Consider the following 531,525-nt stretch of genomic DNA (forward strand, 5'->3'; position numbering starts at 1 on the left):
TGAAATTCTCTATATTACATTTCCTGACTGATTGATTGATATTTCACCCATCCCCACCTGCCTCCCCTCTGGCAACCACCAGTTTGTTCTCTGTATTTAAGAGTCTGTTTTTTTGTCTCCTTTTTTCTTTCCTTTGTTTCTTAAATCCCACATATGAGTGAAACCATGGCATTTATCTTTCTCTGACCTTTTCACTTAGCATTATACCCTTTAGGTCCATCCACGTGGTCATAAATGGTAAGAGTTCATCTTTTTTTATGAGGAATAGTCCATTGTATATATACACCACATCTTCTTATCCATTCATTATGGGTGGACAGTTGGGTTGCTTCCTTATCTTGGCTATTATAAATTTTGCTGCAAGAAACATAGGGATGCATGTATCTTTTCAAATTAGTGTTTTTTGTTTTCTTTGGGCAAATACCCAGTAGTGGAATTACTGGATCATAAGGTAATTTTATTTTTAATTTTTGGAGGAACCTCCATACTGTTTTCCCCAGTGGCTGCACCAGCTTATATTCCCACCAACAGTGCAGGAGGATTCCTTTTTCTCCACATACTTGCCAACACTTGTTTTTTATTGTTTTTTTATTTTAGTCATTCTGACAACCATAAGGTGATTATCTCATTGTGGTTTTGATTTGTATTTCCTTGATGATTAGTAATGTTAAGGATCTTTTCATCTTTCTGTTGGCCATCTGTATGTCTTCTTTGGGAAAATGTCTATTCAGGTCCTCTGCCCATTTTTAATTGGATTGTTTGTTTTTTTGGTGTTGAGTTGTATAAATTCTTTACTTATTTTGGATATTAACCCCTTATCAGATATATCATTTGCAAATATCTTCTCCCATTCAATTGGTTGTCCTTTTGTTCTGTTGATGGTTTCCTTTGCTGTTGAAAAGCTTTTTATTTTGGTGTAGTTCTACTAGTTTAATTTTGCTTTTGTTTTCCTTGCCAGAGGAGACATATCTAGAAAAATGTTTCTACAGCCGATGTCAAAGAAATTACTACCCATGTTTTCTCCTAGGAATTTTATGGTTTCAACTTTCACCACGTAGGTTTTTAATCCATTTTGAATTTATTTTTGTTTATGGTGTAAGAATAAATTTCCTCTGTTTTAAAGACCCTGCATGGGTCATATTTTCTTTGTTGGACCCTGAGTTCCAGTGAAAAGTCTCTGGGGCAAGAGGAACACAATCTTATGGGAAGGGCCCTAAAAATGGTTTAAGAGCAAGACTCAGAGTCAGAATATTAAAATTTAAATTCTGGATCTGCCTCTTCTTAGCAGTACCTTCCTGGGCAAATCACTCAAACTGGTGGTTCCCAAACTGTGTGCTAAGATGCCCCAGCACACCACATTGAACTCAGAGGGGTGCCTCAGGATATTTAAAATTTCAAAGATAGTAAACAGAGTGAAACTCAACATCTGTCAGACACCACATGAACTGCCAGTGAGGTATCTCACACTTTCAACCTAAGACTGCACTCTAATCCTTTCAATGAAGCCAATAGTATATGAAAACAAATGTGGAACAGAAAATGGGGGTAGTGGTGTCCAATCCAATTTTGAGGCATGAGAAGCTGCACAGTGGCCAACACATGTATGACCCACAAGTGTGTTAAAAATGAAATAAAAATTAAAATGCTTTCTCTCAATTTATGTGTATTATATTTTTTCAAACAGTGAATTAGCTGTTGGGGCATAAATATTTAAGTTGTTGGGACCTAATTATTTATAAATGGAATAACTAGATACTTCTTTTGGCCTAGGGGAACCATGAACAAATTATTCAGACACAAAGGGAGATGTGAACGAAGGTTTAAAACCATCTGAGCCTTGCATTCTCATCTGTACAATGAAGAAACTTGCCCCACCTATCCCTGTGATTGTTGAAGAGAGACTGGGATACTGTATGTAATGGATGTTTTTTGCTGCCTACCCAACGTCCATTCTCCACTCTTTCCATCCTGATAGGACCTGGATTAGATTCCAGAATCCACCCCTTCCTCACACACCCATGTGCTTCCAGCTAGCTGAGTCCAGGGGCGCTCTAGGAGCAGGCTGGTTTTATCTAAGGACAACCCTACCTTCTCTGATAAAGACTGGCGTAGGACTGGCCTATGCCTTAACTCCATCAAAAGAGACACAAGACAAGATTTGCTGATGGTTCCCGAGACCATCTCTTCTTCTGGATGTCCCTGTGTGTGGATATGAGATCTAGAGCTTGTTACCAGGCTGAGGATAAAGTGAACATATGGAGGATGGCAACTTGACAAGCCACAAGAATGCAGGGAAATAGGGTCTGGGTGACTGGATTCAGGCAACCCTAAAATCCTTCTGGATTCGAGGTGAGTCAAAACATTTCATATTTTGGATACTGTTGCTGCCAGTTGAAGGCATCCTGATGTGACATAGGTAAAAGTATTTTGCAAATTATAAAGTACAATGTAATTGTGACTGAAGCCAAGAATGTGCTTGGAGGAGTGATGTGAATACAAAGAGGCCTGGATACAGCCAGTCATCTTGTTCCATGTGATTTATTTATCACCATACAGTTGGTAGCATCTCATCACTTCCTACATTGTAGGATAAAGAGAAAGTGCAAATCAGTGTATATTCAACTATACATTCAAGAATAAAATTCCTATTTACTCAAGAATATAATTTGTCTTTCATTAGAATTTGCCATTTTCAATTTCCTGCTTCTCCTCCATCCTCCTTATAGCCTCCTATGTTCTTTTCACCTGCCCCCTTGCCTATTCCTAAGTCTACAGTTTGTCAAAAGATAACAAAAGAGAAGTGTAGCATTTTCTGCACAAGGTCTTAGACTCTTCAGAAGAAAAGTATGGGTCACTAACAAAGGCTATTATTAACCTTATTTACATACCTGTATTCCTTAAAAAGTTTATACCCTACAAAAACTAATTTTTCATTCAACATTTGATATGAAGTAAATTAATCACAGAAATCAGTATTTTGAGCTAGCCCATCTGTTTATTTGCAGATTTTTGCCAACTGGCTCTTATCCTTTCCCTCATCAACCCTTCAACAGTTATTTTTTGAGTACCTATTATGACAGTAACAAAGGGAAAAAGACTTGGTTCATATCCATTAGGACAGTGCTACTCAAAGTGTGGGCTTTGAACCAGCAGCATGATAATCACCTGGAAGCTTGGCAAAAATGCAAATTCATGGGTCTGGCCCTAGACATACTACATGAGAATCTCTAGGGGTGGGCCTAGGAATCTGTATTTTAACAGTATCTCCAGATGATTCTTCTGTGTGCTAGAGCAACTACTCTAGGAGCTTATGACCTAGTGAAGAGTTCTGTAAACTACATTAAAAGCAATGACTATCCTTGGAGATATGTACAAAGTGCAATGGAAACATAGGAAGGGCCCCTTAGAACTAAAACTTACTGAGCACTTAGGATATTCCAGGCATATGATAGGCCTTGTCTTAGCACAGTGATTGAGTGATATTTGAACGCAAGACCTTTCTGACTCCAAATTTCACAATCACTGTATAAAACTGCCCTAGGGCTGAAAGTTTTGCAAAGAAGGCTGTGTTTGAGCCAAGTCTCAATTTGCTAAATCAACAACCTGGAGCAAAAGGGACTAGGAGTATTGTTAGTCCTGCTAAATGTTACAGTACGGAAAGGAATGGAAGCAAGAGAGACCATCACATAATTAGGAACTTAAGGCAGTCCAATGTAAAGTGCCGGGGAGCAGCGAGTGTGGATGGGACTAGACAGCTAGGGAGAAGTCTTGTTATAAATAAAGGGTTGATATGCCATATAAATGGATTTATATTTTGTTATATAGAAAAAAGAGAGGACCATTGAGGAATTTTACAGGACTGAAAGACCAGTTTGGTGTGATAAAGATTACCAGTAGAGTAACATGATACAAAAAAAATGAAGGCAATAATACTGGAGGTCAAAAGTCAGGTAGGCAAGCTGAGCAGTAGGCCGTGGTGGAGATAATAGGGGCCTGAATGAAGGCACAAAGGGTGTTGGGCAGAGGGGACTGGTACGGAGCTAGGAAGATGGAACTGACAGCACTTCACTATTGAGATTCACTTCTTTAATAAATATTTACAAAGTTTCCACTATGGGCCAGGTGCTGTTCTTGGAACTGGGGATTTAGCAGTGACTAAAACCCACAAAGTCCTTCATAAAGCTTTCATTCTAGTGTGCCTTGGTTAAGAGGGCTGGGGCTACTCAGTATAATGTCAGTAATGATACATGACGTGAAGGAAAACAAAACGGGTGAGGTGAGAGTGAGTGATGAAGTGGCTGCCATTCTAGGGAGGGGTCAGGAAAGGGTGCTCCATAAGGTGACATTTGGGCAGTGGCCTGAATAAAGTGAGGGATAAGCCATGGATCTACTGGGGCAGAGGTGGACATGATGGGAATGGAGGCTGGAGACTGGTAAGTTGAGGAAGAGTCTAGAAGGACTTCCAAAAAGATGGCAATTTACTGAGAAAGAGATGTGGGTGGGTGATGTTAAGAGGCAGCCACAAAGAGAAGCGGGGCTCTCAGTATGGTGGTCTAGATGGAGACTGGGGATTATTTGAAGAAAATATCAAGAACATTTTCTAAAATTCCAATTCAGATACTGGCTGAATGATTTTATCACATAAAAAGGATCAGATTTTTTTTTTTTTTTTAAAGATTTTATTTATTTATTTGACTGAGAGAGACAGCAAGAGAGGGAACACAAACAGGGGGAGTGGGAGAGGGAGAAGCAGGCTTCCCGCTGAGCAGGGAGCCTGATGTGGGGCTCCATCCCAGGACCCTGGGATCATGACCTGAGCCGAAGGCAGATGCTTAACGACTGAGCCACCCAGGCACCCTGGATCAAACTTTTCTAAGGACTTCATTTTGGTAAACAGTAGAGCCAAAGTTATTACAATGAGCCACAAAATGCTTTTTAAGTGCTATTTATTTATTTATTTTTTTAAGATTTTTTTATTTGAGAGAGAGAGAATGAGAGACAGAGAGCACGAGAGGGAGGAGGGTCAGAGGGAGAAGCAGACTCCCTGCTCGGCAGGGAGCCTGCTTCCCCCTCTCCCACTCCCCCTTCTTGTGTTCCCTCTCTCGCTGTGTCTCTCTCTGTCAAATAAAAAAAAATTAAAAAAAAAAAAAAAAAGGGCTTTCTTGAAAGCTTTCCACAAACTTAAAAGCATAAGCAAACTTTAGGGAGGGGAAGGCTTTATTTAATAAAAAGCATTATATTTATTCATTTAAGGTACACCATTAACATTTTAATTTTTTTTAAAAGATTTTATTTATTTATTTGAGAGAGAGCAAGAGAGAATGAGGGAGACAGAGTGTGCACGCACATGTGCACACAGAGGGAGAAGCAGACTCCCTGCTGAGCAGGGAGCCGGGTGCAGGGCCTGATCCCAGGACCCTGAGATCATGACCTGAACCAAAGGCAAACGCTTAACTGACTAAGCCACCCAGGTGCCCTATTAACATTTTAATATTAAAAATATAATCTATCAAATAAATCGAAAGGCAGAAAAACTGTCACAATTTGATACTGGTAAACTAAAAACATTCCTAAATCAAAAGCCATGATGTTAACCATTTTCAGAATTCTATCATTACTGTGTAATCAGTCTTGTTTCTTGATTGGAATAGCTGGTCCACTGTGATACTGTTCCTTCATGTTTCCACACTTAGAATTTTATGTATTCTTCTGTACTGAACATGCAATATTCAAATTCATTTGAGCTAGGAGGCCTGGGACTTAGAGATTAGCTCTTGGCTTATTACTTTCAATAATTTTATCTGAGGTAAGCTGATTGATCTCTACCTGGCTAAACCCAAATTCTCTAAGTATCTCTTCAGTATGTTCTCCTACAAAAGGATTCCTTTTGGAAGAAGGGGTAGCTGGGGTGTCTGACAGCAGAGGTGCAGGGCGGGGACTCACCCCATGCTCCTCTTCAGTGATAAACGAGCCCCGTTCTTTGTTATGATCATGGTGGGCAGCCTCTTCAAACGTCAGAACTGGAGTCACGCATGCATCTGTGCCATCGAAGATCTGACACCACTCTGCCTTTGTCTTCTTTGCAAATACATCTGCAAATCTCTTCTTCATTTCTGGCCAATCACTCATGCTCATCTGATGAGGAAGCTCATCAGACTTTAGCCCAAGTCCTGAGATAAAAACACAATTTCTTAAAATTTTAAGCTTTGGGTGGATTATAATCAAGGAAAATGCATTTTGACCTCACCATACCGTCCCAAACAGGATGTTCTGTAAGATTTCTCAACTGGGTCAAGAGAGGAAATTCAAACTCAACTTGAAGTTGGAGCCAATGGCTAGAGGTAAGCGGGTAGCAGGACTCCAAACAGACTTCCCACTGGCAAGATTTTATTATTTATATTTCATCAAAAGTAGTCTATTTGTAAAGGTCTAGTTTCCAGAAATTGATTTTTTCCCCAGAGTAAGTTTTCAAAAATAAATTTCCTCATGATGCTATTATCTGTCATACTGAATTCAAACAACCCCACATTTTATATAGTGTACCCAAACCCTACAAAAAATAAAATTTAAATAACTTGACACACAATTATCCCATTTTTTAAGAAAACTGAAGGTAAATGATTAAATTCAAAATTGCAATTTTATATATAATATTCACCTCTCTCTATTTTGGTCAAATAAAAGAGCTCTAGTAGGACGGATGTGTGACTCATTACCCTCTTAGAACACTGCTGTGAACTAGAAACAGAGGCTTTGTAAGATAACCAGAGACACACGCAACAAATTATTCCTACAGCAAACATGACAGAAAGTGATCACCCAGCCAAATCATGAGTGAGGCACACAGACTTTTGTGTCAAGCATGAAGGAGACCATGAAGGGCCCATCAACACACGGTGCAGAAAAGATGAAAGCATCCAGCTGCGGATTTAACAGAAAGGATGGCTTCTTGGGCCCGTGACCTGATCTATGCCTCCTTTACAGACTAAAGCTATAAAGCATCTGCACCCCTGCAGATGCACCTGAACTCCAGAGCAGACTGAATTATACCCAAAAGGCCACTTTACTAGGGTTTGGTGTAAATGTCATGTTTACTCCCTCATGGAAGAGGGTTTTTCAGTGTAGACGGTGAGAGTGGAATAATAATGAAAGGCCCTTCTGCTTATGCATGTTATTTTGCATAAGTTTAGTCAAGTTAATCTAATAATTATCACTTTTATCATCCTTTCCTTCCCTATCATGTAGAAGAACAATGACTAATTGTAAACTGCTCTGAAGAGGAAAATCCCTCAAGAGGTAAGAAGACATGAATACCGAAAGCCATTCTTAGGGTTCTGAGGTATATAAGGAAATAAGGAGAACTCATACAGTTCTGGACAGTTGTGAAAAGACAACTGTGGGATACACACATAAATTTTTCTCTGTAGCCACTTGTCCCATTCAAATACCAGGAAAAACACGGAGCCATAACTTCAGGTTTATCACTATAATCTACCCCAAAAAATGTTTCTAAGGATGTCTTTTACTTAGCTTTCTTCTTCCTGATTGCCCCAAACTCTGTGATTAAAAAACAAATAAAATGACCAGTTAGCCAAAAATAGTGATATAGATCATAGCTACTACTAGAAACATTTGCATGCTTTATTTTTTTAATTTTTTTTTAAGGATTTTATTTATTTATTTGAGAGAGAAAGACAGAGAGCATGAGAGAGAGCAAACACGAGCAGGGGGAAGGGCAGAGGGAGAGAGAGAAGCAGGCACCCCCTTGAGCAGGAAGCCCAACTTGGGGCTCAATCATAGGACCCTGAGATCATGACCTGAGCGGAAGGCAGACGCTTAACCAACTGAGCCACCGAGGTGCCCCTGCATGCTTTTTCATTCAGAATGTGATCAGAATCCTAACACTAAATAAAACTGGATCCAATATGTTCTCTCTGTAACAAACATTATATTTAAGATCAATGGTCTCACAAGCTATAGTTTGTATACTGGAAAAATACTAGAAATCAAAGGACCCCAGCTCCTACTCCTAATTCTGACACCCCAGCTCTTTAACTGTCTTCTCATCCTTTCTCAGCCCACAGTTTCCCATCCTGCCCAGGACCCTGATCAAGGCCACAGGATTAGCCACCAAAAGTTTACGATAGGCTGTTTCCTGTGCTCTTGACATTCCTGTATGGAACTCTAAAACCACTCCCCCACATAAATACAACTGTAGATGGTAGCTAGTTTTTATAGCATAACCAATATTAAATTTCTGGTATTTTAAGTCAAACATTTCAAGGACTGGTCTGTAGACTCAGACACTATTTAAAACTTGGGAAAGTATGTTTTAATTTCCAAAAAGCTACCTTAAATACACATATACATACACACAGGCGATTATACAAAATACTTATTATTTTAAGTATGTGTCATAAACTTTACTGCTCTGTGACACAATATCTGGCAAATATGAAGCAGTCAAAAATTCATGTTGTAAGCATGCAATGTTCTATGTACAAAGATTAATGTTTATTAATAAATAATGTTTTAGTACAGGGACACCATACAATATCATATGGCTGCTATATATATCATGAGGCAGATTTTTTGGATTGACAAGAAAGGACATCTTTAGTATACTGTTGAATAAAAAAAATAGCTATTAACTACAAATTTACATGATTATATACTGTATATAAATATAATTTATAAATAAATAAAACAATTGTGTTGATATGTACACAGAAAAAGTTCATGAAAGCCACATCCCAAACTTTCCCAGAGTGGAAGGACAGAGAGAATTTTTACTTCTTACTTTACAAATTCTGTATTATACTTTTTTCTAAAACACACATTATTTTGAATTATTTTTCATTTTTTAAAAATTGTCATAGCATAACATTTATAGTAATTCTGTTTTAAGTTTCTGAGTAACTGCCACACAGCTTTCTACAGCGGCTAAATAATTTTTACATTCCCACCAGTAACGCACAGGCCTGCAGTTTCTCCCACAACCCTGGCAACACTTGCCATCTGCTTTCCTTTTAATAATATTTTGAAGTTTTAGAACTACTTTAAAAAAATTCTCTAGTGCTTACTGATTATACTACAAGAGTCTTGTTATCCCAAAATGTCATGAAATTCTGTGTTTTCAGATTTCTTTGCCCCAGAAAGCAGCAGTAGAATCTGTACCTTGCAAGAACCTTGTGTATTTATGTTCAGACACTGAAGAGTTCAATGAACTATGGTCTCAAGATCTCAAATATAAGGTAAAATAAATGAGGTACATAATTAACACTACCTAAAAAAATCATTATGGATATGGCCATTGGTCCAGTTGGGACCTGAGAGAGAAGTAATGTACATGTGATTAGTAAAAGTACTATTTTTGTAAATAAATACTGTAAAAGAAAGAAAATGCTGAGGCATTTTGGCATGGACTGTGTAGATTAGCCAAAGCTGATTGAACATGCTAAGTCAGCCTGAACCACAAACCACCTATCAGCTAAGGATCCCTAGTGAACTTTGAAGGGAGAGAGGAGGTTAAGGATACCATAAAAGGCTGTAGATGCAAAGAGAGGAGGCTATAAAAAAAATCAGGGTGGTTACAGAGTTTAGACTTAGAAAGAGAAAATCTAGAAGGTGGTCAGAAGTTGAAGGGCTGGAACAATTAGCCTGCTAGAAAAATATCCCATTTCATTTTCAGTGTTTCCAGAAAAACTCATTCATTGTGGTGGAGTGTGAATGTTAGAAATTATCGTGCCAAACACATATGTTTTATCTTAAGATAACAACAAGATACACCAAGGAGGTAAGTTAACTTCTGGAATGGCAGAGCCAGAACCTTCAAAAGCCTGCTCTTGCATAAAAGCAACAAGAACCCTGGCACAAATGGTCAGAATGAACCTTTTCATAACTCTGGAAATTAACCAAAAGTTTACAATAATCCAAAAAGCATTTATTCAGGAAAAACAACTACATCCCAATAAGATCGGTGAGACTTGTGGTGTTATAACTTGCACTAATTTCATCCCTCTCTTCCCAGCTCTGTTGTAGCCGTCAAAACCAACGGGCTCCCAACCACAGTGCTGTAATAACTAACAGGATAACTGCCATTGTAGGAAGCAAATGAGTTGAGAGCTTCCCCAAAATCCCATTCCCAGAGAACTGCCATTTGTCTAGCAGCTCCCTGAAAGGCTCCATTCTCAGGGCTTGTCTTCATTTGATCTGACTTAGAGCTCACAATGCCCTATTCCTGGAACACTTTTGACATATATCAAAAAAATCAGTGGCAATTGTTTACTATCATAGCTATCTGAGGTGGCATTCCCTGTTGGAACTAAAAGGAAGCTGACAAGTAAACTTAAAAGTGGGGAATAGGATTTTCATGGGGGGCTCTGAAATGCTCCAACATTTTCCTGAGAATTTAGAAGGCACATATGTAGGGCTGTGAGTATGCGCCCAGGAAAGATCTGAAAAGGTCCTAATCTTTCACCTCTGGTTGACCCCGAGTCTCCCTCCGCACAAGCAAGAAGTGAAGGCACAGAGCACCTCAGGAAAAGATGGGAAATTAATTGGTTCAAAGCATTTAAGGACATCTCTATCCAATCATGACCTGATCACCAAGCTAATGGAACAGACTTCAGTGGCTGAACATACCAAAGAATACGGATTTAGTCCAGGAAAGTCATTAAATAAACAAATAGCAGAAATGACAAACCCAGGACTGAGGAGAAGGGAAAGGAAGGTGAGACCTGATCTCCAGAGTTGCCACATTACAGGATTTAAAATATCAAGTTTCAACTAAATTTGTGAGGCATGCAAAGAAGAAGGAAGATATGACTCACACGTAAGACAAAAAGCGATGAACAGAAACTGTCCCTGAAAAAGCCAAATATCGGACTTACTGGAAAAGACTTTAAATCAGCTAGCTACTTAAAATATGTTCAAAGCACTGAAGGAAACCATGTCTGAAAAATTAAAAGAAGGTTTGAGAATGATGTCTAATCAAAGAGAATATCAATAAAGAGACAGAAATTATTGAAAAAGGAACCAATAGAAATTCTGGAATTAGGGACGCCTGGGTGGCTCAGTTGGTTAAGCATCTGCCTTCAACTCAGGTCATGATCCCCGGGTCCAGGGATCAAGTCCCACATCAGGCTCCCTGCTGGGGGGGGTCTGCTTCTCCCTCTACCCATCCCCGCTGCTTGTGATCTCTCTCTCTCTCTCTCTCTCTGACAAATAAAATCTTAAAAAAAAAAAAAAGAAATTCTGGAATTGAAAACTTCATTAAAGGGACACAGCAACAGACATGAACTAGCAGAAGAAAGAATCAGGGAACTCAAAGAAAAGTAAACTGCTTATCCAGTCTGAGCAACAGAAAGAAAAGGGAAAAGAAAAATGAACAGAACCTCAGAGACCTGTAGGACACCAGCAAGAACAGCAACATATGGAGTAACTGGAGCTTCTTCCACACATGCCTCTGCCCTTGTTTCCTGGACTTTCCTCACAGCCTGGCCCCCAAATGCCAGTCTTCACTCCTGCCTCAAACGAAGAAACCGAGACTGCCCCCTGCCCCCAAGCCAGAGGGAGAGGGAGACATCTCAGCCCTTGCTAAAGGGAGAAAAACAACCGCAAGCAATCAAAGATGTTGATGAAATACAAGGTGAAATAGACTTAACAGAAATGTCAGTGAGATTTTGAAAGTAGAACAGGAACAGGAACATAACAAACTCTGCCAACCATTTCTTCAGGAGAGGGCAGAATTGACTGCCCAAACCCCAAATTGGGGGGTAAGAACATTTGTCAACCATCCACAAGTGTCTGCACTGCTTGGGGAGGAGGATGAAGAGGTGTTACATTATTTGACAAGAGTTGAAGTGGCAGAATTTGAAGATATTAAATCGGGTTACAGAACAGAATATTATTTTGATGAAAATCCTTACTTTGAAAATAAAGTTCTCTTCCAAGAATTTCATCTGAATGAGAGTAGTGATCCACCTTCAAAGTCCACTGAAATCAAATGGAAATCTGGAAAGGATTTGATGAAACGTTCAAGTCAAACACAGAATAAAGCCAGCAGGAAGAGACAGCATGGGGAACCAAAGAGCTTCTTCACCTGGTTTACTGACCATTCTGATGCAGGTGCAGACGAGTTAGGAGAGGTCATCAAAGATGATATTTGGCCAAATCCATTACAGTATTACTTGGTTCCTAATACATATGAGAAAGAAAGGGAAGAAGATGACGATGACAATGAAGAAGGTATGGAAGATACTGATTAAGAAGATGAAGGTGAAGAAGATGAAGGTGATGATGAGGGGGAGGAAGGAGAGGAGGATGAAGCAGAAGATGACTAATGGAACACTGACAGATTCTAACCTTCCTTTTTTAATTCTCTCCAGTCCCTGGGAGCAAGTTGCAGTCTTTTTTTTTCTTTCCTCCCTGCTCTTGTGCTCATTTGCCCTGTTTTTTGAAGTCTCTTTTCTTTCCCTTTATACTAAAGGTTCTCAACTTATTTTGGGGGGAAATACCTTGAACAAAATACTTTGGGAAAAGAATGTCCACCCCTCTCTGTTCCAAATTTATTTTTATCCCTTCCTGTCTCAACAAAAAGTTGATGGAATCAACACCACTGTGCTCTGTGGGAAAAAATAAAAACCTGCTCCCTTAGCTCTGCTGAAAGCTGGAGGGTGCTAGGCCCTTGTGTGGTAGTGCACAGAATTCCAGCTTTTTTTTCTCCAAACAAATCCAAAACAATCTTGAAAAAGAATAAAATTGGAAGGCTCACACTTTCTACTTTCAAACTTACTACAAAGCTACAGTGATCAACACAGTGCGGTGCTAACTTAAGGAGAGACATGTACATCAACGGAACAGAATTGAGAGTCCAAAAATAAACCCTTACACTTATGGTCAACTGATTTTCAACAAGGATGCCAACACCATTCAATGGAGAAAGAACAGTCCCTTTGACAAATAGTCTTTGCTGGGAAACCTGGATAGCCATATGCAAAACAATGAAGTTGGACCCTTAGCTCATCCCATATACAAAAATTAACTCATAATTTAACAGAGACCTAAATGTGAGTGCTGAAACTATAAAAATTTTAAAAGAAAACACTGGAGTGAGACTATAAAACTGGGCATTCTCTGGATAACTTCTATGCAATATTTATTAAAGGATAAGTAATAAAAATGTGCTAATCAGCTTACATGTTATTAGAACTCAATAGTAGCTGAAACAATTGTTCAGAACTCAAACAACATTTTTTTCAATGAGTATATTTTATCATTGTCATTTAGAATTGCCTGTGAATGATGATGATAAAAAGCTGACTGAAGTTTAGTCATTTTTATTATTGTATTTAAATTCTCTATAGACAATGCATAAATATACAAGGTTTACGTCAGGTATGGACTCCACTGTGCTCTATCCTGCTGCCTTCCAAGGCCCGAGGAAGGAGTGTCACTCCCACCACTCAGCCCCTCACATAGCATTGTTCTGTCCTTGATTTCGAATTAAGACCTTCCATTCTTAGTTTTAATTTCTGAACAGAAAAGCCTTTATTATCTAGAGAAACCATTCTGTTCTACGTTTCTCCAACTATATTTAAGTTAGTGAAGTTAATATTGTTGATCATAAAATGCTTTCTGATGCTTGTAAAAGACAATTTCAGTTATATGCCAATAACTGTAGGTAGTATATTGCATCTGAAAAGCTACCAAACATAACAACAAAACTCCACACTTAAAGTTGAAAAGATAGATGCACCATGACCAGCTTGTCACACCACATTATATATTCTACAACTTCTTACTCAGGTATCTGTAAAGTAAACTTTAAATTCAAACATTTTACGGAAACAAAATAACATTAGTCCAATTATTTAATTAGGGAAGAAGAGATCCCAAATATTCCTGCTAACTTGTGGCCACGTGCAAATAAGACAAGAATCTACAAGAAAGGTAAACTGTAGAAGCATCAAGTGATAATAACATATTCCAACAAAATCTTATTCACCAAGGTCGCTCTGTATTCTAGTGACCCCTGACACTGGGGAGGACTATAGGTGACATCTATCAAGGTATAAGAACTGGTAGAGGGGCACCTGGGTGGCTCAGTTGTTAAGTGTCTGCCATGGGCTCAGGTCATGATCCCAGAGTCTTAGGATCAAGCCCCACATCGGGCTCCCTGCTCGGCGGGAAGCCTGCTTCTCCCTCTCCCGCTCCCCCTGCTTGTGTTCCCTCTCTCATTGTGTCTCTCTCTATCAAATAAATAAATAAAATCTTAAAAAAAAAAAAGAACTGGTAGAACCAGCAGGTCATTCCTAAGGAAGAATAAGATGTGGGCACACAAGGGCAATATAAATATCTGAGTATGAAATGTGATAAAAAACTGAACTTCCACAAAATGGATTATTTTTTTAAAGTCTGAGCTATTTTATAGACTTGTCAAATTACCTGTCAATTTAAAACATAAGGGAAATGCCCCACAATATAATGATGGCTATAATTAGGTTAATTAGAGGTAGATACATAACAAAAGACACAATGAATTTCAAAAGGCTCCAAAATAGAGGTTACAGAACATCCACAAGAAAAGGGGAGATGGGGAAGGCACATGAAAGTTACTTACCTTTGATCAGCAGCTTGTAGAACTGGGGCTCTAATGCTCCAACAGCCATGAACCCCCCATCTGCCGTTTTGTAAGTTGTGTAGAAAGGTGCTCCACCATCTAGTAAGTTCTGTCCTCGAGGCTGTTCCCACATTCCTAGTTGTTGAGATTCCCACAGAAAAGAACTCAGGTATGCTGTTCCTTCCACCTTTGAAGAAGAAACAGGATACAATATGAATCCAGATATTTAAACTATAAAGGCATGATTAATTTCCACTTAGATTTTTTTTTAACATTGGTATACAAATGTTTCTTAGAGTATAGGAAGATTGTATCTAATTACACAACTTCTTTGATATTTCAAGAAAGTGTGTTAGAACAGGTTTATGGTAGAGGGTTTCTCCACTATTCAGGTCAGAAGATACTTTTCAGAAAAGACTTAGAAGGAACTACTTTTGTTCTCCCTTTCAAATAAAACTGCCAAATGTTGATAATTTTTGAAGCCAAGTGAGGGCACATGGAAGTTCATTATATATTCTCTCTATAATTATATATGTTTAAAACTATCAGGATAAAAAGTTAAAAATAAAGCAAAGAGGCTTTTGAAAATCTATCTTCTGATCTCAATACCTATAAACACATACACATAGATATATGAAGCATATCACATTATAAAGGTAAATCATATTACAGTTAAATTTAGCTTATTTTATTTTGACTCCAAGCCCAAGAAAACTATATTTGAATATTTAATACATTTTAATTTTAACAATCACTAGAAAGTAACAAACATAACAATATGAGTGGCAGATACATGGGTTTTCTGAGTCCAGACAAACTAGTTTGGGAATGCCAACTTCCCACTGAGTCCTGAAGTAATAGTAATGGATTCATATCCTCAGGTATAATTGTTACAGGCTGGATGTACTGGGCTATCCAAAGAAGACTACTTCCCTCTCCTAATGGCTTTATGATCCTAATGATCTAGGCCCCCAGGGAGAACGCCATCAAAGCACCCTTGGTGGGCCTACGGAATTTCTCACAGTTACTGGCTACGAAACAAATGCAAAATGTATCTTTGGATACATTCCAATTTTCCCTTTTAACTTGAAATCTCATGCACACCTAAATTTATGGCTTTGAGATCTGACATACCAAATAGTATGTATATTTTGTATAAGTGGCTTCTTTTGAAACTGGGTTACATAGATTTTAGAGTCCCCATATCTATACATATACATACACACACATATATATACATACACACACACGTAGAATGATACACCACATATAACGATACATATACATACATAAATGTATATACACACATACACAAAATCTCCTTTATATACTAGATATACTGGTGAGTATCTTGAAAAAACATGCACTAATAGAGTTACGGGTCCAGTTTGGCCCATCCAGAACACACAGAGGTTCTGATTTAATCCTAATTTTATCCTAATTTTATTTGGGTAGGAGAATATAGGGCAGCAACAGCAGTTACAATCCTCACCTCCACACGCTACCCAGATGTACATCTTCTCTTACCCTTCACGCACATGTTGAGCAGCTGACACAGACAAGAGCCCTTTGACACAAGGGAACTGCAGCCTCAATTTCCCAACCTTTTACACTGTTCTCATCATGTGGGACCACAGCCTATGTGCTAGCGCCCAGCCACCTCGCCCCAGGTCCAGTGCCCTTCCCCAGATCAGGGGTAAACACGGGAAAACAGACATCATGTTCCACAGTTTTCTTCACTTGGCAGTTTCCAAGGAGACGACCCCCGGACATCACAGGCAAGCCTGAGTCAAGGATTCTGCCGCTAAAAACACTTGAAAACTATGGCCTAGAAGAATAAGGTATCTGCGCTCACTCATCAGCTTCTATAACTATTTGTATCACAAGGGTTCCCAGAGATGGGAAAGTAATGAATATCATGCTTTACTGACCCATAAGGCCTTGAGTTATTAGCCAACACTCACTTGACCCTAATGCAAACATGAACCCCGAATCAAGTTTGCATTTCCACATATACTAACAACCGACTATCTTCCTAATCATCATGTAATTCTGATTAGACACAGTCTGATGAAAGCAGCAATTACCTTTTATTGATATTTGACTATAAATAAGCAATTACACATAATTAGTAAATTATTCAAATTATTATTAAGTAAGTATTTAACCTTATATTCTCCTTAAAACTCCCAAGGTCTCATGTTTGTTCTTAGCTCATTCCTTTTGGACCCCAGGGACCATGTCCATGGAGGGCAGTGACGGAAAGCATGAGTTTTCATGCCCATGAAGATGTCACACTGCCTGCGTCTGACCCTCTCCAGCCACCTGCTTTGGAAGGCAGTTCCCCGTCTCCAAGTTGGAAGTCTTCAAATGCCAAGAGAGTGAGCACCCCTCCTTGACGGAGCTATGTGGGTCAGAGGGAAGACACAGGGAAAGCCCCTTGCCCGTGCTCGGCCTACAGTAAGTGCACAGTGGGTACCACTGCTGCTCCTAGGTGTGCAGGGACTGGGCCAGGAGCTGGAGATAGAAAGACCAATCACACACCACTCCTACCAAAGTCACTTCAGACAGGGACACAGAGGACAATGTGAATGTCACAGGAGTTAGCCTGTGAGAAGGTAGTGCAAGCCAAGGCCCCAAGATGAGGGGCCCTGGAAATGGCTTTTGTAAAAGGTCACCAATGGCAAATCCAATTTACACTGTTCAGATCTAAACTCTTGAGGTCTCCACCAACATCTGGCCCTCTGACCATTCCTTCTTTTTTTTTTTTTTAGCACTTTCTCTTTCCTTCGTTTCCATGGAAACACACTACAGTTCTCCACTTTGCTCTCCTTAGCCCGGTTTCTCCTCTTCTGCCCACTCTTCAAACCCAGTGTTCTGTCTGCTTCCCTAGAGGACCACACAGTCTCAGGTGGCTCCCAAATGACTCTACAACTCTTTCGAGTCTCTAACTTCGAGTATTCACCTCCATCTGGACATCTGAGTGACTTCAAACTTGAAATGACCCAAACTGAATTCCTTTTATAATAATAATAATAATAGAGCACCACCTCTATGCCAGACACTGTTTAAACCCTGAACAACGGATAAATTCATTCAGTTCTCTAACGATGCTCTGAGGTAGGTACCATTGTTATCTCCATTTTACAAAGAAGCAGCTGAAGCGCAGGGAGGTAAGTACCTTACCCGAGATCACAGAGTGAGTCGGTGGCAGACCTGTGGTGGAGGAAGGGGGGCTGCCGGAGTCTGTGCTCCTACCCACTAACTCACGCTGCCTCTTCCATCGGCAGTCCTCCCCCATGGTGCCAGTGCTGCCATCCACTGGGTCACCCACAGCAGAAACAGGGGAGTCAGGGCGCCTAGGGGGCTCAGTTGGGTAAGGGGCCCACTCTTGGTTTCAGCTCCATTCGTGATCTCAGTGTCCTGGGATCGAGCCCTGCATTGGGCTTCTCTCTCAGTGGGGAGTCTGCTTGAAGATTCTCTCTCTCCCTCTCCCTCTGCCCCTCCCCTCACTCAGATGCACACACTCTCTGTCTCTCCCTCTAAATAAATCTCAAAAAAAAAAAAAAAAAGAAAGAAACAGGGGAGTCAGCCTTGACTCCTCCTTTTCCCCTCACTGCCAATGCATCACCAAATCCTGGCAATTTTACATTCTCAGAGATAAATTTCCCTTAAACCCAGACCCATTCTATCACCAATAACTTTAGTGCTCACGCTTCTCTCTCAGCAACAACCCAGTAACTGTCTCTCTGCCTCCAGTCTTGTCTTCCTCACATTCATCTCCATTCTCCCTCCAAAGAGCTGCCCAAATGCAAACCTGTAGTGGTGCTGGACTGGGTTCCTTCCAAGGGGCTGTGAGAACTTGGGCTTCCTCCTCTTTAAAATAACATACTCCAAGTGAAACTGCTGTTTTGAGGATTAGGAGAAACTGCACAGGGAAAGTGCCTAGCATAACATGAGGCCCATTCTCAAGGCATGGCAGTGAAAAAAAAACGAAGCCTCACAATGTTGGAGTCTCCCCGAAAAACGTAGAAGGAAGGTCTAGACTGGCCCATTTTACTTTAGCACCCTTAAGAATCTTCTCTATCTAGAGGCGCCTGGGTGGCTCAGTCATTAAGCGTCTGCCTTCGGCTCAGGTCATGGTCCCAGGGTCCTGGGATGGAGCCCCGCATCAGGCTCTCTGCTCGGCGGGAAGCCTACTTCTCCCTCTCCCACTCCCCCTGCTTGTGTTCCCTCTCTCGCTGTGTCTCTCTCTGTCAAATAAATAAATAAAAATCTTAAAAAAAAAAAAAAAGAATCTTCTCTATCTATCTGCTAAGGGAGACTTCCTGAGCCCAGTTTTAAATGAAGATTGCTTGAAAAATGTATTTGAAGCACAAGAAATAGTATGGGGGAAATTGCTGAAACCAACACAGGAATCAGACGAGCCACGGAAAGTTTAGAAAATTGATTCCACAAACAGATAATCAATGATGACATTCTAACACACGTAAAGGATATGAAGCTATTTTAAAGAAAAGTTAATTTGGGTTCTAACTTCAAATCTCATTCATCTCCTGCCTTGTTCAGAAAAGAATCCGAGGCAGCTGCCTATCATACTTAGGAACAACCGGGAGGCTTATCACTTCCCCTAATTCACACTTACCATGCTTGCATCGATGACCTGACCTTTGCCAGAGCGTGTGCGTTCAAACAGAGCCATCACGATGCCCAGCGTGCACATGAGGCCGCCACCACCGAAGTCAGCCAGGAGATTCAGTGGGGGATATGGATTCTCACCACTTCTGCCGATTTTTGATAGAACACCTACATCATTAAAAAACATCAGGGAACAGTACTTGTAAATTTAATGTCTCTTTTAAATAAATACATGAACACCTGAAGAGGAATAACCAGTCTCTCCAGTTGCTAACATAGTGAATACTAGTACATAATGCTTTTCCAAATCTAAGCCTATTCAGCATATTTATAAACAGGCTTTTCCCACAACAAGGCTCCTTGTTTTGTTTTTTGTTTTTCTTCTCTAAAACTTGATTCCAACTCATGCTTTCAGAATTTTATTGCTGAGTTTTTACTTGCTGAGTTTCAGGGAAAAAATTATTGTTATCAATTTAGTTTATGGCTTAACAACAGTATAATCCACTGCCATTCTTATTAGAAAGAGATGCAAGAAAATGAACACAAGAAAAATAAAAGTGACTACATTTTAAAATAGCTGGAAAAACCGATTCCATCCTCACTCTTTTCTTCAACCTTTTAAATTTGTACTCACAGGAAATTTGAGACTTTCTTTACTCAAAAACACATACTTTCTTAGGATCCTAGGACTGGGTCATTCTAAGACATATTCTCACAGGCAAAAATTCTAATAAAGTGATAATATGACCTAAAACTACAGGTATTTAGAGAAGTCTAAAATGGTGACTCAGGCAATGATTCTCAATGAAGGTAGAAGGAGAGGGGAGGCGGGATCAAATGATATTAGCATTTTCAAACTACAGGACAATCAGATCTCTTACTTCCTGGCAGGGGCTTGCCTGAGAATTGATTATACAAATGTAGTAAGTAAATGTTACTAGTGAGAGTGTATTATCCCTCAAATGTGTGAAAACAAGGGGAAAAGGGTTGAGAATAACTGTTCCAGGACAAACCAACCCCCCTCTTTAATTTTAACTAGGTTCCATGTGCAAAGTGGGGCTTGAACTCACAACCCTGACATCAAGAATCGCATGCTCCACTGATTGAGCCAGGCAGGCGCCAGACAAACCCGCCCTTTTTGAACGACCATTGTCCCCTTATTGATTCTGGTAAATATTTAAATCTGCACCTTTAAAAATTCTTTATAATTAGTGTAACTGTCCATCTCGACCTGGAACAAAATAAACAGTACAGAGAAATTATTTTGTCGATGTACCTGACAAAGCCAAATAGTTGATGTCATGGCCGGCTACTCTAGAGAATCTTCCTGACTGGCCAAATCCACTCAACCTGGCATAGATAAGCTTTGGATTCTCCTTCTGCAGAATCTCTGGGCCTAGCTGGAGTTTTTCCATGACACCTTAAGAGAAAAGTAACAGTGATTTTTTTTTAAAGAAGGATGAACTGAGGATGGGTATAATCCCGTCTCTGTGGCAAACAGAAAATGGCACTCTTGCAAGTCATACTAATAACGTTTGTGGTGGGTTTTAGCATGTTTTAAGGACATGGACACAATGAGTGAGGTCACCACTTGTGCAATGTGTGACTTCTGCCCCAGAATACCATTTCCTTCCAGCCCTTCCTTATTTCCCTTCAGGCATATCCAAGCTCCTTCAATCCCCATAGTGTGCCTTTCATTCCTTGAGTCAGTACCTTTATAGTTCCCCAAATCCTCTCCTTAGTCATTTATTAGAAATGGTTTGTTCTCTTGGAGCAGTTACCCTGGGGCTTTATTTGGTCAAAAATACACTTCTGAAAACGGCTATTCCTTTTAGGATCTTTTCTTTTTCTGTGCCTGCCATCACTGCCCACCACCTTCTACCTCATGCTGCGCTTCTGTGTGTAGATATTCCTTCACCTTCCCTATCAGCTTAGAATCCTCTGGTAGGATTCACGTCTGATCTGTTTCCTCGGGCCTCTAAAGTGCCTAGCATGGGTACCTTCACAAGAGGCTCAGCAAATATCTGTGGAAGGATTTGCTAAAATAGCATCTAAGAGCTCTTTATCAGCAAGTACCATATTCATTGCACAAAATTCAGATAACTGGTACTTTAAATCTCCTGGGACTAAAAATAATAAAGATTATATAATAATTTTATGGTCTTTTTTCTCCTAAATGTACATAAATTACAAAAAAAAAAAAAAAAAAAAGAATTCCAGTCCTCTGCTTAAACAAACACCAGCCACAATCCTCTCACCCAGTAGCTATGCCTGTATTCAGGGCTCTATTTTCCTCCTAATTGCAAGACCTTGGAATCAACCATATTGAGCCTCCATCTTTAAATGGGGCATTATTAAATTATATAATCCTAATCATTAAATTATTATAATCCTCCAATCTGCTGTGAGGATAAATGAATTAACACGTTTAATATGTCTGGTGCCCCACAGACATTCAATTCACTCACCAAACATTTACTGCCTTCCTGCTATATACCAGGCAAAGCTTTGGTTTAGTACTTGAGCGAGATTACCTGGCAGCTGTCTGAGAATGGATCCAAGTGGTGCTGGACCCAAACGCCAGCTTTAAAAAGGCTGTTACAACAGTGTGAAGGAAGCTACAGCAAGTATGGAAAGCCCGAGTGAGAGAAAGGAGGAAGAATGTCTGGATTCCTGATAACTGTAAGCAAAAGAAGTGAAGAATATTTGGAGTCATGGACGGGGTGCAGGCTTCTGATTCAGGCAACTGGGTGAGTATTGGTTCCACTTACTGAGATAAATAATATAGAAGTAGGAGATGCTATTTTAGGAGGTAACATAATGGACTTGTTTTGGGATTTGTGGAAGTTGCCATGCCTGGGAGACAGCCAGTTAAGAGATGTGCATGGCTTGTGTATTCCAGCGGTCTGTGGCTCTAAAAGAGGGGGGTACAGTTATAGATATTGTCATCATCTGTCTATAAAAGGTGAAAACGTTCGGAACAGATAAGGTGGCTCCAGGACGCAGAGTGTAAACTAAATTGATCTGAAGCTGGAACTTGGGAACACAAGGATTTAAGACAGAGTGTTAGCCTGGGTCAGAGGATAGCTTTTGGAGGGTACACCAACCCCCCAAACTGTAGAAAAACTTCGACTATGTACCTATATGCAGTTTTCCAGGGAGGGAAATCTATGGCTTTCGTTAGATTCTCATAGGATTCGTGACCCTCCAATAATAAAGAAAGGCAAATACGAAGAGGCGATTATAAAAACGAGCAATGTGGGAAGGAGCCGGCAATGGGTATGAGGAGAACAAGGGCAACAGCAGTATCTAGGATTCCAAGTACGCAAGATCATCCCAAGGGGCGAACGGTCCACTGCAAACCTGACAGAACAATCTAGAAAGGCAGGGACAGGAAAGGGTTTGAGCGGCAACAGGGCACGGGTGCAGCGGGCGCTGCCTGTCGAACGTCCCGTTTCCTGCGTCCCGCCCCCCAGCGGCGCTGAGGAGGCGCCGGGGGGCTCACCATGGCGGAAGGGCTCCAGCAGCACATCCGTCCGGGCGCACAGGCGACGCAGCACAGCCGCCCCCTGCGGCCGCTTCAGGTCCACCGCCAGCGAGCGCTTGCCCCGGGCCAAGAAGCTCACATCTCCGCGGGAGCCCAGTCGGTCCACACGCACCACCCGCGCCCCGAAGTCCGCCAGGACCATACCGCAGTACGGGCCCGGGGCCAGGCCGGCCAGCTCTAGCACCGAGATACCCTTCAGCGCCATGGCTCCCGGGTCTCCAAGTGAAGAACTGTCCCAGCCTAAACGTAGCGCAGGCCGCCAGGCCGCCAGGCCGCCAGGGAGGCGGGACCGCCTAGCGCTCCCTCCCTCCTGCGCCTGCGCGGGGCCCTGTCCTGGAGTCTGCGCATTGGGCGGATCCCGGCTCCGCCTCCTCGCCGGGTCCGAAGGGTGATTTCCCTTTTTCTCGGCTCCTTGCCCTTTGAGGGGTTGCTCGTCACATGACTCAGACAGGATTTCTTTGCTTCCCTTTCTGCATATCCAATGTTAAACTGAGGCTTGTTAAAAATTTTAAGGTTTTTTTGTTTGTTTGTTTGTATGTTTGTTTGTTTTTTTAGCAAAACATATTCTAATCAAGCAGGACCCAAAATGAAGTGATTAGGAGCATTCTACCAACAGGAGCTGGGGAGAGGCTTTTACAGAGAAAAGCAAATAAGTGATTGATTAGCTGCAGGTGAAAGTCTGCTTGGCTGTTTGTGATGGATTGTTCTTAGGTTTCAATTTCATGACTTTGAGACATTTACAGGGTTATTTGTTTAGTAGGCTGCCGAGGCATTGAAACCACAGCAGTCTAATGGCCTCCTTGTTTAATTAATATAACACCTCCTTGACCCTCTCTAGCCCATGTTCCTACCTTTGTTCAGACGTAAGCTTCCTTACCCCCTTCTCTTGTTTTATTTTTATTTTAAAAAACTTAAAGAGAAAATTGCAAAGACTGATAAAGAAGACATCCAGATTGACACAATATTTTTTTTTTATATTTGTTTCCAGGGAAACAGTATACATATAACAACCAGGATGGATTCACATGAATCAGAAATATTACCCAGCATCAAGTTTTACTAATAAGTTCAAAGATACAGGTCATGGAAAGGCTCAGACAAATCAGAGTTCTTGAAAATCTCACATGGCCCTTCCTTCCTACATTGGACACATACCCTCTGTTACAAGCTGAATTATGTCCCTTCAAAATTCATATATTGAAGTCCTAACCCCAGTACCTCAGAATGTGACTGTATTTGGAGATAGGGCTTATAAAGTGATAACTAAGATCAAATGAAATCATATGGGTTGGCCTTAGTTAATATGACTGGTGTCTTTACAAGAAAAGATTAGGACACAGAAAGCAAGGACTGAAGGATGGCCATGTGAGGACGCAGCAGAAGGTGGCTATCTGCCAGCCAAGGAGAAGGGCCTCAGAAGAAACCAAACTTGCACATACCTTGATCTTGTACTTTTAACTTCTAGAACTGTGAGAAAATGGTTTTCTGTTGTTTAAGCTGCCCAGCCTGTAGTACCTTATTATGGCAGCCTGAGCAGACTAATACAACTATTAAGAGGGTTGGCGGTGGAGAGTTATGATATTTTGTTATAGCCCTAGCAAACTAATATACCCTCTGACCCATGGCTATAGTTTAGGTCTCTAACAAGCTTCTCAGGTACCTAACAGACTTCATTTTACATCCTAGAGAGTTACTTAGCTCTGGAACCATGCTTCCTAGATTCTGGGTTTATTTAGCATAAGTAATGCTATGGCCAGGGCTATCTGTTAAATGCATCAAATAGATAAATTCTCTTCCTTCTAGCAAATATCATTCATCTATTTACCTAAGGTAAATAGATACAAAAGATACAATTGACAAGGAGAGTCATGTGCCTTTTTCTTTAACCCTCAAGTCATCCCTGTAGTAAAGGGAGCAAATAGATCACAGGCCAGCAGCTTTTAACACCTTCCATAGCTAAAGTCTCCTTTACCCTCCCTACCCACAGTTATATTTCTCTGCTCCTGCTCACTCCACTGATCAAGACATAAGCACTCCCATGATTTTGATATATGGTCCACAGTCTATTATATCTATTGATGCTGTAGCTATACTATTTATATACTACATTTTGTTTATATATATCATATTTTGTAGTTTTAATTTCCATAAATGATGTTACATTGCAGTCACTCTTCTGAACTTGCTTTTGTAGTCCATCTTATCCTAACTTGTCTCCCCATTTCTACTCCTTTCTCTTAGATCCATCAGATTCTTGGCTTAAATACAACAGAATTCATTGGAAGGATACCAAGTAGCTTACATAATTGCCTGGTGCTGCTGAATTCAGGCCACTGGAGTCCCATCCAAGGTCAAAGCATGAAAGTCTGTTTGGGATATAGATCTACACAGTTTTCACTCACCTCTGCCCTGCTGAGAGATTTACACCAGCCTGATTCTGAGTCAAAAGAACAGAGGTACTTACTTGAAGGACCTCCCACAGAAGATTAAGATGGGGCCATTAAATTATAATAATGACTCTGGTGGATTGAAACACATTAAATATATGAAAAATCATAAGTTAATAATAATGCTTTTTAAGAGATCTTATTAATCACCTTTGAAGATTTCTAGGGCACCAACTCATTATTCTAAAAACTGATAAATAAAAATGAAAAAAATCAAGCATCAATCTTGTCTTCCATATAAACAGTATTTCAGAATAACCAAATAGCTAGTGAAAGAATGTATTTCTTTTAAAATGTCACTATTTTTGCACAGTGAAGGAAACCATCAACAAACCAAAAAGGCAACCTACTGAATGGGAGAAGATGTTTGCAAATGATATATCCAATAAAGGGTTAATATCCAAAATATATGAAGAACTTACACAACTGAACACCAAAACAAACAAACAAAAAAAAAAAACCCACCAAATCATCAAACTAAAAATGGGCAGGGGGGCACCTGGGTGGCTCAGTGGGTTGAGCACCTGACTCTTGGTTTTGGCTCAGGGTCATTTGACCTCATGGGTCGTGGGATCAAGCCCAGTGTCAAGCCTTGCGTTGGGCCTCGTGCTCAGTGTGGAGTCTGCTTGAGACTCTCTGTCTCTGCTTCTCTCCCCACTCATGCTTTCTCTCTCTCTTTCTCAAATAAATAAATAAAATCTTTTTAAAAAGGGGGGCAGGCAGAGGACCTGAATAGGCATTTTTCCAAAAAGACATACAGATGGCCAACAGACACATAAAAGATGCTCAAGCAAATCAAAACTACAATGAGGTATCACCTTACACCTGTCAGAATTGCTAGAATTAAAGAGACAAGAAATAACAAGTGTTGGCAAGTATGTGGAGAAAAAGGAATCCTTGTAACAGTTGGTGGGACTGTATATTGGTGCAGCCAGGGGGAAAAACAGTATGGTAGTTCCTCAAAAAATTAAAAATAGAATTACCATACGATCCAATAATTCCACTACTGGGTATTTACCAAAAATAAAAACAAAAACACTAATTCAAAAAGATATATGCACCCCCATGTTTATTGCAGCATTACTTATAATAGCCAAGATATGGAAGCAACCCAAGTGTCCATGTACAGATGAATGGATAAAGAAAACATGCCATATATATATATATATATATACACACACACACACATATGTCTATAAAATGGAATATTACTCAGCCCTAAAAGGTGAAATTTTGCCATTTCAGACAACATGGATGGACCTAGAGGGTATTATACCAAGTGAAGTGACTCAGACAGATAAAGACAAATACCATATGATTTCACTCATATGTAGAATTTTGAAAACAAAACAAATTTTGAAAAAAAAAAAAAACAGACAAATACAGAGAACTGATGGTTGCCAAAGGGGAACAGAAGGGATGAGTGAAATAGGTAAAGGGGATTTTTTTTAAAAAGTTGGTTGCTTAAATGATACCTACCTACTATCTCCTTTTTACATCCTCAATTTTATGAAAACTTGTAAAATTAATCTTCCAGATATAATTCTGGTCATGGGTAAAATTGTGAAACAATCAATCTTGATCTTCCCCCACCTTCCTTACTAAGCACTCTTTTTTACACCTGGGACTTATTTGCAAGCCTAAAGTCTTTTCCACCTGCCTGCAACCAAATTGGGTGTCTCTACTAAGAAGAAAACTAGAATTTACATCAGCATAGAAAGACCTCATATATGTGATGAAGATCCTGGTCCCTTAAGATACTCAGATTACATTAAAGGACCTCCTCCAAACATCAATGTCTTAAATTTGCAGAGGGTTGAAGTCATAACAATGGGATAACTGAAAAGTGGAGTATTTTGTAGACAAATGACCATGCTCTGTGCCTACATCATCGATGTATGGCTGTTTACATCATCTGCATGAAAATATTTTAACTTTGTGTTAACAAACCATAGTGACTTACAATGTATGACTATTCAACTTTATTCAGAACATTATAAAACAATACATTTAACAAAAGTATGTTTATTTCCATACAATGCTTTTACATTTTTCTCACCTCAGTTTTATCTAAAGCTAAGCCAATATCTTCTTCTAAGGCACTTTATTAATAGTGTATGTTCTTTAGACATGGAATCCCTTTGGGCAACATGCAACATTCAAATGTCTGTTGGCAATACACTTTTACAAAATATTTATGATGTCTGGAAATAATAAACCTCAACACCCATGACCACACAGCCCCAGGGGCAGTGGGGGACATACACAAAATCACAAAAACATTACCAACCAGTCAAGCACATTTTGGCTAATATCCATAATATCCATTCACAAATAACGTTGCTTGTGTTGGTCAGGAAGAATTTAAAAATATTTATAGATCAAAAGAAAGGGTCAAAGACAGAACTGAGCATGGAGCACACCAAGTTAGCTGATAGGGCAGTCCTAATTAATTCTTTCTGCTTCTAGCTAGAGGGGGTAATCAATACAATTAAACCCATAGTTTAAAAGCTTTTGTGGAAATTCAAATTGTAACAGAAAATAAATTAAGGGCTAATTGCTTCTAAGGGATTCATTAAATGACATGTGCTAGACAGGTATCTCTCTAGTGCATTTTAAATATAATTTGACATTAAGGTAAACACATATGCCAATGATGCTTCCTTTGCTTAAAATAAACAAAATCTGTGTACTATCTTCTGTACTTGTCCCTTTTTGGGGAGGGACAGGCAAAAGTAAAGGAGCACAGCTTCATTGTAAGTATTGCTTAAATATGGTAATCAAAAAAGTCATATCATTTTTTATTTTTAAAAAGGTTAAGAGATTTTATTTTATGTCTTCTAAATGGAATGCCCTTATATTTTGTATCCATTAGTTTGTATGTAACTGAGTTTACAGCTCCTTCGAATATCAGTATGTGTAAAGTTTATTGGGGTAATTTCTAAATTGAGAGAGAAGAAGGTCACTGTATCTGTATATATGGATGTAACCTCACTTAAGCTGGCCAGGGTCAACAAAGATCGATTATAATCTGAGAAACACAATGGGAAAAATTCAATATAATAAGTCAGATCTGATAAACCCAATTTTGGATCATGAGAAAATTCTATATCCAAAAATATAAGCCATTACAAGTCAAGATTTAATTACAGCAGTATTCTTATAAAAAAAAAAAAAAAGGAGGAGTCCATTATTTATGGGCATTGTGAATACTTTTCTTATCTAAAAGCTATCTGAAACTACTAAAAATATCTATATTTATTCATAAATATTGACCCACTGGATCAAAGTGTTACTTCCCAGTCTAGGTTTTACAAATGTTTCTGGTAACTTGGTCCTGGCAAGTGCCCTTGTTCCTCCCAGGCCCCATCATAATCACTGCACCCTGGTCTCTGAAATGTTTTAAAGAATGATGAACCACAAACCTCAGGAATTCCTGAAAGTTGCTATTAAATTAAAAACAGAGCAGCCAAATTCTTTGCAAATGACTTCTTTGATGGAAACAATTATTTCCAACCTGTATCAAGAAGGGAATTCTTTTTTAGATGCCTGGGGAAGAGTAAACATGCCAAGTATATTAGTCAAGGTCACTTGAGGAGAACTGTTTTGTGGATTCTTCTTCTGAGCTCCTGAGTAGAACCCTCAACTCTAGTGTCCCTCAGATCATAACAATACCAGTGCAGCCATAAATCTTCCCAAAAGTAGAGCTGGTCTATTCATATATTTACTTGGTTTCAAAGAGCAGGAAGCCTGCGAAGGTAGAGAAGCGCTGGTGGTCCCCATGAAGAGCGCCATTGCCCATTCTCAGCCAAACCTCATCCCCTTTAGCCAGCTTCAGTACTGCATGGTTGCTGGACGTATCTGACTTCCCCTTTGTTTCATAACTGTAAAGAAAAAAAGGTACCAACTACTTAGTCTTTGCAGTGGACAGTCACCTCTTTACCAAAGTATGTCCTCCCCTTCTCCTCCAGACTCTCATGCACTTAGACTCCTATGATTAAGTTCTCTAAATAGCATGTGAACAAAAATGACATGTACCACTTATAGGATTGGACAACACAACTCTCCCAAACACCTCTCCTTGCTTCTTCCTCATTATGACCATGTGGATTGGTAATGACAATGACCAGAATGACCTTGGAAGCCAAGTGTTGTAGCCTGAGTTCTTGAAGACTATGTTGCCAGAAGCTCTGTCTCACTTGCCCCAACCCGGAACAACCACTCTGGACTGTTCCATGAGAAGAAAAGTGATTTCTATTATGTTTAAGCCATTGGGTTAATGTTATAGCAATTTAGTCTACCCTAACTTATTTAAAATTTGGTACTGAAGGATGGTTTTGCTATAAGCCAAACTAAAATATGTTGCATTGGCTCAGGATCAGGCAGAGAGACAAATATTGTGGGCTTGAAAGCTGGAGACCTATGTCGTGATGGGGCAAAACATTTAGGAAAACATCGGATAATGTGGAAAGCAGACCTTATGTCTACCAAGCCTATACCCTAAGAAAGGAAGTGACTAGGGCGCCTGGGTGGCTCCGCTGTTAAGCATCTGCCTTCGGCTCAGGTCATGATCTCAGGGTCCTGGGACCAAACCCTGCATCGGGCTCCCTGCTCAGCGGGAAGCCTGCTTCTCCCTCTCCCACTCCCCCTGCTTGTGTTCCCTCTCTTGCTGTGTCTCTGTCAAATAAATAAATAAAATCTTAAAAAAAAAAAAAAAAAAGAAAGTGACTGGAAAAGCCAAAATACTGCTTTTAGTAAGATGTTTCTGCAAAAGACTAGTTCAGACAAAACCTGAGATGTCTGAAGCACAGGAAGCAGAAAGGGAGAGTCTAGAAAGTTGAGGTCTAACAGGGTTGGAAAAGCCAAGTGCTTTTATACCAGAGATAGCAGAGATAGTCGATGTTGTCCTATTAAGACTTCTCATTCAATCTAATAGACACAGCCTGTGACATAACTTGATGGATTAAAAATATTGCCTTTCTACCTAAATCTATTGTTTAGGTAGTCAAGACAGAAGGGCCTGAAAACAAGGAATCAAGGAAAGAACAGGCTGAAAAACTGTCAAGAAAAGAATGTTGGGTGTGGTTTGCTAACACATATAACTGACTGGTAGCAAATGGAATAAAAGCCTGCTAAGTTTCTGAGGAAATGGTATTACCCAGAAACCCAAACCTGGCTCACAAAGGACTTGGGATGTTTGACTAAATACTAAATACTCTTAGACCTCAAATTTGCACGAGCAGGAAGTGGGCTGTGAAAGACCCCAGGGAAAGCCTACTCACTTTTTAGATGGAGACAAATAAACAAGGAAGGTCCTCTCAGAGAACAGAATTAGGGGCCAAAGAGAAAAACAGCTGAGAGGCTGACTTGATAAAAAGGATTGCTCATTCCTAAGCTTTGAGCTGGATGCATGAACTGCAGTTTTGGATGTCTTCCATGGGGGTGGAGATGGGGAGACATACATTCTAAATGTAGAAGAATTCAACAGCTACTTGGTAGCCAGAGGAGCAGAGAAGCCTAGCTTTTCACCAGACTCCATCTCCCTGCTTCCAGAGGAGCAGCTCTACTTTTCCTTGCTGCCCTTGCCTTGGTTGAGGGGAGTTAGGGCTGGGGAACAATGTAACTGTATTCTCTGAATAGAATGTGTGATGCATAAACATCTTCACAAGCTTGTTGCTCTTTTCTCCTTCTGACTATGGCAATGACAATGACCAGGGAGAATTTGCAAGTCCGTTTTACAGGTGACAGAACTGCTTTCACCAGTCTGCATCTCTCAGAACCCAGATAGAGCACCTCCCTTCCAACCTGCCTCCACCCAAGCCCTCCTCCACCCTCTCTGCCTCGCCCTTCCCCATCCTGGAGCTGGTCAAGCAACATCAAGTTCTGCAGTGTTTGAGCTGCCATATTGAGTCTCTCTCTCTTTTTAAGAATTTATTTATTTATTTGTTTATGAGAGAGCACAAGCAGTGGGGAGAGGCAGAGGGAGAGGGAGAAATGGACTCCCCACCAAGTAGAGAGCCGGACGCAGGGCTCCATCCCAGGACCCTGGGATCATGGTCTGTAACAAAGGCAGCCGCTTAACTGACGGAGCCACCCAGGTGCCCCTTGAGTCTCTTTTTTGCAGCAATTTCACCTACTTCTCTTTTTCTCTTTTGGTTTTTCAAATACATCTTCCCACTGGAGGCCAGGTACCAGAAGAAATGGCAATCCTCCCAAGTCATCAAAAATGACAGGGATAAGATAGCAACTAGAGTTTTTAATAAATAACTCAACCACCCATTTAGTTATGGGAAAGATGTTGGCTCTCTGCCTCTTTCCCACATCCTAAGCTTATATCAGAACAAGTTGTAATATTTCTTTTTAAGATAATTTTTTAAAGATTTGTTTATTTATTTATCGGGGGGGGCACAAGCCTGTGTGCACATTAGAGTGAGTGGGGGGAGGGGCTGAGGGAGGGAATCTTCCCAGCAGACTCCCCAAGAGCAGGGAGCCCCATGCAGGGCTTGATCTCATCACCCATGAGATCATGACCTGAGCTAAAACCAAGAGTGGGCTACTCAACCGACTGAGCCACTCAGGCGCCCTAAAACAATTTTTTTACAAGAAGCTCTAGGGCCAGGCATAGCCTAAAGACCCGGGTCTACTCCCAACTCTCTACCTGTCAGCTGAGGAAGATAGTAGAGAAGACCATCAATAGGGGTGAACTCTGGCCAGAGTAAGAAAATAGGAGAAAAGGCTGAGAAAGAAGGAAAGAAGTTATGAGTTAAGGAAAGAATACAAATGGGGGCGCCTGGTTCAGTCAGTTAAGCGTCTGCCTTCTGCTCAGGTCATGACCCCAGAGTCCTGGGATGGAGCCCCGCATTGGGTTCCCTGCTCAGCGGGGAGCCTGCTTCTCCCTCTCCCTCTGCCTGCTGCTCCCCCTTCTTGTTCTCTCTCTCTGTCAAATAAATAAATAAAATCTTAAAAAAAAAAAAAAAGACTCTCTCTCCCTCTCCCTCTCCCCCCGTCCTGCTCTCACAAGCACATGTGTGTTCTCCCTCTCTCAAATAAATAAATAAAATCATTAAAAAAAAAAGATACAAATGATTAGTTATGGGGAGTGTTGCTAGTGATTAGCTCAAGGCCTTTTATCAACCTGCTTATTCTCAAGTTCATCAGATTTATTTCCTCCCAAATAGTAATTATAATCTGGCCATATATTGGTATATGGGAGCTCTCGGTGATGACAGGTCAGGTGCTATTGATTCTTACACACTCCCTGGCATTTGCCATCCTTTGAGCAAGCCATGGTGGCATGGTTGATCCCTGTGATAGAGAAGACCACCCACCTGTACATGCTGAACACTGTATTGCCATTGTGCATGAGGTACACATACACTTCTTCAACATCCTCATGCTTCATCATGCTGAAGGTGAAGAAATACACACCTGAAAAAGGCAGGTATATAGCCACATTTGTATTAATATATTGTACATCGAGGCCCGGGAGATATACTGTATGACTTCCCTTTTTTTGTTTCTATTCTATTTGGTATGTAGGCTCTTCTTCGCCTTTATTTGTATGAGTGTTCCTTTATCTGCTCTCACCTTCAAACTACTTTAAAGTTTTTTGAGACTTTCTCACTGTGGGTACTATGTATCCCCGATAAGTGCTTACGGTGAGGTACATGCTATTCCTAGGTATCAATTAACTGTCATTAGGTTAGCGCCTACCACAGGACTCTTATTAGACAAGGTACAGAGCCCTGCGTGGATGAACACACAGCCTCCGCGGCCTAACAGAATGAACCATGTGTAGCATTACAATGGATGAGTACCCTCAGCACAGAGATGTTACCCAGAGATAAGAAGTATTTTAGCAGATAAGTGTTTATCAGTTCTGAAGAAATAGTTTTAGTAATTTATCGTGTTATTCATTGTAAGTAGATGAACTTATGTACAATAAAGAGAGACTCAACTATGACTCAGCAGCATGACCTTGCTACTAAAAATAGGGATCCTTCTCATTTGTAAAGGATCAATGTATTTTAAAAAATGTGAGTTTTCTTATAAGTCTCTAGGCCACCTAACAGAAAGGAACTTAATATGACCCGATACAGTCTAAAAGATTAAAACGAATCAAAAAGCAGAGAGATGAGCAAAAAGGAAAATCTTCCCAACTCCAAATGATGTGGGATTTGAGAGTGCATTTTGGAAAGATGAATGAATATACATCATCAAGCTTTTATGGATTTCCATGCTACATTTTTAAACTAGTGACCTTGTCTTAGTCCATTTGAGCTGCTATAACAAAATGCCACCAAATGAGCAGCTTAGAAACAACAGCAATTTATTTCTCGCAGTTCTAGAGGCTGGAAGTCTGAGACCAGGGTGCCAGCACGGTCAGGGGAGAGTCTTCCTGCAGGTCACAGACTTCTGATTGTATCCTCACATGGCAGAAGGGGTTACGGGACTCTGTGGGGCCTCTTTCATGAGGGCACCAATCCCATTCACGAGAATTCTGCCATCATGAGGTAATCATGATAGGCCTTTGGGCCCTACCTCCTAATACCATTAACTTGGGCCTTAGGTTTTCAATGTATGAATTTTGGAGGGACACATTCAGACCATAGCAGCAGGCCTTGTAAGAGAAAAAGCCAGAAATGTCTTTAAAAAAAAAAATAGCATGGCACAGTCCTATGCTTTTTTTCAAATGTACAATCAAGTAAGATAGAAGCTGTAAGGGTATCATGTTGACCGCCTGCTTCTGAGTCAAGTTGAACCAATTGAAGAAGTGTGATTATGCTTCACTTAGTGCCAGGCTTGCATATTCAATACGCTGGGAATGAAAGAACTGGTATAAAAATCAATCATATCCATTCGTATGCCTAGATATTGGTTCACAGATGAAAAGTAAAGGCAGATTAAAATTAAAGGACTTGAAGAAAGCAGTTTATGGTGTTTAGGTTTTTATATTTTACAAAACGTATTAGACACACACACATACACACACGATACACGCATGTGACAATTTTCAATGCCTCAAGAAGATAAAGCTGGAATCAAAATGGCAGGAAAAAGTATTGGTTCTCCTGAAACAATGATGGCTGCTATACAAAATAGATTGCAGAAGCATGTTAGAAAGAGCAGACTAAGGGGCACCTGGGTGGCTCAGTCGTTAAGCGACTGCCTTCAGCTCAGGTCATGATCCCAGGGTCCTGGGATCAAGCCCCACATCGGGCTCCCTGCTTGGCAGGAGGCCTGCTTCTCCCTCTCCCACTCCCCCTGCTTCTGTTTCCTCTCTCGCTGTGTCTCTCTCTGTCAAATAAATAAAATCTTAAAAAAAAAAAAAAAAAAGAAAGAAAGAGCAGACTAAGACACCAGATGGGGAATAAATGAAATGCCTAGAAGTGGAAATATAAAAGTGAATATATATCATATCCACCTATGGCTTTCTTCTGCAAGGGAAGATACTGAAAGAAGAGGCAACACACTTGTGCTACAGTTTTCAGGTCTTTGTGTTACTGTAATTGCAAAAATCAGCCTTCTCTGTCCCATCACTACCAAAGTCAAAAAGTAGAAAATGCTCAATTTGTCATCTATTGGATGAGGTTTAAAGTGGGAGGCAAATGATGGTTGTTACCAAATGATGACCCAAGAGAGTTCCAAAAAACTACTAAATCTTTGAACTTCCATTATAAAGCCCTTGAAAGCAATGGAGCCATCGGGCATCTCGAGGTGCTTATGTAAACTGCAGCCCAGATAGTGTGTAACAAAATAGTTACAAGAAAATTGTAAACCTTCAGAGCAGAAAATCACATAAGAAGGTTTACAACTGGTTGAAGTGTGATGAAAGATCGCTTCTATCACTTCATATATCTGTTTATTTCTGAGTTTAGCTACATGGAAAACTAAATCAAGGCATTAAAAGCACTTGTGACAAATGTAATATGGCGACTGCATCCATCATAATTTTCCTCTATTCCTTCTAGATCCCACACAGGGAAATAAGGAGCATTGAAAACAAACACCAGAAAGAATCCATTTTTCATAAAACTAGGAGTCTGAAAAAAGCCAATAAACTTCAAATACTTGTAAGTTTGTCAAATGCAACAGACAGCAGGCAGAGTCGCAGAGGCAAGGAGTTTTGAGGAGGCCAAGCCGAGGCAGATCTCACAGTACTGGAAAAAAGGCACTCCCTGATGGAGAAGGGCCACACATGTGGAAAAGCAGCTCTTACGAGCATAAGTGGTGTTTTGGGGGAACATTGCTAGATAAAGTACAAAAAGTGAGGTGAGTGGTCCTAAAGTGGCAGATTTCTGAAACTACCAGCAAAAACAGGACTCCTAAGGGCAAGAGAACTACACGTGCAAGGCTGGGTCTCACAAGTCTTCCCAGACCCACTGCAGTCTGAGGAGGGAAGCAGAGGAAGTGTGGCCACACAGAGAAAACACACAGAAGGGCCACACTTCAAAGAGCAGACTGAGTCCCCTGCTAGCAGGAGAGGGAACCACGGAGCCGGAAGTATGCTGAAGTCCCTCCGCCTTCAGCAGAAATTACTGCCCCTGGCGGGTCTAGGGAAATCCAACTCATTCAACCACCAGTTAATTTTAGAAAGTAGAAAACATGAGCAGAAACTACCTATAGAGGAAGAATACTCACTGAGAAGAAATGTTGTCAGGTAGCAGATGAAAACTGTAACCAAATATTCCATCCTGAGTTTAAAATATGTTAATGAAGCAAATCCCTCCATGAAAGAACATTATTAACTCACGGCAGAAATGTCCAGACAAAGGGCGCCTGGGTGGCTCAGATGGTTAAGCGTCTGCCTTCGGCTCAGGTCATGATCCCAGAGTCCTGGGATGGAGTCCCGCATCGGGCTCCCTGCTCCACAGGAAGCCTGCTTCTCCCTCTCCCACTCCCCCTGCTTGTGTTCCTGCCCTGGCTATCTGTCTCTCTGTCAAATAAATAAATAAAATCTTAAAAGAAAGAAAGAAAGAAAGAAAGAAATGTCCAGACAAGAGGAGGAACTAAAAACTGGGACTAATGAGTAATGTTAGACATAGAAAGAGTAAAGAAAAATCACAGAAATAAGACAGAAGAAATTGGAAGAAGCAAAAAGGAAAATTCATCCTCAGCATATGTAATTAAGAACATGCAGAATAGTGATAGAGAAAGCAAACAACATGAAATGGAAATTAAAAAAAACAGCAAGAGATTCGAGAAAATAATAGATACAGAAGACAGATGAAGAAAAGTTAAACACAAAACCAACAAAACATAATGGGAGCCCTTCACAAGTTAACCAACCAGTGGTGTCCTAAAGTGTGTGTGTGTGTGTGTGTGTGTGTAGGGGGGGATGCTTGTGAGTGGTCAACCCCAAAGGGGAGGAGTATTTTATGATTGACATGGTTTAGAATTGCTGCACTAGGATGACGATAAAAATCTAGTGACCTTTTCATTGGTCTTATTATAGTTCAAAAATATCCCATAGACAGGGGCACCTGGGTGGCTCAGTCAATAAGTGTCTGCCTTCGGCTCAGGTCATGATCCCAGGGTCCTGGGATCGAGTCCCACATCGGACTCCCTGCTCCGCGGGAGGCCTGCTTCTCCCTCTCCCACTCCCCCTGCTTGTGTTCCCTCTCTCGCTATCTCTCTCTCTGTCAAATAAATAAATAAAATCTTAAAAAAAAAAATCCCATAGACAATGTGCCCACTTATTGCCTGATTGCCTAACACAAGTCAGACTGTTCCCAATGCCACCCCACCTTAGTACAGCAATGAGAAGGAAAAACAGTGTTTAAATTTATATTTAAAAATATAATTCAAAGAAACTTTTCAGGGCAAAAAGAAGGCTTACAACCACATATTCAAAGGACAGCAGGAAAAGTCTACCCAGACGATCAGCTTGTGGTGGCTGAAAGTAAGGAAGTTGTAGGGGCTGAATGCTGACCCCCAAATCGGCCCAATTCCTAAAATCTCCAGGAGCTGCAAATGGTACCTTATATGGCAAAAGGGACTTTGCAGGTCTGATTAAATTTAGGATCTTTAGATGGGGAGATTATCCCAGATTACCCAGGGGGGCCCAAGGTGATCACGCTGCCCTTGAGAGCCAAGGAGGTCAGAATCTGCCAGGAGGTGACGTGACCATTGAAGTAGAGACTGACATGATGTGGCTGACAGAGAGGGAATGTCGACAGCTTCTCAAAGTTGCAGGAGGCAAGGCCCTCGAGCCTCCAGAGGAACTAGCATTGTCTATACCTTGACGTCAGTCCAGTCACACTGATTTTGGACTTCTGACCTCCAGAATTACAAGAGAATAATTGTGTGTCATTTTAAGCCCCTTAGTTTGTGGGAATTTATTAGAGCAGCAATAGGAAATGAATACAGAAGTGCTCGAGAAATTTTAAAAATTCAAATAAAAAAACTATTCAAAGGATCAGGTCCTCCTTGGGGTGGTGGTGAGAGGAGGGCACCGTAATGACACATTTAAACTGTGAGAATTATGATCTAAAGAGTTTTAAAGTCAGAGGTAACTATGTCCTCTGAGGGATTATTTGCTTCAGTTCGAATCAGAGTCAAAAATCTTAGTAATCATAGAAGTGTATTCATCTGGGATGGCTGGGTGGCTCAGTCAGTTAAGCGTCTGCCTTCCGCTCAGGTTATGATCCCGGGGGGGAGGGGGGGGGCGGGTCCTGGCTCAGCAGGGAGTCTGCTTCTTCCTCTCCTCCGGGCTCATGCTCTCTCTCTCTCTCACAAATAACAAAATAAAATCTTAAAAAAAAAAAAAGTGTATGCGTCTTTTTGAATTCTAATTAATTTACTTTGAAATCCAACAGAAACCTATATATGAGCTGATTGTTTTAACCGGAATCAGAAAGAATTCTCAACTCTCTTAGTGTCTTCCTTTCTTTGTTTCCTCTTCCTTCATTTTCCTTCCTCCCCCATTCCTTCACCTCTTTCCTACCTTCTTTCTGTCCTTCCTTCTAGATTGCTAGTTGAATAACTCAGTCATTCATTTATTTTTACATCTCACCTGATACTGGAGCCCCAAATCTACCAGTCATAACATCAAAGAAGTTTCCGATGTTCGTCTCCACGCTGCTGAAGATAATCCCGCTGTTCTGATTGCTGAAGTGGGTTGCCAGAGAAGCCATGAATGCAATCTAAGGAAAGTTAGTTAATAGGAAATTTACCTTAAAGAAATGGGGTTTTTATAAAAGTAAGTTTAGTTCAATATTATTTGTAACAACTAGATCGGAAATAAACAGAAAAAAATTAAATAAATCATGGTAATTTCTAACATTTTATGCTATGAAGCCATTAAAATGATAGTATATATCAGCAGTTCTCACCTTGTGTTTCAAAATGTTTTTTGAAATATTAAAATTCTATTACTGAGAAAATTTGGATGAAATCTACTTATAGCTATTAAATGCTATTAAATGCACATTAGCATATTAAAGGATCTGAGTAGGCCTGCAGCCAAATAACCTTTTAATTTTGTTCACTCTGTGTTATTTTTTTCTCCAAAAGAACTGTGATATTATGATTTGTAATAAATATACATTTAGTCTTTGTCCCAGTTTTTGGCACAGAGTTCCCAAAACCATTGGAATATCTTAAGTGTTTAGGGAGAGCAAGGGGTCTTTTGTTATGTTAATGAGGTGACTTTTGGAAAGCCCCTAGGTAACCTAAAGATAGGGGCTCATTGCCATTGGAGCCAACGCTGGGATTAGAGGGTTGAAACTTTCAGTCCCACCCCACATCAGGAAGGGCAGAGGGGTGGGCGGTTGAATTCAATCACCAATGGCCTGTAACTTAATCAATCAAGCCTATACAATGAAGCTTCCATAAAAACTTAAAAGAAAGGGGTTCAGAGAGCTTCTAGGTTGGTGAACATGGGAAGTGCAGGAGAGTGGTACTCGGTCTTTGAGAGGGCAGGGAAGCTCCTCACCCCTTTCCCTAAACCTTGCCCTATGCATCTCTTCCATCTGGCTGTTCCTGAATTATACCCTTTTACAAGAAACCAGTGATTGAGTAAGCAACATGTTTCTCTGAGTTCATGCTGGCAATTACTTGAACCCCAGGAGGGTTCATAGCCTCCCCTTCATAGCCGGAATGTCAGAAGCACAGATGACAATCCAGACTTAGAGTAGAGTCTGAAGTTGGGGGTGGCAGTCTTGTAGGGCTGAGCTTTTACGCTTGGGATCTGATGCATTCTCCAGGTAAGTAGTGTCAGAATTGAGTTGAATTGTAAGGACACCTAGCTTGGGGGTGTGGGAAACCCCCCCCACACTGGAATTGTACCGCTATTAGACAGTCACATTTGAAAATCAATGTCAGTCCCCCATCCACATGAGTCATTGTAACTGAGTGTGAGTTAGATCAATAAATTCTTGGGGCACCTGGATGGCTCAGTTGGTTAAACGACTGCCTTCGGCTCAGGTCATGATCCTGGAGTCCCGGGATCGAGTCCCACATCGGGGTCCCTGCTCAGCAGGGAGTCTGCTTCTCCCTCTGACCCTCCCTCTCTCATGCTCTCTCTCTCTCAAATAAATAAATAAAATCTTTAAAAAAAAATTCTTTAGCTTCCTGGGATTATCAGTCTTCAATGAATGGGAGTTTTAAGGGAGGGGCTGAAAGAGGAGAGAGGGAATAATTTGAAGTTTGGAAGACCCAGGGGAAAGCAGGCTTAGGAGAATCAACACGGAAAGGATTTGGACAGTCAGAAAGACAGCATGAGGGCTGTGGACTCGGAAGGAAGGGGAAGGAGAAGGATGACCCCGAAGGAGGGATTTCGGAAATGGGAATGAAGGGGCCTGGAAGTCACCCTTCTTTATAGGCTGCCTGAAACAAATCATTCTTCCTCTGTAATGCCTCCTTTAAAACAGGTGAATGTAGGGGGTGCCTGGGTGGCTCAGTCGGTGAAGCATCTGCCTTCAGCTCAGGTCATGATCCCAGGGTCCTGGGATGGAGCCCTGCATCGGGCTCCCTGTTCAGAGGGGAGTCTGCTTCTCCCTCTCTCCTCAGTGGGGAGTCTGCTTCTCCCTCTCTCAGCTCATGTTCTCTCTATCTCTCAAATAAATAAAATCTTAAAAATAAATAAAATAAAATGTGTGAGTGTAGTTCTCCCAAATTATTACATTGTGGGTTTAGGGTAAAATAATTGATGGAGCATTTTAATAATTGCCCAGGGTGCGCTCCATCAGACTGGCTACTCCAGGGCCCCCTGGCCCTTGTATAACCATCACAGGTTTAGAATTAAAGTTTCTAGGTTTGGGGATGTTAATCATCCCTCTCATTAGACACCTTTAACCTGGCCAAGCGGCATCTGTCTTCTTTTCTTTGTAAATTTTTGCCGGCCCATTAATCCCAGGTTGCTAAGGTTATTAAACAGCGTTCCTTTACAAGTGACAAAACCTCAAAAACAGTTCGAGAAACACAAAAGACCTCTCAGGTTATAACTTAGAAAACTCGAGGCCCAGAAAAATGATGGAATGTATCCGAGGTCAAACAACCATCAGATATGCCCAAATAAAAAGCAAAGTTTTCCCCCAATTGATCTTTCAGAAAGAGTCTCTGTATTCTGATTCTTTAAAAGTCTCTCAGGCTATGGTATATTCTCTCAATTACACACAGCCCCCAGCTGTGTGAAATAATATTTCAACTTTAGATGCTGCCATAGCAATCTGCTTTCAGTAGAAACCATACTTCAGATTTTGAATTTGGATCTTTTCTGGGGCTATCAATAGGCAATAGACCCTTTCTTGTGATGCTGGGCAGGGGCAGCGGGCCACAGCCCCCAGTCAGCCACACCGTCGAGAGCGTCAGCAACTAATGATACACTTAACAACCATTATAATTAATAATAAACACTAACTTTCAATGTTGATAGAAATCCCTTGGAAAAATCAATTTTAAAAACATCAGCCAGGAAATAAAGAAATAGCCAAGACTTAGTAATTTTCTTGGTGACCTAACCTTGCATTTGCAAGTTTTAGATGTTATTGGCCACAAGAATTTTGAACATCACTTAAAAGGGAAATAAACAATAGACAAATGAACACGTAAGCTTAGGATAAAATATTCAATTATAGCCTCATAAATAGATTCAAAACATGTTAAGCTGAAATAAATATAATTTAGTCTAAACTAGGATGGATGACTCAAAAATAAAATGTCTCTAGCGATAAAGAAGATGCTGATGAGAAAAGTTTATTTCTTTTTTTAAAGTTTTTTTTTTGAGGGGGGGCACCTGGGTGGCTCAGTCGGTTAAGCAGCTGCCTTTGGCTCAGGTCATGATCCTGGAGTCCCGGGATTGAGCTCCGCATCAGGCTCCCTGCTCAGCAGGGAGTCTGCTTCTCCCTCTGACCCTCTCCCCTCTCATGTGCTCTCTCTCTCTCAAATAAATAAATAAAATCTTTAAAAGATTTTTTATTATTATTATTGACAGAGAGATAGAGAGCACAAGTAGGCAGAGAGGCAGGCAGAGGGAGAGGGAGAAGCAGGCTCCCCAGTGAGCAGGGAGCCCAACTCGGGCTGGATCCCTGGACCCTGGGATCATGACCTGAGCCGAAGGCAGCCACTTAACCGACTGAGCCACCCAGGCGCCCCAAGAGAAAAGTTTAAATAAAAACTGCCACAAGATCTTGAGTTGATAGAGAATAATACTTATATATTAATATCCATATATATGATTTAAATTGGTAAATGTAACAAAATGAATAAATAAAATATTTGAGGTTAGACACATTCCATTTATATATTTGAGTTACCAAAACCCTTTTTATTTAACATCTCTTCCAATTTGGAAAACGGGACATTAGCTGATACTCAGGGCTTCTGTGTATTTAGTCTAAGAAGGGAGCTGAATTTCAACTTCTTAGGAATGATTTCAAAATGCTCTTTGAAGAGTACAGGCCGCCTGCCAATGCCCTGCAGTGGGGTTGAGCAAAGCCAGCCTCGGGCATGCGGGCATGTGGGCCAGCAGCCATCAGTGAGGATGTGAAGAGGCACTCGGGCCTTCTGCTTCCTGGACTTCAAGGGTCTGGGCAGTTTAGAAGTCCCATGGAGATCTGCCCAAGGTGACTTACCTGCAGTTCTGGCGGAATCCCCGGGTAGCCCTTTTCTCCCTTGGGGCCATGCTGCCCTCTTTCGCCTCGTGGCCCCAGGTCACCTTTGTCTCCTTTCTCACCTTTGGCCCCTTCATGGCCAGTGGCTCCATTATTGCCATTGTTCCCATGGTTTCCTTAAATCACAAGCAGAAGGCATCATAGGAGAAAGCCCCCATCACTCACACTGACCATCTATTGTTATACAAATGCAGACCTGTTTTTTTTAAAGATTTTTTTATTTATTCATTCCAGACACAGAGATACAGAGAGAGAGAGAGAACATGAGTAGGGGGAGAAGCAGAGGGAGGGGGAGAAGCAGGCCCCCCGCCGAGCAGGGAGCCCGATGCGGGGCTCGATCCCAGGACCCTGGGATCATGACCTGAGCCGAAGGCAGATGCTTAACCATCTGAGCCACCCAGGTGCCCCAGACCCTTTCTTCGAAAATGTTCGCTCTCAATTGCAAAAGAAGACCATTTGAAACAGTCCCAAACACAGCCAAGGAGGCATCATCAAATGGGTTCTCTTACATGGGACACTGAAGACAGCCTTAGCTACTCAAGTCTCCAAAGCCTGTTTTTCCTATAAAGCAAGAGTTGGGTGAAAAATTTTGAGGACTGATGATCACAGTATCATTTATAATAGCAGAGATTAGAAACAAACAATACTGGAAGAGCTCAATTAAAAAAATGGCACATCCCAGTAAATAATGTTACATCATCACAAAAAAAGAATGCTAAAGGAAAATATTTAATAACATTTAATAATGTTCATGATACTTCTAGATAAAAAAGTTATGAATCAGTAGAGACAGTGCAATATTATGTGTAAACAGTACTTATATATTATGTAAAAATATTTCCAGTGGTTTTGTTTTTTTTTCTGAATGGATGAAACACGAGTGGTTTTGTGTCCTGCTATGTACTTTTTCGTCTCTTTGAATTTTTCTGTAAAGGATGTGCACCACTTTTATCACCGAGGGAGATGTAAAATCACTGATACAAATTGTAACAATAATTTTGAAAGCAAGACTTAGATAATGATTTCAACTCGTCACTTTGCCACTAAGAGACAATTTCTACAACTCTCCCTTTATTTTATATTTGTTGAATTTCACACCCTGTCGCAGTTTATTTTGCATGCTACCTTTGGTCAGGTATTATACCAGGTTTGCAAACTCTCCAGATAATTGAACTTTGACTGTGTTTGCAAGTTAATGGGCCCAAAAAAAGCCATTTTGATTGGGAAACATTTAGTCAAGGCCAGCTTGTTCTGTACCCTCAAAAGAGTTTAGACTTCAGAACATTTTAAGAGGATGAATATTCTCTACCCCCAATCACTGCACCTGCTAGAGCCACCCTTAACATTCCATGACATAGACTCCAAGACAGTAATCACGGTGTAAAGTCTAACAGAATGTTTTCTCACGTTAAATTTGGTTTCATAAGAGAAGCCACTCAAAAGTATATTAAAAAATCAAAACTCGGTGAACCCGGGTGGCTCAGTCGGTTAAGCGTCTGCCTTCAGCTCGGGTCATGATCTCGGGGTCCCGGAATCAAGCCCCACATCTGGCTTCCTGATCAGCGGGGAGTCGGCTTCTCCCTCTCCCCCCTGCTCCCGCGCTCTCTCTCTTACTAGCTCTCTCTCTGTCAAATAAATAAATAAAATATTTTTTAAAAAATTAAAACTCAGTTGATAAATGTTAACATCACTGAGGGTAAGTGAGAGAAGAGCAAGTGGACTTCTGTCAAATCCTGAGAAAAAGTCCTACCCCCAGTAATTAACCTGTAAAGAGGAAAACAATTAACCCTCAGATGGATTTGGGAGTCCTAAGACAGAGAGGATCTGGGCTACCCTTTCCTTGGCTGACCCCAGACACTAGCCAGTTTTCAGAACCTCCCATGTCTGGGGCACACTCTGTAGGGTAGGGTGTCTGAATGGAGCCTGACAGCGTTTCCCATGCCGCCATGTGGTGCTGGAGCCCAAAAATGTTCCCATGAGCCCAAGAGAGGCATGAAAGTCAACCAAGAGATAGCTGAACGTGGACAGACCCTGAGACTAAGGGAAGAAAAACTTAGCTAGACGCAGAATCAGACGTAAGGCTGCGTAGTTCAGTGAACGGCACTGTGGAGACGGCTATAGCCAGCCCAGTAGGCGCTCCTCTCCTCCCCACCTTCACTTCCTAAGTTCCCTGAAAGTTAGATAGTGTGTTGCATGAAGTGCGTTGTGGCAGAAATGCCCAAACAAGAGTATGTCCAATAAGATCCCATGATTCTGTACTCCACGCTGGTGAAGAGCCTCCCCCTCTCTGCCGCCGACAGTGCATCTGGTACCCCAAGATGATGAACACCTGTGGGATGCTGCAAGCTGGATAAATAATAAATACTATAGAGTTTATGGTATATTGTTCCACCGAATTGGCTCTGTAAACCCAGTCCTCGCCCAAAACTCTCTTTCGGATTTTCCATGCACACCCTTTGGATCACGCACAGTGAACCCAAATTATTTCGATTCGCCCTGGCTCTGATTTTGGCACAGTGCCCAATTAGACTGGCAACAAACAGAGCATTTCTCTCATCCTTACCTGGAATGCCAGGGGGGCCAGGGGGCCCCGGGGGACCTTGGTAGCCTCTGAAGCTGTATTCTCCATGGCAACACTTGCTGCAGTCTGGGGGCGGTCCTCCGGTTTGTGGAGACTTTAAAAAAGATAGAGAGAGAAGCTTCAGAGAATGGTACTGGGGAGTCATTAGGACTTGTGAATTTCCCTTGGTCTCGTCTTTTGGGTAAGTTTAACTCCAAACAACCTACGACAGCATCAGAAAAGCTGGTGTGGGGTGGGGGCTTGAATGGCATGCTAGCTAAAGAGAGCCAATGACCAAAAGGACAAGGAAGCCAGAGGGTCAAAAGAAGGGCATGCTCTTTGGAAGGAGTGTGGTGTTGGCAGGGGATGGGGCAGTGTTTCTGGGAAGTACTGTCTTGAGCTACTGGTGACGGCCAAGGAGGAAACCCCTTCAGAGGTGGACTGGGAGGTAGCCCTCTCATTCCCAGCTGCCAGGAGCCTCCCCTGTCACTCCTTTGAGTAGGTGACCCTCAAATGGTAAGAACAATCAACTTCCAAGATACTTATTAAGAATTTCTATATTCAGGATACTGGGATAAGAGTTCTTAGAAATTTTGAGTCAAAATGCCGCTCTTCCCGTCACAACACACTTAAACTGCCTTAGGACATGGAGGAAACAAAGTATTCTTTAGCCCAGCAAATTACTATTAAGTATCTACATCTTGAAACAACTTTAACTCCCCCTTAAGCAGTATTTAACCTCAGGTCCTGTTTCACATTTTACTTCAAAATTCTAAAAGATTATCACATCGTTCGAACCAATATTCAGTGAGTACTTAATGGGTACTAAGTGTACTCAAATGTGACACTGAGGGGACTTGCTTATTTATTTAAAGAAAAATTTCTAAAATGTGTGCTTACTGTTGAGGAGCTACAGATCTAGTACAAGAGCTAGATTCACTGATAAAATTTAGAGTGATACTAAACTGGTAACTTGCCTTTTGATTGTGTAATATAAAATATTTATGGAAATTTTCCTAAACTTGAGTTATAATTCAATGGTCTGTTGAAAACAGTGTATTATTTCTAAAAGATTCTAAAGAAAGGGAAGGAGCAAAAGAGGGAAGGATAAGAGCAGAGGGAGAAAGGAAGGAAGAATTTGAAATTCAGGTTTTCTCTATTGCTAGAAATCCAAGCAGAAAAGTGGGTCAAGTCTTCCATTGCTGCACATTTAGACTTCACTATTTTTTGTTGTTGTTTAATCAAAAATGGGCTTGGACGTTTTCCTCACTCCCTCATTCCTTTTCCTTTAAGGCCTCCACCACGCTCATCAGGGAAAATGCAGGCTATCTGTAGTCTGAGCATTCTCTTGCAACACCTCAGAGCCGGAGTCTCAAGTGATCAGGGGCCACAATGTGGAGCTAACTCCTGTCTAGTCTTCTGCCCACCAGACCCCACACTGGACAGATATGGGAGTCTGCAAAAACCTTTGGTAAAACTGGTGAAGGAAAAGAAAATCAGCTAAAGCAAGTGGTCTGGGACAAGGAAATTCAGACACTTGGAAAGTCAGACACCACAGCACCACCCCACCTTCTAATCCAAGGACGCAATCTGAGAAGTAAGTATTTCATAATTTCCTGGTATGATTTTGCTAATGTGAAATACAGTTTTTTTAAGTTCCAAGAAATCCAAGGCTCTGCCAATAATGGGCTTTGAGGGAGAAGGAGGGAAAATTCTGAAGCGGGAGCCATTTGAAAATAGAACTGAGTTCCTGGGATGCTAAGAATTTTAGGAACATGTCTGTCCTGGCACCAGAACTCCTATCTCAGTTCTGTGTGGCTTTAGTGATGTCACTCCCCCCCCCCACTGCCCCCACATCATTTTTCTTGTCTACTAAATTAGGGCACTGGGTAAAATGGCCAGGAAATTTCTTGCCAGCTCTAAGAGCAAGCAAAGATACTAAGGTCTTTTCTAAACCCTCAAATAATGGTTTAGAAAAATTCTATTTGTAAAGTCTGGTGTCTGAATGTGAGAAGTTAGCTCCAGGAGAGCGGGCTGCTCGGGGGCGGGGGGGGGGGGTGCCCAAGCTACTCGGGAACACTTCGAAAGCAGAGAGCTGCCACCCCAGCAGGGAGAATCTTCTGGTTCCTACTAGTTGGTCATGTCCTGAGAGCCCGCCTACAACATTCACATGTTCCTCTGGCCTGGTCCTTCACAATACAGTCAAATGGAATAATGCTTGCAAGCCTTTTGAGGGACCCTTAGAACAAGTTAGACAGGATGTGTTAATTCAGAAGTTATCACCTAGGTAAGGGACAATTACACGCTAGGGAGTCACTACATATACCCTCTTAAGTTTATCAACCCTTTTCTCATAATCAGGTCAAATGTGAAAGCCAAAGGAGAATGAGCAGCACGGGAGGAGGAAGGGTTCTCTAAGACAAGTCCCAGCCCTTTTGTGGATGGAGGCCATGGGGCAGCTACTCAGGTTCAGCTCTGCTGTTAGCGAGTGACTTCTCAGAAAGAGGGCCCACAGCTCCTTCTTTAACCGAAGAACGAAGAACGAGAGAAGAGAAAGGAGAAGGGAAGTGGGACGAAGGGGAGGAGGGAGTCCAGGAGGAGGAGGAGGAGGAGGGGAGATTGATAAAGGAAGAAACTGCCTAGAAAAGAGAGCCCAAGTCTGCTCTCCCCCCAGTCTCTGCACACTCTACCCACCACGAAGCCCATGGCCAGAGTGCTTTTTCTAGAACATACGCCAGACCACCTCACTGCCCTGTTGTGAGCAAACAAACACAACTTTGGCAGGCAAACTAAGGTCTGAGCTCCTTAACCGGCCAACAGAATCTTCCAGGCTGGCACTGAGATCATCCTGTGTCTTCCTTGAACAGCTCAGGGGCTCCAGCTGCGCCCATCCCTCCCAGGCTCTCTCATCTCTTTGCCGTCCCACATAGTTTTAGATTTTATGTCTTTCGTGGATAACGATCTTTTTTGCCTCACTTTTGGGATCCACTGCAGCGGCCACCACCACTCTGGCACTTTCTCCCCAACTGCCTTTTGTGCAGAGATTTTGTTTACCACACGGTATTCAATGATCTGTTCATTTGTCCCCACGAGAGCCCTTCAGAACTGTCCGGAGATAGGCTTGGGCTTATTTATCCCCATCCTAAAGCTTGGCACATACTAGAAGCACAGGAAATCATAGGTGAAACAACAAATGAGGAAAAAGAAGAATTAAAACAAGAGAGGCGGGGAACGCAGGCAAGAAGGGGAACACAGGAAAATCCTAAATGCAGTGAGTCTCCATACCCATTGGCAGAGGAACCTATTGAGGATCGCCAGAATATCAATGGTTCTAAATCTCCTCAGGATCTGCTGTTGGGGGTTTGTCTGAAAATACTTCAGGAGCCCAGGAGGGTTTGAAAGCCCACCCCCTCCCCACTGCCACTTCAACAAAAGAAAGCCAGGAAGTGACTTCCCGCCCCTCTCATCTGACTCCAGCATGTTGGCTGCCTACTCAAAGGTACAGCGAAGTAGAAATGTAATTTGGATTCCAGTGGTCAGCTGGGTATTGGTTGCCAAGAAATAACAACAAACAGCCTACATCTGCCTTCTGCTGCGTCTGGGAGCACATACTGCGAAGGCCAGGGAGGGCCCAGCAAAGATCCCACCCACTGAAATGGAAAGTCCAGGTCAAAGCCTGGATGAAAATGAAAATATCTTCACCACAAGGAAATACAGAGGACCATGAGTCACCCTCCAGCCAAAAGATTATCAGATGAGGGGTGCCTGGCTGGCTCAGTCAGTAGAGTGTGTGACTCTTGATCTTGGGGTTGTGAGTTTGAGCCCCACGTTCCACTCCACGCTTAGTCCCAGAGTCTACTTAAGACTCCCTCTCCTTCTGCCCCTGCCCCCACCCCGCGCACTCTCTTTATCTCTTTCTAAAATAAATAAATAAATCTTAAAAAAAAAAATAAAAGGATTGTCAGATGAAAGGACAATCTCTAAAAGTGGGCTTTGAAAAATAAGTATTTGGAGGTTATTATTTCTTTTGTGGCTCCTTAAAGAAACAATTTTTTATTTTTTAAAAAAAGATTTTATTGATTTATTTGACGGGGGGGGACGGGGAGAGCACAAGCAGGGGGAGGGGCAGAGGGAGAGGGAGAAGCAGGCTCCCCGCTGAGATCATGACCTGAGCCCAAGGCAGACGCTGAACCCACTGAGGCACCCAGGTGCCCCAAGAAACAATTTTTTTTTGACACGGTCTGACAGAACAGTCTGGGCGACTGCACTGTGCAGCTGAGTTAGAAATCCCAGCTCAGCCCCAGATCTCTAGCTGATCGTGTGTGGGGTTTCAGTCTGATCATATCGCCAGTCTCAACCCAAACTTTTCAGTCTATGAGAGGCCAGGCTTGGATTTCACCTGCATGAACATTTCCAGGGCCTGTTGAATGCAAAGACACAGTGAATTTTTGTTCTAAAACCTCTTCGTTCAAAGCTCTTGTAATTCAAGGTAACTCTTCTTGCCCCCTTCCTCTGATTTCAGCATGCCAGATGCCGAGAAGGTAAGTCAATATCCGTTTTGTCTGTTCTTAATGTTTTAAATGAAATTGAATTTCACCAATTTGCAATTCACTACATTGAAACCTGACCTCACTCCAAAAATCCCCAAAAAGAGTTGAAAGATGTTTCCTTGGACACTGAGTTCACACCCAGGGAAATAAATCAAGTCCTCTGTGATTATCAGGCTTTAAATCACACAATGAAGTTTTGCTTTTAATACACAGGCAGTCTTTTTTGCTCTAACTCTATGGTTCACAGGCTGAACATAGAGGCTTAGCAACCTAGACTACTATAAATCAAATAAACAAGCCTGGCATGAAATGTCACCGTCAACTAACACATCAAAGTGAAAAACTCAAAAGGCAACTTCTCCCTGCTGGGAAGCATTAAGAAAATCCAACTCTCTTAGAATCTGCAAATGATTGTCTCCAGCAATCCGATACGTCTTATCTGCTATCTGCGTGCTCAGCACTTTTCACACCAAGAGAGCAAGAAAGAAATCAAGTCAGAGCACAGCAGGGAGCTGGCTGCTCTGTTCTTGACCCCGGGGGACACCGTGTCCCCCCACATCCTCTGCTGATTTCCTAACAGAGATCGGCAGTCGTCCCCCGCCAGGACCCCAGAGCAACCCAGAAAGACCCCCACAAGCAGCACAGCAAACTTCTCGAAAGCATTGATCCTAAGAATCGCAGCTGAAAAAGAACAACAAAACTCGTTAAGCTTTCACAGTAATCCTTAGAAGAGAATTCCGAGTACCTGGCCCCAGAATGGGGTGATCTGGGCTAGGTCATCTACCTCGGGGTGCGGTAGCTCATCTGGTCTCAGGGGTTTTAGGTCTGTAGAAGTGTTATTATCCACAGTCCCAGTTTTAGGATGGCTCCGCTCTCTCACTTTCTCCCTCCTGGAGCCGCTACGGCCAGTCTGCTGGTGGCTTTGCACTATTCTCGCCTCTACTTTATTAGCTCTTCCGCTCACCTCCATGTATTCATCTTGACAGAGGCAAAATGGGAGGAAAAGCAAAGCCAGCAGGTGCCAAGAGCCGAGCTGCCTCCCGAGCATGATTCTCAACAGAGCCCCAGAGCCTCCTGGAGAGCACGGCGGGGCTTCTCAGGCAAATGCCAGGGCTGGAGAGGCGAGCTGCCGCCGGCTGGGCTCTTTTATACTTTGGTGTGTAATAAATAAGGCTGCAGGCATGCCAGAGGGAAGCAGTCCTCCTCCCCAGGCAGGACAGCCCCCATTCATCACTCCCCCCCCCCAACCCAGGCAACCGGGTTGATACGTGCAGCTCCCAGTTGGTGGGGTTCATAAATGTCACACCTTGGCACGTTTGTGTTAAAGTGTGAGGGAAACATACACAACCAGCTGGAAACAGAGAGCATGTGTCCAGAGGTTTGCTTTCGTGATTAGACATGTGCCTTCGCGGTCTGAGATGCTTTTGGAAAAACCTGCCCTCAGGCTTGCCAGGAAATTTGGGCTTCACTGCATCAGTTCTGTCTGAAATGGCCAGGCGGACTAGCTCAGGGCAATCCGGAGAGCTCATGCACTCTCGCTGTACAGCTAATGCTTCTCCACGCTGGTCCGCTTAAGGGAACTCATTCCTCCTTCCAGACGTCAGCAGCAGAAGGCAGTTGGGTGACTCCAGAACGCTGAGCTGGATTCGGGTGCAGAGTCCCCGCGTCTAGCAAAAGCATTTCCCCATTCTAGGCTAGATTTCCCTTTCCCCTTTGTTTCCAAAAGCCAAGGTTAAATTAAAGTCAGTGATTGCCAGATGAAGGTACAACATCCTGCTTTCTGTTAGAAGACGCTTGTCTGTCTCTGGCTACTCATCCTTCTGACATATTCTTGATTAAAATGGAAGAAATGGAAAGGGCCAAACCAAACACGCTGCTTCATCAGATCAGAATGGAGAGAATTATCATTTCTTTTATTTGCTACACTTCTTTTAATTTGGTCAAAGAGCAAATGGATATCCCTAACTTCTTTATGATAATAAATTAAGGGCATTTATGTAGCCGGGCCATGAAAATTTGCTTCTATTTACATATCGTTTCATTTAATATTACTCATTCACTCACAAAACAAAAAGTCACTGCCCCCCCTCCCCCAGGAGAATTGCAGAGACCTTGGGACTTAAGGGACAATGAGTGGCAAGTGTCTCCTGCTAAGTGGACAAGCATGGCACTGTAAGAAGGCCAAACCTGGGAGAAGCCAGGCCTGATAATGAGGTGACAGAGCAGCTGGAAAGGGGGAAGAGGCAGCAAAGGACCTGAGACCCAGAAGTCACTGATTCAAGTGGTATCACTTTTGCCGGACAGCTACCTCTATATATAGGCTATATATAGTCATGCCTATTCAAAAGCGAGCAGTTCTCACCCAGTGGCGGATCAGAGGCTCTGCCATCCCCATCCCGTAAGTCTACCCATCCAAAATTTCCTCACTGTTGAGTTCTTGGAGACCTGTGATGAGCCCTCCTAGGCAGATATCCCTAGGGAAGGTAGTACATCAAGCTGTTATCTGGCATTAACTCTTACTGAGGATTTCTTTCCCAGACCTGGAGCTGAGACGGGTGTTGTGGGCAAGCAAGTGGATGGAATATCGCTGTGAGAGAAAAGGCCCAAGGGAGTGTCTTAGTGGGGATGCTCCCTCATGGAGGCCTGGAAACAATTTTTCAGGGAGACCACAAAACAAGAAATGGCTCAGAAATCTAGGTCACCTCATTCAAAGTTTTCTAAGAGCTGTCCCTGGCACCTCCCACAACCTGGACCATCTGGCTAACTAGCTACAAGTCAACCTCTTCTGACTTTCAACCGCATCGAGGCTTTCCACTGCTGTTTTCAATCCTTTCAACTATTCTAGTAGTTCTCAATCCTGGCTGTCCATTGAAACAAACCAGGAAGGTTCTAAATATATCAGTGCCTGGGCCCCATCCCAGAGCAATTGAGTCAGAATCTCTAGTGGGGCCTGGGTGCCAATAGTTTTCAAAAAGTTCCCTGAGTTGATTTTTTTTTTTTAAGATTTTATTTATTTTATTTGAGAGAGAGAGAGTATGAGAGGGGGAGGGTCAGAGGGAGAAGCAGACTCCCTGCCGAGCAGGGAGCCCCATGCGGGACTCGATCCAGGGACTCCAGGATCATGACCTGAGCTGAAGGCAGTCGCTTAACCAACTGAGCCACCCAGGCGCCCTCCCTGAGTTGATTCTAATATGCAGCCAGGGTTAGGGAGTTGCTTACCCATCCTCCCCTTGACTCAACAGGAATAAATAAAAGTATCTATAATTTGGTGAACACTTACCATGTGTCAGACAAGTATTTCTTTGCTTTAGGTTACTGACTTCTCACAGCAAACCCATTATTGCCATCTTTTAGATGAGGAAACGGGGGCTCAGAGAGGTAAAGGGACTTGCCTGGCTTTATACAATTGGAAAGCCGTCATTAAGACAGGTATCTATCTGTTCTCCTGCCTTCTTACAGAAAAGTAGGAGAAGACCAGCAGAGAGAAGGCCAGCTCCATAGCCATCTGCCAGGAGGCTCACCTGCAAAAATCAGGTCAGAAGGTTATGAGTGGAATTATGTCACCCAAAAAGATGTTGGAGTCCTAATCTCCATACTTCTGCGAGATGACTTTATTTGGAAATAGTCTTTGTAGATGATCAAGTTAAGATGAGGTCACTGGGGTAGGCCCTAACCAGATACAACCATGTTCTTATAGAGGAAAAATTTGGACACAGAGACAGACACGCACGCAGGGAGAATGTGGTGTGTAGACATAGGCAGGGATGGGGGCAATGCATTTACAAGTCAGGGAACACCAAAGATGGCCAGCAAGCCACCGGAAGCTGGGAAAAGGGCGTGGAGCAGATTCCCCCCACATAGCCTGAAAGGAACCAACTTGACGTCAGCCTTCCAGCCTCCAGAATTAGCAGACAATGAATTTCTTTGTGTAAGCCCCTTGAGTTGTGGTACTTTGTTATGACGGCCCCAGCAAACAAATAGGTGAATATGTGGGGAAGCTTTGAAGAAACCCCAGCCCCCATCATCTTGCCAATGAGGAGAGGGCAGTCTGAAAAGACTTAGCCAATTGCTCAAGTTCAAGGATGCAGAGTCGCAAGTCTGGCCCCAACTAGGGGCCCCAGCCCATAGGCATGGGTCCCTTTTATTTGTCTCCCGTAATTTCCCATTAGGTTCATTTTAAACTTTGGCTTGTTATTAAATCTTACTTGGGGTTATCCTTTCACACATGTTCTGGCCATGTCCCTTGTATCCAGTTTATCCAGTTTTCAAAGATGTGAATTGGAGTTGGGCCATCATTTCCTGCCTGTGAACAGAGTACTGGAAATATGTAGAACCTGCCCCCAGTGAAAGCTGGAGTCCCCGTTCTGCACCGAGGTCTGGAGGCATCCAGCTGCTGAGATGAGCTGGGACTGCCACTACATCTTGCTTGCTCAGCTGGCCCTGGGGGTCCAGCCAGGAGGTTGGCAAAGCCACCCCTGTGAGCAGCAGAGATACACATGAATACATGTGAAAGCTCAAGCCTGTGAATCAGCTCTGCAGGCTGGAAGCAAATATTTGTTTAGCTCTACAAAGGAGGCTGTTATGAAATGTGTAGGTGCCCTGTGGCTTCCCCCAGGGTGCTCCACTGTGGCCTTGGCCAAAAGGAGATCAGCTACGGTCTGGCCAGGGACAGTCAAGGACTGTGTGGGATTGAACGTGTCTTTATATCAGTGCCAACTTGAAGGGTAGTTGAAGAAGGCATCTGTTTGCATGATTTTCAGAAGCAGTTGGAGTGTGACCCACCTCCCCTCTACCCCTTCTCACTGAAAAATACTCCAGCGCTCAGCTCAATGAATTCTGGGATTCAAAAATCAATACTTGATCCCTCGGATTTAAACTGATTAAAGGTTTATTAAAATGCAAATGAAATAAAAATACTCTCTTAGAGGAGGTGGTTTAACTGTATTGCTCACTTATATCTTAATGTTGAAGGCTTTTAGATCCTTTTCAGAGAAGTTTTATTTGGAGAAGCATCAAAAGAAAGGAATGTAATGTGTTCAAAAGGGGGACATTGTCTCTTAATATTAGCTATTGTCATTTGAAGAGAAACAGGTTCATGCTTGACACCCGTATGGGGAAGAATAAGAGAGGAGGTTGGTCGACTGGTCAGGATGTCCTCACTTGGCTGGAACTACAGATTTGGGCCTGACCCTCATTCGGCAAGTGCAGGATACCCGTTGCCAGTGACCCTGAGATAGATCTGTGTCCATAGCCAAAATAAGGTCACCAGAGACTGATGTATAAAAACCAGCATTCAAATGTATTCACTTATAATGAAAAATATGGCTTTCAAGTGAACTATACGTGTTTTACATGCTTGCCGAAGAGAAATTCTCTCTGTAGAAAATTTGCGTGAGAAGCCAATTCTAATCAGAGAGATGTATGATAAGCAGGAAAGTGTGTGTGTGTGTGTGTGTGCATGCACGCACGTGTGTGAAGTGGAATTTTTCGGATAATATTAATAGCTCATATCATCAAACATTTGTTTCGGTCAGGATCCAAACAGAAAAGCAGAAACCATTCCAGGTATTTCAACAGAGAGAATTTGATAGAAGGAATGGGTTAAACACAGAGATAGGAACTGCAAAAAGCAACCATCTCCTAAGGCTAGGAATATAAAGCGAAGAGGTGGGTGTTGTCAGAACTTAGAAGCTGGAGGTAGGGACCCCGGCAGAGCTGGGACTGGGACTTCTGAGGAGGAAGGACTGCCCAAGGTAAGCTGGTACCTTTGTCAGGGTGCGGTGAAGTTAATTCTGGGCATATAGGAAGATGTCTGTCTGGGACCAACTCCAGCTACCAGAGGGTTATCGGCCAGATGACACAAAAACAGCAAGCAGAAGGAAAGAACAAGTGTTTCCTGGGATCTTCCTACCTTTCAGCATCTCCTTCCAATGCCCCCTATTCCTTGATCAAGGAGAAAAGTAATTTGCAGATTCCTAGCATCACAGCGCTGCTTTGAGGGCTGGGATGGAGCTGAGAGACAACGGGACAGCTTTAATAACCTGATGCACCAATCTCTTCTCTAGGAATGTTCCTGCCACAAGAAACAGATATTCAAGTTCCTGGGGTGGCACTTGAGACACATCACCCAGCTGGGTCTGTCTGAATTCTCCTTTTGTAAATTTTATTCAAATCATCTCCATTTTTCCTAACAATTTCTTTCTTTAGACAGAGGACAATGCAATTTCTTTTTTTTTTTTTTTTAAGATTTTCTCTATTTATTCATGAGAGAGAGAGGGAGAGAGGCAGAGGCAGAGGGAGAAGCAGGCTCCCCACAGAGCAGGGAGCCTGATGAGGGGCTCGATCCCAGGATCCTGGGATCATGACCTGAGCTGAAGGTAGACACTTAACCAACTGAGCTACCCAGGCAGCTGACACTGCAATTTCTTACCCAAAAGCTTTCTTATTTCCTCTGTAGATTGCACCCAGAACATATGGATTGGATTTAGGGTATGCATAGATGATTTTCAATCTTTCTCATTAAAGTGACATGGTGACTGCAGGGGCGCCTGGGTGGCTCAGTCGTTAAGCGTCTGCCTTCAGCTCCGGTCATGATCCCGGGGTCCTGGGATCGAGCCCCGCATCAGGCTCCCTGTTTCGCGGGAAGCCTGCTTCTCCCTCTCCCACTCCCCCTGCTTGTGTTCCCTGTCTTGCTGTGTCTCTCTCTGTCAAATAAATAAATAAAATAAAAAAGATTAAAAAAAAAATAAAGTGACATGGTGACTGCATATAGGACACTAACAATGACCTTCCCCCAGACTAGTCTGCCCAACCCCGTTTTGCTCGTTGAGAAAATCAGAAGTTCACTCCTGCCTATGGAGGCCAAAAAAGCTTTCTTCATTCTGAGGAAGCAAGTCCCCCATAGGAAGTAAATCATGATTGATGTCATCTTTTCGGCCATGTTTATTCTGGGCATGGACATTGACATAATACAGTGTGAAAGAAATCTGCTAGGGTACCTGGGGGAAGGACCCTCACTCATAAAAAGGGACATACAAAAAAGAAATGTACCTTTTCTGTCTCTTCTTCCACTTAATATTGCCATGTTTACATATGAAATGTGGCAACACCGAGCATGGCAGAACTGAAAGAGATAAATAATTTGGTCCTTGATGGCATCCATGAGCCCTTGATTACCTAATCTTCAAGCCACTCAGCTGTCTTGCTATGTGAGATAATATACTTTGTGTTATTTATGCCTCTGATAAATAATACTGTCTTTATTGTATTAATACTTTCTACACATTTGTCTTATCTTTTCAACTAGATCAAAGATTGTGAGGGAAATATCAATGCCACGTATATTATTGTGAAAAGCCTAATTCTACAACTTTCACATAGCAAACACTCCATAAATACCTTTCATTAGTAGAATAGGTAAATGGAAAATACAAACCAAATTAACTATTAAGTTTGGACTGATTAGTTAAAGCCTGCCTAAACTCAAATAAACCAATTATAAAAGAGCTGAGGTGGGGGCAGGGGGTGGCGCCTGGGTGACTCAGTCAGTTAAGCATCTGACTCGATTTCGGCTCAGGTCATGATCTCAGGGTCATGAGATCGAGCCCCACAATGGGCTCCATGCTGGGTGTGGAGCCTGCTTATAATTCTCTCTTTCCCCCTCCTTCTGCCCCTCCCCACCCACTCTCTCTCTCAAAAAAAAAAAAAGGATGGATGGACGAATGGATGGTAGATAGATGGATGATGGATGGAAGGATGGACAAATGGACAAGTGATGACTGGCTTTGGCTTCAGACCCAACTCAACTTTTGAGTCGACTCCTCAACTTTCTAGCTATGTTACCTTAATGATTCTAAGCCTCAGTTTCCTCATTAGTAAAATGAGGCTAATGATCTGTCTCATGTGGTGGTTTTGGCACTCAGATTGTAGCACAGAGGTAGAAAAAAGGGTGGAGTTGGCAGAAATTATTAGAAAGAAAACATCAGGTTAATATAAACTTCATTATACTTCCTGCTAGTGCTTGGGCAATTTAAAAATAACATTTGAGTCATTAAACCTATTAAGAGGTTTCAGATCGGTAAAAACAATCAGTTTCTCTTTTTAAGTGCAGGGAAATTTTTCCTCCACTGAATTAAGCTACAGGGTGTTGGAGTTCAGTAAATAGTTGGGGAGCCTTGTGTAATTTTAAAAGATATTTTGTTAAGCTCTTTTATTTCCCAAGGATACATTTGAGAAAATGCAGAAACAGATACAAACTCCCCAAGGAATAAAGTTCTATAGATTTATGAATAACTCATATATAACTTTTAATCCACCTTGAAAATTAATCATTTGATTCAGCAAATAGTAGGGCAGCTCTGTCTTGCCTGCTTTCATGGTCTGCCACAGCCTGTTCCAGGATCTTCTGGAGGTATTAAAGAGCAAAATGTTTCCACATGAGTAATGCTGATTCCAGACACTCCACCCGAACCACAGAGGGAGTAGATCTGGGGTTGGCATCCCAAATACATTTTTTTATTCCAAGCCTAAAAGTAGGCCATAAAGGAAAGGCATTCTTGGATTCTGAACCAAGAGTCCACCCAGCCGTGTCCCCTAATGAGTGTACTCATCTCATTGGTTCCTGTCTGCTGGTGTGACATGGTGCTCTCATCCTTCAGAGCCGTTTGCCCCATTTGTCTGCAGGCCTTCCCACAGATCCTGTCAAATGCTCATGTTCTGTGACTGCATCCTTGGCTGGCCCCATTTAGGATGGATTTTGGTGCAAAATCAGCCAGTTATTATGCATCTGGTTGGGATGTGTATCGGTGGAGAGGTCACACGTTTTGTGAGCAACAAGAGCACCCCAGGATTTTAAGAAAAGTAGAGTCAGCTGTGGCCCATTTAATCTAATTCCTCTGCCCTGTTATGTGTGAGCAAATAATGGCCCATAAAGGAGAAGGGACATGCCCAAGGTTATGCAGCTAGTTAGAGGCAGGGCCAGAACTAAAACCTACGTCTGTTGACTTCTAGACCAGTGATCTTCATGTTTCCTAATGAATGATCTATTAGGTATCCAATCCAATGAAATGCTGCTTTTCAGTGTTTAGGTACTGGAGGGAGATTAGTTAATTAACAGTTTTTGCTTGCCTAGATTGCACTCAGGATTCTAAGCCAGACCCAAACCCCACCACCTCCAAGAAGACTTCCCTGATGAAGTGGAGATAGTACCAGGCGAAGTATGGGAAGACCTGGCTTTGGGTCTCAGCTGTCCTTTAATAACTAGCCCTGTGGCCTTGAGCACAGCACCTCCCCACACTACCTCCGGAAGTGGGTCTCTGAGTCTCCCGGAGCAGGGCCTCCAGGGAGGGAGGAGGAAGAGACCAATGTTTTCCTCCTTTTTTTCCTGGTTTGTTCCTCTCCTCTGGGAAAATGGGTCCCAGGCCTCTGAAATGGCATAGGGCCCTGTGTTAAACCCTCAACAGGGGAAAAGTATAGCTGGGAAGGGAGGGCATGGAGGTGAAGAGTGAAAAGAGGAAAATAGATTTCTGTACCCCAGTTCCCAGAGATTCAGATATCCTATTCTAGGAGTCAATAACGTCTTCTGTAAAGGGCCGTGCAGTAAATATTTTAGGCTCTGCTGGCCATACAATCTCCGTTGCCACCACAGCTCGAAAGCAGCCATAGACAACGTGAGAATGAATAAGCATGGCTGTGTCCCAATAAAACTATTTACAAAAACAGATGGTGGCCCTTAGGTCACAGACCCTGGTCTATTCCAAACCTGATTATCTTCAGGATCTTTTCAGCTGAATTACGGAACAGACCATCTGGGAAGTCACTGTGCTCTGTAACTTTTAAGGAATAGTATTAGCATATGAGATGATACGGTAAAAAAGGACAACAGGCGATGTTCCTAAACCAGCTGTGAGAATCTGAATTTCCCATCTACTTCACGACCTTCCCATTTGTCTTCTTGTAGCTTTTGTCCATACCTTCATGATGTGCTTCTTATCCCCTTCCTCCTCTGCCTTCTCCTCTTCTCTCTCCTCCTCCTCCTTGTTGATGACCACCATCACTTTTCCCCACCATACACAGACCAAAAAGCATGTGTATCAATTAGAGATATGGCTGTAAAAACCAGGAATCATCACAGGATGTGATGGGCAGAAAAGCCTTGCCTTGGAAAGTTGTAAGGTGCTCACAGACTTGTCCGGAAGCCAGAGGACCAGACTTGGAAAGCAAGCAGGAAGCGCAGTATAGAGGGTCTCACACAAGAACCTCATTACCTTGCAGCAGGAAACTTCAGGCCAGAATGTCACCGTCCTGGAGTCAGATCGTGCATATTCCTGGACACCCCTGAAACCACCATGACTAAATCTTAACTGACCCTTTGTTCTTCATCACTTATTCCAAATTCAAGACCTGGTTGGCAGTAGGTGGTCGCCTGATTCTAAACCACACACCCGGGCCGTAGCTGGCAGAGGATAGGGAGAAAAGGAAATCTCCATACTTCAAGTCCTATAGTGGACAGTAGAGCATTGGGTCCCACTGGTAGTACACACGATGGGGGATTCTTGCCATATGGACAGGGTACAGACGCTAGAAAGCCAATACAATGACAAAAGTCAATCAGCACAAATGAGAATTCAAGGCCAAAGTTGACCCCTGGGTGAAACACTGAACTCTCATATGAGGATGGACATATGAGGAGTAGAGTCTAAATTAACCAGAGTGTTGTTATGTGTGTGCTGCCTATGGGCTCAGGGATGAGAGCGAAGTGGAGATTGTCAACATAACCAGACTCACATTCCCTGGCTATGGAAGTATTTTCAATTCACAGCAAGGAGCATGAGGTTGCAGATTCCTCACTGACATGGATTTATACCCCTGTGGGTGCTGGTTGGTCTGCATCTGTCACATCTGTCTTCTAAGCCCATGGGGGCTTTACTAATAAATTGAAGCTCTCCTGAGACAGATGCAATGCTCTGGCAGTTATCCCCATGAAAAGCTCATATTTTCCAATATGCAGTGGGAAATCTGCATACATCTGTCTTCGATGCTGAAACATGCAGCAGCTGAGGGACAGCTGCTCAGCCTTCAGATAATCGAGTTCATTGCTCCCTGACATCCACCCCTCATAATTTGGTCATTCTTTTCAAATGGCTGCAGTGCTAGGTAACAAGCTACTCTGGGATGTATCCTCTAACTTGGTCATTGTCACTAGAATTTCGGGGACATCTTTTCTCCAAGTTAAGGGCAGCATTCATCAATTTTACCCTGAAATGCATGATTTTATACTTGTTCCCCCCAAAATTTAATTAGTTTACCAGAAAAAGTCCTTTACTTTTATTGGAAATTATGTAAGGCTTTGATGAGTCCCAAGCCATAATGTTATGGTTTCACAACAGACAACACATTGGGAAGGGGGAAAGAGAGGAGACTGAATGAAAACAGAATCAATGAAATGCAGTTTTAGCTATTCATCGTGATACATCCTCTTTGCACTCTCTCTCTTACAGTTCCTTGTGCATGTATTTATCACATCCATTTTACCTGTCCCAGAGCACATATATTTATATCCAATACTTGCCGTGGAGTCCTGGTTCACGCTTTTCTGTTTTTGACATTATTCTGGATTGTAGTATTTTACTTATTAATTTGTATCGTGACTTTTATACTCAAATGAGCCAGTCTGGGTAGTTACTGCATTTTTATGAATTGGGATATAATGCAGGCCAAAAAAGTAACAATGAAAAAGGAAAATTTAATAAACACAAGCAATAACCTACTAATGGCATTAGCAGACTCCAACCACATTTTTAATTGAATAGGAGTAGAGCCCCACTGACAAATATAGACCTTGAGTTCCTTTTTTTTTTTTTATGAGAGAGAGAGAGAGAGAAGCAGAGGAAGAGGGAGAGGGAGAATCTTAAGTAGGCTCCACACCCAGCACAGAGCCCCATGCGGGGCTTGATCTCATAACCCCAAGATCACGACCTGAGCTGAAACCAAGAGTTGGAGGCTCAACCAACTCAGCCACCCAAATGCACCTATAAGTGTGCTTTCTAATTCTTTTAGCAGCAATCCTTTGTTAGATGACACTTTTTTGAGGATTGGGGCAAGTTTCTCTCGTCTTTAAAGCAATGAGGATAGCAGGGAGCCTAAGGCATACACCTCACGATGACCAGCTTTATTCAGGGGTAATGAGGCAATCCCATCCCTGAAGTAAGCCAGGAGGTACCTCAGGTTCTTAGAGGCCACAGTTCCTCAAGCAGAGTTAGGTCAATACTGTGCTTCCTGTCATAAGCATGCCAGTGCTGGCGGATGTTTGCAGTCAACAGCCTTGTGATGAAGCCCTCAGCTATTTTTCTGGGTGGGAGAGCTGCCTCCCTTGGCTCCTCAGCTGCCTGAGCTCCAGCCTGGACCATCCCTGATACAAAGAAGAAGATCGTCCAGGCTTGTCCTGTAAGAGGGCTCAGTCCGCTCAAGAGTGAGGCTGTGAGTTTCCAGAAACACTTACAGAGCGAAGAACAGTGTGGGTGAGGGGGAACTTCTGTGGGAAAGTTTCAGCGAGATTTCTTTTCCCATTATATTGACTGCCCCTCTGGGAGTATCCTATGAGGCTTCTTTTCATTTCAGATCCAATTCTACCCCCCACCCCGTTCCTTTTGCCTATCTTCTCTGACATAGAGACCATATGATTTTCTTGGATTCTGATTCTGTCACCATCCACTGAAAGTTGCAGATTTGGGATAAAGGGTGAGGTGTGGGAGAGAGTGGGGAGCAAGGCGTGGGAGAAAGGGGGGAACCACAGTTTAGAGATCTCTGGCTCATAAAAAGAGTCTGGACCATGTCTCAAGGCCCTTGCGTTCCTGCCTCCAGCATGTGCCGAGTCCACCACAACTACCACAGCCCCTGGGCTCTGGTCCTCCATCTCCCCTGGGCCTCTGAGGGGTATTATTACATGATGGAGAGTGGCCGCCTTCCTCAGTGTCATTAAATAATACCCTTCTAAATATATGACCGGCATGGAGAATGTGACTGTTTCTACCAACTTGCCCACAAAGGCCTCTTAGGCGAATACTCTCTCATTTCAGTGACATCACTGTCTGGCTCTGTGGGGCTAGTCTTGAGCAGTGTGAAGAAGTGGACATATACTTCTGCACATTTACCCTGGCCACTGGCCCCTTCTTCTTCCCCCTGCCCCACAGAGGCTGGTGTTCCCATGAAACTCCTTCCTCCATCTGAGAAGAAAGGACCACTGTGTTCCCTGAGAAGCCGGGTACTGAGGCATTAACATTTTCATGATGGTTACATTTTTTAAAAAGATTTTATTTATTTATTAGAGAGAGAGAGAGAGAGAGAGAGAGCATGAGCGGGGGAGGGGCAGAGGGAGAGGGAGAAACAGGCTCCCTACTGAGCGGGGAGCCCAACGTGGGACTCAGTCCCAGGACCCTGGGATCTTGACCTGAGCCAAAGGTAGACGCCTAACCGACTGAGCCACCCAGGCGCCCCGATGGTTACATTTTTAAAGAGAGTAATTTTTTTTTTATTTCCTCTTTTTTTAAAAAAAATTTTTATTGTTATGTTAATCCCCATACATTACATCATTAGATTTAGATGTAGTGTTCATGATTCATTGTGCATAACACCCAGTGCTCCATGCAGAACGTGCCCTCCTCAATACCCATCACCAGGCTAACCCAACCTCCCACCGCCCTCCCCTCTAGAACCCTCAGTTTGTTTTTCAGAGTCCATCGTCTCTCATGGTTCGTCTACCCCTCCGATTTACCCCCCCTTCATTCTTCCCCTCCTGCTACCTTCTTCTTTTTTTTTTCTCTTAACATATATTGCATTATTTGTTTCAGAGGTACAGATCTGGGACTCAACAGTCTTGCAGAATTCACAGCGCTTACCAGAGAACATACCCTCCCCAGTGTCTATCGCCCAGTCACCCCATCCCTCTCACCCCACCCCCCACTCCAGCAACCCTCAGTTTGTTTCCTGGATTAAGAATTCCTCATATCAGGGCGCCTGGGTGGCTCAGTCATTAAGCGTCTGCCTTCGGCTCAGGTCATGATCCCAGGGTCCTGGGATCGAGTCCCACATCGGGCTCCCTGCTCTGCGGGAAGCCTGCTTCTCCCTCTCCCACTCCCCCTGCTTGTGTTCCTACTCTCGCTATGTCTCTCTCTGTCAAAAAAATAAATAAAATCTTTAAAAAAAAAAAAAAAGAATTCCTCATATCAGTAAGGTCATATGATACATGTCTTTCTCTGTTTGACTTATTTTGCTCAGCATAATACCCTCCAGTTCCATCCACGTTGTTGTAAATGGCAAGATCTCATTCCTTTTGATGGCTGCTTAATATTCCATTGTATATATATACCACATCTTCTTTATCCATTCATCTGTCGATGGACATCTTGGAAGAGGGTAATTTTTAACTCAAAAGAATAAAGGGCTGTGATGAAATTGTATCCATGAATACCTGGTACATAGTAAATGTTCAACAAATCGTTGCTGAATGAAAGAATGTGTTCTTGTTTGATCTATCCATAGTGACCACAGCTTCTTGTGACATGGCTCCCTGCCCCCCGTCTGACCCTGCAGAGGGCTGTAACTGTCCTCAGTGCCAGAGGGAGCTCCAGTTCTCAAATCTCCGCTCAATCAGGTTCTTCCTTCAGTGCCTTCAGGTTCCCTCTCTTCAACATAAAAATGCCATCGATGTGGATCTGCCAGCAAGTTGTAGCCTCAGGGTTCACTTCCTCTACCTCTCATCTTGTACTCAGTTAGGCTGGCCCACCTGCCATTCCCCCTTTGTGCAGCGCCCATTCCTTCAACCGTTCAGTGCGAAATACTGGTTGAGTTCCTCCCATACACCCACCCGGCACTGTCCTAAGCACTGGGATGTGAGCCCCTCCCCACAAGCTTGCATCTAGCACCAGGGCTGCACTGACACATAGCATGGGAATTTCTCCATCCCTAGGTTTCCCTCACCAGACAGATCCCATGCCTCCCTCTGTCTGCATCCTCCACTGCTCCGAGCGCACCCTCTGGCCAGAGGAAATGCCTGTTTGTCCCCTGGAACCACAAAGGCAGCCCAATCACCACAGTGGGGCTGGATGACCCTTCTCCTGGGTCCTTCCACCACTGAGTCTTTCTTCCCAGTCCAACATGCTTACCCTCTCAGGCTAATGTGCAAGTGACTAATGAAACCCTTATCTCTTTGTGCCTTAAAAAACACAAATCTTTAGAGAAAAAGCTTCAGAATGCTCATCAGCCTTAGTCTCTTCCAGACTGAAGAAGAGTTCTAGGAAGATGGGTAGTGACAGACGCGAGCATGGAGGGAGGGACAAATGGTGAATTTTACACGTAATCAGTTCGCCCGTGTACCTTTATCTCCTTGTACGGGGGCTTAAATAATGAACATTTAGACAATATAATGCCCCTCTGTACTTTCTTTGCACCTTCCTAGGCATATGTGGAATTTACCAGAGATCTCTTTTGTCAGCCAGCAGGTGGAAGGATTCAGAAGGAAAACTGAAGATAATTTTAGATTTAGATCGATGGCAGACTGTTAACTTTCCCCAAACTATCTGTTCTTCTCTATTCCTTAGTAATAGGATTACATATAGGGCATAATGGCTACTTGGAATAGAGATGACATTTCCCAGGTTCTCTTGCAGTTAGAGGAAGCCTTTCTGACTAACTTTTGGCTGATGGAATATATGGGGTCTTATGTGTGAAGTCTTCATTTTTCCTCCTTTCTGCTGATGGGAATGTGCGTGTAATAGCTGGAACTCAAGCAAGTATTTTGTACCATGAGGTGGAAACCATTAGGACAATGTGAAGCAGTTAAATAAAAAGTTAAATAAAAAAATAAAAAATGACTATTGTGAAACTAATGTACCAGCTCTTGAGTACACAATTCTAGACTTCATTTATGTGAGAGAAATAAACTTCAATCTTGTTTAAGCCCTTTAACTCTTTAAAGGTTAACTTTTCTGTCATGTGGAGCTGCATCTAATCCTAACTGATACAAGATTTGTGCAGGTGCATTATTTCTCTTTGCTCTCAATTCTTTTTTTTTTTAAATATTTTATTTATTTATTCATGAGAGATAGAGAGAGAGAGAGAGAGGCAGAGGGAGAAGCAGGCTTCCCACGGAGCAGGGAGCCCGATGCGGGACTCGATCCCAGGACCCTGGAATCATGACCGCAGCCGAAGGCAGACGCTTAACCATCTGAGCCACCCAGGTGCCCTCTTTGCTCTCAATTCTATATTCTTATGCACAGGGATTGATTCTACATTTTTGTACACAGGAAGAAGTAAGTGGGATTGCAGATGTGGCCTTTTATCTCTCCTCAAAAGTTGACCCCAAAATCGAGGAAATTTGGAATATGTGAGATATGTGACCCAGGATGAACAAAGAGATTTATTGCAATGTTACCTACTGAAATAAGAATAACATGAGACTGAATGGCCATAAAATTAAGTAACTAATATTTATTAAGCACCTAATTATGTGCATAGATGGTACAAAGCAACGTGGCAGACAGAAGCCCTCCAACGATGTCCACGCCATAATCCTTGGAACCTAAGAAAATGCTACGTTCCATGGAGAAGGGAATTTGTAGATGTGATTTGGATTGCAGGCATAGGATAGGGAGACCCTTTCACCTGGTGGGAGGCAGAGGAGACATGCAAGAAGGGGAAACCAGAGAAATTCCAAGTATGAAAAGCACTGGACACACCGTTGCTGGCTTGAAGGTGGAAGGGGCAACGTGCCCAGGAATACAGGCCAACTTGGAGCTGAGAAAGGCTCCTGGCTGACAGGCAGCAAGGAAAGGGAGTGGTTGGGTAAATGATGGTGCAGCCATTCCACAGCATACTATCCATCCACTGAAAATGAGAAGCATTTAATTGACATTGAAAGATGCTCACCATACATTAAGTATTAAGAAATGTTCAGTGAGGGGCGCCTGGGTGGCTCAGTCAGTTGAGCATCTGCCTTCGGCTCAGGTCATGATCCCAGGGTCCTGGGATTGAGCCCCGCATCGGGCTCCCTGCTCAGAGGAGAGTCTGCTTCTCCCTCTGCCCCTCTGCCCTGCTTGTTCCCTCTTTCTCTCAAATAAATAAATAAATAAATAAAATCTTAAAAAAAAAAAAGAAATGTTCAATGTATAAAGCATTTATGCAATAAGCATATCTGCAGTGTAAAATTTTTCAAAGTCACAAAACTAATCTGCAGACCTCATTTTATACATTTGTTCTAAACCTAACCAAATTTGGGTCTTGAGCTGCCATTCACCTTGGAACCAGAAGTGATATTGCCAGTAAAAGACATATTTGGTTAATTTATTAATAACTCAATCGTTTCATATGTGAAAATTTTCAATTTCAGGAGGCTGCCTTTCCCCATTTTTTTCCCCAGGGCGACAACTAAGTTCTTGGGAGAAAGTTTCTGCCTGAAGGTTATAGCTGGACCTATGTCCTTGGTCATGTGGGTGTTTTGTGCCCCACGGAGGCCAGAGGAGGCTCCGGGGACTCTCCCAGGCCCTGCTGCTGGGACAGATCTGGCAGCCATTTCTACTTTCTGCCACTGATTTTTCACTTTTAGTGTGCCACTTCCATGTGCTGCAGCCCAGGAGTCGACAGGATTTCTCTGAGGGAAGGAAGGAAGGAAGGTTGAGTGGAAGAGGTTTGGGGTTTTTTTTAAGATTTTATTTATTTATGGGGCACCTGGGTGGCGCAGTCGGTTAAGCGTCTGCCTTCGGCTTGGGTCATGATCCCAGGATCCTGGGATCAAGCCCCACGTCGGGCTCCCTGCTCAGCGGGAAGCCTGCTTCTCTCTCTCCTCCCAGCTACTGTTCTCTCTCGCTATCTCTGTCTTTCTCTCTCTCAAATAAATAATTAAAATTATTTGAGAGAGAGAATGAGTGGGGGGAGGGACAGAAGGAGAGGGAGAAGCAGACTCCCTGCTGAGCAGGGAGCCCGATGCTGGGCTCGATCCCAGGACCCTGAGATCATGACCCGAGCCGAAGGCAGACGCTTAACCGACTGCGCCACCCAGGTGCCTTGGGAGAGTTTGAGACTACAGTACAATTCTAGGGAAATCTGGTGAGGCTGATGGGGACTCCTTGAACCAGTCACCCCTCCCAGAAGCAGGCCAGCCCAGCATCCCTGCCATGCTCAGTTGGGGGCTGGGGAGCAGCCTGTGGAAAGACTGGTCTCCATAGGAACCTGATGATGGATTTCTGAGCCCAGCAGCTGGGGTGTTGGTCACATATGAAATAAATAATGAGATCTAAAACATTTCCAAAGCATTGCATCAGCCAGATTGAAAGAGAGGTCAACATTTTTTGAGAGAGCCATTTATAGCTAAGGCATGGTAAGGGATGGAAACATAATACGTTCGGTTGCTGGAAATTCTTCATTTGTTCATTTGGTCAGAAAGTCATTCCTGTCTTCCAGACTCCAGCTGACATTACGCCTGCACTCAAGGAGTTTACACTTTGGCAGGGAGACAGGTATTAATCATCAACAAATGTACAACTGCAAATAATTATATACACACGTGCATATGCAGACACATTTTTAAGAAAATTGAGGCTGTGCATCAGTCACTTTCTATACATTCTTTTATTGAATTCTTTCAACTGTAGTGGATCTTTATCTCTATAATTAAGAGTTCTGGGCATGATGACAATCATATGCATCTGTAGCTGAGGAAGTTATATAAAATGTCTGTTACACAGCCCATTGGCTTTCTTATGCTGTCTGCCCGTGGGGTGCTGGTACATGGCTAAGTCCCATGAAAGCAACACAGGGGATCAGAATACGACCCCCACCCTGATCCTCAGCTATACAGCCCCACTGGCCCATGCTGCGCTTGGAACTGAGCCCAGTTCTATACTGGGCTCTCTTTCCCCCCACTGTGATAATCCTGAATAAAACCTTCGTGGAGGGGTCCCCCTCTCCTCTCTCATGCCTGGAGTGACAGGATGACTGAACCACTGTATTCACCAGAGATGACTCTAAACTCTTACCAGACCAAGACACAATGACAGCGATCTGCCTAACAAACTGTACTTAACAAACCTTGTCTTCCACTAGGTTCCCCTCTATATTTACCTTCCCACAGTTTCCCGCCTCTAGGAGCTCAAACTCCTTTACCTTTGTCTATCACATCTCCACAATTCACCGCTCTTTGGTAAACATGGTATATATGCTCTCAAGCCTAGACACTTCTTTGGGTTTTCATTTATTTGATATCAAGGACTCCATGTACACCTAAAATTATTAATACCAAATAAAATTTGTATGCCTTTTCTCCTGTTACTCTGTCTTTTATCAGTTTAATTTCCAGGATCCCAGGTACAGAACCTGAAAGGGTAGAAGAAGTTTTATTTTTCTCCCTTACAGTTTAACAAGGGTAAAAATCAGCATGGAATGAGGAAGGAAAAGGAACAGGCTAGATCTCTGAAAGGGAGTACCATCTATTGACATCAATATCACCTGTGAGGATGCTGTGGTTTGAAGTTTGGGTCCAAGAGCAAACAGTCAAGAAAGAATTCTTGAGACATTTTCAGTGCTGAAAGGTGGTTTTATTAAGCACAGGGACAGGACTCGTGGGCAGAAAAAGCTGCATCATAAATGTGAGGAGTGACCGATTATATAGGGTTTTGTTTATCCTATGGAGGGGAGGGTGATGTTAGACTTCTAAGAAATGGAGTCTATAGGTTCCTGGAGGTCTGACTATTATTAAGATTGTGCTTTTCTTGTAAATCATCAAGACAGTTAAAAACTGATGGAGTTTTATGTCATGCATAAGAACTGCAATCTTTATTAGTTGACCATTTGTTTGTCCTTTCTTTGTTCCTGGGCAGTCACGAGTGCTTGAAGAATGTCACATATATGCGGCCTTTGGGGGAGGGGGGTGTGGACTGTTATTGTGCCTTCTGCCCTCAGCTTGCCTTTTGTTATCTCATCATTGTCATTTGGGGAGTTTTTAAATCTGGTCTGGGACGCCAGGGTGGCTGAGTCAGTTAAGCGTCTGCCTTCGGCTCAGGTCATGATCCCAGGGTCCTGGGATCGAGTCCCACATCAGGCTCCTTGCTCAGCAGGTCGCCTGTTTCTCCCTCTGCCCGCCGCTCCCCCTGCTTGTGCTCTCTCTCACACACACAAAAATAAATAAAATAGTAAAATCAATCAATCAATCAATCAATCTGGCAGGGTATGGTGTCCTGGTGCTAATTCATATCCCAAATATTGTACCTTTTGTTTAGATATTTGTACTTTTTTTTTTTTAAAGATTTTATTTATTTATTTGACAGAGAGAGAGAGAGACAGCAAGAGAGGGAATATAAGCAGGGGGAGTGGGAGAGGGAGAAGCAGGCTCTCCGCTAAGCAGGGAACCCGATGCGGGCCTCGATCCCAGCACCCTGGGATCATGACCTGAGCTGAAGGCAGACGCTTAACGACTGAGCCGCCCAGGCGCCCCTAGATATTTGTACTTTTTTTTTTTTTAAAGATTTTATTTATTTATTTGACAGAGAGAGAGAGACAGCAAGAGAGGGAAGATAAGCAGGGGGAGCGGGAGAGGGAGAAGCAGGCTCTCCGCTAAGCAGGGAGCCCGACGCAGGCCTCGATCCCAGGACCCTGGGACCATGACCTGAGCCGAAGGCAGATGCTTAACGACTGAGCCACCCAGGCACCCCTCCTTTTTTTTTTTTTTTTTCAATACTGAAAGATAAGATGCAAGAGGAAAGGGATCATGACTAATTTTACTGCCTTCTACATCTCCAGTGTTGAGTACAAGGTCAGTAAGCATTTGTTGAATGCATGAGTGAATGAATGAGCTTCACAGGGAGGAGAAGCAGGCTCCCCACTGAGCAGGGAGCCCGATGCGGGCCTCGATCCCAGGACCCTGGGATCATGACCTGAGCTGAAGGCAGACGCTTAACGACTGAGCCGCCCAGGCACCCCTAGATATTTGTACTTTTTTTTTAAGAGAGATGTGATGCCCTCTGTCTGCCAAGAAATTAAGTAAAGTTATAGAATTACTACCAAACGTTTCTTTTGTGGGACCACAGATTGAAATATCATCCACATATTGAATTATAGTTCCTTGAGGCCAGGAGATATCATAGAGGTGTTTACTAAATGCAGCCGTGAATGGGTGAGGCCTGTCTCTAAATCCCCGGCATCAAGACTGTCCAGGTTCATTAAGCTGCCTGTGGGCTTGAAGGTGAGGCCCATTCAAAAGCAAATAGGGGCTGTGTTTCCTCACCCAGGTCATCACAATCCTGACCTGTGGATTTACTTTCTTCCAGATATTACAAAGGGTACCAGGGTAAAAGTTTTAATTCCCCAGGCATTAAAGAGAACAGCTTGTCCTCTTCCTTAGGAAGAGCAAAACTGCTTCCTAGTTTATACATTAAATCTCATCTAAGTAATGGAGTGGGACAAGATGGAAGGACTAGAAAAACATAAGTAACCAACTGGCTTCTGTACTTACAGGTGAGAGGTATTGTCTGGTGACACGTTTTGGTTTCCTCTTATATGCCAACAATTTTATGGTTAGAAAGACTAGTAGGGCCTGAGTGCTGAATAAGAATAGAGCAAGTGGCTCTTGTTTCATTAAGGAAATTGATAAGCTTACCTCCCATGTCTGGGCAACCTGGGACTCAGTGCTGATATCAGAGGAGCCGACCAGCCTCAGGGTCCCGTTATGCCAGATCTACCGGTTCCTGCTCGCAGGCAGGGAAGGGAAGGCCCATCCTGGCCAGGGTGCTAACTTCCAGTCAAAAGGCAGGCTTTTGGTCCTCCCCGTGGTGTAGCCATGGCTAGAGGATTGCAGCCTGAGCAATCGACGTGAAAGTGTTCCAATAAGACCACACTCCTTGAGAAGCCCCTGAAATGAAAGTAAAGGAAGAGAAGAGGAAAGTGCTCATCAAGTTTGCACTAAGGCTCAGAGTCTAGACGAGAAGACGTGAGCCCCACGGTGGGCGCCAAAATGATGTAATTTGAAGTTTGGGCCTGAGAGTGAATGGTCAAGAAAGATTCTTGAGACCTTTCCAGTGCAAAAAGGTGGTTTTATTAAGGCCCGGGACAGGGCCCGGGAGCTGCTGCGGCGGGGGCTGCTCCCGCGGCGCCAAGGCCGAGGCGGAGGCCGGGGTGCGAGCTCGGCTGACGTGCCGGATCCGCGCGGCTCGGCTGCATCGGCCCCCGCGGCTGCCTGAGCGTCTCGGCTGGTCTGTGCACGGCCTCGGCGAGGGTGCGGCTTTTCCGCTGGCTGCTGAAGGAGCCGGTGCCTAAGCAGACCGAACGCTACTCGCGTTTCTCGCCATCGCCACTCTCCATCAAGCAGTTCCTAGACTTCGGGAGAGCTAATGCACGTGAGAAAACTTCATATGTTTCTACGAAAGGAGCTTCCTGTAAGACTGGCCAACACAATGAGAGAAGTTAATCTTCTGCCGGATAACTTGCTTAACCGCCCTTCGGTGGGGTTGGTTCAGAGTTGGTATATGCAGAGCTTTCTTGAACTTTTAGAATACGAGAATAAGAGCCCTGAAGATCCACAGGTCTTGGTTAACTTTCTGCAAGTTCTCATTAAAGTCAGAAATAGACACAACGATGTGGTTCCTACAATGGCACCAGGAGTGATTGAATACAAGGAGAAATTTGGGTTTGATCCATTCGTTAGCAGAAACATCCAGTATTTTCTGGATCGGTTCTATACCGACCGCATCTCTTTCCGCGTGCTTGTTAACCAGCACACACTTCTGTTTGGTGGTGACACCAACCCTGCTCATCCTAAACACATTGGAAGTATTGATCCCACCTGCAATGTGGCTGATGTCATGAAAGATGCCTATGAAACTGCCAAGATGCGTGTGAACAGTATTACCTGGTAGCTCCAGAGCTGGAAGTCGAAGAATTCAATGCCAAAGCTCCAGACAAACCTATTCAGGTAGTTTATGTGCCCTCACACCTGTTTCACATGCTATTTGAGTTGTTCAAGAACTCAATGAGAGCGACAGTTGAACTAGATGAAGACAGAAAAGAAGCCTACCCGTCTGTTAAAACCCTTGTTACTCTGGGTAAAGAAGACTTGTCCATTAAGGTAAGTGACCTAGGTGGTGGTGTCCCACTTCGAAAAACAGACCGTCTTTTTAACTACATGTATTCAACTGCTCCTAGACCTAGCCTGGAGCCTACAAGAGCCGCCCCTCTGGCTGGATTTGGTTATGGCTTGCCAATTTCTCGTCTGTATGCTAGATATTTCCAAGGAGATCTAAAACTCTATTCCATGGAAGGAGTCGGTACTGATGCTGTCATTTATTTAAAGGCACTTTCAAGTGAATCATTTGAGAGACTTCCGGTTTTTAATAAGTCTGCGTGGCGTCATTACAAGACCACACCCGAAGCTGATGACTGGAGCAATCCCAGCAGAGAACCTAGGGATGCCTCAAAATACAAGGCGAAACAGCACAAGGTCAAGACTAATAGAACTTTCTAGAACACTGAATGCTCATGTCCTCTCTGAGAAGAAAGATTGTCTTCCACAGGTCAACTGGAGAGAACTCCTTTCCTCCACCAACTCTGAGCAAGGCACCATAGTACTCCAGTGCTTGAATGTGTAATTTCTCTATATGAGCTGGACCTTCTCCACAAAAACCTTCCTATAGCTGCTCCAGATCTTCACTAAAGTAGTAACCCGAGCAGTTTTTCCTAGTATGTTGCTGTGGTTTGGTTGGCGCCTGTCGTAAAACGGCACAGAGCCTCGTTAGTGCTCTGGTGCCCTCATACCTCCCTCCTCCTTGTCATAGAGTCGAGTGTCTACATTCTCCCCAGGAGTCTAAGCTCCTTCCTCATTCCAGATACAGCCAGTTTCTGCGGTTGCTCTTTGTGACCAAACACCATGGTTTTCCAAACCACTGACTAAGGCCTGGGTGATCTGGAAGTTGAAGACACCAGCAGAGTGTGTCTTGAATAATTCAGTCCCGGGGCCCTTCCTCTCTCATATGCGTCCTTCCTCACTCTGTGATTTCAACTTTTGCCTTCTTCCATCTGATCGGAGTGAGGTGCGGCAAGTTTCACATTAGCTCTTACTCTCTGATGCATTGATTCTATTTTAAAATTCATTTGTGTACTTCCATTCTGTCAATTAAAGCATTCCAAAAGTTAAAAAAAAAAAAAAAAAGCACGGGACAGGACCTGTAGGCAGAAAAAGCTGCATTGTAAGTGTGAGGAGTGACTGATTATATAGGCTATTTTTTTAATCCTATGGAGGGTAGGGTGACATTAGGCCTCCAGGAAATTGAGTCTATAGGTTCCTGGAGGTCTGGCTCTTATTAAGATTGTGTTTTTCTTGTAAATCATTGAGACAGTTATAAACAGATGGAGTTTTATGCCGTGCATGACTGAAATCTTTATCAGTTGACCATTTGTATTTCCTTTTTTTGTTCTTGGGCAGTCATGAGTGCCCGAAGAAGGTCACACATATCTCACCTTTGGGGGTGTGGTTTGTCAAGTGTCAGTGTGCCTTTTGCCCTCAGCTTGCCTTTTATTATCTCATCAAGGAGAGAATGGTTTTCCTGTGTAGAGATAGAATAGTTATTTGCAAACTGGATTCTTTCTTTTCTTTTCTTTCTTTTTTTTATTTGAGAGAGAGAGAATGAGAGACAGAGAGCATGAGAGGGAGGAAGGTCAGAGGGAGAAGCAGACTCCCTGCCGAGCAGGGAGCCCGATGCGGGACTCGATCCCGGGACTCCAGGATCATGACCTGAGCCGAAGGCAGTCGCTCAACCAACTGAGCCACCCAGGCGCCCCAAACTGGATTCTTTCTTAAAAGTAATGTGGGAATATGAATGTGGGAATTACAATCCTAAAGCATATACTCTTGGCATTTGAACTTTTTAAAAGTTTTGTTCTGTTTTGTTTTGTTTTGTTTATTTGACAGAGCATACAAGCAGGGGGAGCAGCAGGGAGAGGGAGAAGCAGGCTCCCACTGAGCAGAGAGCCCGACATGGGGCTCGATCTCAGGACCTTGGGATCATGACCCGAACTGAAGTCAGACACTTAACCGACAGAGCCACCCAGGTGCCCCTTGGCATTTTAATTTATGACCCACATGGTAAAATGGGTCTGCCACGAAATGTACATCCCCAGCATCTGTCTGTTTCTATTTATTAAGGTGATGGCTCTTCCAAGGGTCATCATGGATGACATATTGTATAATTTTTTTATCTGCCTGGGCCCCCCTATTTGTGTCCTGCGGGTAGGGCCCTGCCTTCTTCAGGTCTCAGTGACTTCCACATATTGTTCGCCCCATGAGCACCACCATTGACTACCACTGCTCAATCACCACACAGCAAGAGGGCCCCCCATGACTTTATTAGGACAAGAGATGCTCTTATCTAAGCCTCTCTGTTCCAGGCCTTGTTTTTGGAGGGAAGCACTCACTACAGTTTGTGAGGGAAGGTTCTATACAAACAGGCCTTCTGGCTTTCTGACCACAGCTGTGAAGTCAGCTCCCAAATGCAATTCCCAGCTGCTCCTCTGACTTGACCACAGGCCACATGGCAACTGGCAAACCCAGTAGGGAGCCAAGCCACTCTCGGCTGCTCATCTGTGCATCTTATTCTTCTAGTATTACAGGAACATCTGCAAGGTTCATTTTACCCCACAGAGTAAGGAAAAGAAAAATGCCACATACTGGCTTGCTTGTTAGGAATGAAAGACTTTCCATTGAGCTGGGCCATTTGTCTCTGAATAGCAATGTAAATGAAATCATTCTGCAGCTGGGGCTCCCCCAGCCAGATGCCCAGGCTCAGAGACCAGGCTGTCTGGGCCTGTCCCATCTTGGCTCATAAGAGGGTTTAAGGTCAAGCATGCTGGGCAGTTGTTGGCTCTTCTAAGACCCCTAAACACAAAAAGATAGGATTAAAGAAAAGCAAGAGAGATGTGGAATTTGAAGAACTCCGGGACTGAAAACATTGTAAAACCCTGAAATAGGTAACAAGCTTATGAAGATCATGTCCCTTTGCATCTTCAAGAATAAAGGACCCGCTCTGTTATCCATCGAGAGGCAACACCAGTCCACTCAAAATTCATTGCTCCACCACAGCCTTCTTCTTTTGTTCTTCTCTAGGACATTTTCATTTGGGGTTTCTGAATTTTATTATACATGCCCATCCCTGCAGAAAATCATGACAACCACAACAAACCAGGTTTGAGATGTCCAGAGACAGAAACTGGTTGGTGGGAAATTAGCACAGTCATCAGATGGGTAAAATTCTAAGTGGAGGATTTGGTTCTCACTGATGCATAGGCCAAAGGGAAGGTTCTGTCCTGGTATATGCTGCATCGTGCATCATATACATTTATAAATGCACCTGAATTGTGTCCCACAAAAAGATAGGTTGAAGTCCTAACCCCCTGTACCTGTGAATGTACCTTCACCCCTTATTTAGAAATGGGGTCTTTGCAGATATAATTGAGATGTCAGTTAAGATAAAGTCACACTTACATACTTCCTCATATTGAAGTCGGGCAGCCCCTAACCCAATGACTGATGGCCCTTTAAAAAGAAGGAAGCAGGGTCACAGACACACCTGGAGGAGGCCATGTGATGGGAGGCTGAAATTAGAATAGGGCAGCCACAAGCCAAGGAATGCCATGGCTGATGGCGGTATCAGAAGCTAAGAAGAGGTGAAGAAAGGATTCTACCCAGGGTATCAGACAAAGCATGGCCTTGCCAACACCTTGATTTTGAATTTCGAGCCATCATAACTGTGAGAGAGTACATTTCTGTTGTTTCAAGCTAGCTGGGTCACAGCGCTTTGCTACACTAGCCCTAACCAACTAATACGGCACCTTACTTTTTCTTTTCCTATTTTCATAAGAAATCACATGAAATAGAACTGTGTTCCAAGGGCACAGACCTAAGGCAGTACTAGCAACAGTGAGTGTATGGAATTACATATTCTTGGGATGTAGTTTTTGGATATGGGTGATGTTTGGTGGGGTCCGAAGCCAATAGCCAAGAAAGAATTTTTGAGACATCTTTGGTGCAAAATGGTGGTTTTATTAAAGCATGAGGACAGGACCCATGGGCAGAAAGAGCTGCTGCCCCAGGACTGTGAGGGGCAAGTGATTATATACTTTGTGGGGGGGGGGGGAGCAAAGATAAGGGAAGTTCCAAAAGGATTTTCAGATGCTAAAGAAGACTCACAAGGATCCTAGAGGCCTGGCTATTGTCAAGCTAAGGTAGTTTTTCCCTCTAGCAAGACATTAACATGAAGACAGCTAAGGACATTTAATTTTATCTACATTTTCTTCTGCCTTTGTTTCCCACATCATATCCCCCTGAACAATTTTGACCCTTAAATCTTCAAGGTTGTTGAGGGTGGAAGGTCTTATCTTCAGTAACTTCTTCCTGCTGGAGAGGGGTGTAGAGATGTCCTTACTTACAGGTCAACATTGGTCAGTTGGGGAGTTTATCTGTAGGCATTACCAATGGCAGTGGCAGCCAATCCAAGGTCGACAACATAGATGAACCTCCTTAAGTAGAAAGGATCGTCTGTCAGCTGGAAGTTATGACAGTGAAGGAGTCTGGGCACCAGGGAGAGAGACACCGGAAAAGACAACAAAAGAAGGTTACTATTATAAAGAGAAAGAGAAGCCTAAATAAAAAGACCTTTGATAATTAGTTAAACCAGTCCTTTATTGTTGTTGGAAGAGAAATTTGAGGTCTTCCACAGGTTCAAAGGAATAAGAAGGCACGTTAGTTTGCTCATTGGTTTCCTGTGAAGGAGATCCAGGTTTTATTCTACATATATGAGCCCATGAAGAGTGCCCCTCTAATTTTACTGCAGTGGGTGGATATAATACGACCTGGTGGGGCCCTTCCATTTTGGAGTTAAATCACCTGCTGTGTTAGACTTCCAATCCTTTCAATAAAATGGTTTATAGGGGGTGGATTGCTAGTGACAGTCAGATCAGGTTTAGGGAGGATATGGTTTGCATATTCATTTAGAGATTTATGAATTAACTTGGCCTCAAGTGAATAATTTAACAGAGCATTATAGTCTCCATCTCTTGATAGGTCTACAGTGAAAAAAGTTTCCATATAGTAATTCAAAAGGACTTAACACTATTGGTTGTTTTGGAGCAATTCCCCTTCTAAGAAGCCCTACTGGTAAAAGAGTAATCCAGTTTTCTTGAGTCTCAATGCTTAAAATCTAGTATCTACAAAGATGTGTTACTGAAACATTTTCTCTCTATAATAACCCCCATTTTTAATCAGAGATAGCCAAATCAGGACTAATTTATTTGTATAACAAGTCCACTTTTTTTTTTAAAGATTTTATTTATTTATCTGAGACAGAGAGAATGAGAGAGACAGAGAGCACATGAGAGGGGGGAGGGTCAGAGGGAGAAGCAGGTTCCCTGCGGAGCAGGGAGCCCGATGCGGGACTCGATCCAGGGACTCCAGGATCATGACCCGAGCCGAAGGCAGTCGCTTAACCAACTGAGCCACCCAGGCGCCCACAAGTCCACTTTTAACAAACTTGGCCTAATGATTTACATAAGCTCAGCAAGAATAGGGAGAGATCATATAGATCTTTTAGGATTTGCTTTGCTGGAATGTTTTTATAAGGAATCTCTAGGTTGAACTTTTAGTAGCCTCTCCAGGCCAGAAGCCAAGCCAAGTACTTGCCATCAGACATGCCTGCAATACCTGTAGATTTGGACAAATTCCTCTTCTTGAGATCCCCAAAGTGTCCAGAGGTTCCTGCACCTGCCAGGAAGTGACATTCTTTACTCACCTGGTGAGGCTGCTGGGAACTCTGTAAGCAGGAATCAAGCTAACATTTCCAAGGGGCCCTATTGGCTCCATGCTTCATAAAGTCAACCTTAGTTCCTTAAAGCTGTATGGTCATATCTGAGTCTATGCATGTCTCTCAAATAGGACATTCCAGTCAAAGCTTTGGTAAAATAACCAATGTTTCCAATGGTGTCCTGTTACAAGGAGAACACATTCTTATTGAACTTATGCAAATGACTGTAATTGCCATGGAAGAAAGAATACTTACTGAGACCTTTTGAATTTCAGAGGGTTCAGGTAGAGAGAAAAGTTAAATGCTTCAATCTGGGGGTGCCTGGGTGGCTCAGTCAGTTGGGCATCTGCCTTTGGCTCAGGTCATGATCCCAGGGTCCTGGGATCAAAGAGCCCCACGTCACTCTCCCTGCTCGGTGGGGAGCCTGCTTCTCCCTCTCCCTCTGCCACTCCCCCTGCTTGTGCTTGCACTCTCTCACTGTCAAATAAACTAATAACATCTTTTTTTAAAAAAATGCTTCAATCTGTTCACAGAGGAATAGTTTATTATTTCTGGATATCATTGCTGTCTTAAGGGAACATTTCCTTAGGCCAGAAGAGCAAATATTAGAGAACCAGCAATATTTCAAACAAGAGTCATAAACTATAACCTTCCTCAGTTTAGTTAGTCCTGGAATTTCTTACCCATTTCAATTTTATCATCTTAAAGATATTGAATACCTGTATTTGTCCTAAAAGTCCTTTTTATGAATCCCCTCGAAGATCAAACATGTTTAACAAGAGAATAAGAATAATAACTGTAAATGAAAAACTAAAAAATGGACATGGTTAAAGATCTTATGAGAGACTGATTACAACATAGCTGGAAAGGAAATCTGGTTATTTCTGTGACACATAATACTTCAATAATCAGAACACTAAATAATTGCCTTATACCAGAACATATTAAAACTTCAGGAACTGCATATCATCTCTAGAGTAGTTACAGCATTTACCCAAGCAATACAACCTAAGGCTTATTATCTGTTTAACAGTGCTTCCAGAGTAACTCAACATACCAAATAAAAAGGCCCAATGAGCTAAAGAGACTTCATTTACAATTTAAATCTTGGGAAGTTTTAAACCACATGCCTGAATAGGATTACAGATCATTACAAAACTTAAAATTTTTTATTTAACCAAGATGACAATAAGTGATTCCAAAGGCAAATACATAGGGTTATATAGCTGTTAGCAAAACTTAGCTCTTTAATATTGAGACGTTTTAACCAAAGACCTGATAAAGACAAAACATAGAAACTTGTTTTCTGGGCAGACAAAAGAGAAAAAAACCTTTGTTTATATTTTATCAGGAGCAGACCAATAATTAAAGAAAACTTTGTCTTTTGAAAAGAGAGTAGAATTTCACACTCTTAGAAACCTTAATCTCCAGTGAAGACTAAGTAGTAACCAACTGTGAACTGTTTCACCAGAATTCTTTAGATAGCAAATGTATGAATCTATTAAGCACAAAGCAGGTTTACCAACAAACTTAAATATCCTTAGTTTCTTTGCAGTAAGAAGTCAAAAGCTCAAACCTATGTTCAGTAATTGATGATTTAGCACTTTATCCCATTTGTAAAAGACCTAGATGTCCAATGAATTCAATCCCATTTATCATCCAAGCAAAACTTTCAAGTTTCAGGTTACCAAAGACTTTGAAAGATATCTTAATAATTACCCATGAAAACTTAGAGACAGACAATTAACCGCCATTTTAGTCATCTTTTTACTAAAATTGCAACAGAGATAACATGAGCTTTGTTAGAAGATCTTGGTAGAATAAAAGTTTCACATTTAATGCTGATAACTTTAAAGACAGGTCTATATTAATTAGACCAACAAACTTTAGTTTAAATACATAATTTTATATTCCACCTGGATCCATTTTTAAAAGTCAATTTGTTCCCCATTGTCAATTTTTACCTGAGACACTGTGGGGAAATCTGGAGTGGGTGGTGTTAGGTCCAGGGGGTGCTCTTCTTCTCTCTTTAATAGTGAGGGTGGGAGGAGGAGCCAATGGAGGATGGTCTAAAAGCCAGTTATGGAGGTCACCCCCAAAGTAGTGCAGAAACAGGAAGAGGGGGAGGCAGAAGAGGTGAGGTGCTGCCAGAAGGCAGACTAAAGAGGGTTCCGGGTTCTAGAGCTCATCCACTTGGACAGATGAGCAAACGCCATGTTTTTTTCCCACCAACAAGGCAGTCCATGTCGGGCTGGAGAAGACACAGAATTTCCCAGAAACAAAGGGAGTTTCAGCAGCTGCTTGGGAATATTTCTTCAAGTCCCCATCCTGAGGTAGACTAACCAGAGACAGTTGGTTCCAATTGTAGCCATTAACCCAGGAAATGAATGAGGGAGCTGCCTCCCACACTCCGCTAGAGTAACCTGGGTCTATTAGGAGGAACAGCTGAGAGAGAGAGAGAATCAGTGTCCCCATTGCTAAGGATGCCCTGTGTTTCCTTCAGTAACTTGGGTTTATTGGGAAGAGGCCTATTTAGATAATTATCATCTAATATATCAAGAGGGGGGTTACTGGTCTGGTTACTACCAAACATGTTCTGCAAGAGGCCCTATGATCCCTGAAAGCCTGGATGGACCTAGGTTTCCTCAGGCTATTTGCCTGTTTCCTGAAGAAGAGACCTAACTGATAGATCCTACCAAGGCCATGCAGTACCTTACTTAAATTTTACACTCCAAATGGTTTCCAGTGGGTTAAACGGCATCCCAAGGGAAAGTCCTTGGGGACTGAAGAGAGAAGGTCCATTACCAAGAAACCCACCCCCCAACTCCTGGTGGCATCACATGTGCAGGATATATCAGAGGTTCCTGGTGTCAAAGTGATCCAAGGTGTCCCTGGAAGGAAATCGCTATGATCACTGCTTGCCATAAAGGCCCTGTAGGAGGGAGTCCTGCCCTCCCCCCTACTCTCCCCACACTGTACTTTCCCTCTAGACTGCAATGGGCGTATGGACCAATTATGCCTTGCCATGAACGCCACGTGCGCCTTGGCTTGCCTTGAAAGCCATGTAGAACCTGCCGTTTTAACCCATGGAACACACCAGAGAAGTTTTACACAAGGAAATTACCCAAATTTGTAACTTTAGTTAGTAGATATTTCTGACAGAAAACAGTAAAGATAGAAATCCATCATGATCTAAGCAACATTCTAACACACATAGTCTTTACAACCAACTTCCCTAGGAAACGGTCCCCAGTTGGGTTTTAACTCCATTGGGTACTGGTTTTGGCTGGCTCCCAATGGAGATCTCAAGGCCAGAAGCAGCTAGACCAGAGATGTGGAGGTGGATCATATTAGACCAACGAGGAGGAAACCTCACAGGGGGGTCTTAAGATTGGCAGACGTGCTAGTCACTTAGGTGGCTGTCCCATGCCCAAGATAGACCACTTTGTATAAGGACAGGAGTAAAGAGAGGTCATCAAGTTTTTGGGTCTTATTACCATTCCGCTCAGCATACTAACTTCCAGCCAAAAGGCAGGCTTTCTCTTCCCCGTAGAGTAGCCATGTGGTAGAGGATTGCAACCTGAGCAATTGGCATGAAAGTGTTCCAATAAGACCACACCCCTTGAAGGGCCCCTGGAATGAGAGTAAAGGGAGAGGAAAGTACTCAGCAAGTTTGCACTTAAGCTGAGTCCAGATGAAAAGACTCGAAGACCCCATGTTGGGGGCCAAATGATGTAGTTTTTTAATATGAGTGATGTTTGGTGGGGTCCAAAGCTGATGGCCAAGAAAGAATTCTGGAGATGTCTTCAGTGCAAAATGGTGGTTTTATTAAAGCATGGGGACGGGACCCATGGGCAGAAGGAGCTGCTGCTGCCCCAGGATTGTGGGGGGCAACTGATTATATACTTTGGGGGGGATAAAGATAAGGGAAGTTCCAAAAGGATTTTCAGATGCTACAGAAGACTCACAAGGATCCTGGAGGCCTGGCTATTGTCAAGCTAAGGTAGTTTTTCCATCTAGCAAGAATTAACATGAAGACAGCTGGGAGTTTCCTGGAGGAAGGTTATACTCTGCCGGCCTCAAGTATTTGTCAACGGGCTGTGGGTTATAAGGACATTTAATTTTATCTACATTTCCTTCTGCCTTAGTTTCCCACATCATTTGCATCCCAACTATCAATCGTAATATGCACATTTAAATCAGTCATGATGAAATAAACATTGAATTTCTATTATCTCTATAGAAAATTAAATTATAAAATTATTGTCATATGGAAAAGCAAAGAGTACACAGTCAAAAACTGTAGGAAAAAAGTACTCAGAAGTATGTCAAACAGTTATTTAATATAAATAAAATGTTAAGATGTCCAAAAAGACGTGTCTGTGTCCTAATCCCCAGAACCCATGAACATTACCTTATTTGGAAAAGGAGTCTTTGGGAGCACCTGGGTGGCTCAGTCAGTGAAGCGTCTGCCTTCGGCTCCGGTCATGATCCCAGGGTCCTGGGATTGAGCCCCACATCAGGCTCCCTGCTCAGAGGAGAGTCTGCTTCTCCCTCTGCTCCTCCACCCTGTTTATTCTCTCTCTCTCTCTCTCTCAAATAAATAAATAAATAAAATCTTAAAAAAAGGAAAGGAAAGGGGGTCTTTGCAAATGTGATGAAATTAAAGGCCTTGGGATGAGATCATCCTGGATTATCCAGGTGGATCCTACATCCAATGACAAATTACCAGAGACACACAGAGGAGACAAACAGAAAAGGAGGAGGCAGGGGGACAATGGAGGCAGAGTTTGGAGAGATACAGCTATAAGCCAAGGAACACAAAGGCATGCCAACAAAGCCAGGAGAGAATCCAGGAAGGGATTCTCCCCTAGAGCCCCTGGAGGGAGTGTGGCCCTGGGACAACTTCACTTATTCCCAGAGACAGCCTTTGTTCTCCTTTGCCTGTGTCTTTTGTGTTGTTTGTCATACAAAGGAATTATCGCAAGGCGGCACTCCGGCCTAGGCCCTGTAAGCCTGCTGTTGGAGCCCTTCTGCTGAGTTCACAGTTCCTATCAGATCAGCGTCTTTTTAGACAAACTTTGCTGTGGGTCCCTTGTGTCAAAACAGGATGTGGTTTTTCCTCTTGTCTTGCTCTATGTCCTAAGAGTGTGGCTTTGTGACCAGTGAGAATATTCGCTCTGTTCTCTGCCATCTGGAGGGTGAACTGACCAGGGTGGATGTACCCTGTTGGCCAGTCAAGTAGATCAGTACAGTCTTTGTCTGGTCATGCCGGCTGTCAGGAGAATCGGCCAGAAGAGGTCCCACCCCAGAAGGGGCCTTTGTTGTCCTAACCTTCCTTGCTTGTTAGTGCTGAAAAGTCTCATTCCGGTAGCACCTGCCTGGTGACAGATTAGCAGATCTGTGGCTGGAAGCATCTCACATTTGTGGGAGATAGGAGACACCACAAACACCAAATCATTCTCACTGCCCTATACAACAAAGGTCTTGCTCTCTTACACTATTCTTGGGAGTAAACTTTGGATCATGGGGCTGCATCATTTACGCCCTCTCCAGGGACACCTCTTTTTTTTTTTTTTTAAGATTTTATTTATTTATCGGTCAGAGAGAGAGACTGAGAGCACACAAGCAGGGGGAGCGGCAGGCAGAGATCCCAGGACTCTGGGATCATGACCTGAGCCGAAAGCAGACGCTTAACCAACTGAGCCACCCAGGCGTCCCCCCAGGGACACCTCTTGTGTCCATGGTAAAGTTTTATTCTAAGCCTGGGAAGTTGCTTCCAGGTCTTTCCATAAGAGGCTTATTGGATTCACTCACTAGTAGAATAAGTATACTAATGGGAATCCCATTCATCAATGGCCAGATGATGGATCTCTTGAATTAAAAAAACTTCTATATCCGAAAAAAATTTTAGAGAGCTCTCATTCCAAACAGCTGCTTTATTGATATTTATGGGAAGATGAAATTGAAAGGAAGATATAAAAAAGTATAATGGCTAGCCTTAGAGAATCCCTTCATAAAACGAAAGAATAGAAGTCAGACTTAGAACAAGAATCAAAAACCAAATTTGACATAAATCCGCTTCTTACACTCCTCTTTATTCCCAACTCCCTGTCCCTGACCCTTCAGAAGACCTTCTGTATCCCTGGGCCCCTGGTCTAGGCCTCCTCCTTCAAAACCCAACCCCGGCTCCTCAGCTAATTTCCTTAAATCCTAAAACGCTAACTTCCCCAAAAGAACCCTTGAAGAACCACCTGCCTACTTTAACTTCCCTTTCTTTACACGATTTACAGAGAGCACTTCTGCCTGATCTCCAGGCTCTGGGAATCCAGGTTGCTTGTGTAAATGCTGAATGTCAGGAAGCAAATCTAGTAAGAGCACCCAGGAAGCGTGATAAAGCTTATGTGCCACGCCTTTTAATTCCTCTTATTTTCCAGGGCCTTGAAATCAAGCTCTGAGAGTTTCAGGCATTCCTGGGCAATGTCTTTACAGGTGTATCCTGAACTCCCACCACAAAGAACTCGTGTCCCAAGGATTCTACCAAGTTTAGAGAGGAATTAGAAAGATGAGCAGTTATTCACAACCCCACTCACAGAGACGTTGCTTGGCTACTAAGGGGCATTCTTTCAGCCCATGATTATACAATGTTTATCAGGCCAGAGGGCCCCCTGGAGAAAACACCCCCCACAGGGGCAACAGATAGCCAGAGCCTCTCTCCGGCCCTCCTAGGACTGATCAGGAGATGGCTCAACTAGAAGCTGATATTCAAGGGCTAATTGGAAAGATAAAGGAAGCCTTTCCTCCCAAAGTAAACTAGTCTAAGGTTGAAATGTACACGCTGAAAGAAAGGGAATGCCCAAAAGCCTTTGTTGAATATCTTATACAAATTTTTCAAAGGCACACTGCATTAAATGCGGAAGTCCTAGAACATAGAAATCTTCTAATTTCTGCTTTAGTGGGAAATTGCCTCCCCAGTATAAAAAAACAAATCCACAGTAATATGATCAGTGGGACAGGGCAACCAGTCAGTATAATAAGGAGGCAGCTACCCCGTTCTTTGAAAATAGCTTGCTGGACAGCAGAGGGGAAAGGAACTAAAAGCAACAACTCTTGCTTTGTTTTTTGTTTTGTTTTGTTTTGAATTTTTTGGTTTTTTTTAAATTTAAATTCAATTAACCAACATATAGTACATCATTAGTTTCAGATGTAGTGTTCAATGATTCATTAGTTGCATATGACACCCAGCGCTCATCACATCATGTGCCCTCCTTAATGCCCATCACCCAGTTACCCCATCCCCCCACCCACCTCCCCTCCAGCAACCCTCAGTTTGTTTCCCAGGGTCAAGAATCTCTCATGCTTTGGCTCCCTCTCTGATTTCTTCCCATTCAGTTTTCTCTCCCTCCCCTTATGATCCTCTGCAGTATTTCTTATATTCCACATATGAGTTTCAACTCCTGCTTTGTGACTTGAATCTTCAGAGAGGCAAAGCATGACTCTGAGAATAACTCAGAGGCCACTCAGAGGTCTCTCTATTGTCTCCCAAAGAAACACAGGACATTGGAAGAGAAACTGTCCTGCACTTAAGAAAAAGGAAGGTTTAGAAAGCAATTCTCCTAAACCCTACAACCCTTTGAAAATTCCTTTTTTCCCCCGAGGGACAGTTCCCCCTTAAATAACAGGGTCAACTGCTCCTCAGCCACACCCAGATCTACCATAAAACTTAAAATGGAGGAGCAGGAACTGGAGTTCTTCACTGACACTGGTGCAAATCTCTCCCCCATCCACTCAGAGCATTTATCTCTAGCTGTCGCTTCTGATTCTAAGCAGGCTGTTGCAGGCTGAGGGCAGCCTGTCTTGTTGCCCATATCCCAGCCCAGCCTCTTAACACTCACCTTGCCTTTCTAATTTCCAGTTGTTCACCAGGAAACCTTCTTGGTGGAGATTTGTTGAGTAAATTAAATGCCACTATAAATCACAGTGAGAAAGCCTTTTTAGTTCTCTACCATTAGACCAGACCCCAAGTTTCCTGATTTTTTTTTTTATTGGAAATTCATTCTGATCAAAATTCCTCTGAGGATGAGTCTGTAATAGATGTCCCAATCAAGTCTTTGGGCCACACACGCAAAAGAAGTTGGATTGTTACAGAGTGCAGAGCTTATGTGCATTTCTTAGAAAAGAAATAAACCATTTTCATCAGTAGCTCACTACCTTCTCTCCAGAGATGCACAGCAAAGAATTAACCCTATAATAGACTCCCTCTTGAAATAGGGCGTTCTTGTCTTTACTACCTCACCCTGCAACACCCCGATCTTGCCAGTGAAGAAAGAAGGCAAATTTGAGTCAGAGGGAGACCAAATTTGTACAGGACCTGAGGGCCATAAACTGTTTTATAATTCCTTGGCTCCTTCTGGTCCCAAATCCTGCTGACATTCTTACATCATTCCTGCTGACAAAGCCTGGCTTATAGTAATTGACCTCTGCTCAACTTTCTTTTCAAGCCCAGTGTACCCTGAGTCCAAGTTTCTTTTTGCATTCACATTTAAAGGGAGATAATGAACATGAACTCACATACCCCCAAAGATATTATGAATTTCCTTCAATATTTTTCCAAGTGCTTAAAGCCAATCTAGATTTATAAACTTTGCCCAAGGTTCCACACTGATGCAACACATTGAGGACCTGTTACTCTGTAATCAGACTAAGCACGGAGCCCATCTAGACTCCTGTGTTCTCTTACTTTTTTTTATTATGTTCAGTTATCCACCATATAGTGCATGATTAGTTTTTGATGTAGTGTTCCATGATTCAATAGTTGCATGTAACACCCAGTGCTCATCACAACACATGCCCTCCTTAATATCCATCACCAGCTACCCCATCACCCCCACCCCCTCCCCTCTGAAACATTCAGTTTTTTTCCCAGAGTACATAGTCTACATAATGAAGAATGAAACTCTACCATTCTCTTACACCGTACACAAAGATAAACTCAAAATGGATGAAAGACCTCAATGTGAGACAGGAATCCATCAAAATCCTAAAGGAGAACATAGGCAGAAACCGCTTCGACATCAGTCATAGCAACTTCTTTCAAGACATGTCTCGAAAGGCAAGGGAAACAAAAGCAAAAATGAACTTTTGGGACTTCATCAAGATAAAAAGCTTCTGCACAGCAAAGGAAACAGTCAACAAAACTAAGAGGCAACCCATGGAATGGGAGAAGATATTTGCAAATGACAGTCAAGAAATGGGCAGAAGACATGAACAGAAATTTCTCCAAAGAAGACATACAAATGGCCAACAGACACATGAAAAAGACACATCAGGGAAATACAAATCAAAACCACAATGAGATACCACCTCACACCAGTCAGAAAGGCAAAAAAATGTTTATTATGTTATGTTAGTCACCATACAGTACATCATTAGTTTTTGATGTAGTGTTCCATGATTAGAAAGGCAAAATTTAACAAGGCAGGAAACAACAAATGTTGGTGAGGATGTGGAGAAAGGGGAACCCTCTTACACTGTTGGTGGGAATGCAAGCTGGTACAACCACTTTGGAAAACAGTATGGAGGCTCTTCAAAAAGAAAAAAAACAGGGATGGCAGAGGAGTAGGGGATCCTATTTCAACCGGTCCCTGGAATTGAGCTGGATATCTACCAGACCACTCTGAACATCCATGAAATCAGCTTGAGATGTAAGAAGATATATCTAGATCTCTACAAACAGAATATTGCCAGCGGCTGGTCTCGAGGTATGAAGCGGGGAGCCGTGATTCCGTGGGCAGATATCGGAAGATAAACGGAAGGGGAAGGAAGCTGCCATAAGCGCTTGAGCTGGGAAGGTGAAATAACACAGGAGCACAAAATCCAGGCACAGACTTGCAGACCAGTAGTGGCGGGGAAAGAAGTTTAGGGCAGTCCCCCATACTGAAACCTGGAGCTGTGGGGGCATGCATGTAAATGGGGGGGCAGCTGGCGGTTTTAGAAGCACAAAGGACAGAGACGTGCCCGGACCTGGAAGCAAGGACTGAGAGTGCTGCTGTGGGGTGCACAACCCAGGACACTGTGGTTTTAGCAGCACCGACAGAAACGGAGACAGTGTGGCCTGGAGAACTCACTGAAGAACAGACTGCAATCTCTCTGCTCTGAGGCAGAGGCTTGGAAATGATCACTTCTACTCTGACTCTCAGAAGAGATGCAGAAAGCCGCAAGGTAAAGCCCCAGAGAACAAAAGCTCCAAAAAACCAGTTTTCACTGAGCCCGTCCCCCCCACAGGGTGCAGTGCAGCAGGCCCTTCCCCCAGAAGACAGGCTGGAAGAACAAGAGGCTGACAACCCTAAGGTCCCTATAAAACAGGTGCATCTTGCTTGGGTTCTGGTCAATAATTTGGACTCTGTACATTCCATCATCCACCCTTCAACAGAATGATTAAGAGGAGGAACCCCCAAAATAGGAAAGACTCAGAGACTGTGACTTCTGCCAGATTTACAAATGGATGTAGATATAAGCAAGATGTCGGAAATAGACTTCAGGGTAACAGTTATGAAGATAATAGCTAGAATGGAGAAATCTATTTATGGCCACATAGAGTCTCTAAGGGCAGAAATGAGAGCTGATCTGGCAGAACTTAAAAATGCTATCAATGAGGTCCAATCTAATCTAGATACTCTAACAGCTAGGTAAACGAGGCAAAAGAACAAATTAGTGATCTGGAAGACAAACTGATAGAAAAGAAGGAACAGGGGGAGGCCTGGAACAAACAACTTAAAATCAATGAAAACAAAATTAGAGAAATAAGTGATGCCATGAAACGTGCCAATGTCAGAATTATTGGGATCCCTGAGGGGGTGTAGAGAGAAAGAGAACTAGAAGACATATTTAAGCAAATCATAGCTGAGAACTTCCTTAACTTGAGGAATGAAACAAGTATTTGTGTCCTACAGGCAGAGAGGACCCCTTCCAAGATCAAGGAGAACAGACCAACACCCCGGCATGTAAAAGTAAAACTCGCAAATCTTAGAACCAAGGAAACCATCTCAAGGGCAGTTAGGGGGAAGAGATTCCTCACGTACAGAGGGAGGAACATCAGAATAACGTCAGACCTATCCACAGAGACCTGGCAAGCCAGAAAGGCCTGGCAAGACATATTCAGGGTACTAAATGAGAAGCACATGCAGCCAAGAATACTTTATCCGGCAAGGCTGTCATTTAGAATGGATGGAGCTTCCAGGACCGGCAGAAACTGAAAGAATATGTGACCACTAAGCCAGCCCTGCAAGAAATATTAAGGGGGGGGGGCTATAAAAGGAGAACTACCCCAAGAGTGATATAGAACAGAAATTTACAGAGACAATCTATAGAAACAAGGACTTCACAGGCAACATGATGACAATAAAATCATATCTTTCAATAATCACTCTCAACGTGAATAGCCTAAATGCTCCCATAAAACGGCACAGGGTTGCAGATTGGCTAAAAACACAGGATCCATCCATATGCTATCTACAAGAGACTCATTTTGAACCTAAAGATACATCCAGATTGAAAGTGAAGGGATAGAGAACCATCATTCATGCCAACAGACCTCAAAAAGAAGCTGGGGTAGCAATTCTCATATAAGACAAATTAGATTTTAAGCTAGAGACTGTAGTTAGAGACACAGAAGGACATTATATCATACTTAAAGGGTCTATCCAACAAGAAGATCTAACAATTGTAAATATCTATGCCCCCAACATGGGAGCAGCCATCTACATAAGCCAACTGTTAACCAAAATAAAGAGTCATATTGATAAATGTTAATAGTAGGAGACCTCAACACTCCACTCTCAGCAATAGACAGATTATCTAAGCAGAAAATCAACAAGGAAACAAGAGCTTTGAATGACACACTGGACCAGATGGACCTCATAGATAGATACAGAACATTCCACCCTAAAACAACAGAATACTCATTCTTCTTGAGTGCACATGGAACTTTCTCCAGAAGAGACCACATACTGGGTCACAAATCAGGTCTCAACTGATTCCAAAAGACTGAGATTATTCCCTGCATATTCTCAGACCATAATGCTTTAAAACTGGAACTCAATCACAAGAAAAAATTTGGAAGAAATTCAAACACTTGGATGCTAAAGACCACTCTGCTCAAGAATGTTTGGGTCAACCAGAAAATCAAAGAAGAACTTAAACAATTCATGGAAAGGAATGAGAATGAAAACTCATCAATCCAAAACCTATGGGATACTGCAAAGGGGAAATACATAGCCAACCAAGCCTCAGTCAAAAACAGAAAAATCCTAAATTCACCAACTAACTTTACACCTTAAAGAACTGGAGAAAAAGCAATAAACGATGCCTAAGCCATGCATTAGAAGAGAAATAATTAAGATTAGAGCACAGATCAATGAATTAGAAACCAGAAACACAGTAGATCAGATCAACGAAACTAGAAGCTGGTTCTCTGAAAGAATTAATAAGATCGATAAACCACTGCCCAGACTTATCCAAAAGAAAAGAGAAAGGACCCAAATTAATAAAATTATGAACAAAAGGGAGAGATAACGACTAATACCAAGGAAATAGAAACAATTATTAGGAATTATTATCAACAACTAAATGCCAATAAATTAAGCAACCTGGAAGAAATGGATGCCTTCCAGGAAACCTGTAAACTACCAAGACTGAAACAGAAAGAAATTGACAACCTGAATAGACCAATAACCAGTAACGAGATTGAAGCAGTGATCAAAAACCTCCCCCAAAACAAAAGTCTGATGGATTCCCTGGGGAATTCTACCAAACATTCAAAGAAGAAATAATACTTATTCTCCTAAAGCTGTTTCAAAAAAAAAAGAAACAGAAGGAAAGCTTCCAGACTCATTCTATGAGGCCAGCATTACCTTGATCCCCAAACCAGGCAAAGACCCCTTCAAAAAGGAGAATTTCAGACCGATATCTCTGATGAATATGGATGCCAAAATTCTCAACAAAATCCTAGTTAATAGGATCCAACAGTACATTAAAAGGATCATCCACCACAACCAAGGGGGATTTATCCCTGGGATGCAAGGGTGGTTCAACATTCGCAGATCATTCAATGTGACAGAATACATTAATAAGAGGAGAGAGAAGAACCATATGGTCCTCTCAATTTATGCAGAAAAAGCATTTGACAAAATACAGCATCCTTTCCTGATTAAAACTCTTCAGAGTATAGGGATAGAGGGAACATTCCTCAATTTCATAAAATCCATCTATGAAAAACCCACAGCGAATATCATTCTCAATGGGGAAAAGCTGAGTGCCTTTCCTTTAAGATCAGGAACATGACAAGGATGCCCACTCTTGCCACTATTATTCAACATAGTACTAGAAGTCCTAGCAACAGCAATCAGACAATAAAAAGAAATAAAATTTATTCAAATTGGCAAAGAAGAAGTCAAACTCTCTCTCTTTGAAGATGACATGATACTTTATGTGGAAAACCCAAAAGACTCCACCTCCAAATTACTAGAACTCATACAGCAATTAGTAATGGGGCAAGATACAAAATTAACGCACAGAAATCAGTTGATTTCTTATACACTAACAATGTAACTGTAGAAAGAAAAATTAGAGAATCTATTCCATTTACAATAGCACCAAAACCCATAAGATACCTTGAAATAAACCTAACCAAAGAGGTAAAGGATCTATATTCTAGGAACTACAGAACACTCATGAAAGAAATTGAAGAAGACACAAAAAGATGGAAAAATCCATGCTCAAGGATTGGAAGAATAAACATTGTTAAAATGTCTATGCTGCCCAGAGCAATCTATACCTTCAGTGCTATCCCAATGAAAATTCCAGTGACATTTTTCAAAGTGCTGGAACAAACAATCCTAAAATTTGTATGGAATGAGAAAAGACCCTGAATCACCAAGGAAATGTTGAAAAAGAAAAACAAAGCTGGGGGCATCACATTGCCTGATTTCAAGCTATATTACAAAGCATTGATCACCAAGACAGCATGGTACTGGCACAAAACAGACATATAGACCAATGGAACAGAATAGAGAGCCCAGATATGGACCCTCAACTCTATGGTCAAATAATCTTCAACAAAGCAGGAAAAAATATGCAGGGGAAAAAAAGTCTCTTCAATAAATGGTGCTGGGAAAATCGGACAGCTATATACAGAAGAATGAAACTTGACCATTCTCTTACACCATATGCAAAGATAAACTCAAAATGGATGAAAGACCTCAATGTGAGACAGGAATCCATCAAAATCCTAGAGGAGAACATAGGCAGTAACCTCTTCAACATCGGCCACAGCAACTTCTTTCAAAACACTTCTCCAAAGGCAAGGGAAACAAAAGTGAAAATGAACTTTTGGGACTTCATCAAGATAAAAAGCTTCTGCACAGCAAAGGAAACAGTCAACAAAACTAAGAGGCAACCCACAGAATGGGAGAAGATATTTGCAAATGACCCTACAGATAAAGGACTGGTATCCAAGATCTGTAAAGACCTTCTCAAACTCAACACCCAAAAAACAAATAATCTAGTGAAAAAATGGGCAGAAGACATGAACAGACACTTCTCCAAAGAAGACATACAAATGGCTAACAGACACATGAATAAATGTTCATCATCATTAGCCATCAGGGGAATTCAAATCAAAACCACATTGAGATACCACCTTACACCAGTTAGAATGGCAAAAATGGACAAGGCAAGAAACAACACATGTTGGAGAGATTGTGGAGAAAGGGGAACCCTCTTACACTGTTGGTGGGAATGCAAGTTGGTACAGCCACTTTGGAAAACAGTGTGGAGGTGCCTCAAAAAATTAAAAATAGAGCTACCTTATGACCCAGCAATTGCACTACTGGGTATTTATCCCAAAGACACAGATGTAGTGAAAAGAAGGGCCATATGCACCCCAATGTTCATAGCAGCAATGTCCACAATAGCCAAACTGTGGAAGGAGTGGAGATGCCCTTCAACAGACAAATGGATCAAGAAGATGTGGTCCATATATACAATGGAATATTACTCAGCCATCAGAAAGGATGAATACCCAACTTTTATATCAACATGGATGGGACGGGAGGAGATTATGCTAAGTGAAATAAGTCAAGCAGAGAAAGTCAATTATCATATGGTTTCACTTATTTGTGGAACATAAGGAATAGCATGGAGGACATTAGGAGAAAGAAGGGAAAAATGAAGGGGGGGAAATCGGAGGGGGAGGTGAACCATGAGAGACTATGGACTCCAAGAAACAAACTGAGGGTTTTAGAGTGGAGGGGCGTGGGGGGATGGGTGAGCCCGGTGATGGGTATTAAGGTGGGCATGTACTGCATGGAGCACTGGGTGTTATATGAAAACAATGAATCATGGATCACTACATCAAAAACTAATGATGTATTGTATGGTGACTAACATAACATAATAAAATTTAAAAAATTAAAAAAGAAAAAAATAGAGCTACTCCTGTGTTCTTTCCATGGCCAACTGCACAGGGGCTATCAAGCCTCCAGATCTAAATTTCAGTGTTTGTAGACAAGTGTTTTTTGTTTACATAAGAATGAATTATCTCAGGGCTTTCAAAAGCTAAATCCAAAATGTCTTGAGTCAATTTTCCCTCAGTAAAACAAAATAGTTATGTAAATGTTTAGGGCCACTGGCTACGATGGCCAGGGGATTCCTAATTTTGCAGTTTTTGTTAAAGTTTTGCAGTTTTTGTTAAACTTTTATATGCTCTTCCTTTAGATATCATCTCCGAGCCTATTTCCTGGACTTCCAGAGCACTAACCTCCTTTGAAACCTTAAAATGATCTCTGTCCACACCCCCAGCTCATAGCTTACTTAATTTTGACCCACCTTCTCATTAATACTGCCATGAAAATAATGGCATTCCAGGGCAACCTCCTAGATCTGCCCTAGAGCCTATTTCTCATGCAAATTAGATCCTGTGGCATCATATGCCCCCATGCTTAAGGGCAAGGCCACAGCCGCCACCTTGATTGACAGGCTCCTCCATTCACCTGTGTGTTTCCCACACGGTGTCTGCTCTCTTCACATTCATAAGACACAGTGCTTCTCTGCATGGTGACAGACCACTTATGAACAAGCACTTTTGACTAAGCCTTCCATCATCTTCCATCGTTGTAACACTTGACATCCAGCTGCTTGACCAGCCCTCTCTGATGATGGGAGCCCCGCTCTGTTCCCTGTGATCACCTTACAGCTATACATATGGTCTCAAAGCCACAAGACCACCTCTCAGACATCCCTCCAGACAATGCAAGCTCACTTCTATTTGGGGATGGCTCCTGTAAACAAAATTTCCAGGGACACATAATTACTCACGAAGCCATCATTTTCCAACATTAAATACGGGATGCATATTCATTGCCCACTGTAAAATAGCCCAAGTGGCTGAATTCATGGTTCTTACTAGAGCTTGCACATTGCCAGAAGGAAACACTGCTCCTACTTACATGGAAATTTACACAAATATGCTTTTGGACACTGCCATGCTGTTGGCACAGTTTGGAAATCCCATGAATTCTTAACTGCTTATGGGCACTCCAGTGGCTAACGAGCACATAACTGCTGACCTATTACAAGATATTCACCTCCCTTCTAAAATCACATTGTTCACTGCCCAGCCCGATGCTGAAGAAACTAATGTTTTATCTTTAGTGAGCAATAGGGCTGACAGGGCTGCCAAGTATGCAACCCCAAACAGACTCCTTTATCCCTTCTCCACCCACTTTTTAACTCTACTTTTATCTCTGACTGATATGATTAATTATGAGGCAAATGGCCCACAGTCTGAAAAGGACACTTGGAGACAAAAGGGGCCAAACAGTTATCAGATGGATTATACATTGCGCCAAAGAGATTTTCTGTAGCCACTTTTCTTCCAACTTTTGGGCTTGTACTTATCTTCCAACAGATGGGACATAAGTGCAAACAGAGGATACTTAAGGAACTAAAAGACAATCAGTTTTGCCCAGGTGTCCACAAAATTTCTAACCAAACTCTCTCCCTGTGTTAAGTCTCACGACATTTCTAGAAGAAATCAACATACCCCCAAGAAGTCCTCCCAGGCCCACACCACCCTTTGCAGCACTCCAAATAGATTTTATAGATTTGCCCCCAGCCTGGGGTGAGTCTTACAATTTAGTTGTTGTCTGTGTGTTTAGTGGATGGATGGAATGCCATTCGACCAGATGTGCTGATGCCCACAAAGGTGGTGAAGAAATTAGTACCTGAGATTACTCCTGGTGTGGGCATTCCTTTCTGGATTGAGTCAGACTGGGGAACTCACTGTACAGCAGAGATAAACCATCTACTTGTAAGAACTATGGGGTACTCATTAAAATGTCATACTCCATGTCACCCTCCATCATCAGGGCAAGTGGAATGTAAAAATCTAGATGTAAAAGATTTGTCAAGAAACTGGACTTAAGTGGCCACAAACATTGCCCTTGGCCCTTTTTAAGATCCAGAATACCCCAAATAAGAGACATGGATTGATCCCTTTTGAAATGATGTTTCGTCATCAAATGGTCTTGTGGCTTTGAGACGGCATCTCTAAATCTTTCATTCAGGGATTAAGTGAACCATCTGATGCTATGACTAACTATATACAAGAACTAACTAGTATACTGGAAGTACATCATCAATGGGTAAAAGAGGCATGGCTTCCACCAACTGATGATGCTTGGCACCCATTTCTACCAGGAGACCGGGTATTTTTGAAGGGTTTTCAAAGAAAACCCATGCTATCACCTCACTGGGAAGGATGCTGTGAGGAACTGCTGACCACCTACACTGCCATCAAAGTAAAAGAGAAATCATCCTGGATTCATGCAAGTTCCACCAAAACAGGCCCAGATCATTGTTTTCCAAACAACTGGGAGATGATCCTTCCTGGTGACCTGAAGATAAAGATTTCCAGGGCCAAGTCCCCGGCCCCAGAAACAGATGGCATCATGACATAGACGGTTTTCCCCAAGATCATGAATCAAGAAACTTCTCTTTCACCTATCCCTCTTTTTTTTTTATAAGACTCCCTAATATTAAGACAAAAACAAAAACACAAAATCTCAACTTTCTTTTTAATAATTTTTCACATTTTAAGTCATTGAATAGAAGGCTGACCAAAGAATGTTTGTTTCTATCTATCCTACTTCCCCTCCCGACGTTTCTGCTATGGGTTCTTTTCCAGCCTGTGTCTTATTCTTACTAATCCTCTCTTTTTCAACAGGTCAGGCACAGATCAAACACCCCCTTGTGCCAGTTTACTAAACTCTGGCCATGTTAACTAACCCATCTGACTGTTGGCTGTGTCAACATTTAGATGCAGAAGAACCCGAACTGGTCTCTGTTCCTGGTGCACTGAGCATAGGAGATAGATGGACGGCAAGGTATGGTATCTATGACCAGAAGAAAGTCACTCTTCCTTTTTCCCTGGGGAGTCACTTGGACCCTGGAAATCTTCTACAGAAGCTCAAGGACTATCCCTTGTCAGGGTAGAAATAATTTTTCCCTTTGCACTGAAAACATATGCCACTGGACTTCTCCCGGGAGATATGCCAAGACTATACAGCAACCGAACCCTGGGGTTTAATGTTGAAAATGGCATCTTCAAACTTGGCAAGGAGATTAAAAATAGAAGTTTGCCAAATCACCAAATGCATTCTACAGCATCCCTGAACAACATGGGGTATTTCAGCTGCTCCCCTTGTTAGATTACCCAATACCACAGACTACTTGGGTGGACCAAAATTCTGAACTTACTTGGCTAGGTGACAAAGCTAAGTTTTATAGCTGCGAGAACCAAATAACAGGCATCCTAAATAAGCTATTTTACAACCTGTTCTGCTCTCATAGGCTGACAGGACCATGTGAAATATGGAGATGTATGGACCATTATCAATGGCGAAGATCATGGAATGCTCCACACTTTGAAAATTATAGGTTCCAGGGACACCTGGGTGGCTCAGTCAGTTAAGCATCTGCCTTTGGCTCAGGTCATGATCCCAGGGTCCTGGGATTGAGCCCCACATTGCGGCGGGCTCCTTATTCAGTGTGGAGCCTGCTTCTCCCTCTCCCGCTCCCTCTGCTTGTGTTCTCTCTCTCTGTCAAATGGATAGAATTTTAAAAACAAAAATAAATAAATAAACACACCCATTGATAAATCATAGAAAATCCACTAATATATCACAATTCCAAGTTTTATTCAGCATTAAGGGTTTTATTCCCAAGTTTTGGAGATTATGATTTAGAAATGGCAATCCTAAATCTCTCTATGGTAATGGAACAAGAGTTTAATACCACAACTCAAACTTTCAGAATACTCCAGGCAGAAGTTAACATTGTTGTGCCCTAGGTACACTGGCCACCCAGCAAGGAGGACCTTATGTAATCAGTGGTCAAACATGTTGCTTCTATGTAAAGAAAATGGGACAAGGAATACCTAACTTAAATCTGTTACAAGAAAGAATGAGAATTTTTCATCAGGTAAATAAAGCATGGGCATTCTATTAAACTGATCTGTTTCCGGGGTCAGGGGACTAGTTTAATGGGATATGGGGAAATGTGAGAATGGAATATTCATCTTCATTCTAATCTACGTTCTTTTTGTCTTTTGCAGATTTCCTATCACTCGTTTACAGACTCGATTTCTCCCTCCACTGTCACCAGCTCAGCTTTTAGGATGTAGAACTTCCAGGGAAGTTTCAGAGGAGGGAACTATAAGGGTACAGGGCAGGCTACCCCCAGATGTGCCACGATGGCATGCTGATTATTTATCATCGATGCTGCTTGGGAAACAGCTGGAACAAGGACACTCAGACCCTCCTCTGTCCCCCTGAAAGTAGGAAACAAATCTTTCATTTGAAAAATATCCTCCCTGTACTAAGAAGTAAAAAGACATCCTTATCACAGAGATAGACATTTTAACAGTAAGAAAGCTATAGAAACAAATCTTATTTTTTTTTCTTATCGCCTCAGCCTATATTCTTAGAATTCCTTATGAATTAACGTTCCCAAACCCCTGTGTTCTTTATCTTGTCAATTCCTCACAAATGTACTGTCTCTGTGTCTAAAATGTATACAAGTACCTGTCTTGGTCATTTCTTTGGGTCTATTATTATTGGGGCTCCATGTGCACATAAAATTTTGTAGGTTGTGTTTTTTTTTTTTTTCCCTCCTGTTAATCTGTCTCATAACAAAGTAATTCCTAAACCAGCTAGAAGAACCATGGGGGGAAAGAAGGAAATTCCTCCCTCCTCTACACTTATTTGTTTAAAGTTGACAGGAAATGCAACCTCAATCATATTTTGAGGATCTCTCTCCCTTCCTGGCATCAGACAAGAATCCAAAGAGCCTACATTTGGAAAACAGGAGCTCTAGACATGAATCCTTCCTGATTACCACTAAAGTGTGACCCATTTGAAATCAAGACAGTTGGGTGGCTTCATTTCCTCTGAGCTAAGGGAAGTAGGGATGTTTAGCCTCAGTCTCCAAGACCATTGCTCTTTAGCTTCCTTCTCCTGCTTCCATTCTCAACCCCTGCAGAAATCCCACATGTGTCTCAGCAAGCAGTGTGCTAACAGAACACAGGCTTCCATTTTTAGAAACCCCCCAAAAGCCCAGTGCCCTCCGCATTCCCTGGGAGGCCTGTCTTCTCTCCCCTGAGCCCCTTGCTTCTCCCCCTCACATGGGCTAGCCCCTCATATTGAAACCTGCTTGACCGCAGCTCCCAAAGTCTCTCTCTGGTTCTAAGACACAGAGACCATGAAGGAACCCCTGGGGGTCCCTCCCTGACTCCAAAGATGAAGGCTTGACTACTCTCTTAGGATGCAGGGGGGAGAAAAACTCCTCTTGTTTCTTATCTCTTGCAAAGCAAACATGTAACAGAGCAAAACACACAGAGAAAATCACAATCTCAATCCATAAGCCTGGCGCATTATTATTACTTTTTCAGTTGGTGACACTGAGGTTCTTGAGGTGAAGTAGCTGAGGTGGGATTTAAGTAGGCTGGCCCTTCCCCTGGTGGGGAACAAAGCTCTGGTCATTGAGGAGGGCCCTTGGCCATCCTTTGAGGAGCCCTAACTCCCTACTCAGGGCTCCACCCCTGCTGCCTCACGGACTTGGGAGCAGAAGGCTAGCTGAGGACAAAGCACAAGCTGACACCCTACAATCTCCCTCCCTCTTTTGGGTGGGATATGTGTGACATTCCTCCAGGAAACTTCCAAATATCTTAATGTTAATGCTTTGCTAGAGGGAAAAACATACTAGCCTTGATAGTAGCAAGGCCTCCAGGATCCTGACGGTCTTCTTTAGCATATGAAAGTCCTTTGGGACAATGAAAGTCCTTTTGGACACCTCCCTTTTTCCTTACCTCCCCCAGCCCCATAGTATATAATCAATCCCTCCTCACAACCCCAGCGTAGCTCTTTCTGCTCATGGGTCCTGTCCCCAGGCTTTAATAAAACCACCATTTTGCACCAAAGATGTCTCAAGAATTCTTTCTTGGCTCCGGACCCCACCCCACCAAACCTCACCTATCCAAAACTACATCAACATGACCTCTAAACTGAGAACTGAGATCCACTCTCCCTTTTCTGGATGAGTTCCCCGTTCTGTGCAACACAGGAATGATGGAAAGCATTGCAGTGGTGACTCCTCCAAGTCTTCCCACCATCCAGAGCATGGTCTGAAAGGACACAAGAAAGGAAATGACATTTGTTGGCAACATCAGCTACTCTGGGACACATTGTCTCCCACTGGCTCCTGCCTGGACATTTTGAGGAAAAACATGTATCGGGGAAAAAATACACAAATGTGCATTCCTGGAGGAATAGTCGTTTGGCAAGCTGTCCGCCCGAGTAAAAATCTCTCTTCTCCTGAGAAATGGAAAACAGTACCTTGAGGCAGGTCACCAGTTTCTGGAAGCTTTCGGAAGCTGTAGATTAATTCTTTTTGCTCATTAAAAGTAAAGGAATAGATAAAAATTCCTCTATTAATTCTGTTTGTTTCTGTTACTTCACATAGATAAAAGAAAAACAAGGAGATTCTCCCTTCAAAATACCTCTGTTAGTCCCTTTCATCTCATCATCACCATTTTTATGGCTTTATTTTGGGGCCTCGGTCCAGATGGCCGCCATTATCTCCAAATAAATCCCCCATATCTCTCTCTCTCCATTGCAGTCCACATTGCACACAGTCTCCGGAAGGCCTTTCCCACATGTCCACTTTCCAAATGGCCTTCCCTACTCAGGTGGAGGACAAAGGGCCAAGGACTTAGACCTCTGATGTCATGGCCGAATGAGGGTGTGTGTTCCTGGAGAAAACTCACGGGGCTTGGGGCACCTGGGTGGCTCAGTTGGTTAAGCAACTGCCTTCGGCTCAGGTCATGATCCTGGAGTCTCTGGATCGAGTCCCGCATCGGGCTCCCTGCTCGGCAGGGAGTCTGTTTCTCCCTCTGACCCTCCCCCTCTCATGCTCTCTGTCTCCCATTCTCTCTCTCAGATAAATAAATAAAAAATCTTAAAAAAAAAAAAAACTCACGGGGCTTGCGTGAAAGACCTTTTCTGCAACTTCTGAAACCTGCCTGCTCTGCATTATGAGTTCTGGTCATTTGTGAATAGTTTAATTATGCTTTGACACAATTATGCTGCATTGCACTTTTCATGTTTTAGGCATTTAATTCATAAAAGATGAGTATTTGAATTGTGACATTGTATTCCCAGCCCCATTTTGTCATTGCTTTCCATTTCTAATAGACCCATTTTAAATATCTTGAAATAAAAGCCTCAGGACTTAGAAGGCGCTCCAGGCAGAGGAAGGACAGAAAATTCACTGTGCCATTTCCTTGGGGTCTGCCCTGGAGGGGAGAAGCTGGGAGGAAAAGGACTAAGCAGAGGAGCAGATTGAAACCCTCAGGAAGTTGGATCCTCCCTCCCCTCTCAGGAACACAAGGGGAACCACTAGCTTCCTCCCAGCCCAGGAGAATCTCCCAGGAACCAGCCTCCAAAGGCACTCTTAAGGAAGAAAGTCATATACGGAGAATGGGAGGCTTTCAGGAAAGCTGAGGGGAAAAGGGCAGTTAGTGTTTGGTCAATGTATTTATGGACTCTATCCCTGTATTTATGTGATTTCCAAACAAAGAGCTGATTCAGTCAGCGGAGCTAAAAATCAGTTAAAACAGTGAAACGTTATTTAGAGCTGCATAAACTAAACAGCCAGTGAACTGAACTTCTCAACACATTTTGATATTAAATATTTCCGTTATGATTCAAAGATATTTATAGGGCACAGATGTCAGGCCCTGATGAGGCGGTGGTGAACTGAAGTCCCTTGCCTATCGGGTCCCCTCGGAAGATCCCACGTGTGTGCGTGCATGGGTGAGTGGTGTGTGTGAGTGTGCGTCTGTCAGCTTCCTTTGTTTCTGAGGATGCATGACCTAACTGTTCCACCTCCCCCACTATCCGAATTCCCTTTACATCCTCAAAGTGTTTGCATCTGTGGTCTTCTAAACACAAGAACTCACGCATTCTCCTTGCCACAAAATAATGCTACCCAAACTGTCCTGTTTCTTTGGGCTCAGCCAGGATATTGAATTACCCGGTTCATAGAGCATATGTTCAGCGGCGATCCTGTTGTAAACAAACATCTCTACCACAGCTGAGCAGGAAGCTGAAAAAAAAAAAAAAGAATTCAGTCTAGAATTGCTCAAGAAGATGAGTTTTCGGAGATTAGAGCGGAAGGGGATGACCTACAGGCTTGGAAAATGGTTTGGTGGGACTGGAACATAGCTTTGTTGGGTGACAGTGCCCTCTGTTGGTTCCTTTAAGGAAAACAGGCAGCGTTTTCACTGAGAGCTACTTTTAAGGAAGAACGTCCACTAAGGTCCTGGTGGGAAAATGCCAATAGTTTGTTTCGAGGCATTTATCGGGATGTTTGTCTGCAAGGGGCCCTCCTATTTACCCAACACCTGTGACAGCCACACCATCATTCAGAGCCTGCCTTCCTAAGCGTGTTATTCTCAGGCTGCTCAGAATTCCCAGCCAGGGTGCTTCCCTGTCCTCCTTCCCTTCATATTGCTACCTTTCCTCCTTGTGGGACCTCCCTTTCCCTCATCTTCTCAGCACCGTGGCTCACGGACTTGGGCTCCTGTAAGATCACCCTGCTAAGGGACTAATGGATACAAACAAGACTAAAGAGCCTTCCCCCCACCCCATTATCATTCCAAGGGTATTAATGGGCACCTTCTTCAGACAATGACCCAATCTTTGTTGTCTGGCCAGAGGCTCTCAGTAGGAAAGACATTTCATGCCTGGAAGAAAGGAGGGAGGGATCCTACATATCAGGTGGATCCAACAGGGAAATACTTCTAGAAAGTGTCCTCATCAAAACTGTAGGTAGCAATGGCTGCATAGTGATGGGGCAGGATCATTTCAGAAAACATCTTGCTGAGAGTCAGAGAGTCCTCTTTTGGAACACTTCCATGGTGCCATTTCTGGAGGGTTCACAGTGCTCTTCGATACATCGTCATGATATACTAGGTCTTCATGAACGACACAAAGCTGGCCTGACCAAGTTCTGTTTCACTGAGTGAGATCATTCTCCAACTCAAAAGTCAGCTAAACTCCTGCGGAAATGAGTAGGCGCCCTGCCTATATTAAGAGAGACTTGCTCTTAAAACTTCCCTTTAACCTCAAGATTTCTCAGGCCCTGAACTGCGAGGGATCAGCAGCTGAACTTCATCAATGGACTATGCTGTGCACATGTCTTCTTGGCTGGGGTCATGTGAAGACCAACTCGAGGACAGAGGCCACAGCCTGCCTAAACATTTCAGAGAATGTGCCACAGCTCATATTCCTGCTTGGGTCACTTTATAGCTGACCTTCAGCATCTTCGATGTGAAGACCATAAATGGGAGGTGTTTTCCCACTTTTTTGCGACTCGGGGGACCTGAACTCGAATTTAAAAAATGAATAAATGAAAGGAGGAAGGAAGGGGCGCTGGGTGGCTCCATTGTTAAGTGTCTGCCTTTGGCTCAGGTCAGGATCCTAGGGTCCTAGGATCGAGCCCCACATCGGGCTCTCTGCTCAGCAGGAAGCCTGCTTCTCCCTCTCCCACTCCCCCTGCTTGTGTTCCCTCTCTCGCTGTTTCTCTGTGTCAAAAAAAAAAAAAAAAAAAAAATCTTAAAAGAAAAAAAGAAAGGAGGAAGGAAGAAGAAAATGTTTTAAAAAAACCTCTTTTTCAGACTTATTAATGGTCACTTTGATGCGGGAGAGTGAGTTTCTTGTCTCATGGAGTCGAAGAATGAATCTCGGGACAAAGGAGAGTGAGTAAAGCAATAGAAGCAAGGATACAGAAAAAGCTCTCAGGAGTGAGAGGGGTCCTGACAGGGTTGCCAGTGAGGGCTTTTAGAGATGGTCTTTTATAGAAAGCTAACCAAGGAACTTAAATTTTTTTAACATCTCTATTGATAGCACCATTGAATAAGGACTAGTGATCACACCTTCAATGGCTTACTTCCTTTTTAGGGTCCGGTAATTCTTGGTTGGTCACAAGTAGCTATTATAACAAAACCCCACCTCTGACACCTAGGACAGGATGGTCTGCTTTGTTCCCTTATCTCTGGTTTCCTTTCATCTCCTCCATTTAATTTTGTGAGCCTGGTCTCATGGCCCCCTACCTATCTCTCCCTATTTGGCCCCGCCTGTCCCTTACTCAATTTGGTATTATTTTCCTCCATTTCTCACTTGGCCAGCAAATTCTAATCCAGAGTAGCTTGGGCCATGTCACGAGGGCCCCAGAATAGAAAGCAACACCGTTAAACTCCATTAGAATTTGTGCTGAGTTGAACCTGCTTCATAGTCCCTCATTTTCCTACGGCTCTACTCATCTCATAGCTTTTTCACTGGATATCAGAAATTCCCCTGGGCAGGAAGTCATTAAGGTATTATTATTACTCCCAATTCACAGTTGATAGGAAGGAGGATGAGTGGGATCAAAGGATCTACTTGAAATTGGTAGATAGTGAGGTCACCGTGTCATACATCTGGTTCTCTTCTCACACGATGTTGTCATGCCAACTTCACAGAGTAAGGCCAATCCGGGCCAAGTGTGCTCAAGAAGACCGTCGAAGTCCCATCTTTGCTCCAGGGATTTTAGATGCTGCCTGTATCATTTACCCAATTTCCATATGTGTTTGGGTCTGTTTCTGGACTTCTGTCCTATTTCATTGGTTTGTCTGTGCATGCACTACCACCACACTGTTGTTTTTAAGGATTTATTTATTTTAAAGAGAGGGAGAGAGCGGGCACGAGCAGGGGGAGGGGCGGAGGGAGAGGAAGAGAAATCCTTCAGCAGACTCCCCACCAAGCACGGAGCCCAATGTGTGGCTCCATCTGAGGACCCCAAGATCATGACCAGAGCAAAATCAAGAGTCAAGCACTCAATCGACCAAGCTACCCAGGCGCCCCCACCCCGTTTTAATTATAGAAGCTGTATTAGATGTTTTAATGTCTGATATACACCCCCCCACACACCCCGTACCTTTTCTTTTTCAGGGTTTTCGGCTTTTGTTGCACTTTTTTCCCCCACGTGAACATCAGTATCAACTTGTCTCACCTCATAACAAAAGCTTGCTGGTATTTTTTATTGGGATTGAGATAAATTTATAAATCTACTTGTGGGGGTCATGTTGAATTCTTTCACTGAAGAACAAGGGATATCTTTCCATGTGTTTAAGGCTAATTTTGTATCTTTCAGAGAATTTTTATTGTTTTATTCATTTAGATTCTGCACATTTCTGATTAGGCTTATTCTTAAGTATTTAATTTTTTTGAGGTTATTGTTCGTAGGGGTTCTCCTCTAACTGGTTATTCTTTGTATATATAAAGGCTATTTATTCTTTCAAATGAACTTTTAATTTCAGAATAGTTTGATTTACAGAAAACTTACAACAGTACAGTTACAACATACTTACCTCACCCAGTTTCCCCCAAGGTGAACATCTCACAATTACCACGTTACCTTTGTCTAAACTAAAACACCAACATTTCTGCACTGCTGTCAAAATCAGACTTTATTTGGATATCACTAGCTTTCCCCTCAATGTCCTTTTTCTGTTCGGGGATCCCATCCAGAATGCTATGGTCCACTTAGTAGTTGTCTTTCCTTAGTCTCTTCTGGTCGGTGACAATTCTTTGACATTTCCTTATAGTTCATGAGCACGACAGTTTTGGGGGGTACTAGTCAGGCGTTTTGCTGAATGCCTCTCAATTTGGGTTTGTCTAATATTTTTCTCAAAACCAGACTGGGGTTGTAGGTTTGGGGGCAGACTATCCAAGAGGTGACATACCCTTCAAGGTGATTGATTTTGCACCAGGCAATGGTACATCCTGCCCCATTGTTGGATTCTTTCATTTTTTGCATGGGTGCGAGCATTGATGACTGAGTTTCCAGTTATATGATCACATCAGCTACACAAAAGGATAGTTGTACTGCTTCCTTTTTTTTTTTTAATTTTATTATGTTATGTTAGTCACCATACCATACATCATTAGTTTTTGATGTAGTGATCCACGATCCATTGTTTTCATATAACACCCAGTGCTCCATGCAGTACGTGCCCTCCTTAATACCCATCACCGGGCTAACCAATCCCCCCTCCCTATACTGCTTCTTTTCCAATCTTCATGCCTCTAATTGTTTTCTTTCCCTTCTCTGGCATATCTTACTTCATCTCTTTTGCCCTAGAAGCCATCTCCTCTGAGGCTCTGGTCCCCTCACTGTCCCAGCCCTTCCTGGTGCCCCCCTCCCCACAGTGGCAGGATTTCCATCCCCCAGCTCTCCTCCCCACAGGCGCTCCCACAGTATCTCTGTTGAAATTAGGTGCTTATTGCTCTTTGTACGGTTTGGAGTTTGTGATAGACCTGTCTCCTAGTGATGTTGCAGGTTTGGGGCATGTGTGATTTTGTGTTCCATGTTGACTTTATGGCTTAGGGGAAGGATATATGGAGATTTCAGACTCAAGTGGCCACCATTACCCAAGAACCCATCAGAACTCTTCTGGACATTGTTTTGATGGTCTTTGATTTACTGGTTTCTGTACTCTGAAATCAGTTCAAAATGGCTTAACTGAACAGAGGTCTACTTTATAGCCTCTGAAACCATGCAGCTTTTTTCAGCTAGCTGGTTTCTGACGTGCAAAAAGCCATTTCCAGGGATCAAATTCTATATTAAACAAGATGGGAAAGTATTCCTCCTTCATATAAAGGAAGTCTGGAGAGACACAGTATAGGGTTGGCGTGGCAGCTCATTAATTATCAAAGACCCAGGAAACGTCTCTCCTGATGCTCTTTCATCTTCACCACAGCCTTCCACCTCTCTGCTCAGAATGGTTCCTTGAGCTTCAGCCATCATGCTCACGTTCCAGCTACTCAGACACAGGTGCAAATAAGAACAGAACTGAGTCATAGCATCCCAACAGCAGGAAAGGCTGGGAAATTCCATCTGTATTCTTTATTCTGTGATTTCATCTGACAGCTAAAAATTAGGGGATGTATTTCTAAAGACGTGGGAATGGATGTTGGGAAACACCAGAACAGAAGCGTGGACTTTTAACACAATGTTTATTCCATAAGCCCGCACTCCTCACTTCCATGAAAGTTGTAGCAATTCTTGCCTGGAAATTATAGGAATGCTTTATAATTACTTTATACTTTATAATTATGATGATTTTGTTATATACATATTTTCCTTACACTATAAACTTACTAACACATTGATTTAAATACTTGTAATTTCTAGAGGGGCTGGGAGACCCTAGAATTATAATGCTACTCTATCGTTTTACCTCTCCAATTTTAGATCTTTTTAGAAACCCTGTTTGTGGGATATAATCTTTCACACCTTCATTATTTTATGTAGTATCTTTCTGCCATTTTGAATTTCTCTAGAGAAGAGCAAAATACAGAACACTGAGCTTCTCTTAGGTCTGTATGCAAATGCTATTATGTCATATAACCACTAGATGGCGACCGTGTCCATGCTGCTAGAAATCCTTTGCTCCTTGACCAACCTGGATATCACGGAGAAGCGTTTAAGACCAAATCTTTTCTGAAATAATGCAATGGGAATGAATCTCAGTCCCCAAACTCTAGGGTGTGAAAAACACTAAATGTCTTTATTTTCTATACTCAGCCTATGCACTGCTTCAAGATCCAAGGAAAATTAAATTTCATTCTTGGGGCTGCTCTGTCTTCTGCTCATCGCCAGAAGAGGGCAAAGGACCAAGGGGGGCCCCTGCTGGCATCAGTCATCTGTCCACACTGAGGATCACTGAGATACCCTTTGTTCCAGTTCCCATGGCCCTGTCTGGCCCACAACTGTCTTGTTTGTGCCTTTGGAGGGATGGGGACCCAGGAACCTGGATGAGTTTCTCTTATGCCCCCCAGGGCCCATCCCTCTGAGTTTCTTTCACATCCCCAGGACACTGTCAGGGACCAGCGTGTGAATAGTTGCTTTTCACAGGACCCCCAGGACCTCTGGTTGTCCCAGGCTGGGCTTGAAACCCACCCCCGCCTCCAGGTTTCCCTCAGAGGCTCTTTCTCTCTCAAGTTCCTTCTCCTCAATGGATTCCGGCATTTGGGAACAAATCTCAAAGGAGCTGGTTTGCCAGCAACACCTGCTTTCAACCTGTGTTAAACCTTTCTTTACACAAGGAAGCACCACCCCCTATTTCCTACAGAAGAGATAAAATGTCAGTTTACAACTCTTAAATAAGTATCCTGCCACATCACCTAAGCACACTCTGTAACCAGCTGGTAATTTGTGCCTCTCTAAAATAATTTCCAAAGTCAATCAAGGTAAATCAAAGCTGCTACTTCCTAGAAAATGCTTTCCTTTGCCGCCTTCTCTCTGTAGGACATCTCCGTGACATACCTCAGCAAGGATGACAAACGCCAACTCTGCAGACCAGATGGGTCAGAAAGCAACCGACCCCAGCAAGGGATCCTGCTGGTGCAGAGAGGTAGCGGAGTGAAACTTTGCACAAACCACGCCTCCATTCACCTTAGCAAACATCCATGGAGGCCTGAGGTTGACAAGGCCTGGCATATTTATGTGGAGGACTGAGAGGGAAAGCCACCCGAGTGTATGTCCCTGGCCTACGTCCCTGGAGGTCTAGAGGACGTCGGATTTAGCGTCACACCCACTGGAGACATCTACCTTTCAGGCCTGATTGGAGCAGGCAGGAGAGAGCGCAATGGCTGCATTGGAAGCAAGCTGCACGCCCTCCAATGACAGGGCCACACAATGCAGTCACGGGGGGTTAGATAGGTTTATGAAGCAGAACTCCTCCACAAGGCCTGCCTGGACTCAACAGGGGGAGAGACAACCAAAGCCCAGGGGACTGGGTGGGGAGTCCGGAAGCAGCCAGCCAGGGCAGAGGCTTGGCTGCTTCAACGGATCTCTAATGGAAGGTCCTGCAGGGATCAGTGAGGACAGTGAGGAGTGCACAGGACTGCCCATGAGCACAAGCGTCCGGTCTGGCCATCTGCCATGCCCAGAGAACACCAAAGCCCGACACAACTGTCCACATGAGGAAGCCCTTTCTTGTCCCCATCCCTCTCCTTCCTGCCCATCTGGGCTGAACTGTCTTCTTCCAAAATTCCTATGTTGAAGCCCTAACCCCCAGTAGCTCAGAATGGGACTGTATTTGGAGATAAGAGCCTTCAAGGGCTAATGAAGTTAAAATGAGGCCGCTATGGGCGGGCCCAAATCCAATCTGACGGGTGTCCTTATCAGAAAAGGACATCTGGACGCACAGAGAGTCACTGGGGTGCCCATGCACAGATGACAAACTATGTGAGGACACACAGAGAAGGCAGTCAGCTGCAAGCCAGTGAAAGAGGCCTTAGGAAGAGCCAAACCTCCCAGCACTTTCGTCTTGGACTCAGCCTCCAGAACTGGGAGACAGGACATTTCTGCTGTGTAACACCCGACCCCCCACCCCCCAGTCCGTGGTACTTTGTGTCAGGAGCCCTAGCACACCGACCCACAGCCCCACACTCAGCTCTGGAAGGATCACCAGCAGGAACACTGGGAAGCCAGACGTGTCCCATCCCATAGCAGGTTGCTCAGCTAAAGGAAGGTAGGACGAGGGGAACCTTCAGGCTGGTGAACCTTTATGATTCTGACGATTGGACTGATGCACAAGAATTACATGACTATGAGACTTTGGACTGGACTTTTTTGCTATCTAAGAGTAATCAGAAATATGATGGGGCCTGCCCAGCACCTCCTCAGAGGGGCAGGCAACCCTGAATCTGCAAAGGGGCTTCATAGGAACGGTTAGAGAACTAAAGTGCTGCCTTCTTCGCCCATTTAACCAAAACAGCGGATTTAATGAAACCGCTGAATGAACATTTACTGAGTGCTTTCTAATTGCCAAGCCCTCTTCTAAGCCCTTCGTGTGGGTTAATTCCTCTCCTCCTCACCCACGAGGCTCCTCCTCATCTCACACGGGGGGAACCGATGCCCAGACGGTCCTGCGTTTTGCCAGGTTCCCAGTGACGACGAGGGGCTCACCCAGGCAGTCGGGCCCTCACACTCACCTGCACTGACTCGGTGTGATGCGCTGACAACGGAGGGAAGGAGGGACTCTGTCTGGGCACAAGCTCTTTGGAAGAGGTGAGGATTCCATGAACTTGAGCGTGCTGAAGAATTTTGACAAGCAGATAGAGGGAGGAAAACCTTCCATGCTGAAGGAACTGTTAAAAGGTAAACAGGGACATGTTAAAATTTTTAAGTTTATTTGAACGAACATCGATTCCTATCAGGCTGTGCCAAACCGTAAGTGGTTAGAAGGGCTCCACCAACTGGAGCGAGGTTTTTATAGAGAAGACGCTGGAAGCAAAGCAAGGGCAACTCCTGATAGGCTATCGCTTAAGAGGCGCCTTCCGTGGGAAAGCCTCGTTGTCTCTTATGATTGGTTGGCCTTAGGTTTCCATGTCTTAACCGTGAGGCATTTACAGGCTTAGGTTTGGGTTTGCTGACCTAGGCTGCTGAGGCATTAGAACCACATAAGTCTAACGACCTCCTGGTTTCCCTAACAGAACACAAGAGTTGGAAGCCAGGACACCATGATGGCCAATAGCAAGATTTGTCCCGATAACATTTGTTGAGGGGCAGAGAAGTCGCGGATCTAGTGAGACAGACGGCTGGAAAGATCGGGGCCCAGTTATGAGAGACACTAGCCCCAGCCAGGGAGGTGTGGACAGATACTGTGTTCTGAGCAGGGGACGGGCAGGATGACCCTGTTGCAGTCACATTTGTCTGTCGCTTGCAAGTTGGCTCTTTTCTTCATCCTCGTAAGGATCCGTGGGCTCCTTCTGCCTGTGCATGGGCATTGCGCATGGTGACGACTTAGGATCGTGGCCGGTGACGCGCAGATGGGATCAGCTGGAGCTGGTAAGATCAGCAGGAGGTGAGTGCAGTGAGTCACCTGAGAGCAGAGGAAGGACTGGAGTGGAATGAAAAGGTGAGAGCCAGATGTGATTCGGGACCTGGAGGGCAAAGCAGTGGGGTTTCAGGGGTTTGGGAGGGTTAAGGAGAAAAGGAAAGGAGCAGACAGGGTGGCCTGGCTCCAGTAACAATCTGCAGAATGAATAGGGTAGAACGCAAAGGAAAGGCCAACTTGCTGCTACCTTCCATTAGAAACACGGATTCTGTTGCTATAGAAACCACGGTAGCCCGTTTGGGACTTGATGAGACTCCCACAGGCAGCCGCCATTTACCCCATTCCTGAAAGGCCATGTGATCATCTGTCAAGGCCCAATGTGATGCTGAGAAAGGCCAGCCATCTGCTCCCCAGCCCTGTCTGGCCCACAGCTGCCTCTGTGAGCTGGAGAACCCCTCTTCTCTCAGCCTCTGTGATCTTACCCTTGGGGTGACTCTGAAGGAAGGAAAGAGGGGGCTGGGGGTGGGGGTCCTTCCCATCACCCTGCCAGAGAGTGCCAACAAAGCCCAACTGACAGGACTCAGCTGGGGACATATAAAAAGCTCTCAGTACATCCGCTGGTGAAACTTTCCCTCCGCAGGGGCTCTGAGACCAGACAATAGCCCCGGTTTCCCTGCAGCTGTAAACCTCTTTCCCAACTTGGCCATGGGTCAGTGGCTTTGTGCTCATAATCATTGTCCTTTGAGCTTCTACAGCTAAATTCCAAAACACACTCTAGGCTGTTTGGTAACATTTTTCCCGCCCCCAGTGCAAGAAAATTCATGTTAGACAATGGAGTTCATTTGCCAGCAAGAGGATGGATACAAAACTCAACTACATTTAATAGGAAAAAAAAAAAAATCAGGATGATTTGCATGAAGAAGTAGAGCTTAGGTTCAAGTGCTGGCTTGGCTACTCATAGTAGTGAGTGACCAATGGGGTTCATCCCTACCCTGTGACTCAGTTTCCTCTTCTGTAAAAATGAGGGGGTTGCCGGGGGCTTTTATAATTATTTGTTAGCAACACACGATTTTGCCCTCAGAACTCTTATAAAAAACAGATGTAAAAATACAGTATAAATTCATGTACATAAACAATTTCAAATGCATATTGGATTAATACAAAGTAGTCAAACAAGGCTATCTGTGTATTTATTTTGGTTGCACTGTATCACAAAGATCGTGATTGATACATGGAAGTGTTTGCAAATCCTAGTCATTTTCTTTCTTTCTTTCTTTCTTTCTTCCTTCCTTTCTTTTTCTTTCTTCCTTCCTTCCTTCCTTCCTTTCTTTTCTTTCTTTCTTTCTTTCTTCCTTTCTTTCTTCCTTTCTTTCTTTTTCTTTCTTTCTTCCTTCCTTCCTTCCTTCCTTCCTTCCTTCCTTCCTTCCCTTTCTTTCTTTCTTTCTTTCTTTCTTTCTTTCTTTCTTTCTTTCTTTCTTTCTGTCTCTCTCTCTCTCTCTCTCTCTCCTTTGCCTTGTTTTGTTTGTTTTCAGTAATTGCCTAATCTACTCAGGGTAGTCCTTAGAATTGGGGCAGAGCAGGTTTTAATCTAAGGTCATCAAAGACAAAACAGACCCCCAAAACCAGCTAACCAGGTAGCATAAGCTCATGCATTTTGAGTATGCATTTTCATAGCACTTTTAATCACAAGTTAAATATATTTTAAAAATGAAATTGGAATGAAACATTTGAACACCTCTTTAAAACTCTCTGGGTTCACAGAACACTCTGGAATCTACTGGGCTAGTTGTCCTTTAAGAAGTCTCAAAGTCTGTGATCCCTGCCTCTTCTCCCCACCCCAATTTCCACCTCTCTCCCTTTATTCACTCTACAAATATTTTTGAGATACTACTGTGAATCTGGCATAATTATAGGCACGTGAGCCACTTCAGTGAATTTCCCCAAATACATACACGACCCCTGCATGACAACTTTACCCTTGCACTTGTAATTATTTAGTTTATAGCTTTGAAACGGTTCCCGTTTACCCCACATCACACGCAGACTCGTTCTTTTCTAAGTGACTGAGTTTCTCACTCGGTCAGTTACCAGTTCCTGGGCAGTAGAGGAACACCGTGGATAATCCATCAACCTGCTAGCAGGCAACTGCTGAAGACAAGAGGCCCATTTATAGCCCCGCCCCCCATTGGTTGGTTAAATTCAGGGAATAACTCTGTAGTCAGCAGGGTTCCCACCAGACTCAATCTTCCTTCCTGGAGTTTTGGAAAGTGTTTGCAGATCCTAGGCTGCTGAGGCATTAGTAAAGTAAACCACTGACCTTGGGTTCATTTTGTATTTCTTCAAGATGCTCTAAATGAGGTTGTAGAGGTTTTTTTGTTTGTTTGTTTGTTTGTTTGTTTTTAATGATGCCCCATTCAGAAAAACCCAGAGTCCTCTCAGAATGCCCCAGAGACTGACCAATGGAAGGGTGGCCTTTGTAAACCTGAAGAATAAGGTATTGTCACAGAAATCTGTTCTATTAAAAGCCTTCTGTTCCAGAAGCCCCATCCAGTGGGAGGTAGAATATGAAATTCTCCAGATTCTTAGACAATGTCAGTAGGGGATTCAGATTATGTCATTTAGGTTCTGCGATGTGTCATCTTAACAATGAGGTTATTACCCAAGAACAGGAACTGAGAAGGTAGGCTACATAAGCCTGAGAGTCCTTGTCTAGTAGGTGGCCCTATCCTTTTTTTACCATGAGCACCATGTGGGATGTGGAGCTGGTGTAGGACTGTCCTTTCATCAGATGCAGTTCGGATCTGCTCTTGGGGACAAATCCATTTGATTGGAAAGGGTACGTATGTAAGAGGATACAGTGGAGACACTTAGAGGCGAATGGGGGGAGGCCAGCAATTTTATAAACTTCCCGGACACTACACTACTAAGAGAATCAAACATGAAGCAGGGAGTGTGAACTGCTCCAAAATTCATGACATCGTTTTCTTATTTATTTTATTTATTCTTCATATTTTGCTGCTTCTTTTACGTTTCCTGGAAGCCTAGAAGGAGCACCGCTTTGGAGAGTATGTTAAGTTCTCGTCCTTGTCCACTAGGGGGCACGAAAATCCAGGAGCTGCCTTCCAAGAGCCCTGGATGGCTTTGAACAAGGGGAAGGGGATGAGCAAGGTGGGTTGTCCAGATCAGAGCGACGCTCTAAAAGTAGTAATAGTGTCCAGTGCTGGAATCCTTCTACAACTGCCCTTTCACGTGGTCGTGCAAAAACGAGCGGACATTTGCACTCCGGGAAAACTGACCCCCAGAGCAACTCTTCCCATCTTCCACTTCCGCCCCTTGAGGCCTCGTGGAACAAGTCTGATGGGGCTGCTCCATGACTAGACGTTAAATATTTGCCTACAGCTCTCACGTTCGCTCGGAGTCTTTTGTCCTCCGGAAAAAAACACCGTCGTTGTTTTAACATTTCTCATATTGTATTGGTTAGGGCTTGCTCTTTTCTGTGGCAAGTTACAGAACCGGCTCTGGTCAGCGTTACCTGAGATGGCCCGCAGGGTCAAGGGAAGAATGAAACATCCGTGGTTTAGGAAGCAGCTGCTGGGAAATGAGGGCTGGGGTCCGTGCCGTTCACACAACTCAGATCGGCGACTCTCCTTTCTGTGTCTCTCAGTTCCAAGTGTCATCCTCCTATAGGGACTCTGAGCACCACCCCTGGATCCGTCAGCCCTGGACAGGGGACATGTGTCATGTAAAGACGTGGCTGCTGAGTGCCAACACAGAGAAGCAAGAGAACACAGGTTCCTGTTCCCTTATTCTGATCACTCCTCTGAACATGGACCACTTGTGACAGTTCCCTTCCCAGTGTGGACTCAAGTGCCGAGGCTGGGTCTGGCCACACAGAGCAGAGGCCATCAGCCTCCAGTTCGGGACTCCATACTTCTATTACTACGACCGAAAATGGTAAGCTTTCTTGGATTCACATTACTTGTCACAACCGTTGCTAACCGTCGTTGTGCAACCGACGTTGCACAACCGTCCCTCTTGTACTCCAGCCACTCTGTCTGGTGACTTGAATGCCAGGTTTTATCCCAAGGATTTTCATTTGACATCTGAGTTACTGTTCCAGCCTGTGAAAATTGTTCTGGATTTTGATTATATTACCTATTGGAGGAGAATTATGCCGGTACTATTTTTTGTTTGTTTTTAGATTACTAAGGCATCTTTTTAAATTACTTTCCAAAATAGCTTACAAAGTTACTCTCCCACTGGTGTATGATTTGTTTTGTTTTTAGTGTTCCAGGATTCATTGTTTGTGTATAACACCCAGTGCTCCATGCAGTACGTGCCCTCTCTAATACCCATCACCAGGCTAACCCATCCCCCTCCCCCCTCCCCTCTAGAACCCTCAGTTTGTTTCTCAGAGTCCATAGTCTCTCATGGTTCATCTCCCCCTCCGATTCCTCCCCTCATTTTTCCCTTCATGCTATCTTCTTTTTTTTTTTTTAATGTATAATATATTATTTGTTTCAGGGGTACAGGTCTGTGATTCATCAGTCTTACACAATTCAGAGCGCTCATCATAGCACATACCCTCCCCAGTGTCCATCACCCAGCCACCCCACCCCTCCCACCCCCCTCCACTCCAGCAACCCTGAGTTTGTTTCCTGAGATTAAGAGTCTCTTACGGTTTGTCTCCCTCTCTGGTTTCATCTTGTTTCATTTTATCCTCCCTTCCGCTATGGTCCTCTGTCTTGTTTCTCAAATTCCTCATATCAGTGAGATCATATGATACTTGTCTTTCTCTGATTGACTTTTTTCGCTTAGCCTAATACCCTCTAGTTCCATCCACGTCGTTGCAAATGGCAAGATTTCTTTTTTTTATTATTATTATGCCAGTACTATTTTTGGCTATTATCAAAGTTTTGTTTTAAGAAACTGAGTTTGACAGGAGAGTAAGGTGATAGAATCACTGAGCTACCCAGAGAAATTGAGGAAATGTGAAGGAGACTTAGTAATATCACTTCTAGGAATTTATTGTATAGAAATTATCAGAGCTATAAACAGAGAACTGAATACTTAGATTTTTTTTTCTCATTATTTATAATAGCAAAAAAAAATAGGAATCCATTTACTGTCCAATAGTAAGGGCATTTGTAAATTCATGCATAAATTCATATATTCATTCAATGAAATACTTTTGCCACCAATAAAAGACCTCTTTAAGATAAAGGAAAATATGTGTCAGGTAATAGTTATATAATTTATATAAATTTAGCAGAAACTTAAGAGTTCTCAATAATGCTTTTAAGATTTCTTTTCAATAGAAAATAAACTGAAAGAAATACACCAAGATGTTAACTGTGTCTTATCTCTGGGTGATGATGCTTTGGTGATGCTGTTTTCTTCTTTATGCTTTTCTACACATTCTTTTCACTTTCACAACGAGCATGTGTTTCTTCTCTTAATGAAAGGTCTTTTTAAAAGAAAGTTTATTTTGGGGCGCTTGGGTGGCTCATTTGGTTGGGCAACTGCCTTCAGCTCAGGTCATGATCCCGGAGTCCCGGGATCGAGTCCCGCATCAGGCTCCCTGCTCAGCAGGGAGTCTGCTTCTCCCTCTGACCTTCCCCCCTTTCATGCTCTATCTCATTCTCTCTCTCAAATAAATAAATAAAATCTTTTAAAAAAAAAAAAGAAAGAAAGTTTATTTCATGATCATTTTCAGCTCTGGACTATTGATAAATCCTTTGCATGAATTAGGTCTGAGGACATTTTATTCTTTTAACCTGTCAGGAAGCACGGATTTCCTTCACTTTGTCCCCCTCACTTCTCTTTGACAGTAGAACCATCCAGAATGCGATCATTAGAACATCCTGTTGAGCCAACTGGCTGCCTGGAGACCATCAGGGAAGACAACGCTGAAGCACCATGTCTCTAGCCTCCTATCTATCAAATGGCCACCACCCTAAGCTGGGCAATCTGCTGTGTCAGCTCCTCGGAGTCAGGTGTGGGGCAAAGGCCTGGCATGAAGCTTTGCACTGCTGAGGCCTCATTTCGAAGGCCTCCATCTTGAATAAACATCCTGCTAGCCACACAACCAGATGACAGGCAGGCCTCCCAACCATGAGGTTCACCTTTTAGAAAGCCCTCATTGTGGGGAGTGGTGCCTGGGTGGCTCAGTCGGTTGAGCATCTGCCATCGGCTTAGGTCATGATCCTGGGGTCCTGGGATTGAGCCCCGCATCGGGCTCCCTGCTCAGCGGGAGTCTGCTTGTCCTTCTCCCTTCCCACCCCCAATCCCTCCCCCGCCATGCTGTCTCAAATAAATAAATAACATCTTAAAAGAAAGAAGAAAGAAAGAAAGAAAGAAAGAAAGAGAGAGAGAGAGAGAGAGAGAGAAAGAAAGAAAGAAAGAAAGAAAGAAAGAAAGAAAGAAAGCCCTTGGGTCCTAGATAACTGACCGCTTGAATGACCCAGCTTTTCCTGGCTAGTGCCCTGATTCCACTCTTATATTTTAAATTTGCCAAGGAAGACTGAAACCCTAGGCATCCCACCCTCGACCTCAATAAAGGCAGAACCTAGGCCTCGACCCTCTCTTTGTCTATCTCTCTCTCTCTGTCTCTCCCTGAAATCTCACTGTGGGGCCCTGGACATGCTGTGCATTGTCCAGGATTTGTGAATAATAAACTTTGTCTTTTTAAATTTCCCTGATGATTGCTGTGAGGTGCATCTTGAGATCATAATGAGAACCACAAGTACCTTCCAGCATCAACACTGGTTCTGCTTGCCTGGGGGAAGGTCTGTGGAGGCCCCTGCAGTAGTAGGGACCCAGGCGCATGCCCCCGGGGTGTTCTTAGACGGGAGCAGCATGATCTGGAGGCTGAGACCAGCAGGAAAGACCTGTCACTGGTGTCCTCTACCTGGTAATTAACGTGAGGTCAGGCGAGAGGGAAGGAGGGACCACCAGCACCCCAGTTACCCCCATTACTAATTGTGATTCCTTAGGTGTGTTGACTCATTTGGGCCACGCCTCCTCGCAGGGAAGGAGCCGGGTACTAGCATCTGCTGCCTTCTTTAGTTGAGGAAACCTGATATTCAAGGAGCTTTCCCAGCTTGCCTGTCATTACGCAGTTAGCAAGAGGCAGGGCTGAAATTGAAGCCAAGCCTTCAAAGCCCACTCTTCTGTTTCCGTTGTAAGCACCGGGCCTGCGGGAATTGACAACAATCTCCTCAGGGTCTGATTTCAAGTGGGGGAAATTGGTGGCAGGTGAATGGAGCCAGAAACAAGGAGACACAGCAGCAAGAAGACCGCTGAGCCCACGCTGAGCCCACGCTGGGCTTCTTGGAGGCACGCCAGAGAGCGGCCCATTCCCCCATAGGAGGGTTCACTTTCGTGTTCACAGATACAGACTTCGTTTGCAGCCCATGTGTGCCTTCCTGGTGGGCCATTGAGTAGAGGGGCAGCCATAAGGCCCACCCAGGAGAGCAGGACTTGCCTTTCTCTGGACTTTGGGGGTGGGGGACTGGGGATCCCATCACAGGCTGGATACAATGGGCTCCCCAGGGCTCCCGTGAAAGGCACAGAGGCGTCCTGGGGCATCCCCAGCCATTCTTCAAGCAGCCCCTCCCAGACCTTCTCCTTGGGTTTCTAAATGACTTTTCATTCCCTTTCTCTGAAAGGAAGAAAAAGTACCCTTAATTGCACTCTTATCGGTGTCCACCCTCTGGGAGCTCTGTGCGTCCTGACCGGATCCCTTGCCAGAGCTGTAGGGCAGCCTTCCGTGAGGCAGAGCCCGCCTGGGACAAGGTAGCAGTCAGCATCTGTGCACAGGGCCCTGCAATGACCCATTCACTTCTTACTCGGGGGCTACAAAGTACAAGAGGGGGACATGACGCCACCCCCGCAGATCTCTGATGCCTGGATCCAGAGCGGAAGCTTTGAGACTCTGGAGGCCTGTGCCCTGAGCCCCAGCAGCCCCTTAGTTGGGGCAGGCAGATGGGGGACAGCAACATCAGCGGGGTACTGGTGGACTTCATTCTGCCTCAAAGTCCTTACCTTACCTTCCAAACTCCCCCCAACTCTGCTGGCTGCCCCCATATAAACAACAGTTTATCAGAAGGGCCAACCAAGGCTCAACTCAGAAATGGTTGGATCTGGGGGACTAATAAGGTTTACTATTTCAAGATAAGGAAGCATGAAACCTGATGCAGCCCTTAAGTAATTGTCATGACTTGAAGGTCTTAATACTTTGCCCAGAGAGGGAGGGAGATGAACTTTCACCTCCGCAGGAAGATGCATGCTCCTTTACATTCTGGAGGCTCACTTTAAGGAAAATCGGCCACTTCAAGGAAAGTCGTGTAAAATCTGTTTTTAAGCTGCAGTTTTTCTGCATCTCCAAAAATTAATATTTTCCATAAACATAAGGAGGTACATCACACACTAATTCTCTCTTAAGGAGGATGATCCTTTTCTCTGAGTTTTTGTGCTTTGCAATTAGTTAGGTGCTGTGATGACTTTCTTTGGTGAACGGATGCTGATAGTAAAAGAATAACCTGCTCTTTCGAAAATACTCTTAGGTGATAAAATAAAAAGTTGACAATCCTGAGTTAGTCCCCCATGTTCGTTTTTAAATTTGTATTATTCTAATACTTGTAAATGGTAGAGTGACTATGTACCTGCCTCCTCCTATAAAAAACCCCGCCCCCTACACACACACACACACACAAAATCAAGAAACAGCAACTCCATCCGTGCTAAAACTAGGCACTATCTGTCATCCCACCTGATCCCAGGTGCCCTATCTGGAGAAAGGCTGCCAAGTCCACAAAATCCAAACAGGAATGCTGGGGGGCCCCCAGAGAGATGGTGAACACCAGAATCAGCACAGCCAAGTTTGGCCCCTACAGGAAGTTGAGAGAGGATGCGCTCAGACAACTACATTCGTAGGCAGCAGTCTGCAGATGAGGCAGGCATTTCCACACGGCATCATGAGGCAGGTACCTGTTGGCCTGAGAGAAACGAATTCTAAACTAGTCACCCACTCACATAACCTTGGGTCCTAAACTGCACTGTGGTCCAGGGAGAATTTGTGCTGGTTCTGTGTGCCGGACATCACTTGCTGGGGAGCGCACTGTGGTCCCCCAGCATAGTGGCTTACAATAACAACTATTTATCTGCTCAAGGTTCGGGGGTAGCAGATTGTGCTGGGTTCAGCTGACATTCCTTGGGGGTCACCCTCGTGAGGCAGAAGTCATCCTGTTGTTTGTCCAGGGCCGGTCCAAAATGGCCTCCGTCGTGTATCTGCCCCCTGGAACTAGAAAAAGAAATTCCACTTACCTCGGACTTTCTCCATAATGATTTGCAAAGCTAGAAGTCAGTAGAGCAATGTCTTCCAGGTTTTAAGAGAAAAGAAAGTGACCTAAAAATAAGGCTATGGAAAAATGTTTTTAAATGTACAAGAAATCAGGGACTATAGCTTCCATATGCTCTGTTTGAGCAAACCACTCAAGGGTGAAGGTTGGCCAACTGTTATGGGCTAAACTGTGTCCCCCTCCACTACCAATTATTCATATGTTTAAGTCCTAAACCCCAGTGCCTCAGAATGTGACTGTATTTGGAGATAGGGTCTTTAAAGAGGTAATTAAGTTAAAATGAGATCACTAGGTGGACCCTAATTCAATATGACTGGTGTCCTTGTAAGAAGAGGAAATTCGGACACAGACGTGCACAGAGAGAAGATCGTGGGAAGACACAGGGGGAAAAGAGCCATCTACAAGACAAGGAGGGAGGCCTCAGAAGGAACTAAGCCTGCAGACACCTCAATCTTGGACTTCCAACCACCAGGACTGTGACAAAATTAATTTCTCTTGTTTAGGACACCCAGTGTGTGGAGCTTTTTTATGGTAGCCCTAGAAAACTAATACACAATAGAAAGTACTAAAATTAATGAGAAAAGAAATGGGATGAGCCATTTCATGATAGGGCTAAGTTAAACACAAATGTGGATAATATGTTACATGGCAGAACGTTTGTAAATGCATAAATCTGGCTTCAACAGACTTGGATTTTAGTTGTGTTCAGGCCTCCAAGTAACTTCTATATTGGGCACGTTGGTTGGGTTCTCTGGGCCACATTTTGCTCCATGGTAATAAATTACTTTCAAGGTAGGTTCCAGAGAATCCAAGGCATTCAGAGTGAGCGCCTCAGGAACTGCCAAGAGGATAAGGAGGGGAGTCTGTGGGGTCTGAGCTCTTCTCTACTCCACACGCAGGTCATGGGCTTCTCAGTAAGATCTCACTGGAAGGGGTTTTGCTGTGGCTAAAAAAACCCTAAACACCAGTGAACTGGATCATTTCTGAGTTCCCTTCCAAGTCAAAAAGCTATTAGCAGTTTAAGGTTTGTTTCATCCCATTGGCCTTAAGAAAATGTAAGGACATGTTGATAACTTATATGGGCCTCGGCTGAAAGTGAGGGTATAACCACACATGCTTCCAGCCAAGACCCACCGAAGAGTCAGCACGCCACGTCTGTCTCCTTGTTCCTCAGGACGGGCCTGCTGTGGGAAATGGACGCTACGCTGCTGAGAAGGAGATGCGTGCTGCCTGGCTCTGGGGTGGCGTCCGGGGAAGAGTTCGGAGTGACTGCCAGGCCTTGTGGACAGGAATAGACTCCGCTGGAGACATTTGTGCCAAAGCAAGTCTTGGTCATGGTCACTCTCTTCCCTGCTCCTCAGCTAATGGCTTGCTTCTCACAACTAAGTGGGGCCAGAAATTCTCTTAATGAGTAGACCAACTGCAAACAGCTTCCAAACAGCTGACCTGGAATTTTCCCCAAGACTATCCTTCAAGAGCCTCATGGAAGGTGACTTCCCCTGTTTCACATTTTTAGGGGTGGAAGTGTTTTCTGTCGTCAGAAACTCTGGAGGAGGGGAGTGTTTTCGAGGTGTGCAGTGTGTGGGCTGAAGGAGGGACAGAGAGAGGGCAGAGCAAGAATTACCCGAGGAGAGGATAATTCCCTGAGGAGAGACCGACAGAATGTCTCCTGGAAATTTCAGACCAGTTCATAGACCACCATGAGCTTGCAAACAAACTGTTAACAACAAGGCTTCCAGCTGGTCTGGAACAGGAAAGGGGAAACCCTGCGGCCATTCAGCAAACAGAGACCGAAAAACAAGTGGGACTCAGCAGACGGGAGATTTTGCGGGGCAGCCCGGAGGAGGCCGCAGGGACCGGTCAGGGCTCCACAAAGGCTGTGGAGGAGGAGGGCGCAGACCAGGCTCTGGAAAGTAGCCAGGCCATCGAGGTCTATTTTACTGGGCTTCTGCTGGCGCCTTGGAGACCCGGGTTGGACAAGAACTAATAGAGCAGCTGGCTGCCTGACTGAGTCCCCACCCACTTGGAGGTGCTTTTCACATGATTTAAGAGCCTCGGTCGCCTCTGAAAGGGACAGCCCACAGAACTGCCATAGTTTGGGGTCTGGAAAAGTCCCCTTCAGAGAGAGTCAGAACAGCCCCATGTTGTGACCAGGCCAGAGCTCAGGCTAGCCAGGGAAGCAGCTGTTACCAGGGTGGCGGGGTCAGCAAGCAAGACGCCTAATCAGTGGGTGGGAGAGTGCGCCTGGGTCCCACCCAGAGGCTCCTTCCCATTTCCGGGGCTGCCCGAGACCTAGCAGCACTCGCAGCGTCGGTGACTGCAGTGTCTGTCCGCTGGGAAGTAAGAGGAGGACAATTCTAGGGAGTGGTCCAGGCGGCTCCCGCACTCCGTCGTGGATGATCTGGTTCCCACAGACGGCAGACACAGGTTCCGAGTTCAACTCCCCACTGAGTCGGGGACTTCTACTGGTCAGTATTTTCTGGAAACTCGTGCTCTTGCTATGTGCTGGTTTTGGTCACCAGGTTATTCTGCTCCTCCCCTCCCCCACGGAGAACATCATTCAGCTGTTCATTTACATATTTATTCATTCAACAGATACTGAATGCTCACTAGATGTAAAGCAACAGAAACAGCGATGATGGCGTGGTCTGGCATTGTGCTAGCCACTGTAGCGAGAGAGAAGACGTGGCCACCATCTTCGTGGACTTTGCAGCATGGTGGACGAAAGGTATGCTATTTCTTTTATTTATTTAACACGCACAGAGTCCCTGCTGTGTGCAGGCCACTGTTCTAGGCACCTTACACATATTAACACGTTTAACCCTCCTCACAGTCCCACGAGGTAGGGAATATTACTATCCCCCATTTTACAGATGAGGAAACTGAGGCACCCGGACATTAGAGGAACCTGCTCAGGATCGCACAGCTGGGAAGGGCTTAAATCCAGGCGGTCTGGCTCTAGTACCCGTAAACCTTACACCAGGATCCCTCTTCAGCAGATAAATACAAATCAATAAACTATACAGGAATGACCAGTCTGCTCCATGCTCAGAAAGAACAATGTGCAGGCGGTGGGGGTGGATTTTTCACATAGGTTGGGAGTCAGGGTGGACTTCTCTGAAGAGGTGACAGAAAGGAGGAGTCTGTTCCAAGCAAGGAAAATTGCAAAAGCAAAGAGCCTTGGGTGAGAAAAGTCTTGGTGAATTCACGGGCCTCGGAAGGAAGTGACTGCTATTCAGTTTCGTTAGGTAGCTCTCAAGGTAAGGTAGAAAAAGAAGGACCTGTCTTTACCAAAACAGACATGGTTCTACACACTGATCTGCTGCTTGAGCTACGCAGCATGACCTTAGGCTATTTGTTTTACCTCACCGTGCCCCGGTTCTTCATCTCCAAATTAAAACAAGAATAAGTGCTTTGAAGATTGAATGAAGTAATACAGTCAAAGTTCTCAGTATGTACATAAGGTGGATATTGTTATTATTTTCACTGTAATTTTTAAATTCTCATTAAATTTGTTCCTTTTCTAGTATTTCCCGTATCAGCTCATATCACCCTAGGCTTCACATTAAAAAAAAAAAAAAGCTTCAATTCCTCTTTCTATTTTACCAACTTTTTTTCCTGGCTTTATTGAGATATAATTGATATGTAAAAATTATACATATTTAAGGTGTACAATTTGATGTTTTGATATAAATAGACATTGTGAAAAGATCACCATAGTCAATCTAATTAACATATCCATCAGTCTACATCGTTATCATTGTCTTTCTTCTGTGTGTATGTGTGTGATGAGAATACTTAAGATCTATCCTCTCAGCAAATTTAAGTATACAATACAGTATTTTTAACTAAAGTCACGCTGCTATCTGTTAGTATCTCCAGAACTTATTCATCTTTCATAATTGAAACTTTGTACTCTTTGACCAGTATCTCCCCATTTCCTCTCCCCCCAGCCCCTGGCAACCACCATTCTATTCTCTGCTTCTATGAGTTTGACTATTTTAGTTCATTGCAGCATTATTCATAATAGCCAAAATGTGGAAACAACCTGAATGTCCATCAATGGACGAAAGGATAAAGAAAATACAGTGCATATATATACAATGGAATATTATTCAGTCTTTAAAAAGAAGGAAATCCTGCCATTTTGCAACATGGACAAATATGGGGGATATAACCCAAGTGAAATAAGTCAGACACAGAAAGGTAAATACTGCACGATCTCACTTATATGTGGAATCTAAAATCGTCATCAACTATAATCAGTTGTCAAGTCCTATTGATTCTACTTCCATAGTTTCCATTGTCCTTTCACTCTCAAAGCCAGTTAAGGAGTGGGCAAAGAGAAAGTTCCCTATGGACACTAACTGAAATGGAAAATAAACACCATTCGGAATGATGAAGAAGCTGGTGTTTACCAGAGGGAGAGTGCTGAACATTGCTGAAAGGAATGCTTGGATAAGTCAGGTGATGTGGTCATGTGATAAGCTCTCATCGAAAGATCACGAGTGGTAAGGTTTTGAGTAACTTCGGCTTCACCTACTTAAGGGAACGATTTGCCTGGACTTATTCTCTCTTCTCCTACCTGTGACCTGGAACATGAATGTGCCTCAGTCTGACTTTGACCATAAAGAAGAAGAAATACTTTAAGGGATGGTGGAAAAATAAAACGGAAGGAACCTGGTTCCCTGAATGACCTCATGAAGCAGGTTGTCCACCAGCCCAGACATACCCGGATAATTACGTACAATAGACATAAACTTCTCTCCGGTTTTCAAGAGTCTCTGTGTTATAGTCGTTCTGCTAAGTAATGCAGGCCTCCCTCTGTCCTGATCCTTCCATTGGCTGAGGCGGAGACAAACCACTTTCTCAGATACAGCGCTGGCGGGTCAGTATGATCCCAGAGTAGAGGGTGTGCACACATTCAGACAGACAGCTTAAAACGGCCTCACAGAGCACCCTCACCCTAGTAAGGAGCTGGAGCGGCGTGGTCAGGCCATGTTCCCCAGAGGAACACAGGAGTAGCTGAGGGGAGCTAAGGAGACTGGCAGTTAAAATCTCTGTGGCTGGCCACCCAAGATCTCATGGGAGTGAGAAGTAGTAGGCAGACTCGGTACAGAGCAACGTATAGGCTAAGCTGAAATGTAGATACAATCCCAGGGGTGAGAGTAGGAAATCTGAAATGACAGAGATTTTCTGCTACCCAAAGGAAGCAGACTTAAAAAAAAAAAAAAAAAAAGCAGGACTTTAAAAAAAAAAAAAAAGGCCAAGTATAAAAGCAGAAAGAAAGGTGAATTTCCGGCACACCTCTGTTTGACAGCTGAGCTTTGTATGCACTGTAGTAATTCTAAGAGGGCTAGAGTCGTTCCTTGGAAGTGGACGATGTGCCACATCCTGGGCACGAGCAATTTTGAGGAGTCTTCCCGACACCTCAGTCACGTTTGTATTATTATTTGCCCACTTTATGGATGGGAAAATGGAATCTTAGAGGTATTACGCATTACAACCCAGATCTCCCAGTTAGTCAGTGGTGGAATCAGGATTCCAATCTGAGCCATTTGGTCCGAAGCCCAGACTCTTAATTAATTAGTGTTCAAGGGTAAACACGGCTTCAGGCAATTTGCTTCAGAGGCTCCATTATCTGAAGTTGGATTGCCTATAAAGGATTGCTATTATGTAAACTTTTTTCTTGCCTAATGTGTGTATAGAAAAATACACGTAAGCGCATGACTCTATAAATTTTCACAAATTGAACACACCGGTATAACCAGCACCCAGAACAAGAAAAGAACAAGACCAGAACGCAAGAGTCCCAACTGTCACCCTCGAAGTCATCACCCCCACCTGAAGGCTAATCCTGATCCCAGAGCCCCCTATTCTGTGCCCCAGACTCAGGTCAGTTCTTGTAGACTTTTCCTTTATGGGTCCAGTTCATGAACCAGCGGTTCCCACTTCTCTTTTTAAACATTTTCCATCATAGAGAAGACGCCAAATCTTCACGTGGCTCGCCTTACCTGCTTTCTTCTTTCTTCTTTTAGGGCAATTCAACTTGGCAAATTTTTATTCCACCATACAAGCTGGGCACTTGGTGCTGAGCAGTAGGTTAGAGGAACAAATTAGACAGTCATGTCCCTGCCTCCTAAAATAGCAAAAGAATACAACTGGATACCCGTGTCCTGTTAAACCTCTTGGAAATGCAAGATGATATTATGGATATTATATGGCTGGTGTTGCTGATGCCTGATAAGGCACGACTGGTATTTTTTTTTTTTTTAAGATTTTATTTATTTATTTGAGAGAGAGAGAGAGAGCATGAGAGGGGGGTGGGTCAGAGGGAGAAGCAGACTCCCCACCGAGCAGGGAGCCCGATGTGGGACTCCATCCCAGGACTCCAGGATCATGACCTGAGCTGAAGGCAGTCACTCAACCAACTGAGCCACCCAGGTGCCCCAGGCATGACTGGTATCTTAAAGTGTCTGGGCTGAGTGCTTTTTCAAGGGTCCCCTGGATACCTGGATGATGCTGAATTGGACGTTAGTTTGAAAGCTGGTTTAGGTAACACTTTTGGGGGCATAACTTGCTAGAGGGAGTGGACATTAGTACAATCTTCCAAAATCTTTTACGATGAGCATTTCTTATTTTGATCTATGCCATCTCTCTTCACCATTGCTTTGTCATTTTGTATCCTTATATTTGTTTTGTATTGACTCAATTATATGTTGGTTTATTTGTTTTCCCCCACAGCATAAAGATAACATATATCCATCCTTAACTGAAAATATAAAAAAAAATTTTTTTGAGAATTTTTTCCCAGATATTTTTGCACCACACTTGCTATCATCAGAATTTTTAAAAAATTTATTATTGAAGTATACTTGACATACAAAGTTTTATTAGTTTCAGGTGCACAATATGGTGATTTGACAATTCTATACATTATGCAGTGCTCACCCCAGTAAGTGTAGTTACTATCTGTCAGTATATGTTATTGCAATAGCATTGACTATATTCTCTACACTGTGCTTTTAATCTCCATGACTTAACTTATTTTATAACTGGAAGTTTGTACCTCTTAATCACCATCACCTGTTTCTCCCATCCCCCACCCCTCCCTTCTGGGAACCACCAGTTTGTTCTCTGTATTTATGAGTCTGTTTCTGTTTTGTTTTTTAGATTCCACAAATGAGTGGAAGCATATGGAATTTGTCTCTGTCTGACTTATTTCAGTTAGCATTATATCCTCTGCATTATTGTTTTTTTGAACCTTGGAAGTCATGGTAATAGAAATGTTTACTTAACTAATTCCTTAAGTAATGGGTGTGCTAGTGTTCTCAGCTCTTCAGTTGCCCATACCAAGCTGTCTTTCAAGGGCTTCTCTCTTAAGGAACCTTTGCATCCCGTGCTATGAAATTGAAAGGGATAGAGTAGAAGTATCTTGAATATGGAGGGGGGTTTGCAGGTAGGTGCTTGGGCTCTTTTGGACTGGTAGCATGGAGAAGTGAAGAGAACTCTTTGATATTAAAGAAAGTAAATGGATGACTTTGCATTAATTAAAAAACAGAACTAAAGGGGGAATACAATAAAAGAGAAAAGGGAGAAGGGAATTGAGGTTAGCACTAGCAGAGAATGGAGCTATTTTCCTAAACTTTGGGCAAAGGGAAGCTGCAGAATTCCTCCGCCCTGTAAGTAAAGTCAATGTTTGCCACTAGGTGGCACTCACACGTTCAGAATAACTGAGGACATCGCAGAACAGAGTAATTGGCCTTCCTGGTGCCTCATCAGCCCGCCTGGCACTAGTGAATTCTAATTTCAAATTCTGCTTTGGATGCATTTCAATATTCGATGCAGTTTATCAGTGCTCATTACCATTGGCCAAAATCATGGCCCCAAACAGTTACCGTTGTTGAAGTCACTGGTGTGTTTTTCCTTCCATGTTAGGAATTCATACTTAGAGAGGGCACCTCTTCTGTTCTCCTTAGGAACTTAGAAATAATTAGAAATTGTGTCCCAGGCAAAAAAAGTCTTGTAAATGAAGGAGTAGAACAAGATCTCGGGTCTGAAACAATTGGCCATTTGGGGTTTTTGTTTTGTATTAGTTTGGATTTCTTCTTTGGTAGGTTTAAACAAAGCTTTCCAACATTTTCTTTTCCAAGCAAGATTAACATTGAACAAACCATGTTAGATCACGATAGTATAAGATGCTACTATATTTTGATAGATGCTTCTTTTGTAGGTTCTCATTCTATTTCATGCATTTAAGACTCTGACTTTGCGGGGCACCTGGGTGGCTCAGTCGTTAAGCGTCTGCCTTCAGCTCAGGTCATGATCCCAGGCTCCTGGGATCGAGCCCTGCATCGGGCTCCCTGCTCGGCGGGAAGCCTGCTTCTCCCTATCCCACTCCACCTGCTTGTGTTCCCTCTCTCACTGTCTATCTCTCTGTCAAATAAATAAAATCTTAAAAAAAAAAAAGAAAAAGAAAAAGAAAGACTCTGACTTTGCCCAGCAAGAGGCATAAGGAATTTGAATAGGATCCCTTTATAAAAGGTTTGTTCTGAAGACAAAGAACACTATGCATTTAGTGTTTACATATATGCATACAACTAAAAATAACCAAATACAGTGCCTGCATTGATCTAGATTTCCACAGCCATCTGTTATGTGAGTGGCTTATGCCTGTGTTTTTTACTAAGGCAGGACATCCAGCGGAGACTCAGAGGGTCAGACGGATCCTTTGAATGAGATGGGGAATCATCTTCAGCCCTGGATCTCTCCTGTCATTTTCTGTAGGATCTGCTGCAGTGCTAGAGAGTGGGTTGCAAAGATCTGAATAGCACACTTATTTGGGGGACTGGGTGTTTTGAGGTTCATTTTGTGGGAGGGAGAAATTTCTCTGAGAACTAGTACGTCATATGATGGGAAAACATGATAAACGGCCATTTTATGTGACTGACCCTGCAGCAAGACCAGTGAACCAAATGTTGGTTATGGGTCTCTCCTAGCCTCAAGACCCGAGGAGCATTGCTCTCAACATGCGCCTCTGATCCTGGCCCCAGGCCATCATCAGACTGTGTTGTCCTAAGTCACTGTGTCTGGTGACTGCAAAAAGTCAGCCATTTTAGCTGCCATGTAAGATAAAGAGGCTTCAGGTTTACAGTATTGACCTTTCCAAATAAAGAAAGGCTTCCAAACCCTAAAACAATCAGCTGTCCTGAGATTATATATAAGCATGAGTTATTTATGAATATATTGATTACAGACATGTTACAGCTGAGTCCTAAGTGCTACTGAAATCACAATAACATCAGCTCTGGGTTATGTTTTACCAGGGCCTGTGTCCAAAGGGGAAACCAATTGTTGGGGAGTAGTAGTGAGTGTAAATCACCATTTCAATGGGAAAGCGTTAGAGAGAGATTAACTCTAGCCTCTTCACCCACCAAGCCCTCATTCTTGACTAGGAACAGTTCATTATGCAGGACAACTGGCCTCACCCTTCACAGTGGTAGAACATCGCCCCGTGTCCCCCACTGCCCACTCTTTATTCTCCATCTGGAGTTTATTTGGTACTTTCCACCCTCTTTCTGTGCTTAGTCTTAAGTCCTGGTTAATGCCAAAAGCAAATTATCTCATTTCGAAATCATCTATGTTCATATTACATAGAGATATGTTGATGCATATATACATAGGATTAGCTTCATGTATGTTACTATTTACACATTTATATTTACCTCACTCACATGTGCATGCATGTGGATAAAATGACATGGCCTTTTTATTTAAAAGGAGGAATATATTATGGACTGAACGTGTGTGTACCCCACCCGCAATCATATATTGATGCCTTAGCCCCTAATAGGATGGTGTTAAGAGGAGGTTAGGTTTCGATGAGGTCATGAGGTGAAGCCCCCATAATGGGATGAGTCCCCTTATAAGAAGAGACACCAGAGCTTCCTTTCTCTACTATGTGAGGACATGGGGAGAAGGCTCTCTTCCATCTGCCAACCAGGAAGAGGGCCTCTATCAAAAACTGAGTTTGCAAACACCTTGATCTTGACTTCCCAGTCTTCAGAACTGTGAGAAATAAATGTCTATTGTTTAAGCCACCCAGTCTATGGTATTTTGTTTTAGTGGCCCAAGGTGACTAAGACATAATATATTAATATATATAAGGAGGACACGGAGTGGAAGACCATACACCTGCATGTCAGCAATAGTTATCAGCCAGTTATGAAATAGCTTTCTTTCTTGATTTTCTTTCTTTCTTATCTGTAGTCCCAAGTTTGCTACAATACTTGAATGTTATATTTATAGACAGAAGAAATATTGCAATGGTTTTTGGAAAAATATATTTGACTGTAACACTAATGCAGTATTTTCCAATAAAGAAAGGAAAAGTGCAATTGGTCTTAGAGCCTGACAGCCAGGGTGACTCTTAGGTCTCTGCCCACAGCCTGAGCTGATGTGGCTGATAGTACCCGAGGGTTTTCTCATCTGCAGCAGAAGGGATGACATGTGCCTGACCCTATTCAAGGATGTTGAGGAATCAAATGAGAAAGCTATATGAAAGCTCTTTGTAATTTGGCTGTCTGTGTCCAAGTGTGCTGACTTCAAGTCCGTTTGCATTTTCCATGCATTGGCTGGGCACTTTCGCTCTAGGGCATTCCCAGTGGCAGGGACGAGGCGCCAGCCTTCCTGTGGAACTTCCCAAGTCGCTGGCCCGGGGCTTGTGAACAGTAACAAATCAAGCAGATCTGCTAATGTCAGGACTGGAAGAGTCCCAGATGTCATTCAACAGTCAAGAGTCAAGGTGTGTTTCATAGGATACCCTGACTGTGGAATTCCACAATTTCTCTGTGTTGTCAGAGAAGACAGGGGACACCCTGTTCAGATACCGATGAACAACAAACAATTTTTCGTAGGACGATGTCCCAAATATTGCACAGTCATACTGATACTAAAAATTTAGTCATGGTTCATCTGAAACTTAAATTTAACTGGGCATCTTGCATTTTTGTTTTATCTGATAACCCTAATGGGAACTTTTGCCCTCCCCTTCCAGTTCGGTTGGTGCTTTTTCCTTATTAAACTTGGCTTCTTACTGGTAATTTAGGTTTTACAAATGCATACAGAGCTTTCCAGGGCAGGGACCACTGCAGGTAAGCCCGCACACAATGAGCAATAAGGGGTCATCTCTAAAGCATCCGTGGGGCTGGCACGGTGCCAGGGAAACACAAGCTGGCTGCTGGGCTTCCATCAGCCTTCTCTTAGGACATTGTAAACTGTAAAGAGCTTGAAGGGGGACTGTTAAGGGTCACACATCCTTCATCTGGCCTGGCCATTGTACAAAAGAAACACCTGTAACAGGCCATGAGCTCACCCACCTGCAGACTCGAGCATTGTTCGCCCTCAGCGAAACAGGCTGGGGCAAGGAAGGATTGGGAAACAAGAAAGGGCAGCCCCGTGTGAGGTCAGGGTTGGGCCACCGCCTGGCTTCCCACAAGGACTCTCTTGTCTCTGGATGGTGGGAGAGTTGATGTATGGGACTCCGGGATGGAAAGTCAGCCTTCCCTGTAGGTGAAGCAAACCACCAGCCAGGTGGCTGACTGCGTGACCCAGTGCTCTTTCTTGGCCTCCAGCCAAATGCCCCAGGTCCCCACAGTTGGCCTCACACGCTGGGGAAACGTGAGCATTTGAACTAGCGTTTAGCACTCTCCTAACACATTCATGCGGAGGGATCCCTATATCTGACGCATTCTTTTTTTTTTTAAATGGGGAAATATCTTTTTTTTTTTTTAAGATTTTATTTATTTATTTGATAGAGTGAGAGAGCACAAGCAGGGGGAACAGTAGAGGGAGAGGGAGAAGCAGGCTCCCCGCCAAGCAGGGAGCCCAATGTGGGGCTCGGTCCCAGGACCCTGGGATCATGACCTGAGCTGAAGGCAGACGCTTAACCATCTGAGCCACCCAGGTGCCCCTATCTGATACATTCTTTACTAAGAATCAGTAGCAGAAGGCAGGGCTGAGGATGAAGGAGCCATAGACGGGGGGGCAGGGGTGTTGGCTGTGTGACTTCAGTCCCATCACTTTGCCTGTAACCTCGGTTCCCTCCTCCATGAAGGAAGAAACAGAACTCCATAGTGACTGGGGCACTTCCAATGTGTTGGTGCCGCTAGGTGAGGGGAGCTGGGCAAGTCCTGGGAGGGGAGAGGAGCTCGTCATAGCTTAGAAACGTGAAGTTCAACTCAGGTCTCCAGATTTCCTTCTGAATGGGGCCCAGAGCGGGTCAGCTGAGATCACTGAGGAGTGGCCAGGACACGGGGCTAAGGAAGGGCCCAGCCCTCTGAAACTCACTTCTTTATTGCATTCCTGGTAAGCCCCAGCCCTCACAGATGAAGCCGTGTGTACTGTCCAGGAGAAAGGGATAGTGAACTCAGCAACCCCCTCATGTCTCCTTTCTCCAGGCCGGGCAGTCTTGGGGACCTGAGGATAAAGCCCAGGCGGCCGCTGGTGCCGAGCTGAGCGTCTACTCCACGCTCTGAAGATAGAGGATTGAATGCCCTTTTCCCTCTCCCGGCAGAATGTGAGGAAATAGTCTACCTAGAAGGATGACTCCTCTGGTTTTTAACTGAGCAAAAGTAGATCCTGTGTTACTCTGCCATTTTGCGCTGCCTCATTCTTCATCTTCATTCAACCACCTCAGTTCGAATCATCAGCAAAGAAGTGAGAAGAACGAGGCTGAACACGGCTCAGATCCCCATAAAGGATCGTTACCACTTTGGATCTCACCAGCATCTTGTCTTTGCCCTGGGACAGTCAGAACAAATGTCCCCATTGTCTTTATCCCATCTCCGTGTCACAGATGAAGAAAGTGAGGCTCACACAGGCTACGGAACTTGACCTAAAGCACGCAGTCAATAAGTGAGGTGGCACCTGGCTTGGAATACAAGTTCTTTCTGCCCTACCAGGCTCCCTCCCAGCAGGTCAGCCCTCGGAAACTAACGGAGGATGCAGAGACAGGCCGACATGATCCAGGCAGAGGCAGACCAAGGCTATCCCTGACTTGGCGCTTCCTCGTTGTCAAGTACAAACTGGCCAAATACCACCCACTGATAATAAACACGTTGCATTTAGGCAACACCTCACAACTGATGGCATTTTTATAAGCATTATCTCATTTGACTCTCACAAATAACTCTATAAGGTAGGCAGGGAAAACCTGGCTATCCTCATTAGACAGATGAAGCATCTGAGCACAGGCAGGTCGAGTGGCTGGCCCCTGCTCCCAGAGCCCGGGGCCGGGAGAAGTGGGACTCCATCCTAGTGTTTCTCTGCAAGTCTGCTTTCTTTTCTACTGCTCAGAAATGAGGTCTAGGCCAAGAGTGCCAAATACCTGGCCCACATACCGCCCTCTCTCCTCCCACACCAGGGGCAGGCATCATTAATCAATCACAGGGTTGTGCCCAGATTCGGCTGCGGGCTCCCCCCCAGCACAGTTCCCCGGCAGCCATCATCAGGCACAGCAGACTGGCAGGATGAAGGCTGCTGTTCTCCAGCCTGGTCCAAGCAGTACCCATGGCCGGCTCAGGGCGCAGAGACTGAATGGAGAGTGTAAGAATCCATCTGATTTGAAATCTGGTGCAAGACCCAAGAAGACCCTAATAATTTGACTGTTCCGTATAGTCAGTCTTACCAATTCGTTTGTAATCACAACAACACTAATAATGGCTAACTCTTTTGGAGCATTTCCTACTGGCCTGGGCGCTGGAGTGAGCACTTTCCATGCATTTTCTTTTTTCTTTTTTCTTTAAATTTTATTTATTTATTTATTTATTTATTTATTTATTTATTTATTTATTTTTAAGATTTTATTTATTTATTTGACAGAGAGAGAGATAGCTAGAGCAGGAACACAAGCAGGGGGAGTGGGAGAGGGAGAGGCAGGCTTCCTGCTGAGCAGGGAGCCCGATGCGGAACTCGATCCCAGGACCCCAGGATCATGACCTGAGCCGAAGGCAGACGCTTAACGACTGAGCCACCCAGGTGCCCCTCCATGCATTTTCTTAAACAGCATCCTGTTAGTCCCATGTCAGAGATGAAGGGACTGAGGCTTTGAGAACTTAGATAACTTGCCAGATGCAATCTAATACTGCCAAAGCCCATGTACTCCCTACCTTGCTCTCCTGTCTCCTAGACTAGAGACCAATGGGTTTTCAGTTCCTTTTTTTTTTTTTTTTAAAGATTTTATTTATTTATTGGAGAGCGAGCGAGAGAGAAACAGCATGAGAGAGGAGAGGGTCAGAGGGAGAAGCAGGCTCCCTGCTGAGCCGGGAGCTCAATGTGGGACTCGATCCCAGGACCCTGGGATCATGACCTGAGCTGAAGGCAGTCGCTTAACCAACTGAGCCACCCAGGCGCCCGGGTTTTCAGTTCCTTGTAAGCAGAAGCATTTCTTACTTCCCCCAAACCCTTGAAATCAGCTCCGTGGGTAGGGAAGAGAACAGAGGGGACTGGAGGCTGAAAGTAGAATCATTAAGCAAAGCAAGCTCCACGAGGGGTGACTAATGGGCAGCAGAGGGGGGGTTTGCTGTCTGAGCAGAGCTTGGACGTGGGAGCTGGAGCATCCACACGTGGGCACAAAGCCCTTGGCCGTGTAGGACAAGCTGATAGTGGCAGGAGACTGGGGGGAAGGGCTAGCTCTCCCACACTGCCAAGTTCTGGCACATTCTTCAGAGGAGTTCAAGAATCTAAATTTGACTCTGAATGTCCACATTGTTAATAAGGGTGTATTTGTCAAAGTAGGAGGGTAGAACATATTTGTAGGGTGCATGCAACAGAGCATATTTGTAGAACATATTTGATTTGTAACTTTTAGCATTTAACATATATGGGGAGTGAACCTCCATTTGCATGTGCTAGAGCTAGGTCTAGTGAAAATGAAGCTTCTCTACTTCTGTTGTTTTTGCTGCTTCTCTGGGCAGGCCACTCATGGGGGCACTGCTGTCCTGTGGTGGTGGGAGCAGAGACCCCAGCCCTCCGTCACCGGCCTCCTGAGTGTCAGAGCAGGTGCCATGCATTCATTGGGTAGTGCCGACTGCAGCGGGCCCAGCAAGGGTTGGAGGTGGCCACGGCCCCCCAGTCACAGCAGGCTCCCCATCTTGTCAGTGGGTGGGGACTCCAGAGCTAGCTCCCTGACTGAGAAGGCAGCCTCCAAATGCAGAAGAAACCACGGCTCCCTGGGTGGCCTGTTTCTGTGATGTCACTTAGGGAATTGTTCCTGAAACCTTAATTTTTTTTAAAGACTGTTTTATTTATCTGTCAGAGAGAGAACATGAGCAGGGAGAGTGGGAGAGGGAGAAGCAGGATCCCCGCTGAGCAGGGAGCCGATGTGGGGCTCGATCCCAGGCCCCCGGGATAATGACCCAAGCCGAAGTCAGACGCTTAGCCAACTCAGCCACCCAGGCATCCCATGAAACCTTGATTTTGAGTCTGCTTCTTTAGCCCTCTCAATAATTCTATAAGTCACGGAAGTCCCTGAAATAAATCCTTTCTGCATAAAACAACTAGATGGGTTCTGTTCTGTGCAACTGACGGATACAGGGCACTTAACAGCCTCCCCTCCATGACCAGGATTCTGGTGTCTCAGGAAAAGCCCCTTTGGCTACATTGCACCTGCTCCCGTTGATAAGGTTTTCTCAGCTTTGGTCTTGTGCCTCATTCCACCTTGTCTGACTCTTCCTTCAAACCAACACCTCTGCTCCCTCCGTCTGTCTGACTTGGACGTTGTGCTCCTGGTGTCATGGGAGCCCAGGGCCACTCCCAACCCCACCCACGCCCCAGCTCAGGCTTCTGGGAGCCCGGACCAGGTCCAGCGGCACCCCGGGGCCTGCCGTCTCAGACCAAAGAGCTGACAAGTGGATGACTCTGTGCAGCCCAGGGGAGCGAGAGTAATGCAACACCAGCCTCGGGGACTGCACACAGAGAGAGGATGGGCTAGATCGCCGTGACCTCGTCCTGTCCTGAGGATGGCACTCACTGGGGTCAGAGAGAGCAAAAAGCAAAGTGTCCCTTGGCTTTCCAGTTCTGCTCGTCCAGTTTCTCTGAGAGTCTTGCTGGCACTTGAGTGAAACCAAGCAGTTTCATTTCACTACAAGTCCCTGCAAGAAAGTCTCCACATTCCAGCAGCCTGGTTTCCCCACTTTCACCTCTCCGCATTGCTGTGATCTTATACAGACTTCCTGCAACTTCCTTCGAAGTCCTGCTGTCTCCTCCAGTTTCATCTTCTAGCCCATGAGCTCATGGGTTTGCATGATTTCAGTATGAAGTCATCAGTTCGTCCCCGGCCTCCTGGACAGGCTTTAAAACCTCAGGATTGTTTGGATAAAGTAGAGGTAAGCCTTGCAATTTGCCTTGAAATGAAACCCAGGGTCTGTCCCAGGAGCTCCCACATATGTATATTTGTAGTTACTATACAGCTAAAATCGTTTTCTCCTTTTTAAAAACTAAAACCTTCCATCTTCCTTTTCCTCCCTGTCAGCATATGCACCTGCCCTCTCAGAGAAGAAGGCCAGAAGGAGTCCTGGAGGAGCCAAACGGTCAAAGCTCACGATATACTAGAGCCCTCTGTTTTACAAAGCGTCATGTACATCCACAGTGGGAGGTGAAGCAACACTGGGATTCTGGCGGGAGGAGAACAGAAAATTCCACCCTAAGACAATTGTGTAAAGAATTGAAAACGGTGTGTATGTCAAGGAGCCATTTATAGAGTCAACATGCTGAAACCGAGCCAGAATGTGTAGGCCTGGAATTCTGGAATGTGTATTTTCTGAACATTCCTGATTTCCAAAGTCATAGCCAACAACAAAAATCACATTGTGGCACCAGAGTCTCCATTCTTTCTCGTGGACCCATGGGTTTTCTCTGAGCAGAGAGCATGAAAGATTTGATTTTTTAAAACACTCACACCAAGACTGTCATGAAGTTTGAATTATAAATTATTAAATTATAGTTTGAATAAAAAAAACTATCTGATCAGATGTAGAAATCCACTTAACTCCATCTAATTCGATTCAAATAAGTATTATTAACTGAGCCTCTATTATATTCCCAGTGCTGAATGAAGTTGAGGAACTACAAGAGAACTATATGAAATAATTCTTTTTCTCAAAGAGTAAGAGAGGCAAAGATTAAATATGTGAGGTAATTAGAGAGCAAAGCAAGGGGCCACAATCTGAGGCACATTGCAGCCATTGAACCTGGTAGGCACTGAATGATAGAAAAAACAGGAAGGTAAACAGGCAAAAAAATATTAATTAGAGACGAAGTCCTTCAAATGGTCCTTGATGTTTGGGTAGGGCTTGGGAGGTTTCTGGTCTAATGCTAATGTAGGCAACTTTGTTCTGAAAGGAGCAAAATCTAAATATAACTTGTCCCAAGGAGAATTTGGGAAATGATCAAGCAGAAAAGAACGAGAGACTCAGTACCTGTTCTTTGGATAGACTTGGTCTGTTCCAAGGTCTGAAAGCCCCCAAGACCTTAAACCCAGTGGAAAAGCTGGAAGGGAAGCCAGTGTGGGTAATTAGCCACGGCAGAGAGCCGGGTCTCACATCTTAACCACTTTATCTTTGCTTTCTGCCTGTGCCCGGAGGAGATACTGTCAGGAAGAGTATGAGAGTCAAGGATGAAGAAGGAGAAAAAACTAGCAGTGGGAGGTGAACAGTGTATGAGAAGACTGGGTGATGTAAATCCTAAGATAAACTAACTCCCTCACTACTTTATGTGCATGAAAATGTCCAAAATGGAATGAATTGCCTCTGACATTTTCTTCCAAATCTGATCATCTTTTTATATTGCCCCTTTTATGTCGTGCCACTTTCATGATCCCAGCCATTCAGGATGGAAATTTCTCTCTTCATTGGTGCAGGAGAGGAAGAACTTTTCTTCCTCTCTCTTATGTTCAGTAGCTGGGGCCTGTGAATTAAACTAACAAAAGACAGATTAACAGGAGAAAAAGGTTATTTACATGTGTGACAAACATACATATGGGAATACTATGATAAATAACCCAAAGGGGTGTTTGGAATTTGGGATTTACCTACCTTAGTAGGGGAAAAGGAGGAGACAGAAAAGGTTCCTATGGAAAGAACACATAGGTTTCCTTGGGAAAGACAAATTGATTTTTTAGGAGACAAATGGGAGATAAGAGTTTGTGATAATGTTTGTCTATACAGGTTTGAGTAGTCTTTATAGCTTCTTCAGAGCCAAAACTCCCCCCAGAGGGGGATTTATGGTAGGTTTACCCTTGCTCTCTCCTGGGAGCAGACCCACCCCAAAGAGAGAATTTCAGGCAATTGTCATTTCTTAGAAGTTTCTGCTTTTAATCTAATACAGGAAGCTCTGAGAAGGCTTCTTTCTGCATCTGTTGAGTCTCAAATGTCTTCAGCTTAAAGTCCTCTTTATACCAGCTCTGGGGTTCTGAGTGGGTCCCCACACCTGCCTCTCTGTTTTCAGTCCATGGTCAAATCCTCTGCTAAGACTATGAGCTTCTAAATGATCTTATTAATCATTCATCTCCAGAATCTAGCATGTGGTTTGCCTACTCATTAAATACTTTTGGAATAAGGACCCCTGAGTGGCTCAATAAGGTAGGCGTCTGCCTTCAGCTCAGGTCATGATGGCAGGGTCCTGGGATGGAGCCCCGCATTGGACTCCATGCTCAGCAGGGAGCCTGCTTCTCCCTCTGCCTGCCCTCCCCCTGCTTGTGTTCGCTCTCTCCCCACCCCCCGTCAAATCTTAAAAATAAATAAATATGAATGAGTGAATGAATGAATGAAGTAAAAGAGTATTGCTTTCCTAATATTTATCAAAGGGCAATAAGCAAAAACCATGGCACCTGCTAGAGGATCATGCCCAGAGATATGTCTTTAGCTCTGATCTGTCTTCTTCTTTTTTTTTTATAAAGAATTTTATTTACTTATTCGACAGAGAGAAACAAAGTGAGAGAAGGAACACAGCAGGGGGAGTGGGAGAGGGAGAAGCAGGCTTCCCGCCGAGCAGGGAACGTGATGTGGGGCTCGATCCCAGGACCCTGGGATCATGACCTGAGCCAAAGGCAGACGCTTAATAACTGAGCCACGCAGGCGTCCCTCTGATCTGTCTTTTTAGATACCCACCTGTATTCTCAATTCTTTACGGGCCATCTCTATGAGGAGGTTTCATAGGCATCTCAAGTTCAACACACCCATAATGAACCCATTGTCTTTCCTGGAAACCTGTTCCTCATCTGTTTCCTGATTCAGTGAATGGCATGTCACCAGCCCCCCAACAGCCCAAGCTACATAAATATTATTTCTCATTGACACCCCTCTTCTCTCACTGCCCTATAGTAAATTGTCATGCAGTCCTATTGATCTGACCTCTAAAATGTCTCCAGAAGGAGCACTCCCTATATTCTCGTTCTATTCTCATCATCCTTGCCTGGTTTCCAGGAATCCCTTAACTGGTTTCCTATTTCTAAGATCTTTTCTGTCCACTCCATTACCATAACATTTTCAAAACAGGTAGCCAAACAGTCTTTTCCTGAAAATTCTTCAGTAATCCAGTGTCCAGGGTCAACTTTCCTTAAATATGAAGTGACATTTTTTCAGGCTCCTCCCATATTACTGCTGGACTAGTCTCCCCCCATCACACCTTTAAGGGTCTCAGTCCTTGGCTCTGTACCATGAGTTCATTCATCTTGCAAACAGCCCCTTCTCTGCAGCTGCCCCCACTCTGGCTCCTCATTCCCTCCTAGCTCAGGCTCAGTTCTTGGCTCTCTCTGCCTCTAGTCCCATTAAGGAATTTTTGGACTATTATTTGCTTTCTTCATGTTCCATTCTGTTGGGCAAAAACATTGTTTACTGAGCCTCTGTAAGTGATAGAGCATACTAATGGCTCATCAACACCACTCTTTATGATATTTATTGGTCATTTTCTGCGCCTGTGGCCATGATCCGCTCAAAGCCATAACCTTGCGCTCTGCCGTTTTGCTCAGGAGCTCCCCTCTTTAGCGCAGACCCTCTTCTCATCTCTGCCGGAGTCCTCATGGCCCCCACCTCCCCACCCCAAGCTCTAACAGACAATGCCAAAATTCTGATGTTTATTAGACAAATAACTGAACTCTTCATGTTGGAGCTGCTTCCATTTAGACTACAATCACCCGGGCTTACCTTTTATAACCAATCATTTCCATTATGTTATTTTCCAAAACAAAGGAGCAGTTCTCCCCTTAAGAGGAATTCTGCCATCCCCTTGGGCCAATCAGCTCAAGCCACAGTTAGCTTTTCCAACATGCTTGGTTGGTATATTATTGGTATCAGATCTCATTTTTTTCCAGTTGCTTAATATTTTTGGTTCCTTATTGCCCCCCCAAAAAAGTGGTCTCCAAAGATGTGAGGAAAAGGATCCTCTGAAATATGAAAAAACCACTATTAAAAATTCTGTACTTATTTTCCAATTCTGTTTTTTGTGTATGTTTATATATATTCATCTATCTATAGTATCTTATATTCATATATCAAGGGAAGGTGGCTAAAAAATATTTACTGATAAAGATATGAGACCAAAAAGTTTAAAGACCATTGTCCCAGAGGGCAAAAGCCCAATGCTCTTAGCATAGTTTCTAAGTCCTTTGTAAACAGCGCTGAAAGAAAGAAAAGAAAGAAAGAAAGAAAGAAAGAAAGAAAGAAAGAAAGAAAGAAAGAAAGAAAGAAAGAAAGAAAAGAAAGAAAGAAAGAAGAAAGAAAGAAAGAAAGAAAGAAAGAAAGAAAGAAAGAAAGAAAGAAAGAATCATGACTTTCACATAGATATAATGTGCATGTTAAAGATTTTGTTTAATTCATTATTAATGAGGGAATAGAAATGGAGAATACAAAGAATCGACATATTTATAGAGCAGCGATATTGAAAGACATGTGCAAATTCAGGCAAGACCAGCTTCTTCCAAAGTGGGGGAAGGAAGTCAGTTGAGACTCCCGAAGTAAAAACTTTACATCTCTAAAGTCAAGAATTACTTTGCATTGTTACCATTTATCAGTAACTTACTGAGTTGTAAAATAGCTCAACCGATAGGCTCAGAATCCATGTAAAGTCAAAATCAGGTAACTCAGAAAGGGTGTGCTCTAGACCAGGGCAACCTAAAGCCTGCAGGCTCAATCCAGCCAGCCACCCGTCTTTGTAAATAAAGTTTTATTGGAATACAGCCACACCCACTTGTTTAGGCCTGACGTAGGGCTTCCAGTTATAACAGCATCCTTGAGTAGACAGAAACTATATGGCCAGCAAAGACGAAAACATTCATTCTCTGGCTCTTTACAGCAAAAGTTTGCCAATCCGTGCTCTAGAAACAGTGCATAGTTCTCCAGTGAAGCACAAGGTTTTCATCCCGACAGTTCTTCCTTCCCAAATGTCCTACCTGCCACTGTAGTCAGCCTATGCTCTGACCTCCCTGAAATGCTCTTGGGGCCCTGCACTTGGGAATCTCCACATGTGGATCCAGAGCTACTCAGAAAAGTCTATCAGATGAGGCTTGGACTGATTCCAAAGGCAAATAGCTCTCTCTCTCTACTTTAGCAGTAGGACCTTTGTAAATGCACTTCTTTTTTAAAAAAATTTTATTTATTTATTTATTTGAGAGAGAGGGCATGAGCAGGGCTAGGGGCAGTGGGAGAGGGAGAAGCAGACTCCCCACTGAGCAGGGAGCCCGATGTGGGACTCGATCCCAGGACCCTGAGATCATGACCTGAGCCAAGGCAGACGCTTAACCGACTGAGCCACCCAGGCGCCCTGTAAGCGCACTTCTTGATGGTAAATTGGATAACTTACATCAGGGCCTGTCATGGGCTGAATTGTGCCCCCCCCCCCCCCCCCGCAAGGATCCATTTGTCAAAGTCCCAACTTCCCAGTACCTGATAAGATAACTGTATTTGAAGATGGGGGCTACAAAGAGGTAACTAAGTTAAAACGAGGCCTTCGTGTGGGGCCCTGATCCAATATTGCCGGTGTCTCTGTAAGACAGAGATGCACAGGCACAGAGAAAAGGCCATGTGAGGACACAGAGAGAAGGCAGCTGCCTGTGAGCTCAGGGGAGAGACCCCAGGAGAAGCAGGACCTGCCGGCTCCTTGATCTCAGATGTCCAGGCTCCAGAACCATGAGAACATAAGTATCTGCTCTTGAAATGACTCAGTTTGTAGGGCTTGGTTATGGTAGCCCCAGCAAGCTAGAACAGGGCCATGTCCGTTACCTGATCAAAAACCAATGGTGTGCCTTAGAAATTCACCTGCAGACATCCAGTAGAGACCACTCTATCCTTTTTGGGCTACATAACATCCACTCAAGCAGTGGCCAGCCATTGACGGATCCAGACAGAGTCGGCCTATTCTGGGTGACTAACATTAGAGGCTATTTTCCCCCAGACACTCAATCACGTACTTATTCACGGAGCCCTCATAGGCTCATGTTGGTGAGAGGGGGATGAACAGATGAGTCCTGCTCTGGAGATTGACCACCTAACAATGGAGACGGATACAAATACAACCAGCTGCCCCCAGGGGCCCTCGTAGACTAACCTGAGTGTGTAAAGGGACAAACCCAGAGGAAACCACAATGCCATGTAGTAGGTCCTTGGAAAAGGGTGTTTTTAAAAGTGCTTTGGGAGCCCAGAGGATGGAGGAGTTGATTCTGCAGGAAAGGAGCAGACAAGGAGGGAGAAGGAGGTGGTCATGGAGGGATCATTTGAGGAGGATCCTCTAGGAATTGGAATGGGTGGGGGTAGGTGGCAGCTTTTGCCTCAGAGGTTCTGGTTCTGTCCTGTAGCCTCGAACATGCACGGTAGGTTTAAAAGGGCAGTTCGCACAATTTTGCTTAGACAAGGCGTGAAACCCTATACTATCCGTTCCCACTTTCTTCGGGGCAAAAACTCAAATGGGTAAGAGGATGTACAAAAATGAAATCCTTATTATTTACTCCTCAAAGAAGACTGATGTGTTGGGACAGCCAGGTGGCTCAGTTAGTTAAGCTTCTGCCTTTGGCTCAGGTCATGATCTTGAGGTCCTGGGATCGAGCCCTCATCAGGCTTCGTGCTCAGTGGAGCCTGCTTCTCCCTCTCCCTTTGCCTCTCCCCCCAACTCGTGTGTGCTCTCTCTCTCTCAAATAAATAAATAAATAAAATCTTTAAAAAAAAAGACCAATGTGTCATTTATTTAAAAAAAAAAAAAAGTCCTAATGCATTTTAGTTACCATTATAACCTGGTAGGTTTTTAGTCAGTAGCCTCTACCAAAATCAAAGATGGTTATGTAATTGGATGAGTCTAGTGGGCCCCACCAAGTGTGTGCAGAATCTTCCTCTGATGTGATTTACGAAGCTTCAGCATCAGTGGGCACTGTAACCGGGACACCCTCCCCCCGCCCCCGTCAGAATATAACCGCCAGTCCTACTGCCCATTCTGTTGGCAAGAGGAGAACAACAGTGCTTTTTAATCCTACAGCTTCTGTTGATCTCTTTATTGCTTTTGTTTTGGAGGGGCAAGGGCTGTTTCTCTTTTTTTTTTTCCACAATGAAAATAACTTATTAAACTAGTTATATAAATGGCCCATGTAAAAACATTCAAATGACACCATTAAATCTTTATTCCAATGACATCATCAGAAATCTTCTGGAACAGATACAATAATAGTGTGTGTTAGCTTTTATCCTCGTACCTCTTAAGAAAGCTATTGTACAAAGCTAGCAACTATTACAAGAAAGATGAAATATAAAATATTTTAAAAACCAAAGTAAATTGGGGGAGGTATGGTGGGAAACAGATAGCAAATTTTAATGAACTCCAGGGAAGCAGCCAGTAAATTAGCTCAGTCTTGTCTGATCTGCTTAAACAAAACGAAACAAAACTCTTAAACCACATTGAAGTGTCTTGGCTTCCCTAAGGAATAGGAAATGGCATTTGGTAGGTATAGTATTTTTACAGTTTTATAGTTTTGTTTTGTTGTCTGTTAGTTTGTTTTACAAATTTGTAAAAATTTTTGAGATTGTTTTCTAAAAACAAAGAAACACTGGATTTTAGCCCTCGGTTCCAGAAAAAAAAAAAAAATCAGCCTACCCTCAAATTGAACCTACATCCACGTGGTCATAATTAAATGCCTCAAAAGAACTTAAAACCAACTGAGAACCATCTGACCACATTGTAACATGTCCAGCTACGTATAATAGAATGCCACTGTTTAGCAGATCACCGTTTCTAAAATGGCATCTATAGATCATGGGGAGAAAATGCTAGATAACCATCAGGATGAAAGTAAGAAGGAAGAAGATTTTTTTTTCTCTTTTAACCATCCAGCTGGGCCCAGGTGCTTAAAGATTATAAACCTAATGAACTTGAAATTGTTACTCAAAACATCTTGGAGGTCTGTAGGATGCTGCTCTCGCCAAGAGGTAGAGCAATGGAAAAATGGATATATCAGGGAGGAGCTGGGGGAGGGAGTTCATTCTGTCTGGAGCCTTGGAGGAGGCTCTGTTGTAGTGGTAGGGTGTGACAGCGATCTTAAAGAATGGGAAAGATTTGGGGCGCCTGGGTGGCTCAGTCATTAAGCGTCTGCCTTCGGCCCAGGTCATGATCCCAGGGTCCTGGGATCGAGCCCCGCATCGGGCTCCCTGCTCGGCGGGAAGCCTGCTTCTCCCTCTCCCACTCCCCCTGCTTGTGTTCCTTCTCTTTCTGTGTCTCTCTCTCTGTGTCAAATAAATAAATAAAATCTTTAAAAAAAAAAAAAAAAGAATGGGAAAGATTTTGAGCGACAGGAAAGTGAGGAAAGGACCTAAGATGATCTGTCCAGCTGGACAGATCAGTCGGTTTCCACGCTGTTCCCTAGACAAGGGGAAGCTGTGTGTATGTGGGGAAACAATCAGATTCATATGTATAGATATAATATTGGTAACAGCACAGAGAATGAATTGGAGAGGAGAGTGTCTGGAAGCGAAGAAATAGGTTATAAAGTTAATGCAGTCCAGGCCTTGAACTATGGCAGTGATCAAAGGAATAAAAGGAGAATGGCACAACCCATACCTTCTAGAGTGTTCTATAACACAGATTATTTCTATTTATATGAAGCTGAATAAACATTTTGTTATGTTAACTGGAAAAAGAAAGATTTTACGTATATTGAGATAATAACTAATAACTCGATTGGTCTCAGAAGTTGCAAAATAAAAACAGAAATTAAATGTAGGTAAACTCCAAAGTTGGAACAAGCATTTTTGTTTTGCTTTGTTTTCCCTTCAAGCAATTGTTCCCTCCTGTTCAAGGCTGAATCTTTGCCCTGGAAACCCCCCTCTTCACTGATGACATCCTTCCCCTTGTTTCTGGGCCTGCACTCGCGGCCATGGGAGAGAACCCAGGGCGACCCTTCTCCCCCCACAGGGCAGGAGGGAAATGGAGGACGTATTTACAAACACACTGCACGAATGGAAAATAGCGTCCCTGGCATGCTGAATGTTAACTCCTGCTCCCCAAAGGACCAGTGGGATAAAGAGGAGTTCTGTTCTGGATTACTAGGCAGACACTATCTTGTTGCTTCCTAAGTGCCCTTGTGCTGCCTTCCTAGCCCTGTCGGGACTGCTTCCACGGCAAGGAAGCTAAGCCATTCAAATCACTGTCTTGCACAGGCACACGTGGAAGGTAACCCGTGCATCTCACGGTGGTTCATAGCACAGGTGGTCCGGATTCAGATCCTCGCTGTGCCGCTTCCCCGGGCAAGCCAGTCACTTAACCTCTCTGTGCCTGTCTCCTCCCTGGTAAGCAGGGGAGATGACAGGAGCCCCCTCACGGGGTTGTTAGGAGGTTGAGACAGGTGAATACAGGTAGAGCACTTGGAACAGTGCCTGGCACAGGGCAAGTGCTTAATAAGCATTAGGGATTATTTTCCTATATCAAGATAGTCTTATTCTTTTCCAAAATGAGAACAGTAGGTGAGAGAAAGTCTCAGCAGGGTGGTGGTCTCCGCTGTAGGAAGGGGCAGAATAGGGATGCTAGGGCAAGAGGAGGAAAGGGGGTTACTACCGCCCTTAGTGCCGGGGGGGGGGGCGGAGCCTTCAGGAGGGGGCAACAGGTGGAGGGCCACTAGCCCGCCAACCACCTGAGTCTGGTACCTCAGCTGTTCAGGACTCCATGATACTCCGCCTGGCATTCTTGCTGGCTGACCAAAACCGCCACTTCACATATAGGCATATGGAAAAGGTCTTCATCCCCAACAGCAGTGACATACGTAAGACATTCCAGGTTATGTGAATGAGAGAGTTAAGAGAAAACACAGTTCTCCGGATTAAAGTCACTCCTCCATGGAGCCAGCCACTCTCCTGTCTCACCTCCAGTAAGATGTGGCATCCAATCTGCAACTCACATCTCTGGCGTCCGGAACCCAGTTTCAGTAAACACCGAGAATGCTTACCATACCTTAAACAATCTTCGGCGCCATGTTTCCTACATAGCTAACGCAATTAACTTTCTGCCAGGTAGAGAATGGGAATTATTAAAAGGATTGAAACTGCTTTTATAGACACACATAGACTCTTAGAGCTGGAAGGGAATGGAGAGTTCCTTTCATTGTTTTCTGAACTAAGAATGATTTTTTTTTTTTTAGCAGAACCCTCTATTTAAGCAAATTTCTACTTCAAATTTTTCTTGGAATCCTTATACATCAACGATATTAAAAGCAGAGAAAAACAGAACCACACTGGACAAAGCGATGTGTACAAAGGTGGGAATCAGTGGGGTCAGTCTGCCTGAATTTTCCACCGAGGAGACGAGCAATAGAAGAGTGCACTATTTTTGGAGAATTGGAAAACAATACAGCCAATTAAAGTCTGTCTGTATTGTGTTGTCTCTAGGCACTGATGATTCGAAACATCAGCACTAGAATCCTACTGTCTGCCAAGGTAGACCAGCTGGCCTACCGGTGAGTGAAGGGAGTGGGATGTGTCAACAGTCTGCCAACTTCACCCCCAAGCCCCCAGCTAAAACAAGGCCTGGTGGCTCCACGAAACATGGTGTTCAAAACCACTGATCTAGCCCACTCTGCTCGTCTTTCAAACCCAGGAAGGTTAAGTGACGTGCCCAAGGCCACCAAGGTAGAATAACTCATAAAAGTGAAATGCCATTCCAGAGGCAGTGCCTTCTGTGTATCTATTTCCCACAGCCCCCAGCACCCTGTTCTTTCACCCCCTGTTTGATTCCTTAGTGGTATAGGTTGATTTGTGTTCCCCCCAAAATTCATATGTTGGAGTCCTAGCCCCAAGTACCTCAGAGTATGACCTTATCTGAAAACTGGGTGATTGCAGATCCAGTTAGTTAGGATGAGGTCACTCGAGTGTTCTCTACCTCAATATAATGGGTCTCCTTATTTAAAAAAAAAAAAAAAAAGAGGAAATTTGGAGAAGACGGACACAAGGAGGATGTAATGTGAAGAAAAAGGCAGAGATTGGGGTGGTGCATCTAAATGCCAAGAAACACCGAAGATTGTGAGCCAACTACCAGGAAGAAGCCGGAGAAAGGCATAGAACAGAGTCTACCCACAGCCCTCAGAGGGAACCAACTTGGTGTTAGACTATTAACCTCTGGAACTATGAGAATACATTCTGTTGTTTGAGCCACGCAGCTTGTGGTCCTTTGTAATGGCAGCCTCAGGATACTGGAACGCTTGGTCAATGGCCCATCAGTGGCAGGCTGCAGGGGTGGCCACAGACGTGTGACTACGTAAGTGAAGCCACTGCAACGTGGCTACAAAACTGTCCTCAGAGTCAGTGCACACCCTCGAGCTGGCATACGTGTGGAAAGAACCACAGAATTCAAAGCCAATGCACCTTTTCAAAGCTTAAGTGATTAAGTCCTTCCAGATGGTTTCCAGTCAATTGCCGTGGCAAACCCAGCTTCACAGAACTCAAAGAAAGAGTGAGAGACTGTCCCCCACAACCAGGAGGAACAGGAAAGTGGTAGAGGGAGACTGGCGTCCAGGCCTCCGGGATCCTCTCTCCATCTGCCTGCTCTGTTGGCAGCATCACTCTCTTCCACCCACCTGCAGGGAGCTCGACTTCTGGCCACCCCTAGTGGCTCTGGGCAGCCGGAGACAACAATGCGTGTGTGGTCATCAGGGAGACTCCGAGAGGGGGTGAGCTGCAGTCCCAGGAGCTCATCCTCTATCAACTCCTACACTCTCCAGACTCTGCAGCACTGTAGACTCCAGCCCCCTGTGTACTCTCCCCCACAGAACTCTTGGACTTGGGACATTGGATCCTCCCTGTGGAAGTACCTCCATGTACAGATAAACCACAGTCTTCTTACTTTCTCAGAAATATGCAGGAAATGGTTTAGACCGCTTGGACCACCCATGAAAGCCATCTGTGCGTGGGAGGGGCAGATCCGTCCCTGCAGGTGCTGATAGTGTTACCCAGACCCGTGGAGTGCAGAATCAGACCAAAAGGACTCTAGAAGAAGGAAGCTGCATTCTCCTTCCTGCCCTGGGTGAGGAGGTGTAGCTTTATCGTAATCTGTAACTAAATCCAGGGAAATGCTCCCAAAACAGCATGTGGTTAATAGCTTAGGTTCAAACCCCAGCTCTCCCACATACAAGCCGTGTGACCTTGAGTGAGTTCCTTAATATCTCTGTTTCAGTTTCCTCATCTGTAAAAGCTGGACTGATTATTAGCACCTTCCTGCTATTATTGTGAAAATCACAGGAGTTGATTTACATAGAATCCTCAGGCAGGTGCCTGGCACGCTATAAAAGCATTTGCCATCTTATTATTGTTGTTGTCATTATTATTCTGAGGAACATGGGCTTTGACGTGGGACAGCCATGGCTCCTATCGTGGCTCTGCCTCATACTAAATGCCACCTTGGGCAAGTTACTTAATCCAACTGGTGCCTCAGTTTCCCCATCTCTAAAACAGGAGTGATACTATTCCTTCCCTCGTGGTGCTGCTGTGAGAACTGAGATCATACATTTAGGGTGTGAATTAGGTTGGTGCCTGGCACATGGTACGCACTCCGCAAATGGTCGCCATCGTTCCCTTGTTGAAATGCATTCAGTCCTGTGAATACATGCGGTTACTAATACTACGTGCTCTCCATGGCTGGGGCTACGTGCTAGACCCTCGGAGGAATACAGGGGAAATTAGGTCTGGAAGGGACCTAGGAGTTCTTGTCCAATTTTATTACTTGTTGGATACTTAACTCCGGGCTCTGAGCATCTACATCTTCATCACTCAAAAGAGACATGACCTATCTGCCAACTCCCAGGAGGAGTGTAATTGGCGACAACTCAAACCCCACAAGATCGACTAAGGAGGATGATGCATGTTGTACCTCTAAAGTGGAGGGCTTTGCTGGCAGCGAGCAACCAATTACTTGAAAAATCTGGGGGAAGGCAGAGCAGTTAATATCCGCAGAGTAGTGAGAGATGGCACGCTTTGAGAAAATGTCAACTCCATATGGGATGGGAGAAGCGTCTGTATTAGGCAAGCTCTTCTTCATTCTAAACAGTCCTGTGAGGGGACATTTAGTGGGCGGCACAGTGAGCCAAAGAAGGAAGTTTTTTACTTCCCTGCTGTTTTTGCTTCGAGTGTTGCTGTGTGTTAGCATATGGCATCTCAGATGTGTGAATGAACTGGAATTTGTATTTGTGATATCTACAGCCAGAAGTGATCTATTTGGGAAGGAAAAAAACAAAAACAGAAACAAAAACAAAAAACAGATGCAGAGCAGGATAAAGACGTGGGTGTCTTTAAAGGGAAAGTCTTCAGGGTCCTAGAAAACAGGCTCTGACATTCAGGTGCCTTGCCAAAAATGATCCCAAACCATCGATCTCCGAAGTTCCTCGTCAAAGCTTGGCAGAAGCGGTAAGGAAGCAAGGGAGCGCCTCCACTGTCCTCATGCTTTGGTGGTTTGGATAGATGACATCATCTGCTATGAGTTCCCCTTTTCTAATAATGGAAGTCAGACTTGGAAAATCAAAATCACTCAGAATCAGCTATGTATTCAAACCCCTCTCCCATCTATAAACTTACCAACCAATTCTTCAACCTTAAAAATTATTTCATTTCTAAAGAGTGGGCAGTAGTGGAGTGGCATAAAAAGGGGAGAGGATAACACCCCCAGAAACATAAATCCAGAATGCCTTTGCTCTCACCTGCAACCCTCTCTGCCTAAACAGCATTCTTTATAAGAGCTTCCTATTTCTATGGAGATGTCTTGGGTGTTCAGAACTGTTGGCTTTTTTTTTTTTTAATCTGGAAATTACTGTTTCTCATCATGTGAGAGAATATACTTAAAAACCAATGCTTTCTATACTTCTGGAGAATTAACAAGACAGAGACAGTGTGGCCTGGATAATTTCCCCTATTAAGTTAATTAAACCAGGAGGCCATTAGACTGAGGTGAGTCTAGTATCTTTAGCAGCTGATGCAAGCAAACCCAAACCTAAGTCTGGAAATGCCTCAATGTGAGGAAATCAAAGCCTAAGGACAACCAATCACAAACAGCCAACTAGCCAACAATAAGCCCACAAGGCAACTGCTTAAGCTATAGTCAATCAAGTAATTTCCTTGATTTGCTTCTGAGTCTTCTGGATAAAAGTCTTGCCCCTTGGTCCTGTGGCTGGAGAGACCCAAACACTTCCAGTTTGACACCGTGGATTGGAATTGATGTTTGCTCAAATAAGTTCTTAAAGAATTTTAATATGCCTCAGTTTATCTTTTAGCATCTCCCCAAAAATGGGAGGGAGGGAAGGTGAAGACCATAGAACAGGGGGTATCTCTGGCCCGGCCCTCTCTGTTCCATGGCCAGTGACAGCATCTACTGAACCAGGGTGCAGTACGGTGCCTGCATTCTCCACGGTGGGCAGCACCTGTTTCCACCAGCAGCGTCTCAAGAGTCATTCATTCATTCCCTCATTCATCCATTCATTCTAGAAATGTTTGTTGTACACGTACTCCACCCTAAGCACTAGACTATGATGACAAATCAGACCTGGCTGCTCCTCTGGAATGAACAGAAAGGTCCGTCAGTCTCATGTATCCTAGAACAGGTCCTAGGCTGCCAGCAATCATTGCTACTGCCTATGGTAAGTATTTGTTATTCTTTTTTGGCAGCTCAGCTCCCGAACTATTCTTCAGTATTAGGGGCTGCCCCTCTTGATATGTCTTGATGGGAAGCAGATACCACTTTCCAACACCAGAGCCTTATTTGCAGCTTGAATGAGGACGATTACAAGCATCCATGCTGGGCTGTGGCTTAGGAGAAGGAATGTCAGCCCCGACAGCCGTCATAATCCTCGTGGAGGTAGCCGTGATGGTGAACTTCAGGCACAGTCCCAGTGGCAAGGTGGGGCAAGCAGTGGGAGTCTCCCTAGGACCAGATCTGCAGTGATTTGGGAGGTTTTCCCTGACCATGTGGTCTCTAGCCTAGCTCTGTGGGGCTCCTGAAAATTCAGAGTAGCCCAATATTTTAGTACATTTTACTCTGCTTCAATTAGCCAGGCTTGGTTTCTGGGGCTTCTAAACTCCGTGACAGCTATGTCCCCTCAGAGTGGACTCTACAGCATCACCACCGCAAACACCCGAGAGCACCAAGCAAGGGCTGGGGATCTAAACCATGTGAGAAGCCGACCCTCTGCAGCGGAGGGCCCCCTCTGGCCTCCCTCCAGCCTCCCTCTGGCCTCCTACTTCCCACGCTCTCACTGTTGGTTGTAACACATCATCTCACTTCGAGTTACGTAATTTTATTTTATTTTATTTATTTTTATATATTTTAATTTTTTATTAACATATAATGTATTATTTGTTTCAGGGGTCTGTGATTCATCAGTCTTACACAATTCACAGCTCTCACCATAGCACATACCCTCCCCAATGTCCATCACCCAGCGACCCCATCCCTCCCACCCCCCTCCACTCAGCAACCCTCAGTTTGTTTCCGGAGATTAAGAGTCTCTTATGGCTTGTCTCCCTCTCTGGTTTCATCTTGTTTCATTTGTTCCTCCCTTCCCCTATGATCCTCTGTTGAGTTACATAATTTTAAATTAACCAAGCTGTCGTTTGGAAATCTTGTGGATCCGATAATCTCATTTCCAGGAATCGATCCTGAACAAATCGGCGATCTTTTCCCTTTAAGCATGTTCATCACAGTGTTATTGATAAAAAAACATTAGAAACGACCCAAATGTGCATTATTGAAACATGGCAGAGCTCCCAAAAAGAATGTTTTCAAAGAGCAGTTGAGGTCATAAAGTGGATTCAAAGCTTTATATAAAGTAGGACCCCAATTTTCTGTAAAACTCTTGCTTTATACGGATGATATATATGTCCTCGAAGGTGATCGATCAAACCACTGATCACCATTATCTCCACATTGTAAGACTGCAGGTATTTTTAAAAAATTTTAAAGGCTGGAAAACAAGTAGGTACTATTTATTTTGCAAATACATTTTATTTTATTTACTTTTGTGTAATTTACAAATTTTCTACAATGAGTATGCGTTAGTCTTGCCTTAAGGAAAAATATTAAAAACAAAATATATAAATATGGTTAGAATTCTGATTTTTCACAAATTTACACTACTGCCCCACCAGTATTTACTTATTTATTTTTAAAGATTTTATTTATTTAAGAGAGAGAAAGTGAGCAAGAGAGGAAGAGAGAGAGAAGGAGCAGGGGGAGGGGCAGAGGGAAAGGGAAAAGCAGACCCCATGCTGAGCAGGGAGCCTTAAGTGGGACTCCATCCTAGGACTCCGGGATCATGACCTGAGCTGAAGGCAGATGCTTAACCCACTGAGCCACCCAGGTGTTCTCCCACCAGTACTTGTAAGTTAATGAGGTTCTGCCTTATTTGCAAAAGCATATCCAAGCAAATAATACAAGTAAAATAGGGAGCTTCACTGTATCCCACCACAAGGGGCGTATATTGTGAACATCCCTCATGTTGTCTCCCAAAGGCAACAAGACAGAATTCTCGCCTGTGAGAAGGTTGCAAGACACATTATAAATTTTTAAAAACGTATGTTAGAACAGAGAATGACAAGATGATGCCAAGTGACAGATGAGTGATGCATACTTAAAGTCTATAGGAATTCAAGAAAAGGTTGCTCAACTCCAGTGGAATGGTTGGACATTTTCCTGAATTTGGGGGAACTTTTGCTCTTAGCCAGTGGTGCTCACTTTTTGGCTTCAGAAATTCTTTATACTCTTACAAATTATTTTTTTTTTAAAGATTTTATTTATTTATTTTACAGAGAGAGTGAGAGACAGAGACAGCATGAGCAGGGGACCGGAGGCAGAGGGAGGAGCAGGCTTCCGGCCAAGCAGGGAGCCCGACTTGGGGCTCGATCCCAGGACCCTGGATCATGACCTGAGCTGAAGGCAGACACTTAACGACTGAGCCACCCAGGCACCCCTATACTCCTCAGAATTATTAAAGACATCAAAGAGCTCTTATTTGTGTGGGTTATATACATAGTTGTTTACCCAATTAGAAACTAAAACAGAAATTTTAAAAAATATTCATTTATCAAATAATTTTAAAATAGCAATATTAAGCCTAATTAAATGGTAACATAAATAACATTTTTATGAAAAAATAACTATTTTCTAAAACAAGAAAAAGAAATGGGAAAAATGGTATTGTTTTACATTTTGCAACTCTCCCTAATGACTGGCTTAATAAAAGACGGCTGATCCTCATATCTACTTCTGTATTTGATCTGTTGGGACATGTTTGTGTTGAAATACATAAATAAAATTCAGCCTCACACAGATATACAGTGGAGAAATAAGGAGTATAGCCTTTTTCAGAATAATTATGGGTATTTTTTTCCTTTCATAAGACACCAAGTCTCAACAAGTAGCAGTTTCTTAAAGATTAGTTGCCATGCAGAATCTGAAACCACATCAATGAATGTTTATCCTGTGTGCTATTAAAACTCATTGGTCTACATGTACTTTAAATGGATCTTTTACCTCTGCATGATTTTATACACCATGCCCTGGTCATTTGGAAAATTTTTATCTTCAAAATGTTGACACATTTTATTATATGGTATCAAAAAACCACGTTTGTTAAAAATTATCATAGACCTCCTCAAAAAAAGTCTTCGGTTATTAAGAATCTGTCAAATTCACAATACTGGTAACAAGTTTTCCAAAATTCGAATTTTTGCTAGAAAGCTCCAATTTTATCTTTAGCAACATATATTGCCAGTTGTTTTCCTTGAAGTGACAGAGTGAGTACATTTTTGAGAAAATACTAGCTGAATATCCAGATCTGGGTAACTAGAATTTGTCTACCAGTTATTCTTTCAAATAAAAATACTGTTCCATGGGAAAAGTGGCCACTCAGCTCATAACTCATTTGCACAAATGTTTTTCCTCTAGATAATCACTGAAGATCAATAAGCAGCAGAAGTGCTTTCTGCATATTTCCAATTTCATCACGCAGAATATTAAGTGTATGCAAAGGTCAAGATCAAATAAATAATTTCTGTTCCCTTAAGAACATTCTTACATGAAGCTTTTTTTTCCCCTACAAGTGGGTGGTGACGATACACACAAATATTACTGGTACTCTCATTTTTTTTAAAGATTTTATTTATTTATTTGAGAGAGAGCACGAGCAGGGGGGCAGAGGGAAAAGAAGGTTCCCTGATGAGCAGGGAGCCTGATGAGGGGCTTGATCCCAGGACCCCAGGATCATGATCTGAGCTGAAGGCAGATGCTTAATTAACCGACTGAGCCACCCAGGCGCCCCAAGTACTCTCTCATTTTTACTCACCAATGTTTGTGCACCATCAGGGCAAATGATAATGCAGTGAAAAAGACAGTCAGTTGCTTAGCATTATTAAGAAAAATAATTTTGACACTCTGACAGAGTCTTAGGGAGCCCCCAGGGGCAATAGACATACTTTGAGAACTGCTTTAAGCCCTTAAGGAGAGGGCGCCTGGGTGGCTTAGTGGGTTAAGCCTCTGACTCCTGTTCTCGGCTCAGGTCTTGATCTCAGGGTTGTAAGTTCAGGCCCTGCCTTGCGTTGGGTGTGGAGCCTACTTTAAAAACAAAGAAAACCCCCCAAAACCATGACGGAAGGTAAGGCTTTGACAAGTCATTGTGAAATAAATGCCCACGTTTGTTGGCCAGTTAGTGAGGGCACAGAAGCCAAAGTAGAGGCTGGAGAGGTAAGTAGTCACCAAACTGTGCAAGTCCTTAAATACCAGGGAGCGGAGCTTGGATATCATCCTGCAGACAGGTGGGAAACTTTAACACCATAGCTATCATTTACTCAACACCTACTGTGTGCCTGGCATTTTCCACACATTATTTCATTTAAACTTTCATATTAATTCCAGGAGGCGAGTATTATCATCTTCATTTGGTGGAAAAGGAAGCTGAGGCTCAGAGACGTTAAGAAACTTGCCCATCTCACACAGCTACAAACGTACACAATGTCTTCCGTTTCAAACTTCCTTCCAGCGCACATTCTTCAGCCCCGCTGGGTAGGATCATGGAATGCGTATGGTCCTAAAACATCTAGTCTGCCATGAAACACTCTGGCTATAAATCTTGCGTATTTACTCTGGGTTCCCTAAGGGCAAGAGTCAAGTCTATTTATATACCCAGCACATTGTAGTCCCTTAATAAATCTTTAACCATAAAGGTAGTGACTTTTATGGAGCCAATTCCACCCAGATCCCTTTCGACTTCTCCTGAGTTTAAACTGCACACACCAGAGTAAGAGGAATTTTTTTCCCCCCAAGAGGAATTTGCAGGCCCCTATCTCCTGAACCTGACTGTGGCCTTCAGTGACCAGGACAGCTGCTTCTGCAGTTATTACGGCCTATTTGTAAGGTAAGCAGAGCTTGTCTGCTTCACCTTCCCACCTTTTGGAGGGGCTGGATATTATTCTGGAAGGAGACTGGGCTTTGGAACAGGCTGACCGGGATTCAAATCCCATTCCACCACTGACAAACTGTGTAACTGTGGGCAACTGGGCAACGAATAGAACCCTTCTAACCTCCGTTTCCTGATCGAAAACATGACCAGAATAGTGTCTTCTTCAGAAAGTTGTTGAGAAGGTGAAATGAAATGGTGTAAAGAAATCACTGCTCCTGGCGTCTTTTCTTTCTTCCAGAACTCCGGGCTGGTCCCACGGAGCCCTCCTGCAGCCCCTGAGGGTCTCCAGGCTTTCCCAGAGCCAGATAGGCCCGGCCAGGGCTCACCCGTCTCAGCCCATCGACAAACTGCCCCTTTGATCGATACGGTCTGTCTGTCCTCCTACCTTGGGTTAGTGTCCTCAGTTTGCTAATGCTTTAGAAATCATCCAATAAACTAATAAAAACAACAAATCCCAAACCTGTATTTCACCTCAATAGGAATTCTAAAAGGTATTCCTAATTGCAAAAGGTATTAATGGGACTGCTAGTGGAATCATTTTGAGAAACACTGAAGACTAAATCCCCTTATTTAGGTGACATGATTCAGCCTGTCAATGGTTCCAAGGAGTCCCACAGAAACAGAAACCTGCTCAACATCATATCACAGCTCAACAAATTATAGGCACTGCTGAAGGCCTTTTGCTGACAATCACCCACCCCACCCTCAAAAAAGGTTTTTCCTCAATACTATTTTGAGAAGCAATATTTTACTCTCAAAGCTACGATTCCCTAATGATGGCATCGCAAGCATGGGACAGTCTCCATGCAGACCAGGACATGTCGGCCGCCATCTTGGGAGGCTGTAAGCACTGGATATGAGAACAAAACTCTAAAGGCTGGCACAGGCTGGAACTGACTTTGATCTGAGGAGAATTCAAATCCAACACCTAAATCTCTATAGCACTTTTCAGCTTACAAAGCATTAAAAAATATATGACCTCATTCACATATGTTACCTCATTGTATCCCTAAAAATGCCTTCTGAAGCAGTCAAGATGTGCTTCTCTCCCTTCTAGGTTATGAAGTTAGGATCAGAGAGACGAAACGAGCCAGAAAGTCTCGCTGCTGAGACTCAACACAGACGCTGGTGGGACTTCTGGGCCAGAGCTGCACCCAAGATGCCAGAATAAGAAATAAATGGGGTGGGGAGAGGAGGAGAAAGGACAAATGCAGGCGATTCTTAGGTCATACACTCCACTGATGAGCACTGTGTCCGCATGTCTGTCTACCTCAGCAACTGCTTTTTCACCAACAACACTGTTCTTCAGTCAGGAGTGAAAGCTGGGACTCAGGAACTGCAAAGTCCCCACCAAAGGTGGGGTCCAGAGACAGCCCTCAGGGCATTGGAGGGAGAGGGCTCCTTCTCCCACACCCTCCCAGCTGCCAACCTGCCAGTGAGATATCACCTCCACACCACCCCCCTTCCTTCCCTCTTTCTACAGCGTTTTCCCAGCCTTCCATTCGCCTTGGCCAGCAGACATGGGCCAGGGGGCCATCAGCCAGAATGGTGTGAATCCAACACTTCAGACCCAGTGTCTCTGATTCAAATGTTAGGTGTCCTCTTTCAAGCCACCTTCCCTCTTTCCAGAAGCCCAGAGAGGAGGAGGACAAGAGAGAGAAGGAAGAAAGGAGAAAGTTGGAAAAAAGAGAAAGCAATGACCTGTAGATTAGACTCATTTTCCTTTGGGCTCAAGGGCATTTTCTAGATTTTGCAAACTCTTTGTGCTAAGAGCTCAATGATGTCATCTTCTGCTCCAAATGTTTTATGTGAATGAGTTGTCATAGATCTTAAGGAGCCCTTCTCTCTTTAGTGGTCTCTGGAGCACTCTCACCTGGTGGAATCAACTCTAATGAATGTAACGATGACAAAGACTGCATCTCTAAGATGGAAATTCTGATTTGTGGTATCTCTGAAAATAAAACAATGCTGGTTATGGGCACTGCTGTGCTTGGGTGCTCGCCCAGAAACTTCCCATTCCTGAGAGGAGAGATTTCCCAATAAGCTTCATCTTCCTTTTTGTGTTAACAACAGCATACTTTTCTGGGTTTTTTTTGACAAGAACCTTTTGGGTTTCTTTCCAAAGAAGTCAGGGTTAGGACAGTTAGAAAGCATTTTGGAAAGTTATCAGCACAGCTAAAGTTCACATTTTTAAGAAGCAGGGAGGGACTATTTCTTTGTCTGGGATAAGAAGGCAGTTTCTTACACAGTAGTTAATAAAATGATATTTCTCACTAAAGTAAGTCAGATGCCCACATAATCAAAAAATGTTAGGAATGCTGAAAATTATTCATTGTTAATTTCTCCCCTTTCTACTGCAAGTTTTAAAAATAGCATTCACTGTACCAAACTTCCATTCCTTTCCACGTCCTAATATACCTTCTGCACCCATGGAAGAAATTTGTTTTGAAATCAAAGAAACATGTTTTTGTTTTTTTTTTTAAGATTTTATTTTTAAGTAATCTTTACACCCAATGTGAGGCTCAAACTCACAACTCCAAGATCGGGTCACACACTCTACTGACTGAGCCAGCTAGGCACCCTGGAATGTATCATTTTAATTTAATTTGTATGTTAGCTCAATGGGTGGTGCTAATAATATAAGACAAAAGAGCTAAAGGGTCTTTTTTTTAATCTTTGTTTTGGTTTTTCCCTTTTTTCCCCTCAATTTTTATAAGGAATTGTATTAGTTTGCTAGAGCTGCCATAACAAAGTACCACAGGTATTCTGTTTCTGTTGGCTTAAACAACAGAAAGTTCTTTTCTCACAGTTCTGGAAGCCGGAAGTCTGAAATCAAGATGTTAGCAGGATTGGTTTCTTCTGAGGCTTCTCCCTTTGGTTTGTAGGTGGCCATTTTCTCCCCATATCTTCACATGTTCTTCTCTCTGTGTCTGTGTGTCCTAATTTCCTCTTCTTATAAAGACATTAGCCATATTGGATTAGAGCCTGTTCTAATGACCTTATTTTAACTTAATTACCTCTTTAAAGACTCTGTCCTAACACAGTCATAGTCTGAGGTATTGGAGGGTTAGAACTCCAACATATGAATTTGAGGGGAACACAATTCACTCATAACACGAATCACTGGTCATAGGAGGTCTTGCAGGTGACAGTATAATGGATAATGAAAAGAGAAATTACTTTTTAAGAATTTATTTATTTACTTGAGAAAGAGGAGGGGAGGGGCAGAGGGAGAAGGAGAGAGAGAAAATCTTCAGGCAGACTCCCTGCTGAGCACAGAGGCTGACACAGGGCTCTGTCTCATGATCCATGAGATCATGACCTAAGCCAAAACCAAGAGTTAGATGCTCAACCTACTGAGCTACCCAGGTACCCCATGAAATGAGAAATTAAATGAGTAATGGCAGAAGCAACTAGATGAGGAACTGTTAAGAACTGGCTTCTAGCCCCAGCATGGTTATTTACTGATAATAAGACCTTGGGCAACTTTCTTACCTTCTCTGCCTATCTGATCTTTCAAAGTCAAGTGAAGAGAGAGAAAATGCACTCGATGATTTCTGAGGTACTTGGCAAATCCATCAACTTGTCACGGTTGGAGAGTAATCCAAGGAGAGGCAGAACCAATAAGACACTGCACTGATATCTTGGTGGCCTGAGGAAGAAGTTTGCACCTCATTCAAAGGTACCATGGGAAACCAGATCCCTGTTTCTTCCAAAGGAACACCAAAGGCAAGTCCCTGTAATACTTTACATGAATGCTCAGTCCCAGTCAATCACAGTACTGAAGGAGCAGGGAGGGTCGAACAGGAGAGGGAGAAAAACAAGCTGAGAGTATGGCTGGGATCGCAGCTGTGAGTAAGGGCAGTGGGCCTCTGTGGGGACCTCTGAGAGGTACAAAACGCCTCTGGGGATTCCTGTCCAGGGGCGGGGGCTGCAGCATGTATCCAGGAGCTCCCAGGCCCACCCAGGCTGCTGGGTGCCCTTGGGCATTGGCTCCCCCATGCTTTCCAGCTGCATTTCAGGCAAGGCAAGCAGGGGCAGCTGCAGAGAAGACCCCTAGAAATAAATCAGAAGGACACTTGCCTCCATCCTGGTGGCCAGCTGTCAGGGTGAGGCCACTGCTGCAGCTGAAAGTGACAGGGACACTGGAGCGCTCTCCATCCGTGCCCAACATGTCCTGCCTGTATAGCTGGGTCACTCCCCTGCAGCTTCCAGGCTCCCTGCTCCCTGTCCTTGCCCTTTAGGCCTACGAAAGGTTTCCCTGTCCTTGCCCTTTAGGCCTATGAAAGGTTTCCGTCCATGTTAATCTCTGTGCCCACACCCTTGTGCATGCCCCGGAGCCCTGATTCTACTTCTGTAAATACTTCCTTCATAAAGGTCCTTCCATGGACCCCACCAAGTGGGATTCTGCTTCTTTCTGGGGCCCTCCCAGAGACAGATTATTCTGGCTGCAAAACGAAGGTTGGTGGCTTGATGTAGGGATGGGGAGGGTCAGTGAAGTTGTGTTTCTCAGTAATCCTTGCTGAGGATGATACAGGTGTGAGGCTCAAGAAAGGCAGAGGGCGAGGGGGTGGCATGGAGTTGACATGCACTTTCCTAGAGGCCCTGCCAGAGGCTTGGCTGACCTGAGAGGCTAGGCCATGCTGATCAGGCCACACGGAGGATCCTGTCCCTGGCTATGGCCAGTCACATGGGCCACAGAAAGGCTTTGATGTCAGAGCAAGCTTTTTCTTTCTTTCTTTTTTTTTTTTTTTTTTAAAGATTTTATTTATTTGACAGAGAGAGACACAGTGAGAGAGGAAACACAAACAGGGGGGGTGGAAGAGGGAGAAGCAGGCTTCCCGCTGAGCAGGGAGCCCGATGCGGGCCTCGATCCCAGGACCCCAGGATCATGACCTGGGCCGAAGGCAGACGCTTAACCAACTGAGCCACCCAGGCACCCTCAGAACAAGCTTCTAATAGTGGATTTTCAGAAATGATGGAAGCAGGGACAGGAAAGTCTTGGGTGGGGTGACAGCATTGTGTTTATCATTGTATCCTTTCTCCTCGAATCCCAACAGTCAGCACCCCCATCCTCTGCACCTGCAGGCAGACAATTGATGTTTGCTGAATAATTCTCCATTTCTAGTGTTCTGTTGTCTTCATAATTGTCAATATGATGTAGATTCTAATTGTATCTAAATAATTTGTCATATTATTTATCTTTTATGTAAATCTAATTTGAGGCCAGGGGAAATAGCTCCTATTAACATACAGGACATAATGGGAAAATAAGACCTTTCTGATGTCTGGGACTTGGGGGCAGTGGTTCCAATAGCTGAGAACATTCAACCAGGTACCAAGTACACCCACATCTTAAAGGGATCTGTTGGACCATCAATACGGGACATGCTGAGCAAATGTGAGGCCAGATCTGCCAACATCATGACACTCAACAACCATTTCCAGGTCATAAGAGAGACAATGAAGACTTTCTTCAGAGGCTAAAGAGCCAGTAGAGAGGACTGTTTTGCTGAAGCTGTGGATATGCTGTACATTTTCCTCCCCCGTGGACAGGGGCAGGAATACTTCTTATATACCTAAAGCTATGTGGGAGGGAGCTCTAGGCAAGGCCCTCACAAAGCCTGACAGCTGTCCCTTGGCGTTTGAAGGACATGAGCACTGAAATCTGATTCTTATCTAGAGAATCTATAGGTTGTATCCAGTGCTGTTCCTGCCAGTGGGCACAGTGATTGGAGGGGACTACACTGGACATCAGCACTTCTAGAATGATGTGGGCCAAGGATGCATGTGTATTTCCCATAGTCAGCAGTTGAACCCATGGAGTAGGAGGGCGGATGGGGGCGGGGGTGGTGGTGGTAATAATCCACAAAAGTGCCCCGTGTAAGAAAAGTTCACTTCCAACATGGGCTGTGTGCAGAGTGACCAGCCACAGAATGCCCGGTAGTGGTCAGATCCACCTCGGCCTGCCTGCCCCCTTTCTCTCCACCTCTGTCCTGTGTCAGTCCATGCAGGAGCTACAAGCTGGGGCTGGCAGCTAGGAGAGAGATGGGGAGAGGAAAGAGAGATAAAATTCACCCCCCCAACATACACTTGTATACCCCTTCTATGGCAGCCTTCCCAACTAAAAGTAGGCTCAAGCTGGGTGTACTGGATTGAATGGTACCCCCCTCAAACATGTCCCCATCCTGACCCCCAGAACCTGGGGGTGTGACCTTATTTAGAAAAAGGGTCTTTGCACAGGTAATTAAAAATCCTGCAGTACCTGCGCATGCCCTAAACCCAATCAGTGATAGGTGTTTTTATGACAGGCACACAGAGGGGAGACACAGGGAGAAGAAGAGAAGTGAATATGGAGACTGAGATTGGAGCGAGGCAGCCACAAGCCAAGGAGCATCAGGAAGCACCAGAAATTGGAAGAGGCAAGGAAAGATCCTCCCCTGGAGCCTTCCTGGTGACATCTTGATTTCAGACTTCTCACCTCCAGAACTGTGAGAAAATAAACTTCTGTTGCTGGAAGCCACCAAATGTGTGGTCATTTGTTACAGAAGCCATGGACGTGATACACCAGGAGAAGAGAGGGTGTTCAAACCCAGGTGAAATTCAGAGTTCAGATACTACACCGGGTTTCACTTTGGGTTACCTACGATTTTCTGGAAGAGCAATGAATACTGCCTGAGATTTCCACCAGAGGTAGGGAACACAAGATTCAAGTCTCCCAAGGAGGGTGAAAGCTTTTCTTTTTCGCTTTCAATTGTGCCCATTTCATAAAGTGATTGCGCTTACTCCGAAGAGTAAGTGCTAGGAGAGTGGGCACCTTCCTTCCCACTACCCTTGCCACATCTACCCTGGGGGTTCTGCCGACAGCCCAGGAACTATACCCATTGCTCCATCAGCTCACTTGCAAGTCGTTCCGACCTGCAGCGTAGGCAACGGCTCCGAACCCAGGTTGGGGACCAGTGTGCCAACCCCGGTTCCACCCCTCATCAGCTGTGCAACCTCAACGTCTTGGGGCCTTGCTTTACTGATCTGTAAAATGAAGAGACTAATGGTCCCTGCATCCCAGCGCTGTGCACAGCATGCAACAAACTCCACGCAAGTGCATTGATGAGGCTGATGAGGCCTCTGGTCCTTGTCCCTGCCTTAGTCCCCAGGGTCCAGGGGGAATCTGAAATGCTGACCCCTCTCTCTCCAAGTCACGGGTCTTGATGACAGGACCCTCCACTCCGCCCCACCTCCCCTCCCTCTTCCTCAGCGATGTTGGAAGGACTGTGTGCTTATTTCCCCATCGCTCTACTTACAGAAAACAAAAATCTGTCTCCTTACAACTAATAATAGCCATCCTTGTGGGAGGGAGGGGATATGGAAACAGAAAGCCTGCTAATGGAACTTAAAGGCCGTCTCCTAAGTGTGTTAGGTGCTGGATGGATGCACAGAAGCATGACATACACCTTGGGCAGCATGGAGTTCACAGATGAGAATACAGTTTCCAACAATCCGGTTAAGAGACAATACAAGGCCATGTGCAATTCAGTGCTTCATTGTGTCAGGCCTGGAGTTGCCTGAGAAAGAGGCTCCATGACACCTACAGTGGCCTAGAGGCCACATCCTGGCCATAACGCAACTCACCTAGTCAAGGAAACCCAGTGGGTCATGAATAGGGTTCTTCTTTCCCAGAGGATGTTGATCCTGGCCATGTCAGGTCTTCATCAGATGTGATGCACATCTTTTGGCTGGGGATTACCAAATTTTCAAAATCCATGACTCAAACCTTGACCAGCTTTGATAACACACGGGTGTTTCCTTTTGACAATATCCACCCCCCCACCCCACCCCCTGGCCACACACACACACACAGCCACCACCACCAGCCTGGTGCTCCTTTGAGGCCAGCCTGGATGAATGATTCACCTCCTCATGTTCACCTCCTTGGCAGGGATCTGCTTGAGCCCCAACAGAGCTGTTCAGAGAGTGGGGGGAAGAGGCTAGTCCTGCCAGATGCCCCCTTGGGTGTCCGCTTCCTTCCCCAGATGGAGTTTGTGCTTTGGAGCATTAATTTAGCCACAGGGACCTCATCGTGTGCCAGAAGTGTTCCCCCCAGAGGAAATGGAAGTGTTTTGCATGGCAGCCTGCCACCGCATTCAGCTGGAAGAGGGGTGTGGCTCTCTTTGGCATCACCATAATGGCTGCCCAGCTGCCTCCTTCAGGACCCACGCCCTCATTTCCCCAACTGCAGGGACTGCTGGCTACTGACAGCTCACCGCTGGTCCCTCTTCAGGAATTGCCTTCTGCCAAAGGATTCGGTCTCTCCTATGGGGGCAGCCTGCATCCAAAACCTGGTCAATATGGGAGACAAAGTCCCATGCCCCTAGCCTCTAAAGCCCTCTTTAGGACCAGTTCAGGCCAACTGCATCACAGCTCAGCTTACCCGTTTGCCCAGTCTGGTTCCCCTCACCCCCCAGCAGCAGCTTTCCCCAAGGCACTCTCCAATAAACCTGCATACAAAGTTCAGAGGCTCAGGGTCGATTTCTTGGAGACTCCAACCTGTGTGAATGTGTCCACCTGGAGCCTCTCTAAACCCCTCTACAGCCAGGCTTGACTCCAGTGAGGATGAGGAAGTGTCCTACAAGTGGCAGCAAAAGGACATTTTTCTACTTCTGGTTCCACAAGACCTTGGCAGGGCTGATCCAGGGGCTGGGACAACCCAGTGCAATGCATAGGCCCAAGTTCCTTTTATCGATCGATGCCAGTGGTGTTATGTTTTCACATCACCGTTTCTTAATGCTTAAGCATCCTTCTTGATGATAGCCTGAAGCCTGTCAGGGGCAGCTTCCTGAATTCCCATCACGGGTCTACAGAGCTCAGGAGTCCGGTCATCTCTGGTATCTGAAACAAACTGCTGAGTCCTGCAAAGTCCAAAGTCCCTCATGTGCTCAAAGAGCCAGCCTGCATCCTCAAATGTTCAGGACATCATTGTAGTAGGCCTGCACCTCACCCACACCCCAGCCCCATCTCTCCTTCCCACTGGCTGTGAGAGCCTGCCCTCACTAAGCCTGTTTTCTCGTTTATGAAACAGTGCTAATGAAGAGCACCATATTTGAAAGCACTTTTCAGAATCACCTAGTTCAATGCCAACTAAGGCTTCCCCTTGAACTACATGGTGGACTGCTTCTGCTGGACTACTCTCCCCACCAAACACCAAACACCAGGATTCTCTTTTCAAGCTAAACTTTCCTGGTCCCTTTTCCACAAAAGTTCAAGATTCCTCATCATCCTGGTTGTTTCCCTCCAGAAGACTTTCCTTTCCTCTTTAAATGTAGGGCCTAGAATGGAACCCAATATTCAAGATCCTATCTGCATAATAATTCCATTCATTCATTTAAAATAATATTCAACTTACAACAACTTAATTTACACCTATCTTTTCAGGAAGATGTTTGTTATATTAAATACATCATGCTACCCCAAATGCAGAGACTTTCTTAGACTCATAGGGTGTGCTTGGGTTAGCATGCATCTGGCTGCAGGGGTAGAAGGCCCAACAAACTGTGGCATAAGAAATAAGGCTCTTGAATAATTTCACAAAATTAGATGTCTAGTCAGAGGTTGGGGATTTTTGTTTGATGAGGGGCTTACCAATGTCCATCACAGACACTGGCTTTGGTCTGCATGGTAGTGAGAGAGCTGTTGCCCTTGTAGGCGGCATATTCTTGCATAATCACATCAAAGAGAGCAAAAAGAGTCAGGCCTCCTTACCCAGGAATACATACTTGACTGATACCAATCAAGGCGTATCCTCCTCCCACCACACTACCCCCTGAGCTGGCGGATGAGCCTTTCTTCCTGGCACATGCTGCCTGTGGAAGAAGTGTAGGCACTCAACAATATCTGTCACAGGACCTTAGGATAGAAAATCGCTTTAAAGTTAATGTTACCTAACCACCTTTCCAATAATCAAAGTTTCAATGCTTTCCTTAGATAAATAGGGACACTGTTTTCCAAAAAACTATTAGAAGTTTTTTTTCTTTAAGTTCTTCTTTATAATTTAATTCTAAAGTTTTCTCTGTGTTGCTTGGGTCATCCAGAATAAGTGGGTTTTCTTTTCCAAAAAGGGGCCATTCCAATATTTTAAAAACTTTTTTCTCCCAAGTTGAATGTACCCAATCCTTTCTCCAGTCTTCATCATTTGGTTTTGAAAACTTGTACAATATTATCCATTCTTCTAGAATTGTCCTCCAATTTTTCTGCTTGATGCTCACTACATTCATGTTTCCAGCATGGTTTAAGCAGTATAGTGTAGAACCTATCTATTGCTTCCTTTTTTTTTTTTTTCATTTAAGTTAATCTAGTTCTAGTTACACCAGTTATGTATATTTTGTGTAAAAATACTTTAAAAATTCTGGTGAGCTTTTAAAGATCCCTGTAAGATACTATCCTCTTTCATGTATCTTCTTCCCCAATCTACCATGAATCTACCCATATCTTCCATTCCTTTCTCGACTTCCCACCAATATCATTCCTCTTCAAAGCCAGCTCCCTAAGCCAACATAAGATCCCATATGTGTTTCCAGAAACAGTGTTAACCCCAGATTTGGGAACATTCTCCACAAGCTGTGGATTTCTACCCTCAGTTAATTTGTTCTCCCTTTGGCAATTTTGGAATTACCTTCCCGTTTTTTATTCTACTTTTCTATTAATATAGCCCAAGATCACGTTAGCTTTTTAGGCACCACACTTTTTAAGACCTCCTCATTACATTTTCTTGATTCAGTGTGAGCTTATTAGTGACAACAAGTATGTCTGTATACTGCTGTTCAACCAAATCTCCTCCTTCTTGTAGAATTTGTGCAGTTGGCTCTGTGGGCCAAGTACAGGGCCTTTATTTATGACTTTAACATTTCCTCTTCTTGGATTTGACCCATTGCTCTAACAAAAAGGTCTTTGGATACTGATTCTGTCATCCAACAAATTCAGTATCTTTCTCTTAACAAACCCTAGGAATTGCTGTAAAGAATGTTCTGTAAATGTCAGACAGTAATATGTGAGTCATGTGTGCTGCCAGGAATTTCAGACAATTTCACACCACATTTGTAGCTAAGCCTTTCAAATTCATGACCAAAGACGGCTGCTTTTTCTGCATCTTCCTCTCCACTTTGCCTAGTGTGTCTTGTGAAACTGGACAGGAATTTAAAGACAATGGCTCTTCCAGGAATTTGGAAAAGAGAAATGAACTACAATTCCAGGTGCCCGGGAGTCTGGCCTATGAAGTGTTGCCTACCCCTGCCCGCAACCCAAGTGATACCTTGGTGAAGGTTTTGTTTCCAGGGGCTTCCCATCAGCCCACATCAGCCCAGCTAGAGTCCAAGTGCCCTTCTCCAGCTCCTTTCCTAGGCTTTCAATTTCTTGCTCTCCCTGACCCAAAAGACCCTGTAATAGACTTAATAGTGGCTCCCAAAGTTATCAGGTCCCAATCCCTGGAACCTGTGAATGTTAACATACATGGCAAAGGAAAAATCTTTGCAGATGTGATTAAGTTCAAGATGTTGAGGTGGACACTATTCTGGATTATCTGGGTGGGCCTGTAATGTAATCACAAATATCTATCTAAGAGGGAGGTAGAGGGAGATTTTATTACACACAGACAGAAGAGAAGAAGGCAATGTGACCATAGAGGCAGAGACTGGACTGATGTTTTCACAAGCCAGGGGATGCTGGTAGCCATCTAAAGCAGAAGAGGCAAGGAACAAATCACCCCTTAGAGCTTCCAGATCCTTCTAACACATTGATTTCAGCCCAGTGAAACTGATTTCAGACTACTGGCCTCCAGTTCAGTGAAAGAATAAATTGTACTAATTTGTTAGAGCAGCCATAGGAAACTAGTACAGACCCTAAGGACGCCTCGAGGAAATGCTCAAGTCCTAATCCTTTTCTCCCCACTGCAGGTCTGTCGGAGCTCTTCCTGCAGCACCACCCTCCCATCCTGGGTTGATTTCTATTCTATTTTATTTTTATTAACCCCATCTTTTTCTCACAAATACTTCCCATGATCATCGAATTACCAGCCTACCACTGCTCTGCTCCTTCTCTGCTTTATTGAGAAGAGCAGAGCTGCGAGACATGAGCTCCCTCAGCTAGCTCCCTCCCCACCTTTTGATTAGTACCATGAGCTGCACCTGGAAGAGAACTGCCCACAGCACAACTCCAGAGGGCACCGTTCACTTTACAGCCCATCTGAATAGTGCCCTCTGTGGCCTGCCTAGAAGACCACACACACACACACACACACACACACACACCCCTCTATTCTACCTACTGGAATTTTAGCTCATATATCTCCCTTTACTCCCTTGATCACTCTGGCCAGAAGTGTTCTTTTTCTTCTCTTTTTCTTTTTTCCTTCTCAAGCCATGAAGCTCCTTGTTTATTCTTTAATTAAGGCATTCCTATTATGGTTAGCCTGGTTTTTGCCTCTCAGTATGGTAAGCTCATAGGTCCCATGAGCCTTTATGTCTCCAGTGCACCTTTCCCATAGCCGGCCCTCAGTACAGGTGAGACCTGGGTATCAGTAGCCTGTTAGTGGCCCTTCAAGACCACTAGCTTTAGGACTTATTCAAGATGGACTTAACCTCCAAGCTCACAAAGGGTGGGAAGCGATGCTGATGGTTCCTGGTCGCTCTGCATTCCACTCCCTCTTCTGGGTTTCCACTCCAGCCCACCTCTCTTCTGTGTAACATCTCCCCTTGTGCTTCTGAGGACCCCTCCTTTCCCGCAAAAGCTGACTAATACAGGGTTGTGTATTCAGGACACTTTTTCTGAAGGTTTGAAGCAACCAGAGTGGGCATTTACATCCTAATCTCACACAACACAACTTAAAATTGAATAAATACCAGCTATGCCTCTTCTTTAAAAAAAAAAAAGACCTTGGGCAAGCCCACCAGCCAAGGATCTCTGCAGGGTGGTCTCTCTGGGCAGCGTCTGGGCCTCTCTCCCTGCCTCTTAACATCTCTAAGTGAAATTTCTTATTCTCAGTAATGCCAAAAATTTGAGAAACATCCAGCCTCTTCCTAAGCCTAGACTCCGGCACAGAACTTTGCTAATCATCAGTTGAATGAGCCATTGGATCCAGGACTCCGCCCCTCAGCATCAGAGCAGGTTTTTGAAATTATAATGTTTTCTTTTTTTTTTTTTTCACAGAGCACTTCAGATTCTTGGGCTGGGATGACCTCTCTCCAACCACCCCCCCACCGCAACAAAGAGGCAGAAGGAAGTACACGTTTACACTTTGCAGCATTATTGGTTGATTAATGAAGATGGGCTGTTCAAGCGGCCCACTTTGGGGTACTGGTGTTACTTTACCAAGAGATAATGGCCCACAAGACAATCTCACTGTTCCTTTATCTTCAATGAGGTTTAATCAGAGAAAAAGGAAATGAGCTCATGCAAAATGAAACCCCCCAAAGCCTCAGATTCTTGGGTTTTTTAGTCATCCATGCAATACTTTCCTTCACTTCACTGGAAAGCAGAGAAAAAGCAAGAAAGTATATTGGCTTCCTGGGTCCGCTGTAACAAAGTGTCACAGACAGGGTGGTTTAAAACAAGGGAAATGTATTCGCCCGGTTCTGTAGGCCAGCAGTCTGAACTCACAATGTCAGCAAGGTTGATTCCCTCTGGGGGCTTTGAGAGCCAGGTCATTCTACGCCTCTCTCCCAGGTTCCGGTGGTTTATTGTCAAGCCTTGGCATACCTAGGGTGTACCCTATTTCCATTCTGAGGCTCTGGGTGTGTGAATTTTGGGGGGACACTGTTCAGCCCGGTACAGAAGGGAAAGGGCTTGTAGGCACGGTCGGAGGACTGCAGAAGCCCTCTTCATTCCCACCTGCGGGGGCTCATCTTGAACATGTATTTGAAAAGCAGAGTGGTTTTAGACTCCCGTTCTCAGTATCAGCATCCTTGTGCTCCTGTCAGCCCTGCCGCGCACATTGTGGGTTTCATCCCTTTCTTTACCTCTGACTCCTCACCTTGAAAATGGGGGTAATAATAGTCCTGACTTCAAAGGCTTGTTGTGAAGATCATGTTCATTAATCACCATGGAGTGTTTGGAACAGTTCCGGGCACCCGGTTTGTGGTCGATAAATGTCATCAGCTGCCTGTATTTTCTGCTTTTTGCTTGTAGGGGCCATGGAGGCACTAGGAACAAAAAATGACTCAGGCAAAGCTTCTGCCCCAAAGGTACTTGCCAAATTACGGGGGAGACTTTAACAAGATAAATAACCGTACAAATGTGTGTATGCTAATGCTGGGCGGTGGGCGGCTCAGCTGCCAACTGAGAAGGAAGAGAGTTGTAGCTTGACTCCTTAGGAGACAGAATTCCCTGAAGCTTTTTCTGCAAGGAGCAATACTCTTCAGGCCTTCTGGGGATACTGGAATAATAGAGGACATTTGTGCAGGACGCCGCCATCTGTCAAGTGCTTCCTCATCGCTATCTCAAGCCATCCTCCCAATGAGCTCACGAAACAGGCAATGCCAATTTCATTTTACAACTGGAGAAAAATGAGAGTCAAAGAGGTTAATAAGTGATTTCTCCAAGGTCACCCAGGAGAGCCGGGTCTCAAAGCTAGTGTTCTTTGCCCGATGCAGCAAATGACTTCAGTGGTCACACCCTGGGCCACCGACCAAACAGCTCCATTAGAGGACGACATGTCACAGGCTTCAGGGACACACAGTCTCCTGATAATGACGAGATGACAAAGATGACACAGTGTGCCTTGATTTGTGTCTGCTCGGGATTTCAGAAGTGGTTTGGGAATCGCTGAGAAACCTTAAAAACTAGGTTTCAAACTGAACTTGGTTGCTCATCGGTTATTTAATAAAAAGTGGCTGTTTTGTTAAAGAAACCATTTAAAGCTGAGTGCATCCTGGCAGCGGGGGGAAAAGGGACCATTAATCACTTTACCTGATTTTGCATCACGGGGCTTTGCTTGAAGAGTCAATTGCAAATGATTTTGAACATCAGAAACTCCTCCTTCGGATTTGAGGACCACTACTCTTTAAAATTCTAACTTTCAGCTCCTTTATATTCAGCCTTTCTCATTGTTCATTATCTATAAATTAGCTTTTACAAGTATGGGGGACACTGCTCTTTACTTTAAAAAAAGAGGGTTGTTGTGTAAATATAAGAATCCTTCCATAATACACTAAGCCTGTCCACCTAGGGTTAGGTTCCAACTCCTTTACTTTGCCAATTATGCTTATTTTCCTTTATAAAATAAGTAACAAGTAACAATATCCACTTTTTGGTATTAAATAAAGAGTTCCATAAGGCAATATGTAAAACAGCAGTGCTTGACCTTTTACTAGTGGACAATCAAGTGTTAGATTGTATTATGGGTCATGGGATCAGTGGCTGTGGTGCATTGTTTATACAATTCATATCAAAGCACAAGACTCCAATTAGGCAAAGCAATCCTGAGAAAGAAGAACAAAGCTGGAGGAATCACACTTCCTTTTTTCAAACTATATTACAATAATCAAAACAGTTTGTGGCATAAAAACGGGCAAATAGACCAGTGGAACAGAATCGAGAACCCAGACATAAACCTCACATATATGTTAAACTAATATTCAACAAGGGAGCCAAGAATACTCAAAGGAGAAAAGACTGTCTCTTTAATAAATGGTGCTGGGAAAAGTGGACACTCACATGCAAAAGAATGAAACCAGACTCCTTCCTATCTTATACCACAAGACATGAGTCTTGGTGATGATTTTTTGGCTATGACACCAAAAGCACAAGCAACAAAAGCAAAAATCGGTAAGTCGGAATACATCAAACTAAAAAGCTTCTGCACAACGGTAGAAACAATCCACAAAAGGAAAACACAACCTACAGAATGGGAGAAAATATTTGCAAACCATCTTCTGATAAGAGGTTAATATGCAAAATATATTAGGAACTCACACAGCTCAATAGGTTCTCAATAGGAGTTTTGGGGTTTTTTTTAAAGATTTTATTTATTTGAGAGAGAGAGAGAGAAAGCACAAGTGGGGGGGGAGCAGAGGGAGAGGGACAAACAGACTCCCTGCTGAGCAGGGAGCCCAATGTGGGGCTCGATCCCAGGGCCCTGGGATCATGACCTGTGCTGAAGGCAGACGCTTAACCTACGGAGCCACCCAGGCGCCCCTAATAGGAGTTTTCTTAAAGGGAGGCAGTGCATCTCCTCTCTTTGTCCCCTTCCCTGCCACCAGCATGGTCAGCAGTTGCCTTGGCAACTTTGGAGTAATGGCTGTCAACCTCAAGACTTACCGTACCCATCAGAACTCTGCCTGGCCCTACCCCCTTCCCTGGTGTCATTTATAGGCACTTGGAATCAGGTGGTTTGCAGAGTTGACCCAATAAATTGCTTGTTTAAAAAGTTGGAAGAACCCAGGGCGCCTGGGTGGCTCAGTCGTTAAGCGCCTGCCTTCGGCTCAGGTCATGATCCCAGGGTCCTGGGATCGAGCCCCGCGTCGGGCTCTCTGCTCTGCAGGAAGCCTGCTTCTCCCTCTCCCACTCCCCCTGCCTGTGTTCCCTCTTTCGCTGTGTCTCTCTCTGTCAAATAAATAAATAAAATCTTTAAAAAAAAAAAAAAAAGAGTTGGAAGAACCCAAAACAGGGGAGCAAAAACAGTGTGGGAAGAAAACCGCCCCGATCTGAGCCCTTTGCCCTCTGTGGTTGTTCGGCTCCCACCTCCCTCCACATGCGCAGGAGAGCAATGTCCAGCTGAAACTCTCTCGGAAGGCTGCCAGCATCCAAACATCCGTCTCCGAGGCAGCTGGAGATGAGCTCAAAGTGAGCCACTTACGGACCGACAGCTCTTCTCCTGAACACAGTGCGGATGCACCAACGCCCCTCGTGCCTCTTCTTTGGCAGCTTCTTAATAGCAACCCTTTTAGTGAATTCAGTTGCATGCAATTTGTGAAATGTGGGCACATTTTAATGAATTTCAAATAATGATTTTTAAAAAACGAGCATGAGAAATTAAATGAGAAACCTCTGCCCAAGCTTTTCATTTATAGCAGTTAGCAACATCAGCCAAGCTGCCTGTGTGATTTACAGGGTCTGAGGACCTGATCCTCCTTGTCCCCACTGGGTTTGCCCAGGTAATTCGGAACCTCTGCAGAAAAGTTCTTTCTCAAGAGGCCGACAGAACCACAAGTGTTCCACAGAGGTAAGTCACCATTTTCATGCAGTTGTTTGGAAGAAAAACTGCAACTTTATTTTCATTAACCTCAAATGGATATTTAGCACTTCCTTCAGTTATAAGGAACTTATAATTGGCAACAAACCACGGGACTCACAGTAATCCCTAGAACTTTTTTTACCAGTTAAATCAAAGATATTTTCATAACATAGGGTAGCTGTTGCAACAGCATGTACTAACATCACTACCTCTAAAAGAAGATAATTAATAGACTCACCACTAGATCTGGGTTAATGCATTGGCAACGAAACACCTATGTTATCATATAACAAATCTCTTTTTTTTTAAAGATTTTATTTATTTATTTGACAGAGAGAATGAGAGAGAGAGCACATGAGAGGGAGGAGGGTCAGAGGGAGAAGCAGACTCCCTGCCGAGCAGGGAGCCCGATGCGGGACTTGATCCCGGGACTCCAGGATCATGACCTGAGCCGAAGGCAGTCGCTTAACCAACTGAGCCACCCAGGCGCCCAACAAATCTGTCTCTTAAGCATTTAGATAACTATTTTGACATAATAGTGGTCTGCTTTGTAATCCTATGATTTTTATTTTATGCATTTAAGAATCTTATTCTGAGAAAGAGACCATAGACTTCACCCGGCTGCCAGGGGTTCCATGGCACAAATAAATTTAAGGACCCCGCAGCAGGAAGCCTCATCCCTGGTCCTCCTGCCTCTCAATAGCTAACCTTTCTTCTATCATCCTGATCCGCAACCCCTTTCTGTCCTTCTTTTTGGCGCCCCAATTCCTCCCACCCCCAGACACTCCCCCAATGAGGGTAAGAAACCCTTTTCTGACAATCGTTCCTAAAACATAAACTAAAAGTATAGGCCTTGCTTGATGAAGCATGTAAAATGTGGTCACTTGTGGGATGGAGGAAATGCTAATTTGGAGCTCTAAAGTACCTAACGCGCTTTCTAAGCCCAAAAGAACAGAGCTGTGCCGGGGGAAGAGTGGAAGGTGGGGTCATCCGAGGCCAGAGGCCAGCTACTCGTCCATATGTTCCTGCGGTCAGTCCCCTGCGGGGCTGAGAGCCCTGAGTCTCCTCAAGCCAGCCACAGAGTTCCTCGCAAGTCACACTCCTTAGCTGCACCATCCTGGAAAAAGCACCTGTGGGAGGCCCTTCAATGAACTTTCAGCATGAATTCACTGGACTGCTTAGTTCTTAAAGGACACCTTACCAGATTAAAAAAAAAGAATGCACAGGGGTACCTGGGTGGCTCAGTCGGTGAAGCAACTGCCTTCGGCTTAGGTAGTGATCCCGGGGTCCTGGGATGAAGCCCCACGTTGGGCTCCTTGCTCAGCAGGGAACCTACTTCTCCCTCTCCCCCTGCTCATTCTCTCTCTCTCTCTCTCTTTCTCTCTCAAATAAATAACTAAAATCTTAAAAAAAAAAAAAAAGTGCTCCTGGCTCCTAGGGCCATAATTCTTGAAGATGCTCCCTGGCGTTAAAACCAAGTTCCTAGATCTTGCTTCCCGACTTGCCTTTCTTTTCCCCCTCTCTCTCCCTTTCCTCTGCCCCCTTCCCTGGCTCTCTTCATCGTTGTAGTTTAGGGACTTTCCTGAAAGGGGTGCCTTCACTGGGGTTTAGTCTTCGTTTCATAAAAGAAGTGAGCTTCCGGAGGACGTCTAGGCCTGCACTTGGTGAACAGGAACAATTGGACGAAGAGCCCAGGGACCAAAAATGCAGCAGAAGCACTCAGGTGCTCTGGGGCTTTGAAGCACTTAGCGCTGGAGGCCAGCCCTCCTAGCCATTTATGAGAGCGAGGGCTGGCACCCTGGGATCCTGAGGTTCCCCAGAGTAGTGCTGCCTTGGACAAAAGCGAGCTGTTGCCTAAAGACCGGCAGATCTGACTTTTTCATCTCATGTTTTAATTACAGAACTAGGCCTTGTAGGGACAGACAGATAAGCCATGGACTGTTGCATGGTTGTACAAAGAGTAGCAAGAACATTGATCAGAGTCTAGGGAATGAGCTCCCTTGTTTGTCCCTATGCACTGGGAGGCCTCAGCAAACCTCAGCCTCATTTGCAAGAAAAGGAGAATATCGACCATATTATGACGCCGTGAAGAAATAATGGAGGTGAAAACGAAGGTACGTAGAAAAGTAGAATTTTTCTGCTCAAATGGATTACCTTTTTATTTATTTTTTTAAATACCCACTTGTCATGTTTGGCAAACTCATTTTAAAAACCAGTGGTCTCCAAGATTTTTAAATGATTCACTCACAGCAGTTAACGTTTCGAGGCACACAAGGGTCAGGTTAAATTCCTTAGGAACATGACTCCTTCCCTAGGGCTCCCCTGTTTATAGTGTGTAATGTACAGGGTGAAGTTTACCTTGACTTTTAGATTGTAGCCCATAGGGTCCAAAATGTATGTCAGAGTCAGATGATTTTAAAACCTAATCATGATAATGAACTTGGTTCAACTGGTAATGGGGAGCCATCGTAAGTTCTTGAGCAGAGGAGTGACACAAAGTACCACATAAGACGGTGAAGTCCTATGCACAAGAAGATGCAGTCAAAGTGTCTAAATAATAATCCAATACTCCAGTTTAAGGAGCTTCCTCTTCCTTGCCTGAGAACTGGGCCAGCCAACATACACTTCTGAAGTAGATGAATATTTTTGTTTCTTACCCATTCATCTCTTGGCCTCTGAGCCTCTGGGTATCGAGCATTCTCATTCTGTCATAAGAACTTCAACAAGACACCCATGGACACGTGTCCTACACCATAAAAGCTTCCCACCTTCAAATGTGCTCCCCAGCCCCCTCAGAACTCCCTTACTCCAGGAGGGCAAAATGAGATCCACCTCTTGCCTCCAACCTGAGACTAATGGAGACTTGTACTCAAAAGAGAATCCAAGTCCACCCCAGTGGTTCTGCAGTGGATGACATCTTATGTTGTAGGACCTCAGGAATCACAGGGGAGTGCATTCTTCTCAGGGAGCCGGGATGGGACTTCCTCCACAAGGTGCTGCTTCTGAGCTCATCCTGCAGGTGCTGGCTTCTTCCCTTCCTTTCCCAGAATCTCTGGGGTCTCTGACAGCGCATACATGCAGGGTAGGGAGAGCCTTTCACCCAGAGAAGGCTGGTGCCCCATTTGTCATCATGAAAGCTAGGCTTCGCTGGGAGAGGAAGTAAGTCCTGTACCTAGGACAGCTTAGCACGAGCCCCAGTGGCTACATCAGAGCTTCACAGAGGGGAAAAAGCAGGGGCATGGCAGGGGGGAGGGGAGGGTGTTAGTCTCCCCAGGCTGGGAAAATCCTTGCCACCATCTAGAACCCTTTTTTCATTATGAAAATGAGGTCCTTTCAGCTATAACATTCTCAGAATCATTGGATTTCTTAAGGTAAGCTAGCTAGGATCATTGTGAGTCCCCTCCCATCACAGCTAAAAGTAAAATTGGCCAATTAAGCTGTCATCTCTAAGGAGTTATCTCCTGGGACCACTGAACAGCCAATAGGTTAATAGATTTGAGTATGTCCTCTACTAACTGGTGGATCTTACCAAAAAAAAAAAAAAGAAAGAAAAGCTCAGCCTCCTGCCCATCAGGCAATTTGCAGTCTGTTTGGGACCTCAGACTCAGGGATGTAGAAGAGGAGTGCCAGGTACTAAAGTCCTGAGTCCACGGGGGCTCAGGCACCAGGATGCAAAGGACCAGCTAGATAAAAATCAGGTTGATCTGGAAAGTTCTTGTGAAGGACAATTCTCAGGCTGGGGCCTTTTTCCCTTTACTCTCCATCTATCAGTGAGCAGCATGAGATTTGGGGAGAAAGTTCGGGGAGCAGGCTCAGGGCCAGCCACCACAGAATTATTTTCCCCACAAAAGCCACCTAAACTTCTATGTCCTATGGTTGCCCTGGCACCCCCATGACTCCCCTTTCTCCATAAGAGCCTCTGGGGACCCCCCATTTCCGTGTGCACTCTGAGAAGCATCCCAGTGTTGCCCGAGGCCCCTGGGCCACCATGTCGCCGGGGAAGACCAGGTTCACTCTTGTATATTACACAGTTTCTCTAACATGACACTCCCTGTCCTTTGGCTGGTTGGGGATTTTTAATGGGCCCATAAACTATCTTTATAGCTGTTCTTGTTTGTTTTGAAAACATCGTAGTTATCAGCAGGATCCCGAGTTTCATTTCACTCCTCAAGTAGGCCCTATTTTTGGCCTGGCAAGTTGGAGAGCAGAGACTCTTCATGAGAGAGAAAAGAAGCCAAAAAGCAATGGCTTTTCTAAAAACGTTTATGTATTGCAGCAAGAAAAATGCTGTCAAAGGTGAAGTTCACCTAAGGATACAACAGAGGCCAAAGACAAGAGAGAGCCCCTTCAGGGCTTCATGGCCCCCCACCCCGCCCTCCCTCAGAAGTCCCCATGCTTGCATCCCGCGTGGCTGCCACCATCTTAAAATCTTAGTAACTCTGGAAGATGGGGCTCTGTGTTTTCATTTTGTACTGGATCCTGCAAATTATGCAGTCAGCTCTGGCCAGTCGGTCTGTTTCCTGGGAAGCTCTTCCTGTGTTCTCAGGGGATGAGGAGGGAGCTCCAGGGAGGAAGTGGCCATCTCAGATGTATGGGTACGAGCCAAAGTCCTCCTGGGGCGAATCAGGCTCCAGACTCACCCCCCAGGTTCCATTTCAAACGGGTTGGCACCCTCTGGGAAAATAGAGCAAAGGTGCTTGTTCGGCCAAGGGTGTCCACACCGAGTGCAAGCACTCCCGAGGCCACGTGTTGAATGACATTGGCTCCTTAAGTGGCAGGAGTTCCCTCGGAGGACCCGGAATTGGGGTGGGCTGAGGAGCTGTATTTATGTCCTCCAGCTGTTTTAACTACTTACTACACATGGAGGGGCTTAATACAACACAGATTTATTCTCTTACAGCTCTGGATACCAGAAGCTTGAACTCAGTCTTATGGGGCCAAAATCAAGGTGTCTGAGGACTCTGGGAGAGAATCTGATTTTTGCCTTTTCCCACTTCTGGTGGCTGCCAGCAATCCTTGGCTTATCGTGTGGCTTCCTCCTATCTGCCTCTGTCTCTGTGGTCACATTGTCCCCCTCTTCTTTATTAAATTTCCCTCTGCCTCCCTCCCATAAGGACATTTACAGATTACATTTAGGGCCCACCAGGGTAATCCAGGATAATTCTCCATCTCAAAATAGTTTATTTCGTCTCCTCTGCAAAACCGCTTTTGCCATATAAGGTTACTTTCACAAGTTCCAGGGTTTCGAGCCCGGGGGGTGGGGGCGGGGGGGGCGGCCATCATTGTGGCTATGGTAGGAGCAGGTGCGGAAGCTGATGCTCTGCTGAGGACCCCAGGGGGTTTTCCTCCCTGCAGTTCCCCTGGGTCTGAATTCCAGAGCCACCCCCAGCCAATCTGCCTCCGCAGCGCCCCCTCCCCGCCTCTGCTGAGATGCACCCATAAGGCAAATAGAGTTGCAAAAGAGGAGAGAGTGGGGAGGGCCCCCAGGACCTTGCTCTGTGCCTCTCTGGTTAATACAATAAATCCATTTGAGCAATGGCATGCATAATCTTATACTTAGTTTGACCCAAAGAAGAGACTAATAAAATAATTTCAGGTCCTGGCAAGGCCCATCAGGAGACATTCGGTTAGGCCCTGGGGGATGAACAATATCAAATTACCAGTAGACAGGGGTGGGCCACCAGAACCAAAGAGAGCAGCTTGAGTCCTATACAAAGGCAGAGGGATGACCTAAAAGGAGCTCCGCAGGGGTGGGTCTACCTCTGTTCTGCCACAGAGCCCAACTGAGGCCCGATCAAGGCGGGGTGGGGGGCGGAAATGAGGACAGGTAGCCAACGATCTCAAAGGCAGCTGCTCAGCCATCTCCCACTTTGGACAGTTGACACACCAGGCAAAATGGCCTCCAGGTATCACAGCAACAAAAAACCTATTGGTCCCTTGGAAAGGGGCCTGGCATTTTTCCTGGAATTGGGCATAAATCAGGTGCTGTTCTGAGCCAGCCCACAGCTCCCATGAGGTGTGGGGAGTTTTTCCTTTGTTTTTCTTGTCCCCTAAGAGCCCCTCCTAATCCCTACCTGCCTCACCCAAGTCCCCAAACACTGCCCTTGCGGTGCGCGATGCTGTCCCCATCTTTAGGGTTCTGTCAGCAAGGGCTCAGGGAAGAGCAGGAGGAAAAAAACACATTTTTAAAAGGAAAAGTGAGTAACATGCTAAAAACCAAATGAATGATGCACCTAATCTGTATCAAAATTCAGAAGGGAAAGAGCTTTTCGTAGAAGGTGGTACTTGTATGTTGCTGCGACAGGTGAGCTGGACAGAGGCGGAGGAGGGTGGTAGACAGGAGGATCCAAGGATTCAAGGAAGGGAACCGAAGAGCCACAGCAGGGGATTAGCCGGAAGGGGAGCTCGAAGCAGGGGTCCTGTGGGCACACGGTGTTGCCATAGTCTGGTCTTAAAGGGACAAGGCCTAGACTGAGGCGATGGCATTGAGAACAAAGGGTGGTGATAATAGAGTTAATATGGCCCAAAGCGAGTTACCCACCTGTCTGCCCCCCAGAGTGTGTTCCTGGCCTCCCCCATCTAAATCAACAGCGCCCCTGTGCCCAAGCCCAGCAGTTGTCCTCGTAACGTACCCTGAATCAGGTATCTTCTGATCACCTCCCTTGCCCCCCTTCCAGTTCAAGCCACCATCTCTCGTCTGAGTTCCAGAGACAGCCTGCTTCATGCGTATGAAATCACTCCCTTCCTCTCAAAGGACCCCATCAGTTAAATCCTCTATCCTATCTTACTGACGAAGAAAGTGGGACGCAGAGAGCTCACCAAAGGGGCAGAACTGGGGTGAGACCCTGAGCTCCCCATTATGCTGAACTCTCCCCCATCTTCTGTGACGGCTTAAAGGAAGGGTGTGGATCTGGTAAGCAACATGGGAAGCTGCTGGGGATGCAGAGCAAAGTGAGGGAACAAGACCTCCATGCCCGCACATCCAAGCCCATGTCTACCTTTGAAAGAAATCTCTCTGTTCATACATGCAGAGAAAACAGAATGCCAACAAAGTAACAGTGGTAAAATGGGAGAGTAGGTACTTTCTGTTGTCGTTTTATACCTTTATTTTTAATTTCTACAATAACCTCAAATAGGCCTTTGCTCCAATTCCGCCTTCTCAGCGAGGCTTCCCTAAGACCCTCACACCCACCCTTGCATGTTCACCCCCACCTCCTCCTGCTTTATCTTTCTCTATGGCACCTATCACCATCCAATATCCTATCATTTTACTTAATTATTTTAGTGATTTTCTGTGTCTCTCCTCTAGAATGTGAACTCTAGGAGGGTGAGATTGTCTGCCTTGTTCCCTCCTATAGTCCCAGACCCTAGAACAGATAACCCCATAGTAAGCACTCAGTGTGTTGAATGAATGAATGAAATCGTTGAACTAAAAGAAAAAGCACGTCATATTTACAAGCAAGCATCATAGTCCACCTCTCCTCTTAAGGCAGACCCAGACAGGCCACCGACTCAGGTACTCCTGTGGCTCAGGTGCTCCCACTAGCTTGGGAGGGAGTTCACCAGCTCATGGCCATGCTCCCGGGGGTGCAGCCAGCCATTTGCCAGGTGGCCTATGGTATACCTGTCCTTCCTGTTCTCTGTTCTGTGTACAGAGAATGCAGCCCCTGGAAATTTCATTCACAGGCAGCTTCATGTAACTTTGCTCACTGTCACTGGTGGACGTGGTCCAGCTCTCCTCTGGGCCGCAGTGAACAGCGGGTCAGGGTACCGTAAACAAAGCCAGGTGCTAACTGCTTCCTGCTCAGTAGCCACGTTCAAAGATAGCTCAACCCTCCGTCCCCAGGGTCCTCTGTGCAATCTGCCTACATCCTTCAAGAGGCATGGGAGAGAAATACAGTCCCCATGACCATTGCCTTCAGGACAGTCTAAGAAGTGAAATTTTCCCTCTTGCAAAACAGTGTGGAGACTTTCCTGGCACCATCAAGTTAACAGTTTGGTTTTACAACCAACTGGGGGAAAACTTAGAGAACTGTTACTTTTCAAATCTCCTGGAAAAATGATGCTGTCATGTATAGGAATGTTTTTAATCAGACTTTTTGAAATTGTTAAACAATTATTATAATAACATCAAAGAAAATCTATCCAGCATAATTCCACCATCCTAACATTATGCTTCTCAGTTTTCAAAGTCCTGTCCTTGCCTGTAGGTACATAATTCATAGTCGTGACAGTCATATTCTACACATAGGTTTGCATTCTGCTTTAAACATTTTTCTTTATAGGGGGCGCCTGGGTGGCTCAGTAGGTTAAGTATTTAGCTTTGGTTCAGGTCATGATCCCAGCATCCTGGGATCAAGCACCATATTGGGCTCCTTGCTCGGCGGGGATCCTGTTTCCCCTGCTTATGCTCTCTCTCTCGCTCGCTTGTTCTCTCCTTCTCTCTCTCAAGTAAATAAGTAAGACCTTTAAAAATTTTTTGTTTTATAAAATAATATGTTTAAAACTTCATAAGGCTAGTTATTAGGCCTGTATTATATTCTTTAAAAGGTAGGCAGTGAGAGAAGGCAGGAGAGAATCCCTAAAACATCGAGCAGCCAGGCATTGCTGCCCAGGCCACCCCATCTCATGCTCACCAACTGCACTAGCTCCATGGTTTGCAAACCTTGGGTTTTGTGACCTCTTCATGCTCTTACACATGATGGAAGACTTCAGAGCAGCTTTGTTGGTGTGGGTTGTATGTGTCAATATTTACTGGCTTCGTAATTAAAACTGAACTTTTTAAAATGCTTATATATATTTATTAAAAATAATAATTACAATTCCATTACACGTTATCATAAATAACATATTTTTATGAAAAAGTGACCAGCCTTTCCAAAACAAAAGAAAATTTAGTGACAAGACTGGCATTGTTTTGCATTTTTGCAAATTCTTTAAAGTCTGGTTTAATAAAAGACATCTGGATTCTCATAACTTCTGTATTCAATCTGTTGTAATATATAGCTTTGGTTGCAGTATATGAAGAAAATCCAGCCTCGGACAGATGTGGAATCGGAAAAGAGAGGACTATTTTAATAGCCTTTTCAAATAATTACAGATGTTATTTGTTACCCAAAACTTGACAAGTGGGAGTTCTTTAAAGATTAGTTGCAATGTGGAATCTGAAACAATATCAATGAACTTTTCATATCTGCTACATTAAAATCTATTTGTCTATTTGCACTTGGAATGGATCTTTGATTCATGCATGATTTTGAAACATCATGCATTGGTCAGTTGGAAGATATTTGTTCACTGAGCTATACAGAGCTTCCTAATGTTGACACATTTTATTATAAAGTATTTTAAAAATCACATTTGCTCATATCACCACTGACTTATCAGAAAAGTCTTTAAGTGTTGGGAAGCGTTCAAGCTCATAGTGCTAACATAAGCTTTCCAAAAATCTATCTTTTGGTTAAAAGCTTGAATCTTATTAGCAACACATGATATTAGTTATTTTCCTTGAACTAATAGACTCACTTGATTCACTTTTGGAAAAAACATCTGCCAAATACTCTAACCTGAATAATTATAGTTTGTCAGTCATTCTGTCAAGTAAAAACGAAGTGCCATGAAAAATGTTAGTTCAGCTTGTAACTCAAACAATTGCAATGCACTTTTTTAAAAATAACAACCAGTGTACTTAGGTCTGCAGCAGAAATGCTTTATGTATTACTTGCCCATTGCATCACACATAATATTAAAAAGATGTTTTTATGTGAAGCTGGCTCTTTTTTTTAATTGTGAGTTTATGCTGGTAAAATATACAGTTTTAATACCACACTGTATTAAAGCATAAAGCCAATGCTTTGATTCATGCCAGCACTTCAGTTCCCTTTGCTTTTGCAGCATTCAATTAAAAAGGCAAATAACATCATAGTGTTATTATGAAGATGGTTTGAGCTTGCAGATTTCCTGAAAGGGTCCCAGAAACCCCCCAAGGGCTGTGGATCATGCCTGGAGAATTGCTGCTTTAGGAAAGTGTTGAGATGAGCCACTCTGGGCAAAGGAATACTTTGTACTCTGTGTTGGCCTCAGACCCCTATCTGGAGTGAGCTGAGCTGGACATGTGTGAGTCACCGACTTTTAATCCTCTACTCCCTGCCATACTAAAAGAAAATCAAGTCATCCTTACCTACTTTTCCCTGGGTCACACCCTTTTCTCAACCCGCCAGGTCTTACCAATCTGATGGTGAAAAGAAACAACTAAAGATATCCCAAAGGAAAGACTTTGTCCTTCAGGCCCACAGCAGAGTCTCCCAAACCACTTACTCCTTTCCCCTGGGCCGCAATTTGGTCTGGCTAGGTTTTCACAGGACAGGGAATCCTCCTAAGAGGAAACAGCTCTCAACTGGCCTAATCCTTCCCCCCTCCACCTAAGGCCAAAGGATGAACAAGAGTTTTTAACTGTTCCCTCTTAGCCCAAATGCATCCCTATGAGCTTTGTCCAGAAATGTGCCCTAAAGCTTTATCAGTGTGGAGCCTACTTAAAAAAAGATGGGAGGGCACCTGGGTGCCTCAGCTGATTAAGCATCTGACTCTTGATCTCAGCTCAGTTCTTGATCTCAGGGTCATGAGTTCAAGCCCTTCAGTGGGCTTCATGCTGGGCATGGAGCTTACTTTAAAAAGGAAAAAAGAAAGAAAGAAAGAAAGAAAGAAAGAAAGAAGAAAGAAAGAAAGAAAGAAAGAAAGAAAGAAAGAAAGAAAGAAAGAAAGAAAGAAAGAAAGAAGGAAGGAAGGAAGGAAGGAAGGAAGGAAGGAAGGAAGGAAGGAAGGAAGGAAGGAAGAAAGAAAGATGCCCTAAATCTCCATCAGAACCCAGAAATGGGCTAGGGGAGCTTAAAGCTCTCCCCACCAGTATTTAATGAGTGCCACCCATACTAGCAATTCCCTGTTGTTGGACAATCGTGCTGCTTCTAATGCTTCACCATTATAATAATGTAACAACAAACACCTCCAAATATATAGTTATTCATCTTTGGAATTCTTTCTTAAGGTTAATCATTCTATCTGTTGGTTTTAGCCAGCATACACCTAGCTTCTGGCAGGAAAACACGTTCATGTTATGGGATTTGGTTGGATACTTGGGAACCCTATGACTTGGGTGTATCACACCCTTGATTCCAAAAAGAAGAACTGTCTAGTTCCTATAGGAAATGTTAGTAATACAAGTGGTGTTCGTGAACAGATATTTAGTTAATAAGACAAGGAGAATCAAGGTAATGTTGGGGGTGGGGGGCAGGATCCAGAGAACAAGACATAGTCACAAGTTGTAGAAGGTTCTGAGGTTCTATGCAAATTGGACTCTGTAATGAGGCAGGTGGGCAAGGAGTTAAAATATCAGATTTGAAGATTAAAACAAGAACTTATCCTATAGATCAAGAGTCTAGTGTAGTGGTTAACAAATATGGGTTTAGAGTCACATGTGTCTAGATTCAACTTCCAGCTTTACGAATTGGAAAAGTCACCTAAACTCTGATTTTCTTGTCTCCAAAATGGAAATTGTAAATGTTACTACACTGACGGGATTCCTCTGCTCTTGGACTTTCTCTTGGGTTTGGCCAATGGGACACCAGCTGATGAGAAGGGAAGAGAAGAGGAGAAGTTCTCTTCTCTCCTCAACAAAACACCATTACTCTTCTCCAGGTGGCCTGCTCTACAATACTCCCTTCCCCTCCAGGTTCCAGTAACCTCTCCTTCCCTGGTCCCTTTGGCCTTATGGATGGGTACAATTCTGCTGCTCCTAGCCCCAGGATCCTTGGAAAGAGAGACAGGTAGGCAAGTAGTAGTAGGAAGCACACTGTCCCAGAGATCCTGCCAAAATGGTGGATCAGAAATCCAAACCAGTAAGCCAGGGGTGAAGGCATACACAATAGCTGCTCATTGATAGGAAGCAGTGGATTCAGAACTTGCATGGAAAACAGTGCAATGCATACAAATGAAGGAGCCGTAAAGTGAGCATGAGACTAAGATAAGTTTGTAGTCTGGTTAGGAGCTCTTTATTCCCTTCCTGTTGAAATAGGAAGCTGCTCCACCATCCATCATGCATGCAAAATAAGAAAAGCAAATAGTAAGTCACAGGGGTGAAAGGTACAGCATAGGAATATAGTCAATGGTATTGTAATAGCGTTGTAGGGTGATAGATGGTAGCTGTTCTTGTGGTGAGTGCGGCATAGCATATAGACTTGTCAGTCACTATGCTGTGCACCTGAAACTCATGTAACATAGTGTGTCAACTATACTTCGGTTAAAAAAAAAGTAAGAAAGGAAAATGGCAGCATCTGGTTGGAAAAGGAGCAAAGGGGAGTACAGGTGGCTAATTCTGACAGAAGAGTTAGCACTGGTCATGTTCCTTGAGTCCAATGACTCAGGTGCTTTCAAAAGTCCTAGTACATGGGGAATATCCACAGCCCTCTCTTCACCATGGAGCTGAGTTTCTTGACTGGGCTATCCATGCCATCGAACCAACTAGATTCCAATCTCTTCTGGTCTTGGTGCCAGGCTCTGTCTCAGCCCAGATGAGCATGGCGTTCAGGTCAACATCCCACAGGAGGGAGGCTAGTTAGCTCCCCCTTCTCCCTGGAGCTGGTAAGGACTGGGCGGGTGCTTCTCATGTTCCTGTTGTGAAATGGAATGTACAAACAGGGGATGTGATTCATGTCTGTAGACACATAGTATTCCTGACAGCTAATCAGGAAATGCCTCTTTATGTCTGGTCTTGTAAAGCCTCTTTAAAAGTTTGATAGAGACTACATGGGAGCAATCATTTTAAAGTGAGCATTGTTATCTCTTCAAGAACTGATGTCCCGTACTCACCACATCAGGTTCTGAGAAAACTTTATGTTGCCCTCCCCTTCCTCTGCCCAATCCTGCTACCCCACCCCCACTCACCACCAACACACACACACACCCCAAAATTCTTTGGAAGAAATGTCACACAACATGAGGCATACTTCAAACTAAAATATGTTGTTTGCTTTCAAGGCAGATTAACAGTTTCCCTTAATTTGTATAAAATAGAGAGAAATATTTAGAAGGCTTGTAAGAACAAATAAATCCAGCTCTCATCTGGTGCTCAATAAATAAGGAAGAGGGGGATAGGTAGGGAGAAGAGTTATTTATAAATCATGTGCATTTAACAACTTGAATTGAGGCTTCCCCCGAAGGAAATGAAAACTGCCTCCTTGTTCAGAGAAGTGAAGTTTATTATTTTATTTTATTAATTTACTTAATTATTTACTTTGCAAAGAGGCACCTACATTAACAAAAGGACTAGACATCAAGGAAATATAAGATCTTCATGGGAAGATCATGGCGTTCACAATTTACTGGTACAACAGTTTACTGGAAACGATTCTTTAGACATCTTAACAAAAACGAAAGTGTATATTTTAATGAACCTAGGCCAAGGGAAGCTATGAGTACAAATCCTTTCCAGGGTCAAAGGGGATCAAGACATTTGCTCAATGACTAAATAGTTTTTGACTGGTTGATTAATAAGGATGAATTTTGAATTCCTCAAGATTTAACAAGACAACAAACTAGGCTTGTTTAGATTTCTCCTTTGGACCAGCAAGAACACATTGACACAACTCCCCCATGGAAAGGGGGGACCCTCCTTCTACCCATTCCTGGGCTCCTGAACCCCCAACCCAAAGGCACACACAGCTCAGGACATACAGAGGGAACCTTTAAGGTGAGAGACATTTACTCAAAGACTTTTCTGAACTATCAGAAGGGGAGATCTAGGAGCTTTTCATAAAACTTAATATCCCCCTTCCCCAGCAAAACAAAAGGTAAATTTTGCTTCTCTGATCAGAGGGGCAGTGTTTATTCCTTTTAGGGAACCTCTGTTCAGGTTGTTTAAATGCACAGGATGTACAGATGACTGTCCCCATCTGTGCCCCATCTCCTTTACTGACCATGATGGAAACAAACGAAGTCGTCCTCCTCCACTGTATTTACTCACCAAGTCCAGCTAGTCCTTCTTTGGAAGGGAGGCTCCAACTCTCTCTCTCTCTCTCTCTTTGTCTCAGTCCTTGGTGTTTTGCTCAAGCATGTTTTAATAGCTCTCTTCCCTTCAGTCCCTTCCTTTACTCCTGAAGTCTCCACCTTCCCAACACTCTTCTTTCATTTGCCAGTACCCTCCACAACTACCATGAGGTCCTTTGCTTCCACATTGAGTCTAAATTCTTCTTCATAGCTCTCAAGACTTCCTCTTTCTTTCTCAACCTCCTTGTTATCCACTATCCCTATTATTGACTACTTCCTAGACCTCTCTCCTCTGGTTAGATCGGTTTTCTCTTCCACTGGCTGGCCTTCTCTCTGCCTACCTTCTCTTTCTCCCTTGACCCCCTCTCCATGGACGTTCCTCATCTCTCTCTGCAGAGCGCGCCTCCCCATCAAAGCCCCACCTCTCCATTACTTCTTCCTCATATTCTTCCCTTTCTCGGAGCTCCCCCAGCATGTAGAGTTTGTGATCCTCCATTTAGCACCTGGTTGGACACACCTATGGAACATTTTCAAACTGCTCCATTTGTGTGAATCTCTTCTTCCACTAGTATAATAGGCTTTTCAAAGACAGAAAGTTCATTTCCTCTGCTTACATGTATTTTGTGGCTAGAAAAATCTTAGAAGAAAATGCATGATTCAAGTGGATCCATTGACATCATTGTGTGGTGGAAAGGCCTTTGGAGTGAGACTAACCTGGATGCTGCCACCTCCTCACTGTGTAAGTGAAACCTCTGAGTCTCCGTTTCCTTACCTGCAAAATGGGGACACTAATACTTGACAGAGTTACTGTTAAGTACTAAATGTCATAAAATATGTAAGACTTCTTACATACTGTTTGGCCCATAATTAAGATATCCAGTAGATGGTAGCAATGTAAATTACTATTGAGCTCTGGAGCAGGTAGGTGGCAAGATTCAATTCGGCAAGTGAGTAGGACTCACAGTGGGAGACTTTCGACCCTCAATAGCTAACTGATAAGGAGAGAGGAAGTAAGTGTAGGCTTACCATCTCATCAGCCTCAACTGGGTGGACTTGGGCTTACCTATCTGGAAGAGATTTACTTTATAAGGTGAGAAGGAAAGACTATCCAGATGGGACCAACATACCAGAGGCTCATGCCCAGTGCTCCTGGCCTCAGAGATAATGCAGGGCCCATGTGCAGAGGTACACTGTCATGTAAGAGCAATGTCCCAGAGATGAGGAGCAGACATCTGGCCTTGGCAGAGAGATTCTCCAGGAAGCAGGAGCTAGGCTGGTGCTAGACACATAAGGAATGGCTCCATAGATTCTGCAACAAGCTGGATGCTAAGGGGAACAGAGAAATATTAGGGATATAATAATAGTAATGGACTATTCCACAGTGCTTACTATGTGCCTGCATTGCTCTAAGAATTTCTATACCATAACTTCTTTAATCCTCACAACAATCCTATCAGGATTGAGCTGGATAGTCTCTGTCTGCCCATCTGCCATTCTCTGCCTTTCTGTACTCTGCTTTGTACCCCAGAAGCTAGCTGTTAAGGATAGCTTCAGTCTGGCTCCCTTGCACTCTGGATCCCAGGTGGGTTCAGCCACTGGGGACTCCAGCAGGAGGCACACACATCCAGGAAGGGCATAACAACATCAGGTCTATACAATGACAGCGGCAGTGTTCCTCCACCGAAAATTCCCTGCAGGCAAATCTGTACTTACTCTCCATTCTGGTGACACCCCATGGCCTAGGGGCAGCATTGGCTCCCCGGTGTTGCCAGCTCTGGGGTGCTTCACTGTCCCTTGTTGGTTTCCCCTAGTCCTGCCCACTTTGGCAACAAGTCTCTATTAAACTTCTCAAGTTGAGAATGTATCTGTTTCTTGCTAGGAGGCTGACTGAGAGAATTATTGTCCCCCTTTTACAGATGATGGCACTGAGTCCCAGAGAAGATAAGTCATACCAAGTAGTGGTGTGGCTGGGACTCAAAGCAGGCCCCCAGTCTCCGAGTTGGGCCATACATTTTCCTGCCAACTCAGTCTATGAGATAACCAAGAGGTGATCCAGTGACGGACTCAAGAGTGCAGCTTTGTACTTTCACACCCCACCAGGCCACCTCCACCCATCAGGCTGGCCCGGTCTTAGTGATCCAGGCCACAAAGCTCAGATTCTGGATGTAGTGACTCACGGACAGCTGCCTCCCACTCTAAGAAAAGTGCAAACCTCTTCCCAAGCCATTGTCAATTCAGTGTTTTGTTCTTGTTCCTCTTTGCTGACCAAAACTCTAATTTAAAATTTTAATGTACAATAGTAAGTCCCTAATTGCTTGAAATTCTCCCAAGACTCTTGTGAAGAGCTAAGTCAATGCCTTCAGCCTTGGTCATCTGGAAGGATACCCAGTCCTTCATCTGTTCATTGGGAAGGATCTGGATATGGAAAGTGACCCCCTACAGCATCTGAGTCATGCTCAAATGCCAGGGAATCCAGAACCACATGGTCTACTGAAGAGCTCAGCCTAGGTCACCTGGGATCTGGTCAGCTGGGGAGGCTATCTATACTGGGGCTCGATATGCACACCACTAGCAGCATGATGGACCCCACTGCCTCCAGCCACCTGTGAGCAGCTGCCTCTGAAGAAGTGGCCTTTGATACCAACAAAAAGTGCCAACCATGTCAGAGCCGACAGACACGCCAGCCCGCATCCCCACCACAGTCCCCAGGCCGAACCGCCTCCTCTTCTTCAGAGTGGTTTTTGTTTAGCCCAGTTCAGACTCCAAACTGGACTGCAAGACTTCGAAAGAGGTGGACAGAGGACAGAGGGAGGACAGAGAAGAAGAATGCCACAGCCTCCCCGGGTCTATTTCGAGGAGATAGGACAAGGGAGCCTTTCCTGCTTCTTCATCATCTCTTCTCCTCTCTCTGAGGCTGAAGATAATTCACAGAGATCCTAATGACACTTTGGGTGTGGAGGAAGTCAAGATTTTTGCTCTGTGTCAGAGACAACATTTCATTTGGTTGGGAGAAAAAATTAAAGAAGAAAAACAATTTTGTTTTACACATCTACCCTTTTTTTTTTTTTTTTTTTTGGGGGGGGAGGGGGTTCTACTTGGAGTGTCCTGCAATCACGTTTTTTCAAATGTGAAAAAAAATAAAATGTTAGATGGATAGATTCACATCTCACTAGAAAAGAAAGAAAGAGAAGAAAGAGAAGAGACATCCAGATGAGTGTCCACCAACTCTCCCACAGAGATGTATACCAAATGAAGCCCTATTCTGTAAAAAATCACACTTGGCCATAAGATTTTGTGAAGATAGAATTATTTGATTTGGGGACTGCTTTTAAAGATATCTGGATTCTTTTCTTCCTCTTTGCCATCTTTATATTTATGGGGTAATTCTTTAATTCACATGTAATTGTTAAAGGCAAGGACTCTTGAGGCCAAACTACCAGGACTCGTATTCTGACTCAGCCACTCTGAGCTTGAGTTTGTCTGGAAGCTGACCTGAAATAAGGATTTGGGTATAAGTGGCTTATTTGAGAGCTAACATCGGGAAGCATCAGTGAGGGGTGCCTGGGTGGCTCAGTTGCTTAAGCGTCTGCCTTCAGCTCAGGTCATGATCTCAGGGTCCTGGGATTGAGCCCCATGTTGGGCTTCCTGCTCAGCAGAGAATCTGCTTCTTCCCCCGCTCTTATGCTCTCTCTCTAACTCAAATAAATAAATAAAATCTTAGGAAAAAAAAAAAGGAAGTATCAGTGAGGGAGTGGGGAGGTGATGCAGGAAAGGGAAGACAGACCATGTAATGTGCTTAGGAAGCAGGCTCCCTAGGGGTGTCTGGGGTTCTCTTCTGAGACGACATGCTTCAAGGCGTCCCATCTGAGAGGCAAGGAAGCTGGGTATTTATCTACCGACTCCCATCCTTCATTAGTTGAGGGCTGACCTCTAGCCTGTGAGCTCCCTGGAATTTCGAGGCAGAGAAGCCCTTGGGCAAAAGTGGGGACGTGCTTGCCTGCCCAGGACCAGTGGGCACTGAGAGGATGTGAGTGCAGGACCAGCAGCATCTGCTATAGTCCACCCCTGTCAACACACAGATCCATTCATGCATCTATCTTGTCACTGAGTTTTCAAGGTGGCTGGTTACAGTTTTCAGGAAAAAAAAAATTTCTAACAAGCATATGAGTAAGACAAGCTACAGTCCCTTCTATTGCAGTGAAGACCTAAGGCTCGAACTCTGCTATCATTATCTGGCTCCTCTACTCCTACCCTGGGTTCTGACCCTCAGCCAGTCCTTCTGCTGGTGTACGTTGTGTACCCAGTGGGATAAGCTAGACCTTCACCCCTGAGGGGTCTAACCCACAGGTTTGCATGTCCTAATCAGGCTGTGGTTGCTGCAATTGCCAGTTCATAGTACAGAAGCATCAAGGGGGGGACCCAGATGAGTCCCAGACATATTTCTTCCTGTTCCTACTGTGCAGAAGAAAGCCTGCTCCCTTGGGATCATCAGGGTCCATTATCCCTGCCAGTATAAAAACTTGGAAAATTTTTTGGCTTGCTGGACCACTGAGCCAAGAAGTTTAAAATGACCAGGTGACAGATGTAACTTTGGATTTAGTGACACCCTGATGATGTTCCTCTGTTTGGACATTCCTCCCACCTCCCACTCACTTCAGGAACCGGCATCTTTATTAGAAACTGAAATTGCAAAATCAGGAAGTACCATCTCCCCAAGTAGGTCACTAGGAATGATGGTGAGAGGGCCACTTACTGCTTTTATTGCCTGGATCTGAGTATCCTGCCTCCCGGGGCCAAGCGCTGGATAACATCTGAAAGACCAGTGTCCCAAGTCCGTGGCATGTGATTCCCAGCTAGCAACTCAGCTAAGTGTTTATGAGGCCATTCCAAAATTCTACTAAGCCAGCAGCCTCCAAATGATGTGCTGGGTGGTAGAATCAGTAGATCCGGTGGCTGCGTAACCATCATCTTGACTTCACTGTAAAGTGGCTTCTTTGGTCTGAGGTGATACTAAGTGGATTCCCATGTTGGTAAACTAGATATTCTGTGAGTCCTTGGAGCAAGGTACTGGCAGAGGCTCTGTAGACAAGGAAGATAAATCTGTCCCCAGTAAGCGTAAGTCTCTGTCTCCTTCTGAGGGAGACGGGCCAGCATAATCAACTTTCCACCAGCACTAAGTTGACTCCTCGAGGGACGGTACAAAACTGAGAGCTCAGCCCCAGCCTCCATCGTTAGGTCAGGCACTGAGGTGCAGCAGGAGCTGGGGTGGCCTCGAAGAGAGGAAACCCATGCTGTGGCTTCCATCCCTGTCATTCGTACAACCAAATCAGGGGTCTAGTTTTCAGCAGCCTGCCCTCCAACTGCAGCAGATGGGAGTCTCTCTACCTATGCCAGCATGGAGGACCCTTGACCTTCTCATTCTTCACTGACATGAACCTGTTATCTTCTTTCTTCAGAGTTACCACCGCAGTCAACGACAGACAACCAACTCCCCAATCTTTGTAGTTACTGTTGCCCCCAACTCTCTCAAGTGCTAGAACTCTCCCATGAGCCGGGGCATCCCTTTCCACCAGTACGCCATCTCAGTCCTTCACAGGTGAGAGTCTATATTCTCCAGCACCAAGGGTTTTCACCATCTCACTTACTGCCAAAAAGGATTCTCGTTACCTTCTGCCCAGTGAACTCTCAGGTTCCAGATCCACTTGTGGGTCTGTTTTCTAAGACCATTTCCAGTTCAACCAACTGTCTTGGTTTGAGTCTCCAGAAATAGATCCCATGACAAAGATTCGAGTGGAAATATTTTCTGTAGGAGATGACATCAGAAAGCATCAGTTAGAGAGTGATAGATGGGTGGGAAGCAGCAAACACCTGTGAAGTGAGCATTTTAACATTATGGGCAGATGCAGTTCCATCCCAGTGGGGACCTTGGAGACCATATAAAGGGAGCATGCTACAGAATGTCCCACTCAAGGGGAAAGCTTGCTGGGGTCTTTATCCACCAGTTTCATTGGTTGAAATCTATCCGAGGGCCATTCATTCCCTGGAACTTCCAACCTGCCCTGGTGCCTGGGCCACGGCTGCTCCTGTGGCCAGAGAAAGGCATCAGGTGGAGAGTCCCAAGAGCTTCCAGTAGAAAGCTGCTGTTGTAAATGGGAGCCATGAGTGCTGGGAATCTAAGGGTGGGGCAGCAATGACCTGTCTGATTTGGGTCAAATTACTTATCATCCCAATGCCTCAGTTCCCTTATCTGAGGATAATAATAGTATCTCCTAGGTAGGGTCATATTGAAGCCTATATGGGAGGTTCTAAAGTGTGTAGAATAGCTTTGGCCAAAGTGAGCAATAAGTGGTGAGTCCTCTCCTTTGGGATCTACATTCAGACCATATAAACTAATGTGGGGCTTCACATGATAGAGCCCAGGGAAAGATGATCCTTGGCTGTTTTCAAGTTCAACCAGGTTGAATGCTTCAAGTTAAGGACCAAAGCCACAACGTTATCTTCCTTTGCAACTAAAGTGACTGGCTCCCAGAGAAGAAGGGGGGGAAATTACATAGGCAAATTACTGTTTCTTTTTTAAAATATTTTATTTATTTATTTGACAGAGAGAGAGAGCACAAGAAGGGGGGAGCAGCAGAAGGAGAGGGAGCAGGGAGGGAGCAGGGAGCCCGACACGGGGCTCGATCCCAGGGTCCTGGGATCAAGCCCCACATCAGGTTCCCTGCTCAGCGGAAAGCCTGCTTCTTCCTCTTGCACTCCCCCTGCTTGTGTTCCTTCTCTCGCTGTGTCTTTCTCTGTCAAATAAATTAAAAAAAAAAAAAAAGAAGAAGAAGAAGAAACATGAATTCCCACTGTAGGACAAGTCCCACATCTTTGGTCTAAAGTTCCTAGACTTGTCACTGATGTTAGCTCCTTTCCATCTTCCCATCACATAGCCGTGTAGTCTGAGTCAAAAGTATATAAGAGATGGAGGCTGGAAGACCTGAGTTCTGGTCCCTGTGCTGTCATGACTCATTATCACACATTGGGTCCATTTCTCAACCTGTCTGGACCTTAATTTTCCCATCCATAAAATATGGATAAAATAATACCTCCATTCATTATCTTACTGATTAAATAAGAGAGTGTGTTTGTGTGAAGGATTTTTAAAGTTTAAGATGTTATTTAAAATGAGTTTATATTAAACATAATTGCCAACCCGGCAAGAGGTAGAACCTGAGCCTTGCATGTAGCTTTTGGAGATATGCATCTATGAGAATCACCTCTGGGCATGAGACGCTAGCTTTTGCTCTGGTCCCTGCCACCTGGCCTGGCTGAACCTCTTGTCTCCCTTCTCCCCTGTAGCTACCTCCCCCAGGCTCTGTCCGCATCTCTGTCCCCTCACTCTGGCCACTGACCCCCTTCCTACGTTTGTACCTTGAATTTGGTGTATCGCCCCAGGGATGGCTTGTGTCGCATCCCCACACTGCTTCTCCCTTGAGGCTCCAACTTCATCCTCTGATTTGAGCTTGAACGTCCTGGCTCTCTTCCTGCCGGAATTCTCCTCCCTTTGTCCCACCTCCCACGCTAGGACAACAACTCTGCGGTGAAGCACTTTTTTAGAACTATAGTTAAAAAATCTGAAGGAGAGAGTATGATTTTTAACCAGCTCACTTGAGCCCCAGAGTCTAATTTTCAAATTACAAAAAAGAAAATAAATCAGTTGAAAGAAGGGGGAAAAGGCGGTTTATAAGTCACATTCTGCCAGCCACAGCTACTGGGACTTCTATTTCTCTTTAAGGGCATCTGGACACATCACACGAAGGGAACCCATACTTCGAGGGAGCTAAGCCTTCAGTCACCATAAAAGCTCATGAATTCGAAATTGATTCTGAATCAGCAAACAAGAGGATCCAGTGCAAAAAGCATGAGACTGGGTGCCTGGTACCTAAGGGGGCCCAATAATATTTGTTAAGTAAGAAAATGAGAATCCCAATATGTGATTTTTAGCACAACCTTCACAACCTTCATTCATAATTATTTATAATATGGCTCTGAATAAAGGACTTGACCCCTGGGCATCAATTTCTTTATAGAAGGTAAGCATCCCTGTGGTTCCTTCCAGATCTAACATTCTCTTCAGTGTAACTGGTCGACGGTACACAACCGCACAGCTAAGGACACAGAGGTTTCCTCCAGTTCTCTGCTCAAATGTCTCCTTGTCGGAGAGGGTGTTCGCGATAATTCGATATTCGATATTAGTGTCTGCCTCCCTCTCCCATCACCCTCTGTCCTTACTGTGTCCTTCGTAGCATTAGCACGTATCTATTCGTTGTTTATTATCTGTCTCCTGCCACTAGAGTTGAAGTGCCTTGAGAGTAGAGATTTTATCTGTTGTGTCCACGGCTGTATCCCAGCACCTAAAACAACACCGGACACACGGGAGGCTCTTGACACGTTCTCGTTGAACTAATGCATGATCTCAACAAGCTACAAAGAATATCATTTGGGGAAGAATATGCGCCCTATTTAAGAAATCGAACTTTTCAAGTGCTTTTGACTCTGTTTCAGAATTGCTTATTTGCTTTGAAGTTAATGCCATTAACAGCAAACCACTATTCTCCTTTCTTAAGACTAAATCCCCCAAAACCATTTCCCTGGCGATGCTTTGCTGCCCTCATCCTGATTATTCTTCACCTTGAACGTAATCCAATTGCACACATTTATAATAATTAAAATTCCGTTTTATTTGTTCAGGCTAGTTTCCCCTGATTATGATGTTCCAAATTCACGAGTCTGGTAGCAGATCACTTATTGCCACGTGCAGGGGCTTCTGGGCCATTTGTGGACCTGTCCTAGAACAATAGTGTCGAGTGCTTCTGAGTGTCGAGTGTCAGTTCTGCACTGAGACTTAATGTATTTGAATCCTGGCTTTGCTACTTAGTACCTGTGTGATTTGGAGCAAGTTCCTCAGCCTCTCTGTCTCCTTTCATCATCTGTAAAATGGGGATAATTGTATCTGTATCTGCTCTATGTCTTAGAAGGCCGACCTCTAGAGACTTGAGCTCCTCGGCTCCCTTGGGTTAGGCCACAGGGAGGCCCTGAGCAGGAGATCTGAGGACACCAAGAAAGGGGGTTGGAATATCTGTCCTCCAGCCATCCCTCCTTACTGGGATTTGGACAGAGGCTGTCTGCCTTGACCATGGCCATAGCACTTAATAAGTAGTCTGTCTGCCATAGCTAAAGATGTGACTCTGTCCTTTTTCCTTGCTCCTTCCAGCCTGGGACATAAACAGTTTCCTGTTCCTGCTGGTTCCAGATGTATCCGTATTCCTCGAAGGTCTCTCTAATCCTATCTACACCTCTGACAGCAGTCCCTTCATTAAAAATCTCTTCAGTTCATCTTTGGAGTTGTGCTTTCCACTTTCTGCCAAATCCCAACCAAAGCTGCATGAATGCACTGCTGGGCATTACATGTGTAAATACATGTAAAACAACTAGAACATTGCCTGACGCGTTGTAAGTTCTCAGTCTGGGTGAATGATTATTATCCACATAATTCGACGAGGGAAAATCGTACAAGACTGTATATGTGACGATATTGTTCAGAAGTGACCCTACATTCTGTCTAGTGGGAAAAAACTGGCATTGTATATGGTCTTTTGCATATGATCTTAAGCAAGTTAAGAAACCTCCCAGAAGTTCATGGTTGCTGCGAGCAGATGTATATGACAAAAAGAGATCCAGGGTCTGGTAACTATAGGCCCTCATGCATGGTAAGCAGATGAGGATCTAGTACCTGCTTCACAGGGTTCCATCTATACAGGGAAGGGGCCCCACATTCAGTTTAATGCTCTGTACTTCCCATCTTGAAATTCTTTTTTAAAAAAGATTTTATTTATTTATTTATTTGACAGAGAGAGAGAGTGAGAGAGCACAACTGAGGGTGGGCAGAGGGAGAGGGAGAAGCAGGCTCCCCACTGAGCAGGCAGCCCCATGCTGGACTCAATCCCAGGACCTGGGATCATGACCTGAACTGTAGGCAGAGGTTTAACAACCTGGGCCACCCAGGCACTCCCCATCTTGAAATTCTTAATAATTTTTGCACAAGGATTCCTGCATCTTCATTTTGTACTGGGCTCCACAAATTACGTAGCCAGTCCGTGAGGGAGGGTTCACTTTATTTTTCAAATAATTGATGGCACTCTGTAATTGACAATTTTTTTTTGTATGAAACATGGATTCACAATCTATGGGAAGGAAAATGAGACTCTTAAAAGATGACATCTGGTGTTGAGACTGTATTAGTCAATTAATAAATACCTGCCAAAGAGCTAGCATGGGTTAGATGCCGTGCCAATACCTCTTTGAACCCCAAATTCCCTGCTCTGTAGCTCCAGGCTGAGTCGGTCGACACGTGACAGGATGGAACTGCCCTAGCCATGAACCTTTCAGTCATATCTGTGGTATCTGAGTCTTGGGGAAAAAAAAATAGTCTCTTATTTCATCATGGAACTGTGACTTGGATTTGGACTGTGAATCATAGAAACTCGATTAGATGAACTGGCAGCTAAAATCCTCCAGTTAAAGAAGCTTAAAATCATACCAAATCTGGTACGACTTGAGGGATGATGCTCAGCTTCTTCAGCATCCCAATTCTACAAAACTGAAAATTCAAAGAAGCACCCAGAACTCTTATTTCCTCAAGGTAACAGTTAGCACCCACTGGGGGTGCTGTGACCTTGATGGAGGGTGGAGTAAAAACAGAACATAAATGTGTCCACTTAAGGAAAAAAATGGCTCTGCTGGGCATTAGGCAAGGCAGGACTGCTTCCAACACACCCTGATGGCGCATAACATGTGCGACCCTTGGAGATGCTCTTTGTTCATCCCACACGTAGAGATAGAGCCTGAATGAAAGATACCTCCCAAATAGCAGCACATGCAAACATCTCCGGTGAGAGAAGAAAGGCTAAGAAATGGGTTTTATATGTTTGGCTGGAATCTGAAGGGATTAAATGGAGCAGAATCTAGGAGCATAGGTTTGGGGTAAGAGAGAGGTTTTACTTTTTTAAAAATGAACGATTAGGGGTGCCTGGGTGGCTCAGGCATTGAGCGTCTGCCTTCAGCTCAGGTCATGATCCCAGGGTCCTGGATCGAGCCCTGCATCGAGCCCTGCATCGGGCTCCTTGCTCGGCAGGAGGCCTGGTTCTCCCTCTCCCACTTCCCCTGCTTGTGTTCCCTCTCTCGCTGTGTCTCTCTCTGTCCTATAAATAAATAAATAAAATCTTTTAAAAAAATAAAAATAAAAATAAAAATGAACCATTAAATCAGAACACTTCTGTCTTACATTCATATACACACGTGCGCGCGCACACACACACATGCACAGAGCCAATGTGCCTTCCTTTACAACACTAGTTAATGCCTCCTCTAAGATACAATGAAGTAAAAAATTGAGGAAAATATGGGGAGGGGGAAACGGGGAGCTGATAGAGAAGGTAGCTTTCTATTTGTATAAGTCGTTCCACAGACAAAGAAGTTAGTTTTTATCTATATGATCTATAAATTCTCCAGGTGGTTTTCCCATTAGGCTGTGGGTTACTCAAGGTCAATGCTTGGTTCAAGAGTTGGTCTCCATATGGGTTTAGACTGGAAGAAAGAAATGCAATGTAGTGATCTTTTCGCCTTTCTGTGAACAGGACTGACACCGGTGTGTAACATCTTTTCCCCTTCAGATTGCCTTGGATATTCTGATAACTGAATAAAGACGTCAGAGGAGAGCTAGACACAAAGTGTGATATGTCCTGGGCTTCAAACGCTACAGTGCTGTCTCTAGATGGCAACCAGGAGATTATCTAAGCAAGCTCATGTGGTTGGTTATCTTAACCAACTCTTGGGAACAGGTACAGAGGAAAAAGGACCCAAGCCCAGCTACTAATCATGGAGCATCAGCCTTGGAAAACCCCAGAGGCAGACGGGGTGGGGAAGGCTCTCATGGACAAAAGGTCAATGGTGACTCAAAAAGGCAGCCTCATCAACATGGCCATGGCTAACTGATGTTTATTGCCAGAGTTATCAGATGGTGGTTGTGGGTTTCTATAATATGCGATGAGAGACGAGTGTGACTACTTCATATGTTAGCAAACCATCTGATAATAAAGAGTGCAATAAATATTTTTTGAGTGAATGCTATTGAGTAGGCAGGGCTATAAGAATTCACATGTTCATTATTAAAGATACTAATCTGTCACTAGAGGTGAAATCTTGTCGTAAAGACTGTAATATGCCACCCTGGGTTGGAGGCTAGGGATTCTAAGTCTGCCTTCCCCTGGGGGAGGCCGTGGTTCTTATCCTCCTTATCCTACTGTTCTTTATTTACTTCCCCCTCTTAACTTCTCTTCCCCTTCCCTTTCTGAGAGAGGAGCTAGTGACAAAGTCAGGGTTAAAGTTTATTTTACCTGAAAGGCAAGGAGGAGGAAGAAAGACCCTCCACATCTCCTCATCTCTTTTCCATCCTCCCTGTCCTATCAGCGCCTATCCCTACAATCTCCATCTTCTCCAATACCTCAGTGTCCATCTTCTCTTTCACATCCTCTTGTTTTTCCATCTCTACCTCCTCTCATCTAATTGTTTTATCACATTCAATGTAGGTATCGCCGATTAAGCTAAATAAGATCATAGGAACATGCACATTTCAGGTTTTCCAACAGATTGGATGTTATTTTATTAATGGTAATACTTAAACATAATGTTTGCCACTACTCTCTTGTTCTGACATATCTGACAGGGATATAGCCTTTGGTTTCCCATATTATTTCCAAATTTGAATATTAGAGTTTCTGTCATCAAGGTGTTTCATCGTATTTTTCTTCATTACCATAACCTATTGTTACATGAAAACAGAAATAACAAGCACTATGGAAGTTTAAAAGAAAGAGACATTGTTGTGAGCGGGGAAGCTTGTATAAGAGTTTCCACAGACGGGCAAACTTGAATTGACCTTTAAAAATGTGCAGGGTCCAAGTAGTCCAAGAAGAAGAAGGAGAGCATTTTAGGTAGAAGAAATGATGTGAAACAAGCAAAAATGTATAAGGTGTGAGAGGAGGAAAGAAAGGAGACTGGTGTGAATGAAGTACCATGTAGGGCGGCAGAGAGATATAGAGATGAAAACCATATAGGATGGCTAAATTGTGGATAATGTTGAATATCAAGCCAAAAGTTTAGGACTTTACCGTTACCTTGGCCCAAATGGTTTTGGATGCAAATAACAGAAAGCTTCTCAAAGTAGTGTAAGCCAAAAGGAGTGAGTTCACCTAAAAACAAAGGGACCTGGAGGAGCCCAGTGGCAGAGTGGGCAACTGGGTTTCCCCAAGGCTTGGAACCAGGAATGAAAAGCTCTCGGGAGCTAGAGCACAGGCTTGCTAGTTTGGAGCCTACAACTCCGCCCCACTCATGTCCTTTCCTCACCTTGGCTTATCTCTGCATATCCTTCTCATCCTTTCCCCTCTGCAAAAGAGATTTTTTGTTTGTTTGTTTCCCCATGAATATATAAGACAGTTCAGCCCACAACTCACACATTTACATCTCCTCAGTCCAACTGGCCAGCAGAAGCTACCAGCATCTTTGACTTCCAATTCCAAATTTCTGTGAGAGAGAATCTGCATGTCCATTCCTAGTACAATGAGAGAATTGATGCCATATTGAATTAATATGACTCCCGGGGCTCACCTCTGGGATAAAGGAACTCTCAGAGAAGGAATATAGGACTGCAGCCTGGGCAGTTACACTAAAGGTTGTTTTCAATAGTTTTAGAGCCACGTGAATGTTTTGGAGGTGAGGGAAGAAACAACCAAAGTGATCCTAGGAAGCTTCACTGGGGAGCAGAATGGGTTAGAAGGGAATATTCTGGAAGCAGGAAGAACAAAGAGGAGCTATTTGAATCAAGGCACTGAAAGCTTGAAATAATGTGGCTATGGTCAACCTGACAACTACTATCTAGAAAAATAAAGTTGGTTCAACAAACACAACTCTGCATTAGTCATGAGAGAAACATGTATTTCATAGCTCAGAGCTAAGCCTGGGTATATGTAAGCTGTACCATACTCACATGCTGGCAGTGGATCTGTCTTTAATCCAGTGGTTGCCCAACTTCCTGCTTTGAAGTTAGAATTTGGGTAACCTAAATTAGTAGGGGGAGACCCGTAAAATGGAGTAGGTTTTATGCTCTCCTATTCTAACTACTACCTAGGACTTTATAAATTCTCATTCCCTGAAACTGGTCAAAATTCGTTTTTCATCTGTTGCTAGTTAATTTGATAGGTTAGCTGAGGTCATAGTGATCAGTCTAAACCTCTGCATGGACAGTCAGCTTCATTCTGTCCTTTGACCACTAACCATATCCTCATGAGGCTCCATCATCAGGTCCAGTTATGAGAAGGTTGAGAGAGCAGAGACCAAAGCCCTACCCTGGCATTTGGAAAAATATTAAAATACCACCACGCCCCTGACATCTTTAGCTTCCTCCTGATTACTAATGACCTGCTACTCCCTGTGTTTACAACGGTATACAAGATGATCCTCTACAGTGCTCTAGCCCTCAGTGTTTTAGCTACATCTCCCATATTCAGACTGGCTTCCACTGGCAATGGAAAAATATTGCTGCAGGGTCTTCCACATGTGTTTTCAACAACTCTGTTAGAACAGAAAACCCCACTCAAACAAACAGAAAAATTGTACGGCCAAAGGCCAAAGGCAGGCCAAAGGAAGGGCAGTGTATTCGTTTACAAGGACTGCCATAACAAAATAGCACAGACTGTGTGGCTTAAACAACAGATGTTTTCTTTCTCCTAGTCCTGGAGGCTGGAAGTCTGAGATCAAGGTGTTGATGGTGTGGTTTCTTCTGAGGCCTCTCTCTTTGGCTCGCACTTGCATCCCTGGTGTTTCTTCTTTGTGTCCTAATCTCCTCTTCTCACATAGACACTAGTCAGATTGGATTAGGGGCCCACTCATATGACCTAATTTGACCTTAATTACCTCTTTTAAGCCCCTGTCTCCCAATGTAGTCATATTTTAAGGTACTGGTGATTAAGACTTGAACATACAAATTTTGGAGACCATTCACTCCCTCACAGGTAGCTCTGAGGTTAATTCAGTGTTTCAGGTCTAGCCTCAGACCCCAGGTATTGTCATCTGTCTGCTCAGTCGTGCTCAACATGTGGGTTTTATCCTCAAGCTAGCTCCCCTCATGTTGTAAAATGACCGCCGCAGTTCCAGCCATCACATCCAAAGGTGATAATGCCTAGTAGAATGACAAATTCTCTTTCCCTGTATGTGTATCTCTGGACAATCCTTTTCAAAAGGACCCAGGGCAGACTTCTCTCTCTTCTTCTCTCTCTCTTTTTTTTTAAGATTTTATTTATTTATTTGACTGAGAGAGACACAGCGAGAGAGGGAACACAAGCAAGAGGAGTGTGAAAGGGAAAAGTAGGCTTCCCGCAAAGCAGGGAGCCCGATGTGGGGCTTGATCCCAGGACCCTGGGATCATGACCTGAGCCGAAGGCAGCCGCTTAACGACTGAGCCACCCAGGCGCCCCGAGGGTTGCTTTTTAAAAAGAGAGATACCCACACAAAATCAGGGTCCTCTGAGGAAAAAGGAAAGGGATAAATGGAAGCCAACAATGTCTGCTGCAACAGTTTGCCTACTTGCTTCCCATGGACTATGTTCCTGAATTTTGAGCATGACTCTAGACCCTGGTGACTGCTCGTCTAGGAGCACCAGGTAAAACTAATCTTTGTACTGCAATAAAGAGCCCTATTAATAAATATCAGTTTCGGGGCACCTGGGTGGCTCAGTCGGTTGGGCGACTGCCTTCGGCTCAGGTCATGATCCTGGAGTCCCAGGATCGAGTCCCGCATCGGGCTCCCTGCTCGGCAGGGAGTCTGCTTCTCCCTCTGACCCTCCTCCCTCTCGTGCTCTCTGTCTCAAATAAATAAATAAAATCTTTAAAAAAAATAAATAAATAAATAAATAAATATCAGTTTCCCTGGGCCGACTCACTTGCAGTGAGCAGTCTTTTCCAGCTTATGCCTTCTCCTCCCCATGCCCATGACCCCAACCCAAGGTTAGCTTTTGACACAGCCAGCATCTTCTGCTCCACTAGCAATTTCAGGTCTCAGTTGCCCTGTACTAGTCGTAACAAATCTGGCTCTAGCTAGCCATTTGGCGAATACATATCATTGAGACGGAGAGGAACCGGCCAAGAGAATAGGGATCACTTAGCACAAGCGCATCACCCATATTAAGAAAATAACTTGCAAACTACGTCATGCAATGGTAGGTTACTAGCTGGGACATCCTTTACTTGTGTTGCTTAACAAAGGGCAGGTATCAGTACCATTCAGAAACTACTCCTTTACTGCTGATAATTTAATTAAGCTTGGAAGGGCTTTCTACTTTCTTGTTAGTTTCATTCTTGTATTGCCTGCATCAAGAAAGAAGAATCTGGTTCTGCTCTGTTTTTCCCACAGACCGTCCAAGAACAACTTAAAAATCTAATACTTGCAATGAAAAACACACTATTTTTTTTAATCTTCCATGAGTCTCTTATTCTTTTACAATTCAGCTTATTTGATCTAGAAATGGCTTTGCTTCCAAAAATGAAGATTAATTTGTTTTGGTTTTTGATGAAAAAACAGCAATGTGTAAATAAATAATACAAAAAGAAATCTTGCTATCTTCCATAATTTCTATTTAATATTAACAGATTCTTTCTACATATGAGCTTGCTGTGTCCCTGATACTAGTTTAAATCACTTTCCCTACCCCAGCTCTCCTTCAGCATGTAAATGCTCCAGGGGACCTAGCTCTTCTTTATGTACCTACATATATTTTTCACCCATGTCGACCAATAACAACCTTAGTCTTCTGTTTTAGGCATTTGTCTCTGATAAGCACAGAGCAGAGAGATGAAAGGGGCCTTTCTTTGGAATGAACTGAGCCAGGAAATGTCAAAGAGAGTTGATCACTGCTGGTGAACCACGTGGCGAGAGAGAGAGAGAGAGAGAGAGAGAGAGAGAGAGAGGAGCCAGGACAGTAAGGGATCTGGGAGCCAAGTCATGAGTTTAAGTGATCAAAGAAATTAGTCTTGAGAAGAAGTGAAAGCCTTGATAACCTTGAGGTGTTTTTCATGAAGAAAAAAAAAAAAGCCAATGACAATAACCACAGTAAGAGCTAAATTTTACCGAGGGCTTATTCAGATGAAGGCTCCAAAGAAGCAAATTATGCCTGATCATGAAAAACAAACATAGTCGTCTGAGACTAGAATGAATGGGCTCCCCAGTAAGCTAGTGCCCCTGGGTATTCAAATGCAAACCAGCTGCTCACATCTCAATAATGCACTAGAAAGGACTTACCTCTTGCCGTGGGATGTTGGACTAAAGGGTTTCTGATTTTCCTTCGTGCTGAATCCATGGACCATTAACAGTTAGGAGAGCTATTTGATTCATGGCATTTTCTTAGAAAACATTTAAACCAAGCTAAGCTCCCCACCCGCCCACCCTCCACCCCGACACCACTTTTCCCATCTTCTTGTCCTGCCCTGCGCAGCATTCATGGCGAGAAGAGAGAAGGCGGCTCAGTGGGCAGTCCTTTCCTTCATCCACACAGAGCTTTCTCCACTGCCCCAGGCACAATGCCTGGACAAATTCTGACCCGTGTAAACCTTGCTACCCCACCCCTGACACCAACAAGATCAGACTTTGTAAACAACCACCTTAAACCTTCCTATGGGTTTTCCTGACTTTCACAGACAGGCCTCCAATCTGTTATTTCTTTGAAAAATAGACACTACTTCATCTCAGGATATCTGCTGTGCCTCTTAGTGATCTGCTCTATAGCTTTAACTATAGCCAGCTGGAACAGAAATTTGCCAAATTAATGCTCAGAGTTGTTGCATGCCTAGTGATTATAAAACTAAACTGAAAGAGTGATAGAAAAAGGGCCTAGAAAAGACTCTCTTAATCTAGCTCAGAATGGCTGGGTCAGGATGATTTCATGGGTTATTTCACTCCTAATTTCTAGATTGCTGGATAATTTCAATAAAGATGATGCTGGGCAATTACTGAGTCAGCGACACACTTGAGTTACTGCCTTTACGACTTTTACAATGGAGCAGAGAGGTGAGTCACATTTTATTGCAGAGCACTTGTGTCTGTTAGAGCTTCAATCCATCCCACCATGAAAAAGTCAAGTACGAAGAAAAGATATCCCTGGGAAGATACAATAGAAGGAAAATGATAGAATATCATCTTTATCTCCAAGCTCTGTTTCGTCCACAAATTATTCTTAACCTATCTATGAATGTTGTAGACAGTGAAGATGATCTCAAAATGTGAAACATGTTGTTGACCTCATTTAATGGAATACGGTAAAGCATCTCTTTCTCTTTTTTAAACTGCCAAATCGTGTTGTCTAAATCTTATGTTAGATCTCTCAGTTGTGAGCAAATACATAAAAATAGCGTTCCACTCTGTAGTTGGGCCTAAGCCAATTAATGAGAACAAGGAAATGACTCAGTGGAGAGTCTGAGATACTCTATATTTTAGAATTCACATTATCCCCCCCCCAACACACACATGCTCATTTAAGAATGAACTTGAGCAAGACCTCAAAAAAGGATATGATGCTCCCTTCACATGGATACCTATGATCCAAAGAGTCTCCAAAAGACAGAAACATGTCCAGTGACAAGGACACACAAGCAGAGTGAATGCTTCCCCATGCAAACTACATCCTAACGATTCACTGTTCCAGAATTCTTTTTCAATGCCTTTTCAAGTTTATTTTATTCCACAAATGAGAGAGCCTCTTGGGGTGATAATTTGAGCTTAATACCTCTCTTTAAACATTTTTTGGGGCTCCAATTAGTGAGCTTAGGGCTACTAATTTCCCCTTTGACAAAAAGGGTGAACTCTAGCTCAAAACATTCATCAATAGCAGGAGCAGTGAGAGAAGAAAGGGGGGAAGCTGGTGATAAGGATGCTCCATCATGGGTGCCTGGGTGGCTCAGATGGTTAAGCATCTGCCTTCGGCTCAGGTCGTGATCCCAGGGTCCTGGGATTGAGCCCCACATCAGGCTCCTGGCTCAGTGGGGAGCCTGCTTCTCCCTCTCCCTCTGCTTCTCTCCCAGCTCATGCTCTCTCTCTCTCTATCTCTGTGTCTCAAATGAATAAATAAAATCTTAAAAAAAGAAAAGGATGCTCCATCATGTTTAAGAAAGCAACATTGGGAATTCAGAACAACAAATCTTGAAACTGCCTGTCCCTGGTGTGTTCTACACAGAGCACAAAGCTGTTCTTTGGTTGGGTTTATAAAGGACGGTATTGGGGATCTTATTCAAGACAGGTAGTAATCTAGGATAAGCTGAAACTATATAGCAGCACTTTCCTTTTTGAGCATGAGAAGAAAAGACTTTCTTCATCTTAATCATGCAGCAAACCTCAATTAAATGTGACAGGCATGGAGAGAAATCAGACCATTGGGAAGAAAATGAAAATAAACAGGGCTTGGTGGAAAAAACAAGGGAGGAAAGCTAAGCAAAGATCACAAATGTACAAAGAAATGTGTTGGAGTTGTTACAAAGAAAACTAAAAGGAGATGTGTGAGTAAGCTCTAAAAGCAAAGTAAATTAATGTAGGCGGGCAGCTGGAAACAAAACAGGGATATCAAGAGAAAGAGACAGAAGAGGTGGGATCAGGAAAATAACGTATGCTCTTATTAATGATAAATGGTCACTTCATACTAAATGCATTTTAAAAAGAATGAGCCATTGTACCATGGGAATTCAAAGACTGCCCACTCCAGAGGTTATATAATCCATTGCATTTTTGTGTAGGAAAGTAAACAAACCACACACCCAAACCACTAGTCACTGGAAAAGACTGCCTCGCATATTGGTGGGTCTTGGTTCTTCCTGACATTAAAGTATATTCTTGGAGTATCTTCCATAACCCACAGGGGAGCTTTATCTTTAAATGATGCTGCACTTTACACATCCACTTGCTAGAAAGACCCTGTGTGATCTATAATTTTTTAAGAATTCAGATTCTCTTCTGTATCTATCACCACTATAGTACAAGAATAAAATCTTTGTTGATTAAAAATAAATAAATAAATAATAAATAATAAATAAATAAGAGGGTTCCTATGAATGACTGAGCCTCTAAATTCCAGCTTCACTTCTGGTAGATTTACTTGTGTTTCCCTCATATTGATTTTTTTCCAGAAGCCCAGATGCAGGCCTGCTTTGTGGAGAGGGATTATATATGGATTCCCCAAAGAGAAATCTGATACAAAAAGAGACTTGGGGATTAGGAGGCTCAGTGTTTATAAACATGAAAGAGATTTGAGCTGGACTTTTTATTTACAAAGGAGGCTGAAGTATATGGAACTCATTTTTGAATGGTCAGAACTACCACAGGACCTCTGCTTCCCCAGTGAACAAAAAAGAAAAGTCTTAAGGGTGGCTGGAAGGAGAGAGGGGCAGGGAATCCAAACTAACCAATAATTACTAATGATTGAATAAGGAACAACAACAAAAAAAAAACGACACAAAGGTTTGTTTTTTTGTGTTTTGTTTTTCAAACTACAGGACATGGGTTTAGTGCAATTTTTATAAATCTTTGATTCAGCACATGTGATCACGCTGTTACATATAACGAGAAGGTGCAATTATAGGCAAATAAAATATCTGGGCAACCTCTCAGCAGTAATCTCTTTACGATAATTTTCACCCCACACTAGTTGCCTAGACTACAAATCATAAAAACTACTGCCGTTTACACCCCCATCTCATTGACCCTTTGCAATTCTAGAAATTCCACGAGAGTCCAGAAGGAGCCTTTGCTGGGTGTGAATCACCACCTCCCACCCAGTTACAAAACTGGGTCTCTATATGACTAAAAACACTTCCCAAACTCCTAGATACTGCTGATGGGAATGGAGATCCGTACAACAGTTCTGCAAGGCAATTGGACAAGCATCTCTCAATATGTTCATGTCTTTCACGCAGATGACTCGTTTCCAGAAAATTATTCTAAAACAGTAGGCATGGATGATTACAAAAATTTAGCTACACACCTGTTTATCATAGCACTGTTTAAAATAGCAAGAAATGAGAACCAATCTAAATATCAAGCCATAGAGGTTAGTTCAATAAACTATAAAACGTGATTAAAAATAATGGTAGACTTAATGTGATATAATAGTAAAATATTTAATGGCATGGGATCATGTTCTCAAAATATTAAATGAAAAGAAAAACAACTGTATGATTCCATATACAGTGTAATCCCTTATGTTCTTTTAAGCATATATACATACACATGTGTAGTAAAACGTTAATAATGATCACTTCTTACGAGTGGGACTATGGGTGGTTTTTAAATTTTTTTCTCCTTATCAGTAATGAAATGTGTTTCTCAATGAATATTGCTTTATAATAAGTAAAAATGTTAGAATTTTAAAAATAAAAATGCTTTCGGGGCGCCTGGGTGGCTCAGTTGGTTGAGCGACTGCCTTCGGCTCAGGTCATGATCCTGGAGTCCCGGGATCGAGTCCCCCATCGGGCTCCTTGCTCAGCGAGGAGTCTGCTTCTCCCTCGGAACTTCCCCCCCTTATGCTCTCTCATTCTCTCTCTCTCAAATAAATAAATAAAATCTTTAAAAATAAAATAAATAAATAAAAATGCTTTCTAAAATAAAAGAGTTTTTAAAAAATCCAAAAGCTTGTAGCCTGCTGGATATTGAACCTGTTTCCCATCTGACCATGCCTGACACTCCGTTAAATAGGTTAAGTAGGTATGTGGGAAAAGGGCCCCAAACAAGAGACTAGCATTATATTCCTGGAGGAACGCCATATTTTCCTGACATTTGGGGTAGGAGAACCAGCCACCTCGCTGGCTTCAACTAAGCTGGGACTTTCTGCGGGGGGTGGGCAGTGCCTTCTGCCCTTGCTGAGGACTAGAGGCTCCGTGGCTCCTGTGTAGTCCTGACCCCACACTTTTTTGAATCTATAAGCAGTATGTTGGCCTATCCCCAAGTTTTTTTGGGAAACCTACAATCTTGGCAGCTCTCTGACCTGTCAGGATCACTATCTCTGAGGCTAATGTCCTGTGGCACCGAGCGGGACCAGCTGCATAATTTGAGGGTCTAAGCGCAAAATGAAAATGAAGAGCCCCTTGCTCAAAACGTAAGGATTTCAACATGGCGACTACAAAGCATTAAGCAAGAGCAGGCCCTGCTGAGCACGGGGACCCTGGGCCACTGCTCTGGTCGCACACCCAAGAAGCTGTCCTGGCACCAGCCTCCTTTCTATTTCTTATCAAGTCTGTTCATCTGTAAAGTGTGGACCAGTTAGTTTGTTCTCGACTCCAAAAATGGGACCCAGAAACGAAGGCATTTAAACAGGGCCAAGATGACTGTCAAGCTAGCATAATAAATCATTATAAGTTATCGTCTAGTATCTGAGGACCAAATTCTGTATCGTCATGTTGTAATAATAGCCACACGGTTCCAGAGTGTGTCTGTTCAAATGGGGCATGGGGAGAGGGCAAAGAAAACCTCATAACTATGAAATCAGCTTCCTTTTCCCCCCATAGAATGGCCAGGCGCAGGTTTCACACATCTTTGAAATAAAAGCAGCTAACTTCCAATTATTTAGCAGCTTTTATCTAATAGGAGGATTATCTTGGCCAATTCATTAACAAGTCAATTAAGAATTTGTTACCAGGAATTTGGTGGTGATTAGGGCTCAAAAGTGATATGTAATTAGCATTTTCTCTTCCTCCAACTTGAATGTTCCAGAAAACTCTACTAAAAGGCTCTCACAATGCAAGGCAGTGGTGGAAAGCACACATTGCAGAGTCTGAAATCACGGTTTGAGTTCTTCTGTTATTGAGGCACTGGGTGGTCTGGAAGAAGCTACTTAATTGCTCTGGGTCTTGGTCTCCTCAATTGTCAGCAAAGATAATGATGCTCACAGAGCTGATGGGAGAATAAAATAAAGTGATATAAAGAAGTTTGTAAACTGTTTTTTAAAAAAGATTATACATATATCACAATTATTAGTGAGTTCTTACCCTAAATAGTAGCCACTGGGATATGTAACAAAAAGGAAGTGATCAGGTACTAAATATATATCCTGTGTTCTTTTAGAAGGAAGTAGTTTGCTTTCCTGTATCTAGGCTTACATTGTACATGTGTACAAAATGTTTCTTTAAAAAGGAAAATATCATCCCTTGTATCTTTCCGCCAAAGGTATGTGACAGTCCTTTGAATTGGACAAGCCTAAAACCCCTCCACTTGAATGATCATTATAATAAATCATGGGTTAGAGGAAAGATTGCCTGCCTGTAGTTGTTGTAGTTCATTTATTTAAGTGATGTTTTATACTTCCAACTTCAGAAGAAGTTGGCTGAAGAAGAAGGCTTCGAAGATGGCCTTGAGAGATGACTTAACTTATCCTTGGCGTAATTTTCACAGATTCATTTCCCCAGTATAGACCTACATATCACATACTCTGACCCTATGCACAAATCACCCCTGGGTTACTGAAGTGGTACTAAAGGAGGGAGCTTTGTCGGCATTTTGAAACCTGTGAGAGAAAACAAATGTGTGCAAGATGAGCCTACACGGATGAACTGAAGCAGAAAGCTCCATTGCTTTTGGCTAGAATCTAATAAACTCCACATAAAAATGCTAGTTATCTAAAGAGCATCAAAAACTCATTGGCCTTTGGACCCTCCCTGTCTGGGGCATCCACATTGGAAAAAAAAAGAACAGAGATCTTTATGAGGAAAACCTCAGAAACCCGTTCTTGATGAAAAGAACTTGGTTCTTCAGCAGATTGTGATCTGTACTCATACATCCGTAACTCGCCATAATCAAGCTTTTTGATGGTCATGTTTTACAGAGTTACTCAGTTATACTATGAAAACTCTATTGTGATGGTGATTAGGTAAGCGCTTCACCCCAAATATCTGGTCAACTGGGGACATAGGTTGGGGTTCCCAACCACTCTGAGCTGGTTTCCTCCTCTGTAAGAAGGGGGTCAGTTTTTCACTGACAGCTCCACAGGTTGTGAGGGTTAAATGAGATCAATAATTCAAACGTGTTTTGCAAACTGTAAAAATAGGTACACGAAGGAGGGCAGAGTCTTGTACTTGATGATTGCAATAGCCCCATGTGTGTAAAAGCAATTTAAATTCCTCTTAAGGTGAACTGTATTTCTAGAATTTAGTGTTCTAATAATAAATATCAAAAGAACATATTTTGGAATCCTAGGTTTATGTAATATCCTGTCTTAAGAACCGCAAGAGAAGCCAGAAAAAGAATAGTGAGCTTGAGGCGCACTTGGAGTCAATTATCTGAAACACACACACACACACACACACACACTGTGAGGAGAGATCCTGATTACGTGTTGCTCCAGTGACTTGGCTGAGCAATAACATATGGATGCTGCAACTGGACTTACAAAAGGGCAACCCTCCACAGCAATAAAATTTTCCATTGTTTCGCGTTTATCGTTCGGCACTTGGAAGTTCTCATAATGTATTAGACCCTGTTAAGAACACACCCCTCTCAAAAAAAAAAAAGAACTGGTACAAATTATAGAAAGGAGTTATGAAGAATGGGTCTGGTAGTGGGAGGACTTCACAGGAGGCATGGATTTCAAGTCAGTTCCTGAAGGAGAGGGAGTGAGCTTGGCTAAGGCCTGAAACACAAAGGGCCAAATAATTTAAGGGACACAGTTGCTCAGCAAGTATTTATTGACTACCTACTGCTTGCAGGCTTCATGCTAAGGCCGCTATGCTGATCAGAATAGAGTCCCTCTCCTCCTCGTGTCCTTACGTTCTGTTAGGGAAAATAGAACAAAAAGCCCAGAAAACTAAATAAATGAAAGACTTGCAAACAGTCTTGGACAGAGAGGGACTGGGGAAGGGTTGCTGCATCTGCCTGGGAGGTCTGGGAGGGGCCGTGCACCTCGGGCTGAGACCTGAGGGATGACAACGGTGGTGACGTGGGCGGTGCTAGTCCAGGCAGAGGGGACAGCAAGTGCCCAGGCCCTGAGGAGGGAAGGTGTGGCATGTTCAGGGAAGAGAGACAGAGACAGAGAGGTCACTGGCTGGAGCCCGGTGAACTAGAAAGAGACTGGTGTGACATGTGGTGGAGGGGAAGTGAGTGGCCAGATGTTCCCGGGCCTTGCAGGCGGAGATAAGGAGTCTGAGTGTGATTCTGAGCGTGATGTGAACTATCGAAATGTCTGAAGCAGGAAATTGCTTTATGGCGGCAAAGATTACTTTGGCTTTGCTGGTTGGGCAGGAGAGGTGAGTGCAGGGCAGAGAAGAGGGAGAGGGACGGGTGAGTGCGCCTGCGGAGGCCCGAGTGAGCCTGGACGCGGAGGGCAAGGACTCCTCGGGAGCCAGCCGCGTGGCTGTCGCTGTCTGCAGGGCGCTGAAACCCTTAGCCTGTCGGCATCTACGATGCTCTCTCCACCGGCTGCCCAGTCTGAGACCCAAACCCTCCACCCCAGGAATACCCCCTTCCTGACGACGCCCTGAAAACTGTATCATCTGGCCACATGCATCTGGAAGAGGCCACTGGTGATCACCAAGAAAACCCGTTAACAAAAGGGGTTGTCGTGAGAGCCAGGGAGCAGCCGCCAGCTTCTCCCTGTGTCCCCGTACATGTCACTGCACCGTTCTGCACTGACAGAGCCTCGCCTGCGACACCCACGTCATGTCCAGTCGTTACTTTTACCTTCCTTTTTGAGGTTACGGATGGAAACTATTAAAGTTAGGGAATGACTGAAATAGTTTTCCCCAGTCATGAAATTAAGTCCCTACAAAAGCTCCAAGAGTGTTCGGCAGCCCTAAAGCTCCCCGGGGTGGTGAGCCTGTACCTATTTGCTTTTGAAATCTAAGTGAGGAGGGTTCTTTAAATTAGTTTCTCACTGCACCCAGTAATAATAATAATAATAATAAAAATTCGCACTTGTGGCCGATCTCTTACAAAATTTAGAAGGAGCTGCCTTCTTTTGTAGACAGGATTCACATAAAACAGCCCTCATTCCTTTGTTCGTTCCATGTTTGCTTGTAATTAAGTGTTTCATTCTTGAGGTTTCTTCTACACGGAGTCTCCGTGCAGAAGAAGAGTTACTAGAAACTGATTTTTCTGCCTTTTTGAAGCAGGGGAGAGGTCCCCCACCCGTCTCTGTCTGAACATTAAATCACAGGCACTTCAAGTTGGATTGGGTCCCATTTTCCCATCCTTTGACATTCTTCCAATATCCCCGTGTGCAAGACACCAAAACCAGGAAAACCGTATTGTAATTTTTTGAATTGCCACTGCTTATTTAATTGGTATCTATACCTGGTATTTCTTTCTTTGACTTTCCAAATTGAGGATAGCACTTGGAAGATAGAACAGTGTCTGGAGAAGAGTATTGTGAGAAAACCAAGTTAAGTCTCACCGACTTGTATTTTTGGAAGTTTTGGAAATAGAGAAGAGAAAGAAGAGGTACTCATGAAGGAGAGCAGGAATTAAGATCTGGAAGAGGTTGAGGATTTTTCTCATTTAAGAAAACAAGATATCACAATGACTTGAGTTGGATTTTATGACTCTTGGCTGTGAGATCATAAGACATGGTTGACTTAGTTCAGAGCAAGTTGGTCATGCCTCTCCTACAGGTTGGGGTGGATTATCTATGCTGGTCCCAACCTAATCCCATAAATATAGCAAGAAGACTCTCAAAGTGGGTGATTAGAGCCCAGAGATGATACAGACAATTTAAATTAGCACATCATGACCCCAAATTAGGATAGAAAATGAACTCAGGCAATCTTTTAAGTGGTATGACTTTAAGGACTCTGAAAAGCAGCCCAGCTCAAAAATGTCCTCACATCAGCCCAAAATTCTTTTCAAGATCCTCTTTTGTGGGTTAGCTCCTTCCTACTTCCTTATAAAAAGTCATAAACTATCTGACATGAGTAAACATGGTGCCATTATTACTCAGTAGAATTTTAATATGACTTGGTTTTCCATATCAAGGGCATTGGGGGGGGAATGTAAACAAGAGGGACAGTGAGTTCTGACACTTTGATATGACTAGGAGGGATGGTCAGAGAGTGGTTTTGCTGTAGGAGAGGACCTGGAACAGACAGGGGTTGTCCTACTCAGAACCTTGCACACTGCTGACCTGAAAGATAAATCCTCTCCTAGGATTCACAAATCAATCACGAAGCACTTACTGAGGACCGACTATGCGCCAGACACCGTACTATGTTCTGTGGACCCAAAGAGTTATCACAGATAACATTCCTTGGGTAAACACATAATTAGGGCCCCACACATCTTCCCAATTCTGCATTCAGGGACATCATGATGATATGCGCAGGGTGCTATCGGAACAACAGGAGGGTGCTTAGCCCAGCTCCAAAGGGGGAGTGAAAGATGGCTAGGAAAGGCTTCCCAGAGGAGGTGGTGGCTAAGCCAACTCACCGTCTATAATAGAGTTTACCACCTTTCACTGATTCTGAAGTGTACTCTTTTCTACATCGCAACATCTCTGAAACTAGGATTTCGTCTTAGAATCCGTGAAGCCATAGTAGCTATGGGCCAGGCAAGCTACTATGACATTCCTTGTCATTACCTGCATGGGAACAAACTTGCTCATTTTGACATCAGTTCATTTGAGCTATTTTCAACGTTTAATATGGAGTTTAATTGCTATTTAAAATGTCTTCGAGAAATTACCTATGATTTAGTGTGAAAGCAAAAAGTTATTGTCTACACAGAAAAGTATGGCATACACTGGCATTAAGAAAGCAGATATCTATCTCCAGGGATGCCTGGGTGGCTGTCAGTTAAGTGTCTGCCTTTGGCCCAGGTCATGGTCCCAGGATCCTGGGATCGAGTCCCACATCCGGCTCCCTGCTCAGCGGGGAGTCTGCTTCTCCCTCTGCCTGCTGTTCCCCCCTGCTTGTGTGCATGCTCTCTCTTTCTCTCTCTCTGGTAAATAAATAAATAAAATCTTAAAAAAAAAAAAGAAGAATACCCCCAGTTCTGTATTTTCTCACAAAGTAGCAAGTATTTTCCTCCACTCAAGAAGATACCCACAAGCAAATGAAGCTGTTACATTTTGTTGCTAAGATACCAAAGAAAGAATTGCCTCACACACACTTAGCAACACAGCTAAAGGCAGGATAAGTTGCTAAGCCCAAAGGAATAGATACAAGGAAGTGTTAAAGGAGAGAGGCTAGTGGTACTGATTCACCATGGCAGAGGACTATCCTTAAAGCATTATGGTATAGTTTAAAAATAGGGTGTTTTCCTTTATTGCGATAAATAAAGTAGTCAATCAATACTGTCTTAATTTAATATAATACACTATTTGGTTGCAAGGAACAGGAACCCATTCACTTAGCTTAAGCCCAACACAGTAGTGAGCTAGAGCCAGCTCATACAGGTTCACGAAGGGCAAATGTATGTGCCTGTCTTCCCTACTCTGCATTCAGTAACATCATGATAGTTTGAAATAGGCCATGGTGGGAGTATTTATACCCTAGAGACTGGCAAACACTAAAAATCCGGGCTTTGTTGTTTGTTTGTTTGAAGAGCTGGTTTACCAGAACTCTACGGCCGAAGGGCGAATCTGTGCATCATACAGGAGTATCTCATGGAAGCTAAGGGTTTGGAGCCAGACAATGTTATCAAGAATAAAGAAAGCTTCTTTTTATATTTTCCTCAGTCTCTCCAGTGCCACATGGCCTCTTATCTCTTCTTAGATCTACATATCTCTTCATTCTCCTCTGTCCAGATTTCATGGCCACCTCTGCTAAAATCAGGTCGGGTAAAGTCATATTGTGTGTAGACCCCCTCCCTTTTCTAGAACTATGACCAAGGTAGGTTTTCAATAAGGGGGCATAGGGGCAGGAGGAAAATGATGAACATCTCAGGCTTATTCTTAAAAAAAAAAAAAAAAATAGGGTAAAAAAAAAAGTAAGTTGGAAAGATGTTCCAAACAGTGGTAACTGCCTTAGAGTGGCCATAGAGCAAAGAGTAGAAACCAGGCACAGCAAGAGGTGAGACTAAAGAGTTGGGCAAAGGCCAGGCCTGAGGGCCTCATGCATCACACTGATGGGCTTAGAGTTTATTCTGCACACCACAGTTTCAAAGTCCCAAAGTATCAAGCCTGGGAGAACTGAAGTCTAGATGGTCCTAAGAGACATACAAACTCCTGAGAGGCATCGAGCTTCAGTGGGAAGCACACGGACAAGACAATCAAAAGCTCGGGTCATAGATGTGTCCATTGACAGACTCCTTCCATCGCTTAGGCAAAGTTCCCAAAGCCTCAATTTCTTCATCTACAAAGTGGAGATAAGTCATACCTACCTTCTGACTACCTCTAAGAAGTCATTGGGAAGGCAAATGACATAATCTGTGCAAAAACCCTTTTAGGACTGTAAAATATGGTCCAAGCATAAGGTACTTACTCATCTGTAAAATGAGGGGGTTGGTCTCGATGGGATCTAATGTTCTTCTAGTTCTAAAGCCCTACACCTCTATTATTATCCTTATTATCTGACGATCATGCTAAAATTACGGGTTTTATGGATCTGAAACACCCTTCTCTCATCTTGCCAAGAAAATTTAATGCGAGGCTCTTAGCCTGGGAAATACTACTTCCTAGGTGGTTGTTTCCACAGAAACACCAAGAACCATAAAGTTGTGCAGGAATGTGGGCTGTCTGGGTTTGAACAGGAAGAGGAAATTGATGTATAAACCAGAAACAGAACCAAACCCCTAAAAAAGAATAGAGCTTCTTTCCGTACGTTACATGTGAATATGTAACCTAATCCCCCATCTGAAAACTCTCTGCTTTTCAAAATACTGCACATGATACCACCGCTGAAACGCGGAATGCTTTAAAAGCGGTTTTGGAATCCTGTGATACGACATAGAGGTTTAGAACGATGCGGTCTCGAGAGCATTTCATTCCAAAATCGCCTTTCAGCCACAGTGGTCAGCTTTCAGTGACTCTGTGGTGTTTTAGAAAGAGGAGAAATAATCCTCTTCTTAGAAATATATCATCAGGGGTGGAGCAATCACGATGGAACCGCTGCCGACAGTCACACGGGGCTGCCTACCGGCCAGACGCTGAAGTGAGTGCTTTACTTGCATCTTATTTAATCCTCAAGAAATCACTAATGAGGCGGGTGCTCTTACTGGCCCGTTATATAGATGAGAAACCGAGGCTCAGGGAGGCGGAGACTTGCTCTGAGTCCTGCAGCCAGCAGGCGGTAGCTCTGAGGTTCAGAGCCACGGAGCCTGGCTCCACACTTCATCCTTTTCAACACCTGTGGTACTTTGGCTCCGACTACTTACTATGAGTCCCGAAAAACAGTTTTTCCAAAGCAAAAGATAACATGATATGTATTGAGGGGAGGTTGGGAAAGGATCTCATTAGTGAGAGAGGCTCTGTGATACTTTATTTACAACAGTTAAAAATGAATAGTATGTTGAATGTTCTCCTCAGCACATAAAAATGGGCCATGTTTCCCAGAATGGCCAGCCTAAAACATCAGAGGCATCCTGTCTCAGGAAAGGCTCAGACTTTCAAAATGCCTTTTGTCCCATAAATAAATAGTAGGCCTCCTTAGCCCAGCTAGCAAGTTTTTGGAGAGGAGGCAGGAATTCTCCATCACAATCTTAGTCTCTACTTAGCGGATGACAGAAGCATCAATTACTGCTCTTTCTTCCCATGGTTCAGAGTGGTCAGACCATGGAAAGTGGGTGAGACCCCGAGGAAAGGATTCTCTCCCCATCTTCCAAGCAAAATCCTTCAATCAATTTTTTTTCTCATACATTTAAACAGACTCTATAAAAGAGAGAGAAAAAATGAAATTAGAAATGAAATGAAATTAGATTCTCCTTTCCTTTGGTTAGCCATAAATGTTTGTGAGGCGTAAAAGCCTGTGGTAGGGAGCGAAATGATAATGCAGCTCGGTAATATTCTACTTCTATTTCTAGAACATAATTACCAAGGAAAGCGATCAAATGGCATGCACTTATTGAGCATTTACTAAGTGCCTTGCTGTGTGGGATAGAGAAAAAGGGCAGTAAGGTCTTCATTAACAGACCCCTGGGAACTCAACACGGTAAAAACAAAGAAGCAAACAAAATTTCCATAAAAACTGGAAGCAAGGCTGCCTAAGGATAGGAAAAAAACATTAAGGGATGGAGAACTGTGAGGCTGTTCCTCTCTTGCCAAGTCTTTTGTGGTCTTTTCCTGCTCAGGATGGAAATACCCTCCCTCAAATTCTCTTCACTTTCTCTCTCACTTGGCGGACCGTGTGTGGCTCGCTGCAGCCTGGGCAAGGAGCTGGAAATGCAAAGAGGGTCTGGACGCCACTGACAGGCTCCGATTCCAGCCAGGAGTCACACAGGTTCTGCCACTCTGCTCCTACCGCCACCTGGCCAGGCAGACTAGGGTACGATGACCAGTCATTCACACCCATGAATGGATTGGCCAATGACAGCTCACACAAAGCCCAGTCACACGAAAATGGAACTCTACCACGCGTTTGCACTTGAAGGCTGTTTCTTCAAGTTGAGGAAACGGAGTTTCAGATACCACTAAGCATGTTTTGGGAGGAAGGAGGGGAGCCAAGAATCACCTCAATTCCGCTTATCTAGCTGGGCCTGGAGGTCCCAGCTCAAATGTTACCTCTTCAGGGAGCTCTTCTGTGACACAGGATCTAATGTTGGTCGGCTGTTAGGTTATGCCACTTTGTTCTATTCATTGCACTTACCGTTATTGTAAATTACCTTTTTTATTTCTCTATTGTAGGTTACCCTGCACTTTTCTCTAAGTCATAGGAGAGATCTTCTCAGTTTTCTTTTCTACTCTGTCCCCAACGCCTGACACATTGGCTAGGACATAGATGGTTATCAGAGTACCACGGTTGAGGGAATGAATGAGTCAACGACTACGCAAATGAATGTATTTGGCTACACGGTTTAGCTCCTCAGGAGTGGTTGAGAGGACATATACGGGCAGCTAGTATTTGACAAGGGAACCAAGAATACTCAATGAGGCAAGGACAGTCTCTTCAATTAAATAAATGTAGGGAAAACTTGGTAACCACATACAGAAGACTGAAATTGGACCCATATTGTACACCACTCACAAAAATTCATTCAAAATAAATTAAAGACTTAATTCATTGTAAGACTTAAAAATGAATTAAAGACTCAATTCTACCATTCTACCCAAATGGTAGAACTAGAAAAAAAAAAAAAACCCACAGGAAAAAAGCCTCTTGACATTGGTCTTGGTGATTCTTTTTTTGGATATAACACCAAAAGAAGAGGCAAAAGTCAAAAAGCAAAAATCGACAAGTGGGACTACCTCAGACTAAAAAGCTTCTGTGCAGCAAAATAAACAGTCAACAAAATTAGAAGACAACCTACTGAACGAAAGGAAGTATTTGCAAATTACACATCTGTAAGGGATTAATTTCCAAAATATATGAAGAACTCATACAAACTCAACACCAAAAAACCCCAAACAACCTGATTTTTAAAAAGTGGACAGAGGAACTGAATATACATGTATTGAATCATTATGTTGTGCATCTGAAATTAATATAAGGTCATATGTCAATTATACCTTAATTAAAGGAAGACATAAATGGCCAACAGGTGTGTGAACAGGTGCTCAGTAGTATCATTAATCATCAGGGGAAATGCAAATCAAAACAACAATGAGATACTGCCGAACACCTACTAGAATGGCTATTCTCAAAAAGACAAGAAATAATAAGTGTTGGCAAAGATGTGGAGAAAACAAGAACACTTGTGCACTGCTGGTGAGACTGTAAATTGGTGCAGCCACTACTGAAAACAGTATAGAGGTACTGAGGTTCCTCAAAAAATTAAAGACAGAACTACCATGTGACACAGCAATCCCAATCCTTGGCATATATTCAAAGGAAATGAAAACAGAATCTTGAAAAGATATCTGGATTCCCAGGTTCATTGCAGCATTTTTCACAATAGCCAAGACATGTAAACAACCTAAGTGTCCATCAAGAGATAAATGGATAAAGAAGATATGGCATATATATGCAGTGGACTATTTTTCAGCCATGAGAAAGAAGGAAATCCTGCCATTTGCAACAATATGGATGAAACTCAAGGGCATTATGCTAGGTGAAATGAGTCAGACAGAGTAAGACAAATACTGTATGTTATCACTTACTTGTGGAATCTAAAAAAGCTAAACTCACAGAAAGAGTAGTGGGGTGGGAACCAGGGGTGGGAAGGTGGGGGAATGGGGAGATGTTGGTCAAAATGTGTAAGTTATAAGATGAGTAAGTTCTGGAGATCTAATATACAGCATGGTGATTATAGTTAATAATACTGTATTATCTACTTGAGAGTTTATATGAGTAGATCTTGTATGTTCTCACCACAAAAAAGAAATGGTTATTATATGACATGATGGAGGTGTTAGCTAATGCTATGGTGATAATCATTTTGCAATATGTAAGTACATCAAATCACCGTGTTGTACCCCTTAAACTTACATAAAGTTATGTGTCAATTATATTCCAATAAAGCTTGGGAAAAGAGTGCTTGGCAGGGGTTTGGAGCTCTGAAGGGTCACAGGCTGGTCTCTATGCCCCAAGCCAGGGTAGACAAACTATAGGCCAGCTGTTTGTTTCAATAAATAAACTTATATTGCAACAGAGCCACACCCACTAGCTTATTCATTGTCTAAGGCCACATTGGAGCTCCAATGGCAGAGCTGAGTAGTTGCAACAGAGACCATATGGATCGCAATCTAAAAATATTTACAATCTGGCCCTTTACAAAGTTTGCTGACCCCCACCTAGATCTGCCCTAGGAGAGTTGAACTGAGACAGTTGGATGCCCAATTTGTGAGCTTTTAGGGATGAAGGAGGTAGTGCCTCTTTGTTATTAATAAATCTTTGTCCCCTTTTATTAATACGCACTATCTTTCAGAATACAATTTTAAATAAAAAATGTTACTTACCTAAATTGTTTAATGTGTAATGCCTATAGACTATCTACTTACTGCACTAATCAAGATAGGCCCTGTGGTGCTACAGTTAACAAACAACCTGAAAGCCTCAACAATTTAAAACAACCAAGTTCATCTCCTACTCACATTACATTTCCCATGGGGGTTGGCAGGGGCTCTTCACATTGTAGACACTCAAGAACCCAAAGCTGATGGAGGCTCATCTCCACTCTACTTCCATGATTTCCAAGATGGAGGTGGGGGATGTGGGGGAAAAGAATATGGTGAATCGTAAACAGGATTTTAAGGTTTCTACATGGAAATAACACAGGCCACTTGCATTCATATTCCACTGCCCAAAACGAGGCTTATGGCCACATCTCAATTCATCAGGGTGAGGATATATAATCTTCCCACAGGACCAGGCATCAAAGATTTGTGGGAACTTTAGAATTACCCCTAATTGTTCTTTAAGTACTTGAGTTAAGAGGAAAAGTAGTGGGTTTGGATTAGGACCATGGATTTTAATCCCAGGTAGAATTGGAACCACAGGAATTAAAGCAAGAATGAGGGGCCCCTTTCCAGAGTCCCAGCCCCTGAGGTACCTTGAGAAACCACAGGCTCCAAGTACCATTGTTTAAAAAAAGAAACCCTGGAATTTGACCTAGGCTGCAATATTCTATTAGATATGTTATTAACTTTAACATTTAAAACTCTATTGAGACCAAAATAGTCCAGCAAATAATATCAAAACAATACGCAGGAATTTAGAACTTTTTGAGTTGCTTTACATTTGTCTATAACTCTCAAGGCTCAAAAAGCCCTATGTCTAGCTGCAGTGGGAGTGCTCTGCATTCCTTCACACACTACAGCATGCCTCTGGTGCACAGCGTAAGAAATGTTCGTCTCCCAAAGTTTCCATGTCTGGGGTGGGGAACTGTCTGGCCTGGGCTTTCAACATCTTATTCATCTCACTCCTAGGAATCATTGCAAGCCCCAAGAACCAAAAAAAGTGAGCATCTGCGGTATGGATGGTGCAGGAGGCAGAGATCATGACACAGCTGGGGAAAATCAATCTTCAGCCCCACGGGATTCCTGGGTTAGAGACAGAGTACCAGGAGGGATTCTTTAGAAAGAGAGTAGGAGGAGATCTGTAGTGGTTTCACTCAGGTCCAGAACTGAACGTGGTTATAGTCAGCCAGCCAATGTGACTGACCAGTTGCTGGTGCAAAGTAGCATGTGGGCAATCTGGAGGAGTCAGAACGGGAGAACATCAGTCAATTTGGACCACGTTATATCAATTATCTGGAGATTAATTTCAACCCAGAAAAGCGAAAGCTTTGTATTCAGTGACAAAAAGCAGAGCCTTTTGATGAGTATTGCCAATGGAGGGAAGGGGTATACCGAAAGGAGAAAAGTGGGCTGTCTTAGTTTACTAGGGCCGTCGTAACAAAATACCGTAGACCGGGTGGCTTAAACAACAGACATTTCTATTCTCACATTTTTGGAAGCTGAAAGTCCAAGATCCAGGGGTTGGTAGGATTGGTTTCTGTTGAGGCCCCTCTCCTTAGCATGCAGATAGTCTGTCTGCCGTTGCGCATGGCTGTCTGTCTGTGCATGCACACCCCTGGTGTTTCTCCGTGCATCCCCATCTTGTCTTATTATAAGGATAGTAGTCAGACTGGATTCGGGCCCACCCCAGTGGCCTCATTTTAACTTACTTATCTCTTTAAAGTCCTATCTCCAAAAACAGTCATATTTTGAGGTACTAGGGATTAGGGTGTCAATGTATGAATATAGGAGAGACAAAGGACAGCGCATAACATGGATTTTTAGCACATGTTAGAAAACTAGAAACTTCTCGCTCTGTTCACAACAATGGATATCGAGTATGACTGCCTGAACTTCCTGCTCTTCACATATTTCTCCTCTGGCAGCTCCTCCCAACATGTGTGTGTGTGTGTGTGAGTGTGTGTGTGTGTGAGTGTGTGAGTGAGTGTGTGTCAGTGTGTGGGTGTGAGAGAGAGACTTTCATGCACTGTTCAAAAAATGTGCCAAAAAGTGGGTGCAAAAGGAATAGCTTGATTCTAGAGATAAGCACACAGTGTCATCTACTCTGGGTTTTCCTTTTCAGGAACCCATGCACTGGAATAATTTTTAAAATGCTGCCAATGTGATAAAATGTAGGCACAGCGCTTTCTATAATTTTTATGACCATGGAGATCTGTTCACTGTAGAGATCCTCTGAAGAGGCTTATGAGTTCCCGGACTATGAGGATATCTTCCCACATTCTATTGAAAATGCCTTTGTTTTACCCCTTGTCTTGGATGATAGTTTAGCAGGGTATACAATTCCAAGGTGATTTATCTTCTCTCAGTGCTTTGAATTGTTTCTCGGGATTCTGGATTCTCTCTCTCTTTTTTTTTTTTTTAAGATTTTGTTTATTTATTTGACAGAGAGAGACACAGTAAGAGCAGGAACACAAGCAGGGGGAGTGGGAGAGGGAGAAGCAGGCTTCCTGTGGAGCAGGGAGCCCGATGTGGGGCTTGATCCCAGGGCCCTGAGATCATGACCTGAGCTAAAGGCAGACATTTAACGACTGAGCCACCCAGGCGCCCCAGGATTCTGGATTCTCTTGTTGCTGTTGAGAAGACTGGTATCTAATTATTGTTCCCTTTTAGGTTGGGATCTCTCCTTTCGCTCTGGTTCTTTCTTTTTTTTTTTAAAGATTTTATTTATTTGACAGAGAGAGACACAGCGAGAGAGGGAACACAAGCAGGGGGAGTGGGAGAGGGAGAAGCAGGCTTCCCACCGAGCAGGGAGCCCGATGCGGGGCTCAATCCCAGGACCCTGGGATCATGACCTGAGCCAAAGGCAGATGCTTAATGACTGAGCCACCCAGGTGTCCCCTCTCTCTGGTTCTTCTTATGATCTCCTGTCTTTAGCTTTCTAAAGTTTCATTATAATGTTTGTTGTAATTAATTTATTTTTATTTATCTTGCTTGGGATTTGGTATATTTCTCCAATCTGAGAAATCATATCTTTCACCAATTCATGTTTTTCATTTTTGCTTTGTAGATTGCCTTTACTTCCCCTCTGTCTGTTCTCTCCTTCTGGAACTCTAATTAAATGTATTTTGAATATCTACATCTTCCTCCATATCTCTTAGCCTCAATTCATAGCTTCCATACTTTTATCTCTCTGTACAGCATTATAAAGTGATTCTTCAGTCTTTTTTCCCATTTATTAATTCACTCCTTAGCTGTGGTTCATCTGTCATTGAATCCATTCTTTGTATTTTAAATCTCAATTACTGTAGTTTACTGTTTGGTTGCTTTTAAAACTGCCTATTTATTCTTGATGGTCTTTTGTTAATTTCTTATGTCTAAGTTTTCTCTGTTTCTTCATAAATATTTTAAGCATACTTATTTCATACTTCTTTCTGTATTAGATGATACTATGCCCAAGGTTACTGCAGTATAATGTTATCCTTTACTATTTCTGCTGAGCCCAATTTATTATGGTAGCTTAATTTCTCTTGTGTTTCTAATTTTTAAAATTTTTAAAAAGATTTTGTTTATTTATTTGGGGGGAGAGGGTGGAAGGATGGGGGAGGTTGGGGAGAAAGAATCTGAAGCAGAATCCATGAAGAGAGTAGAGCCCCATGAGAGGCTCAATCCCATGACTGAGAGATCATGACCTGAGCTGAAACTAAGTTGGACACTTAACTGACTGAGCCACCCAGGCACCCCTAATTTTTAATTTTTGGTTCATATAAGTCTCCTCTTCAATGTAGGACCCTTGAAGAGTCTGGGTTAAAGGTGCATCCCTCTGTATACCTGGTGCCTTGGGGTGTTATGAACTAGAAGTACTTTTTTTTTTTTTTTAAAGATTTTATTTATTTATTTGAGACAGAGAGAATGAGAGACAGAGAGCATGAGAGGGGGGAGGGTCAGAGGGAGAAGCAGACTCCCTGCCGAGCAGGGAACCCGATGCGGGACCCGATCCTGGGACTCCAGGATCATGACCTGAGCCGAAGGCAGTCGCTTAACCAACTGAGCCACCCAGGCGCCCGAACTAGAAGTACTTTTAAGATCATTTTTCTACCTGGGGTTTCCCAGACCATGTAAGTACAATAAACATTTTTTTTTTTTAAAAGATTTTATTTATTCATTTGACAGAGACACAGCGAAAGCGGGAACACAAGCAGGGGGAGTGGGAGAGGGAGAAGCAGGCTTCCCGCTGAGCAGGGAGCCCGGCGCGGGGCTTGATCCCAGGACCCTGGGATCATGACCTGAGCCGAAGACAGACGCTTAATGACTGAGCCACCCAGGCGCCCAGTACAATAAACATTTAACCTCCATGAGGATAGATTTGGAATTATAAATTCTCAGGAAAGACTTGTTTGTTTCTGTTTTTCATACCTTTGACCCAGGCCTGAGATAAACACATTACCTTGTTGGTTTTCTTTTGCCAAAAAGACGAATTCTTTTCCTAACCTAACTTTTTCTTGAGAGTATAGATGTTTGAGACCCCTAGCTTTTTCCAGGATCCTGGTTCTCATTCCCACAGGACTTGAGTTCCCCCACGGAGAACCAAGCTCCCCGGATCAACCGATGCCTCCAAAGCAGCCTACGCTTCAGACTTTGCTGGCCACTCTGGTTTCAACTTTTTTCTTGCCTCCTCTGAATCGCATTTACTTTCTTACAAGTTTAACTGTGCTTTTAACCAAATGTTTGGTATTATTATCCCATGTTCTTATGTGTTTGTAGGGGAACATTCATCAGAATTTCCAGTTGGCTCTGTTGCTGGAGGGAGAAACACATTCCCAGGCTTTGCAGGCTAGGGCTTCTTCAACCCCTGAGGCCTTCTGTTGCATGGGAGGCAGTCGGGCTCTTGCGTCAGGTTAGTGGAACAGAGAGCCTCTTCTCCTTTGTGTATCTGAGTGAGACTCCAATAATCCATAGAAATATTATATTGTTTGCTATAGGCAATTGCATTGCAGCAAACAGATGGTGGGGCTGGGACTCAGAACACTAGGGTCCTCGTTTGGGCCCTGCCACTTAGACAAATCCCTAAAACTCTCTGTAACTTGGTTTTTCAAAAATCTGCAGATAGGATAGTGATTAATGCCTTCCTTTTTTTTTGTAACTGGGAGGTAAAACGGGATAAGTGGATATAAAAGTCCTTTGTTAACTCTAAAGAGCAGTATCAATGCAAGTCACACTGTAATGCAAGTACAGTAGTGAGCTCACTTTCTGAAGGAGAATGCACTATGTTCTCATGTGCAGCTCCTGGGGTGGCATCTGCCTAATGAGGAATCCAGACGCGTTTGCAAGGACTAAAAATACACTTTTTAAAAAGTAAACTAGTACAGGGCGCCTGGGTGGCTCAGTTGGTTAAGCGACTGCCTTCGGCTCAGGTCATGATCCTGGAGTCCCGGGATCGAGTCCCGCATCGGGCTCCCTGCTCAGCGGGGAGTCTGCTTCTCCCTCTGACCCTCACCCCTCTCATGCTCTCTCTCTCATTCTTTCTCTCAAATAAATAAATAAAATCTTTAAAAAAAAAAAAGAAAAAGTAAACTAGTACATAATGTATAACACCGGTCTCTTCCTTCCACTTATCAACAATGCAATACCAAGTAAAAAGCAAGGGTTGAAAGAAAACAAACTCTTGAATACAAATTGTATATTCTTGCACCTCAGGAGTTGAGCTCCTCTAAACATCTGTGTTCATTTAGTCCAATTTATCTCACTCTTTGAGATTCTTCGAGCTCTTTTCATAGCACCTAAGATGCTCAAGGCCAGATTCATTAGAAAAACATTCCCTGTTGCACGTGCTCATCTATCTCACCTTGACCTGGGAAGCCCCGCTGAACATCGCTAAGCTCCCTCTACTGCCGTCACATCATCTTCTATTAGTGACCTTGTCTTTAGGAAAGAGTGGTGACATTCTGTGGATGGCAGTGGGTCCTCCCACCTTCACTCCCACTGTTTATATCTGCCTCCAAACTTCCCAACCCCAAACAGTTTGTTCTTTCCTCCAATGTTTTAAAGCTTTGCTACTTGGTCGGCATGGTTCCTCAGACCAGCAGCATCACTGGGAATTTGCTAGAAATGCAGAATCTCCAGCCTTTCTTCATACCTACTGAATCAGAATCTGCGTTTTCTAAGAGATCCCAGGGATTCATATGCACATTAAAGCTTGAAAAGCACCATTTTAAATGTCATCATCCTGAAAGAACATTTTAAATCAGTAATTCGGTAGCTTATTGTATAGAAGAGGCACTTGGGATGTTCCTTAAACATGCAGATTTTATGACCCACCTACTGGTGATACCGAGTCATTATTTCTTTTCTTTTCTTTTCTTTTTTAAGATTTTATTTATTTATTTGACAGAGAGAGACACACAGAGAGGCAACACAAGCAGGGGAAGTGGGGAGCAGGAAAAGCAGGCTTCCCACTGAGCAGGGAGTCTGATGCGGGGCTCCATCCCAGGACCCTGGGACCATGACCTGAGCCGAAGGCAGACACTTAATGACTGAGCCACCTAGGCACCCCTGAGTCATTATTTCTGTGCATGAATTCATAAACCACACTTTGAGAAACACACTTTTAAACAAAATATAGTGTCTGTACTATTCTTTACATAAAGTGGAGGCGTTTTTAGCATGTTAGGGAGATTCACCTTTGACACACTTGTCCGGGTGTTTAAGTCCAGTAAACTATTTTTTTTTTTACCTTTCAGAACCCCCCTTAAAGGATTCCTTAAACTAGTCTCCTCCATGTCAAACTTCTTCCTCAGGTTTTCCGAAGGGCAAATGTAGCCGTCCAACTCTTAACCTCTGCCTCCGGTTACATACACTTCGTGGACATTAGATTACCTGACAAAGAAGCAAGTGGGCACCCTCTTGACATAGTCCTTCTGCCTTGACTCTGACGGGCAGGGATATCACACTTTTCTCTCTTCCTCTCTAAAGAAGAGGAAGAAAGAGAATGGTATTTAAAAACATGAAGAAACCCTTTTTAAAATAGCTGTTTCATGAGATCCCTGTCACTTGATTTTCTCCCATCTCCTTGCAACCAGAATGTGCTCCCAAACTGTCCAAGCCGAGCATTCAGGTTGGGTTCAAGTTCCGGCCCTGGTGTTTTCTTACTTTGTGACCTTGGGCAAGTTCCTTAACCTTTCCTAATCTATTTCCTCACCTCTAAATAGATATAAGAGTATGTACCCCATGAAGTTGTTGTGAGAATCTTCAGAGTTAATGCTTACTTGGCTCTACATTTGTTATAAAATAAGCACTGATTAATTTTAACATATTATCTAAAGATGCTTTGGCAGAGATGGCTAGACGCCTACCCTATGGCGGTCTGGTATTTGGTGGTTCCCAATGAACTGCGATTCCTGGCATTTATGCTTTTGCGTAGTTGCTTCCCACTTTGACTCTGGACTTGGCCAAGTGATCAGCTTTGGCTAATGGGACAACAGCAAGCATGGTGTAAGTGGAGACCTGATAGGCACTTGTACACTGAGGCACTTGGACACTTCTTAGGACACTCCTTCTTGGAACCAAGCCACCAGTCCATGAGGAAGCCCAAGGAACCCTGAGAAGGATTCAGGTGTCAGCCAATCCCTACCTGAACTCTAGCCAGGGACCAACACTAACTACCTGCTGTAGGAATGAGGCCATGTTATGCTTTTTGGTCATCCTGGTACCCCAGCCTATACCATATTCCTCTACCACTTGGTCAACCCACAGAATCATGAGAAACAATAAATTAAATTATATTGTTGCTGTTTTAAGACACTAGTTTTGAGGTTGTTTGTTTTACATCAATAGATAGATGCTATATCCATTTTTCCCATTTTCCTATTAGTAAAACCCCAATTTTATTTGGTATACAAAGCACCCAGCTAAAAATCTGTATTTCCTTCCCTTCCTTTCAGATGCTGGTGGCCATGTGACATAGTTTGGCCAATAAAATTGAGATGTTGGGTGGGGCTTTCAGAAAAATCTCCCTATAGAGCAGAGTCTACCAGCTGTATACTCTTCCCCTTCTTTCTGCCAGAACATGGAATGGATGGTGTAAATGGGCAAGCTGTCTTCTTTTTTTTTTTATTAAAAAAATCTTTTTAAAGATTTTATTTCTTTATTTGATAGAGAGAGAGAGAGACAGCGAGAGAGGGAACACAGGCAGGGGGAGTGGGAGGGGGAGAAGCAGGCTTCCTGCCAAGCAGGGAGCCTGATGTGGGGTTCGATCCCAGCACCCTGGGATCACGACCTGAGCTGAAGGCAGATGCTTAACGACTGAGCCACCCGGGCACCCTGGCAAGCTGTCTTCTAATGAGGGAAAACCTAGAGAATCACAAAGACCTCAGACCTGACCACCTTGAGCCACTGATCTAAAAGCAAGCCACTTTTCAAAATATGAGGGAAACAAGCCCCCGTTGTGTTAAAGCCACCGTTATCTGGTAATAGGCACTCTTATCACTGGAACGGGCAGCTGATTCTGATGCCGGTGGTGTTTTAATCACAACATTATTTACTAGCATGGAAGCTGCATAGCAGTCAATGTCAACTCAGGCTGCACTTTATAATAGGAATCTCTGTGGGTAGGGATGAGTTACTTATATTTTGGTTCCCATAACACACTGCTCCCTAATATTTCCACAGAATAGAAAGCCTCACATTTTCAAGGGTAGTGCTTACGAGACACTGTGCCTTGGCAGAGCCACAGAATAGCATCAAAGAACTAGAAAGCAACATGAACTCATCTTGTTTTCTTTTGGTGACTCTTTGTCCTTGTATGTCTATAGACCATCTCTCCAAATAGGTTGGAAGCTCCTTGAAGGTAGAAAACACCTCATACCCTCATAGTTTCCTTTCTATGTGTGTTCGATCCTATACCTTATAGATTAGTTGACAAAGTTTTCATATAAGACTTAGCAAATAGAAACCTAGAAATGTTTAAATTATAGGTGATGACATTTTTAATAACGGTTGAATTGATTTTCATATACACCACTATTTTATTTTCCTCTGGTTTCTATGAATCACATATGCTTCTCTACCTTAGTAATAATTATCGATATTATTTATTTAGCTCTTGCTCTGTGCCAGGTACTGTTGTATATGCTTCATATGTATTACTTATTTCATCTCCAAAATAACCCAAGGGGCCGGTACTAACATTACCTCAAGTTAGCAAATGAAGAAACTGAGGCCAACAGAGATTAAGTGACCTGCTCCAAATTGCACTGCTTGGAAGTGGAGAAGTCAGGGTTCCAACCACTACCTGACAGAGTATTTCTTCTTTGTTTCTGTTTTTAAAAATTTTTTTAGTTCAGTTATGATTGCTGCCCAGGAACTTCCAGTTGCTTCTGGCTGGAGAAGCCTATTCTTCAGGCCATGCTGGGAGGACTCCTGCCCCCTTACAGCTCCTCTGTTCTCACTGGTTCTTCTACAGAACTGGCCTCACACACACTCTCCTAAAATTTCTCCAAGGTGCCCCTCTAACCTTGAATCATTCCTACCCCTCTGAATCAAACATGCAAGTTAGAATGCCCAGACTTGGAGCAGAAGGCAATGCAGTCAGGGAGGCAGAATCAGGATGAGAAGAAACACACTGAATGTCCTCATAATTTATATTTCTTAATATGAGCAAGTTATGTTGGATTGTGAATGGAGAGTCCTCTTAAGGCCACAGTTTAAATAAAAATGTTTTAAAATACTTCCCAGAAGCCCACAAAGCAAATATGAGACCCACTCAGACCTCCACCTCCCTCTCTTTGTCCCTGAGCCCTGGATCTTTTGGTGGCAAATTTCCCAGACTAATTCAGTGCCAACTCAGTCTTCTGGTTCTCTGAAATGGCCTCCAAAATTTCCTTCCTTTTTACATAATTTTAAAGAACAAACTCCCCTCTGGTTGGCCAACAGTGACCTCGATATCCTTAACACCGGGACTCTGCTGTCCTCCCTTCTACTGGTCTATTATTGTGGAGCCAATTTGTCTTCTTGGCATTTGTGCTCTAAGGGTTCTAGGAATCTGAGGGAGGAAGTCACCATGGCCTTTTTCCTGCTTTTGCTGGCTTCTGTGGATTCTGTGGACCTTCCTTGTCCTACTTCATCTCTGTTGAGACAGTATTTACACAGTGATCTTTCTGGTTCCCCCAATTCTGTCCCTCTCCTCTCTTCTGGCCTATTACAGGACAGTCCAAAACATTTTCATGGTCTGAATCTTCTTGTTCTGAAACTCAAACAGGAAGTATAGAACAATAAATTATAGGGCTGTCTTTGAAAAACGAAGGCAAATGAAGAATGATAACTTTACCTTAGAAGAACCTCCATCCTGAATGTGAGAAACCTGCTTAAGGTGCATATTTGGATAGTGGAGGAATTTGTATCGAGGCAAAACAAACAAAGGACTTGTGGAATTTTGTTAAATATCTTCACAGTACTGTAGTCATATATCTTAAGCATTAACAGTCTTGTTGTGGAAAATGAATCTTAAAAATGTGTTCACTTGCATAGTTGGAAGACCAATTTTGAGAACAACAAGCAATCTACTTCATGTTGCCTACTAAGGATTTTAAGAGAACAAGCAAATGGAAAAGTGAAAATGAATAACAGAAGCTAAATGGCCACAATGCCTTTGAAGAACACAGCAAGAAGCCATAACAGATACAAAATAACTCATCAGCAAAAGTAGTATCCAGATTTATTATGGGTGCACAATCAGATAAGGAAGGAACATGAATTAAAATGTCTTACAGGCAGACGTTGAACTCAATGAACATGACAAAAATCTGGAGCTCAGGTTTAATGCCATAGCAGAAAACAAGTGTCCCAGGCCAAGAAAAACAGTGGTTTGGTTTAGAATCACTCTGTCAAGAAATCCTTCTGGAGCATTGACTTTTGCAAGGCCCATTGCAAGGGCCACCCCACCCTCTTCACCTATTCTCATTTTTGTTGGCAATGCTAAACCAAGAACTGGGTGCTCCAGAAATGGCTGCGACAGCCAATAAAGCCTGGCCCCACTTAATGATAATCTAGGGAGAGAGTAGAAAATACCAATGCCTGGGGGTGCCTGGGTGGCGTAGTTCGTTAAGCATCCGACTCTTGGTTTTGGCTCAGGTTGTGATCTCAGGGTTTGAGATGGAGCCCTGTGTCAGGCTCTGTGCTCCGTGCTCAGCGCAGTCTGCTTGAGATTCTCTCTCCTTCCTCTGCCCCTCTGTTTGTGCTCTCTCTCTCTCTAAATAAATAAATCTTTAAAAAAAAAAATACCAGTGCCTGGGCACCACACCAGACCACTTTAATCAGTATCCTAGGGTATGGGGCCCAGGCAAGCAGTGATTTTTTTAAAGGCAGATAATTCTAATAGGCTGCCAAGAAAGGAAGAAAATACGCACCTGGCAAACCCATGGATTTACATCCCATATTATTGCTTATGCCTGTGGAACTTCACAAACACTTTTTCTTAGTCTTCTGCTAATCAAGTAACTGTCTTTTCAATGTTCTTGAATTCCTCAGGATGCCCTCCTCCACTGCTTTAATGGGAGAGCATTTTCTGGAATTTCTGACATGCATGGCAGAACAACCAACTTGGTGGCATGGATGGCTATTTGGATTATCTTAAAATGTTTCTTCTCAGAAAGGAGAGGACACCAAGATTGAGCTTTTGGTGTCTCTTGCCTGTTCTAAAGTTGATCTCACCTGGGTTCCAGTCCTCTTAAATCCAGGCCTCTGCCAGAATTGGGAGAAGTCATGAGATCAATGCATAAATGGTTTATAAATCGATGTGGCCTGAAGGCAATATGGAGTAGTGGTTAGGGGGACCACTCTGGAGTTGGGCATCCCAAACTATGATTCTTGGTGGTACTTTTTCTGGCTCTATGATTTGGGCAAGTTGCCGGATCTGTTTGAAACTCAGTTTCTGCATCTGTAAAAATAAGATAATATTCCATCCAAGTTGCTGTATTAAGAAAAACTTTGCATCTATTAAATTCATGATCTATAGTAGGTCTTTAGCAGGCAGTATTGTACAGCAGTCAAGAATGAAGGTTCTAGAGCCAGACTGCCCTAATTTGAAACTCAACATTGTCGCTAGCTGTATGACTTTAGGCAAGTTACTTAATCCCTCTGTGCTCCAGTTCCCTTAAGTGCCCCAAAAGGATAATAATGGCACTTATAGGGTTGATATAACTATAGGGGCCAAGGACAGGCAGCCACTATGGTGTGAAGATTATTTTGAATTAAAAGCAATAAAAACCCAGCAGATTCAGGAAAATCTCTTTACTGCCCCCTCAACTGCCTGCCTGTACCAGGAAGAGAGCTATTAACAGAAATTCCTCTTTACCTAAGAAACTTATCTGCATAAGAGGGCAACCTTGTTTTCAAAACATCTCCTCTCACCTTCCTGCTAGTGGTCTTCCTCTCTTTTGTGTCCTCAGACCCCTACCCCTCTCCTTAGCTCATAGAAGCCTTGTGTTGCCTGGCTGTCTTGGAATTTTATGTCTGTGTGGATTCTCTATACGTCCAAAATTAAATGTGGTTTTTCTCCTGTTAATCTGTCTCATGTCAATTTGATTCTTAGTCTGGATAGAAGGACCTTGAAGGGCAGAGGAAATTCTTTCTCGCCAACATAAAGATTAAATGACCTAATATTAGTGTGGCCTACCATCTCAGTTTGCTCAGAACAGTTCCAGTTTATGCTTTTTATCCTAATATCCTGGCTGGTTAGAATTTGCCTGCCCCCTTTCATTCTCAAAAGTGTCAAAAGTGTCCCAGATTGAACAATTAAATATATGGCCACTGTAGTTCTGTAAATATCACTTAGAAAAATGCCTTGGGGCGCCTGGGTGGCTCAGTCGTTAAGCGTCTGCCTTCGGCTCAGGTCATGATCCTGGGATCCTGGGATCGAGCCCCGCATCAGGCTCCCTGCTCCGCAGAAAGCCTGCTTCTCCCTCTCCACTCTCCCTGCTTGTGTTCCCTCTCTCTCTGTCTCTCTCTCTGTCAAATAAATAAATAAAATCTTAAAAAAAAATTATAAAAAAAAAAAGAAAAATGCCTTGTATGGAGTAGATGCTAAATGTGTCTTGGATGCTAACATTAAACTCTTTAGTAGTTTTATCCAATAGAAATATAATACAAGAGTAATTTTTAACTTTCTAGTTAACCACATTTTAAAAAGTAAAAGGAGGGGTGCCTGAGTGGCTCAGTTGGTGGAGCGGTGTGACTTGATCTCAGGGTTGTGAGTTCAAGCCCCACTTTGGGTGTGGAGATTGCTTAAAAATAAAATCTTGGGGCGCCTGGGTGGCTCAGATGGTTAAGCGTCTGCCTTCAGCTCAGGTCATGATCCCAGGGTCCTGGGATGGAGCCCCACTCCTGGCTCAGCCGGGAGTCTGCTTCTCCCTCTCCCTCTGCCTCTCCCACTGCTCATGCTCTCTCTCTCTCTGTATCTCTGTGTCTCAAATGAATAAATAAAATCTTAAAAAAAAATAATAAAATCTTTTTTAAAAAGTAAGAAATGAATGGAATTAGTGTTAATATATTTATCCTAATACATCCAAATTATTAGGATTTCAATATGTAATTAATATAAAAATTATTAGTGAGATACTTTTCTTTCCCCATCCTACGTCTTTGAAACCTTGTATATATTTTGCATGTATAGCACATCTCAATTTGGACTAATGACATTTTAAGGGCTCAGTGTTTCTAGTCTACTTTATTACTGTGGTCTTATTAAATTATTAAGATGCTGTGTTAAGGTTGTTTTATTAATTTCTCCCATGTCACAATTTCCTATTTGGAAACATCCCAAAGAAAATACAAAAAGTGGGTTTTCTACGAATATTTGAGTTTTTTTTTTCCTCTGTAGATCATCTCCCTCCAATTCTGATTGTGTTTTTGTTCCATTCTCTGGACTGAGGCCAATATCGTCACATTCCTGTAAATCACACTGCTTCTAACGAGACCCAGAAGTGCAGTCAGATCCTGACCAAAGGCCAAATAAAGCAAAGGGTTTCTTTTTGGCTCTGGTGTGATACCTACCTCTATTTCCTCTATTAGGGACAGTTTCTTATTACTCCAACTAGTCTTAGCCTTGGTTCCCCACACTTAAGAAGTTCCTAATGTGGGGAGAAACAAAATTGATAAGAGATGGAGCAAGAAAGAAGGGATATGATATTTTTTAATTTCAAAAATGAAAATTTGGCTCTACCAATCAATCAATTCCTTTCAATTGATCTTGCTAAATCCTGGATGACAACACTCTTAGGAATTTACAATCTTGTAGGTATGAGAAGATTGAGAATGATGGTAGAACAATTAGAGAATTATGGGTAGATGCTAAATGTGTCTTAGATGCTAGAACAATTAGAGAATGATGCTTTGTCATAGACTGTAAAGACAATACTCTTGGTGATGGCTCCTCAGATTAAGAGAATGGGTTTAGGACGTTAAAGCTGAAAAAATTCTCAGAGGCCATGTAGTTCAATGTTCTTTTTTACCGATTAGGAAAAGTGGGACCAGGAGAAGTTCAAACGCTTGGTGAAGTTCAAATGGCAAGTTAGTAAAAGAGGGAGCGGGAGCCATGGTCGCTTTGTTCTTATCACAGTTACCTTGATTTGACGGTAATTCACCTATTAAAATATAACATGCTGTTCCTCCCAAAAAAGGTTTTAACAACTCTCTATGCAGTTTAGATTATCATTTTATTCTTGCTGCCTTCTCTCAAACCTTTTTACGTGGGCCTGGTCTCCATTAATGGGTGTGTTCAATGTATCCTGAATGAGTTAGCACTTCTAAAAGGCCTGGGGAAAAAACAAACCAAACCAAACCAATGAGAAGACTGTTTCAATCTTGTACTTGACCATCAATTCCTCTGGCAGGTGGCACAACTTCAGCTGTGGTGTGAAGGAGGTGTTTGAGTTTCAGGGGAGGAGGGATCTGGAATAGAATCTTGGCACATCAGCCTAACTAACTGTAAGAGTCCTTCCCTCCACAGCAACCCCACACTCAGAGTTGGACTTGCTGATGTCTGAGGGTGGAATTATAAATTAAGGAGAATAAAGCACACAAGCCACCAAAAAGAGCCACAGAGCTAACTCAGGCAGGTAGGCTCAGAGGTAAGTGGCTGGGACAGGGCACAGCGGTGTAAAAGAAAAAAAAAAAGAATTATTGTTTAATGTTGCTTGATATTAAACTCCTTCAACTTGTCAACTGTTCCTACAGAATACACACATGTTCACTTTCAAAGGTGGCATGGTGTACCCTGTACCATGCTCCCAATCCCACTTTTTCAGCTGCCCCTGCTTGGGGACTGAGCTGCTAAAAGCCGAACAGAAAACGCACAAGTGGCCAAATTTGTTCGCCCTCAACGTTACATCACTAATATGAACCATGATGAAAAACTGTGTTGTAGAAATGGCCAGCATCAAACAAACAAGAAGTTTGCCAGCTCACATTTCTTTTAGCGTGTCATTTTATTCGAGAGGGATAAAGGACAGGAAGAGGAGTGTATGGCTTGCTTGAAACGGGCTATTCATCACTTTTCAAAAGAATCTCTGACGTATGATTTAGGAAGACCATAGCGCAGTTACCTCACAGTTCATAGAAACAGAGCTTTTGCTCCCTGTTTGATAAGTTACCTGTTAAAGCTAAGACAGGCTCTTTCCTTGAGGGGTGGTGGTGGGGGGGGGAAGACAAATTCTAAAGTGTAGACCATCAAGATGCAGCCAAGACCTTATACATTCAATTGTTAGGGTGAATTTCACTTCCGTTGGAATTGATTTTTTTTTTTTTTAAGTTCAAATGACTTACAGTGGATCCCACCAAAAAGGACTCATGTCATTTATTCTAGAAAGCTTCCCGCCCTGCGTGAGGATGCGGAGCTAACCCGGAGAAGGGAGGGGCTTTCTTTGGTGAATAAAGACTTTCTAAGGCAGAGCTGGTTAGCCTGACTAGAATGAATGGAAAAGCAATCCCAGATTAAATGAGTAGGTGGCGAGTTTGAAATCCTTGGAATTACGGGAGGGGTCCATTGAGATTCAAGCGCCGGTTTCAGCGGGCTGGAGAAGAGTGAGAAGCCCCGAGGGTCCTGGGGGCGGGTAATGGCCGTCCCTCCTTGCCTCCCAGACGCGACTTTGGGGGCGTCCCCCCTCGGCGCTTCTCGGTTCGGGCGGCAGATTTCTCCTGACTGCTGAGCCGGCCGCGCTTCACGCCGCTAGTTTTCTCTTGCCACCTGATGAGTGTTAGCAGTCACTCGAACCAGCTGGTTCAGTCCGTCCAGAGAATGAGCGGATTCTGGTTTACTTTCTGCTCAATAATTCGGGGAAAATATAACCGTGGTTAAGAAGTCGCTCGAATCAGTGACCTTTAAAACACCCCCACGACCACAAACGACTTTGGAAGTTGACCAGAAATGAATACTATTCGGGATCTCACCGGCTCTAGACCCTGGGGTTAGAGCACCGGTTTCCCAGTAACTTCAGGTGAGGATGGTGATGATGAAACACAGCCGCGGGGAAGGGTCCACGGGCCCTGGAAACTGAGAGCCGGCCACGAACGCCCGAGGCGTGCGGGCCCAGGGGCGGCGGTGGCGGCGGCGGCGGCGGCGGCGGCGGGGCCGCGAGCACCTCCCGCAGGTCCCGGCCGGGACGCGGGGCCGGGTCACCTGACTCGCGGAATTTGGGGCCGCGCGGGGTGGAAGGGGAGGGGAGAAGCGAGCACCTCCCTTCCCGCTCCCGCGGGATCCAGGTCGGCGGGGGCCGGCGCCGGGCGGCCACGTGGTGGTGCTGCCGCTGCCCCCGCCCCGCCCCGCCCGCCCAGCCCCGGAGCCGCGGCGCCCACTGACCCCCGCAGCGGGGGGAGGAGGAGGGACCGAGGCGCAGGAAGCCGAGCAGGAAGCGAGCCCGGCGGCCGCGTTTTCCTGGGGAAGCGGCGGACCGAGTGGCGCAGCCGGCGGGGCCCGGGAGCCTCCGCCTCGATGGGGTAGGTACGCGGCGCCGAGAGTCGGGAGGCTCCCCGGAGCGGGGTCCCGGCTCGCCGCCCCGCCTCGGTGTCTGGGGCTCGGGCGAGGGACGGCGCGCCGGGCGGAGCGGCTTCGCGGGGTGGCAGCGAGGGTCCCGCCACCACTCCCTTGTCTGCCGCCGGCCGCCAACTGTCCGCGGAGGGAGAGGAGGATGTGGGGCTCCGAGGAAGAGGGAAGACCGGGCCAAGTTGGGAGCGGGCTTGTCTCCTGCCGGCCCCCGGCGCTCCAGGCCGGCAGCGGCGGCGGAGCGAGCGCGGGCGGGAATGAATGGCCAGCCCGCCGGGGCGTCCTGGGGGGCGCGGAGTCAGCCCCCTGTCCTACCTGCCCGGCCCGCCCCGCGTCGCCCCACCCGGCTCCTAGCTTCTGGGCTCGAGCCGCCTGCGCGCACAACTTGGAGGAGCCGCGGAGGGAGGCGCAAGCGGGAGACTCCGAATGGCTCCGGCGACGAGGGTCTGCTATTGTTCCTTTTCTGACTCTAGGGAGGCCTTCGGCGGGCCCAGGGGTGCAGGCCTGCTAGTGCTCCTCGCTCTACGTGTCCTTTTCCCCGCCGCAGCTTCGAGGAGGCGGGGAGGCGGGATGCTGGAGTTCGGGCAGACTCGGGGCAGCTGGGACTTCGGGAGAGGGGCGCCCGCCCGCCATCTGCCCCAACTCTGCCCAGGTGGGTGGGTACCCTCTCCAACCCACCTTCTCTTCGCTGCCTGCTTGGGCAGGTTTGTGGCCGTGCTTTAGTTTCTGCAGTTTTTAGGGTTCATCTGCTGCCCCCTGGTACACGCTCTCCTTTGCGTTTGGACCTCACACTCCCCTTTTGTGGAGGGGGCGCTCAGAGCCCAGGGAGGCAGCAGACTGGACAGATGGAGACCAGTGTGAAATGGAGGAGTTACAAGTGACCTTCCAGCGGCTGGGGCCTGGGCTATAGGTCCAGGCTTGCGCTGTTCCAAGGAACCCAGGTCAGCGCAACTTTATTTCCAGCGGTCAGGGCATATCTGGCGCTCAAGGCTGCGCACCACGCCCAGCAGCTTCCCGTGGCCTCAGGCGCACAGGTGATTGGGACGGGTCTCCGTTTTCCTTCTGGGAGAGGAGAATACCAAGCTGGCTGGGGTGGGGAAACGTTGCCAGTTCCCTGGAGAATGTGATCTCAAAACTGTAAGGGCCTGACAGGGGGAGGAGCTGGTTTGTCCATCAGTCGGACTCAGCAGAAGCTCATCTTAGAGAGGAGAGCCTCACCTTGTGGTTTGAACGAAGTTGGAGAAGAGCTGGTGTCTCGCAGGGAGGCTGGATTTTGATTGCTCTGGCCCCCACCTGTTCACAGGTGTGGCTGGGAGTTTTATTACTGATGGGTGTAATCTGATCATCTTTTCTTAATGATGCCTAAGCGGTGTCATTTTTTCCCCTTGGGCTTTTGTAAGAGCGTAGACTTTAATGTGAGGAAGTTTATCCAGTTCTTATGATTTTTAACCTAGTGCTTGCATAACATGGATTGGGAGAGGTGGTCCTGTGCTGGGGTATCCGGGTTTTTCCGTCTCCATTCATTGAGATGCTTCATTAATTTTTTTTTATTGCGATTTTATACCTTTATTTGATGGTATCGTTTTTCTGGACAACCACATATGGATGCGGAATGGAACATTCCTTCTTCCTTTGGCCTAGACAGCTTTGTGGAGCCTGGTGTCAGTGTGCATATCTGGAGTTCCCATGTCCTCCATGGCAAAGTTCCAGGTCTCTTTGAGTGCCCAAGGGGCACACCTCTTGAAACCCACTCCGTGGATGCACTCGTGAATGTTGATGCTGTATTCTTTGGTCACCACCTCGCTGATGGCAGAATGGTCCTTCTTACCACTCTTCTTTGAGGGAGCCATTCTGCCAGGCCCTGGTTGGAAAGGCTTCATTAATTTATTGTAGCATTTACATGCCTTAGACTTGTTTTATGGCTCTTTGGGGGGGGGGGCTGGTGGTGGTGGTTGTAACCCTATTGTGAAAAATCATATTACTGTTTGTGAAATTGAATAGAATGAATGGATGCTGGGCCATGGAGACTCAGTGGGGAATGATAGGAGTGTCCCTGACATTGAAGTGCCGTCTCCAAGCCGCCACTTCCCAAAGCCTCTTTGAGGCAGGTGTGCCTAGCACTACCCACATTTTAAAGGTGAAGAAACTGAGATGAGGAGGTCAAGGAAACTTGGCTTGCAGTTAATGGAATGTGATGGAGGAAATTTGTCTCTCTTCCTTTTTCCTTTCAGAATAAAAAGTATGAAATATTTCACATATACATAATAGATACTACTTGTGTTTAAAAGTTGCTAATTTAAAAAAAGTTGCTAATATCTCCATAGTTACTTCATATGTCCCCCAATAAAAGTAAACTGCAACTGAAGTGTTTTATCCATCCCTCCTCTTCCTCCATCCCCAGGTGACCACTAAAGGGATGTTAGTGTAGTTTCCGAACGTCTTTCGGTACTTCGGTATGTTATCTATCCATAAGCACTATCGGTGAGCTTGTGTATTTAGTATTCTACATAAAAGGCGTAATTCTAAAAAAAAAAAAAAAAAAAAAAAAGGCATAATGCTATATATATACTGCTTGCATTTTTAAATTTGTCACTATGTTTTGAGGCATATGTAGCTCTTATTTACTTTAGCGGCTACAGAGAATGCCAGTGTATGAATAAATCATAGTATACTAATTCCTTTGCCAAGAGAAAATTAGAATGTTTCCAATTTTTCACTGTTACACTTTTTCTGCTAAGGGCAGTTGAGACCGTTGATCTGTGTTCCCTTTTTTAAAAAACATTAATTTATTTAATTTTTATTTTTTTAGGATAACAATGCTTAGTACAAGCATCGGAGACCTGTTTGTTATACAGCAGTCCCATTCATTGCTGGGAGATGGGGTCTAGGTCATGCTGCATTTATTGTTTCATTCCTCAACAAAAATTTAGGGTGTACATAGGGTCTCTCTTGCTTACCTGTTGCATGAAAAAAGTGAATTTGATCCTTTTTTTTTTTTTTAGCTCTAAGATTGTTGGATTATTTTGTTTTGTTTTTACAATTTATATTTTCATAAGAAAAGTGCCCTTTAACGATAAAGGTGAAGCATGAGGCAAACTGTGGTGCTGAGTTTGGGATACTTGTTCCAAAGTTTTTTTCTCTGGCGTCACTAACAGCGTAACCTTGGCTCACCCACTCCACCTTCTCTTCCTCATTTCCTCAAGCTTGGTGAGATTAAGTAGTTAGAGCAGGAACATGCCTTTGTAAATTCTTACTCAAAGAGTTTATGAAAATGTGTTGACATTTTGCCTGGAATTGTAACCCCTTAATCTGGAAGCAATTTAAGGCATTTAAACACTTCCGCTTCCTCGTTAGTCCTTCAAGTTGCCAGGCACATTCCTGCCTCAGCTCTTGGATTTGCTGTCCTACTGTCTGGACCACTCTTCCCCTAGATCATCTCTGTGGCTCTGTCCCTCAGCCCCCCCCCCCCCCCGCCCAGGCTTTACTCAGGTGTCTGTCCCGTCAGCTACCCCTTCCAGCACGCCCTGCCCCTCTTCTGTTTTTTTCCTCCATGGCACTTAACACCATCTAGCTCGGCATATATTTTGATATTAGTCTCCTTAGTAGAATAGAAGCTCAGCGAAGACAGGAATTTTGTCTCTTGTTGGCTGCTGTATTCCTAGTGCCTAGAACAATGTTGACAAACAGGAGGTACTCAAATGTATGAATGAACGAATATAATGCTCTTTGTGTGTCTTTCTACTTAGAATTTCTTTTAGTACATTTTGGATATCCTCGATGGGGCTGGTGGTTCCACAGCTGTAACTGAGTCCCCCAAGAGGTCGTATTTACAGGTTCCATCAGGATAAGAAACATAACATCTTATAAAGAAATCACTCCTTATCCTGCAAAGTGCTTGTCTATTTTTTTCTGCCAACACTTGCCTCAACCTGAATTCAGAAGATACCATATATAGCACGATGCCTAGAAGCACAGCCATCTTTCCTTTTCTCGATAACTTAGCTTTCCAACATTTTAAATGTGGAAGACTGTGTCTCCATTCCACACAGCATCTGCACAGATAGCCCTGCAGTGGTCTCAAGTAACGCCAACCACACTGAATTTCAAAGATTAGAAAGTGTATTTCTCTGAATTGTTTGCAGAGGGTATGCTCATCATGGTGAGGCTTTTTTTGGGGGTGGGAAGATGACCTTAATCTGAAGATCCAGAAGCAACCAGTATATAGTAGGGTCCCTAGAAATACTTTAAAAATGGTCACATCATAAAATCCTTAACTAATCTTACTAAAAACATTCGCTGTTCTAGTGTCATGTGTTATTTTGCTAGAAGCCAACTGAATTTTCTCTACTTTGCATGATGAATATAGGAGTTGACAAAACAAACCTAAATATATCAAAGGCCTCTTGAGTATATTTTAAGTGGGTGATAGGGAAAAGGAGTCTAGGTTTCTTTTCCCTAGTAACTATATGGGTATATGATACTGATGGTACCCTTAAAAAAAAAAATCACTAGTGTATAAAAGTACAACCATTGCATCCTTTGTAATAAAATTATATTGAAAGAAATCAGCTTATTATGGACCCAGAGGGTTAAACTTCAAGCTGAAAACTGTAAGCATACAATTATTTATTATCAAGATGCTACATGATTTAGAAATTTCTTCTTTTTGGTTTATCCCTACCCTTGAGCTGAAAAGTGCAGGTGGTTTAATGAAAGAGAAGGATTGTTAATCAACAGTCAATTTCTCAACTCCAGCCATCTACAGTGAACAAAAAACTAGTCTTCGGCATCAGACTCGTTGATGGGTATGAGTAAATTTAGTTTTTTTTTTTTTTTTTTTTTTTTAAGATTTATATGAGAGAGAGCATCCCCTTGTGAGTGCACAGGGGCAGAGGGAGAGAGAAACCCAAGCAGGCTCCACACCAAAGGCAGGGCCCAGGTGGGGCTGGATCTCAAGCCCTTGAGATCAGAATCTGAGCGGAAACCGAGTCCACCCTTTAGTCAGTATTTTATTTTATTTTATTTTTAAGATTTTATTCATTTGACAGAGAGAGACACAGCGAGAGAGGGAACACAAGCAGGGGGAGTGGGGGAGGGAAAAGCAGGCTTCCCGCTGAACAGGGAGCCCGATGTGGGGCTGGATCCCAGGACCCTGGGATCATGACCTGAGCCGAAGGCAGACGCTTAACCGACTGAGCCACCCAGGCGCCCCTTTAGTCAGTATTTTAATAAGTAACTTTACAGACTTAACTATGTGTTTCAAAACAAATTCTTCTATTTGAATGAAGGAAGTCTGCCTCATTCTTCAATTTTGTGTTCCATGTGCCCAGTAGAGTATCTGTCCCACAGGAGGTGATTAATGTTTATTGAATTACACACACGGGTCATAAAGCCTCCCATGGAGGTCTTCAGATATTTAGCTGTCCTAGTTTAGAATTTAATGATCCAAAGGCAAAGGAGTGGAGGTAGCTAGCAGCAAAATGCAGGTTGAAGTTCAGAAGATGCAGGTCTCCTCTTTCCCCAGGTAAAGACATTTCACATCTCTAAGCCTTGGTTCTTTCCCCTGTATTTGAGAAACATGTCCACCCTTCGGATAAGTCTGCACATTGTGTTTTGACTGCTTCTCCAGCAGGTTGTGTGTGCTGGGTCACCTGGTCTAACCGGACCTGCTGTCTAGTTCAGTTTCTTCTGTAGTAAATGCTGTTCATTGGGTATGCCGTGTCTTGCTATATAAATACCATGACCATTGGTCACCCCTGGAGAAGGGGAAACCTTCGGAGTTCCTCATGATTTGCTCATCTCTCCTTCTAATGGTCAGAATCTGATGGTGAGAAAAGTTGCTTGTAGCCCAAGAAGTTTACTTGTACAGTGGGAGAAAACATACTTTTTCTTTTTTTCCCTTAAATTGTCATTTAGTGAACACCAAAGTTCCTTACCAAGTAACCTAACATAAGCAGTTCATTCTCTACTGTATCAATTTCCCTCACAAACATTTACTTTTTTATACTGCGACTCAACTTTTCTTATCCCTATTAGGTATTGTGATTGGCAAGGAGCAAAATCAGGCTTCTCTTTGCTTTTTTCTTTTATGGTTTCTAGATGAATTCAGTTTAATCCAGAATGTTTTATTTTTTGTAAAGTGCCAAATGACAAAAAACCAGCCACAGCAACAATCTACTAGACTCTGTTCACTACATCTGTCCAGTTCTTTTTGCTGGCTGCAGCAGTAGAAACTCAGCCAGGAAAAGAAACTCTGGCAGAGCTCACTGGTGAGGAATACAAGGCTGAGCAGCTTCCTTTCGCTCTAGGGCAGCACAGACTAAAGTGTTTTCCTCCAAGAGGAGTCCATTTTGCAAACCAGGGAAGGCCGTTTAGCAGTGATTTCTAAATGTTTTTGAATCAAAGGTGGACACTTGGAAATCTGATACAGGTTTTGGACCGTTTTTCCTTGGGGAGAAATTTGCTCATATACAGGGATGCTATACATTCCTAATCTTTGTCAGTTTCAAGAGCATAGAACTCCCTGCGTTAAGCCCATTTATGAACCTCTTCGGACTCCCCAGGTTAAAAGCCCAAGATCTATTGAAAGGACCTAGAAAATTATATCGGATTTATGCTGTTTACCTTTAATAGCCACCTCGTAAGGATCAGCAGTACAATTACAAGGGGTCTGTTTTCTATCATGTGCCACTATCTCCAGATCTGATAACGTGTTCTGCATGGGTGAAAAGAATTTTACCCTCAGTTGGAAAACCAGTCACTGGTTCCTGTGCCAACCAGTTGACATACCAATGACCATTTTTAGGAACTGTTTCTACTGGAGGCAATAGAATGCTGTTGAGAAGTCATGAGTGGATGGGTAGTATGACGATTTCACAGAGACCTGATGAATTCTAAGGATGGGTCTTGAGTTTCTCACCCCCAGGGACAAGCTATTTCTTGGTCTAGGGTTGGGCCTCCACTGTCTTCTGCTTTCCTTTTGCTTTCCTTGGCTGTTGTAGGGGGGAATGGAGATGTCCCTGGGCCCCACGTAACAATACTCTTAAGCTCACGGAATAAATCTTTAGTCCGTCCAGTAGAGGAAATATTCCCAACACGCTCTGTTCTGCTCACCTTGGCCTCCCAGCTTCATGGGGCTGCCTCTGGGAAACCTGAGGAAGACAGGGCCACGTTTCCTAGTTGGGGAGCTGACCCTCAGCTGGAAGCCTGCTCTTCCAGAGAAAATTCTCCTGTGGGAGGTAGCAGACGCTGGAAGGAGGTACTGCCATTGTTAGCCATGCACAGGGAGCTCCTTCTGTCACTGTTCACCTAAGGTGACCTCCTCAATCTCTTCAGTCAAAAATTGGGCCCGAAGGGATATGTACCTGCCTGTAACAGGGCAAGTGATGCGAGCACTCCAAGTCCGTTTAACTGAATCGAGCGCCTCCTCTGCACTGCACTGTGCTCCTGGGTCATCTGCTTCCGGAGGTCCAGGCCGGTCTTACTCGTCGTCACATTTCCTGTGAGCAATCCCTGTTGATGGAAACAGCATTAGAAGATCCAAAAGTGAATGGTGATCCTTGCCTTCATGGAGCTTACAGTTTTAACCAGGTTAACACATTCGCATTCCACTATAGTATAAGGCAGACTGTTAGTGGTGGGGGAACTCCTTTTACAGCTGGATTGAGGCCTAGGGAAGTGAAATGACCCCTTAGAAAGTAACCCAGTAGGAGGCAGAGCCAGATAAACCTACATTTTGGCTGCTCATAGCACAGGGCTTCTAAAGGTCCTTTTCTGTCTTTCTCCGATGTAGACTGTGACCTTGGAAGTCCTATATGTAGCTAATTCCGCTTGATGTCCACGAAGAAGACTGGTATAGACTTGGACAAGCTGGGTTGGAGACCAGTGGGGAATCCCAGATCAGGCAGATGGCATTGAGCAGGGACATGAAGGTCAGAAGGGACCAGAACCCTGTCCCTTAGCATATTGCTGAGCAAGAATCACATGAACAAATATTTGTCGAGCTTTGTCAGTGAGTTAATGTCTGTCTGAGCTGAGTCTCTTAATTGGATGAGACTGCTCATGTAATTTGACCATCTCCTATGAAAGTTGACATGTTGGTGATTGATCATTTTTCAAAAATGAAAGAGCACTAACTTGCCATGGATGATCATGACCTGCAGTCATTTGACTGCTTAGAGAGGTCTCTTCCCAGCCACCCAGAGGATGTGGGAACTTGTGAGCCAAAGGCTCATGGACAATGGCTTGCCCCCCCCCTTTTTTTCCTCCTAAAAAGGCAGCCAAATTTAAAATACAAACTGGGGCCCCGCTGCATACACATGCTGGGGCCCTGAGGTCCTCACACAGGGCTGGGTGGTGGCGAGTAGCCTCCCATTCTCTCCAATCGAATCTTATTTCAGGCCTACCCAGTCCCCATTCATCATGGGAGCAAGTTGCTTCGAATGCTCTCAGAACCTTCTTGGATATATGTTTTTGTAAACTTAGATTCTAGGCAGGGGCGAGAAGCTATATCCTTTCTCTCTCCTGATTAAAAATTTCTTTCCTGTGAGCTTTTTTTAAATTTGGAAAGAAAGTATTTAAAATATAGGCAGAGAAACTATAACCAATTTCTGTATACCATTCAGGATTTCCTAGGAGACCTTTTAAAGGAAAAACTCATTTCTGCGACTAACATTATATATAGCTCCATTCAGCAATCTTGACCACATCCTCCCTAATTAGATTCTTTCTGTGCTGTGCCACTTTATCCCATGTTTGGTGTGCCGTTTGTTTACCTTTTCTGTCCTTTTCCTCCAGAGCCTCCGGAAACCAGAAAGAGAGATCTCCTTAAAATGACTCCTATCCCCCGCCTGACTCCTGGCCAATCTGTTGACGGCTGTGTTACTGTTTGTGTCTTGTTTGGCGACAAGCTTGCTTTCTTCCTCTTCTTTAAACAACCCCTGATTATTTTAAGTGCATACCCCTTGGAACAAAGCACATTTGATTCTCATTACATGGCAAGTGGGTGTTTATATCCAAGGTGGCACAGGGAAAGAGAGTGAGCGGCTCAGCCTATCCTGGCCATATCTGCTTCAGGCTTAGGTGGCAGCCTGCTGGCCGCCTGCGTGCTCCTGGCTCGTGGCTCTCAGGACAAATAGCACCTGCGCTGCCTGCCTCCTTCCTGTCTGGCTGGCTGATGGGTTTTAGGATTCCACTTTTATTATAATATTGGTGCAATATTTCATTTTTTATAGGTTGGCAAGAGCTGTTCTACAGGATACTAGAATAATTTCTTAAGGAGCAGAAATGACCTAATCCCAGGGAAGCATCTACGTATCTAGAAGCTCTGCTTTTCCAGATCATTGCCAAAACAGGGAAACCTCCACCCAAATCTGTAGTTCACCAGCTCAGCAGAGTATAATAATAGCTACTTCGCTGGTCTGTAATCATTTTTACATTTTGCCTGTTACTGACTTGGTAACTTTAGCAAAGCTGTATGGAAAAGGATTTTTTTTTTTGACTGGTGAGTTCCTTAAAGGTACTTGGCACACGAAGGCTCTGCAAGTGAAAAGGACAAAGAAGTAAAAATGCTACCCTCCCCTGGAATGAGGCAGGGGTGAGTGAGTGAGGGCAAACAGCGGGAGAATGCCTTTTTCAAGGCGGTCCATTCAGACTTCTTAGAAGGAGCTTTATGTGTGCCAGCAGCAGATCGGAGGACTGTCCCATCTTTAAAGGCAACTACATTTTTTTAAATAGTAGAAAGGTTGTCTGTTGGCCAGACTTTTTTTTTTTATTTGTTATTATTACAAGTATTGCATTTAATATGCAGCCCAGTGTCCCGTTTTGGGCTCGGAAGCGGAATTGAAATCCAGCCTCCATTTATAAATTGTGCCCACTTTAGCCAAATAAACTTTCTGGGCTGCAGTTTCCTGATCTGGAAACTGGCAATAATGACCACAGCATCTAATTCCGAAGCGGTAGAAGCATTAAATGAGAAAAGACCCATTTATAATGAAATGGTAAAAAAAAAAAAAAAAAAAAAAAAAATTGCGAAGTAAAAGAAAATTTTGTAAAGTCCTCATTTAAGTAAATGGGAGTTCTTGTGGCTGTTGCTATGCTCGCTAATGTTACCACGTTCCTTATCAGCCTGCCTTTAAAGAAGTGCTGAGAGACTGGCCAGTGTGATTATAACTGCCCTTGTAACCCATAGCAAGAAAGAGGGATTTGCCTGGTCCATCACGGCAACACATCTGCCTGGCATCTTCTGTTTCATTTACGATGTTTCCCTGTATCCTCACTCCTTCATCTAGTTCTTCTATTATTACATCACCAGGTAATGTGGACAAGGTGAAGATATGTCTCCTTTTGTAGTGGCCAGTCTTATTCCCAATTGCATTAACCAGTTCCTCAGTCTCTCCAGACAACTTGTCTGGTGTCAGTCCTAATCCAGGCACAGAGCAATAAAATTGTGGTTCCAATGAAGACGGTGGCCCTCAGAATGAAGTGATGAGTGAGCTAAATCCCCTTGGTGAATGCTCTGGAAAGTCGTCCAGCTGTCGCTAGAGAAAAACCTAGACCTCTTTTCTGAACCATATGGAGCAGGGTACTAGTCGAGTTTGCCAGAAGTCCGTTAGTCTTGAGTGACATGAAATTGTTGGCTCGTCTTTCCTCCTTCTGCATGTGGCAGAGTGACTCTTTTTTTTTAAATCACAACTTTATTATGAACTTGGATTATTTACTAGATCTGAGTTGTAGGGTTTTATGATATTAAGTGAACATTAAGTGTGACATGGTAACATACTCATTTTCTGCCTGCCTTGTTTGTAGTAACACCAACGTGCTGTTATTGCTAAATGCATGCTGTCCTCACAGTCTTTGAAGGGAAAACCTAAGTCCTCACTGCCTAATAGAAATATGAGCAAGCCACAGAGGTTATCTTCGGTTTTCTCATAGCAAAAGAAACAAATGAAATTAGTTGTAATGAAATATTTAATTTTACCTAGTGTATCCAGAATATTAGCAACATGTATTCAGTGTAAAACTTCTTAATGATATAGTTGACATTCTTTTTTCAGAGTCAGTCTTTGAAATCTGTTGTGTGTTCCCCACTGCATGAGTGCACACCAGTTTGCACTAGTCACATTTCAGATGCTCAGTAGCCACATGTATTGGAGGGCACTGGTCTAAACAATATGTCATTTTGTGGATCCTGTGACCCTCGCACCACCTGACACTGGGAATGCCCTCAGGAAACACATTGAAGCTTCCCTGTGTCTTTACCCAGTGAGCTTTTAACATTTCTTTAGAGAAATAGAATAACTTTATCAAAAACTGATTACATGTGATATTAATGGACATTTGTGTTTTGGGTTGACAAAGCTGTATCTCTGCTTTTGTGCAAGTGCATTGATCTACATAGACCTTTTTTTTCCCCCCTCTCGTGGGCGGGATTATGTATGAGCCACATTTCCACATCCCCTGTGTACTTGGCCCATAGTTGTTATTCAAAGCATATGAGCAAATAAGGCAGTATAGGTTTCTTATTTTTCTCCTTGAATTGCAAGTTCTTGCATAGTCATGATATTTTCACTCTGTAAACCTTCCTAGCATCGTGTACAAGGTATGTGGGTTTGTGGATGCGAGGGGCATGGGGAGAACATGTTTAATCTTTGATACTGTTAATGGAAGCAGTCCCATCTTTCCTGCTAATGCTGTTTGCTTCTTATCCCTAAACACAGAAAGTGGTTGGAAATTGAAAGAGAAAAGGTCCAGGGTATCGCATTCAGTTAATAGGAGTTTGTCTTCACTAGGCAGGTGGTGCTCGGGGCCCCCTGTGGCACAGACATGGAGCAGGCTGGGGCTGCTGATGGAAAAGATTGGAAAGGCTTTTCCATGTGCCCTGTCAGAGGCCCTAGTGTGGCAGCTCCAGGCTGGCACAGCCCCGGGGGGAGGGCGCCTTGGTCAAGCTACTGTGTTCGACTTCGCTTGCAGGTGTCTTGTTTAGAATAAATTAGGGTGAGTGACAGCATGTTCGCATGTCATATCTTCAGTATTCAAGGATTAGCTGCCTGGAGGATTATCCTTGGGCCTTGAGGCCTCCTGGTGCAGCTGAGCCCTAGCCCTGCACCCCTTACCCCAGGGCAGCTTCCCCATTGTCTGCTCCTCTCCCCTTGTTCCCCCCTATCCTGAAGGTTTTCTTCATCCTTAGCCTCAGCTTGGTGAGCGGCTTCCTTGTCTCCCTCCCAGTTCCCCCTCAGTTCTGTGGAGCTGAGTCCCCTGGGGAGCAGAGGAGGTAAGGAAGGTCCACCTGGTTGACAGGGTGGGGTCCCTCTTGGACTTTACTGTTACAGTGGCTTTTTATTTCATGAGGGGTTTAAAATAGTTTAATGCTACGCATTCGCAGGTCATGGTGATTCTTTGTTGGCTGGTTCCTGAAGGAGAGTCAAGGAGCAGTGCATGCTCTCAGAATGGAAATAGCCCAGAAGACCCACACTGGGCTGGCTGCAGAGGTCTTCTGGGGGTGACTGCAATGGTACAGGTGAAGAGTGGAGGGAGTGCGTGGGGTGGGGGTGGGCCAGGGCCTGCTGCCTGAGGCAGAACAGACCAGAAAGCAGCTGAGTACCAAATGAATGATAAAAGTGCCCTTCCTCTACCTGAAGAAAAGTGCTCTTCCTTACAGAGGGGTTCCGGGGGGACATTGTAGGTCATCTGTTGTGTTCAGCCCAATTAGACTCCAAAGAGTGTATTTCGCTTCTGTAGGTCCCTGAAGAGAATTTAGCTCCTGACTTCAGAAATGAGCTGATCAGACAGAAGTGCAGGTCCCCACGGGGCTGTTGAAGTTCTAGGCCTAAAAGGGCATCTGGGATGACAGCCTGAGCAAGATCCAGGAGGTGAGAAGGATTTGTCAGTAGTCTTGGATGGCAAGTGACAGACACCCAGCTTGGGCTAGAAGGAGAGGGTCTTGTTCATGGGACCCCAGATCCTGTGCCAGAAGGGGGTGGCCCCTGTAAGACCTCACGGATCCCTGGAATCAGGGGCCTCCTTGGTTCCTTTTCTCCAGCCAGTTCTGTGCACAGGGTTGAGGTGGCTGCCAGGCTCACGCTTCCCAGTTTCTCCACCAGGGAGGAAGGTCTTTCTCTCTCTCTCTCCCCTCCTTCTCTCCCTCCCCTTTCCCCTTCATCTTCCCTCCTCCTGAAAATCCCAGGGGGAGTCTCTCACTAGTCTTGCTGAAGACACATTCCCATCCCTCAGGGAACAGCTATGGCCAGAATATAGCCTGGTTGGAGGGTCGGTGTTTCTAAAGGAAGTGGGGCGCAGTTATCTGAAGAAGGCTGGGCACTGAGGATTGTAGGTCCACTGCAGCGTGCAAGGTAACACCATTATGTCGAAGGAAATGAAGAGCCCTGCCTTCAAGTGAGCAGGCATCCCTCTCTGTTGGACCGGAGATGAGAAACATGGTAATTTGTACAAAAGGTGTTTTTTTATGAAAGCACGGGAACGGACCCGTGGGCAGAAAAAGCTGACAAACCATGGGTATAGAAATTCATCAGGCCAGACAGAGCCATTGTGATCACTACAATGACATTTTCAACATTCCAGAATGTGGAGAGTCCGAGTCATCCCCATTTTGAAACCAAGTCAAAGAACCAATGAAACAGACGGTAAGCCAATGTTTGACAAGCAAGTCTTTCTAGAGTAAAAACACTAAGTATAACCGTAAGTGGAACCTACCCTCTCAATTCCTCTAAGGACATTTTTCACTATTTAAGTTTATAGATGGCCTGCCTTTTCTCTTTTTGTATTTGACGTCTTAAAAGACCGCTTTGTTGAGGCGTGTGTATATTTCATAAAACTGACCAATTTTGGTCCACAGTTTAATACTTTTTGGAAATGTATAGTTGTACAGTCATTACCACAATCCAGTTTAAAACCACTTTCCTCCCCCCAAAGAGATCCCTCATGTCCATCTGCAGTCTCTGTTACCACTTCCAGACCTAGACAATCACTAATCTCCTTTGTCTCTATAAAGTTGCCTTTTTTAGACACATCCTACAAATGGAATCTTACAACATGTGATCTTTTATGTCTGACCTTCACTTAGCACAACGCTTTTGAGTTTCATCCGTGTTGCAACGTGTACTGATGTTTCGTTCCTTTTTAGTACTGGATAGTATTCCATCATGTTGGAAGGCCACATTTTGTTTACCTAGCTGATGGCTATTTCAGGAGTTCCCACTTTTTTGCAAGTATGAATACTGCTGTTATCAACATTTGTGTACAACTCTTTGGACATAGGATTTCATTTCTCTTGGCGAGATCAAGTGGGAGTGGAATTGCGGGCTTGTGTGGTGAGTTTATATTTAACTTCGTAAGAAACTGCCAAACTGCTTTCCACAGTGACTTTTTGCTTTCCGTGTTTTATATTTTCGCCAGTCCTGTTTGAGGATTGGACCTGTATTTTTAAACTTGATCGATTCTTTTGGGTTTCGAGATGAGTGAAGCCCAAGGAGTGGACTGGGAGGAGGAAGCCAAGGTACACACGGGCATATGTGCCTTACCACTTGGGGTTGATTATTAGCTAAGTGCAGGGCAGCTTTTTCTCTGGAAAGATGAACACAGTGGTATGTTTAGATGGCGCTGTTGACATTAACATCAAAGATTTAGGAACGTAGAAAAGGAAGGCCATGTTAGAGATCTAAAAATAATCTCAGCATGAGGGATAATCCCATGGAGTTTCTTTGTCCTCGAATGATTTTTGTATTCCAGAAGTAGTTTGTCTTGATTAATCTGGTGCTTTTTAAATTGGATGGATTTGGGGCGTATGAGGTAACTTTGGGACTTTTCTTGGGTAGGCTTACTGGAGCATGTCAGTAGGAGATTTGACAAACCAGATAATCATGTTGCCAGAGTCCTGGCCAATTGTGCATCAGTGCTGCTGGCCCTGACTGATCGATGCACCTAGATCGGTTCTGGTTGATGGCAGGTTTTATTTTTAATAAGAGTGATGTATTTGTGTCTCAAGAGAAAGGTCATCCTCTGGATAAAGGCAAGTTGTGACTATATTGAGGGAGATTAATGCTCTCAAGAGAGTTTTACCACATGATTATTATGATACAATATCTGAATGACATTTACAGTTCAAAAAGAATGTGGTCATTTATTTTCATGGGGAAAAAGTGAGATATTAGAGTATTTTAGAAAGGATTCAGTGCCAAAATGAAACTGTTGCTTATGCCTTTTTCCCCCCTAAACTTTTTCTTTTCTTATCTTCTGGGTAATCTTTTAACAAGCCTGAACCTTAGTTCATAAAAGAGATGGCCTATATAAAAGCACCCAGCCCATAATTAATGCCCGGTAGAATTTGCTTGTTTACGCATTCATTTATTTATTGATATGTATCTGGTTTGCTGAATAAATATAAATAAGATGTAATCTTATAAATGAATAAATAAGATGTAATCATAAAGCAGCTTTCTTTAATATCCCACTCTAAATTTTATTCATTAAAGTTAATATTGTCCCTTGCCTTTGGATGAAATCTAGGACTTCAATTAAAAAAAATTCTGCAATTTCAACTGTTAAATACCCCCTTTTTTTAATTGAGGTATAATTGACCTACATCATGATATTAGTTTCAGGTGTGTGGTGTAATATTTGTATACATTGCAAAATGGTCCCCACTCTAAGTCTAGTTTGCATGTGTCACCACCCATGGTTACAAGATGTTTTTTCTTGTAATGAGAACTTTTAAGATCTACTTTCTTAGCGACTTTCAAATACACAGTACGGTGTTATTAACTAGAGCCACCATGCTGTACCTTCCATCCCCACCACTTCTTTTATAACTGGAAGTTTGAGCCCAGTTTGACCTCTTGATCCCCTTCGTCCACATCACCCACCCTTCACCCCTGCTCAGTACTCTTAATTTGGAATTTAGAATGCCCAGTTTATCAAATAAGAAAAAGTTCAAATATGTTTTCAGAGAAGATCCCTCTCTCCTCACTTTGTCCTGGCATCTTGCTGTCAGGCCTTGTGTAAAACCGGGGCTGGAGTGGGCGTGGTGGTGGGGGAGATCCTCCCCAAGCTCCACACACTCTGACCCTTTCTGTTACCAGTTTTGAGCTAAATCCTTTGAAAATCTGCATCTGGTACTGGCTGCTTACTTTGGAATGAAGTATCTTTTAAATCTTTTGTGTTTCCAATTTAGCACTTAGTGCCCATTCATTCATTCATTCACCGTTTGCTTGTTCAGCCATAGTGAACTTTGAGTGTTGGCTATGGAGAGGCTTGCCGAGGTTCGAGTTGAAGGGTTGGACAGATTTAGGATGGACTTTTTCCTTATTGAGCGGCTCTTTGACTGGAAGTGGTAGAATCTCCTGCTAAGGAACACAATAGGCATGTTGATTTGGGAGAATCCTTGGCCTGCCCCTTAGTGCTCTCTTATCAGGCTGGTGAAATCTCTATCCTGAGAACTTGCCCCAGGGGTTCTATCTGATGGTCCTTGTTCTCTGCTGACTGTCACATTCCATTATTCAAAATGGGTGGTTCTTTGGGCTAAGCTCAGCGAGTGGCTGGGGAGGGGCTGCATGAGGAGTATAGCCCAAAGAAGGCAGGTAGGATGGTTTAAAAAGGGGCAACCTGATAAGATTTTACTGACCAAATGAGGTTGTTTTTTCTTTTCTTTTCTTTTCTTTTTTTAACTTAGTATTTTCGTGTGTACGTGGTGAAATCTAATCATATTGCCTTCACTCAGATCCCAGTGCATTTGGGACCAGTGAGGGCTTTGCTGAGGTTAAAGGTGAGGTCTAATGGCTATTCCAACGCCTAACCCATATCTTTGTTCTACACATTCATTCATGAATCATTTATTGATTGTATGCTGACAGTGTATAAGCAAAATGAAAATCCTACCCTGAAAATCCTCCATCCCGAAGTAAGTAAGCAGCCTGAGATGCATATTTTCAAATTTGCTGAAAACTGATAATGGGACTCTTGAACCCTCACTCACGTCCAGGTTGTAAAAAGGTCAGTGTGTGTGGAGATTGGGGGAAGATCTTTCTTTGGAAGGAACCATACAATGATTTCCACCATATCTACTCAACCCCCTGAGAGAAGCTTGTAGGACTGTTTAAAGAGATTGGACCGGTATCTGGCCTTTGCAAATCTAAGATAGACATGCCCCATCTGTGGGAAAGCTTAGACAAGATGCCCTTTCTTCATCAGCTTGCCCAAATCCTGAGTTTCCTTTAAGGCCATGTTATGAAGACTTCCCTGTTTGAAGACTTCTCTGATTTTTTTCCCAGCCCTCAAACACTTCCACTCTTTGAATTCCTGCAGTGTTTGACACCTAATCATTAGATGTCATACCCTTGACAGATGTCAGTTATGAATCCTCCAGTGTCTGCTGAGAGTTCTCCTAACCTAAATGTGTGTCTAAAATTCTGTTTTATCGAGATAAGCACGTATCTGCTGTGGATGAAATCAGGTGAGGGGGAAACGGTACTTATTGGCGTCTGGTTCCCATCTGATGTTCTTTATTCCAGAAGCCATGACATAGTCATAGGCACAGGCAGGGACTTCAAGCAGCTTCTGACCTGGGGAGCAGTTTGGGGGGCATGGGGTGCTGTGTTGTCAGGGGCAACTCATTGGGAAAGTTGACCTGGAGAGAGCTGTTACAGAATGTATTTGTTTTGCCAGATGGAGACAATTGAGTGTTTATATAGCTTTTGGTTAAAATTCCATCTTTGTTGCAGAGAGATTATTGTCTGAGGAAACGAATACTTGAGGGAGAACAGGTAGGTGCCGGCGAGGAGAGCAGCATTTTAATTTTAGTTCCTTACATTTGTTCAAGGTCTTGTTCAGTGTTTTGGATTTTAAGCCTGATTTTTCTCAAAAAGCCAAACCAAGCCAAACCCTGAAGCCTGTCTTGGAGGCTTAGTGTTGCTCTACTGGGGTAGAAGCGTTCCACATTCCATGATGGGAGGAGTCACTAGGCAGAGGACACTGTTTTTTATTCTGCTCCTCTCATTGCTGCGGTGATTGGGAGGGACTGATCGTAAACCACTGCTCTTGCATCCTGTGGTCTGGTGTCCTAGATGCGAATGTGTTCTTGTGATGCAGGAAGATGGACATGTGTGCACAGCTGCCGTTTGCCTTAGTGAGTTAATATTGCTCCTAGTGGCCACGGGGAGCCAGCTAGTTGCTCTCCTAGAATTTCCAGTGTGGAGGGCTCCCTTCCCCCCTCCCCCCACCCCCCACTGCTGCATACCCCAGTGTTGTGAAAGATGGAAGATAATGATCTATCCTACCTACTTGTACAGTGTCTCTAGTGAAAGTGTCAATTATAGGTCTAATATCACTGAGTCTAGAACAGTTTTTCCCCAATCGAGTTGAGCATCCAAATCACCCGAGGAGTTTTTTGTTTTGTTTTGTTTTTTTAAATTACAGATTTCCGAGCCCCACTTCTGATTACGGAATCAGAATACCTGTCTGCTCCAAGAGGACTCTCCTAGGCTGACAGAATTGGCAACATCGCCTCATGAAGTCATCCTTGGGTTCTACGTGGGGGTGGGAGTGGATGGGAGTACGCGTAACTTGAAGATAGAGGAACTTTTTTCTAACCACTTCAGTTGGGTGGGTTGTGGTAGGGAAATAGCTAAAGAAAATCTAGGAGCAACCACATTTTAGTGTTAAGGGCATTGCTTGCTAACCTTTGTTCCTTTGAAGTTTTTTTTCAGTTTGGTCCAGAGATTTCTAACCTGGAATTTTCCTAACTGGAAGGATTAGAGAAGGTAGTGGAGATCATGTATATATGCATATGTGTGTGTGTGTTGAAATATAGCGCTTTGTTGAAATGTAACTCATTCTTTTCGGTTTACCCACTTGAAGTGTACGTTTGAATAATTTTGATATGTTCAAGTTGTGGGGCCATCGTGATGATAGATTTAGATTTCCTCTCCCCAAAGGAAACCCCGTATTTGTTATAAGTTATTTTTAATACGCAGAGAAGTCTAACATTCATAATAAAGCTATACAGGCTAATAACAAGGTTTTTTGATTCAGGCTAGAATTATAGCAGATAGAGGTTAGCTCCTTCTTAGCTTTGATTGAGAGTTACATTATTTATTTATTTATTTATTTATTTATTTTTAAAGATTTTATTTATTTATTTGACAGAGAGAGACACAGCGAAAGAGGGAACACAAGCAGAGGGAGTGGGACAGGGAGAAGCAGGCTCCCACAGAGCAGGGAGCCCGATGTGGGACTCGATCCTAGGACCCTGGGATCATGACCTGAGCCGAAGGCAGGCGCTTAACGACTGAGCCACTCAGGCGCCCCGAGAGTTACATTATTTTTAAAGGGAAAATGGATTAATAAGCTTGTTTTTTGGACATGGCCTTTCAGTGAGATGGCAACAAGGACCTGCATCTCTGCACTGTTGTGTCCTCACTGTTTGACTTGATGTCACATGATGACTGGTGACCAGCAATGGAAGCCGTGTTTCAGTGACTTATGTCTTTTTTTTTTTTTTAAGATTTTATTTATTTTAGAGAGAGAGAGCACACGAGCAGGGGGAGGGGCAGAGGGAGAGAATCTTCAAGCAGACTCCCTGCTGAGCATGGAGCCCAATATGGGGCTTGATCTCACGACCCTGAGATCATGAGCTGACCTGAAATCAAGAGTTGGATGTGTAACTGAGCCACCTAGGCGCCCCCAGTGACGACTTCTGGATCCAGCAGGCAAATATTAGTAAATTAATATTCCTGCTCAGTGGGTAGATGTGCTTTACTCTTGAAATGGGAGTCCTTACAACTTTTCCCATATATGTGTAACCCTTCCCCCTCTTTCTGTATGATCCAGTTTAGGCTGGTGCACAGCTAATTCACCTTCACTGCAGCTCTTTTGAACTAAGTCGTCTTAAGTGGCTTGTCCAAGGACTGCTGTCCGTGTAGCCTAGATTTACTGATAGATGTCACTTGTCCTCAAGATAGGCTGTAGCCCAGTCTGGGCTTTGGAAGTTTAGATTTGGGAATTGGAGCTGTGAGATTCCAGCAGACCCAAAGAAGGCAAGTCCCTGATTTACCTGTGGGTCATCTTGGGGAAGAGAAGATGCTGGAGCCCACAGAGCCCAGCATCATGTCAGGGGCAGCTTGCTCCCCATTCGGCATGACTTCCAGGTGTTAGATCCTTCTGTGAATATCAGGAAAACAGTGACCTACTACTAATTTTAATTACCTCCCAGCTGTAGTTCTTGTTTCTAAAACTACTACTCTGTAGGTTTCCAGAACCTCTTTACCCTTGACCCCTGTCTCTGTCATCTGGGAGTTGTACCCATGGACCACCCAGCTATCACACCCAGACCCGTGACTCCAGGAAGACCTTCATTTCACAGCTAATATCTGCCCCTGGGAATTTTTGGAATTAAGTGCTTTATCTACTTAATCTTCAAATAAGAGGTTGCATGTTCTCACTGCCATAATTAAAAAAAAAAAAAAAAAAGACAAAACCAAAGACAAGCACACAAGAAGCACAACACCCACAAAAACCCCCATGATCGCGAATAAACTTCTTACCCACTATTGCCTAAGCCGTTGTGTTCTACAACGGAAGGGATGCTGTGGGTGGTTCCCTCTTCGTGGGCTACACGGTTGGTGGACTATGAAAGCCTTGGCTTCTCTTTTCTCCCTTTCCTGTTACATGGATTGGGCTGCTTTCCTTGGTTGTTGGCACTTCACCTGAAGGTGGAAGGAATTGAATTCAAAGGCTGGCTGTCATTTTCATGGAGAACCGGGAACCAGTGGCAGTTTGGGATTATGATTATCATTATTTCTACTTGGATTCATCAAAAGGTGGTTTGCTTTGACATGAAAAAGGGCTCTTTTTTTTTTTTTTAAGATTTTTATTTATTTATTTGAGACAGAGAGAACGAGAGAGAGAGAGAGAGAGCACATGAGAGGGGGGAGGGTCAGAGGCAGAAGCAGGCTCCCCACCGAGCAGGAAGCCCGATGCTGGACTCGATCCTGGGACTCCAGGATCATGACCTGAGCCGAAGGCGGTCGCTTAACCAACTGAGCCACCCAGGCGCCCGAAAAAGGGCTCTTGAATAGTCCAGCACGACTTTGACAGTTGGATTCCCCGCCTCATCTACCTCACTTCAAGATTCTCAAGCCTCAGTGTGCGAAAGATCCAGCCACGGAGACGCTCCTGTTTCCTGTGGAAACAACGGATATGGGCTAGGATTTTGCATTTAGCAAGCTGTCCCCAGGTCCTTCTGATTCAGATTAATAACTAGCAGCCAATGGTGAGAAGCTGTCCAGGAGTTTGCACTTCACTGTTCAGGTACCAGCCCAGCCTGTGGTTAAGTACTTGGCAATTAACAAGGTCTAATTATAGCATGTGTGGTTTCCAAGGTAACACGGTCACTCCTGCCCAGACTGGGAAGATTGAAAAGGACCCCAGTGAGGCTGCAGTAATGGTGTGGCCTCTAGATTAATGTCATCGAAGTGCTGGGTTTTTGCGCCATTTATCCCAAGCCCTGTTTAATGACAACAGCAAAAATGAAAGTAAACGTTAGAATAGAAGCCAGAAAGTCGCTGGATGACTTCTGGAGCCAGGGATGAGGACATGAGGAGGGATGAGGATAGCCATTTAGTTGCTTATATTTTTCCCCCTTTATCGTTTAGTCCAGAATAAGGTGGTGGAGGAACGGGGGATGACCTTGAAAGGCTTTTGAAAACTACTGGCCAGCTATGGTAAACATTGGAGTGCTATTCCTTAGTGTTCAAATGGATCGTACTGTTAAAGTTCATCTGTTCTCACTTTGTCAGGTGAGGATCGAAGTGACATTTATTGAGTGCTTACTGTGTGCTGGGAACTTGGACCTAGATTTTCTTGCCCTTTTGACCCAAATGCAAAGGTTCCACACTCTGTGATTTTCCAGTTTTTAAGGGTGGAAAAGTTAGAGTGTGTATCATATTTTAGCACAGGATTCTGCTTTTTGGTTTTAGTTTTGAACCTGTAGGGCAATGGGAAAAGCAGTCAACTGAGGGCAGGTTTTCTAACCTCTTTGAGTGAGGTTCCACTGCACCTCTGGAACATGAGGGACTTAGCCTGGATCAACAGTTTTAAACTTTGAAGGGTGACAACCCCTTGCAGAATGGTGAGAACTAGGAACTATCTTCCCTGAAAAAAAGTACATATGTATTTTTTTTTTAAATTACACTCACTCTCCAGGGGACCAGAGACCTCCTCAGGGAGGTGATTTCTTAAGACTTTGCCAGCTTCAGCTCGGAATTGCTGGGTCCCATGAGGACCTTGGAGGTGGGGGAAGGGACCTTTTTTCATTGTTTAGAATGGCTTCCTGCAGATGAGGTATTTGAAGAGGGAGGTTTTTGTTGTTCCTGGCATTTTTTACTAACTGCCCTGTGCGTGCATTTAGGAGGGAAAAAAAAAGAAACCATGCTGAGAAAAATAAATAGGGAATGAATGGCATCTGGAATATGAACTGTTTTCCTTATCATTCTTTACTATTGTGGCCCTTCAAAAGGAGGTGGATGGTATAATTATAACATGAATAGCATGTATAGGAATCCATGCCCCATACAGATACTCTCTTTTGCACCATGAAACTTGTTCTACTTTTAACATTTGGGAAGTTGGGATAAAATGTAAAGTTTTGGTTAACATGAGAGTGTCAGAAGGGACTATATCATGAGTGGAAATAACATGTTCTTTACCACTTCTTAGCTTCTAATTCCGAACACCTTCCTAACTCAACCCCAATGGCCCATGGCCAAAGAGTTGTAATCTCATCAGGAGGAAATATCTGTAGCGTTTATTTGGAAACCTAAATATTTAATTTTTTGTTTTCCATTCTCTGCTTAGGTGTTGAAAAATCTCTGGAGCTTTGGAAAGCTGAATGGACTAAACATGAAGAGCTTGAAAGCCAAGTTCAGGAAGAGTGACGTAAGTACGCCGTGACTCACCGTCTGTCCGCTCCCCTCTCCCTCTCCTGGGGCAGTAGGACAGCTCTCCCCTCCCACCGTGATAAGGCACTGGGTTAATCAACTACAGGAACCAGAAGCACTCTGAGCCTCAGCTCTGGGTGGCTTTTGTGAATGGCGTGCTCTAGGTTCTTTGCTGTTCGTGTGAATAGCTTTTGAAAATGACTTCTTTAGTCCTGGGTCTGTGCCTTGTAGAGAAAGAAAGCGTCAAATCAAACATCTTAAAGAAAAGAATCGGTAAAAACCTAAGCATTTCTTAAGTCCCCTGAATCTGATTCAGAAGGTCATTTTTGGAGGAAGCTAGTCTCATGAGAGTAGTTAAGGAATTACGTATTAGCTTGGGTCATCTTTGGCTTTAGGAAACTTTTTGTTTTTTAACTCTCTGTTAAGGCTTTTGTGGTAAAACAGTATCTCTTGCTGCCTGCACCTTGACTCCCCCTGAATTCCTGGGGTTCTTACTCATTTGTTATCCATCATACAAGATTTTGGATTGGAGGAACCAGTTATGATGTCGGAATTATGAAACAAAGTCTGCCAGAGGAGAAACTGGAGAAAAATAGCATAGCAGGATTATCCACGTGGTATCTAAAAACAGGGTCACCTCCTAAACCCTGCTGGGACTCTAGTTGTGGACTAGCTGCACTCCAGATGTTTTGGGCAGAATTGCTGAATGGGAGAAATTCATGGCAGGGTATCCGATGGAAGCCCAGATATGCCAGCCCTCATCCAGAGCTTGCTTGGCTCTCCTTTAACATGAGGTAATTAAAGGTGAACCTGGATTTTATTGTTTTGCCATGAATTAAATGACAGGTTGACACACCCCGTTTTTAAAATAAGTGGAGGCTGCGTCTTTGCCGTATGGCGCACACCTCCTTTTGGCTGAAGCTTCTCTTTTGAGGCTGCATCATGACATGTGACGTACTGCCCTGATAAGGCCCAGACTAGTCGAGATGCTTGTGGGGTGGTTGCAACTTTTTGTCTCGCTTAGAGGTTAGAGCTAGAAAGGGATATTAGGAAAAAGCTGGGTTTTCACCTTCTCATTCTTGAGGTAAGTTAAGTGGAACTCAGAAAATGTGAAGTGACTTGGCCAGCCGCGTCCAGTTTGCCTTTGGCCACTGCGAGCCCTGGTCATCTGACTTCCTTAGCCCCTTGTCCCAGCTGCTCCCCTGAGAAACCCCCTTCAGCCTCCCCATCTGCTGGCCCTATGAGACCCGAGCCGGCAGATCGCCTGTGCCTTTCAGTGAAGAACGAAAAGTCAAGGGGATGGAGAGCGGATATGGGTTTGTACGCCACGTGACCAGGTTAACAAATGTCTTTTCCATTCAAAGGGAATTTGGGTAGCTTCCATTTATTCAAGCTGAGATTATTTTAGCAAAATTTAATCAGTCTAGAGTTCCGGGATATATGAACAGGGGCAGGGGGGAAATGACAGACACATAAACTTTTGGTTTAAAAAATTAAAAACTGGCAGCAGGAGGGAGGGTGTGGCTGGAATCTAGGTTTTTAAATAAAAATGGAACTATTTCCATGATTTAAAAAAACCCAATAACACTATTAAAAGCTGCTGGGATTTGGCAGCAGGAAGACTGTGCTTTCGGAAGTTGGTGCTAAGAGTAGAAATGTTAGAGGAGCAGCTTGGGTGCCTGGAGCAAAGGATATTGTTATCACAGGGCCAGACAGTATCAAATGTCTTTTGATATTTGATCAAAATATCAAATTTTGGGTCTGTTTCAGTTTGTTCGTCACCCATGTGATAATAACTAACCATGAGGAAGGATTTACTCTACATCAGGTACTATGTAAAACTCATCATGTGAAATTCATTGAATGTTACCAGAAAACTTACGTGGTAGGTATTACCATTAGACCCATTTTACAGATGGAGAAACGGAGACCTAGGGAGGTATGGTAACTTGTCTGGGTTCTCAGAGCTCTACTTTGTATCATCCATTTTTCTGCCGTGACAGCCCAATTCCAGAGCACAGGTCTCCTAAAAGAAAATTTGGTTGGAGATTGGACTCTGGAAACCGTTGAATCCAGGCAGGAGCTTGGAAGAGTGACTTTGGATCTAGGTTGGTGACCTTGGACAAGTCTCTGACCTTCCTGACCCTCAGTTTCCTCACCTGAGAAGTGAAGAAAATCATATGAACCTTACGAAGTTGTCATGGAGGTTAAATGTGCTGATGTATGTAAAACACAGCTTACTGGGCGCCTGGGTGGCTCAGTCGTTAAGCGTCTGCCTTTGGCTCGGGTCATTATCCCAGGGTTCTGGGATCGAGTCCCAGATCATCGGGCTCCCTGCTAGGCAGGAAGCCTGCTTCTCCCTTTCCCATTCCCCCTGCTTGTGTTCCCTCTCTCACTCGCTCTCTCTGTCAAATAAATAAAATCTTACAAAAATAAAACACACAGCTTAGGGCCTGGCATTCAGGAGATGCTTGGTAAATATTGATTCCTTTCTCTTAATCTGAAACCCCTGATAAAAAATAGGGTTTGAAAAGTGTCTATGGTCTGGAAGGCAAAATAATCTGGTAACGGTTGCTGCCTCTGAGGGAAGCTGGGGTGGGTGGAGGAGGTAGGCTTGCTTTTCAATGTGTGTCTTTTGGTTTGAATTTTTTGGTAATGTAAGTTTAGATACATATCACTTATTATGTGAAAAACAACTTTTAAAAGGTTTATATTTAGTTAAATGAGCTGAACTGGCATCTTCTTTACCTGCAGTGAGTGGTCTCTCTCAAATAATGATCCTAAACCATCAGCCATCAAATTTTCCTGCTTGTCTTTGTGTGAGGCTGAAGGGAGCAGAGGGAAGAAAGGATTCTTTGTATTTCTGGGAGGTAGGAAAGAAGGGAGACAGCAGATCATGTTCATGCTTTCATAAAGAGAAGGCAGGTGACCCACTGGTATGATCGCATTTCAGCCGGCCTGTTCCTGGGAGGTCTGCAGCCAGATCAGTTTGAGGCCATTGAGAGCAAAACCCAGGAGTGAGAAAGGACAAGAGTGACCCAAAGGAGGCCCACGGGGACAGCCTTCAGGTCACTATGGTACTCCAGGATCATCATGCGGATAGAGATTTAATCCAAGTGTCCTTCCTGGACCACTTGACTCAGATGGCTACCAAGTCAAGAGCAGGTTTATGTGAGTATAACAGGGGGATGCAGCCCAATTCTCTGGGCTGTGGTTAGATACTGTCATTGTCCAGTTGCTTTAATCCCCATGCATACTTGGGAGCCTGTAATAACCCACAGAGGCCAGAGAGAATTACGGAGCTAAACACCTGCTCTTCAGTGAATGATGTTTTTCATTTGACATGTATAACTTTATTTTGGGCATCCTTAAAGTTGGGTTAGATACTAGAGAGCATAGAGAAGAAATGTGAGGTATGATTCTTGTCTTGAAAAAGCTCACAAACCAAGATGGGAGGAGAAAAATTACATGCAGGAAATAACCAAGGCAAAATACAAACCATATATAATACAGAGAGTAAAGGGGGCCTTCCATAATGGTGATACAACCAGTTGTTAAATTGTAGGGTCTGGATGATTAAAGCTATCAGTTTTCAGAGGGGTTGAGTCAACGGAAATGGGGGAAATTGGGGGAGCTTTACAGAGGTGGAGCTTCTTCCTGGGCCTGGAGGATTTGGAACACTGGTTGGGAGTGCAAGGGAGGGTAATGCTGGGGAGCCAGCCACAGAGAACAGTGGGGAAGCTCCATTTCAAAAACTTGCCCTTGACATGCAAAGCAGTCATACTTCAAGAGCCCAGGAGAGAGCCCATGGCATGGCTGAGTCTTTTAATAAAAACACTATAAATTTTCACTCTCGTTTTTAAAAATGGATATGCTTGACTTTTATGCTTATAAAATGAGCACAGTTTTAAATCCTCATTATTTATATCTTTTATGACTAGAGTTTGAAAGTGGCTTCTTTACCTCTTTAAATTTTGCAGTAACCAATACGTGGTTCCACATGGAAAAACAAGCTGTCATCATGAGAAATGAGGCCAAGAAGGTTGGGATTTCCCTTTGTTAATAAAATGCTCAGGCTTCTGGAATTTCTTTGTAAATGCCAATTTTTAGTGCCTTGAGTGAAATGGGTGGAGGCTGAGGGATGGGAAACGGGGTTGAAAGATCTTTGTAACAAATCTTGAGAAATGCCTCTCCAACATGATTGAGGCCTTCAAAGTTTACATTGTGGGTGTGTGTTTAATTTTATGAAAGATTTGTTCCCAATTATGTTTTTCACTGTAATAGGGAAGCAGCGGACATTCCATTTAAAAAAAAAAAAAAATCAAGACAGCCAGTTCAAAATGGCTGGCTCCATGAGATATTAAATTGGTAATATTTTTTTTTAGGTAGCAGCTACTAAGGACTGCAGCTTTCAGCCAAAGAAATGCACACACACCGTGAATCTTGAGGAACCAGACACATCCTGCTCAGACAGGAGTTTGAATTTGTTGCCCATTGACAGAACTGTTCCTATGAAGGTCGATAATCCACATCTCTGCCAAGGTTCCCCCCCGCCCCCGCCAAGGAGTTTTTGGTCATTTATAAGGTGTTACGGATGCCTGAGTCTCCTTCCCCCACCACACACACACAAAATGGGAATATTTAAAATCCAAGTTTCTCTGTTGACAGAAGAACTTGGCCAAATCTGTTGTAAAGCTAAGCCTCTTTTTTTAGTAGACATAATGTCAAAATACATCAGAGATGACCTTTTTGGGTGGAGGTATGAGACTCTGGTAAACTTCTGGAAGAGAAATTCGGTCAAGTTTGTGTCCTACTACATATTTTCCAGGTCTTATCAGTCCTGAGTGGGGAATCCACCTGCTGCCCCATTTCACCTTGTGCCTAGGGTTGCCATAAACACACACCCAGTGGCTTGAACAACTGAAACTTATCGCCTCCCAGTTCTGGAGGCTACAAGTTTGAGCTCAGGGTGTCAGTGGGGCTGGTTCCTGGGAGGGCTGTGAAGGCAAATCTGTTCCAAGCCTCTCCTGGCTTCTTGTGGTTTTCTGGCAATCACTGGCTTATAGATGCATCACCTGACCTCCACCCTCCTCTTCACATGGCGCTCGCTCTGTATGCGTGTCTCAGTGTCCAGATTTCCCCTTTTTATAAGGACGTGGTTCTGTTGGATTAGGGCCCATCCAAATGACCTCAGTTTAACTTGATTCCCTACCTCTGTAAAGACCCCATCTCCAGATCGGGCCCTATTCTGAGGTGCCTCAGATTTCAGCTTATCAGTTCTGGTGGGGAGTTAGGGAAGTGGGGGGCAATGGAACACAATTCAACCCAGAGCATACCTCCTTGCTTTTCCATCTAAGAGAAGTTTCTCCAAAGTTTTGCTGCCCCACCCCGCCTCTCCCAGCATGCATGCTCATGACTTTAGTGCCACAGTTTCTTGTGGACTATTTTCAGTGTCTAATAGAGGGAGGCCAGACTATCCCATTTTTTAAAATCTGCCTAACACAGAATATGAATTGCAAGAGTAAATATGTATGGATCGCTGACCTACTACAGCAGAAATGAGGAGAAGAGCTCTTCTTTATTGAATGCTTGCTACATGCCAGTCACTGTGCCAAGCCCTTCACCTGCTCTTTATCGGGTAATGCTTACCAAACTTTTTCCAGTAAAGACCATTGTTGTTATAACATTTTACAGAGGAAGAAATTAAGGCGAAGGGAAGTTAAGTAGCTTGCCCGAAGTCACACATTAGATGAATGGCAAAGAGCCCTGAACCCCGGGTTTTCTTGCCGCCCATGCTAGGGCTGTCGACCGCTGTACACACTTGCTGACCTGGGGCATTCTCCTTCCCAAATTCCAAAGCTTGAACCTGCATGAGATAAATTCTGCTCTGTTGCGCTAAGCACAAAGACCCAGGCAGTGACTTTGCATCCTACGAACGCTGTCTACAGTGGCCGAGCTCACCAACATTAGCGGCATTCCCGCGGCAGGGGAGGATCTGGGAAAATCTTGGGTTGCTTGTTTCCTGGGAGGCAAATACACTTCGGCCTTGACTTTTAAAGCAAGAGAGAACAGATGCTACTTCTGCTCTTCTACTGGAGCTGATAAAAATGTCTATATCTCAAAACAAAACAGGTCGATTTCTAAATAGAGCCTCATTGCTGGCTACCTGGCTGACAGCTTCCTTCTAGCTCCCCCAGATTATTAACTCCAGGAAATTTTGGTTAAACCTGATCCATCCCAGATGCAGCTGGAGACGATTATGAAACTCAGAACCTGGCTCCTAAACTTGGGGAAATCTGAGAGTCTACATAAGCAGGGAATCATGTAGGTTATTACTTCTTATCTCTGTATTCTGAATTAATTACCTGATCATTTGGAACTCTTGCTGACCTTGATGTTTGTGTGACAAATTCTCGTATGGAACCTCTCCTTGGAAGTGAACTAGGAATTGCTTCTGGATTCATCCTGTGGTGCTTTTCAGTTGAGTTTCTACCCAAAGATCTTTGCTGTGTAGAGGTGGTTATCTTCACTTATACGGCACTCAGTGTCCGCATTAGCTACAGGCCCAACATATCTGTAAAGATGAGGCCACTACCCTTGACTCTCCTTTTGTTTGAGTCCCTGCCTCCTTTTAAACAAGGAAAGTCCGCATATTGTGATCCACTTGATTGCCCAGTTCTTAGGGTGGTTTTTATTGTGTTAATGAAAAATGTTTTAACTTTTTGGGAAGTAATGTCCGAAAGGAATTGATTTTTATTTTCTTGGGAGGCCAAATGATCTGATGGTCTCCACCTCCTGCTTTTTCCCCCGGGCTGTCCCATAGGCTGGGGAGCGAAGAGATTTATAATGTGGGACAAGAACAGGAAAAAATCTGAGGAACTACATGTTCTCCTTGGATGGATTTATTCTGAGATATATTTTCCAATGCCGACAGAGTGTTGCTATGGCAGCTTTTCAAACTGGGGCTACTCTTCTGGTGGGTTTTTCATAGGAGTCCGTGTGAATTCGTGGAGCTCTCCATTCTTTGAAGGGTTGTTTCATAACTGAAGCTCCGGGGTCCTTCTGTGAGGTCCAGTGGACATTTACGAGGATATGGGATAAGCTGTTTTAACAAAATGCCCTGAAATCAAATGGGATAGAAGTTGTTTTCTTGAAGTTTCAAGGACTGCAGGGTCAGCAGGATAACTGTGCTCCATAGATTCATCCAGGGACCCAGATCTTTCTATGATGTCCTTTTCCTGCTCTCCAGAGCGACGCTGTACGTTGCGGTAGTCAATGTGTGGCTCGTGACCATTTGAGAGGTGGCTAGTCTAAATTGAGATATGCTGTGACTATAAAATACACACCAGACTTCAAAGGCTCAGCACCAGAAGAAGAATGTAAAATATATCCTTAATTTTTTTCTTAATTCTACAACCAAAGTGCCTATATTCTGGACATATTGGATTAACTAAACATATTAACATTCATTTCACTTCCTTTTTATTTTTTAAATATGGCTCCCAGAAACTTGAAAAGTCTTGCATTAATAATTCTTCTGGGGCGCCTGGGTGGCTCAGTTGGTTAAACGACTGCCTTTGGCTCAGGTCAGATCCTGGAGTCCCTGGATCGAGTCCCGCATCGGGCTCCCTGCTCGGCAGGGAGCCTGCTTCTGCCTCTGACCCTCCCCCCTCTCATGTGCTCTCTCTCTCTCATTCTCTCTGTCTCAAATAAATAAATAAAATCTTTAAAAAAAAAAAATAATAATTCTTCTGGACAGCGCTGGTCTAGGTTGTGCTGTTCATGTTGCGTATTTTTCTGGCTCCTTAAGACTTGAACAGCGTGAGAGTAGAGCGCAAGCATTTTCCTTTTTAAAGGCTGTGACCCTGAAGGGGGCACAAATCCTTGCCCTCACATGGAGCCGACTGGAGCTTAGTCACATGTCCCTGCCTAGCTGCAAGGGAGACAGGGAACCTTTCCTCTAGCCGGCAGCCACAAAACCAGCTAAGTCCAGAGAGGTGAGTGGAAGGGACACTGGAGAAGATGAACTCAGTGATATGGTTGAGTTGCCTCCCCCCAACCAAAAAAAAAAAAAAAAAAAGATATATCAAAGTCCTACCCTCCAGTACTTCAGAATGTGACCTTTTTGGAAATAGGATCTTTACAGAGGTAATCAAATTATTTTTTAAAAAATGAGGTCATTAGGGTAGGCTGTAATCCAGTATGACTGGCGTCCTTATAAAAAGCAGAAATTTGGACACAGAGACAGACATGTATAGAGGGAAAACGGGGAAGGACACCGGGAACACACCATGTGAATATGGAGGCAGGGAGGCAGGGAGGCGGATGATGCATCTAAGAGACAAGGAATGCTGGAGGTTGGCAGCAAACCACCTGAAGTGAGGAGGGAGCACGAACAGCCCTCAGGAGGAACCAGTCCTGCTGACACCTTGATGTCTGGCCTCCAGAACACAAGACAGTACGTTGCTGCTGTCTCAGCCATCCAGTTTGGGGGACTCTTGTGGCAGCCCTAGAAAACAAATCTACTCGGCCACAGGCAGTTTCCACGGTGAACGTCGTTTGGGAGTTGGATGAGAAAGGTGTGCCAAATGTTCTTCATTTTGATTCTTTTTACCCCAGAAGGGAATAGTGGTTGCTACTTGCCAAATCCCCATTGTCCTGTCGGTGCAAGACTATTGCAACATGTGGTTTCAGTGAAATTAAATGCCTTTTCCGTGTTAGAAATGAAAACTGCCCTGAGCGTTACCAGCTGGTGACGTTAGGTTATCAATCAGACTTTTTCTTTTGAGTCAAATAATATGTCCAGTGATCTGCCTTGATAAGATATGGGATTAACGGGGGCCTGGTTAAGTATACTATTTTGCAGCCTGCATTTTGGGATTGCTTACACAGATAGGAACTGTCAAGACCTGATCCACACCTTCATAGGACAGTTTGGGAATGATGTCAGCCTACAATTACCCGTCATAAGCTCAGTTTTAGGTTACACTGAGTACATACATTCAGTCAGCATGCAGTTTATGAAACGGAAAGCTGAAGATTCTTATTTATTTATTTATTTATTTATTTATTTATTTATTTGAGAGAGAGAGAGAGAATGAGAGAGAGCACATGAGAGGGGGGAGGGTCAGAGGGAGAAGCAGACTCCCTGCTGAGCAGGGAGCCCGATGCGGGGCCCGATCCAGGGACTCCAGGATCATGACCTGAGCCGAAGGCAGTCGCTCAACCAACTGAGCCACCCAGGCGCCCGGAAAGCTGAAGATTCTTGTATCGATCAGTTTCCTCTACCCATATATGCCACTTTGAGTCTCAAACTTTGGGGCTTAGAGTTCTGAGCAGAACTTGAGATTTGTTCCCAAAGAACTTAAAATAGTGCCATTTCTATTTCCCAGGCATATAGCTTTCTTGATATAACCTAAGATGATGTTTTTTTCCTGCAGCTGCCTTCCCCTCTTGATTCCTATCTGGTTTATTTTTTTATTCTTTCCTACTACTTTTGCTTGCAAAGCCCTATCTTTCTCTTCATGGGCTTGTTCTTTTGGATATTTGAACTCAAATTCAGGGCACTATATTTATCCCATTAAATTTTATTTTGTTTGATAAATCCGTTTCGCTAGTTTTTGCATCATTTTAAACTCTGATTCTTATAATCACACTGAGTCATTTACAAACTTGGTAGGCATGCCTCTTTAAGTCATTAAAGTATTGAATGGCTCTGCCTTCAGAGATACGGGTCTGTGTAGATTTATAGTTATATCTTATGTATCTGTAGGACCAGATCCCAAATAATGTGGATTAAGGCATTGTCTATTTGGAAGGATGTCAGTTTGTGTGTGTGTGTGTGTGTGTGTGTGTGTGTGTGTGTGAACACATATACACAGTGCTGTATATCTATGTGATAACTATTGACCTCCTTCCAAATGGACAATGCCTTAATCCACATTATTTGGGTCTGGTTATAGCCGACCATTGTACTATTTCTGTCCTGTTTTCTATTTTGTCCCAGTTTTGTTTCTTCCTGCCTATGTGATGTTGGGCAAGTTCTATAATCTCTCTGATCTTTGGTTTTCTTATCTGTAAACCAGCGTGATGCCAACTCCTCGCTTAGCATCAGCATGAGGATTAGGATAAAATCTGGCACATGGTAAATTCTCACTAAATGGTTGCTAATGTTATCAGTTACCCTAGTGCCTGGTATCAGTAAGGTCTTCAGTAGTATGTGATGAATGGTTTCAAAAGTTGACTCTCCACACAACCCTGGGACTCATGTGCATGAAACATACAGCTGTACAGGGCTTGTGTCCTTCACAACGACATCAGGAGTGCAGGTGATAAATACCGTAGGAGTTTCACAGAGGAGGTGAATTTGGGGTTGGGCTTCTTGCCTAGGTTAGGATTACCAGAGGAAACCAGTACTGGTGGGGAGGGGGGTGCTAACTGGAGAGGGAGATGAACGTGGGCAAAGAACAGGAAATAAAGTCAGATGACAGGAGGGATAGACTGCACAGCATCGAAAGCTGGGGGTGGGTGGGTGAAACTGAAGAATGAGGCTTAATGAAGATCGCATTTTGGGCGGAAGGACAATGGGGGTTTTGAGAGACCGACCAGAGGGAAGGGCCAGGACTAGGGCGATGCTCTGGTGGGGGCTGCTGCAGGGGTGGGGAGGGATGTGGTGCTTTGTGTGGGTGTAGATGAAGAGCAGGGAGGAAATCTGGATTCCTGTTACTACACCATGGGCCACACCCTGTTCTGGGCATGCCAGCCAAGTGTAAGTGACCCTCATCTCCTGAGAAATCTGGTGTGGGCCTATTATTGTACTTGCATTTCACTATGCAATTTGGTGGGAAGAGATGGTAGGAAACTTAAAAAAAAAAAACAAAAAACTACTTGGTTAAAAAAAAAAAGAGGAGACTATTTACTTAACATTAAAATGCACTTCTGAGTCAGGCATTATCTAAGCAACTTAGCAAATTGTAATTTATTCCTCCGGCCGTTCTTATCCCCATTGTACAGATGAGAAAACTGACCCAGTAACTTGCTGTGTTAGTTTGCAAGCACAGCCGCACCAAAGTAGTACCAGTGGAGTGTCTTAAGCAATAAAGATGCATTGTTTTCACAGGTCTGGGGGATGGACAGCTGAAATGGAGGTGTGAGGAGGTATGAGGCTTGAGGGAGAATCCATTCCATGCCCCTGTCCATGCGTCTGGTGGCTTGCTGGCAGGCTTTGGTGCTCCTCTGCCTTCATCTTCCCATGGAGTGCTCCCTGTGTGGGTCTCTCTGTCCAAATGTCCCTTTTTTAGAAGGACCGCAGTTGTATTGGGTTAGGAGCCCACCTTCCTCCAGAATGACTTCACCTTAACTAATTACATCTGCCACAACCCTGTTTCTAAACAGTTGTGAGGTGTACTGGCTGAGGGTTAAGACTTCAGCGCAAATGATGGGATTCAACCCCATAATTCCATTCCTGACACTTGTCTAAATCCCAGAGGGAAAGTAGGAGCCAGGACTTGTGCCCAGGGACTCTGGCTGCTGAAGCCACGCTCTGCCCCCGGGGTGTGTGGCGGCTGCTGGGCTTGGGGTTTGCCGGCAGAGATTTACAAAACAAAACAAAAGCAAAAACCAAACCATGATCCCAGCCAGCCAGGTAAAGCCTGTGATTGGATTTCAGAGTCTCCTCTGCAATTTTCCAGTGGCAACTGACAGGTGATAATCATGGGTAAACTCTGACCAAAACCTGTTCCAGGGAAGCCAGCGAGCCAGATGCACAGGATAAGTGTGGAAGCCTTTGGTGCCAGAGATAAGAGCTGGGTGGGTTAACATGGAAAGCAAAGTGGTTAGACCTGTTTTGGGGAGGAACCCCAGGGCCATCGGAGGGGGAGGACCTCATGCAAATTGGACCCTGAGACTTAAGGAATGTTTGTATTGTTTTCTGGTGGGAAAATAACAAAGGGCACGACTTAGACTAGGGTAGTTGTGGTTGTGGAGGTCTGGGGCACCGTTGTCCCCAGTGGTGGCCTCCGGTGGTGGCTCCGTGGTTGGTCCGGGGCTGTGCTATGCCCATAGGGGGCAGGTGGGTGGTTTTGTGAGCTCTGGTGTGAGTGTTCAGCGAGTTAAGTCCCACCACCATTGGGGGAGTCTGGTGCTGTAGATTCCTGCCTTTTCCAGTGTAAAGCCATCTCTCCCTTTCCCCCACAGGGAATGTGTGGCTTTTAGTGGCAGGTGGCAGTCTGGGTCATGGTAGGATGAGATCATGGTCCCTGCTTTAGTCTGCAGCATCTTGCCCAGTTCTGGACAACCAGGCACTGTGCTGAATAAGTAAGAGCAACATGAAAATACCCAGAGTTCATCGTCACCCCTCATTCCTCTGGCCCCTCTTTGCTCAGTATTTACTGCTCTCCCCATGGCATGGACCCGAAACCAAAAGGCAGGAGGGTTTTCCAGATGGGTTCCCTTTAGTATGGTCCGAATGTCCTTTCTGGTTACTTTTGATTGTATTATGTGACATTAGCGAGTATTATTGGAGCGCCTGGCTTGTTATGTACAACGCATTTGTGGTTTTGTTTTGTACCCAAACTGTGAAATGATTTTGTATCCATAGCTCCTTAGCTCAAGTGCTAAGGAGACCAGTCGTGAACTTTGGTGTAGACTAATTAACTAGCCTGTGTTCCCTAGGCAGAAGTTACCCAATTTAACCCAATTTAAATTTAACCCAATTTCCTGACTGGCATCTGTGTCTCTGGTTACAAGAGAGCCTGAGTATTACTAAGAACAGGGCTGCTTGTTACCGGAAACAGAATAGTGCTTGGGCCCTGGCTAAGATGGGACAGCATTTCAACCTCATTTAAAGGATGCTGGGATTCTTATTCAATTTTTATGGGTCAGTGACTCAATTTATGAGTCATTTTGCTAAAGTTTGTCAAAAAGATTCTGGACAGCTTACTCCTAGTTTTGAAAGAATTCTTCAGAAGGGTCAAGTAAGCCCTCAAGACAGACACAGGTCTCCTATTTAGGCCCCAGGTAGAATGTAGTAACTGTTCCTTATCTTTGAGATTCTGATACTTTCCAGCCCATTGTGAGCCCTGCTTACATATTTCACTTTACCACAAACCTGTGTTTTGTAAACAATACTATTGGGTTAGCCTTCGTGGCAGTTTTGGCCCGCTCAAGGGAAACTATGTGAAGGAAATCATCTGAAACGTAGGGTGTTTTTGTAGTATTGTTTATATTAAGGAAAAAATGGAGAGTAACCCATATTTTGCAGGAGTAGGCAAATACATTATTTTACATCCATGGAGAAGAATGTTCTAGAGTCCTTAAAAGTGTTAAGCTTAAATTATGTAGCAACTGGGAAAGTGCATATGATAAATTAAGTGGAGAGAGATTCAAGTTACAAAATTATATGACATTATAATTACAACAAATGAGAAACAAATGCATATGGTACATACCAACACTTCTACTTAGAGGAATACTGAGGAAATAAGAAAGCCACTGGCTGAGTGTATTTTTGGAGTACATATTACAAAACTATTAAAAAGTTGCAGAAATCTAATTTACATCTATAAAAACTGGAAATCTTACAAAAATTCGGGTGCAAACCGAAGATTAGGTCTACTCTGGCTCTGTTGTTGTCAACCTCACCTTTAGGACAGTCACCTGCACAGCTTTTGGAACTGTTGATCACTAGGATCCACCCTCAGGTTCTTCGTCTTGTCTTACGAGAGAGAGAACGTTATATCAGCACTTCAAGTGAAGGGTTTATAGATCATGGCACTTTCAATAAAAATGGAGAGGTGTGCAGATCACACTCCCATCAGTGTGCTTTGTCTGTCTTCTGACCTCTCCTAGGGAGGCAGGATCCAGAATTACTTGACTTCCTGGGCTGGGTTTTGTGAACAAAATCCAGTATCTCGTAAGAGTTAGTTTGATTCATTAGTTAAGCTCAAATTCTGTGTGCCTCACTTAACTATCTCTAACTTCCCTGAGCCTGTTTCCTATTTAGTAAAAATGGGAATTTTAGAAAAATACCTGCCTCGTAGGGTATTGTGAAGAATAAATAAGACAAAAATGTACAAGATACTCACTTCCCTTTCCCAGATAATTTCTATCCCTGGTTATAGATCCCATCTATCAAATCTGTTTTTGTTTTTGCTTTTTTTCTTTTTAAAGATTTTATTTATTTTTTTGACAGAGACACAGCGAGAGAGGGAACACAAGCAGGGGGAGTGGGAGAGGGAGAGAGAGAAGCAGGCTTCCTGCTGAGCAGGGAGCCCGATGCAGGGCTCAATCCCAGGACACCGGGGTCATGACCTGAGCCGAAGGCAGACACTTAACAACTGAGCCACCCAGGCACCCCTCAAATCTGGTTTTTTAAGAGATAATATTTGTTCCTTTTCTGTATTGCATAAGCTGGAGTTCATAAAGGTATGAATAATGAGGAAATTATTTCTGTCTTCCTATGGACTGACTCTGAGTTTGTTTTATTGCCTGACCTCTATTCCGTGGGAAGTTGGAAACAGAGATGACTCCTGAGGGTGGGACACATGAGTGTTGTCCATGCCTGTGGCTGCCTACACATACATCTGTTAAGCAATTGAAATGTAGCTTGCCTGACTGACAAAGCAAATTTTTATTTATTTAAATAAATTTAAATTTTAGAATACTCTATTCAGATATTGGAACATTTGTGTTTTTTTTTTTTTTTAAAGATTTTATTTATTTATTTGACAGAGAGAGACACAGCGAGAGAGGGAACACAAGCAGGGGGAGTGGGAGAGGGAGAAGCAGGCTCCCCGCCGAGCAGGGAGCCCAATGCGGGGCTCGGTCCCAGGACCCTGGGATCATGACCTGAGCCGAAGGCAGTCGCCCAACCAACTGAGCCACCCAGGCGCCCCTGTGTTTTTTGATATTGGGAAACTTAATTATGTTCGGAACAACTTGAGTATGTGAATTTGGTTGTGTTTTTTTTTTGTTTTTTTAGGATAAATCTCATGAACTGTAAATGCCATCAAGTATTTCTGATAAAAATGTAGCATCGGAATTGAGATGTACTTCCTGGAAACGTGCAAGATTTTGATGGCATGGCATGAAAAAAGAATGTAAACTATCTCATTAATAGCTTTCATGTTGATTTCATGCTGAAAGGATAACACTTTGGTTTTATTGGGTTCTATCAAATGTAATTGATTTCATCTGTTTTAATTTTTAAAAATGTGGCTATTAAAAAAATATAAAATGTGACTTCCATTTTATTTCTCTTGGATAGTGCAGTGTTCGACCCTGACAGGAGAACAAAAAATTGAAAAAGCAGCCCTCACATCTGTAGGAATGGACGTGAGTGGACACTGGTCACCTGAGCTCTCCTTCCCTCAGCACTGCCAGCTCCTTGTCTTCATGCTCGGGAGCTGACCAGTCCACTTAGGTTCTGCCTTGTGGGACCAGTTTATGGCCACTTTCCTTTTTTCTTTCGATGTGTGCAAACAATCTCTGTATTTAAATAAGTGATATCCTGTCATTTGCCATCTGAACTCAAGGGACATTTGAACTGCAGCTGCTGGTTGAACCACACTCATTTCAGTATGGAGCTTCTCAATGAAACGCATTTTTTTAATGTGATTCTGGCCTTTGTGTGTTTTTCTTTCTGTTCAAGTGTTCTCGTAGCATAGGAATGTAATTGTCCTGTCCCACTGTTTTTCTCTGTCCATACAAGGGAGTTACCATTCTTGGAACTCAGATTTATAACCACTTCCTTATTTTTATTATGCTTCCTAATATACTTTTTAAAAGGGACTTGACCTTCACATAATTCATACTTTTCCTTGAAATGTTGAAGCGCCCACTTCAGCAGCCTTGGTTTTATATGACCCATGGAATGTGTATATCTTCCCATATTAAAAGTTACTCATTAAACTGGACACAATGAGATTTCTGGTAACGTAAACATAAATCGAATGTCACTTAAGGATTTTTTTCTGCCTTTATAGGACTTTTCCCATATTTGGCGGGCCCTTACGCAAAATATCTGGCTCAGTAATGGATTTGAGGCTGATATTTAGACACTGTGTTGACATTTGAAAGATGATACTTGAGGCATTGAGTCCTGGATTTGTGGAAGGAATTTTTCATTTCAGAACATGGTTGCGTTGGTGTTGGGCCTGTTGTCCCCAATGCTGTACCACAAAGTCCTGTGAAGCTCTTTGCCCCTCATCTGTGTCGTACTGTCCTCCTGGCTCCTGTTACGGCGAGAGCATTTTTCTCCGCTTGAAAGGCCAGGTTACCTGTGCCATCTTTTTTTTTTTTTTTTTAAAGATTTTATTTATTTGGGAGAGAGACAATGAGAGACAGAGAGCATGAGAGGGAGGAGAGTCAGAGGGAGAAGCAGACTCCCCGCCGAGCGGGGAGCCCGATGCGGGACTCGATCCCGGGACTCCAGGATCATGACCTGAGCCGAAGGCAGTCGCCTAACCAACTGAGCCACCCAGGTGCCCTTTTTTTTTTTTTTTAAATTTATTTATTCATGAGAGTCAGAGAGAGAGAGAGAGAGAGGCAGAGGGAGAAGCAGGCTCCCCGCCTAGCAGGGAGCCAGATGTGGGACTCGATCCCAGGACCTCAGGATCATGACCTGAGCCGAAGGCAGACGCTTAACCATCTGAGCCACCCAGGTGCCCTACCTGTGCCATCTTATGGGCACAGAGGTTAATCCTCGTGCCCTTCTGGATGTGCCACACGTGGCTCTTTGACCTTGAACTTTGTGCTGTGGATTGCATCGCATGAGAAGTATCCTCTTTCCACTCCAGAAAAGACTTTTCCTCTTTTTAACAAGAGGCCATAACTCAATCTTAAGACCTCCAGCTTTCACCACCCCCTATCAGTTACAGCATATTAAGACGCGATAAATATGTAAAACATGAGGCCAGAGAGGCAAAGAGGCTGGCTCCGCGTCTTACTGTTTCTCCTAGATGGCCTCAAGACTTAGCAGGTGGCGCGGCGCCTGGGTGGCTCAGTGGTTAAGCGTCTGCCTTCGGCTCAGGTCATGATCCCACGTCCTGGGATCGAGCCCGCATCGGGCTCCCTGCTCCGCGGGAAGCCTGCTTCTCCCTCTCCCACTCCCCCTGCTTGTGTTCCCTCTCTCGCTGTGTCTCTGTCAAATAAATAAATAAAATCTTAAAAAAAAAAAAAAAAAAAGACTTGGCAGGTGGCTTTGCGGCCAGAACAGCGGGCTACGTTTACTGATCTCAGCTCTGCCCATACAGGTGTGAGGCTCCTGCAAGTCCGTGCCCCTCCCTTGGTTTCCATGTGGGTAAAATAAGATGCCCTCCAAAGTCTCATTAAGCTTTAAAGTTCTGTATTTCCTGTTCAGGTCTCTTTGTAACTCCCTCTGCTCCCATCCATCTCTGTGTCCACTGGTAATTGCGTCTGTGATGGAGTCCGAAAGCAGTACATTTATTTTTACTGGAGTTGTGCGAAGTCCCACGGGCATCTGGAAAAAAAGAAAGAATCTACTTCATAATTGGAGTGTGTTCAAGGCTCCCTTGGTACCTAGTCAAAATGTATCCTCCTCTTCCTCTTGCCCGTGACATTTCTTGTAATCTCTACTCATGAAGGACAAACAGGGAGGAAAGAACATGGTCCTACTGTATATAGTGGTTCTAATGACCGTCTTTGAAATATGCAGGTCTTTTTTTTTTTCACGTTTCCTTAAGCACAAAGCGGAGCTGTAGACAGGAAATCTCTGTCTCTGACCTTCTGTCCAAGGGGAAAATCAAAGCTCAAATGTCAAGAGGAGAGAGATTGAGATAGAGGCAGGAAGAGAGGAAGAGGAAGGAAGGAAGAAAAAGGCTCTTGATGTCTTTTTTGTCTACTGTATTTGTGAATTTGTTTGGTTTCTGAAGTAGAGGAAGGAAAAGTTAGCTTGTCAAGAAATTAGGAGGTATAAAAAAGCTAGGCTGCCTTCTGAGTTTTACCTACATATAATTGAATATATAATTTAATATATTCTTTAGAACCATATTTAAAGTAATAACACAGCTAAGAAATTCCAGTGTTTTTAAGAAGTCTACAGAGTTCTGACCGTATAATCATGTCAGCTGTTGAACAACTATCAAGTAATTACCTTGCCCTTTTTACCAAAACAGAAAAACTTTTCTGAAATTTACTTAGTACCTACTTTATTGGCAGTGGGTATCTTTAGATGTCGATATTTGGATGTTTTGCCAAGTTGCAATAGTGAAAATATCAGTAGCTTTTTTTTTTAAACAATAAAATTTTACATTCTATTAAAACTATGGAGGGATGCCACGGATAAACTTAGATGCCTGAAAGCCTGTGTGGAGTCATTTAGTTAAAACATTGCCCACAGGTAGTGATGGAACAATTATTCATATAGAAATTTAATTTCTACAGTCAACTTTCAAAGTCAATGGCTACTTAATGTCAATTTCACAGAGGTTGGGTTTTCCTAGTATTTCTGAGTTAGAGGGTTAGCTCTCCCCTCTATTGTTTATAAAAAAAAAAAAAAACCCCAAAAACCTTTACCCATATAATCTTGGGCAGTTGTTCTTAACTCCCTCTGCATGTTAAAATTACCTGGGGAGTTACAAAAACAAAACCAGAAACAAAAACCTGTTACTACTCTTCATCCCACCCAGCCCCAAACCAATTAAATCCGATTTTCTGGAGAGGAGCCTGACCTGGGTATTTTTAAGACTCCTTTGACGATTGTCCTGAGCAGAAAGTGTTTAGAACCACTAATCCAGGATGCCAAGCAGTCCTGTAGTAAGGAAGCAGTGTTGTAGATCTTCCTGATCTGAGAGGCATCAGAATAATCCGCCCCCCAACCAAGGATGTCGAATTTGACCTTGGTGAGGAAATGCGTCCCCACTAACCAACTGTATTCATTTACTAGGGCTGAAATAACAAAGTGCCATAAGCTGGGTGACTTCCATGCAATAGAGATTTCTTGTCTCACAGATCTGGAGGCTAGAAGTCTGAAATCAAGATGTGGGCAGGGCCACGTTCCCTCTGAAGCCCGTCTTCCTCGCGTCCTCCTAGCGTCTGGTAGTAAGCAGCGATTTTCAGCAGTCTGTTCTGTAGACACCTCACTCCAGTCCTCTGTCTTCATATGGCTGTCTTCCCTCCACCCATGTCTGTCTCTGTCCAGATTTCCCCTTTAAGGACACCAGTCATTGGAATAATGCCTACCCTATTGACCTCATTTTAATTTCCTCTGCAAAGATCCTATTTACATGTAAGGTCACTTTCTGAGGTCTTGGAGGTTAGGACTTCCTATCTTTTTTTGGAGAACATAATTCAAAACATAACACCAGTAGGTGAAAAAGAATCTTTAATATCTATCATTCTTTTATTCATTACATTCTGAGGGTTTAATTCTTCACTCATAAAGAAACCTCCAACCATAAGTTTGGAATCTTTTTCTTCCATGGAAGGGTCATGCCAGATATAAGTGGTTTCTGATATAATTAACCCCTGCCCCCCACCAGATTTTCTCAGTATTAGCCTGGGTGAGAGAGCAAATGAAATCAAAATCCCCTACAGTCTTAGAGTTCATCCATCACATTTGTTCTCAGGTCCCCCTTGGTTTCAGAACTGCTAGGATGGTTGGAATTACAAGTAACTAACATGTCCTCAGTATCTTTGTTTGGAGGAAAGATGTCACAAGGGACAGGGGACACAGTACAGAACGGTTGACTTCTAAATGTTACCAAGGGCACTGCACCTTTTCCATCTAGCTTTAAACTTGAATCCCCAGAGAGAAACCCTTCTACCCATAGGCTAAAGGCCTTCAGTCAACTTCAGGTGACCCTACTGGGTGCTCCCTAATGCACTGTGGGTGCTAAGGAGCCTGAGAGACATTTAACATTTGACATTTGTCAAACTCGTGTCCTAGTTGATAGATTGAAAAATTAGAAAACAGTCATGCCAAAAGCTTTCTGTAAGGAAATGGACTGATTTTATATGATCCAGTTTGTTCATGTGACAGATCTGGCTGGTTAAAGCCCTTGGTTGCTTGGTTCATAATTGCTTTTATGATTCCTTTTTGGTGAGGCACCCTTGGTCTCTTCCCATGGAGTAGGCCCTCTGATAGGACTTGCCGCAGTATGGGAAAGAACTGCCATTATCTCTTGCCGCTCAAGGGTGGGCTGGCTGCCTCCGAGGCCCCAAGGCTCAGGAATTTGCTGAGACGGCCAAGTTGGTTGGAGATTAGATTTCATTGTTTCCCATACTTGCTTGATGATAAGGATCACTTAGGGTGCTTGCTAAAAACAGGGATCCCCAGGTCCTCTCCCTAGAGATTCTGGTTCAGTAGGTCTGGGTGGAGCCTGGGAATCTATATTTCAATGAGGATCTCTTCTCCCACCCCTTCACCACCCATCCCTTGCAGGTGATTCTTATTAATGAATGGGCTTGAGAAACACAGGGCTAAAGGACTTCTGACCAGTATTTGAAGGTAGTAGGATTCTAACACCTTTTTCCTTATGGCAGAGATTGCTAGTAGACTACCCAATTTCCTTTCTCCTGTTCTTTCTTAGTAATAGGACTCCATTAAAAACAATTGGGGATGCAGCATACTCAGCTAAAAGACCGTATTTCGCAGCCTTCTCTGAACTGGTTTTGGCTGTGTGACCAGGTCCTGGTCAATGAGAAGTGACACGGAGGATTGGAGAAAGGCTCCATAAAGGGATCTTACCACTCCACTGAAAGCTATTCCATAATCTTTTTTTTTTTTTTTCCTTCTTGGGATGAGTACTTGATGGTTAGCATTCCAGCTGCCATTTTGGACCCTGAGGTGATCTTAAAGATGGAAGCCTTCCATTAGGTTGATAGAGGGAACCCCAATCTCGGGTGTCCTTGGGGCTGTCATGTCAGCTCTGGGCTCCTCTCAGACTCTGTATATTTATACTCAGTTTATACTTCTATCTTGTTTAAGCCACTATTATTTTGGGTTTTCTTTCATATGCAGTCAAACCTAATACTTATTGATATAGCTCTAAGTTTGGAACTTTGAGTTTCCTTTAAGCTAAAGTCTCATTAATCAAGTGACCTCTGTGTCTTCACGGTAGATTTCTTGACCCTAAAACCTACCTTCCTTACCCCAAGAGTACGATTTGGAGTTTATACTTAAGGACCGTCTCAGTTCCAAGAGGCTGGAACAAGTCCCTTGAAGGGAAGAATACATTGAGTCACCTTGTATCCTTAGTGTCTCACAGTAACCAAAGAAAAGGAGTTTTCAGTTGATTTCATGCATGAACAAAGGAATGTTGAGTGAGAAGTAGAGGGGATTGGAGGAAAGCAAGACAGATTTTCCCTTCTTTATATTTTCCTACTTATGAGTCTGTGTATTGAGGGAGTTCAGTTGTAATAATGTGTTGAAAGTATGCTATAAAATATAAACTATAAAATGTCTTACATATGTTATTTACTGGGCACTTAGTTATATATAGGATGTTGCTTCAAACTGTTTAGTTTGATTTCTCCAAGTGGCACTGCTGGATGTTAACAGATATATAAGCAAGAGAAGTTTCCTTGTGTGAAGTAAGTTTTGAAAATGTCCTGTTTAGGTTTCTTTAGTATAGGACTGCTCAGTCTCTTTGAGGTGTTAATGCACATTGTAAATGTCTAAGAAGAGAAGATTGTATGTGGGGGAGAGGCTGTGTGTGTGTGTGGGGGGGTGGTATGGAAATATTTTTTACTATAAAACCCTGGGGTGCGTACCGTGAGGAACAGGACAACCTTGGAGAAATGCAGCTTTATTGGGGGAGATCACACAAATATTGTAAGAATACATATTTAGTACCTTTGATGCAAGGTCCTGGATCCATACATGAAAAGGGAGACGTGGTCTTTGCCTTCAGAGAACTTGTACTTTTCACCGGGGATGCGGGACATTTGCGTGTGGAAGAATTAATATTCAGGGCACAATCTTAGTGCTGCATAAATGATATAAGATACATGCTTTAAAGTTGCAGAGGAAAGCATAATCTCTGCAAAGTGGATTTTCGGATAAATCAAAGAAGCATTTCTGAGCACTTTCAGTGAGTACTCTGGAAGATGCCAAGGTGAGCAAGACCCAGCGTCTTTCTTCTGAGAGCCTGTAGTATAAGTGATGGTGGGGGTAGGTCAGGATGAGGAAAATGATAACAGGGAATGAAATCAGAGAACAAAGGCAGTGGCGAAGAGGTTCCAAGAAGAAAACTCCTACCCAAGGGAAGGGTTAGGAAGGGGAAGGACAGACTCACTAAAGGAAGGATCTTGCCAGATGGGCAGAATTTCCAGAGAGGTGGGACTGAGGTCATTCTTTTTTTTAGATTTTTTTTTTTTTTTATTTGACAGAAACAGCGAGAGAGGGAACACAAGCACGGGGAGTGGGAGAGGGAGAAGCAGGCTTTCTGCTGAGCAGGGAGCCTGACGTGGGGCTTGATCCCAGGACCCTGGGATCATGACCTGAGCCGAAGGCAGACTCTTAATGACTGAGCCACCCAGGCGCCCTGGGACTGAGGTCATTCTTGATAGAGTCAACTCTAGCCTTCCCAAAGGTGTGGAGGTGGGATGCGTGAGATGTGTCACCTGTGGTCCTCTCTGTCTGTAGTGAGGTGGCCTTGTGGGAAAATAGTGGGGGAGAAAATGGATTTGGGGGCATACATCTAGCTCCGTGAGTCCTGGGGTGAAGTGATTGTGTTTCATTTCTTTAGCTAGGGAGTCATTAATGGCTTTTAAGTAATGTCCTGGGTGCTTGCCTTTAGGAAATTTAACGTGGGAGGGTAGTGTAGGTAACTTGGAGGGTATTAGGTCTGGCCATAGGGAGAATGGGTTAGCATGTGGTTACTTAGGGGAGAAAGGATAAAAGACTAAAGGAAAAGAAAGCCAAACCTGGACAGAAAGGACCAGGTAGATTCAAGAGGCTTCAAAGTAGACTTGGAAACCCTTTGGACATCCAGATGAGAAACAGATAAAAGATGATGGATAGTTCCATTCTATTAAGTGGAGGCAAATGGTAAGAAGAGGCAAGAGGAGGAAAAGTTGATTCTTTTGATAAGTTAGGGATGGCAGAATAGGGTTTGACTGTGGTTCATGCCTTAAGGAAGGGGCAGTGAGTGTAGCAATTGGAACTGATGGGTTTTGGCCGCAAGTCCTGCAGTAAACTTGGCTTTGCGACTTAACATCTCTGTGCCTGCCTTTTGGGTCATCATGCGGTTAAAGGACCTGATATGTGTATTTTGGTGCATGTGAACTCTGGCTGCTACTGCTATTTCTATACAGAAGAGAGGGAGGCTTACGTGAATGCATTGTATTCTGAAAATAACCTATGCAAAGACCCTGCAAAGAAGTACTTTCTAATACTGGTGTTAAATAAAACTTATTTTTTATTTTTTTAAAGGTTTTATTAGAGAGCATGCATGAACGGGCGGAGGAGCAGAGGGAGAGGGTCAAGCAGACTTTGTGCTGAGTGCAGACCCTGACGTGGGGCTCGATCTCACAACCCTGAGATCATGACCTAAGCTGAAACCTGACGGAGCCACCCAGGTGCCCCCCCAAAATAAAACTTTTAAAAAGGAAGACCCTCAGGCTTGACTTCTTTTTTCATCCATGATCTGTTTAATAGGAAAGTTTAGATGTTTTCCCTGAGTATAATTTCCTGAAATGAGCCTACTCTTCCGATCTATAGTGCTCTACTTGAGTTTTCTTTTTGAGTAATGAGGTATAGTTCTATTAAAACTGTGTTTGAATTCTTCAAATAGATTTCTAAGTTTCAACTATAAAGGCTCTATTATCATATTTCTCTATCATTTTTAAGCATCTATTAATGTCATTTTAAACCTCTATTTAATGGTTTCTGTTCCTCAACCCATTGTTCTTTAGAAGAGCTGTTAAGTCACATTAAACACAAATGAGATTTGCAAAATAATTTCAAATTTTTAGGGAGGAAACCATGTGCAATGTGGTGTTGGGTTAATTGGGATGGGGAAAGGGAGGGAACACAATTAAGTGTATGTACTTTTTACTGGGCATTCCAGCCAAGAAGAGAAAATGATTTACTATTTGATTTTCAGGGCTGAGTGGTTTCACTTCTTGTTAGACTCAGGGTCATGTGATCTTGATCATATGTTGACATAAGCTAGAAGTATTGGCCTAGCTGTAATTATTGGACAGGACAGGAGGCAAGAACTCCCAGCTTTAAAACCCAGTAGTATATAATAATAATTACCCCTCTTTCCTTGACGACAAGAGCAGAAGTCTTGAATATGCAATTAGAAATACTATTCCAAATACCTTCCTGGCATTGTCAGAAATTCTTAGCCCCAGGATTCTGTTTTTCACTTACTGCTTCTGTCCAACTCTCTGATAAGGGGCATGGATGGTGGTTGCTGATTCTATTAAGATTAGAAGTGCAATAACCCAACCTTGAAAACAACAGCTGGGCTGAAAGGATAAATGTGTAATAATGAAAGTCAGCTCTGGTCATCAAAGAAAGGGTAGATCAAGAGAAAGGGGATCTTGGGACCATGGAAACTCTCCTGACCTCTCTCTGCAAGAATGTTGTTTTATTGGGGTCAGAGGTTGTTTGGGTTAGAAATAAAAGAGGATTTTTTTTTTTTTTAAGTAGTACCCAGGTATTGCAATGGGTGCTTCTCTATAGCATTTCTATACCTTTGTGGTGAAAGTGGGATTATCCCCATTTTACAGAAGAAACTGAGACTCAGAGAAGTTAACGCTTTCCCACAAGGTCACACAGCTCCGGTAGGTGGCAGAGTTGGGATTTGACTCCAGGCTTGTCTGTTTCAGATACCTACCATCTGTCACATGAGCAAAGCCTAGTAGTTTTTTCTTCAGAATAGGTCCACAAACTGTCTCTCATTTGTCCTGTAAGCACCTGGTCCAGGCAACACCCATGTCTTACTGGGGATGGGGCCTCCCTGCTTCTCCTCTTGCTCCCAGTAGCTAGAGAGATCCTTTTTGTCAGTACTGTGTCCAGAGACCTTCACTGGCTTCCCATCCCAGATCCACGAGCACCCCCTCCTGCTCAGCCCCCCACTGACCCTACAGTCCTCTTGTGGTGCCTTTGCCCTCCTTTGCATTTCCTTGAGCCCTTCTTAGCTGCAGGGCTTTTCCTTGCTGTTCCCAGCCTGGGCATCTTCAAGGCTCCCTTCCCCTGGACCTTTGCTCAGACCTTAGGGAGGTCTTCCTTGATGCCCCCGCTTCCCCATATAATATTGTATATTCTTGTCACTTCTTATCCCCACTTTTAAACGTGTGTCACCGTTGACATAATACTTGTTCATTTGTGATACACGTATTTGTTTAGGACCTGTTTCTTCCCCTAGAAGAGCAGCCCTGTGGGAACATAGGCTTTGGCTAGTTCACAGCCAAATCCCCGGCCTGGCACATAAGAGGTGCTCAAGAAATCTTTGTTGAATGAATGAATAAATAGATGAATGAATCAGTTACCTCAGTTAATAAATTAGGGTGTTTTCATGAGTCTTCCCAGAATGCTTACAAGGCCAGATACTTTAAAGGAAGTGAGGATTTTTTTTTAAGGGACTTCCTGGTAGAAATTTATGTATTTGTATGCAGTATTTGGGTAGTTGCAGTACCGTACAAGAAAAACAACTGTACTTCCTGTCCTCTAGGAATTTGAAGTCCGTAAAGAACTCTGACCTTGGAAGGGCCTGATAACATACATCTGGACTTACTTGTGGCAGAAGATGAGACAAATAGGCAGCTCTTACAGGATGCAACCTCTGTATTACAGGAAAAGCATGGGTTTGTTGTTGTTGTTTTGAGAAAGTGCATTTGTGCCTGCAAGAGGGATTGGGTGAGGGGAGAGGGAGAATCCCTTGCAGACTCCATGCTCAGTGCCACCCGACAGGGGGCTCCATCTCAGGACCCTGAGATCATGACCTGAGCTGAAATCACAAGTCAGACGCTTAATCAACCGAGCTACCCAGGCGTGTCAGAAAGGCATAGGTTTTCAGGGATAAGTATGTGTGGATTCCCATGCTCTCCCTTTGAGATAAGTGGGAATTTGGATATGATAACCCAGGTGAGGCAGAGACTCTTTGGCCCTGACCAGTTCCACTGGGGCTCTCCCCTTGTACCTCCTGGGTCAGCATTTCTGCCTCCATTTGGAAAAGACTCTGAGGAAGGTCAGCAGCTTTTCTCCTGTGGATAGCTAATTTGGGGCTGATTTCTTATAATATCTGCTCTCTCACTTTTTGTGCCCTTCTACTTCCTCCTCCTGCTTTCTAGGTCCTTTTTCTTTAAAAGGAAAGAGAGAAAGCCTGGTTAGACCAGATATCCATGAGAGTTGTTCTCTTCAGCCTTCCTCCATGGTTGGCAGGTTGGTGAGGTTCTGGGGAAGGCTGGGGGACCCTCAGGCTAAAGCTTCCTCCTCTTGTGCCCAACCATATATTTCTTGTGATTGGTGCAATGCTTCCTCTCTAGGGTCGGGAAAAATGTTCTCTGACTGCCTGTGACCAATATGTGACTCCTGAAGTTGTACATTTATTGTGTGGGTGTGTAATGGAGTCTACTCGTGCATTTTATAAGGTGAAAGACATTTGCTTCACTTATGAATTAAACAGTAGTTCGTTGTTGGGTCATCTTTAGACTGTATATTTTAGAGGTACCAAAAGGGGTATCTTTAAATTGTTCACATGCCTAAAATTAATAATAATAAGACTTAAGAGTTTTAAAAGCACATTTGTTTTCTTCTTTCCCCACTTAACTGGAGCCAAAGAGCTTACAAGTAGAAATTATGGGTTTTGGAATATAGGCACCATAGACTTAAAAAATCTAGGTACAATTCTAATGTAGTTTTAGGAGTTGGACTTTCTTCGTTGTTTTGACACAAACCAACTTCAGTAGATATTTTAATTCCCTTCCTTTTTCTTCCCCATTTGGGGAAGAAGAAAAAAAAGTCCTTGTGGAATGCAGTGATTTAAGAGCTTGGTGGTAGCAGGAGAGGAGCCTGGAGGTTGGTCACATGGGCATTCCCCAAGCAAGGCTTTCTTAAGACTGTGAGCTCTGATGAGCAGCCCTGGGAAGGGAGTTTATCCCACCTGCCCCATGCATGCCCCTTTGTTCAGGCCGGGGGAGTGGCCCTCTGTGTTTTACTAGGCTTCCCGTGTGAATGTGAGAGCAAAGGACTCTGGGTGGAGTTGTCCGCCTTTTGTTGAAGGAGGCTTTTCTAAGGAGCGTTAAGTACCAGCACTCTTGCCTCGAGCACAGATCTGAACTGAGCTGGCTCCCCTGTCTCAGGGAGGGCGGTGAACTTGCTCTACATTCCTGAAGTTGTTCCCAAATCTCTCACCACCTCCTTCCAACCCTGCAAGAAGTGAATGCTTGCTTAGTAGGATATCCTGAAGGACAGAGGCAGGGCAGGGAGAGGACAGAGAGAGGCTCGTTCTTCTCTGCCCACCATCCCTGCCATGTGTGCAAAGTGGAAGGGCGGATACATCACCATCAGCTGCAGATGAACGCTGGCCAGTGCCCACTGGGAAGAGCAATTAGCAAATTAATGAGTTATGGCTGAGGGGACCTCTCCGCTCAAAGCCCACTATTTAAGAGCGAGCCCTTGGTAACCACCTTTATTAAATAAACACAGATGGAATGTTGGTCATTTACAACTGTTTTCCTGCGGTAACACATTATCCAATTTACCAGGCATGAATGTTAATCACACACAAGGAGGTGTATAGTAGTTGGTGGTTCCCAACATTTTTAAGCACGAAAACCCTGTTCTAATATACATCTAGAAAGTTCATGGACCTTTAACTTCTAGCAACCATTTTATTATTATCTGTTGGTTGAGAAGGTGTATATATATATATATATATATATATATAATCAATACCAAGATCATAATCAAAACCAAGATCAATAAGATGAATTTGAATTGTAATTATGAAATTTATTTGAAAATTGTGTGTGGCTGGGGGCATATTACACATGATGACTAGTGCTCATGGATTAATGGGATTTTCTCATTCCCCACCCGGTTGAGCACCCCCTGCCCCATACTAGGGTTAGAGCCCGCAGGTGGAGCTCCACTGGGAGAGTAGAAAGATTTGTCAGGCAGATCATGGGTTCAGACTTCCAACTCTACCACTTCCTGTATGATTCCCAGATCAGTTACGAAAACATTCTATGTCTCTGCTGCCTCCTCTTTAAATGGACGTCACACTTAAATGTCGTAGGCTTTGGGAGGAACTGAAGTTTTCTTGTACCTCACAGCGTGTCTGGCACAGGGAAGGTGGCACTTAAATGTCAGTGTCCCCCCTCCTGCCTGCTGTTCCTTCTGTCCAGGACAGACCCAAGGCCACAAATGGATACAGTCACATGATTTTTTCTGCCTCTGGGTATTAACTTGAGCTGTACTGTACATTCCAGTCACTAGGTCTGTTTAACAAGCGACAACTAATTTTAGTGGCATGAAACAAACCTTCGTTACCCTCGCAGATTCCCTGGACGGGGTCCACGGAGTGGGAGTCACCTGGCGGCTCATTCGCTCGTTGTCTGACAGTGGATGCTTGCTCTCATCTGAGACTTTAAGCTGAGGCTTTTGGCCCAAACGCTGACATCCCCTCCATGTGGCCTGGGCTTCCTCAAAGTGTGGTAGCTGGGTTCCAAGAGAAGCATCCTGAGCAAGAACAGACAGAAACCAGGTCAGCTCTGCCACCTTCTATCAGTTGAAACTATCACGAAGTCCTGCCCAGATTCAAGGGGAGGAGAAAGAGACCCTGCCTCTTGATGCAGGTGGCAAAGTTCTGGAAGAGCTGATGGGACCAGAAATCTGGCTAAGTGCCATATCATGTGCCACAGTGTATGAGCAATCTGTAAGTTTATAGGCAGAGGAGCTTCCAGAAGTTTCTAGCACTAGTGTTCCTTGGGTTACTGCAGTAGCCTGCCAGCAGGTGCACTTAAACCAAAAGCCAAGACCTTAACATGAAGGCCTGGAATACAGGGCTTTGAACTCTGTCCCAGGATGGGTATCACTTTCCAACTTTGAACCTGAGCCTGGGTTTTCAGCTAAAAGCCACTGAAATGTGTCCTGTTGGTAATGGAGCTCAGAGGTTCAGGTTACACACAGGAAGCCAAGGATAGACTCCTTCCTCCTTTCAGTCTCTAACTATAGTTCATGAGAGGAGTGGTCACCTACACCTCACATACCTTGCCCCCATGAGTAAACATTCAGTTACCTTTTTTCCTGAGATTTATTTTTTTACCTCCGATCATTCTGGAAACGTTGTAGTGTGTGGAAGGTCACCTCTGGAGAAGAAGAGCTGACTTCTGTGGGATCTGAATTCTTCTGGTATTATCACTCTCATTTTTCCCAGTAAATAATCATTTCTCCACTCCTTCTGCCTCAGCTTGTTTGAAGTGAGATATTCTTAAAGCTAAACTAAACTCATAGGAGGATAAGCCAAAAAAGAAATTTTGTAGAGAAAGAGTGAACACGGAATTTTAAAAATGCACATATATCCCATAGTTCAATTATGTGCGAACCAGAAAGTTGGAGGGATGGTGGGGTGAAAAGAAGCTGTAGTTGTTTATCATTTCTGTGCAGGAGTAGGGTTAGCCTATAAAACGTTCCATTGCTTCCAGACTCTGTAAGTCACTTTTTAATGACTGTCTCAGAGTTTTAATCTGTCAAATAAAAAGAATACTTCCATGAGGTCTCACCAAGCTGTTTGGGGTGCATGAGGGTAACAGCGGTGGAGAGCCTTTGCCCGTGTGCACATGTCATTCACATGTAAGTTCTGGCATTTTTTTGTTATCAGTCAGCGGCGGGTCTCTGATGTGGTGCCGTGTCACTGAGAAAAGAGAGACCTGCCTTCCCAGCCTTTTCTTTTTTAAGATTTTATTTATTTATTTGAGATAGAGAGGGAGACATCACATGAATGGGGGCAGGGGGGCGGCAGAGAAGCAGACTCCCCGCTGAGTGGGGAGCCCGATGCGGGTCTCCATCCCAGGACCGTGAGATCATGAACTGAGCTGAAGGCAGGTGCTCAACCGACTGAGCCACCCAGGCGCCTCCCCTCCAACCCGACTTTCCTTTTCTATTTCTTGTCATCTTCCTCTTTTGGTGCTCTCTCTCACCTCTTTTCTATTTTCTTGTCTTCTTACTGCCTTGCCTTTTCTTCTTTCTCTGTCTTTTCTAAGGCCCGCAGTGTCCCTTGGATGCCCGCAGATAATTGCCTGTCAGATCTGGAGCCTGAACAGCTTGTGGTCAAAACTACATCTTTAATCTATATTTACAGGGATTTTACATCATGCCCCGCTCTGGACTTAGAGGTTTGGCAGCCGATTTCATTATTACCAGCAGCCTGTGCGGAGGATTATTAAGCAGGCTCAAAGACATCCCTGCTGTTTGCTACACGTAAGCAGGACACAGAATATTGTCCATGTGACAAATCAGTGTCTCAAATGAAAAATGTCTGTCTTTATGCCTTAGGTTTAGTGCTGTTATTTAAATCATCTCCTTATTTTCTCTGCCAGTCAGTGTTTAAGTATATTTGTGTGTTTTTCTTGACCGGATACTTCTGACTGCTATAGAGGAAAGCTATCCTTCCCCAAAGTGAGTTTCATGTATGCCATGGAGCATATATATTAAATCAGATTTTTCCAAATAGGCACAATGTTATGGGCTAAGTTTTAGACCCCCCTGCCAATTCATATGTTGAAGCCTTAACCCCCAGTAGTTCTGAATGTGACTGTATTAGATTGGGCCTTTGAAAAGGTGACTAAGTTAAAATGAAACCTTTAGTGCGGGCCCTAACCCAATCTGACTGGTTTCAGAAAAATGGGACGCACGCAGAGACACCAGGGGTACGCAGGCATATAGAAAAGACCATGGAGAACACCACGAAAAAGTGTCCATCGCCAGCCGAGGTGAGAGGCCTCAGAAGCAACCAGCCCTGCTGGCTCCTTGATCTGGGACTTCCCAGCTTCCAGAACTGTGAGAAAATTTCTGTTGTGTAAGCCACCCAGTCTGTGGTATTTGTGGCAGCTTTAGTAAACATGCCCTCGAATTTTACTGAACATTTGTAAAGCCAAGTTTATATAACGTGGAAACAGCCAGATAAATACAAACTTAATTTTACTTTTATAGGACAGCTGTTCAGTGGTGGTGATGGTCAGTAGGAGTCAGGGCTCTCTAGAGAACCAGCATGGATAACACCTCTTCCTGTCTGTCTGCCTATCTGGATTCTGAGGGGTTGGCTAGCATAGTCATGGGGCTGGCGAGTCCAAAATCTGCAGGGCAGGCAGGCAGGCTGGAGACCCAGGGAGGAGTTGATATTACATTTTCAAGTCTGATGTTAGAATTCCTTTTTGGGGGCATCCCAGACTTTTTAATGGTCTTCAACTGATTGGATGAGGCCCACCCATATTATGGAGAATAATCTGCTTCATTCAGAGTCTACTGATTTAAACGTTGATCACATCCAAAAAATACCTTCACAGGCTGGTGTTTCACCAAATATCTGCCTAGCTAAGTTGACACATAAAGTTAGCCATCACGTGGTGTTAATGCAAATGTGATAGCCTGGGCTTACTTTGTAAGAAAAGTGGGATTTCAGAAGGTGATTTAATAAAAGCTCACTTTCCCAAGGTATTATTAATAGTGGTGTGCTTTTACATGGATAGCCTCACTTGATCTTTTCAACCAGCCTTTTGTTTTAATATAGTAGGAGTGAGTTGACCACACATTCAATCCTAGTGTGCTCATTACCTCTATGTTTCTGTTGATGATACAAGAAGTAAGTGTGATGTCCAGTGTGGCCTACATTGTCTTTACACCATGCTTCAAAATTTCAACACTTGCTACATGTGTTTCATAGGTCACTTGGTCTGTGCTTTTTTTGCCTTGGTATCTTAAGCAGAATATAGAAAACCGATGAGACCTGTGGCTTAGTCTTTTGGGGGGCGGGGCGGATTTTGCATCATTATCCTACTTTGCTACCGTGGGAATTCCTGCTTAAAAATCTAGGCCTGCAGTTGAGGTAATGTTTGAATTTTACTTCTGTTACTTCTGCTGTCCATTCGATTGAAGCTTAGAAAAGTAGCCGTCTTTTAAATTGAAGGCGCCTTTCTGAGGCAACAGGCTCTGGTAGAATGGAGAGGTGGGGGTCTCCTAGGTAACCATACTTGGGCAGCATAAATGCCCTCCTTTTAAAAGGGCCCGGGTTTATTTAACATGTGTTGGTAACTGTTAAAGAAGAAACCATTAAACCACCCCTCCCCCCACCATCTTCATTGTGATTTAAATCTATCCCTACTTTTCATTCTTGCATAAACCTAATTAACAGCCTAATTATTTAGAGTGCTTTAAGACCAGGTGACAGGGTTCCCCTTTTTCTAGAAGGGATTGACATTTTTCTTTAGGAGCAAGTGAAAATATATTTATGGGTAGTTTGCAAAAGGATTCAAATCATTTAGGAATACACCACTTTTTTAACCCCCCCCTTTTTTTCCTAGTGTCTGCAATTTAAGGATCATGGAAGTAAATTTTGGGTTTATAAAAACCAAATAGCTTTCTAAGGATATAAGACCTGAATGTACTTAACGCAGATTACTTAGAGAAACTAGAAAAAAAATGGAATGAATATTCATTATATCTTTGAAAGGAGGAAGGCATTCTGAGTGCAGAAGCAATAGAAAGAATCGCCAAGTACACTTAAATTAGCTTTAATTTGCCCGGTATTAGATGGATGGGAGGGCACACTGCCCCTCCCCACATCCTATTAGTAGGCAAATAACAGAACCAGAAAATATTTGTGCGGGGGGAGAAAAAAACCCATCAGTCTTCATTATTGTCAACCCATCAACTCAATTCAGAACAAGCAGAGGACATCAGAAGACAATTCACAGCCAGTAACTGACCACATTGAATAGTGTTCTCACTTGCCGATAATCAAACCCTGCAAATTAAAATCAGATGCCAAAAATGTGTTAATCAATGGTGAGAGAAATGTAAGACCTGATCAGATATTTGATGATATTAAGAAATTATTCTCGGGGCGCCTGGGTGGCTCAGTCGGTTAAGCGGCTGCTTTCGGCTCAGGTCATGATCCCAGGGTACTGGGATCGAGCCCCGCATTGGGCTCCCTGCTCGGCAGAGAGCCTGCTTCTCCCTCTCCCTCTGTCTGCCGCTCTGCCTACTTGTGCTCTCTATCTCTGTTAAATAAATAAAAATCTTAAAAAAAAAAAAAGAAATTATTCTCAAAAGTCTTAGGTATCGGGTACCTGGGTGGCTGAGTTGGTTAAGCATCTGCTGTTAGCTCAGGTCATGATCTCAGGGTCCTGGGATAGAGCCCCATGTTGGGCTTCCTGCTCAGGGGGGAGGCTGCTTCTCCCTCTCCCTCTGCCCCTCCCCTCTGCTTGTGTGCAGTCTCTCTCTTTCTCAAATAATAACATCTTTTAAAAAAAAAGTCTTAATGTATCATATGACCTCACTGATATGAGGAATTCTTAATCTCAGGAAACAAACTGAGGGTTGCTGGAGTGGGGGGTGGGGTGGGAGGGAAGGGGTGACTGGGTGATACACACTGGGGAGGGTATATGCTCTGGTAAGCGCTGTGAATTGTGCAAGACTGTTGAATCTCAGATCTGTACCTCTGAAACAAATAATACATTATATGTTAAGAAAAAAAAAAGATAGCAGGAGGGGAAGAATGAAGGGGGGGAAATCGGAGGGGGAGACGAACCATGAGAGACGATGGACTCTGAAAAACAAACTGAGGGTTGTAGAGGGGAGGGGGGTGGGAGGATGGGTTAGCCTGGTGGTGGGTATTAAAGAGGGCACGTTCTGCATGGAACACTGGGTGTTATGCACAAACAGTGAATCATGGAACACTACATCTAAAACTAATGATGTAATGTATGGTGATTAACATAACAATAAGATTTTAAAAAAAAGTCTTAGGTGTAATAATGGTATTTTTTTAAAAATCCCTGTCTTTTTGTTTAAAGACTTTATTAGAGAGAGAGAAAGAGAGCGAGAACTTGTGTGCGCCTGAGCAGGGAGAGGGACAGAGAGAAAGGGGGAGAGAGTCCTAAGCAGACTCTGTGCAGGGCTCGATCCCTGGACCCTGAGATCAGGACCTGAGCCAAAATCAAGACAAGGGCACACTGCTTAACCGACTTAGTCGCTTAAGCGACCGTGCCACCCAGGTGCTCCAAGAAATCACTGTCTTTTAGAGATATATGCTGAAATATTGAGAGATGAAATTATATGATGTTATGCTGAAATATTGAGAGATGAAATTATATGATGTCTGGAATTTGCTTCAGAATTGTCTAGGTTGGGAAGGAAAGGAAATGAGCGAAAGCGTGGATAAAATAAAACAAGGGGGAGGGAAGCGAGTTGATATTTGGTGAAGCTGACATGTTTACATGGGGATTCATTACACCCTTTTCTCTTTTTGGGTTCGAATTTTAAAAAAATGTTTGCAATTTTTTATAATAAAAATGTAAAAATACAAAAAAACCCCACAAAACCCAAAGACCCCTTTAGCTAACTTCGAAAAAAAAGAGGCAACCAGATATTTGGTGCTTTCTGATGTAAGTACATGGCACCTCCAGGAAGTATTGATTGTTGCCTCAAAATTGAATTCAGAGGAAATCAGGACGTAGAGAAACATGTCAGATGTTTTTATGAGACTCAGTCAGCATACACTCTGTAGGACAGTGACCTCGGCTCTTCAACAAATAAAGAAAAACAGGGTGGAACAAAATAAAAAAACAGGATGGGAAGTGAGGCGAACCTTCAGATTAAGAGACCGAAGAGACAGAACCACCATTTACAACGCAGGGAACTTGTTTGTATTCTAACAAACCAGAAAAATTTTGAGGCAATAGGGGAATTTGGACATTGACTGGATTTTTTATGTATTTAGGCATTGTTATAATTTTCTAAGATATGATATGGTATTGTGCTCAATGTTCTTAAAAAAAAGTTCTTATTGTGTAGAGACATGCTGAAATATTTATTGAAGCTGTGCTATGTGGTCTGGGATTTACTGCAGATGATCTGGAGAGGGAGGTATTTAAAATGGGAGTATAGGGACGCCTGGGTGGCTCTGTCTGTTGAGGGTTGGCCTTCGGCTCAGGTCACGATCCCAGGGTCCTGGAATCGAGTCCCACATCGGGCTCCCTGCTCAGCGGGGAACTTGCTTTTTCCTCTGCCTGCTTCTCCCCCTTCTTGTGTGCTCTCTCTCTCTCTCTTTCTGACAAATAAATTAAAAAAAAAATCTTTAAAAAATAAATAAAATGGGAGTATAAATGAAAGGAGACAGCCACCAGTTGGTAGTCATTGAAGAGGATGATAAGTTACTTTCTTTACTCTTAGGTATGTTTAAATATTAACATAATAAACTGCCAGTTTTTGCCCATCGTTCTATGACTGTGAACATTGTCTACAGTGATGATAGCCAGCGCACTCATACTTTTCTACGGTCCTTTATGGAAAGCAATTTTATCTAAGGTATCTTTGAAAATGAGATGCACAGATATGTTTCTGGCTGTGTGCTTTATTTCCCTTCTTGAAAATAACCTAAATGCTAGACAACAAAAGAGTTAACTTTTTCACGATAACTTACGGAATTTTACATATAACAATTTATTATCTACAAGGTTGCTTTTTAAGTTTTTTTTTTGACAGAGAGAGACACAGTGGGAGAGGGAGAAGCAGGCTTCCCGCGGAGCAGGGAGCCCGATGCAGGGCTTGATCCCAGGACCCTGGGATCATGACCTGAGCCGAAGGCAGATGCCTAACGACTGAGCCACCCAGGGGCCCCTAAGTTATTTTTAACTTAAGTAATCTCCACCACCAACATGGGGCTTGAACTCACGACCCTCAGATCAAGTGTAGCATGTTCCTCCTACTGAGCCAGCCAAGTACCCCAGGTTGCTTTTAATTATGTCAGAGTGGAAGAAAGCAGGGCAAAAGTCAGTTATGCTAGAAAAGAAATACTTAGGAAAGTTGGCCAAAAGGAAATAAAGCTAAGTGTTCAACTTTATTTTTAGGAGAGTATCAAATTATGGGTGTGAATATTCCTCTTGTCTCTCTTTTTGTAGTTTTCTGTTACATGGTTATATGTTGTTTTTAACATCTTAAACATGAAAATATGTAATGTTGCAAATTGGGAAAATACGCCCAAGTATTTTTAAACTACGTTATTTATCTTCACCTAAAACAAAGATACTTTATTTAACAAAGTAATATTTGGGGGGGGGGCGTATTTTATTTTCTTAAGTGAATGGCCAGTTATTTTGCAGTTACATGCTCTAGATGGACTCTTGTGTAAGATGTTTCTTTGCACGTTTATACATTGACTTAATTATTTTAGAATAAGCGAGAGAAAGTCGCCTTGGCGCTTCTGGCCCGTGGGAGGTTTCACCTTTTCTGACCTGGCTACGCGGAGGCCATTGGCAGAGCCGTCCTACGTCTTGCTTTTCCATTTCCCACTTTCTTGGCACTCAGCTACCTAAGTGCTTCCCTTCTGCAGGACTCAAGAACATGGAAGAAAGAATAAAAGAAAGAGCAAGCAGCATTTTACAAATAGTTTGGGAAAACTAAGTTAAGGAAAGGACGAGTTAAGCTGCAGATCCTCTGGTAAGCTTTCCTTGTGAACTTTGTCGTCTCCTGGCTTGACAGAAGGCAGGTGAAAGCACGGGGATCATACAGGCTGGGTGAGGTTTGCATGGATTCAAAGCAGCAAGGTTGAGGATTAACCCAAGTGACGAATGGCCTGACCTTCCAAAGTCCAGACATGGCCAGGGTGGCATGTCATGCTTTAAAGGAGGAAAGATGGGGGGGGGGGGGGAGTGGGGTGAGAACCTCACCGACCTGCTGCTTTCTGTCTCTTAAATTTGTGGCAAGGAGAGCATCACAGGCCCCATAGCGGAAGGGCAGGTCCAGCATGGTGCTTAGAGATGGTCAGCTTAGGGATGCTCCAGCACCTGGAGATGCAGGTCCAGCATGGTGCTTAGGGATGGTCAGCCTTCCAGGAATTGGCCCAGAGGCCTGTCGTCAAGGTAGGTGGCATTTGGGCATGGTGGGGGGAGGGTTGCTGTCCGCTGTGCAGGGATGCTAAGCTGTAGCCTGTAGACTGGTGTCTTACTCTCCACAAGCAACCAGAAAAATTTGGCTCATGGATTTGATAATATATGTAGATACAGCAGTAGTACTGGATGTGTTGAATTAACTCTCCCTGACTTTACTGAGACCGTTCTTCTGGGTCTCTCTCACCTGGCAAAGTACTAGCACTTACCATTAATTTTGCAAAATATTTACCCAGCTTGATATTTTAAAGTCGTTAATATAGCCTGTTTGGGTACTTAGAAGATTTTTCTCCCTGATATCTAAAAGTAGTGATAATAAGGCTATAATTGACACCCAGGCCAAGCTATTATTGACTTCGTCCGCAGTCACTTACCCTCCTCTGTTTGAGGTCCTGGAGTAACTCCTCTGTGTTTGGAAGCTTCCATGTGGTTTGTGCTTGCATTTCTGAAACACAAGCTGTTCATCTCAGTTTAGTTGTCTGAAGTGTATGTTGCTTAAAAAAACAAAAAAAGGGAACAATAGCAACAACCCTGATTGTTTTATTATACTTAATTTCCAGGATTCTTAGAAGTCAGTTGGTGGGGGGCAGGGAGAGAATATGAGAACAAGATGCCGTAAGGAATCTGAGGCTTAAGAAGGTGAAGGAAGTTCTCCAGAATCACACAGGTACCTGGAATTTAACTTTCCAGAGCACAGGGCCTTGTCACTCTGGTTCATAGCTCTGTCCAGGGCACAGAAGGTGCTCAGTAAATACCTACTGAATGAATGAATGAATGGGCCAAGCAAGATTCTGAGCCCAGGCCTAACTCAGTATGATCACGCCCCTTTTCAACACGTGCATTTAACTGCATTCAAGATGTAAGTATCGAACTGTCTCAAGTCCATGAGGTATAACTTTGAAAAGGTTATTTCTTCAGTCTTTACCTTCAGCCATGCCAGACTGAATCTCCCATTCCTCCCTTGACAATGTGCAACTTCCATAAACTTCCAAAGATAAATCCAGTTTGAAAAATCAATTTTAAAATTGATTTAAATCTTCTCCCTTTTCCCCAGTGCAACTTGACCCTGACTCACAGCCTTTGAAGTGAAGGGAGAGTTGGGGTATCTTGCTCTTTCACTCATTCTTCCCCTTGCTCATCTGGGGTCTAGCACCCCTCCCCCAGGTTGGGGACAGAAAAGAAGCACTGGGGATAAGGCAGGGAAGGTGAACATCTCTACACTTTGCTGCATGCAGATGCTGTCCTCTCCATGCTGGTCGAGGCTGTGTCTCTGGCTAGCAGCTGGCTCAGCACATCCCAGGTCTCTGCTCCCTGACTCAGGGGCTCTGCCTCTGGCTGGACCCTTCCTAACCCCACTCTCTCACTGACAGGGACCTCTTACCCCATAGCAGCCATCTTGGGTAGGTATCCACAAGATGGCTCAAGTCGGGCTTTATAACATGGTGTTCGTTTGAGTTCCAGGAAACTCACTTGACCTTGCCTCTCCAAACTGGGGGTGTGTTGGCTTCTTCCCTGGTGTCCCCTCCCTCCCCTTCTACCTTCCCTCCTTTCTCTCCAGTTCTCTTCTGCTCTGGACACAGGGGAAATCAGCCAATCCCTTGTCTTAGTAAATGGCAACCAGTGAAAGAGAGGTTGGTCTTTCTTCTTGCAGATACCCCCAGTCTGTCTGTGTGATTCACTTGATATCCCCACCAATTGGTGGGCAGGGGAATGAGCTGGAAAGGCTGTGGAGCCTGAAAGAATATGGCCCTGCCCTCTCCTCAAGGGACTCTTCCTCTCCCTGTCCCCAGTATTCTAAGAGAGACCAGGAAGCTGGTATTAACAGGGCTGGCTCTGTTACTTTGGAGGAGGTATAGGACCCCAATTTTATTAGAAATTGGGTCACTTAGTGGTTCTCTGTCCTCAGTGGTGGGCTTTGATCTCCAATGCTGAGGCAGTGGGAGAAATTATACCAAGATTTTATCACAGACACTTAGATACCAAAGGCATTTTAGCAGAAGGAAAAGCATGTATGTTGAGTTACATCATTCGTTGTCTGAAGGGTTAAAAAGTATTGTAATCTTATGAATTGGGGAGATTAACAGGCAGGCTGGGAATATTCCAGCAGCATTTGTGCATTATCTCATTTATTCTTGAAATCAGTATATGGACATGAATGTTCAAAGATGTTCAAGACCGAGCCATTTATAACCATGTAAACCTGGTAACAACCTTAGACGTTCATTACCATTTTAGCTGTAAAAACTTTTGATGGAGCTTTTTACTGATATGGGAAAATGTTCAGCATTTTTTACCTGGTGAGAAAAGTAGCTTATAGAGCACAACATTTGCTATATGCGGAGAAATAAATTGGGCAAATACAAAAAAATGAACAGAAAGCGATTCTATTTTATTTTTACTTTTCTGTAGTTTTTGAACTTTTTAATAAGGAATCTTTTTTTTTTTACATATGTAAAAATATTTTTTTAGAGATTTATTTACTCGTTTGAGAGAGCATGCACGCGAGTGTGTGTGTGTGGGGCGGGGTGAGGGAGAGAGAGAGAGAGAGAGGATCCAAACACTCCACGCTGAGCAAGGAACCTGACGTGGGGCTCGATCCTACAACCCCAAGATCATGACCCCAGCTGAAACCAAGAGTCGGATGCTCAGTGGACTGTGCCACCCAAGCTCCCTTGTAAAAATATTTTTGAAAGGAATTGTACAATTGATGAAAAGTTAGAATATGTAATTGTATCAGCTCTTCCGTCTTTTAGATGTCCTATGTCCTTAATTACTGATGATTTTTTTAATATTTCATAGTTTCCGAACATTAAAGCTTTTAGTTTTTTTTCTTACTTGGCCTCGTAGGTAATACTTCATTCCACAATCTGGCTTATATTTCAACAGCTGTACGTCCTAAATATTATTTGGCATTTGTAAGTGCATGTGGTAATTTGGAAAAATGCCTTTATTACAATATAAATCTTCCAAGTAACTTTGAAAATCATGCTCTGGCCTTCAGTTTGAAGACTAGACAATGTGAATACTCTTAACTCGTACCAAGAGCCTCCAAATGCTATATTAGTCTTATATCCTGACTATTTTGTAATTTAATGGAATCAGTAAAGTGTTTCAGGGAAATTATTTCCACAGCGCTTAAGTGCCTACAGCTTCATAAACCAGAATGGAGTTTTAGCAGGCAGAGAAATCGTGGCATCACAGATCTGTATCTCCTAGTCCAGACAGTTGAAAATCAGCCTCTAAGCTCTGTGGGTTAGGAGCCTACCTTGGGGTCTAATTTCCTGTAATACCTCCAGGCCTAGCAAAAGCAAGTTGATTAATACAGGTGATTACGATGAGGAAACATTTACTTAGCACTGAATGTGTGCAAGGCACATTATATGTGGTTTTCATGCATTGTCTTGTTTTAACCGCACAATGGCTCTTTGGGACAGGTGGTTCTTAACCTCTTCTGAAGGGACAGGGACAGAGCTGGCGTATGCATAGTAATGTGTGAGAAGTCTAAGTATTTTCGATGCCAAGCTGGCCTAAAATTCCATAGTTATGGACTCACCTTGGGAAGACTTTTGATTAGGTGTATTGAAATTCAGGTTAAATTAGAGTATTTACATAAAAGTCTGTATACAGTGTGGGTTTGAATAAATTGACATAGCAGTGAGAAAAGGCACAAAAGTTCCTTAGTGTTATATGAAAAATTTTCTAAGAATTTATTTTGGTTGGTATGTTAAAAATTTTATATATATATTTGTAAAGATTTTATTTATTTGAGAGAGAGAACGCGCACGAGCAGGGGAGGGGCAGAGGGAGAGGGAGAAGCAGAATCCCCGCTGAGCAGGGAGCCCGATTTAGGGCTCAATCCCGGGACCCCGGGATCATAACCTGAGCCAAGGCAGATGCCCAACAGACTGAGCCACCCAGGTGCCCCATAAAAATTTTTATATTTTTTTAATTTAAATTTTAGTTAACACCCAGTGCAGTTTTGGTTTCTGGAGTGGAATTTAGTGATTCGTCACTTGCATATAACACCCAGTGCTCATCACAAATGCCCTCCTTAACACCCATCACCCATCTAGCCCATCCCGCACTCACCTCTATCCAGCAACCCTGTTGGTTCTCTGTAGTTAAGTGTCTCTTATGGCTTGTATCCCTCTCTTTTTTTCTTTTCCCCTAAGAATTTTTTTTAATGTTTGTCACATTTTACTTTATTGTATAAAATCTGTAGAATCCCATTTATGTTCTAAGTATTGTCATTGATATAGTCAATACAAATAGAACAATTCAAAGGCAGGATAAGCAGGCAAATCATTCTAATATAGTGCAGGATGTGCTGAGGGTAGACGTAGTGGTATTTAAGCTGGGCTGGAAGGATTTTTGACAACTTCAGGAAAATAGTACTAGCCTAAAATGTTGGAGGCAGATCCTGAGAATGGTTTGGCTTTTATGAATACTAGGGGGAATCATGGGGTTATCTGAGTTAATCCCTGTCATTCATTCCAAGAAGATTACCACCTTCTAGCAGAATGCTCTTTATATAAGAAGAGGGTATTGGAGGAACATATGGTGGTCTTACATTTTGAAACTTCAAGTCTAAAAGTCTGGTCTAGAGTGATGGCAGTCAACCTTGCGTTCCTGTTTTCAAGTTCCAAGTGTAGTTGACATCTTCATTGTTTGATAGGCATATGAACAACCTTTTTCTTTGTTATGTGACATTTATATCAACCAAAATTTCTACATTTTTGTGTTCTTATTTTATTCATGTCTTGGTTAATTGGACCATGTCTTTGAAAAGTTTCACAGGAGCATTTAAGTAAGGGTATTCTTGGTCTTTGCATGTTTGAGAACGTGTTTTCTGCTTTCCGCACGGCTGAAGGACTGTGGGCTAGATAGAATTGCTCTATGGCGCTTTATTCCTCTCAGAACTCTGTTGGTGGTGGTCCATTGTCTTCTGGTATTCAGAGTTTTGGAGAAATCTGAGCCAGCCTGATTTGGGGAGACTTTGAAAATAAGCTGTTTTCTATCTGGATACCAATAGAGTTTTTTTTCCTCTATCCTTCAAATTAAAAAAGAAAATGTCAACAAAATGTGTCTTGAAATACTGGTCTCTTCCCTCTTGCCCTCCCCTCTCACTAATTCTAGCTACTACTTAGAGACTCATTTAATTTTCTCGATAAACGTTTCTTTAGCTCAGGGTAGTTTGCTTTTATTCTCTTATTTCTTAACTTTGCTGAGATTTCTCCATCGTACATTATGTTGCCTGGATCCTTTTTATTTTTTCCTCTCCTCCTTACTGTCTTTTTTCCTTTAAGTTACATTTGTCTTTTCCTTTAATTTCAAATTTCCTAGATTCCTCTGTCTTCTCTTCACTATTTCCAACACATTTTAAATTTGGCATCTCCATGTAGTCTTCTCTGAATCCAGATTGTTCTATGGAGAAGTTTCATGGACCTATTTTTCTCCTGAATCTAGTTGAAAACACACATTAGGAAACCTCTCTGGTTTCTTAAGGACTCATTCTGTTACAGGAATAAATGTGCTCTGATTCTCAAAGACATTCTCTTCGGATTGGGGGAGCTTTTCTTAGGGCCTGTGCTGTTTCTCTCCGCTAATATTTATAGCGTGAAGGCTGTGATCATCTGGAACTGAGGGACGAAGAGATGGGTTCTATCAGATATTTTAAGATTCCTATTCAAATATTTCAATCCAAAAAAAAAAAGCAGAAGGGAAACTTAAGAGTTGTCAGTCTACACTTTGCCATTCAGAAGTCCGGCAGCCTGAGGAGGGTATGGGATCAGCTGATTGCAGCAGGAAGCTGTCTGTGCCAAGTTCACTGGCAGTGGCGGCTTGGAATCCACTGGGGCAGCTTCCCCTTCTTGGCTGGGCGCAGTTGCCTTCCTTAGGCACTGGCCACACATGCCTGCACTGCTGGTCCCTTGTGTTTTTTCAGTGTCCCGTTGGCACGTGGCGCACTCCGTGATGACCCACCATCACCATCACCCTTGATCCCTCTGAGTTAGGCACCACGAGTGGAGTTTTTCTGGGATATCTTCTGGGCATGTTCCTGGAGGGCAAGTGGGCAGCTCGTCATTGTCATTCGTCCTCTTGGCCTTTCTTTAGACTTGTCACATCTGCCTAAAACTACAAGAAATTGCCTGAAGTCTCTGGCTTGTGGATACCCGCTTTCCATAGTTTCCTGTGCAGATACAAGCCTTCCCTTCATTTTATATGCTGCAGTTCATTTTAATGGGACACTGATAAACCGTTCAAGATATTTAAGGCATTGATGAATTTTCCCAGGGTCCAAACGACTTTAGTCACTTGGCTTAGAATATAATTGCAGCTGGAACTCCTGGGCTTGTGTGCGGCCGGCAGCGGATCTCATCTGTGCTGTAGCCAGTCAGGAAATCTGGGCTTGGCCATGGGTGTATATTGTGAATGTGAACATCAGCCAATCCTAGAGGAAAAGAACCACTATTGAAAATAACAGAATGGGCATTCCCTGAGGAGTGTGAATAATAACCATATTAGCTAACACTTACTGAATGCTTACCATGTGCCAGACACTGTTCTAAATATTTAGCAAATACTTGATTCATTCAACTTTCACAGCAACTCTATGATAGAGGTTACTCTGATGATTTCTTATCCTACAGTCGAGGCACACAAGAGGTAAATCACTTGCCCGAGCTCTCAGTGGTGGAACGGGGCTCTGAATGCAGGCAGTCTGGCTTCTGGGTCCAAGCATTAAAGCACTATATTAGACTGCATTTCAACAAGTGGGACTGAGATTGGCGATCTGATAGTGTAAGGAGTTTGGATTTGTTAGAATCGACAGAAGGGAGCCATCTGATGCCTAGCAGTGCAGGGAGGTGTCAAGATGAAAATGTCAAGATAACAAATTGTTGCAATGGAAAGGCTATCTTGAGGGAACCACGAGGGCTGGCTTCTTCCTTAGTATTTTTACTAGCAACGTTATCTTTGAAAAAGCTCCATGCTTTGCTGGTGTCTTTTACTCAGGCAAACATTCATTCACTTGATAAACATTTATCCATCACTGGCCACATCAGCCCTTGTGCTAGATGCCTGGGAAACAGATTAAGGGCTGGGGTCCCTCCCCTTGAACTCACAGTCTACGGCACACCAGTAGATGTACGCCAAGTGACTTTTAGTGGAAATTATTTCAAGTGGTAATAAGTTGTATGTAGCATATCCTGGAAAATGGAGCTTCAAAATTCAAAAGCGTCCGTGTTTTTATTTCATTGTTTTTTTTTTAAGATTTTATTTATTTATTTGAGCAAGAGAGTGTGTGCACAAGCATGGGGAGCAGGAGCAGTTCCAATATTGCTTGACTGAAGTTTCTCCCTTTGGGTGGTTTTTCTGTGTGTTCACTTGGCATCTAGCTCAATCATAAAATTCTAAGGCAAGACATTTTGGGGTAGTCCCTTGTGGGATCCAAAAAGGTAATGAATGAGGCTTCACAAATAGGAACATTGATGAGTTTCCCAAAGTTTTCTGTATTTGTTAGCGTCCTTAGTTTTGGCTTCTCTGTTGCTCTAAGAAATGCGCGGCTCCAGAGTTAAGCGTTCTTGGGCTTTTCTTGGGGGGCCCTAGGTCTTCCAGGTACTGGGGGAGATAACAGTGCAAGATGGCCCTTATACACATGCTCGGGTGATGCCTCAGCAAAATCAGACTGATGATAAACATCACAGCCCCTCATCTTGTGCTCTTAAAAAACACTGCCCTCTGCCTTTAGATGTCAGGAAGAAATAATTTCATGGAACGAGATTTTTTCCCCTGTGGGTGGATATTGGAGTTTATTTTGGGTTCGCTATTATTGGAGTGTAGGAAGGCTGTAACAGATATGCCCTTTCTTGAGAACTATGAGTTTTGGCATAAATAAATCAGTGGTGTCTCTTGCCTCAAATATATTAAAATATCCAGACTACTTAAAATTAACCTCTGATAACATTAGACAGTGTGCTTAGATGTGTATAGTATTTTGATTTTTTAAGTTACTTCAGGAATTTGGAATAGTAATGATGAATTGGAACACTGGATGGTCCCCTCCGATTGGAAGAAAGTTCTATTTTAATGTATTGAGTATTTAAAAATATACAGAGATTTATTAGGGGGGTCATTTTGGAAGAAGATGAAAATTTCTGCCATCAAGTACTATCTGTTCGGGGAGTCAAATATTTTTAGATGTACTGTTATCTCCTATTTTACAAATGAGGAAACAGAGATGTACAGAGTTAAATAACTTCTCTAGGGTCACACGGCTAGTAAGTTGTAGAGCCAGAATTTGGATCCAGAAACTCAGAATGCAAGCTCTTAGCCCCTGTGCCATATTGCCTCTCTGTAACAAGACAAAAAAAAAAAAAAAGGGGGAAAACACCAAAAAATGGGAAAACCATATGCTTTGAATGCTAGCGTAAAATTTTGTTAGAATGAATGGCAGGGAACAACATTCAGCCTTGGTAGCAGAGAGATGGCAAGATAAAAATGAAAGAGGAAAAATTACTTGAGTGGTTACAATGTCAGAAGTGGAAAGAATATCTTGGATTCTGGAGCCAAGGGCTTGGCTAGAGCTCCAAGCTTTAGTGTGGGGTATGGCAGGGACTGGGGGTGGGGGGAGCTGGGCAGAGTGGAATTTAAGATTTGAAACTGGATTAAGACCAGCCTTCAGTTGTGTGTGTGTGCAGGGGGACACTAAAGAACATGGGGTCTCTTGTTGGCCATGGACAGCCATAGATGATTTTGTGTAGGAAAGTGAGCTAGAGTGGCAGGCATGAGTTTTTAACCAGCAGGGAGGTTGATATGGGAGAAAGGAAGTTGGGGGTAGCTGGAAGCAGAAAGGTCAGTTAAGAGGTTATTGATTTTCTATTTAAAAAATTGTGTAGCCCCCTTTACCCATTTCTCCCACCCCCCAATGAGTAAAGAGGGTATACATTTTTTAAAGAAAAAATAAAACCAAAGCAAAACATAGCTTACTGACTGTCACACTTCGTCAGGTTAAACAAACCAACCATTAATATTCCTGTTTTTGGGATGGGAAAATGAGTCCAGCGTGGCGAGCTGGCTTGCCTGCAATCACATAGTGAAAGCTGTCACCACACAGCATTTTTTTTTTTTTTTTTTGGTGGTTGATTACTACAGAAAGGAGGAAGAGCTGGGACTCTGAGCCACATCAGCCCTGTTCCTTCCAGTGCATCGCTTCTCCCTCCTTCACGCTCAATAACTTTACAGATGCTCTGGGCACCAGATAGTTTCTTGATTTAAACATTTTAAAACAAACATGTAATGTGAATCCACTGGAATCTACAGAACTAGGCATTTATCTAAATCTGAATATAAAAGAGCGGTGCAAATCAAAGGTGGACCTGGCTCTTGCGAGCCAGCATCCTGCTTTGGAACCTTGTCCTGTTTAGGAAAACCCCGAGGCTGCCTCTGCACTGGTGTGGGGTTCCCGGAATGGGCAACTTTGAGAGTCATGTTTGTTGGCCGGCTTTCTATGTAGGAAAGAGTGCAGGAGACCAGATGGAGGGAAAAGACCTATTACACATCCTCCAACTTGCAGGAGCAGAAGTGTGGTTAAGCTTAGAACTTAAGGGAGAACTAAAGAACCAGGACAAGAGTCCAGAAGCTGTGCTAAGCGTGAAACCACAGTTTTAGTACAACACAGCTTGGATGGCCTAGAAAAAGCCTTCTACTCAAATTGAAAGAATGTTGGACAAAGATGATCTCAGTTATTGCTATGTCACAAATGACCTGGAAATTGATGGCATGAAACATTCTTTGTGTTATGCTCACAGATGAAGCGTCAGGCGTTTGAACAGGATGCCGTAGGAACGGCAGCGAGAGTTGTCTGTTTAAGATGTCGGGGACTCAGATGGGAGGGACTCAGATGGGAGGGCCCCTCACAGCTTGGGGACTGGAGTCATCTGGATGGCCACTTCTTTACTCACATATATGGCAGCAGAGCTGAGATGGTCCGATGGTGCACTCAACCTGGGACACCTGCATGTGGCTTTGCACGTGGCTTTGCCTGCCTCACGCATGACGATCAGCATAGGTAGAGTGTTGATTCCCAGAAAGCCAGATGGAAGTTGCATGGCCTTCTCTGACCTATCATTGAGAGTCAAAGAGCGCCGTCTTAGCTATATTCTGTTACAAGCAAGTCAGCTCAGAGTCGAGGACTTAGATACCACCTCAAAGGATTGACATCGGTGATCTGTTTTCCACAGGCAGTTAGCAGATAAATTAAATCAACAAAATCTCCCTTGATAATCTTAAATTCAAATGTATACCTTTGTTTTAATACCTATAATTAGACAAATGTTTTATTAAAAACACCAATAGCTGATGTTTTTAAACTGAAATTTAAGGAATTTAAGACTACTGAAAAGGGTTCATTTTCTTTTTCTAGTATTCTGCTGGAAACTTTTTCGGTAGTGACCTGGCTTCACTCCTGCTTAAACTTTGATCCAGTACTTTCTGTTAACTCGAAATCAGTGGGACCACCTCAATAGTAGGATAATCTTCTGAACCTGGCTTATGAAGAGCTCTAAAGGAAAAGGGGGAAAAAAAGGCTATTGAAGTATCTCTGATAAACAATGATTAATGTCAGAACCTCTCTCCTGGTGCTCTGTACCTGTATAGAGTATCTATACCTGTCGATGTGCCCCAGGAGCTTGGTAAAGAGGAGAGCCCCATCTCAAGTGTCTAGCATGATGCCTGGCGAAAGAAAGAACCAAAAGGGTATTGAGCTGAACTGGACTGAATAAAGGCATTGGCCACAGGAATGAAAAGCAGGTCAGTGCAAGGAAACCAGGGAGACAGCCCCAGCAGCTGATGGACTGGAGAGGTGGAGGGAGAGGAGAAGAGCCTGATTGGAGAAGAGCATCCTGATTGCCTGTTGATGCTTATTAAGAGTCTTTATGTGTAGAAAGATATGACCATTGATTCACTGTCTTGTCTAGTTCAGCATTTTAACAGATATCAACTTGGTTAATATCAGGCTGGTTTGTCATCTTCATTGTTGTCAATAATTGTTGAAGAATAATTTTGGCTGAATAGAATCCCATAGAGCATTTTTAAATTTTGCATTCGTATTTTTTCAGAGACTTGGGGGAGTCTAATGTGTGGCTGTGTAGAATGATGCCTGGGCATGATCAGGACTAGAGACCATCCTGATCCTCTACTCTGACCGTTCAGACACTTGAAGTGCACCTAAGCATTTGACTTAAGACTTTGTGGATGAAATCATTTGATCTGTGAAGTCTGTCTTGTTCCACTTGGGTAAAGAGCAAAGCTCAGGGGTTGTGGCTGCTTATCAAGCTCAAATACCTGCCAAAAGTACTTATGATGTTTGCTTGAATTCTAGCCACACATGTCTCCAAGCATCTGTGTGCAAGGAAAGCCTTGCTTGGGCCTTGAGATGGTCATTGTTATGCATGTACCTCCCTTTAAGCAGTGAATATTTCTTTCAGTCAATCAAATCCCACTTACATGTGTGTGTATAATACATATACCTACACCCACATATATATAATTAACTAATAAACTATATTAAAATCATAAAAGAGCTTACTGCTCAAGGAAGCCTTTGTGTGAACATGCTTGCAAAGTAAATAATCATGCTTTAAATGCTTTTGTAGGACTACAAATTTCATGTCTAATAATATCTGCTTTAGGGGTGGTTCCTGCATTTAAAATGGACTTAGAGCCTGGAATTCCTGGTCAGAGTGTCACCAGGCTGCAGTCCTGCCCTCTGGCCCATGCAGCCCACCACACTGTGATCTGGGTTCTGCCTGGCCTTCCTTCGCGTGATGGGCATCTGGGGGAATGGGGGGCTCAGGTGGGGTGGGGGGCAGGACTGAAGTAGAAAGGGCACCGAAGGTCTGGGCTGTGAATTTTGGCTTTCTGGCCTTATAACTTTGGGTGAGATTCTTCTGTTGTCTGGGCCTCAGTTTCCTTGTCAGTTAAATGAGAATGATAATACCCACCTCCTGGGATAGTTCGTTAATTCTTAGGGCTGCTATAACCAATTGCCACACACCGAGTGGCTTTAAATAACCATGGGAAATATGTTCTCTCAGATCTGGAGGCTGGAAGTCCAAAATCAAGGTGGCAACAGGGCCATCCGCCCTCTAAAGGCTCCAAGAAGACTCCTTCCTTGCCTCTTTGGCCCCTGCTGGTTGCCAGCAGTCCTTGCTTAGTGGCAGCAAACTCCGATTTGTGTCTCTGGCATTACTTGGCCTTCTTCTCTGTCTCCTCCATGTCTTCTTCTCTCTCTGTCCTTGGAAGGACACCTTTCACCAGACTTGGGGCCCACCCTAACCCATGATGACCTCATCTTAACTTGATCACATGTGCGAAGACCCTATTTCAAAATAAGGCTACACTCTGAAGTTCAGGGTGGACATGAGTATTGTGTGAGGACACTATTCAACCCAGTGTCGGTGATTATAGTGACTTAAATCCATTCTTCACGGCACCTGGAAGGGAGGAGCACATAGTAGAAACTCAGCAAATCACAAGAAGCCATTTATAAGGTGTGACCCATTCGCTCTCTGACCTCATGACTCCTTTCTCTGTTGACAGTCACTGCTTTGTGGTTATGCTGGGTCACCCTCATCTCACGTCCTTCACCATCTTTTGGGGACCTCCAGGTTGCTTCCTGATCTTTCTCCAGGATTTCGGTTTGCAGCTCCAAGTTTTCCTTTTTGCCATCATTCTGGAAACTCTAACATTCATATAAATGCCTCCTCTGCCAACCTACCTCTGATCTATGGGACTGCATCCTAGATCTCATTCTTATCCCTGATCCCACAATCTTCCACATACCTGCTCATTGTCACCTCCCATGCTCTTGATCCCAGAATGTTCGCTTCACCTGTCTTTCCAGTCTTCAGTCATCCAGCTGACTACCCCTTACTCCTGTCCCTCCCAGGGCTTCCAGTGGAAAATCACACAACACTACCAGCTGGTCTATGAACAGAGTTACAATTCCTGCTCTTGGCTGGACTTCCAGGAGTGCTCGAAAACCTCTTTATTCATTTCAAGTGGGTTTCCTTTCTCATCACCCACCCCCTCAACCCTGAGCTATTGGGAACATTGTTCAAGCTTCTTAGCCCATCACGGACCCTGCACACTTTGCCTCTTGCTTCCCCAAGAAAACAGAAGCCAGAAAACAAATGGACTTCCTCTCCCATGTATCTCTGCTCATCCTCCTCTTCCTCTTTTACTCTCATCTCATGTGCAAAGATCAGTCTTCTGCCTGGTTGAATCCTCACTTCCACTCCTCACTCCTTTGTTTCCCTCATTCACTGGCTCCTTTGCTAGCCTCAGGCTATAAACACTGAAATCTTGCTCATTCTCAAAAGTTCCTTCATTTTCCTTTAAATCGAACTTCTTGGGGCACCTGGGTGGCTCAGTCGTTAAGCGTCTGCCTTCAGCTCAGGTCATGATCGCAGGGTTCTGGGATCGAGCCCCGCATCGGGCTCCCTGCTCAGCGGGAAGCCTGCTTCTCCCTCTCCCACTCCCCCTGCTTGTGTTCCAGCTCTTGCTATCTCTCTCTCTGTCAAATAAATAAATAAAATCTTAAAAAAAAAAAAAATCGAACTTCTTTAGCTTTCTCTTCCTGAGAGAACCAGCTATACTGTATAGGGAGTAACTGTACACATTTCTTAACCGCTCTGTGCCTCAGTTTGCTCATCTGTAAAATGGGCTAATGGTACCTACCTCATAGGATCATTGTTTAAGGTTAAATTATAATGTAGTACGGTTCCTAAGACTATACATTTTTAGCTATTGTTTAGTAATAGTATCCTCACTGGGCTTTCATAGGACTTAGTTCCTAGCACTGATCTAGCACTGACAAGCAATAATGTAAGTACTTACTGGATGCATTTCTGCTCTCAGAAGTTGTGAATTCCTGGGGTGCCTGAGTGGCTCGATCAGTTAAATGTCTGCCTTCAGCTGAGGTCATGATCTCAGGGTCCTGGGATTGAGCCCCTCTTTAGGCTCCCTGCTCAGTGGGGAGCCTGCTTCTCCCTCTCTCTCTCTCTCCCCTCCACCCTCACCAGCCCCTGCTCATGCTCTCTTGTTTTCTCTCAAATTAATAAAATCGTAAAAAAAAAAAAAAAAAAGTTATGAACTCTTTTAGAGCTGATACTACTGCATGTCCATCTTTTTCTGCCTGGGACTTCACAGAGTATCTGGCCCCTTGCCATCCCCCAAACACCACGTAAATGAGTGCTTCAACTCCATTGAATTGGTTGGAATCATTTTTTTCCCCCGAAGGGTAAAGGTGGTTTGACCTATTCCCAGACTTACCTCTGCCCCCATGAGACTGCTTTTACCTCCTGTGGCATAATTTTTAAATACAACGTTTTAACATTGGTCAGCATATTGGAAGAAACGAATTTGGTAGGATTATGGAGACTTTCAATACATTTGTGGACTGCGACAAAGGCAGCAGTGGGAAGGGTTTCAATCTATAGTGGCTCCCAAGAAGTAGGGGGAGAACAAAGCTGTTCAACGAACAGCTCTGAATTGAGCCCCTACCATCTGGCAGACAGTGGGCAGGAGGCCAGGGGTTTAGTGGTGAACAAGACAGATGCTGGCCATTGGCCATGCCCTGGGACTCCTAGTCCGGTAGGAGGTCCGCAGACCGCTAAAGATACTTCAGAAATACTATTTAATTACAGTCGTGCTGAGTGCTGTGGAAGAGAAGGATGAGCGAGCCTAACAAGGGGAACTAACCTGGTCCAGGTGCTAGGGAGAGCTAGGGACATCAGGAAACATGAGTAGGGTGCCTTGGTGAAGGGGGAAGGGCAGGGAGACCAGCCTGTTTCTGGGTGGAGGTGTTTAGAATTATGTATTATGTCCATGACACAGAATTTAGCATTTCTGTGGAAAGACCTCAGGAATCATTGATGCAGTCCATTAAGGGAAAGGTGATGGACTTCAGGGTGGATAGCAGAGACGTGTAACCTGCATGTATGAATAATCTGAAGTAAAGATGTAGGGAGAGGGCAAACTCATTTTAGATGAACTTCTTTTTTTTTTTAAAGATTTTATTTATTAGAGAGAATGAGAGGAGAGAGAGAGCACATGAGAGGGGGGAGGGTCAGAGGGAGAAGCAGACCCCCCACAGAGCAGGGAGCCCGATGCGGGACTCGATCCTGGGACTCCAGGATCATGACCTGAGCCGAAGGCAGTCGCTTAACCAACTGAGCCACCCAGGCGCCCCTTAGATGAACTTCTTGAGTATTGGTCTGAAGTAACTAACATTGGAAAGCTCTTTATGAAACTGCTGGGCTTGGTAAAATGGTGCAGTGTTCATGTCATGATGTACTGGCAACTTTCTTGGTATTCCATGGACTCCAAGGCCTCTCTTGGATCAACTCACTGTTTACTGAATATATCTCGTAATTTTCAGTCATTGTGTCTCATCTTCTCTCCATTAACCTAAATATTACTCATTGCAAGGTGTAGTTCATTATCAGTCAAAAAACCTTCCCTATCTGCCTACATGAAAGTTGACCCTCCCTTCTTTTGTGCTGATTCACCACGTGGCTCACTTTATCATTCTCATATCCTGTTTTGTCTTGTTGGCATATTTCTCATATTGCTTTAGTTTATCTATATGGAAACTATATGGAAAATTCAGGAAAGAATATGCCAACTATGTAAAAAGCACAAAATAGTTATTGGGTGAATGAATGAATGTAACAGCTATGGAATTTTCTATACAGTCAATGGGAAAATATCGTTTGGGCCTGTAGCTTGCTGGTTTCTTGTCCTCTGTCCTGAAATATGAGGTGTGTGCTCTTTTTTTTTTCCTGGATGGTACTAATCTGAAAACTTCCCAGTGAAAACACTGTCTCCTTTGTGTAACTTCCATCTTAGACTTACTGATTATATTGGCAAAACAGCCTGCACTTCGTAAACTAGAGAGAGAAATGCAGCATTTCCAAAGATAATCTCTCAAGTAGACTCCTCCAAATGGCTGCCGAGCCATACAACAGGAGCTATGCTAATTGAGGATGATTAGGGTTTTAGTGTCTTTCCTAACAAAAGTCAAAGAAACTCTTTCTCTTCCTAGATCGCTCTGTGCCTCTGGATTATTTTGGTTGACATATTCCAAACTCAAACCTGCCTACTAGCCAGATGTCTGTGACCACTGAGTTTCCACTGGTTTTTCAGTTCCCAATGATTAAACCAAAATAAAAGAAGGTGATGCCATGTCTGGCCAACAGCAGACATTGCCAGTTGCCAAAGCCCCAGCGTTCATCACGCGGTTGACATGGTGTCTGGAGGCAGGCAAGTCTGTCCAAAGGCCGAGCTTCAAGGGAAAACTCGTAAGCAGGTAGAGTCATTTGGAAATGATTTGATGAATAGGAAACTTATAGGCCAGCCATTGAAAATTTCATTTGTGATAAATTAGCAGGACTGTTTGGAGCTTCCATTGAAGGTAAGGTCTGCCTTTCCCACGTGCTGCCCTTCATAGCTGACACATTACACATGTCTCCGGAGCATGACATATGGCTTCCTGAACTTGCAAATGTGGCCTAAATGTGCTCTGTTGGAAGAGCATCTGTTTAAACAGTCTCCTGGAAAACTGAGCCATGTGCAATAAAATAGTTAATTTCACGTCTGTGAATGTTTTCTCTAAGGCCCTTTAAAATGTTATTTTTAGGAACTACAGTAGAAAATTTACAAATTTAAATTTGCATGAAGGCATTACCTGCCTCTGAAAAGGTAATGGACCATCAGTCCTAAGCTGTAAATATTAAAGGATTCATAGAGCATGAGTGATGAAGGAACAGTGCGGAAGATCTAAGTCAGTAATAACAGTCACCGTTTTCTGAGTGCCTAATACGTGCCAGGCCCTTCACAGACATTACATTTAATTCTCAGCGTAACTTGCAAGGAAGTGAGATCCCTCCCATGTTACAGATAAGGAAATGCCCATAACCTGCTCAAGACCACTTAGGCAGGAGGTGGTGGTGAGCTGGAATTCCAACTCAAAAGCACTAACCTCTGAAGCCGGTCCCTCATTCTACACCAGGAGTTCTTGACTTTGGCTTATGGATGGACTGGGGATAAGGGTTTAAGCCAGAGACCTTTATGAATTATATGCAAGCTCTTGCAAGTTTGTGCATTATTCTGAGGAGAGTCCATAACTTCAGCAGATTCTCAAAGGGATTTGTGAGACCTCTTCCAGAAGCAGATTTTGGCTCCAGGCTGCCTTCATTTTAGACATGAGGAAATAGCAAGTGAGAACACAAAACGTCCAAAGGCACTTGGCACACTGTTGATTTGACCAGAAAGTGAACCACGAGCCTTCTTTCTAAACTGTGTGTGTGTGTGCATGGGTAATAAATCACATCTAGAGATAAGTGCACTTCTGTGGGGCCACTAACCAGGTCACGAACTAGAGCCCAGGACCCTAGAATACTCCCCGGTGTCCCTCCCTCATCAAATGGCATACCCCCCCCATTCCAGCTACTATTCTGATTTTTAAGGTAACCTCGTCCTTGCTTTTCTTTATAGTTTTACCATCCCGACATGCGTCCCTAAATGATCTGGGTTCATCTTCCCTGTTTTCATTTTTGTCTACATGCAGCATGCTATTGTCTTCTGTGTCTTGTTCTTTCAGCCATATTGTTTTTAGTATCTCTCCAGGTTGTGGTGTGCAGTTGTAGTTTGTTCATTCCATTGCTTGATAGATTGTAATTTATCTTCTGTTATTGGACATTTGATTATTTTTCATTTCTGCCTATTATGAGCAATGCCTTTGTTAAAATTCTCATACATATCTTAGACACAAGTTGCCCATGCAGCTTGTAGGGAAAGCACAGGATGTATTAAGCTTTTGTGGGAGACAAAATATTTAGTACTATGAGGAAAAAGTGAAGAATTCTATTCTTCTCCCACCCCCTTCCTTAATGCTTCTGTGGGTAGCCTTTGCATAGATTCCACTTGTCCCAAAACTTGGACCAAGAATCAAAGAGTGCACTTGAACCTGAGTTCAGGGCGCTGACTGAGATCTCTGGGATCAGAGTCTCTGGGATGAGGCATGAGACTCTGCACATTTAACCAGTGATTCTCGTGACTGGGAGACACTGGGTTCACCCCGATGAATTGGTAAGACCTGGCTCCTTAGTTATGAGGAGGTTCAGAGAAAGTGTACCCATGATTAAAATATTGGAAAATTGGCTTTAGAATATTTAAGGGAGTAGAAAAGTTAAGGGAGCTGGATTTATTTAGCCTATTTAAAAAAACCCAGAAACATGATTAAATAATTGTTTTCTCATGGAACACTACATCAAAAACTAATGATGTAATGTATGGTGATTAACATAATAAAATTAAAAAAATAGTTGTTTGCAAAAGAATGAAAGTTTTATAATTGAAAAAAAAATTTGCTAAGATGAGAGATTTAGGTTAATCAAGAGGAGGAAACTCCTGCTAAAATCAGCAACAGATACTGAGCGTTTGTTAGGTACCAGAGGGGTAAGAAATAAAGGCTGTTGTGCCTTCAGGGAGCTGAAGACAGGGAAACAAGACAAGCACACATCAGCTCTGGAACAAAGGCCAGGATGCAGTATTTTACTGAGTCTAGACCGTGGGCTTAGGCAGCTGAGTAGGTGGCCCCCTGGGACACCATGGAGGAGAGAAGCAGAGAGACATCACCACGAAAGGCGTGAAGAGCCTGCAGGGCTTGAGGTAGGCTTTAGAAGGAAGCCTTTTCGTTGGCGGATGGGATGACAGAGCATTCTAAAGCAGTGTCGTCCAATGTTTTTTCTTGTGATTCCCCAGTAAAAATACATATTTTATATCACCGCCCAGGATGCATACATAATCAAAAGTTTCATGAAACATTTAACTTTATTAAATATGGTGCATCTGATGTTTGCTGGTTTTTTCTAACTCATTTTTGTTAAATGTTGGATGAACCCACTTGCAGGTTGACACCACCATTCTAAGGGGACCAGAAGCCCAGTGTGGAGGCAGAGCTAAGCCGCCCTATGGAGGGAGTGCCATTTAGAGGAGGGGATTTCCATGGGAAGTGGTGAGGGGGGATGGGATATTTGGGTGGTGATGGTCTCTAGAAGCCTTCCCTGAGTATAAGTGAATTACACTGGGTTGTTATGGCAGAATTTCAAACTTCACCTGTCATATGATCTACTTCTGACACCAAATGGTTTTCTCTATACCCACAACCAATCCTCCCAACTCTTCTGGCACCAACAAGGTATCCCAGCAATGCAATTCAGTTCTGACACTAATGACCTCGAGGTATTGTCAGATCCCACAGTTAAGGGCCCAGTCCCACAAAATTGCTCCCATTTCAGATGCCATCTACATCTGACCAACTGTACATCTGACCAACGAGCTATGAAGTTGGGGGGTTCCCACAGCCCATGTCTCAGGTTTGATAATTTGTGAGATGGGCTCACAGAACTCAGACACTGCTTAGTATTACTAAGTTTATTATAAAGAATACAAATCAGGAACAGCCAAATGGAAGAAAGGCACAGGGCAAGATAGGGGATGTGTGTGTGGGTGCGTACACGCAACGCTTCTACTCCCTCTCCAGCATCATCCTCCCCCCAGCGCCCCGATGTGTTCACCAACCTGGAAGCTCTCTGAACCCTGTGGTTTCAGAGTGGGTTAAGGCTTTTTATGGAGGTTCCATTATATAGGCATAATGGATTGAATCATTGGCCATTTGCTGATCGACTCAATCTCTAAACCCTCTCCCCTCCCTGGAGGTGGAGTTAGGGCTCAAAGTTCTAACCGTCTAATAATATGGTTAATTCCCTTGGCAACCAGTCCCCATCCGAAGCTATTTAGGGGCTTCTAGCCACCAGTCATGTCATTAACTCATGTAAGAGGCTTATTATGAATAACAAAAGATACACTTCAGCCCTATCACTCAGGAAATTCATGGATTTTAGAAGCTCTAGTGCTAGGAACCAGGGACAGAACCAAATCTATAATTCTCATATCACAATATCACAACCTATTTATCTGACCAACCCTACTGTGAGTCAGTGAATTGGGCAAGATAACTTTTTAAGATTCCTTTTGATGCTTGGTTTCAAATTAGTACCACTTAGCAGAGGAATAGAGGTGGATGAGAAGAATTTGCTTCTAGATTCTCAGTAGAGCACTGACATTAAAAGTATTTATTAAACATCTGTTTTATCTCATCTTGTGGATGGCCATGGAATTTTTGGTATGGAATGTAGCACTGGGTGGAATGGTTTTATGGGAGAAAATACAAGGACGATCCCCGTGAACGGGTTTAGGAGAGGAAGGTGATAGCACCTTGAAAGCCAAGCTTTCTGGAAGAAACATGGTACGGCCCGTTGTGCATATCAGAACTACATACAAGTATTACCAGCCGCCTGACCCAGGACTAGAGAGCTCAGTCACATTAGCATCACCTCCTTATGAGCGCTGGCCAGCAGTCTGGGATGTCATTTCAGAATCTGGATTCCTGGGTTAGAGCAAGGACAAATTGAGATCCTTCTTGTCCCCCACTTTTAGCATACTTGGGAGAATTTTAAGAGTAAACTCTTACTTTTCTCTCATTTCCCAACCAATGGTCTATGTTCTCCCCCAGTTTCTTCCTCAGGTTTGCTCCTGCCTTCCCGATTTGTTCTGAACTGTTCTCTTGGCTCGGATTCTAAGGCCAATATGTATAGCACCCATCCGTTTCCTTCCTGCTGCTTACTGTGAACCCCATGTGCAGCACAGACAGGTTGAATGGTGGTGTGGATTATTTATTAAATCTTTGTGTGTGGGTAGCTGTGTTCTTTCCACCTTATCTGTTCTAACAGGAGAGTAACTTTGGGCCTGCAATGAGGAGAAACTAAATGAAAGAGAAGAATTTTAGATCTCAAGGGATGTGCCATTGACCTTGTCCTCCGGGGGGGGCAGGGGGGCTCTTTCTTGCTGTGTCCTCTAGAAACTGAACTCCCTAAATATCCACATGTAACTAATTTCAGGGAATCCCTACAACCAGATTTTTCTCTACCCGAGTTCAGTGCCTTAGCGGCACTGAAAAGGAAAATCCTTTCATGTGGCCTTTCTTTGCTTAAGTACTTTCAGTCATATCCTCTGAGGTTTAATATCCTTTTGATCTTCCCAATCCAGTTTTAAGTTGGTCAGTTTAAATTAGGGAAGGACTTAAAGACAACACTAATAATGTGGTTTTGGGATAATGTAGATAGGAACCATTGGTCCTGAATGTACTTTGATGAATTTTTTGTTTTGTTTTGGCTTGTTAAATGCTGTCTGAGGGAAATAAACTTCACTCTGTTTCTTGGTGTTTGCTACGTTTCGTTCTTAGGTAAAGCTTCCTATTCTACCAACAAATGCTTGTGCTTGAGGCAGTATATGTATTGTGTTCTTCTGCAATAGGAAGCCTGATTTGTCATTGAAGATAAAACCTAATGTCGGGGCGCCTGGGTGGCTCAGTTGGTTGGGCGACTGCCTTCGGCTCGGGTCATGATCCCAGAGTCCCAGGATCGAGTCCCACGTCGGGCTCCCTGCTTGGCGGGGAGTCTGCTTCTCCCTCTGACCTTCCTCCCTCTCATGCTCTCTGTCTCTCATTCTCTCTCTCAAATGAATAAATAGAATCTTTTAAAAAAAAACAAAAAAACAAAAAAAAACCCTAATGTCATCTTTGTGAGTGTACTGATAGTTGAAGAAGTGTGGGTGACATTGGCGTAGACACATTCTTATCTTATTAAAAATACTTAGCTGCTTTGTTCTATATGATAGCCTCTAGCTACTGGCTCTGGAAGTCTAAAATTAAAAATTCGATTCCTTAGTCATACAAGCCACATTTCCAGTCCTCAGTAGCCGTATGTGGCTAATGTGATAATGACCATTTGGGCCAGATAATTCTTTGCTGGGGTGTGGGTGGGGGTGTGGAGCTGTCCTATGCATTGCAGAATGTTTAGCGGCACCCCTGGCCCCACCTACTAGAGGCCAGGAGCATCTAGTCACAACAATCAAAAATGTCTGTAGAGGGCGCCTGGGTGGCTCAGTTGGTTAAGCGACTGCCTTCGGCTCAGGTCATGGTCCCGGAGTCCTGGGATCGAGTCCCACATCAGGCTCCCGGCTCAGCGGGGAGCCTGCTTCTCCCTCTGACCCTCTCCCCTCTCATGCTGTTTCTCTCTCTCTCTCTCAAATAAATAAATAAATAAATAAAATCTTAAAAAAAAAAAATGTCTGTAGAGATTGCCAAATGTCCGCTGAGGAACAAAATCATCCCTGGGTGAGGATAACTTGCCTAGTTTGTCCAGTGCAGATATAAAACATTTCCATGAACAAAGACAATACTGTTCTAGAATAATCTCCAGCAAAGTTTGGTTGGGGGACATTTTATAGATTAAGCATTTTTGAGCTTTAGAGGAATCAGAGTAGTCATCTGGTCCAAAGCCTCGGGAAACTGAGGCGCTTGAGAGGTTTGGGTGACTTAAGGTCCATAGCATGGAAGTATCAATCTAGACTGCTAGATTTCTGGCTCATGCAGCCTAGAGGACAGACTTCTGATTTTCATTTCAACCTATCTCCTCATTCCTGTGTTCTCGCACTCAGTGAAGGCTCTGGGGAGGAGGGAGTCCTAAGAAATGGGAGTGGTCTTGTCCTGAGCCTCAAAGCAAATTTCTTACCTTAACCCTGTGCACCTCTATTTTACTCCTGCATGGCCTGTGGCTTTCTCTAAGGCCCTGCCTCTAGGCTGCAGTTGGAGGGGTGCCTGGGACATCTTGTAGACCCACCTTTGTGTATCAGAAGGTGGAGCCCTATTGGGTTTCCCAGTTCCATCAGTGCAGAGAGTTTGGGAACACGCTCCTCGGGCTGTGGAAGGTTGTAGTCCTGTAAAATTTCCCTCTTGTTAACTGTTAAATTTCCAGTGTCTCTGTCAGCTTCCATGCAGTGGTCCATGGCCAAGCCTTTAAAATGAAATGCCTGGCGGTTTTTAATCTTCAGAGGTCTCAAGGAAGCAGAGAGCCCTGCAGAAAGTTTTGGGGAGGGAGAAGGAATCTTTCTAAGGGTGTTGGTATCCACAGCGGGAGGGGCCAGAAAGTGGGCTTAGCTAGGAGAGGTCTGGAGGGCAGGCAGGCCTGCAGAGTGACCCAGGGGCCCCAGGATGTGCCCCAGGATCTTTTCTCCCTGAATTAATCCTGTATACCTCTCCATGACTCTTCAATCGCTGATTTTATTCCCTTCTCTGTTCCAAAACCTTCAGTGGCTCACTGCTGCCTTTTCACATGTGAAACTTCTTGGCCTTCTACTCAAGGCCCATTTGCTCTTGCATGGAGACCTCCTCTTTTCCTTTGTAAGAGTAAAAACCAATTTTTATGCACATGAAAGCTTTATTGTGACTGTGGTTCACAGAATGATTCTGTCGGGCTGGGGGTTGGCAGTGGTGGAGGCTTTGCTCAAAGCTGTTTGATGTTTAATAGCTCGCTCAGGAAGAAGTTTTGTTTCTGATGATACTTTGTTGAGTCGGTAGCCCGGACAACTCAAAAATCAAAAATTTATGCAGCTCAAAAATCAGGGCCCAGGGAACAGGCCAGAAAGAGTGGCAGTGAAAGCAGGCGAAGAGTTGTGTGTAAATAAAACCTCAAGTCACCTTGAGCTCTGGGCCAGTTTGGTTCTGTAACACTGTGGGCCCAGTGAGCTGTGGCCCAGGTCAAAGGCCAGTATCCTGAGGAGCCAGCTGTCAGAGTTTAGCTGGAAACAAGCTAATGTGTAAACTTGCCTCGAAGTCTTTTCAAGTGGCTTCATTTTCCCAGCTTCACTGAAAAGAAGTGACTTTATTTCAGAGTTTGCTGACCAGCTGCTGTTCCATTGAACTGTTGATGTTTTCCTTTGGGAAACCGGTCTTCTTGAGTGTCTCCATGGTGAAGGGGAAGGTATCTGATTTGGGGGCAGGTTTTGATTTTAGCGACGGGAGGGTGGAGCCCGGGAGGACCGGGGTCCTGCTGGTCATTGTGACTGTGGCCACTGTTGTTCACTAGCTCTGCATCTCCCCTTTGCTCCACAGACCAACGAGTGGAACAAGAATGATGACCGGCTGCTACAGGCTGTGGAGAATGGAGATGCGGAGAAGGTGGCCTCCCTGCTGGGCAAGAAGGGGGCCAGTGCCACCAAGCAGGACAGCGAGGGCAAGACCGCGTAAGCTAAAAAGATTGGTTTCTAACTGGAGTGATTCTGGCTTCTCGAGAGTGTTCTCTGGAGTCCTTGGGATCCACAAGGGGAACTTCACAAATGCCCTGAAGGAGACGTTGTGAAATTACTGTCCTCCCCCATTCCTACCCCTCATGTTAAGATGTGTAAGAGGATATTTTCATCTGGTTCTTGTCTCTTCAAGTTCCAAATTGCACACTGACCTTTACCTTGGGTGGCTATATTTGTTTTTAGGTGTAAGCGAAGATTACACCAGAGACCAAATAGCACCAGGATTGCAACCAGTTGATAGGTAGGAAAGGAATTCTGTCCTACATTCGAAACAGCATAAAAGAGGGTAATTTTTTTCATAACCCTCAAACCTTACTATTGTTATTTTTTTTAAAACCCCTTCCTTAATGTAGATCAGTAATTACATGAATAGCGTGAATTTTGCATTATAATTTGCCATTTGTGGTACTCTTGCCCGCCATAATTAGAATTATAGATTTGAGTGTGTGTGTGTGTGTGTGTGTGTGTGTGTTTGTATCTGTATCCATCCTTACTCTGGTCATATTGTAGAGAGATCATTGACTTTGTAGCTAAATAGACTTCTAATCTGGACTTCATCACTTATGAATTATGTAGTCTTTTTTTTTTTTTCAAGATTTTATTTATTTATTTGACAGAGAGAGATACAGCGAGAGAGGGAACACAAGCAGGGGGAGTGGCAGAGGGAGAAGCAGGCTTCCCGCGGAGCAGGGAGCCCGATGCGGGGCTCGATCCCAGGACCCTGGGATCATGACCTGAGCCGAAGGCAGACGCTTAAAGACTGAGCCACCCAGGCACCCCGAATTGTGTAATCTTTGAATCTTAATTTATTCCATTTAAATTGGAGATGATAATATTTAACCACGAGTATAGTTATGAATATAAAACAAGATCCTGACTTGGTTAGGCGCCTCCAGAAGCAGGTTCTGAGATAAAGATTTGAGTGTGAGCTGTTTCTCTAGCCAGTGCTCCCAGGAGCACACAGGAAAGGCCTGAACCCACGTGGTTTGTTACTGATGGGCTACTGCTGTGGGCGGCTGGAACCCAGTCTCGCTAAGACCTCTGGGAGTCTCTTTAGACTCAGAGGAGGGGTTGGCCAACTCTGGCCTGCAGTCTGTCTTTGTAAATAAAGTTTCAGTGGGATGGAGCCAAATCCATTTATTTACAGTAGCCTTGGCTACTTCTGCACTGCAAAGGCAGATTTGAGGAGTTGAGGCAAAGACTATGGCTTACAAATCCTAACATATTAACTCTCTGGCCTCTTGCAGAACTAGTTTTCTTACCCCAGGTTTAAAGTATGCCTCAAAGTTATCTGACCCAAGGGGTAAGGAAACTGGGGTATCTATTCCTAATCACTTGTCCCTCCAAGGTTGAGTGCTCCCAGGGCCCATAATGCTCATGGGCAGAACAGGTCCAAGAGGTTATGAAAGGGGCACCTGTAGCTATAGATAGCATAGGTAAAGAGCTCGCAGTGGCCCCCAGTAGGTACTTGATAAATCCAGTTCCCTTTCCTTCTTATCCTAAACGAGTGGTTCTTAGTCCTGGCAGCTCCTGCCTGAGAATCACCTGGGGTACTTTAAAAACATATTGATACCAGGCGCACTCCAGATGTTCAGAAACATTTTGTCTATGCAGAGGCCCAGGAATCAGTATTTTTATTATCTTTTTATTTATTTATGTATTTGTTTATTTTTAGATTTTATTATTTGACAGAGAGAGAGCACAAGCAGGGGGAGCAGCAGAGGGAGAGGGAGAAACAGACTCCCTGCTGAGCAAGGAGCTGGATTCGGGCCTCGATCCCAGGACCCTGGGATCATGACCTGAGCCAAAGGCAGATGCTTAACCAACTGAGCCACCCAGGTGCCCCGGGAATCCATATTTTTTAAAGCATCCCACGTAGGTTCGACCAGAGAGAACCATCATCTAGAAACTGGACTTACTCTAGGTTGATTGATTGATAGATAGTGAGAATAAAGGGCAAATTTTCAGGACAAGATTGAGCATCACATTTTAGCAAATTCTGTCAATGAAACCCTCTTCCTGGAACCCACTGAATCCCATAGCATAGACACTAGTTCTATTGTTTGGGGAGCCACAAGATAGCCTACAGAGCTATGCTCTGTCTAGGGAGCAGGCTAGTTCATATGCAAGGGGAAGAGGGAAGTGTTCTCACTCAGATTAGAGTCTGGTCCTCTAGGGGCCGGGCTGGTCCTCTCCGCCAAAGCCCCCAGGTTGAGCTCCCCACCATCAGCCTCTTTGACATCCCAACTTTGCAGAGGCCGGTCTCTCGGGTGTGGAGTCCAGGGCCATAATCCTGGTGGATTCTGACATGGGAGGCAGATGTCTAATATCAGGTGGGCTTTAGTTGTTGCCTAATAATCGTGTTGAGTGAGTTGCCTACCCAACCTTATATAATTCTTAGTTCTTAACTGTCTTGCAGTCTAGATTGTAATTTCCTTGACAAAGGGACTGTTACCTTCTGGCTCATCCCTATAATTAAATCATCTAGCCCACTGCTCAGCTTATAGATACTCAAAAAATATTTTTCGAATGCATTAATTACCCTTTTCCCAGGATGCCGCACTTGGAGTTGGTGCTTTCTGAGCCACAGTGGCAGAGACCACGCTCCTAAACCTGCCATGAGATTTTTGGTGGGGGACTGCTGCTTGTCCCACTCTGGAGCTCTCTGGGCTCCTGCTACTCGCAGCTCAGCTTGGCAGATGCCTGCACAAGATAGCCTTTTACAGCCCTCCCAGAGAGGTGGGAGCTAGACACCTCCGATAGTTTTGTCCAAGACAACCCTCACTAAAAAGAAGATGGAAAACTTAGGTCAGCAGCTTAGCCACAATTGTGATCACCTTAATAAATTTGTACCTTTTGTTAATAAGACATTTATTATGGGTGGAGTAGATGGCCAGGCAGTTAATGTCTCTCTCTTTTGTTGTGGGAAAATATATATAACATCAGCCTTACCATGTTAACCACTTTCAAGTACACATTTCATTGACATTAAGTACATTTGCCGTGTTGCGCAACCGTCATCATTTAGTTCCAGAAATTTTTCATCATCCCAAAAGGAAACCTTGTACTCCCTAAGCAGTGACCCTTCTCAGCCTACCTCCCCTCCCCCTGGCAACCACTAATCTGCTTTCTGTCTCTGTGAATTTGCCTATTCTGGATATTTAATATAAATGGAATCATACTGCTGGGCCCCTTGTCTGTGTTGTTGGTGTTTTTTTTTTTTTTTCACCGAGTGTAAGGTTTTTAAAGTTCATCCTTGCTGTAGCACGGATCAGTTCTTCATTCTGTTATCTTTTCATGGCAGAAATGCATACAGCAATTATACCAAAATCACCCCCTCCACTTGGCAGATGGTAAAACCAAGGCTCACGTGATCTAGCTCTCCCTGAATTAACTCCAGAACCAGTTCTACCCTTGCCTTTGTACTTACAAGTCTGCCATTTTTTGCTTTGATGACTCCTGTGTAGAAGGTTAGAGGAACTATGAAAAAAAAAGGAAGAGAAGGTCATTATTTTTTCAGGGGAAGATTTTTCATAAATAATCATCTGTTAACATTTAATTTTTCTGCTTAGAATATTCCTTATGATGATTAAAGTTATTAAGTGATAACTGTAAGGATTTAATTGTCAGAGGCACCGTGGAGTTAATCTATCTGGCTGCATAGTTTCATTCAAATCTAGTAGTTTTGGTATTCAGAATAAGGGGTGCTGTGGGGTTGGACACCATGGTCCCTGCCTCTTTGGTATCATGGAATCATGCAAGGCCCAGAGCTCTGTTAACAGGAGCCCCAAGCAGTGCTGTCCCCCTGGCTCCTGTCCTCTCACTCTGGAGGTCTGCACTTCCATATTTGGGTTAGTCTAATCTGTGCTTTCCTGCCCGAGTGTAGCTGTGTCTCCCTCCCATTTGAAGATTTTTCTCAAGCTGTGGAGACTTTTCCTTTGTCCTTTCCCATTCTCTCCACGTGCATCGGTTGGTTGCAAACTAGTAACTTCCTCAGAGCCGTCCTGAGTCCATGACAGAGCAAGGTAGCGTGTCCCCTCTGCTGAAGCTTTTGGCTACACCAGCCCCATGGAGCTTGCAGGCCCAGCATTTGTTTGTGGACTTGTACAGAGTGGTTGGCAGTTGTCTCTAAAGGGTAAGGCCAGTCACACACTCAGTTAGGTCCTTGCCTCATTCTCTGCCTACTCGTTTGGGTTTACTCTTTGACTTATCGACCTCCCTGTCAAATTAGGCTGGAGGCCCCTTTTCTACCAAGCTCTTGTACTAACCCACTTTGTAATTCTGTTCAGTAATGGACAGCGTTTCTCTCTTGCCTGACAACCTGCAGTCCTGATTTGGGCTCTCCGGGCCTTCCCACTGGCCCTGCCATTACTTCATCGAATGTTTTCTTGCCCTGCCTTCTCCTGGAGGCAGGGCTGTTGGCTCCCTGCTCTCCCCTCATGTTTGCCCAGGTTTGGTGTCTAGTCCAGAAGACCTCCTCTCTGATGTTCTCAGTCCTTTTAAAAATTTTCTTCTCTTTGAAATACCAGCATCTTGATTTACAACTTGATATGTTGTTCTTGTTCCTTCAGTACAATAACAGAAAAGTCTGTACAGCTTTAAAAAAACACAGCAAGCTCCCTGAATACAAGGATCACGTGATTTTTGTTGTTGTGTTGGGGTCTCCCACAGTTTCAGGCAGAGAAGAGGCATTCAGTCAGTATTTGTGGATGTGCCTTTTCGGCATGACAGTTATGGAGAAAACACTCTTTGTTAGTGATACCTCATGGGGAAATTAATTAGGAGTGGATTAACTTGGGGTTCAAGAGGAAAATATCCTGGTGAACGTCACAACCTGACACTTCTCTTTTCCCCACTTCCAGTGCAATCTAAAGAGAGAAATACTCAGCCTTTACTACCTAGAGAACCAGATGACCCAGAAAAATCCCAAGAATGAAGTGGCAAAGGCCACCATCTTGGTGGACATTCTCTAGAAGCCTCCATAACCCAAGGTCAATAACCAGAAGGGTGGTTGGTAATTCTTCAGACTTTTAGTTTCTTTCTGCCACATTTCCTTTAGGGAAAGATAAGAAACTTTGTCTGAAAATTTTCTGCCTCTAAAACTGATCAGAGAGGGGTTAAAAAAAAAATTGAAAGCAATTGAATGGAATTCATTTAGAAACAAGTAAAAGAAGGGTGCTGTCTGGGGTCAGAAGAGAACAAAATAGAGCAAGGCAGAGAATTATAGCTGCAGCCTGTGTTTATGGGGTCAAGCTTGGCTTCCCTTGACCCATCTGTTCTCTTTCCATGGTGGAGGTGAGGATGTGGAAGGATATCAATGCCCTAAAACCTCTTACCATAGAACAGTCTAATTGTTTCCAGATGCTTTCCCCTACATTTAGATGTGCATTTAATTAAAGTTATGTATGTTTGCCTTAGGAACAACCAGACTAAATAAAATCACTGCTGGGACTGTAGTATTTGAAGAAATACCACCCAGGCATGTGTGTATAGACATTTTATGTATGTGTGTATATGTATGTATGTGTGTGTGTGTGTGTATATACATATATGTATATATATGTATGGAATGCATACATAGTCCACATTTCGGAAACCTGATCTTTTTATTTTGAAAGCAAAAACTTGTGCTAGTATTTTTAGATGACTCCATGGAGCTTAAATATAAAATAGGGGAGGTAGTCTTTGAATTCTGCAAATCAGTACAATAAAGGGCTTCTGTGTCTGGAGGCTGGTTGTACTTTTTTCCTGTTTTCTCAGAGTAGGGATATAGCAGTTCCATCTTAGAAATCAAGTCAGGCTATCTGGGCTGCTTTCTCCAGCTCTCACAGGGCTGCCAAACCAATTTACCTAAAATTATACTATGTACCACAGCCTCCTTCCCTGGGAAATTACCTTCCAGGCAGAATCACCCTATGTCTTTCATAAAACCTGTTGGTATTTGACAGAGGGATAAACTGAAGGATTTAATTGTTCTATTGCATATCCACTTTGCTTTCGGTCACATAGATTTTTGAAGGTGATAAAACTTGTGTTCCTACCTTGCAACTGTGCCCAATTGTTTGTTTAATTAATCTACCAGTTGGGAGGTACTCCCTTCCCTGCATGTAAAATGTTCCAAACTCTTGTAAGCATATACAAAAGAAGAAGGAAATAGGGCCTTAGCCCACAAAATGCATAGCATCTATCTGAGAAGACAAGACCAGTGCAAGCGCTGGAGGATGATTAAGTGCCATACTATAAAATACTAACTGTAAGGGGTTCAAGCTGGGGAGAGATGGTGCATCACCGGAGTAGCCAAGAACTGCTTCCTGCCTGAGGTGTGATGTCAGGTGGTCTTGAAAAGTGGACGGGGCAGATTGGGGTTGGTATGGGGGGCAAGGAGGACAGTGTAGGTGTTGATCATAGCATGAATAGAGCCTATCCCACATTGGAAAAGAAAAGCGATGACACCACAGTTACGGTTTCCTTCCCTTCTCCAAGAGCTTATTGGAGTTTCAGGTCAGTGGTTCTCAACTTCAGTCCCATTAGAATCACCTGGACAGCTTTGAAAATGCTGGCGTCACCCTCAGAGACACCTATGTAATTGGTGTGGGGTTTGGTAGGTATGAGGTTTTTCAAAGCACCCAGGTGACTTGAATGGCCGGCCAAACTGAGAACTCCTGTATTTGACATTCCACAGTGAGACCCCAGGTTCCCCACAGGCTTTACCCAGTGAGGGGTTCCAGGGACTGCAGCATGCACACATGTACATATATGTATATATAATCCTTATGCACAAAATAAAATGGCAAATTTGGGCTTAAGGTAAATTACGTTAAAGTAACATAAGACATCGGGTTTTTTAAGAGAAATAGTGTTGTATGTTAAAGCTGAGCAGATCTTATTGCAAAATTGTACTTTAGAAGGAAGACTTGAAACTACAGTCGTACAAATTGACAAGAATAAGCAATTTTGGAATTTAGATTTGGAAATTAAGAACTACATTGACGGGGCGCCTGGCTGGCTCGGTTGGTGGAGAATATGACTCTTGATGCCAGGATTTTTGAGGTCGAGCCCCATGTTGGATGTAGAGATTACTTAACAATCTTAAAAAAACAAAAACAAAAAACCAACATCGATCAAGAATGGGTGGGATCACAGAATTTTTCAGTTTAAAACTTTTCAAAGCTGGGTTCAGGGTATTGAGAATGAAGGACTTTAGACACACAGATGGGTCATTGTGACTCAAGGTTGAGGCAGTCTGGCTTTACCCTTCCCTCCAGTTCTCTGGCCATGTCCTCCTTCGGCTGGACCAACCCCCACTCACAGAGATCAGGAGAGCCTGGGAAATATGGTTCTGTGTGATAGAGAGCAGAGCAGGCGCATGGGCAGGGATCTCAGTGCATGCTGTGACTTCCACCCATTCTAAACCCGATGGGGGGGGGGGAAGGGAGGGACAGGGCACCTGGAGCAGAAGGCTTTCACACTGATAGCAGCCTGGCAGCTTACAGGTTGAGGCCCGTAAGAGCACTTAGCATGTGTTTGGCCTTGAGAAACACTTGCGCTTTCTCACCTGGGGCCCTGAAATTCACACCTTCCAAAATTCCACCACCACCGCTCATCCACCAAAGTCTTGGTACCATTCAAGGCCCAGTTTTATGAAGCCTTTCCTGATTTCCAAAGTGGCTGAGCTTGCTCTGGCTGTTGGATTTGATGGGTCTTGGTTACCTATGTACTTAGCTTATCGCTATTATTAGACTATTAGGATTAGAGCTCGATCTTACCCAATTAATAAAGGAGTTGCTATTAATCATGTTAATATTGCATGTCCCACCACCGGGCTAGGGGCTTTTACATGTGTCATTCATTCAACGAACAGTTCATTCATTCACCCATTTTAAAGACCATGTCAGTTTCCCATAGATTTTTCTCCTAGGGTGCTCTCAGTCACCCTGGAGTAATTTATGAGAGGAAAGTGTGTGTCAGAAAGCTTCAGGAATTAGTGCAAATCACCCCCATTCTGTGGCTCTAGGTTCTAGAGTCTGGGGGTCTTTCATGAATACAAGAGACGGATCATTGTCCTCATGGAGATTTCATAATGCCCAAGTGCTATTTCCAGACCACATTTATGAAACCAAACAATCCTGAAGGAAAAGAGCCAATACTCAGCTTAAATGTCATGGGGTTTCTTAGCTCTGAGTATGTGGTCTTTCATCTCCGCATTCCCCACCGCCTCCCCGCCCTGTCCCCAGGAGAGCTCTGTCCCCAAAGCGGCACTGCCGATTGTAGGCACTTAAAGGACAGTAATCCTATTTTTACACCCTTTATTTTCTTTATGCCAATCACCTTTTATTGTATCTATCTGAAACATTTAACAGGAGAAGGCAACCTGTGTTGGCGTTCCTCAGACTTTCTGCCCCATCAGTTGCTAACAGAAGCAGTGAGCAGGTCCCTGTGGGAGCTGCTTCTGAAATGGCTGGGAGCCACGTAGCCACCGCCCTCCTCTGCCTATGGGGATTTCTCTCTGGGCCTGTAGAGTTGATCCCTGGGATCCAGTAGAATTCCGGTTTTCAAGGCTTTTATAACTAGACTCTATTAGACAGTCCTGCCTTCCTAACCCTCAGATTATAATCTGAAATGGGGATCCAGATCTTGTAGGATTAAGGATTATCCCACGGTAATATCTTGTGTGAGCTAAGCCTAGTTTGATTGTATGGACCAGATGAGTAAACTGAGGGCAGTGAATCTGAATCTGTTTGTTGTGCCATACTTGGGGATGGCAGAGTGGAGACCCAAACCAAATACTGACTTTGAGTTCATACTTCTTCCTACCATGCAGATGTCCTAAAAATGGAATACGTATCAGAATCACCTGGGAGGGGCTTGTTAAAACACATTGCTGCCTCCACCCCGGAGTCTGGACAGGATCCTAAGAATTTGTATTTCTAACAAATACATCTGGGTGATCCTGATGTTGCTGTTCTGCAGACCATGCTTTGAGAATCACAGCATGATACGATGTTAGGAAGCAACATCAAGCTTCTATTAACATAAGTTTTAAGAACTTACAACCTGAGAAAAACACGGTCATGCCAGTTTATGTGGGTGCCTTGGTTTAGGGAAACTCAGAACTTCAGATTGGAAAAGCAAATTCAAAACTAAAGATTTGCATTATCAAAAAAAAAAAAAATGACGTCTACATGCCAGGGAAATTGCAATAGGCAAGACAAAAGTCTCTGCCCTCGTGGAAAGTACGGTCCCCTGGGACAGACAACACATTCTTCTTTAATGTGATATCAGGTGCGTTGAAGAGAATGAAGAGGCCAGAGGCCATGTTGAGTAAACTTGGAAAAGGAGGGCCTTTCTGAGCAGACCCCTTCACTGGAGCAGATTGCTGAATGGAATGAGAGGTTGAACCATGCACTCTTCTGGAACTGTTGTCCTGGGGGAGGGAACAGTAAGGCAAAGGCCCTGAGTTGGGGGAGTGCTTAATGTGCCCAGTGAACAGGGAGAGAGCTACAGGGTGAGGTCGAAATGGAAGCCAGGCCTCCTCAGGTAAAGCCTGGTGGGTCAGGGGAAGGACTTGGGATGACATCCTAATTCTGAATACTTAGCTTCCTTGATTTAATATGATTTAGTATCCTTTCTTCCCTCTCCAGAAATAAGTCTTCTCAAAAGAAAGCAAGTAAAGGATAGGCGATTTTAGGTGTTTGGGAGATGTTGAAGCTCTCTAGGGGGATAGAAAGCTGAAATGTTTCTGAACCTCACTGACCCTAGCGACCCCTCTCTGGGAAATAAAGGTGTTTTTCTTTTTAAATATATTTTTAAAGATTTTATTTATTTATTTGACAGAGAGAGACACAGCCAGAGAGGGAACACAAGCAGGGGGAGTGGGAGTGGGAGAAGCAGACTCCCTGATGAGCAAGGAGCCCGATGCTGGGCAATAAAGGGTTTTAAAAGGCAAGGAGGAGATGTGGCTTTATTCGGAAGAAACTGCTCTTTGAGCCAGGGCAGTGAATTCAAGTCCTGCTCTTTTACATATTTTTACTAACCTCTCTGAGCCTCAGTGTCTTCATATGTGAAATGAGGATATTGGATCAGCCTATCCTTCTGGAACCTTCTAACACTCCGGGACTCTGGGTGTGGCTAGTGCTGGTAAGGTTTTCTGTGTGGTCGTTTCTTTGTGTGGGCATGATGGTTTGCTTGATTTGAGGAGCAACAATTGGTTTCAGAGGCAGTGGGAGGAATCAGAGGGCTGAATGAGGTGGCCAGCCTGTTGCATTCTTGACCTGACTCTGCCAGCCCCTCGGGATCGGGAGCTGGGGTTGCAGTGAAGGGCAGCAGTTGGGTTTGAGAGAAGTTTTCTATGAATGAATATGCTGAAAAAAAATCGGAGTCTTTCTAAAAGGAGCCTTGTGAGTTTGTATTTCCTCCAAATATATGTTTCAGCTGTCAGTCAGAAACCAGAAGAATTGTTTATTACTCTGGAAGATAGAAGGAACTTTCCAGGCCATCACTCATGGGCTTCTGAATAGCAACAGCTCAAATCCCCTTCGGGTTAAGAGCCTTGAGAAATATTCCAGCCTTGTTCCGAGGCATTTATTTCGGGAAGTTTTGCACAACTCGCTGAGTGCTTTTGTAGGAAATGCAACCTCCGTTGCAGGCTGTGTTTGCTTCAGCGCTGAGATCACATTCCCAGCCGTCGGAGAGCTCTCGGAACCCGAATCTGCCCCAGTGAGGAGCCTGTATTTGCTTTTTTGGCCAAATACTTCCTTTTTTTTTTAAGTTTCAACTTTGTTTTTTAAAGAGCAGCACAACCGGTAAGTTGTAGTGTTTCACAGTTGGCGAGTGATTTAACAAATAGTGCGATTTCTCAGCGCGGTGATTAAGGGCCGGCCTCGCAGGCAGAATGCCTCAGTTAGTTCCCCTGCTCGGTAGTGCTGGGACTTGGGGCAAGTTACTGACCTCCTCGGCGCCTCCGTTTCGGTCCTGCTCTGGAAATGGGGATAATAATAGTTATCCCCCCCGAGGCTGGCTGGGGTATGTAATGAGTTAAAGCAGAACTCGTTGTGGAGGGCAGGGGTGCCCCAGGGAGAGAGAAAGAAAGATCGGGAGTCACAAAACTCTTAAGCACCGAAACCTTGGGAACTTTCCAAGTGACAAACGCAGAGAAATTCCTAATATCAATAAGCAGCAAAGGGATCAAAGTGGTATTATGTAAATCTTCAGGCTGCTCTATTTGTGCTCCTTTCAGTTACTTCTCTTTGCGAGGGCCCAGCTGAGTTTTAGAAGCAACACTAAACATTCCCTATTATAATGAAACTTAAAACAACATAGATTCCTTTTTTTGTGGAACATACCCACGAGATTGGTTTTAAGGCTGAGGGGATCGTGTCCTCACAAGAACTTTGAAACAATGGGTGATATGGTAAAAATGATGGTGTGAGGTTCTTAACTTGTCCTCCACGTAGAGCAGGGGTTCTCCAGCTTGAATGTGCTCGTGAATCAGCTGGAAAGTTGTAGAACACAGCTTTGGATTCAGGAGATGTGGGGTGGGGACCAAGAGCCTGCATTTCTAATGAGCTCCTGGTCCATGGACTTGACTCTGCATAGCCCAGACTTAGGCTCTCGAAGAACCAACACTTCAGCTACACTAGAATCTGGAGAGCCTACCCTGCTGTGTCCCTGGGCAGTGACGAGTGTCCCTGTCCCTGGGCCGGGGGGCAGAGGAGCGGGTAGAAGATTTTTAGACCCTTCCCTCCTCGACAGAATTCTTGACCGATCTGAAGACAGAAACAAACCAACAAAATCTCTCTCCTAAGATTTGTTGCTGTATAGAATCTTGAATGACATTTCTTGTCTTCAAAAGGAAAGGCCACCCTTTTTTTAAATGAGGAGTAAAAGCCCACATGGAGACAAAGCCAAAGGATATTCCGAATTTGTTTTGCATTCACTCTCTTATATTCCTCTAAGGGGAAATTTCAGCTGATAATTAACTGAAATAACTACTTCAGAGGGTTCATTAAGAAAGACTTAAACGTGGCTTCTCTGGAAAATTTAGGTTGTAATTAAATTCTCATCTCTTAAGTTAAAAATTGCCAGGCAATAGCAAGTCTTGGCTAGAATGTGGAAAGATTGGAGCCCTCCTGTATTGTCACTGGCATTGTGAAATGGTACTCCTGCTTTCAAAACTAGCTCACAGCTCCTCAGAGAGCTCAGCATGGGTGCCACTGGCCCCGCAATTCCACTCCTAGGTGTCTGCCCACTAGAATTAAAAACTGGTGTCCACACAAAGATTTGCACAGGAATACTCTAGCAGCATGAACCCAAATGTCCATAACCATCCAATCTATAAAGAAAATGTGACCTATCCATACAACGGAATATTTTTAAGGAAGGAATACGGATACATGCTACGACGTGGATGAACCTTGAAAACATGCCAAATGAAAGAAGCCAGACATAAAAGACCACATATTATATATGATTCTATGTTTGTGAAACGTCCAGAATAGGCAGATCCATAGAGCCAGAAAGTAGGTTAGTGATGGCCGGGCTGGCGGGGGACATGGGAATAGGAGTGACTCCTAATGGGTATGTGGATTTTTTTAGGGCAATAAAAACATTCTGGAATTAGATAGTGATGTTAGTTGCACAACTTTGTGAATATACTAAAAACAATTGAATTGTACATTCTAAAATGGTGAATTTTTTGGTATATGAATTATATCTCAATAAAAAGATTAAAATCTGCTCATGTTTTCTCAGTCTTTAATTTGTTTTAATAGAATTTTATTTTAGCATTATACATTTGCTTTTAATGGTTTATCAGAGTTTCTCAACCTGGGCACTATTGACATTTTGACATATTGGCATTGTAGACATTTTGGACTAGATAATTATCTTGGGGGGCTGTCCCGTGCATTGTAGGATGTTTAGCAGCATCTCTGGCCTTCACACATTAGATGCCAGTAGAATATGCCCACCACCCACCACCCACCCCATGAATAGTCAAAAATATCTCCAGACATTGCCAAATGTCCCTTCGGTAGGGCAAAATCACCCCTAATTAAGAACCACTGGTTTATCTTGAGACTTCCTACTAAAAGCCAAGATCCATGAGGGCTTTGTTTCATTTGCCACGTGCTTCTCAGTGCTTAGAACAGTTTCTGGCACATAAATACCCTGGTATCATAGTATAAATATGAGTGAATTGATATATTTAGCTATAGCAATACTTATAAAAATACACAACTATGGAAATATGAAAACTCTCCCATACTTGGGTTAGCTCCAATGCCCGAGAGTTAACTTTGTCAAGACTGTTTTGGGGTGAGGGGGTGGCATTAATCAACCTACTTTTCCTCCCCACCCCCCACCCCCACCTCGCCCAGATCCGCAAACTCTCTTTAGAGGTGTTTTCCTTTACTAGCCATCCAGGACACAGGACATTAGAGGCCACCAACCATGCTCTCCATTAGTTGTGTGTTGACCGGGGGCACCGTCTGCTCCCTAAGCCTTTGGTAACCCCTAGGTGCCCACCTGCAATCCAGATGGGGTGGCCCCCAGCCCACCGGTCTCCTGGATGGCCACCACCTAGGATGCCTACGTTTATCAGTCACTGCATAAGAAAAGAAACCTACTCATTGTCATTTACAAATCCGGGTTCTGCCAGTGACGAATCATGTTTTTCCACCCAACCGAACCCAACTTCCCACTTGAGTATCTTATTAAAAGTTGGCCCTGCTTTTTGTTCTCATTCAGAGGCTAAATGCTAATGACTCGCTGCAGCCAAATCCTGCTTTGAGGATTATCACTTCCGTGAAAGGTGTCAGAATGTTAGCAGCTCAAGTGTGAGCTTCAGACAAAGCTAGTCTTGGATGGCTTTTTTTGTCATCTACAACTTTGTTCCTGAGTTTCCATTCCGTGGAGAGGCACATCGGTTTTATTCTTTTCCTTTCCTTCTTCATTTCCTAAGCAGCGGTGGTTCTGATTTAACTTCTGCTAGCCTGTCTTTTCTGAACATTGAAACAAATCCTTTTATTAAGCAACACATCCTGGACTCTCAGCCTTGCCTTCTGTTGGTGAGGCTATAACAATTGGTGGGGTTTTTTTGGCGGGGGGGGCATTTACCATGTGCTTCACATTTTGCTAAGTGCTTTTACATGTAAGTCATTTATTCCTCACAGCCCATTTTACGGATGTGGAAACTGGGAAGATACGGAGATCTCTTGCCCAAGATCACACACTAATAAATGGCAAAGCACAGATTAAAACCCACTTAGTCTGAGCCCTTAAATATTACATGTCTTACCTCCCCAATATCACATTTTTTGGTTATACTTTCTCATCTGACTGCATATATTTGTCGTTCCCCTAAGCTTAAGAAAAGCTATAATGTTAAGAGGTTTTTTTTTTTTTTTAATTTTCAAAATCATGGCTATTAGGAATTTCTGAAGTTAAAACCTTAAAATGACTGGTTGTCCGAATTAAATACACAACAATAACAACAATGTCACTTTCCCATCTTGCCCTTCTGTGCAATGACATTTACTCCACTCCTGATTAAGAACTTCTTTCTAGGCACCGGGATGGGGGAATGAGAGAAAGAAGACAGGGCTCTATCTTCTAGCCGCTTTCTCTCTGAGGAGGATTAACATGATGACACAGCTTGCTGGTAGTTGGTTGCTGTTCAAGTGTAAGGCAACTAGTTCTTAGTGGTACCCTGTATAAGAGATGGGTTGTTGGGGGATTGCTGACAAAGTCTTGTCATTGTCTGACCTGTGCCTTATTTCTCTTGCATTTGTATAGCTTGCATAAAAACAAGACAAAGCTAGGGGTACCTGGCTAGCTTAGTCGGTAGAGCATGTGACTGACTGTTGATCTTGGTGAAGGTGGTGAGTTCGAGCCCTGTGTTGGGCATAGAGATTGCTAATAAAAATAAAAAATAAAACAAAGCTAAATCAGTACACTGATCATTTTGGTTTTCTTTTATGTGGTAGTTGGTTTAGCAAACTCACGTTATAGACCCTCTGTCCCAAGTTAGGTAGTAAAATGATTTTCTGACAAATTCTATGGCATGACACATTAGATAAAAGATAGGTTATTTTAAGGAGTTAAAGTGATCAGTAGATACCAAAATAACTACATGTCTTGATGGTTATATTTCCTCTTTCTAAATCTAGCCCATAGATTATTTTATTGTATAGTATAGAGTAGTATATATAGTTAGTGTATATTGTATAGAGTACTGTATAGAATATAGTCAGAGACAGGATAGAATATGGTATTGAAGATTTTACTAAACTTTCTTTTACTTCCAATTCACTACTGAAGAACCTTGTTATTTCACAGGATATGTGCCTAGAACTTATGAAGGCTTTCCCAATTTGAGAACCTAGCTGTAGCATGTACAAATATGTGCTCATATGTGTTGTGGATAAGGTATTGGTTATTCTTTCAAGACCAAGTCCAGTTTAAAATCTGAATTCTAACATTTCTTTATTGCATGGCGGAGTATTCTGGACTGCATGTGGCTTTCATTCAAGTCCATTGTTTCTCTGATCCTTTGAGAGGTATATTCTTGAACCTTTTAAAACGATTCCTACTTTGGCCTAATATTATATCCGAAGACTCTTTTAAAGTCCCATATCATATTCTGCATAACTAAAGTAATTTGGCACATTCTCCCATCAAAGCATTTTAGCCAAAATGCCCAAATATCTTGAGTAGTTAATTACATGTGGGGTGAAACATTTTTTTAAAAGCCCGAATTTGCGCTTGTAAATATTTAATCAAATAATATCCAGAGGAACCTAACAGTTCATCCTGAGGATGATCACACAGAGAATACCCTGGTGTCACTGGTGTCATCTGGGCTCCCAGTAGGAGACAGCACCCTCAGATAGGATCATTGATGGCTCTTTAGGAAAGGAACTATTTACAGATTTGTGGTCAGGATTAAACCAGCGGGGTTGGGAAAGCAGCCCTGGACCAGTAACAGTGGGAATCTGTTTCAACATTCTTTCCCCTTCTTCGTGCCCCTGCCCTCCCAACCTAAAGGGGCATAGAGAGAGAGTAGTTCCCAAAACCTAGAGACAGCAGCAGCTGTAGCTTTGGGGCAACTGGCCCCCAGAGCCGTGAACTTCATAGAGGAAGTAGAGGAAGGCCGTGACGGCCACTGTGTGGCCTGGCAGGGAAGGAGTAGAGAGGATAATGCCCTGAACTCTCTCTTCTCATCCTCCTATCTCTTGTTAAGTGCCTCCCATTAGTGGAACTCAACCAGAAGGCAGAGGATAAGGCAGCCTATTGGATGCAGTCCATAAAAGGTCTGCTTCCAAGACCACTGACCCAGGGGATAAAAGTGGAAGGCAAATCTGGAGGGGCAAACAGATGATGCACAGCATTAGTAAATATTCCCTAAGAGCAAACTTACGTGTCGTGTTTCTTGGCTTTGTGTGCATTTCCTGGAAATATATAATCAGAATGATGATACATAGTGGAATTCCTTGTCTGTCTGGAAAAATAAATTAGAAGCTTCTGGCTAAAATGATCAATTCTTCCCTTTTCTGCTTTTCATGTTCATCCCCTTTCTCTGAGAAACACCTTGAAATCATATATTTGAGTCACAATAATTAAGAATGATTTTACCAGCTAAAAACATTATGCAGTATAAAAGTATAAGCATGAATATCTGTCCTCATATAATCTGCTATTTCTAATTATTTGTACTTGGTTCATTTTATCTGTAACAGGGGTGAGTGCTGAAATTTTAGGTCAAATATATGAAGATAAAATTGTGAAAGGACTCTCATTATTCTATTTTCTCAGTAGAACCCAATATTCTGCAGGAGAAGAGATGGAGGGAAAAAGTTATTGCCTGATCCAAACTGTAATGCGAGAGGGTAAACGAAGCCACACACACACACAACTTATTAAAGTATATGCAGTGAAACCTTAACTAACTGGAGCCCTCAATAAAATGTGTTATAGCCATCAAAGATGGGTTGATAGAAGGGCTTTTATTTATTTTTTAATTTTTAAAAAAGATTTTATTTATTTATTTGACAGACACAGCGAGAGAGGGAACACAAGCAGGGGGAGTGGAAGAGGGAGAAGCTGCGAGCAGGGTGCCCGATGTGGGACTCGATCCCAGGACCCTGGGATCATGACCTGAGCCGAAGGCAGACGCTTAACAACTGAGCCACCCAGGTGCCCCGAAGGGCTTTTATTTTTAAAAGAAATGTCTAAGAAAGGTTCTATCATAGGATTGGATTTTGAACCCAACTTCCTAACTCCTTAGTTCTTCTGCCTTGTTAGAATTCTTGTTGTTACAATTCTTGTTAATGTTCTAAATAAAGATCCTGAAAGCCTACATCCATAGAATAGCATTGCACATTTGTCAGACTCCATCTATCAGTGTACAGCAGTGACTTACAATAATGCTTCCTTATCATGTGTGTCTGCAATTTCAACCCCCGGAAATACTGTGTGCAACCCAGAGACACTCCAAGAAGCCTCAGAGTAGAAAAAATACAAATAATACATGCACTGAGGGGTTAGTAACTAGAAGGGAAACCTGGAGAGCTTTCTGGAGTGCTAGCAGGAGATACAAGGAGGGCTTTTGGGTCTCTGGCCATGTTCTGTTTCCTTATATGAAGATAAAATGGGTATGTTCCATTTGTGGAAATTGAGCAGGCTATATAATTGTGATATGTGAAGTTTCCTTTATATATGTTGTACTTTAACCAGAAGTTATATATCTATATACATGTGTGTGTGTGCGTGCACGCACGTGCATGCATGCTAATTACTAATCCTGGTACTTTTATCTTTGGCATAGGATAGGGCTGTCTTGTCCAGATAGTTTTGATTTAGTTCTCCCCTGGTCATAGGAGATGGCAGAATGAACATCTTAGAAGCAAACACACAGACATTAAAAAAAGAAGATAAATATTAATGAATATTAGGGCTTAATAATCTGGGGCATTTAGATTAATAGCCTTGAGGGCAGAGATCAATAATTGAGGCTCATAGTGGTGACTTCATGTCCTCAAGGGCAATTAAATTATGTAACATACACTGTTACTAATGCTGAAAAAATTTTAGAGACCTTCCAGCCAGATCAGTTAAAAGAAACTCTTTGGTGCTTAAAGGTGAACTTCACTTACTGTAAATTAGGTTAGCCCAACAATGCTGAAAGCAAAGGTAATATTATACTGCCTTTATGGAGGTCCTTTTAGTTGAGTTGTATTTAACCAGAAATTCCATTTAAACAAGTTACCACGTTTCCAAGTCACTCCGTATGATCAAAGTTTGACCGTACTGTGGAATCACCCACAAAGTCAATCTGGCTGTAAGGAAACTTGACACATAAATGGATGCACAAAGGCAGAAATAGTTGGTGTGATTAGAGCCAGTTAAGCTAAAATAACAGAAGGTTGTTAGAGCTGGAGGAAATATCAGGTATCATCTGACGCAATCCCCACACTTTACAATAAAGGAAATTTAGGCTCAGAGAGGTAAATTGACTTCCCAAAGATACAGAGCTAAGGTATGGCTGATTTGCAACTAGCCCTGACGTGTCCTCCTTTGCTGATCTGTCCACCTTCACTTAGCCTCGTGCTTCAGAGCAGAGGTGTGGGGTCAAGATGACTGGGGTTTGAATTGGTGTAGGTCTTGGATTTGCTATTTGGGTGTGACCTGGACCCCAGTTAGAGGTCCTGTCCTGTGAAAAAAAATATAACCTGGGTGTTAATTCACAGGTAGGATGCCGCATGGCAAGTATCCTGAGAAAGTAACTCCCACAAATAGAACTGAGGCAGGGGAAGAAGTGGAAGGCTCATTAACCTCCCTCTATAGGAAGGAGACCTTCCCAAGGTTTTTGGCCTTCTCAGCCTCTGGGCCTGAATGCCCAGTGGAATTGTGCTTTACTTCTGTCCACAGAAGTGCCCTTCACCCTTGGGATCCCCAGGGATGATTGGTATGGCATTTGGAAGTCATCCCTTCATTTAATGGCAAGTCCATACATGCCGAGCATGGTTTGATCTCCCAAGTGTCAGTGAATACTGGAGCCCAACTGTGGGCTTTCCTTAATGCTGTTTGCACCTGACCGGGTATAGACACCGGCCACCTAATGGAGACAGTGATAGGATTCACCTCCAAAGGCTGTTACGGGAATGAAAAGAGATGATGTATAAAAGTGAGAAGATGGCTGGCACACACTAGCCACTAACAAAAGTTGTGTACAACTACCGTTACTCTGCTACAACACAACAGTGCATTTGACGCTGATGTTGTCCAAGAACCGTGACCGGTGTTTGACTTAGACTTCTCTTTATAGAGTAAGTTACTTAGAAATAATGGCTTTGGTGAAAGCCCTAGACAACAGAAAAAAATTGATAAGTTATTATTTAGGAATTGAATCTAATTTGGACACTGTTGTTTCTTAAAGAGATGAATGATGTAGTTGAATCTTACCTCTTTCAAGCCTGGTCTGTGGGTTGGAAAACCTAAGATCTAGCTCCCATACTCCACTACTTAATAAAAAGTGTCGGTGAGCAAATTATCAGACCACTTGGAGCTTCAGCTTCCTCATCTTTAAAGCGAGTTTGCTAATAATACCTCCTCAGGTCGTGGAGCTCAAGTGAGAGAAAGTGTACGTGAAAAGGCAAAAAGTATTGTTGGAGATGAACTCCAAAGAGTGGAAATCTTAAGGCAATTGTGTTTACCTCTTTTTCAGCTTTCATCTTGCTGCTACAAAAGGGCATGTGGAGTGCCTCAGGGTCATGGTGACACATGGCGTGGACGTGACTGCCCAAGATACTGCCGGTATGTGGTCTTTATTTCTTAAGTCAACAGGCCAGCACACGAGTAGGTATCACAAAGGTGAGACATATTCATTGTGGAAAATTTCCAGTCTACAGATACACCAAAAGAAGAACCTAGAATCACCGCTAATGACTAGGCTCTGCCGTGATTTCATCCTTTGTGCCTTTACAGGTGTTTTCATCATGTATGTGGTCAGTCAACTAGAAACTGTATGCTTCTTATTCCATATTTACTATTTTCTTAGACTATATGTATGGACCAGGCAATATTTCTTAATTTTTGTTTTTACGAATCATCGTATGAGGTGATGAAATGCAGTGTGTTGTTTAGGAGCTCATTTTGTCAGCCAGCTGAGATGAGCTCTGTAGACAGAAGCCATGATCTTCATCTGGACCAGCTGCCCATGGTTCCCACCCCTTATCGTGCTTCAGTGCATCTGAGTCACCTGGGAACTGGAAGGAGGGGGAGGGAGGGAGAGAATGGAAGGAAAAGAATAAACAGTATAGACACATACAACCCCCACACATCTGTACCATGCTCTGTCTTCTGAGATTCAGATTCCATTGTCTGAAGGTTGCCAGCCAACTGGCATTTTTTATAAAGCTCCCCAGGTGATTCTAATGTGAAGCCAGTGTTGATAGATGACGAACAAGGCAAACGGAGAGAGAAGAAAGTGTAGTCATATCTTTTATGAACACTGTTCTACAGGAAGGAGTCCCTGGGGTCTCCAGCTGGGGGTTCTGCCCCTGCTGGCCGGACCAAAGCAATTACTGATGGCTTTTCATTTCTCTATTGTACTTCAGAACCTATGCCTTCTACAAGGCTTTTGTTAGTTTTTACTGGAATATGAAATCAGTCTATTCCATAGTCTTTATCTAGGCTTTGCATTAATCCATGAAGGATCCCTTTTCCAACCCCCAACACACTGGCCACCTCAGAGTAGTTGTCTTGGACAGGGGAGGTCAGTCAGGTATTGTGAGAATGCTGTTACTACTCAAAATATGGTTGGAGGACCTTGTTTCAGAATTATTTTCAAAAAGTCTGTGGCATTATTATTATTTTTTTTTAAGATTTTATTTATTTATTTGAGAGAGAGAAAGAGCACAAGAGGGGGGAGCGGGAGAGGGAGAAGCAGACTCCCCGCTGAGCAGGTAGCCCGATGCGGGACTCGATCCCGGGACTCCAGGATCATGACCTGAGCCGAAGGCAGTCGCCTAACCAACTGAGCCACCCAGGCGCCCTGTGGCATTATTTTTTTAAATCTCAGGGTTAGGGGATCTTTATCCTTTGAGAACAGATTTGTTTTTTTAGGACAGGCCAAAAGCCACTTGAAGTTAAGTCAGATAACTGAGGTATCAAACTGGTAAAACCATTTTTGGTCAAAAATAGAGAGTGATTGAAGTAACAGAATGCTTTTCCTGAGCAGTACCACAGAAAGCTCCAAAAAAAAAAAATACTTTGAGAAATGTCAATACCTATGGAAGAATGGTTTCCTTAAGTGACTACCTTAAGGGAAATACTAATTTATGTTGCACTGATTAAAGTCATCCTTGATCCCAAGACCTAGTTACTTTGCTTGTTTTTAAAAGTTTGTCATTACCTTAAAAGTCATACCACATACAGGCAAGGGCAGTCCGATTGGCTAAAATACCCTTGATGAGAAGTATGTCATCATAAGTAGATGGAGTTTTCTGTCTAGGAAAGTCCTAATCTAAAGGAATTAGCTTAGAGTGAATAAATTAGATCTATAATACAGATTCATTTCATTGCATTTGATGTTAAGAAATAGATTAGTCAGGGTCCTGAGATCAAGCCCCATATCGGGCTCCATGCTCAGCACAGAGTCTGCTTAAGACTCTCTCACTCTCTCCCTCTCCCACCCCGTGCACGTGTTCGCTTGCGTGCACTGTCTCTCAAATAAAGAAATAAATCTTTAACAAAAGAAATATATTAGTCAGGAGTCTAGTTATCTCTATCATAACCAAATGTCTCTTCCCCTCTGTCTTTTTGTTCTAGGGAAAAATATGTTTCTCTGATGTTCATGGTAGAAAATTAAAGAAATACAGAAAACTATAGAGAAGCTAACCAGTGCTTCTACTCTTTTTTTTTTTTTGTAAGATTTTATTTATTTATTTGATAGAGAGAGAGAGTGCAAGCAGGAGGAGGGGCAGAGGGAGAGGGAGAGAATCCTTAAGCAGATTCCCAGCTGAGCGTGGAACCCATTGTGGGGCTCAATCCTAGGACCCTGAGATCATGACCTGAGTCAAAACCAAGAGTCGGATGCTTAACCAACTGACTGAGCCACCCAGGCATCCCTTACCAATGCTTCTACTCTTAAGAAGAAAAGGAAACTTTTACTATTTTGCTACATTTCCTTCCAGATTTTCCCTGGCAGAGTTTTATATAGTTGAGATCACATTACATAATAAAGTCTACAGACTACCTTCTTTTTTTTTTTTTTTTTTTTAATGTTCCACTAGTATCATTTCGGACACTTAAAGCTCTAAGGTTTTTGTGCCACATGACACATTGGGTAGAGTCTGTATTTCCTACCAGAGCCCTAACTCAGTTTTTAAGAGTCTAATGAAGTGTTGGGCCTTGAGACCTGGACACCCCAGTGTAGCGCCCAGTGCCTTGATGACTGAGATGACACCACCCTCCAAGAAGCAACACCGGAGGGGACACTGCAGACTCATCCTAGTTGCTCTCTGTGCCGGTCCGTGGGCACTGCCACGCTCCATGTTTTTTTTAACCCTGATTGAAATTGGTGGGACTCCACAGCACTATGTGGGCCCAGAACATTGTCCAAACATTCAATGACATAAAAATGTCTTAGAGCCACCAATCACTTCCCTCCCCACTAACATGTTTTAGCAGTAAGGGTAGCACTTTGGTCTTCGGGCTTACTGAATGAGGCACTGACTTCTCATGATTTCTTGAAAGCATGCAAAGAGAATGTAGGAACAAAAGGAAAAAGCTGCAAGGAAAATGTGCATAGAGACGTTGGTTGTGTTATTCAGAACAACAACACTCCTTAGATTTTGTCCTTCGCAAAAAAAACCAAGGTAAATGCGATGGCTTTTACTGCCCATGCTTGTGTCCTCCCAGTTGCTTTATCACCTACCCCCATCTTTCTCTCTCACAAGAGCACAGCACAGGGGCATCTGGGTGGCTCAGTTGGTTAAGTGTCTCCCAGGGTCCTGGGATCGAGCCCTGCATCGGGCTCCCTGCTCAGCGGGGTACCTGCTTCTCCCTCTCATCTATGCTCTCTCTCAAATAAATAAATAAAATCTTTAAAGAAGGAAGGAAGGAAAGAAAGAGACAGAGGAAGAAAGAAAGAAGAAAGGAAGGAAGAAAGAAAGAAAAGCACAATCCATTAGTCACCATGCCTCAGTTGACCATCATTCATCCAAAACACCTTTTATGGTGGTTTAGGGGTGAATTAAATGGCTCAGCTCTTAGAGATGTTGTCTTTTTAGTAAACCTACTTAAATATTGCCACATTGTTACTGAGAAATGGCCAACTTCAATCCAAACACCCACTGAGAACTGGTACAGAAATCTGTTAACCATACATCATACTGCCCTGTAGAATTTTTGGAAAAAAACTGCTTTCAAAATATACTACACTGACCCTTTTTATTAGATTTATCCACCAAGGCTATAGGATGACTGAACTGGTGTAATTTCCTATTTTTAAAACCAGTGACTAGATTTAAAAAGAGGTTTTAAGAAGCAAAGGGCTTCTTTTTTTTTTTTTTTTTTAAGATTTTATTTATTTATTTGAGAGAGAGAGAATGAGAGAGAGCAAGCACATGAGAGGGGGGAGGGTCAGAGGGAGAAGCAGACTCCCTGCCGAGCAGGGAGCCCGATGTGGGACTTGATCCCGGGACTCCAGGATCATGACCTGAGCCGAAGGCAGTCGCTTAACCAACTGAGCCACCCAGGCGCCCAAGAAGCAAAGGGCTTCTTAACATCTATTTTTTTTTCACAACTATCTTTCCACATGAAATGTTTGGAAGTCTGACCAGAGAATTTTTATGGATGCTTTACAAGCACTCTTATGAGCAAATCACTGTCAGAAGATAAGGCCTTGGGTATGATTCCAGTACAACAGCAGTCACTTCATTTTATTTTTTTATTTTTTTAAAGATTTTATTTATTTATTTATTTGACAGAGACACAGCGAGAGAGGGAGCACAAGCAGGGGGAGTGGGAGAGGGAGAAGCAGGCTTCCCGCGGAGCAGGGAGCCCGATGTGGGGCTCGATCCCAGGACCCCGGGATCATGACCTGAGCCAAAGGCAGACGCTTAACAACTGAGCCACCTGGGCGCCCCGGGTCACATCATTTTAGAGGAATGGCCATTGAGGCTTCAGCGCCAAGGTCAGTGTGGGCGTCCCAGGGCCCACGACGCCGTGAGGGCTCCCTGCGTGTGGCTCCTAGATGATCACGATTATTGCTACCTCACCCACAACACCTTTATTATCTTTTACACATGAGACTTTTGAAAAGGTTTCACATCTTTATGTTTTTTACAATCACCAGGCCAGCTGCTTTCATTGTACAAATCAGAAAAAGAAAACCCAAACACTGGTAGAAGCTGATGGCTTACGTTTTTGGTTTTGGCAGTTTTCCCCCCATTCCTTACTTGCCTGTTTGCTGACCACCACACACGGGTGTGTCGTGGTCACGTAGGAAAGCCAGCTCCTAAGCCCACAGCGCCATCTCTGAGCTGGACCTATGTTATTTGTCTAGCATCTTTTATTTTGCTTGCTCTGGTTCTTCACTGACGTAGGGATTGGCATTTCTGTCTGTTTCTTTAGAAAGCACTTCTCCCGGATAAATAGTAAAATTGACTCCTAGGCTTTTTTTCAGAGTGGGGGGTGGTGGTGCCTGCATTTAGCACCCTGGAGGATGAGGCAGGATTGAACAGAAGCATTAACAGAAGATTGAAGAAGACCAGGGCGCCTGGGTGGCTCAGTTGGTTAAGCGACTGCCTTCGGCTCAGGTCATGGTCCTGGAGTCCCGGGATCGAGTCCCGCATCGGGCTCCCCGCTCGGCGGGGAGTCTGCTTCTCCCTGGGACCCTCCTCCTTCTCATGCTCTCTGTCTCTCATTCTCTGTCTCGCAAATAAATAAAATCTTAAAAAAAAAAAAAAAAAAAAGGTTGAAGAAGACCAAAGAATCTTCTGTTTGTTATCAGGGCTTTTCTGAAGCATCTGCTTTCAGACACCCTCTATTCATGAGTGTATACATTTGACACAATGGGACAGGATACCAAAGTAAGAGTGATTGAAACAAATAGAATTTTCTCTCTCTCAGTTGAAAGCCCCAAATCGGTATGGCAGCTCAGCTCCACACTGTGAGGGATACAGACCTCTGTTGCTCCACCATCCAGGGTGCGGCTGTGGTCCTCATAGCCCAAGGCGGCTTCCCCTGAATCTGCGCCCCAGCAGCTGCAAAGGGGAGGGGCAAGCACAGCCCACGAATGACACACACTTAGATCTCATTGCACAGAGTGTGATCTGTGGCCACACTCGGCTTTCTGGGAAGCTGGGAACTCTGGGCAGCAACGTGTCCTGTTAAAAATATCGAAGGTTTTGTTACACAAGGAGGTAGAGACAGAGATTGGAGGATAATGTGCATTTTGTATCTCACACCCATATCTTAAATTTTCTCTGATCCCTTTGCACACTTAACCTTCAAAATAAAACGTCTTTTCTCACAGAAGAGAGACTTAGGAGAGTGAGAACTGGGATATGGAAACATCAGAATGCATAGTCCTCAGAAGGAGGAATGCTTGAGAGCCCTTACTTTTCTCTGGGGTTTCTAAGGGCTGGCTTAATTTTTGTTTTGATTTCTAGGTGAACTTCCATTCCTTTATGCCCCCTAATCCCACTCAGATTTGATACCATGTAAAGACACAAAAGGTAATATCTAGCCATCTTAAAACTCAGGCACTTTAGAGAATGGGTCGTTTAAACTGTAACTGCAAATTATAGCCAATAAAGTGTATTTCATATTTTCATTTAGAACAAAGAAAAATGAAAAAACGATTGTATGATTTGTCGTACTTTACTTGCTGTTGACTTGTGTATGGGTGGTCAGAAAGGTCAACCATATACAGCCATCAGCATAACCTGGCCATAAAAATACTTCAGATGGTATACACACACACAAACAAGTCTTTTAATTCCATATGGAATGCTATACAAATCTATACTGGGGGGACTAAGGGGTGATTCCATATCTAATAGTAAAAATAGTGGCTGTAAATAGTCTTTCATACTCGGATCCTCTCCTGGGGATATATATAACAAGGTAAACGGACCTGTGCCTCAGCAATGAAAATATGGTGAAAAGATGAGGATTACTATGACTAATGATGTTTAAATATATTTAAAATTATAAATAAGGGGCGCCTGGGTGGCTCAGATGTTTAAGCGTCTGCCTTCGGCTCAGGTCATGATCCCAGGGTCCTGGGATCGAGCCCCGCATCGGGCTCCCTGCTCCGCGGGAAGCCTGCTTCTCCCTCTCCCACTCCCCTGCTTGTGTTCCCTCTCTTGCTGTGTCTCCCCTCTGTCAAATAAATAAATAAAATGTTTAAAAACAAATAAAAAATAAATAAAACTATAAATAAGAACCAAATTTATACTTTTATTGTTTAAATATAGTCCGCATTCTGAAACTCTAATTTTTAAGAAAATATTTTAAATCTTATCTAGTTATTATTCTCTTTATTTTTCTAAATGTTTCTATATTATCTAAAACCGTGATTTTTTCAGACTTTGGCCTTGTTAGCCCTATCTCTATCTTCTGACTTCATTAGTTTCAAAGTTTTTCACATACACTTGAAGAGTACATCAATAATTCCTCTATTAGTTAATTCTTCTCCATTTTATAATCCTGTGATCTTAAAGAATTGAATAAAGGCTTATTGTCTGAGATGATGGGGGGCGGGGAGAAGGTGTTCCATGGCAAGAATGGCTGGGCCATCCTTTTTACTTTTTATTTTTATTTTTTTAAGTCCTCTCCACCTAGTGTGGGACTTGAAACTCATGACCCCGAGATCAAGAGTCGTACTTTCTACCGACTGAGCCAGCCAGGTGCCCCTGGGCCATCCTTTTCAGACTTCCTTTCATTAATAGGATTTTTATACTACCTGTAATAGCCCATGATTCTTGACTTATAAATAACACTGGTCTTTTTACTTACAGGCAAAGTTCTGCCAGAATGTACTGAATTAGGGTTGCCGTGTTATTTGCTTTTGGGAAATTGTTTCCTGATATTCCAGACAGATCCACAGCTGAATGGGGGCCAGACTTATACACTGTCTCATTACACTGAGAGTCTGTCACTAATATAATGTATTCTCTCCAGAAAATTTTGCATTTGGAAAGAGGATTTTGTTCTAACCTTAGGAGTGAGAGACCTCTTGCTTCAGTGTAATGTCCAGGGAATGATGTATTATTTGGATTTTGAGACTATTTGAATGGGAAATACCGTCGTTCTCCTGGTTTAGGAAAACGTCGCATAGGGCCAGGGAATAAAAGAATTGTGTTTCCTTTAGAAACACAGTACTTACTTCCAGGTATGACTAGAACACTTGGAGTGCAATGAAGCCCTGTTGTTTATTTTATGCTGAGTTGTTTAAACCTCCCTACTATCTTGTCTCTGGAGAATTGTGTCTTTTTCCAATGGGTGCTCTTTATGTAGAACAGCTTTTGTCCACCGCATAGACGAAAGCTAACGCACTGCATACATGACATAAACAATCTTCTACTTACAATCGGGATGGCTTCCAAAAGTTCATCTGTAAGGCATTTGTTTAGAACTCAGAATGTGTTTGTCCTTAGAAACACTGGTACAGATGATAGTTGGGGGCGAGGCTAGCCCACCGAAGCCTATTTCATGCATACTGTAACCGAACTCATACTATGATGTAGTATACATCCTGGAAGGAGGGGTTCTCATGCAGTAAAAGGAGGATGAGGAAGAGAAGAGGTTTGTCTTTCTGCTTCCAAGGGTCTCCATTGCCAACCTTCCTCATCCTCATCCATGTGGGAGAGGTTGGAGGGATTCCTGCCTCTCAGTGTTCTGCACCACCTAAACAATCCCCCCTCACGGATGCCCTTAGAATCCTGTAGTTCAGCTGGTCTCAGAAAAGAAGGAATCTGATCTTCTGACCTCACACGTGCTTCTGTACAGCTCACTGGGGTCCTAAACCCTCTAATTTGTATGTATTTCCTACTCCAATAATTAAAGATTTATAGTCAGGGGGTGCCTGGGTGGCTCAGTCGGTTAAGCGTCTGCCTTTGGCTCAGGTCATGATCTCCACATGCTGGTATGGAGCCTTGCATCGGGCTCCCTGCTTAGCGGGGAGTCTGCTTCTCCCTCTGCCCCTCCCCGCCCCACTCATGTGAGCACATGTGTGCGCACTCTCTCTCTTAAATAAAATCTTAAAAAAAAAAAAGATTTATTAATTTGACAGAGAGAGACACAGCGAGAGAGGGAACACAAGCAGGGGAAGTGGGAGAGGGAGAAGCAGGCTTCCCGAGGAGCAGGGAGCCCGATGCGGGGCTCGATCCCAGGACCCTGGGATCATGACCTGAGCTGAAGGTGGACGCTTAAAGACTGAGCCACTCAGGTGCCCCATGAAGACTATTTCAAAAAGGAGAAATGATATTTGGAGACTGGACCACCATATAAAAGAAATTGTTGTTTCTAAGCCCCATGGTTCTCCCCAGGGGTGATTTTGCCCCCAAGGAATATCTGGCAACATCTGGAGACATTTCTGATCATCACAAATGGACATATAATGGGTAGAGGCCAGAGGTACTGCTTATTACCCTAAAATGCATAGGACAACCTCCCTCCCCTCAACACACACAGCTTAAAGAATCAATAGCGCTGAGGCTGAGAAACCATTTTTGAAGCATGTCCCAAAGTATGGGTTGTTTACAGGTGTTACATTGGGCGTATCTTGGCCAAAAAGTTTGGAAAATGGAGAATTTAAGAGTTGACTATGTGTGCTAGGTTGGCTAGCAGTGGTAATTTTGGTTCTTCCCCGCAAACCTCCTCCCCAGACATTTGGAATGAGCTATACCTTCTAATTCAAATTAACAAGTGTGTATTAAGAACCTACTAGGCATCATCCGTGCTGGACTAGAGACACAGCAGGGAAAGAGTCCGAATTTCCTGTCCTCAATGAGTTCATAGTCTAGTCGGGAAAGAAAAACAATGATCCCCATAGATGTGTGTGTTGTGTGGAGGGGTTGGGGTGGGAAGGGAGTGTGGGAAGGTGCTCAGTGCTGTGAAGAACAGAAATGAAGCAGGGAGTAAGGATTAAAAAGGTGGCCGAGGAATGGGAATTTTAAAAGGGGAGGTCAGGGGATACACCATTCCAAAGCACCCTTACAGCGGCATCTGAGATGAGCGAGTAAGCCGTGTGGTGATCCGGAGGGAGAGATTCCAGGCTCAGCGCAGAGCAGCTGGGAAGGGCCTCGGGTGGGAGCCTGCTGGGCTGGTAGCCAGGCCTTCTGCCTGGAGGCTGCCCCTCAGCCCCTCTTCCATAGAAATTCTGTAGGCCCATTAGGCAGTGGAGAGAGTTGGGTCCAGCATGAGCACTTCCTAAAGCTGACCGCTGAGGCATCGGAGTGCCTCCTGTTGGAGTCACGTTCTATGAAGGGAACATAAAGAAATGCCACTTAAATAGTGTATTACTGGCTTTACAACTCTTTCCCTTCTTCCACAGAAGGATTTTGAATATCTGAAAACTCAAGGTAATTTCCATGCAGGGGCTGGAGCACATTTGGAGGAGAGGGAAATGAAAGGTCCAAAACCGGGATTTAAGTGTGTGGGTGTTCAGAATGTTCTCGCCTGGCCCACGGGCAGCCTCTCTTGGGTTCCTGGGCCTGTGGTAGTCGAAGCCTGGTGTGGCTGATGTGGATGCAGGGCATTTGGCATACATACAGTTGCAGAGCTGAGCTGCATGTCTTGAGTCACCTGCAAGCTTCTAGCTAAGATTTCATGGCACCCGGGCGCCTGGGTGGCTCAGTTGGTTAAGCGACTGCCTTCGGCTCAGGTCATGATCCTGGAGTCCCGGGATCGAGTCCCGCGTCGGGCTCCCTGCTCGGCTGTGAGTCTGCTTCTCCCTCAGACCCTCCCCCCTCCCATGTGCTCTCTGTCTCTCTCATTCTCTCTGTCTCAAATAAATAAATAAAATCTTTAAAAAAAAAAAAAAGATTTCATGGCACCCCAAGAGAAACGGCACTTGGAGTAGACCCCGAATATTACCCAGCGGGCAGGATGCTCTGTGTTCTCGGCTCTTTAGTCACTGAACTTTACAGATAAGAAGCTGAGGTCTTCCCCTAAAGAGTAACAATCCCGTCTTTGTTGGAGAACAGTTTATTTCCTCATAGTTGTCTTCCTTACAGAGATAAGAAAGGGATTTAAAACGTGTGGCCTTTTTTTCCAAAACTTTTTTTTTCACTCCATTTAGGACACAGTGCTTTACACCTCGCAGCCAAGAACAGCCACCATGAATGCATCCGGAAGCTCCTTCAGGTAACATGGAACAACCTAAAATGATGTCAAAATTCAAGAGTACCCTTATCTGTGAAAGAACAAACACACGCACGCTCCTTTAAATACCATCCCAGAAACTGCATTTCCTAAGAGGCATCATTCTTTAAATGATAACCAAGGAGAAGATTATTTCCATAGCAGTTGCGCTGGTAAGGGAAGAGGATCCTAATCAGAATTTGGAGTGTCTTCCTGGGATCCAGCCTTTTTCTCTCCTTCATTCAGCTCCTCACTTTCTTTCCTGAAAGGCTTGTATCCCTTACGTAGTCCATTTTAAAAACTTTTTCCATGCTGTTGAAGATCCTTATGATACAGGATCTCCAGTATCCTAGTATTCTCTCCTTCTGTCATTGGGAGAACACAGCTCTTACTGAGAAACAGAATTTTAACTGCTGTTTCCTCATATGTCACTTTTAATGAGCTTTTAGTTCTTGGTTTTTGTTTAGGTTCTTGGTTTTATTCTTTATAATTTCAAGCCAACTTCCGGGTTTGCTAACCTTGCCCTCTTATAATGCTCATGTAGTGGGACGACCTCTGTAAATCCTTAAAGATGAATATTTAATGAACTCCCGATAGCAGTCCAAACTGTAACACCCCTCTGTTGCCAGTCAGAATGCAAGCCGGTGGTTTTCAGGAACAGCACAGAGCAATAAAATCCGCGCCTGGCAGACTGTTCTGTTGAACTGCTGCCTCAGCCTTCACGAGCAAGCGCTGTGTGTGACCGGCATCTTGCTTTGATTTGGCTTTGCAATTCTAATGCAGAAATGTGGTCACATTCTTCAACTTGTCGTGCTCTGTTGATCACACAGCTTCTTGTCTTCCATTACATGATGTAAGCTACCACCAATGCCAGGAATGCATAACCTTAACAGGTCTTTGAAGTGAAATTCAAGAAAAATAGATCAACATCTGTGATTATTATTATTATGTTTTTTATTATGAGGCATCTCTCTGAAAACGGTTAAAATAGAACTTCTCTGCCTTCTCTGAGACCCGGCACTCTGGATAAATGACAAATCACTGACTTGTCCCAGTATCCTGCCTCCATACCCTTGGCCTTCCCTTCATTTTTTCTTTAACTTATTTGTATTTTAAATCTCCATTCCCAGTCTGGCTTGGTTATCCAGACTTTGCATCTGGCTCTAATTTTCGGGAAGAATGAACTTGACAAGCTGGAAATCCTCATGGGCAAGGACCAGATATTCTAGCCTCTAATGTAATTTTATATCTGGTTATGCAAATGGGTTGGTTTTTCTCTGGAATCTTTGAAGCCTTTAAACACTTCCTTGTGCTATTCTAAAATTAGGCCAAAGCATGGTAAGTCGTAACTTGATCTCCATTCTTCTTACCACTGACGGGCAGACAGACATTTCACTCTAACATTGCCTGTTCTTGCCTCTAACTTGCAAACTTGCTGTTCTTCTTTCTGAATAGTTGCTAAAACCTGAGGCTTTGATGTCCTACGAATGGGTTGCTTTCCTTGGGTCCTGGACCTCTCTAGCCAATTCTTCATTTGTGTCTTGGCATCCCCTGCCCTCTGTGTTGGGACTCTTGTTATCTCCTGCCTTCCCTTACCCTCTGTACTTAATCCACTGTAGGCTCTCTAGGCCTTTGCTCTTACTGTCTGCTGGAGAGACTTCTCTTCTCCAGTGGCTACCATTTTAAAGTTCTGCCTCCTGAAGGCAATGAGCACAAAGAGTCTTGTGAGATTCTTCAAATTCAAATGAACTCTCTCCCTCCCCCAAGAGCCCGCTAGGCCCCCCTGCTTTTAACAAGTGCCCCGTGGGCACCATGCACTGTCAAGCATTGAATATATGCTCATGAACAGAGAACAGAGCAGCCCCTATCCTGATGGAGCTGGCCATCTTGTAAACAAATCCGCAAATACACATTACATATTGCATAACATCATGAAGAAAACTAACAGAGACCTGAGAGAGAGGAGTGTGGGTGGATATTCAGGGAAGGCCTCCTGGAAGAGGTGATATTTAAGCTGAAAATGATGGAAAGAGCCAAGGGGAAAACATCTCAAGCAGAGAGAAGAGCAAGTTACAGAGGGCCTCCAGTAGGAAAGGCTCTGGTTAGGGAGGAAAGAAAGCCTGGGGCAAAACGAGTGAGGAGGAGAAAGAAGGACATGGGGTGCCGGCCTATGTGGCATAATAGGCAGACTGTAACTCCTCTAAGCACAGCATGGAACTGTGGAGGGCTTTAAAGGAAGGACTGATATTCAGTTTTAAAAGATCACTCTAGTCCTAGAGAGAATAGGGGCAAAAGCAAAGCTGTGGAGACCACGGGAGGCAGCCACAGCTTGTCTGGGTGAGAAGGTGCTGGCTTAGCTGACGGGGTGATCATGGGGAAAGAGAGAGTAGAGCAGGTGTATTTAGGACACAGAATTGACAGGACATGGTGGCGGAGGGGAAGGAGAAGAAATCAGAGATGGCCCAGTGATCTTTGGCTAGTTGGCTAGTTGGGTGATGGTGCTGTTGACAAAGACAGGGAAGCGTCAGGGAGAGGAGACCAGAAGTCTGGGCTGGGCTGCATTTGAGGTGCCTACAGGGAGCGGGACTGTGAACTAGGCAATGGGTTATCCAGCCTGGCACTCAGAGATGGTGTCTGTTGTATACAGAGAAGAACATGGGCTCTAGCCCAACACATCTGGGTTTGAATCCTGGCTCTGCCACTTCCTGTGACTTGAGTAAATTATTAACTTCTTTGTATCTCAGTTTCCTCAAATGATGGTGGGAGTGATAATAGTATCTATCTAGGGTTGTGAGGAGCCTTAAAACAATATTTTGAAGAGTGCCTGGCACGTGATAGCTAATAGGCACTATTGTGGTGGTTATTGTTAAGATTTCCATTTGAGAGTCATTAGCCTCTTGGTGGGTGTGGATGAGATTACCAAGGAAGAGAGCAGCGAGGAACCCCAAGGTTCTGTTTGGCTAATGGAGGGGGAGTGGCCAGAGCAGGGGCCAGGAAAGCAGGCTAGTGTGGAGCCGAAAGGAAGGAATGTTTGGAGAAGTGGGTGGATTGCTGTAGGGGGAGGACACAGATGTTTGTTGTTGTGGGAAACATGAAGGTTGTTGGTGACCGACTAGGGCCATCTCTGTGGAGTCTGGAGGACAGCACGCAGCTGCACTGGGTTTGGAAGTGAATGGAAAGCGAGGAAGCCTGGATTGCACGTGGGCCGTTCTTGGAAAGTTGGTTTTGTGAAGAGGGATAGAGAATTAGGGCAGGAAATGGGGGGAAAGATGGGATCAAGGTGAGAACTCCTAGAGCATGTGTGTTAGCTGATGGGGATGATCTGCTGGTGATGGGGTGCTAGTGTGAGAGAGAGGACAGGACAGCCAAAGCAACAAAGAGGTGACCTCTTGCCTGGGTCACCATTACTTGGAAATGAGTCCCCCCCCCCCCCACCTCCCCAGTAGGCCCTGGAGCACAGCAATCGGGGCTTCTTCCTATTTAAACTCTTCCTAATAAGATACATCATAACCTTGCAGGAAAAGGATGAACTAAACAGAACTGAATTTTATTATGTGTATTTATTTATTTTTGTCTTCTAGTCTAAATGCCCAGCCGAAAGCGTTGACAGTTCTGGGAAAACAGCTTTACATTATGCAGGTGACTTTCAGTATCTTATTTATCTTCTGCCACAAGAAATACTAAATTTTCCTTTTCCTCATTCAAGCCATTTTATTTCTGATGCTGTTGTCTGTCATCATTCCTAGAATTTCCATTTCCCTCAGTTTGCAAAACGTGTGGAGTTTTATCAAAGAACACATCTAGAATTCATCAGTTGTGCCAAACAATCAGTAAAAATTGTCATGGTTATTGTATTTTAATTAATGTAAGCTTCTTATTTAAGAGGCACTCATAAGCATTTGCAGATTTCATGTGATGTTTGATACAGACTTTTTTGATTTGGGGCTCAAAAGAAACCCCAATTTTATTTATCAGTGTTCTGTTTTACTGTCTGTTTTTATCTCACACAACTCCAAGTAATAGGACGCTGAGACCGAACTCAGGAATGATGAGATTTATAAATTCCTGTTAGTGCTCGTTGTGGACAAGCCAAGTCCTTACAAAATTTGTATTTGTATTTGTATAAGGGCAACTGGCAGCCACTGGCTTTAGGTCTGGAAACATCAAAATTTAATAGTAATTGAAAACGCCTTACTTAACCTTCCTGATACCATTGCTCTTCAGTGCAACTAGAGTAACATAGGCAAACTGGGTGGGACGCGAACTTTCCATGTCCTGAACGTGTTTGACATCCCTGCTTGTGTGAACAGCGTTGTGATGGGCTGTGGTGTTTGCTTCCTTCCCCAGCGGCACAAGGCTGCCTTCCAGCCGTGCAGGCTCTTTGCGAGCACAAAAGCCCCATAAACCTCAAGGATTTGGTGAGTATCGGGCGGCTACTAGATGGACACTGGTTTCTAGAGCGCTCTGGGCTACTCCCGAAAGTCACGAAGACATTTAGAGACCTAAGCATTTGGCAAGACTAGTGATTTCCAACCTGGGTCCTCTTCTGCCAAATGGATTCAAGTATTCTCTCCACTGGTCCCTGAACCATTAACAAGACATTTTGCAACATGCACTTCCTGATGTGTATATTTGTTTCTGAGCTTGTCTGCCATCAACCTAAATATTAATAAGGCTGACTTTCTTGATTTTTAGAAATAAGAAATAAGTCTAAATTGAAGTTCTATTATTTCTGTTCTTTCCCATGTGTCATCTTGGGTACTCTTGGTTAGGGTTTCTCAACTTTGAAGACTGCTTCTAGACTATTTTAACCTTGCTGGACTATTTTGAGAGTAAATATACATGCCATTCAGTCCTGGTTTACAAAGTTAAATTTCCTGCCATAGGATGGGAATTGACATGCATATGCATTGTACCTAATGGGGATATTGTTAAGTGAGTTTATAGAATCTGAGGACGAATTCCCACTCCCTGAATCTCAGTGCTTTATAACCAGAAAGTATTATAACTTCACAGAGATAACGTTTTAGAAACGTGTCTGAAATTCTATTTTAAATGGAGACTCAATCTTTAAGCAGTAATTATATTTTTTTAAGTCCTCATGTTAAATCATTGGCTATATTGTAATTTATTTTTTCCTTTGCCTCTTTGAATACGTCTACCTTAAAAATTACTATCAACCCCATTTGTGAGGAATGTTCAAGGAAAAAGCAGAACAAAAACTTCTCTTTATGGTTTGTATCATTTGAGTTAGGACCTCTTCACCCTAAGATTGTGGAAATAGTCACCTGTATATTCTTCTGGTATTTTTTCTTATTTTCTGTTGTAAATAATGTTTAAATTCTTAACTTCCTTACATGATTTGTATATGAGTTGGGATCTCATTTTCTTTCTCTTTTTTTTTTTTTTTGCCTTTTTTATTTTTTTAAATTTTAATTTCAGTGTAGTTAAAATACAGTGTTACATTAGTTTCAGGTATATAATACAGTGATTCAACATCATTTTCTTTTTTTTTTTAAGGAATGCCAATTGTCATCTTAAATCATTCTTTCCATTGATCTTTTATCTAGTCAGGTGTCAGGAATAGACAGACTCTTAATTTCTGTTCTGTTTTGGCACCTGTCAGGTTATGAAAGCATTCACTCTCTGAGAAGGGAATAGCAGAATGAATGGTAGGAAGCATGTGGTTCGCTTGGAAGAAGCTGCCACCACCACCTGTGGAAACAAGTCCTTCATTTCTCCAGAGCCATCTCCTCAATAAACATGATATACTTGCCTTGAGCCTTTACATACTTGGTGTTGCCCTCTCTCTCACATCATCGCCAGACTGAGTGATGGTCACTGAAGGAACAAGTAGCCCAAGAGGCCGAGGTTCTGAGGAAAAGCTAACAGTTGGTGCAGCTCCGTAAGAAGAGCTGTGCTGAGATGTAACGGTACACAGTTGGGATGCAAACTGTCATGGTGGCAGGACGGCTCCGGAATAAATGTACAAAGAGCAAGGTCCTTTGCAATTCTGGCCATTTGGTGTCTGAGTTACAATCAATCTGAATTTGTCTCCTAGGATGGGAATATACCACTGCTGCTTGCAGTACAAAATGGCCACAGTGAGGTCTGTCGCTTTCTCCTGGACCACGGAGCAGATGTAAATTCCAGGGACAAAAATGGAAGGTACCACAGAAATAGAAATCATGGGATTTCGGCGATATCTACATTCTGGGAGTCTCAAAATAACAAAGCTATCTTTTGGATCGTTTGTTATAAAGTGCTTGTAATTTTTTCATTTTTTGCCTTTTTTTTTTTTTAAGTAAACTCTGTGCCCAACATGGAGCTCAAACTCATGACCTTGAGATCAAAAGCCGCATATTCTACTGACTGAGCCAGCCAGGCACCCCTCCTGCCTCTTCTGATAATCCAGAATCTGTTTTGACTTAAAATAGTTTTCCCTCAGACCTCAGTCTATGATGAGATTATTGAATACTAAAGTGACTAGGCCATTTCCAGTGGCTTCTCATGCAAAATTAAACAAGAGTAAACATATTGGCTGCTTTTAAAAATAGTCATAATGATGTATAGGTACTTTTAAATGCTTGAGGTGAAAAGAGGACATAATTTATGCCAATCATATTAAATTCCATCATATTTAGAAGATTATGTTTAGAAGATTATGTCTCTGTTATTTGACCTAATATGGGTTTAATGTTTTGATTTAATCTGAAGTTTAAAAACAAAAATAACCTAATTTCACCTCGCTAGCACTACATTTCAAATTCCCTAGATTAAGTGTATATGTTTAACTGCACTTATCATCTTTTCCTTGTTTTCAAGATAAATGACTTCCCAAGAAAGTGTCTTCCCATTGTCTTAGTACTAATTTGGTGTCTCCTTTTTTCTTTAGAACTGCTCTCATGCTGGCTTGTGAGATCAGCAGCTCTAATATCGTGGAAGCCTTAATTAAAAAGGGTGCAGACCTAAACCTTGTAGATTCTCTTGGACACAATGCCTTACATTATTCCAAACTCTCAGAAAATGCAGGAATTCAAAGCCTTCTATTATCAAAAATCTCTCAGGATTCTGGTATGTGAAAGAAAATAGCCAGTGTTGTTTTAAATTTATCCACTCCATTTTCCCCAAAGGGTAAAGGAATGTGCACAATATGATCTATTTTGTTATTCCTTTAAACATATTCTTGAAGAAAAATGAAGTGTTAAATATTGTGTTTGTTGTGTTATGGGTGTGAGTGTGTGTGTGTATGTGTGTATCCGCCACCAAAAGCCCCAAAGTGGGTGTGGGTCAGGGTCCTTTCAGTTCTGTTTTTTTTTTTTTTTTTTTTCACTTTTTCCTCTACAGATTTAAAGACACCAACAAAACCAAAGCAGGTATTTATCTTTGGGGGAGATAATTTTTTTTATCATCATAGCTTGTGGGACTTTGAAAATGTCCTGATTAAACCACTCTGTGGTCCACTAGAAAAGTGACAAAAACTATGTTGAAAATACTTAAGGAGTGAAAAATCTTTAGAATAAATGATTCATTGTTAGAAAATGGTAAAGGTTTTCTTAATGGTTTACCCTGTTGCCAAAGCATGTAACTTAAAAACTTGCTACTTATATATTCATCTTTTTCTGAAATGTACTAATATTTTCTGTCAGTGTAAAAATGTTTGGTTAACTCTGTGAACAAACAACAATATTTTAAATACTTGTGTATCCCATGGATTATAGACATCCATCCATGGCAGTGTGAGATATTTAATGAACATAAGAGGTTTAGCTTGTCCTTTCATTTTAATTGGAACTTTTCTAAAATGTCGTTAGAGTTACAGAAATTGAGAAGATTGCCCTGTTATTTTGGAGTTTTTCCCTAAAAACATCAGTGTTTTTTCCTTTTTTGATGAGATGTATAGTTGACTGTTGTATTTATTTACTTATACATCAAGGTTCTTGAAAAATTGTCATAAAGAGGAAATAGTCAATACTGAATTTATTAGGTACTAGCTGGGTTACTTATCTATAACCTTCAGAGATGACATTTCCCCTTGCCCCCATATCAACATTCTTTAAGGAAAGGAGTGAAAATAATGCAAAGGTGGTAGAAATACCACTGCTTTGCATTAAGACAGAAGCTAAACGAGGAATGTATCCTGGGTTCTAAATGGGGGCAGACAGCTCCCCATCCTCCACTTTCCCAATTCTCCACACCAACTTAATCTGGTTTTGTCTTGTGTTTTATATTTTCTGGCTATTAAAGCATGGGCTGCTGGAAGAGCACTTGGAGCATGCATATTACTTATTTTTATGTGGGTAGATGTCAGGTCTTGATAAAATAAGAAATGCATGAACAGTTGAGGTTTTTCTCATTTGGTTGATGAAGCTGTTTGTTCAGACTTTACTAACCGAACTAACCCACCTCCGTTCTTTGGACTGTGATAACTTCCAGCATGATCAAGTCTCTAAACTAAGCTCAGAAAGAAGTGGAACTCCAAAAAAACGCAAAGCTCCACCACCTCCTATCAGTCCTACCCAGGTAAAGACAAAAGCAAACCAACAGTGAACAAACATACAACATCACCAACAAAAAACCACAATTTTGTCATTTTGTGTTCAGGCCAAAAAGAAATGTTTTAGGATTGACCCTTAAATGCACATTTTTTTTTCACATTTATTTTTTTTAAAGATTTTATTTATTTATTTGACAGAGCACTAGAGAGTGAGAGCAAGCAGGAGTGCGGGGAAGAGGGAGAGGGAGAAGCAGGCTCCCTGCTGAGCAGGGGGCCCAATGTGGGCCTCGATCACAGCACCCTGGGATCATGACCTGAGCAGAAGGCAGACACTTAACTGACTGAGCCACCCAGGCACCCATTAAATGCACATTTAAAATTTTCTTTACTGGTTTTCAATTACAGAGGGCGGTATGAAGGATTTTGATTATTAGTATGGAAATAATGTTGATTCTTATTTATTGCAAGGCTGAGGAGTTGAACAGTATCTTTCTTAAAAGCCTCAAGGAAAAAAAATAAAAATAAATAAAAGCTTCAGGGGAATTTCTCAAAATCTTATGACAGAAACTTCTTCCTTAAGTGAAGCTCAGTCTCCTTTTAGTACCTCACATTAATAGCTCACATGAAGGCAGGAAGAATGGGTGGCTGGGTGAGGCAGTTAATTGAAAATGAATTTTAGTTGGTTTCTTAAAACACTGCTAAAATATATTTGCCTTTCTAATTACATTGAAGGTTGGCTAATATTAAAAGCAGCTTTCATTTCTGAGCTTATAGTGACTGTTGCCTAGAGGAGGAAGCTCAGATGTCTGAAATCTCTCAAGTAGTTGAGAGGAATATCTCCTCTGATAAGTTATGTTAACTATGTGAGCATATTCGCTGATAATATTCTCAACATGCCACAGTTTTACAGGTTTTGAAAATTGCTTCTCATGACTAGAGGAACAGAGTTACTTAGTTATACTCTGCAAGGTTTCGGAAAGTATTTGAGGGGCTACATTAAGTTGAAAATACTCTTGAATTAATTGAGACTAAGGATGGTTACCATTAGATTTATTTGCATTGGTTAAGTAGGTGAATTCTTTGGCACTAGAGAAGAAAAGACTATGAAGAAGCATTCTTTATCTGTGATTTTCATTTTGTCTTTTAAGTTGAGTGATGTGTCTTCCCCAAGATCAATAACTTCAACACCACTTTCGGGAAAAGAATCCGTGTTTTTTGCCGAACCACCCTTCAAGGTAATTCCTTTCCGTGTTCAATTAATTCTGAATCGTAAGATACATAATAGATATGATTTAAGTGGTACAACGTTGGGCAAAACAAAATAGACTTCCCAGTGATTGGTTCACAACCTTTTCATTATGAAGCACCCTTCAGTTATTTCTCTTGGCCTGGACTCCACACACAAAGAGTAGAATGAATAAATTACATTCATTAAGTAATAACTAATTTTCTTCCTTTTAAAAAAAAGGGACAAAGATAAGAACTTAACTGATAGCCAGTCTTCTTACTAAATCGAGTTGATATAATGCCAATCAAAAAGAAAGAAATGTTGATTATTCTTTGATGTCTTACTGACAAGTAATTGTATATTTTTAATTAAGGTTTTTTGTAAACTAATATGCATTAATTTTAGAAAATCCATTCTACCTGATTCTCTAGATTTGTTGTTGGAAAGTATTTTAAGAAATGGGGGGACATTTCACTTTACTAACTGTTTACCTAACCATCACTAGGAAATCATGCTTGGAAAGAAAATAAAAATTGTAATTGTTGAAATGAAATTGCAGTGGTATCTATATTGCTTTCCCCCATCTAAGAATTACCAAATATAAATTTTCTTTGAACTTGGATGCACAGTGATCTGAAAAAGATTGTCAACCTGACATTTCTCCCACTTTTAACTAGATTTTATTAATAAATTTTTTTTAAAAAAAGATTTTATTTATTTGACAGAGAGAGACACAGCGAGAGAGGGAACACAAGCAGGGGGAGTGGGAGAGGGAGAAGCAGGCTTCCCGCTGAGTAGGGAGCCCGACTCGGGGCTCGATCCCAGGACCCTGGGATCATGACCTGAGCCGAAGGCAGACGCTTAACAACTGAGCCACCCAGGCACCCCTTTATTAATAAATTCTTAAGATGAATATCTATGCAAGGAAAGGCAAGAAAGTTTTATGCTCTTAAATTAGTACCCTACTATCTTCTAATATAATCATGGCTCAAAGGATGCAATGCATTCCAAAGAATAATATCACAAATTACAATTTTCAGAAAAGGAGTGTAAAAAGACTTTCATTTATTTACCCTCTCCCCCCCCACACACACACAAAAGATAAGAAGTGACACCATTTAGAATGGCTAAAGTTTAAAAATACCAAATGTTGGTGATAATGTGGAAGAACTAGAATTGTTTCGCTCTGCTGGTAGGAATGTAAAGTGGCAAAACTACTTTGGAAAACTGTTTGACAGTTTCTTTAAAAGTTCATCATACACCTAACATATGATCTAGCCGTCTATTCACTGATGTTTATCCAAGAGAAATTAAAATGTATGTCTCAAAAAATTATATACACAAATGTTTATAGCAGCTTTATTCACGTATCCCAAAACTAGAGACAATCCAAATGTCCGTCAGCAAGTGAATGGATGAGGATAATGAGATATGTCCATACAATTAATTATTACCCAGCTATAAAAAAAGAATGCAGAGCTGTACAAGCATTATCATAGATGAATCTGAAAGTCATCATGCTGAGTGAAAGAAGCCTGACACAAATTCATACCCATGACATTCCATTTATAGGAATTCTAGATAATGCTAACAGGAGAGTGGCAGTTGCCCGGGGCTGGGGCGGGCAGGGATTGGCTGTGTTGAAGCAGGAGAAAACTTGTCGGGTTAATGGAAATATTCTGTGTCTTGATTATGGTGGTGGTTCCATGGGTGTGTATCTATCAGAGCCCCTTACACCATAAACTTTAAATGGATGCTCTTTATTGTACCTTAAGATAGCTGAAAAATTAAACATCTATTTTTATAAAGTGAAAAGACAGCTTTTTGTAAAGATGAGTACTTGCCAAAAATGAGCCACTTTATTTTTAGCATTTGGGCTTTCACAAAAGTTCCTTTGCTGAAAACTTATCTCTCTTATCAGGTCTATGGCTCATCTGGATGAAACATAGTAATTTCTGGCAACTCGTTGTATTTTGTTTTGAAATGAAAGTCTGGCTTTGAAGTTGCAAGAATTTTTGCAATGTATTTAGCAGACAGATATTCAAGGACAAAGGTTTAGAGGAAATCTTTAGAGGTTTGTCAATCCATGACCATAAAGCTTTTTAGTCCCTTATAAAATTACCTTTATCTTCCCTGACAGGTCTTATTTACTACAATTTCTCTTAGAAGTATTAATAATAGTACATTAATAGCAATTAATGTATAAAATAGTAAAGCTAAAAAATAGTTCTAATGTATTTTAATCCATGTATTACCCAGACAGGTAAAACTTGTATTTCACTATGAAAGTAATATTTGCCATCTCAAGTTTTAGGACAAAGCCATAAAGTTATTACATTAAGAGATATTTGTATTATACTTACTAAATGAAATTTCTGAAAAATATTTTGAGGTTATATGCTCTGGAACCTAACGTTTTAGAGATTATACCTCAGTAGATAATTGTCACTTCTATTCACTTATATTTTAAAATATTTTCTTTCCTGGGGATCTTCTAACTTTTTCTAGAAGGCTAACTGTTCTGTGTCAACTCAGGGGGGGAAATTTGCTTGCTTCTCTTATGGAATACTACAGTCAGGAATATTCTTTTAAGTCATTTTTGCGTTCCAGCAGGCTGAGATCAGCTCTATACGGGAAAACAAAGACAGACTAAGTGACAACACTACAGGTAAGATGAAGGGAGAGCTGTTTTTGTCCCTTTGACAGGTCTGTAGTCCATGGCCATTTAAAGAGAGCAAAGGCCAAGCCGGGAGGGAGTGCAGGGAGGTTGGGGAGCCCTGGGGACCCCAGAGCTGCCAATACTACACAGGCTGACACTTTCCTTACTTCTGGAGGCTTTTACCTGGATTTTAAGGAGTCTGTAAGCATGGATATGAAAAAAATATACCTCTGTTTTCATTTGTCCCTAAATGTCAGCACTTCCTTCAACTACGAATATAGACAAATAACCCCCAGTGATATTAGCAGACCGGTGACTTTGCCAATAAGAGAATTCACAGATAATGTCATGTCACCTTACTCTTATCGCGGGTATCTGGAAATATCCTCGACAGTCTCTCTGCTAGAAATATGGCAGTTACTAGACCTGCTGCCAGATCTGGTTATTTGGTGTATTACAAAATCAGCTCTTAAATTACTATAGCCTGGGTATTCTCTTTTATGCATTTTATTTTATTTTAAAGATTTATTTATTTTAGAGAGAGAGCGCATTCATGCGCAAGAGGAGGGAGGGGCAGAGGGAGAGAATCTTCAAGCAGATGCTCCCCTGAATGCAGAGCCCAAAGTGGGGCTCGATCCCACGACCCTGAGATCATGACCTGAGCCAAAAACCAAGAGTCTGTTGCCTAACTGACTGAGCCACCCAGGTGCCCCCCTTTTATGCATTTTAAATAAAACATTATTTTGTGATGAGGTCCTCTGCTGCCGTCAGCAAGCAGCAGTCCTTGCCACTGGGCAGCAAGTTATTTCCTGAAAGGAGAGCCAACTGAGCATTTCTGTGGCTGCAGGATCTAACTTTCTCACTTTGGATTTTAAACATATATGCAAAGACAAAGTGTTAATGAAGTCACACACAGTCATACTGTCTTCACCAAGATAAGGTTTAATTCATTGCCTTAAGAGTCCATCCTGTGGGTTTACTCTCTAAGAATGTAGTATAGTACCCCCAGAGTCCATTTAAAATGTCACATAAATTATTTCTAAAGCTCCTTTTGCTTCAACATTCACCTTCTTAGCCTATTATGCATTTCATGTGTTTGGAACTTTTAACTTACAGAATTTAGAAATACTAAACTTTCTAATTCCTGGCAGAGATCCATGTTAATTGTACACTTGTTACATTGGATTCTTTAAAAACCATCCATTGTATTTTATTTTTTAAAAAATTATTTATTTTAGAGAAAGCCTGTGTGCAAGCAGGAGGAGGGGCCGGGGGAGAGAGAGCATCTCAAGCAGACTCCCCACTGAGCACAGAGCCCGATGCAGGGCTCAATCTTAGGACCCTGAGATCATGACCTGAGCTGAAACCAAGAGTTGGACACTCACCTAACCCAGGCACCCCTCCATTGTATTTGAGAAGTAATTTCTGTAGTTTAGAATTACAGTCATGCTCTCAGTCCTCTGGTTTATTCCAAACTCAACAGACATTATGTCAAGGGGACTCTATAAAGCTGTGGTTTAGGCACCAGACATCAGAAGTAAACATTTCTATGAAGAAATGTCATTTTGTATCCTTCCAAATTAAGAGTAAAGTTTTCATCTTTGCATTAAATGCCTGTGAGAAAATAATAAAATAATGGTAAAGAATGTAGGTCAGTGCTATTCAGATTGTGGTCTGTAAACTGTTGCCAGTCTACAGGAAATAAGGAGTTTGCACCAGAAAGCCATCCAGCGATACCGCTAAGCACACGGTTTTGTCCAGCACTTTTTTTTTTTTTTTTCCCATAGGAACACTGTATGAAGGAGGTGGTGTGCTGAATGACATTCTGGAATAAGGTTCTTGTCTCAGCACATTGAATAATAGCATTGCTTTAGATGCCATTTCAGCATGATAATCAGTAGGATGTCAAAAAGTGGTGGTTTACCGACAGTAGGATTGTGGGATCCAGAGGCGACCATTTCGTGGTGGGGTGGTCATCGGGTCATCGAATGCTGGGTCCTGAAAGATGCCTACAAGTGACCTAGCCAAAGAGATGCTGCAAGGGCAGTCGTATGCATGAAGAATTAAAGCAGCAGCTTTGTGTTGAGAATATAGAGGGTATGATGGAAAGTTTGGATCTGAGGAAGATGTGTTACTAGAGATCAAGGGCCATACACCTGAAAAAGTACATTGGCACCAGATGATGGAAGCCTTAACCCGAGGAAGCAGTCTGGAGATTAATTTTGGAGAGAGAGAGTGATTAAAGCACTTGAACCACAGGACTGACCCTATCAAAGCGCATGTTTCAGGAAGATTAGCCTGAGTAAGGCGATATTTTTACTACGGAGAGAGAGAGAGAGAGTTTCGTTACAGTGCTGTTTGCAGGATTTCCAAGCCGGGTGATAAAGTTTGAACTAGAGTAACAGTGGTAGGGATAAGAAGTAAACCAGGATATTTCTAAAAGGATTCACAGAAATGAGACTTACTAGGCATGGGAGGAACAAAAAGCAACCAAGGTATGATACTTAATCAGGTGAATGGAAAATATATGAACAAATCCCATCAGTTTTCGGATGAGCTTGTATGCGTCCAGGCATCTGGTCCTGTGCTGGGAATACCCCAGGAAGGAAACCCCAGGACCCGAGAATTGCTGTTTGTCTACCCAGCTGCTGGAGGCTTTCTTTCATAGTCAGGACCAGGAATAAGCCCTGGATTGGGTAGAAAGGGACTTGGTTAAAGGTCAGAGAAAGACTGGTTTAATTTTTTTAAATATTATTTTAAATTGCTTTTCACTTTTCCAAGGTGCTGATAGCTTATTGGATATAAGTTCTGAAGCTGACCAACAAGATCTTCTTGTCCTTTTGCAAGCAAAAGTCGCTTCTCTTACCTTACACAATAAGGAATTACAGGATAAATTACAGGTGGGTACAGAGATTGCTACCACGGACTCTTCTGTAGTGTGAGACTATGGGGTTTTTTCAGGTTAGTCAGATGATACTTTGTTTTAAACATCTCCTATAGTTTCTTCTTTTTTTAATATAGTTAGCCTCGAGCATTTTACGGTTTCAAATTATCTGTTGAGAAAGGAGGTATTCATTAACTACATTTCTGTAAATTGCTCAATTGGTCAATTATACATAATTATATGCTTAGTCTATGTTATAGATGACATATTTGTATATGTGCGTGTGCATGTACAATGACCCATTCATTTAGTAGAGCTGATCATTTAGCAGATTTAAGAACTTAAATAAGAAGTAGCTGTACTAATAAGCCCATTGCCCCTTTCGGCAACTGGAATAATATAAGCAAAGGAAAAATTATGAGTCAGAGGCTTTAGGGCCAAAACAAATCTTGTGTTTTTAAAGTGGCACACATCAGCGGTCCTAATAGAGCACACAATAAGCTCAGAGTCATTAATCTGCCTCTCATGTCCCGGACCATATTTTGTCATGGGGCAAGAGTACACATAAAGGAACCCTGTGGCTCTCCGATACAGAAGCTCTGGATTTGTTCTCTCCTTCCAGTTGCTTGCTCACCTGACCACATCTTTGGTGCCATTTCCTTCTTGCCTTTTTCCCAGGCCAAGTCACCCAAGGAGGCAGAAGCAGACCTGAGCTTTGAATCCTACCATTCCACTCAAACTGACTTGGTTCCACCCCTGGGCAAACCTAGTGACACCTCTCCCCCAGACTCCAAATCCTCTCCACCCGTCTTACCACATTCCTCGAGTAAATCCACTTGCGACAGCGATGGCCGAATTCAGCAACTACAAGAGATTTTGCAAGACCTGCAGAAGAGACTTGAGAGCTCTGAAGTGGAGAAGCAGCAGCTCCAGGCCGAGCTCCAGTCCAGAAGGGCCGAATCGGTGTGCGTAAACAGTGCGGAGATTTCCGAGAACAGCTCCGACCTCAGCCAGAAACTGAAAGAAACTCAGAGCAAGTACGAGGAGGCAATGAAAGAAGTCCTCAACGTGCAGAAGCAAATGAAACTGGGCCTCGTCTCGCCCGAAAGCGTGGACAGTTATTCGCGTCTCCAAGAGCTAAGGATCACCGAGGAGGAAATAGATGTGCTAAAGCAGGACCTCCAGAATGCAGTGGAAGAAAGTGAAAGAAATAAAGAGAAGGTGAGGGAGTTAGAAGAAAAACTTGTAGAGAAGGAGAAAGGTATGGTCATCAAGCCTCCCGTGGAAGAATACGAGGAAATGAAAAGTTCATATTGCTCTGTTATTGAGAACATGAATAAGGAGAAAGCATTTTTGTTTGAGAAGTACCAAGAGGCCCAAGAAGAAATCATGAAATTAAAAGATGCCCTAAAGAGTCAGGCGACCCAGGAGGCTGGGGACGAAGCCGGGGACATGAAAGAGGCCATGAACAGGATGATAGATGAACTCAACAAACAGGTGAGTGAGCTGTCCCAGCTGTACAAAGAAGCCCAGGCAGAGCTGGAGGATTACAGGAAGAGGAAATCTCTCGAAGACGTAACAGCTGACTATATCCATAAAGCGGAGCATGAGAAACTGCTGCAAGTGACAAACGTATCCAGAGCTAAGGCAGAAGAGGCCCTGTCCGAAATGAAGTCTCAGTACTCAAAGGTGTTGCATGAGTTGACCCAGCTCAAACAGCTGGTGGATGCCCAGAAAGAGAACTCTGTCTCCATCACAGAACATTTGCAAGTGATAACCACGCTGCGGGCTACGGCCAAAGAGATGGAGGAAAAAATAAGCAGTCTCAAAGAGCACCTTGCAAGCAAGGAAGGAGAAGTGGCAAGGCTGGAGAAACAGCTCCTAGAAGAGAAGGCCGCTATGACGGACGCCATGGTGCCCAGGTCTGCCTACGCAAAGCTCCAGTCGTCGTTAGAAGGTGAGATGAGTGTGTTGGCCTCAAAACTGAAGGATTCGGTAAAAGAGAAAGAGAAGGCCCATTCAGAGCTTACCCAGATAAGAAGTGAGGTGTCACAAATGAAAAGGGAAAAGGAGAATATTCAGGCTCTCTTAAAGGCCAAAGAGCAGGAAGCAAATGAACTTCGTCAACAATTCCAGGATGCTCGGGAAGAACTGGAAGACATGAAGAGACAGTCGGAGAGCTCTTCCAAACTGGAGGAGGATAAAGACAAGAAGGTTGGTGAGATCGCATTGCTGTCCCATTTCTAGCTAGCAAGCCTTTACCACAGTTAACGTTTTTAGCGTTGGTTAGCACTGATCTGTTGTGAATGCACAAAAGCTCTGCATGTGACTCCATCTGTCCCCACGGCCACATTAAGAATAGTAGGTGGGACATTTCTGTTTAAAAAAACCCCACTGATTGTCTATCAGTCCCCTTATATTAAAGCATTTTCACATGTGCACATATTTTCCCTTTTAAAATGATTTTACAGAAGCTCTGCCAAGTGGCAGGGATCAGAAGTGAACCCACAAACTGAAAGGCATTTGTGACCCGTCTTGAACTTCAACTCTTACGGAATCCAGAAAGATTCTTCCATCATATGGAAACCTAAATATTCCCAGGCTTAATCCTGCTTCCCTAAGCTCCAGGAGCTTTCCCCTGAGTCCGTGGAAGAACCACCCTCCCTGGCCCTCATTGGCAAAGGTGGATAGGAGGGGAAGGCAGGGGTTGGGGGGAGCAGGTGAGTAGAGAGGGGCTGGGTATGGCTTGGAGGAAGGAGGAAAACAAAGGGGGCAACTCGGAGAATAGTGCCGAGCCTGAATCGGCTCTGCATCCCCAGTCCTCTGGGTCAGGTGTTCCGAAGGGCGCTGGTCAGAGCACTGTTGATCATTTATTCCTTTAATATAATGAAGATTTCAAAAAGAGCTTCCAAAGCCAAGGGGGCAGGGATTCGGAAGGCAGAGGCTGGGTTGCGGGGAGTTGTGTTTACTTTAAAGCAAGATGTCCAGAGAAATCGGGGTTCCTAGAACTTCTTCCAGACTGCCTGTGTCAGCGCTATTGAAGAGGGCATAGCTGTCTCCAAATAAAGGATGCCTAAAATCCTGGTTCTGATTTATTTTTTCAACAACCCCCCCTTTCAGAGTGAAAAAGGATATCAGTGCCATAGCGTTTGTTACCCTCATGCCTCAAAGCACAAGATTTAATCCGGGGACCTTATTTGAATATAATGGCCTTAGAGGGCCAGGTGGGCTTGCTGATTTTGTTACCTATTTCATTTTATGGGCTTTCTTTAAAAAATAAAAAAAGAAATTGTTCCAAAGTCTCGAGTCCCAGAGGCCAACGAGGGGCTCTGTTCAAGGCTTGGAACGCTCTGGAATTTTGCTTCTGCAGGCCCTTTCTTGCCTACTGATAGTTTTCCTTTCTCGCCAGATCAATGAGATGTCGAAGGAAGTCACCAAGTTGAAGGAGGCCCTAAACAGCCTCTCACAGCTCTCGTACTCCGCGAGCTCATCCAAGAGGCAGAGTCAGCAGCTGGAAGCGCTGCAGCAGCAGGTCAAACAGCTCCAGAACCAGCTGGCTGTGAGTGGGCTTCTCTCCCTGCCTGCTGGGGGGTGGGCCGGGCAGATTATGCACCAGCTCAGCTGGAGATGGGGGGGGGGGTGCAGGTTGGGGTGAGAAGAGTCCCAACCTATGGGAGTGGGGCTCCGCAGAGCAACTGACTGAAGACTTCCAGGGTGAGGGCGGGAGGAGGGCGTGGTGGCATCCCCGGGCGTCGCCTGCATCGAGATGGGTCACCCGGACCTCTGAGAAGGGAGGAATTGGCAGGACAGTGGCGCAGGCTTCGTGGTTACGCATCCACTAACTGTTCACCCCCTCTCCGTCTTTGTCCCACGGTCATTACTGTCTCTGGCAGTGGCGAGAACTTTTTCTTATTAGGGGCCAGGATCTCTGATAGGTGTGTATCTGTGCGTCTGAAGCTGCTTCTTGGCTCCTCTCCTTATTTGACCTGGGAAAGTCCTCTCGTATCTGTATTTATTTCCTATGGCTATTGTAACAGACCAACACAGACTTGGTTTTAAAAAAAATCTGTACTCTTAAAATTCTGGAGATCGGGGCGCCTGGGTGGCTCAGTTAAGTGTCTGGCTTTTAGTTTTTGGCTCAGGTAGTAATCTCAGGATCCTGGGATGGAACTGCATGGGGCTCTGTGCTCAGCGCAGAGTCCACTTGTCCTTCTCCCCTCCCCCTCTGCTCTTTCCCCTCCCCCGCATCGCACTCGCTCACACTCTCGCTCTCTCTCAAATAAATGAATAAAAATCTTTAAGAAAACACTCTGGAGATGTTAAGTGTGAAATCAGTTTCACTAAAGGCAAGGTATTAGCAAGGCTGGTTCCTTCTAGAGGCTCTAGGGGAGAATCCACTTCCTTGCCTTCGCTAGCTTTTAGAGGCCACCCAACTTCCTTGGCTCATGGGTCCTACCTCCAGCTTCAAAGCCTATCACTCCACCCCTGGCTCTGCCCTCCCATCTCCTCCTCCTCTTGCTTCTCTCTTATAAGGACCCTTGTGATTATGTTTAAGGGATACCCAGATAGTCAGAATAAACTTTTCCTCCATCTCAAGATCCTTAACTTAATCACAACTACAAGGTCCCTGTCACCATATAGGTAACATTCCACAGGTTGTGGGGATTGGAGCGCGGACATCTTTGGAGGGTCATCATTTCACCTCCCACAACATTTGTGAAAGTTTTAGTTGACACGGGGATGTTACATTTTCCACGTGAAGCCAAGGGTTAGTCTGTCCTGGACTATCTCTAGTTCCCATTGACAAACAGGACCTAGATTGTAAGACTTCTTCAGTATAGACTCGATACTGGTGAATTCAGGTTTCTGCAGTCCTTACGCTGGCTGGCCACAGAGTACAAAACTAGCTTTTTTTGTGTTATCAGCTCTAGCAGTGAAGGACTGATCAGGGGAGGAGAAGAAGCTCCCTGTTGTGTTGTGCAGGTCATTTTTCTGATGAAGCGGTTATCACACACTTATAGATAAAATGCTGGTGGTTCATACAATCATTTTTACAATTTTCAACACATTTAATGAATATTCTACAAGGCGCTAATGATCTAAAAGTGAGTAAGACACAGTCCCCACCTTCACCGAACTTATACTCAATGACTTTCCATATTTTCAGTGTGGTCAGCCTCCATTGGTAGAGAGTTGTCCAACATGTTCCAGGCATACAGAGGAAATGTCTCGAAAGGCTTTCCTGCAGGAGGTGATGCTTGTGCTGAGTCTTGAAGGGATAGGTCGGAGGCAGCAAGGACTGGGATGTGACATTTAGATGGCCCTTGGCAGCCTCGGCAAAGACAGACCCAGTGGAGTGGTGGGATAGAATCCGGACTGCAGTGGGCTGTCCTAGAGAAGTGACCAAGGAGCCAGTGTCTGATGGGCTGAAGATCCACAGCAGGAGGCAGGGGAAGCCTAAAGTACATTTTCTGGAAAGAGAGGAGCTGGTGACCAGAGGGTGAGGTGCTTTCTTTTGAGATTTCAGAGGTAATGATAGAGGCAGGTGAGAGTGTATGGCTGGAAGGAGGAGGAGCAAGTCATTGAGGTGGACATTGGGGAAACTGAGACCGAGGTGTTCAGGCTCATGCATGTGGGTATCGCCGTCATCCAAATGATGACAGATACAGGGATGGAAAGGAGGACAATGACCAGAAGATGAAGTTTTAAATAATTGAATGGAGGTATCCAAAACGTGAGAGGAAGCAACACAGAGGGAGGTCCTAAGCCCACCTTCTAATGGTGTGACCTTCAAAGGACTGAGGTTTCAAGGTTGTCCTTGAATAGGAAGGACATGTCATGTTCTGACACTCATAGGAAGGAGGTGAGAAGGGTATTGATGGACTTTTGTAGACTTTGGAAGTGATCTATATATGATAGTCTCAATTTTTATCATGAAATAGGAGGAAAACCATCTCCTTAGAAAAGTTCAGAGCTGGGTGAAGATTCTTGAAATAGTTACTGAGAGGAACTGGAATAATAACAAGGAGAAACAAGCATGAACAGCTGTACTGAGGAACCAGTTGAGATTGGTGCCACCACCCTGTTCGTCTCCTGGGTACTCTGACAGCTGAATAATTGAGCTCCCTGGGGACTCTATGACTGGCCAAATAGTGAGAAACCAATAGCTCCTTTTATTTTTTATTTTTTTTAAGATTTTATTTATTTATTTGACAGAGAGACACACAGAGAGAGGGAACACAAGTAGGGGGAGTGGGAGAGGGAGAAGCAGGCTCCCCGCGGAGCCTAGGATCATGACCTGAGCCGAAGGCAGATGCTTAACGACTGAGCCACCCAGGCACCCCAAATAGCTCCTTTTAAAAGAATAGATTTTTTAAAATTAAATCAATATTTGGTTATTGTAGAGAAGTTGGAAAATACAGAAGACTCTGGAAAAGTTTCTGTAAATAAAAATAGTCCATCATCCAACCACTCAGAGATGGTCACTTTTAGCATTTGGTATGTTTCTTTGCACCATTTATTTTGTGAGAATGTGTCTGTGTATTTGCATAAGTAGGTATACAAACATTTTTTGCAACAAAGGTGGGATTATGTAATAACTACTTTTTCATGAATTTTCTCCTAGAGTTGACATACCAAAAATATGAAATCGGTAGATTTTTTCCCCTAAGAATATCGACAAGTGTTTCCCTACAAATAGTGACAAATGGTCAGAAATATACAACCCAGTGAGCCCACACCAATTTTAAAAGCCTCATATGCTAGCATTTGCTGGAGGAAATCATTTGGGTAGCATTTGGCCACAGCTTTCTTATAGTTTTTTGGTTTTGTTCTTTAAAGGTCTCCTAAGCTCTTAACAATGTCAAATCATCTCTTTCCAGGAATGCAAGAAACAACACCAGGAGGTCATATCTGTTTACAGAATGCATCTTCTGTACGCCGTGCAGGTATGCTAACAGCCTGTGAAGTGTCTGGGCATCCTAAAGAAATACCACAGCAGATGTCACCCAAACTCCCATCGTTGAACTAGTAGAACAAATGAAAATTCAAGGAGAATCTTTTACATTGAGAAGCTTTAAAATGCTTATTGCTTTGCTCTGGATTTTGTCAGGAGCCCTACACCATGGATGGAGAGCCGCCTCATCATTTGTTGAGAAACGAAGGAGGATGTGGCTTCCACCCCCACCAGGAGGAGGAGCCTAGGCTTTATTTTCAGGCGTGCCCATATTCTTAGAGCAGTCAGCACGGTCTCACCGCATGACTCTTGGTGGCTTGGCTAGCTGGGCTCACATTTGCAACTGAGACCCAGAAACCCTTTGCCTGGAGGCTCTGGTAGACCCAGCCTCATCCTCCAGAGGGAAAAGAGCAGGGCCCTCTCTCTCAGTCCCTCATAGAAATGTGGGGATCGATAGGGCTAACATTCCTTTGGAAGATCTAGGGGCAAAGCCAAGGGCTTCATCTCAGCCAGCCATCACATTCCCTAGGGGTCAGACCGCCAGGACTCAACTTGGGTTCTAATGATTGTCTTTGTTTGAATTTCCTAGGGCCAGATGGACGAAGATGTCCAGAAAGTACTGAAGCAGATCCTTACCATGTGTAAAAACCAGTCCCAGAAGAAGTAAAATGGATTCCTTGGCAGGACACTGCCCCCTTGTTGTCCATCTTTGCATTAGATCTGGAGTTGTTGGCAGCCACTGCCATTGTGTTCACTCGTGGTCTGCGCCGTGGCCTCGCAGAGCTTTTTCCCTTTCCAAAGGCAGCTTTCTGAGGACTAGGCCCTGGGGGAGACTGTCCTCAGAACCGCTTAGAGACCTCAGCAGCCAAGGTGACACACCGTGTTACCCCTTCAGACTCCGGAGCTGGGGTCAGCCACACCCGGGGGTGTGGTCCTGGTGCTGTCAGTGGGCACCCTCCTCCGTGGCTGACCGGCTGAGGGGCTTTGTGGTCCCGGAGGGATATGCTGAGACCTGCGCTCCACGTGGCTTTCGTTCCCACACTCGGGCCGTGCCATTCAGCACCGGAGGGCTCTTTTTGCCTTTGGTTTCCAATCCTAAAACACGATTCAACTTTTGGCCAAATTAGTCTGGCACTAGTTATGTGGTGCACGCTGAAGAGCCTTTATTGTGATATCCTGTGGATTTTAAAAACTCTCATTCCATCATTTCCCCCCATCTGCCTTATATAGCTCATCACGCTCCTTGGTCCCATGGTGTGATGAGACTATTCACTAAAATCTGAAGTTGAAAAACAAAAGCAAATTGTCCTTAGAAGTTCTTTTTAAAGCAAACTGTTGACATAGTGCAGATTTTCTATGCAAACTGGCCTCCTGCTGTTATCCGTGAAGCTCAGGAATCCAGACTTTTGTGTTCAACGAGGGACAGTAAACTGCGTGTTTACAGCCAAAAGAAATGCCTCATGGTTCTTAACCTCAATTTTTTTTAAAGTGTTTTTTTTTTCTCTACAATATTTTTATTGGCTCTTAAAGATGTTTTCGTAGCTAAACCCCTAAATAAGTGAAATCTACCTTAGACTCTATTAACAAAGTATTTTTAGGTAACCGTGCTTGCGACTTTTTTTTAAAGCCTAACTTTTTCTTCAGAGTTTTCCGCTATAGCCAAGGGTAGTTATGTATTTATTCCTTTTCCAAACTCAACATGAGCTCCCACCGGTATCCCTGGACGTTCTGCCATTGTGTCCTTAGAACTGTAGCACATTTCTGAATACGGTAAATCCTCCTGTTACCCACTGAGTATTTTTGAATGCCCCAGCGCTACCAGCGCCTGTAAAAATGATGTCTGGAAGGACTGTTAGTACCGATCACTTTTCCAATGTTGGAACTAAAAACCCCGATATGGTACACATGACGGTGCATGGCAAAGGTCATGGGGGAAAGTATTTCTGTTCACTTTACTTTCAGGTTAAAAGTGTTTTTGAACTTGATCGCAGCTTCCTTATGGCATTGTTCTTAAGGAGGAATGTCAGCTGAGCATGGACCTCTCCGAGGTATATAACGGAAAGGGCCGAGGCCTGCCCTGACAGGGCCCACGTGCCTTTGGGCCGCCTGGGCACACAGGGTGCCAGGCTGTTTCGGAGGATGTGTTCATCTCTATTGGATGAGGACCAAGGACAGCAAAGCAAAAATGGCTTTCAAGCTTGGTGTTACTTTCCGTAAGTTGTGTATAGTTCAGCAGTTTCGAAAATGCTCCAAAGAAATGTGAAAGGACTTTTTGTCACAGCCCTTAATACAAGCAAACCCCTCCTCCTGCCCCCGCACAGAAATGCTGCAGAGTATAAAACTTGAGACATTTTGTAGGACGCCTGACAAAGTGTAGCCTTTTATCTTGTTTCAGGATGCATATTTATTTTAAGTACTCTGGTTAAATATTGAAAAGTTATATGCTGTAGTTTAGCATTTTTGCCTTTGTAATTTACGGAAGGTATTGCAGAAAATAAACTTTTGTTTCATTTTGCATCTCTGTTGTTGATTCTTGGCGCATTCATAAGCGTATGTGTGTGGCTTCCCAAGAGCAAGTCAATAGCGCCGGGGTGTGATGGTGTTTTTCGCCCAAGTCACGCGCAGTGGCAGGCAGTGGTCCACAGTCTCTCACTCTCTGTCACCTCCTTGCCATCTCGTAGCATCTTTAATCTCAGACTTTGACTCCCCCTTCCACTTTAGATGACCCCTGTGATTACATGGCGCCCACCCAGATAACCTAGGAGAACCCTTGTTTAAGGTCAGCTGATTAGCACCTCAGCCCCAAGCATCAGCCCCTAGTGGGCAGCTGTATCCTGGCTCTTCAATTCAAAACTGCCCCTTGGTTGTCTGTAGTCTTTGTAACCATTTGAAAGCTTCCATTAGATAGTTTTTTCTCTTCTTTCCTTTTTTGAAAAGGTAATACATGCACATGCTAAAAAAAAAAAGTCAGATACCTTCTATCAACTATCACATTACAAGAATAATTCATTCCTAAAAAACTCTTTAGGGTGAATTCTCACAGGTTGAATCATAATTAAAACACCAAACGACGGGGCGCCTGGGTGGCTCAGTCAGTTGCACGTCCGACTCTTGGTTTTGGCTCAGGTCATGATCAGGCTCTTTGCTCAGCAGGGAGTCTGCTTGAGATTTTTTTCCCCTCTGTCCCTCCCCGCCTCTAAAAATGAATAAATAAATCTTAAAAAAAAAAACAAACGACAATGAAATGGGTGCAATTATTTAAGTAGCTAATATTCTTCATCATAATACAATGGGCCATCTCCCTTCACTCACAACACGGTTCTCCCATGTCGGCTTCAGCTCATCACTACACACCGTGCATGCTTAATTGGATCTTTAATGCCCCCTCACCCCGAAAACAAAAGATAAATCAATGAAAAGAATAGCAAATGGCATATGAAGTTATTAACTATTTTAAGTTATCAAGTGCATGCACCCTGTGAGGAGAACTTACTTCAACCGAGGCCAACCGTTCAACTCAGAAGATGATTTCTTGGAGAGACACCACACTCAGCTGGGCATTTAACCGAGCTACATCCAAACCAGTCTTGGGTGGAAAGAAATGCTTCAGGCTGAAGCTGGGGTATGAAAAGAAACTCCCAAGACTTGATGACTAGGTATCAACTGAAATAAACTGAAAATAAATCTCTCTCCTTCCAGTCCTTAGTTTATCTCTCCAGAGGCAACAGCTATTCAGTTTCTTGGATGACCTGAGACATTCTATGTCTATGTACCTGTAGGCATGTATTTAGCTTTCCCCTTTAAATATAGAAGCGTACTTTATACACTCTTCTGGATCATACTTTTAAAGATACTTAAGGGGTACCTGGCTGGCTCAGTTGGTAGAGCATGTGACTCTTGGGGTGGTGAGTTCAAGTCCCATGTTGGGGGGAGAGCTTACGTAAAAAAAAAAAATACTTAAAATATCTTGGAGAGATTGTTCTCTGTTGGCACACACATCTAATTCTTTTTAACTGTTGCATGGTATTTCGTAGTACAGTTGTGCTGTATTTTTAGTTCCTTATTGATGCTTCCGGTCTTTTACAGCCCTAAAAATGATGGGATGACTGTCCTTTGTATAAACATCTCTATGTACACATGTGAAGACTACTTGAATAATTTTCAAACTGCCCATTTTCGCAATAACGTCCATCATGTGCTACAAGAATGCAGAGAAAAAAAAGAGTAGAATAGTGCCTGCGTCATCATATTGTGTGAGAAAGAACGGCCTTTTTCTTCACATTGGTTGAATAAGACTCCTCAATTTGTTTCCCTTACATAAACTTGAAGACAGACTGCAAAGCCTTTAATAATTAAACCCACCCATCTTCAGATAAACACATGACATGCTGTGTGGGGGAAATGCTCCCAGAACGTGTCAAAGCACAACCTTGTGCAACGTGGCATAACTGGAATGCGGGGTGCTGACAGCAGCAGAAACACTCTCCAGCAAAGACGGGGGTGCTGCTTCGTGAGCAAAGTTAAAAGGCCGACTGAAGGCAAAGAGGGGGCTGGGCAAAGCAACAGACCAAGGCACTGAGTAGCAATTTCTGCTCCGCTCAGGGCCAAGAACTCAAGCATGAGAGTTGCATATTTGTGAAAAAAATCGAAGGACAAGAGCTCAACTATGATGGCTGCGTTAAGGAGGCCATTGGAGCCCATGGGTTGAGAGAGCAATCGTTGGGGGTTCCAGCAGATGGAAAGGCTCCTCGGAAGAGTAAGTCCCCAAGAGAAAGGGAAGGGAAGGGAAGGGAAGACACTCCCACACGTTCATTATAAACCAAGCCCCCAAATGGGAAGAAACAGTATATATTCAAGTACTGTGACTAGATGTACCGGATTACAAATGGGGAGATGTGTAGGGGAGAGAAAGGAGCAAGACACTGCCAAATAATGTAAGCTTTTGAACAGGAGAAGGATAGGTAGTAAGGGTTCCCTATGTCACTTCTGGATGTTTTTAAAACCTAAGCAGATTAAGTCAGGTTAAATACACTGAGAGGCAGTGTTAACAGTGTATTTACCTGTTAAAGCAGGAGTCAAGAGTCAAAGATTTAAAGATGCTGGATCTGAAGATGGAAAATGAGGCCACAAAGCAAGAAACGCAGGTGGTCTAGAAGCTGGAAAAGGCAAGAGAACAAAATTCTCCCCAAGGGCCTCTAGAAAGAATCGGCCTTGCCCACACCTTGTCTCTAGCCCAGGGACAGCCACTGCAGACTTCTGACCTCCAGACCTAGGACATAATAAACTTGTGTTGTTTTAAGCCATGAAGTTTGTGGTCATTTGTTATAGCAGCAATAGGAAACTGATACACATACTAAGGGGCCAGAATCTCTGCTACTGGAGAGTTCCTGAAGATGATTCCAAGTTTCTTAAGTGTTATTGGACATTGATAATAGGCCAGATACTGTGTTGAATGCTAAAGGCTTGATGGTGAATCATAACAGCTCTCGCCCACAAGGAGTTCACAGCTGATCAGATAGGGCCTGCCACCTAGTAGGTGTTCAGTACTCATGGGTGGGTGGGTGGATATTTAGATGAATGGATGGCCTAGAGCGCCCTGTGTGCTTTGCTCCTTTGCTGACCCATTCTTCTGTCTCATTCTTAATTGCCCTTTTGTTCTTCCTTGAACCCACTCCCATCTCAGGGCTTTTGTACTTGCTGTTATGTTAGAATGTTCTTTAATTTGATGTTTGTATATTTGCTCCCTCATTTCCTCTGCTCAGTGCCACCTTGTCAGAGAGGCCCTCCTTAACTACACTAGATAAGTGATGTCCACATCACTTTCTAGATCCTTCATCTGGCTTTTTCTCCAGATAATTTGTTGCTTCCATGGAAGATGGTTCACCCAGCTGAGGGAGGGAGGGAGTCCTAAAATCCAGCCCACCCTCTGTTCCCCTTAGCAGGGGCCTGAGTCTGACTGAAGGAAGAGGCTTTTTTTTTTTTTCCCCCTAATTCACACAAAGTTGTTGCTTACTCCCCTGGCCCTGTGCCTTTTTCTAACTTGCAGAGACATCAGACTATTTACTAGTAACCCTGCTTTTCTTCACCTAGTAGAATAGAAGCTCCAGAAGAGCAAAATCTTTGTCTGTTTGTTCACTGTTGCTTCCCTAACGCTTAGAACAGTATTGGGCACATAGCACATATTCTTCAATATGCATTTTTTTTTTTTCTGGGGGGATGGACAGATGCATGGGGAGTGTGAGAAACTCACAAAGTGCCAATATAATTGTGAGTGTCAAGATGAGACTGTGGATGGGATAGTATGGGAGCTCAGAAGTAAGGTATCTAACCTTGTCTTAAGAGGAGAGAAAATGTGTTTTAAGAAATTACACAGTCCAAAGGAAAGTTTATTTGATTTCCTTGTCCTTAAGTTTCACAGTTCTTGCGGTTAAAATAATTCATTTATTTGGGGATGGAAGAATCTAGAAGTACCCTGTACACATGCTTCCTTTAGGTGATTCTGCAATAGCAGTGCTTGCCTCTTCTACCTCAGGATCAAGGAAGGGACTGTGTGAGTGAACATACACCATAAAAGCAAGATTACTAGCATCCCATTCCAGAGTTATTAAACAAACCTAAAGCACATTTACCTGTAACTAAGGTTTATGTTTGGGGACAGGGTGAATATGGCAAGGCAAGGGAAAAAAAACAGCACACAGGTTTGGAACTCTGAGAGTTCAACATTTTTTTAATTTGACTTCTAATTTTACAGGTGAATTGTTTCTGGTCAAAGCTAATTATTATTATTATTTAAAGCTTTTATTTATTTATTTGAGAGATAGGGAGTGAGAGAGAGAGAGAGCATGAGAGGGAGGAGGGTCTGAGGGAGAAGCAGACTCCCTGCTGAGCAGGGAGCCTGACGTGGGGCTCGATCCCAGGACTCTGGGATCATGACCTGAGTTGAAGGCAGACGCCTAACTGACTGAGCCACCCAGGTGCCCCAAGGTCAAAGCTAATTAAATGGAGGTGGAACCAGACTGTCATTTTTAGAATGGGAATTCAGTGCCTGTTCTGGTACCTCACTTCACAATGATGGGCAGAAGCTGGTGTTCAGGAACCAGAAGTTACATTTCATATACTTAGAAACAACCTCCCAGCCAATTCCTAAAATGAAAACATTAAAACTTTTCAATTTGATGAAGACGAACTTAACAAGGGTAAGGGGAATCAGTGTTAGAGAACAGGAAACCAGTTCTTCCTTTTGATCCCCATATGTGTTAAGTATTGTTCATAGAGTCACAAAAACCTGCGGTTTGCCACCACAGAATCCTGGAAATTGGGAGGGGTTGTAGAAAGCAAGTGGTAACAAATACTCTCATTGTGTGAGCAAGAAAAGTGAGACTCCACACAGAGTCAAAACCAGAACCCTGAAATCTTGAAGCGGAGTTCATTGCTCTCATCCTTGTTCCAGGTTGGGAGTTCTCTTAGGGAACAGAATAAAGGGGGTGGGATCCTCCTAAAATTCTGGCGCAGGATCTTGAGGGCACAGATTTAAACCTTAAGTTAAAATGCGGTTCAGGTTTCACTTAAGAGAAGCAAACTCATTTAAATAGCTCCTCCAACCTAACTGCAGAAAGTCTATCTTGGCATTCTTGGATCAATAGCAGACTTCAACCTGGAACTGGAAAGAACAAACACCAAATGTAAACACCACCTTTCAAGTTCTTGGTAAATATTTTCCTTCTCTCTCTACAGAACCTGCTTTTTTCCCCCTTTTTTTAAAAAAACGAGGACATACCATCTTCAACTTGACTTGTCATAGGCCCCTCGTTCACCGTAGGGTTTGTGATAACACCCTTCCGCACAAGGCTGCGGAGCTGGTGCTGTTGGTTTGCGTACTGACCCCAACTGCCCTGCACCTGTCAGATCTGAATTACTGTTATCATTGTGAATTTCAGGCTCCTGAAGAGGAATGGTATAAGAATACATGCTGCATGGGGCGCCTGGGTGGCTCAGTTGGTTAAGCGACTGCCTTCGGCTCAAGTCATGATCCTGGAGTCCCGGGATCGAGTCCCGCATCGGGCTCCCTGCTCGGCAGGGAGTCTGCTTCTCTCTCTGACCCTCTTCCCTCTCATGCTCTCTCTCATTCTCTCTCTCAAATAAATAAAATCTTAAAAAAAAAAAAAGAAGAATACATGCTGCATAAATTAGGGCTATGTGGTGTTTGCTAAATGTGCCCCACCCCTCGAAAATATTGTTGGAACTGCTAATCAGTAGTAGAACTAGTGGTTCATTCCTTAAAGTACTCATTTCGGACACTCCGCTTTCCTGATCAAGCATAGCTCAAATCTTACCGGGAGAGGAACCACAGACGGTGCTGACACCATCAACAGTTACATCTGAGCCTTTCCTCTCCAGTCCGGAGAGCCAGAACACCGGGGGGGCTTCGGGGGTGCAGAGTGCGCGGAGGCGCCCATTTAGTCCGGTACGCCGCAGTTTTAAGTAGGTGGGGTCCTGGAGCCCGGCGCCCTCTTCCATCCTGCGATGGGATTTCTCTCCGCTTCCGGCATCTTCATGCCTGAGAGCTAAAGTCCTTTCAGAAAAACAACAGGTGACCATGCAACCGCAGGAGAGGGAAGTTTGGGGACGAGCCCGAGGCTGAGCGAGTCACGCCCGCGGAGACCGGAAAGCCCAAGGGTGCTGCAGAAGCGCCCGGGAGTGGCCCGGGGATTTTCCGGGGCCGGAAGTGCCCCGCGTCGCCATGGCTACAGGCGCCGACGCTCCCGGCTCCGTCCGCGGCGTTCCGTTCCCATGGCAACCCCATTGTCTCTCGAGCCGGAACCCGGGCTGCCCGCGCGCCAGGCCGACCGCGCAGAGAGCCTCGCTTCCGCCAGGCGCCTGTGCGGCGCCCTGAACGAAGTCCGCCGAGGCCAGGACGCTGACGCCGCCCGAGGAAGCCGAGCGCTCCTGCTGAGGGAGCCAGGAAGGCTAGTTCCGGGGCGTGGCTTCTCTGCCCTCGGCCAGGTGGGCGGCCCAACCCCTGCCTTGCTGCTCCCCGCCAGTGGTTTTCGAGTTGGAGCCTCTGTGGCACCACCCGCAAGAAAGAAGCCTCGGGATGCTCACCTGGGGCTCAGGATGTGGCTCAGGGTTTACGAAGTTGCGGTGAAGGGAAGAGGGAAGCGCTTTGCATTTGAGAGAGGGGCCAAAGTTTGGTAGTCTAATTTATTCAGGACCGTATAGCACCTCAAAGAACAGAATTTAGGAGGTTCGGAACTCAAAACTCCTCGCCCTGGCCATAGTTTTGAAAGTAGAGATTAGAAAGAAATTAATCTCCTTCTGGTGTTTGGATTGTGGATGTTCTGGAGCCTGTGTCAGAGAGAGCTACTCAGGGCTCAGATGGGAAGGAGTGACCTTCTGCAGGGTGAAATGAGGAGCGACTTGGTGGGTGTTAATGCTCAGTGCAGAACTGTGCATTCGATTTAGATTTGATTTAAAGGGAGAGCCATGAGAATTGAATTTCACAAATAATTATAAGTCAGATGTTTGTCATGAGGTTTCAGTCATTTCCCCCCTCAGCTAGGGACAATACCCAAACAGACGCTTGTGTGTTCCTTAACTAGTACCTCCTATTAAATGGTGGGTTGGCCCTAGGGCCAAAGAGAAGAATTAACCAATACGGTGGCTATACTTCATTTAATGCTTAGAACTGGTTGCTTGGTTGGATCCATCTGGCAAAAACAATATCTGACTTGAGTAGGAGAACATAGTTTTGATGATTCGGGAGCTGTAAATATACTGGCTTTAAGGGGGTAAAAAAAAAAGTCAGGGATTTTGGAGGTACTCTGGAGTAGGAATTAGGGGAAAGAAATTTAATTCAGAGGTTTAATTTGACAAATACCTTTAATTTCTGCCTTCTAGGTGTCTCTAGACATGAGTGAGGATAGTCTATTTATGGATTTCAGATGGGTTATGTATTTGGGCAGTTTCAGTTTAATGTTAATAGCATCCAACAGAGGGAAAATAGAACAGACTTCTAAGCCTTTTTTTTTTTTTTTCCAAAGCCAACCTGACTTGTGATTCTTGGTAGGACGAAGATGCAAGCCAGCCCCATCCGCATTCCAACTGTCAGCAGTGACATCGACTGGGATTTCTGCTTCCACCTGTAAGTACCACAGAACCTTGACATCACACTCAGTCACTGGCCTGGAACACCGACCTCCCCCTTAAGGCAAACCTGGGCTGCGGAGCTTTGCGTGCATATTATGTAGAAGAGAAGGTTGAGCTTCTGTGGTGTGTTTTAATAACGATTCTGCTATACAATCCATTTGTAATTGTGCAACCTGTGTGAGAAGGAACATAATTGTTTTTTCCTAACTGAAGGGAAATTTTATTTATTTATTTATTTTAAAGATTTTATTTATTTATTTATTTGACAGAGAGAGACACAGCGAGAGAAGGAACACAAGCACGGGGAGGGGGAGAGGGAGAAGCAGGCTTCCCGCTGAGCAGGGAGCCCGACGCGGGGCTCGATCCCAGGACCCTGGGATCATGACCTGAGCTGAAGGCAGACGCTTAATGACTGAGCCACGCAGGCGCCCTGGGAAATTTTATTTTTTATAGATAGGTTAATTATACCAAGATTGATAAAGTCATGGAGAATTAAATATAACAAAGATAATGAGTAAATTAAAATTGTTTTATGAAATAAAGAGACAATAAGTAAAACTTTCACATCATAATAGCTAATACTTATTGAGCAAATACTTTGTGCCAGGCACTAAGTACTCACATGAAGTCATCTATTGCCCCAACATCCCTGTACTGCTAGTACTATTATACTATTATAATTTTATAGCTAAGGAGTATGAATCAAAAAAAGCTTAAGTAATTGGCCCCAAATCCCACAGCTAGTGATTCAAACTGGGCGGCCGGATTGCAGAGTCAATTCTTTAACCATTTTTCTATACCAGGGTTTCCCAACCTTGGCACCGTTGACATTTTGGGTGGGCTAACTCTTTGTTGTAGAAGGCTGACCTATGCATTGTAGGATGTTTAGCAGCATTTCTGGTCTCTACCCAGTAGCTGCCATTAGCACCGTCCCAGTAATAACAAACCAAAATGTCTCCAGACATTGCCAGATGTCCCCTGGGGCCAATATCACCCTTGGTTGAGAACCATTGATCTATACCAATGCTATCAAACAGGAATATAATGCAGGTCACAAATGCCAGCCACATATGTAATTTAAAATTGTCCAGTAGCCATATTAAAAAATAAAAAAGAAATAGGTAAATTGAATTTTAATACTGTATTTATCTTAATATATCTGGAATATTTTAAAAAACAAGTAGTGAAATATTTTATATTTTTTCTTCATGCTAAGTCTTTGAAATTCAGTGTGTATTTTATACTTATAGCACATCTCAATTCAGATTAGCCACATTTCATGTGCTTAATTTTAGTCGTTTTGTACCACCTCATAAAATATCCTGAGGTTAAGGGTTGTATAACTTTAAAAATTGAAGTTAAGATGTAGCGTTCACGGTAGAGTATCTTGGAAGTAATCAGATAATTCATATTTATTATTACTAGTCTGAATTCATATTTATTGATAGCAATATATAGAATAAGTTATAAACCTGGCAAGACAGACCTTTCATTCAACCTGCCTATTCTTTTTATTCTGACTGTTATTTTATCTTTCAAGAAATCTGACTGGTCAGTATTCTCCAGTCATCTTTCTAATCTTTCATGACAAGATGTTCAAAGCTAGTTTAGGTCTTTGCATTCTCAAGTCATTTGTCAAGACCTCAATGTTTCTCCTTGCTTTGAGGTCGCTGTTGTTGAAGCTTGCTGCTTTTGGTCTCAGCTTAATTTTATTGAAGGCTGAACTTAAAATATTTAGGGCTTATAATTTTTAAGATCCATAATTGGCAATCTCTTTGGTGATCCCAGTAGATTGAACTTCTGTTCCAGGTCTTTGAAATATGCAGCCTAAGCAAAATCTTCTATTGAGGGACTAAATTTTCTGTTAGTTTTCTTGACTTAGGATCTTTTGCCACAGATTCCCTCTACCTTCAGTATTTTTCAAGTGTCCTAAAGACTATGTTTTCTTTTTTTCACTCATTGTGCATCATTTAACAAGCCATTATTTATCTTTACTGTAAGCCAGGTATCAGGGTTTCAGAAATAAATGAGATTTAGCCCTGGCCCTGGTGCAGTTTATTTGCTAGAAGGCAAAGACTCAGAAACAAAACAAAGGAATTTTGAAAACGTGACTATAATGTGATTTGCACTATAGTAGAAGTTTGGAGGAAATTTTTGCAAGTCCTTTGGAGGGTGTCTCTACTTGCTACTTTAGTATGGGACTCCAGCAGAGGTGACATCTGAGTTGGGTCTTGAAGGAGGAGCATTAACTCACCAGGCAGAGAGGAGGCAAGCTTAGCACCTACCTTCTGATCACTTTGCATCAGCCATGTTCTCTGGCTTTTCCACTGAGTTTGCATGTCTTCTGAAAGCACACTTCTTTTTGTGGGCAGAAGGTGATTTTGCCAGGCCTGGGCCTGAAGAAATGTTGCTGTCCTGTCCCCGTGACCTGGTTTGCTCAGGTGCCTCTGGGTTGGTTATTTAGAACAGGAAGTCTGGATGGATGTTAACGTGTCATTTCTCAAACCTAGTGTAAAAGATTACACTTGACATTTGTTTTTCTTCTTCTTTTTCTTTTTTTTTTTTTTACAGTGAACATTTATTACTTATCTAATCAGTGGAAAAGGAAGATAAATTTTATTTTTAAAACTATGTAGTGGTTGAACTTTTAAAAGTTGTACAACTTTTAAAATTGTATATACAAAGGTGATTCCTTTGGGAGACTTGTTTATAATTAAACATTCTCTTCTGCTCTTAAGATTTCAGAATTCTGTTTTTTCTGGATCACTTTGATTTTTCTGGCAATGTTAAGATGTGGTTATGTCTTTTTTTGTGTAAGATTACCTCCTTTGACTTTTATCCTTACCATTTCCAGTTACCCATTCATAATCATGTTCAGCATTGAAGTCAGAGATCTACATTGTGCATGTGAGACAGTAGAGGGGGCAGGAAGGGGGGGGCGTGAAGGGGTGGGAGGGAAAGAGGGGGCTGAGAGGGAGAGAGGAGGCAGGAGGGAGAGAAGCAAGTGGAGAGTGGGGAGATTTTCAGTCCACTCGGCTTTTTATTCAACACATTTATTTCTAATACAACTGAGAAGGCCATTTTGCTTCTGAATCTGCTCTTGACTTTGTGGAGTTCCCTCCCCTCTCCTTATTGGGACTACATCCTCTTTAGTTAGTTGGCCAATACTTTTAAGAAATATGAAAGAGGACAGTGAAGTCTGGCCTCAAACTGTTAATTCCCTTCCCATTATTTCATTGTACCGATTTTCTTTCCTGGTTTGGATCAGAATTTTAGAATGAAAAAGATCTTTGAGATCTTCCAATTCAGCACTTCCGTTTTGGAGCTAATAAAATAATAATAGCTAATATTAAAATAGTACTTACTAAATAGCAGGCGTGATGCTAAGTGATTTATGAGTATTATCTGATTTAATCCAGTCACCTCCTCTGATTGACCCCATTTTACAAAGAAACAAATTAAATATTAACTTGCTTAGGGTCATATGGTTAGTAAGTAGCAGAGCTGGGACTCTGAGGGAGGTGGGTGGTTTAACAAATCTGTTTCATTTGAATCACCACATTGCTGTCCTGATTCTGCGCTTCAGGGGGGACGCGAGCTTATCCCCAGACTTTATTCCTTCAAGTTTCTGATAGAGCGCATATCCCTACCCCTCATTTGTTCTTCAACTTTAACTGATTTGAGATACACAGAGGTCAAATCTGAATCCACGTCCCTCTCTGGTATCTACAGGTCTCAGCAAGCCAAGATCCCAGCATACCAGCGAAGAGAAGAATTGTGTTCCTCTAGTGGGTCTGGAGAGAGTGAAGAAGACACTACAGCCAAGGAGGAGAAGAACACAGTCTGCATGTCTCTTCCTAAAGAGAAATTGGCCCAATCCCAGAAGAAAATAGCTCAGCTGATTAAGAAAAAAATGGTAAAACAAAAAGCCCACGAGGTTTTAGTTTCCCTTTAAAAATATGTCCACGATGACAGAAGCTCTGCCTTCAGTGGACATTGAAGCACTCAAAGTAGGGGAAGTTGTTATATTTCTTTATAAGCAGAAGAAAACAAGGCAGAGCATAGTGGGGTAGCCACCCTGCCTTCGGGTTCCACACCAGGGTCACTGTGCATTCTTCCATGGAGGGTTTGTGCTCCTGGCTTTAAATTGAAAATGAATGTTTTGTTCTTTGTGTTTATGTTTGATTACCTTTAATTTAAAAAAAAAAATTTTTTTTAATTTCTCCTGAAATGTTTCAGAATGAGATCCCTTGGGTAACAAGAAGGCCAGGATAGTGAGGCAGGAGGCTGAGAACAAGGGTAGCCAGGCTGAGGCCCAGGCTCAGATGCCAGTGGTTCAGTGGACTCATAAGCAAACTAAAGCACCAGAAAGGGGAGGTTGCAACAGAGGTCAGAGTCCAGAGGTGCATTTCTCAGAGCGAGAAAAGACTTGGTAACTAGGACCTCAGAGCAAGTGCTATTAATAGAATGTTCAAAATCCGGGAGCCTGAGATAGGATGACGGTGACCTTCATTATTAGAACACAGGCACCAGCATGTTCCTGGAGCATGATTTATCCACTGAGGAATTCATACACTGACTTCCTGGCTAGGGAAAAAAAATGAGCTTAAAATGTCTAGAGGAAGGGTCTGTAGATGGCTTTAGGAAAGGCCAAGAGACACCTCACAGGCAGATGATAGAAGCTGATACCCCTACTTGGATAGATCTATAAATTTACCTCTGTAAATCATCCAGAGGACTTGCAGAGGACAGTCATCTTGGCCTGTACCCATTCATATTTCACAGCCCCAGGCTAGAACCTTTGCTTTCAGAAACAGACAAGTACCATCTGCCATAGAGTACAAGTGTGGGTTTTTAAGGCTTGACAACTCCTTGGCCAGTTTGGATAATGACTAGAGTTGGAAGCGGAACCTATAGATGAAAAGAGACTCAGGAGACTGATCTCAACGTATGGACAGGCAGACTGTAAAAAAAAAAATATTAGATTTATGAGGTAATTATTAGATTTATGAGACTAGATATTTAATATTACAGAATTATTAATATTTTAGTGAGAGTGGTTTTCTGGTTATATGTCTAAGTCTGTATCTTTGGGAGATGCTCATGAGATATGAAATGATTTAATATCTGATTTTTCTTCAAAATAATAGGGTGGGTGGATGAGGGGGATAGATATGAAACAAGATTGACCATGAGTAGATACCTCATGAAACTAAGTGAGCCCTCTCCATGCTATTTTTGTATATTGCTAAAGTTTTTCACAATAAAAGGTTAAAGGAAGTCACGCTGGCTATGATGTTGAGAGTAGACCGGGGCAGGGGGGCGGGGCAAGAGTGGGAGCAGTTAGAAGCGGCTCTTGTGGTCAGCTGGGTGAAAGGTGAGCGTGGTTTGAATCAGGTACTCATGGCAGAACTGAGGAACAGAGCTTAGTGTGAGGACTTAGGAATAAGGGACAGCCACCAGGCCTTGCTGGATTGGTCATGGGATGGGAAGGGGAGAGAAGAGAAAACGACGACAGGTGAATTCAGTCCTATATTCCTGTGAGAAGAGCCTGGGCTAGAGCTTTCCCTCCTTTCCAAAAAGCATAATGATGTCTTTGCTCTCTGCAGAATACCCAAGCAAACAAGGAGCTGATTCGCTGTGTCATCCTTTCTCGGATTATTTTTGGGGAAGAACACTGGAAATGTGCACAGGCTGTGGCCAGCCTGGCTTACGGCTACCTGACACTGAGAGGTACATGGATTCCCCCACTGGGTCTGGGTGGGCCAGCCTGTGAGAGCCAAACTAAGCCAACCTACAAGCACGGTGGGGGTGGGGATGACAGGCGGCGGGGGGAGGGCCCTTCCTGCCCCCAACTCACACCTCAGCAAGAGGCGGGAAAGCCCATGGATGAGGCAGGCAGTGTGGCAGGGATCTTAGAAATAAAGATAATGATGATAGCTAATTTATTGAATGCTTAGCATGTACCAAGCTATCTCATTTAGTACTCATAATATCCCTTGGAGGGAGATACTGTTATTGTCCATAGTTTACAGATGAGGGCAAGGAGATACAGTGGGCCAAGGACAATATGAGAAGTTCCAGCCACAGGTCCACAAGGGAAGGACGGGCAGGTATGTATACTCAGCATCAGGGTGAGTGTCCCAGTAATAGGACCTGAATTCTGTGTACAGAACTCAAGTTCCTGGAAGATCTGGCTGAGAAAAAGACCAAGCCCTCATCCTAGAGAAATGGTGCTTTCTGGAAGGTACTCTGTACGGAAGAACAAGATCAGGAGGCATCTGCTAACACTGAAGCCCAAGTGTAAGATCCATGAGGGCAGGAACTTGGCAGTAGAGGCTCAGTAAATATTTGTTCAGATGGACTGGGGCCAGAACATATCTCTGGAACCAAGGTTAGGGTCAGCTCAGGGCTTTGTGCCTGTGACCAGCTGGGCCGTCCTACAGGAACTACATACACTCCTGCCACGGATCTCTTTGTACACATTCACATGTGCTTTGTTTACATGCCTCTGTCTCTGAAACAGAAGCTCCCTGAGAGCAGGGACTAGGTCTCCCCTATAACCTAATACAGTCTCTAGGACACAGTATGGATCAGCAGATGTCGCTGCTTGATAGAACTGAGCCACTGGCCTAGGACTTCTTCAAGTACCCCATGGACCTGGGTCTTCAGGTAGGGCCTAGCTTACCTGACAAGTAAATGATTTAAGGGCCTAAGAGGGTTTGAGGGCTACAGGGGAAGGGAACCAATATACCTGGGCCATAAGGGGCCTAGATATCAGAAATTAGAGCTTGAGAAAGTTAAAATGGAATTCAATTTATTATTAACCTCTGTAATTTATAATTAATTCTGTTAACCTCAGAACATGTGTTCCTTCTTAGGGCTCCCTGGGGCCTTTTGAGCTCATGTTTTTAATGAAACTTTAGATTCCTCTGGCCATTAATGTGGCAAGCCCGTGAGTGGTTGATGCTGGGGACGGTGAAGCAGTGGGCCACAGTGAGGTCGCAGTGGGGCTCTTCTAGGCCTTAAGAACACATCTGTTGTGTTCCGAGAGAAGGCCGACATGGCTAAGGAGAAGAGGGGGTCCTCACTTCCTGGCAGAACAGGCAACCACTTGTCTGTGAGATTTAAGGGACATCAGGAAGGCCTTCAGCAAAAGAAAATCTTCTAATGGAACTACATTATTCGCCATTTGGAATTTCTCTGTTTCATTCAGGCTGATCTCCTCATACACTTGCTGCCTTCATAAGAGTACAAATTTAGCTCTGTGCCATTTTAGCCCTTGGAGGGCTCACGTGAGAAGTCTGGTGGCACTGTGCTAGATGTGCAGTGTATGAATGAAGACTGCTAGTCCCTGCCCTCTAGAAACATACAGAGATCTTAGAGTAGGCAGGGACAGATTATCATAGAGGCAGGAACACAGTTCTGGGGAAACAAATGAGGCAGATCAGGGGTTCTGCCACTGGTCAGGGAAGGCTGTAGAGAGAAGGTAACATTTGTCTTGTCTTTGAAGGACCAGGATAAGTTTGCCAAGTAGATTTCAAGGGAGTAGAGAACCCAGAGTTGGCCCTCCACATGTATTGATCCGAGGAGTGGGAGGTGAGAGGGACTCTATGAAACTCCTTACACAGAACACTGTGGACCCACAAAGTTAGGGTAGAACAGAAGACATCTCAGGACAGACGGGTCTTGACTGGCAATGGGACCAGAAAGTTAATTTGGGCCCAGGTATCAAGGAATTTGGGGAGTTATTAAAAGATTTTGAGTGAGGCGGTGACATAATCAAGCTTATGTTGTAAAGTGAGAAACTCTGGAGGATGGGTTGGTCTGATAGAAAAAGTAGAGGTGCAGAGCAGTTGGGCCGTTATCCTGACAGACAAGAGTCGCTGAAGGCATTGGCCATCGCAGTTGGAATGTGGCAGAAAGGACACACAGAATTGGTGACATGTAGTGGGCAATTACATATGGGATGAGAAGCTGAGGGAAGAGCTGGGTGGAATAGGGCTTGACCTGGATGGGTAGCTGAAATAGGGAGCTAAAGAGGAAGAGGAGACTGATGGGGGGGCAGCGGGGAGAAGCTGCTGAGTTTGGTTTCAGACAGGCCAGATCATTGCCGGTGGGAGGAGGCCATGGAGCATCATGGTAAGATATTCGGTAGGAAAAGTGGAAAGTGGAGCCAGAGCTGGGGAAGGATGTCAGTTTGGGAGGGATCCATACATAGGGGCAAGTTGAGGCCATAAGAGTGGATGAACTTCATCAGCAAAAGTAGAGAGAAAAAGAGGGCAGAGGAGAGAAGAGGGGAGAATGAGAGCATCGGGAAGGCCATGGAAGCAGAGCCAGCAGAGGAAATAGAAGAATCAGGAGGGGCCGTGTCAGGGAAGAGAAGGGGTTTCAAAAAGAAGTGCAGTGTGGTTCCAGCAGTTTCAGAGAGAGTTCGGATGATGTGAAGGCTGAAGAGAGACCTGTGGATTTGATAGTTGGCAAATCATGGGTGCTTGGTTTGGCATCGACAAGTACACTTCTTGGGCCCCAAGAGAGCCCAAGCGAGGCTGCCTAGGAGATTTTTGCTGAACTTGAGCCTTGCAGTGATGGCAGCTTGAACTGGAGAAGGCACCGTGAGTTTTTTTGGGGTACACCGGCCTGAGCCTGGGCCGGGCCAGAGGCTGCCTCCCTGTGTGTGGAGAGATTATCGTGGTAGGTCTGTAGAAGGAAGTTGGTCCTCATCTTCTGAAATCAACCTGTTCCATGAACAATCACTAATGGACTCTGAGTTTTACTTTTCCAGTTAGATTCCAAGTTGGGTCAAGATAGGTAAACAGGTTATATCACAGAAGATGATGAGAACACCATCCTTTTTTCTCTGATTCACAGTTCTTCCTGCCACGCAAGTGGAGAACCACTGTTGGGGTGGTATGTTGGAGGGAGAAAAAATGTTTTCCTTTTGCAGGAAGATTTGTTTGTTTTTTCTAGATGGGAAAAACAATGTCCTGATGAGACAAAATGCCTACGTAATAGAACAGTATCCACCCTTGATCCCAGACTTTCTTTCTTTTCTTTCTTTTTTATCTAATGATACAGACCTTGCTATTTGGGGATTATAGAGTACAAAGGTTTTTGTTTTGTTTTGTTTAAAGATTTTATTTATTTATTTGACAGAGAGAGCACAAATAGGGAAGCAGCAAGCAGAGGAAGAGGGAGAGGGAGAAGCAGACTCCCCACTGAGCAGGGAGCCCGACGCGGGGCTCGATCCCAGGACCCTGGGATCATGACCTGAGCCGAAGGTAGACGCTTAACGACTGAGGGAGGCACCCAGGCGCCCCTGAAGCCAGACTTTGTGAAACCTAATGTAGCGTTTTTCCAGAATAGATTATGATCGTGACCTTTTCTTGAGAATAACCTCTTATTTCAGCTATAGTACTTACCCAGTCTTTCCCTGTAACTTTTTTTAAAGTCTGTGGTCCATGGAATAAAACAACCTAAGCCTTGAAAAATCACAAACCTCCAAGAGGGATGAAATGCTTGCCGAGTTCCACTTAGTTTTGTTGTCATTAATCCTCAAGTGCTTTAAAATGGGCAGAATTTATGAGCTGGCCTTCTGTGTAGGCGGGATGGATGCGTCTGTGCGCGTTCATGCCTCGCTGTGCGTGTGTGTGTTTTATAGCCATCAGACCTTCTTGTCTCATTTCCCTGCGAGCCTTTTCCAGCCCTGGGGGTGGGGGTCAAGCCAAAAGGCTGATTTCTCTCAATAAACGGTCTTCCAGGGAGTATTTACTGAGGGACTTATATATTTGCAAAACCATAAAGAGCACTTTGGGAAATAAAACATACAGAAGGCACAGTGTTTGCCTTCAAAGAAGTCACAACATTGTGTGGAAGGTGAGCTACATACAGACATAGTTATGGTAGAAGGCACCATAAGGCAAACGCCATGTAATTGATTTAAATACAGGGCTTTGGGGAAGTCAGGTGGAATTATTTCTGGCTGAGGTGGTAAGTGATAGACTCAGGCGGGAAGTGCCATTCAAGAAGACCCTTAAAGAAGGGGCAGGGTTCAGGTATACAGAAGGGGTGAGTACTTCTGGTGAAGAACAAGGCCTGGAGGAATGAGAGCACAACGTGTATCTAGAAAGCAGTGGGCAGGCTGTCTAGCCAAGGGCAGACTGTTAAGAGGAACCTGAAAAGGAGGGTACGTTGGCAGACCACGGTGGGTTTTATATACAGGCTAAGGAGTTTGTGATTTATTTGGTAGACAAGGAGGATGACTGGAGATTTTCCAGCAGGCAGATGAATACATCCAAGAGTGATTGGGCAAAGGTTAATCTAGCAATGATAGCCAGCAGGGAAGCTATCTGGTGATCTAGATGTAACACTGTGCTGGTGACAAATGGAATGAGTGAGAAGGTAAGGATTTAAGAATCTCTGAAGGACAGATACATTCATCTTTTATCTTTCTGGGAGTTTTTTTTAAGTACACACTTATAAAAGAACAAGGATAAGATCATTCTTTGCGGGGCTCCTGGGTGGCTCAGTCATTAAGCATCTGCCTTCGGCTCAGGTCATGATCCCAAGGTCCTGGGATCAAGCCCCACATCGGGCTCCCTGCTTGGCAGGAAGCCTGCTTCTCCCTCTCCCACTCCCCCTGCTTGTGTTCCTGCTCTCTCTATCTCTCTCTCTCTCTGTCAAGTAAATAAATAAAATCTTAAAAAAAAAAAAAGATCATTCTTTGCTGCATTGTTTATAACCAGTGTCCACATTACCAGAGGACTAATAACCCACAGCAGGTTATATGCAGCTTTAAAAAGGGCATGAGGAAGCGCCATATACTACTAGGGGAAAAACTGCTGGATGCATCTTCAGGCAAAAGAGAATATACAACACAGTATGGTGTTTAATATGCCTCATTTTGTGTAAGAAAGAAGGGGAGAGAATCTGTGCTTATAGTCACATAAAGAAACACTGAAGGATACACAAGACAGAAGCAAAAACAAGTTACCTAAGGGGGCCTTACAGTGAAAGGGAACAAGAGTGGAAGTGAGACCCCCTCAATGTTGACCTTGTCATCGAATTTTACCTTTAAAGCCATGGAAATGTATTACCTATTTCCAAATAACCTTTTTTAAAAAAAGACTGTGAAGGAAGAATTGGCAGGACCTGATGTTCAATTTGGGGTTGAAGAAAAGTGAGGCCCAACAATGACCTTGAAGGTCAGACCCCTGCGGGCGCCATAGAAACACTGGGCAGGAAGGGGAGCGCACTGGGGAGAGGAACGGTGGGTCCAGGTTTTGGTGATTTTGAATTGCAATAGAGAAATCCACAAGCACATTTTCACTTGGTGCTTGGAAATTTGGGACTCGAACTTGGGAGGACAGGAGGAGTATCGTATGCACGGAGGAATATTTAAGAGCAGAACTGGGGAGGGGAAATGGGAAATTATAAGCATGGAGGCCAAGGTGGACGTACTAGGGATTGTTAGAACTTCTGAGAGGGAGAGAGAGAAGAAAAGGAAGAAACTGAAAGACCCTTGGAGAAGGGAACAAAGGACCCTTGGAAAGAGGTAGCAAAGAAGCAATGAGAGAAGGTTTATAAAGGAGAACGGAGTAGGTGCAGTGTCCTCAGGGCCAAGAAGAGAAGCCAAGCAGCTAAGAGCGTCTGACTGAGAAACCGTGACTGGATTTATTTAGTAGGAGATCTTTGGGGGCCTCAGCAGAAGAGTTTGTGCAGGGCAGTTGGAGCAGAAGCTGGATCCCAGGCGTGAAGGAAGGGAGCGGGGGAGGAGGCCAGACTTCGTGGGCTACTTACTACGCATTGAAAGGAATGAGGGAAAAGAGGGTCACTGGCGAAGGTAGAAAAGTCACGTGAAGATAATTTTAGAAGAGAAGGAGACTGAGACAGAGCTTAGGCAGTGAGGAAGGAGCCCTTTTGAGAGAGAGTTTGGAGGTTTTAAGAAATAGAGCAATTGATGAAACAGGGTTCAGGAGTCAATAACACAAGAGAACATGGGGCCTTTGCAAAGCAGAGCGTAAAGGTTGCCGCTTGGCAAACTAGAGGAAGGGACGGGAAGTGGGACTCGGTGATGGTGGCCCGAATGAGCCCAGTGCTTCAGCGGCTGAGCGAGGAAAGCCACCCAACAACAGGTGCTTTGTCACCTACTGCCGGACTGCTGTCCAAGAGTCCAGGAAGGAGAATATAGTGACATGTTTCCTGATTTATTGCCTATTATTAATGAAGCAATAAATGAGTCAGCCTGTTATTACTGGGAACTTTCTAGGGATCCCGGGCTCTATTATAAGTGTTGCAAAATACAGAAAAAAGAAGCATAAGTCATGAATCCTACCTTCCCTGTCCCGTTGGTTGAAAAAACCAAAACTGTACAGAAATAACAGGGAATGATAAGAACCGGGTGAGCCGACCTGCAGGAAACCATTAATGCCTGCCAGCAATGACGTTGCATTTGAGAATGCAGCCTTTTGCAGAGATTCTGTAAGCAGCTCTATGGCAAAGGTCCAGAGTAAGGACAAATATAATAAATTGCTTAGGAGAATGGCCCCTGGTGGTAGTAGTAGCAGTAGTAAAATAACGATGATGATGATGATGATGATGATGATGATGGCTAATATTTATTCACTCATTTCATTCCTATGTGCCAGGCACTAGTTGCTTTTTCACAAATTAATTAAGTCAATCCTTACTACAACACTACAGGGTAGAAAGTATTTTCATTACCGCTTTACAGGTGAATAAACCGTGGCACAGATAGATGAAGTAACTTGCTCAAGGCCACAGGTAGGAAAGGGCTAAGGCAAGATCGGTATCTGGGAAGTCTGGCTCGAGGCCCTGCTCGTAATCGCTGTCCATGCGAACTTGTTAAATAGAGTTGATCAAAGGTGACAGCAGCAACTGCGAAGACTGGGTATCTCCGAGCAGATTCTCTCCGGCCTGAGTCAGGGTACAGTGGTGGAATCACATCCCAAACTAAAGCAAAATGATTTGATATGTTTTCCTGGACAATACCGGGGTCCAGTTTCCAGTTCATCAGTAGTTGCCTGTAATTTCTGAATCTCAGGCTCCAGGAGTAGGTCTGATTTTTGCCTCTGTGATTGCTGCACTGTTGGCGCAGGGAGAAGGATGGTGTCCTTGGCTTGGGCGAAGGGCAAATAAAGGAAAATGACTTGGGCTCTGAGTTGACACTGGAGCTGGGGAGGTGGGGCTTGGAGTTAGGGAACGAGATCACAGCTCTACGAGCCTCCTCCAGAGACCGTTAACGTGAGACTCGTATATGTACATATATGCCATGTTCTCTTTACATGAGAGAGGGTGTTCTTGAAATTAATACAGTGCAAATCTATTTCAAATTATTACTGATACTGATTCATAGTACTTTCTGTCATCATGAATTTTCTCATGTAGGAAGTGCCATAAAAATATCACAAAGTGAGGGGTCATAAAAAGAGCTCTTTCCTACTTGAAAAGGTTGGAAAACCTTGTTTAGAGCAGTGATCTCTAAACCCTTGAGAATTAGCTCCCTTATCACTTCAGAAAATTTGAGCAAACTGCGTATATGTGTATTTATTATGAATTATTATTAGTGTTATTAGTGTTCCTCTGGGGGTTTCACAGCCCAGCACTGGGCACTTGGTGAGGCGGAGGTGGCAGGGCAGACTGGCAAAGCCTCAGGACAGCTTTCTCATTTGTTTTCCATTCAGGAGCCCAGAAGCAACATTGTGGCTGATTCAGGGGTGGTTTTCAGTGGCTCAGCCAGATTCACTTTTTTCCTTCCTATAGACCAAGGGAAGCATCTAGATTAGATTCCTGCACTTCTTACTGACACACTCCCAAGGGCCCACCTGGTTGTGGGAATCAGCCTATGTGATAAAAAGACTTTCTCAGTTTCCTGTCTTATTTTCTTGGTCTGATGTCCTTGGCAGACTTTTCAGTTGCTGCTCCCTTCCTCAAGACCTATAAAGACTCCCCATTACCTAACAGATCAAATCCAACCTCCTCACTTGGCATCCGAGACTCCATTTTATTTTATTTTTAAAGATTTTATTTATTCATTTGAGAGACAGAGAGAGCATGAGCCAGTGGGGGGGAGGGGGCGGGGCAGAAGGAGAGGGAGAGCCGACTGCCCACTGAGCAAGGAGCCCTGCACAGGGCTTGATCCCGGGACCCCGAGATCATGACCCGAGCCGAAGGCAGACGCTTAACCGACTGAGCCACCCAGGTGCCCCCAAGACTCCATTTTACTTATCCAATTCATACCTTATGTATCTTTACATTAAACCTCCCCTTCAGTCAGGCTGGTCTCCTTACTGCCTTGACACTCCTACATACCCCTACCCCATCCCACCAGTGTGTGTGTGTGTGTGTGTGTGTGTGTGTGTCACAGAATAAGCAAAAACTGCAGTTTTTGCTTATTCTGTCTTTATGGCCTCAGGCTATTTTCCCCAAATGGAAACCCCTCCTCATCCTTCTGTATCAGTCAAACTACCTACTCTTCAAAAATAAGATGAGCCTACCTCTTGTATAAAGATTTTACTAAATGGTTCTCCAAGTGTCGTCCTTAGACAGCTTGCATCAGATTATCACCTAGGATGGTTGTTATAAATGTGAATCCTCCATTCTCACCTTAGAACCCATGAACCACAACTCCTGGAAGCAAGGCCAAGGAATCTGCATTTTAGAAGGGTGTTTACGGTACACAGTGCAGTCTGAGGGTGCTGTTACCTGGTAACTTGGGACACAGCCCTCTCTTTTGCCACAGACCCCCATTTTTCTCTTGAGTTGAGACCTATGGACAGGCATCTCTGAGTATTCTACGAGGATTTCCTGGCTCCCAGGTCACTTGTAGGCCTCTCCCAGAGAAGCTCTGTTCTCCCCTCCACCTTCCCCCCACACGCCCGCCCTTGTGGCAGCTCATTAAGGAGGTCCTGCACATCTGGAATATAGGAGGGCTGCAGGCCTCAAGTCTTCAAGTCATCTTTATGGCCACTGACTATACCTGAACTGAGAAGCCAGGTTCCAAAGGCCAAAAGTGGAGCAGACTGAGGGCTGGGAGTGTGAAGTGAGAATTAGGGGCACAGCGGGTCTACCTGACAGGAGTGAATATGTTTACCCACCTGCAGAGAGGAGAGCTGAACCGGAACACCAGCCATGGCAGTCTCCAGTAGAGTGGAGAACTCCTAGGATAAGGAGCTCTCTGCTGACCTTTCTCTTTTTTCCCCAGGGTTTCTCTTGTCCCATCAGGGATCCCTAGATATGAGCTAGGTTGGAAGATGAAACACAAGGTCTAGAAATTGAATGTTGCCAAGTCTACCTCTGTTAACTAACTGGACAAATAGCAGTTCCAGTGGGTGTCCAGGAACTCCAGCCTTGAGTTAGAAAACAAGGAGAAACATACTGCAAGTTCTTTCTGGCTGGAGTTTGGTATTCCCTTTGTCTTCTTAGTGAGGCGCCTCACTGCATTTAGGAATTGGATTCTGTGCCTGTGCCTGTGTGTGTGTGTGTGTGTGTGTGTGTGTGTGTGTGACCAATTAGTATAACCAGCCTCATCTTGGATTGAAAAAAAAAATCCCCAGATGGAAGTAATTGTATTCATAAGCCCTTGTATTTTTAGAATGCCTTTTCCAGAAAGCTCAAAGCATAGCACTCTGTGGCATAACCTCGTTTGTTCCTGGACAATCTCCAGGTATTTGGTAAAGGGGCAGCTTCTATAATCATTGTCATTTTACATTTAGAGGATGGAGAAGCTTTGTGGGTTGAAAAGGTCACACGGCATTGGCGGCAGATTTGGCAACAGGATACTCAGCTTCTACTCCTGTCTCTATCAATGATTTCCAGACAGAGGCCCCCAGATTAATGCTGTGATGGCTGTGTAAGCAGCACTTGTGGAATTAATTAAAAATATAGATTCCTGGACTCCCTTTCTCTGGAGATTCCAACTCAGTAGGGCTGGGGTGGGACCCAGGAATCTATATTCTCTACAAGCATTCCAGATAATTCTGATGCGCTGCCAGCTCTGGAAACTAATACTATAGACCATATGACAACCACACGATCCACCTATTTCCTCCCAGAAATGTCTTCGACTGCAACATGACTCTTTAATATTTTTCATCTTGCCACCCACCCTCAAACCTCCCCAGGCCTCCCGGCTCAGGCCAAGAAACATGCTGAGTCTGCCAAGAACACGCTGCTGACCTGGAAGGGAAGCAGGACCTCAAACAAAGAGAAGAAGGAAATCCTGGAAGCCCTGATCATGCTATACTACACCCTGGGGGTGGCCTGGCTCCTACAGAACCGATATCCTTCCCTTCCTAGTGGGGTCTGGTGATTGGGGCCTGGGGCCACCTGGGCCTGCTGGATGGACTGTCTCACACAGGAACCGGGAGATCTACCCAGGCTTCAAGGCTCTGTTGAGACAGACAGGCACCCCCCGCCCCCCAGCTTCTCATCTCCATTTATAAAGGTAGGAATGTTCCTCCTCTGTCTATTAATAGGAACTCTGAGTCGAGCCCTGGGAGGGATGTGGTGACACATCCCCTGCCAGTTGAAAAGTTTTCGGCATCTAGGGCGCCTGGGTGGCTCAGTCGGTTAAGCGACTGCTTTTGGCTCAGGTCATGATCCTAGAGTCCCAGGATCGAGTCCCACATCGGGCTCCCTGCTTAGCAGGGAGTCTGCTCCTCCCTTTGACCCTCCCCCCTCTTGTGCTCTCTCATTCTCTCTCTCTCAAATAAATAAATAAAATCTTTAAAAAAAAAAGAAAAAGAAAAAGAAAAGAAAAGTTTTCGGCGTCTGTCCTGCCCTTCATCGAGCACCCTGAGAAGATCAGTGTTAGCAGTGAGGACGCAGGCGATGTCAGGAAGAGGGAGAATGGGTGGGTGGTAATTTAAAGCACTGTTGGTCAAACGAGGCTGCACATTTAATCCCCTGGGAGCTTTAAAAATTATTGCTGTTTGGGTCCCACCCCAGAGATTTTAATTTAGGAGGTCTGGGGGTGCATCTGTTTATTGAGATTTTTAGAAAGTCCCCCAGGTGATTGTAACATGCAGCCAAAAACCTCTGATTTAATGGACTCTTGATCATTTTTGTTTTTCTGAAATGCTGTTGAGAATACTGCCCATGAAGCTGGAGGCCAAGCAAAATAGACAAAAGAAATAGTTCTCTATCGCCAGGGGGGAACTGTTACTCTGCGAAAAGCTTGTGATGTTGACAGCCTTTTGGTACCATGTCTACTTGAGAACTGTTAAGGGCGTTTCATGTTCATGAATGATCATATACACAGTTGGAACGATACAGAGATTAGCATGGCCTCTGCGCAGGGGTGACACACACACATGTAAAGCATTCCATATTAAAAAAATTAATCATGAGTCTTCTTTGAGACCATGGGTCCCCAGTTCTCTCCTCTTTACACATCCCCCTCTCCACTCTTTTGATCTTGATGCTCAACTTGCAAAAACTGATCTGTGGCCTTCCTCTGTTATGCCCTTAGAAGGGGCTATTGAAAATGTGGGAAATAGAAGGCAGTTTGGGAATTAAGGGGATTTTCTTTCCTGCTGTTTGCTTCTTGCCAAAAACCTGCTCTGCTTGGACTTTCTGAATGATCCAGAAAGTCCCTTTCAGCAGACTTAGTTCCTCTCTTTTACCATTCATAGGAACCAAATGGGAAAACTGCATGGCTCTTGCCAGGCGGTGGATGCCTCCACAGGAAATGTAGCCTAGGGGGTGCAGTTTCTGTTACACCTCCCCATGCTCACCACCCAGCCCAGCCCTGGATTCAGGCTACCGGCATGGGAAACCTGGGGCTCTTGTTCGTTTTCTAAAGAATTCTTGATGACATACACATAAGGAAAATTAAGAACACAGTAAAGTGCTCATTTTCAAATTCTGCTTCATTTTCCCAAGGGGTTTGCTTATCAATGGCTGTCCCTGGGCAATGGGGGAGTTTGTGTGCCTGGCCTTTTCCTTGACTGTTTCACTGGCAGAGAGGCTTATTTCAACCTGCAGAAGGCAGAGAGAAACATGAAGGAGCTGAAAGAATTATTTAAGGGAAGTGTTCGCAAATCCCAAGTCTCGGAGAAAGACCTGACCATTGCTTTAGGCAGGTAAGATCTGGGCTTTGAGAAGCTTAGGCTTTGTGAATGAGGCCTGGAATTACATGATTGTTCTGTGTGCTCTTTATTTAAGGGGAGAAAAAATACTCATGGCAAAAAAAAAACCCCAAGCCTCAAATGATGTAAAAGAGGCTTGGGTTTCCCAAACGCACACCCCATGGTCTGAGCTTTGTGTGTGGTACCCTTTAATCCTAAAACACCACTGAGGTAGTTGGCACAGTTAGAGTCTCATTAGACAGAGGGCAGGGAAAGCTAGGCTGAGATTAAACAAACCGTCCACGGTGACAAGCTTTAAGTGTTGGATCCGTGGTCTGAACTCACGGACTCCTAGCCCTATGCTGCCTCTCACACTTACTCTCAAATTATGTCTTTTTCTGAATCGCCACCCACTTCTGTCATTAAGTATGATATCTTAAAAGACAAGGAAAGAACACTATGTGAAGACCGTTTATTGGAGGCCCATGGAAGCTATGCACAGCATGTGCATTTTTAAGGAAAGTTCTGTTCCATATGGAAACCAATTACATGGGATTTATTCAAGCCAGAACAAGCCTTAGCTGTTTTGCAGCTGAGTTAGGTATCCTCAGAGAGAATCACGATATTTACATACTCTTGGGCCCATCAGATTATTGGAAGAAAAAAAGAATAATAAAAGGTTTACTATTCCCTAGGCTTTTATAAAATATCTTCAGATCCTTGAAAGCAATCTGTTTCCAAAACTGTAAGCACTTGACATGGTAAGAAAGGGGACTGAAGGGTAATTAAGTGAAGTACACGAGTCATGTCTGCCTGCTCTAACCATGAATCTAGAAGTCAAATGGGAAATGGTGGGGAGGTATTGGAATGCCCAGAGCTAAATCTAACGATGGATGTAAGTCCACAGGCCCATAAATTAGAGTCTAGTGAATGTCTGTTGCTGTCACATGGGTCAGTGGCTAAGGTTTTTGTGCCTTATGTGAAAGACAGCCTTGTTCCTTTTTCAGAATAAATTCTAGTATATATTTCATTCATTCATTCTTCAGTATTTATCTAGTATCTATTTTGTACGTGCACTGTTCTAAGTGTTGGAACATTTACTAGGTATAACTATATCCGAGACACTAGTCTAAGTGCTTCACATAATTTATTTAATTCAATCCTCTATTACAAGCCTATGAGGTAGATATTTTTATTTTCATTTCACAGATAAGAAAATTAAGGCACAGAAAGAGTAAGTGGAAGAGCCAACACGTAGATGGGGCATCTGAACTCATAGCTCACCTTCTGTACCACATCGAGTTACATTTCATAATGAACAAGTATCTAGTAAGGGCAAATCCCTTTTCTCGTTTTAAAGGTGGGGGAAGATAAAGTGTGATTGTGTAGGCCAGGCAACTTGGCTGATATCTCCCTACAGGCTCTTGATGAGAGGCATTTTCATTCTGTAACCTTTACTATTATGGTCAAGGGCAATAGTGGTCTGATTGATCAAAATGTTTTGGTAAAGAATTGTCAGATAATGGGCCAGTACTCTTTTGATTGTTAAACTGTAACTTGTAGAATGCCTTATCTAAAATAATTTTATACACACATATTTTTTTTTTCAATTTGGGAATACAAAGATGGAAGCAAGAGGTGAGGGGGAGTGATAGTGACTGTATATCCACTGTATGTTAAGTGATTTCATGTATAAATTTTAATCGAATCTTCACAACAACCTTGTAAAGTAGGTATTCTTACCCTTGTTTTATTTGGAAGGAAATATAGGCTATTAGAGTTTGACTGTAAAGCCAATAACTTGTGAGAAACGGCTTTGAACTACCATGTTCTTCTCCTTGTATCTTACTGTCTCTAGAGGGATAAACCTGAATGGGATGCTATTTTATTCTCATTTTTAAGAATTATATTTTGTTTTGGAAGATTTGAAAATACAGATATGAAGAAGAAAATAAAAGTTAGTTTTAATTTCACCCCCCAAACATAACTGCTATGGACATTTTAGTTAAATATAGATATAGATAGATAGATACACATTTTAGTTGGATAAAGATACATAGATGGATAGGAAGATGGATCTGTCGGGGTCCATTTTAAGTACAGTTGTATCACTTTTTTAAGCTTAGCACACTTTTAATTTTTCCCCATATTATTTAGTCTAAAAAGGAAGCATGATTTTTAAAGTCTGAAGTATTTTATTGTATCACTTGTCATAATTTACTTAACCACTGCCTTTTGGAAGGGATATTTACATTGTTTTCTCTTTCCTCTCTCATTTTTAACTGAGGAGGAATAAACTAAACTAAATCAAATAAGACAAAGCAATAACTTTGCATTGGTCTGAAAGAGAGGGATCCGGAAGTAATAAAAATTTATTTTGATTCTAGAAAGTCTGTGTTTATGGGTAAATTATCCCACCTTGTGAATTGCTGGAAGCCATTTTTTCCATTTGCTTTTTAAATAAAATTAGACTACAGCGTGCTATATTAATGGAAGTAAATGGTAGTCAGTGGAATCTGGTAGGTGAAATGCAGGTTAATAGGAGCTTGTTTATAGCAAGACTGGATTTTTTAGCTAGCCACTGAGGTGATTGGCCTATGAACGCCAAATTATTTTGTTCTTAGAATCAGTTCCTTTTCTGTCTGCACAAGTAAGGCGCCTCTCTGACTTTGCATCTTTGTCCTTCTTCTTATAGGGCCTCCTTGGCTATCCACAGATTGAACCTCGCTCTGGCATACTTTGAAAAGGCAATTGGCGATGTTATTGCTGCTAAGGGTGATAAGACTTTGGATCTGGTCAGTCTATATGAGGAAATTGCTCAGATTGAGCAGCTGAGAAGGAACCATGATCGGGCCATCCAGTACTTGCAGCAGGTTGGTGCGTTGGCTGGAGCCCTAGCCTAGAGGCCATATTTGGCCCCAGGCCATATTCCCAGGGCCAGGGATCCTTGGGGTTTTCAGAAGAATGAGGTGATAGGATGGATTTCCTGCCAGATCCACACAAGAGCCCTTCCTCAACCTTAAACAACATGGGTAGAGAACACTGACTCATGGTGGGTGTCTCTGCTCTTTGACCTGATCTGAGACCAAATTTTGTGCGGCCCCGCCACAAGGCCTCCGCTCATTTCTGTGGGTGCTAGGAAGAGGTAACCAAGTGAGTCTGCTCCAGGGAAAAAAGCCATAGGGGCAACCAAACTTAAGTCTTTAGCAAACACAAAGGGCTTTTTTTTAAATGAAAAAAATCATGATATTTTGGTGTAATGCTGTCATTTGTCCTCTAGGCCAGCCTAGCTGTTTGTATCAACAAGTCTAAACTTAAACTGACAAAAGCATGTTTCACTTGGAGGTAACTAATTTGACAAATGCCCAGGGGAAGACAAAACAAAACAGGAAGGAATGTTGAGTCTATTATAATGAAAACAGTGTAGGGCATTTTTACCTATCACGTACTTGGAACTTCCCTTGAAACTGCTTGTTGAATTGACCTTTTCTCTCCTCAAATGAGAACCGTCTTGTGGCTTCAGGTATCTCCCAAAGTCAAAAGTGGATCAAAATAGCTGATTTTGTTGCTATTGCACGTGCAATGCAATTCAACAGTATATGTGAAAACAGGCTGATACTATAGCAAAGGCATTGCAGATAATCCCACGATCCAGTTATTAGAATCATACAGTGGAAAAATGTTAGGGGATGCTGCTCTGTAAGCAGGGAGTCCACTGCTTACAGGGAAAGCTGTTTGGTTTTTGTATCCAAGACTTTGTGTAAGCAGTGGTCAGATCAGAATAGATAAATCAATATAAAACCAGTGTTTCCCAACAACAAATAATAGTTAACATTTATGGAATGCTTTTACTGTGTGCACTTGAGGATGTAGTTATTTCATCCAAGCAACAACCCTATGCCGTGGAGGCATTATTATTATTTTATCTCATTTTACGGGTGAGGAAACCGAAGCATAAAGAGTCACAACTAATTCAGCTGAAGTGTTAGCTAAGAAGTAGGAGAGCAGGGATTTGAACTTAGAAAATTTGAGCCCCCAGAGCCTGGGGGCTTAACAACTCTGAACTGTGTTAGCTCCACAGGGTTGTCTGATAATCGCTGGAGCTCCTTGAAATACCTCATGGTGTTTGACCTGTGAACTGTGAAGCATGGTGATTTTTTTCTTGCTGGTGGGTGTGGACCAGATGGTTTCTCTCTTTTTTCCCCTTCCATTTTAGTGCGAATGATAATAGTAATAAAATCTTCACTTCTCTCATGCTTATGACATTCTAGGTGGTATTCTAAACACTTTACATGTATTAATGCATTTAATCGTTACAGCAACTGTTTGCAATAGTCTTTTCTGAAATTCCTATTTTATATTTGAAGAAGTTAGTGACTTGCCTGATGTCATAAGTAGCTGAGCTGTGATAGGAACCCAGGCAGTGTGGCTTGAGGATCCATGCTCAACTCCCCTGGATTTCCTTTGATAATGAACCTTTGAGGGGCTGAGCTAAAGTTGTGATTGTAATTTTGCTATGAAACTTAAAAAAAAAATAATGGCTAATATTTATTGAGGACTTACCATGTGATGGTACTATGTATGCCCAGTGCTCTGCATGTATCATCTCATTTAATCTTTTCCAAACCCTAATCAATGGAAGCTGTATATTTCTTCTACAAGTGAAGGTGAAGTGACTTGCTCAAGACTCACAGCTAGGAAGTAGCTAGGACTCAAACTCATCTCTCTTGTAACTCCATGATTAGGTACATACAGCCCTCAACCAGCAATTTCATGAGAACGATTAGAAAATCCTCAGTGAAACACTGTCATTTGGGTACTTACTTGATCTGTTTTTCTCTATTCCAGGCCTATTCTATCTGTGTTTCTTTGTTCACCGAAGTCAGCCCCCAAACTGCAGAGGCAAGCGCATTACTAGCCAAGGCTCATGCCATGTCTGGAGAGGCCCAACACAGGGGTAGGTAGAGGGGGTAGCTTGCAGTTATCATCATTTCCCATGGGAGGGAAGCACACTGGCAATGGTCTATCAATATGGACGGATTATAATCAGCTATTCATGACTGTGATGGAAAAATTAGACTGGACGCCATTTTGTACAATATCATTTACACATGAATTTAAGCACAATATCTCCGCAAATTAGTTGGAACATCAAAACCAATAAAATCATCTGATTTCTATTTCCTTTATTCCCTTAGAACCTCAGCAGAATTCACCTGCATAAAGAGTAGAGAGCTCATACACGCTATGAATGTGACCTGTGGTGTATCCGTTGATGAGGAAATCCAGTGATAAAAGACATAACATTGGCTCCTCCTCCCCTCCTCCTCCATTCTCAACCTCCTTGACTTTTCCTCTGGCTGACAAGAGAGAATGTTTGTAGCAGTTAGAATTTTCATGACCTATACTCAAAAGTGAGGTACTGGGGGGTTCTGGAGGAAAACCAAGGCATGAATTAACCCATCAGCAATAGTCCTTTCTCAGGCAAGGTCATCATTTGGGAAGTGAGTAGCTTTGGGAGAGACACAAAAGAACTGGTGAGGAAGGACTGCATGCCCTTTTCAGCTGCTGGATCAGATTAATGGACACTAATGCATTCAGTGGCCCATCAGGAGGAATTTGGGATTTGTGAAGAATATGATTTAAACATTTAAAAATGTTGATTTTCTCTGCTTATAAAAGGAATCCATTTAGGTGTACATTATTTTCTAGTCATATATGAAAGAGAGAGAGAGAGGAAGAGGAAGAGAGAATTATAGGGAAAGTTTTGTATCCTACTTTTTTCTACTCTTCTATTTTCCCATATCATTAAACAATTTTGTTCAGTTTTCAGAAGTTATTTGATATTTTTATTATTGTTTTCTTTAGCATAAATGTTCATTGAAGACTTCCTGATTCTGTGTTTTCTAGCTAATCATCTTGCTTCTTTAAAAAATTTTCTTGTGTATATTCACAGTATTTGTACTCCATCTATATGTTTGAATTTTTTTTTAAATAGTCTTCATGGTTATAACATGTTTAGTCTTTATGTGAGTATGTAAAAATTTTGTTCATATAAGAAAATTTTATGCTTCTAGAGTTGGGAGATTCTAAGGCCACCTTGTTCTTTTCTTGCATACTAATTTTTAACTTTAAAGAAGATTTGGATCTTCACCTACTATCATTCGCTAAATTCCAAATGGATCACATTTTAACATCAAAACTGAAAATTATCCAGAAGGAAATTCAACACTGGAATCAAAATTCCTAAAATTAAAAATTGGAGGAAAGAAGAACTTTCTGAGCACATGAAGTTATACTAGAAAAGAAGAGGTTGATAGGTTTAATTATAAAAAGATCTAAAACTTACGTCTGTCACAAAATACCATAAATAAAATGAAAAACAAACAGTGTAATCCAAAATGAACAGATAACTCAAATAGGCCCTTACTTATTAAAAAAAAAAAATTTGTAGTTAACTTTCTGAGAAAGAAATATCAACGTCCAAATGATGTCACTGGGTAATTCTACTTAACATTTAAAGAAGGATTAACACCCATCCTACATAATCTTTTCTGGAAAATTGAAAAGGAGGGAACATTTCCCAACCCATTTTATGAGGCTAGCAGCACCCTGATACCAAAACTGGGCAAAGACACTACAAGAAAAAAACAAAACACAACTATAAAACAATGCCCTTCATGCACATAAATGCAAAAAATCCTCAAGAAAATATATAACAATGTATAAAAATGAATAATACACCATGATCAAGGGGAGCTTTTTTCTTGAGAATATCAGGCTGGTGCAGTATTTAAAGCTGAATGAATGTACTCTACCATATTAATAGTCCAGAGATGAAAAGCACATAATCTTATCAACTGATGCAGAAGAAGCATGTGACAAAATGCAACATCCTTTCATGATGGAAGGGGAACTTCCTCAATCTGATAAAAGGCATGTGCAAAGAAATACAGCTAACATCATGCTTAATGGTGAAAGAGTGAGTTTTTTGCTCTTAAGATCAGGAACAAGGCAAGGATGTTCATTCTCACTTCTTTCAGTCAACATAATACTGGAAGTCCTAGCCAGTGCAGTAGGCAAGAAAAAGACATACAGCTTGATTGATCTTGTTTTTAAATTTATCTCTACACCCAATGTGGGGCTTGAATTCATGACCCCAAGATCAAGAGTCACATGCTCTACCGACTGAGCCAGGCAGGCGCCCCTGAGACATACAGCTGAAAAGAAAGAAAATGGTCCTCATTTGCAACAATACAGCTGTTTCTGTTGAAAATTCCAAGAAATCTACAAAACTCCTAGAACTAATAACTGAGTTTAAGGTTAGCAAGACCACAGAATATAAGGTCAACAGACAAAACCCAGTCATATTTCTATATATTAACAGTGTACAACTGGAAACTGAAATTTTTAGAAATACAACTTACAATAGCCACCTCTTCCCAAATGGAACAGATAGGTGTAAATCTAACAAAATATGTACACTATCTGGGTGCTGAAAACTACAAAACCCTCATCAAAGAAATCAGAGATGGCCTAAATAAATGGAGACATAATGTATTCATAGATTGGATGACATACAGTAAAGTTGTCATTTTTATAAAAATTGATGTATTGATTTAACACAAATTAACAATCAAAATCCCAGCAGGAATTTTTGTAAATACAGACAAGCTGACTCTAAAATTTATATAGAAATGCAAAGAAATTAGAACAGCTGAAACAATTTTGAAAAATAATATAATTGGAGAAATCATACTACCTGATTTAAGATTTATTATAAAGCAACAGTAATCAGGAGAGTTCAGAGTCACTGGAACACAATAGAGAGTCCAGAAATAGACCTGTATAAATATGGCCAATTTTTGGCAAAGATGCTAAGATAGTTCAGTGTGGAAAGAATAGTCTTTTCAACAGTGGTTTTGGAACAGTTGGAACAATGGTATTCGCATGCCAAAAGAAAAAAGAATAAAAAAACCCCACTTTCATAAACATACACAAACATTAACTCAAAATGGATCATTGTCTTAAATGTAAGAGCTAAAATTTCCATTTACAATAGAAAAATAGGGAAAAAAATAAGACTAAGCATTACATAAAGAAAACAATGGCCAATAATCACATGAAAAGTTTCAATCATAGTAATAATGAAGAAATATAAAACAGCAAGGATACCAAGTTTCTATTAGATTGTCAACACTGCAAAAAAATGATAACATTTAGGATTGAGCCGTGGTGGGGCCTGGTTAGTACTTGGATGAGAGAGCAATTTGATACAAACTCTCTGAACTGTAATTTGACAGAATGTTACACATCTTAAAACTATACGTACCTTTAAAATCAAGTTTTCACCCATCCTCTGTAAAAATTTTTTAAATATGAAAATCTCTAGCATTTGCCAGATTATGGGAAAACAGTTCTGCTCATTCATAGACGGTGGGTGTGATAGTATAAATTGATATGAAATTTGCAAAACAACATGATAATACCTAGTAAAATCAAAAGGAAACATGTATAAGGATGTTCAATGTGGCACTGTTTGTAATTACAAAAAAAATTAGAAACAACCTAAATGTTTATCAATGAGTGAAAGGAATATTTGGTATATGAGTGAGAGGGAATTCTGCGGTCTTTAAAAGAATTAGACTTTATAAATAAAAAGGGTTAAAAACAACAGTATTAAGGAGAAAATACCTTGCATTTTTAGGACATAAAAAATACTATTGTTTATAGTTACATACACTTTTATATATGTGTATATATATATAAACATGACAAATTCGCAGAGTAGGTGAAACTGCATCAAAATGTACATCACAATGTAAACAAAGGTAGAGACTTCCAGCTTGGCGTTTGTGAAGAGGTCTGTGGATCCTTTCAACACACACACACACACACACACACACACAAATTAAATAAAATGGTCAAAAACAATCATTTGAGGGCACTGGAAATAAATAAGCAGACAACAAATTGCAAAGCATTCTTGAAAAACTGCTAGAGTCTTGGGTAAAGAGAGAGTCCTCTTGGCCTTTTGGCCTGAGGCTGCTCCTACCCACTCACGGCCCCAGCTCAGTCCACGAGAAGAGCAATTTTATCAGAATGGGGCTGAGAGAACCAGCAGCTTTGTGGCAGAGGCATCAGACTCCATTCAGAGCAAGGGGCAAAACCCCACAGATGCATCAGGTAAAAGTGGCAACCTCAAAAAAAATGAGGGAAAACCTGCGTATTTGGTAGCCTGAAGTTGCTGTGCTGGTTTGTAGGAGTTCGAGGCCGCTCAGAAATGTTAACAGGAAGAACCTGGAAATGAGAGAGCCAAGAAAAGGCCACATAAGCCCCCAGCCTGCTGGGAAATGACATACATGTGCAGGGAAGATGTGGAAAATAATAAGCAAAGGAGACTTGAAATGCAGCAGAGTTTGAATGCACACCCCCATCTACATACAGATCAATCGATAGACGATGGAAGACAACCTCTTTCTAAGTCAGTCACTTGGGTCAACACTAAGCTATGCAGGCAGAGGGGTAATCCCAGGAATCCAGACCAAAATTTTGAAAAATAAACGTTAAAACACAAGCAAAGACTTAGGTCTCTAGTCTGGCATGTAGGAGCTTGGAAGTTGTCACTGCATCCTAACAATAAGTAAAAAGCTGAACAAACTGGAAACTCAACCACTCTTCTTAGATCTGGCAGAGAAGTGAGGTCACAGGGCAAACCACTGCCCCTGACACTGGAGAGACAGATGAATCCAGAGAACCACAGTTTGCCTGAGCAGATACCTCTCTCAACAGGAACCAGTACTGGGTAGGAATACCTGACCGGTAACTGATACATTTCTGGAAGCCAGGTGTGGGCAAGACAGAGAGTTAAAAATTCCAAGTACCCAGTCATAGGGGGGGTTTCCACAGTTTTATGAAATTTACCTCCAGGAACTTGACCAGGTTCTCAAAGTGAAAATGGAGAAAAATGCCCCCTTGCTTCCAGCAGGGAGAGGGGGAAAATATCCAATTAAAAATATGCCAGAGCTTGCTGCTAAACAAGGTCTGTCCTCAAGACACTATTTTACCAGAGCCTAAGCTACTGGGGTTTTTTTCAGAGCCTAACCAGCCTGGGGGAAGAAAATACCCAACTTCAGCCCACTCTAGCCATCCTGTCCCACCTAAAGGAGAAAGGGACCAAGAGGCACTCGTGAGGTTCACAAGGCAGAAGCACAGGCTCACCAAAACACGGAGAGCTAATCATAGGACTACAGAATGCTTTCTCCCCCCAAGCCCCACCTCTTACCACCAATTACTAGAGGCCTATTTAAAGTTTATTTTACCCAGCACATCGTGTCCACCTATCAAGAACAATTTTAAGTAAAAGGCAAAAACAAAACAAAAGAAACCCCCAAAACAAACAAAAAAACAAACCTAAAAAACCACACCGTTTTTGAAGAGACAAGACTCAGATATAGTAGGGATATTTGAATGCTCAGACTGGGAATTTAAAACAACTGTGTGATGTCCAAGGGCAGGAGATAGACGTCCCAGCTCAAGATTAGTGAAAGAGACTTCACCCTTCTTCTTCTTCTTTTTTTTTTTAATTCTCTTTGAGCCCTCAATGGATGGAATGATGCCCACTCACACTGGTGAGAGCAGATCTTCTTTACTCGGTCTACTGATTCAGATGCTAATTTCTCTTGGAGACACCCTCACAGATACACTCTAGAAATAATGTTTTATCAGCTATTTGGGCATCCCTTAGCACAGTCAAGTTGACACAAAATTCAGCATGACAAGTCCACTCCTTGTCAACTTGATCCTTACATGCATCTCCTCAAACATACTTAATCTCCAAATAGAGATATAATTGTGCCTAATATGGCATAACTACCCTGGGTATGACTGGAAATGTACTAGTCCCTTTCCTGGAAGAGATAAAGTCCTTCAATGATGTTTACTCTTCTGATATCCCATAACTTGAAAACTAGGATGTAAAATTAACAATACTTAAATACTGATATAACATCAATATGTCTTCTGTTACATGAAAAGGGAATAAAAGAAGAAAAATAAGATATTTGCTTAATATGTGCATATGTACACGACAAGCGTATTCATAACAAAATGAGGAAATACTCATGACAGTTACAGTCCTCAGTTCTGTAAGTGGTCATGTGGTTGTAACTGCTCTAAACTACCTTTTCCTACTACCCATTCTGGGTTCCCATTGCCTTTAACAAACACCTCACCTGGTAATTGTTCTTTACCTTGTGGGATGACCAAAACCTTCATTCCTGAAGGTTCTGGGCCATTACTAATCCTGCCTGGATTGGGATGTTGTAATGTTCCATTGACATTAATCACAGGGCATAGTAATATATGAGACGCCATCTTAGAACTACTAGATGGAATCTCCTGTGTTGCAAACAGGTGTTTTCTTACCTCTGCTGCAGAGTAGTGGTTCAGTTTCTCCTTAGTAGTCAGACTCAGTCATAGGAACTCCTTTTCCTTGATTCAGGGCATGAGGAGCCCAAAGAGGCCAGCTGGCAGTCTTCACTTCCAGTTCAGTGGAATCATTGTTGTATCTCCTGGGGGAAGCCTTCCTCCCTCTGGAACTAAGACCTCTAGGCCAGTAGAGAATCAAGTTGTGGGAACAGGAAGCAAAAATTGTGCTGGTGGGTCACTAGTAGTGAGTGGTACTACTTATATTTCCACCCCTTGATGTCTAGACCTGTGAATCCTGGCTATTGGAGGAATAACACCATATGTTGGGTGCTGATCCAGAGTATATACAGCCTTCTGGAGAACTCGAGCCTTAACAAAGTATCGCTCCCTAGCAGGCACTCTAACTGTCTTCAAAAGACCATTCCACCATTCTATCAAGCCAGCTGCTTCAGTACGGTGGGGAACATGGTAAGACCAGGGAATTCCATGAGCATGGGCTCATTACTATACTTTGGCTGTGAAGTGAGTTCCTTGATCCAAAGCAATGCTGTGTGGAATACCATGATGGTGGATGAGGCATTCTGTAGGTTATGGATGGTAGTTTTGGTAGAAGCATTGCATGCAGGGAAGGCAAATTTATATCCAGAGTAGATATCTATTCCACTTAAGGACAAAATGCTGCCTTTTCCATGAAAAAATGGTTCAGTGTAATCAGCTTGCTACCAGGTAGCTGGCTAATCACCCCAGGTAATGGTGCCAAATCAGGGGCTCAGTGTTGCTGTCTGCTGGCTGATTGGGTCCTCAGCCATGGCTCTGGCAAAAAGAAGTCCTTGTTGTCAAGCTCACTCCTGGTATCAAAATCTGTATTAGTCAGGGTTATCCAGAGAAATATAACCAATAGGAGTGAGGGGACTACTGGTAAGTCTCAGAGTCCAAAGGCCCAAGAACCAGGAGCTTCAATATTTGAGGGCAGAAGATGGATTTCCAGCTCAAGAAGAAAATTCGCCTTCCTTTGCCTTTTTTTTTTTTTTTTGAACTTGGTGAGGAAAGCTCTTTACTTGGTATACTGATTCAATTGTTCATCTTTTCCAGAAACACCCAGAAATTGTTTTAGCAGCTGTCTGGGCATCCCTTAGCCCAGTTTAGTTGACACTTAAAATTAGCCATCACAAATGCTGTATGTGGACAAGGTTGTATGGGAAATCTCTGTACCTACCACTTAGTTTTTCTGTGAATACAAAACTGCCTTGAAAAATAAAGTCTAGGGGCGCCTGGGTGGCTCAGTCGTTAAGCGTCTGCCTTCGGCTTGGGTCATGATCCCGGGGTCCTGGGATCGAGCCCCACATCGGGCTCCCTGCTCCGTGGGAAGCCTGCTTCTCCCTCTCCCACTCCCCCTGCTTGTGTTCCCTCTCTCTCTCTGTGTCTCTCTGTCAAATAAATAAATAAAATCTTTAAAAAAAGAAAAGAAAAAAGAAAGTCTAAAGAAATAAAAAAACCTGAGCAAAGACATTAACATTCAGACAACATAGGAGGAGATAGACTCTGTAGTTTAAGTCTAGGCAATTCACTAAAATAAAACAAAAACTCACAAAAATATATCAGAATCTGTTGTTGCTACTATATAATGTCTAAAATATACAGTTTTCAACAAAAGAGAAACATACAAAGAAACAACCCATGGCTTTTACTCAGAAGTCAATAGATATTGATGCTAAGTAGGCTACATGTTGGATTTAGCAAAGACTTCAGAGCACCGATCATAAATATCTTCACAGGATTAAAGGAAACTGTCCAAAGAATTAAAAGAAAATACAATGAAAATAGGAAGTCTCAATAGAGAAATATAAACTGTTTAAGAAAAAAACAGCCAAATGGAAATTCTAGAGTTGTAATATACAGTAACTGAATGAAAATTCATTAAATGGTCTCAACATCAGATTCAAGATGGCAGAGGAGAGAATGAGATAGCTCAAAGGTACGGCACTAGAGATGATCTCCAAAGAGCAGAGAAAAAAGGTATTGAAGAAAAATGAACAAAGCATAAGAGATCTGTGGGACAATGCCTGGTGTATCAACATACATGTAATAGGAGCTCCAGAAGGGCAGAAGACAGAATGAGGCAGCAAATTATCTAAAGAACTAATGGCCCTGAATTTCCCAAGGTTGTTATCTACAGATCCAGAATTCTCAATGCCAAGTAAGATAAGCACAAAGAGAACCACAAATAGGCACATAGTCAAATTGCTGAATAAAAAAAAGAAACCTTGAAAGCAGCAGTGGAAAAACAGCTTTGTACAGGGAAACAACAATATGATTAATGGCTGATTTTTCATCAGAATAACAGAGGCTAGAAGGTAATGGAAAAACATACTCAAAATATTGGAATAAAATTCAACTAAAAACTATATATTCAGGAAAACTACCCTTTGAAAATGAAGGTGAGGGGCGTCTAACTGGCTCAGTCGGGAGAGCATGTGACTCTTGATCTCGGGGTTGTGAGTTCAAGCCCCACATGGGTATAGAGATTGCCTAAATAAATAATACTTTTAAAAATGAAAAGAAAATGAAGGTGAGATCGACATTCCCTGATAAACAAGATTTGTTGGTAGCATTCTTGACCTAAAATTAATACTGAAGGAAGCCCTTGGGCTGAAAGAAAATGGGAGCACATGGTAACTCAAATCCACAGAAAGGAATGAAGAGAACTGGAACTGATACCTGGATAATAGACTGTATACATGAACACAAATACTCATCAACTTGTGAATGGTAAACAAAACGTGTATCTACTCAGCAGAAGGAGGAATAAAGTACTAATTCATGCAAGAACATAGATGAATCTCAAAAACAGCATGATGCATTTTGAAAGAATCACAAAAGACTACATGCTGTATGAATCCAATTATATGAAATTTCTAGAAGAGGCAAAAACAGAGCTAGAACAAAGATCAGTGATTGCCTCAGACAGGATGAGAGTAGGCATTGCTTGCAACCAGCCATGGAGAAACATTTTGGGCGTGATGGATATCTTCTAAAACTGGATCTTGATCATGATTACATAACTATAAATTTACTAAAACTTCATCAGACTGTGTAATTACAATAGTTGAATGTGTGGTATGCCAATTATACCTTAATACAGTGGTAAAAAATGTTAACAGTGCCTGTTTCTGAGTAGTGTGCGTGGAGGTAATTGTCCCTTTCTTTTTGCTTCTATTGCATTTTCTAGACTGATTACATAAACATCTATTATGTTTGGAATAAAAGACAAGTTAAAAGTAAATTTTTAAATAACAACTCTATTTAAAATACTTTTGAAACTAAAATTCTCCCTCTACATACACACACACACACACACACATACACACACACGCCCCCGGCAGGAATCCCGGTAAACAATACTCTCTATCAGAGTTTAATTTAGCTAAATATATAGTCTTTCATTGCCCTTGGGAGTTTAATATGGTAGTTATTTGGGGGTCTTAGGATAGGCTGTTCAGGCATGGCTTTCTTTTCCTACAGAAAAATCCATACCTTTCATCAACAGAATAAAATTACGTCAACTGATGCCATCAAATTATATCTCAGACTTTCTGAGGGTCCTTATGAGACCCGGAATGAGAACAGGCAATGACTTTAAGTATGAAATGTCTAACTGAGCCAAAGCTGTATTAGCTACTTGTAAAGGCTAGCGGCCTGCCTTAAATGTTCCCCCTTTTTTTTGCAGATGCTGTTGAGATATATTTTATAAAAAGTATCAATGCGTATCAAGCAACATTGGGCCCAACAGATTATGAAACACTGACGACCATTGAAGAATTCTGCAAATGGCTTGTCCAAAATGGGGAAAAACAGGTAAATCTGAATAGGTAAATCAACAAGAGACAGTGTGATCTTGGGCAAGATCCATTCCTTCATCTGTAAAATAAATATAATAATAGTTCCTCTCTCAGAGAGTAGTCATGCATGAATTAACTATTATTATTAAACATAAGCTTGGAATGTTACCTCTTCACAGAAACAGATTACTTAGGTGACATGTCACAACCGCCTGGTCCAGGTGGGTTACGTCAGTGTGACGTAGAATGCCTCTTCCGTAGAGTTAATGGATTAGAACTGGCATACTCCTTCAGAATTGCCCAGAGGATTATAATACACTTTTCTTTAATTCCCTAGGAGGCTTACAGACTGCTAAAGGCCGCCCTGAGGTCTCAGGTCATCAGCTATGGTGACTGTAGTGAAAAGGTGGCCGAAACTTTTTACAACATGGGCAGGATCTGCTTTGCCAAAGGAGAGTTCAGGAAGGCAATTCAGCTGTTGAGGAAGGTGAATGCTGGCTGCTTTTTACATTTTCTCCCGGGCCTGTAAGCACAATGTGAGGAGTGATGCATGTGTGTGTGTGTGTGTGTGTGTGTGTTTATTTTCCCTTTCTTTCCCACCCCTCCCCTTCCTTCTGCTTCCTTTCACCTCTCTCTCTTTCTTTCCTTCCTTCTTCTTTTTTCCTTCCTTCTCTATTCCTTTTTATTTTTTAAGTAAAGCGAAAATTCACTTTCTTAGATGTGCTAAAGGAGAACATGATACAGAAAGTTTTGTTGTGTGAATGCCTGGACCAGAGTCTTAAAAGAGTAACACCCCAATGTTAGAATCTGGGTCTGGCAGTGGCCAAATATCAGGAAAGCACCCAAGGAATCAGGAATCAGGAACACCTTTTATAAACCATTCTTACCCAAGTACCAATTCCTCTTCCAGGGGGCTCAGAGGTCCCTGGATGTTCATATCTTGTAGTAGGATCTGGCAAGAGGTATGACCAAACAGTTGTTCAGCTAGTCAGCATACTGACAGACCAAGGCTAAAGACATGATAGATCAGTAGGGATGTCTCTACATAAAATCTAAATTTGTTCAAGGTCAGAGGAAGAGTTGGTAAAGACCAATCAGTACTCATGTGAGGAGAGTGGAGTCCCAAGCAATCCGTACATGTACATTGGCAAACATCATGTCTGGAGAGATTTTTATCTCATTTCAGGTTAACTAAACAGAATCAGAAAATAAGTTATGAAGACAGTGAATAACAGGAGAAAGGGGGGGCCTCATTTTGAAGATTCTGAGAAAAAGAAAACCTTAAGAAAATAAGTTGCAGGGACCAGAAGAGTATCTTTGAGGGAAACATGAACATAGGGATGGGAGCAGAGAAACCTATAAGGAGAGAAAATTTTACAATGAAAGGATGACAGTCTGAAGCCAAAAGATGAGATGAGATTTAAGAGTGAAATAAGGGATTTCAAGGGAACAACAAATCCAATAGAATTCAAATCTACATGGAAAATAGGGAAGACTGTCTTAACATGTCACAGTGATGGTGAGATTTCCCAAATCTAAAATTGCAGCGATGTCAATAAAAATCAAAACAAAAATGAAACAGACTAACAAAAAACAGAGTCCTGAGCCTCACCTCAAACATTTAAATCACAAGTTCTACGAGGTGTGTCTAGAATCTGTATTTTTAATACTTCTAGAGATGTCATACCCTGCCCATTTAAAGGATCAGAGATTTATATGACAGACTCGAAAATCTGTCCTAGAATGCAGAGAGAAGAGAGAGAGAGATAATGAGAAAGTCGCTATGGAGGGCAGAGTAGAGATTCACCTAAAGAACGATAATACTTGGAAGAGAAACAGTAATCAAAGAAATCATTGAAAACAACTTTTCTGAAAACAAACAAACAAACCCGCCCCAGCATACATGTTATAAGGGCTTACCATATTCTACACAAGACGAAAGGAGAGCCCGTTCTAGATATTACTTGCTAGTGGCTGTCTGAAGCCATAGCCACCTCCTCCATTTGGAATAGGGAGTCAACGTGGGGATTTAGGATTCTGTAAGGTAGGTGGGGGCTGCATCTTGGTTATCGGCTTTTATCCTGAGGGCTTTAGGCCCTACTTCAGGGTCCCAGCCCAGAAAGGCGGGGAGGTGTAGAAGGGCATGCTGACAGTATGGCTCTTGTTTTGAGCTTTGAACTCCTTCCTCAATGCTGGGGATCTGCTATAAGTGGGATGCTGGCCATGAGGTTTCTGAATTAGCGGATGTTAATAGATGCTCTTCTGGGGGTTGGCAACTACTCCTGGAGCTAAAACGAAGGCGAGAGACCTCAGCAAAAGTTGATGCTGTGAGGAAACCCCTTTGGCAGACAGAATAGAGCATAAAGAGAGTGACACTTTGGGCTGACTTTTTTTCTTGGGCAGTCCAATGTTCATGTAAAAGGAGTCAAAGTTAAATGCAGTAGGGTGGAGGTGAGAAGATAAAGAAAAGACAAACCTTAAAAATTATAACCTTGTGATGGAATAATTTTTATTTGCATACAATAAACTGCACACATTTTGAGGTGCACAGTTTGATCAGTTTTGATATCTTGACCTGTGAAACCGTTGCCACAATCAAGGTCATGAATATATCGGTCACCCCCAAAAGTTTCCCCAGTCCCCTTTGTAATTAATCAATCCCACCCCTCCCCCACCCCCACCCCCACCCCCAGGCAATAACTGGTTTGCTTTGTCACTAAAGATACATTAGCATTTTCAAAAACTTTATATAAGTAGAATCCTATAGTTACACATTTTTGAATCATTCTTTCAGCATAATTATTTTGGGACTTATCCATATTATTGTGTGTATCATGGTTTACTTTTATTGCTGAATGTTACATTACATGGACACCATGATTTTTTTTATCCATTCACCTGATGATGAACATTTGACCGTTTCCAGTTTGGGTTTATCATTGATAAAGCTGCTGTGAGTGCTCATGCACAAGTCTTTGTATGGATATATACTTTCTTCTCTTGGGTCAATCCTTAGGAGTGAAATGGTAGCACTATGTAATATGATAGGTGTATGTTTACCTTTATAAGAAACTGCCAAAATTTTGGAAAATGGTTGCATCATGTTCTATATTCCCACCAGCAGGGTCTGAGAATTCAGTTCCTCCACATCCTTGCCAGTAGCTGGTGTGGCCAGGGCTTTTCATTGTAGCCACCCTAATAGGTATGTAGCGGTATCTCATTGTATGTGGTTTTTAAGACTTCCTTCCTTCCTTCCTTCCTTCCTTCCTTCCTTCCTTCCTTCCTTCCTTCCTTCCTTCCTTCCTTCCTTCCTTCCTTCCTTCCTTCTTTCCCTTCCTTCGTTCCTGTCTTTCTTTCTTTCTTTTAGAGTGAGAGAGATAGAGAGATCACAAGTGGGGGGAGGGGCAGAGAGAGAGAAAGAGAGAGAATTACAAGCAGACTCCCCACTGAATGTGGAGTCCAGACAGGGCTCAGTATCACAACCCATGAGGTCATGACCTGAACTAAAATCACAAGTCAGATGCTCAACCTACTGAGCCACCCAGGCGCCCCTCATTGTGGTTTTCATTTGTATTTATCTTGAGCATCTTTCCTTGCCCTTATTTCTCATTTTATCTTCTTGGGTGAAGTGTTGATCCAAATCTTTTGCTCATTTTTCATTAGTTGTTTGCTTTCTTATGATTCTTTTAGAAGTTCTTCATATATCCTAACCGCGGTGTGTATGGTGCCTGTGGACTTGTATATGACTCCTTTAAGATAATTGTAAAGTTGCCGGTGTCCAATTGTTGGGTGTTTGTATAAACACATGTTCCTAGTTCATGCCATAAATGATGCTATAAAGTGAAAAAAATGAAAGTTCTTCATATATTCTAGATACAAGTTCTTTATTTTTTAAAAAAAGATTTTATTTACTTATTTGACAGAGAAAGCATAAGCAGGGGAAGCAGCAGAGGGGGAGGGAGAAGCAGGCTCCCCTCAGAGCAAAAAGCTCGATGCAGGGCTCCATCCCAGGACCCTGGGATCATGACCTGAGCTGAGAGCAGACGCTTAACCAGCTGAGCCACCCAGGCACCTTTAGATACAAGTTCTTTAACAAATATATGATTTGGAAGTATTCTCTCTTGGTCTGCAGTTTGCCTTTTCATTTTCTTAACAAATGTCTTGTGAAGAGCAGAAGTTTTAAAATTTAATGAAGTCCAGTTTATCAATTTGTTCTTTTATGGATTGTGCTTTTGATGTTTTATCTAAGAAATCTTTGCCTAACCAAAGCCACAAAGATTTTTCTCTTGTGTTTTCTTTTAGATTTTTGGTAGTTTTAGGTTTAACATTTAGGTCTAGATCCACTCGAGTCAGTTTTCCTATATGGTACTAGGACTGGATCTCAGTTTAATTAATTAATTAATTTTGCATATGGATATCTGGTTGTTCTAGCACCATTTTTTGAAAAGACATTCTTTTCTCTACTGAATTATCTTTGCACCTTTGTCAAAAATCAGTGTGTGTGTGTGTGGATGTGGATTTATTTATGGATTCTTCTCTATTCCACTGATCTGTTTTTCTATCTTTTCTTAAAACTAGGCTCCACACCCAATGTGGGGCTTGAATTCATGCTCCTGAGATTAAGAGTCACATGCTTTACCAACTGAGGCAGCCAGGCACCCTCTGTTTTTCTATCTTGATGCCAATAACATGCTGTCTTGATTATTGTAGCTTTAAAACAGGTCTTGAAATCAGGTAGTGTTAGTTTTTCACCTTTGTTCTTCTTTTTCAGTGTTGTTCTGAGTATTCTAGGTTCTTTGCATTTCCACAGGAATTTTAGAATCACTGTATCAATTTCTCCAAAAACACGTGCTGGGATTTAGATTGAGATTACATTGAATGTATAGATCAGCTTGGGGAGAATTAACATTTTAACAATCTTGTGCTTCTTACCCATGAGCACATGGTGTTCCTCCATTTGTGTAGATGATCTTTACTTTCTCCCAATAATACTTTTTATAGTTTTCAATGTACATATCTAGTGCATCTTTTCTTAGTTTTATTCATACTGACTTCATATTTTGATGGTATTTTAAATGTGTCATATGAATTTCAATTTCTGATTGTTGATGCTAGTATATAGAAATACAAGGGATTTTTTTAATATAATAATTTTGTGTCCCATAAATTTGCTAAACTCACTTTTCTAGTAGCTGTTTATAGATTCATCAGATTTTCTACATAGATGATCATGTCATCTACAAATAAAGCTTTACTTCTTTCATTCTGATTGATGCCTTTTATTTCTTATCACATTGGCTAGAACATCTAATACAATGTTGAATAGAAGTGGTGAGAACAGGCAACCTGGTCTAATTCCTGTTTGCAGGGGAAAATAATTTAGTCTTTAATCAATTAGATTTGATGTTAGCTGTAGATTTTTTTATAGATACCTTCTTAGGGTGAGGAGATTCCCTTCTACTCCTGGTTTGCTAAGGAATTTTTGTTTTTAAATCAGGAATAGATGTTGGATTTTATAAGCTTGGGTATTGGGTATTATAAAAATTATTTTTCTGTACCTACTGCTATAATCCCTGATTTTTTTTTATGGATACTTCCTATTCCTGTGCCTTCAAGTTCACTGGTTTTTTTTCTTCAATGTCAAACTCTTAGTCCCATCCAGTGTATTGTTCCTTTCAGACATTTTCATCTCCAGAAGTTTGATTTAGGTCTTTTAAAAAAATGTGTTTTTCATGTCCTCACTTAATTTTTTTAATACATGATTAAAGTTACAATAACAGTTTTAATATACTTCTCTGCTAATTCTAACATCTATATCAGTTTGGGATTGATTTTTCTCATATGGATCACACATGCCTTGCTATCTTTGTATATTTTACCTTATTGGGTGCTGGATATTTTTGTATTCCTATAAGTATTTTTGAACTTTTTCTGGAAGTCAGTTATAGTTTGGTCCTTTTAGGTCTTGCTTTTTAAGATTCAGTAGATGAGACTAGAGCAACATTTAGTCAAAGGCTAAATTTCCCCCATTACTGAGGCAAAAGCCTTCTGAGTACACCACCCAAAGGTCCATGAAAAATGAGGCTTTCCAGATTGGCTGGTTGGAATAAGCACTATACCTAGCCCTGTTCCCTCCAGCCCCGTCAGCTGATTCTTTCCCCAGCTTTAGATGTGCTAATCAATACTCTGCTGAATATTTAAAGGGGACCCACTGCAAATATTCCTGGATCTTTTTCTATGCAGCTGTCTCTTTTTTACTCTGCTCTGAGAGCCTCCTGGGACTCCCAGCTCCTTATCCTCAATTCGGGGAGTCTGCTGAGCTTCACTTTGTTCCTTTCCCTGCATCATGGCCTGGAAATGCTCTCAAAGCAATAATCTGGGGGCAGTCATAGGATTTATCTCACTTGTTGCCCTCTCTTAGGGACCACTGTTCTTTGTTGGCTGATGTTCAGTGTCTTGAAGATAGTTTCATATATTTTGTTTACTTTTTCTTTTACTGGCTGTTTCAAGTGCAAGGGTAAATCTGATCCCTATTATTCCATCTTGATTGGAACGAGAGGTCAGCAATAAAATTGTAAATGGAAAATTGCCTAAGAGTAAAGTGATACAGCATGAGAATGAACTGCAAATTTAGGACCCACACACAGATTTCATTTATGTCCATCCATTTGGTCATAGCTATTTGGAAAATCTTCATGGAAACCACTATTGCAGCCATGTTTTGGCCCTGTTACTTTGGGGATCTGTAGCCACATAGGGCAGTGGTAGGTGCAGTGAAGGGGAATGATACACATAGAACATGGGAGTGTTCAGAGCCTTCAGTTCAGGCTCCTTGTCCTCCGTGGCTGGGAACCAGGAGGAGATGCAGTGCAGAAATTTGAAATGTAAACTCATGATAGCTCCATTCCACTAGTGCTCTCCTGAGTTTGGTTTATTATGAAGCTGCTTGCCATCTGATTCTCTTTAACCTGCTGTGTTTCTCAACTTATCTATAGTGTCTGATGATTCAAATCCTTTTATATGGAAGCGAGCACAGTAAAAGCAGAGACACAAGAGACCTCCTTAACCTATTGCAGAGGTGAGTTCTGGCTCTGATCATCAACCATGTCATCTGTGTGGATATGTGGATATGTGGATAACATGGCCTTGCCCAGATTCATTCACCAACGGTGATCACCTTTGTTATTCTTGCTAGTAAGGCAGAATGCCAACCTATACTATGGATTTGGCCAAATCCTTTGGAAGTAACTAGTTGATTTCTAGTAGTGCCTCAGAAACCAATGTTATGGGGGTCTGCTGCAGTAATACTTAGTATTTATAAGATCTCTTTCAATGCTGAGCATTGGAACCAAATCTTACAAGGTAGTATCTCAGCTGACAACTTGTGACAGATCCAATATGGACTTATACAAAGTAAACGAATACATTAAACTTGTTTTTTCTTGCTGAACATACAAAATCTAGGTCCTTCGATATAAGGCAAGTATTTTGGCGGGGGAGGGGGTGGATTTAATTATCTCCAGAGTTAGTAATAAAAGAGTGTTTTGTGCAGACTTGTCCCTTTCTTTATTTGGCATATCATTGCTTTTTGTTCATCTCACAGTGATGTTGACCTTGAGCTATTCTCTTCAAAGACAGATTAAAATTTGTTGGGTGTAAGTGCCTATAACTGAGCTAGATCCTAGTCATGAAGTCATGAAGTACTTAATCCTCACAAATCCCTAGGATGATAGCTCTCATTTGACGGAAGGGAGCCCAATGTTCTGCAAAGGAACGTGCCTAAATTCACTTAGTCTTGGAGGTTTGGGCCTAAGCAAGTGTGACTCTAAAGGCCATGTGCTTTTCCCTTAGAGCCCTCTAATAAGGAGGGGCAGTGTTATGGAGCGAGAGTCAGGACCCTGACTGTAGTTTACCAGAGGTGGCTCACAATGGGTACGTTTCTCACCAGGCTGGACAGGTGAGGGACAAGATGAGCAGAGAGAACACATTCAGTGCATCCTATCCCCACCCACCTGAGTCAGAGCCACACCTCAACGAGGCCCAATAGAAGACTGTGTCCTGCTGTATCAGTACCCAGAAAAGGGCTCTCTAGCCTCTCTAGTAATGCCCATGTGAGGATGGTGTACGGGAAACTTTGTCCTCTACCTGCTAATGGGTATGCAAATACATTTTCCTGGTCAAGAACCATAACTATATATGTGTATATATATAGTTATGTGTGTATATATGTATAGTTCATTTCAGAAATGAACTTTCAGAAAATACATAGTTATATATATAGTTAAATATATAAAGTTCAGAAATGAACTTTCAGAAAAACAAAATATATATATATATGTAGTATAATTTTTTTTTTTTTTAGGAGGGGGAAGGGGCAGAGGGAGAGAGAGAATCCCAAGTGGGCTCCACACCCAGCACAGAGCCTGACTTGGGGCTTGATCTCACAACCCTGAGATCATGACCTGAGCTGAAATCAAGAGTCGGATGCTTAAGACTGAGCCACCTGGGTGTCCCCATAATAAAATCATAGGTATACTATAGAACTCCTTCCAATCCCCTGGCATTGTAAAATATATATATACTATTTCTAACCCATAAATAATCCTATTAGGTAGGTGTTTTTATCTCCCATGTTCAGGTGATGGAAAGTTTGAGTATCTTGTTTGAAATCACCTAGCTGGTAAGTGTAGTAAGATTTGAACCCACATCTATCATATTTCAAAAATGCACTTCTTTTTACTATGGAATAAGGATTCTGACTTTGATGAATTTGAGAATACATATGGAGACACTTGGTTAGCAGGTAAGTCTCCAGAGGTGCGTTTTACATATGGAGAAATGAGGACTGGTATTTACCCAGGAAGAGGCAGAGCTGGGATTTTGAAATCTAGCACCAGAATGTGCTCTTTGTAGGCAGTGTAGCTTACGCTCTGAAGGCAGACTCTTTGGATTTAAAACTTGGGCTCCAACCTCAGCTCTCTGACCTGGGTAAAGTTATTCAAGCTTTCTCGGCCTCTATTTATTTATTAAGAAAATAATAGTACCTTGCTCAAAAGGTGGTTTTTCTGAGAATAAGATTATGTATTATACAGCATACTTAGATCAAATTCTGGCAGGTCTTAAATGCTCAGTGGATGTTGGAATAATAATAATAATAACAATAATGATAATCTTTCTGAGATGCTGGAGGTAATAGGTCTGAATGTTTAAATGAGAAGCTTTTGTATGTCATGCAACTATTACTATTTTATTTTACAAGTAATGAGTAAAGAGTATATATTACTGGATTCATCCCTGTCAGCTTAACCTGCCTCTGCCATGTACTAAGTAAGTGGCCTGGGGGAAATCATTTAACCTCCTTGAACCTTGGTTTCTCCATCATTAAAATACAGATAATAGTATACCACATGAAGTTGTTGTGTGTTTTAAATAAAATAATGCATAGGACGGTGCCTGGCAGAGTACATGCTCAGTCAGTATTTGCAAAACAGCCTTCCCTCCCCCTTCTCCCTCAAAACTGGAGCTAAAGTTCCACTCAGCTTGTATTTAACAAGAGAAATTTCAAAGTAGCTGGAGTGAATCTACTTCCTCAGTAGCCTGAGGTTTTCCTTCCAGTCTTTCACTGTTCCTTGTTCCTTGTCTGTGGTTTGAAAAGAACCATAGGAGAAGAAGAAATGAGGAGGGGTTGGTCTAACCTCATTCAGACCCCAGGTGGTATGAATTTCTTTAGGTGCATGGAGACTGACTCTCTCTGTAAATGGCAGTGAGACCGGGACCTGGCAAGAAAATCCATGTAAGAGGAAGAGTCTTTTGAAGGGTTCTGCTGTAGGAGAAGTTGAATCAGTAGAGGTTTTTCTTCCACTGAAACAAGCCCATATCTCATTCCCCAAGAACTGCTGAGCAAAGCCATAGGAGTAGCTGCCAAAGCCCAGATGTCAAAAAAAACCCAGTACAAAAATTGTTCTCTTTGCTTGAGCATCTCGCTGGAATAATCAATCCCACGTGGCCTGGAACATTGCGAGTTTTCCGATGTGCTCTTGTGCTTTCTACCCCACCTCCTCCGGAAACCCCATGACAACATCCACTGGATGTTCACTGCCAGGAGCCCAAATTCTTGGCTTTTAAAGCCTCTGCAAAGAAGTGAAAGCAGAAATGGCCCCTTGAAGCAGGAGTTAATTCTAAGTTTAAATAGTAATTGCAATCCTCAAGTTAAGATTTTAGTCTATTGAAAAGGCACAGAACATCTCAGATTTGGGAGTAAACTTTTACCTAAATCACAAATGTACTTCAGTTTTAATTATTTACATATCAAGCTCCTTCTAGGCACTAAAAATACTAATATGTTTAAGATAGAGTCCTTTCAGAAAAACAGACACACGTGACTAGGTGACGAGTCTGTAGTAAAGCATTAATAGAAATGTAAACAAAGAGGACAAGTAATACATTGAAATATGGGTGGAAACTGTGTGTACACTGGGGGCAGGTTGCTGGGTCTTCAAAGGAAAATAAAATATCAGCAGGTAGCAGAGAAGCCAGAGGAGGGCATTTCTGGTAGCAGGAACAAAAGCACAGTGGCATGGAGATATTTGATATTTCTGAGGAAATACAAGTGACCGAGGGTGGTTGTGTTTTAAGGTACACGAGTAAGAACATGCTGGAGATGAGTTTGGAAAGATAAATTAGGGTCAGGTTTTGTGATGTTTTATGTGCCATGCTAAGGTGTTTAGAACTTATTTAGTAGTCAGAAGGATTTAAGCCAGATATGACATAATCAATTATTGGCTCTACAACATTTACTCAATGGAAGGATAGATGGGACCTAGGGAGATTTTAGAAGTAGGGAGATCAGTTAGGAGGCAGATACAACAGTCCAAGGGGGAGGTATTGGGAGCCTTAATTATCTAAAGCCATAGTAGGAGGAAGGTGGAGAGGATGGATTGAGAAACAATTTGTGATCTATTCTAAAAAGACCTTAGCACCAATTAGATGGGAGGTGTGATGGAGGCAGGAGTCACAGGAGGCTTTGAAGTTTCTAGCTTGGACAATTGGATGAATGGCAGTGCCACTAAATGAAATAGTGTTGACAAGTGGAGATCATCCTGGAGGATGTCTAGAGGGCCTGAGGAAGATGATAATTTCTATTTTGGATGTGTTAAGTTTGAGGTACCCACAATGCGTCCACTTGGCAATATCTAGTAGGCTGAATGGTCCAGGAGCTCAAGGAGATAGATTCTGAAGTGAAGGGAATGGATACGAAACCCATGGAATATGTATATGTCAAATGAAAGGGCTCGGAGAGAACACTTACACTGATTTTAGAGATAATATATGCAATGTGATTTGGAATCAAAACAGGGCTTAAATTTGAGCTTTCCTATTTGCAGTGAGACTTCCTGTGCCTTCCGTTCTTCATCTGAAAAAACTGTGAAGAGGCGCCTGGCTGGCTCAGTTGGCAGAGCATATGACTCTTGATTTTGGGGTTGTGAGTTTGAGTCCCATGTTGGGAGTGGAGTTGACTTAAAAAAATGAAAAGAAATAATCTTAAAAATGTGAATAATAAGAGCACTCTATTTTAAGTGCTTTACTTAATGTATGGCACATAGTAAGCTGTGAAATGTTAGTTATTGTAATTACTATTATTGTATTATTTGGGGGTCATGCAGAAGGAGGGCCTTCTGTCCTTGTAGATTATATTTTTAAGATTTTATTTATTTATTTATTTAGAGCATGGGCGAGAGGGGGGGATGAGCAGAGAGAGAGGGACAAGCAGACTCCATGCTGAGCAGGGAGCCTGACACGGTGCTCCATCTCAGGAACCTAAGATCATGCCTTGAGCCAAAATCAAGAGTCACAGGCTTAACCGACTGAGCCACCCAGGTGCCCCTAGATTTTTTTAATGATAGCAAAACAGTAGGAAAAACTCAAATGTCCACCAGTAGAAACACCGGTACATGTTTATGGTCAATATAATGAGGTCCATGTTTATGATCATATAATATGGTCATTCAAAAACATGAAGTGGAGCTTTGAAGAGTTATAGAAAAATACTGCAGATATATTATTAAGGGTAAAAACATGAAAAATACATATTAATGAGTATTATATGTAGTATAACCAATAAATATATATAAATACATAGTTAGTAAAGGTAACAGTAATTATCTCTGGACATAGGATTATGGGGGACTTTCAACTTCTGTATTATATGTTTGTGCTATTTGACTTTTTTTCTTTACAACAAATATGTATTATACCTGTGATAATAAGAAAGATAAGTTTTTAAAGAGTATGGCATGTGTGTCAAATATTAAGAGACAATATAATGTAGTGTTAAGAGAATGGACTACAGTCAGATGCCTGGGCCATAATCCCAGCTCTGTTATTTATTGGTTGCCTGACCCTGGACAAGTAAGTCACTTTACTTCTCAGTTCCCTTACCTATAAAAATCTATAAAATGTGACTAAATACATTAATGTAAATAAAACTGCTCAGAAAGAGGCCTGACAGAGTATGTGCTAATTAGAGGTGGTGGATGATGATGATGATGATAAGAGAATGAGGACTAATAAGAAGCCACTATGCTGGCAAATAGAGAATCACCAGTGTGATTAGACCAAGCTATATTGGTAGAACAGATTTCTGAGATTACTGCAGTAATCCAGATAGCTGATTAAACACCTCTCCAAATCAGGAATTCACTCATTACCTGTCAAAGTGGCCCTTTCCAATACTAGACAGTTCTAATGGTTACAAGAATGTAACAGTCAAGGTCATGGACTTTAGAGTCAGATGGGCCTGTGGAATCCAGGCTCTGCCATTTTCTATGTGTCATTAGGCAAGTTATCCTAAGCCTCAGTTTCCTCTAATGAGGAGTAGAATAGTATCTATAATATGGAAACGTAAGGAAGAACAAATGAGATTTTTACATAACGCACTTAGCACAGTATCTGGCTTATGGTAAATAAATACTAGCTCAATAAATAAATAGTCAATAAATACTAGCTACTTTTACAACTCCAGCTAGTCATCCAGACATATAGGAAGGATGAGAGTATGGTGCATCAACTTCATTTTTGTTATTTTTAAATGTTTCTAGGACAGCCGCATGCCAAAAAGTTATTTCGGTATTACTTTTGGAGGGTCTTAAGATGTAGAAGCCAGCAGAAGCAGCAGGGAGAATCATCCTTTTCTCTTCACAAGAGGAGAAAGAAGGAATGCCCACTGATCGATTAGTGGTCTGTGGTCCTCTTGGTCATGTGAACAGAACAGAACAGCCTCTTCTGGGCTGAGGGGCTAGGGAGGGAAAGCCGAGGAAACTAGGATTTGGGGAGAGTATCTCCAGAGAGCAGTGCAGCAAGGCAGAGCATAGGTGATGTGCTGTCGGCCAAACCAGCCTTGGGCAAGACCTTCGTGATGAACTTTATGCTCCATCAGCTGGTTTCCCGGCTGCGGCGTTCCTGTTCTTTTCCCAGCATTTACCAGTAAATATTCCAACACTGCCTCTACAAAATACAGGGGGAAAATATTTGGGCAAACCTTGGTGTATGAGTGGGTGGGAGGCAAATGTGCTCTTGCATCCTGGTGCCAAGGGGCAGCGGCTTGTTCAAGGCAGGCTACTAGGAAAAGCTGGAGGCACTGGGGCAGATGGGGAAGGGAGCCTTTAGCTGCTCACCTTGGGGCCTCCCTGAGGAGGAACAGAGGCTGCTCAGTGACAGAGAGGTAGTTCGCAGTACCTTGTCTGTAGCAAAGCAGGAGAGGAATTCTACAATCTACAGCCTTCTGCCACATCCACAAAAATGGATTGTTAGGAGGACATAGTTTGGAAGAGGGCAAGGAGATCGAATATTTTTCATCTCATGGGCCCACTCTGTTAGTGGTTTCCTAGAGCGATGCTTGATGTTCCAGAGCAAAAGCCTGGGTTTGGTGGAGCTGATTTACTAGTATTGTCCCGGGGTATGGGTGCGGGGGAATGGCTGACCCGCTGTCACAGATTTGCTATTCGGGTACAGCGACAAGAGCAGGATACATTGAGTGAAGGCACCTCATGTGTGAGGCCCAACTCTGCTATGAAATAGCTACGTGACCTCTGGTTGCCTAAACATTCTGAGTCTGTTTCCTCATCTTCATTCATTCCTTCAACAAACATCTCGTGAGCACCTACTAAACGCGAGGTGTGGTTAGAGATGCGGGCGCTAATAAAGATAAATAAAACACGGTCATTACTCTTGAGACAACAACCAAGTGGGAGAGGCAACCATGAAGAAATAATGAAAATATGAGTGAGTCCTGTAGTAGAAATCTCAGTGCAGTGCGAGTGGAGAGACAATCTAAGAAAGCTGGTTAAAGACTTCACTGAGAGGGTTACATCTGAGTTGTTTCTTGAAGGGCGAGTAACAGTTCATCCAGGTGGAGAAGAGAAACGATTCCGGGAAGAAGGAACTGTATATGCAAAGGCCCTGAGGCATGACAGAGGACAGTGTATTGAAGCAATGGTAAGTTCTTTATGGCTGCTGTACAAGGTAGCATTTCCTAGAGGGTACTGCAGGGGTTGCTGATTGCAAGGGATGTGGCACTGACTATGAGGAGGAGGGAGAAAGGCTCCAGAGGCAGATCAGTTTAGGCAAAAACAAACTAGGGTAAACAAAGTGACACACGTTCATTTCCCAGACTTCTCAGAACTTTTAATATACTAAACTTCCCTATTTGGCATGTTGAGAACAAATTAATTAAAAAAAACAACAACAACACTGTATTCATATATACCTGAATTCTTTTTGAAATGGTCAGTGACTTAAATTTTGGCAAATAAAACACAGTCTTTAGAACCAAAGTAGAGAAACCATCTAAGATTTGGTTTTATTTTAAAGCAAGGGGTGTAGCACATGCTTGAACTGAGGGTACAAGAATGCTTTTGTAGTTTGGTGAAGAATTTGGGCCCCACTTCAGGACATAATAAAGTCTGTGAACATGACTACCTCACCAATGAACTATTTTATCTGATGGCAGAAACATGACTTCAGTACATCCCTATGAACTAATTTTTCTTTATGATTCATGGTGGTTGAGAGTTAGCTCCGGAGATAGACGAGCCTGGGTTCAGACCCCAGAACCACCACTTTCTAGCTGCAGGTAATCCTGGTGTCCTCATCCACAGAATGGAGATGAGAATGTACCTGTCTCTCAGTGTCGTAATGAAAATAAAATGTATGTAAAGTGGTTAGCAGGGTGCCCCGCCCCACAGTATTGGTATGTTACAGTATGTAACAAATAATAGCTATTTTTATTTTTACTGAAGCCTGGGCTTTGAGTTTATTACCTTCCAGTTACAACATTGGTGCATGAAGCAAAAGGAGAAGGTTGGTAACTATTGTTGGTGAAAAGCTACCACCAAGCTGGCGTGGAAAACATTTTGCTGGTTAACATCCCGAAAGCGAGCTGGAGCTTATCAGCCCTTGGAAACAGACAGTCTGACACAGTTACTTAAACCCAAAGAAGATAATGTATACACTGTGGATGGAAATCAGTGTCCTTTCAGTGACCTGGAGATTTCAGGCCAGGGGAATCCTGCCACCTTGTGGCAGGAGGGTTAGCAGCCCCAGGCAGATTTCTGGTTACTATCACCAGCAGAGGTCCCTCAGATTTCTGCCCACCTCTGAGTTTATGAGACCCTGGGCCATTGACTTAATTTGCGCCTATTTCTTCTACAGATTTGAAATCACATTATCTCTTGGTTTACTGAGAAGGAAGTTAAAGTGCCAGATAGCGTTCTGTGTTTTATGCAGTCAGTAGTAGAGAATGAATCTGTCTTTAGTGGAACTTGCATAGAAGGAAAGTCTCATAAAATTTTGTATCTCATGTTTCTGTGGAACAAATGCTTTTTTTTTTCAGGCAAATAGGGGCTATGAAAACCACACTTTGCAGGCTTGAGGTCTAAATAGGAGATGACTGAAGAACACTTAATAGAAACCAGGTTTCTGGACCAGATTTCTTTTGGACCAGATTACTTCTAACTCCAGCCCAACTTCTCCAGTATTAGGAAATCAGAGTATGGGAATCTTAATGGCTGGAAATTTGGGAAGATAGATCCTCTTTGTAGCACTTAACAGGGCCTCTGGGCTCTAAAATCTGTGTGTTCATGAGAACAGACCACCTGAAAATTATGAACAATATAAAAGACCCTAAATTTGACAAATTTTTTCAGCTGTGATTAAAAGCAATCCAGGTATCTAAGACATCCTTGGCTGCCATCTGAATCGAAGGAAGAGCTCCCTGCTCTTTAGGGAGAAAAACCAAGACTCTAGAATCATTTTAGAGGCCTATTACAAGAGTCAATATTTTAGGGGTATGGGCACATGGTGAAATAGTTGCCTCAGACTCAGTCCAGCCTTCTAGCTTAATAAAGCAGTGATTGGAGCTGGACGAGATGGCAAGAACAAAGAAAAATGCACAAATGGTTTTCTCCTTCCCTTTAGGTCTTCTGTTATCAGTAAAGAGAAAACCTCCATACAAGATAGCCAACAATAAAGCCAACCTGTTGATAACAAAAATTCTGGATCACAAGATAGATTTATCAACGCTGATAGCAATGGCAGATCAAAGGCAGAATTAAGGACTGTAAAGAAAAAAAAAAAAAAGGTCTACTGAGCAGCACCATTACAGGTAAAATACCCAGGGGCCATTAGAAAGCAGGATCCTGATTGGTAACTTGGGGTGGAGAGGGGGGGTCAGAAATCTTTTTTAGACCGACGCTTTTAGTTTTTTAGTGACTGGGACTCCAATACCTTTCTTATTTCCCTTTTATAACTAATTTTTTTGAGTTCTGGTTTTTAAAGAAGATTCTGCAATATCTAAGTAGTTTATTGGTGACTTTTAATATACTATTTGGAAGTACTTTTAGTCATATCCTGTTTCAGGTCACTAAAACTGCCTTGTGAAGAAACATTTGATCTTCCGAAAACATTTGCCCTGGTCTCATGCCATGTTAAGAGTCAGAGAGGGCTTTTTGATTCTTATTATAAATGAAGAAACAAGGGACAAGAGAGGTTGATTTGTTCAAGGTCAGCCTGGCGATTATAAAGCTGACTTCCTGAATCATAGATGATTATACCTTCTATCCCACTAGGCTGCCCTCAACCCAAATTGGATTAAGGAGGCTTGTTTTATGGAAGGAATGTTCACCAAGGTTTAAAAAAAAAAAAAAAAAATCCTTACCCCCTGAACAAATGTGTATCTAGGAAAAGAAATTGGCAATCTCAAATTAAATTCCTTACTGCCTTCTTCAAGTTACTCAGGGAGAACAATCAGATCCCTGTGAGTTTATGATATAAGAAACTTTTATTTTCCCTTTTCATCGGTTCTCAGTTGGGTTAGCAGATTTAATGGAGCTCAAAGACTGTCTTTGGGATCCAAGTGTCTTCTAACGTCTCTACTTCACTCAGTGCTTATAAGAATTGGTTCTTCATTCAAAAAATTATTTTTTACCTGTCCTTTGTTCAGTCTGTAAAACCTAATGATGAACCAGTACCCAAGCAATGTATAGTGGTGAGTAGTGTGCGGCTTTGGCTTAAGCACATAATACCAGTTAATCCAATGGCTTGTCTACAGACTGGTAGTCTCCGTCCTGCAGCTATGTTCTCCCCTCGCTAATTCCCAGAGAGCTTTCAGTTTGGCACTCAGGGCTAAAGTCTCAGATTGCAGCCCTGCTTGAAGGCAGCTGTATCCCACTGACCTTTACTGCAGTGCTTGTGAACTGGTCGCCCAGTCTGTCCTTGCTAATTTTAGCCCTGTCTGGAGATAGGCCTGCTGTTCTTACGCAGAATATTCTGAATTGACTAAAGTAGCCTCAGAAGAGTTGCTTCCATTTTCACATATCCAGATGAAAATGGGTTTTCAACAATGACTGTGATAAAAAACAAAAGTACTAGACAGAAGTGGCCATTTGGACTCCATTTTGCATAACACTAAAATTATTTTGGGGGACCCCAAACGTCTTAAGATCTCCAGACTGACAAACCTGTATCAATAAAATAGCATAAAGTGTAACATTGCAAAACGTTATTGGTGTGATCCTTTTATTGCATTTGAAATTAGTTTTAAACACTTAAATATTCCCAGTGTTTATTGTCAGTGTAAAGTTGCTAGTAGTCCATTTTGTGAAATTTTGATGTTAAATTGTTTAATGAAACGGTGGTGATAATGAATGGTGGCTATGGTTTAAATATCCTCATACCTGAGAAAATATTGTTACTTATGTCGGTTCTAAAAGTTTTCAAATTTTAGTATTTTGTGAAATCCCCAAGTTTTAAGAAACCACCTTGGAAATAGTCAACTCAGTAAAACTGAATATAAACTTGCATTCTCTTTTGGAAAACTCTGGATGAGAACTAAGCCACTTTCTAAATTCATTCATTGGGAACCAGCAATCTGGATAATCCACCCCAATCAAACACTTGATGTTTCTAACAGATCTGAGTAAGGTCATTCACAACCTTCAGATTCTTTTTAAATTAGCTAACAGGTGCTGGGAATGCAAGCTGGTGCAGCCACTCTGGAAAACAGTATGGAGTTTCCTCAAAAAGTTGAAAATAGAGCTACCATACGATCCAGCAATTGCACTACTGGGTATTTACCCCAAAGATACAAATGTAGGGATCCGAAGGGGTATGTGCACCCCGATGTTTATAGCAGCAATGTCCACCATAGCCAAACTGTGCAAAGAGCCAAGATGTCCATTGACAGATGAATGGATAAAGAAGATGTGGTGTGTATATATATATATATATATACACACACACACAATGGAATATTATGCAGCCATCAAAAGGAATGAAATTGTGCCATTTGCAATGATGTGGATGGAACTGGAGGGTATCATGCTGAGCGAAATAAGTCAATCAGAGAAAGACATGTATCAAATGACCTCACTGATATGAGGAATTCTTTTTTTTTTTTTTAAAGATTTTATTTATTCATTTGAGACACAGAGATACAGAGACAGAGAGAGAGAACATGAACAGGGAGAGAGGCAGAGGGAGAGGGAGGAGCATGCTCCTCGCTGAGCCAGGAGCCCAATGTGGGGCTCAATCCCAGGACCCCGGGATCATGACCTGAGCTGAAGGCAGACTCTTAACCATCTGAGCCACCCAGGCACCCCTGATATGAGGAATTCTTAATCTCAGGAAACAAACTGAGGGTTGCTGGAGTGGTGGGGGGGTGGGAGGGATGGGGTGGCTGGGTGATAGACATTGGGGAGGGTATGTGCTATGGTGAGTGCTGTGAATTGTGTAAGACTGTTGAATCACAGACCTGTACCTCTGAAACAAATAATACATTATATGTTAAAAAAAAAAAAAAAAAAAAAAAGAAGATAGCAGGAGGGGAAGAATGAAGGGGGGGAAATCGGAGGGGGAGACGAACCATGAGAGACGATGGACTCTGATAAACAAACTGAGGGTTCTAGAGGGGAGGGGTGTGGGAGGATGGGTTAGCCTGGTGATGGGTATTAAAGAGGGCACGTTCTGCATGGAGCACTGGGTGTTATGCACAAACAATCATGGAACACGACATCAAAAACTAATGAAGTAATGTATGGTGATTAACATAACATAATAATAAAAAAAGAAAAAATAATTAGCTAACAGGCACTGAAATTTTTGAGGTGGATGAGGGTTAGCTATTTTCCTACAATCTCTATGCCAAATCAGACAAGGAAAAAAAAACCAAGCCCAGATCAAACTGTCCCACATACAGATTTTAATAAACATTTATCAGCAAGCATGCAAACAGTTTATGCAGCCTGTTCCTTTAGGTGAAGCCCCACTTCTCTGTTTTAGTAGCTCACCCACCAGTTCCCACAAAAGGCCTATGTAAGGCAAACTTGACAATATTCCAGAGGTGAGACTGTCCTAATCCAGTCAGCAACAAGCAACCAGAAATCCTTGGACAAAATGGCAGGAAGCAAGACCCTATAGGGGTCAAGCCCAAACGTACAGGCTACAAGCCTCACTAGACTCTCGTGTGTTTTCCACGCAAGCACAGGGAACTACTCTGACGGACTTTAATCGTTTCACACAGCCTCTCGTTCTGCCAAGGACAGCCACTACTATCATCTGTTGGATTGATCAGTGAGCTATTAATTTCAAAAGTAAAACCTACTTTAAACATTTACTCTCCTCATCATGGAAATCTCTGGTGGGGACTGCGATATGGATAGCACAAGCCCATGGAATGGCAGCCTGTGGCCTTTCTGATGGGGCGCTGTCACTCCCATGCGGGAGACCCACGTGACAGCTGCCCTCTGCACGGGCTGTGCGCGTAACCCAACCCGTGTGTGCAAATACTACCTACGCCAGAAGTAGGAGAGAAAAACCAGACCATCTCCCCAATTCCTCAGGACCCAGGAGATTTTGTTTCGGGTGGGGACAAGGGGAAGTCGGTGTGAAGACAGGGAACAGAAGAAGGGAGTACACCGTTCCGAAAAACCCCCCAGCCTAAGCTGTTACGAATGCTACACGCTGCCCTTTCAGGAACTGTAATGAATTCTTAACAGCACTACTTGATGCACTGTAGAAACTCAGTGGCTCCTTATAAAAGTGATTGTGTTACAAGATTTATTTTTATTAGAAAAGCAGAATTTCAAAAATCATTTTATTTTGCTTTTTAAATCATTTCATCAATCCAGGTGGAAACACACCATCATCAAACAGGCAAAAACATTAAAAATGGAGAAAAAGATTAACTACCCATTCCCGTAATAAGCTCAATTTAGTAAGAAAATGAGATAAACTTCAAAAAGGCAAAAAACTAAAGGTCTGAAAAATAAGATTCTATTTTTCTGTGTGTGACACTTGAATTTGTAGTCACCAGTGCGTCTGGTTGGCCTGAGAAAGCACTCCCCCTAGCGGACTGTCATAGGAATTTGAACAAAGTTAAACTAGTAATTCCTAGGTCCAAGAGAACACACTGAATAGGAAATTCTGTGTTAAATCGGTAGCTTCCTGTTAGACTGATGGAGAAAGAATTACATTCATTAGCTTATGAATTCTAAACAGCTAAAGATATGTGCAACTAAAATGGTCTTAAATGTGCAAAAAGTCAATCTTTCCCTATTAAACCAATATATATTTTAAATCCTTACAGGTCTAACTTTCAAAAAATACATTAGACCAAAATCAATTCAGAGCTAAATAACTGAAATTATAGTGACTAATAAGATGCTAAAAGATAATCTGAAATGGAGGTTCTTTCATCTAACAAATATTTACTGAATGTGTTACATACTAGGCATTGTTCTAGGTACAGGACATACCAGTGAACAAAACCCAAAAATAACTGCCCTATTTTAAAGGAAAATTATAGTCCTTGAAACTGATTAAATATTTTCATAATTACGTTTTATATTTGTTCTGTTTTTGATGTTTATCTAAAAAAAAAAATTTACACAACATTTAGTAGAGTCATTCATTTCCTTCTTGAACATATACTATACTTTACAAAACTCTAACTCTTTTTGTGCCAGCCGGCATCCTGAGATGACTTGGGGGGCTCAGTAGTTATCAGGGAGTCACTCTGAGCTAGACACCCAGAATTGTCCATGTCCCGGGGAGCAGAGCCCACAGCTGTTCTGGGGGAGTGTTTCCCTGAAGTGCTTTGCTGAACTACTCTCCAAACCAATCTCCTCTCATGCCATGTGGCCTATTTTAAGGTAAGGCATTCCAAATATACCCATATACCCCTTTGATGAATGTTTTTGATGAATATTATTCAATGGTTTTTAACCATCAGTAGCGGGGGGTGGGGGTCACAGGTCACAAGGATTGGCATCAGTGGGTAGGAGCCAAGGAGGCTAAATGAATCCTGCAATGGGATGAGTTTTTTCTCCATGAAGAACTGTCCCACCCACAAAGGCCAATGGTGCCTGCCCAACACTGATCTGTATCACACGGTACAGGAAACTTTATTTTAGTTATATATTTTTTCTACTAGAAAACAAGCCAGATAATTTTAGTATTTCATTTTATTAAATATCCACATGCCATAAAAATTGATGGAAAACTACCCAAGAAAGTGCAAAATCACTTAATAACTGATTTTCTACATCTTGGTTTGGATGAGAAACTCTTATAGGCAAACAGAAGTTATCTAATAAGTACTTATAAAGTACTTACTGCACTGAACAGTTGCAGAGAACAAGAAGAAATCCTGTAACTCAACTCTGAAGACTGTTTTATATATCTTGTTCATAGATTTCTTTAAAATGTATACTTTAAAAATAAATCATATAATTACTCAGACTTGTTTGGCAAAGCCTAAACTTCAGAACATTTGGGAAGAAATCACATGTAAAAGCAATCACTTCAGTGCAATTAAATGCTATTAAAACAACAAAAAAAGTATCCTTCAAAACAGTGGTTCTCCAACATTAGCATGCATCAGAATTTCCTGGGGGAAAGTTTTCTTAAGCTACAGATTATTGGCCCACCTCCAGAGTTTCTGACAAGTTTCCAGGTAATGGTGATGCTATTGGTCTAGATGCCACACTTTGAGAACCACTGTTAAGATATATTCTTCGGAATTCAAACTAATAAGCAATGCCCATATGCAGCTGCTCTTTCTAATAGTAAATAAATAAAAGAATATTTCAGGTATGGATTCATCAAACTTTAAATTTTTAGACTCTTGAAATGTCTGACTTAAATAGATTATTCATCTTGGCTCATAATGATGAGTTCAAAAGACAGAACCAAAGGACAGCCCAGTAGTGGGTAATCCATGACTATATGAAAACATTTACTTACAAAATATACAGCAACTATTAGGGTACATGGACCTTGTTTGCGTCTCCTCCATGCTTCTTCCCTTTAGAAAACCCAGTCTCCTGGAGATACTATACCCAGAATGAGGATGTGACCTATCATGAATGTTCACGTAGAAGCCACAGGGAAGGCCATACTTAAGACTCTGATTCAGGAACTTCCTCATCAGGGCAGCAGTAATATTCCACAAAACATATCTGTCCATCTTCATTTCTAATCATATACTGTAATGAGAGGAATCCTCGGTTATCTGTTCGAATAGATACCTTACAAGACAGGACTAAGGCCTTTGTGGAGGGTTTCAGTAAGGAAATCTTGTATCTGTAGAGGCGTAAAGAAGAAGCAGTTGTTATTTGGACACGCTTGAAGCAGTGCTCATAACTCCAAGTAAAGGACAAAAATTAGCCAAACACTACCAAGTAACAAATATAAGGATAAAATCAAATACTTGTCCAATTTGCTAGTATTTTTCATTTATAAAATTTCATCCACTATCACAACCCCAAATGCCCAAGTACACCCAGCACCCTACTCTTTATATCTTTAGGATGTTATACCTTTAGCGACAGATCGAAAGTTTTACATTTATTTAATAGATATGTGATATTCAACCTCACCTTCATCACGAATATTTTAAGAACTGACCTGTTCACCTGGGTCTGGTTACAATGAAATGATTCCATCAAATCAGAATCTTTGGGATAATCAAGGTGGGAGCTTCCCGCATTCCCAAAAGTAGATAACCTACAGTAAAAAAATGAGCAATTCATTTATTCACTGGTCCAGCAATAAGCCACATTAGGATCTCAGTAAAGAAGACACTTCCTTAAGAAGCTCATTCTGGTGAATGAAACACATAATATAAACAAACGCTGACAATACACTATACCAATTACAGTAATAAAGATTCCCGCAGGATGCTGTGGGAGTTCAGAAGATCTAGCAACTAATAAGCAGCTTTGGAAAAAATCCATCATGAATCCATCAAAATCCAGGGGTGTTTGCCTCAATTTCATTACCTCAATTCTACTCTGATACTCACCTTTCCTCATCCTTCAATCAGAAATCATATAAAAGGAGAGAGAGTTTGAAGAATGATGGAAGACCCTAATCAAACTCATCGGGAAGCCCGGGGTCCTGAGCCCCATCCTCGCCACCACACCCCGGAATTCTGGCTCTTCTGTATCTTAGTCAGACTACTCTTTAGGCGGTTTCACGGTTTTCCTTGCTTGGCAGTGTCAGCAGTTTGTGTGTTTAGCAATTTGTAAATGTTTGTATGTTTGTTTAATCTGCAAGAATTTATTGATCATTTGCTATGGGGTTACCACATTGGTAAGTACTGTGTAAGCACAGTGATAGAAGACCTAGGTGCTAGTCTTCCTCAGGTTCCATCTTTTCTCTCCTCTAAAGTAAGCTCTTTCTCTCTGAGCCATCTTGTCCATACCCAGCCATTATGATGACTCCAAAATCTAAATTTCCATTCTAGACTGATGTCCTGAACTCCATATGTCCAATACTCCCTAGTTTCAGGGGCACCTCAAATTTGACACATCTGGAAAAAAATTTCAACTCCTAGTTTCCCACCACCAAATCATCTCCCATACAGGAGATGAAAGATACCACGATCTATCTAGTTACCTATGCTGAGAGACATCACTTAGGTGGGGATCCTCTGAAATACACTGTTTAAGTGCCCAGATTTTAATTCTTATCACTGCTTAGGTAGCATTTCCATTTTAGTTAATATTTTAACCAATCTTGAGTCAAATTTTTAACTGCTCCATGTCATGATAAGGGCCTGCAATTTTTCTAGAGTAGATGTAAAAAGAACAACATACCTCTCATTCCTTATGTATTTTTAGTTCCTTTACTTTTTAATATTCTGATGTAATTAAAAAGAGAAGAACTATTTAAATCCTCTCTCCAAATTGATTCTAATCCTGAAAATTTCATAATTTGTTGGTTCAAAACATCAGGAGCAGCTTGAGAGTTTTTGACATTGTATTCCTCCTGAAAATTGCCCTCCCTTAGGAAGCTTGCCTCGATCAATCCCCCATAAGTACTCAGGTACTATTCTCTAAGTGTCTCTGTATTTTGGTACTTAGTGGCATGCAATTCTGTTCCTTCGAGGCTGTTTCACATATTTTTCTCTTCACCTTGACTTTAAGCCATTCCCTTCCAAAGTGCTTAAAAAGGTAGATAGGCACACAGTAGGTGACTAATAGATACTTAATGAATGAACCATGTATAGAAAACATCTGTTTCCTTTTGCATCCTATACTAACTTGAAAGGAAAGAAGAAGAGATACCATATGATGTAAACACCTTTGCCAAAAGTTTAAGCCCAAATTTTCCTCGTGATGTAACTTGAGCTACACCAGTAAGTAGTACAATGAAAAGACCATTAGTTTATAAAGTAGGAGACAGGGCTATTCACCTACAAACCAACACTACCTAACTATGAAACTTTAAATACTGAGTTCATCTTCCTGGACCACAGGTTTCCCAATCTATAGAAGTATGAAATAAGAGTAAAAGCTCTCTAAAGATCTGAAAATTCTAGGAACCTGGATAATAAAAGTTCTGCATCCTAAGCAAATGTGTAAGGAGGGAGATAAGAGTAGATTACAGTATTAATTATAATTGCCCTGAGTTCAAGTACCTGAAATAAGGCTTGTCGGGAGACATGGTGATCTGTAGCACTTCACTTGTCATATCCAATTCGGAAAATGCTTCACGGAGCCCCTCTGACTGCAGAATAATTTTATTGATAACATTGGTGCTGCAGAAATCAAAATCCAGAGTCTCCTCGGGTTCCTGAGTATTGATTTTACAGACTGTCACCACTCCTCCTTCTTCCAGAAATAACATCAAAGGGTAACCATAACCTTGGTAACACATCCGAAGTGCAGTTAAAGTCCCTGCAATGGAAATAAATCACATGTTGGGCTTAGCTTTATAATGCAGGTTCCGCTTCTCCTTAAATGATACTTAAATTCCTGAAGATTATTTTATTCTGCCCAATTTCTAACACATATGTATGCATCTTTTTATAAAAAGGTATATTTTCCCTGATAAGTTACGCATAGACAATTCAAACAATAACTAATAAAACTGGCAATGAGAACAAACTGTAACTCTTTGAAATCATTTTCCAGCTTGCCAAAAACACCTCAGAAATAGCTTATTGATTTTATATATCTACAGTTTTCAGGATGGAGAATCTACATGGGCCAATACTGCAAGTAACAGAATTACTAGAGAATAGGCTATGCTCTTTCTCAGAGGTGCAGTGTATGCAACGGTGGACTGCTTTGATACGGTCTGTATGATAATGTCCGTGTATTCGCTGTGATAAGGATCCTTCCAACCTTTCCTATTGCGAGATATTATTTACATTTCCTCAAACTGTAAGATCAAATTGGGAGAAAAGAGAGGGTGGTTCATGGTGGTGTGGATTTTAACACTACAAACCCCTAGAGAGGAGGAGGAATATGACTAGACATTCTATCTGCTTTCTCTTGCTGGATGGAGAGCCACAGTGAGGAATGGGGGAAGGCAGATGTTTTATGAAAAACCAGCTAGGGAATGCTGCATTAGAAAAATGTATAATAATAATGGAATTGTCAGTACAAAATTAAAATATATTTTCTAAAGAACTACAGCTGAACTTTCCCTAGCTAATCTCTAGATTCCTGTGAAATGAAATCATTCTTCAGGGGATTCCTTATAATTTTATATCCATAGCAACTGAATTCACTATTCCTAAAAAAATAAAATATATATTTTAAAATTAAACATTTCAGGAAATAGGCAATTTATAAACAGGACTTAAATAAAAGCAAGCACATTTTGAACACAGTAAACTAAGTGTGAGGAGAATTGGTTTCTGTTTTTCTTGGCCACTAAACTGTAATTCTGAACAAGTTAGGGAAAGGAAGCATTTAATACATACTTTGCAATGTTAAAGCTAACACATATTCAAAGTCTTCTCTTGGCCAGTTCAAATTTAAAATCCCCAAAACTTTGTAAATTAAAAAAAGATTAATATAAATACTTTTGCAAATACGGAAAGAACCATAGTACACTTTCTATTAATGTGAAAAGTTAGAATCTATGATTGTGACCAGTGAAAAATGAATTTGCAATTTCCAAGATATGTTTCTTACTTCTAATAACTTTTCCTGTATTTTTCTGACCATCTGTATAATGCTTTTGTGTCATAATAAAATGGCTCACCTGGCATAGGACTTGACCCAAAAATAGATAAACAGTCTAAAAGGACAGTTAAATTTATTCGAAAAGTAACAGACTCTTCCTGAACTATAAACTCTTGAAATATTCCAGCCTGTGAAAAAAAGTAAACATGAAAATGTATATATATATTAATGAAAACTCACATACAAGGTTCGAGATTTCACTTTATACGTTTTAAAAATAACAATATTGTGCTAACCCCATAAAAATAATTTCTGATTACCAATCAAAACATCTTAAGCTTTTTCAACTATTATCCATTAGAATACTACTACTCAGCATTTAAAGGTCTGATTTCAGCACCATGCAAAACTTTATGAAAGGTCTTTCATCTAGCTTCTTGATCTAAACTATCGCCCACATGACTTTCCCTTGTCTCATTTTTTTGCCCATCGACAGGGCTAAAGTCATTTGGAAAATAGCCAAACAATTTGATAATGCATGAGTGATACTAGTTTTCAATTTCTTTTGAGGACAGGAACCATGTCTTATCTATCCCTCTATACCTGAGGTCACACTGTGCACTTTGGTGTTCAAAAAAATGTTGGATTGGGGTGCCTGGGTGGCTGTTGGATAAGCATCTGCCTTCGGTTCAGGTCATGATCCCAGAGTCCTGGGACTGAGCCCCCCATGGCATTGGGCTCCCTGCTCAGTGGGGAGCCTGCTTCTCCCTCTGCCTGCCGCTCCCCCGGCTTGTGCTCTGTCAAATAAATAAAATCTTTAAAAAAAAAGTTGGATTAAGTCTGAAATCCTCTCTGAACCATACATATATTACTTTGTAATGACAGATTATAACCAATAAAAGGGAAAAGGGAAGTATTGGCCAAGAGCATATACTCTGGAAACAATGTTTGGGTTCTCATCCCAACTCAGCCACTTGTCAACTGCGGGACTGTTGGCAAATCACTTAAAAGATGCCTATTTCCATACCTGAATAAAAGCATTTGCTTGCACACACTTTGCATTTTCAACTGTAACCTTGATTCCATTTTTAGTAGCGAAACACGTAGCATGTTCTCGGAAATGAATAGCCTTCAAGATAGTGGAGAGATTCCTGACGTTGTCAAGGCTGGCCACTAAGCTGTAGTCATTCTCGTCTTGGATCTGTGGGGTTAGGAGGGGCATCGTCCACTGCACATTTGGTCCCAAGGGATGCTCCCGGTGCCAACGCTTGCTGCCGAGAATCACCAAACACCTGATGAGATTCGACAATAAAACTCCGGATCAAAGCTGGCGAGGCCTGCGATGTCAACCTGCGCTGAGGCGAATGGAAGACGCCTGGGCATCGAACTCCGCCGGACAGGGGTTGCACCCCACTTCTGCCACTTCAACTCTCTCACTTGGGGGGGAAATCACTCTTCACTCTAAGCTACGATTTCCTCGTCTTTAGTAAGAGGCTAGTAATACAAGAAAAATTGTGAACAATGAAAACAGGCAACTAACACGGTAGTTCTACGGAGGGCCAGTCCCCCCAAACTGGGACTACGTGTCCCCGCAGAGTCGGGTTTGCGCTGTCCGGTGCCCCCAACCTTAACCCTAACAGAACAGGCGATGGAGGGCGGGCCCCCATTCCTCGAAAGATCCCCGAGTCCCACACAACCCCATTCACCAACCCGTCGAGAGGCGGCATCTACCTACTGGCCCCGGGATCCGGGGCGCGGAAACCTTACCTTTCCGGCGGGATCCGACGCCCGAGAGCCCTTCGCAGCCAGGTCACCGAAGAAGCCGGGCCGCGCCTCCCGGGTAACTGGGGAGGAAACGCAGCCGCTCCCGCCACTCTTTGCAGACCACACAGCCACCTCGGCCACCGTCACCTCAGAGACAGAGGCGGCTTAGAGAGCTGCGCGTGCGTCACCAGAAACCGGAAAAAGGAACCATCGAGCCGGGGGACTGCAGAGCCGAGCGCTCGGTACCATAGAGATCGGAAAGGGGAGCGAGCGGCAGAGCCGGAAGGAAAGCCGAGAGCGAAGGCGGTCAGGCAAGATGGCGGCGACCAAGAGGAAGCGGCGTGGAGGCTTGGCGGTTCAGGCGAAAAAAACAAAAAGGAACGAAAAAGATGCCAAGCAGCCAGCTAAGCTGCGCGACATGGCAGAAGAGGCGGAGGAAGAAGAGAGAGACCGTATCCCAGGCCCCGTTTGCAAGGTAGAGAGGGCTTTCATCCAGGTTACACCTGCGGCTCTACACGCCTTCCCTGGGGCCACCTCCCTGATGAGAGCTTTGCTAATTTCGAAGTTGCCTGTCTGTTACCGGAGCCCGGTCTCAGCTCTCCTCCCGCTCAGACACCGCGCTTACAGCTAGCTCTCATGCACGTGGCCGTCTCCTGGAGGCTGCGGCCGAGGAAGCGGGCGGGCTTCGGAACGGTTCACAGGGAAGCAACCTTTGGGGTACTCAGTCCCAGTGTTGTGTCTTCTGATTACTCCATTTCCCGCCATTGGGGGTGGTATTGCTTTTCCTTAAAGTTATTTCTCGCTGTTGAGTATATATCTTCCAGAAGTTACTAGTCCCCCTCTTCCGCCGTAGCTACTGCCAGTCAGGGATCCTGAAGCTTGTTAGGCGGTCCTTTAAAAAGTTGCTGCCCTCGGGATAATGACTTTGACTTGTCTGATCAGGTTTTCAACTCTTAAGGGATGATGAAAGCTAGACTAGATAGAATGAACTTTTCTCGTATTCAGACTTGTTATATATAGGTCAGGTACTGTACGAAGTTAGTTTTCCTCTGGCTTTGGGATTGCTAAACTAGAATGTGACTTTCTTTCTGAAGTGTTGGGAGTTTGGAAGGAAACTTAAGAACTCATGTAAGTTCGTGGTTTGTATTCAAGAGAAGGTGAACACAAGTTGTTGGGCTTAACTTCCTTTCCGTAAGCTAGGTCGAATACTTTGGACACAAAGATGGTCTTTGTTTTATTTCTATTTTGATTCTATTTTTACTTTCCTGGCCCTTAGCATAGTACTTTAGCAGGTAGTAGGTGATAAATGACCACTATGGTGGCAAGCACTAGGAAAGGCGTTAGCTCTGAGGGATGAAAGATGAGTTTAAATTCTAGCCCTACAGATAATTAATGTCCACGTTTTGAGCTCTTTTGTCATCTGCAAATTAAGAAGAAGAAAATGTGATTTACTTTTTATGAAGAATAAGCTGGACTTCTGGAGGATTTTCAATAAATGTTAGTGCTCCCACTCTTCCCTTAACCTGGAAGGAAATAGGGTAGTATCTATGACCTGAGTCATATTATGAGAAATTCTATGGAAGTACAGAAGGTAGAGGTTACTTTTACCCTAGGACAGTCAGGTAAGGGATCAGCCCTTGAGCTGGATCTCAAAGTAAGGGCACAATTTTAGTATTCAAAAATGAGAGGGAACAATACAAGGGCAAAGAAGAAAAAATGATCAAAGGCATTGATGTGGAGGAAAAATGAAAATAGAGCCAGATTAGCTAAAAGGTAGGGTTGATTTAGGGCAATAGTGAGGTAAAAGTAGAAATGTATTTTAGAATCCAGCGTTAAAGCTATGTTGTATTGGAGTTTGTTTAGAAAATCCTGGGAGGTTAAGGATGTGATTGAAACAGTGCTTTAAAAAGACTAAGCTGGTGCTTGTCGGCCAAACCTATTGGAAAAACACCTGTCTGGGAAGGCTAGCCATTTAGGAGATTTGAGATGATAAGGATCTGAATGTGGGTACTTGGAATGGGAGGGGATTAGGAGACATTAAGAGTTGTTTTTTTTTTTTACTGTATATTTATTTTTTTATTATTATCTTATGTTAATCACCATACATTACTTCATTAGTTTTTGATATAGTGTTCCATGATGCATTGTTTGCGTATAACACCCAGTGCTCCATGCAGAACATGTCCTCTTTAATGCCCATCACCAGGCTAACCCATCCTCCTACCCCCCTCCCCTCTAGAACCCTTAGTTTGTTTTTCAGAGGCCATTGTCTGTCATGGTTCGTCTCCCCCTCCGATTTCCCCCCCTTCATTCTTCACCTCCTGATATCTTCTTGTTTTGAAAGCGAAATTGACAGCATTTAGTAGTGCTTATGATATAGGAGAATAGGGCAAATAGATGATTCAAAGCCTGGGGGATGGAAATGATGGTTGCATCATTTAACAGGAAACTTTATTTAAGGTTTAGTTTTCTAGAGTTGAATTTGAGGTATTAAGTCAAATACTTGGTTTATTAGGAGTGGAGAGAGTTCCTTACCTTTCTATAGATTTGACAATTGAAGCTATGGAATGATTATGAGAACTCTGTCCTGGGGAGAACAGAAACCAAAAGAGGGCTAGGAAAGACACTTTGGAGTCAGGAGGAGGAATTGGAGAGATGGAAGAAGAAAAACCAAAAATGAAGAAAGCCAAGGAAAGCATTTCTGGGAGGCAGCCATGGTCAGTGAATACTACTGAGAGATTGTCAGGATTGTTTGGCTTACTCCCTGGAAACTTTTTATGAATATTATTGTGTCTCTACTTACCTTACATACAAGAAGTTAACTTTTCCATTGGCTGTGTTATTTTATTAGAACTAAGGGCTATCTTAGCTTGCTTTTTTGGATAGGGGATCTAAATTTTGTCTTACTAAGAAAAAATGGGGACTTTTTAAGTTCCCTTTTTTGCATAATCACATGATGCCATGATGCTTTGCCATTTCTATCCTATATGACAGATATGTTATGGTTATGGTTATCTGTCATACAGAATAGAAATGGCAAAACATCTAAATAAGGGTTTCATGCTGTTCTTGCCTTCATGTCTTTATTGATTTGCTTGCTTGTTGACTATCTTCCCACATAAGAACAGTGCCTGACTCCTGGTAGGAACTAGTAAATATTAATATTAAAGTGTTCTTGTGAAAGGAATATTGACTGAGGAGTTTGTTCTGAATTCAAGGGTGGAAAGATTCTATGTATAGTGAAACATCTCAATTCCCTGAATTACATACATGGGAGAGAGGCAGAATTAAGGATGAAGTCTTGATACATTAGAGGATGGTGGAGTAGTTAAGAAAGAGATACTTTTAAAACTATCTTTAAAAAGAAAAACAAGGTAGGTTCAGTATGAGATTTAAAAATCTTAACATTTTCTTTTTCTTTAGGGCAAGTGGAAAAATAAGGAACGGATTCTCATCTTTTCTTCCAGAGGAATAAATTTCAGAACAAGACATTTAATGCAAGACTTGAGAATGTTGATGCCTCATTCTAAAGCAGGTGCCTTTATATCATACACTTTAAAAGTTCTTATTTATAAAGTTATCTGTATATTCTCACTTGAAGTCATTGTTTAACCTTGTCATTTGTTCAGCCTTTTCAGGTAAAGAACTCTGTTGCCTCAGAACAGTGACAAGATTTTTCCAATTAATATTTTGTTAGAAATTCTTTACAAAATTCATTAAATATTCCCTTCACTTTCTTAGATATCCTATTATCGAAACATTTCTTGAAGGTCCAGGAGTGCCTTCATTGTAATGCCCTCAGAGGTCACGAGCTGGTTTGCCCTTCGAAGTAATTGAGGACTGCCATGTATTGCTATCTGCATTTTTTTTCTTGAGTTGGCTCCACACCCAGTGTGGGGTCCCACATAGGGCTTGAACTCCCAGCCCCAGGATCAAAACCTGAGCTGAGATCCAGAGTCAGACACTTAACCACTGAGCTACCTAGGTGCCCTACTATCTTTGCTTTTTTTGCAAACAAAAAACCCCGTTCTTATTAGAAAGTTAATGGACCAGAGTGGGATTTGAAGCACGTTTAATTTGGGGCTCAGCCTACTTCTAAACGCCAAGATACTCTTTTGAGCGGTGGTGTATCTTGCAGGCAAGTGAAGTTTTAAGTTTAGAACTGTGGCAGTTCCATCATACAGCTGTTTTTGTGCCTGTGTTGGAAGATGCTTTTGGCTTTAATTCCAGGTAATAACATTGTTCCTTAGGCCCCTGTTTCTCAAACTGGGGTCCGCTGTTAGTATCTTTATATCTCTGAAACTAATAAGAGATCTAATTTTTTTTCTGTGATAATCTGAAACAGTTTTTTTCAGTCCATTTCCTTGACAACTATGATTCAGAATTCAAAGAAACTTTCTTCAGTTCAAATTTTAGTTTCTTCAGTGAGTGTTCCTTAAACTGCAATCCTAGAACATAGTTCAGTTTGTGAGAATGTTTCCATATTTGAAAGGGACTTGTGGAATAGGTAAAGTTGACTAGAAACACTGCTTAGATCATAATTTATGATTCTCGAGGGCTGTTTTCTAATCAGCCATTTTTAGAAAAAATGAACAAGATTTTTAAAGAGGTCATGTGTTTTTAGGTCTAATTTGAAAATAAAATCTCTTTTAAACTGAAGATTGTAAAAACACTTAAAATACTTTTTTAGGGCGCCTGGGTGGCTCAGTTGGTTAAGCGACTGCCTTCGGCTCAGGTCATGATCCTGGAGTCCCTGGATCGAGTCCCGCATCGGGCTCCCTGCTCGGCAGGGAGTCTGCTTCTCCCTCTGACCCTCCCCCCTCTCATGCTCTCTCTCTCTCATTCTCGCTCTCTCAAATAAATAAATAAATCTTTAAAAAAAAAAAAAAAAAAAAATACTTTTTTAGAAAGCATGTATGATTTGTTTGAAGTAGCTTTGAAATCTTTAATTTACTTTTTTTTTCTTTTTATAGATACAAAAATGGATCGTAAAGACAAGTTATTTGTCATTAATGAGGTAATTTTAGATAGTAATTCAAGTAAAATAAAATATTTTGGAACACTAAAGATAGTTGATTTAAACAATAAGTCAGTTATTCAGTGACTTCTAAATTGTAAAAGGTAACTCAGACAAATTTTCTTAACTCTTCAATAATCTGCCTTATAAATTTTTATATACTGTCTATTCTCACAGTTTAGTGATTCAGTATATATTACTTTTTGATCATTCTTATATTTGTCTTATCTTACCAAACATATTGAAATTTCTGGAAGACAAGGATTATATCTCTTTTTTTCTCATGTACAGTACAGTGCTAAATTTATAATGGGTACTTATTAAAAAACTATCAACATGTACAAAATAAAAGTCCATTAAATATTTTTAAAACCACACATCTTAGAAAGTATTCTGCCAGTATTAAAGGTGATACACGTGGTAATTGCTCTTAAGATACTACAAATTAGTAATAGGTTAATTTTCAAAGTATTGTTGAAGATACTGAACTTATATTTTAAAGCCAACTTTTAAAAATTTAGAGGAATTGTGTTTTAAGTTCATTTCCTTTCACTATTAGAAAGGCTTATTTTATTCATTTAGCATGGATTTTTGAACCTCTGTTATAAATGGCCTTATTCTAGTGCTGTGGAAACCGTTTAACAGAAAAACTGCCCTGTCATCCAGTGGGGCTTACATTCCAATGGGGGATTCAGTCCATGAACAAGTATAATTTCAAGTGAAGATAGGTGAAAAAAAACCAGTTATGAGTTTACAGCAGTTGAGGCTTGACTAGAAAACAACCAGCTTAGTGTTGTTAAGTATTGTTGTTTGTTCTAAGACCAATAGGAAACAAAAGCAGTGAACCTAAGAGTTTTTTTAAGTTGTTAGGTTTAAAGTCTCAAGTAGTTGAGAGTTGATGAGTACTGTATTAGATAGTTTATGAATATTATAGTAATATAAACCTTCAGGATGTTGAAGTTTAATTCAACTTGAAATACGTTTTCTATACTTCTGCCTTTCACCAGTCCCTTAGTGATTTCACAAAATGGAAATCACAGAAATGATAGTACAGATGAGGAAGAAAAATCTTAAATTTCTTGAGCTTAAAATCAAAACGCTAAAGAGTTAAAAATAAAAATAACCATTATAATGGATGTAGTTGGTTCTTAAAGGTTCTTATTTTCCTAAGATTGATGAGGCTAATTGTGGTGTGCTTTATCCCTCGGGTATCTTTTTTTACTTTTTGTAGGTTGAACATGGGAGTATGTTAGGAAGATAGAGGTTCCCAGTAAGCAGAAGAGAGGCCAGAGTATCTTGTTTACCTTAGAATACCTAAGGGGAACTTTAAATGTTTCTTTTTGTGAATTTACCTAGATTTAGACCTTGGTAGCCTATTAACCTGCTTAAGTATTTTTGGAGGAATCTAGATATTAATTGCTTTAGTTCTCATTTTTATTATCTACTTCCTTTTTTTATACTTTGTTTAGGTTTGTGAAATGAAAAACTGCAATAAATGTATCTATTTTGAAGCTAAGAAAAAACAGGATCTCTATATGTGGTAAGAATGTATTAAGTAGGATTTAGGTGGAACTGTTCTTGTAAATGGATTTATTATTTATATCTCTTAGGTTATAGACTTCTTTCAGTCTTTAATATAAAAAGAGGGGGCCAGGGGATGAAACAAATTCATTTGATTTCACAAAAGTTGAAACCTTTAAAGAAAATTAAATATGTGGATGTTACAAACATGGTATGGTGTCTTTTAAACTGTGAGATAGTAAGAATTTACTACATTCTAAATTCTCATTAGTTGAAAAATTTCCTATTTTTCAGGCTTTCAAATTCACCTCATGGGCCATCTGCTAAATTCCTCGTTCAAAACAGTAAGTTGACTCAGTTTAAGATTTTTTTTAAGACAAAATTAAAAATACTCTTTTGGGATAATTGTGCCAAAGTTATGACTACTTTTGTTGTTATATTTTTTCTAGTCCATACCCTAGCTGAACTAAAGATGACTGGAAACTGTTTGAAAGGTTCTCGGCCCCTTTTGTCTTTTGACCCTGTAAGTTTCTCATTTAGTATATGAGGTCTAATCTTCTTAGTCTGCATGGTTGTTTTTTAGTGGATGTAGTTGTGTAATTCAATTTAGTTAAAATTTCAAAAAACCCACAATTTTAAACAAAACACTGCTGTTGTAAATGATATGTTCACTTTATTTTTATAGGCTTTTGATGAATTACCACATTATGCTTTGTTAAAAGAACTCTTAATTCAGGTAAATATCTTTTCTAGAAAGTATTTTTAGTAATATAAATGAGTGTCTCCTTTGGACTTTTTGTTAATTTCTTGAGTCTAAAACATACATGATATGCGCTAGAATGAGAAATTAACATTTTTTTTTTTTTTAACTAGATCTTTAGTACACCACGATATCATCCCAAAAGCCAACCATTTGTGGACCATGTGTTTACTTTCACCATTTTGGATAATAGGATATGGTTTCGGAACTTTCAGGTTAGCTTTAATTAATTTTTAATTACACTTTGAAATGAAGTAGGATATAGAGCATATAGCATTTGTAGAAGATGCAAATAATAAGTCCTTTTGTTTTAAATAGCTTTTTGCCCCCACAGACTCGTAGCAGTTAACTACTATCTCATACTTTACCTACTTCTCTACTTACTTTTTTCCACGGCTATCAGTTGGTGTGGTGTAAGGGTTTGCTAACATGCAACTATATATTCAGTAAGATACAAGTTTCTCTCTAAAGAGGTTGGAATCTGGGGGTGGAGGTTGTTAAGACTTAGAAAAATATGATCCCTGTAGAATGCATTCAATGAGAACTGTGAGATGAGTCATACAGCGACTCATTTAGGAGGAGAAGTGATTCTGGAAATCTTGAAGCAAGAGTTTGGCAGGATAAGAAGTCAGAAAGGTAGAGAGGTGGAAAGAACAGCATGTGAAGTAATCTGGGTTCTTTCCTGCATGGGTTGTTGGATACCTTGCAGTGTGAGTTAAACATAGCCCCTTAGCCTCTGAGGGCAGACATACCTGAACCAACAGTGTTGTGTTAGTATTTGTAGTTCAGAAGTTGCCTCTTAATTCCACAATCAGGAGCCATTCAAAAATAAATTTGGCCATGTATCCTTTTATATACTAATCTAATCTAATTTGAATTAGATGTCTAAATACAATTTAGGGGTTGACTTAAATTTTAAAAGGGTTCTCAACAGGGTGCTTTAATACATTCTGTTACAGTGGTAGCAGTTTTTAAAATTCATTTTAAAATTCATTCAGTATGTGCACTGTGAGAAGCAAGATAAGGACCAAATTGAAATTACTCAATTTTGAAAGAACACCCTGAAAAAAAGTTAGTATTTTCCCATGACAATTACCCATAACTAGTAATATATTTCAGAAAATACATTCCACCTTAATTTAATTGGTTCTCACTTGTTTTAGGCATATTTGTAATGAGGTTATAGCCTAACTTTGAGGAATAGTATATCCAAACCAAAATGAAATGTTTCCTTTTATTGAAGATCATAGAAGAAGATGCTGCTCTTGTAGAAGTAGGACCTCGCTTTGTCTTAAATCTCATAAAGATTTTCCAGGGAAGTTTTGGAGGACCAACTTTATATGAAAATCCTCACTACCAGTCACCAAACATGGTAAGCTATTTTTGTTGTTCAGTGGTCCCTGGATGCCCAGAACTCTCTGGCCAAAATGATTCTGTCAAGCAATTTCTGTTAACTGTGAAACTAAATTTGTTTTTTTGCTGCATACAGTCTTGCAAATTACTACTTTTTTTTAATGACAAAAGTGAAGGGAAAATAGGACTCATAAGTGAATGTCCTCACCATATGTAGTATGTTTTTATTTTGAAAGCATCTGATATTTTTTTGTTTTTAGCATCGGCGTATCATAAGATCCATCACAGCTGCAAAATACAAAGAGAAACAACAAGTGAAGGATGCACAGAAAATGAAAAAGAAAGAACCAAAGACTATTCTTCCACATGATCCCACTGCAGATGTTTTTGTTATACCAGCTGAGGAAAAGCCGATAGAAATACAGTGGGTAAAACCAGAGCCGAAAGTTGATTTGAAAGCAAGAAAGAAAAGGATTTACAAAAGGCAAAGAAAAATGAAACAGAAGATGAACAGTGGGAATGCAAAATGAATCAGTGGATAACTAACTTTTCAGTAATTTTATATTTATTTTGTATTCAATGTGTAAATACTTTTTATTATCCAGGACTACCTTGTATCTCATTAGTGTGGCATTTAAGACAAAAATCAAATTAAAATTTGTGGCTTCCGTGGTGTGTATGTTTTTCTAAATATCACCATTAGTGATATTTAGAACTCATCAGTTAATTTCTGTTTTTTTGTTTTTTTTTTTCAAAGCTTGTTTGGTGTTACTAAAAATTTAGCTCACCTCAGGTTTAGGCCTGTTTTCTTGGATTAAAATTTGGGGTTTAGCAAAGCTGAAATTCAAGCAGATTTATTGGGTCATTATTACTTTTAAAACAATGAATTAGGCACTTTTGAGAGCTTAGTTTCGGATGGTAAAGTGCAGATAGACTGGTAGAAATAAAAGGCATCTTACTGAGGTTGGAGTCCCCGAGTCACCAATGAATGAGGCCTTGGAAAAGCCAATCCTTGATCTTGTTTTCTCACCTCAAGAAAGTACAGTAGGGCACCTGAGTAGCTCGGTGTGTCTGCCTTCGGCTCAGGTCATGGTCCCAGAGTCTTGGGATCTAGTCCTGCATCATTGGGCTCCCTGCTCAGTGGGGAGTCTGCTTCTCTCTCTGCCCACCCCCCTTGTGGGAGTGTGCTCTTGCTCTCTCACTCTCTGTCTCTTTTTAAAAAAAAGTACAATACTTCTTAGGTTTTGAGAATCAAATGACTTAATACATGTGTTGAAAGTATTTGTAGATTACAAATTTAATTTAGAAGCAGTGGGTATAAATGACTTGATAATTTAATAGTAAAAGGAAGAAATAAGGAATAATAGTTGGAGGGCACTGGAACATTTGAGTTTTTCCCCTGATGAAAGAACTGAGGTGAAGAGCACGGGGCTTACCCTCCTGGAGGTCAGTTTAGTAGGAAGGAAATACAAGATTCTGGGTGCTAGTGGCCGTGGACAGGTAGGTGGCTGCGTAAGAGAGAGACTGATACATATGCACATATAACATAGGATTGGATCAAGTGTGTGGTGTTTTGTGACCCACTTATTTTTATTTCATATTAATCACTTCCCCGTGTCTTTATTATACAACATGACTAGTAATTGCACAGTATTCTACTCTGCTATAGCTGTACGATCTGTCCCTTATTATGGGATAGTATTTCAGGTATGGGTGCCATACCTGAATGTTTACCATAAGGTAAACATTTCTTGACAAATTTATACCACCCTTGTGGTTTCCTATAAGTGGAATTCAAGTCAAAAGATGTGAACATTAAGAAATTTTGATTGTTCCCCTAAATACTGTTACTTCACCAGAGGTCAGTGTTCATTTATTGTACCCTTGACAACAGTGAAATAATTTTTTGTCAATTTGGTAGGTTAAAAAAATACCCCTTTTTGGGACTAATCTTGTTTTTGTGTGGTAGTCATCTACAAATTTGTAAGAGCTCTTCTATGGCAGGGTCATTCTAGACATCTTTCCTAGTTCCTCACTTGTATTTTAATTTTGTTCTTTATTTTGAATCTGTAGGCAGAACAATCAATTTTCCATTATATTTCATTTTTAATTTTCTTCAAAGAAACCTTGAATGTACAATTAGGCCACCTTATTTTGAAATAGTCTAAATCAGGCTACTTATCTTGAAATCTATATTAAGCAGGTGATTCAGTTCAGAGATTCACTTTAAATACTTGGGTGGGGGTAATGAAGGCCAATTCTGGTTAAATGCAGGCGGAGAAAAAGCTTATTTATTAAGCAATTGAATATAGCCTGGGATGAAAAGTTGTATTCAGGATTTGTATCTAAACACCCACATCCCAAGAAGTTAATTACAGGTTATAAAATAAACTGGCTCAACACGTTGTCTGAATGAAGACCCAAACTTTTAACATTTTCTGAGGTGTGTGTTATATAGAGTTTTAGTGGAATTTCTTTAACGGTTTTGATTATCAGTTTCTACATATTTTCCTGTCCCAAATTACTTCCCTTTCACGATCATTTATATGGGTACCTCATTTGAATGAGAATTCATCTTTCAAGTTCATGTTCATTTAGAAGTCAACTTGTTTAATAAAGATAATCCTTTGAAATTTATATCCAGTGTAATTGTCTTTATCTTTCTGTACAATGTTACAGGCAGAAACAGTTTTCTCTCAGGAGGAAAAAGCCAAGTGACTCAGGTTGTAAGCAAAACCAGATGTAGCTGGAGGAAGAAAAAGTTCTATTCTTTGTTACTTTTTATCCCCTACTGCCAGTCCCATTCTCAAATGGGGAAGTTTCCATTTTCACCTGTATTCAAACATCTCAATCCCTCTCCATTGCCAAACCAACTAAGGTGGGATAGTATCTTCCTTCTTTGAAAAAGAGGCAGGTGTATGAATTTCAAGTATGGGTTGGTTGAACAGTAGTGTGTGGAGAAACTTGATGAGGTTTAGGGTTGGTTGGTTTTGATTGTGCAGCGGGCAGGATATTAGGGAAGCAAGGGACCACCTTGTACAATAGACTTAGCAATAGAGCCAACCCTTCTCTTTACACATGGTTCACAAAACCCACACCTAACAACTGACATATGTAAACATTCCACATTACAGTGAAATATACTGGTGTGTATATTAAACCAATATATTTTAATGACAATTAGGATACTATTTTGACACCTTATCAAATTGGAACAGTTGTAGGGATCTTCCATCCTGTAATAACAGTGTATCGGTTGGATCAACAAAAACTAGTTAAATACTATCCCTTAACTGCATTCTTAACAATCTAGGAAATGTAGGATTAGAAGCCAGAAAGTTAGGGTTGAAGAGTGATGGATGGATGGGTCAGCACAATTTTATCCGTATCGGTGGTAAAACATTTGGTATGTTATTTTAAAATGTGTTGATGCTCTCTCAAATTGTTCCAGTTTAAGGTATCATATTTACTGTTATTTCATTGCAAATTGGTCAGGATGAACAGTATTAGAGATCTCGATAAGTGGCAGCTGAAGAGATTGAAGAGTTAAATCCTGTATTCGGTTCACCTGAATCCTGCCATCGATCAGTCGGGGAAGCCTGAGCAAACCACTCGACCACTTCGAGCCCGAGTTGCCATCTGGAAAAACGGGACTCCACTGAGAAATCGTCTTCAGAAAACAAGATGCTTTCCGGAATCTTTTCCCATCAGACTCCTATCAGCCCTCAGGTGGGCTGCCCAGCCGGCGCTCCTTACACAGACCGCCTACTGTGCCCCTCACAATGACGCCCACCGTGGCCCCGCCTCCCACCTGTCGGGGCCCCGCCTTCATCCCGCCGCGGCCCCACCTCCCACCTGCCGTGGCCCTGCCTCCATCCCACCGCAGCCCCGCCTCCCGGCCGCCGAGGCCCCGCCTCCCTCTCGCGCAGCTTTTCCGGGAACCGAGCCCTCCCCCAGCCCATGCGAAGCCGCGGCCGCCGGCGCCGCCCCCTCCGCGCGCCCGCGTGCCGCAGCCCGCGCCGCCTGTCGCCGCCGCGCGCCTCTGCCACCCCGCGCCGCTGCCGCCGCCGCCGTGCTCGCTGGCTGGCCCGGTGCGGGCGCCCGGCTCCCGCTGCCGAAGAGGACCAGCAGCGCCGCCGCCACCCCTCCGGTCCGGGCCCCGGCCCCGCCCCGGGCCCCGGCCCCAGCCCCCTGCCCGGCCGGGCGATGAAGTGTCACTATGAAGCGCTGGGGGTGCGGCGCGACGCCAGCGAGGAGGAGCTCAAGAAGGCCTATCGGAAGCTGGCCCTGAAATGGCACCCGGGTAACTACTCCGCAACCGTCGCAGCCCTTGCAAAAGCCGGGCCCCCGCCACCCTTGGCCCCCCTCTTCCCGGAATAACTCCGGGACCCTGGCCAGTCTCGACCTGCCCGCCCTGTAACTCCCCTCGCCCTGGGAACCCCGCCCGCGTCCCCGACCAGGTGCCCTGCGCAGTGCTCTTCCCGCCGGGCGTCCTCCTCGCCCGTCGGCGGGCGCATCCCTCACCCCAGGCTTCACTCGAGCCCGGGGCAGCCCGTCCCTCCCCAGACGTTCCCCTGCTCACCCACCCCGACGCTACCCGCAGTGGCACCTGATGGGGAGTACACTTCACCCGCTCCTCCCACCCCTTCGCAGACACCACCGAGGGAGCAGGAGTCCTGAGCTCTCGAGTTTGGCCCTTGCTTGAGTCTCTGCCGCTCAACAGCCCTTAACTTCATCACGGAATCCCAGCTACCCAAGAGTAATTTATGGCCCCTTATTGAAATTAAGACAAAGAAGCTAGTAAACTGTCTTTTAAATAGCTGTGCTTCCCACGCCCTTCCCTTTCCCAGTAAGCTGTTGAAACACAGACCTCTGTACTCCACTTCGGATGTTTTGCAGATTGAAAGTTTTAATTGGGTGTCTTCCCCTAGGGAAGTTTGTATGTGTACTTAGAAGTATGCTTCCTTTGGATGTTTTAGTTGGTGGCACTTCAGCCCTGTGTGACTTTTGTGAAGTAATCTGATCTTTCAGACTGGGAAACTAAGGCTGTAGTTGAATATCAGCTTTTTGAGGCTTATAAGAGGTTTACATATTAGCATGTTTATAGAATCTCTGCTATGTACAAGTCACCATAGTAAGGTTCTGAAATGCTAAGACATCTCTGGGAAAACATGCTGTAAACCACGAAAAGTTAAATACAAGTGCAAACAAAATAGCACAACCTACATAATTGGTAGTTGGGTTAATAAAACAACTAATAAATGCCCCAGGAATTCAGGGGAGGGAGTTTTCACTATGTCCTGAGGGGCAGCGAGGCTTCCCCTTGGCAGAGGAGCCTAGATTTTTAGCTGGATCCTAACGAAATGGAATTTGGAAAAGTGAGCTTAAGAGTAGAGGGAAGAGCATCGTGGTGGACAAAAGGTGGTCCAGGTGACAGTTTGACTGATGGCAGTATTAATTGGAAATCTGAAAATACGGGTTGAGAGAAGAGCTGAAGGAAGGGCCTGGACCCAAAGTCAAAAGGTAATGTCTATAGTTGGTGGAACAAGAAATAAAGGTATGGGTTTGTTAAAGTGACGATTACCAACAGAGGAACTAAACAAATGTGATATATATCGGAAAGGAAGAAGTAAGTAAGCTAAACATTCATCACGGCAGGAAGCCAGTGGCTATATCCAAAATTAATAAATCCAAAAATAGTATAGAAACATATTCTTAGAGGAATGGGGGTTGTCATCAGAGATTGAGTTAGGAATTAGAAGGAAGTTAGGAATTCCTGACTCTTCTGGCTGGGAAAGTGTGAGGAAGAGGATTAATGCTTGTGACCAAATGCATATATAATTTTGATGATAATATGAAGATGTTTTTGAGTATAGTTTTAAGATTAGATTGTAAAGGGTCTTGAATGTTAGGCTAAGGACTGTGAAATTTGTATTTCCAATAAGGGAGGGTCGAAGATGTCTTGATGTGATACTGTGGGGGCGGCTGAGTGGATTGAAGAGGAACGGGGACAGAAGTCAGGTAGTGTCCACCATGGCAAGGAAGGGCCCACACCGGGCTGGGGGTCAGTGGGAGGGAAGGGCAAGGCCGGGTTGAAGAGATGCTATGAAGGAAAAATGATCAGATTTGGTGATTAATTGGAAATCAGTGCAAGGAAGGAAGGAAGGAAGAAGTATGTAAACGTTACTAAAACATCAGTTAACTATTTTGAAACCAAACTGGTTAGAAACGAAATGTGAATGTCTTCTCTGAATGTCATCATAAATCATAACATCCTAAATATCTTTTGGTTTGAAGATGCCTGTACATTTAAAGGATACATACTCTACAGGCAACACATGATTTTGATATATTTTGCTGTGCTGGCTTGTTAAGTCCAGCAGTCAGCAAATGTTTAATTCATTCTATGTGCAAGGTCCTGTGTTAAATGTTTCTGAGGTTAACATAGGGGCTTTGCTTCAAAGAATAATTTGAACTTCAAAAAGAAAGGCTGCTCATTTTTCATTGTTAAAGGTATTTCTTTGTTTTTTGTTTTTTTTTAATTAGCAACTGAAAATAATTTTCAGTAGGGTCAACATTACTTCCTAGTGAGATCACTCCTTGTGAAAGGAAGGCTTTTATTTGATGACTGCCGTGAGCACTTTACTGTGTGAATGAGACAGGAATGGTCCCTGCTCTGCGGCCATGTAGAGTCATCAGGGAGTCCCAGGAAAACAGGTAGTTTCAGTCTGGTGAGGGATAAGGGTGGTATGAAGGCAAGTACAAGATGCTTATGAGCACACGTGCCTGACCTGGACTGGGTTTCTGTGTGGGTGGGATAGATGTGCATCCCTGAAGAAGTGACCTCTAAGGCAAGACCGAAAGCCAGAAAGAAGGGAGTACAGGTGGAGGGAGGCCAGACAAAGCATGACAGTGCAGGAAGGGCAAAGAGGGGAGCATGACCAGGTAAGCATAAGTCAGGTCTGGGAAGTTGGGGTAAACTGGATGAGGTAGATTGGATTTTAACCTAAGGGCAGTGGGAAGCAGGGGGAAAGATAGGTTTTTGTTTGTCAGGTATCTCTCTGGCCATGAGGGAGAGAGTGGATTGGAGTAGGCAAGACTGGAAGTAGGGAGACCAGGAGGTCAGAGTACATTCAAGTCACCATGATGACCACAGGACCTGGGAATGGAAACTTCTGAGTCAAGTGCCAGAATTCTCAGTGAATTAAGGGGGAGTGGTTGAGTGATGTGATGGGCTTTGGTGGCATTCACCTTATGCCCTAACTCAGCCCAAAGTCAGTGAGAAGGGGAAGAAGGTGGCGTTGGCCAATGGTATGAATCTGGAAGGAATGCTAGTGTGCCCTTGGGGGTGAGTAAAGGACCAGCAGGTAGGAGGACGCCAGCTCCAGCCCCAGACCTGCCATATGAGGGCTGTGGCTGAAGGAGCCCAAGAAGGAAGCCATGCAGGGAAGTGGTGTTCTCAGAGAGCCTGGCTTCAGTCAAGGCAGGATTTAAAAGGCTCAATCCATGGAATTTTCCAGAAGGCACTGCAAAAAAGTTTGGGAGGGAGTAGAAGAGTGTGTGAGTGGATTGAGAGAAAAGCATGAAGAATAGTGTGAGAATGCCTTTTAAATTTTGATGACTGGATTTGCAATACCTGTGGCCTTTGTGTGTGGCTAATAATGTGGGCTTTTTGTTTCTTTACTATTGCTTTTTAACTTACTTCACTTTTTTTTTTTAAGATTTTTATTTATTTATTTATTTGACAGAGAGAGGGACAGTGAGAGAGGGAACACAAGCAGGGGGAGTGGGAGAGGGAGAAGCAGGCTTCCTGCCGAGCAAGGAGCCCGATGTGGGGCTCGATCCCAGGACCCTGGGATCATGACCTGAGCCGAAGGCAGACGCTTAACCGACTGAGCCACCCAGGCACCCCTTAACTTACTGCACTTATGTGTTTAGATCTCAGTTTAACATTATAGTCAACCAGTTCAGGTATATTTAAGTGAAATAAGCCATATGACAGACTGAAAAACTTATTTAAGAAAGACGCTTTAGTAAGAGGCTAGATCTTATTTTCAGCTGGTACATTGATGGGCTTTCTGCGTTTAAAAGCTTGAGCTTTCTCCAAACTTCTTTGGAGGAGGAAGGAAGGGTGTGGGAAGAAACAGGACAACGAAGTACAGTACTGATTAAAAGGTGAAGAAGAACCACCCACATACCTCCCCCAGTCACCTTTTTTGTTTTATGTGGGAAGATTTATTTGCTGGCGTTTTCTGCCATTCTGCCTTAATTGGGACTCTGCTTTTTTATTTATGACAAAGTTTATGAATGATTTGATGAAGATGTAGAAATCATGAGTATTTTTGAATCATGAAAGCTGTAGAAATCATGACTCTCACCTTGAAGGCATATCTGGACTGTGTTCAGCTGCATGTGACAGGAAGGTGGCGACAGTAACTAAACCAAATAGTTTTATTTTTCTCACCTAGCAAGAAATCCCGAGGGGACTCGTCTTGGTAGCTCCAGCTCTTGAGGAGACCATCAAAGACCTCCGTTGTCCTGATCCTAAGGCTTGAGCGCTCGCACCAAGTGTAAGCAAGTAAGGCTCAGAGCTCAAAGTTTCTTGCTCTCACGTTGAGGTGCAGAGACAGGCAGGCGAGCCGCTGTGTAGCACTTCTCCTCCAGGAGGCCTGTGGACTCTGCTCGGCACCTTTCAGGTGGGCCCTCACTTACTGGCCAGCGTGGCCGTTGGGGGTCCCAGGGAGCAGAGCGGAGGAGGAAAGGATAGTGCAGGCACAGAGAGTGCGTGCTAGTTGCCTTGTAAGGAAGTTCTTGAAAGCAGGCATGGAACATTCTTACAGGTGTTACACATCAGAGCATAGTCACAGTCATGCGAAGCTTCAAAGGAGACAGAAATGGAGGCTTTATAATGGGACCAGGTGCGCACCACAAAGTCAGGTCTCGCTTGTTCCTGGAAGAAGAGAATAAACTAGCAGTCTCTGTCTCAATCCTCATAATCACCTGTAGGCTTTATACCCTGACTTTGGGCTGAGGTAAGGCCATAAGGTGAGTGCCACCAAAGCCCATCTCTTTCATATGGAAAATACAATTTTTCCTGGGCAGTTTCACTTGGTAGGTGTATGCTTCTCTCTCATTGGCTAAAACTGGGTCACCTGATCTCCCCAACCTCAAGAAAGTCTGGGGAGGTGAATTTTTTAGCTGGGTACATTACTAATGTGAACAAAATCAGGGTTTTGTTAGGAAGAAGAAGAGACTAGATGCTGGGTAGGCAGCTAGTAGTATCTTTCACAGAGTGGGGATCAAAATTTAAAATAATTCCAACAGGGCACTGAGTGTCCTGTATTACCTAAAACCTGATTGCAACAGGGCCACAACGAGATGGAATTTGGTAGTATTAGTTGGAAATAACAGAAAACCTAACCAATAAATAAAGGGTTTTTTTTCTTTCTCTCACCACAAGAAGGTTTGGAGGTAGGTGCCTGCTGGCATTGTTCCTTAATATCACTGAATCTCTTGGCTTTTTCTTCACAGTCTCAAGATGGCTGCTGAAGCGCCAAACATCATGTCCACATGCAAGACAAGAAGAAAGAGGAAGGAAAGAAAATACACTAATAGACTTCTGCTGACCTCCTTATTGATCAGAGCTGTGTCATATAGCCATTCCTAGCAGCAAGGGAGGCTGGAAAGCAAGTCCTTGAGCTTAGCCTCCACAGTAGAGGCTGCAGGAGAAAAGGGGAGAGGTGTTGGATGAACTAACCTTCAATGTCTGCCACAGAATGGATCCAGAGCTCTATCAGAGTTTTTAAAAAGTCCGTTATATAGTTACCACTTGGCTTGTCAGTATGAAACCTGCATGAAACTTTGTCAGCTGTAAATTCAGAATGATTTAACGTGATGCTGTTGTGGAAAGTTAACGTAATGAGCTCTAGTGATTAAAAGTAGAGTGTGAAGAAGAGGAAGTAATGAATGGCTCCTTGATTATTGGTGCCTGTTTCTGACTGCATTAGAAGTAGAGGATTATGGTGTGTCATGAGAAATGGGAATATTTAGTGCCGGGGAAAGGTGGACTTTGAGATAACCATTGGCTGTCTTCAGAGGGGCTGCACTGTGGACGGGGATTTAGACTGGCATTGTATCACTTGCCATTTACAGCTAGGCTGCGGGGATGGAAGAGTTTTTTTCTTTTGATTTAAAGTTACCATGATTCTAAAATGATATTGAAAGCTTTTTAGGTTAAAGCATCTTAGTAAAGAGAGCTATGGCAAATTGCTGCACTAGAGAAAGTATTGTCCGTGATAGTGGTCGAGCAGAAAATCGCCTGAAGGACTGGACACCCAGTGTGATGGTACCTAAAAAGAGGAGGCAGGATGCCTTCAACGGTCTTGTTCTAAGGCTGCAAGATTATTCCTAGGGAATGTGTTTCTGTCCTATTTTTCCTCTGGCCTCTTAGAGGGCAAGTATTGAGTTGTAGCTTATAAGATTTTGGTATGCTCCAGAGTAGATTGAAAACATTTTACTTTCTGAGTATATTAGGTATCTATTGCTACATAACAAATTACCAAAAACTTAGGGCTTAAACCTATAAACACAGCAAACATTCATTATATTGGACTCAGTTTCTGAGGATCAGAGTGTGGGAATGGCTTAGCTGGGTGGTTTGGGCTCAGGGTTCCTCATTGGGAAAATCCGCTTTTCAGTCTCTTCCACATGGTAGTGGCAGGCCTTATTTCCTTGCTGGCTGTGGGCCAGAGGCCTCTGTTCTCCACGTGGGCCACCCGAGTGTCTTCTTGCTGTGGCAGCTGGCTACTCCCAGAGTGATCCAAGAAAGCGAGAGCCCAACATGGAAACTGCAGCCTTTTATAAACTAATCTCAGAAGTAATTTAGCGTGCCATCATCATTTCTACTGCCTGCTGTTGGTCACACAGACCAACCCTGGTGACCTATGAAGGGGCTCCACAGGGTGTGAATGCCAGGAGGTGGGGATCCTTGGGGGCCATCTTGGAAGCTGCCTACCTCCCTGAGGCAGAGATGCTCTCTGATTCATAGTTAAGGAAGCACAGCTAAGAGAAGAATAATTAGTATATATTTTTAAAGCTTTATGAGATTTATTTTGGTCTACGTTGATAAAAAAGAAAAAACATAAAGACCATGCGAACAATAAACATAATTTAGCACTAAATAGTAACAGTCCTTCTGTTACTGATTTGATATGTATATTTTGCTTTTTCTAAAAATAAAAATATACTATCTAAAAATAAATAGTATACTACTCAGGGTTTTCCATTTGTGGATATCCAGATTGAGTGCTCAGTGATGCACCAAGGCTTAGGGGAAAGCATGCAATTTCTCCTCAAGTAGTTACTTCTCACATACCCTGATTATCAACTCTCACCAGGATCTCTTTGCTTTTCCCTGATTGTTTTTCTTTGTTTTGTACACTCCTCATCTATTTATGGCATTTGTGATGGAAGAGGTCCCTTTTAGATTCTGTCCTCTACCTGTTTGATGACTGAATATCTGTGACTTTATTTTAACAGATAAAAATCTGGATAATGCCGCAGAAGCAGCTGAACAATTTAAATTAATCCAAGCAGCATATGATGTGTTGAGTGACCCTCAGGAAAGAGCATGGTGAGCATCACACTGTCCCTCCTATCTTAGTGTATTTTGTTGGGAAGAATTATCAATAGAAGGTCTAAAAAAATGTATATTTGTCAGATGTTTCGGTGTGTTCTGAGGTATCTGTCACCTATTCATTATAGAAAATGCAGTATTATAAACATCGGGGTGCACGTATCCCTTCGGATCCCTACATTTGTATCTTTGGGGTAAATACCCCGATGTTTATAACAGCAATGTCCACAATAGCCAAACTATGGAAAGAGCCAAGGTGTCCATTGACAGATGAATGGATAAAGAAGATGTGGTGTATATATACAATGGAATATTACGCAGCCATCAAAAGGAATGAAATCTTGCCATTTGCAACGACATGGTTGGAACTGGAGGGTATTAGGCTGAGCGAAGTCAGTCAGTCAGAGAAAGACATGTATCATATGATCTCACTGATATGAGGAATTCTTAATCTCAGGAAGCAAGCTGAGGGTTGCTGGAATGGTGGGGGGTGGGAGGGATGGGGTGGCTGGGTGATGGACATTGGGGAGGGTATGTGTTATGGTAAGCGCTGTGAATTGTGTAAGACTGTTGAATCACAGACCTGTACCTCTGAAACAAATAATACATTATATGTTAAAAAAAAGAAGAAGATAGCAGGAAGGGAAAAATGGGGGGGGAGTTGGAGGGGGAGACGAACCATGAGAGACTATGGACTCTGAGAAACAAACTGAGGGTTCTAGAGGGGAGAGGGGTGGAGGGATGGGTTAGCCTGGTGATGGGTATTAAAGAGGGCACTTACTGAATAGAGCACTGGGTGTTATATGCAAACAATGAATTATGGAACACTACATCAGAAACTAATGATGTAATGTATGGTGATTAACATAATAAAATAAAATAAAATAAAGAAAATGCAGTATTAGAGTCGGAAGGAACCTTAGAGGTGAATATTCCAATTATTTTATAGGTGGTGGAACAAAGCTTGGCAATATTGGATAGATTTAACTTCGATACTTGTGAAGTAACTTCTCATTAAATGGGATCTCTGGTGTATGACAAGTTTACTGGCGTTAGACAAGAATGTTGACTTGTCCTTAAAAACAGAGTGCTTCAGAGCAAGAATTGCGTATAAAGACCTACTTTATATGAAGAAATGGAGTTAAGCTTCTGTATCTAAGACAGATACTTTTACTTTTGATGACCTGACAATTTAATACCATTTTCAGACAAAAATTTCTTTTTTTTTTTTTTAAAGATTTTATTTATTTTAGAGAGAGAGAGTGAGCATGGGGGGGAGGGGCAGAGGGAGAGGCAGACTCCCCGCTGAGCAAGGAGCCTGATGTGGGACTCGATCCCAGGACCCTGGGATCATGACCTGAGCTGAAGGCAGATGCTTAACACACTGAGCCACCCAGGTGCCCCCAGACAAAAATTTCTATGTTTAAATTTAAATTTTCAGATTCTTGATGAACTTTTTCCTACAAAGGAATAGATTTTAAGCCCGGACATAACTGTGCAAGAGCCTGCTGTTATAAAGAGCAGGTGGGTGTTCAGTGTTGCTGCGCGAGTCTTGTGTGTGTTAAACAGCGTACCACACAGCTGGCTCTCGAGAGAGAAAGGCTGTAAAAAAAAAATTCTCTAACAGTTGTCTTTTAGGTGAAAAACCAGAGAATCCTACATTTTTCTCCTCCTGAAAAATTTGGAGATGTGGCCTTAGAAATGCTTTTGCTTTCCTTTAGGAAATTTAAATTCTTTCCTGACTTCCTTGGCTCTGTCCGCTTCTCCAGATCTCAGGAGGCCTTCCTGTGCTAAGGACTCTCTTGTCTTTTTGTCTGAAGCCCCTGCCATTAACTCTCCTGTGACCTGCAGGCCAGACTGCACAGTTACTAGGAGCACTGTCCTTCCGGTGCAGGAGACCCGGGTTGGAATTCTAGCTTTGCTGCGTATTGGGTTTGTGATTATGGACAAATTGTTTAGTATCACTGAGCTTCAGTTTCCTGTTATATCTTTGGGGGTAAGAACTAACGTTATAGAGTTATTATAAGGAGTAATTGTGTGTATGTGAAACTCACAGATTGTTTACATAAACCTAGGAAGAGTCTTGCTCTGGTCTATGTTGGTAAATCTGATCACAAATATATAATCAGTCTGTGGAGCAGATTATGTCCAGTGCTGGCCTATTTAGTAATATTTCTTACCTGTAGAAATGCAGTTAACTTTCTGGGGGAGTCATGGAAATTCCCTGGCTTGTTAAATTGCATTGTTCATATGGGTGAGTACTATACAATGCCTCCATCGTATTGGAAGTTGCAGTCATAGTTTTAATCAGTTCTCTGAAGGATTTCATGTTGATATTTAAAAAAAATTTTTTTAGTATGGATTGGACACATTAAAATGTATAATAATTTGGCTGTTTCAGAGTAAAGCGTCCTTCTGAAATCTTACTTATTCAGTGGTCACTGAGGGGATACTAATTTGTCTTGTTTGTTTAGGTATGATAATCATAGAGAGGCTCTGCTTAAAGGTGGGCTTGATGGGGAATATCAAGACGACAGCTTAGATTTGCTTCACTATTTCACTGTGACCTGTTACTCTGGTTATGGAGATGATGAAAAGGTAAATGAACTTACTCTTAATTTCTGACCAAGCACGAGACTTTCAAACAAAGAAAATTCTCAAAATTATTTTATAATAGGTGAAACAGTGTTCATTTTGAAAAGTGAAAAAATATTGCCTTCATATTTAAACTGTCGGCATATGAAAACCTCCAGTTGAAACCTAAATGCTCTTGCAGTGACAGAGCTTGAGCCCTTAATTCTTTAATGTTAAAGTTTTTCATGTTACATTTTAAAATCATAATCGGTGATTAGACTATACAAGTATTAAGAATTTGTGCTCCTGCTACTGTTTTTTAGGGCTTTTATACAGTTTATCGTAACGTTTTTGAAATGATTGCGAAGGAAGAACTAGAATCTGTGTTAGAAGAGGAGATGGAAGATTTCCCCACTTTTGGAGACTCCCAGAGTGACTATGATACGGTAAAAGAAAATTGCTTTGCCATTTTATAATTAGCATTTACCGGTGTGTTTTCTCCCCACTTCTTCTTCTTCTTCTTTTTTTTTTTTTTAAGATTTATTTATTTGAGATAGAGAATGAAGGAGAGAGCATGAGCAGGGGGGACAGAGGGAGAGGGAGAAGCAGGCTCCAGACTGAGCAAGGAGCCCGATGTGGGGCTCGATCCCAGGACCCTGGGATCATGACCTGTGCCAAAGGCAATCGCTTAACCAACTGAGCCACCCAGGCACCCCGTCCCCATTTCTTTAGTTAAGCATGGATCCTAGGTCTTGGTCCTATACTGTGACTAAGTCTCTTCCTCTCTCTCCCTTCCTGGAGGGACTTTCAGTGCCCTCAGAGCATCCTTCTTTACTTTTTCCTGTTTTTTTAAGCAGGGTCCCATCCCATTCATCACCTCATTCAGTTTGTTCTGGAGAGTGATTTATTCTGTAAAGCCGTAAGAGGACTGTCTTCTCCATTGACTAGTAGTGATGTTATGTATATGAAAAAGGAGAAGATGTTTTGCATCACTGATATTTGCTGCCTTGCTGAGGAAAAAAATCTTACACCTCAGCATTTTACTTGTTTTTTTTTGTCTCTAGGTAGTCCATCCTTTCTATGCCTATTGGCAGAGTTTCTGCACTCAGAAGAACTTTGCTTGGAAGGAAGAATATGATACACGACAAGCTTCAAACCGCTGGGAGAAACGAGCCATGGAAAAAGAAAACAAAAAGATTCGCGACAAAGCAAGGAAGGAGAAGAACGAGCTTGTGCGCCAGCTGGTCGCATTCATCCGTAAGAGAGACAGAAGAGTGCAGGCACATCGGAAGCTCGTGGAGGAACAGAACGCCGAGAAAGCCAGGAAGGCGGAGGAGATGAGGCGGCAGCAGAAGCTGAAGCAGGCCAAGTACGGGATGCACTGGGATGCCCCTTGCCCCATAGAGATGTGGGGCTAGGCCTGATGGGGCGCTTTCACAGGGGTAGGAGGGCCACATCCACATCCTGGCTGCATCAGCCACCCTTGCATTGCATGTTTGCCTTCAGAGGTCCTTTATACTTGAGATCCTTTCCAGACTCTTGTGAGATGTAATAGTAATGACTGTCCATTGATCTCTTCTTCTGGACCAGGCCCTGTTCTATGCACTTTTGTCCTAGCAGTTCTGCAAAGTAAGTTCTGGCTTTTCTCCTTGTCCTTTTGAGGAGGTGAGGCAGACGGGTCCGAGATCCCATAGCTGGGAAGTCACAGAGGCGGGCCTCGGACCCAAGATGCCGGCGCAGTGCCCCTGTTCTGCCCCACCTCGCAGTCCTGCCTCTTTGATGGCACGCTCCAGACCTTTAGTTCGTTTTCGTGCCTTTAATGCTCTGTTACTTGCAGTTAGTGTAAAAGCATTGTGTCCAGAGCATTGTAGCATTCTTTTAAAGATTATTCACCTCTTACAAATTCTACCCCCCCACCCTTCATTTTTGGAAAATGAGCACTTTACTCGCCACTTAGGATTTAAAAACACCTCAAGACTTTTAATAACTTGCTAAGAGTTATAGGTTTCAAAACCCATTATCTAATAGAGTAGTTAAAATCAACCACATAACAGATAAGCAATTGCCCCCACTTGAACTCAACACTGACGGTGGAGGAAGAAGCTCTGTAGGGCATGGGTTGGAAGCCTATGGGGTAAGTAGAACCAGCGTGGAGACCTGATTCTCAGCGTAAGTGGGGCTGTGCTGTGTGTCTAGACTGGCCGAGCAGTACAAGGAACAGAGCTGGATGACCGTGGCCGACCTGGAGAAGGAGCTCAAGGAGATGGAGGCGCGCTATGAGAAGGAGTTTGGAGATGGATCAGATGAAGATGACACAGAGGAATCTGAGCTTAAAGATGGGCACGATGGTAACTTCATTCCTTAGGAAACTCGAGAAAGTGAATGTTTCTGTGCGCAGGCATTGTGCACCCAGGGTGCTCACAGGGGGCAGTCGGAAGCGGGGGCCTGGCTGCATCCTGGGAACGCCAGAGTCCACTCCACTGCTGCTGGGACCTGTGTTGCCGGGGTGTTCGTGTCCATTTGCTTTCTAAGCAGAGCTGGAAATCTGGATTTTTAGGGAACCTCTTCCAGTTCTTAAACGTGGCAGACAATTAAAATGAAAAACAATATTGTATAGGCCAAGCAAAGGTAGACCACTGACGTTGTCTAGTCCCGAGACTACTACAGATAAACAAGAGTTTATCTGATTAATAAACTCTTTCCTGACCATGCTTTAAACAGTTTATGCTTCTGGCTGCATAAATAAATTTGGCAAATAGGCATATTGACAGGTGTGACTGTTGGTTACTTAAAAACCTGCAATGAAGCTCCGTAGGTCAAGTTTTAATAGCAGCTCTTTCCAGAAAAAATTGTACAGGAGTCTACGTAGTGTATATAAATTCTTCCTCTCATTTCTGACTTTGTTGAGGGGCTCCTCCTGGTGTGCTGAAAACTGTCCTTTTGGTGCCTCTCTTGTGAGAGCATGTGACTACCTGAACAGGAGAGGAGTAGGCATTGTGGAGAATAACCTGACCTTTTGAGTTGTCTCTAGCTATTCCATGAGGAATAATGTGGAAGGATCTAGCACAGTTTCACCTTATCTGTAAATGTGTTTTAGACTAGTAGCCAAATGACAAAATGATGGACTTTTATTTACTCAAAATGATTATGAAATTTTCTATTAATGACTTAGAAGTAGTTTTTGAGCAAGTCTTTTGAAAATTATAATGCATTCTATAAACGTGAGGTGGCATAATTAGAGTTTTATGTAAAATTTATGAAGTCCTTTCACATGCAAGAGCTTTTACACAATACCCCTTACATGTATGTTTTGCTCATAGAATGATTTCCCTTTTACTGAAGAGGAAGATAAGATTCTGAGAAGCTTTGGCATATAGGCCTGCCATATGTTCATTTTTAGATCCAGATTTTGACTTCAAATCCAACATTCTTCATTAACTATTTGATTAATTGTTTATATAATGAAAGGGTACAGGTAATTGCACAATAACACCATTTATTAAACATTAATACTAGATAGAATGAGTTTTGATCATTTATGATTTCAATGAGAATGTCTTTCAAAGTCCTGTTAATATCACTTACTTATAAAGAACCAAAATGTAGACTATAGAAGAGATACCTTGGGATCTTTATTGATCTCATTGTATGATCCCATTTATTGATCTCAGTAGCAGTCAGTTTACTTGTTTATTTCTTATGAAGATAGATGGGATTTTGCAAAGACTTTTAGTTCAGGCTTTGAGTTGCTTAGATTTTGTGGACTTTATTGATAGTAATTATTTCATTGTAATAAAGCCCAAGCTTATAAAAAAACAAGGGTATAAAGACGTGTTAAAGTTTACATATAATATGCTCTTTAATGACCAGCCTGTCAAATAGTGATGGAGTGTTATAAACTAAAGCATTTAAGAGTAGATTACAGTTACAAATGTGTTTGCATCGAATCTTGCTCAAGGGGGAAACTGAAAAACCTTTGTTGAAAGAACTGCTTTGTGGTAGAACTATCAAAGTGGCATTTGATTTTCTGAACTTAGCTCACACTGAGAACTTTGAGAAGACTTAGTCTTCTCAGTAGACTTAAGAGAAGAACTGGAAAGATAATGTGGTTGATTTGGAAGCCTCCCCTTATAATTCAGGACTGCTTTTAAAAAGCTCAAATCCTGGTAACGTTATTTGTTTTTTGTAAGGAAATACAATTTCTAACTTGTGTGTGATATTAGATTGTTACTGAAGACATGTAATTTGTTAACATGTTTTAGATTTGTGTTCTATTCAAACAGGATTCTTACTGTCGGCTTCCTTCTCTCAGGTAAAGACAGTGATGAGGCTGAGGATGCTGAGCTGTACGATGACCTTTACTGCCCAGCGTGTGACAAATCTTTCAAGACAGAAAAGGCGTAAGTTTAAGATCTTTGGACTCCCCTTTTCTTCCAAGGTGAACTAGAACACTGAAAGCCCTAAAAAGAAAGTGCTCGTAGCAGTGGGTCACCAGCCCTCCTCCATGTTCTCTTGGGGGATTTCTGGCCAGCAGAGGAGGTAGGATTTGTACTGGTGGTGAATAAGCACGTTGTGCTGATTCTCATTCATGCTGCTTTTTAAAACCTGGATGCACCTCCATGTTGCTGCTTGTTGCGACAAAGAAGGCAGGTCACAGACGAGGAGGCTGGACCAAAGCTAGTCTCTGTTGTTGGTGGCAGACCCCCTTCCAGCCATCACACTCCCGTGTGCTGCCAACCTGGAACTTTAAACGTGTCCTGCCTAAATTTTACTTGCTGAAGTGGAGGGACTTCGCCTTTTGGAAATGAGGAAGAAGAGAGAAGTATTTAAAGGGATACTATTATAAAGAGAGGAGAAAGAATAGGGCAGAAAACAAAAGTAGAGTCAGCAAGGGACAAAGAAACAAAACACACTCAGGGAAGGAGAAAGGAGACCGAAGGATGCCAGTGGGGGTGTGGGAGTCGTAAAAGGTGTTGGTGTGGAACCCCGAGGGGAAAAAACTGTAGAGTGGTAAGAGACGTGGCAAGGGCAGAAGAGTCAGAAACGGGAAGACAAAAGCAACAGTGAAGGAGATCTAAAAAATTACTTTATTTGGAAACGATGCCAGACTTAGAAGTTGCAAGGACAGAATACAGAGCGCCCGATTCACCTGACATTTTGCCCCATTTGGTGCACCCCTTCTCTCTCTCTCCCCCCACCTCCGCTGCTCCACGCACCGTTTTTCCCTGAAAAATTTGAGAGTAGGTTACGTGCATAATGCTTGTCTACCTCTAAATACTTCAGTATGTATTCCTTAAGAATAAGGCTGTTCTGGTAGATGATCACAGGACCACTGTCAGCTTCAGGAAATTTGTTAACACTGGTATGTTCCTTTCATCTCCTTTACCACCCGAATCCCCCTTCTGTCAGCACATCCTCTGTTCACGTCCTGTACGGAGTCTCTTCCACTCCAATCGGGATCCGGTCTAGGTTCATGGATTGCGTTCATTTATTTAGTCTTATTTAATCTGGATCAGTTCCCTTGTCTGTGCCATTGTTAACTCCAGAATACGGGCCCTTTAAAACCTTTTTTTTTACTGGAGTATTTATCGTCTTGAGTGTCCGTCTCCTCATGATTAGATTCTGTGTCTCCAGCTGGAATACTGCGTCAACATGTGCTGCTCTCGGGTCTCCATTTCTAGAAGCATACAATGTCTGCATCTGTCTGCCCTTCTTTGGTGGTGATAGTTTTGATCAGCCAGCCAGGACGCTGTCTGATTTTTTCACTGTAGAGTTAGCATTCTTTTCCCCTTGCGACAGATTTTACCTTATAGCCTGTTTAATCTGTGGGGAGACACTTTAAAGTTAGGCAAGTATCTTGCTCCTCAGAATGTCCTAGATTTGGCATTCATTGATGATTTCAGCTTATGGCACTTGGCACCATAATGGTTCCAAAAGGGGGCTTTTCTAGTACCAGTGCTCCTTCTCCATTATTAGTCCTCAGTAGGCCTTCTGCTCTCAATAAGAGCCCTACCTTTCCTCCATCTAGCTATCTATTATGAGTATGAATTTGTGAAGTTTTTCAGTGTTTTCGAATTTATTCCTGTACTTTTCATGCTCAAACTTTTCCAGATACGATTAGTGAGAGTTCCTCCAAGGTGGCTCCTGTGTCCTTTTGACATGTCCCAGTCATTTTTTTGAGCACTTACTTTCTGGCACAAGATGTTCCAATTTTTCTAAGAAACCATGGTATGAAGGAGAATTTTAGTGGAAAGGAAGAGTAGCAACTGAGACTAGAAAACCCAAGTCTGAACAGATGAGATAAAGTGGATAGTATGGACGTAAGTTTCCTACTTTCTTGTTCGTCTAATAACTCTGGTACTTAAGTGTTGTCAACCCTATTTTGTGGAGTGTTACTTCATGGCCCACAGATGCACTGAAAGAGACAGGGCTCAGAAAGTTTTAGGCAGACGGGTGTAGATGTGTCTGAACTCACATTTAGGAAGGTGGGAGTGAGAAGAGAGAGCCCTCTTGAGAAGGCGAAAGACGGTTATTGAAAAAAGCAAAAGGGGGTAAACTACTCTGGTACCTGAGGCCCTCACATCGTAACCCAAGCAGTCTTCTCTTCAAGTTGGAATGTTGTCTTGTAATTTCTCAGCATCTTCCAAAGCCCACAGTGCAACCTGGAACGTGCACACGCTTGGCTAATACTCAGTGATTAAGAGGAAACAGTGGAGAAGTCTTGAATTTTAAGAATTGGAAAATAAAAATAATAAAGATTTTGACCAAAAAAAAATTGGAAGAAAATATGTAGATGAAGGGACAGAGGGAAAGGAGAATGCTGGGATACAGGGAAGAAGAGCACCACTGTGGGCTGGCCGTGTCCTCCTGCCTGAGAGGTCTGACAGGGTGGTTCTGCTTCTCTTTGTAGGATCCCCAACATTTTGCTTCCGGTAATGGGGAAAAATGAATTTTAACATGGTTGCATTTATTCAGCCACATATTTGGGCACATACAAATCCTCTTGTGGTTACTAATGTCAGATTGTTCTTTCAGCATGAGGAATCATGAAAAATCAAAGAAGCATCGGGAAATGGTTGCCTTGTTAAAACAACAGTTGGAGGAGGAGGAAGAAAATTTTTCAGGACCTCCAACTGATGAAAATTCATTGAATGCCAATTCTGAGGAAGAAATAGAAGATGCACCAAAACAAAAGTACTTCTAAAAATGCTTCTAGACATACCACATTAGAGATGAGATTGCATTTAAATGCTATTTTATCTAAGAAGTTATTCTGTTATGCTAATATTTTTCCACATTTTTTTCTGCATAAGGGAACTTACAGTATTGAAACGGGTAAAGCATGATGTCAAATAGAATTTTTACAGAATATATTATGACTATTAAAAGCACTTTTGTACCTAGGTAATTGATATGCTAATTACCATCAATGGAACCACCGTTCTAATTTTCTAATGATAATGTGAATATTTTCTTTTTAATATCTTATGATATTAAATACTTTGAAAATTTCACTTCTCTCTGTATCAGTAGTGTTTTAGTACTCTTTTTCTTCACTTAGTAAGTAGTCACAGAGTTAAATATTTGACATTTTGATTTATATTTATTCTTAGGCTTTCCAAAAAGCAGAAGAAAAAGAAACAGAAACCAGCACAGGTATGTTGAAAAAGTTTTATTAACATTAAATATCAAACATAAAGTTGGACTGCTTTTGTTTACTCAGTATAGTTTGTATTAAGGAAAGGGATTTTTCACTCTATAATTTTATGTTGATTATAAAACAGATTGAAGGGAGTTGAAAACAATTTTCTTTTTTCATCATTTTACCGCCATTAATATGTATGTAGCGAATTTACTTAATTACTGTCGTCGATGTGTCTTAAAATTTTGCAAATGAAATTAATTCCCAGATACTAATTAGCTGAGTGATCATATTAAAAAAATATCTGGACACATGTGATGACTGGGTCTTTAAATCAAGATAACAGTTAAAATCAGAAATATGTGAAAATCTGAGGGTTGATTATTGTATATCTAGGTTTCTTTTGCCAACAACAAATGAAATTTTGCAAAAGAAACGTTTGGTTAGAAATGTGTAATGATTATGAGTCTTGAAAAAATGTTTCTTAGTATTACTCAGAAATGTAAGTAGCTAAAATTTCACACCTGGCGTCTAAATCCAATCTCAAGAATATTTTTAAATAAAAAGTTATTATGTTATATATGTGTAACAATCCTGTAGACGTATAAACACCCAACGAGCTTGTCCATTTTACTAAGGATATTTGGTGGTTCTTAAGGGAATGGAATTGATTTCTGTGCTATTTAATATAATCTCATTATATTAGCTTATATTAAGTATTAAATATTACAGTTCTTTTTGAAAACTGAAAATATTTTTAAGAAAATTTAGTTAACACAATAAGTTTTTGTAAAACTTTAGATTTGGCTATTTAAATGGTTATATATTTGAAAGTAGTTTTTATCTGTCTCATATTCCAAAAATGATACATGATACATGAACTTATCACTGTTAAAATTTGTGACTTGGAACTTGTGTTTCAATTATAAAACCACATAGCAAGTTCTGTGTTCCTTTTTAAAATGACTCATACCGTCTTCTACCCAGAGACTCTATAGTCATTAGCTTAGAACATTTCCTCTCTCCAGAACCACTAGAATAAACACAAGATAAGAGAGATTTATACCTAACCCAAGCCTATCTTGTCTCAAGTCAGGAAGGGTAGGTCCTATAGATTGCAGTAATAAACACATGTATTTGTGTTTCCTTACCAATGAAAATGCTTCGTTTACTACCCCATTTTTTTCCCCTCCAAAGCTGTATTCCTTTATAGTAATACCTTTTGTTGATGATTTCTGATTCTATCAGGAAGAAAGTCCCAGTTCAGACCTAGTTGTATGTAGCACTTTTCCCAATGTTTTCTCAGTTCTTTTTGAAGGGAAGGTAGCGTGGAGACGTGAACTAGTAGATTGAAGAGCAGCAAATACAGAGAATCAGGAAACTTCAGACTGGGAGAGTTTTCTGTATGGTCAGAAAAAAAATTTGCATAACCCGACAGGATGGTAAAAGAAAACCCAGAAAACTGAAATTGAATGTAAACAGAGGACCCTGGCTGACAGAAAGGAGGAATTTAAGTCATCTTTGAGCACAGTACTCTGAACACCCTCCATGGGACACATTCCAAAGACAAAATTACCTGCAAAAAAATAAATCTTGAATTTAATAGATATTTTGGTGCTAATATTTTTGCTAGAAATGTGTAACCTGAATCTAATCCTAAGAAGACAATCAGACAAAGCCAGACTGTGGAATAGAATAGCCAGCAGATTGTCAATATCATGAAAGACAAAAAGTAGGGCTGTGGTTCTGGAACAAAGGAGATTCAAGTGGCATAACCACTACACGCAGCATATGGTCCTTGATTGTCGCTCACAAGGAGAGGATGTTACTGGGTTGTGAATATGGATTATGGAGCAGATCACATCAGCATTAAATTCTTGAGTATGAAGAGAGTATTGTGGGGATGTAGGAGTGTGTTTTTGTTCTTAGGAGACACATGGGAAGTGTCATGATATCCATCTGTAACTTACTTTCATCATTCTGGGTATGGGGTTGGGGTGTGTGTGTGCTGAGAGGAGGGAGGAAGGGAAGGGAAAGCAAATGTGGCAAGATGTTGCCCCAACCCAAACCAACAACAACAAACACTCTTCACGGAGTGAAGGTATGTTTGCCAAGCTTTGTCTTTTCTATAATGCTTATTTGCTGGGTTTTTTTTTTTTTTTTTTTTCTAACTACAAAAGTAATAGGTGCTCATTGCAGATCATTTGGGAAATATAGAGAACTATAAATATCACTCCTAATTCTGCCAATAGATACTACTTAGAATTAAATTGTAATCAGACATTATGTATAATTTTCTTTTATATTTTAGCTAATATGTTGTAAGTACTCTTCCACAAAATTGAATCAGTGTCTTTGCAAACATGATTTTTAAGAACTTCATAATTCCCTCCATAATTCAACCATTCACTTATTGAACATATGGATTGTTTCCAGTTTTTTCCTAATATTTCTGTAATGAGCATTCATGTTTTTAAATTATTACCTGCTTTTTCTTTTTACTTCCTGAAGATCTGCTTCTCCAGAGCGTACAGGACATTGTAATTGTTTAGTATAATTATTTGGTATCATAAGCTGGGATTATTACTGTTATTTATTTTGTAATGCATACATGTTTTATTACCTAGAATTATGATGATAATTTCAATGAAAATGGAACTGGAGAAGAAGTAAAGGTTGAATCAGAAGATACCAACTTAAATCAAGACCGTGCCAAAGAATTGGATGGGAGTCCCCAAGAAAGTATCCGTGTCACTAAGACTGTCGAACTCTGTGATGATCCAAAAAGTGAAGCTAAGAAGTAAGTCAAGTTGATGGTGTTTTCTAATTAATGTTGGTAGGGAAAATATTTTTTCATATCTCAAATAACACCTTTCCCACGATTGATGAAGCAGATCAGGTGTATCAGTGACTTGTACATTTATCCAGACAGACATCCCACTGTATACAGACGAAGTGTGTTGGGAAGAGGATACTAGGGGAATGTGGTCACAGACATTTCAGCAACATAGCCCGAATCAGAAAGGCACTTTGATCTAGTTTCTATCCTGCTGAGGTCCTTATTTCATCCTAGATCAGTAATCCTTGACACTCACATGAGAACAAGTCTCCTGATGAGGCTGCGCCCCACTTGTCTGGAGCATCCAGAACCGTGTGTCCATGCTCATGGCTGCCGTCCTGTGCTGGGCCCCACAGTGCAGGTCACCAGGATCTGTACCCACAGCCTGGGGCCTTCCTGCTGGCAGGGGCCCCGGAATGTTCTTGCCTCACAGGGTCACAGTGGCTGGCCAGAGGAAGGTCTCTCTCGGGGGAGAGAGCATTCCTGGTCCTCTCCTTCCCGCCTTGTCTTACTTTCTTGTCTCCGGCCGCCTCTGTTCCTCCAGAGCTTACTTCTCGAGGAAAGGTCTGAACAGTAAGTAGCGTCAGGTCCCTGTCTAGGACCGCGAGGAAGAGTTCAAATGACAGAGTAAAGTGGGAGCCTGAGTTGCCAGCGCTTATGACCATTGGAGCAGCAGCGACGGGGCGGCGCAGTGCACGTGGGCGTTTAGGAGTTGGCGTCAATGGGGCAAACACGGTGGTGGAGGCCTGGAGCTGGGCCTGGAGCTCTGGGAGAAGGAAGGCAGGGAACCGCACAGTCCTGTAACGTGTCGTAGCTTGTGTTTCAGCTGTTTAAGTAAATTCCTTAGTTTTGGTGTCAAATGTGACATCTACTGTGATTTAAAGTTGCTCTTGAAAGCTCTTCATTTCAGATGTGAAAACTAATTAGGTTGGCCATTAAAATTAATGAGTTAGCCTTTAAAGTGCATGTCACTCTTTTGAGTCTTCTTGGGAGCAAAATAACAGTTGAAAGGGATACATTATTATATATACATTATTATTGGATTGTAAGAATTCTATGATTGATTTTCCAGTGCTCCTAAACCCAAAGGAAAGAAAGCCAAAGATACGAAGAAATCTGTCCAAGTACCTGCTGAACCACAGACAGTGGTAGGTCAAAGTCATATTGACATATTTTCAGTGGACCTTGTTTCAGCACTGTAATCTGAATTCTTAATTGGATTCTGAAGATGTTTTGGTGAGCCCTTCTGCACCCGCTGTACAGGTGGGGCTCCACCAACGGTGTTTCTTGACGAATGTCGAATTTGTATCTGTGCTCCTGTTACCGTTGTTCTGTAAAAGTAAAAGGCACGTTGGGAATAGCAGGCTAACAGAACAGTTACTGCTCAGTTTTCTGTTACCTTGAAATCTAAGGCCTCAGTCTAGTCCACACAGTGCATACTGTTAAATGTCTCAGGCCTCTTAAAGTTGATGGAGTCGGTTGATGGGACTTCTATGAACAGCTGCCTCTTTTGAGCCTGTCTTAATGGCCGTCATTTTGTTAAAAGGTCTTTGTTTTGAATTATTTGATTGTTGATCTCAACATGAAAACCTAAATCACTGCTCTCAGTTAATAACACTTGCTCTTATTTATGATTTTTTTCCCTCTTCAGAGTGATGTTCTTATCAGCTGTGCAACCTGCCATAGTGAATTTCCATCCCGGAATAAACTTTTTGACCATCTGAAGGCCACAGGTCATGCAAGAGCACCTTCATCATGTTCTTTAAACAGTGTAACAAGTAGTCGAAGTAAGAAAGAGAAACGTAAAAACAGATAGAAATTCTGCCAACGCTTTTTCTTTTTGATTGTCTCTAGATTTTGAAACCAAAAACTGAACTGAAGTCATCTAAAGAGTTAAAATTTCGGTGATCTGCAATTTATTGCATTGTGGAAGATTATTTTTTATCTTGTAAAAACATTTTTTTTTGTTTAATATATATTTTTTAAACATTTCATTAGTGATTGAATTCTACTTTGCCATCTGAATTGACTTGAATGTCTCAAAACAGGTACATATTGTAAAGTATACATTCTTGATTTCTCTTGGCTCACATGGACAGAAATGTACAGGGAGAATTAAATTATTTTAACACATACAAATGCTCCTTTCTGTTTTATTTTGTGGATTTCACATAGTATTTTTATATGATTCAGTGCTTCTGTATTCTGTTTCATGATCTGTCAAAGACTCAGTTTGTTTTAAAATCATCATAGATTTTTTTCCTCACCTGATTCCATGACTTCAGTTCTGATTTTTTAAATTATTTCGATTTAACCTATTGTTGATTACTGTATTTTTTCCCTCAAGGACAGTGGTAGGTAGAAACTAATTGAACATATATGGTTATGTTTCAAGACTAGCATCTCAGGGTATAACCATGGTGATTTAATTTGAGATTTTATAGGTAATTCTCAATAAGATATATCTTTTGGTGTTTTGCTCTGATTTAAATTGTGGAGGTGGAAGCAAATCAATGTATATGGCACTTCCTCCTTTGGCACGGTGCTGGCCATAAAGCGTGACGGATCCAGGAGGCGGGTGGCTCAGATTTAACAAAGCATATTCTGCCTTGGGATTTTTTTCTTCACTATTTTCAGAAGTTCTTAATTTTTTTTTCATCATTTATGGAAAACAACTTTTTTAATAAAAGTTTTTTCATAGGGCTGATATTTATGCCATCCATTCTGTAGCAGAGATGAATATTAACTCGAAAAACGGAGAATGGTCGAAAATGAGTGTGGTCAAGTATATGGATCAGTGATGAGTCCATTTTTAGGATGAGGACGGATTATATAGGCAATTTTTACAATTGGTCTTGAGAGTAACTTTGAACTCAACGGCTTAACATATATACTCTGTGTTCAGTGAGGCTCTCTCCTTATATCCTTGAATCTTCAAGTGAAGGAATCTTCAGTTATGTATGAGCTCTAAAACTTGAGTCTCTGATGGCAAAGACTTTTCTGAAAGCCTCATGGATAGTGTTGAGTATGTGGATCATTCCGTGTGATGGACTTGAAAATATGCGTTGTATTTTAATTTTTTTCTTCGTTTAGAGATATAAGTAGATTTTTTTAAAGATTCTATTTGAGATACAGAATACAAGTGGGGGGAGGGGCAGAGGCAGAGGGAGAAGCAGACTCCCCGCTGAGCAGGGAGCCCGATGTGGGGCTTGATCCCAGGACATGGAGATCATGACCTGAGCCGAAGGTAGACGCTTAACCGACTGAGCCATCCAGGAGCCCCATAAGTAGATTTTCTTTATCTTCTTCTTTTCTGTTTCTCTCTAACCTCTATCTCTAATTCCTCCTAATTGTAATACCCCCCTCCCCCACCTGTCCCTTTCTTGTCCCTTCAGGGGAAATAGCAGCCAGGTCTTTGGGTTCTTCTCCCAGGCTTAGTCTGAAAACTTGCCACCCTCCTCTGATTAGAACTAGGTGAACTGGCTGTAATAAGACTAGGAATACTGATGAACAAGAGGGCATACTGATCGCATATTATTGTACAGTAAAATTATGAAGTCATCTTGAAAGGCAGAGAATGTATTGAAGGAAAATAGGCTGTCAGAAGATGAAATGAATGTCACTTATAAGTTTTAAAAAACACTGTTGTTATTTATGAAGAGAAAGCACAGCAACCTCACTGGGAAACATTGTTCAGAAAAGTAGTTGCCCCCTCTCCCCCCGGAAAGGGCGGGAGAGGAACGGAAGTGGGCTGTGCCAGCAGAGCGGCCTCATCAGAGTCCACTTGTTTCTAAGATCCGAAGGAAAATGTTAGCATTTGTTCATTCTGGATGGTGGGTAGTGAGGGTTTGTTACTGGTTTTCATGAAATATTCAAACATCCAGAAAAATACGAGTTAATGTTTCCCTACTTGCCAGCAAGATACACCGTCACACAAGGGAATTTGATCCCTGGCATGTTCTGTAAGCACGTGGTGGCAGAGGCCATTACCAGTGTCTCAGTCCCCTTTTTCCCTTAGCTCTGATCTAGAATGCGATTACCTTCCCAGCTGCCCTGGGAGCGAGGTGTCGTTTCTGGCCAGTGGCTTGAGCGACTTTTGGGACATGTCCTTCAAGATGTGGGGTGTCCTTCCTCTGGCCAGCTTAAGCGAAGAGGTAGTGGCTGGAACTCTGGCCCAGCCTGGCACCACGAGTCCTCCCAGGGCCAAGCAACAGGAACACAGCAGCTTCTGTTCTTGCCGCCTCACAGGGACCCTGCAGCCCTGGACCAGCTACCGCTGCACCGCAGACAACTCAAACTCGCCCGTTCCCGAAGCCTCTGTTGTTCTCTGCTTTGGGTCACAGGTGACGCAAGCCCTGACTGATTCGGCACGTGCACAGTTTCCTGAATGAGAGGTGTGACTTCAACAGTGCCAAGGGCGTGGGCTCTGAACTCTGAGAGGTCTTAGATGAAATTCCAGCGCCAGCATTAACTGGACGCACTTGGGCAGGTCTTTCAAACTTTTTAAGCCTTTTCTTCTTCCTTAACCTAAAATAGGGTGCTTGGGTGGCTCAGTCAGTTAAGCGTCTGCCTTCAGCTCAGGTCATGATCCTGGGGTCCGGGGACTGAGGTCTGAGTTGGGCTCCCTGCTCAGCGGGGAGCCTGCTTTTTCCCTCTCCCCGCACCCCCCTCATGCTCACTTGCTCTCTCTCAAATAAATAAAAATCTTCACAAAAAAAAGAATCTGTAAAATAGGGGTGAGACCAACCTTGCAGAACTGTAAAGGTTAAAGTTTTCAGGTGTGAGCACCATGCTTGCACATAGTAGGCATTCAGTGACGTGGCTTTCACTTATTTTCAATCATCTCTTCTGCTAGAAATTTTCTTGCTTCAACGGTTACTTTGATTTCTGAAATAATCCAAACAGTGAAGTGATGACGTGAGAGAAATCCATGATTATATTGATCCTAGAGTGTATTTTTTTTTTTTAAGATTTTATTTATTTATTCATGAGAGACAGAGAGAGAGACAGAGGCAGAGGGAGAAGCAGGCTCCCCGCGGAGCAGGGAGCCCGATGCAGGACTCGATCCCAGGACCCTGGGATCATGACCTGAGCCGAAGGCAGACGCTTAACCAACTGAGCCACCCAGGCGTCCCGATCCTAGAGTGTATTAAAAAAGAAAAGTACTATTGTATATGTTAAAATTCTTGCCTAACTGGAACAAAATTTTTATAGGCTGAAGCTGAAAATATGCTATTCCAACGTGGTGGTGTGACACAAACGGAAACTTTCCCAGATCAGTGATCTTAATTTATGTTAGAAGGCTCAGTGCATTTGTACACATAATTACTTTGCCATGAAAGCCACTCAGGGCCCCAACATCATTAATGTCCTTTCAGATACAAAGTGCCTTCTGAAAATAGAAAAGGCTCAAATGATCCTTTGAGTTACAGATCATTTGAATGTCACTCTTAGAGAAAGCTTCTAACGATTTCTAAAAATGAAAAGGTCATGGTATCTCTTTGCATTTGGATAACATGGTATATAGTTTATATAATCTCTTCAGGTACTTTTATTCAAATTTAATAAGAACTCCTACTTTTGTGAGTTCAAAGGTAACCCTAGTCTCAGCATGTTATGAAGCAGACTTTCCAAGAGAATTCACTGTCCGGAATGCCCAGGAGGATACCTGCAGCCGTGGGGAGATGCCGTGGGGAGGAGCCCTGGGTGACCGCAGGGGCCCAGGCTGGTCCCCACCTGCAGACACCTGTCCCAGCCATCGGCTCGCGCTCAAGCTCTGCGTTTCCGGCAACCTTGTTTTCAGGACACCTCTGTTGGCACTGATTTTGTCGTTCTTGATTCCCAAAGTGACGCTTGTTCTAACCTGCCAGTTGAGCAGCTGGGATGTACTTTTTGAACGTCTTGGGAGTCGTGCTCTTGCTGGCAACACTGCCAGGGACAAGTTGTCGTATTTCTGTTTTGGAGTTGAATCTTCATTTTTTCAGAAAGGAGCAACAGTTTTTCAAAAAGTGATTTTGTGTGTGTTTGAAACTTCGGTGTTTTAACCATAGGATTTGGAAATGCGGTTTGCAAAAATCCCCCAGAATACTAAAAGGAAGACGGACGTCACCTGGAATCCCACACGTATCAACATTTTAATGAATACTCCCAAGACTATTTCTAGGCGGATAAAGATATGTAAAAACTGAACTTGTCCTCTCGATACAGTTTTATAACTTCCTTTCCACTTAGGCACATGCCCTATGTCAACTATTATATATTATCATGTTAAAGACTGTACGATAAAGGACTCTATGTGGTTGATAGAACTGATCGTTTAGGTCCTAAAATTGTTCACTGCGACACCCTAATGGCTATCTTTAGACTTGCCTTTACGCTGATTGTGTTTTTCCCCTTTGGGTAAGTTCCTGGAAGGGGGAATGTGGAGTCAAAGGGATTACCCGTTTAAAACGTTGGCCCACCTGCCGGGTTGCCTTCCCCCAAAAGCATATCTGTTTGTTCTCTTCACGGTGCATGAGAGGGTAGCATGGCCAGGCCACACCACAGAACTGTCCACAACATGTCTTAAACCTAAACCGAAGTGAAAGCGTTGTTTTGACATTGTTTTGGGTGACGCCGTGTTCCTCTGTGACAGCCACCGAGGGCCTGCGGTTGGGAGCCGCTGGGTGGCACACTCTCAGAGCTGCCCGCGACATGGCCGCACTGAACCTCACAGAGCCGCCCTCCACTCTCACACCCAAGACCACCCGAATATTTAGGCATTTAATGTAATTCCAGAGTTCTCGCATGGATGAAGAGAGATCTTAATCGCTTCTGGCTTTGATCTGCTTATTTTTGGTCTTTCTTTGTACCTTCCCCAAACAAAAAGCAAGTGGGCACAGCCCGTGTTGAAAATCTCTCTCGAGGTCCCGGTGGTTCTGCTTTTAGCAGTCTGTGTTAAGTGGAGCATCTCACTTCTCAGGAAGCTTCCTTGCCGAAGAGGCTGGAGATGCCCACTGGGTCTCCTGCAGAGGGGCGGGTGATCACACAGTACTTCATGCATCTGCTTTCTCCCCAGACACGAATCGTGTTTTGGAAAAGGTGGCGCGGAGGAAGATGGCAAATCACTGCAAGGAGTTTTGAGGAGAAATCCCCTCACCCAAGGTGGGCAGGCCCGTCTGCTCAGCTAATAAGGAGCTGAACTGAGTGTGTTCTGCGATCCCGGTCAGCCTGAGAGAGGGTTGTGCAGCTGGAGAGACACGTCTTTCAGTGCTCTCCCCTCCACTCTCTGGAGATACCTTGACCTCAGGCCCCTTGGCAGCTGGACGTGGGCCTGGGATCCATGTCCACTCCCTAATCCTGGTACCTCCCGTGTGTGTCCCTCCTGGCCCTGCTGCCCAGGGACCCTGCCCTCCTCAAGTCCTGGATAACAGTGAGGAGATCCTCCGAGACGGTGACAGTTTGAGAAAAGGCAGGTATGCGAGCAGGCTTTTGAGGCACCTCAAACCCCAAAGGTGGGGATCGCTCTTTCCTCCACTGAGGATCGGAGTGGAGAGGGTATAGGTATTCAAGTTAGAGCCACATGGGTTCAGATCTCTCAGCTGCAGACTTTACAAGGTTTGTTAACCATGTCACATTATGTCAAGGCTCTGAGCCTGTTAACTTCAGAGCAAAATAGAAATGGTGACTGCTGTGTCCTAGCTTAGTGGCTAAAATCATGACGTCTCTTCTACGAATGGCCTAGCGGAGTGCGTGGTACACAGGTGCCTGTTCACCCCGCTTCCCGGTCCCGTCCCCTTCCCCCGGAGTGCACGAGGAGCATGGATTTGATTGCCAATCGATCTGCACCCAGATCTCCCTGAACACGGTGTTTTCTTCTCTGGATCTCGATTTCGTTGCCGTTTTATGGGGAGGCAGAACCAGGACCTTGATTTCATGAGTTCTCTTGTCCTGGGGCCACTGCGAGAGGCACTTACCACCACCTCCAGTCCCGGGACACCAAGTCCGCTTCCTCAGTGGCCCCCTGGAGGGGCTGAGCGTGACAGAAACACATGGAAAACTAGGGCCCTTTCCTCCCGCTGGAGACTGGGAAGCTCTTTTGCTCTGGAAATGTCACCAACTCCCTGGGATCCTCAGCTGAGAATAGCATATGTAAAAGCCACGAAATGTCTGTTTTACTTGAACGCTTGCTAATGGGCTGCCTTGTGCTGTCCTGTAATTCACTGACCTGTTCTAGATTGAATGGAGGACCGCGTGCTTCAGAGAGCCTGGGCTTTGCAAGGGAACGCAGCTGGGTTTGAATCCCAGCACTGTCTCGCACCGGCTGTGTGACCTTGAGCTTATTAACGTCACTGCGTTCTAGCTTCCCCATCAGCAGAAGGAGGGTAATGGTGTCGTATTAGTTTCCTCTTCTGTAAGAAATCACCACAAACTTGAGGACTTCGAGCAATACAAATTTATTATCTTAAGGTTCTCGAAGCCACAAGTCTGCAATGGGTCTCACTGGGTTGGAGTCAAGGCATCAGTCAGCAAGGCTGGTTCCTTCTGGAGGCTCCAGGGAAGTGTCCCTTTGCTCGCTTTTCCAGCTTCTAGAGGCCGCCCACATTCTTGGCTCGTGGCCCCCACCATTTTCAGAGTCCGCAATGGCTGCTTGTCCCATCTCCTCGGACTCTGACCTTCTTCCATTTATAAAAACCCTTGTAATTACAGGCCCACCTGGCTCTCCCAGGATAATTTACCATCTCCAGATCCTCCCTCACCCCTGCAAAGTCCCTTTTGCCATGTGAGGAAATGTATGCACGGGTTCAGGGATGAGGAGGTAGAGGTCTTTGGGGCGGGAGGCGCATCGTGCTTCCTACCCCAGGGCCCGAACCCAGCGCAGCGGCAGAGCCCCAAGTGGTCGTGTCTGCGAAGCAGGAAGCACTAGGCACTCAGCCTGAGCACAACCGCCCTGGGCTGACCAGTCTTGGGCTGCAACTAGACTTCAAGCCCCTTGAGCGCAGGTAGGGGCTCCGTCCTCCTTTTCTGTCTTCCGTCCTACCTGGCCGAGTGCAGGAGCCCCAGGGCCGGTTTGGGAAATACTCCCCAAACGGAATTCAGGCAATGCAGAGCGCACAGAGAGAAAACAGACGGTGGTAAGCGTGCTCTGGCCGCTCATGGTGGTTCATTCTGCGGCAAACACATGCGCATCAGCAATCCACTCTCTGGATGTATGAAACGCAGACTCCGCGTGCAGCTCCGTGTGCACGGGCAGCACGCGGAGGGGGCGATTGCAGGAGGACTCTTGTTCAGTAGCACCGAGCCTGGCTGAGCTTACACGACACAAAACCATCCAAGGAGACTGCGCTGCTCTCCAGCCCCAGAGGGCAGACCCTCACTCGCTCTCCATACACACGTGATGAGAAGTGGAGCCATTTAAAGCCCCTGAATATCCAGGCCAGGGGGAGCTTTGCACCAGCCTGGAGTTCTCCACCCAGCTCCGGATCAAATGCATTTCCTCCATCAGTATCGCCATGGCCCTTCTAAAGTGAAATCACATGCAGCTTTGGGCTTTCGGCGGGCTTTCGGAAGGAACTGATTAATTTTTTTTTTTTTAAGAAATTTGAAATTTGTCAGCTTCCTAATATTTTTCTCAAGCCCTCCTATTCTTTGTAGGAGACAGACTCAAAAAGCAGCATTATACCAGGGCAATTGCGGGGGTGATTCGCTAATCTCCCAATCCTGCTGAGCGTACCCGTCCAGCCTCTCTTTGCCCCTATCCTCGCCCTAGAAGAGAATGTATGGTTATTTGACTGGTGGTTTTGGCAGAGGAACTGGGTGTGGGTGGAGTGACTCCTCTTCTTTTTTGGGTTGGCCAGTGTGCCTGCGGAGTGTGAATGGTCTGATGCAGGCCCGCAGTGAGGGGAGCAAAACAGCGAAGTCTCTGCTCCCAGGGAGCGGCCAGCAGGGGGGGTCGGTGGGGTGGGGGGCAAGACGCGTGGCTGTGCAGTGCGGCTGTGACTGGGTGGTCTCTGGCTCACTTTGGGGGTTAGTGATAGGAAGTCCCTGTTGCCACACCTTCTACTGATGGATAATAATAAAGCTGGTATTTTGATGCTCATTTGCTTTGGTCCATTTTCTCTCAGTTGGGAAAAAGAATACTATGTAGTGGGTTCCCCCTAAGGCTCAGAAGTCCAAGGGTGCCTTTTGCACTTAGAATTCGGCACACCCTCGAATTTTGGGACCTGGGGGGAGGAGAACAAATGGGGATCCACACACCAGATGTCAAAATGTTTCAGAGTTATAAATCAAGCTAACAAACTATTAAGTTAAATATGCTTTATCCTCCTTCCCTGCTAATTAGGACTTGATAAAGACCCAAAAGGTCAGGTTCCGATTTTGAGTCCTCAGATTCCTTGCATTCCCTACCGGAGAGTGGTGGCATGGGGAGACCCGACCCCTGACTGCTCATGCCCCTGTCTTCCCAGCCTCAGCTCCGTCCGGCTTTGTAGACAGCTCAGCACCCCTTTCCAAGTTCCTTCTAAACGCCTGCAACCAGCTCCTCGGGGGGAGGGGAGACCCACGGACACCCTGCACATGAGCTTGGAGCTATTTGGGCAGGGGATGTGGGAGTTCTGGGGAACGGTGTGTCTGGATTATGGCCTAGACTTCAAAGCAAGACCAGGATGGGACCCCTCTAAAGCAGAGGGCCCCGAGCAGGAGCCCCTGATGCCCCTAACATTGCCTTGGAGCAATCTTGTTTCAATGACTCCTTTTCCATGAAGCTTCCCCAATATTTCCTCAGTCTAAGTTTTTCTTCTTCTGAATTCCTCTACCATCTGACACTTATATTCTTCCTCCAGAGCAAAACAATGGAACTTTTGGAAGGGTATACTCCATTCACCACTGCCGGGGAGCCTGTTCCTCAAGTCACTCTGCCCAAGGCAAGCAGAAATAGGCGGTGAGGGCTGTTGTCTGTTTCGATCCCCTAGTCCATTTTCAAATGGAAACTTCAGCCTGTTAGACCCAGGTCTTATTTTCTTTAAAATTTAATTAACATTCAGTTTAATTCTTTATCATTGTCAGTATTAGCACCGTCTCACCTCCTGAGAAGATGAAGTAATGACCTCTCCCCATTATCACCCTTTGCTGGGGGCGGGGGGCTGATAATAGCATTATACATTTTTAAATAGTCTATTTTGAAATTTTAGGGGTTGATTTGTTACTCCTGTGGAAGCCTTAACATCTAAAGCTTCATTGTCATTTTTTTTAACGCACGGTAATCTTATTAAGCAAAATCCTCCCATCTCTCAGTCGTTTATCATTTGCACCTGACACTTTCCTCACGAGCCATCAGCTTCATCACAGGATGGAAAACAATGTGATGTAAGAGCAGATTGCCTGGTAGAATGCCGAGAGACAGCATAATCAGAACGGATTCAAGCAGTCGAGGGAAGCCTGAGGCATTTTCTGACCTTTCAAGGAAAGAGAGTCTTCCATAGTCCATATATTCCCAGGTCTTTCCAATTTCCCACATCGTTAGCACCATCTGCATCCTGTTAGCCACTTAGAAACTCGCCTGTTCTCCAGGAGACCTTAGAACTCAGGGCTGAGCGAGTCTGCAACAACCACGCCCCGAAGTCACTGAGCCCAGACCCTTCAAAAATCCACTTCAGCTCTGTTTCCAGGAAAAACTATACTGAAGTCCTCTCGATGTACCTACTTCTTTAAAGTTTCAGGGAGCAGGAAAATGCTAGCACCGAGATGGGTCTTTGAGTTGACCTATCTAGTTCAACCTGCTTGTTTTACAGATAAGAGCACTTGCTGCAGGGAACAGACTGTCCCCTACTTTGGTAAGGGCGCTCAGTGGATGGTGACCACTGCTGGTATTTACATCTACTTACAGACGAAAGTTGTAGGCGCCGCAGACCAAAGGTCTGGTATTGAGAAACCCAGATGCAAAGAGAAGACATGAGTTCTCGGTGCTGCAGTGAACATTTTTTTCTCACCCAGATACAGAGAAGTGAGGCCTGTTGGCTTTAAGGCAATGGATTCCCTGTGTCCTTGCACTGCTTTATGTAATCCAAAGCTCTATATTAATCCTGCAGTCTGTGCTTGCTGGAGAAAGTGTTCCCTACACGTGAGTATCTTCTTTGCAAAAATGTTTAAACTTGTAAAATTTACCATGTCAGTCATTTCCAAGTGTATATAGGTCAGTGGTGTTAAGCACATTCTGTGTTGCATGACCCTCACCACTATCCATTTATTCATTTTTCAGGACCCCACACAGAAACTCTGGACCTGCTAACCAATCACTTCCCATCCCTGCCTCCCCCCACCCTTGCTAACTTCTCTTCTACTATCTCTCTGTGAATGTGCCTGGTCGGGGTTCCTCATACAAGCAGAACCACACAGCAGTTGTCCTTTTGTGGCTGCCTTATTTCACCTAGCATCATGTTTTCCAGGTTCATCCAGGCGGTAGTATGTGACAGGATTTCCTTCCTTTTGAAGAATGAGTACTAGTCCATCATTATGCATAGGCCACATTTTGTTTATCCATTCATCCAGAAAGCTCTTGGTTATTTCCACTTTTTGACTATTCTGAATTATGCTGCTATAAACACAATTATACAAATATCTGTTCGAATTCCTGCTTTTAATTCTTTTGGATATATACCCAGAAGTGGATCGTATGGTAATTTTGTGTTTCACTTTTTGGGGGTAGCTACCACACTACCACACTGCTTCCATAATGGAAAACATTCCCACCAGCAATGTACAAGGTTTCCAATTTCTACATATCCTCCCCAATACTTGTTACTCTGTGTGTGTGTGTGTGTGTGTGTGTGTATGCTTGGATAATAGCCATCCTAACAGGTATAAATGGTATCTCACTGTGGTTTTGCTTTGCATTTCCCTAATGACTAGTGATGTTGAACATTTTTTTCATGTGTTTATTGGCCATTTGTATATTATCTTTGAAGAAATGGCTAGAGAAGTCCTTTGCCCATTTTTGAGCTGGGCTGTTTTGTTGAGTTGTAGGAGTTCTTGATACAGTCTCAATTCCTAGTCCTTATCAGACATATGATTTGCAAACATATTACCCCATTCTTTGGGCTGTCTTTTCACTCAGTGCTTTTGCTGCACAAAACTTTTAATTCAGAATAAGCCCAATTTACCTATTTTTTCTTTTGTTGCCTTATCCAAGAAATCATTGCCAAATCCAATGGCATGAAGATTTTTTTTTATGTGTTTCTTCTAGACTTTTAAAGTTTTAGCTCAATATTTAAGTCTTCAATCCATTTTGGGCTAATTTTTGTATATGTTGTAAGGAAAGGGTCCAGCTTCATTCTTTTGCATATGGGTATCCAGTTTGCCTCGCACCATTTGTTGAGAAATTATCTTTTCTCCATTGAATGGTCTTGGCACCCTTGTCAAAAATTGACCATTTACGAGAGAGTTTATTTCTGGGCTCTCTATCTTATTCTCTTGGTCTAAAAGTGTGTCTTTATGTTAGTACCACACTGTTCTGATTACTGTAGCTTCATAATCAGTTTTGAAAACAGGAAATGTGAATCCTTCAGCTTTGTCCTTCTTGTTCAAATATATTCTTTTAAAGTTGTGCATCTAGACAGCATGCATTTCTGAAAGGTATTTTCGAGAGTGGCAAAATCTGAATCTTCAGAACTTTAATACAGAAACTAAACTGTTTTTTTTTTTTTTTTTTTTTTTTTACCCTTTCTTTGCTGCACTAAAAGGATTGAGTGAAAATACATCCTGCTTCCTTGTACCCAAACCCACCACCTCTCCCCACAATCCTTCTGGATGAGTTAGACAAGTAAGGGAGGAGTTAATTCTGGGTGTAAGATTCTACTTAAAGAAGTACAAAAAGAGGTGTACATGTAGGGGAAGGCAATGTTCCTGGGAAGGGGAAAAGCTCCCTGCTAAAAAGAAGATGGAGGGTAGAATATTGCTAAAAAGAAGGAAGGGGTGTTACTGGACGGGTCTAGGAGTTGACTCCAGGGCTGTTAGCAAGGATAAAGAGGGCCCTCTAACCCAGGTTGGTGGAACGGGCTCAGGACCCCTGGAGGAGCATGGATCAAGTCCCGGTGCCAGGTCCTGGTGGGTGGTGGTGCCGAATGGAACTCGCTGGAAGAGTGGTTTTTAATGACACCTCTGCTAAAGTTCACTTACTACATTGATGTACCCCTAGTACCATCACAGGAAGAAAAAAAATCCTAAAAATATTTTATTTCTGGCATAATTTCATTCTCTCCTCCTACCTTTTGCTTTTTAAAAATTTGCTTCAAGTGGCAATCAATGATGCCTGCAAACTGAGGCTCTGAGCTAGAGCAGAGAAAGAGTTAGATAACTGGAAAACTCTTGCATGGGTGAGGATGAGGATGACTGGCAGGGTGGGCCATGCGACAAGGAAGGGAACAGGGCAATTACCAAGACAAAGAAGGCCCAAAGTGTACCAAGGGCCATCGCTGAAACACTCCCAACTAGTCATGAGAGCCGGGGCTGGGGCAGTTAGAGGAGGCGAGGAAGCTGTGACCAGCAGTTACGGGGGCAGCACAAACGGATGGCAGGGAGGCAAGCCAGAGTCAGAAGTTTGGTTTGGACTGGCTGGGGTGGGTGGGGAATTACTGGCACCAGGCACTTACAGCAAGAAGGCAGCTGGATCAACCTGTGCTCCAGGGAGGAGGAAGAGAATGCAGGAGGTACTTAGGGGAAATGTTCAAGGAGTTGCTGACAGCACGAGTCTCTAAGCCATGGGGAGGTTGCCCTGGAGGTGAGGTATGTTTGGGAATCCTCAGCAGCTAGATAGTAAAAAGCCTTGCATCATGGATCATGGATGCAATCACTCAGATGAAGTATACAGAGAGGGGAAAAAAGAGCTTAAGGTAAAAATCCCTGTGGTATAACAGCATCTGGGAGCAAACTAAACAAAAACCAGTGCATAAGAAGGCAAAAGACTCAAGAGGGGGTAAGATGATGGAAGAGTGTGGAGCCATTAGGAAAAAAAAAGTAGAGGGAGAGAATTTCTAGAAGAAGAAGGTGACCAGTAGTTTCAGCTGCCACGGAGATGCCAAGTAAGGTGAGGGCTGAAGACATTCTGTTGAACTTAGCAGTTAAGGGGGTATATTAGTCAGGGTTTTCCAGAGAAACAGAACCAATAGAATTGGGGTCCCTCGCTGGCTCAGTTGGTAGAACATACAACTCTTGATCTTGAGGTTGTGAGTTGGAGCCTTACATTCGGTGTAGAGATTACTTAAAAGTAAAATCTTAAAAAAAAAAAAAAAAAAAAGAATCAGTAGGATCTAGCTAGCCAGCTAGTTAGCCATCTATTTATCTATATAGATGTATGTATGTATCTGTATAGGCCGATACACATATGTATCTATGTAAGTAGATTTTCTATATGTATATATATCTACATAGATATATATCTATATCTAGAAAGAGATTTCTTATAAGTTATTGGATTACATGATTAGGGAGGTTGGGAAGTCCCACGGTCTGTCATCTGCAGGCTGAAAACCCAGAGAAGCCAGCTGTAGTTTGAAGGCCCAAGAACTCAGGAGAGGAGCTGAAGGTGCACATTCCAGTCTGGGTCTGAAACCCTGAGAACCAGGGATGCCGGGCAGGAGGAGACTGATTTCTCAGCTCTAGTGGTCAGACAGAGACAGGGCACATCCAATCTTCCTCCACCTTTTTGTTCTAGTCAGACCCCCGGTAAACGGCGTGATGCCCACCCAGGCTGGGGAGGTCCATCTTCTTTCACAGTCCACCTATCCAAATGCTAATCTCTTTTGGAATCACCCTGATAGACACACCCAGAAATAAGAGTTAATAAGATACCTGGAAAATCTCATGGCCAGTCAAGTAGCCACATAAGAATAACCATTACAGGGGTTACAGGTGACTTTTAAAGATTTATTTATTTATTTGAGAGAGAGAGGGAGAATGAGAGAGCGAGCGCGGGTTTGGAGGGGGGCAGAGGGAGAGGGAGAATCTCAAGCAGGCTCTGCACTGACCATGGAGCCTGATGTGGGGCTCCATCTCGCCACCCTGAGATCATGACCTGAGCCGAAACCAAGAGTCGGACACTTAACCAACTGAGCCACCCAGGTGCCTCTAGTTACTGGTGACTTTTAAAAGAACAGGTTTCCAGGAGCCAGCTTGCGGGGCCCTGAGGAAAGGTTGGAGCAGCACCCCACAATTTCTTCACAGCAACGTCACTTTTAGGAAGAGGAGATGTGCTTAAAGACTTTTTTTCTATGGGAGAGAGAAGCACATTTATAGGTTGAGGGGAAGAAGGAAGAAGAACATAGACGGGGAAAATCCAGCAGAGAATGAACAATTTATGCAGCAAGATCCTGAGAGAACATGGAGTGATTGAGGGGGAGAGAACAACGGTTTCTGTAAAATAACAACGTGCCCCTGAATGTGGCTCCCTGCTCGTGAAGGATGAGGAAGCCGTGGGTGGGGAAGCCTGCGGGCGTGGGGAGGGCGGCGCTGCGGGAGGAAGACAGGAGGGTGAGCACAGGTCCTGGGAGGGGGAGACCAGTGTGAGCACAACAGGGATGTGAACTGGGGGACCTGAGGAGAGTGTTAAGAATTGGGACACCCCCTTGGAGAAGGCAGGAGGGGTATCTGGGAGCCCTTTCAATTCTTCCTGTGGATACTATGGTGTTCTCACAATTCATCCAAGGGTGGCTTCCTTACTTTCTAAAATAATCCCGGGGGCACCTGGCTGGCTCAGTCCGAAGAGCATAGGACTCTTGATCTCAGGATTCTGAGCTGGAGCCCTATGTTGGGTGTAGAGATCACTTAAATAAATCTTAAAACAAACTAACAAACAAATAAAATAATCCTAGGTACTTTTGTTACCTGAAATTCTACACTTACACAAACATTTCCAAATACTTATTTCCATATGTTTCAGTTATATATTCCACATGTTTAAATATAGATATTGTATATATTTCTAAATATATAGGTTTCTGAACACACACACACACACAAGCCTGTATCAGATGGCTCATTGTTTATTTCAGATGGGCTCATGGTTGCCTTCAGCTGTTGGTCACATTGTAGCATCTAGGGATAAAAGGCCCGCAGCACCCAGAAGAGCTGGTTCTTGCTTTTGGTGAGGTTCCCTGTGTTAGGCAGGCATATGAGGATGGAGAAGATGAGCTCACCCTGTCAGTCGCGGCAAGTCTGGTTAGGGAGATGAGTTGTATACACGGGAATAAACATTAGCCCAAGGCAGTGAGGACCAGTCAGAAGGCAAGAGACGCCAAGGGAAGAGTTAACCTTAATTGAGTAGCTGCCAGTGTATTTTCTTATTTAATCCTCATACAGGTTCCATGAGGTTCTATTATTATTCTCTGGACAGGGGAAGCTTCTGCACAGAGAGGGGAATTTGCCGGAGAGCAATCAAGTGGAGAGAGTGCGCAGGCTCACTCCCTTGCATCGTGTTGTTCCGACCGATTAAAGGTTCGTGTTTCACGAGCTGCTGCCTGCAAGGACCCTCCCCGCCCAGTTCGTAATTAGATTGTGTTCTCGACATTTCTGTGCGCGGCGGCTCTGCATCATGGACGCTAGCATGACACTTCCAGTTCTGCCAAACACTCCCTGCGCTGGGCTGGCGTAAAGAAACGCTTGCTTCTGTGTCTTCGCTCTTACCAAACTAGGGGGACCTTCGTTTTTGTTGAGATACTTTGTGGAGTTGTATGCTACTGTACCCATTTTTAATGGGGCAAAGCTATGACCCATTTTTACGGCTTGTGCCCAGTTGGAAGGGAGTCTTCAGCTTTCATGAACCCAGAGCGATCGGCTGATGCGGGGCCCAGCAGCCTTCTACCTGCTCTGCTGAGGACGCTCTGCCATTGGCGTTCTGATGACCAACTGGCAAATGTTGTGATGTTTCTCTATTCTTCTTTTGTGGTTCTTTACAAGAAAGGTAAGATTTAAGTGGGATTTAAAAGGTAGAAGAATTAAGTCCTCCCATAGTTTAGAGATACCATTTGAGGTTAGCCTGAATTATGGAGCGTCAAAAACTACACTGATATAAAAAATGGAGTTTTATAAAACAAATAAAAGCATAGTTTGTTGCTGTATTATCTCTTTATAAGTGTTATTTTACATCTCTTTATAATCGTTAATAATGGCATAGCCAAAGCTTGATGTGATGGTGGGTTTTTTTTTTTTTTAATTTTAATTACTCCCTCCTGAGTGGATTGGCATTTCAAGAATTTTTAAACAGCTACTGACATTTTACTGTTATATTCTAATCACATGATGAACTGTCAATATGTTCCTTGTGTGGAAAAAAGTTTACTTGAGCTGAGTGTTCATTATCTTCACTTTAGACCGTTTTAACAAGAAAGGAAATAAAAAAGAGCTTGGCAAGAATGTGGGCTCCTTGCCTTATGTAAGCTGGCTTACCTCCCACCTCCCGTGGGTAGAGCAGAAAATGGAAGGGGGAAATGGGGGTGCGAAGCTGCTGCCCACGGCTCCAAATGGAAAGAAGCAGGAATCCATCATGTTTATAAACTCGTGAGAGAAGGGAATGACCATCCAGGCTCGAAGGCCATCATTTTTGCTCTTTCTGCTCCATGCTTCTGATGGTTTATGCATCTTTTTTTTTTTTTTTAAAGATTTTATTTATTTATTTGACAGAGAAAGACACAGCGAGAGAGGGAACACAAACGGGGAGTGGGAGAGGGAGAAGCAGACTCCCTGCTGAGCAGGGAGCCCGATGCGGGACTCGATCCAGGCACTCCAGGATCATGACCTGAGCCAAAGGCAGTCGCTTAACCAACTGAGCCACCCAGGCGCCCTGATGGTTTATGCATCTTAAGTCCCCAAATGCTCTTCAAGGAAGAGGAGCAGTTTCTCCTAATCAACAGGCACTCAGATAGAGCCATCAACTGTCATAGTCAGGAAAGGAGGCCCAGGACCCCCTTACCCTGCAGAATTCCATTCCGGGCTTTTACTCTAGAGTGACCCCTGGAGGTGGGAGAATAACAGTGCACAGTTAGGCATACACAAAGATCCTATAGGACTCAGGAAGCCACAAGGACTATGTTCTATGAATTTATATGAACAACTAAAACCCTTTAGCCCATTTCTTCCAGCAGACTATGTTCTGGCATTGGCAGGGACCTGGGCTGGAGCAGGGAAACATTTTGTTTTGCTTTTGGTTTTATTTAAATTTGTGTTTCATTGTTTCCTCTTCATGTTTTGCTAAATTCCTAAATAGTTACCATAATCTTTATTTTCAATGTTCTTTCCTTTTACTTTATTTTTAAAGAAAAGGAGTATTGAAAATGGGAAGGCTTTGAAGAAGAACAAAGAAGTGAGTCTTGGCTTCTTTTTCCAATCCTCCTAACACCATGATTTCCACGGACAAAGAGGAGAGGAAGAACGTTCCAGGTAGAGTGAACTATAGGATCAAAGAACCGATGTGCATGGCATGGAAAGAACAGCAAGAGTAAAGCTCAAAAAGGTGGTTTGGGAGCAAATTGTGAAGGCTCTTGAATGTCATAATAGTTGGGAGTTTAGACTTCTTCCATGGACAATAGGGAACCCTCAAAGGCTTCAGGCGATGAGAGATGTGATCATATTTATTGTTTAAGTAGGTGGCTCTGGTATCAGTGCAGAGAATGGATTAGGAAAGAGTCCAGAATACCAGTTAGGAGGTAGTTTAAATAGTTTAGAAGTGAGAATAATGGCCCAAATTAAGGCAGTTTTGGTAATAAATGGGCATATAACCAATCTAGGATTGGTTAAGAAAAACTATGCTGGAGAACGTATTCATGAGATTAGTCATATGAAAGGCAAAAATATAACGGAGGAAAATAATGCCCTAAGGTGTGTGCCCGAGACAAAAAGTTACCATTAATCCAGAAGGGGTTCCTTGGAGGAGAGATATTCAGTGTGTTTTCCGTCAGATATGCTGAATATGAAGTGTCCTTGTGACATCCAAATGAAGGTGTCTAGACGGCTAGAATCTTGGGGTTGGAGCTCAGAAAAAAAGGGTGAGACCGAAGATGAGTATTTGGAAGTTATCAGCATAGTTAGGACAGGTGAAATTCCCGAAGTAGATGAGGTTACTTAGAGGAGAGAGTATAGCATGGAAGAAGGTATGGCCCAGGACAGAACCTTGTAGTTGAGGAGTTGCCAGGAAAGAGACTGAGAAGAGCCATCTGAGATAGAAGGACCACATTGCAGAAGCCAAGGAAATAGTATTCAAAAAGGAGCAATTAACATAACAATAAAAATTAAAAAAAAAAAGAAGCAGTTGTTTAGAAAAAACATTCAGGAGCGCCTGGTGGCTTAATTGGTTAAGTCTGCCTTCAGCTCAGGTCATGATCCCAGGGTCCTGGGATGGAGTCCTGAATCTGGCTTCCTGCTCAGTGGTGAGCCTGCTTCCCTTGCTTGTTCACTCTCTCTCTCAAATAAATAAATAGAAGAAAAAGAAAAAGAAAGAACATTCAAAAGAAACATTAAGTATTGGCCATAAGGGAGTCACTGATGGCCTCTTGAGAAGGCAGTTTCCAAGGAATGAGAGGCAGGAGTGAGATCCTAGTTGTTGAGACATGGACAGGAGGCAAGGAAGGATCACTGAAGCACAAAAACTGCTCTTGGGAAGTTTTCTAGTAAAGGAAGAAGAGAAATGCAGCTTAAAGGGAAGAATTTCTATCTGCATAGTTCAAAGTGCTTTTACATTCATTAGCTTACTTGACTCCCAACACAGCTCAGGAGGTGGGAAGGGCAAGTATCGGTAAGACTGGGAACAAAATGAGGTTTAAAAATTGGTTAGAAGGCTTACCCAAGGTCAACTAGAGCAAATAAGTGGTGTAAGAACTGAGCTTAGAATTCAGATCACTTGGCTTTCAATTCAGTGACCTTTCCCCTTGTCAAAACAGAGCATTTCTAAAGTGTTCACTCTGTTTGGCAACTGGATACTGGAGGGTATTGAGCTCCTTGTTAAAGGGGTATTGATCTTATCCAGGGTGCAATGGGGAGCAACTGAAAGGTTTCGTACAAGGGAATGCCATGTTTAAGTCAATGCCCACGGGAGACAAATTTGGCAGTGAGGTGAAGGATGTGTTAGTGGAACAGACACCCAGGGGGTAGGCCACGAGAACACGGCATCGGACAGGACACAGCTCAAATAAACATCTAACTGCATGCTGAGAAGGTCGTTTCCCTTTCAATTCTGTGGACCCTCTTCTGTTTGTGTTAAGGAGAGGGTATCAGTTTGCTAGTAGTTTTTGACACCCTTCAAATACTCTCTAGTCTCCCTTTTGAACAAGCTTCAGACTGGGAACATCGGCAAGCAATTGCATCTTGCCAGAGCTGAATTACATTGCTTTGTGTTTATTTTATTTGTATGATTACTTTCCAGTATGACAAGAAGTACTGATTTCCCTTTTATTATTATTATAGAAAGGTTACTGTCAAATACCTCTAAGTAAAACAAGTTAAATTAAGGAAAAATATTAAGTCAACTCTACGATGGGTGGTATACACATACAGGGAAAAAACACTAGGAATGTACATTTTAATGACTAAAGTTTGAAAAATTCTGGTCTTGGAGGCTATTGTAATAGGAGTAATGAGGGTTTAGTTCAGGGTGGGGTGATGAAGGTGGAAATCGAGTAGAAAGCTCTGACAGATATCTTAAGGGAGTTAAAAAAGAAGGGGACAGTTATCAACCTGGGGTATTTTCTGCATCATCTCTTAGGATGTTTATGGCTGCAATAATAGATAATAAGCTTAAATCCAAAAGGCTGTGCAATACACAGAATTTATTATCTCATGTAACAAGAAGCTCCAAGGTAAGAATCTAGGATTGGTTAACTCAGAGGCTCATTGACATTACTAAGGACTCAGCTTCCTTCTACCTTCCAACCCCAGCAAAGAAGCTTTGTCTTCATAGCCTCAAAATGGCTGACATGATTTGAGCACAACCTATGATCAGTGCAAGAAGACATGTCTTCTGGTGATGAAGAATGAAGAACAAAGAAACCTTTATTAAAGAAATTTCTTTAATAAAGAAACCTGAAGGCACCTCCACCAAAATATTTTCCTTCAGGATTCGTCCTCCCCAAATAGGTCACATGTCATGCATAAACCAATCCTGACAGGGGGAACTAAATGACGGTAACTAACCTAGAATAATTAGGATTTATTCTCCGAGCTAGGGTTAAAGATCCTTTCCTGAAGGATGGAGTTCTCAAGATAATGGGGACTCTGGTAACACATTTGGCTGATAGGCAGTCAACCATGTCCTATACAACTTATACCAATTATCTAACTGAATTCCTCAAGTTAACCCTTGAACATAAGTGGGGAAGTTCTTGAAGCTTGTTGTTTTTTTATTTTTTAAAAATTTATTTAGCTCTTCTCTCCATGTGTTGGATTAAGGCAGACCGAAATACTTCCACTGCAAAATGAACATCTGGTTTAGTGATGCACATTGAGGGCGTGATGCGGAATGTCTGAGGAGACAAAGGAAAATAGAGCAACAGATCATCATAGAATCAAATATAACTTTGAGAAAATGCACTAAGCTAAGACTCTTAAACCTTATTTTTATGACATGTCTTCTATTTCCCTCCTGGGTTGGTCTCCTTCCTCCCCAATGCTGTACCCAGGCCATTCACCTTCTAGTCTCCTAACAATTCTGGTACCATCTGGCTCTGCACCTCTTCCTTTTTTTGCCATCTGCTCACCTCCTGGTCCTTCCACCACCTTCACTGAGGTCTCGGGCACCTATCTACACCTAATTTCTGCGGGTACCGAGGGTGGCCTCCATGTCCGGGTTTACAACCCTACAAACTAGCTTCCTGATTGCCAAGACTCCCAGAACCTTCATCTCTGCTCCTCTGCATCCACCCTCCCCTCCCTACCCCCTCAAGGCCAGCGCCAAGAGCCTCTTCTTCATCAGGAACAATCTAATTTCGGATTCCCACTACATCTGCCCTTTTCACTAACACTTCAGTCTCCTCAATCCCCCATGGGCTTCCGGACTGCCGCCCCGCTCCGCGTCTTCCTCCCACTCCCGCCCGGCCAGCCGCGTCCGGTTGCCAGGGTGCACGACTTTCCCAGCGGGCCCTCAGTTCGCGCGCCCCGCACCCGCCGCCGCCGCCGCCGCCGCCTGCACGCAGCAGGCGCCTGCGGGGGCCGCGCGGGGCTGAAGCGCACCGCCCACCCCACCGTGGCCTGCGGGCAGGGTCCGAGAACGTCCCGCCGCCGGGCAGACGGACAGACGGGCACCACTACTGTTTCAGCCGCTCCAACTCCTGCGGGTCCTAAGTTCTCTTGTCCTCGTCCACCCGGTTGGAAACTTTACCCTCCCTCTCAGCTTGCTCCCCCAGCTCCCACGCCTCTCCCTCCGTGCCACAGACGACCTTCCCCCTGCGGCTCAGAAGCTGTCAGGCAAGATCTTTCTAGAAACTCGTGTGCTCCCACCTCCAGTCTTACATCCCCGCCTGAAGGTGAGGAGGACCAGGCGTCTACCCTATGGAAGTGAGCCCTGGGCCCTGGGGCCGCGCCCCCCCACCCCGTTCCCTCCGGGAAGCATCCCCTCCTCTCGGGCGTCCCCAGCTTCTCGGACCACCCCCCCAACCCGCGAACAAGCCGACTTACACCTCTGCCAACCTAAATCCAAACCACGCCAGATAAAGAGCTGTCGGCCCCACGCCCCCCACGCCCCCCCCGCCCCCCTTCCAGCCACTGTACAAACGCGATTGTCTCCTATTACCCAAACGGACTCAAAAGGGGGGTTGGTGCTTGTTGGCCTTTACTGTTCCCTCTGCCCACGCTGGTCTCTTCACACCCCGACCCACCGCAGCCCGGGGGGCCTCGGCCTCCAGCAGCCTTCGGGCGCCTCTCTGGCCTCAGCCGCCCCGGGAGCTGCTGGGTGGGGAGCCCGGTGGGGGGCATTTTTCAGCCCTCACCGTCCGGCTGGGACGCCGCCTGGGGCGCCTGGGTCCCTCCCTCCCCTTGAGCTTCGCCCCCTCGAGCCTCCGGGGCTTGCTAACTCCCCGCGCCTCTGGGCCCTTGTCTGTCCTCTGTCTGGGCGCCTTGCCTCCCCGGGTAAAGGCGGGTGCGGCGCAGGTGTGTGGCCGGCTCTGCGCGTTTCCCATGGCGACTCCTTCCCCGGAGACGTCCCCCTCTCACCGCTGGGAGGCTGACGACTCCAAAAATCGTGACTTGGCCCCGGTTCTCTCCTCTGAGCTACCGACTTGTCTGCAGGAACAGATGTCCATAACCCCCTCAGACGGCGCCTGTTCACAGCGGCGCTCGTCCTTGCCATGTCTCAACCAAGTTAGACAGGAGGCTTGATCCCCGACTCTGCCTCGTGCTTCGCATCCCAGTCTGCGCACTTCACCCCTCTGGAATCGTGCCCTGAATGTGCCCTTAATCGCGCTACTGCGGAGACAGTTCAAACGGCACCACGGGCCACCCCCCTCCCGTTCACTGCCCCCAGTCTTGGCCCCTCAGGCTTATTCTCCCCAGAGGGCAGACTCAGAAATCAGACTGCCTGAGCTTGGGTCCTGGTTCTGCCACTTACTAGCTGTGCGACTTGGGTAACTTACTTAACCTCTCTGTGCCTCTTCTGCTTCATCTGTAAAATTAGAACAATCATAGTATCTATTTCATAGGCTTGTTGAGAGCATTAAATGAGTCAATGCAAAATGTTTAGAACAGTGCCTGACAAGCATTAAGGGTTTGTATTATTACCACTCAGCGCCTCAAGCCTTATGCTTCAGCCACACAGCTGAGCTTGTAGCTCTTTGCAGTCGGCCAGGTCTCTGCACACGCTGAGTGTTTATCTCACTGTGTAAGGCTCAGCCTAGCTAGGAAGTCTGGGCTAGGAGTCCCTTCTCTTTCCTCCTGTGATACCCCTTTTTATAGCTGTAGACGAGCTTGCTACATTGTATTCTAATTTGCTGGTTTTTTTTTTTTTTTAACGATTTTATTTATTTATTTGACAGAGAGAGACAGTGAGAGAGGGAACACAAGCAGGGGGAGTGGGAGAGGGAGAAGCAGGCTTCCGGCCGAGCAGGGAGCCCGATGCGGGGCTTGATCCCAGGACCTGGGATTATGACCTGAGCCGAAGGCAGACGCTTAACGACTGAGCCACCCAGGCGCCCCTAATTTGCTATATGCCTGTCTTTCCTGCCAGCTCCGGGAAGGGAGGGACTGGATCTTAGTTATCATTGTAACGTTAGTTCTAGCATAGCAACAGCTGCTTAGCACTTACATGTTTTCCAAATAACTAAGAAATAACTAAGCATGTAAACAACTGTTTCATGTTTTTATAAGTTACAGGATTTTTAATCATTAATTTGTACAGAAAAATACCTGTGACTGGGACTAGAAAAAACTCAGAGAGAATGTCCCAGCCAAAGTGCTCATTCTGGTTTGAGGTGGTTTGATTTGGGCTGGGAGAGCTGGAAGCCTATTTCTTAACAGGGTGAGGGGAAGTTGAGGAGAAGTTACAGATACAAGGGAACAAGTGATGTCCCCTTGAACAAAGCTGGAGAGTGTCAAGAGTCAAGGGCACAGGTCCACGATCTAAATCTGAATAGGAGAGACACTTCCTGAAGTGAATCTTCAGGAGAGGAAGTAAGAAACGGATGTGGGGGCAGATGAGTTTACATAGAGATCTTATTTAAGAGCTCCTATGTTCTCTGAGAAGTAGGAGGCCAGAGTGTTCACTCAACGAGAATGCAGGGCAGGAATGGAGCAGGGAAACCGGGGAGAAGGACGAACATGACAAAGGACAAGGACAAATTAGGGGAGGAGCAGAAGCTACACTCAATCTTCCATGTCTGCCCTGGAGCCACTTCAGGGTGAGGGTCCTGCTGGTGTGAGAGATCAGGGAGAAGGCTTTCCTAGCAGCTGCAGCACGGGCCCAGAGGCAGGGCCGCACCAGGACCACCCCTGCCTGGGACTATTCCTGGCTTTTCCAGAAAGGAGTCGGCAGAGCCGGACTCTGCATGGGTGAAGGGCCCTGGGAGTGGCTGATTCTGAGTTCTCATTAGGGACCCAGCCAGGGCGGCCCACCTCTCCTGCAGGGTCCCCTGGGCCTGCCAGCACTGTTAGGTTCCTCCCGACTAGAATTGCTTTCACGGGGTTAGAACGAATTCATACATGAGAGAAATTAGTCATTGCATGGTTGTGATGACTCTACTGTGACCTGTACCGTAAATCCTCTGGTAGGTGTGCACATCTCTTGTTAAGCCTAGGTAGACGGTCCTCTTAGAGCGGCGGTAACGAAACCATTTGCACACAGCTCCCCCTGGTGGTCTTCAGGCCTCACGGCACCTTTTTCATGAAAAGACCTGAGCATTATGCCTAGAGGAAGTGGGGCTGGGTCAGGAAGAAAAGAGACCAGCTCTGGGACGTCAGGGAGACGCCTACCTAAAGGGATAGGGAACGACCGGCCTTTCTCTTACCTGAGCAAAAATACCGCCTTTGCCAATTAGAAGCCCCATGCGTTTGCAGTCCTCATGGATTTCATTGACTTCTTCCTGGGGAAGGGGCTGGCTGCTCACCTGCAAATACATTTAAAATATATTTTCTATTTGGGTTTGAATTGTTAAGGACGTTATTTCCAAGAGAGGGAAAAAAAGCAACTCGAGCCATCAATGCTCTTCTCTCCCTCTCAATCTCTCTCTCCTCGCTGTAACTGAATACAGCTATTAGAAAAATACATCTGTTAATTGCTGGATGGAATTTTTTTGGGGGTGGTGTTATTAAAAGTATTTGTTTTTATCCCAATTCATCCCAGATTCCTGAAGAAAAAATGAAGTTGAATGCAGGTAGCCAGTGAATCTTGACTCTGCTAATGGCTATCCTGGGAATTTGGTTCTTTCCTAGCCAAATTTGGAGTCGGCTTTATTGATGTGGTAATTCTCAACTGTTCACTTTGTTTTGCTCCTGTAAAGGGCTCATTTCAAAGTCCAGGAAATGCCTCCAAAGTTACAAAGATCCAGGCTTTCCCTGGGCCACAGCAGGGCCCGGGCAGCTGGGGTGGGGCCTACTGTCCTCATCTCCCTGGCTTGTGGAATTTGCTCTTTCTCCCCCAAGACTTAATCCTCCAGGGTTAGGAAAGGTAAGCACTTGGGGGGGTGGGGGAGGCTGAGGCTGTTTCAGGTTACCAGGCATCTGAGTTTGGTCTCTCCCTGGGGGGTCCAGACACACCCCTACCCCTTTGGTGGCACTGGGCTGGGGGCCGGCGCCCCTTCTGTGTGTCTCCTGTCTTCCGAGCCTGAGTACAGACACCTCCCTCTGACTTAGTCATTTCAAGTCTGACTGTGTGTCTGCATGACCTGGAGGCATTTCCAAACTACAGACATTTGGGGCTCAGGCTTGGCCTATGGAATGAGAAGACCTGGGGCAGCCTGGGGCATCTGGATTGGTAAGATGCCTGGCAGGTACCCGCGTGGGAGTTATTGCTGTGATCCTGTCTTGAGCGCCATCTCTCTTCTGTGGCACAGCTGCGGTGAGCATCAGCATGGGTCTGGCTCTCTGGTTTCACATGCATAAGGCATGATCCTGGCTCCTGGGCCGGCCCCTGCCATCCTTGTGAGGCACAGGAAGACTCCCTCCAGGGGTCCCAGCTTTGTTCTTCTCGGGGCTTCCTACCCACCCTCCCTCTAGGCTTCAGTATCCATCCCCCGCCCCCACCCACCCAACCCTTCATTCCCGCTGAAGTCTCAGTGTTCCAGCACAGAGTAAGACTGGACCTCCCAGGGATGCTCACATTTTTGTCTGTCTTAAAGCTTCGAGATAAGGAAAATAATATTCAGACTTTCACACTGTTAGATAACGAGGACTTGGGATGGGGGACTAGACCAGGATCTTCTCACTGATCCTAAAATGTCATCGTGCATTCCTGCTTGCCTCTGACGTTCTCATCAAGTAGACTAATACATGACAAAATAATTGAGGTAACCTGTGAGAGCTGTCAAGTGGTCAAATATGGGGTGGGAAAAGTGAGGCGTCAGAGGGCACTCAGCACCCTCTGGAAAGGTTTTCCTGGGGGAAGTTGAGTTGGTGGGGCCTTGCTGGGCAGTTAGGGTCTGAACAGGTGGAGTTTGGCCTCACTCTGGACTGGGCCAGCACCGTTCCTGTTCCCTTGCCCATTTTATCATCCCCTGGCCTCAAATGCTGTGACTAATTGAACATCTTATATGCATTCCACAGAGAAAAGCAGGGCTGAAAACTCTGAGGCACAGCCCCCGGACCGCTGCCCAGGCCCTGTGCTCAAGCCTGTGTCCCAGCTGCTTGATAATCGAGTGGGCATGTTTCTAACCGACCTCTTGGTGGGTGTGTAATGTCTCTTCAGGTTTACCTTTTTTTTGGCCCCCACCTCCCATAAATCTGCATTTAAATAAAAGTAATCCATGTTTATTGAGAAAAAAGCCTTAAACTGAAATGGAGGTGCATAAAGTAAAATGGAAAGTTTCCTCTCCCCCAATCTTACTCCTAGGTTCACCTCCTGTTGATAATTTCATGTGAACCAGACACTTTTTCTATGTGTGCAAATACATCTATATGCATATTTAGAAAAATGAGTCATACTTTATAAGGTTTTCCAATTTGCTTTTAACAATTTACAATATATCTTTGACATCTTTCCATGTCATTGTATTGGGACTTCATCTTCTTAAAGGTTACCTGATATTTCAGAGTTTATTGGTAATTTGTTTGATCATTTATTGTTGGACATTTATGTTGTTTCCAATTTTTTTTATGATTATAAACAATGCCACAAATATCCCTGCTCATCTATAACTTTCAAACTTCTATGAGTATTTGTTTCAGACATATTTCTAGAAGTTGAATTGCTAGGTCAAGATGCATACATTTAAGATGTTGATAGATATAGGCAAATTGCTGTCTAAAGGACTGTACCAATATATGTCCTCACCAACAGCAAATGGGAGTTTCAATTCTGGGTTATGGTGGACAGTGTTATACCCAAGTTCTGAGCTGTTGTAATTATGTGAACATGGTCTGAATTGTTGCAGGGACCTGAACTCAGTCAACACACACTTCTAAAGTACTTACCATCTGCATGATTCCTGGCCTCAAAACTGTATAACTTATTTAGGAAAGTAAGATACTTCTGCATGAAAACCGAATCAACAAATACATGGTTTTGAAAGATCTGTTCAAAGGAGTTTTTTAGGGAGTGGGTGCTAGAGGGATTCTCTGAGGCCTGGAGCCCCTGTATGGGGGAGAAACAAACAAGCTTTAGGGTGTGAGTTGGATCTAGATAAGGGCTAGGATTTCCACAGGTAGATACAGACAGGAGAGTCCTGTGGTCCATGGTTGGAGAAAAGTTTGAGTGGCATTGGATGTAGGGAAATGAATGGCATTGAGTGGACTTTGAATGGAACTAAAGAATCGGTGAGCTGGGATGTAAAGCTGGGTGGTCTGCCTTCAGAGCCCATGTTTAACACTACCAAATGGCAGAACTCATTTGATAGATACAATTTGATAGCCTGTTTTATTTTTTCCATCACACAGTTTGCACACCTTTCCTGTCAAACATATAAATATGCCATTGTGGGATGGATGTACTATAATTTAGCTTGTACTGTATCAGTGGCCATGTGGGAGGATGCTGATGTTTAATCATCACAGATGAAGTCCTGATGAACAATTTGTTCATGTGTCTCTAAGCATGCAGAAGCTGGGTTTGGAACAGTGGGAAAGAGAAGAACCGCTCCTCTCTCATTGGGTTTTCCTCTGTGGAGTCTGGACTTTGAAGCGTAGATATCTTTGGGGGAACTCCTGGGTTGGGGACTAGGATGGACTCTTCTGAGCCTTAAAACACCCTTGATTGGGCCACAAGCTGAAGATAAGTATTTGTGGCTTGTGAGCCAGAGGGCCTAGTTTCATCTTACTCTTATTTTGCTGTTGTCTTCCCTTAGCTTTAAAATCTTGTTTAAACATTCCAGCTTTGTATGGACTCTGCTGTGTGGCATTAACGGAAGAGTCTTACATCCATGGTCTGGTCTGAGTCCTAAAATAATTGAACATCAACCCTCCTAAACTGGGATGCTGTGTTAAGATCAAATAGCAAGAAACCACTTAAGAGAAAGTTGGACAAGAGTTAGGGTGAAGGGGTTAGTCTGACTCTTCACCTTGGGGCCAAGATTCTCCCCCTGTTGCTCCTCTCAGCGGGTCTAGGCTTTGCTTTTATGGAGGAGAGGGTCATGGGCTGCAGGGGCAGCCATGGAGACACAGGGAAGGATTTGAGAGATGTAGCAAAGAAAGGATCAACAGGATTTGGCACTAGAAACAAGGGAGAGAAGGAGTCACAGGCTGGGTAATTGGGAGAACCGTGGAGGGTGAGAAACAGAAACAGTGAACTGGGAGGGATAACTAGTTTGGGGGAAAATGCCAAGTTTAATTGTTGTCATATTGAGTTTGAGGCCACAGTGGGAAATGTTATCAGAAAATCACACCCTGCCTGGTTACTTGGGAGATGGAAAATATTCACAAATTCAAAATCCTATAGATCCTTAATGTCCTCACCCCAAACCATCATCCCAACTCTCTCCTGGTCTTCTCCCTTACTTTCACGAGCTCTCTGGGCCACCTGCTGCTCTCCAAATAACTTCCTTCCTTCCCCATATGTCCAATTCTAAATATTCAGTCATCACCAATGTTCTTTGCCTTGAGTGGCAGGAAAAATATCATCTCCCTGTTCCAAATGCCCTCCCTCACTCCTCTAGAACTCTTGATGACCTGCTAGTGTTTGGCACTCACTCCCTGTTTATCTTGGCTGAGCTTGGTGTGCTCTCTCCCTGAGAATGAATGAAGTGATCTTGTAGCTCATGCTTCCTCCTTTAATTCTTCCCGACCCCAAGAAGTCACAGAGAGCGCAGCAGATCAGAACATACCTTATCCTTCACCATTTCTATTCCTATCATGAGGCCTTTGCCTCGGACATCTCCGACAATCTCAAACTCATCCCGCAGCTCAGCAAACTTCTGTAGCATGTAGGTGCCAACTTCTTGACTGTTTTCCTGTAGCTTTTCTTCTTTAATCACCTGTTTAGAGAAAGTCCCAAATGGTCTTGCATTAAAAAAGAAAAGTTCTAATATTGACTGAGAAACACAGAGAGGTAAATGTGTATGACCTTCTTTACAGAAACTTGACCAGACACTTGGAACCCAAAGTCTAATGTGACCATGCCCTGTACTACAAAAAGCTTTGCTGTAAGGAGAAAAAAGAGGCTTGGTATAGGGGATACTTTCCCCAAACCCTCCTCATCTTCAGGGGTGATTAAAAATTTAGGAAAGAATAAAAGACATGTCTCAATGCAGTCTGTAACACAGATGCCATAATCTTGAGGATCATTATTGCCAGGCTTGGCTGAGAGGAGGATACTGGGGTGAAGAAGACAAATGTTCTGGGGGAAGACCTGTCACTGATCCTCACCCTACTGGGAACTTACTGACCTATGCGGAACAGCCAGACACAGATTGTCATTGCCCAAGTGTTCCACCACAAGGCCGTGGCCTCGCAAGCTGAGTGAAGCCCTGTGTGGGCCCAGAGCCAGGGCCCTGAAGATACAAAAAAATTTTCACCTACTTCCACTCATGGCAGAGACCTGTGATTTTTGTCTACTACATACAATATGCTACATTTATATTTAGCTGATAATAATTGCATGACTTCATGACTTAAGACCTGTTTGTTCACCTAAATCCTCTCTACCTGGTAGAGGTGACACAACACTTAAAAAAAAGCTGGCCATGTCTATAAAATGAAGTAAATGACACATTCCTACCCTCGCTTTTCATTTTGTGATTTTATCATACTTGAAGATACTTTTTAATCAGCAAGGGAAGCTTTTACTCACTTATTTTTATTTAAAAATGCTCAAAATTTTTTGAATAGGTGAATCATGTGCCTCATTCAAAAATCAGAATGTATAAACGTGTATGCAGTAGAATGATCCTTGCTGACCCCTGTCCCCCAAGCTGCCAAGTTTCCCTCCCCACAAACAACCGCGGTGAGTCGTGTCTTGGGCATTCTTCCAGTAATACCCTGCACTTACTTAAGCAAATGCTCTCATGCACATTAGCAAGGGCATTTAACAGAGGGGGCACCAGGGAAATTCGGGGTCTGAGGCTGAACAACAGCTGAATTACCTTATTGGTCTCACTGAACTCAGTTTCTCTTTATGACTGTACAACAAAAGGAAGGAAGAATGAATATAAAGGACAGGCCAAAATTAACCCAAATTCAAGGGTAGCAGTTGGTGACTCTCCATCACATACCACTCAAATAAAAAAGACATTTCAGTGCTCCCAGCTAGCGACATTTTCTTCTATTTCCCATGCATATGAGGTTTCTTATAAATTATTTTGTGTCTAATGCTTCAAACGCCCAAACTAGATCTTTAAAAAGGGGTGAAGGGGCAGAATAATAACGGGAAATCTAACTTAAATTCATGCACTGGTAATTACCTCTTCACTTTAATAATGTGAGTGATAGAGGTTGGATAATGCACATGTGGTTTTGAAGTAGCCATTTGGTGAACTGAGGGATGTTAACCTGGCTGCTGGAACGTACCTCGAGCACCGCTGACCCAATGGCACAGACCATGGGGTTCCCTCCAAAGGTGTTGAAGTGAAAAATGCGTTTAGCCAGAGACTTGGCAATCTCTAGGGAAGAAAATAAAAGGTGGTTAGAGAGTGAGACATTCCTATCTATAATCTCCCATCACACCATTTGAATTGTATTGACTTTTGTGTTGTATTAGTAATGTATTTCATGGCATCGTATCCAATTCATTCTTCATTCACCAGAGAGTGGATGTTATGGATGGAATTATGTGTCTCCCTGCCTTGCTGACCCCTCTTTAGATGTTGAAGCCCTACTCCCAGTGTGAATGTATTTGGAGATGGGGTCTTTAGGGAAGTAATTAAGGTTAAATGAAGCCACAAGGGTAGGGCCTTTATAAGACTGGTGTCTTTTTAGAAGAAAAAGAAACACCAGAGCTCTCTCTCTGAGGAAAAGGACATGGAAGGATGCAGCAAGAAGTTGGCCATCTGCAAGAGAGATCTCACCAGAAACCAACTTTGCTGGCACCTTGATCTTGGACTTCCAGCTTCCAGAACCATGAGAAAATAAATATCTGCCGTTTAAGCCACCCAGCATGTGGTGTCTTGATATGGTAGCCCTAGCTGACTGATCCACTCATGCAGTGGCTAAGGAAAAATTGCTTATTCACTCAATGAGAAGTGTGATAACAAACTCTTTAATGTGTTGTGTGAATTGAAAAGTACCTTCACATTGGATTTATGGGATTTTACATGGGACCTCCATTAGTTTACCTTTTTTTCTGTATTATACCCTTGGGACTAAGAAGGAAATATTTTTTTTTTTAAGAAAGATCACATCAGTGGCGCCTGGGTGGCTCAGCCGTTTAGCATCTGCCTTCGGCTCAGGTCATGATCCCAGGGTCCTGGGATCAAGCCCCACATCGGGTTCCTTGCTCGGCAGGGAAGCCTGCTTATCCCTCTCCGACTCCCCCTGCTTGTGTTCCCCCTCTCGCTCTCTCTCTCTGTCAAAAAATAAATAAAAATCTTTAAAAAAAAAAAGATCACATCAAGGATTTAGTAATATAATTTCTGGATTGTTTCAGGGTGAGCATATATTTGGTTCATTGTACTTGACTTTCTACATCCACATTTTAGTACCTGTAACAGGTAGAAACTTAGCATGTCTGATTCTATATTGCTTCATTTTCCCTTGTTGTGACCTATAGCTTAGAAACTTCTGCATGTATGCAGACATGTTAATCACTGAAGGAATTTTGCTTACAGCTGAGATTTGCAAAAACTGTTTTGTTTTTTTTTTTTACCTGAAACCTGTATCACTTGAGGAGATAAGGAAGTACAGATAGAAATGCCGATGCTATGGTTAAGATTTATAGGAACGACATGACCAGATTCCTGTAGGCAAAGATCAACTGACCAAGGACAAAGAAACTACAAGACCTTTCTCAGATGTCTACAAACGTTGTCTACATCTCAGATGTCACCTTTGTCTCCAAGCCCGTCAAGCTTCCCCCTTTTGCTAACAAACAAGGAGTATGGACTTCCTGCCCAGGGGAGATGCTTCTTCAGGGTGATCGTCTGCCATCTCCCCAGTTTGCTGGCTTTTCTGACCCCAATATCTCGGCTCTCAAATTATTGGCCTTTCATGTGGAGAGCAGAAGGAGCTTGGACTCAGTAACATATCTTTATTCATTCAGTAAAAACACTAAAATATCAGAGCACTTAATTATCCTGTAGTATCTCTAAAGTGTGCTCACTACTGTTGGGAAGAACAAAAACAATTTAAAGATTTTTAATGATAAATTGTTCATAAAAACCATTTTCTGTAAAACCTCACTAAAACTGGAAATAGGGTTTATGCTTATGTTCATTTCATAGACTATTCTGGCTAAGTGAGATATATTGTTTTGGGCTGTTTTGTTGATGAGACAGAAATGGAGAAAACTGTCCACTCTGGACCCTGCGTTTATAACATATTGGAATAGCAAGACCAAGAGTCTCCTTCAGAATGTGATTCCCTTGGAAATGTCACGGTTAGCTTCAGGTTGGTTAAAAAGGATCTCTTTTGTGGGTTTTGTTTTTGTGGCACAGTTTCCTATACCTTGTTGGAGGGTGAGAACCCTGCATTGCATTATGGGCGTAGGAGGAGTACCCTTCCCTGCAGCAAGAGCAAAAAGGCCTGGCTGTCTTCTGTCTTTTCCACAATCTGGCAGACTGTGTCTCTTTATCATTGCTTAAGAAATGCAAGTATAATTCCCATCACTGTCTTCAACCCACACAAGTTCCAAAATACCTGTTTTCTACCATCACTGATGCAAGAGACCTGGAAGCAAATGCCACTTGCCTGCTGGCCCTACCTGGAGTTGTCACCACTGCTGCCATGGGAAAGCCATTCCCAATCCCTTTAGCCATGGTGACAATGTCTGGCAGGATGCCATGGGTTTGGAAGCCCCAGAAGTGAGAGCCCAGCCTTCCAAATCCTGTCTGCACCTGATGGAAACAAATCCCAAATCATTGGAAACCTTTCAAGAAATGACGGCTTTTCTGACTGCGATCGCCTCCCTTTCTTCGACTCTTCCTCTTCCATACCATCATGGCTCGTCATCAGTATCGCCATCTTTGTGTGATCATGGACACAGCACTTAATCTGTGGCTGAGCTTTTAGTTACCAGAAACCATTTACCAGCTTTGTGGGATTTTGGATATATTCATGAAGTCCTCTGAACCTATGTTAACTCTGTTAAGTAGAAATAGTAATAGCAGTACATCACAGGACTGCTGTGAGGGTCATAAATAATGCACATAAAAGGAACATTCTGGTTAGCAATCCTTAATAAGGATCTCCAGTGGGTAAGGAAGCAAGGGAGAAGCTGCTTCTGTCCGGCTGGACGAAGGAGTCACAGGGAGTGGATTGGGGCGGGTATGGCTGCCGCCTGGCCCACATAGGCTAGTCACTCTCTTCCCTGTGATCTCCTTTCCTTCCTGAGAATTATGTCTTGAGATGATCCAGTTAAGCCAGTTAAATCAGGATTGAACTAAGTCAACTTTAGTTTATTTGTGCATGCTTTTTGCCCTCTTTCTAGAAGACACTCTCCCTGCTTCTTTATCTCACTAATTCCTCTTGTCCTTCAAAACATAGCTTCATCATCATTTGGTCTAAGTTTCCTGAGTCCTAGTAGGGTTCCCCCTCGAGGCCCCTAGGCATGCTGCCATCAGAACCTCTCCTCTTGGACTACTGTCATCACTGTATGTGTCCGATGACAGGGACTGTATCTTATTCCTCTCTTTCTCCACAACATCTGGCAAAGTGCCTGATAAAAGTCAGAATTTAGCAAGTAGAATGAATACAGAAGTAGCCGAAGTGCCTAACTGAATAAAGCCACACAGACATTTCCACGCAAATTGCTGCCAGGGCCTTTCTGGTAAAATCTCCATGAAATAATAACAGTGGGGCATACCTTATAGAATTGTTATTATATATATCTTACAGATAGTTCTAGCAATTCTTATCTTCCCTTAGTCATTAGGACAATCCTTCTTAAGTTCCCCCTGTGTTAGGTAGTTTCTAATTATGTCCTTGAAAGTGATAAAACCGGGGCACCTGGATGGCTCAGTCGGTTGGCCGGCTGACTTGGTTTCGGCTGGGGTCATGATCTTGGGGTCCTAGGACTGAGCCCCATGTGGGCTCCATGCTCAGCAGGGAGTCTGCAGGAGATTATCTCTCCCTCTGCCCCTCGCCCACGCTCATGCACTCGCTCACTCTCTCTCTAAAGTAAATAAATAAATCTTTATAAAAACAGTGATAATACCATCTATCTTAGAAAATTCTGGAAGTCATATATTTTTAACATTTAATTTTCTTTCTCTCACTAGTCCAACTGCGGCAGCTTCACTGTGTGCTGATTCCAAAGGTTAGAGTTGATTCTCTCACTGACATAGCAAATTGTAAGCTAACAGAACATACTTTTCTTTTCTTTTCTTTTTCTTTTTTTAATAGCCATTAACTTTCTTCAGGACTTTGATTGGTTTGCCTTCCCTAAACTCCCAGTGGCAGGTCGGGGAAGGGGGTTGGGCTGGCCCTCGCTTACGTGTGCAGCGCTCTGGGGCCCATCCAGGTCACCTGGGGGTACCAGACACCTGGCTGCAAATCAGGAAATTGCAAAAAAAGTTTTGCAGAGGGGAGAGCCCAAAGACCGCTGTAGGGAATGTTTAGTTGAGGGAAAATGTTCAGGCCAAAACAGCAGGACTGAAACAGGTGTGAAACACATTCACAAGCTCCCCACCTATTCTTGGTGCGTGTAACCACTTGTTAGTAGAATCATGACCGGTCACCCAGGAGTGAGCCGGGAGCACTCTGTGGTCCTGGCGACCATCCTCTGGTCCTTTGACCTCTTTTGCTATTCTTGGTAGACAAAAGACTGCTGTCTTTGATATACTCTAATATGAGGTGGGATTATGATTAAATTGATGCCTTTAAAAGAGATGGAGGCTAAAGCTCACAGAGCCAATGAATTTTACTCCCTTCAGAGTGTGCCCTTGGAGGTATTATCCACCAATGCTGCCTTAACTCAAGCTATTTTAGAATTTTTTTGGAACTAGTTTTTAAATATTTGTAGTGGTGGCCCTCTTCTCTCTGAGAGACTGCATTATTTTCCTTTTTTTTTTTTTTTAGGGGGGTAAGGACAGAGGGAGAGTGAGAGAGAATCTTAAGCAGGCTCCATGCCCAGTGCAGAGCCTGAGCTGGGGCTTGATCTCACGATGCTCAGATGGTGACCTGAGTCGAGATCAAGAGTCAGACGCTTAACCAACTGAGCCACACAGGCGCCCCGTGCATTTTTTTTCTTTTAATGTCTTTTCCAAACAAGTTTTGTTATTAAGGTAAGATGAATGCTGCCAGGCTGGTTAATACCATTTTGGCAAAATTAGGATAAAAACTTGGTTATGAGATTAAATTTCCTATGTGGTTTTTGAGCTGCACCTGACACAATCCCCAAATGGGAACGTAGAAAGTGCCTTGGGTGATGACAGTGTCATCTGTGCCCACTAGCCACTCATTTGATAGACTCCAATTTGGGTATTTAAGTTCTGTTGTGCTTGCTAAATGGACCAACTAATCCACTAACCAACCAGTCAACTAGCAAAGGCTTCATTAATTCATACCCACATCCTGGAATTCCCACAGATGATTTTTGTCTTGGATTGCAGAGGAAGGTTTGAAGAAGTTTCTCCCTGTGCCTTTTCTGTCCTGGCTCCCTCCACCACAGCCCCTCCACTGCTGCTCACCTCATCCGCGATGCACACGCCTCCCCGCTCTCTCACCAGCTCGAAGGCTTCCCGGAGAAACCCCTTTGGGTACTGAACGACTCCGTTCACCCCCTGCAAAAGACCAAACCAAGGAGTCTCTAAGAACAGAATAGCCCTTTGAAACTATTAAAAAAGAAAAAAAAGAAAAAGAAAGAAAAAGAAAGAAGATAGATCATTATCATCAGTAGCATTAGTAATACTAAAAATTTTTTAAATGGTCTTTAGAACTGTTCCAGCTATGGGTGAAGAGAGGGGCCATTATTCTATGACACGCCTTTTGGGAAAAGGACACAAATGCTTACTCTCTTCTGAGATTAGAAACAAATTAGATTAAGGGGATTTGGTAAAGTTGAAGAAAGGGTCCCCCTGACAGTGTGGGTATTAAGCAACTAAAGTTTGCTAAGGTTTCCTTTTCTTCAGAATCCTAGGAATTCAATAGTTTCATCTATCTGTTCAGCTCAGGAATGCAGGAGACGGGGTTTTGAAGGTCAGTAGAAAATCAGGGGCCCTCTTTTTTCAAGGAGACCAAGAGAATGAATTGAATTTGGAGAGGGTCACAGCAATGGTCACTTAAATATTTTGGAATTCTCTAGAATGTATGAGTTAAAACTCTCTGATAATTTAAAAGTCAGCCCAATTAATGTCTAAGGTCAATATACCCACTTGAATTGGCTCTGCAAAGAATCCAGCAATTGATTTGGCCACAGAAGTGTTCAGAGTATCTTTGAACTGTTCAATATACTGGTCCTTTGCTTGGCAGCAGTCTGCAAAAACAAACAAGAACCACAAACAAACAAACAAACAAACAAACAGAAGATGTGAGAACGGCATTCAGTAGAATGGCGGAAACATAGAAAAAAAGAAAATAGGATGAGTAGATTGGCTAGAATCCTTAGGATACAGTAAACAGGAAATGAAGATATAGAATTCTGAAGGAGGGGACATTCTTTTGGAACAATTTGTACTTTGGTTTGAGCAGAGAAAGTAGGATAACCATAAAAACACTTCAGTCATTTCCATCCGGGGAAGAAATGCCCCAAAGTATCACTGAGTCTGGAATACTGAGCTATTTCACCCAAGGATGCCTATCCTCTCAACCGCGGAGATTTAATTCAAATGTAATTGGAGTGTGGATTTAATCTATTTGAAAATAAATCTATTTATCTTCTATTGTCGCTTAATTTGATGTACAGTTTTTTTTAAATGACTCTTGCAGTCAACTATTTTTATTTTAATATTTTATTTATTTATTTGACAGAGAGAGAGACAGAGAGGGAACACAAGCAGGGGGAGTGGGAGAGGGAGAAGCAGGCTTCCCACAGAGTAGAGAGCCCAATGCAGGGCTCGATCCCAGGACCAGGGGATCAGGGCCTGAGCCAATGGCAGATGCCTAACGACTGAGCCACCCAGGTGCCCCTGATGTACAGTTTTAAAGCTACAGAGTGTCTCAGTCTTTAGAGTTAATAAATATGTTTATAGAACAATTAGAATCTGGTCTAAAGAGGGATGTACTGGAGCCAGACAACGTTCATCCATGGTAGCAAGGGAGAGGAAGCCTTCTTCTCTGGAATACCAAGGGTCCCAGATTGACTGCCTCCATACATGATTGAACCTTCAGAATTTTTATCCACGCTTCTAATTTGATTCTAAACAGCACCACACAGTTTCTGAACTTAAGCCTATATCCACGGACAGCAGAACGGGTGCAGAGGGAGGTGTGGACGTGACAGAACCCCAGACCCAGTGACGTGAAAGCAATCTGGGAAGAGAGCCCACCACCTACCATCCTAGCACTTGCTTAGTTGCATGGATATAATCCTATCTCCTGACGTCTAGAGATAAGGGACAGAAAACTTCTGTCATCATCATCAAAATGGTAGCACAAATTATATTTTATACTTCAGCTCTTCATTTAAAAATGGGAAAAAAAAACCACTCCCTGGCCCCAAACATATTTTAACGTACATGTGATATTTGGGAAAGCTTGTTTTGGTTAGTTGGAGTTGGGGGTTGGAAGTGTGAAGAAGGAAGTAATGAAAGGGGTATCAAACCCAGAAAGCACATTTTTAGCATCACTTAAGTTGTTTGATGAGCAGGATATACTAGACAAATAAATCTAAGCCTCTAGAGAATGGATTTTTAAATTTTTAGTAAGAAAGGAAGAGAAAACAGCCAAAGATGACTCTGAAGGGTGGATAGTAAACTCAAAAGACCTAATCTGGGCATTTAGCAAGCCGAGCAGTAACTAGAGAGATCAAAAGGTAGAACAAAAGCAACTCTAGTGGCTTAAATTGGGACAAAACCAAACTGAGAGGTTTTGCTTAAACCCGTGATAGACCTTTAATGATCTGTCCCCGACTGCCCACAAGCTCAGTGATGAGAGGGGTCATCTCCCGTAATCAGCTTATTTCATTTCACATTTCACATTTCCTTCCTGAGCTCATTGCTGTAACTCTAGGTCAGGCTGCTTCTGCAGAGGGACGGGGTGCAGTGGCGTTGCCATAACAACACCAAGGGTGTGAAGAGTGGATGTTCTCCTGGATACCATGCGAGCAACAGAGACGAGACTGAGGAGTTTTTATCTTAGCTGCTAGTATGGAAACAGTTAAATGGAGTGAAAGGTCAAGAAAGAACAATTCGTAAGGAAAAGGAAACTCATTTTGCAAAAGGTGAGGAAGAATGACATGATGGGTATGAGGTCTGGGGCATTGTGGGGGCAGTGGGCGTTAGGAGGTGAATGTCATCACAGGTGACATCTGAAATTCGGGGTCTGGAACGAACACTCAGAAAGACAAAAACCTGACAGAAAGAGAGAGGAAGGTAACGGAATCTCCCACAGCAACAGCTAGATCAGGCTCACAACATGGACCCCTGCTTATGCCCAGGTGGACAGTGATGACATAATCCGGAAGTAAAAGAACTTCTACCAAGATTGGCACCTGTATGCGCCCAGTGAATGAACCCTAAGAAGAACTGAGAACTGGAATCCTCTATACTCAAAGTTGGCTTGCATTTGCAAACATGTGAATCTGCCTTTTTACAGCAAAAGCCAAACACTTCTCAGCTCCCCAAAGCCCTGGAGGAGGCTGAAGTCCCTTTTGGTATTCCTATTCCGTTTAAATATATATCAGCCATGTCTCTTGAAGATGGGAGTTAAGAAAACAGCTGACTTCAGATATGTCAAAGACAACAGTCCAGAGAAGCAGAATGTATGTCTGTCACTATCATTTAACCTCCAGATGCCACTAGGGAGATGACCATGGCGTTCCAGCATTTTCAAGTTGGCCTAGAGCCAAGAAGGCCTCAAAGAGGGAGGAGGCAGAGAGGGTGGAAAGAGAGAGGGACCCACAGTGGGGAGGGAAGGCAACGGGCATCTCTTGAGCGCTTCTGTCTGCTAGGCTCTGCGCTCATGCTTTTATGGTCAGGTTGAAGTCTATGAGGTGCACGAAACCGATTTTAGTTCTTGATGCCCTTGAGGTTGGATACATAGGTCTGGCTCTACGGGTACTCTTGACATTGCTGTTGTCTGCCTTCCTGTACAGAAAGCTCTCTTCTCTTGATCTCACAAAGCCTGGTAATAAGGTACTGCTATCTCCATCTTACAAAGGAGAAAACTGACACAACAGATAAGAGCATTTGCTCATGGCTGAACCAACCAGGGGCTGGGAGTGGAATCCAGGTCTCCAGACTTCACGGGTCTCCTCAACCCTGGCCAGCAGAACGGGAATTATTGTTAAGCCTGGGTTCATCCTGCTGGGATGTCAGTGTTCACAAGGATGGCCATAGGCTGGGAGCACTGGTTTGGAGTCAGAAGGCTTGGGCTTAAGTCTTAGCTCTCCAGCCTCCCCGCTGTGGACCTTGGTTTGCTCATTTTTAAAATGGAGAGTTATATATATATACCTTTAAATCTCCCTACAGTTTTCAGTTCTGTGACCATGACATCCTGTTTCAATGCTCATTCTTTTATCTTCCTACCTCCATTTTGCCATTATCCCATCTGAATTTTAAGGGGACTGTGAATTTTCTTCCTTTCAAAGCTGATTTTTTAAGACTGCCATTCCATTTGCATTCTTTTTCTCGACCCCGTGAGTCAGATTATTCCATCAAATATCTTTGGCAGAAGCCTTTAGCTCTTTCTTTCAGCACTACTCAGGAGCAGCTATTCAAAGGTCCTGAACTGTGCCAACATGCATGAGGGGAGACCTGTTGATTAGCAAAGAAGAGATTCTTCTTCCAAGCCTTGTCTCATGGTAAGAAGAGGTAAAGAATGAAAATAAAAACGTGATGGGTAAGTGGAAACCTCCCTTTCGAGAAAGCCTTTAAAACTTTTGCAAGAGATGTCAGCAGCTTTTGGGAATGGCCTTAAGCTTTGACAGATGCTCTCACTTTGGCTGGTATTCCGAGTCCCTGGGGGAGCTTCTTGACTGGCATTTTGAGATTGCTAAAAGTATTCTTTTTCCCCCCTCTCCCCTTCCCCCATTGGGAACTGGTAAACAATTCCACCAGCCTTGTTTTCTTTTAAAATTGATAGCAGAACTGTTGCTAATAGAGCTAACAGATCTCCTTTAATTAAGTACCAAGTGATAGTCTGTTTAGCTTAGCTCTGATAGCGTGAGATGCTCTTCCTCACAGCCAGATAGCACCGTGGTGGTGGTGGGCAGGAGAAACGTTGATTCTACGGGGGTGGGGGCTGGTGGGGGGGGTGGCTTTCTAGTTTTGTTTCCTTTGGCTTTTTCCTTTTCCAATTTTTTCCAATCTGTTTATTCAGGAATGGTTCAGTCTTTCTCTAGTTTCCTTACCCCTCCTGACCTTCCACCACGCACCTCCCTCCCTGCCCCCCTTGAACCTGGTGCACAGCTGCATTTCCTCATTGTTTGCACCGGAGAATCTCGGCAGTGGCTTCCTCCCCAAGGGCCACGGAAAACATCTGGGCACATTGTCTGCAAATGACAAAAGAAAGAATTCGTCAAACCAAGAAGACAAGGTAGCCAATTTGAAGGAGCATGTGATACTGATCAGGGTAAGAGGGCTTCTTAACTTGATATTGAGATTCCCCCCATGCTCCTCTCCCACCTAGGATGAAACCCTAATATTTTGGTTTGAAAAGATAATTTTTTTCCTAGAAATCAGTTATGTGGGCACTTTACAAAGGAGACTGATTGCAGTGTCAGCCTGGAAACAACTCGCTCAAGAGTTTGGTGAGTAAGGGCATCTAAAAGAAGAGGAATAATTAGGTATCTGATTCTTTTGCTGAGGTGGGTACATAGCAAGTGAGAACAGGAGGTGAGTACAGAGACGGTTCTATAGAAATCTTACACACTCAAGGCTCTGAGAACTAATTTCAATGCATTTTTTTGTTGTTTACTTGATCTTATTTAAAAACAAAACAAATTTTAAAGATCTCTATCACGAATTATTACTCAGACTCTGAAGGCCTTTCTAATAAACATTTCCTCCAAGTTCAACTAAGTCAAATTCAGCCCCTGATTAACGATAGGCTTTATATTCATTTCTATTCCTAATACCTGGACAATCTGATCAATCATACCACGTACCCAACAGCCTTTAGAGAACCAAGATAAAAATCTCAGAACTCACCGATTGGCAGCCCAACCCGCTGGGGAGCTCCATCTTGTAGGGCCCTACGTTTGTCAGGCCAAGTGTGTAAGGACTGCACCCATGGTAGGCTCCTCTGCAGAGAAGAAGCAGTGAGAAGGTAGGGTTAAGTTCATTTTTCTTCGATTCACCATGTTAATAGAACACCATTAACATGCAACTCCAGTGATTTCTAAGAAATCTTCTAAGGCTATGCCAGGAAAATTTACTTATTTGTCTTTTCTCCTGGGGTCATAGATTTGAAGTGGCGAAAGGAAGCTTTGGAGAACATCTGCGCAAGAACTCTGACCTTAACTGCTGCCCTACTGGATTACTTTACAGTAGTGAGACTCATCTTTTAGCAACATGCCAGAAATTAGATATTCAATGAGCATTAGTCTTTAAAGCAGTCACCTTGAGAAGCCAAATATTTGTTCCTGAGATGTGGCTATTGCACAAATGTCTCATAAGCCACTTTATTTGGCATATAAGGAACACAGGTTTTGTTTCTTTTTGAACCCACAACTATCATATTTAATATAAATCATCCTAATCACCAGTCTTGGCTTCAAATGGGTTTTGACAGTTCCTCAAATCAAAATCACCCTTACACGAGGATTTATGACTATCAAGATGATTCAAAAGGATGGTCATCTATCTTGAAGGAGGAGACACAAAGGTGTGTTGAGCCCTAGTAACACATGACTGCTTTGAATAGATCAGCACTTATCTGGACATGTATATTCTGGGATGTTTATTTGGGTAAAACATCAATCACATTTTTTTGTTGCCATATTTCTTTGATAACAAATACTTCCTTACTCCTGTAGTTACTACATGTGTGTTTTATATGGAATGTGCAGTATTGGATGTGCTGTGGTAATCAAATCTTCTTTTGAATTGAGACAGAAATTATGGCCAGACAGGTGACAGAATGGGACTATCTCTTCATTCCATCTACTTTGACTGTAAGTCACTCTTTGACATAAAGCTTATTATAAGAGCCTCTTTCAATGTACTATATAAAATGACCCAAAGGAGGCAACTGTAAGCAAAATGCTTTGTTTTCTATTATTTTTAACGCTAATATAGCTGCCCAGGGTTTATAATTAAGTTATTAAATTATCAATTTTCAAAAGTCACCCGAAGAAGCAGAAATATACAGGTCAAATATGCATCCTCTGAACTTAAAGAGAATCAAAGGTAAAAAAATCTGGGGTAGCTGGCACTAAGAGGAAAGTAGAGGGCTCCTTAGCATAAGCAGAGATGAAAATGGGCCCACTGTCATATGGTAGAGCCATGAGCATCCATGGGTATCGACCAGTCATTCACCACTCAGCATATGTTCTGGTCAATACCATACCTTCAAAGTAAAAAAAAAAAAAAAAAACAACCCTGACATATGACCATCTCTTTAATTTCATAGGAGGATCAATGACATAAGTAGTACTCCAAGCTGTTTGTTAGCCCAGTCAGGGACCCCTACCTTGGATCCGGCCAATTTAGATGGGGTTATCCAGTCATAAAATTCATTTGATTGATTCTGCTCTAACACCTAAAATTAGAATGATACTCCTGGGAAAGCCCCCTTCCCCTCCAGGCTATGTTTTAAAGATGCACATTTAGTATTGGAGTAAGGCAATGTTATTGAAGTTGACTATTCCCGGGTGTGATTACCTTAATGAAATAATGTCTGTGCTATTTGAATGTGCTCTGGCCATCAGCATGGCTAGGTCATTCGCTTCTGAGCCACTATTCACCAAGAAAATGACCTGGAGGGAAACAGAGACACATGACCTCATACGTTAATTTATTTCCTTATTACCCAATTAATTCAAAATTGTTAAAGACTATTATTAAGGAGCATTCCCTTCAGACAAGCAGTCCCATCACTGAATTACTGTATTAATTCTACAGCTTTTCATTGAACAGCAGCTACGTGCTAGAGATACAAAAATGGCCAAGGATTATCCCAATTGTGAAACATTCCAGGCTTTCACTGGCTCTCTTCAATGCTCTTGGCAAAATGCCAAGATGAGGAGACATGATGAAGGGTATGGAATGGTTAGTGGGTGAGTGGATCTGAGGACTGAGTTACTTAGCTCTTGAATCTCAACCACCTGCCTGGATTCTGAAGGCTTGGACAAGGCAGGCTCCCTGATCCTGCAGCTCCAGAGGATGTCCCAGCCTGTCTATTCAGTATGTGTGAATATTGAAAAAACAAGCAAACAGAAAAAAATGCAGCTCCTCCTGGCTAAATGAAAGGGGAGAAGTGATGGGACCTCGGTCTTCCAGGCTCAGGGCCCGGGAGGCATGTGCTTATGCTTTTGCTGACATCCCTACTTCTGCTCCTCCATGAACACGCCTGGGTTGCACTTAGGTGGCAGCTGGTCCAGCTTTCTTCAGCTCTTGTAGATAATATAGTAAATAGAGAATCTAGAGAATACAGTAAAATAATACTAAAAGCCAACACTAGGTGCTGGGCACTGTTCTAGGTACAACATATATTAACTCATTGAATCCGGAAAATGCGAATCTTGGCCAACATTTCACCATCTCAGTTCAGTTAAAAAAAAAACATTCAGTCATTTCAGATGCGGAAAAACATCTCATTTAGCAAAACTATCAGTTAAAAAAACATTCAGTCATTTCAGATGCAGAAAAACATCTCATTTAGCAAAACTATCTCAGTGCATCTTAGATCGAATGAACTGAATGGGATATTCATTTTATTAAAAAATGGTTTCACTCTGTAAAAGGAGACAAGCAAATGACTTGGTAGAGGGGACCTGGAGCAGAGAGATGAAAACCCCTGGAGGAACACAGAGGAGAGTGTCCAGGGAGGAGGCCTGGGCCTTCCGTGAAGTGACTCTTGCAGACATGTGGCTGCAAGGAGAACTTCCAAGGAGAGGCTGAGGCTGGGAGGGGATGAGGGAACACTGGCTGGCTTCTCCTTGATGCCTTTCAGATTTGGCGATTAGCTCACTGTTTCAGATGTTCAGTGCATGGATCAAATTCCCTGTTCATATTCCTGCTTCCTTGGGATCATGAAACTCCTGTTCCCTTGAGAGCATCATACCTTTAGAGGCTCGGGAAGAAGTGCCGAAAGCTTCTCTGCGAACTCATGGATTGGAGAGTGGAAGAAGAGGGCACTTGTGTGCCACAGGCGTCCAAGCTGCTTCTGTGCCGCCGCATTTACCTTCCTGGATAAACAGGAGAGCAGAGTTCCCCGTGCTGCCAATGGGCACACCCCCCCACCCCCCACTGGCCACTGAACCCAAACTTATGGCTATTTCTTGAGCAGTTTCAAGAGGCTGATTTCATCCACACATAGAAAGAACTCTAACCAGAAGAGCTGTCTGGCAATGGGATGGGTGGCCTTAAAAGGTCATGGGGTCTTCACCAAGGGAGGTGTTCAAACGGAGACCAGATGATGATCTTGTAGGGACTTTAGAAAATAAATTCCTACTTTAGGACATAGAATCTCTCCTAATTAGGTCTTCTTATTAAATACCCTTTGAACAGTTTGGAAACTAGAGATGACTAGATGTAAGCCTGGGTGTCTTTTCATTTATTCTTCTAAAGAAGTATAGATCCATCATGCATATGTATGTAAGAGCAACACTTCTTCCATCAAAGGAGATGCTGGTGTCTGATTCCTAATAGTGGTCAGTGTTGATGAATGTTTGTAACTCTGAAACCATATTCTGTGAAGGATCAGAAGGCTCATGCTGAGGGATAGTAAGAACTAAGGGTAGATACGTAGGTCCTGACGAGGAGCGCTTTGAAAAGATAGGCCAGGATATTTGAACTTGATCTAAAGGACAGCAATGGCTAAAGTTACATACCAGTTGTTCATTATTAATAGCTGTTCACACACACACACACACACACACAAAAATCAGCTCAGTGGTTAAATAAATAAATAATAATTAAATCATTTTGAGAAATACCAGATCAAACAGATTTCTTTACTGCAGGACTTGCCAGTGCCTCTGTTAGTCAAATACCCACTGTTTCTCCCCAGGAGGGAGATACAGTTTAAACTGTTTTTAAAACTTATTTTTTCATGGGACACTTTACCAACTAACCTCTCCTGCATTCAGGGTTCCATGACTCACCTTAGAAAATTGCAGAGTATCAATAAACTCTTAAACAGAAGAGGTAATTGTTAAAAGCATTGTTCAACAAAATAAACATGTGGAACACATGAGGGTAGGATGGAGTGGGGGAAGACTGGTAATGATGAGGCCAGCCAGGAGGGCAAGGTGGCCTTCTAGGTGTGGGAGGAGGAGAGCTCCTAGGAGATTGGGGTTAGTGGGGGGCTGGTAGGAGAGGCATTTCAGTGGAGGGAAAGCTAGACCTCAGTATCAGGTTGGCTAAGGGGAGTAAAAGGCAGGGATGAGTCAAAGATGACTTCACCATTCTTCCTGTAACATCAGGGAAACTCCAGGATTAGTTAAGAGCTGCAACCAGTGGCTTCCCAGCTCCTGGCAGAGGACCTTCACAGAGTAGGCGGCTCACAGGTACGCCTTGAATAAACGAATATGTCAGTAGAAACAGTATAGTGGAGGGTATGATGGGTTTGGCCTCCGTAATGCTGGATTTCAGCTGATGGTGGAATATTATGGGGCAGGGTGGGGGGTGTCCTGGAGGCTGTGGGAAATGTGGGGCATCCTAATGCCCACTCTGGGTTTGTTAGAGTTATAATAGTAGCTTGGTGAGGGGTCAAAGTGGAAGAAACAGAGTTGGGGAAGGCTGCAGAAAGTGCCACTCATTGACCAGGAATGGGGCCCATTCTATGGGGGAGATAATAAGGCATGAAGGGGTTGTAGAGAGAAGAGCAGAAGACTAAGGAAAGAAGCTGGGACATCCAGAGTCAGGGGGTCAGAGGGCAAGCTGCAGGGTTGGAGGGAGATCAGGAGAAGCACAAAGATCATGAAAGCCGGTGAGTGGTCGACTAACAGGAACAACATCCAACATTATTAATAAGAATGTTTAAAATTTGTCTCTACTTTGTTTTCTTTCCTTCTCTCATGTGTGCTTATCACATATTTTAGACCGCCTCTGAATTTAATTTTACATGCTCCTTAGGACCTCGCATGGGACTAGTGCCTCCCGGAGACGGAAGCCGAAAGGAGAAGGCTGTGGGAGGATTAGGTGAGGCTAGACCCTGGAGTTAGAACTCGCTCTTATCACCTGACAGCTGCTGGAGGGGATGACTTTGCTCCTGCTTTCACAGAAGGACCCAAACTTATTCAGTTGATTTCGGCTTGCTGCTGTATTTTGGTCTCATGTAATGTAAGTTTTTTTTTTTTTTTTAAGATTTTATTTATTTATTTGAGACAGAGAGAATGAGAGAGAGAGAGAGAGCACATGAGAGGGGGGAGGGTCAGAGGGAGAAGCAGACTCCCCGCCGAGCAGGGAGCCTGATGCGGGACTCGATCCCGGGACTCCAGGACCATGACCTGAGCCGAAGGCAGTCGCTCAACCGACTGAGCCACCCAGGCGCCCAGTGTAATGTAAGTTTTGTTGGCCAGATGATTAAAGGCAAGAGAGAATAGGCACTAAAATGAGAGAGTGGCATCAAAACCAAAAGGACCACCAGAGAACCTGCCCAGGGCCTTTGTACGGGTGGGTTGATGACCAAGGGTCCAGAGACCCTCAGGATTAATGGATCCATGCATTTCTCATGTAGATTCCCAGCTGTGGTTACACCTCTCTCTTAGCATCCTTTCTTTCCTCATCATCTGTCAGAGGTGAGGAAGATCCTTAGGCTAGACGCGATTTCTCATCTCATCATCCCACACCCCCCAGCCAGCCGCCCCACGTGTTCTCTGAGAACTGCCTGCCTCTCTCTTCTTTCTGCCTTTCTGCCTTTCCCTCAGTGCATGGCCTCTCTCTGCAAAGCTGTTACTAGTGAGGACAAGCCCACATACACAGCCAAGCCACACTCCAGTCACGTGGTACACACCACATGGAGTGAGAATGAATCAATCTTGCATTGTCAGGAAAACAAAAAATGCAGTGTTAAGATATTTTTTTGGCACCCAGGAAATAGCAGGGAGCATGGCAGCCACAAACCGGGCTATGCCGAAGGAGAGAGAATTCTTAGCCAGACTTCTGAATCACTAACATGATCATTAGCCTGTTCTCCATATATCCTTCTGCAGTGAATACACTGGAATTTTAAGGATACTCACGGGTGGCAGTGACCGACGCTGACCGTGACAATCCCAGAAAAGAAATCCAGGTATCTGTTGCCCTCATAATCAAACAGCCACTCCATGTGACCCTGGTGAAGCAACAAAGGCTTCCGAAAATACGCAATCCGCGTGGGAATAAGATGGTGATTGTGGATCTCCAGGACACGTTCATAGGTGAGGGACTGTAGATAGGCAAAATGGAAGTGTTGAAGATCTCACATTTCTTACAAGATCAACAGCAGGTCCAAATGCAGTGCCTCGCCTCTCTACTGACTGAGCATTAAGACTGCTGTCCGGTGCCCACAGGTGGGTGTATTTGCCCCATGTCCTCCTTACCCAAGGTCCTTCCTTCCTCCCAAGTACAGGAAATCATTAATGTGGCCCTTTGATCCCTTTCTAGATCAAATATGAAGAAGGAGGCTGAGATTTTCTACCTCTCAGTGGAAAGCCTTTTCTTTGAATTCATTTCAGCTGTAGGAAAAAATAAAAAGACTATTTTTTTATTTTTATTTTTTTAAATTTAATTTAATTTTATTATGTTATGTCGGTCACCATACATCATTAGCTTTTGATGTAGTGATCCACGAATTATTGTTTCGTATAACACCCAGTGCTCCATGCAGAACGTGCCCTCCTTAATACCCATCACCAGGCTAACCCCTCCCCCACCCCCCTCCCCTCTAAAACCCTCAGTTTGTTTCTCAGAGTCTGTAGTCTCTCATGGTTCGTCTCCCCCTCCGATTTCCCCCCTTTCATTTAATAAAAAGACTTTAGAAGTAAATGTCTGCTGTAATGTCTTTTCTTTCTTTCTTTCTTTCTTTCTTTCTTTCTTTCTTTCTTTCTTT

The 531,525-nt window shown here is 43.2% G+C and overlaps 9 protein-coding genes, 1 long non-coding RNA gene, 1 other non-coding gene and 2 pseudogenes across 22 annotated transcripts in view; 8 read left to right on the forward strand and 5 right to left on the reverse strand.

Moving 5' to 3' along the window:
- Positions 1 to 5,433: 5,433 nt before the first annotated feature.
- On the reverse strand, positions 5,434 to 23,058 carry LOC118006353 (alpha-methylacyl-CoA racemase-like). Its single transcript, XM_034998976.1, has 5 exons — positions 22,767 to 23,058; positions 20,538 to 20,681; positions 19,269 to 19,429; positions 14,624 to 14,810; positions 5,434 to 6,170 (listed from the first exon to the last, which is right to left on the reverse strand). The coding sequence occupies exons 1-5, from the start codon at positions 23,011 to 23,013 to the stop codon at positions 5,761 to 5,763; spliced, it is 1,149 nt and encodes a 382-aa protein (XP_034854867.1). The 5' UTR covers positions 23,014 to 23,058; the 3' UTR covers positions 5,434 to 5,760.
- On the forward strand, positions 11,334 to 12,344 carry LOC118006354 (annotated as a pseudogene).
- Positions 23,059 to 27,222: 4,164 nt separating the features above from the next.
- On the reverse strand, positions 27,223 to 50,608 carry LOC118006366 (complement C1q tumor necrosis factor-related protein 3). 2 transcript variants are annotated; one of them, XM_034998996.1, is made up of 6 exons: positions 50,444 to 50,608; positions 44,933 to 45,044; positions 42,331 to 42,485; positions 38,271 to 38,400; positions 32,584 to 32,683; positions 27,223 to 29,139 (listed from the first exon to the last, which is right to left on the reverse strand). In XM_034998996.1, exons 1-6 carry the CDS (start codon positions 50,525 to 50,527, stop codon positions 28,980 to 28,982), a joined length of 741 nt encoding a protein of 246 aa, XP_034854887.1. In that variant the 5' UTR covers positions 50,528 to 50,608; the 3' UTR covers positions 27,223 to 28,979. The 2 variants fall into 2 exon arrangements, with proteins under 2 accessions (XP_034854887.1, XP_034854886.1); XM_034998995.1 differs by having other exon boundaries at positions 50,225 to 50,608.
- A 21,135-nt stretch (positions 50,609 to 71,743) lies between these two features.
- On the forward strand, positions 71,744 to 73,544 carry LOC118006436 (pyruvate dehydrogenase (acetyl-transferring) kinase isozyme 3, mitochondrial-like). Its single transcript, XM_034999110.1, is given in 2 exon segments — positions 71,744 to 72,351; positions 72,354 to 73,544. Coding segments are annotated over 2 exon segments (1,128 nt in total). The 5' UTR covers positions 71,744 to 71,852; the 3' UTR covers positions 72,983 to 73,544.
- A 47,832-nt stretch (positions 73,545 to 121,376) lies between these two features.
- Positions 121,377 to 137,253, forward strand: LOC118006338. Of its 2 annotated transcripts, none has more exons than XR_004678052.1 (4): positions 121,377 to 121,662; positions 122,769 to 122,901; positions 136,401 to 136,558; positions 136,705 to 137,253. It is a non-coding gene; the product is annotated as an uncharacterized LOC118006338 (long non-coding RNA). The 2 variants fall into 2 exon arrangements; XR_004678051.1 differs by lacking the exon at positions 121,377 to 121,662 and adding an exon at positions 121,841 to 122,641.
- Positions 137,254 to 189,740: 52,487 nt separating this feature from the next.
- On the reverse strand, positions 189,741 to 204,837 carry LOC118006371 (annotated as a pseudogene).
- Positions 204,838 to 238,324: 33,487 nt separating this feature from the next.
- On the forward strand, positions 238,325 to 376,218 carry LOC118006401 (ankycorbin). Of its 7 annotated transcripts, none has more exons than XM_034999026.1 (19): positions 256,812 to 257,279; positions 260,172 to 260,315; positions 261,373 to 261,453; positions 322,618 to 322,748; positions 342,535 to 342,623; positions 353,125 to 353,189; positions 356,768 to 356,825; positions 357,534 to 357,604; positions 359,248 to 359,354; positions 360,082 to 360,260; positions 360,534 to 360,562; positions 361,623 to 361,709; positions 362,832 to 362,918; positions 365,522 to 365,579; positions 368,352 to 368,470; positions 369,133 to 370,668; positions 371,864 to 372,013; positions 375,336 to 375,401; positions 375,999 to 376,218. In XM_034999026.1, the coding sequence occupies exons 2-19, from the start codon at positions 260,238 to 260,240 to the stop codon at positions 376,074 to 376,076; spliced, it is 3,069 nt and encodes a 1,022-aa protein (XP_034854917.1). In that variant the 5' UTR covers positions 256,812 to 257,279; positions 260,172 to 260,237; the 3' UTR covers positions 376,077 to 376,218. The 7 variants fall into 7 exon arrangements, with proteins under 7 accessions (XP_034854922.1, XP_034854917.1, XP_034854918.1 ...); XM_034999027.1 differs by having other exon boundaries at positions 256,936 to 257,279; positions 365,525 to 365,579; XM_034999031.1 differs by lacking the exons at positions 256,812 to 257,279; positions 260,172 to 260,315 and adding an exon at positions 238,325 to 238,463.
- Positions 376,219 to 383,825: 7,607 nt separating this feature from the next.
- LOC118006344 (tetratricopeptide repeat protein 23-like) lies at positions 383,826 to 426,153 on the forward strand. Its single transcript, XM_034998963.1, has 11 exons — positions 383,826 to 384,412; positions 385,450 to 385,550; positions 389,288 to 389,471; positions 391,165 to 391,288; positions 401,698 to 401,854; positions 403,534 to 403,659; positions 406,340 to 406,517; positions 408,493 to 408,601; positions 418,802 to 418,929; positions 419,251 to 419,400; positions 425,909 to 426,153. Exons 2-11 carry the CDS (start codon positions 385,483 to 385,485, stop codon positions 425,993 to 425,995), a joined length of 1,311 nt encoding a protein of 436 aa, XP_034854854.1. The 5' UTR covers positions 383,826 to 384,412; positions 385,450 to 385,482; the 3' UTR covers positions 425,996 to 426,153.
- Positions 402,808 to 402,910, forward strand: LOC118006446. Its single transcript, XR_004678075.1, has one exon. It is a non-coding gene; the product is annotated as a U6 spliceosomal RNA (small nuclear RNA).
- Positions 426,154 to 439,546: 13,393 nt separating the features above from the next.
- Positions 439,547 to 447,832, reverse strand: LOC118006345 (cell cycle checkpoint protein RAD1). Of its 3 annotated transcripts, none has more exons than XM_034998967.1 (6): positions 447,656 to 447,832; positions 446,916 to 447,159; positions 445,968 to 446,076; positions 444,391 to 444,649; positions 442,374 to 442,472; positions 439,547 to 442,049 (listed from the first exon to the last, which is right to left on the reverse strand). In XM_034998967.1, exons 2-6 carry the CDS (start codon positions 447,108 to 447,110, stop codon positions 441,866 to 441,868), a joined length of 846 nt encoding a protein of 281 aa, XP_034854858.1. In that variant the 5' UTR covers positions 447,111 to 447,159; positions 447,656 to 447,832; the 3' UTR covers positions 439,547 to 441,865. The 3 variants fall into 3 exon arrangements, with proteins under 3 accessions (XP_034854858.1, XP_034854856.1, XP_034854857.1); XM_034998965.1 differs by having other exon boundaries at positions 446,916 to 447,180; XM_034998966.1 differs by having other exon boundaries at positions 446,916 to 447,382.
- Positions 447,833 to 447,951: 119 nt separating this feature from the next.
- Positions 447,952 to 456,972, forward strand: LOC118006358 (ribosome biogenesis protein BRX1 homolog). Its single transcript, XM_034998979.1, has 10 exons — positions 447,952 to 448,127; positions 451,076 to 451,187; positions 452,626 to 452,669; positions 454,139 to 454,209; positions 454,485 to 454,534; positions 454,640 to 454,713; positions 454,876 to 454,926; positions 455,064 to 455,165; positions 456,194 to 456,322; positions 456,564 to 456,972. The coding sequence occupies exons 1-10, from the start codon at positions 447,969 to 447,971 to the stop codon at positions 456,831 to 456,833; spliced, it is 1,062 nt and encodes a 353-aa protein (XP_034854870.1). The 5' UTR covers positions 447,952 to 447,968; the 3' UTR covers positions 456,834 to 456,972.
- Positions 456,973 to 460,366: 3,394 nt separating this feature from the next.
- On the forward strand, positions 460,367 to 483,264 carry LOC118006350 (dnaJ homolog subfamily C member 21). Its single transcript, XM_034998972.1, has 12 exons — positions 460,367 to 460,606; positions 467,842 to 467,935; positions 470,413 to 470,536; positions 470,836 to 470,958; positions 471,577 to 471,881; positions 472,709 to 472,860; positions 474,825 to 474,912; positions 477,548 to 477,706; positions 478,126 to 478,168; positions 480,782 to 480,954; positions 482,066 to 482,141; positions 482,645 to 483,264. The coding sequence occupies exons 1-12, from the start codon at positions 460,510 to 460,512 to the stop codon at positions 482,807 to 482,809; spliced, it is 1,599 nt and encodes a 532-aa protein (XP_034854863.1). The 5' UTR covers positions 460,367 to 460,509; the 3' UTR covers positions 482,810 to 483,264.
- A 19,767-nt stretch (positions 483,265 to 503,031) lies between these two features.
- The window catches only part of LOC118006359 (alanine--glyoxylate aminotransferase 2, mitochondrial), a 35,917-nt gene continuing 7,423 nt past the window's right edge, over positions 503,032 to 531,525 (reverse strand). The window contains exons 3-14 of one of the 2 annotated variants that reach the window (XM_034998980.1): positions 530,678 to 530,862; positions 527,554 to 527,677; positions 526,152 to 526,246; positions 524,478 to 524,571; positions 523,726 to 523,819; positions 519,543 to 519,643; positions 518,859 to 518,951; positions 515,933 to 516,065; positions 513,586 to 513,677; positions 511,905 to 512,054; positions 507,441 to 507,539; positions 503,032 to 503,471 (exon numbers count right to left, since the gene is read on the reverse strand). In XM_034998980.1, coding sequence (XP_034854871.1) covers positions 503,364 to 503,471; positions 507,441 to 507,539; positions 511,905 to 512,054; positions 513,586 to 513,677; positions 515,933 to 516,065; positions 518,859 to 518,951; positions 519,543 to 519,643; positions 523,726 to 523,819; positions 524,478 to 524,571; positions 526,152 to 526,246; positions 527,554 to 527,677; positions 530,678 to 530,862 — 1,368 coding nt within the window. In that variant the 3' untranslated portion in view covers positions 503,032 to 503,363. The remainder of the gene's footprint in view (positions 503,472 to 507,440; positions 507,540 to 511,904; positions 512,055 to 513,585; positions 513,678 to 515,932; positions 516,066 to 518,858; positions 518,952 to 519,542; positions 519,644 to 523,725; positions 523,820 to 524,477; positions 524,572 to 526,151; positions 526,247 to 527,553; positions 527,678 to 530,677; positions 530,863 to 531,525) is intronic. The other variant, XM_034998981.1, reaches the window with a different exon arrangement.

This window comes from Mirounga leonina, unplaced genomic scaffold (assembly GCF_011800145.1).
Source record: "Mirounga leonina isolate KUSES-001 unplaced genomic scaffold, KU_Mleo_1.0 Mir_96, whole genome shotgun sequence".
In the NCBI taxonomy this organism is placed as follows: domain Eukaryota; kingdom Metazoa; phylum Chordata; class Mammalia; order Carnivora; family Phocidae; genus Mirounga; species Mirounga leonina.

What these genes read in the sequence shown, in the direction of transcription:
- LOC118006350 (XM_034998972.1), top strand. Translation starts at nt 460,510, where the DNA reads ATGAAGTGTCACTATGAAGCGCTGGGGGTGCGGCGCGACGCCAGCGAG. An exon ending in GCTTAAAGATGGGCACGATG is followed by an intron (nt 472,861 to 474,824) that starts GTAACTTCATTC and finishes TCCTTCTCTCAG; the next exon opens with GTAAAGACAGTGATGAGGCT. An exon ending in TCTTTCAAGACAGAAAAGGC is followed by an intron (nt 474,913 to 477,547) that starts GTAAGTTTAAGA and finishes TTGTTCTTTCAG; the next exon opens with CATGAGGAATCATGAAAAAT.
- LOC118006353 (XM_034998976.1), bottom strand. Translation starts at nt 23,013, where the DNA reads ATGGCGCTGAAGGGTATCTCGGTGCTAGAGCTGGCCGGCCTGGCCCCG. An exon ending in AGGTCATCGATGCAAGCATG is followed by an intron (nt 14,811 to 19,268) that starts GTAAGTGTGAAT and finishes TCTTCTTCAAAG; the next exon opens with GTGGAAGGAACAGCATACCT. An exon ending in CTACAAGCTGCTGATCAAAG is followed by an intron (nt 6,171 to 14,623) that starts GTAAGTAACTTT and finishes TTTTTATCTCAG; the next exon opens with GACTTGGGCTAAAGTCTGAT.
- LOC118006344 (XM_034998963.1), top strand. Translation starts at nt 385,483, where the DNA reads ATGCAAGCCAGCCCCATCCGCATTCCAACTGTCAGCAGTGACATCGAC. An exon ending in CGGCTACCTGACACTGAGAG is followed by an intron (nt 391,289 to 401,697) that starts GTACATGGATTC and finishes AAACCTCCCCAG; the next exon opens with GCCTCCCGGCTCAGGCCAAG. An exon ending in TCCAAAATGGGGAAAAACAG is followed by an intron (nt 418,930 to 419,250) that starts GTAAATCTGAAT and finishes TTAATTCCCTAG; the next exon opens with GAGGCTTACAGACTGCTAAA.
- LOC118006358 (XM_034998979.1), top strand. Translation starts at nt 447,969, where the DNA reads ATGGCGGCGACCAAGAGGAAGCGGCGTGGAGGCTTGGCGGTTCAGGCG. An exon ending in TCCCAGGCCCCGTTTGCAAG is followed by an intron (nt 448,128 to 451,075) that starts GTAGAGAGGGCT and finishes CTTTTTCTTTAG; the next exon opens with GGCAAGTGGAAAAATAAGGA. An exon ending in TATGGTTTCGGAACTTTCAG is followed by an intron (nt 455,166 to 456,193) that starts GTTAGCTTTAAT and finishes CTTTTATTGAAG; the next exon opens with ATCATAGAAGAAGATGCTGC.
- LOC118006345 (XM_034998967.1), bottom strand. Translation starts at nt 447,110, where the DNA reads ATGCCCCTCCTAACCCCACAGATCCAAGACGAGAATGACTACAGCTTA. An exon ending in AAGCAAATGCTTTTATTCAG is followed by an intron (nt 446,077 to 446,915) that starts GTATGGAAATAG and finishes TTTTTTTCACAG; the next exon opens with GCTGGAATATTTCAAGAGTT. An exon ending in AACCAGACCCAGGTGAACAG is followed by an intron (nt 442,050 to 442,373) that starts GTCAGTTCTTAA and finishes ACGCCTCTACAG; the next exon opens with ATACAAGATTTCCTTACTGA.
- LOC118006401 (XM_034999026.1), top strand. Translation starts at nt 260,238, where the DNA reads ATGGTAAACATTGGAGTGCTATTCCTTAGTGTTCAAATGGATCGTACT. An exon ending in CCATAAACCTCAAGGATTTG is followed by an intron (nt 357,605 to 359,247) that starts GTGAGTATCGGG and finishes TTTGTCTCCTAG; the next exon opens with GATGGGAATATACCACTGCT. An exon ending in AATTACAGGATAAATTACAG is followed by an intron (nt 368,471 to 369,132) that starts GTGGGTACAGAG and finishes CCTTTTTCCCAG; the next exon opens with GCCAAGTCACCCAAGGAGGC.
- LOC118006366 (XM_034998995.1), bottom strand. Translation starts at nt 50,527, where the DNA reads ATGCTCGGGAGGCAGCTCGGCTCTTGGCACCTGCTGGCTTTGCTTTTC. An exon ending in TGGCCCCCCTGGCATTCCAG is followed by an intron (nt 42,486 to 44,932) that starts GTAAGGATGAGA and finishes TTGTGATTTAAG; the next exon opens with GAAACCATGGGAACAATGGC. An exon ending in GGATTCCGCCAGAACTGCAG is followed by an intron (nt 38,401 to 42,330) that starts GTAAGTCACCTT and finishes AACTTTCCTTAG; the next exon opens with ATTGCATTCATGGCTTCTCT.